This window comes from Macaca thibetana, chromosome 1, assembly GCF_024542745.1.
Source record: "Macaca thibetana thibetana isolate TM-01 chromosome 1, ASM2454274v1, whole genome shotgun sequence".
NCBI classification, from domain to species: domain Eukaryota; kingdom Metazoa; phylum Chordata; class Mammalia; order Primates; family Cercopithecidae; genus Macaca; species Macaca thibetana.
The window spans coordinates 110,421,916-110,959,669 of NC_065578.1; the positions used below are offsets into that span (position 1 = coordinate 110,421,916).

Here is a 537,754-nt window from a genome sequence, read left to right on the forward strand (position 1 = left end):
GAAAACTTCAGGCCAATATCCCTGATGAACATTTATGCAAAAATCCTTAGTAAAATACTGGCAAACTTAATCCAGCAGTACATCAAAAGGGTTATCCACCATGATCAAATTGGCTTCATCCCTGGGAGGTAAGGTTGGTTCAGTATATGCAAATTAATAAATGTGATTCATCACATTAACAGAGCTAAAGAAAAAAAAACACATGACTGTTTCAACAGATGCAGAAAAGGCCTTCGGTAACATTCAACATCCCTTCATGTTAAAACTCTCAATAAACTAGGTATTGAAGAAACATACCCCAAAATGATAAAAGTCATATATGCCAAACCCACAGCCAATATCATACTGAATGGGCAAAAGCTGGAAGCATTCCCCTTGAAACCTGGCACAAGATAAGGATGCCCTTTCTTACCACTGCTATTCAACATAGTATTGGAAGTTCTGCCCAGGACAATCAGGCAAGAGGAATAAATAAAAGTGTTCAAATAGAAAGAGAAGAAGTCAAATTATCTTTTCCCAAGCTTTTCACTTGGGAAAGAACAAAACTTATCAATGTGTTCAAAGGTTGTTTTCAGGCAGGAAATCTCCAAATTGGTTAAGCATGTAACCTCTCTACCTCACTTCCAACAGGAATTAGCACAACTGGCAGAAGTCCAACCCCAGGAAATAGAACAATCTTTATTTAACCCAGGAAATGTGGTATTAAGAAAAATTCTCATCTCCATCTCCTTCCCTAAGCTAAGCTGGGAAGGGCCCTACACTGTTCTTCTTTCAACTCCCTAGGCAGTAAAAGTTACAGGAATCAACTCCTGTATACATCACACTCAAGTCAAAGCCCGGAGAGCTAAGGCAACAACCCCTGACGGCCCAGAGGAATGTTCTGAATATCAATGTTAAGAAATAGAAGATCTTAAGTTGAAAATTATAAAAGGTAAGTAACTGAGTGAGGTCTACTCATCTTATTCAGTTCCACTCCTACCTCACCAGATACCTTTTATTATTTCTACCCTTTCCTCTCAAAATTTGTCACTAAATAGTAAGACTTCTTTTTAATTCATATTTGCAGGGAGATTTAATTATACATGGAATTGCATTTGTAACTTTGTAGATCCCCAAAGGGAAATGTTATATCTTGGCAAGTAAAGTTTTCAACAGAAATTATTTACTATGCCACTTTTGTGGTATAGTAGGATTAATAATTGCAAGAAAAATTTAGTAAAGATTGTTTTGCTTATAGCAGGAGTAATCGTTATGGATAATAAGCAAGCATAAAAGTTTTACTATCATTAAGTTTAATAAGACTTTTTATTGAAAATTAATAATAAACGTGCTCTAAATTATGGAAAGAAGGTTATAAAGAAAAAGATTTTATATAGGAAATGATTTTGTATGGTAAACACTTGTCCTAAAAGTAAATAACTGGTAGTTTAAAGGATGGATGTTTAGGACAAATCAAAAAGTTTAAGTGCGTTGTTAGAGGGTCTGTGAAAGTCATAAAAGATTTTAATAATTAAAGGAAAGGAATTGTCAAGATTAACGCTAAAGGTATTTTAGCGACCCAATAATGTATCTCTCCCAAGCATATTGCAAGTTATAAAAATGGCTAAGACTAAAGTTATTCTCTAATGGTAAGCCAAGGAGAAATGTATGCTTTTCTCAAGGAAAATGTTACTTTTATGTTAACGTTTCTGGTAATGTACAGGGACATCTAGTGGAGGCAAACCGGTATTGCAATTCATTGGTGCAACCATACAGGTGTCAAACTCTACTGTCAGTTATGGCCTATGGGACACCCACTAGCAGTGGTCATCTTAATGCTCATATTCTAACCCTATATTTTAAACCTTCTTGTAAAATTTATCTCTTTTTGCCTAGAAGCAATAAAAGTTCAAACAGTGCTGCAAGCAGAGCCATACGTGGACATGCCATTCTTCCAAAAACTCTTAAATCAACCTAGGAGAAGGCCCGACTGCTGTTCCCCTACATGACACCCCTTTTCAGCAGGACGTAGCCAGAAAGAATCATCACCCAACACCCCCTAAAAGCAGTTAGGTTTGCTTCTCTTGAGGGAGGGAATAAGACAGGAGTAATTAAGAAATAATTTTTAGGCAGGTAGAAAAGGCAAAGATTCTGGGTGGAAATTTTCCTGTAATAAGAAGCGACCTCCGAACGATTTCTTTTCTAACAGAAAGGTGGCTTAAACAGCTAGGCTGGCAAGCTTTGATATGCAAATGCTAACCATTAAAAACTCACCCAATATGGCCATTCCTGCCTTCTTCTTCTTGTCACCAGGTGTACCAAGTGTCATGGCCACCTCCAGATAACACTATGTGTTCAAAACATCTTGGCCCCCTGCATTTGCATATTAAAAGGCTGAGGTGGGAGGGCCGGGTTTTTCACAGGCTATGTAAATGACACACCTAGTCAAACCAATCCCCTGGGCCCTATGCAAATCAGGCACTGCCTCCTCACGCCTCCAATAGAACCGACAATTTTCCAACACACACAGGGTTCCCTCTCTTAGCTTGGAGCTCCCCTCCTTCTGTCTCTGTACAGGGGAGCTGCTTTATTCTATCTTGCCTATTAAACACTCTCCACTGCTTAAAACCACTCCACGTGTGTCTGTGTCATTTTATCTAAATCAGCGCAAGACCAAGAACCTGGGTGTTCCTCCAGTCATCAGAGCCATATCACAATTGCACAGCTTTCTTTTGTAAATGGCCCGGTCTGAGGTATGTCTTTATCAGCAGTGTGAAAATGGACTAGTAAGCAAACCAGCACCAGTAGAGTGGGGTGTTGCTGAAAAGATACCCGAAAATGTGGAAGTGACTTTGGAACTGGGTAACAGGCAGAGGTTGGAACAGTTTGGAGGGCTCAGAAGAAGATAGAAAAATATGGGAAAGTTTGGAACTTTCTAGAGACTTGTTGAATGGCTTTGACAAAAATCCTGACAGTGATATGAACAATAAGGTCCAGACTGAGGTGGTCTCAGGTGGAGATGAGAAACTTGTTGGAAACTGGAGCAAAGGTGACTCTTGTTATATTTTAGCAAAGAGATTGACAGAATTTTGCCCCTCCCCTAGAGATCTGTAGAACTTTGAATTTGAGAGAGATGATTTAGGTTATCTGGCAGAAGAAATTTCTAAGCAGCAAAGCATTTCAGAGATGACTTGGGTGCTGTTAAAGCCGTTCAGATTTAAAAGGGAAACAGAGCATTAAAGTTTGAAAAATTAGCAGCCTGACAATGCAATAGAAAAGAAAATCCCATTTTCTGAGGAGAAATTCAAGTCTGCTGCAAAAATTTGCATAAGTAACAAGGAGCCAAATGTTAATCACTAAGACAATGGGAAAAATGTCTCCAGGCCAGGTCAGAGACCTTTGCGGCAGACTCCTCCATCACAGGTCCATTGGTTTAACAGGAAAAAAGTGGTTTCATAGACTGAGCCCAAGGTCCCTGTGCTGTGTGCAGCCTGGGGATTTGGTGCCCTGTATCACAACCACTCCAGCTATGGCTGAATAAGGCTGATGCAGAGCTTGGGCCATGGCTTCACAGGGTGCAAGTCTCAAGCCTTGGCACCTTCCATGTGGTGTTGAGCCTGTGAGTGCACAGAAGTCAAAACTTGAGGTTTGGGAACCTCTGCCTAGGTTTCAGAAGATGTATGGGAATGCCTGGATGGCCAGGCAGAAGTTTGCTCTAGCGGTGGGGTCCTCATGGAGAACCTCTGCTAGGGCAGTGCAGAAGGGAAATGTGGGGGTGGGAAATCCCACACAGAGTCCCTACTGGGGGACCACCTAGTGGAGCTGTGAGAAGAGGGCTACCATCCTCCAGACCCCAGAATGTTAGATCCACTGACAGCTTGCACTGTGTGCCTGGAAAAGACACAGACACTCAACACCAGCCCATAAAGGCAGCAGGGAGTGAGGCTGTACCCTGCAAAACCAGGGCTGGAGCTGCCCAAGACTATGGGAGCCTACTTCTTGCATCAGCGTGACCTGGATGTGAGACATGGAGTCAAAGGAGATCATTTTGGAGCTTTAAGATTTGACTGCCCTGCTGGATTTCAAACTTGCATGGGGCCTGCAGTCCCTTTGTTTTGACCAGTTTCTCCCATTTGGAATGCCTGTATGTACCCAATACCTGCACCCCCACTGTAACTAAAAAGCAAGTAACTTGCTTTTGATTTTACAGACTTATAGGTGGAAGGGACTTGCCTTGTCTTGGATGATACTTTGGACTGTGGGCTTTTGAGTTAATGACTCAAAAGTCATTTGAGTTAGGGGACTATTGAGAAGGCATGATTGGTTTTGGAATGTGAAGATATGAGATTTGGGAGGGGCCGGGTGGAATGATATGGTTTGGCTCTGTGCTCCCACCCAAATCTCATCTTGTAGCTCCCATAATTCCCACATGTTGTGGGAGGGACCTAGTGGGAGATGATTGAATTATGGGGGCAGGTCTTTCCCGTGTTGTTCTCATGATAGTAAGTGGGTCTCATGAGGTCTGGTGGTTTTAAAAAAATGAGAGTTGCCCTGCACAAGCTTTCTCTTTGCCTGCTGCCATCCATGTAAGATTTGACTCACTTCTCCTTGCCTTCTGCCATGATTGTGAGGCCTCCCCAGCCGTGTGGAATTGCAAGTCCAATTAAACCTCTTTCTTTTGTAAATTGCCCAGTCTTGGGTATGTCTTTATCAGCAGCATGAAAACAGACTAATACACTATATCTAGAAAAACTTATAGTCTCAGCCCAAAAGCTTCTTAAGCTGATAAGCAACTTCAGCAATCTCAGGATACAAAGTCAATGTACAAAAATTGCCAGCATTCCTATATACCAACAACAGGCAAGCAGGGAACAAAATCATGAATGAACTTCCATTCACAATTGCTACAAAAAGAATAAAATACCTAGGAATACAGTTAACAAGGGAAGTGAAGGACCTCTTCAAGGAGAACTACAAATCATTGCTCAAAGAAATCAGAGAGGACATGAACAAATGGAAAAACATTCCAGGCTCATGGATAGGAAGAATTAATATTGTGAAAATGGCCATAATGCTTAAAGTAATTTATAGATTCAATGCTATTCCTATCAAATTACCAATTGCATTCTTCACAGAATTAGAGAAAAAGTATTTTAAAAAGTATTTGCGCGTGGAACAAAAAAATAGCCCAAATAGCCAAAACAATCTTAAGCCAAAAAGAACAAAGCTGGAGGCATCATGCTATTCAACTTCAAACTATACTACAAGGCTACAGTAGCCAGAACAGCATGGGACTGGTACAAGAACAGACACACTGACCAATGGAACAAAAGAGAGAATTCAGAAATAAGACCAAACACTTACAGCCATCTGATCTTGGACAAACCTGACAAAAATAAGCAATGGGGAAAGGGTGCTGTATTTAATAAATGGTGCTGGGAGAACTGGCTAGCCATATGCAGAAAATTGAAACTGGATCCCCTTCTTACACCATATACAAAAATTAACACAAGATGGATTAAAGACTTAAATGTAAAACCCAAAATTATAAAAGCCCTAGGAGAAAATGTGGGCAATACAATTCAGGACATAGGCATGGGCAAAGATTTCATGACAAAAAATGCCAAAAGCAATTGTAACACAAGTAAAAACGGACAAATGGGATCTAATTAAATTTAAAAGCTCCTGCACAGCAAAAGAAACTATCACAGTGAACAGACAACCTACAGCATGGGAGAAAATTTTTGCAATCTGTTCATCTGTCCAAGGTCTAATATCCAGAGCCTAAAAGGAAATTAAACAAATATACAAGGAAAAAAAAAAAACCATTAAGAAGTGGGCAAATGACTAGAACAGACATTTCTCAAAAGAAGATATACATGCAGCCAACAATCATATGAAAAAAAAGTCCAACATCATTGATCATATTTGCAAACCAAAATCACAATGAGATACCATCTCATGCCAGTCAGAATGGTGATTATTGAAAAGTCAAAAGCAACAGATGCTGGTGAGGTTATGCAGAAAAAGGAAGCTTTAATGCTGTTGGTGGGAGTGTACATTAGTTTAACCATTGTGAAAGACAGTGTGGTGATTCCTCAGAGAAATAGAGGCAGAAATTCCATATGACCGAGCAATCCCATTACTGGGCATATACCCAAAGGAATATAAATCATTTGATTATAAAAATACATGCACTTGTATGTTCATTGCGGCACTATTTGCAATAGCAAAGACATGGTATCTACCCAAATGTCCATTAATAATAGACTGAATAAAGAAAATGTGGTACATATATACCATGAAATACTATGCAGTCATAAAAACGAATGAGTTTATGTCCTTTGCAGGAACATGGATGGAGTTGAAAACCATTATCCTCAGCAAACTAATGCAGGAATAGAAAACCAAACACTGCATGTTCTCACCTATAAGGGGGAACTGAATGATGAGAACACATGGACACATAGAGGGGAACAACTCACACTGGGGTCTGTCTGGGTGGGGAGGGTTGGGGAAGGAAGAACATCAGGAAGAATAGCTAATGGATGCTCGACTTAATACCTAGGTGATGGGATGATCTGTGCAGCAAACCACCATGGCACACATTTACCTGTGTAACAAACCTTCACATCCTGCACCTATACCGCTGAACTTAAAATAAAAGTTGAAGAAAAAAAAAAAAAAGAAAGAAAGTGTACATATGCACAATGGAGTGCTATTCAGCCATAAAAAATAATGAGATCTGTCATTTATCACAAAAGAATGAAACTGAAGGTCATTTTGTTAGGTGAAATAAGCTACGCACAGAAAGACAAACTTCATGTTCTCACTTAAGTGTGGAAGCTAAAAATTAAAGCAATTGAGCTCACGGAGGTAGAGAGTAGAAGAATAGTTACCAGAGGCTGGGAAGAGTAGGGGAGGTAAGGGTGGAGGTGTAATGACTAATGAACACAAAATTAGTTAGAAAGAATAAATAATACCTAGTATTTGCTAGCACAACAGTGTGATTATTGTCAAAAATAATTTAGGTTGGGCACGGTGGCTCATGCCTGTAATCCCAGCACTTTGGGAGGCCGAGGCGGGCAGATCACAAGGTCAGGAGTTCGAGACCAGCCTGGCCAACATGGTGAAATCCTGTCTCTACTAAAAATACAAAAATGAGCCAGGCATGGTGGCAGGCACCTGTAATCCCAGCTACTCGGGAAGCTGAGGCAGGAGAATCACTTGAAATGGGGAGACGGAGATTGCAGTGAGCTAAGATCATGCCACTGCACTCCAGCCTGGGCAACAAGAGTGAGACTCCATCTCAAAAAAGTAATAAATAATAATAATAATTTAATTCTACATTTAAAAATAATGCAGAGTATATAGAATTGGATTATTTGTAACACAAAGGTACTGCATTTACCCTGATGTGATTAGTATGCATTTCATGCCTATATAAAAATATTTCAAGTAACATACAAATGTCTACACCTACTATGTACCCACAAAAATTATAAATAAAAATAAACCTAAAAAGTTAAGCACACATACAAAGAAAATGTGGTACATATACACCATGGAATACTATGCAGACATAAATAGTATGAAATCGTGTCTTTTGCAACAACATGGATGCAGCTGGAGGCCATTACCCTAAGCAAAGTAATGCAGAACGAGAAAACCAAATACCACATCCTCTCACTTATAAGTGGGAACTAAGCATTGTGCACACATGGACATAAATATAGGAGCACTGTGGACTACCAAAGGGTGAAGGGTGGGAGGTGGGTTAAAAAACTATGTATCAAGTACTATGTTCATTGCCAGAATGTCAAGATCAATATCCACACTCCGAACCTCATTATCACACAATATTTTTATGTAACAAATCTGCACACGTATCTCCTATATCTAAAATAAAAGTTGAAAAATTTTAAGAACTACTAGGAAACCTATTTCAACATTATACTAAAAGGATCATTCACCTTAATCAAATGGGATTCATCCCAGACATGTAAGAATGGCTCAACATACACAAATCAATAAACTTGATGCATCTCATAAATGAAATCAAGGGCAAAAACTATATCATTATTTCAAAAGACTCAGAAAAAGCACTTGATGAAATTCAACATCTTTCATGATAAAAACTCTGAACGCATTAAGTTAAAGATTCCACGGGGTGGGGTGGGGGAAATCTATTAGGGCTAACAAACAAATTTGGTAAAGTCGAAGGGCACACAATCAACATACAAAAATTAGTAGTATTTCTATATGCTAATAGTGCACTATCTGAAAAGGAAATTATGAAAACAATCCCACTTTTAATAGTTACCCCCAAATACCTAGTAATAAATTTAACTAAGGAGATTAAGATATCTACAATGAAAAAGATAAAACATTGATGAAAGGCATTGAGAAGGATACAAATAAATGGAAAGATATACCATGTTCATGGTTGGAAAAATATTTTTAAAATATCCATACTATCCAAAGTGATCTACAGATTTAATGCAATGTGTATAAAAATACCAATTACATTCTTCACAGAAATTTTAAACATGTAAAATGTATATGGAACTATAAAAGACCACAAATTGTCAAAATGATCTGAAACAAAAAATACAAAGTAGGGGGCAAAATCTCAAAATATTCTACAAAACTATAGTAATTAAAACAGCATGATACCAGCATATAAACAGACACATGACCACTGGGACAGAATAGAGAACCCAGAAATAAATCCATGCATTCACAGTCAAATAATTTTTGACAAAGGCACCAATAACCCACATTGGGGAGAGGGACAGCCTCTTTAATAAATGGTGCTAAGAAAACTGAAGATCTACCTGCAGAAAAATGAAACTAGATGTCTATCTCTAATCACATATGAAAAAAGAACTCAAATGTAAAACCAAAAACTATGAAAATACTAGAAGAAAACATAAGGGAATTGCTTCATGACATTGGTCTGGGCAATAATTTTTTTTGGATAAGAACTCAAAATCACTGGCAAAAGCAAAAATAGACAAATGGGATCATATACTAAAAAGCTTCTTGGGAGGCCGAGACGGGCGGATCACAAGGTCAGGAGATCGAGACCATCCTGGCTAACACGGTGAAACCCCATGTCTACTAAAAAATACAAAAAATTAGCCGGGCGAGGTGTTGGGCGCCTGTAGTCCCAGCTACTCGGGAGGCTGAGGCAGGAGAATGGCGTAAAACCGGGAGGCGGAGCTTGCAGTGAGCTGAGATCTGGCCACTGTACTCCAGCCTGGGCCGCAGTGAAGAGACAACCTATAGAATGAGAGAAAATATTTGCAAAGCAAGTTAGTAACTAAAAAACAAAAAATCTTGTTACATATGGGCAAAAGATATGAACAAATATTTCTCAAAAGAAGCACACAAATTGCTAATAGGTTTATTCTTTATGTGTTCAACATCACTATCATCAGAGAAATGCAAAACAAAATCAAAAATCACAGTGTCACCTCACCCCACTAAAATGGCTAACCAAAAAAACCCACCAAATGCTGGTAAGGATGTGGAGAAAGGACGCACCGTTGGTGGAAACATAAATTAGTACAGCCATTATGAACCACAGTATGGAAGTTCCTAAAAACCACAAATCAAACTACCATATGATCCAGTAATCCCCCTTCTGCATCACATCCAGAGGAAATGAAATCAGTATGTCAAAAAAAAAACAAAAACAAAAAAACAAAACTGTAATCCCTTGTTTACTGTAGCATTATTCTCAATAGCCAAGGATATGTAATAAACCTAAGTGTCCATCAGTGAATAAATGGGTACAAAAAATGTGGTAGTTATACACAGATAAATACTATTTGGCCATAAAAAAAATAAAATGTTATTTGCAACAACATGGATGAACCTGAAGCCATTATATTAAATGAAATAAGCCAAGCATAGAAGGACAAATACCACATGTTCTCACTCATATGTGGAATTGAAAAAAGTTGATATTGTACGAGTAGAGAGTAGAATAGTAGTTACTCCGGTCTTGGGAGTGTGAGAGAGGAGGATAAGAAGGGGTTGGTAAATGCGTAGAAAGTTGCAGTTAGGCGGAATAAGTTCTAGAGTCCCATTGAACGGTAGGGTGAATATAGTTAACAACAACATACTGTATATTAAAAATTGCTAGAAGAGTTTTTTGTTGTTGTTGTTGTTGTTGTTGTTGTTGTTTTGAGACGGAGTCTCCCTCTTGTTGCCCAGGCTGGAGTGCAGTGGCGCGCTTGGCTCACCGCAACCTTTGCCTCCCGGAAATAAGGGATTTTCCTACTGAGCCTCCAGAGTAGCTGGGATTACAGGCATGCACAACCATACCTGGCTAATTTTGGGTTTTTGGTAGAGATGGGATTTCTCCATGTTGATTAGGCTGATCTCAAACTCCTGACCTCAGGTGATCCGCCCGCCTCGGCCTCCCGAAGTGCTGGGAATACAGGTGTGAGCCACTGCGACTGGCCGATGATTTTTAAATATTTCACCACAAAGAAATGGCAAATGTTTCAGGTGAGGAAATATGCAATTAATCTGATTTTATCGTTACACAATGTATGCATGTATCAAAACATCACACTTTATTCCATAAATATGTACAATTATTATCAATTAAAAATAAAATAAAACTTTAAAAAGATGTGGCTAGAATAGAAGCTCCTTGGTACTCTTTCCCTAGTGTAGCGGTTAGAGGAAAAACTTCGCACAAATTGAATCATACAACTATATTATCTCTTGCTTGTTTAACTCAAAATTACTTTGTTAGGTTCACCCTTGTGGTTCCATGTAGCTGTAATTTGTTTTCATTTCTATATAAAATATTCCATTGTGCAAATTATTGGTAGTATTGGATGGTTTTAAATTTTTTGTTGTTTTACTGTGAGCATTCCTACACACATATATCCTGCTGCACATGTACATGAGTTTCTCTACGTATACAGCTAGGAATAAAATTGCTCAGGTTTAAAATATACATATGTTCAGCTTTACTAAATAATGTCAAACAATTTTTCAAAGTTATTATACCAATTTCTACTGTGCCAGCAGTGAAAGAGTTCCTGTTATTCCACATTACCAACTCTGATATTGTCAGACGTATAATTTTTTAATCCATTGATGTGTAATAATATCTCATTATGGTTTTAACTTTCAAATCTCTGATTACTAATGAGGATGAGCGCTTTTAATGCATTTTTGGCCATTGAAATTCCTATTGTATAAAATGTTTATTTTTTCTGTTTCTTCCTATTGAGTAGTCTGTATGTTTAAAATTGATTAGTAGAAATTCTATGTCAGTGTCATTTGTCAGATATGTGTTGCAGTTTACATTTATACCACCCTGAACACACCTGACCTTGTCTGACCTAGGAAGCTAAGCAGGGTTGGGCCTTGTTAATCCTTGAACAAGAGATATGTGTTACAAATATATTTTATCATTTCACAACTTACCTTTTTCTTAAATATGTCTTTTAATGAAGTATGTACTTAAAATTAATGTAGTTGAATATGTCAGTCTTTTCCTTTATAGTTAATGCTTTTTGTGTGTTATGCAGTAAATTCTTTCCTATCCCGAGGTCTTGAGGATAGTCTTCTATGTTTTCTTCTAAAATATTTGTAGTTATTTTTTCACAGGACTTGGTGAAACCCAAAATTTTATTTTTGTGTATAGTGCGAAGGAAATGTAAATTTCCAAATTATCTATATGAATACTCATCTGCTGTAAAATAATTTATTGAATAAAGAATATTTTTACAGTATTCTACAATGCCTCCTCCAGCATACAGCACTAATCTGTGTGTTCACATGTCAAATTATAGATCTCTATTTTTTCTTTCAGTCTGTTTTGTTTATTCCTATTTTAATAACACTGCCTTAAATACATAGCTTCATTTAAAATTTTGATATCTGAAATAGCAGATACTAATACATCTTGTTTTTCTTTTGCAAAACATCTTAGTTATTCCTAACTCTTTGTACTTTTACATATTTTTGGCAAGTTCACAACATACTCTTGACATTTTTATTTGGATAATATTAGCTCTACAAATCAATTGGAAGAGAGTCATTGTTTTTACAACATTGTGTCTTCCAATTCATCAACATTCTGTTTCTTTTCATTTATTTAGGCATCTAGTCAGGTTTTACAATTTTTTCCATGAAGATATTTGTATTAGTTCATTCTTGCAGTGTTATAAAGAAATACCTTCTTGAGACTGAGTAATTTATAAAGAAATTTATTTGGCTCATGGTTCTATAGGCCATACAGAAAGCATAGTGGCTTCTCCTTCAGAGAGGCCTCAGGAAGCTTCCAATCATGGTAGAAAGGGGGAGCAGGCATGTTACATGGCCAGAGCAGGAACAAGAGAGAGTAAGAGGGGAGGTGCTACACACTTTTTTTTGAGACGGAGTTGCACTCTGTCACTCAGGCTGGAGTGCGGTGGCGCTATCTCGGCTCACTGCAACTTCTGCCTCCCGGGTTCAAGTGATTCTCCTGCCTCAGGCACCTGGGTAGCTGGGATTACAAGCGTGCACCGCCACACCTGGCTAATTTTTGTATTTTTAGAAGAGACAGTGTTTCACCATGTTGGCCAGGCTGGTCTCGAACTCCTGGCCTCAAGCGATACACCTGCCTCGGCCTCCCAAAGTGCTGGGATTACAGGCGTGAACCACCATGCCCGGTCGGTGCTACACACTTCTAAACAACCAGATCTCGTGAGAACACCACTACATGTTCATGAATGGTGCTAAACTATTCATGAAGAATCCACCCCCATGTTCGAATCCCTGCCCCTCCTGCCCCACCTCCAACACTGGCAATTACAATTCGGTGTGATGTTTAGGTGGGGACACAAATCCAAACCATACCAATATTGAATATTTTGTTTCATTTATTCCTGAGTATTTTTAATTTGCTACTATTAAACAAAAGTGAAATAATTTTTGAATTTGGAAAACTTCCTAAGTTTTTTTTAGTTCTAATGATTTGGCTATAAAGACATTTCGATTTTCTATTATGATGACATAATTTGTGGATAATGACAGTTTTGAGTCTTTCTAATCCTTAGACCCAACATTCTACTTGTACCAATATGAAGCAGACATTATTGTTCTCTTGTTCTTGATTTTAAAAGCTTAATGTTTCACCATTAAATATGTTACAGTTATAGTTCTACTTTTGTTTTTAATACATATCTTGCAATTTTCCACCTGTGGGTTATCCAGGTTCAACTACTCCGTCTTAAAAACTGTGCCACTGTGCTTTGATGAAGACCCATGTGGCTGGCAACAGCTCTTGCCTTTTGTCTCTGGGGTCCTGGTCTGGGTAGGACTCCTGGGTGTTCTGTTGGTTCATTTGGGGCCATCAAGCCACTTTGGACCACTCACTGTCTGCTCTGCCTCCACCAATGAGAAACCCTTCCCAGGAAGAGTGAAAGCCAAAGCCAAGAGAAGCCTTGTTCCATATTTGGTGATTGAGTGACAGTGGGTGAAATCCTCTCTCAAACAGAACTAGAAAGAATTCAGTGCTTGTACTCTACAGTGAGTAATGTCAGGGTTGACCCATCCTAAAGCCTATCTTGCCATGCTCTTACAGTGTTGGAGGCTTCTACATTTGGTACTGGCAGTCAGTAAGTTTTAATGATGACTGTATATGGGATGTCAGTTTACAAAGCGATGGAACATAAGAAAAGCAATTGCACTTAACTATGTCATATGTATGTATCCACTGACCAAAAATAAAACAAACCAACCAAAAAACAAAACAAAACAAAAAACTATCACAGTTAATCCTTAGATTTACTCAAAAGGATATGGACAAGCATCACAGCTTGCCTGATGTTTATCTTCTATGAAAGTAGACCCTAAAGCAGTCCCTGCAGTAGTCCCACAGCCACATAGGAGTCATTTTTTTCTGACTCTCCAAGTAACAGATCAAAGTAATAAGATTCACATTGAACAAAATGTGAAAGCTGCCATGGCTTAAAGGCCTTGTGCTCCTTAGAAGCTTAATATAACTCCATAGGCATACCTTCCAGGGTTCCCACAAGGGACTTGCTGAGTTACAAGAATTCCATACAAAGGATATCTGAAAAATATGACTTCTTGTGAGGTATTTCTAGCTCTCCAAGTCCAGATGGAACTTACCAATCAGAGTTCATTTTAACCATAGTAAATATTGCTTAATTACATAATTGACACATGTAAGCTTTATTTCCAGAGCTGGTAAGCTAACCGAAGGTAAAAGTCTCATTCAGAAAATAATTTATCCCCAGTCTACCTTCCCATGACCTTTCATTAACATCTTTAATATAATAAAACCAAATTAATACATTTTATAATCACCAGAATTTTAATCATTTTATAAGACTTCTTATTTGATATCCCTTCTTGTCCGTTAGCCAATTGGACTTTTCTTTGGCCAGTTAGTTTTCAGAGTGATCAGGGATCTTTGTATCCTCAAGATCAAATGTAAGTTTACTTCAAAAAATACAACAGAACATTTAGTAGAGCAAACATAGTACAGTGCCATTTAAGTGCTCCTTTTATATACCATTAGTAAATTAGGAATTCTATTCATTTTGAAAGTACCTTCTTAGTCACTCAAAAATAAAGGTTTGTACATATCCCTTGGCTTATATTTAAAAATTAAAAAAACTTAGTCAATTGAAGTCTAAGATATGTTTGCATTCCTCTCAGACCAATGATAGCAGGGCACTTTGGTCAGACCCCAGTAAAGGGTCATGCTATACAAACATGCACAGGCTGACTTTATTGGAATGTTGTTCTCAGCCTGGCTATGGTTACCCACTCCCACATATACTGGACATTTTGTAAAGCTTTTTCCTTGTGACTGTGTCGTTAAGGGGCTATCAGTATGTCTTGCCAACACACAGCAAAGGCTACCCTTGCCAGGGGTTTACTCAGAAAGATAAGTAACAGAAGACACAGCTGCCAGTGAGACAACCAAATGTATACCTCTTCTGTGTGAGTAGAGCTTGCAGTAGTCCTTGTAGTAGCTCACATTGCCAGATAGGAGCTAGTTTCTCTGGTTCCCCTGGTGTTTGCGCAGGTGTGAAACAAAAGAAAACCAGTCTCATACCAGGTGTATCTAGGAACCATCCTAGTTTAAAAACTTCATGCCCTTCAGAGCAAATATCACTTTAGGGATGTCATTTTTTTATTGCAGATATTAAAAATTTATGTTTTCTCTCTCCTTGTTTCCTAAATAAGGCTTCCTAGGTGATTAAACTTTTCAAAGAACAAGCTTTTATTTTTTTCACTGTTTCTTTTTTCTGTTCACTAATTTCTGCTCTTGTCTTTATTACCTCCTTTAGTCTATTTTTCTTGGGGTTTAATTGACTTTCTCTCTAGTTTTCTTAAGGTTTAATTCACTTTCCTACTTTTCTTATCTTATTACATATGTACTTAAAGTTTTACATTTCCCTCTTTAGATATGTTTCAGAAATTTAAAAAAAAATTGTTATATTAAATTTAAAATATTTTCTATTTTCTACTGTGAGGTCTTCTTAGACTCATGGTCATTAGAGCATGTTGTTTAATTTCCAAATGTTTAAGTATTTTTAGGAGCTTTATTGGGGGTGGCGAAAGGACAAAGACCAAATGCATTTTTTATTGTACCACAAATTGCTATGGTATTGTAGTGAACGTATTCATTTATTTGCTTCCCCTTCTGGACTATGAACTTCTTGAGGGCAGTTTCTGATATGTTTTTCTCTTTTCCTCCTGATTCACAAAATAGATACTCAAAATTTTTAAATAAATGAGTTACTGCCTGAATGAAGCAAGCAAGTTGCATTTTATTAGCCTATAACATTGCTCAGTAACAAATATTTGATAGAACTAGACATTTCAGTAAAAAGAAAACTATCATAAATTTGGGGGTACAGATGCACATTTGCTACACAGGTAAATTGTGTGTCACAAGAGTTTGGTATACAAATTATTTTGTCACCTAGATGATAAACACGGTACCTGATAGGTAGTTTTTAGAACCACATCCCCCTTCCACCCTCCACCCTCAGGTAGGCCACAGTGTCTGTTGCTCCCATTTTTGTGCCCACATATACTCAATATTAAGTTCCTACTTATAAGTGACAACATGCAATATTTGGTTTTCTGTTTCTGTGATAGTTCACTTAGGATAATGACCTCCAGTACCATTTATGTTGCTACAAAGGATATAATGTTGTTTTTTACGGCTGTATAGTATTCCATGGTGTATATATTTTATGGCTGTATAGTATTCCATGGTGTATTATGGTTGTCTAGTATTCCACAATGTATATATTCCATGGTGTACATTCCACGCTATATAATATTCCATAGTGTATATAGTATTCCATGTAGGTCTATCCAGTCTACTTTTGATGAGCATTTTGGTTGATTCCATGTCTTTTCTAGTGTAAATAGTACCACAATAAACACACATGTGCATTTGTCTTCATGGTAAAACAATTTATATTCCTTTGGTTATATACCCAATAATGGGGCTGCAGGGTTGAAAGGTAACTCTGTTTTAAGTTTCTTGAGAAATTGCCAAACTGCTTTCCAAACTGAATTAACTAATTTACATTGCCACTAGCATTGATTAAGTGTTCTTTTTTCTCTGCAACCTCACAAGCATCTGTTATGTCTTGACTGTTCATTTCAATTTCTCTAATGATTAATGATGTTGAGGATTTTTTTTATTATTATTATACTTTAAGTTCTGGGGTCCATGTACAGAGTGTGCAGGTTCGTTACATAGGTACATATGTGCCATGGTGTTTTGATGCACCCATCAACCCGTCATTTACATTAGGTATTTCTCTTAATGCTATCCCTCCCCTAGCCCCTCACCCCCTGACAGGCCCCAGTGTGTGATGTTCACCTCCTTGTGTCCCTGTATTCTCATTGTTCAACACCTACTTATGAGTGAGAACATGCAGTGTTTGGTTTTCTGTTCTTGTGTTAGTTTGCTGAGAATGATGGTTTCCAACTTCATCTGTGTCCCTGCAAAGGACATGAATTTATCCTTTTTTTATGGCTGCATATATTTCATGGTGTATATGTGAGACATTTTCTTTATCCAGTCTATCATTGATGGGCATTTGGCTTGGTTCCAAGTATTTGCTATTGTGAACAGTGCCTCAGTAAACATACGTGTGCATGTGTTTTTATAGTAGAATGATTTATAATCCTTTGGGGATATACCCCATAATAAGATTGCTGGGTCAAATGATATTTCTGGTTCTAGATCCTTAAGGAGTTGCCACACTGTCTTCCACAATGGTTGAACTAATTTACACTCCCACCAACAGTGTAAAAGGATTCCTATTTATCCACATCCTCTCCAGCATCTGTTGTTTCCTGACTTTTTAATGATCGCCATTCTAACTGGCGTGAGATGGTATCTCATTGTGGTTTTGATTTGCATTTCTCTAATGACTAGTAATGATGAGCTTTTTTCATATGTTTGTTGGCTGCTTAAATGTCTTCTTTTGAGAAGTATCTGCTCGTATCCTTCAGCCACTTTTTGATGGGGTTGTTTTTTTTCTTGTAAATTTGTTTAAGTTCTTTGTAGATTCTGGATATTAGTCAGATGGATAGTTTGCAACAATTTTCTCCTGTTCTGTAGGTTGCCTATTCACACTGATGATATTTTCATTTGCTGTGCAGAAGCTCTTTACTTTAATCAGATCCCATTTGTCAATTTTCGCTTTTGTTGCCATTGCTTTCGGTGTTTTAGTCATGAAGTCTTTGCCCATGCTTATGTCCTAAATAGTATTGCCAATGTTGAGGATTTTTATGTGCTTTTTGACCACATGTATGTCTTCTTTTGAGAAGTGTCTGTTCATACTATTTGCCCACTTTTTATGGGGTTGTTTGCTTTCCAGTTATTAAATTGTTTAAGTTCCTTATACATTCTGGATATCACACCTTTGTCAGATGCATAGTTTGCAAATATTTTCTCCCATTCTGTGAATTGTCTGTTTACTCTGTTGGCACTTTATTTTGCTATGCAAAAGCTCTTTAGTTTAATAAGGTCCCATTAACTAATTTTTGTTTTCATTGCATTTGCTTTTGGTATCTTCATCATGAAATATTTGCTAGGACCTATATCCAGAATGGCATTTCTTAGCTTTTCTTCTAGAGTTTTTATATTTTTAGGTTTTACATTTAGGTATTTAATCCACCTTTAAGTTGATTTTTGTATATGGTGTAAGGAAGGGGTCCAGTTTCAGTCTTCTACATATGGCTAGCCAGTTAACTCAGCACTAGTTATTGAATAGGGAGGACCTTTCCTCATTGTTTGTTTTTGTTGATTTTGTTGAAGATCAGATGGTTGTAGGTGTGTAGCATGATTTCTGGGCTCTCTATTCTGTTGCATTGATCTATGTGTCTGTTTTTGTACCAGTACCATGCTATATTCATTACTGTAGCCTTGTAATATAGTTTAAAGTTGAGTAATGTGATTCCACCAGTTTTTTTTCCTTTTGCTTAGGATTGCTTTGGCTGTTAGGGCTTTTGTTGTTGTTCCAAATGAATTTTAGAATAGTTAATTCTAATTCTGTGAAAAATGTTGGTAGTTTGATAGGAATAGCATGTAACCTATAAATTGCTTTGGACAGTATTGCCATTTTAACAAAATGTATTCTTTTCATTCATGAGCATGGAATATTTCTCCATGTGTGTGTGTCATCTCTAATTTCTTCCAGCAGTGTTTTGTAATTCTCATTAGAGCGATCTTTTGCTTCCTTGGTTAGCCATATTTCTAGGTATTTTATTCATTTTGGGGCTATTGTGGATGGGATTGCATTCTTGATTTGGCTCTCAGCTTGGATGTTATTGGTGTATGGGAATGCTACGGATTTTTGGCACATTGACTTTGTATCCTGAGATTTTGCTGAAGTTGTTTTTATCAGATCTAGGAGCTTTGGGGCAGAGACCATGGGGTTTCCTAAGTATAAAATTATATTGTCTGCTAACAGAGATAGTTTTGCTTCTTCTCTGCTTGTTTGGGTGCCTTTTATTTCTTTCCCTTGCCTCATTACTCTAGATAGGACTTCCAGTACTATGTTGACTGGGAGTGGTGAGGGTAAGTATCATTTTCTAATTCCAGTTTTTGAGGGGAATGTTTCTAGCTTTTTCCCATTCAGTATGATATTGGCTGTGAGACTGCCATAGACGGCCCTTATTATTTTGAGGTAAGTTTCTTCAATGCCTAATTTGTTGAGTGTTTTTATCACGATAGGTAGTTGAAATTTATCAAAAGCATTTCTGCATCTATGGAGTTGATTGTGTGGTTTTTTAGTTTAGTTCTGTTTATGTGATGAATTCACATTTATGGATTTGCATATGTTGAACCAAACTTGCATCCCAGGGATAAAGCTCACTTGATCTTGGTGGGTTAGCTTTATGATGTGCTGCTGGATTTGGTTTGTTAGCATTTTGCTAAGAATTTTTGCATTTATATTCATTAAGAGTATTTGTCTGAAGTTTTCTCCTTTAGTTGTGTCTCTGCCAGATTTTGGTATTGGGCCGACACTGGCCTCATAAAATGAGTTAAGGAGAAGTCCCTTTTTCTCAATGTTTTGAAATATTTTCAGTAGGATTAGTACCAGCTCTTCTTCATACATTTAGTAGAATTTGGCTGTTAATCTCTCTAGTACAGGGCTTTTCCTGGTTGTTAGAATTTTATTACTGATTCAATTTTGGAACTCATTCATCTGTTCAGGGTTTCACTTTTTTGCCTGGTTCAATGTTGGGAAGTTGTATGTTTCCATAATTTATGAATTTCCTGTAGGTTTTCTATTTTGTGTGCACAGAGGTGTTTGTAATCATCTCTGAGGGTTTTATTTTTTTTTCCTCCTGTGGGGTGAGTGGTAATGTTACCTTTCTTATTTCTGATTGTGTCTATGTGGATCTTCTCTCCTTTTCTCTTCATTAGTCTAGCTAAAGGTCTACCAATCTTATTTTACAGAACAAATTTCTGGTTTCATTTATCTTTTGTATGATGATAGGATCAAATCTACACATATTAATATTAACCTTGAACATAAGTGGGCTAAATACCCCACTTAAAAAACACATAGTGGCAAGTTGGATAAAGAAGTAAGACCCAACTCTATGTTGTCTTCAAGAGATCCATCTTACATTCAAGGACACACATAGCCTCAAAGTAAAGGTAAGGTGAAAAAAATCTGTTTCAATACTCAGTTCCTGTCAGTTCAGCTCTGATATGGTTATCTCTTGTCTTCTGCTGGCTTCAGGCTGGTTTGCTCTTGCTTTTCTAGTTCTTGTAGGTGTGATGGTCAGTTATTAATTTGAGATCTTTCTATTTTTTTCATGTGGGCATTTAATGCTATAAACTTCTCTCTTAACACAGCTTTATCTATTTTCCAGGGATTCTGGTACATTGTGTCTTTGCTTTTATTAATTCCAAAGAATGTCTTGATTTTTGTCCTAATTTCATTATTTACCCAAAAGTCATTCTGGAGCAAGGTTTTAAATTTCTATGTAATTGTATGGTTTTGAGCAAACTTTTCAGCCTTGGTGTTCATTTTTATTGCACTGTGGCCTGTGAGTGTGGTTGGTATGATTTTGGTTTTTCTGAATTTGCTAAGAATTATTATATGGCCAATTGTGTAGTCAATTTTAGAGTATGTGCCATGCACAGATGAGAAGAATGTATATTCTGTTGCTTTTGGATGGAGAGTTCTGTAGATGTCTGTTAGATCCATTTAGTCAAGTGTCAAATTCGGGGACTGAATATCTGTCTCAGTTTTCTGCCTTGATGATTTGTCCAATACTGTCAGTGGGGTGTTGAAATCTCCCACTATTATTTTGTGGTTATCTAGTCTCATTGAAGGTCTCTAAGAACTTTCTTTATGAATCTGGGTGATCCTGTGTCAGGTGCATATATATTTAGGATAGCTAAGTCTGAACCCTTTACCATCATATAATACCTTCTTTATCTTTTTTGATTATTGTTTTGATTAAGTCTGTTTTGACTGAAATTGGAATAGCAACCTGTACTTTCTTTTTTATTTTTCATTTGCTTGGTAGATTTTTCTCCATACCTGTACTTTGAGGCTATGTGTGTCCTTGCAGGTGAGATTGGTCTCTTGAAGACAACATATAGCTGGGTCTTGCTTCTTTATCCAATTGCCATTATATCGCTTTTAAGTGGGGTATTTAGTCCATTTATGTTCAAGGGTAATAATGACACATGTGGATTCGATCCTGTCATCATGGTGGTATTCAGACTTGTTTGTGTAGTTGCTTTTTACTGTCAGTGGTCTATGTACTTAAGTGTGTTTTTGTGGTGGTCAGTAATGGTCTTTTGTTTTCACATTGAGCACTCTCTTAAGAACCTCTTGCAAGCAGGTCTGGTGTTAATGAATTTCCTTAGCATTTGCTTGTCTGAAAAGGATCTTATTTCTCCTTTGCTTATAAAGTTTTGTTTGACTGCATATTAAATTCTTTGTTGGAATTTTTTAAAAAGTACTGAATATAGGCCTCCAGTCTCATCTGGCTTGAAGGGTTTCTGCTGAAAGTTTCACTGTTAGCCTAATATGGGTCCCTTTGTAGGTGATCTGCTCCTTCTCTCTAGCTGCCTTTAACATTTTTTCTTTCATTTTGACCTTGGTGAATCTGATGAGTATGTGTCTTGAGGTAGTCTTCCTGTGTAGTATTTCAGAAAAGTTCTCTGCATTCCTGAATTTAAATGTTGGCCTTCTTAATGAGGTTGGGAAAACCTCATGAAGTATATATCCTCATGAACTATATATCCTCAAATTTCATGAACTATATATCCTCAAATACATTTTCCAAGTTGCTTCCTTTCTCTCACTGTCTTGCAAAAATGCCAATGAGTCATAGATTTGGTCTCCTTACATAATCTCATATTTCTCAGAGGTTTTGTTCATTCTCTTTTTCTTTATTTTTGTCTGACTAAAATGATTCAAAGAATCAGTTTTCAGTCTCTTAGATTATTTTCTCAGTTTGTTTTATTCTGTTATTAATACTTGTGATTGTATTATGAAATTCTTGTAGTGAGTGTTTCAGCTCTATAGCCCAGCTTGGTTCTTTCTTAAAATATCAGGACTTTAAGCAAGTCTGAATACATTCAAAGGGCCAAAAATTTGAAAGATATTCACTTTGACAACAGTAAAATTAAGCTATTTGCCATTACTTTCAATGCCAAAAACAGCAATTTATTTTGCACCAGTCTAATAGAAATCAGTGACAAAAAAAAAACTTTAAAAATACTCTAGGTGCACACACCCTTTCACACTGCTGCTGCTGCTGCTGCTAATGTTCCATCTTTCCATCTTTCACATTTCACCTCTTGTATCACTTTATTGAATTCTTAGATTGGGTTTTAACTTTCTTCTGAATCTTGATGATATTTGTTTTTATCCAGATTCTGAATTCTATGTTTGTCATTTCATAACATAATTCTATGTTTGTCATTCTTAACCAGCCTGGTTAAGAATCATTGCTGGGGAACTATTCTGATCATTTGTAGGTAAGAAGACATCTGACTTGTTTTTATTATTATTTTATCTTATTTTAAGTTTGGGGATACATGTGCAGGATGTGCACGTTTACATAGGTAAACATGTGCCATGGTGGTTTGCGGCACCTATCAACTCATCACCTAGGTATTAAGCCCCACATGTATTAGCTATTTATCCTGATGCTTTTCCTCCCACTACAACCCCAACAGGCCTTGGTGTGTGTTGTTCTCCTCCCTGTGTCCATGTGTTCTCATCATTCATCTCCCACTTATGAGTAGAACATTTGGTGTTTGGTTTTCTGTTCCTGTGTTAGTTTGCTGAGGATAATGGCTTTCAGCTACATCCATGTCCCTGCAAAGGTTGCACTGAGCTGAGATCACACCAATGCACTCCAGCTTGGGCAACAGAGTGAGACTCCGTCTCAAAAAACCAAAAAACAAACAAACAAACAAAACTGTAGTTTTTATCTCTGATAATACTCCATATCTTAAAATCTATTTTCCCTCAAAATAATATTGGCCCACTGGCTTTTCTAAAATTAACATTTTTATCAGCATCAGTGTATCCTTTTTTGAAACTCTACGTCCTTATGTTTAAAGTGCATTTTTTAAAAACACAATATAATTGTCTTATATTTTTGATACAAGAAAAAAGTCACAAATTTTTAATAGGTACTCCTATCAATAAATTATGTATATTTCCCCACTTTTTTCTACTAGGATAAATTTTATTAAACATTACAAGAAAAAAGTTTCAAATATGCACATCTCTCTTCACACAATAAAGTACTTTTGCTTTGATGCACAATTTTATATGTAATTTTAAATCCTCCCAAAGTTAACATACTTACCAGTATTAAAAATAATTACCTCATGTCCTACAATCTCTTTTGAGCTATAAGTGTGTGGCTGTGTGTGTGTAATTTAGGCTAAATTCTAAGAGCAGTCAGTAACCCTGATCAGAAATTCACGTTCCCATTGTTGTCAATTCACATTTGATCAGAAAGGTTGCATTCCACAGGCAGCTTCTGCAAGGCTTTAACTATCTTTATCTTAGATAAACACAAAACATTTGTCTAATTAGCATAATGAATAATAGAAGTATTTTTCAAATAATGACTGATTAGCATAATAGATGACAGAAGTATGGATCAAATGGTAGATCTACTTTTACTTTTTTAAGGAATAGACATACTGTTTTCCATAGTGACTGTAATAGTTTATATTCCCACCAGCAGTGTAAAAGTGTTCCCTTTTCACCACTTCCATGCCAAAATCTATTATTTTTTGAGTTTTTAATTATGGCTATTCTTGCAGGAGTAAGGCAGCATTGCATTGTGGTTTTGATTTGCATTTCCCTGATAATTAGTGATGTCGAGCATTTTTTTCATGTTTGTTGGCCATGTGTATATCTTCTTTTGAGTATTGTCTATTCATGTTCTTAGCCCACTTTTTGATGGGATTGTTTTTTTCTTGTTGATTTATTTGAGTTACTTGTAGATTCTGAATATTAGTTCTCTGTAGAATGCATAGTTTATGTAAATTTTCTCCCAGTTTATGGGTTGTCTGTTTGCTCTGCTCATATTTACTTTGCTGTGCAGAAATTTTTTAGCTTAATTAAGTCCCATCTATTCATCTTTGTTTTTGTTGCATTTGCTTTTGGGTTCTTGATCATGAAATCTTTGCCTAAGCCAATGTCTACAAGGTTTTTTCTGATGTTAACTTCCAGGATTTTAATGGTTTCAGATGTTAGATTTAAGCCTTTCGTTCATCTTGAGTTGGTTTTTGAGTTGATTTTGCTGAGAGATTAGGATCCAGTTTCATTCTTTTACATGTGCTTTGCCAACTATCCCAGCACCATCTGTTGAATAGGGTGTCCTTTCCCTACTTTATGCTTTTGTTTGCTTTGTAGAAGATCAGTTGACTGTAAGTATTTGGGTTTATTTCTGCATTCTATATTCTGTTTCATTGGTCTATGTGCCTATTTTTATACCAATACCATGCTGTTTTAGTGACTACAGCCTTATAGTATAGTTTGAGTTCGGGTAATGTGATTCATCCAGATTTACTCTTTTTGCTTAGTCTTGCTTTGGCTATGCAGGCTCTTTTGTGGTTCCATATAAATTTTAGGATTTTTTTTTCAGTTCCGTGAAGAATGATGATGATATTTTGATGAGAACTGCATTGAATTTGTAGATTGCTTTTGGCAGTATGGTCATTTTCACAATATTGATTCTACCCATCCATGAGGATGGGATGTATTTCCCTTTGTTTGTGTCATCTATGATTTCTTCAGGCAGCGTTTTGTAGTCTTCCTTGTAGAGGTCTTTCACCTCCTTGGTTAGGTGTATTCCTAAGTATTTTAATTTTTTGGCAGCTATTGTAAAAGAGATTGAGTTCTTGATTTCATTCTGAGGTTGGTCACTGCTGTCATATAGCAGTGCTACTTGTATACATTTATTTCCTATCCGGAAACTTTACTGAATTCATTTATTAGATCTAGGAGCTTTTGGGATGAGTCTTTAGGGTTTTCTAGATATACAATTTTATCATCAGCAAACAGTGACAACTTGACTTCCTCTTTACTGGTTTGAATGCCTTTTATTTCTTTCTCTTGTCTGATTGCTCTGGCTAGAACTTTTAGTACTATGTTGAATAGAAGTGGCAAAAGTCGGCGTCCTTGTTTTGTGCCAGTTATCAGAGGGAATGCTTTCAACATTTTCCCATTCAGTATAATGTTGGCTGTGGGCTTGTCATAGATGGCTTTTTTTTTTTTTTTTTTAACCTTAAGTTATGTCCGCTTTATGCTGATTTTGCTGAGGGTGTTAATTATAAAGTGATACTGGATTTTGTCAAATGCTTTTTCTGTGTCTATTGAGATGATCATGTGATTTTTGTTTTTAATTCTGTTTATGTGGTATATCACATTTATTTACTTGCGTATGTTAAATCATCCTTGTCTCCCTAATATGAAACCCACTTAATCATGGTGTATTACTTTTTTCAATATACTGTTGGATTCAGTTAGCTAGTATTTTGTTGAGGATTTTTACATTTATGTTCATCAAGGATATTGGTCTCTAATTTCTTTTTTTATTATGTCCTTTCTTGGTTTTGGTATTAGGGTGACACTGGCTTCACAGAATGATTTAGGGAGGATTCTGTCTTTCTCTATCTTTTGGAATAGTTTCAGTAGGATTAGTACCAATTCTTTGAATGTCTTAATAGAATTCAGCTGTAAATCCATATGGTCCTGGACTTTTCTTTTGTTGGCAATTTTTATATTACCATTCCAACCTTGCCGCTTGTTATTGGTCTGTTCAGTTTCTATTTCTATTTCTTACTGATCTAGGAGGGTTTTATATTTCCAGGAATTTATCCATCTCCTCTAGGTTTTCTAGTTTGTGTACATAAAGTTGTTCATAGTAGCCTTGAATAGTCTTCTGTGTTTCTGTGGTATCAATTGTAATATCTCCCATTTTTTTCTAATTGAGTTTATTTGGAATTTCTCTCTTTTTTCTTGGTTAATCTCACTAATCGTCTATCAATTTTTTTTTATCTTTCAAAGAACCAGCTTTTTGTTTCATTTATCTTTTGTAACGTTTTTGTTTTAATTTCATTTAGTTCTTCTCCAATCTTTGTTATTTCTTTTCTTCTACTGGGTTTGGGTTTGGTTTGTTTTGTTTCCCTAGTTACTTGAAGTGTGACCTTAGATTGTCTATCTGTGCCCTTTCAGACTTTTTGATGTAGGCATTTAATGCTGTAAACTTTCCTCTTAGCACCACTTTTGCTATATCCCAGAGGTTTTGATAGGTTGTGTCACTATTATCGTTCAGTTCAAATAATTCTTTAATTTTCATATTGATTTTATTATTAACCCAATAATCATTCAGGAGCAGATTATTTAAGTTCCATGTATTTGCATGGTTTTGAAGATCCTCTTTGGAGTTGATTTTTAATTTTATTCCACTATGGTCTGAAAGAGTACTTGATATATTTTGATTTCCTTAAATGTATTGAGACTTGTTTTGTGACATGATATGGTCTATCATGAAGAATGTCCCATGTGCTGATAAATAGAATGTATATTCTGAAGTTGTTGGGTAGAATGTTTTGTAAATATCTGTTAAGTCCATTTGTTCTAGGGTATAGTTTAAGTCTGTTGTTTCTTTGTTGACGTTCTGTCTTGATGACCTGTCTAGTGGTATCAGTGGAGTATCGAAGTCCCCCACTATTATTGTGTTGCCATGTATCTCATTTCTTAGGCTTAGTAGTAATTGTTTTATAAGTTTGGGAGCTCTAATGTTAGGTGTATATATACTTAAGACTGTGATGTTTTCCCGTTGGACTATTCTTTTATCATTATATGATGTCCCTCTTTGTCGTTTTTTATTAACTGCTTTTGCTTGAAAATCTGTCTTGTCTGACAGGAGAATAGCTACTCCTGCTTGCTTTTGGTGTCCATTTCCATGGAATATATTTCCCACTCCTTTTCCTTAAATTTATGTGAGTTCTCATGTGTTAGATGACTCTCTTGAAGACAGCAGATACTTACTTGGTTGATGATTTCTTATTCATTCTGCCATTCCATATCTTTTAAGTGGAGCAATTAGGGCATTTATATTCAATGTTAGTATAGAGATGCAATGTACTATTCTATTCATGGTGCTAGCTGTTGCCTTAATACTTTGGTTTTCTCTCTCTCTCTTCCTGTGTGTGTGTGTGTTATTGTTTTATAGGCCCTATGAGATGTATGCTGTAATGACGTTGTATTTTGTTGTATTTTGAGGTTTATTTCAAGATTTAGAACTCCTTTTAGAAGTTCTTATAGTGCTGGCTTGGTAGTGGCGAACTCTCAGCATTTACTTTTCTGAAAAATACTTTACCTTTCCTTCATTTACAAGGCTTATTTTCACTGGATACAAAATTCTTGGCTGATAGTTGTTTTGCTTAAGGAAGTTAAAGATAGGACCCCAAATCCCTTCTAGTTTGTAGGGTTTCTGCTGAGAAATCTGTTAATTTGATAAGTTTTCCTTTATAGGCTACCTCATGCTTTTGCCTCACAGCTCTTAAGATTCTTTCCTTTGTCTTGACTTTAGATAACCTGATGATTATGTGCCTAGGTGATGATCTTTTTGTGATGAATTTCCTGGGTGTTCTTTGAGCTTCTTTTACTTTGATATCTTGATCTCTAGCAAGGCCAGGGAAGTTTTCCTCAATTATTCCCTCAAATAAGTTTCTAAACTTTTAGATTTGTCTTCTTCCATGGGAATGCCAATTATTCTTAGGTTTGGTCATTTAACATAATCCCAAACTTCTTGGAGGCATTTTTCATTTATTTTATTCTTTTTTCTTTGTCTTTGTTGGATTGGATTAATTAAAAAGCCTTATCTTCAAGCTCCGAAATTCTTCCTTCTACTTGTTCAATTCTATTGTTGAAACTTTCCAGCGTATTTTGCATTTCTCTAAGTGTGTCTTTCATTTCCAGAAGTTGTGACTGTTTTTTATTTATGCTATTTATTTCTCTGGATAATTTTTCATCCATAGTCTGTATTATTTAAAAAATGTTTTAAAGTTGAATTTCATGTCTTTCTGGTGCCTCCTTCAGTAGCTTAATAATCAATCTTCTGAATTTCTGGCAATTAAGAGATTCCTTCTTGGTTTGGATCCATTGTTGGTGAGCTAGTGTGATCTTTTCAGGATGTTAAAGAACCTTGTTTCATCATATTACCAGAATTTACTTTCTGGTTTCTTCTCATTTGGTTAGACTATATCAGAGGAAAGATCTGGGGTTCAAGGGCTGCTGTTCAGATCCTTTTGTCCCATAGGATGATCCCTTGATGTGGTGCTCTCTTTCTTCTCTCTAGGGATGGGGCTTCCTGAGAGCAAGACTGCAGTGATTGTTATTGCTTTTCTGGGTCAAGCCACCCAGCAGAGCTACCAGGCTCTGGGCTGGTATGGGGGAGTGTCTGCAAAGAGTCCTGTGATGTGATCCATCTTCAGGTCTCAGTCATGGATACTGGCACCTGCTTCAGTGGAGGAAGCTGGGGAGTGAAGTGGGCTCTGTGAGGGTCCTTGGTTGTAGTTTTGTTTAGTGTGCTCATTTCCTCGAATGCTGGTTGTGCTAGCAGTGAAGTGGTCTTGTAGACAGACTAAGGACCTCTGGTTAGCCAGGATGTTACAGACAGTGAAATTAGCTATTGTTTTCTCTTTTCTTGGAGCTGGGTTTTTTTTATAAGTTGCTGTAATGGCTTGAGTACATTGGCCTCCAGCCAGGAGGATGCACTTTCAAGAGAACATCAGCTGCCATAGTATGGTGGCATACAGGTTTGCCCTAAGGTCACCAAGATAAGTATTCAGGTTTCCCAGATGATGGGCAGGGTCATAGAACTCCCAAGAAATTATGTCTTTTGTCTTCAGCTACCAGGGTAGGTAGAGAAAGACCATCAGGTGGGGGCAGGGTTACGCATGTCTGAACTCAGACTCTCCTTGGGCAGGGCTTGCTGCAGCAGGTGTGGGGAATGGGGGTGTGGGCCTCAGGCCAACAGAGTTATGTTTCCAGGGAGATTATGGCTGCCTCTGTTACATCATACAGTCACCAGGAAAGTGGCAAAAAGTTGGCAGTGACAGGCCTCACTCTGCTCCCACTCAGCCAGCAAGGCCAGTCTCACTCCCACCATGCCTCACCAGCAGCACCAACCCTATATCCAGGAAGCTGGTGAGCAGGGCTGAGATCTTGTTCCAGGCTATAAGCCTCCCTACCAAGAATGCAAGCAGGGCTTTCAGGTCCCACCTGTCCCCACCTGCCATGGCTTCTGTGCTCACATCTGCACTTCCTCTTCATCCCCCCAGCACCCCCCCCCCCTCCCAGATTCAGCCCAGAAAAATTCATGCTCAATCAAAATTATTACAAAGTTCAGTTGGGAGTTTTCTTTTTTCTGTGGTCCTTCCCCAGTTCCACTGGCAGCCCTCCCCAAAAACTCAGGTGAGATAAAGTCAGAAATGTCTTCCTTGGACTTCCCTGGGGACTAGGAGTTCTCACAGGGCTCTTCCCACTGCTTCTTTTACTTTTATATTTCACTCGGGTTTCTAAGTTTATTTCCGCTCTAGGTAAGGTTAAATCCTTTTCCCATGATCTGGATTTTCAGGTTCCCCAGGGAGGATGTGTGTTCAGAGGTGAAATTTCCCCCTCTCACACTTTGGGCACTCACAGTTTTTTGGCTGTCTCATGGAGTTTGTAGTGGCAAGCCACTTATTTCAAAGGGTCCATGAATTCTTTTGTTTTGCTGGTATGTTCCTGCAGTAGTTCTTTGAGCAAAACTTCACAATGTGAGTCTCCGCATGCTGTTCTGTCCATCTGAGTGGGAGCTGCAAGTTAGTCCTGCCTCCTGTCTGCCATTTTTTTCTCCCCTTAACAGCACTTTTTGAATCTGGGCCACTATCCTTTGTTCAATATAATGTGTCAAAAGTGAAATACTGAATTTTCAAGCCTTGGCTTCAAGATGCCTTGCAGGTTATGCTCTTGCATTTGGAATACACAGAGCCATAAAAAGAAGCTAGGTAACTTCAGCTGCATGAAAGAACCCATTGAGATCAGTGCAAGAACATTCCAATTAATCTTCATACAAACTAATGGCCCATAGAACTTTTGAGGATATAAAATTTTTGTTGTTTCAAGCTAAATTTGGGAGTCATTTGCTATGCAGCCAAAGATAACTGAATCAGAAAATGATACCTGGAAACTGGGTGCTGCACAACAAAAAATAAAATGTTTCACTGGCTTTGGGACTGGGCAATAGGTAGAGGCCAAAATGTAGTGAGGAAAATGCTATTGGGACTGGGAAAATAGTGACTCATATATGTAATATGAAACAATTAGCAAAACTGGGCATCTGAATCCAGCGCAAATTGTTACATCACAAAATGGTAAGCATATAAAATAACTGCTTTTTGAAGCCATTAAGTTTGGGATGGTTTGTTATATAGCAATAAATGACTAAGACTAATTTTGACAATATCTTTTAATTGGCATATTTAGTCCATTTACATTTAATGTGTAATTACTAATTTGGCTGGGTTTGTATCATCTTGTAATTTTTTAATTTATGCAATCTATACTTTGCTACTTTTGTTCTGCCTTTCTTGTTTTCTTTTGGATTAATGAACTTTGTTTAGCATTTCATTTTATTCCCTCCATTGGACTTTTTAGTTCTACTTCTTTGTGTGAGTGGGGAGAGAAATGAAGAGAGGTTTTTTTTTCTGTTGCCTACAGAATCTTGGAAAATAGAAAATACACTTAATAATTTGTGAATCTAGGAAGATTTATAGAAAGACTGTTGCAAGAATCAACTAGCTTCTTACATCTTCATAAAAGGTACAGAAACAGAGAGATGAACTAACAAAAGAACCATTTTGTTTTCAAACAGAAATCAGAGAAAATAAAAAGTTCCAAGGACTTACTGTGCTGGAAAATAAAGTAATTTCTTATCTTTTATCTATTCAGCTGGTAAACTATTCTCAAAGTGAGAAATAGGCTCAGGATACATATTCTCGGCCGGACGCGGTGGCTCAAGCCTGTAATCGCAGCACTTTGGGAGGCCGAGATGGGTGGATCACGAGGTCAGGAAATCGAGACCATCCTGGCTAACACGGTGAAACTCCGTCTCTACTAAAAAATACAAAAAACTAGCTGGGCGAGGTGGCGGGCGCCTGTAGTCCCAGCTACTCGGGAGGCTGAGGCAGGACAATGGCGTGAACCCGGGAGGCAGAGCTTGCAGTGAGCTGAGATCCCCCCGCTGCACTCCAGCCTGGGCAACAGAGCCAGACTCCGTCTCAAAAAAAGAAAAAAAAAAAGAGTGTGATCCTTTGCTAGAACCTCTGAGAGATTAAGCCAGTTCTTAGTAGATGTTGTTGGTCACTCAAAGTGTTCCTAAGAATATTAAGGTCATGTTTCAACAGCAACCTGATATACCTACGCTAAACAGTAGTCTGTCTCAGAAAAAAAGTATGGTTATTGCTATTGGGGTATGGAATAGACCCTAGTAGGACTCATTGCAATCTACTAATTTTTTTTAGACACACTACTAGAAAAGACATTATCAGTTTAGATTAAAAGGGACTAAGATGGTTCAAAATGAAAAAGGAATCTCAGACCCCCACATTTGTATGAACAGAAAGCATACTAAGAAAACTATTTAGCTGCAAATATAGTCAATTTCTTCTAGAAAAGAAAAAATGTCTCAGTTGACAGAGCCCAGAACCCAGATAACAGAACCAAGTTCCACAGAGAGCTATGGAATAGGGAACTACTCCAGAAGCAGAACCAGACCCCAGTGACAGAACATCTCTGGCTCAGTGTAGGGAAACCTAACATTTGCCTAGTGGAATTTCAGAATAGCTGTGGGACAGCAACTGCTATAGTTTTCTCATTTTATTGGCAAGTGCCTATTGCAGTTATCATCTCCCTGTCTCACTATTGTAAATTGGTAGTGTGTATGGCACATAAGTTGTCTTTTTAGTTCAAAATTCCTGTAATTGAGAAGAGCCACACTTAAGGAGTTATGCCCAAAAAGGCTCAATGATATCTACACTCAGTGCAAATCACTAGATTATGGATTTTGAGCCTGATGCCATAATTAGATGACACCTTGTGTTTACTTGGACCAAATATGCACATTTTGCATGTGGTAAACAGAAATTATTTGTAGCCATAGTGCAGACTGTTACAGATTGCACATGGCTACAAATTCTTTGTAGCATCCCCTATCAATAGATGGAACATATTTCTCTACTTTTTAAAGCTGAGATTTTTTTCTTTAAGATGCAGTCTTGCTCTGTCACTCAGGGTGGAGTGCAGTGGCACAAACACAACTCACTGCAGCTTTGACCTCCAGGGCTTAACCAATCCTTCTGTCTCAGCTTCCCAAGTAGCTGGAATTACAAATGAACACCATCATGTTGCTCAGGCTAGTCTTGAACTCCTGGGCTCAGTAATTCTCCTGCCTCATCCTCTCAAAGTGCTGAGATTACAGACATGAACCACTGCACTCTGGCAAAAGCTGAAATAATCTTATGATTTGCTTTGACCAAGAGAAAGTGATACAAGTGACACAGTTAGACTCCTAAGCCTACTTCTCAAGAGGCCTTGTGGCTCTCGTCTATTTTGAATAATTCTGCTGCATTTCAAAGCAGCCTGAAAGAGTCTCAGAAAGATATAGCCCAATTGACAGCACCAACTGTCAGATATGTAAGTCAGTCCACATTAGCTCATATAGCCCTAGCTCAGGTGTGAAATGTCTGCAGCTATATGAATGTCCACAAGTGAAACCAATGTAAGAACCAACCATCTGAACCCAGTACAAATTGTTAAATCACAGAATTGTAAGCATATAAAATAAGTGCTTTTGAAGCCACTAAGTTTGGTGTGGTTTGCTATATACAGCCATAGACACCTAAGACTCATTCTGACAATATCTGTCCTGTAATTGGCACACTCAGGGTATTTATATTGAATGTAGTTATTAATTTGGCTGGATTTGTGTCTATTGGCTGTCTGTTTTTTTAAAAAAAAATTGTCCCATCTCTATTACTTTATTCTATCTTTCCTGTTTTCTTTTGAATTAATGAAGATTTTAAAAATTATTTTATTTTATCACCCTCTATTGGATGTTTTTAGTTCTAGTTCATTGTGATATGGACAGAAGGCAAGAAAATACTGGGTAGAAGAGGGTGGTTCCCTGGCAAAGGCCCTACCCTCAAGCCTAAAAACCCATGGCCTTAAATGGGAACAGGCATTCCTGTTTTCATGCCCAAAAGTTGCCTTTTGGCCTACCTATCCTGTACACAGATAAGTCCCAAACCCTTTTGTGTTCATCTCCATGAGATATGAACAGAAGAGCAGAAGAGCAGAGGAGCAGAAGAACAACACGGTAGAGAAGAGAAGAGAAGGAGCATCTGAACGTTGAGAGGAGTTCAGCTGGGGACAATCAGAGAGGAGATTGGCCTCAGGATGGCCAAACTCCAGGGGAAGATCAACTTTCCATTCCATCCCCTTTAAAGCTTCCCATCCATCCCACTGAAAGCCACCTCCACCACTCAATAAAGCCCCCACATTCGTCATCCTTCAAGTCCATGTGTGACCTGATTCCTCCTGGATGTCAGACAAGAGCCCAGGTGTCAAGAGGGCACTGAGCTGGTTAACACCTAAGCCATCGGCAGGTGGCAAAGCTAAAAGAGCTCACTGCAACACATGCCTACTTAGGCTTTGGGAGTTGCAGGTACCCACCCCTAGATGCTGCCATGGGGCCAGAGCCCCAAAGTGCTCGCCCTGGCTCCTGCACCTGCCAACTGCATGCTCCCCTACTCATAAAGGGTTTTGAGTGCAAGGCAGCTGAACAGACAAGCCACACCCCTGTCACAGGGATCAGGGAACTTTCCTGTTTCAGCTATATTTTTTTAAAAAAATTATTGATACATTATATTGGTACATATCTATAGGGTACATGTGAAATTTTGTTACATACATGAAATGTGCAATGATCAAGTTAAGGTATTTAGGGTATCCATACATCAAGTATTTATCATTTATATTTGCTGGAAAGACCAAGTTATCTCTTTTAGCTATTTTGAAATATATAATACATTGTTGTTAACTATAGTCACCCTTCTCTGCTATCAAACATTAGGACTTATTCCTTCTATTTTATTGTATATTTGTATTCATTAATCAATCAATCTTCATTTCCTTACCCATGCATCCTTTCCAGTCCCTGCTATCAATTGTTCCATTCTCTATATCCATATGATTAACTTTTTTATCTCCCATATATGAGTGCAAAAATGTATTTGTCTTTCTGCACCTGAGTTATTTTACTCAACATGGTAACTTCCAGTTCCATCTATGTTGCTGCAAATGACAAGATTTCCTTCCTTTTTATGGATGAATAGTAATCCACTGTGTATATACATGACATTTTCTTTATCCATTTGTCCATTGGTGGGCACTTAGTTTGATTCCATATCTTGGCTATTGTGAATGGTGTTGCAACAAACATGGGGATGCTGGTATGCCTTTGATATGCTGATTCCTTTTTTTCGATAAACACCCAGTAGTGGAGTTGTTGGATCACATGGTAATTCTAGTTTTTTGAGAAATCTCCATACTGCTTTCTTTTCTTTTCTTTTCTTTTCTTTTTTTTTTTTTTTTGAGACAGTCTTGCTCTTGTCACCCAGGCTGGAGTGCAATGGTGCAATCTCGGCTCACTGCAACCTCCATCTCCCTGGTTCAAGCAATTCTCCTTCCCCAGACTACCAAGTAGCTGGGATTACAGGTGCCTGCCACCATGCTAGCTAATTTTTTGTATTTTTAAAAGAGATGGGGTTTCACCATGTTGGTCAGGCTGGTCTCAAACTCCTGACCTCAGGTGATCCACTTGCCTCGGCCTCCCAAAGTGCTGGGATTACAGGTGTGAGCCACCACACCTGGCCCTCCATACTGTTTTCTATAGTGGTTGTACTAATTTACTAATTTATATTCCAAACAATAGTGTATAAGAAAGAGTTCTCTTTTGTCTGTATCTTCACCACAATCTGTTAATTTTGTCTTTTTAATAATAGCCATTCTAACTGGGGTAGGATAATATTTCATCATGGTTTTTATTTGCAGTTTTGATTATTAATGATGCCAAGCATATTTTCATATATCTGTTAGCCATTTGTGTGTCTTCTTTTAAGAAATGTCCATTTATGCCCTTTGATTATTTGTTTTTTTATTTGTATAAATTGATGGCAGTACAGGTGTTGCTTTGTTACATGCATAAATTGCATGGTGGTGAAGTCAGGGCTTTTAGGGTGTCCATAACTCAATGTACATTGTACCCATTAAGTAATCTCTCAATCATACCCCATTCATCCACTCACCACTCCAATTCTCTTGCTATCATTGCACATTCTACGTGCATGTGTGCACATTATTTAGCTCCCAGTCATAAGTGAGAATATGTGATATTTATTTTTATGCATGTGAATCTTTCACTTAAGATAATGGCCTCGAGTTCCATCCATATTGCTGCAAAAAGCAAGATTTCATTCCTTTTTATGGCTGAATAGTATTTCATTGTCGGTATCATATTTTTTAATCCAATCATCTTTCAAAAAACTTTTATTTTAGGTTCGGGGGTACATGTGCAGATTTGCTATATAGGTAAATTGCATGTCATATGAATTTAGTGTACAAATTATTTCATCACTCAGGTAAATAAGCATAGTATCTGATAGGTAGTTTTTCGATCTTCACCCTTCTCCCACTGTCAACGATATCTAGACTTGCTGCAAAGGCATGATCTCATTCTTCTTTATGGCTGCACAGTATTCCATGGTGTATAGTTACCAAATTTTCTTTATCCATAGTAACATTGGTGAGCATTTAGGTTGAATCCATGTCTTCGTTATTGCAAATAGTGCCATGATGAACATACACATGCATGTGTCTTTAAGGTAGAATGATTTAGATTCCTTTGGGTACATATCCAATGGGATTGCTGAGTCAAAGAATTATGTTGTAAATTTTTTGAGGAATCACAAAATTGCTTTCCACAATGGCTGAACTAGTTTACATTTCCACCAGCAGTGCAAAAGCATTCCCTTTTCTCCATAAGCTCACTAGCATCTGTTATTTTTTGACTTTTTAAACAGTAGCCATTCTGACTGGTGTGAGATGATATCTCACTGTAGTTTTTATTTGCATTTCTCTCATAATTAATGACATTGAGCATTTTGTCATGTACTTGTTGGTTGTATGAATGTCTTCCTTGGAAAAGTGTCTGCTCATGTCCTTTGCCCACTTTCTAATGGGGTTGTTTTCTGCTTGTAAATTTAAGTTTCTTATAGTCTGGATTTTACACCTCTGTTGAATGCATACTTTCCAAATATTTTCTCCCATAATGTAGGTTGTTTACTCTATTGATAGTTTCTTTTGCTGTGCACAAACACTTTAGTTTAATTAGGTCCCATTTGTTAATTGTTGTTCTTGCTGCAATTGCTTTTGGCATCTTCATCATAAAGTCTTTACTAGGTCCTACAGCCAGAATGATATTTCCTAGGTTACCTCCAGCATTTTTATAGATTTTGATTTTAGATGTAAGCCTTTACTCCATCATGAGTTATTTTTTATATATGATGTAAGGAAGGGGTCTGGTTTCAATCTACTGCCTATGGCTAGCCAGTTATCACAGCACCATTTATGGAATAGGGAGTCTTTTCCACATTGCTTGTTTTTCACAAATTTTGTGAAATATCAGACGGTTGTACGTGTGTGGCATTATTTCTGGGCTCTTTATTCTGTTCCTTTAATCTATGTGTCTGTTTTGGTACCAGTATTGTACTGTTTTGTTTACTGTAGCTTTGTAGTATAGTTTGAAGACTGATAATGTGATGCCTCCAGCTTTGTTCTTTTTGGTTAGGATTCTCTTGGCTATTCAGGCTCTTTTTTGGTTTCATATGAATTTTAAAATAGTTTTTCTGTCCTTCTGTGGAAAATGTTGGTACTTTGATACAAATAGCATTGAACCTACGAATTGCTCTGGGCCATATGGCCATTTAAACAATATTGATTTTTCCTATCCATGAGCATGGAATACTTTTCCATTTGTTTGTGTTGTCTCTAATTTCTTTCATCAGTGTTTTGTAATTCTGGTTATAGAGGTCTTTCACTTATTTGATTAGCTATATTCCTAAGTATTTTATTCATTTTGAGGCTATTGTGAATGGGACTGCATTTTTGATTTGGCTCTTAGCTTGGATCTTGTTGGTGTATTAAAATGCTACTAATTTTTTTTTTTTTTTTTTTTTTTTTTTTTCTAAACGAAGTCTCGATTTTCTGCTCAGGCTGGTGTGCAGTGGCATGATCTTGGCTCATCACAACCTCCACCTCCTGGGTTCAAATGATTCTCCTGCTTCAGCCTCCTGAGTAGCTGGGATTACAAGTGTGTGCCACCACACCCGGCTCTTTTTTGAATTTTTAGTAGAGACAGGGTTTCACCATATTGGCCAGGCTGGTCTTGAACTCCTGACATCAAATGATCCGCCCACCTCAGTCTCCCAAAGTGCTGGGATTATAGGTGTGAGCCACTGTGCCTGGCGTATGCTACTGATTTTTGTACACTGATTTTGTACCCCAAAACTTTGTGGAACTTGTTTATCAGATCAAGTAGCTTTAGGGCATAAACAATGGAATTTTCTAGGTATTTAATTATATCATCTTCAAACAGAAATTTTGTTCTCCTGGCTTCCTATGTGGATGCCTTTTATTTCTTTCTCTTGCTCGACTGTTCTAGCTAAGACTTTCAGTACTGTGTTGAATAGGAGTGGTGAGAGAGGGTATCCTTGTCTTGTTTCAGTTTTCAAGGAGAATGCTTCCAGCTTTTCTCCATTCAGTATGATGTTTGCTGTTGGACAGTCATAAATGACTCTTACTATTTTGAGGTATGTTCCTTCAATGTCTAGTTTGTTGAGGGCATTTAATATAAAGAGATACTGAATTTTATAGAAAGTCCCTTCTGCATCTGTTGAGATTATTGTGTTTTTTGTTCTGTTTATGTGGTTAATAACATTTACTGATTAACGTATGTTGAACCAACCTTACACCCATGGGTAAAGCCTACTTGATCATGGTGGGTTAGCTTTTTGATGTGCTGCTGGATTCGGTTTGTTAGTAGTTAAAGATTTTTTGCATTTGTGTTCATTAAGGAGCTTGGCCTAAAGTTAGTTTTGGAGCTATTGTGTCTCTGCCAGGTTTTAGTATCAGGATGAGTACTCATAGAATGGGTTAGGAAGGATTTCCTCCTCCTCATTTTTTTTTTAATAGTTTCAGCAGAAATGTTACCAGCTCTTCCTTATGTATCTAGTAGAATTTGGCTGTGAATCTGTCACTTCCTGGGCTTCCTCTGATTGGCAGAACTTTAATTACTGATTCAATTTTAAAACTCACTATTGGTCTGTTCAGGGATTCAATCTCTTTCTCGTTCAAGCTTGGGAGGTTGTATGCATCCAGGAATTTATCCATTTCTTTTGGGTTTTCTAGCTCGTGTGCATAGACAAAACCTTATTTTCATTATAGCCTTTCTAAGCCTTTCATGGTAGTTTTTTCTAGTCACTCAAGCGGAATTTTAATACCAGAAATATACTGTACTTTTATGTAGTGTATGTATATTTTTGACCCCTAAGAACCAATTTTTCCTGATTGGTGGCAATACCATTTCCATTGATAATGCATATAAGTATGTGTTTTTTATATTAATGACATTGGAGCTGATGGAATCTTTGATACTTTCACTATTTTAGGACACTTGGTAATCTCTTAATGATAACATTTAATTTTGTATATTTTTTACAATTTGGTGTGACTTAGGGTCACAGCTTATAACATTGTTCATTCTACTCATTACATCTTGAGGTATGAAGTGCCTTCTGATTGATGTATTTATGTATCCCATTTATGTATTCTTTTAAAATAAAATAATTGAATTCACAGTCATAGCATGACTAACAAAATTGAACTATAACAAAAAAATTCTAGTTAACTTTATTAAAGTTATGCAATTATGTTTGCAGAAGGGCAAGTATCTGTGTAACCTTGGCCAATCCTACACTTTCCACTCTTGCTTGCAGTTCTTGGGTAGGATGTACCAAGAATGCAACATCCAGAGATAAGGAGGAACTGTACAGAACAGCTCAGTCATTGTCCTCATCTCTCCTAGAATAGGATGTCCACAAATCTGTAGCACAGAAATCCCAGTTACACCCAGAATATAAAACCCAGAGCAAAATGTTTTTGGGGTCTCTCACCTGTGGTACAATGTGGCACACAAAGACAAGACCCTATCCATCCTGGGAAGCTTCCTTGATCCACTGGGGCACTGGCTCAACTTATTTTCATTCTTACTACCTACCAGGGAGTAATGCCTGCCTGACTTATAAGAGTATTCTGTTTTAAAAGACTAAGTTTAAGAAGGAAAGTGGTAGCAGTGTGACTGCTATGCATCTGGGTCTTCTATGAACCCCTGCCAGAGTCAAGAACACTTGCAGATCTCTGGCAGATTGTTCTGTGCAAAATATTCTGCCAAACATAGGAATCTTAGAATAAATTAGTGAAGTATTTAGAGTCCTTTTCTCAGATTAGTGACTAGTACATGGTGCCCCTATCCCAGGGGTGGATACCAGTGCACGGTATTCTGTTTAACAATGTTTAGTGCTTCTCTCTTTTTTTGTACATTTCAGTAGAAAAGCCTCATGTATTTTCACAAAATCAATATATTTTAATCAACCGCAATCAAGTTTTCTTCTTTTGATGCCCAAATGGTAATCCCTGGCCACTTAGAATTTCCTTTATGTTAGGTCTCATTTTCTTTTGACATCACTTAAGTTATTGTTTTTCTTTCCGTCACAAAAATTATTTAAGGGTCTTCTTGTTCCTTCCTGGTCCAAACATAAAATCAGAAATTTCTTAAGGTAGCCATCCTTTCAATAGAAAAAAAGTATTAGAAATAATGATTTGAGCATCTTTAATGTTTATTAAAGATGACAATTTGCTTTACAACAGCTCGAAATAAAGAGCTATAAAATAAACATTGTGAAATTTATATTTTGTCATAAATTTATATTGACATTTCCTATTTACTTTTAACATTGTAATGCTACTAAATTTTTTGATCCAATATTATTCCTTTTTAAAAATAAAAGCGTTTATTCTTAACTATTTGATAAATGTTTCAAAAACATGATGTTTTTTTAATTTATGTCTTATTTTTAACAAAAAATAATAGTATATATTTATGGGGTACAATGTAATATTTTGAAATATGTACAATACATTGTGGAAAAATTAAATCAAGCTAACATTGCATCTCATGGGGGTTTGGTGTACAGATAATTTTGTCACCCAGGTAACTGACATAATACCCAATAGGTAGTTCTTCAGTCCTCACTCTCCTCCCAGCCTCCATACTCAAGTAGAAAACAGTGTCCATTGTTCTCTTCTTTTTGCCCATGTGTGCTCAATGTTTAGCTCCAACTTATGAGTGAGAACATGTGGTATTCGGTTTTCTGTTCCTGTGTTAACGTGCTTAGGATAATGGCCTCCCACTCCATCCATGTTGCTACAAAGTATAAGATCTCATTATTTTTTATGACTGTGTAGTATTCCATAGTGTATATGTACCACATTTTCTTTATCCAATCTACAATTCATGTGCATCTGGGTTGATTCTACATCTTTGCTGCTGTGAATAGTGCTATTTAGTAAAGACGCCATGTGTTTATGGTAGAATAATTTATATAATAATTTATATTCCTTTGGATATATTCCCAGTAATGGGATTGTTGGGTCAAATGGAGTGAGTTCTCATGAGCTCTGATTGTCTTAAAAGGAGCTCTTCCCGCTCCAGGCTTCTCTCTCTCCTGTTATCTTGTGAAGAAGATGCTGGCTTCCCCTTCTGCCATAATTGTAAGTTTCCTGAGGCCTCCCCAGCCATGTAGAACTGAGTCAACTAACTATCTTTCCTTTATAAATTACCCAGTCTTGGGTATGTCTTTATAGCAGTGCAAGAACAAACTATACATATGACTTTACTCATCTTAGAGATGAGTAAAATTTCATTACATTCAGCTCTGATTTCAGTTATTTCTTTTCTTTTGCTAGCTTTAAGGTTGGTTTGTCCTTGTTTATCTAGTTCCTCTAAGTGTGATGTTGTTAATTTGAGATTTTTCTAACTTTTTGATGTGGATGTTTAGTGCTATAATCTTTTCTCCTAACACTGCCTTAGCTATGTCCTAGAGATTCTGGAATGTTGTCTTTTTGTTTTCATTAGTTTAAAAGAATTTATTGATTTCTGCTGTAATTTTGTTGTTTACCTAAAAGTCATTCAGAAGCAGATGGCTTAATTTTCATTTATGGTTTTGAGGGATCTTCTTGGTAAAGATTTCTATTTCTATGGCACTGTGGTCTGAGAATGTGGTTGGCATGATTTTGGTTTTTTAAAATTTGTTGAGAATTGCTTTACCACATGGCTGAGCATGTGGTCAACTTTAGTGTATGCACCATATACATATGAAAAAATGTATATTCTGGTGATGCTAGGTGGAGTGTTCTGTAGGTGTTTGTTAGATCCATTTGGTCAAGGGTCAAATTTAGACCCTGAATGTCTTTGTTAGTATTATGCCTCAATGATCTGTCCAATATTGTCAGTGGGGTGATGAAGCCACCCACTATCATTGTGTGGGTATTTAAGTCTCTTCGTAAGTCTGTAAGAACTCTTTTTGTGAAGCTGGGTGCTTCAGTGTTGAGTGCAGATGCATTTAGGATAGATAAGTCTTCTTGTTGAATTAAACCTTTTATCATTTTGTAATGCCATTCCTTGTCCTTTTGATCATTGCTGGTTTAAAGTCTGTTTTGTCTGAAAAAGGAGTTACTACTTCTACTGTTTTTTGTTTTCTGTATGATTGATAAATCTTTCTCCATCTCTTTACTTTGAGCTTATGGATGTCAATGCATCTGAGACAGGTCTCTTGAAGGTAGTATACAGTTGGGTCTTGCTTCTTTATCTAACTTTGTCACCCTGTGTCTATTAAGTGGGGGCATTTATCCCATTTATGTTCAAGGTTAATAATGATATGTACAGTCATCCCATCATCATGTTAGTAGCTGGTTTTTATAGACTTGATTGTGTAGTTACTTTATAGTGTCAATGGTGTATGTACTTAAGAGTGTTTTTGTGGTGGCCAGTAATGGTCTTTCATTTCCATCTTTAGCACTCCTTTAAGGACTTCTTCTAAGGCAGATCTGGTGGTAATAAATTCTTTTAGCATTAGCTTGTCTCAAAAAAGAAAAATCTTATTTCTTCTTCACTTATGAAGCTTAGTTTGCCTGGATATGAAATTCTTGGTTTGAATTCCTTTTATTTATGGATGCTGAATATAGGCCCCCAATCTCATCTGGCTTGTAGAGTTTCTGTTGAAAGTTCCACTGTTAGCCTATTGTGATTCCTTTGTAGGTGACCTGCCCCTTGTCTCTAACTGCTTTTAATATTTTTTCTTTCACATTGACTTTGGAGAATCAGATGACTATGTGCCTAGTGGTCACCATGCATGGTATCTCACAGAGGTTCTTTGAATTTCCTGAATTTGAGTGCCAACTTCTCTAGTGAGGTGGGAAAAAATTTTGTAGGCAACATCCTCAAATATGTTTTCCAAGTTGCTTACTCTCTCTCCCTTTTCATTATGCCAATGAGTCATAAATTTAGTGTCCTTACATAATCCCATATTTCTCAGAGGTTTTGTTCATTTAAAAATTATTTTCTCTTTATTTTTGTCTCACTCAGTTAATTCAATGAATCAGGCTTTGAGCTCTGAGATTCCTTTCTCAGCTTGGTCTATTCTGCTCTTAATACTTCTGATTGTTTTATGAAATCCTTGTAGTGAGTTTTTCAGCTCTATCAGTTCAGTTTGGTTCCTTCTAAAAATGGTTATTTTGTCTTTAATCTATTAAATCACTTTTGTTGCGTTCTTTAGATGCTTTAGATTCAGTTTCAACTTTTCCTGAATCTTGATTATCTTAATTGTGAGGCAGATTTGAATTCTATACTATTTCAGCCATTCCATTCTGGTTGAACATCATTATTGAGGATCCACTATGATCATTTGGAAGTAAGAATATATTCTGTCTTTTAGAGTTGTCAGACTACTTGTGCTCATTTTTTCTCATCTGTGTGCAATGATGTTCCCTTAACAGTGGTATAATTTGAGTACAGACAGTTGGCTTCATTTTTGCAGGTTTTAAGAGGCCTGGGGCTTTTTCTTGTGGCTAAAATCATGTCCTTGGTTTCACAGGGGAGTATATTCGTAAAGTATTTTTGGTGTTGAAGTTTGGGCTGTGATCCTGTAGATGGTGCTTAGTGTAATGGCCAGTGATAGGCTGTTATTCAGCCATATGAATCCTCTATATTTCCTCACACTTGCAGCTGTGCTCCCTCTCAGTGCTTTAAGAGTTTGAGCTCCTTTCCCACTTAAGTGCTGTTTACAGATCTTCAGTTGGCACTCCCAGGGTGCAGACCACAGCCCTGGAGAGTTCAGTCTTTTTATTCTGAACTCAGCTTGGAGGCAGCAGGCTCACAGACCTTGGTAGTGGCAATGGCAGAAGGCCTTTCACTTTTTTTGGGCTCCCCCCCAGAGAAAAGGAGAGCCATTGCCAATCAAAATAATCAGCCCACGGTGGGGTTTCTGCATATCAGGCCCAAACTGGGAGGCCCCGCCTGGTGAAGGGGAAGGGGGAAGGGGGAACATGGGGAAGATAGTATGTCCTCTTCTCCATAGGGCAGCAGTGGCATGCGGGAGGTGTGAATAACGCACTCAGGCTCTTTGTTTCTTCCCCAGCCTGATGGCGGCAAGGGCATATACTGCAGCAGCAGCTGCGACATAGGGGATGTCAGTTGCCTATGTGAACTCCATCCCAAAGAGACACAAAGCCACTGCCAACAGGAATGTTCAGTCAGGGATAAAATGGCTGTGCTGTGGGCCCAAGGCAGAGGCCCTACCTGGTAAAGAGTAGGAACTGGGGGCTTACAGGGTAGACAGATTGGGTTCCTCTCTGTATGGCAGCTGTGGAGTGCTAGGGGTGCAAGCAAACATCAGAGGCTTTACTCTTTCCCCAGCCTGAGGACAAAAGGGGAACTACTGCTGCAGCAGCAATGACAGAGATCCTGTGGGTTGTCTCTGGGATTTCTTACACAGAGGAACAAACAGCCCGTATTGACTGAAGTGATCAGGATGGGGCAGGGTGATTGTCCTGTCTGGGGTCCCAGATCAGGAGGTTCTACCCAGTGAGAAGTAGCATGGTCAGAGAACCACATGGAAAACATTCTGACAGCTTTTCCTTAAGGCAGCTGCAGTGTGATATAGGCTGGTGAGAGTTCTTTAAAAATCTTCTGGCTGGGTGCGGTGGCTCACACCTGTAATCCCAGTACTTTGGGAGGCCGAGGTGGGTGGGTCACCTGAGGTCGGGAGTTTAAAACCAGCCTGATCAACATGGTGAAACCCCATCTCTACTAAAAAAGATATAAAATTAGCCAGGCATGGTGGCGCATATCTGTAATGCCCGTTACTCGGGAGGCTGAGGCAGGAGAATCACTTGAACCCGGGAGGCAGAGGTGGTGGTGAGCCGAGATCATGCCACTGCACTCCAGCCTGGGCCACAAGAGCAAAACTCCATCTCAAAAAAAAAATTTTATATTTAATTTTTGTGGCTATGTATATACATTATACACACACATTATATATAATGTATATATTATGTATATATACATATATGCATATACATATATTATGTATATATACATATATGTGTGTACATATATAACGTATATATTATGTGTATATATAATGTGTGTATATATACACACACACACATATATGGATTACATGAGCTATTTTGATACAGGCATGCAATATATAATAATCACGTCACTCACATTCTGTGTTGGCTTTTCAACTTGCTGATCGTTTCCTTTGCTTTACAGAAGCTTTTTAACTTGATGTGATCTCATTTGTTCATTCTTGCTTTCGTTTTCTGTGCTTATGGGGTATTACTCAAAAAATCTTTGCTCAATCCAATGTCCTGGGGAGTTTTTCCAATAATTTCTTTTAGTGGTTTCATAGTTTGAAGTCTTAGATTTAAGGCGTCCATCAATTTTGATCTTTTATTCAAACTTTTATTTTTGGTCTTTTTTCGTTTGGTGGGTATCAGGGTATTCCTATGTTACCCAAGTAGGTCTTGAACTCCTGGGCTCAAGCTATCCTCCCACCTCTGACTACCTAAGTAGTGAAATTACAGGCATGAGAAACCACATTCAGCTGATTGTTTTATATGGCAAAAAATAAGTGTCCAGTTTCCTTCTTCTACATAAAGATATCCAGTTTTCCAAGCACCATTTATTGAAGAGACTGTCCTTCCACTAACACATGTGGCATCATTGTCAACAAATAAAAGTTCACCATAGATTTATTTCTGGGTTCTCTAGTCTGCTCCACAGTTCTATGTGACTGTTTTTATGCTATTAGTATGATGTTTTGGTTACTATAACTCTGTAGTATAATTTGAAGTCAGGTAAAGTGATTCCTCAACTTCTGGGGTTTTTTGCTTAGTCTAGCTTTAGCTATTGGAGTTTTCTGAGGTCCCATACACATTTTAAAACTTTTTTTCTATTTTTATGAAGAATGTCATTGATATTTTTGATAGAAATGGCATTGAATATGTAGATTGCTTTGGGTAGTATGAATATTTTAACAATATTGATTTTTTTAATTCATGAAAATGGAACATCTTTCCATTTTATTGTGTCCTCTTCAATATCTTTCATCGATGTTTTATACTTTTTATTGTAGAAATCCTTTATTTCTTTGGCTAATCCCTAGGTATTTAATTTTATGTACAGCTATTGTAAATCAGGTTACTTACTTGATTTTTCAGATTACTCACTACTGGCATATAGAAATGTTACTAATTTTTGTATGTTGATTTTGTAACCTGCAACTAAACTGAATTTAGTTTATCAGTTCTAATAGTTTTTTTGGTGGAGTCTTCAGGTTTTTCCACCTGTAAGATCATATCATCTGAAAACAAGGATAATTTGACTTCTTCTTTTCCATTTTGGATGCCCTTTCTTTCTTGCTCTTGTCTGATTGCTCTAGTGAAGACTTCCAGTAATACGTTGAATAACAATGGGGAAAGTGGGCATTCTTGTTGTGTTCCAGATCTTAGGGAAAAGACTTTCAGTTTCTCCATTCAGCATGATAGCAGCTGTGGGTCTGTTGTATATGGTCTTTCTGTTCTCCAGGAATATTGGCCTGTAGTTTTCTACTTTTTTTTTTTTTAATGTGTCTTTAGTTTTGGAAACAGAGTAACAGTGGCATCATAGAATTAGTTTGGAAGTATTCCCTCCTCCTCTATTTTTCAGAATTGTTTGAGTAGGATTGGTATTAGTTCTTTTTCAAATATATGGAAGAATCCAGCCATAAAGTCATTGGGTCCTGAGGTTTTCTTTGCTGGAAAACGTTTTATTATAGCCTCAATCTCATTACTTGTTAATTATCTGTTCAGGTTTTGAATTTCTTCATGGTTCAACCCTGGTGCATTGCATGTGTGTAGAAATTTATCCCTTTCTTCTAGATTTTCCAATTTATTGCCACATAGCTGCTCATAGTAGCCACTAATGATCTTTTAAGAAAGTTTTCAATGTTCTTCTTAATTTCATTGACCCAGGAGTACATTGTTTAATTTCCATGTGTTTGTATATTTTCTGAAATGCCTTTTGTTATTTTTAGATTTATTCCACTACTGTGAGAGAAGATGCTTGATATTACTTCAATTTTTTGAATGTTTTAAGACTTGATTTGTGACCTAACATATGTTCAATCCTTGAAAATGACCCCTGTGCTGAGAAAAAAATTCTTTTGCAGCTGTTGAAAAAAATGTTCTGTACATATATATCATGTCCATTTATTCTATATTGTGGATTAATTCAGATATTTCTTTATTTTCTGTCTGGTTGCTCTGTCTAATGTTGAAAGTTGGGTGCTGAAGTCTTCAGCTACTATTGTATTTGGATCTCTCTCTCTCATCATCTCTAATGTTTGCTTTATATATCTGGGTGCTACAGTGTTGAGTGCATATATATTTACAACTGTTATATTCTCTTGCTGAATTGATCCCTTTATCATTACAAAATAACCTTCTTTGTCTCTTTTTGTAGTTTTTGTCTTGAAATATATTATTTCTACAAATACACAAAGAACTCTAATAACACAATTTAAAAAAACAACCTGTTTTAAAAATGGACAAAAGACCTAAAGCAGCAGCACATCAGAGAAAATACACATAGTAGAAAAACCATCTGAAAAAATGCTTGACATCATGTGTCTTTAGGAAATGACAAACTAAAATGATGAGATTCCACTACTACCACACAACTATTAGAATAAGCAAATCCAAAAATACTGACAACATCAAATACTGTGAGAATGTGGACCAAAAATAACTCCCATTCACTGCTTGTGGAAATGGAAAATGGTACAGTCAATTTGGAAGACTGTTTAGCAATTTCTTATAAAACTGAACACACTTTGACCATAAAATTCAGCAATTGTACTCCTTGGTTTTTACCTAAAGGAGCTGAAAAACATGTGCACATAAAAACATCCACATGTATGTTTACAGCCGTTTTATTTATAATTGACAAATGTTGAAGGGTAACATGATGTCCTTCAGTAGATAAAAGGGTAAACTCTAGTACATCCACACAATGAAATATTATTCATTTCCAAAGAGAAACGAGGAATCAACTCATGACATGATTAACCTTAAAAGCATATTACTAAGTGAGAGAACCTGATCTGAAAAGGCTACATACTGTATGTTTCCAAATATAGGACATTCTGGAAAAGGCAAAATTATGGAGACAGTAAAAAGTTGAGTGGTCGCCATGATTTAGAGAGAGGAAGAAATGAACAGTATGCTCTATGGCAAGGGTCCCCAACCCACAGGCCACAAACTGGTACTGGTCCATTGCCTGTTAGGAACCAGGCCACAGGGCAAGAGGTGAGCTGCTGGGGAGTAAGCATTACTGTCTGAGCTCCACCTCCTGTCAGATCAGTGGTGGCGTTAGATTCTCATAGGAGTGTGAATCCTATTGTGAACTGTGCATGTGAAGGATCTACGTTGCGTGCTCCTTATGAAAATCTAACTAATGCTTGATGATCAGAGATGGAACAGTTTCATCCTGAAACCATCCCCCACCCTAGTCCATGGAAAAATTTTCTTCTACAAAACCAGTCCCTGGTGCCAAAATGGTTGAAAACCGCTGCTTTATGGTACTATAATGATAGATACATGTCATGCATTTGTCAAAACCCACCAAATAAATACCAAGAGTGAAACCTAATGTAAAATATTGACTTTGGGTAATAACGATGTGTCAATGTAGGTTCGTCGATTTTAATATAGGTACCATTCTGGTTAGAGGTGTTGATAAATAGCAGGGCAAGCCCTACAGGTGTGAGGACAGGGAATATATGGGAAATATCCGCACTTACCACTTAATTTTGTTGTGAACCTATAACCACTCTAAAACATAAAGTCTATTATTTTTTAAAAGCCAGTTAACAAGTGTTGGTGGGCACATGCAGATAACAGAATATTCACACACTACAGAATGTAAAATGGCCTAGCTGCCTTAGAGAACAGTCTCACATTTCATCAAATAATTAATATAAATTTACCATATGATCTAGTGGTCCCTGTCTTAGGTAAATATTTCAGAAAAATGAAAATGTATAGACACATAGAAACTTACACACAAATGTTTATAGTACTATTATTCATTATATCTAAAAAGTAAAAATAACCCACATGTCCCTGAAGTGATGGATAAAGTTAAAAAGAAGTGGTATAACTTAAAACCATGGAATTAATTATTCAGCCATAAAAAGGAAAGAAGTACTGATGCATGCTAGAGCATGGATAAACTTTGAAATATTATGCTAACGAAAAGAAGCCATTCAGAAAACACCACACACTGTATGATTAAACTCATATAACAGTCCAGAATAAATAAATCTAAAGAGACAGAAAGTAAATTAATGGCTACATAAGGCTGAAGTAGGGGTTAAGGAAATGAGAGGTAATTGTTAAAAGATACAGAGTTACTTCCTCAGGTAATAAAGTGTTCTAAAATGGTAATTCCTTACATACTATCTCCAATATACATTTAAAAGTTACAAGATGGCCGGGTGCAGTGTCACATCTGTAATTGCAGCACTTTGGGAGGCCTAGGCAGGTGGATCACGAGGTCAGGAGTTTGAGGCCAGCCTGGCCAACATAATGAAACCCCGTCTCTATTAAAAATACAAAAAATTAGCCAGGCATGGTGGCAGGTGCCTGTAATCCTAGTTAATCGGGAGGCTGAGGCAGGAGAATAGCTTGAACCCAGGAAGCAGAGGTTGCAGTGAGCCAAGATCACACCATTGCACTCTAGCCTGGGCAACAGTGTGAGACTCCTTCTCAAAAAAAAAAAGAAAGAAACTACAAGACATTCTAAGAAAAAAGACAATGTTACTAATAGTTCAGAAAAAAAAAATAGACAATATAAACAGATACACTGTTGATAAAGATGTTGAAAACAGGAACTATACAATAAGTATTATAGTAAAGAGAATAAGAGGTGGATAACATGGATGAAATATGTAAAGACTGAACCAAGGTAAATCTTACACATATTAATTAATGTATTATGTCTACCTAAAATATTTAAAAGCAAGCTGTATCCTGAACATTTGGGCACACGTTGTCAGGACCTCCTAAGGTTGCGTTACAGGCGAGTCCTTAACCTTGGCAAAATAAACTTTCTAAATTGAATGAGATCTGTGTCAGATATTTTGGGCTCACATTATTATAAAGGTACACTTGAGACTAGGTAATTTATAAAGAAAATAGGTTTATTTGGCTCATGGTTCTGCAGGCTGTACAAGCCCATCTCACGTGCAAAGACGTATATAGGTTCAAAATAAAGGGATGGAGGAAGATCTACCAAGCAAAGGGAAAGCAAAAACAAAAGCAGGGATTGCAATCCTAGTCTCTGATAAAACAGACTTTAAACCAACAAAGATCAAAAGAGACAAAGAAGTTCATTACATAATGATAAAGGGATCAATTCAACAAGAAGAGCTAACTATTCTAAATATATATGTACCCAATACAGGAGCATCCAGATTCATAAAGCAAGTCCTTAGAGACCTACAAAGAGACTTAGACTCCCACACAATAATAATGGGAGACTTTAACACCCCACTGTCAATACTAGACAGATCAACAAGACAGAAGGTTTACAAGGGTATCCAGGACCTGAATGCAGCTGTGCAACAAGCTAACCTAACAGACATCTAACAGAACTCTCCACCCCAAATCAACAGAATGCACATTCTTCTCAGCACCACATCGCACTTATTCTAAAATTGACCACGTAATTGGAAGCAATCCTCAGCAAATGTAACAGAGCAGAAATCACAACAAACTGTCTCTCAGACCACAGTGCAATCAAATCAGAACTCAGGATTAAGAAACACTTAAAACGGCAAAACTACGTGGACACTGAACAACTTGCTCCTGAATGACTACTGGGTAAATAACGAGATGAAGGCAGAAATAAAGATGTTCTTTGAAACCAGTAAGAACAAAGACACAATGTACCAGAATCTCTGGGACACATTTAAAGCAGTGTGTAGAGGGAAATTTATAGCACTAAATACCCACGAGAGAGCAGGAAAGATCTAAAATGGACACTCTAACATCACAATTAAAAGAACTAGAGATGCAAGAGCAAACAAATTCAAAAGCTAGCAGAAGGCAAGAAGTAACTAAGATCAAAGCAGAACTAAAAGAGATAGAGACACAGAAAACCCTTCAAAAACATCAATGAACCCAGGAGCTGGGTTTTTTGAAATGATCAACAAAATTGATAGACCACTAGCAAGACTAATAAAGAAGAAAAGAGAGAAGAATCAAATAGATGCAATAAAAAATGATAAGGGGGATATCACCACTGATCCCACAGAAATACCAACTACCATCAAGAATACTATAAACACCTCTATGCAAATAAGCTAGAAAATCTAGAAGAAATGGATAAATTCCTGGACACATACGCCCTCTCAAGACTAAACCACGAAGTTGAATCTTTGAATATACCCATAACAGGCTCTGAAATTGAGGCAAAAATTAATAGTCTAACAACCAAAAAAACATCCAGGACGAGACGAATTCACAGCCGAATTCTATGAGAGGTACAAAGAGAAGCTGGTGCCATTCCTTCTGGAACGATTCCAATCAATTCAAAAAGAAGGATTCCTCCCTAACTCATTTTATGAAGCCAACATCATCCTGATACCACAGCCTGGCAGAGACACAGCAAAAAAAGAGAATTTTACACCAATAACCCTGATGAACATTGATGTGAAAATCCTCAATGAAATACGGGCAAACCAAAGCCAGCAGCACATCAAAAAGCTTATCCACCACGATCAAGTCAGCCTCATCCCTGGGATGCAAGACTGGTTCAACATATGCAAATCAATAAATGTAATCCATCACATAAACAAAACCAATGACAAAAACCACAGGATTATCTCAATAGATGCACAAAAGGCCTTCGACAAAATTCAACAGCCCTTCTTACTAAAAACTCTCAATAAACTAGGTATTGATAGAATGTATCTCAAAATAATAGCTATTTATGACAAACCCACAGCCAATATCATAATGAATGGGCAAAAACTGGAAGCATTCTCTTTGAAAACCGGCACAAGACAGGGATGCTTTCTCTCACCACTCCTATTCAACATAGTGCTGGAAGTTCTGGCCAGGGCAATCAGGCAAAACAAAGAAATAAACGGTATTCAATTAGGAAATGAGGAAGCCAAATTTTCCCTGTTTGCAGATGACTTGATTGTATATTTAGTAAACCCCATCATCTCAGCCCAAAATCTCCTTAAGCTGATAAGCAAATTCAGTGAAGTCTCAGGATACAAAATCAATGTGCAAAAATCACAAGCATTCCTATACACCATTAACAGACAAACAGATAGCCAAATCATGAATGAACTCCCATTCACAATTGCTACAAAGAGAATAAAATGCCTAGGAATCCAACTTACAAGGGATGTAAAGGACCTCTTCAAGGAGAACTACAAACCACTGCTCAATGAAATGAAAGAGGACACAAACAAATGGACGAATATTCCATGCTCATGGATAGGAAGAATCAATATCGTGAAAATGGCCATACTGCCCAAGGTAATTTATAGATTCAATGCCATCGCCACCAAGCTACCAATGACTTTCTTCACAGAATTGGAAAAAACTACTTTAAACTTCATATGGATCCAAAAAAGAGCCCGCATTGCCAAAACAATCCTAAGCCAAAAGAACAAAGCTGGAGGCATCACACTACCTGACTTCAAACTATACTACAAGGCTACAGCAAACAAAACAGCATGGTACTGGTACAAAACAGGGAGATAGACCAATGGAACAGAACAGAGGCCTCAAAATAACACTACATGTCTACAGCCATCTGAACTTTGACAAAATTGACAAAAACAAGAAATGGGGAAAGGATTCCCTATTTAATAAATGGTGCTGGGAAAACTGGCTAGCCATATGTAGAAAGCTGAAACTGGATCCCTTCCTTACACTTTATACAAAAATTAATTCAAGATGGATTAAAAACTTAAATGTTAGACCTAAAGCCATGAAAACTCTAGAAGAAAACCTAGGCAATACCATTCAGGACATAGGCATGGGCAAGGACTTCATGACTAAAATACCAAAAGCAATGGCAACAAAAGCCAAAATTGACAAATGGGATATAATTAAACTAAAGAGCTTCTGCACGGCAAAAGAAACTAACATCAGAGTGAACAGGAAACCTACAGAATACGAGAAAATTTTTGCAATCTACCCATCTGACAAAGGGCTAATATCCAGAATCTACAAAGAACTCAAACAAATTTACAAGAAAAAAACAACCCCATTAAAAAGTGGGTGAAGGATATGAACAGACACTTCTCAAAATAAGACATCTATGCAGCAGACACATAAAAAAATGCTAATCATTACTGGTCATCAGAGAAATGCAAATCAAAATCATAATGAGATACCATCTCATACCAGTTAGAATGGCAATCATTAAAAAGTCAGGAAACAACACATGCTGGAGAAGATGTGGAGACATAGGAATGTTTTACACTGTTGGTGGGAGTGTAAATTGGTTTGACCACTGTGGAAGACAGTGTGGCAATTCCTCAAGGATCTAGAACTAGAATCACCATTTGACCCAGCAATCTCACTACTGGGTATATACCCAAAGGAGTATAAATCATGCTACTATAAAGACACATGCATGTGTATGTTTACTGCAGTGCTACTCAAAATAGCAAAGACTTTGAACCAACCCAAATGTCCATGAATGATAGGCTGGATTAAGAAAATGTGGCACATATACACCATGGAATACTATGCAGCCATAAAAAAGGATGAGTTCATGTCCTTTGCAGGGACATGGATGAAGCTGGAAACCATCCTTCTCAGCAAACTATCAACAAGGACAGAAAACCAAACACCGCGTGTTCTCACTCATAGGTGGGAATTGAAAGAAGAGATCACTTGGACACAGAGCGAGGAACATCACACACTGGGGCCTGTCTGGGGGTGGGGGGCTAGGGGAGGGATAGCATTAGGAGAAATACCTAAATGATGAGTTGATGGATGCAGCAAACCAACATGGCACATGTATACCGATGTATCAAAACTGCACTTTGTGCACATGTACACTAGGACTTAAAGCATAATTTAAAAAAAAAAAAGAAAGGTGAAGGGGTAAAAGGCATGTCACATGTCAAGTGAGGGAGTAAGAGAGTTGAGAGGAGGGGCAAGGCTGCTTTTTATTTTTATTTATTTTTTGAGATGGAGTCTCACTCTGTCGCCCAGGCTGGAGTGCAGTGGTGCAATCTCGGCTCACTGCAACCTCTGCCTCCTGGGTTCAAGCAATTCTCCTGCCTCAGCCTCCTGAGTAGCTGGGACTACAAGCATGTGCCACCAAGCCCGGCTAATTTTTTGTATTTTTTTAGTAGAGATGGGGTTTCACCGTGTTAGCCAGGATGGTCTGGATCTCCTGACCTCGTGATCTACCTGCCTTGGCCTCCCAAAGTGCTGGGAATGCAGGCGTGAGCAACCATACCCGGCCGGGCAACACTCTTTTTAACAATCAGATCTTGTGATAACTAATAGAGTGAGAACTCACAGATTACCACAAGGATGGAACCAAGGCATTCATGAGGGATCCACTCCCATGACCAAAACATCTCCCACTAGGTCCCACCTCCAACAATGGTGATTAAATTTCAACATGAGATTTAGAGGGGACAAACATCCAAACTATATCATTTCACCCCTGACCTCCCCACATCTCGTGCCCTTTTCACACTGCAAATTCACATTGGGGGACTATTCTCAATAGTTCCCTAGTTTTAACTCATTCCAGCATCAACTCAAAAGTCCAAAGTCCAGTGTTATCTGAGACTCAAGGCAAGTTACTTCCACCTATGAGTCTGTAAAGTCAAAAACCAGTTATTTCAGTTATTTACTTCCAAGATACAATGGTGGTACAGGCATTGGGTAAACATTCCCGTTCCAAAAGGGAGAAATTGGCCAAATAAAATGGGCAATAGGCCCTTACAGATATCCCAAACCCAGCAGGGCAGACACTAAACCTTAAAGCTCTAATATAATCCTTGACTCTATGTCCCATATCCAGAGCACTCTGGTGCAAGGAGTGAGTTCCCAAAGCCTTGGGCAGCTCTGCCCCTGTGGCTTTACAGGGTGCAGCCCATGTGGCTGCTGTCACCACAGGGTTGGAGTGCGTTTAGCTTTTCCAGGCTCAGGATGCAAGCTGCCAGTGCTGGATTATTCTCAGGTCTAAAGGGCAGTGATCCTCTTCCCACAGCTTTACTAGGCAGTGCCCTGGTGGGTACTCTGTGTGCTGACTCCTTGGGGAAATGGAAATATGCAATTGGAGCCCCCACACAGAGAAGCTGTGTAGAGACACAGTAGAGGCTTCCTTGCAGCAGGCTTCTGCCTGGGCATCCAGACTTTCCAATACATCCTCTGAAATCTAGGTGGAAGCTGCCAAGTCTCCACCATTCTTGCATATGCTTGCATTCTGCACCCCTGCAGACACCGCCACATGCAAGCTGCCAAAGCATAAAATGTGTGCCCTCTGATGCAGTAGCCCAGGCTGTATCTGGGGATGTATAGCTATCGCTGGAGCTGGAGTGGCCTGGATTCAAGGAGCAGTGCTGAGGCTGTGCAGGGCAGCAGGGTGCTAGGCCTGCTCCCTGAAACCATTCTTTCTTCATAGGCCTCTGGGCCTATGATGGGAGGAGCTGCCTGAAAGACTTCTGAAATGCCTTCAAGGCCTTTTTCCCACTGTCTTGAATGTTAGAATGTGGGTCCCTTTTAGTCATGCAAATCTTTCTAGCCAGTTCTTGCTCTGCAGCCACTTAGATTCTGAAAATACTCTTTCCTTCTCTAGCACACAGCCAGACCGCAAACTTTCCGAACTTTTATGCTCTGCTTCCCTTTCAATTGTAAGTTCCAACTTTAAGTCATTCCTTCACTCCCAGATCTGATCATAGGCTGTTAGAAGCAGGCCACATTACTTCTTGAATGCTTCACTGCTTAGAAATTTTTTCTGCCACATACCCTTGGTCATCACTCTTAAGTTCAACCTTCCACAAATTACTAGAGGATGGACATAATGCAGCCAAGTACTGTACTTGGCGAATGGGTAACAAGGATGACCTTCATTTCAGTTCCAAGTTCTTAATTTCCATCTGAGACCTCATCAGCATGGCCTTCACTTTCCATATTTCTATGAGCATTGTAGTTACATTTAACCAGTTTCTAAGAAGTTCTAGACTTTCCCTCATTTTCCTGTCTTCTTTTGAGCCCTAGAAACTCTTCCAACCTCTCTCCATTACCTAGATCCAAAGCAGTTTCCACATTTTCATCTGTCTTTATAATAATGTCCCACGGTTTGGGACCAATTTTCCACCTAAGTCCATTTTGGATTGCTAGGAAGAAACACCTGAGACTGGGTAATTTATAAAGAGGTATATTTGGCTCACAGTTCAGAAGGCTATACAAGCACAGCACCAGCAACTGCTTTCTGTCAGGACCTCAAAAAGCTTCCACTAACGGTAGATGGTGATGGAAAAACACACATTTTACAGGGCAAGAGAGGGAGTGAGAGGGTGAAGAAGTGGTGCCAGGCTCTTTTTAACAATCAGATCCTCCACTACCACAACAATGGCACAAATCCATGCACAAGGGATCTTCCCCCATGGCCCAACACTTCCCGCAAGGCCCCACCTCCACCACTATGGAAGGTTATGATTCTACTTATATTACATTCTTGAAATGACAAACGACATGGAGGAAAAAAATTGTGTTTTCAAGTATGAATTTTATTGCATTTATGAAACATGCTGTTCAACTATTCTATACTTTTTTTCCCACTTGACATACCATTAACTAATACTGAATCTATGTAAAGCAGTTCACTTTTCCAATCTGTTGTTCCATCTCAGGCAAGAGATGTTAAAAGTTTTGCTTCTGTCCCATCTACTCAATAGAGTTCCTTTGTGTAAGACAAACCTCATGATCAGTTCCTGACCAGAATCAGTGAATAACCCCCAGGGTACAAAATGGCAATTACAAGGTCACCCTCTTTCTGGAATTCCAATTGTTTCAAAATCCATTGTCTTGACAACTTTCCAATTTATTTAAAAACATATTTTTTGAAATTTTTATTTTTTAAGTTGTTGATGTGGGAGCATTGGGCTCCCATGGTCTAAAAGATTATACTCAGAAATGTAAGTTTGTGATCTATGACACTGACATTTTTAAGAAATGGTGCCAGTTGTTTTGCTTAATATACCAAATTAAGAATTTTTCTGTTATCTCATTGTCATTTAACTTTTTTCTCTAACTTCAATATTTTTGGTAAAGTGAAATTTGGTATAAAGACTTGTAGGAGATTGGTCAGGGTGGTGGGAGAAACTATAGAAAAAGGAGCAGGTCTTCTGAAAGGTCAGAAGGCTCTACATAGCTTTGGGGGAGAATAGCTGGAGGCAGCTGTTCTCTGACCCTGAGGCAGAGGGCAAAAAGTAGGTACAACGGAGCGTAGGGGAATTTATCCTGATCAAGCTCGTTTACTTATGTTGACCAGGAACTGACCTGTGTGTGACATTTCCTGAAAGGGGAACGATAAATGTTAATTACCTGCAGGCTGTGTTGGCTTCAGCTTTTTGGCATTGTGTCTACACTGAATAAAAGCAAGCAGCACCAGCTTCCTGGGGCTGCATTTTGACCACTTGAGTCAGGCAATCCCCTAGCTGCTCTTACACTGCATACTTGTGTCTGAGTACTCCTTTCAGTCTTTTTGATGTCACTGTTTAGGGCTATCAACTTTCCTCTTAGCAACACCTTTGCTGTATCCCAGAGGTTTTGATAGATTGTGTCACTAGTGCTGTTCAGTTTGAGGAATTTTTAAATTTCCATCTTGATTTTGTTTTTCACCCAATGCTCATTCAGGAGCAGGTTATTTAATTTCCATGTATTTGCATGGTTTTGAAGAGTCCTTTTGGAGTTGATTTCCAGTTTTATTCCAATGTGGTCTGAGAGAGTGCTCAATATAATTTAAATTGCCTTAAATTTATTAAGGCTTGTTTTATGATCCAACATATGGTCTATCTTGGAGAAAGTCCCATGTGCTGTTGAATAGAATGTGTACTCTGTGGTTGTTGGATGAAATGTTCTGTATATATTTGTTAAGTCCATTTGCTCCAAAGTATAAATCCATTGTTTCTTTATTGACTTTCTGTCTTGATGACCTGTCTAGTGCTGTCAGCATTCCTATTATTGTTTTATAAATTTGGGAGTTCCACTTTTAGGTGCATGTATGTTTAGGATTATGATATTTTCCTGTTGGACAAGGTCTTTTACCATTATATAATGTCTCTCTTTGTCTCTTTTAATTGCTGTTACTTTAAAGTTTGTTTTGTCTAATAGAAGAATAGCTACTCCTGCTCACTTCTGGTGTCCTTTTGCATGAAATGCTTTTTTCCATCCCTTTACTTTATGAGTCCTATGTGTTAGGTGAGTCTCCTCAAGGCAGCAGATAGTTGGTTGGTGAGTTCTTATCCATTCTGCAGTTCTGTATCTTTTAAGTGAAGCATTTAGGCCATTTACATTCAATGTTAGTATTGAGATGTGAGGTACCATTGCATTCATTGTGCTATTTGTTGCCTGTGTACTTTGGTTTTTTTGTTTCTTGTTTTTGCTTTTTAACTTGTATTTTTGTTTTATAGGTCCCATGTGATTTATGCTTTAAAGAGGTTCTGCTTTGATGAGTTTCCAGGATTTGTTTCAAGATTTAGAGCTCCTTTTAGCAGTTCTTGTAGTGGTGGCTTTGTAGTGGTGAATTCTCTCCTCATTTGATAGTATGAAAAAGACTGTATCTTTCCTTCACATATGATGCTTAGTTTCACTGGATACAAAATTCTTGGCTGATAATTGTTTTGTCTGAAGAAGCTGAAGGTAGGGCTCCAATCCCTTCTTGCTTGTAGGACTTCTGCTTAGAAAACTGCTGTTAATCTGACAGGTTTTCCTTTATAAGTTACCTGGTGCGTCTGTGTCACAGCTCTTAAGATTCTTTCCTTCATCTTAACTTTGGATAACCTGATGACAATGTGTCTAGGTGGTGATTTTCCCAGGTGTTCTTTGTGCTTCTTATATTTAAATGTCTAGGTCTCTAGCAAGGCCAAGGAAGGTTTCCTCGATTATTCCCCCAAATATGTTTTCCAAGCTTTTAGAATTCTCTTCTTCCTAAAGAACACTGATTATTCTTAGGTTTGCTTATTTAACATAATCCCAGATTTTTTAGAGGCTTTGTTCATATTTTCTTTTCCTTCTTTCTTTGTCTTTGTTGAAGTGGATTAATTCAAAGACCTTGTCTTTGACTCTGAATTTATTTCTCTACTTGTTCAATTCTATTGCTGAGACTTTCTAGATCATTTTGCATTGCTATAAGTGTGTCCAATGTTTCCTGAATTGTTGATTATTCTTTAAGCTATTTCCTTGAATATTTCTCCATTCATTTCTTGTATCGTTTCTTTAGACTTCCTTGCATTGGGCTTGACCTTTCTCTGGTGCCTGATAAGCTTAATAACCTACTGAATTCTTTTTCAGGTAAACCATGGATTTCTTCTTGGTTTGGATCAATTGCTGATGAATTAGTGTGATTCTGGGGGGGTGCTAAAGGGTTTTGTTTTGTCATATTATCTGAGTTGGTTTTCTGGTTCCTTCTCATTTGGGTAGGCTGTCAGAGAGAAGGCCTAGGACTGAAGGCTGTTGTTCAGATTCTTTTGTCCCACAGGATGTTCCCTTGATGTAGCACTCTTCCCCTTTCCTATGGATGTGGCTTCCTGTGAGCAGTACAGTGATTGTTGTCTCTTTTCTGCGTCTAGCCAACCAACAAGTCTACCCAACTCTGGGCTGGTACTGGGGGTTGTCCACACAGAGTCCTGTGATATGAACCATCTATGGGTCTCTCAGCCATGGATACCAGTGCCTGTTCTGGTGGAGGTGGCAGGGAGAGCAACGGACTCCATGAAGGTTCTTAGCTTGGTGGTTTAATGCTCTATTTTTGTGCTGGTTGGCCTCCTGCTGGGAGGTGGTGCTTTCCAGAGAGCATCAGCTGTGATAGTATGGAGAGGAACCCATGGTGGGTGGGGCCCTAGAACTCCCAAGGTTATATGATCTTTGTCTCCAGCTACCAGAGTAAGGAGGGAAGGACCATCAAGTGGGGGCAGGGCTAGGCATGTCTAAGCCCAGACTCCCCTTGGGTGGATCTTGTTGCAGCTGCTGTGGGGGATGGGAGTGAGGTTCCCAGGTCAATGGAGTTGTTTCCTAGGAGGATTATGGCTGCCTGTGCTGAGTCATCCAGGTTGTCAAGGAAGTGGGGGAAGGCCAGCAGTCACAGGCTTCACCCAGCTTCCATGCAAACCAAAGGGCCGATCTCACTCCCACCACGCACCCCTTAACAGCCTCGAGTCTGTTTCCAGGTGGTAGGCAAGCCAGGCTTGAGAATTTGCTCCAGGCTACCTGCCTCCCAGTTGAGAAAGGGCTTGGTTCTTCCCCTGCCTGTGGAGTCTGCACATTGGATTCACACTCTCCCCCAAGTTCTGGCCAGACTTCTCAACCCATTCAAATTATTACAAAGTTCAGCTGGAAATGGCCTTCTCCCTATGGTGCTTATCTCCCCACCTTGCCCTGCTCCTCTGGCCACCCTCCTGATGGATTCCTGTGGTGCCAGGTAGGAGTGGCCTGCTTGGGAAACTGGCAAGCTCTCAGGGCCTTTCTGCTGTTTCCTCTACCCCTGTATTTTGCTCAGCTCTCTAAGTTGACTCACCTCCAGGTTAAGGTTGGAAATTTCTGCAAACAGACCTTCAGTTTCTCCAGTGGGGGTGTGTGTTCAGAAGAGGAGCCTCTCCCACTTCCACAGCTGGGGCATTCACAAGATCTGGAGTGTCTTGTGGGTCTTGCAGGAGCAGTCTGCTTCCTTCAGAGGGTCTGTGGGTCCTCTCGGGATTGCTGGTTCATTCTTGCAGTCGATCTGGTGCTAAAATTCACAATGTGGGCCTCCACACACTGTTCTGTCCATCCAGTCAGAGCTGCAATCTAGTCCTGCCTCCTGTCCACCATGATGACCTGCCTCTCCCTTGGGATTTTTATATCCAAAAATGTCTTCCTATATATTTGACATATAGATTTAAGTTGGCAATATCTTTTTAGGTCTCTGACTGAATCACTACCTTCACTACCTTCTACTTTCTACTATTTCTGTTAGGAAATCACTTTTGAGTCTTATTTTCCTCTCTTAATGATAATGTATCTCTTCTTCCATTATTTAAAACAATTTCTCATTGACATTGATTTTTAGTAATTTTAGTATGATGTAACTCAGTATGGTTGATTTTCATTGACATTACTTTATAACATTTTTTTGAATTTTCGGATTTCTTTATTTGGTCTTGTATCATTCTTTAGCCAGTATTTCTTTAAGTATTGTTTTACCCTATTCTGTCTCCACCATCCTTCTTCACTCCACTGACGATAGTATTTCTCATTATATCAATGCATCTCTTATAATGCTTCATCTAAAACCATTTTTTGTCTCTCTGCAACTCCACCTAAATATTTTCCCTGACAAATCTTTCAGTTTACTATTACTTTTTCCTCTATGTCTACTGTGTTTTCAAATGAATACACTAGTTTCTTAATTTTATTTGTCAAATTTTACTTCTAGAATATCCATTTGGTCCTTCGTATGACTTCCAGTTCTCTGCAAAATGTATTTGTCAATCTTGTTATTTCATTTTAACATCCATGTTTATTAATTCCATTATTTGGGTTTCCTTGTGGTATAAAATGGTTTCTTGGGTAAGTCTTGTTTTCCCATATACTCAAGTGGTTGCCAGATATTTTAATGTCAGATGTAAAGCAAAAACTTATAGATGAACTCTAGATGACTTTATCTTCCACCAGAGATATTTTACTCATGCTTTTGTTAGGCAGATGGGCTACAGAAACTAGAAATCCAGGAGTACATTGATTTATTCAAGAAATAATATCTGAAGTTGGAATTCATACTCTACGAAGAAATCATATACATCCACTTCAGCCTTATGCTTGTTTAGAGTCTCAACTGAAAGTTGGGCTTGTTTGCCAAAGTCTCATCTCCTTCCCAATTATTTCAACAATTGTAATTGTACCATGAGTCTTCTTAGCATCTGCTGTCAAAACTGGCATTGCCACAAGTTGAGAAAAAAGCTGCATCAATGATAGGCTTACTTCTTTGGGCTTCCTTTATTTGTAAAGGTTGGCTTCACGATTTACCAGTACCTGTGTACCTCTTTGATGCCTTCTAAAAGACTTCTATATTTCAACACAAAGCTAATTAAAATAAAATTCACAAAAAAATGCATCTATCATAAGTAATTTTTTTTTTACAATACAAAAATGTAAGCACTATCACAATCAAGAAGTAAAAGCAAGCCATAACTCCAAAAATTTCCTTTGCAGTCACTTCCCCCACTCCCATGCACAAACACTGTTTTACCTTGTATAATTACAGGTATTTTTGTCTTTTCTAAAGTATCATAGGAATGAAATTATACATCATTTCTAGCTACATTAAGTATGTTTTAAAATTTCATCCACGTTTTTAAAATTTCATTTTACTTTTTAATGTTTAATTCTTATGAATACTCTTGATATAAGCATACAATATGTTATAATCAAATTTGGGTGATTAGGATATCCACCACCCAAAACATTTATCATCTCTTCGTGCTGGGAATATTCCAAATCTTCTTTTATCGTTATTTAAAAACATACAACAAATTATTGTTAACTATTTCACCTTGTGCTATCAAACACTAGAAATTATTCCTTTTAATTGTTCTTTTGTACCCATTAACTGACCTTTCTTCATTCAATCCTCCCCACTACTACTCCTAGCCTCTGGCAACCACCATTCTATTCACTGCCTCCATGAAATCAGTTGTTTTAGCACTCACATGAGTGAGAACATGGAATATTTGTCTTTCTGTGCCTGGTTTATTCCACTTAGCGTCATCGAGGCTCATCCCTGTTGCTGCAAACAACAAGACTAGATCTCACTCTTGGCACACAGGCTGGGGTGAAGTGAGGTAATCATGGCTCACTGCAGCTTCGACCTCCTAGGCTCAAACAATTCTCCCACTTAAGCCTCCCAAATAGCTAGGACTACAGGTACATGCTACCATGCCCAACTAATAATTGTTAACTTTTTGTAGACACAGGATCTCACTGTGTTGCCCAAGTTGGTCCTGAGCTCCTGGGGTCAAGTGATCCTCCCACCTCAGCCTCCCAAAATATTGAGATTACAGGAAAGAGCCACCAAGTCAGACCAATTTCATTCTTTTTAAGGCTAAATAATATCCCATTGTGTATATATACTGCCTTTTCTTTCTTCATTCATCCATTGATGAAACACACAGGTTGATTCTATATCTTGGCTATTATGAATAGTGCTACAATTAACATAGTGGTGCAGATATCTCTTCGGTATGCTGATTTCCTTTCTTTTGAATATACACCCACCAGTAATACTGTTGGATAGTATAGTAGTTCCATTTTCAGTATTTTCAGGAACCTTTAGAGTATTTTCCATAGTGACTGTACTAATTTACATTCTCAGCAGTGTATAAGCATTCCCCTTTCTCCATGTTTTTGGCAGCATTTATTTTCTTTTTGATAAAAGCCATTTAACTAGGGTGAGGTGATATCCTATGGTGGTTTTGATTTGCATGTCCCTGATTATAAGTGATGTTGAGCAGTTCTTCATATATCTGTTGACAATTTGTGTCTTTTTACAAATGTCTATTGAAATCTTTTGCCCCTTTTATATAGAAATATTTTTATTGCTATTGAGTTGTTTAAAATCCTTATACATTCTGGTTATTAATCCCTTCTTGGATGACTAGTTTTCAAATATTTCCTTCCATTCTGTAGGTTGTCTATTCACATTGTTGTTTCTTTCTGTGCAGTTTTTTAGCTTGATGTTATCCCATTTTAAAATTTTGGCTTTGGTTGCCTGTCAGGTCTTACTCAAGAAATCTGCCCAGACAAATGTTCTGAAACATTTGCCCAGTTTTCTTCTAGTAGTTTCATATCTTATATTTAAGTGCCATCTTTTCCCTAATGTATGGTCTTGGCTTGTCGAAAGAGTTGACTGTAAATGTATGAATTTATTTCTGGACCCTTTATTCTATTCTACTGGTTTATGTGTCTGTTTTTTGTTCCAGTACTATGCTATTTTGTTTACTATAGCCTTGTAGTATATTTTGAGGTAACATAATGTGATACACTTGACTTTGTTACTTTGTTACATCTGACTTTTGTTCAGAATTGCTTTGGCTATTCAGGTCTTCTGTGTGTCCATACAAATGTAAGGATTGTTTTCCCACTATCTATGAAGAATGACATTGGTTTCATTAAATCTGTTGATCACTTTGGTTAGTATAAACATTTTAACAATATTAATTCTTCCAATGCATGAACATGGGATATCATTCAATATTTTTGGTATCTGCTTCAATCTCTTTCATCAGCATATTATAGTTTTCATTGTAAATACTGTTAACCTCCTTGGTTAAATTTATTCCTAAGTATTTAATTTTTTGTAGCTATTATAAATGGGACTGCTTCCTTAGTTTTTCAGATAGTTCTTTATTGAAATATACAAATATCATCACATTATTCACTGACATGCATGTTGATTTTGTATCCTGCAACTCTATTGAATTTATCAGTTCTAACAGATTTTTGTCAGAATCTTTGTTTTTCTGAAAATATCATCTCTGAATAATGACAATTTAAGTCCTTCCTTTTGAATTCTGAAGCCCTTTCTTCTTCCTCAGTAATTACCCTGGCTAGAATTTCTGGTGTGAAATTGAATACAATTGTTAAAACTGGGTATCTTGTCTTGTTTCAGATCTTGGAACAAAAGGCTTCCAATTTTTCCGTTTGTCAATATCATGCTATGAGTTTCTCATACATGGCCTTTACTGTGTTTCAGTATGTTCCTTCTATACCCAGTTTGCTGTTTTTATCATAAAGGAATGCAGAATTGCATTAAATGCTTTTTTTTTTTTTTTTTTTTTTTGGCATCTATTGACATGATCTATGGTTTTTGTCCTTGATAACGTTAATGTGATATTCAATTTTATTGACTGGGCCAGGCATGGTGGCTCACACCTGTAATCCCAGCACTTTGGGAGGCCAAGGTGGGTGGATCACTTGGGGTCAGGAGTTTGAGACCAGCCTGGCCAACACGGTGAAACCCTGTCTCCACTAAAAATACAAAAATTAGCCAGGTGCAGTGGTGGGTGCCTGTAATCCCAGCTACTCAGGAGGCTGAGGCAGAATTGCTTGAACCTGGTGGAGGTTGCAGTGAGCCGAGATCACGCCACTCCACTCCAGCCTGTTCTTGCTTGTCTAGTTCTTTAAGGTATACCATTAGGTTATTTATTTGGAGTCTTTATTGATTTGGCATTTATTATTATAAATTTCCTTCTTAGCACTGTTCTGCTGTATTCTTATAGTTTTGGTATGTTATGTTTCCATTATCATTGGTTTCAATAGATTTTTAAAGTGCATTTAAAATTTTTTCACTGACCTATTGGTTGTTAGGAACATGTTTACTTTTGATGTATCTGTATAGTTTCCAACGTTTCTCTTGTTATTGGTTTCTAGTTTTATTCCAGTGTGGTCAGATACTTGACATTATTTTGATTTTTTAAAAATTTGTTTTGTGTCATAACATATAGTTCATTCTGCAGAATTCTCCTTGTGCTGATGAGAATGTGTATTCTGCAGCTATTAGAAAAAATGTTCTGTAAGTGTCTGCTAGTTCCATTAGGTCTAGAGTGTAGTTTAATTTTACTGTTTCTTTTTGTCCTAATGGCAAGTCCATTGCTGAAAATGGGACACTGCAGTTCCCTTTTATTATATTGCAGTCTACCTCTCCCTTTAAAGCAATTAATATGTTTCATATGTTTAATTACTCCAATAATGGTTGCATATATATTTAGTTGCTCATTCCTCTTGGTAAATTGGCTACTTTATCATTACATTGTGATGTTGTCTCTAATTTAGTTTTTGACTTGAAGTCTATTTTATCTAAGTATAGTAGCTACTTCTGAGATTTTTGATTTTCTATTGCATGAAATGTCTTTTTTCATCCATTCGCTTTCAGTCTACGTGTGTCCTTATAGATGGAGTGAGTTTCTAGCAGGCAGCATATACTTGGGTCTTAAAAAAAAAAAAATTCAGCCATTCCATTTCTTGCAAATGGAGAATTTAGTCCCTTTACATTCAATTCTAATATTATTAGGAAAAATTTATACCTGCCATTCTGTTGCTTTCTGGTTGTTTTGTAAATAATTTATTCCTTTCTTACTATCTTTTGTGTAAAAGTGATTTTGTCAAGTAGTATATTTTAATTCTTTGGCTTTGATATTAATGTATTGCGAGTTTTTGCTTTGTAGTTACAAGGCTTACAAAAAATATTTTAAAACAAGTTACTTTAAACTGATTACACCTTAACTTTGGTCAGTGTGAGAAAATACTAAAAAAACCCTCTAAGCTCTAAGTTTATTACTCCTACTTTTAGACTTTTCATTGTCTCTGTATCTTTTTACACTATTTCTTAAGCAATATAATTTTTGGTAGGTTTATGTTTTAGTTTTCATTCTAAACTTTCTAGCATCTTACACACAATTATAGCATTAGAGTGCTCTCAATATTGTGTTCTTAGATTTACCAGTGAGTTTTCTATCTTCAGATGATTTCTTGAAGCACGTTACAGCCCTTTTCTTTCAGAGTAAAAAAATCTTTAGGTTGTCTTGTAAGACAAGTCTAGCGGTGACAAATTTCTTTCAGCTTTTGTTTGTCTGGGAAAGTCTAGTTCTTTATGTTTGAAGGATAGCTTTGCTGGATACAGTATTCTCAGTGCAAGTTTTTTTGTTGTCCTTCAGCACTTCAAATACGTCTTCCCACATCCTCCTGATTGATAAAGTTTCTGCTGATAAGTCTGCTTCCAGATGTATAGCAGCTCCCTTATACATATTTACTTCTTTTCTCTTCCTGGTTTTAGGATCCATTTTTTTTTTTACCTGAAAAGAGTTTAACTATATGCCCTGTGGTATTCTTGTTCAGGTTTAATTATCTTTGTGTTCTCTGATCTTCTTGTATCTGGAGATTCATATCTTTTTCTAGGTTTGGAAAGTTCTCTATTATGTATGAATAAACTTTCTACCCCAAATGCTTTCTCTACATCCCCTTTAAGACCAATAACTTGTATTTGCTTTTTGATGCTCTTTTCTACATCATATAAACATGCTTCTTTCTTTTCCATTTTTCTCTCCTCTGTGTATTTTTAAATAGCCTGTTGAGCTCATTAACTTTCCCTTCTGTTTGATCAATTCTGCTGTTGAGACATGGAGGCATCTTTCTGATGGTCAATTGAATTTTTAGCTCCAAGATTTGTTTAGTTTTTGATAATCACTTCAAACTTTCTTACAGTTCTCGGAAAGAATCCTTATTTCCTTCTGTTTTATTGTAGTTTGCTGAGTTTCAAAAAAAAATACACATACTGAATTATCAGTCTGGAAGGTCACATATCTCTGTCACTCTAGGATTGATCACTGATATCTCATTTAGTACATTTGGTGAGGCCAAATTTTCCTGGATGTCTGTGATGCTTTTGGACATTCCTAAATGTCTGGGCATGCATTGCAGATTTATGTATTTATTCCAGTCTTCACACTCTGATCTTGGTTATAATTCCTTTTTCAGAGGGCTCTCCGAGTTCAAAGTGGCTGTTAACTGCAGCCACTTCAGCAGTAGAGGGTACCCTAAACTTAAGTGTGTTGTGACACTTGCAGACTCCTAGCCCTAATGAATTTAGAAATGAGGGAGAATTCCTTGGGTTCCCAGAGAATTACTTACTCTCTTCCATCTTTCCTCCAAGCCAAATGAGTCCCTCTCTAAGCCTGGCTTCTTGGTGGTGGGGAAGGGTTAATGCAAGCACTGTCAGGGCCACCACAGCTGATACTGCATAACAACCAAGGTCTAGTCTGCCAGACCAGTACAGTACCTGGGTTTGTGCAAGGCCAACAGCTGCTACTGTCTGATTGCCACTGAATTTTATTCAAAACCCAAGGATAATTTAGTCAAAGGAAGGTGAAGCATGGAGGGACTTGGGTCCCATCAGGGCAGTAGATTCTCTTCTGGCCTCAGAAGAGTATAGAAGCACCATCCAGCAGTAATGATCTGGAATCAGAAGCTTCAGGATTTCTGCCATTGCTTTATTTTACTGAGGCTGGACTGTCACTCTCCTTCCCCAAAGCAGGAGTCTCTCTCCTATGCTGTGTTTCCTGGAGTTGGAGGATGGGTGATCCATATGCTCCCATGGTCACTGCAGCTGGTCCCTTGCTGAACCAAGTGAAGAGCCTCTGAAACCAGTGCAGCACCAGGGCTTGCTCAAGAACTGCAGTTGACATGGCCTAGCTGTCAGAGAAATTGATTCAGGGCCTCAGGGAACTTTAGTCAGTTGGTGGCAAAGCAGACCAAGTCTTGGGTTCCTGCTAGTGGGGCAGTGAATTCTCCTCTAGCCCAGGGCTATTTTAAAGGCTCCCTCCATGGGCATTGGTAGAATTTTGCCTGGTGCCGTTTCATTATTACATGGCAGCACTGAGTTATTACGCAAAGTTCCATTCACGTCACTCTCCCCCAAGCAGAGATTCTCTCTTCCTGCTACGCTGCCTGAGTCTGGGGAAGCAGTGTTACGGGCAATGTGAGACCATCCTTCCTACCTTCTTCAATGCATTTTTCCTCGTTATTATGCTAAAACTGTGATCCATCACAATTATTGCTGGTGAGGTACTGGTGACCACTCACTTTAATTTCTCGATCTTATGAAGGTGCTTTCTTGCTCGGATAGTTGTTCAGTTTGACATTCCTGCAGGGTGACCAATTGCTAGAGGGTTCTATTCGGCCATCTTTCTCCACCTCACATTCATGTTTTTGCAGGTTATTTCTTTCCTTGTATTGATTAGCATTTGATTCCATGAATACAGCACAATGTATACATCCATTACTCTTTTCTGGAACACTTATGTCCAGGTTGGGGTTAATATGAATAAGGCTATGAAATTTCAGGTACATGTCTTTGTGTGAATTTCTGTTTTCATTTCTCTTAGGTAAAAACGTATCCTATGGAATTGCAGTTAATTTGGTAATTCTAGATTTATAGTTTTGTTTAAAAAAAAAAAAAAAACCCTGTCAAACAATTTTTTCAGAGTGACTCTATGACTTTACTAACCAGAAATGTATGCAAATTCCAATTTCAAGTCATGATTTTTTAAAAAGATGATCAGTTGACTATGTGCATTTGTCTATTTCAGGACTCTACTGTGCTATTGGTCTATTTGTCTATGTTAATACTATATTATCTCTTTTGCTGCAACATTATAATACATCTTGAAACCAGGTACAGTAAGTCCTCTACCTGTTTGAAGATTCCTTTGGCTATTCTAAATGCTCTGAATTTCCAGATTTTAGAAACAACTTGTCAATTTATTTAAAACATACTGTTGGAATTTTGCTTGGGGTTAACACTGAATTCATAAACCACCAAGCAGAAATTGAAAATCCTAACAACATTTAGTCCTCCAACATATTTAGTGACATATCGTTCCATTTACTTAGGTATTTTAAGTTTCTTCTCATCAATGTTTTGTAACTTGCAGTGTCATGGTCTTACAGGTCTTACATATGTGTCTCTGAATTGTTCCTAAGTATATGGCTGTCTTATGCTGTTGTAAATGTTTCATTTTCCAATTATTCGTCAATATAGAAATGCATATTATCAATTGTCAAATTACTTTTTTATATCTGTTGATAATAATCACATGGTCTTTCTCATTTTACTATGTGGTGAATTATATTGCTGGGTTAAGCCTCACATATATACAACCTTTTACATTGTTAAATTCTATTTCTTTTTATCTTATTTTTTGCATTCATATTCACATAAAATACTGATTTTTAATTTTCTTTTATTGTACTATTTTGTCAAGTTTTGTAATGGGATTGATATGGTTTGGATTTGTGTCCCCATCCAAATCTCATGTTCAATTGTAATTCCCAGTGTTGGAGGCTGTGTCCTGGTGGGAGGTGACTGGTTCACGGAGGTGGATCCTTCATGAATGGTTTAGCACCATTCCTTTGGTGCTGTTCTTGCGACAGAGTTCTCATGAGATCTGGTTGTTTAAAAGTGTGCAGCAAATCCCCTCTCTCTTCCTCCTGCTCCAGCCATGTAACATGTACCTGTTTCCCCTCCGCCTTCCACCAGGATTGCAAGTTTCCTGAAGTGTCCCCAGAAGCAGAAGCCACTAAGCTTCCTGTACAGCTTGCAGCATCAGAAGCCAATTAAACCTCTTTTCTTTATAAATTACCCAGTCTCAGTTATTTCTTTATAGCAATGTGAGAATGGATTAATACAGGGGTTATACAGGCCTCATAAAACAAATTCAAAATTGTTTTGTTTTCTAATTTTTGAAAGAAGCTCTGTAGAGTTTAATATTATCTCTAACTTACACATTTGATGTAATTTTCCATTGGAGCAACCAGGAGTTAGTGTTTTCTTTTTGGTAACATTTATGATTACCAATTCACTTTAATAAATATGGAGCTTTTTTCATGTACTGTATTCTGCATCATTTTTGACAAGTTGTGTTTCAAAAGGCATTTGTCCATCTAAGTTATTCGATTATTGGCATAAAGTTGTTCATAACATGCACTTATTATCTTTAATGTTAACAGGCTATAACGTCTTTTCTATTCTCAACATTAGTAATTTGTGCTTCCTCTTTTTAACTTGATCAGTTTGTTTCCTAGGCTGCTATAACATCAACTAGATAGCTTGAAACGAGAGAAATTTATTCTCTCACAGTTGTGTAGACTAGAAGTCTGAAATCAAGGCTTCCTCTCAACACTCTAGAGAAGGGATCTTCTTTGTCTCTTCCTTACTTTTGGTTGCAGGCAATCTTTGGCTTAAAGTTGGCATCACTCCAATGTCTGCCTTTATTTTCACATGGACTTTGTATCTCTGCCAATGCCTTCTTATAAGGAAACTAGTCATTGAATTTCGGGATACCCTAACCTAGTACGATTTTATCATAACTAATTACATCTGCAAAGACCCTATTTTGAAATAAGGTCACATCTGAAATTTCAAGTGAACATGAATTTTGGAGGGATATTATTCACCCCAGTATATATGTCTTACCAGGTGTTTATCAATCTTATTTCAAAAAAACTCCCTTTCGACTTGATTTTGTGTGTTAATTTCCATCAACTTTGAAAAAGTTCTTAGTAAATATCTCTTCAAATATTTGTTCTGTATCATTCTTTCAATCTTCCCCTTCTGAGACTCAATTACAAGGATGGTAGGCCATTTCACTTTCCTTCAAATTACACACATTCTATAATTTTACTCATTCTATAATTACAATTACTAAAATTATACTCATTCTATAATTTTTTCTTTGCTTTTCCATTTGTATACTCTCAATTGCTTTGTCTTTATTGATCTTTTCCTCTGTGTACTCTTAGATCATATTCATTTCTAGATTTCTGTGTTTTGTTGTTGTTTCCATATTTCTGCTGAAATTCTGTACCTCTTCATGTATGTTTTCCACTTTGTTTTACTAGATCTTTAGGCACTTTTATCGTCATGACCACCCTCTGATAATGCAAACATATGACAATTTCAATTTGCTTCTATTGACTGATTCCTCTCTGGATAAAACTTTTTTCCTCCTATGCGTGTCTCATATATATATATATGATATATATATGATATAATATATATTTTTTACTGTGTGCTGTGTATTTTTTATAAAAGGTAAGTATGAACAGAAGTAATAGTTAACACCAGAAAACAGCATGCTCCTATTGTTAGGTTCAGAGTTTGACAATGAATCAATCTGATGTACAGTTAAGAGCAGTTGGGCTTTGTTGCAGCTGTAGTTTGATTAACTTCCTCCCTCCTTTCAATTATATATACAAAATTGTATTATATATGTGTATTACACACACACACACACACACATATATGAGACAAGGTCTCACTCTGTTGTCCAGATTGGAGTGCAGTGGTGTGATCATAGCCCTGGGTGAAGTGATCCTCCTGCCTCAGCCTCCCAGGTAGGTAGGACAGCATGCATACACCACCATGTCATGCTAATTTTTAGTATTTTTTTGTAGAGATGCGGGTCTTGCTATGTTGCCCAGGCTGGTCTCTAACTCCTGGCCTCAAGCAATCCTCCTGCCTTGGCTTCCCAAAGCACTGGAATTACAGGTATGAGCCACTGTGATTGGCCATTTCAGATATTTTGAGTGGACAAAGTTTTAACAGAAAATTTGGATATGAGCACTGGCGAGATTCTAGTGTTTTTTTGGTTTTTGTTTTGTTTTGTTTTGCTTTTCAGCTGAGCTGCCAGTTTTTGAAAGAACAGATTTTTCTTTGCACTAATCACAATAGTGTATTTTTGAATTTCTGGGGCATTTTACTTGTAATCTATTGATGTACTTGGCTTTCTGTGCCTCAGATGAACTCTCAGTCATATTATCATTTCCTTTGGAGGACACAGTTCTTAGACCATAATGCCTCAGAATGACTTCCTTTGTTCCAGGTCTGTTATTTTTCTTAGTTTCCTAATAAATGAGCACTCCCTTTCTAAAATCAGCACAGTGGTTGTTTAAAACCAAGAAATATTTCCAACACTAGACTTACAAGGGTACTAAAACAAGTCACTATTTGCTGAACTTTCATTTTGCAGCAAGTCTCTACTGGACAATGAAAGATAAAAGTTACCTTCCTTTTTCACAAATTCATTGAGCACTTAAAATATATGACATCTTACTACAAAATACAGTATAATCTTAGTCCTTCTACCTTGTGATTCCCCATCTTTTTTTTTTTTTGATGGTTTTTTTTTTTTTTTTTTTTTTTTTTTTTTTTTTTTTTTTTTGAGACAAAGTCTTGCTCTGTGGCCCAGGCTGGAATGCAATGGCATGATCTCAGTTCACTGCAACCTCCACCTCCCAGGTTCAAGTGATTCTTCCACCTCAGCCTCCCGAGTAGCTGGGATTACAGGCACACACCACCAGACCTGGCTAATTTTTGTATCTGTAGTAGAGACAGGGTTTCACCATGTTGGCCAGACTGGTCTTGAATTCCAGACCTCAGGCGATCTGCCCACCTTGGCCTACCAAAGTGCTGGGACTACAGGTGTGAGTCACCGTGCCCAGCCGATTCCACTATCTCTTACAAGCTTGTAATCAGTATCCAATTGGTACAAAGAGAAAAAACTGGGAGAAAGCATTATGAATCTCAAAACCTTAAAAATAGAAATACATCCATTCCACTTTCTAAAATTCAGTTTTGCACCTACATCTAACTGCACGTGAGGCTAGGAAGTATAGTCTTGCTGTATACCCAGGACAAAAAGGAAACAGATTTTTCACTATCAGTTCACAGTATCTGCCAATTTTGTTAGCTTAAGACCTCTTACTTTAAAAGTTAAATATTCAACTCAAAAATGTTGATGGAATTGAAGAGAAATGCCTTATCTGTTCAATCAAGCTACTGTATCTGACAATGGAGGCAAGGTATATTTTGATGGTCAGTATGACTGTCTTCTGTCACTTCAGCATTACAGTTAGGGATAAACACACATTCCAAATTCTCTTATAATCCCTCCACAAAGCTACAGCAGTGTCCCCTTATCAGTAGGGATATATTCCAAGATCTCCCGTGGATTATCTGAAACTATAGATAGTACTAAACCCTCTATATACTGTTTTTCCCTACATATATATATATATATACACCTATGATAAAGTTTAATATATATGAGATAAAGTTTAACATATATATTAGGCATAGTAAGACATGAACAACAATAATAAAATAGAACAATTATAATAATATGCCAGCTTACTACTCTTGTGCTTTGGGGCATTAAATAAAATATGGGCTACTTGAACACAAGCACCGAGATACTGCAACAGTCCATCTGATAACTGATGGCTACAAAGTGACTAATGAATGGGTAGTGTCTACAGCATAGATATGCAGAAAAAAGAGATGATTTACATCCTGGGCAGCAGGGAAATAAGATTTCATCACACTACTCTGAAGAGCCTATAATTTGAATTTATGAATTATTTCTGAAATTATCTTATTTTCAAACCATGATTGACTGCAAATAACTCAAAATGCAAAAAGCTAAGCCATGAATAATGCAAGCCAACTGTATTAACATTTTTAGCCTATGTTATTTCTAAGGGTAAAAGTTAACTAATGGGATTCAAATATTATCAAAGTATTTTTTTTTGTCTTAAAACAATTTATTTAATATGTTGGTATGTATCGCTAAGCCTCATGTTCTAGGAATGGACAAAGTCCATGTTTTTCCCTGAGCCACCTTCCCCATACAAATTTTATAATTTTATAAACATTGACTCTGTCAATTTCCTTCTCCCCATACTATGATGCTTCATAACTTAAATAATAGCTTCCCTGATACAGGAATCAGGACTAAATAACATTTTGCAGGTGTGTTACACTGTGCTTTTCAAAGGCATGATACTTTTTCATGGTTTGTATCCAAATTATTTCTAGCAATGTCAGCATTTAGTCAATCAATACTTATGGAAATGTCTCCCAGGTTTACTGCTGTTTAATATAGGTATAGTATTTTATTCTCTTTCTGTCTTATCAGTCCAGAAGACTTCAGAAATATTATTTACTGATTCTTGTATCTAACAACTAATTTATAATTGAGGTCTCCATCACATAAGCATTATTCCTTGACTTGCTCCACCTGACAGTTTAAATGTTTTCTCACCATCTTTTCCTCTGGCCAGGGAACCATCTCTTCTAAAAAGATAAAAACCTGGTTAATCGTCTTCAAAGATTATTTTGCAAACCAGTTCATCACTGGGCACTTTCCAAATGAGCATTTTTTTCTTTTTCATTTCATCAGGGATCTGTAAACTATTCTTTACCTGTACATACAGAGATCCAAGGAGAAACAATCCAATCATCTGCATAACCAGAAAAAATGAAAACATTGTTTTTGTAGATGCATGTATCACAATTATTTTGCATGTAGTTTAATTGGATTGCCAATTTTGTTCTTTAGAATTTGGGCTCTACAAAAGTTACATCCCATTAAAAAGGCTCAATATTTACCTGTTCAAGACTACTTTTACATGTAATTATAACTTGCTATAAACAAAAATCTAAGAAGCTCTTGACTACGGTTATGACTTTTGTTTGATATTAATCATATCTGCTGTTATTCCCAAACTTTTCAATGTTATATGAATACTAACCCTTGTTTTATATAAAATATGACTAAATTTACCTATAGGTACCTCTCTCCTTCATTGGTGATTACAGTCTCACACCAGAGACTAAACTTCATGAAACTACTGCAAGCATGTGTATGACAGACCAATCAGCTTAGTATCTGGCATTGTGACCAGAAAAAAAAAAAGAAAAAAAAATCATCACCTACAAAATCTCTTGGGCAAAACTTAAGCCATGAAAGAGCTCACACGAATCCAGGTCTACTTTCCAAGTAGATTCCAGAACAACAACAAAAAATTAAGACTATAAGAAATGATTTAATATGATAAAACTCCCATTTCAAAACCCAGTTCTAAAGGATTTACTGACCAATGCTGATTATTTAGTCACGGAAAATGTCTCTCATAAAAGTGCTCCTAACAAAATATGATCTACAATAATTTATAAAATGTGAAGGGCTGGATGTGCAGACTGATTGGTGCACGTCAGGTTGTTTCTCTTAAATAAGGTATAAAAAACTATGATATCATAGTCTTTCGACTTTATTTTCTAGGATAGAAAAGTATAGGCATAGGTGTTTTTAATAGTCTTCTTGATGATATCCTTTAAAATAATCTATCAAATGGCTTCTTTCATGTTTCCTGATTATCAGTATTCATCAATGTTACTGTCAGCCTTGATTAACTGGTTGAAAATTTCAGAGCAGAATAAGCAACTTCTGTGAACCTTTCCCCAATCCCTGAGAATCATAATCATTACAGAAATATTTTATCCTTTCATCAAATATCTCTGGAAAGTAGCCGTGTTCGTTCACTGTTAATAGGGCAAGGTGCAGTGTCATAGAGGGTTAATCCATGTAAATTGGCTTCCACCCGTAAAGAAATTTTCTGGAACAGAAAAGAAAATTATATATAGAAGTTTCCTCCTTAAAGAGAGATCACTCCTTCAATATGTTCTATAGGCTACCTTGTGATTACGAATGTAAATCAATTCTAATGGTAATAAGAGTGAGACAACTGTTTTACTGTCAATGGTATCTTCTTTGTACCAATTAAAATCTGGAAAAACCAAGCTTCTGTATTCATAAAGTTCCTTGTTTTTCTTTGGTTTCTACTAAGAATCAGTATAATGTTGAGAATGACCTATGTAAAAGTACACAGAATCAATAAAAATTTCTATGTAAGAATTTCTGAAATTTATTTTATAGCCCAATTTTCAAGGCTAAATCTTGCTAGCAATACACTACTTCTTTAAACACAGAAACAATTTACCTGAAAAGTTGTTTATGATACCAAATCATAAACAGTTAATTTTCAAAAAGGCTGAGAGTTGCCTATGGAAAGTTCTCTTAGTCCACCTTCCTGGACTAAGAGAAGGAAGTCTCACTGAATGAAGCTAATACTGTTTTCTTACCTGAAAATCACGAATGTAAGTCAGGAAAAAACCAAAGAAGGAAAATGACATAGACCATTCTGCTGCGGTAGTGATCATGTGAAGCACATAACCCTGAGTCAGAGGAAAAAAACAACAGTTTTGTGAAATTTCATTTAAATGATCTGTATACTATGTTTCAAATAAAAAACACACAATTCTTACAAAACAATGGAGCTTCTGAAAATCAACCCTTGACTTACCAGGCATATATCTCTAGAATTAAAGAGCCAGCATTAGGAAGTCCTCCTAAATGACACTCTATTTATTTCACTGGGAGCGAATAAAATTTCCACTTAAATAGCTAAGACAGAACAGGATCATTTTTACTCTACAAACGAGAAATTACTACTGCCTTACCCAAAGCCATAAGATTCATAATATGTGACTAAGAAAAGTTTAACAATGCTCAGAATAAACTTAGTAAGTGGTGTGTTTATGATATTAAATAATATATGGGTTACAATTGGGAAAATCTAGTAAATTATTTCATTCATTACCACAAACATGTCCAATTTGGGGTTAATTCTTAAATAAACCACCACTAAGTGGTTTGTGAAAACAGAGGAATTCAATTTATTCTTTAGTATATGTTCCCCTTCCTTTATTCTCAGGGTCCAAGATGCTATCTACATTCAGATATTGACAATACTGAAACCTAAATGCAGAGTCTATAATCAATTTCCAGATAACAAAAAGTGGGAGATGTCTTTTCAATTCAGAAAACAAGTATTGAAAACATAAATGATCGTGGTTGGCTATATTATATACTATACCCACATTTAGGGGAGTCAATTTCTCAGAAAACTCTTTTGCCATCACAGTGCTCTTCATATTTTGACAATATCTACAGATCACAGGTAACAGGAGAATATAGAAGGTTCTACATAAACCCTACCATATCCAGAAAATAATTTTAATACAGAACTGATTATTCCACCAGAAGACTTTCATTGTTACTGATGAAATGAAAAACACATCAAGATCAACCAAAATAACCATCTTTAATATAAAACGAAGTTTTATAGACTATAAGTTCTTACTTTGTCCTCGGGGTTCCAATGGAGTTTCTGCTCTAAATCAGTCCCAAAATTGCCACTGTGCAAAATTGATGAGCAAGTCAGCACTATAAAAACATAAGTCAAGGAAGAATCTCAGAGAAGACCTCAGAGAACAAAGATAACTTTACAGTCTAAAAGGATTACTCACACATTTATTGCTAAGGTCTGAACCCATTTTCTTAAAGACTTAATGTTACACAGCAGTGGTACTGTAAAACAAAATGTGCTGCTCAGAGGGTTACAACAAAATGGTTCTCACAGTCAAATCCCACCTCTTTGTTCAGAAAATTAGCAGTTCTATCACAATCTTTAACTAAATAATGGTTCTCAGAGATGGCATTTACTCATCCCTCATTTCTTTAAAGTGAGTATGATCAGGCTCAACATTTTTGTTCCTAGCTCAATTACTGAAGTGCTATGTACAATCTGAATTTTATATTTCAAATTCTTTAGTTTAGGGTTCTGAACCTAAGAATCTCTCCTACAAAAAAAAAAAAAAAAAAGAAAGAAAGAAAGAACAAAAGGCTTCTTACACTGCACCAATAGTGTTCACTTAAATTTTGTCATTCAATTCCTTTCCAAGTGTAGTCACATTGTACAGTGAAGGATACTGCTAAATGCACTTACTCCACACCAGATAACCAACAATAGTCTGATCCAGAAGACTTGTTTGCCATGGATTTTGGGCTGCATTTGGTAGGAAAGGATGGTCTGAACAAACATATATAATGAGCCCATACCAAAGGTAAGCACAGCTCCACTTACATGTGCAGCAAAAAGGGCTGTTTTCTGAGAGATAGAGAGAAGAAATACGTCAATAAAAGAAAATCAGAACACATTGGCAACACAACATTTAAAAGCACAAGTCAGAGATTTCAATAGGACATTCACTGAGTAGAGAAGCTCAGCCAACTCTACAAACAAATTACTTTCTGAGGTAATTTTCTCTCATAATACTCAGCATAAACCTGAGGATTATAGTAATACCAAACTATTTCATACATCTCCACTGGAAATATAATAGGAACTATTCAATTATTATTTTCTTCATTTAATAATATATTTACTTGGTGCCTATTAGGTGCTAGGCACTATTCTAAATCTTCAGATCCATTAGAGAACAAAACAGCAAAAATCCAGCTCTGAGTTTAGTAAAGATACACAAACAATAAATATAAACTTCAGAAATAAGGAAATTCCAGTGTGCCTCATGGTGATAAGTGTCATAGGAAAAGCACAGTGCAGTAAGAAAAGATTAGGATGGACTGCAGTGCTGGGAACTGGGAGTTTCCATTTAAATTCAATTTAACTGTAAATAAAATTTAAAGACTCAAGAAATTGAAACATTTTCCCTTGGCTCTAGCTTGATTGGTTTTATATAGTTACGCTGCCATAAGCCAAGGAACACCAAGGACTACTGGTAATCACCAGAAGCCAGGAACAGATTCTCCCTCTGAGCCTCCAATAGAGAATCAACCCTACCAACACCCTGATTTTAGACTTCTGGCCTCCCAAACTTTGACAGAATAAATTTCTATTCAGTCACCCAGTTTGATATTTTATTATGGCAGCCATAGAAAATTAATATAGATTTCTGCTTACTAAACTTTTACTACTCTCCTTTGATAGATTTTGTATGAAGAAAAAAATTCCTCTAAGTAGGCAGTGAAGACACTTGCCATGTAGTTATTTTACTGAACATATACAAATTTGTTTTAAAAGAAATTCAATTTTTATTTTTTAAGTTAGATTTTTCAAATACCATTTTATAGCAATTATTAGGCATCTCTTTAAATGCAGGCAACCATAGCAATAACAGAATTTTTTATAATCCTGCATAGTCCCTTTAACCTCTCTCAATAAGTTACTAATAATTAATGAAAGCATGTTTGTCCTAAGTACTACGCTAGGTGCTGGAAATACAACGGTGAACGTTTCAAAACCATTGTGCTTGTAATTAATAAAGAAATACATCAACTAAAAAATAAAAACAATAAATTTACAACCATGGATATAAAGGGCGTTATGGCATACCAAACAGAGGAAACAGTATGTGAAAGAGAATTAAATAAGCTTGTCCTATTTAAGGAGCACAAAAAGTGATATATACAATGGAGACATTAAGAAGGGGAATAATGCAAAATTAGGCTTGAAAGGTAGACATCAGCCAGATCATACAAGATCTTTGAGTTAGGCAGTTTGGTGGTTTAGCAAATTATTTCTTTCTCTCTTGATTGTATCTCTTTCTACATAATTTTTAAACCTGTAGAACTTTAAGCAAGGACACAGGGAAGCAAAGTGAGATATATATACATTTCCAAAAGATCACTTTTACTGCAATATGAAGAAATGACTCAAGGAATGTAAGAGTGAATGCACAGGAACCATTGAGGAGGCTATGGCAGTAGCTCAGATGAGAGATGATTAAATCTAAACTAGCTGAGAATAAGACAGTAAGGAGGGAAGTAAAGACAGAAATGGAAAGAAGTGAATGTCTTCAAAAAATATTCAAGAAGTAAAACCAGTAAGTCCCGACTCCATTTAAAACACAGTGCTAGCCTCTCTTCCAAGCCAATATCTGCAAGGGTAAACCATTTATAGACCTGGTTTTGTAAAATTTTTCCTGTATAAATTACCTAGAATTTGTCTCCACAAAAGAAAAGGGGGAAGTGGAGGAGGAAGCAGCGCACTCGCCATTTTAAGTAGTAAACGTTTACTCTGGAAAGGAAGGAGATCCTCATTAGGATAGCGGTGAGTAAAAAAGAAAAAAAGAAAGAAAGAGAGTCGTTTGATACCTGCGTAATGCTACAGGATCTGCTTATAAACAGGGCCCAGCAATAAAGCCATCAGTGAAAGATGAAGAGGGCAACTAAAGTTGCATGAAGAGATGTTAACAAAAGAGAAAAAGTAATTTAATTCAAAATTACACGGCCATAGGTACTCTTGGGGTGAAGGTAAATTAGAATAAAAGCTAAAAGCAAAATAATAAAGAAAGTATATAGGCTACCTTAAGTAAATGAGATAAAGGTGGAAAGGCAGCTTGTGTGGGTGCTATCAAGAACTGCTATTAGCATTTGCTGGGCTGTGTAAACAAATATTGGAGATCCATTTTTACCATAAAAGTGATGAGAAACATTGTTAAATTGACCAAGAGACAGAGAATCACCATCCTCACACTGAAATTCCCCAAAACATTTTTTAACAATGAGCTACAGAAACTGATTAGGGAAGGCAGAACTCTATTTGTGGCACAGACAGCTAGCTAGTAGTACACCCAAATTGTTGGTATCCTTTCATAGTATAAAGTGGCTGCTGGGAAATAATGTCTAGCAAAACTACATTTTCTCCAGGGTCCATTTTTTCTGACCTGTGCACACCTGCTGCACCCCTATATCTAGCAAACATGAATGTCAATGGAATTACATGAGTTACTGTCAGGTGACAAAAATTCTCTCCTTCACCAAACCCAGCTCAGCTTACTCTGAACTCTCTTGTCAACTAGGTCCTGACTTCTGGGTTGCCATGTTCATCTCATCTCTGCATTGTCCAATTTTAGCAAGAATCTTGTTCAATTTAGCCATAATCCTCCATTCTCAATATCTGATCACCATAAATATAATTATCACCTCTACCATGCCTCAAGTGATGTCTAATCACCCTGGTCTGCCTTCACCAAGAATCCTGTTAGGTCAGCGCTATGGTTTTGACATTTGACCCCTCCAAATCTCAAGTTGCAATTTGATCCTCAATGTTGGAAATGGGGCCTAATGGCAGGTGTCTGGGTCACAGGGATGGATCCCTCATGAATAGACTGATGCGGGGGGTTGCGGGTGGTGAATGAGTTCTCGCTCTATTCATTCCTGTGAGAGCTGGTTGTTAAAAAGAGACTGGCACCACCACCCCCTTGTTTCCTCCCTTGCCACGTAAAGCTCTGCACACACCAGCTCCCGCTTTGCTTTCCATCATGTGTAAGCTTCCTGAAGTCCTCATCATAACCAGATGCTGGCATCATGCTTCTTGTACAACCTGCAGAATCATGGGCCAAATAAAGCCCTTTTCTTATAAATTACCCAGCCTGAAGTATTCTTTTATAGCAACACAAAACAAACCAAGGCAGTTTAACCAGAATTCCTTCTTAACCTTTACGTTTCCAGCTTAGTAATTTTCCATCCACTAACCACTGCACCCTGCTCCACAGCTATAAATTCCCACTTTTACTTGTATTCAGAGTTGAGCCCAGTGTTTCTTTCCTACTGCTCTCTGTGGAGAACTGAAAAATATTTGATGAAGGTTGACCACTACTTTCACATTAAGTATTTGACATTATTTTTTCCTGAGAAAAAGCTAGAAGACCTACAGCTCTTCCTTTCATTTCCTCATATATAAGGCAGGACACCTAGGAATGCAGGCAATCAATGAAAACATCCAAACAAGTAGATAAAATAGGTAAATGATTATAAATTGTTAGGCATGCTAAAAACAAAACTTTTAAAATCTGTAATTGTGTCACTTATAATTTGTATCAATTTTGTTTCAGTAGTGAGTTGAAGTAATCTCCAACTAAATAGTAATGAAGATTCTATAGTCCTGTGGATCCTTAAAAAAAGTTAAAATAATTTGTATTTGTTCAGACTTTTAAATATGAATTTTTCTAGTTGTGCAAGTAGCTATTTCTCATAGGGTCAAATAATTTAAAGGAAGTGATTTCTATTTTGTTAAGGTAAAGAAATATCAGCATGTAACTGAATGCTTCAGGTTTCCCTTTTAATATATAGTATATTTATGTACTTAAGGAAAATACCTATGCTGGGCTAGAACACAAACCTGGAAGTTTGCCACAACAGAAAGTCCTAAACAACTCAGTATTCCAAGTACAAGGCCAGCCTTGTTTAATTTGATGATAACGTTCTCTTCAGGACTCAGAGCATGAACTTGCTTATAACGAACATAAATGGTAGCAATGCCTGGGAAAAGATAATCCAAAAAACAACAAAGTAATAAATAACCAAGAAATAAAGTTGCCAATGAAGAGTTCACAAATGTCACTGCTATCCAGAATCACAGATTTTCCTTTTAAAATTAACCAGAGAGAATAAAAAGAAAAAAACAAAAAACAAAATAGCTGTAGTTTTGTTTTTGCTTTTAAGAGATGGGGGTCTCTCTATGTTGCAGAGGCTGGACTCCAACTCCTGACCTCAAGTGATCCATTGGACTCAGCCTCCCAGATAGTTGGGACTGTAGGCACATACCTGTGTGCCTGGCTCACGCTGTGGATGTTGGAGAGCCTTAAGGTTGTATTACAGAACTACTGATGTCTCCAGTGACTAAGCAAATCATTTGCCTTCCATGGGTCTCATATTTACAAATAGTTATATAAAACACAACATATTTTTATGATTAACATCAGAATCAGAAGTAACTAGTTCTAGAATATAGATAAAATGGGCATAGGCAAAAAACCCAAAAGCTTATTTGTGTCACTCTCATATCATTTTATTTCAAATTACAACTTGGCTCAATAAGATATAGCAGCCAATTACACAGGGGGAAAAGCCCACCTTACCATATTTATCAGTCAAGGACTAGCTAAATCAAATTTTCCACTGCAGAAATATTGCCAGAGAATTCAACAGTGTAGAAAGCATTACAGAGATATGCTGGTAAAGACGTGTTTCTAAAGAGTTTGGTCATGAGACGAACTTCTTTAAGTTGAATTATCTTCCTGATTTCCATTTTTGACCCAAGCAAATAATAAACATCATACAGAAGAATGCAAATATTTAAAACAATCACACTTGATGGAAAAATATGTGCGTAAACCATTAATAAAAATTTGGTTCAAAATAAACAGGGCCATGAAATACTTCAGTAGCAACTCTATCCCTTTAGCATTAGAATGTTGCTCAAAAATCAAAACATGGTTCCATCTTTATTCTCAAACACCTAAACTGCTTATCCCAAAGGAATTTAGTTAGGATTAGTTGTGGTCAGCTGCATCCACAACTCTTTGTTCCTTACTGGTTGCTTAAGAAGTCCACTACAGTCCTCAAGGAATATATGGTTATACTTAACAACTTCCATTTGAATGAATAGTAGAATAATCCTATACATATTTTTTAAAGGTTTATTCCCATAAGTCAACATTTCTAGAAAAGTGTTTATCTTTTAAAAGGAGCATAATTATGATCAATTATTTAGTGATAACATACTCTCAAATATAACTAGAAAGTAAAACAAGTAACACTCCGGTGTTGAAAGAAGAAAATACAGTAGCAATTTGGCTATTAAGTATTATTGTTAAAATCACTTTCAATACTTACATAAAACTGCCGCAATATTTAGCATTGCCCCAAATAAGCATTTTTCTGGAGCCAGTGTACCAGTGTCACTGAAAGAAAAAAAGGAAGATATGTGCATTTCTCACACTACATAGACACATATATTTCTTCTAAGGGAAAAGAATACCAGGAGTTACTTCAAACCTCTTATCTTTTATAAGTCCATGAGTTCAACTCATATCATTTTACACAGAGAACATGACAATTTGAGTTCACAAATATCTGCCTACTTCACTTTCTACTCACATCATTTTTAAGATTATTTCTCTTCCACATAGTAGAAATCAATATATACTGATTTTTAAAAAGCTATCCTTGATATGTTAAGACTATGTTATTGACCGACCATCATTCAGGCAGATGAATTTATCTGTCCCACCAGAATACTCCTTAAACACCACAGGCTTTTCACAACTCTACCTTTTTGCACCTTTTGTTGACTATGCCTGTATTCAATTAACACCTATTAACCTACTGATCAATTTTTAAAAGTATTATCAAGTACTTACCATGTGCCAGACACCATTTCAGAAACGGGAACACAGTGATAAGTAAAATAGACAAAGCCCCTGCCCTCGCAGAGCTTACATTCAAGACCAGTTTTGAGTCTCTTCCCCTCTATAACCTTGGATGACTCCTCTAGCAGATAGTGACTCACACAGCATGCTTTCTGAACTTCCATAAACTCACTTACCACACAGCATTGCAATGTATCCACTTACATGCCTGTCTTTCAGGGCAGTATGCAACACACCCAGGCAGATTAAAACCCCACCACTTACTTACTGCAGGACCCTAGGTTCATCCTTTTATCTCCCTATAACTGTTCCCTTCATTTGCAAAATGGGGCTATTCATTCCCTCCCAGCTTCATCATATCACTATAAGGATGAAATGTAACGGTAATGCATGTTAAGTATCTAGCACAGTAGCAGGCTCATGGGAGATACCCATTAAATATTAGTTCTTTTCCCCTTCTTAAAACTACTACAAAGATTAAAAAGACAATGTCTTTGGCCTTGAATTGACATACTACAGGAAAGAGATAATCAGGGTTTCAACTAAGACAATGCAATGGGGATAAAAAAGAAATAGAAAGTTATAGCTGGTAAGAAGCCATAACATTTAGTAAACATTTAGATTAGGGGTGTTAGGAAATGGAAAATATTAAACATGAATTGTAAGGATTGCTGCTTCTAACTTTACAATTCCGTGAGTCATTCTCTTAAAAATTAAAAATAAAAATCTGCAGTGAAAATAGAGAAACAAAAAATAATGTATTTGTAAAGAAACAATTATAAAATAACAAAACAGATCTTTTACATACAAAAGATTTTGGTACTTTGACCATCTTCAGGAGGAGGGAATAAAAAAGTAGATGTTCCTTCTACTTTTCAAATTTTCCACAATATATATGTATTATTCTTAGAAAAAAGAAATCCATAATTTTCATAGATATACTTCAAATGGTACATGTAAGTTAACAAAGGCATGCATTTCCAGGATGGTTGGCTAAGAGTGTTTCTTCCTTTGGCTCAGGACAGAATGACAAACACTGGCCTACAAATGAAAACAGCCATGCCCATCACCTCATTATCACAGCACTTCATCTCAGTGGTCACAGCATCACCAAAAAATGTCTGACCTTCTAACATCAAAATATATGTTATCATTATTGTATATGTTAAATGTTGGCAAAGTTTAAATGTTTTTAGATTAAAAATATACATAGATGTTGTAATATTTCTTCTCTTACCCCAGTGGCTAGTCACTCCCTTGGGCATCCACTACTTGAACCAACTAAGAGAACACCTGAAGCACACTTATAGCAAAATTGCCTTTGAAGTGAAATTTACATTTGGTTATGTCCACTGGGGCTGTTAACAGCTAAACTTTTTTTTTTTTTTTTTTTTTTTTTTTTTTGAGACAGAGTCTCGCTCTGTTGCCCAGGCTAACAGCTAAACCTTTTGGATAGGATCTATGAACTGAAAAGAATTTTGCAGACTAGCTAGTTTAATCATTTTGCAGATGAAGGAAATGAGCCTACAAGAAATAAAAATAAGTACTAGAGTTTAAATATGTATGTCAGAATGTTGGAGAAAGACCTCAGGGTAATACTAAGTTCAACAGCAGAAAAATTAAAAAGCAGAAGGGGCAGAACAGAAAAAGATGTGCCTAGGGTGCTTTTTAAAGAAAATCACATGCAGTACCATCAAGGAAGTGAAACTCTGAAAAAGAACTAAGTGGCATTTTATATTACAGTAGTCCCTTGGTATCTGTGGGGGACTGGTTCCAGGACCCCCATCAGATAACAAAACCTGGGGATGCTCAAGTCTCTTACATAAAATGGTGTAGTATTTGCATATAACCTATGCACATCTTCCCATATGCTTTAAATTATCTCTAGATTACTTATAACATCTAATACACAGCACTTCATTCCTGTGGATTCAACAAAGTACTTGGCACTTGGCAAACTCAAGTTTTGGAACCCGATGGAATTTCTGCAGAATATTTTCAATCTGTGGTTGACTGGATGTATAGAAGTGGAACTATGGATACGGAGGGCTGGCTGTACTAAAAGTTCTTCAAAATGAAAGCAGACAAGTTCTCAGATGGAGAAAAAAAATACTGTGAAAGACCCTCACAAATGTTAAATATGTACCTTCTGGAGTTACTAAAGAATGGTGTGGCTCCTTAGGCTACATATTCCACTAGCAGAGTGGTAATTATTTATCAAATTATTCCGCGAAATGGAAGCTTAAATTCTAAAACATTTTTGGGTTTTGTAAATCTTCCCAAACTGCATCCAATTTGTTTATATCTTTTGTGCCAAGCCATACCACTGCAGAAACAACATGTAAATAGTAATGTCCAGATCTTTTCTTGACATTTTTAAAAGATAAATTTAACCTTCCAATTTATCATTCTTTAAAAGATTACTATTTTCTGTGTTGGAAAGGTTATTTTTCTGAAGGTAAACAAATAAATGAAACAACCACAACAACAACAAAACAAAAAATATTACTTAACAATAGCAACAAAATCTGGCATCTCTATGAAGAGACCGATGTTTCAAAAGCATCATATAGAGGTTGAATACTTTCAGGGGTGGACCTAACTATATTCCATGTGAAATCATCTAGATTAAAACCCATTAGTAGTTGCTTAATCATATTTAATAACAATGTTTTAATAATTATGCTTTCTTCATCTCTCTGCCCTATGTAATTTATTTACCTTTTATAGAGAAATTTAAGCCTCAATAGCTCAGAAACCATGTATATGATTATGATTTCCTCATATCCTTTTTGTGAATGTATAAATAGATGCAATACTTTTAAAAGCATGTCTAGAAATGTCAAATGAAAAATGTAGATGCCCTATTACCTATCTAGCAATCTCACTTCTAGAAATCTACCTCACATCAATATCACTATGTAAAGTTATATGTAATAAAACCTTCATTATAGCACTGTTTGTAACAGCCAAAAAAATGGAAGAAAGAATAAGTAAGCAATTTCTGTCAACATCCTATCACTTTTTACACACGAAACAAAATTAAAAACCCAAAAAAGTGAGAAAGGAGGAGAAAAAAAAGAGAGAGTTTTGTACATACAGGATAATAAGATAAAACAAACCAAACTCTGGAAGGAAATCTACCAAACTATGAATTGTCTCTAGGGTATAGAAATTGGAGGGTGTCAGGAAGGGATTTTTGCTTTTCATTTTTATAATCACTCTGGTATTATTTAAAATTTGTTGTAATAATTACTGCCATTGCAATTTTAAAAAAAGAGGGTTATTATAGCTTCTTGGCCTTTTGGCTAAGATCAAGTGTAAAAAAAGAGCATATGCAACTGACTATCCCTTCTTCATTCATTGTGAGATTTCAAAAATGTTATCGATCAATTTTGATACTTAATACGTCAAAAATATCTAGGCAGCATAAAGAGTAAGAGCCTAGCTTCTAGAGTCAAACTGTCCAGGTTTAATTCTTGGTTCCAACACTAACTGAGTTGTATGTTCATGAGCAAATAACTTCACCTCTCTGGACCTCATTTCCTTCTCTCTCAAATGAGGATCATAGTTCCTATCTTATCCAGTTGTTGTAAGGATTCAACTATTTAGGACATGAAGAATGCTTAGAAAATTACTTTCTACGAGGCTGGGCGCAGTGGCTCATGCCTGCAATCCCAGCACTTTGGGAGGCCAAGGTGGGCGGATCACGAGGTCAGAAGTTCAAGACTAGCCTGACCAACATTGTGAAACCCCGACTCCACTAAAAATACAAAAGTTAGTCGGGCGTGGTGGCGTATGCCTGTAATCCCAGTGACTCAAGAGGCTGAGGCAGGGGAATCACTTGAACCTGGGAGGCGGAGGTTGCAGTGAACCGAGACTATGCCACTGTACTCCAACCTGGGCAACAGTGTGAGACTCCATGTCAAAAAAAGAGAAAAAAAGAAAAAAAAAAAAAACACAAAGTTTTGGGCATGGTGGCTCACACCTGTTAATCCCAGCACCTTGGGAGGCTGAGGCGGGTGGATCATGAAGTCAGGAGTTCAAGACCAGCCTGACCAACATCGTGAAACCCCATCTCTACTAAAAATACAAAAAATAAAAAAATTAGCTGGGCGTAATGGTACACGCCTGTAATTCCAGCTACTCAGGAGTCTGAGGCAGAAGAATCGCTTGAACCCAGGAGGTGGAGGTTGCAGTGAGCTGAGATTGCACCACTGCACTCCAGCCTGGGCAACAGAGCAAGACTCCATCTCCAAAAAAAAAAAAAAAAAAAAGAAAATTACTTCATATGTAGTAAGTATATCAAGAAATGCTTGTTGTTTCCATTATCTTTTCATATTATTATTATTATTGTTTGTAGCTTTTTTTTTTTTTTTACTTTAAGGGGAGAATAATTCCAATTCTATATTCTGAAATAACTTCAAATACTTACTTAGAAAACAAGGCACTAAGGAGTCACAGTTCAATAACCAGTTCACAAACTGAATCTTACTGAGCCGTCTCTACATTTATCACAAAGGAAAAGCCAAATTTAAGTTCCTTTATATATTTTCTTTATTGTTGCAATGCCAGTGTAAAATCTGATTTTTAAAAGGTTGACATTAAATGTCGGCTTCAATGTTAAAATAAGAATGAGACATAAAGAGTCTCCTATCTAAAGAATACATTTCACTTACCTGATATAAGGTAAAGCTGGGTCTATATGGTGGAGTGTTACTGCAGTAATGTATGAAAATATGAAAGCAGCAGATGTCCAAATTACAAGAGCTGAAGGAAGGAAACTTAGGCCTTGCTGAAACCACCACATTTCAAACAGGTTTTCTGAAATAGAAAAAACATATTAGAAAATTCACAAGGGTTTCCTCATCCTACTTTAGCCATCCACACCCCACAGCCTTGTATTTACCACCCCAAGCTGTTTCACCTCTGAAATCATCCCTCATGCCATACCCTAACACTCGCTCTCCTTCCCTTTCTTAGTGAGTGGAACCAAGATTCACCCACTTGACATAGCTAGACACCTGCTTTCTTGTCCCATCTTCCCATGGAAAGTACCAAGGACTGTTTATACTTCCTCCTAAATTTATTTCAAATCTACCCTTTTTCTCCATCTTCACTGTCATTACTTTACCCAAACCACCATCATCTCTTGGTCGATTATAACTTCCTAAGGGGTACCTGTGATATTGTGAAATATATATGTATTTGGTCTTCATCCCATTTCCTGGCAAAAAGCTCTTAAAAACGCTTGGAATGTCCAGGGTAATAGGAGTGTCTTCTATATACTAATAAGGCTTGCAGTTCATAGATAGTTTTAGGATGGGAGCTGGTCAAAGGAAAGACCAAGGCATAATTACAGGGTTGGATATTTAGTCCTCCATCCCCAATTCCAGGAAGGCAGAGAGAGAGGATGACAGTTAAGTTGATCGTGCCTGTGTAACCCATAAAAACCCAAAAGCACTGGGTTGAGAGAACTTCTAGATAGCCAAGTATGCGGAGATTCCTGAAGGATGGCATACCCAGAGAGGGTGCAGAAACTCCGTACCCCTTTCCGTATCCCTTGCCTTGTGCGTCTGGTAAATATAAGCGTTTCTCTGAGTTCTGTGAACCACTCTAGCAAATTAATCAAACACAAGGAGTGGGTAGTGGGAACCTTGGTTTACAGCCAGTCAGTTAGAAACATGGGTAAGACAACCCAGGCTTGTGATTGGTGTCAGAAGTTGGGAGGTAGTCTAGTGGGACTGGGCCCTCAACCCGTGCAATCTGATGCTATCTCTAGGTAGATACAATCAGATTTGAATTAGGGGACATCCAATTGGTGTCGGCTGGTGGAGAGAAATCTCCATACTTCTTGATGATCACAGAAGTATTGTGTTGATTATTGAGTGAGAGAACAGGAAAAACACTTTGGTTGGTTTTTCTTCCTCTTTTTTTTTTTTGAGACAAGGCCTCACTCTGTTGCCCAGGCTGGAGTGCAGTGGTGCAATCACAGCTAACAGCAGCCTTGACCTCCCTGGCTCAAGTGATCCTCCCACCTCAGCCTCCCAAGTAGCTGAGACCACAAGTATGCACCACCATGCCCAGCTAACTTTGTTATTTGTAGAGATGAGGTCTCATTATGCTGCCCAGGCTGGTATCAAACTCCTGGGCTCAAGAAATCCTCCCACTTCAGCCTCCCAAACTGCTGGAATTATAGGTATGAGCCACCCAGTCCAGCCTAGTTTTTCTATTATTACTCAGTCCTCCTCCAGTCTTGACCAAACCAATCTAGACTCCATTCTAAAACCAAAATAATCCTTCTAATTTCAAAATACCAATCTGATCACCTTATTCTCCTACAATGGTTTCCCCTACACCCTTAGTCTTTCCTCCTTAACATGGTCCATAAGGTCCTTGCATCGTCTGTCTTTATCTTTTTTTTTTTTTTTTTTTTGAGCCAGAGTGTCACCGTGACACCCAGGCTAAAGTGCAACGGCGCAATCTCGGCTCACTGCAACCTCAGCCTCCTAGGTTCAAGATTCTCCTGCCTCAGCCTCCTGTGTAGCTGGGATTACAGGCGTCTGCCACTATGTCCAGCTAATTTTTGTATTTTTAGTAGAGATGGGGTTTCACCACATTGGCCAGGCTGGTCTCGAATTCCTGACCTCAAGTGATCCACCTGCCTTGGTCTCCCAAAGTGCTGGGATTATAGGTATGAGCCACCGTGCATGGCCTGTCTTTACTTATCTTTCTATATTCACCTCTGGCCATGCTTGGTTCTCAATTCTTTGCTCTAGCTATCATTATCTCATCATTATTATAAAAGCAAACACCTAGCATTTACTATGCCTTACCAGTGTTTACTAAACACCTTAAATACATGAAATAACGTACTTTCCTCAACAGAATTACAGTGGTTAAGACAACTGCCCAAAGTCATAGAGCTGGATGTGGTGGAGACAGGATTCGAACTCAAGCAATTTGATTCTAATGCCCAATCAACTATGCCACACTGCCATAGCATATTTCTTGCAGATCTTCAAATGTGTCATGCTCTCTAGCACACCTTCAGAACTTCATGGTGACTACAACACTACCTACCCAGTTAACTTTTATGTGTTTTTCAAGGCTCAATCTTTCCAGCTTCAGTTGAGTGTCCCTGCTTTGCTTTTAACAGCACCCTTTACTTCCCCAACCAGAGCACTCATTACATTTAACTTGCTTGTTTGGTTTTCGCTTCCTCACTAAACTTTAAGTTCTGTGAGAGCAGGAAACAACTGTTGTGTTCACTATTATATTTCCAGCTCTTACATGGGGGCGGCGGGAGTGGGGGCAGAGACAGAGGGCCTAAATACCCCCATACCACACATCACCACTTTCTTGCTTGAATTCCAGACTAAGGATGTTATTAAGTAATAATGAGTCAACGATGTGAATTAAGAAACATTGGAACAACTTCATGCTTTTAATTTTTTTAATTTAATTTTTTAAAATATAGGAATACTTTTAAATTAGAATACTCCTATGTATGTGAGAAAAATTTCATGTTTGAAGGTGCATCTTCTCATATTTTTTGATGACCTAAAGAAATTTAGTGTTTCCCATGAACTTTGTGAATACTTACAGCTTCCTCATCTGAGACTGACTTTCCAAAGAATGAAATCTCAGCCATTTTTGATTCGTATTTGTCATTTACTCTGGCCATCTGATTTGTTGCTAAATATATACACTTGCATTTCATAATCTTCTCTTTTCTCTTCCTTTTTCCTTGTCAGTCCTTAACATCCCATCAATATCTTTTTTCTTCATCTATTCAGTTAATCATGACAAGTCCTTGCCAAAATCCTATTGGTGCTTTTGCCTGTATAGGTTTCCAGGACAAGAGTTCTTAATTTACATAATTTTGAGTCATTTCTAAGATCTTTAAATTTTTCATTTTTCATCTCTTTAAATGTTAATTTCTGTTTCTGATCATTCCCATAAATCCTTAGGGGTCTATGTCAGTTTAGCTGTCCCTTGTACATGTTTTACAGTTTTTGACTCTGAGCCTACATTGGACAATCTTAAAATCTGGAAGTATCCTAAAAGGCTTAACTAAGGGTGAGTCATTACAGAGAGGATCCGTATTTGTTTTTTCCAGAGAGTATGGCACATCAGCAACCCGGGCCAACTTTATGTTAATTTCTTGGCTTCTGGTTTTTCAGACCGTGTAGGTATGTGAATTTGAACTTTTTGACTATGAGTGATGGCAGACCCTCCAGTTTCAAGTTTTCAGGTGGTATCTTTATTCCCCCACCTGGAGCTGTGATGAAAATGAACAAATTTCTTTGTGACCTCCCTTTGCCAGGAGGGAGAGATTTTTCTGGCCCACCTATGACTGAGTGTGTAGACTTTTGTGGGTCCTGGCTGAAGTTGGGGGAAGGTGCTTCTCCAATACCATGAGTTGTACAATTTCAAGAGGAAATACTTAAACTTTATTCTATGAAAACATCACCCACTGAAACACAGGTACCATTTACACCAACTACCATGGAATGGCACCCATTGGAGCTATGTGCCTGGGAGGTTACAGGGGTATGAATTCTATCTCTCTGCTTTGGGTAGAGAGCAGCCTGTCACCTGTCCCTGATTGTGCTTTACTTCTGCCATCAGCCAAATGCCCACAAAGGAAATATACTGCTAGTATACTACTCTAGTTTCGGCTTTTTTTTTTTTTTTTTAACTTTTTAGCCCTGGAGATTTCCCTGTCTTTCGTAGAAGACCTGTCATGAATTTAATGAGCTAATTTATTCAGCATTTTGGTGTACTGGTAAAAGGGATTTTCAAATATTTTGTCCACCTCATTGCTAGTAGCAAAATCTCCTGCCCCTTTGTTGTTTTACATGTCTAAATCCTTCCTTTTCTTCAAAAGTTCAAATGTTATCTTCCACAGACAACTTTACCTAAGCCCTTTGTAGACAGAAATAAGCACCCCTTTCTCCGAGAACATTTGATTTTCACATCTTTCAGAGCTCATTATCTTCTATAGTATGAAAATTGAGGATGGTGTCTTAAGGAAATAAAATCTTTCCACTTCTCTACCTAAGCAGAGCAGAGGACCTTACCCATAGTAATCATTCAATTATGTGTTGAATGAACAGCCAAAGCAAAATCCTTTTAATTCCCAAAACTGTTTATGATTTTTCTATTTCAGTAAACAACATTACCATTTTTTTCAGGTTATGACGATTCTAAGACTTCAGAGGAATCTTAAGGTCTCTCTTATAAAGTCCTCACATGCTGTCACCAAGTGAGGGCAATTGTATTTCTACAAGTCATTTAAACCATTCTTCTTCTCAGTTCACACTGTACCTATGTGATTCTGACTTTCAATTCTCTTGCCCTATGTGCTTTTTCCTTCCCCTTCACCCATTCCACTTGCATTACCAAATTAACATTCCTAAAGTATTCCTCTCCTCAAAACTGTTTTTTTAAATAAAATTGTGTGAACTTAAGCAGGTTTCATAACTTGTCTGAACCAGTTTCTCCTTTGAAAAATGGAATAATGTGAGGCAGGGTGCGGTGGCTCACACCTGTAATCCCGCACTTTAGGAGGCTGAGGTGGGCAGATCATGAGGTCAGGAGTTCGAGACCAGCCTGGCCAGCATGGTGAAACCCCGTCTCTACTAAAAATACAAAAATTACCCAGGCATGGTGGCATACACCTGTAATTCCAGCTATGCGGGAGGCTGAAGTAGGAGAATGGAGGCTGAGGTAGGAGAATCACTTGACCCTGGGAAGCAGAGGTTGCAGTGAGCCGAGATTGCACCACTGCACTCCAGCCTGGGCGAAAGACTGAGACTCCATCTCGAAAAAAGAAAAATGGAATAACGTTAAGTTTATCGGCACAGATTGTACCAGCTGATATAGCAACCACTGCTACATATAACTATTGAAATTAACATCTCAATAGATTAAAATTAAATAAAAGTTTTAATTCCTTAGTCACACTAGCCACATTTCATATGCTCAAAAGCCACATGTCATCATCCTGGCCAACATGGTGAAACCCCATTTCTACTAAAAATACAAAAAATTAGCCAGGTGTGGTGGCAGGCACCTGTAGTCCCAGCTACTTGGGAGGCTGAGGCAGGAGAATCACTTGAACCTGGGAGACAGAGGTTGCAGTGAGCCGAGATCATGCCACTGCACTCCAGCCTGGCGACAGAGCCAGACTCCGCCTCAAAAAAAAAAAAAAAAAAGAAAAGAAAAAAAGCCACACGTCTAGTGGCTACCATTCAAGACAGTAAAAATTTAGAACATTTCCAAGATTGTGGAAAAGTTCTACTGGACTGTGCTGAGTAGTTTTCGTACAGCTTATACTGATAGCACAAGCAAAGAACCTAACACATTGCTGGTGCATAATAAATGGTAACTTTCAATATTATCTGTTAAATAGTATAAAATAATACCCAGTCCATAGAGGTTTATTCAACGATTAAATAAGATATGTATTTTCAGAGATGATCAGTATATACTTGTTCCTCTTATAATGTGAAAAATGAATTACCTGTTTTACAAGTTCACAAAATGTTAGTCTTCAGATCTGCTCATACCTGCACCTTTTGTAAGTCCTAAAATCCACAAAGAAAATAGGAAGTTTTTCTCTCAATCCAAATAATTTTAAACACGTACAGTTTTAAGTTAACACACCATATTGTTCACGGGCAGAATACTAGGCTATAGCATTGTTAACAGGTTCTTTTTCTTTAAAGAGTTGACACTTGAGTTTTTTACAATGATGTTGTACCATCTGGAATTAAATAACGTTTTAATTCTAGGATATCAATTTTCATATGCATTCTCACATCCAACACCTTCACTATCTTAAAGAGGATAAAAGAAAAATCATTGACTCCTCCTATAGAGAGACAACATGAGGAAAAAAATGATAGATTAAACAAAATAAAGCAATTGCAAATCCATGTGATATAAAGAACACAGCTGTGAGACAAGATTCCTCCAACTGCAAGTCCTGCCTTTACTACTGCCCAACTCTGTGATTTCAGGCAATTTACTTAGCTTCTGAGTTACAGTACTCAAAGAGCTGTTCCTTGGAGTGGAGTAGAATAAGCACACAATATAATAATGAGAGCTGATTTATTAATTATGTAGTTATAAGGCCACAGGTATGGAGTACAACTTCTCTGTATGATTTTTTTCTATGTATGAATTATCTTGGATTCGTATCTCCTTAGGCTTTGAGAGTCCTAGTTGTTTAAACTGACAATTTATAGAGAAGCAGGGCTTGAAATAAATGGTTTACCAGTTTGCGAATGACAACTGAGGAATTTAAATGCATGGACTAGTTGAGGAAGACTAATTGTCAATGTGTTTTTGCCTTTGAAACCCGAAAGCATTGCTGAGTAACTGTCAACCAAACAAAATTAGAATTTTAATGATTCATAATTTAAAAAACCTTTCAAAATAATTGAGAGTATGCAGGAATAAATTTCACAGGGCAGTAAGAATGTTTATAAAAATGTTCTTGTAGGCTGGGCGCGATGGCTCATGCCTGTAATCCCAGCACTTTGGGAGGCTGAGGCGGGCGAATCACGAGGTCAGGAGACTGAGACCATCCTGGCCAACATGGTGACACCCCGTCTCTACTGAGGCTGGAGAATCGCTTGAACCCGGGAGGCGGAGGTTGCAGTGAGCCAAGGTCCCGCCACTGCACTCCAGCCTGCCAACAGAGCGAGACTCCATCAAAAAAAAAAAGGTATTGCATCTCTAGCCTATCTTCTCTGCTTTCTTTGAAGTTCCATGAATCAAAACTGTGATTACAATTTTTTTAATAAATATTTAAATACCCGTGGTAATAAAACGAATTCCTCATGCTGTCTCTGCCAAGTGGTGAATGCTAGGAACTAAGTAAATTCTCGAAGTTCCAAGTGAACGGTCAGAAAGCCTTAAGCTGCTTTTAGAGATGCACAGAATCATCAGGCTCAAAGCAAAATACAATTTAAAAATACTTACTTTTCTAAACTCTAACTTGGCCTCCTGACAAACGTAATATTCTCCTAATGGTTAAATCCTAAAGAGTATAGAAAATTAAGTTTTTTAAAAAGCTGCATCAAATGTTACATTAAGAGAAATGAGGACAATCCGATAATGCAATGCAAAATACAGAGTTGCATTTGGTTACTGATTTATAAATTAAAATTTGGGAGAACTGGAAAGATTATTTCTACAGTGTTTCTGTGTTTTTCAGATGTATCCTACTATAAAACACGGTTGTGAAGATACCCAGGACAGGCAATTTCCTTTCTGTGTAGGACCCACCCGCTGCGATAGAATTGAGTGTAAAAGGCTGAGCTTCGTGTAAACACAAGGTCACCAGGGATCATAATTTCAAACTCTCCCCTCCCCCTCACTCCCTCCAGCCACCAAGGTATCTGAACCCAGAACTCACAACAGGAACGTGGACTCAACTGCAGCTTTTGTGGGAAGGGGATGAAGATTCTTGGTAACTGCTTCAACAAACCAGAGGAATTAAATAGACCTTTGATTTTTCTCCGGAGGCGCGAAGCACTAGGCCGTTTGAGGATCTCCGCTCCGTTTTGCCTGGGACCAGGAAAAGACGCGAGAGACGGAACTCGCCACCAGGCACTGCTTGGGGAAGGAGGAGAGTAGGGGAGACCAAGAAAGAGGACAGAAAGGTAGGGCACGGAGAGCTGAGCCCAGCTGCACTCATCCCCGCCCCCGGAAACCCCCGCAGCTCCCGCCCCAACCAGCCCCTCTCTGGCGCCTGGCACAAGGTAGCCCCCGGAGGCAATGAGAGCCAGCACGAGTCTCGCGCGCCCGCGACGCGGGTAAGGGGGCTCCAGGCGGCGCTCACTTCCCCAGGCTGCCAGATCCCAACCTCTGACGCACCCTTCTAAAGGGAGCGGGCTCCAAGCGCTGGGGCCTGTCGTTTCTCCCCTACTTCGGCTTACCTTACCAGACGGACCAGCGCCGACCGATAGCGCCTAAGCCCGCCCGCTAGAAGGAGACAGGGCTGGGCCTTAGGGCGCGCTCCCGATCTGACCGGCCGGCCCCCGGGGCGCGCTCACGGCCCCGAGGAGCGCGCTTACGGCGCTGCTCTTTCAAACCTTGTTTCCCTTTACGGCAATCGCGAAAGTGTCGTGAACGTGCTGCCGCCGATCAGTCATCCAGTCGGCTGGAATCGGAGGTGGTATCTGTAGGGGTGTGCTTGTTGGGGTCAGGGTAAGGCTGCGGGACGCGGTCACTGGGCGTGAAGGATTTGAAGGGCGTTGTAGGGGCCGGTGGAGAAAGGACTGGATGCTCTGGGGCGGGTCATTAGGATATAGCTGTGTATGGACTCGCGCGAGGCGAACGCCGTCCTTCCTGGCGCAGGGTGGCCTCGCGCGCGGGGTTGTGGGGAGGCGAGGGGCGACTGCCCCCTTGCTCCTCTGTGGAGACATTGGGGTGGCGGAGCGCCGGCGCGGGAGCCGGGGGACTGTTGTGTGAGAGCCAAAGGTAGGGGTGGGAAGAACCATGGAGGGCCAGCGCTGAGCGGGCCGAGGGCTGGGAGCGCTACCCGTGCGGAACGGACCTTGCCTGTCAGGTCCACACCCTCCTGCCCGAATGCTGGCAAGTCCACACACCGTGTGGCATCCTCTGCCGGGTTTGCCTCTCCTTAGGAATGCGGTGCTGATGTTTGTGGCTGGGACTCGATTCTGGTTAGCAACTTTTCTAGAAATTTCAGCCTATATTGATAAGCTGTGAGACTGCTAGCCGGCGCTTATTTCAGCAGTAGTCTTGCAAGGAGAAATAACCAGAAGAGTTGCTGGTGTTTGCCAGTATTCCCAGAAACACTGCATGAATGGGATCTTTACGTTTAGTCGTGTTTAACTTGTTTTCTCCAATTCAGTGCTTGGCATTTTGGTGTCATTTTTGCCATTTTGCATCATTAGTATTAAATATATAATTTTGCTTGAAGTATTTTAGTTCATCAGTAAATCCGTAGTATAATAGTAGGCAAATTCATAGTTGTCTTTCAGCAAATGTTAGTGTCTTGTATATGGACAAAGAATAAAGATGTATTGCCTCCTCGAACTATTAGGAATATGTCCAGTCCGTAGATGTTGAGTTGAACGACTTATAACACAAGTTAGACTTTGGTAAGGGCATTTAGAGCATTACTAAATTAGAGCCATTGCCATTCACATAAAATTCGAGATTGAGGTTCTAAAAGTATTTATTTGCCTATTCGTTTTATGCTGAGAAAAACTAGTTAAAGCCCCCTGCACAACTTGTCTTTCTAACACTTCTAAGAAATAAATTAGGTAAATCTACCTTGTGTTAATACCAATTACATTTTATTGCACGATTTCTTTGTTTTCTAGGCTGCAGATTTGTTTTTTAAGCTGGCTGAAGGTGCTGATGTCCTTTTTGAGGGTCATGTTGTGCTATTTTTTTAAGAGACTAGAAAAATAATCTATAAAATGCCAAGCTTTGCTGATGTTTGTGTTGTGTGTGTGTGTTTTTTAAGGGGGAAGAAAGCTATTTCCTCTTTTAAGGAGTGCAAGATTTCACTTCAGCAAGACGCTAGATCTAAATTGTGTTACACAGCCCTGTTTTTGCTTCCGAGTCTGCTGAAAAGGCTTTTGTTTTTGTAAACTTGCTCTATGTATCACTTGTTAAATAATGCTGAACTTAATCCTGTGATCCTATTAGTTTTCTTTTCCTTTTTTTCCCTCCTTTCTTTCCTTGTTCTTTATAATTTGCCCTTCCTTTCTGCTAGTGTTGCCATGAATATTTTTCTTTAGCCAATTACCTGTGAAAAGACTGTAAACATACTGCTGAATCAGTGCAGATCAAAACTTGGCACCCTTAGACATGGCAGGGATGGACATTCTGGAATTTCACACAACAGGTTGTATATTGTGTAAGCTTACCTTATGCACTGCTCAGGAGTTAAGAGTTTTGTTTTTTGTTTTTTTTTTTTTCAATGTGATACTTGTCAGCGGTTCCCCATGCTAAAGTCCACACAGGAATAATGTAGCCAGTATGCCATTATCCTCAGCGGATATAAATGCAACCGTTGTGCATGATAGACTTTTTTAGTAAAGGTATTGATTAAATATCTCTGATTATACTTTTCTACCTTTTTTGGATTTTCCACATAAATATTTATGCTTGCACAAAGAAAATTCTTTGTCAGACCGTATGTGTTTTCCTAGTTCTCCTCTGGACTTAAAACAGTTTGTTGATAGCATTCATAACTTAGCTGTTTATGAAACCCCACCCTCCCCCTTTTGAGCTTCTTAAATGTATGGAATGGTATATTTCAGTCTTTTTGTTTCCTCAGAGTCTGGAACAACTAAGTGTTTATTAAATACTAGATGAGTAATATTTGTTAATTGTTCAGTAAGTACTGGTTACCTACTAGTAGGGTGTGGTGGCACATGCCCGTAATCCTAGCTACTCTGTGGCTGAGACACAAGAATTGCTTGAACCCAGGAAGAGGAGGTTGCAGTAAGCCAAGATCACGGTACTGCTTCCAGCCTGTGCTACAGAGCGAGATCCTGTCTCAAAAAAATTAAATTAAATTAGATTAAAATAAGTATTGATTATCTACATAGTGCTAAGTATGGTATGAGCTTGTGGGAAAGAATGTTAACAAGACAGGCTTGGCCCATGCACTTGTGGAGTACACAGAAGTGTGGGAGAAAGACCAAAAAAAAAAAAATCAAACAAAAATAGTTCAAAGTGTGATGAGTGCTTTAAAGGGAGCAGAGCACTGGAGCCAGATTTTAACAGAGGAGGGGAGTTACTGATTACAAGTGAAAAGGCTACAATAGCTATAGGACTGTGACAGTATTATTATGAACTGACTTACAGCGTTACAGCTGATGGGAATTTTATACAGTTTAAGATATTCACTTGTGCTATTATGATATATGAAAACATATCCTCAGTGAACAAATAATTTTGGCTGTGTTCTAAAGTTACAGATTTCTTTATAAGCACATTGGTTGCTTTCCATTACATCCAAGTAAAATCACAACTCTGCATTAATTCTCCAAACTTCATTTTATCTCGTTCTTCCATCTGGTTTACTCCTGTCCATCTGTGGTGATCTCTCTTGTACCTGAGCAAGACAAACTCTTTACTGTAATCTCAGGGTGTGTTCCATTTTCTTGGATTATTCTTCCTCCTGCTCTCCTAAAATGTCTGGCTCCTTCTTTTCCTCTGAGCTTGGTATAAAAGCTACTTGAAGACTTCACCCTATTTAAAATGTGTACCCCCAGCTATTTTCTATCTTGGCACTTGTTTTCCTCATTGTGCCTATCACAGTGTGTAATTTTTTTATTTGCTTGTTTACTAGTTTTTATTTATTTTCCCGCTGGACATAGGAGATGGGATCATGTCAGCCTAATTCACTGCATTTATATGTTGGTTGAGTGCATTGGAAACTTGTAATCTATTTTCTTATAAAAACTATTAAGACTGGTGGCTAGGTTTCTGAGCTAGCCAGCAATAATTTTAATTTCTTACTTTTTTTTTCTTTTTGTTACTTATACTGTGGTAAGAAAAGGACATTTTTTGCTCATCCTTTTGGTCATAGGCCTGACTCCATATAAAAATTACAGCTGGCTAGAAAAACTTTTGGGTTTTTTTGTTTGTTTTTGAGACATGATTTTGCTGTTGCCCAGGCTGCAGTACAGTGGCATGATCATGGCTCACTGCAGCCTCAACCCCCAGGGGTCAAGCAGTCCTCCCAACTCAGCCTCCCAAGTAGCTGGGACTGCAGGCACAGGCCAGCATGCCAAGCTAATTTTTTTGTATAGAAGTGGTTTTGCCATGTTTCCCAGGCAGGTCTTAAACTCCTGAGCTCAGGTGATCCACCTGCCTCAACCTTCCGGAGTGCTGGGATTACAGGCAATAAACCACCGTTCCCAACATAGAATAATTTTTTAATATTCTCCTTCCTTCGTGTATTCCCATCCCACATCCGTTTTTCCTTTCTCGCCACATTGTCCTGATCTTCCTATTGTAGCCACCTACCTACCCTATGCAGCTCCATTGAGATATGCTTGCTTTTAATTTGCTAAAATTCAGAAGTTCCTGTTTTTTTCTGTAATGGTTTTCATGGTCAAAGACCCTGGATCTCAGATATGACAGAAGGAAGAGTGGAGATGAACCTGTGGTAGTGACTGCAAACTCTGTATCTGTATGTATGTGTTGAAAGTAAAGTAGCCACCTGTAGGTCAGAGACTACATGTATCTGAATTTATATTTGCAGTGTTGTTGTTAATAGCTTCACAGAGACATTGTTGCTGCAATGTTGGCAAAGAAAACCTTCAAAAACTCATTGCCTCTTTTCATGTATAAATTTATACAGTGGCTAGATCTGGAAAGGTTTGTCAAAATGTAGATTTTTATAAAAGAGAAATAGAAGGTTAAAAAACCATCTAGGTCGCAGAAGGGAAAAACTGAGAGGGAAAGTATCCGTTTATCAACTAGTCCTGCCAAATGTTCAAACTTAAAACCATTAGGATCAGTTGCTTATAGCTATTCAGTGCCAAAAGCAGGCTAGCACTCATCTTTTTTTTTCTTTTTTTTTTTTTTTTTACAGTAAGAGAATAGAATACTGCAACAGTAAAATACAAATGGAATTGACTAAATTTTTAATTCCCATTTCAAGTGGAATTCCATAAGAGCTATTATTTACCAAATACGAAAATTTATCATTGCTTGACTATAGAAAATTTGGCTACTATGAAGCTAAGTGTATTGGTGGTTATTGATCTTCCAGTTGATCTAAAGTGATCTTATCACCAGTTATTTAATATTATATAAACATTACTTTAAAACAGTTTTAATCAGTAACTTTGTGATACAGTTGTGTGAAAGAATTCCTCAAAATGTAAGGAATTAGCTTTGATTTTTCTCCTTGATTTGAAATATTAAGTTTTTGGGTTTTTTTGTTTGTTTGTTTGTTTGTTTTAAGACAAGTCTCACTTTGTCACTCAGGCTGGAATGCAGTGGTGCGATCTCCACTCACTGCAACCTCCACCTCCCGGGGTCAAGCAATTCTCCTGCCTCAGCCTCCTGAGTAGCTGGGATTACAGGTGCCTGCCACCACACCCGGCTAATTTTTGTATTTTTAGTAGAGACGGGATTTCACCATGTTGGCCAGGCTGGTCTTGAACTCCTAACCTCAGGTGATCCGCCTTCCTCAGCCTCCCAAAGTGCTGGGATTACAGGCATGAGCCACCCTGCCCAGCGAAATATTAAATATTTTTATTTCAGGGCACCTCAGTTGGTTAAATTGTGACACTGATGAGTCTCTTGAGATTTTTGAAAATTTATTTAAGGGCATTAACTTGACTATAGCGACTATTTTCTAAACGAAATATTGAGATACGTGATTGACAGAGGTCATTCACCTTAGGTCATTAGTAACATTGAAATTTTGGAATTTGATATTTATGGGGATATAGGAAAAAAGTTCTGGTCTGTATGTGACACCAACATTGTGTTCACATGTCCATACTAGGCTGTGGGGTGAGTGTCCCCCTGGCAAGTACCTACTTGTCCATGTGGTTACTCATGAGCTGAGTGCCTACATTACATGTTTTGTGGCATGTGACCCTGTGGCCCACTTCCCAGAATGCACATGTGGCCTGGGTTCATAGTCCTCTAGCCATGGCCCAGTCTCAGTTCAGTGCCTTCCATCCTGGGCAGCAGGAGCACCATGCTCCAGTCTACCACAGCTGCCTCTGGGCCTTGGCCTGGCTTCACTGCATTCCAGGGACTATGTGCTGCCTCCCCTCCACCCCAGACAGGGGGGAACCTGCCGCTCTCAGGACCACCCTGCAAAGGCAGAATAAACCAGATCCTCTCACAGCAAAAATAGTTAAAAGGGACAACTGAGCATGTTTTGATAGTAGATCCATTGTTGAGATGTCCTAAACCCATACCATTTCTGGCACTTTGATCTTGCTTTATGGATAGTTTCCAACCAGAAGATCAAAGTATACCTATGCCACTAATCTTTTTGTTCTATTAAGATTCTTTCTCTCTTTCTTTCTTTTTAAAATAATCTTATGGTCTCTGTTCCTCCTTCTCCTAACTATGGTAAGTTTCTCACAAGGTTCTTTATTCATTTTTTTCTTTCCATGCTTAATCCCTTTGAGAACTTTTCTACTTCCTAGTTTTTAACCAGAGTAGCTTTTAAGTTGATGACCTGAACTTTTCACTCTTACCGAAACTCCAGTTTTTCGATTTTGTCTAAAACATCTCTACTTAAAAGTCACGTGTGTGTGTGTGTGTATATATATATATATATGTATATATATATTCCCTTCCTACCCTCGTCCCTAGTTCCCTTTCACCCCCTGCACCCTAAAAGTCAAAAAATAACAAACTGATTTTTCTTTTCCAGCTTGCCCTTTTGACAACAGTACCAGTAATCTCTAGCAGTTGACTCTTTTTTTCTTGTTTCCTCACCTCTCATATCTAATTCTTAAGTACTTTCTGCTGAATCTTCCATTTAAATAGAAATTACTTACAGATTTGACTGTCTTTCATATTTTCATTTTTACCATCCTACTATAGGCCCTCACCACTTCAAACCATTGAGATCACTGTAGTTACTAATTTTTAATTGTTCTCACTATTTTCTCCATTCTGATTCATCTTGAAAATACTCCTGTATTTCCTTATGCTACTTGATTACTTATAATTGTTATCTCTAATCTTTACTAAATGAAATACAAATACTTCAGGAATTAAACTCAAGGTCCTTTATCAGCAGTCATCACTTGACCCACTTTTACTTTTTTTCCTTCTACTTCCTCAGTTCATCAGGACACTCTGCTAATACATATATACTGTCTTAAAGTTAATTTTTTTCATTGTTGTTTATCTCCACCGAGAATACCATCTATATTCGTTTTTACCAATAAGAAGTTTTATGTTTTGGTTTAGTTTAAACAGAAACCCTGTGTTTGTTTGAATACTATTTGGTTTAGTTTAAACAGAAACCCTGTGTTTCTGTTTGACTGCTACTTACCAGCTGTGTGATTTGGACAAGTTAATTAGCCTCACTGAGCCTTAGTTTATTTTTCTGTAAAAATGGGGATAATTAATAGTCCTTGCCTTCTAGGGTGGTTATGAGTATTAAAGGAGTTAGTATATAAAAAGTGCTTAAGTTTTGTAATATGAAGGGCATGCCCGGCAAATGTTAGATATTACTATTAAATAAAAATCTAGTTTAACACTCATTCAAGTCATTCCTCTGATACTAATACTGATTTGCTAGCCTTGAGACCTCAGTTTCCGTATATGTGTAATGATGAGATCATTTCTAACATTTGTTGCATTATACAACTGAAAACTGTGTGAGATCGAAAAAGAATATGAGCCTCAAAGTCAGGCAAACTATTGGATAATAGGAAGTGTACTACTATTAAAGTCTCTTACTGTTTTTTGTCTAAAGGTGAGGTTGTACACTTTCAATAAGAACTAGAACCAAAATCAGGTCCCTACTTTTCTGGTCCTGTTTGATACTTACTACTTTACTGACAATTTGATTTTTTTGTTTCCTTATTAATATTGGCATAAGATGTAAATAGTGGCTGACAAGTGTATTTTTTGTTTTTATTTTTATTTTTATTTTTTTTAGGTAAGCACCAGCCACAAAATCCTACAAAAGAAGGTAAATTACTGTCTTTAAATATTAAAAAGAAAACAAGATCCATGAGTGGGCATCGATCAACAAGGAAAAGATGTGGAGATTCTCACCCGGAGTCCCCAGTGGGCTTCGGGCATATGAGTACTACAGGATGTGTATTAAATAAATTGTTTCAGTTACCAACACCACCATTGTCAAGGCACCAACTAAAGCGGCTAGAAGAACACAGATATCAAAGTGCTGGACGGTCCCTGCTTGAGCCCTTAATGCAAGGGTATTGGGAATGGCTCGTTAGAAGAGTTCCCTCCTGGATTGCCCCAAATCTCATCACCATCATTGGACTGTCAATAAACATCTGTACAACTATTTTATTAGTCTTCTACTGCCCTACAGCTACAGAGCAGGTAAGAGTTTCTTAACAGATCTCAATATTTGCTGTATACCAAAAACGTTATAATTGGGATCTTGGGGTCATTTTAACCAAAGATAAAGTAATCTGACAGCTATCTGTCGACTATTTTAAAATATCACACACACTGTGATAAAGCTTATAAGTACAACCTACACACTTGCTTATTAGAAACCAGAAGCAAAGGGTAGACTGTGATCCTAGTAGTTAAATTAATGTTAGCAGGGATTAACATGTAAATTGTTCCTTTTAAAGTCACTAAATCTCAATTTTTTACAAAAAAGTTTTTCATTCTTTTAAATGGTAGAATAAAGCCTTAGCAAAAAAAAAAAAAAAAAAAAAAAAAAAAAAAAAAACTGAGGAAAGTCTCTGGTATTTAATATGGCATGACTGTAAACTAGCCTTATCAAAAGGTTTTTTTTCCATTCTAGTGAGAAGTTTTAAATTACCTTTCTCTCTTCCTTTAAACATGTATGCCTGATGGACTTCAGGTATATGGCTTATTACTCTAACAATTGTGACAAAGGAAGTGTAAGAAAAAGTCAATATAATGTATTTCCTATTCCATATCTTGCTCTGGCTACCATTAAGAAATGATGCATGCTATTGCTTACAAAGACTCACACAGGCCTTCTCAGATCCAAGCCTCTCTTCTACTGTTACCCTCTATTACCCTCTGTACTCATTACTTGAAACCAAAACTAGAACTCTTTCTCAGAATAGATAATTGATATTTATTTCTTTGGTTTTAAAATGTCCTTACCAAAACATGAACTAAGCTAGTTAGGTAGATGAGAGAATTATAAGCATTTGTTCTGCCTGTATTAGTTAGACTGATCAGTTTCTGGTAATTCAAGACAATAGAAGGTAATTCTAACTAAACATGTCAGAGTGACTGAGCTAAATGAGACGGTAATGGCCACAACGTTCCTTAGCTTGTTTTAAGCTTGAAGTAATTTTTTTAAGTAATCTTCTAGATTATTTGTCCTTTGAGGTAAAATTACCACCATTCAACCCTCTATTGTTTTCTGTTTTCATCAATTTGTCTGTTGCCATAGGTTAAATTAAAAGTCATTAAAGTGAATGGCTATTGAGGGTCACAGTTACCCACAGAACATGTGATTTCTGTCATTTGCCAGGTTTTCATTTCCCATTATCCTTAATTCCTCTTTTACAAATACAGTCCATACAGATTTTATAGATGTAAAATCTGGTTTCTCCTCATCTTTCTCATCTTTTTTTTTTTTTTGAGACAGGGTCTCCGTCTGTCACCCAGGCTGGAGTGCAGTGGCACTGTGTTGGCTCACTGCAATTTCCTCCTCGGGGGTTTAAACAATTCTCCCACCTCAGCCTCCCAAGTAACTGGTATCACAGGCCCACACCACCACGCCTAGCTAATTTTTTTATTTGTAGTAGAGACAGGGTTTCACCTTGCTAGTCAGGCTGGTCTGGAACTCCTGACCTCAGGTGATCCGCCAACCTTGGCCTCCCAAAGTGCTGGGATTACACTGAGCAACCAATACAAAACCAGTGCATTATTTAAATGTGTCCTTGGATTCTTTATCACATATCCTTTAAATTGTTTCACTTGAGGCTTATCTGAGAATTTGACTGCCACTGCCGGAAGGGTTTGGTCCAAATCACACAAATCATTAGAGATATAGTAGAACAGCAGGGAGGTGGGTTGATTCCAATGGAAGACCTCCAGTACTAAACTAGTTCTAGGATGGGGATCAAGGAGTGAGAGCAGGTTCAAGGATAGTTCAGCCACTGATAGTCATTTATGGAACACCCCAGAGTATATCAGGTAATGTGTTCCCCTATAATACTTTTTCTTGGCCTCTGTTCTTAAGTGATTTGGAATATATGACTAACCCAGAAATTAGTTAAATCTTTAGGGAGACTTCCAGAATGGAAGCTATTCTTTTCACTAGTTGTAATGGTTCAGAATTGCTGCTAGGAATGATCAAGGCAGGGTATAACTGAGCTGCTGTTTGTTTCTCTGCAAAGGAAGGTAATGTCCTACAGTGGAGATGCCTGGATGCATCTTCAGCTACGAGGTAGCTATCCTTATTAGGCTCAAAGCAGAATGCATTGAAATAGGTCTTGGTTGTTTTCTATGACAAGTTGTTATTATCTCTGTGATCTTCAGTAAGATATGTAAATTCTCTAAGTCACCTTCTTTAAATCTTATTTTGTGGTGTGATGATCATACATTCAGGGTACCTAGCATATAATGTTCGAAATAGTAGATGGTTATTGTTTCATTGATCAGAAAGATTAGGTATATAATCTATTCTTCCACAGTCACCTTCCCATTCGTGATTTCCTCTAATAATACATAATATGTCCAGTCACAAATTCATCTAAGTCCTTATTTCTTTTATATTTTTCTTTATCATCGTGTTGGAGTCAGAGAATTTCATAAATTTTATCACCCAGGGAAGTTCTCTTTTGTTATATCTCTGATTCTTTTGGGCCTTGTGCCAGTGGATGATCATTAAGTTTCATGTCTACTTGTATAGTATTACAAACTTCCATTTATTTTTTATGTTACTAATTTTTTTAATGTATTAGAGTTTCAGACACCAATCTTTCTGGTAGAAAGGAAGGTCATTATTATAATAGTTTAAGCTCAGTTTGTTTCTTTTCTTAGAAAAAGCAATCTTCCTAGTAGATAAGAAAATAAGTTACTCTTTATTTTTCACATTTTAAAGGTAGAAATACAGACTTCTCTCTTTTTATATGGAGAGCCAAAATTTCTCCTTGATCTGTTCATTACTCAGTATTTAAACTTCATTAGCTAGTAGCTTTAGTTTTAGTGTCATAAGTTAATTTGGAATGTCTCTTGTAACTTGGTACATATATACTTGTGTTCATCTTGCCACCATCCACAAAAAGAGTCGGACTCTGTAAAATATTTGAAGAGATTTATTCTGAGCCAAATATGAGTGACCATGGCCTGTGACACAGCCCTCAGGAGGTCCTGAGAACGTGCCCAAGGTAGTTGGAGCACAGCTTGGTGTTTTTTTTGTTTGTTTGTTTGTTTGTTTGTTTGTTTTTTGAGACGGAGTCTCGCTCTGTCGCCAGGCTGGAGTGCAGTGGCTCAATCTCAGTTCGCTGCAACCTCCACCTCCCTGGTTAAAGTGATTCTCCTGCCTCAGCCTCCCAAATACAGGACTACAGGCGCATGCTGCCATACCCAGCTAATTTTTGTATTTTTAGCAGAGGCAGGTTTTCACCATGTTGGCCAGAATGATCTCAATCTTTTATTCTTGTAATCCACCCGCCTTGGCCTCCCCGAATGCTGGGATTACAGGCGTGTGCCACCACACCCGGCCAGGTTGGTATTATACATTTTAGAGAGGCGTGAGACATCAATCAAATACATTTAAGAAATACATTGGTTTGGTCCAGAAAGGCGGGACAACTCAGAGTGGAAGGGCTTTCAGGCTATAGTTGAATTTAAACATTTTCTGGCTGAGTTTGTCTAAAGATCTGGGATTGATAGAAAGGGAATATTCAGGTTAAGATAAAGATTGTGGAGACCAAAGTTCTTTTGAAGTCTTATAGTGACTGTCCTTAGAGACAATAGATGACAAACGTTTCCCTTTCAGATCTTAGTTACTATCTCTTCAGGATTGGGACGGTCTGGAAGAAAAAGATCTAGTTATTTTAATAGAGGTTCTTTACAGATGCAGATTTCCCCCTATAAAGAACAGCTTTGCAGAGCCGTATCAAAATATGACCAAGAAACATGTTTTGGGGTAAAATATTTTGATTTTCTTCCTTGTCTTGTAATGTTATGCCAGAGTCAGGTTGGAAAGTAAGTCAAGATATATAGGGTTAAATAAAACCCATCTGATGAGAATTTATGATTTGTAGGGCATGACTCCCCAGACTCCTTAGATACAAATTTGGGCAAGGTAAAAATCAATGGTTTAGTCCTCATCACAATAGATAGATAAAGGAAGTTGGTGTTAACCTGTATTTTACCCTTAAAAACCAGAAATGCCATTACCAAAAAGAGTTCTGTCAAGTTTCAATATAACTTTTTGAAATATTGTGAGTTGTTTAAATGCTCATTTGTTTTTGTTTTTATATTGCTAGTTTTAATGCTTTTGATTCACCTCACTAAAAAATAACTTGTTAGATTTTTTTTTTTTTGGCATAGAAAAGTGAAAAGAAAATGAAAATGGCACATTTTCTGTAATTTCACTGTCCAGTTAACTTATGTTGACATTGAAAAGTGAAGGGGAAAATAATTACATAGTTAGAAAAATTCAAAGAGTGGCATAAAACAGAAAGTAAAATCTTCCCTATCTGCCTTTCCTTCCTATGCCTCACCCTAAGCCCTCTCCTCAAATGTAATAAAGTTTAACAGTGTTTTTGTGTGACAAATCACACCCTAAATTTTATTGAATAGAAAAAGCAACATGCGGAACACACAGTACACCATTTAGAAATTGTTTAAAATATGCAAAATAAGCCTTTATTGTTTAGGATTACATATATATATAATCAAGTCTAAAAGCAAACATTGGAATAATAAAGACTAAATTCAGGTTAGTGGGTACTTTTAGGGGAAGATTGCATGATGGATTGGAGAGAGCTGTTCATGGTGCTTCAATTATGCTTTTTAAGCTGAGAGGGTTGTCAAGGGTGTTCATCATATTTTTAAAACTTTTTGTATGTTTGAAATAGTAATAAAACTCATATTGTACCTGCCCATATATATGCCCACCAAAATCTTAGGAGTATTTTTTTCCTTTTAGTTGACACATAATAATTATATATGAGATATTGTGTTACATTTTAAAACACATATACAGTGTATAATGATCAAATCAGGGTAATTATATCTATCTCCTCAAACATTTATTTCTTTGTGTTCATATTCCAGATCCTCTCTTCTCGCTTTTTGAAAATATGCAGTACATTATTGTTAGCTGTATTCAGCCTACATTACTGTAGAGCACTAGAACTTATTCCTCCTACATAGCTGTAACTTTGCATCTGTTAAACTATCTGTCCCTATCCTCTTCTCCCCTCCTCCTTACCCGTCCCAGCCTCTTGTAACCACAATTCTTCCCTTTACTTCTGTGAGCCTTTTTTTTCTCCCGCTCCTGCGTGTAAGAACTTGCGGTATTTATCTTTCTGTGCTTGATTTATTTCACTTAATATGATGTCTTCCAGGCTCATCTGTGTTGCTGGGAATAACAGGATTTCATTTTTCTTTATGGCTGAATAGTATTCCATTATGTATATTTACCACATTCTTTATTCATTCCTTTGTTAATAGATGTTTAAGTTGATTCTATATCTTGGTTATTGTAAATAGTGCTGTAATAAACATGGGGGTGCAGATATCTCTTTGATATCCTGATTACCCTTCCTTTGGATCAATACCCAGTAGTAGGATTGCTGGATCATATGGTAAATCTTAGTTTCTTGAGAAATCTCCATACTATTTTCCATAGTGGCTATATTAATTTACATTCTTGCCATCGGTGTATAAGAAAGAGCTCCCTTTTCTCTGCATCCTCACCAGCATCTGTTAACTTTATCTTTTTATAATATAACCTTTGTAACTAAGGTAAGATAATACCTCATCGAAGATTTGATTTGGATTTCCCTGATTATTAATGATGTTGAGCATTTTTTCATATATTTGTTGGCATTTATATGTCTTTTTTGAGAAATAGTTGTTCAGATCATTTGCTCATTTTTTGATTGGATGATTAGCTTTTTTGCTGTTGAGTTCTTTGTATATTCAAGGTAATATCCCTTGCCAGATGTATAATTTACACATACTTACTCCCATTCCACAGGTTCACTCTTCACTCTATTGATTGATATGGAGAAGCTTTTTAGTTTGTTATAGTCTCATTTGTCTACTTTAGGTTCTGGTTTTGTTTTTGTTTTTGAGACAGAGTTTCACACTTGTTGCCCAGGCTGGAGTGCAATGATCTCAGCTCACTGCAACCTCCGCCTGCCAGGTTCAAGTGGTTCTCCTGCCTCAACCTCCCAAGTAGCTGGAATTATAGGCATACACCGCCACACCTGGATAATTTTGTGTTTTTAATAGAGATGGGGTTGGTCAGGCTAGTCTTGAATGCCTGACCTCAGATGATCCACCTGCCTCCGCTTCCCAGAGTGCTAGAATTACAGGTGTGAGCCACTGCGCCCTGCTGTGTCTGCTTTAATTTTTCTTGCCTGTGCCTTTGAGACCTTAGCCATAAAATCTTTGCCTAGACCAATGTAATGAAGCATTTCCCGTGTTTTTTCTAGTAGTTTTATACTACTAGGTCTTACATTTATGTCTTTAATCCATTTGAGTTGATTTTTGAATATAGTGAGAGATAGGAGTCTAGTTTCATTTTTCTGCATGTGGATATTCAATTTTCCCAGCACCATTTATTTATCCTTTCCCCACTATATGTTCCTGGCATCTTTGTCAAAAATCAGTTGGCTGTAAATACGTAGATTTATTTCTGGGTTCTCATTTCTCTGGGTCTGTATGTCTTTTTATACCAATACCATGCTGTTGTGATTACTATAGCTTTTTATTATATTTTGAAGTCAAGTAGTGTGATGCCTCCAGCTTTGTTCTTTTTGCTCTAGATTGTTTTGGTTATTCTGGGGTTTTTGTGATTCCATACACATTTTAGAATTTTTTTTCTGTTTCTGTGAAGAATGTCATTGGTATTTTGATAGAGATTAGCGTTGAGTCTATAGATTGCTTTGGGTAGTATGGCCATTTTGACAATATTAATTCATGGACATGGGATGTCTTTCCATTTTGTGTGTGTCCTCTTCAGTTTCTTTCATTAGTGCTTAGTAGTTTTCATTGTAGATATCTTTCAACTCCTTGGTTAAATTTATTCCCAAGTATTGTATTGTATTGTATTGTATTGTATTGTATTGTATTGTATTGTATTGTATTGTATTGTATTGTATTGTATTGTATTTTGTTTTATTTAGCTGTTGTTAATGGGGTTGCCTTCTTGATGTTTTTCCAGCTAGTTTGTTATTGGTGTATGGAAATGCTACTGCTTTTGTATGTTGATGTTGTATCTTGCATATTTACTGAATTTAACAGTTCTATGCGTTTTTTGATGCAGTCTTTAAATTTTCTCATATGTAAGGTCATGTCATCTGCAAAGAGGGACAGTTTTGACTTCTTCTTTTCTAATGTGAATGCCCTTTGTTTCTTTCTCTTGTTTAATTACTCTGGCTGGGACTTCCAGTACTATGTTGAGTGTGGAAAGTGGGCATCCTTGTCTGGTTCTAGTTCTTAGAGGAAAAGCTTTGACCATTTCCCCATTCAGTATGATGTTAGCTGTTGGTATGTCATATATGGTCCTTGTTGTGTTGGGGTATGTTTCTTGTATGCATAATTTGTGGTGATGTTTTATCTTGAAGAGACGTTGAGTTTTATCAAATGCTTTTTCTGAGCCTATTGAGATGATCATAGGACTTTAGTTCTTCATTCTGTTGATGTGATATGTCACATTTATTGATTTGCATATGTTGTACCATCCTTACATCCCTGAGTTAAATCCCACTTCATCATGGTGAATAATCTTTTTAATGTGCTGTTGGATTTGGTTTGCTAGTAGTTTCTTGAGGATTTTTGTATCTGTTTATCAGTAATACTGGCTTGTAGTTTTTTTCTTTTATTGCATCCTTGTCTACTTTTGATATCAGGGTAATGCTGGTTTCATAGAATAAATTAGGAAGAATTTTCTCTCCAATATTTTGGAATAGTTTCAGAAGAATTGGTGTAGTTCTTTAAAAGTTTGGTAGAATTCAGCAGTAAAGGCATTTGGTCCTGAGTTTTTCTTTGTTGGAAAACATTTTAATATTTATTCAATCTTGTTATTTGTTATTAGTCTGTTAAGGTTTTCTATTTCTTTTAGTTCAATCTTTATAGGTTATACATGTCTAAAAGTGTATGTCTTTCCTCTAGGTTTTCCAGTTTCTTGGCATATAGTTGTTCATGACAACCTCTAATGATGTTTTATATTTCTGTGGTATCAGTTGTAAAGCCTCTTTTTTTGTCTCTAATTTTATTTATTTGGGTCTTTGCTCTCTTTTTCTTGGTTAATCGTAGCTAATAGTTGGTCAATTTTATTTCTTTTCGAAAAACCAACTTTTCATTTTATCATTTGTGTGTATATATATACACGCAATATATATGACACATGTCATGTGTGTCATATATGTATATATACATATATATGACATATATATTCACCTTTTTGGGGTTTTTTTTTTTTTGAGACGGAGTTTTGCTCTTGTTGCCCAGACTGGAGTGCAATGACACTGCAGCCTCCTCCTCACCTGGGAGGCAATTCTCCTGCCTCAGCCTCCCCAGTAGCTGGAATTACAGGCATGCGCTACCACACCCGGCTAATTTTGTATTTTTAGTAGAGACGGGGTTTCATCATGTTGGTCATGCTGGTCTCGAACTCCCGACCTCAGGTGATCCACCCGCCTTTGCCTCCCAAAGTGCTGGGATTACAGGCGTGAGCCACCACACCTGACCAGATATTCGTGTACATATATACACATACACACATATACACATATGTGTGTATGTATATATATTCTATTTCATTTCGGTCTGATCTTCTAATTTTGGATTTGATTTGTTCTTGCTTTTCTGGTTCTTTGAGGTGCATTATTATGTTGTTTAATTGAAATCTTTCTACGTTTTTGATGTGGGCATTTATTTTGCTTTATCCTTTCCTCTTAGTACTTCTTTTGCTGTGTCTCTTAGGTTTTGGTATTTTGTGCTTCGGTTTTTATTTTTTTCGAAAAATTTTTTACTTCTTAATTTCTTCATAGAGTCATTGGTCATTCAGGAGCATGTTGGTTAATTTTCATGTATTTCTACAGTTTGCAAAGTTCCTCTTGTTTTTGATTTCTAGTTTTATTCCATTGTAGTCTCAAAAGACACTTGAAATGACCCCAACACAAAGATTTAAAAATTTGTTGAGACTTATTTTGTGGCCTCACACATGGTTTGTCCTGGAGAATATTTCATGTACTGATGAGAAGAATGTGTATTCTGCAGCTGTGGAATGAAATGTTCTGTAAATGTCTGTTAGGTTCATTTGGTCTATAGTGCAGTGTAAGTTCAATGTTACTTTGTTGGTCTTCTGTTTAAATCAGGGGTGTCTAATCCTTTGGCTTCCCTGAACCACACTGGAGGAAGAATTATCTTGGGCCACACATAAAACACTGACAATAGCTGATGAGTGGGGAAAAAAAAAAATCTTACAGTGTTTTAAGAAACTTTACAGATTTATGTTGGGCTGCATTCAAAGCTCTCCTTGGCTGCGTGCAGCCCACATGCCACAACTTGGACAAACTTAGTTTAGATGATCTGTCCAGTGCTGAAAGTGGGGTAACATTTAATGGTTTTTATGATGCATCCTCGCAGAACAAGAAAAAAATTACTCTTGTACTAGCATGTGGATATATTTGTGTGTATGTAAAATCTTCATTTCTGTTTCAAAAGTTTAGTAAAACCGTATGTTTCTTGGAATTTTTTACCTGAGTTGACTCACATAACATCTCTGCAAGATTTTATAAGTTGGTTAATTGCTACATTATGATAAGATTATTTGTTTATGTCAGTTCTTTCCCATACACTTATCAGGGCATAATGAGTTCTGACTGATGCGTGAGTTCCTTCATTCATTCAGTATCTCCCCCAGGGTCTTACGGCAACTGGGATCATATTTATTCCTGAATTAGAAGGCTTGCTTCTTAAAATACCTCTGAGAAGTATAAAATAATGTGAACAAGGAAGAAGTATATAAATATTAGTGTATCATTGTGCAGATTCACAGGAAGAAAGGAAAATCCAAAGTCAAGAAAACTTTTTATGTCTGTGATTGTTATTTTACTATTTCCTAGGATTGTGTATATACTAGTTATCTTTGTTCCTGAGCAACACTTTGCCCCATTAAAATCTTAAGCTTGGACCCCAACAAGCCCCTAGATTTCTTGTCCCCTAAAGCAGAGGTATTCAGCAGAATTTTCTGATGATGGACATGTTCTATGTCTGAGGTCCAGTATAGTAGCCATAGCCACGTATGGCTATTGAGCATTCAGAATGTACCTTGTGTAACTGAGGAACTGAATTTTTAATTTTCTTTAATATTAATTAATTTCAAATAGTCACAGATGACTGATGGTTGCTGTACAAGGTAGTGCAGCTCTAGAGAGTTACTGGATTCCTTTAGGAGCAAGAAACAGTAGATCCAAAGTCCGGAAGACAGAGTTCTTAGTCATAAAGGATTAATTACTTAGTTCAATGTGCTTGCATGTAAAGTATGGTTCCATAACCACATTTATTGCTTTCGGGGTTTATAACGCTGGCTTAGTGGAGGTATGTACTAGGTCCTTTGGATAATCTCAGTGTCTTAACAGAACTCAAAAAAGGTTTGTGAAAAGATTCTTACATTTTAAAAACTGATCTCTGTCAGAGAGATCTAAATAGATCGCTATCAGAAACTCCTTTGCAGTACAGAATATACTGAATGTTATTTGCATCTCTGAGTGTTTAATATTCATAGTGTAACTTGATAACAAATATACAGTAAAATACCTTGTGATTATAAAAAATATTTTATAGCCTGGGAAGGGGAAAGTAATGAAAAGTGATACCGTATACTCTTCTATATTCTTAAGGATAAAACAAATAGGACCTCTTCTTTTTGAATATACAACATTTAAATTCAATACCAAGCCAGGTGCAGTGGCTCACAGCCTGTAATCCCAAAACTTTGGGAGGCTGAGGCAGGTGGATCACTTGAGGTCAGGAGTTCGAGATCAGCCTGGCCAACGTGGCAAAACCCCGTCTCTACTAAAAAAAATAATGAAATAAAAAATTAGCTGGGCCTCGTGGCACATGCCTATAATCCAGCTACTAGGGAGGGTGAGGCAGGAGAATCTCTTGAACCCAGGTGGCGGAGGTTGTAATAAGCCAAGACTGCACCGCTACACTCCAGCCTGGGTGACAGAGCAAGACTCCATCTCTAATTAATTAATTAATTAATTCAATACCAGCAGTTCAATTTCTGTTTGGGAAAAAAGAAGCTATTCCTTGAAAATGTGACTGTGGATTTGAAAAATAGTATTCTGAGCACTCTATGCACTGGATATCATGCACTAGTGTTATTTTATGGCCCATTGAAGAGAGATGTTTAAAAATGTTACAAACTCAAATTTGGAAAATGGCAGCACATTATGTCCCCCTCTTGAATATTCACAGGATGTATTAGCAATATTAAAGACTGGAGGAAGTCCTGTAGTAAAGAAATCTGTTGAACATTGTTTAGTGTTTAACCCAGTGTGTTTCCCATATGAGCTTAGCATGGCATTTTTCATGTAATACCTGCAAACATTTTGAAGAGTACAGTTTTGGAAAAAATTCAGTAATTGACCCTTCTAATCTAAACATTGAGAAGAATCTTATGGAAGACACCTAGTCCAATCTCTTATGGGATTTCTGTAATCTTCCTGGTAAGTTGTTATCTAGCATCTGCTTGAACACCTCTAAATGCAGGAAATTTAATTCTTTTACAATTCTGATTGTTTCAGTGAGTTCTTCATTATGTAGCACTTGGATCTTCTCTCCCATAGCTTCCAACTAGCTTTCCAATCTGCAGGTAAAAATATTATTAGTCAAACATGGTAACTGTGTGTCTGAATATTCTTGCCTTTCTTATTTCACAGGCACCTCTGTGGGCATATATTGCTTGTGCCTGTGGCCTTTTCATTTACCAGTCTTTGGATGCTATTGATGGGAAACAGGCAAGAAGAACCAATAGTAGTTCTCCTCTGGGAGAACTTTTTGATCATGGTTGTGATTCACTATCAACAGGTATTGTTGATTTTTTTCATGTTGTTGATTATTAACAATGATTAAACCAATGCGATAAGCAGTGTTAGAATATATGTTTAGTCATGAAAATAAGTAATTTTGTATTAAATTTTAGTATTTCTCAAAAGACTATGAACCTAGTTAATATTTTATCATTATTGGTAGTGTTAGGAAATTTAGAAATTAAGTTAATTTCTGTGTGTTATTTTTAGCCCCAAATATTGTTTTGGCATCCTTTGTTTTTAAAAGCTTGGGGCATAATTGTCATCATCAAAACTATTATGAACTAAATGAGAGTACGGTGCTGGGAGACTAGTTAGGTAATTTGTGGTCTTCGTGTATTTAAGTGAATGTTATATATACATTCAGAATTATGTTAATAGACTTGGATTGTAACTATGTCATGAGAAGCTTAAAGACTATGACAAATTAGGAGTATCGTTAATATTTCATTGTGTACTGGAAATTTGCTAAGAGAGTACATTTTAGGTGCTTTTACCACAGGAGAAAAAAGATAACTATGGGACATGATGGATAAGTTAATTTGCTTAACTATAGTAATTATTTGTATATATGGCATGTTTTACACCTCATATACAATTTTTAAAAGAAATACTAAAGTGCTAGCAATAACTGAGTTACTCTATTTGGATTATAAGTGATATCTCTTTATTTGCACTGTTTTGCAAGTTTTTAAAATAATAGTTATTATGTTTTTAGAGGGGAAAAAGATACTTAGAAACTAAATGACAGTTTTTCAACTAGTCTTTCTGACAGGAACTCATCCCTCCCCTCTTTTATTTTTATTTTATTTAGTTCCTCAATTATTTTCTTGTTTGGCATGGCACTTAAAATATTTAAAAAGAAACAAACAAAAACCCCCTATAGTTTTAACTCCTGAATCCAGATTTGCAGGTATAGGTGCATGTCAAAATCATTGCTTCATTGTATCCCAACAGCAGCTTATTTAGTAGAAGAGGAGAAGCAACTAAGCTCATATAATTTTTTAAGAATCAAATCAAGAAATACTCAAAACTTCTGTTGAATAAATGGTAGTTGGCTGTCTTGAAAGGTAACAACTAGCTGACTGCAGGATGGCAGGCTTCCTATTATTTATTTTAAATTGCAGTCATTTTTGCGTTGTAGTTTGAGTTCTAGAGTTTTATAGGAAGTCTTTTTCTATGTATGTCACCCATAACAATATCTGTTTTAAAAAAAAAGACAGTTATCAATCTGAAGCAAGTAAGTAGGTCCATCTGGGGATTATATAGCCCCTTTGTTTTTCTTTCTTTTTGACTGTCTACGTTGTAATGTTTTGCTGATCGTTAGTACTGGTGTCTCTCAGTCAGGAAAGTGCCCGAAGAAATGCTGAAGTATTTTAGTTGCCTTCAAGAACTTTGCCTCCACTAAGTGATTTGGTTTAAAAAAAAAAAAAAGAAAGATTGAAATTATGGGGTAGAGATTATGTAACAGATTATAGCCTACTTTTCTGTTACAATAGATTACTGAGAGAAGATAGTGCGTTTACAACATATGTTTTTGTCTCATCTAAAATCATTTCCAGCTCAGTTGTTTGCTATTCATATTATTTGGTTTTCATTGTGATCTTTCTTCTGCAGTTTTTGTGGTTCTTGGAACTTGTATTGCAGTGCAGCTGGGGACAAACCCTGATTGGATGTTTTTTTGTTGTTTTGCTGGGACATTTATGTTCTATTGTGCGCACTGGCAAACATATGTTTCTGGAACATTGCGATTTGGAATGTAAGTAATATTTAATGGTAATTTTTGTTTTCTCTTTCACGTATGGAGAATGTTGCCTTATAAGTATTTGAGTATTAGAAATTGATCAAATCACTAAGTTAGTTTAATAAATTTAAAAAATTTTTAAGCTTCATTATTATAGCTATTTCCTAATAGTCTCTGCATATGCCCCTCTTTTATACTTTTTTAAAAGGAGATATCAGAACCTCCCAGCCAGTATTTTAAAAGCAATACAAAAAGCAGTAGCCCCTCATCGTTGTCTTTCCCACAGAAAAATTCACTTTTTTCCCCACCATTATTTACCTTAATTCCATTTTTATTTTGACATATAAAAATGCATTTCCAGGAGAAAGAAGATGGTTTCTGAGAGCAGTGCCCTAATCCAATCTTAATTTTTAGTGTTTCTGCTATTTTCAAAAATGGCAGAATTTATAATATCTGGATTTCACATAGTTTGTGTTTCGTTGGTTATTATGTCACAGTTCACTTTCAATACCTATTTTGAAAGCTTATTTATCAGTCAACCCTAATGTATTCTCTTTCCCTTTCGAATAATACAGCATCAACCATATGGTGTGGGAACTGAAGGAAGGAAAGAAAATTAACCACGGAAGTAGGAGAAGAGTAAATAGTGTTTTTAGTAGTGATTTGATATCACAGCTTTCTGTCTTCCAGTCTTTGAATTTCCCTCATGATGTTATCCTGTGATGAAGTGTGTATTTAGAGAACTGTAAACAGCTCCATATGGTTGGATGATAAGATGCCTGCCTGTAGGGGAGTGGCAGGAGATAAGGCTGGAGAAGATCCAGAAAATCAAGGTCCTTCTGTGCTCTGCCGAGAAATATGAGCTTTTATCCTGAATCTGCAGGGAACTTTTGCAGGACCTAAAGCAGGGAAATGACAAAAGTGCCTTTTAGAAAGATCAGTCTGGCAGTAAGGCAGAGGGTAAATTGTAGTAGGCTGTGACAGAAGCAAGGAGACCCGTTAAGAGGAAGCATCAGCGCATAATTAATGAGAATGATGAAGCATGCACGAACACAATGGCAGTGCTATTGCAGAGCAAGGAATAAATTGGAGAGAGACTTAAGAGGTAGAAACTATAGGACACAATATATATTTGGATGCAGGGAATGAATGAGAGGGCAGAGACTGAAATGACTCCTAGTTCCCTTCCTTGGGTGGCTGGATGAAAGTAGAGAAAGGCACTATAGGAAGAGGAACCTATTTAAAGAGAACAGTCTACCCAGAAACATATGTGAGGGATTTTAGACATCCAAATAAAATGAGAACAGGAGAAAACTTAGAGAGCAAGCTTAGAAAGAAGCCCATGAAATTTATTGAACAGCCAGAGTAGTAGGAGGCGTACTGGAATGTAAAGCCAGAAGGATGCATTTCACAAAAGAACATTGCTAAATGCTGCCAAGACTCAAAATGAGGACAGAAAAGTGTACATTGAATTTGGCAGTGTGAGCTATTCATAGTAATTTCTGTGTAATGTTGGAGTAGAAGCCAGACCGTAGGGGATAAGAAGTGAATGGAACAAATAAGTAGACTACTATTTATTACACATTATATAAGGTTACTTATAAAATGTGTGACTGTGATGTGAAGGAGAGAAGCATTGGTTAGAGCAGAGGATATGGGCTCAAAGGAAGGAGGGTCTTGTATTTTTATGAGAAAATTTTGAGCATTCAGAAGAAATCTGCTAGAGAAGAGATTGAAGATAATGAATAAAAAGAGAGGGAATGATTTATAGAACAGTAGCCAAAGATTTAGGACCAAAGGAATTCTAGGGTAAAAGGCAGAGGCATTAAATAGGAGGAAACTCTGCCACTGACACTAGAATGCTTGCAAGGCTGGGGTGGGGGTGTGGGGGCAGGGAAACACTAGATAGTTTGAATTTAATATATGAGCTTAAATATTAGTATTACAAGTGATTAGGTTTAATTTGGGAAATTGTATCCAATTTTCAGAAATTCTACATTGGCATTAAAGCAGCACCAAATTTGTTTTTTAAGTTAAAAGCAGGCTATAACATTCATAGAAATGTGCTATGGCCAGGCACAGTGGCTCATGCCTTTAATTCCAGCATTCTGGGAGCCCGAGGAAAGAGGATCACTTGAGCCCAGGATTTCAAGACCAGCCTGAGCAGTATAGACCTGGTCTCTACAAAAAATTTTTTTAAAAATCAGCCAAGCATGGTGGCGCTTGCCTGTGGGAGGATCACTTGTGCCCTGGAAGCAGAGGTTGCAGTGAGCTGAGATTACACCACTGCACTCTATCCAGCCTGGGCAACAGAGCAAGAGGCAACAGAGCAAGAACCTGTCTCAAAAAAAAAAAAAAAAAAAAAAAAAAAAATATAGGCTAAGTGCTCTACATTAGGGAGCCATTTATCAAAATAACAATGTAATGGAGGCATATAGAATAGAGATGTACATATAGATACATAGAATCTATAGAATACATGTAGATATCCCTAAAGACTTATCAAAGTTTGTATGCATGGAGGAGAAAGTCAAAATGTATTTTGCTTAATAAGGAGGGAACAAGGTCAGCTCTGGAATGTAGTTTGAGTAAAGAAATTTTTTAAAATCCCTTGCATGTTCTTACTCTTTTCTAGAGAAAAGTAAAAGCAACTTTAAGTACCTTAGGAATCTTATTTTTAAACGTGTTTATTTATTTGAATTGTTTTATTTTGATGTTTACATAAGTGAAAGGAATAATGAGAATTTCTTTTTTATTTATAATTTTGGTTGTTATACTTTTAATAACTTCATAAAATAGAATGTTTACCAGATAAGAATTTTTTGTTCCTTAGCCTCTTTAATATTACTGTTTTTAATTGTTATTAAGTTTGCTTATAGTATCTTGAACAAAAATAGTCACGGGATTGTAATTCATCTGTGACTAAATAATTCTCATTAAAGTCTAGCATTTTGAGAAAGCAAATGTGCTTTGGATACATCTTCCCTGAAATTATGAGCTATGTCTTCCAACAGTTTGCTCTGATCACAGCTAAAAGCTGCCTTGCACAGAGAATATTAGTGCCTATCATGTCTATTCAGACTCCTGTTCTCACAGTGCCCTTGGATTGAACAAGTAGAGATCTTACAGAGATGACTAGCCTGGATATGAAAGACTGGGGAGGAAAATGGGGTTAGAGGCTAGAATTTCATGGGAGGATTGGGTTGTAGAAGATAAATATGAATTGAAGCTCATTTATCAACATTTGCAAAATACTCTTTAAGTTATTTATGGATTATACTGAGTGAGAGAGTTCACATTTTCTCCCTTAAGGCCTAAACTATCTATATTAGGATTTTGGGGGTTTTTTTTGTTTTGCTTTGTTTTGTTTTTGAGATGGAGTCTTACTGTGTTGCCCAGGCTGGAGTGTAGTGGCACAACCTCAGCTCACTGCAACCTCCGCCTCCGGGTTCAAGCAATTCTCCTGCCTCAGCCTCCTGAGTAGCTGACTACAGGTGCGTGCCATCACCACACCCAGCTAATTTTTTGTATTTTTAGTGGAGACGGGGTTTCACCGTGTTAGCCAGGACGGTCTCGATCTCCTGACCTCGTGATTCGCCCACCTCGGCCTCCCAAAGTGCTGGGATTAGGTGTGAGCCACGTGCCTGGCCTATATTAGGTATCTTTAAGTATATAACTTGTAGACATATATAGAGAATCATTTCTATAAATTAAATGCTTAGAAATCCTAATCAATCTTTAATAAAACTATACTTACATAAAACATCGGTCTTAAAAAAAAATCTGTGCTGTAAAGGCAGAACTCATTTAAATTATTTCAGGAGCAAAATACTCTTCAATTATTTTTTCCAAGACAAAAAAATAATAATTTGAACTTGGGCCAATATATGTTGGCTCAAATGTTAATCTCTGTTATCTTTATGTATCAGCTTGGGCAAGGCTCGTAACTTTCATGGGCCTCATTTCCTAATTTGTAAAATAAGCTTTAGATTAGATGATCTATAAGGTTCTTTCTGTTTATAAAGTCTGTGAGGCTACTAATTCTACACAGATATTATTACAAGTGTACTTATTTATAATTACAGTAGGCAGAGTATTGATTTTTGCTTTTATTACATTTTTCAGCTCATGCTTCTAAAGTTTCACATTTACATTAGCTAAAAACCCTGTCACCAAATGTTTATTTCTATGTAAGTAAGTAGCTTCCCATTCTTTCTTTTCTATAGTTAAATGAAAAAAAGTTAATAGGCTATGTATTCCACTGGGTTGTCTGACAAATTGAGTTCATCTTTTTGTCCAGGTAATTTTTAAAGAATAATTATTTGAAGACCTCTTGATAATAAAGAACTGTTATTTGTTAATGTATAATCCACTTTGTATGGATTCAGAATTGGGAAACTTTCTAATCCCTGCATAGAATCTATTTATCTTTAAATGTCTAATACTTAACATATGAATTATTAAATACCAGAGATTTTCCTTCCAGTTTCCAATTTCCCTGTGTAGCTTTTTTCCAGCAATGATTTGTTCATTTGGGCCTCAGCTCTGTTCATTTAATTTTATCAGTTGCCGTAGATGATGTCCTAAAACAACCATTTGTATTAATGTAAAACCTAGATTGCAGTCTGGCCTCTCAGATCACCAGGTAAAATCATGGACATCTATCTATCTCACTAGCATTCCTCGGTTCTTAATTTTTATTTAAGTAGTTTTTATTTGAAGCTTAGTCTATACTGCTTTTTTGTGTGTTATTATCTGTGTTTCCAAACTTTTTAAGTGATTGAACTGGATGTTTTACCTATTTTTATCACTAGTAAACTAATCCAATGTAGTAGAGTATTATAATGCTGGTATGGAATTAGGGAAGAAAAAGAGGAAAAAGGAAAACTTCTGGACTAGAGATTATCAGGAAGTAGGATAAGGAGATGGCCAATTTGATTTTTGCTCTAACCATGTCCATATAGAAGTTACTCTTGATGAGATTCTTTCCCACTTACTCTTTCCACATATATGCTAGTTTTTTTTTGAGATGGCAGAGGTAGGAGTGTGGTGAGGCTTGGGACAAGGAAGGAACATAAGACGGATTAGTGGTTTTTCAAAATGTACATTGGGACTTCTAAGAAGAATTCCTATCTACAGGGAAGTCTTGATCAGTTCTGGTGCTAAAAGGATTTATGTCGTAGTGTAATTATTTGGCAAGTAATTCACCACTCCTAGGTAATTAGAGTTGATACGTGTTTTTAGTATTAGTGTTTCCAGCTGCCTACTTAAAAGTCAATTTTTCAGTATATTACAGTTTTAATTTTTTTAACTTTTCTTCTATCTTGATTTGGATAAGAACTATGTATGTTTGTATAAGGATAGTATAGTACTGTATAAATTGTATCATTCCATCTTTAGGTGTCTTTGTAAGAAGAATGCTACTTTTTAAATCTGTTTTTGTTACCTGTGTTAGTAGGGCTCTTTAGCAAAAGTTCCGAGTAAAGTTATTTTGAAATGTTTGTTTCCTTATGTATAGATTCGATGTTACAGAGTCCCAGATCATAATTATAATATGCCAGCTTCTCACAGGAACCCTGGGGCCTTGGTTCTGGAACTTCACGGTAACTGCTAGAATATTCATGCTATCTGATGTACAATGGTGTGAACTCAATAAAGACAGCACCTTTGTCATGCACAGAATAATTAAAACATGAAAAATCAAAAGTCTTCCTGTTGGTATGTCACAAACAGGTTGTTAGAAAACATAATTTTAATATATAATATTAGGGCAATAAAAATCCACCCTATTAAATAAAATTTTTTAAAAGTAGTATTTCTGGTGATTTGATGCTAAAGCCAATTCTCCCATTTGCCTATTGTGCCTAAAATTTTTATTCTATGTACTGTTTTTTAAAACAAATACCTTTCCACCAGTAAATAGAATTTTTTTTATATTTCTATTTTGAAAACAGAATAAAGCAAGCAGAGTTTTTCTTAGGTAAGGAAGTTGAGATGATCTTATATTAATGTAGGAAAGATTCTGCTTGTTCTGTTAACTTCTTTAGCATATACTTTAAGCAGTCTAATACTAGTTCTTCTGCTTGTGTTTGCAGCAGTCTTGGTGTTGTATGATATTTATGCTGGAAGCTATTCTGATTTCTGTTTGTTTTGCTTAATGTTTTTCACTCTTAGTTGTGCTTTTGAAACTAAATATCCTTAGCTTTTCATGTTACTATAGTCATTCTTTGAATACTTTCCTTTTTTGTTTTTTTTTTCTTTTCAGTAAATACATATGTCTCTAGTGTACTGCTAAAAGTAATATATCTTTTTCCTCTTTTTTTTTTTTTTAATCGAGATAGAGTCTCATTCTGTCACCCAGGCAGGAGTGCAGTGGCACAGTCATAGCTCACTGCAGCCTTGAAACTCCTGGACTGAAGTGCTCCTCCCACCTCACCTTTCTGCACCATCACACCTGGCTAATTTTTAAATTTTTTTTTGTAGAGACAGGTCTTGCTGTGTTACTAGGATGGTCTTGAACTTCTGGCCTCAAGCATTCCTCCCACCTCAGCCTTCCAAAGCACTGGAACTATAGTCATGAGCTACAGCATTCACCCTTCTTTCTCTTCTTATAACTGCAATTTTGACCTTATGACTTTTAAAAACATTGTTAGGAAATGTATTCCTAGTGAGATAGTCCAGAATCATTCACACTTTAGCATAAGAAAAAATAGGGCTTAGATTCAATTTATTTGGCAGTTCAGAGAATGTCAGAGAACTGTTCATATGAAAACCTGACAGATAATTATATCAATGCAAGGGTTCATTAGGTTTCCTACATTAGGTCTCCTGCCCTGAAAAAAAAAGAATTGTAAAAATTTTAATATTGCTTCAGTAATACAGAAATAGTGAATTCCTTGTTGGCCGAGTTCTTTCTTTCTTACTTTCTTTCTTTTTTTTTGAGGGGGGCGGATTTCTCACTCTGTCGCCCAGGCTGGAGTGCAGTGGCGCTCTCTCAGCTCACTGCAAGCTCCACCTCCCGGGTTCACGCCATTCTCCTGCGTCAGCCTCCTGAGTAGCTGGGACTACAGGTGCCTGCCACCACGTCTGGCCAATTTTTTGTATTTTTAGTAAAGACGGAGTTTCACTGTGTTACCCAGGATGGTCTCAATCTAACCTCATGATCCGCCTGCCTGGCTGAGTTCTTTCTGAAAAGTGTATTTCAGTGTTGTAAATCCAGTTATTCAGTGGCAGTAATGATGGCTTTGAGGACAAATTCATGGTGAGGGATATTCTGCATCTTTTTTCAAAATAACCTTGGAATGTGGAGAATACAGTTGTGCCTCCGTATCTGTGGGAAATTGGTTCTAAGATCTCCTGCAAATACCAGAATCCAGGGATGCCCAAGTTCCTGATATAAGATGATGTAGTATTTGCATAGAACCTATACACATCCTCCTGTATACTTTAAGTCATTCTACGTTACTTATACCTCACACAATGTAAATGCCAAGTAAATAGTTGTTATACTGTAAAGTTTAGGGAATAATGACAAGGAAAAAAGTCTGCACGTGTTCAGTACAGATACAGCTTTTAATATTTTTGATCTGTGGTTGGTGTAATTCATTGATGCAGAACCCACAGATAGAGAGGGCCGACTGTACTAAGAAGTATATCATTAGTCTCCCTTTACCCTTACACTGTCTTCTGGTACTTTCTCCAAAGACCTGTAGCTTTATGCTCATTGCAGTTGTCTAGATTTATAGGTTTATAATTTTTGATAGCCCTTTTTTTATTATTGTTGATTATACTTAGCAAAGGTCTTTTCCACCAATGTTCTTAATGAAATTAACAGTCAAAATATTGACTGTATCTACTTTCACCTTGTCTCTGATAACAAAGTACCCTATATTTATAGAGCCCTTTCTGCTAAAATGTTTCTAGAAACTAATGCATTTTAACATCATAAAAAAAGTTTTCAAAATATTTTGTTTTCTCCGTATATACTGTTTTTTACCAGTTGCTAACTTGCAGAGATTTTCTTTTGCTTTTAATACTTACTGCTTAAACTGATTTGATAATTAAAATGAGATTGTCAAATATACTCTCTTTTTTTATGAAGTTTGGAAAAAACCTTCAGAAAGAATTGTCCTTAATAATTTGTTTCTAAATGAATTTGATTTATTAGCATGTAAACTATATATAAGCTATTTCCTGTTGTATTCTAGCATTTTTGGTAAAATTGTATTAGAATACGAAGAGTTTTAGCACTGCATGGGAACAACGTTCCGGTTTCTCTTCAAGGTTATTTTCACTGTAACCTTGGAAAAGTCACTTGACCTTTCTAAATTTTCTCATCTACAAAATGGTGATATTTCCTACCTCCTAGGGTGGTTGTCAAGATTAAAAGGGTTAAGAATGTAATGTGCTTACTGTAGTGCTAAGCATATAATAAGTCTTCATTATTGTTACATTAGGACCTTTAGCTGACTCCTAATGGTTGGCAAATTTTTTATTGTGCCAGTTAGAGAGGAAGAATAAGCTCATGATCCCTTTATTTAACTCAGAGATTGTGAGAGGATTCTCCTTTCGGGTCTTATTGTTTTCAAAGGCGATAAAGATAGGCTGCCCCTTAAATTTGAGACCTATACTCTATTTCTTTTTATGTTAGAGGACTTGTTCTATTCTAGCCTTTGGCTATATTTTTCTCTTCTTACTCAGAGTTATTCAATGGGCTTTTTCTTTTTAGTCTTCTCAGAAAGTCTGAAGATCCATGTAGTCATTCATGTGGTAGGTAATGTGTTTTTAATAATTAAGCTTATTTCAAAAATAGACTTGTCTTGCTGTCTGTTTTCCAAATTTATAACACTTGAATTAAAAATACTCCAAGTTACCACTCAGCTGTATGGTTAATATTATTTAACATTAAGATTACCATGTCCAGTTTGTCCCTTATCAAGGATAGAAAGTAAAATATTCAAAATCAGTATATTTAATTTCTAGGTAATCTTTATTTCAGTCCACCAACAGTTCACCCCACCCGTGGTATTTCTGGTAGAATCTATAATGAATGTTATGCTCTGGTTATCCATAAGTTACCTAGAGCTTCAGATCCATTTACAGATAATTATAAATCTGGAGTTAATAGCTATCTAATCCTTGAGTAAGAATCTAGACTTCTTCAAATAGATGATTTTTTTAAACAAAATGCTTCTCTTTAACAATAGCTCACAGGTCAAATTGTACAAATTGGGGATTCTTTGACATTGTGAATTTATCCCTAATGCATATTCTATGTTAACCAAACTAATACAAACAATTGTGTTGCCAAACTACAACACAATTATATTTACTATGTATAGTTTAACAAAAATACTTATGTTTACAAAATAACTGCAAGTGTATCTTTGAAATGCATATGTCACATGTAGAAGAACAATGGATTGTCTGTTTCTGATTTTAGAGGGGAAAGACATTAAAAATTTGTGGGAAAGATGATTAATGTGCTTAGCTTTCATAGAATGCCATTTAAATCCCTTCACATCCCTCAATTAAAACTGAATTCTGGAATTCAAACCAGATGCATTTGTCAGGTAACACTGATAAACAAATGGAAACTTTCAAAATAGAAATTTTTCTCATAGTTAGCTTACTTACTTTGGAGTTGTTCTACCCCCCTTTTAAAAGCTATTTTGCACTTCTGATGTAGTAACTACCTTGATCAGAGAGTTTTCTAAGCTTTTTGTAGTGATGAAGACCTCCTGAGATCATCACTCCAACTAAAGAGATGCTCTGTTCCCTTGTTGAGAAGTTTATTCATATTCATTTAGTACACTTTATTCTCTGTTAATCAGTAGACCATTAGAGTGTTGTAAGGAATGATTGGCCTAAAGTTTATTATGGGCGTTGAAGGTTATTTTGACCTCAGACTGTCACATTTATAGCTTCCCCATCAGATGAATGGTTTGCTTCTTTTTATTTATTTTTGTGACAGCCATCAAAACAGTGTTTGTTTCTGGCTTGTCATAGTAATTTAAGTGTGTCCTGATGAGAATATTCATTATGGGTTATCCCCAGTAATTGGGAGAATTCTTTGTTGTCTTTTGACAACCTATATTAAAATAAAGTAGAAATAGGAAATTATTATTTATTTATTTATTTTTAAGACAGAGTTTTGCTCTTGTTGCCCAGGCTGGAGTGCAATGGCACAATCTCAGCTCACCACAACATCCGCCTGCCTGGTTTAAGCAATTCTTCCGCCTTAGCCTCCTGAGTAGTTAGAATTACAGGCATGTGCCACCACACCTGGCTAATTTTGTATTTTTAGTAGAGACAGGGTTTCTTCATGTTAGTCAGGCTGATTTCAAACTCCCTACCTCAGGTGATCTGCCTGCCTTGGCCTCCCAAAGTGCTGAGATTACAGGTGTGAGCCACCACACGAAGCCAGGAAATTATTTTAAAGCAGCACTAGTCAAGATGTTCATGTACCTTCATAGATATAGAAAATTGTGGTTAGTATCATTTAATTTTCTCCCTCTACAACTTTAGGCTGTAGAAATCTAATGCGACACATAAGTAATTTGTTTTCCCATATAAAACGTTTTGTTAAAAAAATCACTGGTGTTTGGATGCTCTTCGACCACATATCCCATGTGTCTTGAAGGGTTTTTTGGTTTTGTTTTTCATTGTTTTTTTCTTGGTGTGGTACTAGTGGTCAGTTTCTTTGTTTTGGTTTTGAGGAACAGTCCCAACACTTGAGAATATTACCACTGATGATTCTCCACTGATGATAGGCAGTTCTCATGATTCAGAGAATAATAATAATAATAATAATAATAATAATAAGGAAGTGATTACAGACATGCCAAATTCCTGCCCTTATATAATATTCTGTCCTCTAAATAACTGTGTATTTCCTGTATGGCCAAAAAGATTAAAATGAGCCTCTTTCTAGTATGTGTTACAGTAAATTGAGCCCATACTGAGACTTCTTAGCAGAAAGGTGGAAAAATGAATTGTCATATAACTAGCTGTCTTCTAAACAGAATCATAAACTCTTGTTTATCATTTCTACCACCTGTCCCTCTTAGCTTGCTTTAGTTCCCATCCCTGGGAATGACTTTGCACTGCATGCACCCTTTTTCATTGACAGTCAAGATTAGAACCACACTTCCAGGAGTTATGATAGGCAGTTCTCATGATTCAGAGCAGAAGATTCTCATCCTGGAGTTCAGAATAGTCTTCTAAATCAGATAAACAAATAAGAAAAAATATTCTTAACTAACTACCAACTGGTAAGTAAGTTTTCCTGGCCCTCTCTCCATAATAGTAAGACATTATTCATCTAAATAAAATGTTAGTATTAGAATGGTTAAGAAAATTCTGTCTTTGAAAGTTTCAAATGACTATTCTATAAAACTTGCCCTGAGAATCCCAATTTGAGACTTTGTAAAGATCTTTTATGTTTCCTATTCTCTTTTATATTAATCCATGGTACAAAGATTAATTGCATGAGGTTCCCTCCATTTTTATTTTGTAATTCTATACTTCTGGCCCTTCCCCTTCCAAAAGGCTACTTCATATATCCAGCAAAATGTTCTAAGATGTCTACCCTCCTCCACCCAAGACAGAATCGATCATCTTTGACACCTACCTGCTTAGTCTCCTGAATCTGCTACTGAGTGTAATTCCCCTTATTGGCAACACCAGTCACCAGGTCAGCTCTACAGATTCTTTTTAGCCTAATTCAGTCCATTTTTTTTTCAATGTGTATATCAAGATAACTACATCACTGTATGTTTGCAGCTAAATAAGCTTCTGTTTAAAAAACATTCCTGGGCAAACAAAGACCCATTTTTTTTAGTTGCAAGACGTTAGTTTCAACCCAGTTATGTATCACAGCATGACAGCTTATGTATCTTAAACTCACATTACAGATTACCTGCTTTATATATTTTTAGAAATGGAGGCTCTGTTCTGTTCTGGGAATTGAATCCCTTTGCTGTTGTTATCTACTTTCAGACTAATTACTTATAATAGATAAATTATTCACTTTGTTGAAAAACTAGCATTATAAGAAGGTATACAGTGAAAAGTCTCCTCATTCTTATCTCCCAGCTCCCCAGTTTCTATACCGTACTCCCCAACAGGTAGCCACTATTCTTAGTTTGTAATGTATCTTTCAAGAAATTTGTTATGCAATTACTGGCAAAGATAAAAGTAGAATACTATCTCTTTTTTACACAAAAAATAGCCTATACACATTCTGCAACTTATTTTCACTTACTATATCTTTGCTACTTTTTATATCAGTATATAGAGAGCTGCCCTACTCCTTAAAAGCTGCAAAATATTCTGTGTTATGGAAGTACCATAATTTTTATAACTATTCCCTTTGAGGGAATTTTTTTAAATTATGCTATTGTAAATTTATAATTCCATAGTGAATAACCTTGTATAAACATCATTTTGTGCAAGCATATCTGTAGGGTAAGTTCTCAAAATTAGAAGGCATTTGAATCCAGTAATCTAAGAATGATAATCTCAAAATTGTAGAAAGTGCTAGTTTACAGGAGGAAAGGAAAAACAGCGTATGTTTTGCTTCTCAGTCTTTTTGCCCATATTCTTTTTTTCACACTTTCAGGCTTCTAATTTCTGCTGCCCTGTTGTGCATGAGGTTTGTCTCTTCTTGACTGTAAAATTATTTTCAGCAACCCCAAAGCTAATTCTTGGCTGCTTTCAGTATCTTCTTTGCAGAAGTCTTAGAGTAGTTAACCTAGTAAGAATAAGAATTTGAGAACTGGAGGAGATTTTTGTTTTCACACCTATACAATGGCAGACATTAAATGAATATATCTAAAGAACAGTAAGTGTTACAAAGTCTCAGTGAGTTAAAGCGCACCATTTATTTCATCTGATACTACAAAGCACTTATTTCAAGATTTCATATTTTATAGCAGTGCAATGTAATCCTCTGCTTGATACTCAAAATTTAATACCTCCTCAATTTTTTTTTGTTTTTTTTTGTTTTGGTGGGAAAGGTTAACCTATGGTTTCAGCCCAACTTCAATGAGTCAGAAATTTCCTTTGCAAAGGAGGGGTTTTTATTGCTCTTTGAAATTCATCAAATTAAATTAAAAGGCTTCGGATTTTATATGATTTTTGCTCATAACAAATTTTTGATGCCTCCTTTTCCCCTTTCCTCAATATTTGAGATTTTTTTTTCTATTGTGCATGATAGAGGAATGCTGCTAAGCTTGCACGTAATTAACTTGAAATTGTTGTGAGTAATTCTGCTCTTTTGGCTTTTTGTACCTAATCAGAATTGATGTGACTGAAGTGCAAATCTTCATAATAATCATGCATTTGCTGGCAGTGATTGGAGGACCACCTTTTTGGCAGTCTATGGTAACTTTTTTCACATTGTGTGTCCCATTTAATGCATGTTGTCTTTTGCTTGTGTTTTGTAATATGGGATAATCCAGTTAAAGGGTAATGTGTGAAATTCTTTTATTTTTTCTGAAAATGAAAAGTCATAGCGAACAGTAGAACACAACTTCCTCTATAGAGGATGGTGAATTTTACTACTTGGAGTTATGTGGAATGTTAGGACTATTCCAGGGCTGTTATTTTTGAAGGCCATTGAGAATCTGAATTAGTATTGTCATCCCATTTTACAGATGAGGAAACAGCAGACACTATTAACAAGTTAACCAGTGACAAGATTAAATTAGACCTTTTATTCTCTTTCTTAACTACATGAGTCTACCAGTTTCTCTGTCATATACTTAAAGCTGAATAACAAATTTGAGATTGTAAGTTAACTCTAGCTCCAAAACAGGATAAATGCCTGTTGAATGAAATCAGTGTCATGGGATTGTTTGAATGAGCTTGGACCTTGATTTCCAGGTCTACCTGAAATATAGTCACTCCTACAAACAGATTCTGTTCCACAAACCTCTGAGGTAGGGAGTAAAATATGGGGGCCAAGAACACAAGCTCTGGAACCAGACTCTGTGCATTTGACCCAGGCTGCACGGCCTACTGTGTGAACTTAACCTGTTGTGTAACTGTCTCTGGCCTAGTTTCCTCTGTAAAATAAGGTCAGTAGTACCTATCTCATAAAGTTATTTTATGCATTAAAAGAGTTAATATATTGTTTAAAGCACTTAGAATAGTGCCTATCAAATTAATAAGCACTCAATAAAAGTTGTTGCTGCTCTTACAGTTTTAATGTATTCTTTCAGATTTGGTTTGTCATAGTTGGTACTCCCCTGGTCATCAGTTAACTGCCGATTTCTACCATCACCCCTTCAGAATACAGTATTTATCATTCATTTGGTGAAAGCTTAACAAAGAAAAGATTTACTAGACCTAAATTAATGTAATTCTTAAAAATCAGATTAATTTTAAAGTATAAGGGAAATTTACTGAGCAGCATTTTTCCCTTACCTAACTCACTTTATGATGGAAAATGAGGTACTTGAGGAAGTGTAATTGATACACTACCCGAAGTATTTATTGCCAGAACTGAATTGTTAAGTGTCTTTTGTTGGGAAGATGAGTCTGTGAAGGGGTAGGAGATGAAGGAATAAAAATAATCCACAGTCAACTGGAAAAATTGTGAAACTATTCAGTTATGTACATAATATCATTCATTTATATATCTTAGATTTCACTATAGAGACCCTATTGGCTTTTGAGACTAATGCATAGGAAATACGAATTTTATTACTTTTGCTCTTCAGTAGACTAGTTCTTTTTTTTTTTAATAACAATTTTGCCTTATAGGAAGGAAATAATAGTTTTTGTTTTCCTGAAACCAGATCATAAAGCCGAAAGCTTACCCCCACTCCTAAAGTTTTGACTATGTTATTATTTTTATAAGCCTTGTGTACCAAAATTTTCCCCACAAAATTATTTGTAACATCTTGTACATAAAGTTTCAGCGTACCAATATCCAAAAAGTGGGATTTCTGGCTTGATTATTGGAAAACAAATCAGTGTTTGGTTTATACAGGTTAAGTATCCCTTGTCTATAATTCTTGGGACCAGCATTTCAGATTTCAGATGTTTTCAAATTTTACAGTCTTTGCACATACATAATGAGATATCTTGGTATCTTGAGATACCAAGTCCAAACATGAAATTTATTTTCATATACATCTTATACACATTGCCCGAAAGTAATTTTATACAATATTTTTAATAATTTTGTGGATAAAACGAAGTGTGTGTACCGAACCATCAGAAAGCAAAAGTGTTACTATCTTAGCCACCCATGTGGATAATCTGTGGTTTGGCATCAGTGTTACTCCTGACTCTGAATTTACATACTACTGTTAAGCAATCATTTTCTAACACTTATTTACACATAGATATATTTAGCAAAACATAAGATGTATAAGTGAAAAGATAATGTGTTCAGGGTAGTGAAGCAGCACACTAGCATCACTAGAATACCTGTATGTTATCACTATTAACCAAAAATTATCTGCAGGCCTTTTTGACATTTTCAACAATATCTTTATACCACACAGCAGATAATAAGCAAAAAACAAAAACAAAATTAAAAAACAGTAATGCACTTAGTTCTTGGCCCCATGTCGGGCACTGGGGAGAGCCTGCTGTTGGAATGTCCAGCCTGCACAATGTCATTTTATTACCCTTTGTGGAGGTACTTATGTGACAGGATATGGGCCTTTACACAAAGATATATTGCAGCTATGAAGGGGACTGGGAGGGTCGTTTTTCCCTTGGAGATGCTGAATAAACTTTAGTGCACCTACATTTTGACCTCAACCTGTCACATAAGGTCAAGTGTGGAATTTTCCATTTGTGGCATCATGTTGGCACTCAAGGAGTTTTGGGATTTGTAGCATTTTAGATTTTGGATTTTCAGATTAGGGATGTTCAACCTGTGTGCCTAATCATTTTTTGTAAATATGGAAATGCATAAAACATTGTAAATGAAGTTGTCTGTGCACGTTATATACATATCCTTATTTCTTAGGTGATGCCTGGTAGTAAATTGCTTCAGTATACTTTTTACCTTTTTCCATTAGGAAAAATCTACACATGTACATAGTAGATATAATTTTTTCTTTTATAAAGATCAAATATTTTGTCGTCTTGTAATTAATATAACTATCCTTTTTAAATTACATATTTTATCTGAGGAACTCTCAGATTCACATCTGAAATGGAGTTCCCAGACCCAGTAAACTAGCAGTCTAACTAGCAGGATTCGTGAGATGAGGTTAGATTCGTTCGTGAGGTTAGACTAGCAGTCTAACTAGCAGGATTCGTGAGGTGAGGTTGCAACAGGAAAACAGATTCTCCCCATGCCCCTTCATCCTATTGTTAGCACTTTGGTCCTACTGTTAGCATCATTAAACTAAAAGGGTACAACCTGACTTCTCTGGTGATATATTTGGAGACTTAGTGAAATATTCTGTTTTTTCTTTTCTTTTTTTTTTTTTGAGATGGAGTCTCGCTCTGTCGCCCAGGCTGGAGTGCAGTGGCCGGATCTCAGCTCACTGCAAGCTCCGCCTCCCGGGTTTATGCCATTCTCCTGCCTCAGCCTCCCGAGTAGCTGGGACTACAGGCGCCCGCCATCTCGCCAGGCTAGCTTTTGTATTTTTTTAGTAGAGACGGGGTTTCACCGGGTTAGCCAGGATGGTCTCGATCTCCTGACCTCGTGATCCACCCATCTCGGCCTCCCAAAGTGCTGGGATTACAGGTTCTTTTTTTAAACAACTCCCAATATAGATTCCCATAATTGACCTCAGATCACTATATTATTTTTTTCTTTTTACTTAGCATTATGGGTTTGTTACTGAATATGCTGTTTTGAATTGCATTATGCTAATACAGAAACAATTACTACATATTCAGCTCTCACTTATTTGCGTGCCAAATGGAGAAGAGATACTCACTTAGGGTTCAGGTGTGAAATTTACATCTCTTGTGAGATTGAGGCCATAAAATGGAAATTGCCTTCCAAATCCTCATTAAATTAGAAGGCTTTTACTGACACTTAGAAAGCAAGTTTATGGTCAGAACAAATAAAAACAGTGCAGATGTCTTCATAAGGCTGATTCCAGAAGATCAGCTGTTTTGTAAAGGTAAGTGATTTGCATCTATTACATATGGATTACCCATTCTTTGCCAATTTTTTCCCCCAAAGAGATGAGTTTTTACCATAGGTTATAGTTATTGTTGTTATTGTTGTTGTTTTCCCTTTTTTTTTCCCCAAAGGAAATTGTCTTCATCCATAAAAGTCAGTGCTTGTTTTATACATTGCAAGAAACAAAAAGCATATTTTTTTGTTTTTTGCTTCCCCAAAAGACATTCCTTTTAGAATGCCTTGGAACTATCTTCTATCCTATCACTCTTTAAAAAAACAGAAAAGAATATATTCTTACTTTGGAAAAGACTTACATATAATCAACTCATGGTTACTTTTACTGATGCTTGAGTCTTGTAAATGTAGTAATTGATCAAATTGTATTAAGCCACAAGGGACTTTCTGGCATTCAGTTAAGGCAACTAGGTGAGTGTTACTATTGCAGGTGAAGTTTCAGGATTCATTTGGTCAGACTGAAGACTTTCTATGTAGTATAAATTGATATCTCATTCTTGAACTACAAGACGTTAAAATGCCTTTACACTTAAATAATTCTGATAGGGTGATTTTCCTTTGTGGACACTGTAATTATGTTAACATTTGCTGTATTTTGATGGAATTCATTTACATTAAAATGATTTACAAACAGGCATTCCCACATTCTTTGAGGAAGGTGTCTAATCTCAAAATGATACTTTTTACTTCTGCTCTGGTGTACAAAGCCTATAAGGACATTTTATCATGCTTATAAGAAAACTAGTCAAAGTTTACTAACTGATAGTAGTCTGCATTAATACAAACTATTGAACCAGAAAACATGACCTTTGTAATCTGGTAAAGATACTGATAATTTAAGATTTTCTTTTTCTATTTGTAACCTTTTTAAAAGTGAATTACATTACATTGTTATTATTTGGATGCATACCTTCATGGTATGAGTCTGAAGAGTTTTCACCTGGCTATAGGACAGACACCATGACCCAAAGGAATTCTTACTCTTCCCGACTCCTAAAGACTTGAAACTGCAAGCAGTCCTGACATAAAGATGTCTTTGGTATCGCTCTTTGGCTATTTCTAAAGAGTGGATGCACTTCGGCCACCTTTGATGAGTTCCAAGATGATGACAGAAAGAAAAAGATTGGGAAATACAGAATGTGCCTGTCCTTTTTGACCTGAGGGAAAGACAGAATGTGCCACCCTCCTTGATCTTAAGTGTGGGGTGAGAATGGCAACACTTTGTGTTTTTTATAAGTAGTGCCAGTTTTTAAAGGATCACCTGCTGAGACTTGGGATTCCTTTGACTCACTTTTTCTTTACTTTGCCTCATATTTTCTTGGTAGCTCATTTCATCGCTAATGTAGGGGCTAGATGTTTCTTCATACTCTCCCAAAACAGGACTTCTACATAGAAAGTAAGAGAAAGGGAGATTTTAGTCTTCATTTAACAAATATGTATTGAGCCACCTACAATAACCAGGGCTTTAGAGAGTGTACAAAATCAATTCAAACAAAATGCATCACTCAGGAGCTTATGTTTTGGTGTATATAGCTAACATATATGACAAAAGTGATGAGAACCTTAAGAATCTATGATGCTTTGCTCCTAGTTTGCTTCCTTTGTAATCCAAGCCATGTACTAATTTTCCTGGCTTTTCTAATGTTTGTGTTTATTCTTTCAAAAGGCAACGATTTTTACGATCCCAGGGCAATTTCACCAAATTATAAATACAGTTATGACTCTCATTCAGTTCATTTATGACACAGACGACTATTATACAGAGATGGTACTCATTTAGTACCCTGCCCCTAATACAGGGCTGCCCCTGTGATAGAATAATGCTTTGCTTCTTTTGGAATCTGAGAGAAGTATAGTATTTTCCCCTTTGCCAGAGAGATCCTTTGTCTCTGTGGAGTCAAAAGTGGGAGGGGTGGGAAGAGAGTCTGGGAACCAGGAAACTAGCCACAGTATTGAGTTTCAGCCAGGTGCATCAGATTGAGAACGCAATGTCCCTAGTTTATTGAACAAGAGCAGAAAAATCTCTTGGAGTTCAAAGCAACCATGGTGTTGATTTTCTCCTTTATTGAAAACAAGTTTTGAACTTAGACTGCAGAGATTGGAGATTTAGGGGGAGAAGATAACCATTTAGGATAGTTTAGGACTTGACTTTTAGATTGACCTAGTTAATTTCAGAAAATTTAACACTGCTTCAGTACAACTTAAACTTGAACATTTGATTTCAGTTTTTTTTCAGAGCTGCATTTTTGCAAGAGGTAACGGAGTTATCTAAACAAAGTGAGTTCTTGAGAGTTTTGAAGAAATGAAGTATCCAAACATTAAGATTTATGTCTTCCAGTCTTAACTGAGGTTTCCCATATAGTAGGAAGTGCCACATTTGCTATTTGATTTTAAAAGTGTAGATAGATGACAGCCGTACAAAGTGTAAACAGCCCTAATTAAAATGCTTTCATTGTGACCAGGCATGGTGGCTCACACCTGTAATCCCAGCACTTTGGGAGGCTGAGGCTGGGAGATCACTTGAGTTCAAGAGTTCGAGACCAGCCCAGCCAACATGGTGAAACCCCGTCTCTACTAAAAATACAAAAATCAGCCAGGCCTGGTTGTGGCCACCTGTAATCCCAGCTACTCGGGAGGCTGAGGCAAGAGAATCACTTGAACCCAGGAAGCCGAGGTTGCAGTAAACCAAGATCACACCACTGCACTCCAGCCTGGGTGACAGAGCAAGACTCTGTCTCAATTTTTTATAAAAAATTTTTTTCATTGTAAGAACTCATGGCTTATTAAACCATTGGGGGCTTTTGGAATCTCGTTTCTATAATCATTTGTTTCTATTACTAGACTACATCATTTATTTTATTGTTACTTTCTTTTCAATCCATACTGGACAAAATTTGAGACCAAAAAAGCTAAAGGGAGGGGTGCAAAAAAGAAGAGACTCTTAAATGATTTTTAAAATTCAGTACAAGTGTATTTCATTTTAAATGATGGATATTGTGTTTTCAAGATTAAATGCATGATATCAATCCACTCTGTCCCCCATACTTCAGGTAAATACATTTTCAGTATATTTTATGAATATATTATTCACTTTTCTGAAAAGTACATTTAAACTTTAAAATTTTGGATGCATAGTAGTAGAATCTGTTTGAATGTACTTGACCTGTTTTTTCTCCTGCATGTGAATGCCTTCTTAGTTGCCTTCTGCTTTTACTGCCTGTATCCTAACAATTTGGAGTTGGGAACTCTTCTGAATAGAAATTTTGTCTTCCATTCTCTGTACTCTGCAGATTTTTATATCTAGTTGCAACATTTCTGTTATGCTTCATACTTCCTCACAACAATTATGAATGTTCTACAGATTTAGAGGTAGAATTCAAAAACATATACAAAGAAAAAGGCGAGGTGCACTCCTTTTATTAAAAGGCCAGAACACATCCTGGTTCACTGTTGCAAGATCTCTGGGATGCATTAGGTGAATCTATCTTAACTTGTGACACAAGTTAATAAAGTTGAATGTGTGTTTTTTTTTTTAAGGTTGATATCAGAAGTGAAACTAATTTCTAAATAGTCTCAACTCTTGAGACTTGCTATATTGCTTATAACGAAGAGGAAAAGGAAACTTTCATTACTTTACATATTTATGTAATTGGAGGGAATGGAAAGTTTTTGGGAATATGAATCAAATATTAGACTGTTTTCTTATTTTAGTTTGTATATGTTTTAATTGTTTTCTCTCTCTACCCATTAAAGATTCCAGTGCTGAATATTCAAATGAAAATTTTTCCTGCACTTTGTACTGTAGCAGGGACCATATTTTCCTGTACAAATTACTTCCGTGTAATCTTCACAGGTGGTGTTGGCAAAAATGGATCAACAATAGCAGTAAGTATGCCTTAAGATTTTCAACACTTGTTTACACTAGGACTTGGTTTTGTCGTCATTTTGTTTTTTATTTCAAATGTATAAAATCATTTGTTAATTTATAATTTATACATAGCCTTTAAAGAAACTAATGTTCAAAACTTCAATTTTATATATACTTACCCACATTTATATGCTTTATATAGTCATAGTTTTATGCATACACACACACACACACTTATTCACATGTTTTTTAAAGTATGAGCTGCTTTATAAAAATAAGCCTGGTCTCTCAAGTGAAATCTTCAGTTTGTACCTAATCAATTTATGCTGCTACTTTTCATTAGCTCTTCTAGTTTGTGATTTATAGAAATTGCTGCCTATCAGGTACCATGAGGTTCCTGAAAGTTTGAGTTGAACTGTTCTGGAGCAGATCCATGCAGTATCTGATGAGTACTGAATACTATTAACTCTTCTCTTCACTCTGTACAGGGAACAAGTGTCCTTTCTCCTTTTCTCCATATTGGATCAGTGATTACATTAGCTGCAATGATCTACAAGAAATCCGCAGTTCAGCTTTTTGAAAAGCATCCCTGTCTTTATATACTGACATTTGGTTTTGTGTCTGCTAAAATCACTAATAAGCTTGTGGTAAGCACCTGAGTTTTTATTTGTTTTGTTTTTCACTTTTATCTTATTTTGGTTTTATGGCCATAGTTTTCATTCTGTGCTTCCTAAATGGTCCTAGAGTTTGCCCTCCTCTAATCAGAATCTCTTGATATCAACATGTGAACTATTTTTACCCTTTGTGAAGCTACAGTTTGAAGTTACTGGAAGTTCTTGGAAAACATACAACTTTTCACCCTTTTATCCACTGTTTAATTTGGTTGTTCAGTTTATCTACATTTTTCAGTCTCAATCTGGACACTCAAATTAAGGCTCCTTGTGAAAAGCATCTTTTGGCGGGTTTCTCAGACACATTTCTTATTGTTGGGTTTTTAGTTTTGGGAATTCAACAGCTATTCCTAAATAATTACTGGAAGTTGATATCTGAGCACAATATGATTTACTCTGTAGTCCACAATTGTCCTCCTATGAAAATGCCTACGTTATTCTGTTTTATTCATAGGTTGCACACATGACGAAAAGTGAAATGCATTTGCATGACACAGCATTCATAGGTCCAGCACTTTTGTTTCTGGACCAGTATTTTAACAGCTTTATTGATGAATATATTGTACTTTGGATTGCCCTGGTAGGTATTGTACTAAGTCTTATTTCATGGTTTGAGGATTTGAAGGTTGCTTGTTGTCTTATTTTGATGAGCCAGTCATGAGAGATAGTTCATATAATTGTAATGATTTGGAATGTCAGAAATCCACATAAATGGGGCTGTGTGAGAGTTCTGTGACTTTATATTTGAGCCTTTTAGTTTTTGCATTAATCTTACTAGTCCTGCCTACATCAGGCAGGGCTCATAAATTGCAAATTGCTGACTGAGTAAAAAAGCATGAATCGGCATACTACACCCTGTGGGCCCATAACCTGTTTTGGTAAATACAGTTTTATTGGAACACAGCTATGGCCATTCATTTATATATTGTCTTTGGCTGGTTTCATGCTACAATGGCAGAGTTAAGCAACTGTTTCAAAGACAATAAGGCCCATAAAGCTTAAAATATTTGCCATCTGTCTCTCTAACAAAGAGTTTGTATGTGAAGGAAAGATTGCGAGGAAACTGAATTATTGTTTAGAATAGAAGGTCAATCTGTAGAGAAAACAGAGTCCACTCCTCTTTACTTTCAGGAAGCTTAGGGAGAGCCTAAACGGGTGCTGAGAATGTCTCTTTTCTTTCCAGGTTTTCTCTTTCTTTGATTTGATCCGCTACTGTGTCAGTGTTTGCAATCAGATTGCGTCTCACCTGCACATACATGTCTTCAGAATCAAGGTTTCTACAGCTCATTCTAATCATCATTAATGATGTAATTGGTATTATATAGGAACACCATGTTTTCTGCAGGAAGGAATCTGAACATATTAAGGAGAATGGGGGTGGATAAGAACAAATATAATTTATAATAATCAATGTTGTATAACTTTTATTCTTTATTATTGGTAACACTCCCTAACTATCCTGTGTGAGAATGGGAATTTCAAGTCCCATCTTGTAAATTGTATATGTTATCATGCAGGGTTTGGGCCAAGAAAGCATGCAGAAAAAAAATGCCATGTGATTGTAATTATCCTGGATTCAGAATAACATTGTGATGGGGAGCCAGATCCACAGTGGTGGGGAGTTCTAATGTTGACTATTTGCAGGCCAAAAGATGATTGCTTTATAATTTTAACAAATCATCGTCTTTTAGTAACATCCTTGTTTAGTGTCTTCTCAAGCTTTCTTTACTAAGGAGTTCAGCTTGTGACACAGATACATCCCACTAGCTTGTGAGGTGGAACTAGTAATAAAGACCTTGAATTTGGATTGAAAGGTTTCCTATTTTTACATTGTTGAGGAAGTTCTTTTTTTTTTTTTTTTAAATTGCTCAAGAAATGGTTCTCTCACAGGCTTGGGAAATCCTGTTAGCATGCAGAATAATGTGGTAACTTTGTCAATTTCCCATTTTATTTTTTTAAATAAATATATGATCTGAAAGCCAACTTTTTCTCAGTTTTATTCAGTGAAAAGATAGACTAAGTTTTAATATTATTTTTTTAAATTTAAGCAAAATTTATTTCTGTTCTTTAATAAATAAGAAAATTTGGTCCACTGCATTGTTCTAATGTGTCTTGTGACATTTCTATTTTGTAGAAACTTTAAAAAGGAGAACTATGTTCATCTTTCCTGTCAATGGTTTTTTTGTGTTGTAGTCATCACCTATGTAATTATCAGTCACTTAGAAATCTCAGACCCTTCCTCTAAATTTTCAGCAAGTGCCTGGGCCTCTCTAAGGGGTTACTTTGTACTCTCCTTTTCTGGCACTCTCCTCTTTGGTATCTGTACTATAGTTTGAAATGGGAACCAGATATGTTTCCATTTTATACAGATAATTCAGTTGCTTGAAGAAGAGGAACACAGGAGAAAAGATTTAAACTATTGGCTAAAATGAATGTCTTATTATTGATTTTCATCTATATCCTGTCCCATAATCAGGAATAAACAGTAGCTACACTGTCTTGTATGGCAGCCAGAGCGCTCCTTGCTTGCACTTTTAATGATTCCATCCATCCCGTGTAGATTGGATTAGCAAGGAGAAGTAAACCTTTAATTTCTTTGCCAGACTATATTGGGAAATGAAAATCCATCATTACCTTTCCTTGCTAGCAATTGTTCCAATATCTGGGATAAAGAAGTACATACAGGAAAATGTTAGGGCAGATCAAGTATTGAAAGCTAGGACAGAGCAGGACAAAGGAAGAAGGATAATTCTACTTGTTTGGCAAAGTTACATCAGTTGTCTTACTGACACATCGGGTATTATCTATAGTGGAAATTGAGGCCTGGAGAGGTTAAATGGCATGCCAGTGTCAGTTGCTATTTTTCAGAACAAAAATTAGAATCCAGATTTGAAACCTGGTGCAGTGTTCTCTCCTATACTATACTGGGCTTTAGTAGGCCAAAGCTCTAAAGCAAGATATTGAGGGCTAATTGAAATATGTCTATTCTCTTACATTCTTTTTCAGCATAGATGGAATCTGAAAAGCATTCAGATATTTAGTGTGTGCATCCTTCAGCCCTAAATACAGCATTAGCATCAAATCAAGGGTACATTTGTAATAAGCCTCAGCAAACCTTACCTGAAGAACCTTTTAAGAAAGTGCAGATTTCCAGGTCCTATCACTGGAGATAATTTGGTATATTTGTGATGAGGCATTAGAGGATGTTTTCACAAGATTCTCAGGATTCCAGTTCCTTTTCTGAAGCCTTTGAAGGTACAACCATATTTAGGCACCACTACCATAAACTACCAAAAAAAAAAAAAAAATGTAATTCCTAGAAGCTGTGAAGAATAGTAGTGTAGCTAAGCATGGTGTGTGGACAGTGGGACATCTGCCACCTTCATTAGGTCTCTGCACTCCCAAAAGCAAATTACATTGGCTTTAACTTCAATATGCCCTGTTCCACCCTCCAGAAACTTTTGTGTTCTTTGTACAGAATTTAGGAACTTCTGAGGGCCACAAATACACGCATTAAAAAGATAGAATTTTTGAAGATAAGATTCTTCTAAAAAAAGCTTCCCAATGCTTGAGTAGAAACTATTGGTAGAGGTATCAAGGGAGGGGAGACTAGGTGACCACTAAACTCCTTCAGACTCTTAAAATTAGGATTCTTTTCTCAAAGGGGAAGAATGTCAGTGCAGAGATCCCTTCATCTTTAGCTAAAGAATTGAACTGTGCTGCTCAAAATAAAGATCAGTTGGAGGTAGGATGTCCAAGACTGAAGGTAAAGGACTAGTGCAAACTGAAAGTGATGGGGAAACCGACCTACTTATGGAAGCTATGTAGTGTTCTTCACAGGCTGCTGTTGGCTGAAATTCCTATCCTCAAATTACTCTAGACTGAAGCTGCTTCCTTTCAGTGAAGAGCCTCTCCTCCCAGGATTCTGGAAAGCACACCTGACTCCAAACCAAGGACTTGGATGCCCTGTGTCGAGTGCTGCTGCTGCTTTTACCAGTATCTCTTACCCTTCCTCTTAGAAGAAGTAGAGCTGCTGCCCCCCATGATTCTATCACTCCAAACATATCCCCAGGTTCAGGACCACCATGGCCAGGTCCTCCACTTGTAGTCCACTTGATTCTCATATTCATTGCCTTATTTTCCTCATTCTCCACCCGTAGTAAAAGCCAAAGACACACATAAAAATAAGATTTTCCTCTTTACTCTCATCCTTACACGTCCATAGACTTCTTCATGTGGAGAGGCTGAGCCTTTCAAATACAAAGTGTGTTCTCTGTTGAAGATGTTATAATGATGGGAGAGGGCAGTTGCAGCAGCTTCTAACCAAGTGTCTACAACACATGTACTACTGTTTCCTACCTGTCACCTCTGCAAAAAATGCAGCTCTGAGCCCAGTTCTGTGAGCATGGTGTCAGAGCCCTCCAAAGTCCTGAGAAATCGATACCAGGGATCCAAATGTCAGACACCAATTTGAAGCAATACCTGGATACCAAGACTCAGAGTGAGGTTATGGATTTGGGGGGCTGATAGCTTTGCTGATCCTGCCACACTGGCAGGGGCTGAAGTCCAGAAATGGTGTGTAGCTGTAGTCATTCTTGTTCACCACAGCTCTTATTTCACAGTTTTTTCCCTTGGCTTCTTCTGTTTCTTCTGTTCCTCATATTCAAGTATTTTCTGTTGGAAATAGCCTGTGGGTTCAGATACAGGTGTTAGAGGCATCTGATCTGATCAGGCAGACTATAATGAGCTCAGGAATAAGGATCAGAAATATCCTGTCTGCTCCCCATACTCCCATCTCTGCTGGGATGTCTCTGGCCTCACAGGCTTCTGGAGATCCAAACATTCCGTTCTGTCCAAAAAGGAGCCCATAAACAGAGGATAGATACTTAGCAGGAATTAGCTCTAGACTGAAACAAAGGAAAGGGCTCAGTCCTGTTGGCTAATGAGTAAACCAGCTTCCACAAAATGGCAGCCCATTAGACATTTTCGTAGGTTTCGGGTTATGTCATTTCAACTCCACTAATAAAAGTCTGCCTACACCTATTTTGTGGGTTTCTAAAGAGAAGTATTCTTTCTTTCCCCTCCTTTTTATTCTAGAGGTAACCTTCTATGGGCTTAGACTGATGGGGACTGTCACTACCTGCAGGAGGATTCTTGCTTTTCTCAGCTTCCTGGATGAAAAGTGAGAAGAGCTGTGTCTTCACAAACTTCTTCACAAATCGGCGGTTGGTCTTGGAGGTCAGAGCCTTACAGAAGGATCGTTCTTGGAAGTGGCCTTGCCCATTTGCCTCCCGCTTGATATAGGAAGCATAATGACCCACAGTCTTGACAAAGAACTGTACAAAAGGGCCTGAAACATGCTCGTTGATTTGTTCTGCAGCTGCAGGAGATATAAAGGCCATCTCAGAGGGTAGCAGAAGGATGAAATTACCCAAACTCACCTCCAAGAATGGCTTTCATGCAGGCTGAAAGTTCCTGTGGAAAGCCATGGGGTAGGGTTCATAATAACTGAAATGGCGATCTGGGTATGGGTTCTCTGCCATTACTTAGGAAGAATGCAATCCCAAATTCAGACTTGCCCTAGGTTCTAGGCCTCTAGGGCTGGTTCTAGGACTTCTGAGTGAGTTCATTTTAGTTCTGGAAGGGAATGATTGAGAATCACGCCCTTGCACTCCCTGGAGAGACCCAAAATAAGAGTAAGGACTTACTCTTTAACTCATTGATCCCCTGACCGAGAGAGTCTAAGATGCCATCCTGAAGCTTCGGTGGCAGGATGTCTTTTTCATCACCAACCTAGAAGAGGACGGAGCTCCAAGGTCAAGCAGGAAGGAAGTGTGGAGTGAAGCGGGTTGGCAGAAAAGCATAAGGAGGGCATGAATTCTACACCCCTACTCCACCCACAAATAATCAGCCACATGGGACAGAAACAACACAAGCTGTTTCTTGGCCTTTAGTTTGACTCTAGACATTAGCAAGGAATCCTCTCCACCCCGGTGGTACTTGGTTTTTATCCCTTGCTTAAAAGGCACTATCACTGATTGTCTTATAGTGAAGTCATCTGTGTTTATATGTCCATGGGCTCCTTGAGAGAGATGTGGTCTTTTTAGCACAGATTCTCGCTCAACAAAGAACTTAATGTTTGTTTAAATAAGTGGAAACTAGAGTGGTAGACCTGCAGGGGATCTGAACCCAGACACTTACCGACATTAAGAAGGTTCCTTCACAAAGATTGACCAGCAGGACCTGAAATAAACATAGACTCTGGTCCCCTTTCTTCATAGACCTCTAGAGGATTTACCGTCTTGATTTCTGCCTGTGGCTGTATCTTTCAGCCCAGGTAGCAACAAAATCAATATCTTCAGTTCTCATTTCCTGTCTAGCATTCTCCTTTCTCACCATTCCCCTCTGGAAATCTCAGTGGGTGTTTGTAGGAAGGGAGTAGGAGAAAGAGCTAAGGTAGAAGGGAAATACAAGATGGAGAAATCACAGCCAGTCACTCCCTTAATAAAACATTGCAGAAATTGCTTCTACCTGGAGCATTTAGTAGATTGCTCACATAAGTGCTTTACACATTTGATCTCAAGCAACAGTCTTGTGAGGCAGATACCATCTCCATTTTGAAGATGAGGAAACAGACCCAAAGAAGCTGCCCGAGGTCATACTATACTGCTAATAAGAGAACCAATTTTTTTCCAAGCCTAGACTGATATTCTTGAGATGACATTCCTCTCTCTATGATTCCCCTTCAACTCCCTGCTCTCTAGAACAGAGACCAACATCTTTTTATTTTTTTTCATGCTTGCAACAACTTATGTACAATTTTCTATTAGAAAAACTCCCACCAGGCATAGTGGCTCACTCCTGTAATCCCAGCACTTTGGGAGGCCGAGGCGGGTGGATCACGAGGTCAGGAGATCAAGACCATCCTGGCTAACACGGTGAAACCCCATCTCTACTAAAAATACAAAAAATTAGCCGGGCGTAATGGCGGGCGCCTGTAGTCCCAGCTACTCTGGCGGCTGAGGCAGGAGAATGGCATGAACCCGGGAGGCAGAACTTGCAGTGAGCAGAGATTGCACCACTGCACTCCAGCCTAGGTGACAGAGCGAGACTCCATCTCAAAATAAAAAGAAAAAGAAAAACTCCCTCACAGCTTTGGGCCTTCCAGCAGGAAACAGCAAAGGAAAGAAATGAGCCCAGGGTCAACAGGAAGAGGAAAGGAAAGGAAGTGAAGAGACCATGTGTCTACAGTCCTCAGGTAAGATAAGCACAGGGCTGGAACTGCCCAGGGAGCCTTCAGTCTAGACCAGAGATTACAAATAGGCACCCTGCTGGCTGATTCCAACCAGCAGATCTGTTTCTTTGATCCTTACAGTATTTTTAAATAATTGATTTGGTTTCCAATATTTAAACTGGACTATCTCACATAAAATTTGGATTTGGGGCTTTTCCTGAAAGGAGATCTAACACTGGGTCCACATTTCTAAAGGACAACACTCAGATGGAACTGAGCAGCAGTTGCCTGCTTTAGGCAGGGAATGTTCCCACCAGTTTACTGTAATTTCCCAAATCATGTGTTGGTCATTTAAATGCCTGCTAGGCCTCTCTTCCATTTGTGACCCTTGGTCTTGACAATAGAATGATCCCTCCATTGTCCCTTCTTCCAAATACAAGGAAAGAGAGTGGAAAGTATGCCAAAAAATAGAGCATGCACTGTAATTATCTGTCATCAGGGGAGAAAAGTTGAACTAGTCCAGGCCTGAAACCACTTGTATACATAGGCTCAGATACCTTCATGGAGGGAAGACGGTTCCTTTGAGGGATTGGGAGGAAAGTGTGTGTATAAATAATTTGTTTTTCAGGATTGTTCCCAGAACTCTTTCCAGTATTTGGGCATATTATTGTCTGTGGAGTAATCCCTTACCAAAAGCCACAGTCTGACTGGCCATCAGGAAAGGAGCCACGGCTTCCAGGGAGCTGGAGCTGCAGAGTCAGGAAGTTTCATAACTTCTGGGGTTGGGACATTTAAATGTTTATTGCTAAACATGGGGCTAATACTCTGTCCCAGTTAGTCACAAAGCTAAGGCTGGTTCAAAGGGCATGTGTACTCAGCAGTCCTAAGGAAGGATGAGGGGCCAGTGGAGCAAAGAAAGGAAACACAGCCTTCTTCTTTACTTCCCAGCAATAGTTTCTATAGGAGGGGATTTGGTTTTGTCTGTGCTAGGTTCCACTGTTGTCTGTGTGGCCTTGGATAAGTCTCTGGAGCTCAGTAATCTCTTGGAATGAGTCAATGGTTATGGCCAGGGCAGATATTCCCAAGTCCCTCTTCTGGCTTAAGATATAACAACATGCTATCTTTTGAAAGTCCCTACTGACCACTCTAAAGCACATGCTTTGAGTTATTTTTCCAACAGTGGGGATAGATTTATGCTTTTAATGCCCATTTTCACAACTGAGTCCTCTGGTTTGTCTGGGGCACTGCCAAGATGTAAGAAGCTAACAAAATGAAAAAGGATTCAGACCTGTATCCTCATTAACCCATTTAGCTCTGAGCTACTCAGAAAGATGACTTGCTGCATTCTTAAGACTCACAGTTTGCCAGAGGGCCACATCAGCTCACTTCCAAGGAATTCAAATACATTCCAATGGGGTGTGTGTTGTATAGACCAGCTGTGTCATCCATTTGGATGAGATGGGACACCCCGAAGACTGTTCATCAGGGTCAGCTGGCATGGAACAGTCTGATCACCCTTGAATAAGCTATCCGCTGCGCCTTATGCCTAAAGGGAAATCCTTCAGAAGGGAGCCTGCGTTTATTGAGCATCAACTGTGTGTTGGGTGCCAGGTTAGGAGCTCTATGCAGGTGGTTTCCCCCAGAATCCTTAGGAAGTGACCACTGTTATCCCCATTTTAGAGATGAGAAAGCTCAGGCTTAAAGAGGTAAGGTAACTTGCCCCTAATCACACAGCTGTAAGCAGCAGAGCTGGGATCTGAATCCCAGTCTACCTGGCTCCAAATCATGCACTCTTCTTGCCACATCATACCTCTTCCATAGGGCTGTCCATGACCTCCTGCTGGAAGCGCATTTGTACTCCAACCATGAAGGGGGTGGGGCAGCAGACGGTGGCCAGAAGGCTCTCAGGGACAACAGGGATGTAGGTGTGCGCCCAGCTGAAGGGGTAGAGCAGCGCGGCAGCAGCATGGATGCACTGAGATAGGGTGCTGGGACAGAGCACAGAGGATGAGAGTCAGGAGGCCCCTGCACCTCCATGCTACACACCTTCATCGCCCACCACCAACAGCAGCTACAGCAGTGCTGCCCGTGCCCATGGCAGAAAGGCAAGTCTGGGGGCCATGCTGGTCACAGAGCTTGAATGTACATTGCTGGGAGGGAGGGACAGAAACTAGAGAGGCCGAGGCTTCACTATCAAGAGGGGGACCTCGATTTGACCCTTCTTTTGCCAGTTAGTCTTCTCAACTTACTACTGGCCAAAAATAAAAGTGACTCCGAAGAGAAGAGAGAAGAAGAGTTGCTTTCATTCAAGGAGATAATTGATGGAGCCCCTATCCTGTGCTCACAGCTGTGAGCCTCCCTCACAGATGTGGATACCAGGAAGAGCAAGACACTGACCCTGCTTTTAAGGAATTCGCAGTGTAGTTAAGAAACAAACAACTAAGTAAGCACTGGAGGCTCAGCCGAGAGGCAAAGCCTTTTTACCTTCCTATGTCTATCCAACCTCACCCCCAGCCTTTGCCCCCACACAGCCCCCTCTGGGCACTCAAGGGTGTTAAAGATTACCAGGTTGCTGCTTGAGTAGCTTGGGAAATTCCCAGGTTCTAAGAACCTCTGCCCAGCAATTCCTACACGGAAAGTCCCACAAAGGTGGCTCCTCAAGACTTTCCAGTGAAGCATTTCTCGTCACTCCTGCCCAAGTCACAACTTGGACCCTACTCCTCTCGCCACCACACACACAAAGTCCCACTCTCTGTCTTCTCATTTCTCCCCTGGCTTTCATGGCTCTTTCCTCCAGCCAAATTGCCTCAAAGTCAAGGCCAATAAAAGCACAGATGCGGGAATCCTTGTTTCAATTCTAGGTTTCAAGCTAGCACTTCCTGAATTAGCAAAATTGCGTCTCTGAGAGGCTAGCTGACTGGAAGTCCCCTCCCTGGATAAGCTTCAGGGAGCTGAAAAACTCAGTGTGGGAAGGAAGTGGGGAGTGGTAGGATTTCCCTGAAGAAAGTAAATGTCTGAGAGGTAAATCCTGCCAACCTCCACTTTCCAAACACTGATCTGAGGAGGAAAGGCAGAATCCCAGCTCTAGCCACACAGGAACTTCTGGTTTCCATTCAGGGCTGGGAGTGAAAGAGCTGTTTCCAAAGCAAAATATGATGTCACTCCCTTCAAGGATTACCTACAACTAGTTCCTTTTTGGTTATCACCCATTTTTACAGAATCTTCAACACAGAGACCCCACTGGTTGCCCAAGTTTCCTTTCCTCTGAAACCCATGACATTCACCTGACCCTTTGACTTCTATTGAGTCCTCAACATCCTTTTCTTCCCTAAAAGATAAAAGCAGGGTTGTCAACCTAAAATCATTGGTTCTCTGCCTCCCCAGATATGAATAGAAGGTCCACCCCACCCCTACTGTTTTATGACTTTTTTCATTCTCCATTCTATTATGTCTCCCCATGTCCTTCTCAGATCTGAAGCCCCTAAGAGGTAGAGACTATGGCACAATAGTACCCTGCTTCCACTACACACAGGGATATACTCAACTGTGAGCTTAAGAATAACAGCTAGCATTCAGCAATATGTGCTTGGCAGGGTGTTAGGTACCTAATGTGCATTATTTCATTTAATCCTCACCACAACCTTATGAGGTAATCACAATCATTATTTCCATTTTCAAGAAGTTAACAAACTAACTTAAGGGGAACCTCATAGCTAAAAGTAGAAGAACTGGATTTGGACCTCCTAAGTCTGCTGAATCCCTGTGCTTTCAACCACTATATAATTCTGCATCCCCTTCAGGTGAAGGGAAGTTTGTATTTCCCAATGCTTGGCATCTGGCAAACAGTTGACACAGAATAAATGTTTGTTGAATGAGTATCTACCTCCTGCCCTGTTCTCCACCCTCCCTCAGCCTTGCAAGGGCAGAATCATGTCTACATCCACCCTAACTGGTCCCACCTGAGCTGTCCCAGGAATACTTCCTGTCCTTCCCTTAGCTAAGTCAGGAGCATTCCTCAGGCCCAGGCAGCAGTCCTGTGTGGAGGAAGAGGCAGTTTGGGTGGTTCAAAACAGCTGTTTCTCTTGGTTTAAAGAACAAGGAGCTAGAAACAGGAGGGTGGGCACATGGGCCCTACAGCCCATTTTCCTTGGATAACCTCCAGTCTGTTCCCTTGAACTCAGGGATGCTGGGCAGTTCAGGTGAGCAGTTCAGGGGCTGGGCCCACCTGAGACCTTCCGCCAGGAAGATGATTTTTCTCTCCAGCACAGCAGAGGCAAAGATCTGAAGTATCTGTTCAAAACTGAGACAGTGCAATAGAGAACTAAAATCCACATGTTCTAGGTGGGAGTCCAGGGGCCGTGTCAGTGAAATGAACTGTGGGGAAACCAGAGAGAGAGAAGGTGTCACTACACTGCAAGATCGTGCAGACCCCAGAGTGCTGGGCCTCTACCAGCCTCTATTCCTTCCCCAAGGAGTGAATTTGACCCTGTCTCTCTTTCCCCTGCTAATTGGCTGGAGGACAGCAGTGATGTGATCTCGAGTATGGCCCATAACGTCCCGCACCCTCCCTCACTCGCCTCCCTGAGCACACACCCCTCTCTCACTGCGCTTCAGCACATGGGCTTCTGTTCCTTGAGCAATTCTATCTTTTCTGCCTGCAGCCTTCACTGTGGGGGCCCTCCTCCTGCACTGCTCTGCTCCCTTCATTCTTACCTTCTTTCAGGTTACAGAGGCCCCCCCCTTGGTCGTGTGATACTTTCCCATCTTCTTCTTATGTAGCACCATGTGTTTTTTTTTTCCTTTCATCCCAGTTACATAATTTCTAATTCAACATGCACTGGTGTGTTTATTTAACATCTGTCTTTCCCAGTGGACTTATAGCTCCAAAAGGTCAGGGACCACATTCATTTTGGTCACTACTGTATTCCCAGAAAATGGTATAGTTTGGCACACAGCAAGCATTCAGTACTAATTTTTCTAGAAAGTGAAAGTTTCTAGCCTCTCCCCTTATTTTCCTGTGGGGAAGCCAAGTTTAAACGGGCACAGAGACTATTCAGAGTTCCAGGGGTCAGGACTGGAATTCTTAGAACAGTGTTCTACCTGCTGCCTCAGTGTGCTTGGTGCCTTAAAACAACAGCATTCCCCCATGCATGGGTGGAGACTCGGGGGTGGGGATGGATGATAAGAAATGGACAGATGGAGGCTGTAAGGTAGAGACAGGACAAACAAAGGAGAGTGGAGTGGGGGTGGGGGCAACTGGCAGTCTGGGGGCTGAGGGAAAAGCCCTTTATAGCACCAGAAGCCTCAACTTACATGGTTTGTTTATTATAAATAAAAGTCTTGGTGGCTTGAGCAGTAACTAGGTGCTTGTGGGTATCAAGTTAGAAGGATCAGAAAATTTGGGCTTGATTTCAACTTTGTTCATTCTAACCAAGTCCTAGTCCCCATCTGGCTCAGTTTCTCTGTACTTTAACCTGGTTAATGGAAGAACAGTGGTAAGAGGTGCCACAGATGCCTACCCTCTCCAGCTAGGGACGGTCTCACCCATTTTGCTAACCCACCTCAGTGCCTGAGTCGGGGATGAAGCTCTTGAGAGTGACAGTCTTCCCAGGAGCAGGGAAGGCTGCCTCTCGGAGGCCCTGCATGAACGGGTAGATGACAGCCATGGAGATCTGATGTCTCTTCTCCACTTCATCCAGGATCTGCAGAGAAAAGAACCACGGGAGGCACAGCTCAAAGGGACACTATCGGGCAGGTGGCAGAGACTCTACATGCCCCTGAGCAGCATAATGTTCCCATACTGGTTCAGCTGGTCCTCATGTATCTTCTAGGGCCCTCCACGAACTGGTCTCTCCCTCCCTGGCAGAGGCTGGGCTCATGCTAAATAATCTGCAGTTTATTTCCCATGTAAGACCTGCTTTTTTCCAGCTTCCTTTTTATTATCTCTCTACCAGTCCACATTCTTCCCCTCTCCTAACACCAACATAAAAGCACCTCCCTGGGAAGTCATCCCGGAGTAAACTCACCACCCATGATGGTACCATGTCCACTCATGCTGGTTGCAGCAGGAGGCTAGAAGCCTAAGCCTCTTGGTACCACTCTGTGTCCTCCAACTCCCACTATAGATTCCCGGGGTCAGAGACTGCCTCCATCCCTAGGAACACTGCACAAAGGAATTCTTTTTTTTTTTTTTTTTTTTTGAGACGGAGTCTCGCTCTGTAGCCCAGGCTGGAGTGCAGTGGCCGGATCTCAGCTCACTGCAAGCTCCGCCTCCCGGGTTCACGCCATTCTCCGGCCTCAGCCTCCCGAGTAGCTGGGACTACAGGCGCTGCCACCTCGCCCGGCTATTTTTTGTATTTCTTAGTAGAGACAGGGTTTCACCGTGTTAGCCAGGATGGTCTTGATCTCCTGACCTCGTGATCCGCCCATCTCGGCCTCCCAAAGTGCTGGGATTACAGGCTTGAGCCACCGCGCCCGGCCAGGAATTCTTTACCCAAGCAAAGACTGACAGAGTTTCCTCCCTTCCTCCTCCAAAGGTCCTGCTGGGGTCAGAGCATAATGAAGTCCTTTCTGGTCACCAATGGATGGCATGGCCCCCATGGATTCTGCTCAAATCCTGACTCAGATGCACTGGCACTCAAATTAGCTCCAGCAGAAGTCCTGGGGACCTCAACTGTTCTTCTACCCTTGAAGGAGTCAGAATGGGTCTTATAACTCCTTCATATTTGTTTAGTGCTCTGCCTTTTATAACGAGTCTTCCCATATATCACCTCATTTATACCTCACACCACCCAGTGAGATAGGAAGGTGAGATTATTATATCCATTTGACAGATGAGGAAATTGAAACTCGGGGCAGAAGTTTCTTCCCCTTGTCCTACTTCAACTACTTTCTTACCTGGCTAGAGCGGGAACAGTAGCTGTCTCTGCAAGGAGTCCAGTCCCCTAGATTCAATTTCCACTTTTCCCTTAAGTCAAGTGCATGCCCCTTTGCCTCAGTTTTCCCAAGTGTACTTTAAAGCTGATTCTGGCTATGGGAGAAGAGCTCCACTAAGGACTTAGGTTGCACAGGCAGGGTTGGCAGCCAGAGAGAGCCTGGAAGATGGGCAGGACAAACAGGCCCTGAGGAATCCTGTTCCATCCCTACCTTGGAGAACAAGCCGAAGCAGCCGATGCAGCTGATGATGCAGTACACTTTGGGAAGGCGAGGGCCAGGGCCGGCAGGCTGGGGAGGGACAGAGAGGCTTCTTCAGTGCTGCAGCCTCCCCAAGGGTTTCTCCCAACTGGTATGAAGGAGCACAAGGCTGAGGGCTGAGGAGGGGGAATTTATGGGGAATGGTGGGTGCAGCAGGGAGGTCAGAGTGGCCACCCCCTGGTGAGAAATCCCAAAAGAAGAAATCCTTGAGGGTACTGAGTGAGTTGGTGGGCAAGTGCTGCCGCCTTCAGTGCCAACACAATCTGGGGTCAGCAAAGAGGGGAAGCAAGTGTGCCTTAGAGATGAAGAAATGGCTAAGGAGGAAAGCACTGTGAAGGTGACTTGGGGAATCCTCCTGAGACTTGAGATTTGAAACTAATTGTCCAAATCCCAGCCTCTGCTCTGGGAGGCTCCAGGGTCCAAGGTAAGCAGGCCTGGGTAGAGCAGCAGGGAGAGGAGTCAGTTGGAGCCTCTCACAAAGAGGAAAGTTATCAAAAGCCGGGGAGAGCACAGACCAGAGCCTGACCAGCAGGGGGAGAAGGGGCATCAGGTCCTCGTGCTTGTGGGGCTGCAGAGGGAGCACTAGCATGGCAGAAGGTCCTGGGCTGTGCTTTCTCTACAACTGGTGCTGCCAACAAGCCTGGACTTTTACAGCTAAGGCTTGAGCAAGCCCAGCCATGGAGCTGAGCAGACTGCAGAAAGGAAGGGGCAGTTCTGAGCTGCACAGACCAAGAGGCGCCTGCAGTATCCAATCTTTCTGCTCCCATCCACATTGGTCAGAACGAAGGAGAAGGTCTCCCTAAGAAAGAGCAGACAAGGCTTGATTTGCATTGCTCACTGGATTCTAAAACAGAAAAGTGGTCAGGATTAGAGGGTGGAGAGGAGGGCAAAGCGGAATTGCTGATTAATCATAGGAGTAAGGGCTCACTGGTTTCGAGCCCTAAACACATCATCTCATCTAATTGTCAAAACAACTCTTTGAGGCAGGTTCAGTTATTATCCCCACTTTAAAGATGAAGGAACTAAGGCCAGAGGGTGCTTCTTCTTCAAGGTCACTCAACTCATAAATAGTGAAGTCAAAGCTCAAGCAGTCGAATTCCAGGGCTCGTGCTAGAAGGGTCTTTGCTACATCGCCTTCTTAGAGGCTAACTGCTTTCTGCTAAGTCCAGCTTGGGCCAGTAGCAGAATTAAAAACTATTGCTTCTAAGACAGGTGGGAGAATCTGGCTCTTTGGACAGAAGTGACTGATCAAATTGATAGCTAATATCCTTGGCCTTGAGGGACCCCAGGCCGGATGTTTTCAAATGAATCGATTACACTCCTGGGCTGAAAATCAACAAATGACAACAGTGAGGGAGGCTACAGGAGCCACAGAACTCACACATGTTCCTTCTCTCCAAATCCAATACCCTTGCTCAAGGCTGAGCAATTACCTGGGATACTCGGTGAGTGATGCCCACTCATTCCCGTCTGGGAAGCAGAACAAGGGGATAGCTTTGAGTAGCCGCTCCTCCTCCTCCTGCTGACCCCGAAGCAGGTTCTCCCGCTACAAGGAAAAGGAAAAGACAAGTGGATGTGAAGCTGGGGGCAGAGGTAGGAGGAGAGGGCTTCAGAGCTGGTGGGTTTCCTTTGAGGCTCTAAAGCAGTCTAGGGATAAGCTTCTCCACTAGCATAGGGGTGAAGGGTGCCTTTGCCCATCACTCTGCACAGTTTGCATTCTGGATCTGGTTGGAACAACTCCAAAGCTGAAACAGCCCCTCCTCAGTCAACTCGACATAAGCTTGACTTCGACCTCAGTATTGAGGATCTACATAGAAAGGGGACAGGGCCATGTTGAATATAGAAAGGCCCTGAAATGACCCAGGCCTCTGAGAAGACAACATCAGAGAGGCACCACATCAGAGAAGAGAAGCGGCCAGCTCAGTTGGCACACCTCCTAATGAGAAGGGTTAATGAGGATTCCCACCCCTCTACCTGGTGCAGGATCAGACAAGAAAGAGTCTGATGCTTGGGCTCGGGCAGAGGGCTGTGCCTGCCTACCAGTTACATGACTGCCCCACTCTTTCCTTCCCACACATCCCAGAGAGGGGATTTATTCTAGGAGGTCTGGCAGAAGGTAAGCTTCTCTACAGAGAAGGGTGACTGAAAATGGGATTTGGAAGACCTGTGAGGTCCCCTAAAAGGCAAAATATCTAGCCTAGTTTCCCTGCTAGGAAGCCTAGGTCAGTCCCTCACAAAGAAGTTAGACCTAGATCCTGTGGGTGATAACAGAGGACTGGGGCTGTGCTAAGAAGGAAATGGAGAGCAGCGAGCTCAGAGCTCAGGGCAGCTCCAGGCTTAAGCCCTGGTAGGGTGGGGAGAAGGAGGTAGAACCCCCACCCCTACCACCTTCCAAACACCCTAGTCCTCTGACTGGCCCTGCCCCTCCTTCAGTCCTTACCTTGGGAAATTGGTAGGTGATTATAGGCTCGTAATCATCCTGTGAACGCTTTTTTTTGAGAGAAACCACAAGAAGGTATTCAAAGAAGTGCTGCCCCCCAGCAAAGTTGGGCAAAGAGTGCTCCTGGGCCCTTTCTGGTTCCTTTAAAGCTTCCCCCGAATTGTCCTGGGGCGGTCCTGAAACCAAGACACCGGAGCCCATTTAGTATAATCTCATTGATCCATTCCTGGAGTGGAGTCTGTGAGAATCTGGGTGACCTCCACACCTCAAGGCCACCTTGCCAATGCTGAGATACCTGGATACTGGCCAGCACCACCAGTCACTCAGGATCAGGGCCAAATGGGCAGTTTCCACACCTGCCCTGGTAGACTTGAAACCATGGGGAACCAAGCAGAGGAAAGAAAACACTGACACAGAAGCCACGGAAATGTGCTGGAGAGGCTGCATGGAGGCCAAGGCCCCAGGGTGCCACAGACACTGCCTAACCTGTAGGGTGCTTCTGGCAATCCTGGAACAATATGGCCTGAGAGTTTAGGTCATACTAAGTGAATAAGAACAGGCACAAAGGGCATGTGACTGTGACCACACTAGCCCCACAGAGGGCATGACCAGTTCTTAAAAACCAGCAGAGGAAGCCTCCTGGCCCAGTCACATGGGGAACCATGTGGAGGCCGAGATATAAAAGTAAGAGGAGGAAGGAGTATTTCAAAGAAGAAACAGTCCCGCCTAAGAGGGTCACCCTAAAAACAAGGAAGTGGGCAGTCCAGTCCTGACCTGCTCGACGTCGGAAGAGCCTGAACACCCGGCCTACCACTTGTCCTTCCATCTCTGGGCCTTCAGGACAGAGCACACTCCCCTCTCCCCTAACACAGACAGACTGGTGACAGAAAGCCTGAGAAAGGGGCTGCTTCAGCCTCCAGCCACAACTCCGTGAAGCCAGGCCACGCGCTGTCTTCCAGAGAGGGGAGAGAAGTTTCCATCCTGTGCACCCAGTAGTTGAGCAAGAAGGATGTGACGGGACCCAGGAAGGCAGCAGCAGCCAGCACCAACAGAGTCAGCATCCTGGCACTGCAGTGCAGATCTCAGCTCCTCCCAAAGGCCTCAGGGTGTGGCGAGAGAAAAGGTCAAGAGCAAACACCTCTGGCTGAAAGAAGCCAGAATGGTCTGGCTACTTCTGGGCTAAGGATTTTGAATCTGGGCTGCAGATTGTGCAGAGAGTTTATTTACAATCTTAGAACAGTGGACAACAGTGGATAGTGTCAGACTGTGGGCAGTGGAAACTGGCTGGTCTCAGGATAGGGATCCTATATCTCCATCACTTAGATTGCTGACCTTTCCCTTCTCAACTTGGTCAATGGAAGTCAAAAACCCCAGCAGGGCCACCTGCTGAATTCTAGAACTTCCAGGACTTCCCAACCTAGAGCACATGCCCAAACACTCTCTGCAGCCGGGATGCCACTGTCCTCTCCTGATTGAGATAAATAGACTTGGCCTAATAATTATCCAAATAGATGAATTCTTACAACAAAAGAAAGAGTTCTGGAAGTCAATATCCGATAGCCTCCTTTCCTGATGGTGCAGTGAAGAGCAAAACCCATCTCTAAGCCCAGAGTTCGTGATATTTGGGAAATAGCGACAACGGTGAATTTCACCCGATGCGGAGTTCTGTCACTGGCACTTGTTCCAGGGTTCCAGCAGAGTCCCTCTTCTCAAATAGGAAGCACTAGCTCAGGAGACTGTCCCCAGCTCAAGATAGGGGACTGACTGCACCAGCAGCCTGAGGGTGATTGTGTGGCAGTGGAAAGCATCCGGGTGATCTCCACCCAACCCCCACGCCTGCTCAGCCTTCCTCTGGATCAGGCCAGGTCAGCCGTACTGCCCAAGCTACAGGCAGAGCTGCTAGCCCACTGCTGTGTCTGGAGACTAGGTAAGAGAGAAGGAATAGCAAAAAATCACCTTGGATTCTCACAGAAACCCCTGAATGAGTAAATGCAGAGAAAGCTTTTGCCAGGAAGCTGCCTCAAAGGGAAAGCAGGGGGCAAAAGGGGTTGGCGCCAGTGTTTGCCACTCCTACTAAGAATAAGCAGCCTTCTGGAAGAGAGTGGGGTGCTAGGATAGGGAAAACAGCTGCTTTGCCTCTAAGAGCTCTAGACCTGGCTTCTGTGGGACTAGTAAAAGCCAGGACTCATGGATGGCCAAACTCATTTACAGTAAAGAAAGGTGTTCAAATGCTGTAATGGGTGAGAAGAGCAAACCAGAACACTTGGAGCTGGCACCACACCTTACTTGCAAGCTACACAGACTTGTTGCACAAGCCTTACCACCTGTCTAAGGAACAAGCATCTTCCTGATACAGATGGGGACACTGAGGCATAAAGTAATTCAAAGGCTATTAAAATTGGCAGGATTTGTTGGGAATGGGGATTAGGAAAGCTCCACATCCATGCTCCTGCCTTCTGGATGCATTTGACATCAAATATCCCACAGAGGTTTTCAAAGGACATTGAGAAACAGAATCTTGTCACTGACATTTTCAGATTCTAACGAAATTATGCCTTTCCCCAAATCCTTTGGGCTGCATTTTCAGATCATTTTCTTCTGCTTTATCAGGAAAGCCAAGAGAATAGCAAAATTAAGAAATCATTGACAAAAGAAAGTAATTAGACTTTTGGGATGAGGCCCAAGAAATGCAGCAAAAGACTGTTTTCTCCCCTCTTTCAAAAGGGGTTATCCACAGGAGAGAAAAGCATAAGAGAAAACTAACCTCCATCAAACTCATGTTTCATATAAGGTATCTCATTTAACCTCCAGTGCCCTAGAAAGGAATTATTTTCCTGAGTTTTAGTTGAGGAGGGAGTCACCTTTTCTAGGGAAGTCAGGAATCTGGTTACACTTGTTCCTCCACCAGAAAGCCTCTCCCACAGACACCTGACTGAAGTCCCAGATCTGTCCAGAATATAGGTGAGGGGACCTTCTGGAACCTTAATCTGGGAAGCTGGCCCATCCCTTCCAGCTCAGGTGCTCTCAAGCCAGGACCACCACCACATCACTCCTTGTCACCAGGATACACACACACACACACACACACACACACACACACACACACCCTCCCTCCTAATACGCAACTGTCCTGGGGCCAAAAAGGCAAAGAGGAAGGGGGAGAATCCCCAGGCAGGTGGAGGATGGTATGGAAGATGAACAGGACACACGCTCCTGGCCAGAAAAGTATTAGGCCTCAGTTCTTACAGTTCCTCAGTATCAGGAAGCTCCTTCAGGCACAATCAGGAAGTGCCTGGTGTTGGGGCAGGGGTGGGTGGGAACAACTGGAATGTCTCCTCTGGGCTGCAGGGGGCAGACCCCTTCCATTCACACAGATGTCCCAGGGTCTGGGAAGACCAGGACAGACCAGGCCAGTGCTCTCCAGAGAAGACAGAATGTTAGCCTCATCCTGCCTTCTGCTCCCACCACTGCATGGTCCCAGGCCTCTGCCCCAAACTGTGGTTTCTGACCTCTCCCCGATGGTGCAGCTGGAATGGCCAGATATTGGAGATCTGTGTCTAGAGAGGACACTGCAAAAGGAGAAGGGGCAGGGTGTGGCAGGAGGAATGGCAACAGGATGAAGAACAGAACACTCGTAGAGGTCACTGCAGTTCAAAGAAGGGCGCACTGACCTCACTCCCTAAGGTCTTCCCAACTCTGGGGCTTGGGCTAAGAGAGGGGCTCACTTGGCCTCTTTGGTGTGCCAATGTTGGAAAGGGCAGGCTGTCTGGGAATGGCCCCTGCTCACTTTCTAATCCACTCTTTGCTCCTCAGACGGTAGGACCTCTAGGCAAAGTATCTAAGGGTCATGGCTGCTCAGCCATAGGACTGGCTAGTGGTAAGCCACACAAATATTTGCCGAAGGAATGAATAAATGAATGAATTTCTAACTGCTCTCCTTCCAACCCCAGGGCTCTGCTAAGAAAGAAAAGAAGCTGCTGCTTTAAATTAGCAGTTGACTTCTAATTTAATCCCCATAATCCTGGACGGGGGAATTATGTCCATTTCACTGTTGCGGGGCTGAGGGAAAGGGCGACACGCTGGAAAGCAGCAGCTGTGCAGGTTCTACTGCCGCTCCGCTGGAGGCCACACTCTGAAGGGCACCTGGCCGCAGGTGGGTTGGGGTGGTAACGTCATCGAGGAGACCTGTGTTTGTGGCCGGTGGCTATCTGCGGGGCAGGGGCAGGGGCAGGGGCGCTGGCTCCGAGGAACTGGGCAAAGGCCACGGAGGAGTCCCAGGGCGGCGAGATGGGGTGGGGCGGCGGGCACGCCGGGAGCTGAGGCAGTGCCTCTGGGAGGGCACCACAACCGGGCGCTTTCAGGCACACTGCGGTTGCACCACAAGCTTCCTGGATGGAAGGACACGTGGCCCCGGGGCCCCACAACGGTTTCCTGTGTCCCGCCGCCTCCCCCTCGCCCCCGCAGGCCTGGCCTCGCCGTCGTGTCCCGCCCCCACCCCCACCTGACCCTCTTCCCCTCTCCCCGCGCTCCCTCCCGCTCACCTGCCCCCGCGCAGCCTCCTGAGTCCCCCTCCAACTGCTCCCGGATCTCGACGCCCCGTGCCGCCCTCCCCCGGGCCCCAGCCGCCGGCTCCCCGGTGCCCACGCCGTCCCCGCGCGCTCTCCCCGGCCGGCACTAACCCCCATGGCCGCGCTTCAGTCTCAGGCTGGCTCGAAGGCGGCGGCCGAGCCCATCCATGGCCCCTCGAGTGCCCGGCGCCCGCTCCCAACTCCGCGCTGGCCCCGCCCCCCTATCCTTGACCTCCTCGGGTCCGACACTTTCACTTTCACGCGGGGGGAGGCCTAGGGGACAGGTTCGGGGCGGCGCGGCGCACCTTCCGGGCTCCGGCCCAACCCCCGGCCTCACCTGGGCGGGCCCGCTCTGCCCTCGCCCTGGGCAGGGCGGCGTGGGGTGGCAGAGGGCGCTCGACGCGCGTCCGGGACTGGGCGGCGCCACCTCGTTCCCACCCTCCGTGGGGCTCCCAGGGAGGCTTGACTTAGCGAACCCCCTACAGTCCGCAAAAGCGCGTGTCCTGGCTGAAATCACCGCCTTCCAGGTGGCTCCAAACGAATCCCAAAAGAGACAGTTTTCAGTCCTCACACCTCTCAATCCCTCCACCTCTCCCTTTGCCACTGCTTTAGCCCCTCGACCATCTCCAGGTCTCTTGCCCTACTTGTCCTCTCACTCTTGCGGTTCCTCAGGAGGAACTGGAGATGCGGATTAGGGAGCTGACCCTGCCTTCCATTCAAACTTGGCCCTGAACAGACCAGCAAAATGGGGGTAACCCCTCCCCTTACACGGAAATGTGAAAGTTCAGGAATATAGAAAACTTTTTGTAGGTTGTTACATAATACAAATTCAAGGAACGATTATTGTCATAATTGTTGCAGCAGTCCCCTCTCCCCTTCTAATCCTGAGTTTCAATGCAGCCTTTCCGCTCCTCCCTTTTCACATCTTCATTAACTTGCAAATATGTCCATGCTTTAAACTTCAGGTATCAACCATGACATTGTGGGTCTGCTAAGCCCACTTCCTGCTGGAAGATTTGCCCTAGTTCCCCGCTTCCTCTCAGAACATTTTCTGTAGGGCTGGGAAGTGCAGAGTCCATCTGGGGTTGCCTTGTTTACAAGGTTTTAGGGTCCGTTTCAGGAGGGGTAGGCAGAGGGAAGAAGGTACTCTGGCAGAAATACATCTGGGATCTGTGGGCCTGACTCCCAGACCTGCAGCCCTCTTTCCTCTCCTCAGGCATGGCCTCCAGGTGACTCTCCAGTCACCACGGGTGAGCCAGAATTGGTTATCCAGCCCTAGTATTAACTGTCTAGTCTTAGCCCAGAGGTTCTAAAAGTTGACTTTACTCTGGCCGTATGCAATTTTGCACTTAATTACAGTCTGTTGCTGTTCCCTATTCTTTGTGTATTCCCTTCCCTTCCTCAAGTACCTTTTGTGGCCTGAATCCATGTCTTACGCATCTCTGTGTAAGAACAGTCGTTGCTCATGATAAACTTGTCCAATTGATTGAATATTATTGTGCCTTAACTTCCCCCAGTCTATTTTGTGGTGTTCCCAACCAAACTAACTCCCTTTCTTTAAAAACAGATGAAGAAAACTGTGTACATGTGCACCAAAAAGATAAGTACAAGAATGTTCAAGGGGGTCTTATTGAAACAGGCTCACACTGGAAATAACCTCAAATGTCTATTCATAGTAAAGTGAGTGAATCACAGTATATTCACGTAATGAGGTACTACATAGCAGTAAAAATAAACAACAGCTGCATGCAATAACATGGCTACATTGCACAAACATCATGTTGAGAAAAGGAAGCCAGACACAGAAGAGTACATTATGTAAGGGTCCATTTATATAAAGTTTAAAACAGGTGAAATTAATCTACGGTATGAGAGGTCAGGATGGTGTTACCTTTAGGGAGGAAGGAGGAAATAATGACTGGGAGAATACCATAGCGTTTCTGTCTAGAATGCTGGTCATGTCCTATTTCTTAACCAGGTGGTAGATACCTAGATGTATTCGCGATGTGATCGTTCTTTGCAGTGAACACTTGAGCACTTCTCTGTATGTATATGATACTTTAAAAAGATTTTTAAAGTGTTCGTTAAGATGTTAGGGTGACATTAATGAAGGTAATGAAACAGGAAGAAGCTAGTTCAGAATAAAATTAGAAATTATTGGGATAGGAGGAAGTGGAGCTAACTAAGTATAATCTGCATTTTTGAGAAGTGTGGATAATAATAGGAACAAGTTAATTGATCCATAGAGGAAAATTGGGGTTTAAAGTGATGGGTTAAGATGGGAAAGATGAGAGCATATTATGGGTATAGCAATGAGAACTAGCAAGGGTAGACATTTAAAGTATAAGAAAGAGGGTGTGCAGATGGAACAGAGTCTGAGAGAAGAGGGAGGAGGGGGCAATTAGAAGCTTAGGTAGAAGTTTGGCTTTAAACGGGAAAAGGAAACTTTTTTTTTTTTTTTTTGAGACAGAGTTTCACTCTTTTTGCCCAGGCTGGAGTGCAATGGCGCGATCTCGGCTCACTGCAACCTCCACCTCCTGGGTTCAAGCGATTCTCCTGCCTCAGCCTCCTGAGTAGCTGGGCTTACAGGCAAGCGCCACCACACCCGGATACTTTTGTATTTTTAGTAGAGACAGGGTGCCACCATGTTAGTCAGACTTGTCTCAAACTCCTGACCTCAGGTGATCCGCCCGCCGCAGCCTCCCAAAGTGCTGAGATTACAGGCGTGAGCCACCGCGCCTGGTTGGGAAAATGAAACTTTATCTGAGGGAAAAAATGAAAATGGCTATAGATGTTGATAAATGTATAGATAAGGTAGCAAGAAGTTAAAGGATACCACAGGAGGCCTCAGTTTCTGTTAAGACAAAAGGTTATTTTTCTTCTTGTAGCTGCCATCTTCCACTGTCCCCTAGGTCATTCTCCTAGTCTGGCTGTAGAGTGGAAGTGAATGACCCTAGCCTCCCTTTTTTGAAGGTCTTGAAAGGAAGCACACTAATATTCAAGGAGGCAGTCAGTATGACATAACAGAATGAGCCTGGGCGTCCAACACAGACGAACTTGGACCTGAGCCCACTCTTCTTCTTGCTTGCCCTGTAGCCTTGGGTTACGCATTGCACTGAGCCTCACTTTTCTGACATAATAAAATCACCTTGCAGGGCAGTTGTGAGGATTAGAAAGAATATATTTGTAATACAAATTCCAAACTTCATACATACCTTTAAGGCTTAAATCACTGTAGTCTCAGCTCCATTTCTTTTAATTGCAGAAAGTGCTGTCTATTACCAGGCTTGTATCTCCAGGAATTTCTGAGAAGCCTCAAGAAACACACACTCCAAAGACCAATTCTGATATTCACTGGTCGTTAGAGTCCATCATGGGAATTCAAACTACTACTTTCCCTTCCACAATTATACCCATTTATCTGAAGACATACTGCTATTGTTCTCCCCTGTGCCATTTTGTCCAACTTGGACAATGATTCTATCTTCAATTCCGTATAGAGATACCTGAGGTCAGAGGAGGTTTTGTTAAGACTTAGTCGAAGGTTTGTTAAGACTTTGTTTTATAAGAGAAGCACGTTATAAAAGGAAAACTTAAACATAAAATATCACCGCTTTTGGGATCTGCATGAGGGTCCTCTTTGGAGTACTTCTCTGCCTAACTCTAGAGCTGCCCCCATCTTGCAGGGATTAGCTAACCTGACTCCAGTGGGAATGCCCTTGAACCCAGCCCGTCTTAGTATTTGCATATTCCAGAATGATTGACAAGAGCAATGTTTATTACATTCACGGGGAAACCCTGTCTCATACTTAGAATCTAATCTCTTCTTTTGGCATAGAGACACCAGAACAACAACAAAAACAAAAGCAACCCATATTTCCCCAAGAATAGGCCCATCAATACAGAATGCCACCATCAATTGACCTGCACAATTCCTCTTCCTTTGAGATGAACAAAAGCTCAAGCTGTCTCAAACTATGTATACTGCAAGTCATCTGAAGTCTTGCCTTCTCATCTCCTATGAGAAATGAGTTGAATAACCTATATGTCTTCCAGAAACAAGCAATGATATCCAGGATTAGGAAAGAACATCTGAATATTAGAAACAAAGATAGCCTTTTCTGTTACCACAAAGAGTTCCTGGAGTTAAAAAGTTCTCAAATCTCTCTCTCTCCTAGAAAGGGTCTCTACTCTATGTTTGAGAGCCAAAAATCTCCTTGTATTCTCTTTCTTCCCGTTCTTCTAAAGTGCTAAGATTTCAATCCCAACATTTTGTGTGTGTTGATCCCTCTACTTGGAAAGTTCTTCCTCCCACTCCCCACTCTACTAACTTCTACTCATTCTTTATATCTTGCTTAAACGACCTTTTCTGAAAAGACTTCTTTGACCACCTCCCCTTTCCATCTAAATCAGATCCTCCTGTTACAACCTCAATCACACCATTTCCTTAGGAGCATTTATAGCCATTTGTAGTTACATATATGTATTTCTGAGATTATTTGTTCAGCTACTCTCTCCCTTTCTAGAGTCGTCCCCAGAAGGCATGGGTCTTATCTCTTTCTCTTACTTCTGTGTCCCCATTGCCTAGCACAGTGCCAGGCATACATTATATAAACAGTAAACATTTGTTGAGTGAATAAATTTATGAATTAATAGATGGGTAGTATGCAGAAAGCTTCTATCTCTAAGGAGACAGAAAATTAATTTAAACATTTTTTATTTTCTGGGTTCTACTCAGGACAAACACTTTGGGTGCCTAAGACTCATTTCCCCCTTTACCCTTGCTGGATGTGTGCATATATTTGCTCAGAGGTGTATCAGATGGTGGAATCTGATCGTGGTAGTCCTGGTCTCCTTCCCCCAGGTTGATTCATGGTGGCCATGTGATCCAGGTGCGGCCAGTGGGAGGTAAGGAGGTGTCTAATCTAGTAAGGGAGGCAAGATGCAATCTCCTAGGGACTTTTGGATAGGATTCTCCAGAAGTGATACTGTTTCCTTGCCTCTGGGCATCACTGGGTTTGGATATGATGACAGGAACTGGTGAGATGAAGCCAGCTGGTGTAGCAGAACAGGGACAACAGGCTCTCAGGATAATGGGGCAGGAGTCAGGGATGGCGTGTCAGGCCTGAAGCTGCCTTCACTCTGTACTGCTTGTTACCTGAGGTAATAACTCTCCTTATGTTTTAACGCAGTGAGACTTCTAAATACATTTTACATGGCATCTCAGCGCCATGTAATATATACACATGTAATACAGAAATAAAAGTTTCACAAAACAATACCACTCCTACTATGTGCAAGGTACGCTCATATTTCTCCTTTTTCTTCCATTCTATTATTGTGCTTTTTAAAAAAATCCTTGTTTGAGGCACCTTTAAATTATTTCGCCCCCAAACTGTGCTGTGACCCACAGTTTAAAACATCTTTGGGTTTTCTGGTACTTTTTCTGCAGACTCTGGAGCCAGACTATCTGAGTTACATATCTCAGCTCTGCCAGTTACATCAGGCAAGTTTCTTAACCTCTTTGTGATTCAGTTTTTTCATATTTGATAGAATAATGATGGCATCTACCTTACAGGGTTGTTTTAAGGAATAAATGAGCTAATACACCTAAAGCACTTGGAATGGGAAGCCATTGGCAGGTCTGAACACGAGACTTACATGATCCTACAAAGATGAGTAAGGCGTGGTCCTTGTTCTCACACAGTTTGCATTCTTGCAGGAATAATATAATGCAGAGATACTGGGATTAAGATAAGCACAGGGTAGTTCAAGATCATGAAGGAGAAACACGCATTTTAGCCTAACAAATCAAGTCTGATCTCCAGTACGTAAGCCTGGGAGATAAAATCTCACTTCTTTTTTTGTTAACTAATAGACTAGTTTTAGGTTTACAGAAAAATTGAGCAGAAGGCACAGAGAGTTTGCACATATCCCCTCACCCCACCCCCATATATAGTTTTCCCTATTATTAACATCTTGCATTAGTGTGGGACATTTGTTACAGCTGATAGACCAACACTGATCTGCTATTAACTGAAGTCCATCATTTACATTAGGGTTCACTCTTTGCTTGTATATTCTATGGGTTTTGACAAGTGTACAATGACATGTATTCACCATTACAGTATTATATGGAATAGTTTCATTGCCCTAAACATACTCTGTGCTCTTCCTATTCGCCCCTCCCTCCCCCTGTCCAACTCCCCAATACTGATCTTTCTACTGTCTCCATAGTTTTGCCTTTTCCAGAATGTCAGATAGTTGGAATAATACAGCATGTAGCCTTTTCATCATATAATATGAAGCCTTGCTTCTTTTAATTAGAAATATGTATTTACCTTTCAAAACCCTCTCTGAATGCAGAATACATTCATAAGCAAAAGAACAAAGAGTAATAATTTTTAAGTGTATTTTCAGCACTGTTCAGGGGATTGAGCAGCCAATAGGTGTAACCGATTTCCTTAACAAGCATCTGCTTAATAAATATTTGTCAAACAAATGAATGAATGAATTCCCAGCTTGATGACTACATTAGCAGATGGTCAATGCGTGCTTGTTAAATTGAACTCTAGACCTAACATTTTGATTGCATTTAGGGGATTCCCAGTTCTCCTTGACCATAAACTTAAGAGGAACACATAGTTTTCATGGCTTGGTCACTTTATATGTTTCAGACACTATGCTAAGCATTTTACAAACACTATTTCAAATCAGCATTATCAATAATCTTCTGAACTAACAATTACTATTTCCACTTTACAGATGAAGAAGCAGGCTCAGAGATGTTAAGGAACTTGCCCAAAATCACACAGCAGGTAAAGTGAACTTTTAATTCACACTCAGATGGAAACTTTATCCCCAGGAACATCCTGATGAGCCCACCAGGACATGCTGTGGAGTCTTCCATGGAGCTGACAAGTGGCCCAGCACTCCAGACTTTCCATGATGGTCTCAAATAGATATCCTATGAGACGACACTCAGGTCAGTCTGTGTACTGCTCCCAAAATGCCCTACCTTGCTTTCTACACTGAACAATGCCCCAAAGTAGTGGAATTTTTTTTTCTTTTTTAATGGAAGCCAGAGGTTCATCATAACAGGTGTCACGGAAGTCCTCAGAGATGTAAATAAACTCCTGGAGATAAGGCTGACGTATAAAAGTCTACCTCAGTGCTGGGGAAACGAGCACACTGTTCACCACTGTAGGAGAAAAGAAGGGGACAGAAGATCACGTAGGGCTTTGTAATTCATCAAAGATTCTTAGATATTTCTACCTACAATTAGAAATGAAATTATCTCCAACACTTCAAACTTCTGACAGAGAAGATTTATAAATCTGATAAGCAGAATCTTTGTAAGCATATAAATAAGTTCTGTAAATCGAACATACCCACCTGCTAAATGTGCTAAGCAGAGACAGCATCATCAAAGCAGCACCATGAGGACAGATCGGTTTCCTTGAATGAACACAATTTACCAAAAGTATTGATCCCATTTTTATCTCTTTATTGTCTCTCTGCTTGCTTGTACAATTTCCCAGAACTACACATTTTTCTCATCCAGATAAGGGAGACTTAAAAACTAGGTCAGTCACATGAGTACAGTAACTGACATTTCAGAATCAGGGTTTGGTCTGAGACTCTGGATGGGAAAGCAAGGCCTGAGCATCAGTTCCAAGTTCATTCTAGATGAGCCATAAGTTAATACACTGAATGCTTCTTGTAGGAATACAACTTCCTAATCATATACTTTTTCTTGCAATATAGTGCATCCTTTATCACCTTTTTGGCTTTTTTGAACAATAGCCTTTGATAACACTTTTACCAAGATGTCTTTTATATAAATTTTTATTGAATAATTTGAGTTAAAATTCTCTTCTTCTTACCTGAATTGCAATGAAATCTTTCTATTGCCCACCTGGGTCCAACACCCTATTTGTTCCTCTGAACTTTTTGTGTTTATTAACCACCATGTTCTGGCCATTTATTGACAGAAAGAATCTGGAATTCTAGAGTGTCGAGTTAGAAGGGACAGTATCAGAAGCATTCTTGTGCCCACCCCTCCATCCCCGCCCCCGCCCCACCCCGCCGTTCCTGCTAAGTGCTGGGAACTCTGCCTAGCAGTTTCAACAATGGGAAAATCCTGCCTCGAGAAAATATAAAGCCTGCCATTCCCTGGCCTCCCTGGCTGGGGTGTGAAGCCTTGGGATTATACAGCCAGTTAGGGGCTGTCAGGACCGGAATCCAGGAAATGTCTCTCCAAGCCCCTATCTTCAGCCCAAGAAAGAGATCTGATGGATAACTGTTTTCTATTTTCTCCCCCCTACTTTTTTTTTTGTTTGATAAGCAGAGATAGACAACAGAGAACAGTGAGCCCTTAGCTCAGTCCTGGAACTCAGAAATCAGAACATACTTGTTAATGGACTGATTAACACCACCAGCCCCCACCTGTCCTGGTTGCCCTAATCACGAACCCCAAGAAGGAATGATGATCACACCCCCACAGTGCTTCTCCTCTTCCCTCACCCCTGCACAACCCAGGAAGGTGCTGTGCTGAGCAACCGCATCAGGCAGAAGGGTTGCCTGCTAAGTGACCACGGCATTTAAGGGAAGCCAAGAAAGTGATGAAAGGCTTCGAAAGACAACTGCAGGAAGAAAGAAGGAAGGTCATGGTGGACAGGATCCTGGAGGGAAGAGAGACACGGTCAGGTGGAGAGGCTGGGGGCAGATTGCCATCACCCTCACCATGTTGCCTACTTGAGTCTCAGAAACAACTCTCTTTTCCTTCCCTTTGTGCTCCTGCAGAGAATATCATTCCATCTTACATCTTATCAGTAGCAGTGGCAAATCTGTACAGGTCTGCAGCAAACTCAATTCTTGGCTTCTCAGAAGAAAGATTTTGACTGAGGGGAATAAGGCAGAGGAAGAGACTGAATCTAGTTTTAGAGCAGGAGTGAAAGTTTATTAAAATGTATTAGAGCAGAAATGAAAGGAAGTAAAGTACACTTGGAAGAGGGCCAGGCAGATGACTTGAGAGATTCAAGTGAATGGTCTGACTCTTGACTTGGAGTTTTATATGTTGGTATGCTTCCGAGGTCTTGCATTACCTCTCCGCTGATTCTTCCTTCAGGGTGGGCTATCCGCATGTGCAGTGGCCTGCCAGTACTTGGAAGGGGCCACATGCACAGTGTGTTTACTGGAGTTGTGCACATGCTCATTCGAGGCTTTCTTCCCTTACCAGTTGAGTATTCCTAGAGGAAGGTCATATACCAGTTAAACTCTGCCATTTTGCCTTTTAGTGTGCATGCTTGGGCCCACTCGCCCGACTCCTGAGATCTTCTTATTGGAAGCTGCCGATCATCAAATTTTGTTGTTTTCTATCTACTGGGAGATGATTGCCTTTCCCTGGTGCCAGCTGCGACCACTTATTATTTTAGAGAGATCGTTAACAACCGCCTGACCATCACCTGAGGGTCACCTGGCATTCCTTGTTGGGGAACCCACTCCTGCCCTGTTCATGTCTGCATGACTACCTACTGAAACATCATGTTTTGTTTAAAGAGATGGATGCACAAAGTGTGTATATGTATAGGTGCCCACATGTCTATTTAACTGTATGTACTAAATTAACACCTGTCCCCAAACTGATCTCTGCTGAATAGAGCCCATCAAACTTGGTTCCCTTGGTGTGCTTGCACTCTTGGAAGTATATACCGACTAGGGCACAGGTCCAGCCTCAGCCCTGGTGTTACAGTCTCACCAATGCACCTCAAAGTAGCAGTCTCTCATTGTGAGTTATCACCTGGAGTTCTTTGTCTCACAACTAAGAGAATTAGGGGGAGTGGGCACAAAGGGTGAAGTTAGAGCGAAAGTTTAATAAGTGAAAGAAGAAAGCTCTTGGCTGTGGAGAGGGGACCCAGAAAAGGGTTACCATTTTTATAGTTGAATGCAAAGGCTTTTATAGGAAGCCAATAAGGACTGGGGATCTCATTTGCATAGGTACGAATTTCTGGTAGCTCTACCTTGTTCCTAATGCGCATGTGGGCCCTTAGCTTGAGTTACTCCGTATTGCTTTGTTCCGCTTACTGTGCATGTGTCAGGGGATGGAATTGTCCATTGTGGGCATGTCTGGGCAAGTCACCTGTATAGCCTTTCTTATCTGTTTGGCCGTGGGCATGTCTTAGGCAAGGCCCCCTGTGCAAGTTCCTTTACCTGAGCCTGCAGCTTTGATTTTTCAGACTGTTCCTTTGTTTGAAAGAGGACCCACCCTAACTATCTGCCTGACCAGTTTCTTCCTTTCTCCTCCCTCACTAGGAGATGCTCTTATCAGACCTTCCTAAGTGAAAAAAAAAAAAAAAAAAAAGCCACAGCCTACTCCATCTTTTCTCCACTTCCTTGTTCACTTTTCATCTTACTCTAAGAAGTCTTTATGTAGCTATCATTTCCTGAGCGTCACACTGCTTGGTGCTGGGAGTCAAACCACCCAAACCTGAACTCAGCTCATAGGACATACCATCTGTAAACCAAAAATAAAATTCTAACCCCCCCGACCATCTGAATGAACCCTTTCTCTCAGCAAGGGCGTTCTAAGACTTACCTGAGGGACTGGTTCAGGACATGATGTGGGGTGGAGTGTGGACGTGCCTCATCGTACACGCCTCCCTCTCAGAACAGACTCTGAAAGTTGGATGAAAAACAGTTACAATCAAGTCTTTCTGAAGCCTGCTGCCTGAAGGCTTCATCTGAATGATAAAACTTTGGTCTCCACAACCTCTTATTGTAACCCAGACGTTCGTTTTTATTAACTCCACGTCTTCAGACAATAACTCTTTCAACCAATTTCCAATCAGAAAAATTTTAAACCTGCCTATAACCTGGAAGCCCCCATTGCAATCCCCCCACTTCAAGTTGTTCCCCCTTTTCCGACCAAACCAAGTACATCTTGCATGTATTTGACTGATGTCCCATGTCTCCCTAAAATGTGTAAAACTGGGCTTTGCCCTGATCACCTTGGGCACGTGTTCTCAGGATCTCCTGAGGGTTGTGTCACAGGCCATTGGTCACTCATATTTGGCTCAGAATAAATCTCTTCAAATATTTTACAGAGTTTGTCTCTTTTCCATCGACACATTTCAGCCTTTCGAGGAGTTTTCACAACCAACATAATTTGCACAGTACTTGCAAAGACTGACAGTGATTTGAGATATAAAAATGCTTTAAATAATTGAATTATATGAGCTAATATTATTGCCATATATTCCAATGGTAAAACAGAGCTCACTAGTATCCTTGCAACTGAGAGGAAGCAGAATATAGTGGTAATCAGCACCCGATGGGCTGTCTGAGAGATGTGAGGTCTGAGCAGCCATCACGTTGTAGAGTTGTAGAGAAAAGAACGTGAGAAACCACCAGCATCAAGTTCCCAGGTGAATGGGGCTGGGCAATTACTGCTTCATTTTGCTTTTGTTTTCTCCCCCAGCTCTTCTCTCTCTGTCTCTCTCTCTCCCTCTCTCCCAAGACACAAAGGAAACCAAATGCAAATTGATACTTATTCTATAGGGTCCAGATACCAGTCTCCTTCTTAACAGGAAATTGAAAGTCTCAGTAAGTCTCTCCACAGAGGCCTGTTTGCAGGAGGCCAGGGCAGGAGGTAGAGCTAAGTTTGTTTATCAGCTTATTCTGGGGACGGAGGTAGAACCGTCACCCACAACCAGAGGAAACTGTCTGGTTCCCCAAGGTCGTTATGGGACTTCCTGCCAGAGCACCTGATGGAACAGTTCACGACTGAGGTGGGCCCTCACCTTAAAATCTTTCTGTAGACAGATGTGGGGGGTGGGAGAATTTGTAAATGACCAACCAACCACCTGTCAGGTCAAATCTGAACTCCCTGGTGACTCGAGGGAGGTTTTGTGCAGGAAAAGCACCAGGCCTACCAGGCCTGCAATGCAGTCAGAAATTGCTGCATGTAAATCCTGGCCCTGCCATTTGAAAGTTGCTCAACTTGTTCCCTGTAAGATGGGAAGAGGCTATAAGGTACACTGTACCCCGGTGATGAGGGTTATGTAACTTCCTCTCCCATGCATTTTCATTTCCCCACTTTCCTTCCCAGTTCCCAAGATCCTGTTATCCTTCCTCTTACACTGACAGCCAAAACTTAAAATTCTACTTGTTTTATTTTGCTGAGCGATTTAGTTCTGTTTCATTTTTTCCTTTCAAGACAAGATTCTGGGACCTAATTTTTCAGCATTAAACAACCAAACAAATGTTTTACTAACACACACACATGTGCACACGCACGCACACACACATACATGAGTCCTCCAAGAGGAATTCTGCCTCCAGCTTTAAAACACATGCATTTTTCTTTTCTCACTATATTAGTTTTTCAGTCTATACTTCCCTTGTTTCTCCAGAGAACCTAAAACGAGCAAGACCACCAAGCCAGTCCACCATCCTCTACATGGGTTTCAAGGGTCCCCAGAACACTATGCTTTTTATGGCCATTTTATAATCTGAAATGGTGCCCCTCCATGCCCCTCCCATGTCTTTCAATCAGCTTATTTATAAAGTCTTCCATAATCATAGTGCCATTGTGCCAATATCTTATAAAAACATGTTTATTATATACACCTGCCAAACATAGGCACCAGGTATTTTGCAATAAAAGTGAAAAAAGCAATCAACAGTCAAAATTGTTCATCACTAGCCCAACATCCCTCCTACCACATGCCCCTTCTTCTCTGCTAATAGAACCCCTATTTGCTAGGTAATGGTAGAAATTCTTTGACTTTAAAGAGAGGAGGCCTCCTGCCCTGGCCATAATGTATGAATTGTAATTCACCTAAACCACGCATAGTAATTTCATTCTCCTATAACTGGTCATGTGACTCAATGAGATATGAGGGTAAGTTTGCTGAAGGTAGCACCCAGGAAAGCTTTTGCTTTCTGGGCGAAAAAGGACAAACTCAACTGGTAGGGTCCCTTTTGCCCGTCTGCCATTTTTTCTTTCCTGTAATATTGACATTATGCATGGAAGTACTGCAGCAATCTTGGAACCATGAGGCACAAGGAAAAGAACAAAGAAGCGATCTATTAAACTATGGCTTAGCAGAAAGATAGCAAGAGCCTGGGACAGATGACAACTTTGAGTAGCAGACCAGCCTTGGTCTGACTGGTTATGTGAAACAGCTAAGCCCTCATTTGTTTATGTCACTGTAGCTGGGTTTCCTGTTATATATACTTAAATGCAGTCCTAATAGGTACATAGTGCATGCTCTCAAAAACGGTTAAAGGCTCGTTATATACACCTTTGCATCAGTCTTGATTCCAAATCTAGCACATGAGCAAATCCTGTCTGCTGTACCATCAAAAGTGTATCCCAGATTTCAACCATTTAGTACTTCCCACCACTCCCACTGCCATTAACCTGGCTGAAGCCACCGTCATCTCTCACTCATAATGCAGCGTTCTCTTAATGGGCCACCTGTGTCTACTCTTTTCTTCCTTCAGTCTTTTCTCAACATGGCAGCCAGAATGATTCCATTAAAATGTAAATCAGATGGTATCATTTCTCTCAAAAAGCTCTCCAATGGTGCCCCGTTACTCAGATTAGAAGCCAAGGTCCTTAAAATGGACTATGGGGCACCTACCTGATTGGGCTCCTCTCTGTTTTCTTCATTTGTTTTGTTTTTTGTGTGTGTGTGTTTGTTTTGGTTAGATACTTTCTATTACTGTCTTCGAGTTTGCTTGTTCTTTTGCAGGATCTAATCTATTGAGCTCACTCAGTGAATTTTTAAATTTTGAATCTCATATTTTTTAGCTTTTCTTCACTTTTTGTTTAATTTTTCATAATTTCTACTTCTCTCTTCATTATACTCATGTTTTCCTTTAAATCCTCAAACATACTTTTTTTTTTGAGATGAAGTCTCACTCTGTCGCCCATGCTGGAGTGCAGTGGCGCGATCCTAACTTACTGCAACCTCCGCCTCCCAAGTTCAGGCAATTCTGCCTCAGCCTCCTGATTAGCTGGGACTACAGGCACCTGCCATCATGCCCAGCTAATTTTTGTATTTTTAGTATAGACAGGGTTTTACCATGTTGGCCAGGATGGTCTTGAACTCCTGACCTCAAATGATTCACCTGCCTCGACCTCCCAAACTGCTGAGATTACAGGTGTGAGCCACCCTGCCTGGTTTTGAACATACTTATAATAGCTGCTTTAAAGCTCTTGTATATTAATATCTGTCATTTCTAGGTCTGTTTCTATTGATACATTTTTCTCCTAGTTATAAGTCACATTTTCTGTTTTTTGGTATATCTGGTGATTTTTTAATTGGATGCTTGACATTGTAAATGTTATGTTGTTGCTGAATGTTTAGTTTTTGTGGCCAGGCAGTTAATTTATTTGGAGATTGACATGAGCTTTTTATTTATTTATTATTATTATTATTATTATTATTATTATTATTTTGGCAAGGTCTTATTCTTGGCCGGGCATGGTGGCTCACGCCTATAATACTATCACTTTGAGAGACTGAGGTGGGTGGATCACTTGAGGTCTGGAGTTCAAGACCAGCCTGACCAATATGGTGAAACTCTGTCTCTACTAAAAATACAAAACTTAGCCAGGCGTGGTGGTGCATGCCTGTAATCCCAGCTACTTGGGAGGCTGAGGCAGGAGAACTGCACGAACCCAGGAGATGGAGGTTGCAGTGAGCCAAGATTGCGCCACTGCATCCAGCCTGAGTGACAAAGCAAGACTCCATCTCAAAAAAAAAAAAAAAAAAAAAAATTGAATTCAAGGTCTTATTCTGTTGCCCAGGCTGGAGTGCAGTGGTGTGTTCATAGCTCACAGTAGCCTCGACCTCTTGGGCACAAACAGTCCGCCTGCCTTACCTCTCAAGTATCTGGGACTACAGGTGTATGCCACTATGCCCAGATGATTATTTAAAATTATTTTTTGTAACGACAGAGTCTCTATGTTGCTGAGGCTGGTCACAGACTCCTGGCCTCAAGCAGTCCTCCCACCTTGGCCTCCCAAGGTGCTGAGATTATAAGCATGAGCCACTGTGCCCTGCTCAACTTGAACATTTTGAAGCTTATGTTTAAACTTTGTTAGAACAGGTCTAGAATCACCCTTACCATGGGGCTAGTGTAGCCCTTAACTAAAGTTTGACACTTCTGAGGTTTCTATTAAATTCCCAGCTGCTCAAGAAGGACTTTCCACTCTAGCCGGTCTTATCAAATGTCTGCCAGCCCACTGTAAGCTCTAGTGGTTGTTCAGCTTCCAGATCTCTGGTGGTGCTTATTTCCTTGGTAATTTTTATTGTTGTTGTTATTGTGGCCCATTCTCCTGCAATCTCACCCCTGTATGGGAGCTTTGTATTCAGCCATGGATCCGAGGGAACCCTGTGAGATTTCTGAAGCTCTTTTTCTGTACCGCTTCCTTATCTCCGGCATTCTATTGTGAAGTTACCAAGCCTCTCAGCCTCTTCAAACTCTGTTCTTTGTCTCAGTGGGACTTGCATGCTCTCCGTAGGGCCCCCTCCTTGTGTTGCAGTCTACAGAAGGCACAAAGCTGGAGTTGCGGGAGGGCTCACCTCATTTGTTTTCACAGCCCTGCATTGCATGTTGCTCAATGTCTGAAAACAATCATTTTGTATATTTTATATCGTATTCTAGTTTATTGTGTGAGTTACTCAGTCGTGACTGGAGGAGGCCACAAATACTTATTAAATGTGTGAAGCATTTAACTTCCATGCTGGTTAGTAGGCTGTGAAGATGAGTTAGCGTGCATAGAGGAAGTAGAGGGACTGAAACTCAGGGTGGGTGGGTGGGGAGGAATTTACCCAAGACAAAGCTATTGTTAGACCTAGGAGGAGAAGGCTGGTGTTTTGCATCCTCGGGCTGTGCTTTCACACTCAAGCTACATCATCTATTCCCCGGCTTAGCTGCTCTGAGCACTGCCTCCTCCTCAGTTGTCTCCTCAGTTATGTCTTCCAGCACTTGGGATGCTGACTTCTTCAGCCAAGCCCCCTCGAAGCCCTCCCCATACCCACATTCAGATAAAGTGGAAAGAGGTTTTCCATCCCAAGTGTATCAGATCATTTGGAAAAACCAAGACCCACTAGCTCCATCGTGAGCCAGTGGATGAGCTTTCTGATTGTCCCTACTTTGACTCCTGCTTCTGATTTGCCCAAAGGCCCCCTCACCATATGCAGCCTACAATATGAGACCGTGTCTGTGAAACCGTGCCATGAGCAGCAACACGTAAGCAAACTGGATTCTTTAAACAATAATTGGAGCAATAAGCGTCTGCCTCGGTGTGCCAGGCCACAGAGGGCACAGGCAAAAGGCCTGTCTTCTCAAGAAGCACTGATTCTAGAGACTGGCTGCCCACCGTGGGGTTCAGTTCACAGAAAACACCCTGCTGCCAGTGGCTTCAGAGTCTGCCTCAGACGCAGATAAGGCAAAGGATCCCTTTGCCCAAGGTCATGACTTACCAGGGGAGCCCATAACTTGTGGCTGAATGAGGAGGGCGTATAAAGACCCAGGCATTTTAGTCTGAAGTGAGACAACTCTGATGGACGTCACTTGCTCTGGATCTCCCAGCTAGATGGGCTGAAGCTTTGTCGGAGCTGCGTCCAAACTCAGCCTCTTCCTCTGCCCAATCTTGCTCCTTCTTTCCTTTCACAACTGATAATTCCTAATTAACAACTTGTGCCCACACTTCACACGTGCTTCCAGGGGGCCCAACCCGTGACACAGGGAATGACCATGGCCATGGGCTTTGGCATGTACTGTCCAGTCCAGTTTCCCTGCAGACAGGGAAAGGTCAGGTCAGGCAGGGGATGATGACTCCACAGAACAGTCACCCTGACACCACAGGCTTCAGCTTCTCAACACTTTTTATCTCCCTTCTTTATTTTTATTTTTATTTTTTATTTTTATTTTTTTTTAGATGGAGTCTTGCTCTGTTGTCCAGGCTGGAGTGCAATGGCACAGTTTCGGCTCACTGCAATCTCTGCCTCCTGAGTTCAAGCGATTTTCTTGCCTCAGCCTCCTGAGTAGCTGAGATTACAGGCGCCCTCTATGCCCAGTTAGTTTTTGTATTTTTAGTAGAGATGGGGTTTCACCATGTTGGCTAGGCTGGTCTTGAACTCCTGACCTCAAGTGATCCACCCACCTCAGCCTCCCAAAGTGCTAGGATTACAGGCATGAGCCACTGCATGTGGCCAACCTCCCTTCTTTATCAATGTGACAGAAAGTTGAAATGAAGATGAATTACTGGGACATGAGATCAGATCATGTTTATTGAGTGTACACTCTGAGTCTGGTACTATGCTAAGTGCTTCACTTGCATTATCACATTTCATTCCCTCAAACAACCTCCCAGGGAGGTAATCTCATTATCCCCATTTTATAAAGCCCCTTGCCTCTGTCTTATGAGAGTTGGGGCAGGCCTGAGGGCAATGAGTGATGATCTCAGATGCCCTCCAGGCTCCTGGCCTGTCTTCTACAGCAGGAATCCCTGTGAGCAGCTTCATTCTCATTGCTGGCTCCTGCTTATCTCCTCTTTTTCCTCCTTCCTCCTCCAGTCCTCAGTTCTGCAGATCTGGCAGCACCTGCTCAGACCCCACCAGTACATCAGAGGCACTTTCAATGCCCATCCCCCACCCTCAAAAATAGGAAGAGGAGAAACTCTCAGACCACATCCTGCATTCTAGCAAAGTTCCCACCAGTGGTTCAATTCAGGCAAACATTTATGCGACATCTTCCAGCTCATAGCTAACCTAGCAACCACCAAAGCTGGGCTCCCAAGAGGTCATTCATTCACTCATCAGCAATGGACTACCAGTGATGGACCTGCTATGTGGAGGGGTGGAAACTGGAAGTGTACAGATGAGTGATTCATTCATTTATTCTTACACTTTTTCACCTAACAGTGACTTACTGAGGTCTTATTTTGTTTGAAGCACAGGTCCTAAAGATGTGGTGGGTAGTGAGAAAGAGTCTTGATCTCATGTTCCACTTGGTAGAAGAAATAGGATTTACAGTCCATTATCAAACAACTTTGTAACAGTCCAGTCATACGCACACAAAGTCCAGAAGAATGTGCAAGAGATCTGTAGTTTGGGATGATGGATCATAACATCTCACACATAATGGGTCTCAGACAAGGTGAGTATTGAGGTGGCTGCTGCAGTTTGTTTTCTTCCTCCCTGGTTCTGCACTGGGCCCAGGTCTTTCTATTTAGACTCTCTGGGTGCCTCACAGACCCACTGCTCTCCCCAGGGAGCACGTGCCTCTCTCTGAACCTGCTACCTCTTCTCCCCCACGCCCCATCCCAGCGGGCACTTGGCCTCTTTAAACCTCCCTCCAGCGTCCTCCCTTATTGATGGCCACACTGAGCAAGTATCCCAAGTGTCCCATGCTGAGATATGTTAAAAGAGCCAGCTTTTCCTCAGCCTTGAAGCACATTAACAGACGTCCCTTTCTGTTACACCAGTCTTAGGCCTGAATCCGGCCCCAGAAAGCAAGATGGGACAGCGCCAAGCCTCAGGAATGCAAATGTGTTAGAGCAAACAAGAAAAAGCCACTTTGCTATATTTAGAACAGAGCATTTCTTCTTCCTTCATTTTTATTTTCGTTTTTCCCTTTGATCTTCCCTGGTGTTCTCCCTCTGCATTCTCTGTTTTGGGTCATACTTATTTCTGCAGTGAACAAGATTATGACATCATCCCTCTCTTCTCACTCGTCCTTCCAACATTTCTGAGACAACTCCGGGGCCAAGAAGAGACTGAGAAGCTGGGGGAGGTAGGACCTTCCCAGGACACCAGCCTAGCGCCAACTAGGTGTTGAGCTGCCTACCAACAACCACCAGAGGGCACCCCTTCCCCATGCCTCTGCTGCGGAGGCTCCCTCGGGAGTCCAGGCTTGGGGTGGGTCAGAAGTGCTGCAGGCCGTGGACACAGGCTTGTATCTGGACAGTGACAGTGCCTCTGCCTCATCACTGACTAATAGAAGGCCACGTTTCATTGTTATTTCCTCCCTGTGGCAGAACTGGGTTCTGAATTTCTCCTCCAGCAAATCCCCAAAGCATACTTGTAACCTAACCTTGGGTTAATAAGTATAGTTTTTCCCGCCTTTAGGGATTCAAGTTCCCCCTGGGGTTTGGAATGGAGGTAGATCCTGCCTTCGCAGACCCCTGTAAATCAAGGGGAATCGAAAGTGGCATTTAAATCTGGCCTTACATGCCAAGAAATGGACATCTTCATGCTTCCACCCCGCTGGTGATCTCAGTTCCCATCATACCCCTACACTGTCATTAAGTCACACTTGTTCCCACATCTGCCACAGAGTTACAGAGTCCAACTCTGAGACTTCACTAAAACTGGTCTCCTTGTGTGTTTCCTATTCTCCTCCTGGCAATGCCCAGATCCTCCTTCTAATCCCTTCTCGAAGCTTGCTTTCAGGACGAAGCCAGCCGGGTCCCTACCAGGGCAGTGTGGCCTTTCTATTCTCTGCAGTCCTCCATTCTTTCTGTCCCACTGTGGGGTTTGTGTTTAATTCTCTGCTCCTTTATCCTGCCTCTTACATATCTCTCTCCTAAGCTAGATGCAAAAACTGAAAATCAGATTGGCAGACATAAAAATATTTTTTAAATTATATAATGAAAACAATATAAACACAATAGGAAGTAAAAACTGAAAAAAAATACAATAATATGATAATGGATTAATTTATATAATATAAATTATATAATGGCTAAAAAGCCATACCAAAGAGATGGAGAATCCAATAGAAATGGCCAGGCAACTCAGAGAAGGAGAAAAAGTATTGGCCAATAAATGTATACATTAAAATGTTGTCCCACCTTTAGTTTTAACATAAATTAAAATAAGAAGGCATAATTTTAATATAAAAGATAGACTGATAATACCCATTATTTATTGTTTACTAGAATGGGGGTAATAAGCATGCCCCATATGTATTTGGAAGGAGTACATGCTGAAGCACAGTTTGAAATGTAGTATAAAAATAGTAAAAGGATGTCTTTTATACAAAATCATCTCATTGCAGAATTATCTGTGACTGTGAAATTTGGAAACAACTGAAATATTCATCAATGGGAGATATAGTCATTGAAAATCACATATAAATTGATATTCTCTATTTTGATGATGTGAAAGGATGCTTTGCCATAAATTGTTGAGGGTGGGAGAGAAAGAGAGAGAGTGTGTGTGTGTGTGTATGTGTGTGTCAAGAAGGAGGAGAGAGAGAGAGAAAAAGAGAGAGAGAGAAGGGAGTTAGGGAAGATACATACCAAAATTGTTAACAGTAGTTTCTTTAGAGAATGAATAGGTACTTTCATTTTCTGCTTTATATATTTTAATATCCTTAGGGTTTTGCTGCAATGTAAATTTGCTACAATTAAATTTTTCAAATTTCTTTTTGAGACAGAGTTTCGCTCTTGTTGCCTAGTCTGGAGTGCAATGACGCAATCTCGGCTCACTACAACCTCCGCCTCTTAGGTTCAAGCGATTCTCCTGCCTCAGCCTCCCGAGTAGCTGGGATTACAGGCATGTGCCACCATGCCTAGCTAATTTTTTGTATTTTTGGTAGATACAGGGTTTCTCCATGTTGGTCAGGCTGGTCTCGAGCTACCGACCTTAGGTGATCTGCCCACCTCGGCCTCCCAAAGTGCTGGGATTACAGGCGTGAGCCCCCGTGGCCGGCCTAATTTTTTAAATTTCAAGTTTGAGGAAAAAAGGAATAATTTGTTTATACGTTTGTCTCCCCTACTAAACACATAAGTCATTAGAAAGCTGGAATCAAATTATATTTGGTTCATATTTGGTTTACTGTATAAATTGTATTTATACAGTGACTGACAAAGAGTAAACACTCCATTAATTCTTTAAATTAATTTTCTTTTATACATTTTTTTTTTTTTTTTTTGAGACAGAGTCTCGCTTAGTCGCCCAGGCTGGAGTGCAATGGTGCGATCTCTGCTCACTGCAAGCTCCGCCTCCCGGGTTCACGCCATTCTCCTGCCTCAGCCTCCCAAGTAGCTGGGACTACAGGCGCCCGGCGCTTCGCCCGGCTAATTTTTTGCATTTTTAGTAGAAGCGGGGTTTCACCGTGTTAGCCAGGATGGTCTCGATCTCCTGACCTCGTGATCCACCCGCCTCGGCCTCCCAAAGTGCTGGGATTACAGGCATGAGCCACCGCGCCCGGCCTTCTTTTATACATTTTAAGGGTGGATGCTTTATTTAGCACATACTTCATTCCCCATAATGTTATATTTTCCTGTATTTATACATTTGCCTCCCCAAGTAGAGTACAAGTTTCTTGAGGCAGATCAAATAGGGACTCTACAAGCTCTTACCAGTTCTTTACAAGGTATAGATTTTTCCGTAAGTGTTTGCTGTACTTGTTGGATGCTGAAGGACTGAAAGCCATTTTTCCTCCTTGGGCTCCAACTCCCCCACCCACATTATCTTCCTCTTCCACGGTGGGGTTTGAGTTTAGAACATACTAATGTCTCTTGTGACTGAAAGATTAGGAGTCTAGTAAGGAATGTCTCCAAGTTAGGTTTTCAGTTGGAATGGGCACTGGAGCAGATGAAGACCTTGCTTAGGAGAGAATCCACGGCTTAAGCCTGGAAGGAAACTTGTTTAAGAAAAAAATCTGCAAATAATTGCCATGACCTTGACCATGAAAGTCAAAATCTGATTGACTAAGTTTTCTCTTTTAGTCCTGGGTTCATCATTTTCTAGAATTAAAATGTCAGGATAAAAAAGATACATCTCTCCATTCACCAACATAATAAGGCATAATGTCAGGAAAGCAGAGATAAAACGTTAATGCCTTTCTTTACTGTACTCTGAGTGCCAATCTGATCATCTGATTGAAGTACAGAGATAGACGCCTGCAAAGCAATGCCAGCGAGAGTGAATGCACAGGCACACTTGTAAAATGCTACATTACCTCCTTCAGCAGGGCAGGAAATACCTACCATAAGATGAAAAGGTCACAGTTCAAACTAACAAAGAATGCCATGAGTGCTTTCTTTTTTTTTAGATGGAGTCTTGCTCTGTCACCCAGGCTGGACCATGAGTGCTTTCTTAAACCTCATTTTAAATTTGGAAGAAGAATGGATACACTGGTATGCATAAGAAGTTTAGTATGAACCCATACTATATTTTGTTATCAACAAAGAAACAAGAACAAAATTGGCACCCTCTCAGTAAGCTGAGCTGAGGTATTTTCACACTGAAGGTTCTGCAGGCTTCTGGAGCCCTTGAGAACTGAGTAGGTAGGTTCAGGCAGCTATAACAAAATACCACAGACTGGGTGGCTTAAACAACAAACGTCTATTTCTCACAGTGTGAAGGTGGGGAAGTTTAAAACCAAGCTGCACACAGATGAGGTGTCTGGCGATGGTCCTCTTCCTGACCTGCTGAGAGCCGCCTACTCGCTGCATACTCACATGGAAAACAGAGATAATCTCTTTTGTGTCTAGTTTTGTAAGAGTAAGAATCCCATTCATGAGGACTCTACCCTCACGATCTGATTACCCCAATGCCCTTTCTCCATAGACCATCACACTGGGACTTAGGGCTTCAACATGTACATTTTGGGTTGCACCGAGGAGCCAGTTATGAAAAAGGCCCTGGGAGATAGGCAGGGAGAAGATGTGCAAGGCCCTGAGGATCTGAGCCTTTGAATCTGGAGTGCAAGTCCATTCTCACAGGTTAAGGCAGGATCCTGAACAAACATTTGTTGAGGTTTTTCTTTTTGAGTTTCACATAATTCTTTCTTTTTTTTTTTTTTTTTTTTTTTTTTTTTTGAGATAGAGTCTTGCTCTGTTGCCCAGGATGCACTGTGGTGGTGTGATCGCAGCTCACCATAACCCCAACCTCTGGGGCTCACTCAGGTGATCCTCCCACCTCAGCCTCCCAAGCAGCTGGGATTATCAACATGTGCCACTACGCCTGGCTAATTTTTCCTTCGCATACTTCTTGTACTTGCACAGTGGAGACAGACATAGACACCAATACATCATGATACAGTGTGAAGGAATGAAAGGAAATAGAATGCACTGTAGGCAGAGGTGCCAGCTAGTCTCGGCTCAGGGGGAAGTTGGAAGAGCTACAGAGAAGGTGTCATTGGAGGTGCCTGGTAAACAATAGCTGTTGTTGGGTGCGGTGGCTCACGCCTGTAATCTCAGCACTTTAGGAGGCCAAGGCAGGAGGGTCACTTGAGCCCAGGAATTCAAGACCAGCCTGGGTAATGTAGTGAGACCCTATCTCCACAAATTTTTTTTTTTTTTTAAATTAGCAAGGTGTAGTGGTGCATGCCTGTGGTTCCAGCTACTCTGGAGGCTAAGCTGGGAAGATCCTTTGAGGCTGGGAGGTTGAGGCTGCAGTGAGCTATGATTGTGCCACTGCATTCCAGCTGGGGTGATAGAGCAAGAGCAAGACCCTGTTCCTAAAAAAAAATAAGCAGGCCAGAGGTGGTGTGAGCACAGAGAGAGGTGGTGGCAAGAAGAAGGAGACAGACTGGGATGATGAGGAAGGAGATTCACGGCTGAGGGTGATACCAGGAGGCAGAGCCTGAATATCACCTCCTTCCCTTCTCCAGGACCGGGTCCCTTTTAGGTGAGACTAGATGAAAAGGACTCTTCAGCAGCTGTCTTCACAGCAACTAATTTCTGGCAGGTCAGAGTTGGCATTGCTCAAATCTGGGCTTCGTTTCCGAGAAGTTTCACAAGTCTGCCAGGGGAAGTCCCTGGACTTCTTGCTGCTTTCGTGTAGGGCAGGCTGTCGAAACCTCAGTGGATAAAAGACCTAGAGAATGTGCATCCCAGAAGAAGCTGGTCGAGGATATGGGAGCAATCACCATGGAACAGAAGTCTCTCTGGGCAGGTGAGCATGGGGTTGATAATTCAGCAGGAAAGTTGGTGAGGAAGAAAGAGGTAACAGGTCTGTAGAAGAAGTGATCTTCCTCCTTTCATGGGATTTCAGTCTTTCTGTTGACCTTAGTGTCAAAAAATTTCAGGCCAATGCAACTGTCGTAGGGGAACAACCTGATCTTTCCTGAATGGGCAAGAAGGCAGCAGTAGCTGGAGCCCTTTGCACTGGCAGGATGTTCTCAGTTTGCACAGAGGTGCTTCTTGTCCACATTAGAACTGGAGCTAAGACAGGAGAGAGGCCAAGCTTTCTTAGTCTCTTGGTGTATGAGCGTTGTATTGGGAGTCACATCTTTCATGGGCTCTGCTGTGGTTATATTTCACAACTTTTGAAGAGCTTCACATTTCTCATCTGCAGAATGATTTATTGAATTAAATGTTTTCTGAACTCTCCCTTTCAACTCTAAAGTTCTGATCCAAAACTCTAGCATTTGTGATGGCCGGAAATTGGGGATGAGAGTGGGGATGAGGCTAAACAGGGTTATGAGTGAACGAGGGACGTTTACCAGGAGGCGAAGGGAGGGTAGGGAATATGTCTGCTGGAGGAAATAAATCATTTCTTTGTGTCCATACCTCTTTCACCTTGTCTTACCCTCTCAAGCCATGAAGCACCCACTTGGCAAGAGCCTTTTGGGTTCCCTGTTGAACTCAGCTTAGCCCTGGACCCACCCTTGACAGAGTAGACAGTAGGGAGGCCACGCTTTGGAGAAGGGCCTGGAGGCTGACCTGAGAGTGGATGTGCCAAACAGAATTTCTCTGACCATTTACACAGTGAGTGTGTGGAGAGCCAGGGCCTAACTTCCCTGCCTAAAAAAACATGTGAATCATCAGGAGAGAACAGTAGAGCCCTGTTTTCCAGCCCTAAGCTCTGCAGGGGAGGAATCAGCTCCAGCAGCTGTGTCATTGAAAGTTTTCTCTCCTTTTTGGCTGCCCCTTTCCTTCACTTTCGGATCTCTAGGGGTTTCGGAGTGGACAATATCCCCAGGCTGGGGGAATTGCAGTTCCAGGAGTCTTGTCCATGGGGCAAAGTTTCTAGGATCCAGGGGTCTGCTCTTTCTTTCCTTTAGGAGGATGTGTTAAGTATAGAATAATCTCACCAGTCTTCCAAGGGTAGATGTCCTATGGAGAAGAGACTGGGTGTAATCTCAAACGTAAGTTTAAAGCACCACCAGGACCAGCTCACACTGCTTACCTTGTTGTAAGAATTGTTTTTACATAGGGTGACCATCTCATTTTGCCTGAGATAGTTCTGGTTAAGCTATCGTCCCAGGGAAATTATTAATAATGCTCCTTTTCACTCTTTGAAGGGTCTCATTGGGCAATAAACTATATGGTTACCCTACCTATATTCAGCTCCAGACTAGGCTGTGAGCTCCTTGAGTGCAGGGAAGGCGTTAACTGCATTGTAATTTCCCCAGCGCAATGCTTAGCACAGAGCATAAAATTCAATAGAACTTTGTTGGATAAATGAATGAAAAAATAAATTCCCAGCTTGGAAAATGTTTCTGCCTAGGAATGTAGAGACACAAGGCACCCCAGGGCCGGGGAACCTCAAGGTCCTGTAAAGAAACCACAACAGCTGTGGCTGGGGAGCCCAGATGAAGTGTGGCTCTATCTTGTATGTGAGCACACCCACATTTTCACGGCCATTATCCAGTACAGCAGAACCAGGTTTGGCTCAACAGATTTCTCTTTCCACCCATCTATTGCAGGTGTAGTGGTCTTGCTGCTTCTCCAGGGAGGTAAGTAGTCAGTCACTACCGCCTGGATCTCCTGGCTTGGTTGGGTGCTTTCATTTTTGATGTCCAGTTTCTTTTTCTGCTACATGCTTTTTCTCTTGGTTATGCTCTCTGGTTCTGCCACTGACATATTTATGACAGAGTTTTTTTTCTCTGTATCATTTTGTGTATCCCTTCTTCTAGTTCTTTTTGAGCCACTCTCTCTCTCACCCCTCCCCCATACCTGGCCTCAATATGTGTGTGTGTGTGTGTGAATACAAACATACACAATGTTTGTATTATCTGTTTCTCTACTGATCTGTGTCATCCATCCATCCATACACACTGAACCTTAGTGCTCCATGGGTGTTTCATATGTTGATGGTATTTCTGTCTTTCAATGTATTTTAGTTTTTTTAATTTTTTTGAGACAGGGTCTTACTGTGTGGTCCAGGCTGGAGTGCAGTGGTGTGACCATGGCTCACTGCAGCCTGGACCTCCTAGACTCAAGCAATCCTCCAACCTCAGCCTCCTGAGTAACTGAGACTACAGGCATGAACCACTACACCCGGCTAATTTTTAAATTTTTTGTAGAGATGGGGTTTCTCTATGCTGCCAGGGCTGGTCTTAAACTCCTGGGCTCAAGCAATCCTCCTGCCTCAGCCTCCCAAAATACTGGGATAAGAGGTGTGAGCCACTGTGCCCAGCCTCAGTGTATTTCTTAACTGGGGTCTGGGTACTCAAGAGCCAGCACTAAAGGCCCAGGCTGAATGGCCCTCAGAGGCTCTGGCAGAATGAGCAAATGATACAATGGCTGTCTTGGGGAGAAAGTTGTGGCTTTCTGGGCTCTAAGGCAATAGCACTAGAGTCTCATTGGCTCTCTTCACTCCACTCCAGGATCTGCCTACAAACTGGTTTGCTACTTTACCAACTGGTCCCAGGACCGGCAGGAACCAGGAAAATTCACCCCTGAGAATGTTGACCCCTTCCTATGCTCTCACCTCATCTACTCATTCGCCAGCATCGAGAACAACAAGGTTATCATCAAGGACAAGAATGAAGTGATGCTCTACCAGACCATCAACAGTCTCAAAACCAAGTCAGTAAGATGAGGGTAGAAGCATCCGGCATGGATTTTAGAGGAGGGAAGCTGGTTTTAAGCTGGGCCTAAGACCTACTGTCTCATTCATTCATTCATTCATTCATTCATTCATTCCTGTGTATTTCTCTGGGTGTATTTCTGATCCTAACTGTTCTCACCACTGCTTCATCCCTTCACTGAACTTCACTTTGGTTTAAACAGCCAGGCCCTAATTGTCCATATTCTCTACACTTAAGTACTCTGTTCTTTAGACAAAGGCTTCCCTGGCAGCCAGAAAATAAATAATCATCTTATTCTTCTGCTTCAGGAATCCCAAACTGAAAATTCTCTTGTCCATTGGAGGGTACCTGTTTGGTTCCAAAGGGTAAGACTACATCTTTATTTTTTGTTCATTTCCCGATGTAATTTTTGATCATCACCACTTTTCTTCCTCCTGAGAAGAGATATTAAACTAGGCTTTAAGAGGTCTTCCCTTGGCCAGCTGCAAAACTGATCTGAGTTTTGTCACAAGAAGAGGTGCAGCACTAGGTTTCCTGGGGTGTTTGAAGGAATTCTTCTGGAGCTTAATACAAGCCCAGACACTCAAGGCTTGAAAGTGGGCCATGAACAATACTCAGAAAATTCTTAATTATTTGCATGAATGTTTTTCCCTTTATGGATTATAGAGATAGTTTTAATTGGAAAGTGCAAATTATTTTAAATTACTTGAGAGTTTGACTTTGCACCCTGGGATGGTTTGGATGGGCTGCTTCTGCTTAGAAGCCCCGCCTTGGACCATGGCAGTCAGTGGACTACAATGTCTGGGATCATGGCTCCGCAGCCAAATGGCCTGAGCACCATCAGAGCAGCAGAGGAGAAAATCGGTTCTGCTTTGCTTAAAACCAAAATAACCATTGATACAAAGCAGACATTCGAAGTAATATTTTCTACTCACATGAAAATGATATCCCACTCACATCACGAGCTAAATGAAAATACGTAAGGATAAATATCACATTTTTTCAATCTTCAACTACAGTTTATATAATTTTGAATTTCTTCGGCTTTATTATTTAAAGTGTTAACATCTTAAAAAGTCCAGAGATCTTAAACTCGGCTAGGAGAGTCTTGGAGTTTTTACAGAAGTCTGATAGTACAACTTGTGAAACCTGTCAGTACTGTTACAGCCAGAGTAGGCAGAGAGAAGAAGTAGTGTTAGAAGACCTATGGAGATTTCTGCACACGGAAAGAAGGAAGAAAGATCAGGCTACCTAACTTTTTTGGTTCTGTGTTAACCCCTCCATGAACACCCTTCAATATGAATGGGCTTCCATGGCACCCATCCTTCTAATTCTCAAATTCTCTTCCTTTCCTAATACTTGCTTAGGTGTTGATGCAAATAAAAATGTCTTCATTTATTCATTCATTCTTGCATTCATTCATTCATTCAGTAAATAATTGCTTACCAGTTTAGTGGTTAAAAGTAGAACTTTGGAGATAGATATATTTGGTTTGGATTTCCCTTTAGACGCATGCAAGCTGTGTGACTTCTGTCAAGTTCTTTAATGTCTGCATGCCGCAGTTTTCTTTAACTATACAATAAGAATAATAACAGAATTTACCTCAGGGTGATGTAGAGGCAGGCAATGCAAGCTGTCTAGCATAGTGCCCATGTGCAATAAGGGCTCAATGGTTGCGGTAATCATTATTATATGATTATTGTTGTTATTATTAGGTAAATGCCAGACTTTGTGCCAGGTGCTGTGCAGAATAATTACATATGTGTAACACACAAACTTGCTTCTAAGGGACAAATTAGTAAATTTCTATTGAATGGGCATGTCTCCTAAAATTGCAGGCATCTGCCCAGAGGCTCAGGTGCAATGGCTTTCTAATTATTGTAAGCACTTTCAAATGCAAGAGAAAAGCTAGAAACCTTTTCCCACCACTGTTTCCTGATACCAGGCCAGTTTCTTGCTATCTCTTCCACTTCGAAGATGAGATACATGCAGGAATCAAAATCTCAATTTAATATTGAATAAAACAAAATTAATTCAAGGCTCTAAGAAAGCCTGGGGGTGGGAAGTATTGTAAGAGGTGAAAAGTGACACAACTTAAAGGTTATGTCCCCAGGAAAATACCAGTATCTCATCTACAGCCTTGGGTTTTAAATGCTCTTGGTGCCCTTGGTGTGGGCATCTGAGAATCAATTTCATGGCTTCAGAATTCTAGTTCAGATGAAGCCCTTGAGGAGCTGCTGATTTCAAGTCCTGTTTTCATCAGAAATCCTGGGGGTGGGGAGATCTGCATTGCCTATTTGTGGCTGGGATGCTTGTTTGGGGACCACGAATTCACTGGAGTCCAGTCCTTTTTCTTGGAACTTCCCTAAATGTTACCCCCTTGAGGCACATGAAGCAGGATTAATACCCTCAGTCTCAATTTAGAGGTGGCCAGACTGGAATCCTGAGAGCGGGTTAATGACAAAGTGGCCATCAGAAAGGACTCTGACCTGGGACTTCAATCTAGCTCTCCTGATCCTAAGCCCACCACATTGCAAACTGCTTTTCCAAGGGTGTAAAGTGTTGAAGAAAACCAAAGCTGGACAGCATTTAAGCAGTAAAACAGATTTTATTCAGGAAATATTTCAATGGGGGAAAAAGACCTCAGTATGGTACTGGGTTCTATTCCAAAGGCAGCAAAGGCAAGTGAGGAAATACAGCCAAAGAACACACTGGGGGAAATCAGTGGATGGAAAATCATAAAGAGGAAACATCAGGGCTAGGGGGATTCTTGCTAAATTGATTCAACAGGATTCCTGTCCTACCAAAGGATGCCAGAGTGATGAGATATCACCTGGGGGATGGCATGGGGTGAGTGATCAGGTACCAGGGGCGGGGGTTTCTCACTAAACTGACCTAGCAGGACTTTTGCTAGAATCAGACACGGCAAAGACAGACACAGAAGCCCAAGGTTGGGGTCCAGTTGAGAAGAGGGCTCAGAGAAGCCTACCTAAAGTTTGGTCAAGGCAAGAGTCTTTGTCAAAGGCAGCTCCGTTACCCTCAGGAAGATCTGCAGAGAACCCAGTCTTCCTTTACCTGGCCGGATCAACATTCTGGCCCAACAATCCTTCTTCTCTCATCTGTTCCAAAAAGCAAAAGCATTAGAATAGACAAATTGCAAGTGAATATTGGGGAAGAGAAGACTGCTCAGGATTTCTGTGAAAAATGTGTTACACTACAGATGTTACTTGTTCTTTCCAAAAAGACACTTGTATTGCTTCTTTCCAGGTTCCACCCCATGGTGGATTCTTCTACATCACGCTTGGAATTCGTTAACTCTGTAATCCTGTTTCTGAGGAACCATAACTTTGATGGACTGGATGTAAGCTGGATCTACCCAGATCAGAAAGAAAACACTCATTTCACTCTGCTGATTCATGTAAGTCAGATGCCATGGTGTACTCAGTACTCTGACCTCCAGAATCCACAGCCACATTGGGAGACATAAGGAAGAGATTGAGTGTGGTGGGAAGACACAACCCCAGGCTTTCTGAAGCCCCCACTGACGACAGAAAAGCCCCTGTTCCTATTTTAAGGCAGGAACAATATGAAACAATGGAGCCCCCTTGTATATTTATTTTGATGTTCTTCTTTTTGATGAAGAACATCAAAATAGAGCAACATCCATATAAAAGAGTGTGTAGCCATAGGATTTCCTGGGTACTGAGGTAGCCTCATAGAAGATCTATCAGATAGATGCGAAAATCTGTCAGGTAGAAACCAAGATGATTATTTCCTGGGTACAGTGAGGTTGGGGTCCTCCTGCCTAATGTGGAAACTTCCTGAGCCGATACAGGCACAAGGCATCCCCATATGGGATGGAGAGGAAATGGCTGATCTTTTCCATCTAATGTGGTTCTAAACCTCATAGATCCCAGGCAAGAAGCTTAGCGCTGTACTCGGGGAAGGGGAATCTAACACTTTGTTTCCTTATTTTTCCTAGGAGTTAGCAGAAGCCTTTCAGAAGGACTTCACAAAATCCACCAAGGAAAGGCTTCTCTTGACTGCAGGTGTATCTGCTGGGAGGCAAATGATTGATAACAGCTATCAAGTTGAGAAACTGGCAAAGTGAGTACATCAGAGCAACTTTCCATCCCTCTGCTTCCAATTTGGTCCATGCAAATGATGCATCGCATGTTTGAGGGATGAGGGGAGAAGGAGGAGAGGGAAGGTCACTGTCCTAACCCTGCGTCATGCAGCCAGGAACAACTTTACAGAGACTTTCAGTCCTTCTAGCAGCATCATTCAAAGCTAAAACAATCACTTAACAATTGTTTCTACCACTGCTCTTCACAAAATTTCTCCCTTTGCTTTTGGCACTTTAGAGATCTGGATTTCATCAACCTCCTATCATTTGACTTCCATGGGTCTTGGGAAAAGCCCCTTATCACTGGCCACAACAGCCCTCTGAGCAAGGGGTGGCAGGACAGAGGGCCAAGCTCCTACTACAATGTGGTGAGTAGGCCAGTGGAACTGCAGGGGTACTGGCTGTGGGAGTGGGGCTGGGGAGAGTCCAGCATGTCTAGAGTTACTTCTGTCTTGAACTGAGGAAGAGCTATGAGCCCAAGAGGGAACTTGGTAGCCCCAAGAGCAAGTGAGTGCAGGAGAAGTGCTTTGACCAGGCACCAAAAAAATGTCATCTGGAAAATGTCAGAAGTGCTGATAGCTGAAGTGCCCTAAGCTCTGTCTCTGGCTCAGAGTGTCCCCCATCCCAGTCTTCTCTGGATTCTCCATCTTTGATACATTTCTTGGCATCTACACAGGTGAACAGAGCTTGTACCTTCCTGTGTCCGTCTACATTCCCTATTTAATTCTGTTTTTAAAACAACCCCATGAGGTCAGCTGGGTAGGAAGTGTTACTCCCACTTCACAGATGATGAAACAGAAATTCGTCAGATTCCATTGACTCTTCAAGGTCGTGTGATGTGAAGGTCCTGGTGGTGGGAAATGAAAAGTAAAAAAAAAAGATAGTAATGTAATAATGTTGTTGATGCTGTTCTGGAACATAACGTATCCAGCCAATGAGTTTTCCTTGCCCACTGATTTATCAAGATAGGGGAATTGCAATAGAGAAAGAGTTTAAGTCATGCAGAATCGGCTGTATGGGAGACTGGAATTTTATTATTACTCAAATCAGTCTCCCTGGAAATTCAGGGATCAGGGTTTTTAAGGATAATTTTGTGGATGGGGGGTCAGAAAGTGGGGAGTGCTGATTGGTCAGGTTGAAGATGAAATCATAAGGGTTCAAAGTGGGTTTTTCTTGCTGTCTTTTGTTGTTGGTTGGGATCACAGAACTGGTTGAGCCAGATTCCTGGGTCTGGGTGGTGTCAGCTGGTGCATCAGAATGCAAGATCTGCAAAATATCTCAAGCACTGATCTGAGGTTTTGCAACAGTGATGCTATTCCCAGCTGCAATTTGGTGAGGCTTGGAATCTTGCAGCCTTTGGCCGCATGACTCCTAAACCATAACTTCTAATCTCATGGCTAATTTGTTAGTTCTACAAAAGCAGACTGGTGTCTAGGCAAGAAGAGAGTTTGCTTCCAAAAAGGGCTGTTAATCATCTTTGTTTGAAAGCTAAACTATAGACTAAATTCCTCTCAAATTGAGTTGGCTTACACCCAGGAATGAACAAGGACAGCTTGGAGGTTAGAAGCTCTTGGAACCGAACTGTCGATTCCCTCCTGGGCAGGGGTCGCCGCGAAGGATCACCGACACGAGATTCACAGCAGAGAGTTATTTATTACTAGCGCGCTAGGGTCCCAAGCTCTAAGTTGGCCCTGGGACCCCGAGTGCTTGTTACAGGTTGTTTATATAGGCAAACACAAGTTCAAACACAGCTTAGGGCGCGAAATTCAAACAAAGCTTTAGGCGCTTGATTGGGTAATTGGGTCTGTCTATGGCCTGAGCAAGGTATCTTGTTCTGATTGGTTGGGGCGGGACCTTAGGAGGTTCTTTCCTGGAATTGCTGATTCCAGGAACATCGGGGACATTGAGTCAGGGTGGGACCCCATGAGGTTATCAGGGTGGGACCTCATGAGGCTATCAGGGTGGGACCTCATGAGGTTATCAGGGTGGGACCCCATGAGGCTATTTCCCGGAATTGTCTTTCTGTCTGGGTTCTGGGAACATCGGGGGGCTATCCGTGGCCATCTGGGGTTTAAGTTTCATGATGGCCAAGCTTTCTAAATTTTATGAGGCTTAGGAATTATGAGGCCTAGTTTCAAAGCAACATGGAGTCAGTTAGCTCAGATCTCTTTCACTGTCACAGTTTTCTCAGTTACAATTTTTGCAAAGGCTGTTTCATATATATGGATGTATATTCCTAAAATTCTGGGAGAAAAAAATATCTGTGTTGCGTGTTTCCAGGCCTTCATATTCAAAGTTACAAAATGGATCAGTCCAGAGCTAGATATGATTTCTGGTTGGGGTTTTCTAGGCCTTCACGTGGCTAAGTCACATCAGCCTCCTTCACTCCTTCCTCTCTGTCAGTTATCTTTAAGGATGAGGAGACTATCTTTGTCTTCTCTAACCCTTTATTTTGTTCTGAGAGCAGGAAAGCCAAAATTAACCTCTTACCTCCCAATCTATCTGTAAACCAAAATTAAATTCTAAGCCCCCCAAACATCTGAACAAATCCCTCCTCTTGGCCAAGGGCATTCAAAGTTAATCTGAAAAATTAATTCAGGTCATGATGGGAAGTTGGGTGTCAGACATGCTTTGCAGCTGACCAGCACTAACATCAACACAGAGACCTTAAGACTGATAAAGCAGACTTTCTAAGTCTGATGAGAAACATTTACAATCTAATCTTTCGGAAGCCTGCTACCTGGAGGCTTTATCTGCATGATAAAACCTTGGTCTCTACACAACTTATCATAACCCAGACATTCCTTTCTATTGACTGCAGGCCTTTAGATAATAACTCTTTCAACCAATTGCTAATCAAAAGATCTTTGAATTCACCTATGACCTGGAAGCTGCAGCTTCTAGTTGTCCTGCATTTCTGGAGTGAACCAATGTACATCTTACATATATTTATTGATGTCTTATGCTTCCCTGAAATGTATGAAATCAAGCTGTAACCTGACCACTGTGGGCACATATCCTCGGGATCTCCTGAGAGCTGTGTCATGGGCCATTCGTCACTCATATTTGGCTTGGAATAAATCTCTTCCAATATTTTACAGAGTTTGACTCTTTACATTGACATATCCCACTGGGTTCAAGGTCATTGTGAGGCCTCATGGACCAGGAATCTGACAGCCACCTTTGTCAGTATTCACAATGAGCCGTTGTGTAGACAAATCCCACAGGGATTTTGTGTTGACTCAAAAGGGAAAGGAAGATGGTGACAACCTTGATTTCATGTTTTCTAGGTTTCTTAACTGATTTCTTTTGTGATCCACCGTCTAATTCCTTTCAGAAATTAGAAAAAGCTGTATAAGCCTCTTGCTGCTGAAGAGCATATGTGCGTTAGAACAAGCACTCTTGTCCTGGGGAGGTCTGGTCTGTTCACACTCAGATGTAGAAAAGAAACCAAGCAGTCACCTCTGTGAAGTTTGGAATAGAGGCTAAAAAAGGCCTGACACCTTTCTTTCCCCACTCTGAGCCTCCATCTCTCTTCCCATTCTAGGAATATGCTGTGGGGTACTGGATACACAAGGGAATGCCCTCAGAGAAGGTGGTCATGGGCATCCCCACATATGGGCACTCCTTCACACTGGCCTCTGCAGAAACCACCGTGGGGGCCCCTGCCTCTGGCCCTGGAGCTGCTGGACCCATCACAGAGTCTTCAGGCTTCCTGGCCTATTATGAGGTACCTGGAAACTACCTGTACCCTCAGCTCCCTGCCGTGTCTGGGTAGATATTCCAGCTTCAATCTGACAGCACAGTAAAGCATTCTGAGTGTTGTGAAGGGGAAAGTTCACAGAACTACTGAACATGTGAAGGGAGCTCCCAACTCTGGTTTGGGAGAGGGTCAGGGAATGCTTTGTGGAGGAAGTGAAATAAGCTGAACTCTGAAGATGAGAAGGAGCTAGCCAGGAATGGGGATAGGTAGAGGAGGATGTGAGAAACTAAAAAAGGAAGACTACCTCAAGTTCTTGATTTGAGCAGCTAAGTGAATGGCAATGCCATTTACAGGAGATAGGGAAGACTGGAGGGAGAACAGAGTGGACATTGGTCCTGCTCATGAGATCAGTTTTGGACATTCTGAGTGTGAAGAGCCTGTGGGACATATAGATAACAAGTGAGTCATTGAATATATGGGTTTGGATCACAGCAGACCAGTCTGCACTAAAGAGGTAGATTCAAAAATATCAGCATAAAGGTGGTACCTGAAGCCAAACCATACAATGAGAAGTGCATGAGGCCCAAGACAAACCCAAGAACCTCCTACACCTGAGGGATGTGCAGAGGAAGGGGAACATATTAAGGTAACTGACAAGGAACTACAAGAGGGTTAGGAGGAACCCACACAGATCTGTGCCAAAGACCTTAGAGAAGTGGGTGTTTCAAAAAGGAGGGAGTGGTCAAATGTGTCCAATTCTGTGCGGAAGTCAGATAGATCATAGGGATAACAAAATTGTTCAGTTAATTATACCATCATTTCTCTCTGCCCTCCAACCTGGGAAAATTTATTTAAAAAGCACAGGGGAAGATATAAATCTAACATTAGGTCAACCAACAGAAACTCTTTGGACGCTCTCATATCCCAAACACTGGGTACTGTGAAAGCTAGAAATAAGTAATTATCCATCCTTGTCTCTAAAGGGGTTATTGTCAAGGTGAAAAGAATGTAGAATACAGACGTAACTAGTTAAACAAGAGTTCAAAAGCAAGGTAACTATAATATTTAATAAAATCAGAGAGGTATTATAAAACAATATGGGATTCAATGACCAATGAATGGTGCAGAGTGACATGAGATCAGAGATGTGTGACTGGGGAAGGCTCCACGGAAGAGGAGAAGTTTATGCTGGGCCTTGAAGGATGAGTAGAAATTTGATCAGGTAGAGAAAAAATATATCATTCTATATCCTGGTCTGTCTTTGGAGTCCCAGCCTGACCTCTCATTGTGAGTGTGGACATGCCATGGGCCCATGCTGAATGACTTGGCACCCACCAAGGTACCCATTCAGTGTAATGCTCAATTTTTCCTTTCACCTTACACATAGGAATGATTGACATATCATCAATTCAACAGGCAACAGGAATGGGACATGGGTCATCGTGAGAGTCCTCAATGAATCTCAGGGTGCCTGATAGATAGGAGGTGGGAGAGAGGCTGACCCATCCTTGGGTAGTTCTAGGTTGATAGCAATAACACTCTTAATTTAAGGGAGAAGAGAGGTCATTGCTCAGAATCTACTGGTAGGGTTATAATATCAACCACTAGATATGCACTTCCCATCTCATGGAAAGTTTGATTTGATTGTTCAGTTCATAATGACTCTAGGCCACTATAACTTTGACAGGTTGATATTTGCTTAAATATTCAACTTTAATTTTCTGCCCTCATTGTAGTAAGCGTGAATGTAGTTCATCCAAAAAGAGTAATCCAAAAGGGATTTTCTATGTGATGTTGAAATGCATTTTTTAATTGAAGATTTATCTTTTTTAGAGCTCTTCCTTATGCTAACAGAAAGAATGTAGCTAATAACAGAATGGGAGCCCCAGGACAGGGCATATTGGGAATGGGAGGGGACAGAGGGGGAGTAATGAGATTTAAGTGGAGATGCTACAAGATGAGGAATAGTGGTGATGGTCAGGATAATACTTCACATTTGTAAAGCACTTTACTGTTTTCAAAAAAATTTTTTAATGTGTATTAGGTCATTTGATCCTAACAACAACACTGGAAGGTAGATATGTTGAAAGCATTATTATAATTATTTCCATTTTGCAAATGAAGAAATTGGGAGATTTATTGGTCGGTGCTGGGATCTGATCTGGAACTCAAGTATTTTCTGATTTCTAGCTGCTGTGTCTCCTCCTCATGAGACTTTAGCACAGACACTTCCCAGTGGTTCACCTTGGACCACTCACTTCGTATGATATATGTGGTCATTTCTTTCATTGTCTGATCCTTGGGATAAAGGTTCTGATATTTTCCCCAAGTCCCTAGTGGCTCACTGTCCTGTCTACCCCCACCAAGTTTCAAGAATAACCCATTACTAACCCTCTCGTTTCCCTTTCCCCTGCCAGATCTGCCAGTTTCTGAAAGGAGCCAAGATCACGAGGCTCCAGGATCAGCAGGTTCCCTATGCAGTCAAGGGGAACCAGTGGGTGGGCTATGACGATGTGGAGAGTATGGAGACCAAGGTAGGTGGGCAACAGGATCTGGAACAGGCAGATGCTCCTTTAGGTGGGGAATGGGGATATGTAGTAAAATGCCTGAATACTCTATGCTGAAAGAGAGAAGCTTCTGAGGCCCCAGACTCTAGGATGGGATCCAGCAGTCTCTATAGCTCAAGTCTAGTAGTGACTCTACGTCATACCTGTGAGCAGCTGTGGTACAGGTAGACGAGTTGGAAAGGACACAAAAAAGAGTTGAGAACAAGTAAGTTTATTCTGATAAGTGAGGAGTGGAGAGAAGAGAAAGGCAAGGAGAAGGGAGAGGGAATAAAGGAGACATTGGTGCCTGTATAGGTAATCTACTTTGTTAATTCTCTCAGGACAAACTGTTTAGTCCTTCTCATGGATTACCTAACTAGGAGGCTCCAGATTCCTGAGCCTACCAGTTCTTAGACCTTGGTAAGACATTTGCGTTCCTTTCAGGGTTAGGGCAAAAAAGAGGCTTGAGTGTAATTGACAATCCTGGCCACTTGTCTTGTTAAGGGCTTCCTAGTTTCTTCCCTTATTATGGAGAGTTTTCTCAGCCTCCAAAAATGCCAGACTTTGAGTGTGGTGACTCAAGTCAGAATGAGAGGTGGCTAATGCTGACTTGGTGGCTCTCTCTCCCTCAGCAATCTTACCCCTCAGGGAGTCTCTAACTCCAGAAAACCAGTTAGTCTACCACTGTATTCTAAGCTGAGACCCTCATCTGAACCTGATATGGTCCTGGGCATTTAGGGGTCACTTCTAATCTCTATGTGTCCTGTGCCTCCCATAGGTTCGGTTCTTAAAGAATTTAAACCTGGGAGGAGCCATGATCTGGTCTATTGACATGGATGACTTTACTGGCAAATCCTGCAACCAGGGCCCTTACCCTCTTGTCCAAGCAGTCAAGAGAAGCCTTGGCTCCCTGTGAAGGTAACAGTCCAGGCTGGAGCTGGGAGTGGGCAGAGAGATGGGCAGAACAGGGCACAGGAGACTGGGGGAGATCATCTTCACCTATTTGGGCTAATCCTTTCTCATGCTCCTTTGGCTCTTCTGCCATGTTTTCTTAGTGATTAGGCTGGTTCTGCCCTTTTCATAGGTTTCTCATAGACTTTTAAAGTGATAATAATAATATTGATAAATTTTGGCTACCATTTATTGAGCATAGTATGAGCTAAGGACATATATATTAGGGATAAATATTGACTCCACCACAATTCTTGGTTACAAAATCATCAGCCTGTCTTAATTTTCTGAATCACAATAAATCTTACTCTGTGCCCTCAATTCACTTGACTGATGACAATTTCCATCTTAGTCACTACCTGATGCTCTTTTTCCCCACCCTCAGTTGATCTTACTTAATCTGGACATTTGTGAGTTCCCATGGTCATTAGTGATACGCCTTTACCCAAGTCTCCCTATTACCTTGAAGGTCGGTGGCTTTGCTGCTGCTCCACCCCTGGGCCCCCAGTTCCCTAGGTGCGTTGTATATCCTCCTGTGCAGATGAAGGCTGTTGCTGACCAACCAGTTATGCTGTGATACATTGGTTCTAGGGCAGAGGGTGGAGTAGCAGGGCGCTGGGGCTCACTGCACACAGACAACTAAAAAGGACTGGCTCTGCTATCCTGGCAAAGGGCCTAGAACCATTTGAACACTCCTGACTAGATAATTGGGTAGCAGCCTTCCAATTCTGAGCATCCATTGTTTAGTAACTTGACTTAGGCCTCAGTTTACTGAGTTGGGCTTTGAAATATTTTTCCTTTTGTTTCCAGGATTAACTTACAGAGAAGCAGGCAAGGTGACCTTGCTGCCTGGGGCCTGCTCTCTCCCAGGAATTCTAATGTGGGATTCCCCTTGCCAGGCTGGCCTTTGGATCTCTCTTCCAAGCCTTTCCTGACTTCCTCTTAAATCATGGATTGGACCTGGTTTTGTTTTCCTGCAGCTGTTGACTTGTTGCCCTGAAGTACAATTAAAAAAAAATTCATTTTGCTCCAGTAAGTATGGCCTCATTTGTTCAGTCCTTGACCCTGTGATATCAGGTTGTTCTGTCCCTACTATTTGTGGGGTCCAGAGCTAGGGTGAAAATGAAAGTTTGCATATCATGTTTAAATATTAAAAACAGCTAACGTGCTGTTACAATATGACTTATGCTCCAACATTAACACATACACTTTGCAACCACCTAGAAGATCAGAACTTGAACATTTAAAATTCTGAGATTCCTTGGAATTCCACACAGGAATTCCCATCTTTACCTCTGTCTCTCACAGCAGAAGCCTCATGGGCATACTTGTGGACACTGTAGGCTTTGCATCCAAGCTTCATCTGCGCTCTACCCTCTACCCTCAACCTCCAGCACACACACACACACACACACACACACACAGAGCCACACACACACCTCTGGGCTATGCATGTGCACACAAGCATTGTAGTCCACTCTCAGTGAAGATGGGCCCAGGGAAAAGTCATGTGCAGTCCCTGAGAGAGCGCATAGGCTCTTCTGGCTGTTTGGGTAGAAATGCTGGATATCGGGATCATGATTTACAAGAGGAGGTATGCGAGCTGTAGGTGAATGTGCTCCTAGCCTGGCAGTCTCCTTACCTTGTGGGGAGGGGGGTGCAACTGGAAGAGGGCCCAAGTGGGACCCTCCAAAGGAGGGTCAGAAAACTATGGCCCATGGATCAAACCTAGCCCACTGCCTGTTTTTGAAAGTAGAATGTTATTGGAAGACAGCCACACCCAGTTTGTTTACATATTGTCTGTGGCTACCTTCTCCCAACAATGGCAGAGTTGAGAAGCATGACAGAGATGGTATGGCCTGCAAAGCCTGAACTATTTACTCTCTGGCCCTTTACAGAAAAGTTTGCCAACTCCTTTTCTAAAGCATGGTGCCCACAGCACCAGGTCTAAGGCTGATTCTGGTGTCAGACTCCTTAATTTTAGGATGAACTGTTTTCCCCCATTTTCCCAATTTCTTCCAATCTTTTCCTTCCAGAAAAGCCACTTTTATCTTGACCTTTGAACAACAGTTTCATACATATGTTTAATCCTCATGGCTTGTGAAGTGACAATAAGCCCAATTTTCAGATGAGCTAACTGGGGCATCAGTGTAAGGGTACATGTCTGATAAGTGGTGGCAACTAGACTGAATCCAAGAAGGCAGCAGCACCAGAATGTCTGTGGAGGAGGGGATTAGAGGTGGCTCCATGATCGAAGCGGCATAGGGTGGGAATACTAGGAGACTTTTTCAAAACGACTTTGAATATCCTATTATGATGGAAAACCCCAGACGTACATACCAAAGAACGGCAGTGGCAAGCACTGACGGATACTAGGGGAAGTTAGTCCCCAAGGTCCCCTTGAATGCTGCTCCAGTGCTCAGATCTTCTTACTACAAGGTAGAAATTGCTTGGGCACCTCTCTGGCTTTCTAACTCTGGCTTTCTAACTTTGCTTCCTGTGGTAATTGAATTCTCAAGAAGCAGAAGAGCAGAGTAATTAAGAACATAGTCCGGAGCCAGATCTCCTGGGTTCACACACACTGGCTTTGTCACCAGCCTAGTGGCTATGTGACCTTGGGCATGTTATTTACCTTTTATGTGCCGCCAGCTTTCTCATTTTTAAGGTGGGGATAATAAGAGTACCTACCTCTCAGGGATGTGATGATGGTTTGGTAAATTAATATTTGTAAGGCATTTGGGCAAATGCCTGACACATCACAAATACTATTTGTGTTTGTTATTATTTCCATTAAAAGGAAAACATTAGATAAAACAAATCTAACAGAGTTTATTTGAGCAAAGAATGATTCAGTGAATTGGGCAACACTGAGAACCAGAAGAGGTTCAGAGAGCTCTCCTCTGCAATATGGAGAATGAGTATTTACAGACAGAACAGAAAGTAGAGAAATAATCTAATTGGTCACAGCCAGGAGTCTGCCTTATTTAAACATGGTCTAATCAGTTGGCTGCCTGTGATTGGCCGAGATCTAGTTACTGTTACAAAAAAAAATACTTCTAAGTTAGGTTTCAGTTTATTTATATACTACATTAGGTTCCAGTTCATTAGTAGGGACTCAAACTACAGAGATAACCTCAGGCCAAAGTTAATTTAACACTTCCATTATCCAGCTGCTATAACAGGCACGAGAGAGTATGGGCAGCTGCCCAACACATTAACCTTGGCCTTGCATGGAGCCTGAGAGCGCATTAAAGGTCTGTGTCTTGGGCTCTAAGCTTTGAACTCTATGGAGCTTGCTGTGACGATAGAACCATTTGTTTTGCAAACATCCAGGAGAAGATTAAGGAAATCAAGGCCCCTTGTTTGGTTGGGGTTGGGGATGGATCCTGATCCCCTCCCCTCCCTTCCCCTCCCCTCCCTTCCCCCTCCCCTCCCCTCCCTCCCCTCCCCTCCCCTCCCCTCCCCCCTCCCTTCCCTTCCCCTCCCCTCCCCTCCTTTCCTTTCCCCTCCCCTCCCATCCCTTCCCCTCTTATCCCCTCCCTTCCCCTCCCTTCCCCTCCCTTCCCCTCCCCTCCCTTCCCCACCTTTCCCTTCCCCTCCTTTCCCCTTCCCTCCCTTCCCCTCCCCTCCCTTCCCTTCCCCTCCCCTTCCCTCCCCTCCTCTCCTTTCCTTTCCCCTCCCCTCCCTTCCCCTCCCCCCTCTCCTCTCCTCTCCCTTCCTTTCCTTTCCTTTTATTCTCTCCCCTATACCCCCACCCACTACAACCCCTTTGAGGAGATCTTTGTAGGCTAAGAGTCTTATGCCAAGGAGGAACCATATCTTAGACTTGCTCAGGGGCAGTATAGGTGAGAGTCAGGAGGTCATAAGAACTCAGGCCCCAGAGTCCATTTGTCTCTGCTTGCATTACAACTCTGCTACTTCTCAGTGTGATCTTTGGCAGTTTGCTTAGTCTCCTGTCCCTCAGTTTTCCTAATACATAAATATATGATAGTAATAGCATCTTCCTGAAGGGATAGTTTTGAATAAACGAATTCATACATGTGAAGCATTTAGCACATTGTAAGTGCTGAATGAATGTTAGCTGTTGTTGTGTTCAATACTGGTCCAGTTCTAGTCAGTCAGTGCATCCAGTTTTTGACATTCTTCTAGGGTTCACACAGAGGCCAAACAGTCAAAAGCCTGGGAAGGATGGGGACAGATTGTAGGTAATAAATAGCTTTGGAAATGTCATCAGCTTCACACAACCACACACATGTACTGAAGTTTCTAGGACCCATTTCTATTTTCTTTGTGAATCTAAATTGCCTTTAAATGTATCCAAACTCAAAGCTCCCAAAGGTCTGAGTAGCATCTCCCAGAAAAATCTTGAAAATGTACCTGGCAGATCTCTTAAAAAGGAGGTATCTTGGCATATACTGGGAGTGGAGCCAGCAACAAGACTCTCTCCTAGACGGGATTTCAGTTAGGTTATGTAGACGCCTCAGGGCTAATGTCAATACCAAAGGTTTTTTAAAAAAGGCCTGCCTTGGAGGAGAGCAGACCACCATATTTGGTACTTTCATTGTCTTCTGGGGTGGAGGGACCCTCAGAAATGGTCTAGAAACCTATGATGTGGCATCATGGTGGGCTTCCTGTAGGTGGCATCCCTTTATGTATGGGTAGTAAGACTGGGGATGGAGTGGAAGGAGGTGGGTAGTAAAATATTGTGATTTTCAAAGCCCGGGACCTGTCCCAGGTCTTGCTGCCTCTCCTTTCTGAGTGAAAGCATAATTAGAAATGTCTGCCCAGGTGAATTTTCTCTAACCTCTGTAAACCAGACAACCTTCGAATAAACAGAAACAACCTTGGAAAATGATGCTTTCTCATGGCAAACTTGATAGAACTCACAAACTTCTTGTAGCCACTACCCAAATCTATTGCTATAATAGAATCAAGGTGTTAGGGCCTGGGCAGGGTCCACCTGCCCAGGATGGTTCAAGAATATGGTCAAATGGCTGCTTGATGTCCTTTGTCCATATCCCTCTGCTAGCATCCAGCTGGTCTCTTTGGACACATGGGGCCTACTCTGACCCCAAATGACTTTAGACTCTAGGTCAGCCTCATACGTATGTCAAGTATGCAATTTTCCTCAAAGAACTTTCAGTCAACAGCCTTTTAAAGCTGCCCTCTCATGTGTCCCTGGGTTGATTACCCAAGATGGAAGACACAGATAAGATTCAGAGAGGTAAGGGGAGCCATATGCAACCTGTACTCCTTTATTACTGATCTCCCATCATGTCTGCTGCAGGGGGCCGGGTGCAGGATGAGAGGGCATGCGTGCTCCCTATAAAAAGCTGTTGAGTACCCTACTCAGAACTGGAACTTGCATTTAGGACTTCCCAGCAAAATGGGCAAGCTGCTGATTCTTGCTGTTGAGTCTTTCCCAGGCAAGCTGAGTTTAGCTTTCAGAGCAGCTGCCTTTTCTCCTCGGTTCACTTGCTCTCTCCTCCCCTATCCTATGCTCCAAAGGCCTGCACTGTCTCCTTCCTCCCTCTCTTGCAGACTTCTTGAGTTCATAACATGGTGGGGAAGTAAGGAAGGGCTCACTGAGCACCTTAGGGCTTCATATGGGAGGGAAAGTGGATAACTCTGGCAGACCAGGACAAGGCCATTTCCCCCACGTGAAATAATAGAAGACTTAGGCCAGCCCCCACCCCAACGCCTTTCCAGTGTTCCGTGACTCCTGCTCAGTGCCAGCCACAGAGCAGGAGCTCAAGACACTCACTTAATCAAAGATTAACCAACTACCAGGAGCAATTAGTAGAAAAATGAATGAGGCAGATGTTTCTCTGAATGTAGAACTCTGGGAGCAGGTGTGTAGGAGGGGGTTTGGGAGAGAGGAAGACAAGGCCTTAAAGAGTTAATGCAGCTCCCCCAGGGCTAACTTGTTTCCCAGAGAGAGTGACCAAACTGTAGAAAGGAGCCCAATAAGGACGATCACTGGGCTGGCGCAACAGCACATCCAGAGTGTGGTTAGGTGGCTTGGAAAAGGATACAGTTTAAAAGCTTCATCTGAGTTGAAAAGTAGAGTGTAGTTGTTCCTGGAAAAGGTGAGTTGCAGCTTTAGGGTGAAGAGACTGCTATGGGAAGGGGCCCTCTGCCTGAAATCTCCCCTTCTTCACCTTCAATGCCTCCTGTGCCCCTCCCCACAAATCTGGTTTATTTTTAGGGTCTATTCATTCAACACTTATTGATAGAGGGCTGACTGTGTGCTGGGTAGTGGGGACTCAGCAGTGTCAGCACAGCCCTTGCCCTCACAGAGCTCGCAGTCTGATGGGCAGGCCAATAAACAATCATCTTTCAGTGTGGTAAGGGCTGTGATGGGGATAAGCACAAATGTCAAAGGGGCCTAGAGGGAGAGCAGGGAGTTCCAGTCCCAAGGTCAACTCTCTTGGGAAGTCTTCCCTGACCTCTGTATCTCAATTTTATCACTTGTCATATGGCATTGCACCTGTGTGCTTACAGGTGTGACTTTCCGCCAGACTGTGAGCTCCTTAAAGGCAGGGACCCTGCCTATGTAGTCTTTTGATCTCTGGCACTCAGTAATTAATATAGATTTATTGAAAGAATAACAACACGTCCTCCTGGCTCCTGAGTCACACACCATCATCTGAGCTTCCGAGTAGCCAAGTGAATGCCTACATTAGCCTCCTGCTCCAAACACGTCATACAGTAGCCTATGTTGGGAAAGGGTTTATAGAGCAGAGGGGGCACCAACCCCATCTCCCTTTCCCCATTTACTGGCCAGGGCTGCCGTCGCCTTGCCCCTACCCAGCCAGAGAAAAGGTGACCCAGGCACCCTCTGACCAAGGTCCTTTGTCTTTAGGTCTGGTCCTCTTGCTGCAGCTGGGTAAGTATTCCATGAGAGGGTAGGGAGTGCCTGCGTATGAGGAGAACATTAGGGCGGGACACATATCTTACTTCCCTCCCATTCTGGGCACAGAAACCAAAATCATCTGTTACTTCACCAGCTGGAGCCAGTACTGCCCTGGGATTGTCCGCTACATGCCCCAGAATGTGGACCCTTGCCTGTGCATACACATCTTCTATGCTTTCGCTGGCATGGCCAACAACCAGATCAAAACCATCGAGTGGGATGATGAGGCCCTCTATGCCGGCATCAATGGCCTTAAGAACTAGTGAGCTCTGAACTTGGGCTTTGTGCTGGGTTGAAGGCTTCTACATGAGGCTTTCACGAGTTCCCCAAGAGATACCGACACCAGAATGTTTAGCCTTTGAGTGCTGTCCGCAGTCACTCTCATGCCATGCCTCATTAGTAGAGCTTTCAGCATCCTTCTCCCCAGGAGAGGCAGGTTGCTGTCATTTTTCTGGATTATTTTCTCCAGGAAATTCAGATAGCCAGCATTCTATTCTGTGTGTCACAGGAGGCGCCATTCACAAAGGATTCTTTGTGAATAATGTCCCCTGAAGTTTGCCATGTTGCTGTACAGCCCCACAACAACCTATCAACTAGCTACCAATTTAACCCAAAATTTAACCTAAAATTGCACCAGCTAAATGCTTAGCGTATTTATTGGGTAACTACTGTGTGCGAGGTGCTTTTCATTTATTATTTTATATACCCGCACAATAAACATGATGAAGTGGGCATATTAAAACCATGTTAAGGTTGAGGAAACTGAGTCATAGGGAGATTAAAAGCTTTCCCTAGCCTACAGAACCCAGGAAGGCCAGATCGCCTTATCAGCTAGGTTGATGCTTTTGTCTCATCAGGAATCCAATGGGTAGGTTTTATGGTCAAGCTCACAGGACCATGGTACAAAGGACTTAGGTGTGAATCCTGGCTCTGCCACCTTATGCATTGGATGATCTTGGTCAAGTTGCTTAATCTCTCTGAATGCCACTTAAAGGTCAAATGATATTAACAGTTTCTGCTTTGTGGGATTATAAGGGTTAAAAAAGCAATGCATGAAAAGTGCCTGGCATTTAGCAGGCACTCAGTAACTGGTAGACACTTCCACTGCCTGTGTTCCTCGCTCTCTCCTAGAATCAGACTTCCAGCTTTCTGGCCTTGTGTATCCCAGAAGCTCCAACCAGTCTACTTTCTGTGCTAAGGGGTTGATTTCTGGCTCCCTCATCCTGCCCAGGATGCCCTGTCTTTTCTTCCCAGAAGCTCCCTTCTGCACCAGGGTCCATCAGCCCGTTGGCAGAGATGGGAGCAAGAACCTACTCAATGAGTTATTTATAGCGTGCCCTGGAGGACTCATGGCACAAGGGCCCCTTGATCCTACAGAGAGCTCTGCTCCCAACACAAGGCCTTGTGTGGGATGTGAGGGTAGAGGGACCGACTGGCAAATGACAGCTCCTTGCAAGTGCAACTTCTTTACACTAGTATCTTTTTATCTCCAGCAACACAGAACTGAACACCTTGCTCTCTGTTGGTGGCTAGAACTTTGGATCCCAGGGGTAAGACCTTATATTCAGGACTGAATCATTTCCAGATTAATCAGTCTCTTCCAAACTCCAAGGACTGTAAGTTTCTGTAATGTGAGTGTACTCTGGGCCTCAGACCCCAGTGTAGACCTCTCAGAACTCCTCTCTGACCAGGTCTCCCTGAAGTCTGCTCTTCCTTCATCATAGCTCTTACCATACTATTTTTTTAATTGGACATTTCATGAATTTTTGTTATATTATTTTTAACTTTGTTTTTTAATTGACATATAATAACTGTACCTATTTATGGGACACATAGTGATATTTCAACACATATAATGTAGAGTGATCAGATAAGGGTAATTAGCCTATCTATCATCTCAAACATCTGCCATTTTTTGTGTTGACAACATTTAATATCCTCTTTTTAGCCATTTGAAACTATACATTATTGTTAACTATAGTCATCCTATACTACACTGTATTTTAAGTTCCATTTACTTATCTATACCTTCCTCTATATGAGCTCCTCCAGGGCAGAAACTATTTTATTCACTACTCTATCCCAGCAATGTTAATAAATGACAGAATAACTGAATGATAGTAAATGACAATGAATGACAGAATAACTGAATGACAGTAAATGACAATAGATGACAGAATAACTGAATGTATGTCCAGGCAGATAGTAAAGAGGATAGGTGGCAAGACGGAGTATCCAGGGGCTTAGGCTACTGTGATTTATGCTGCAATGACTTACTGACTCCAGATTCTCTGACGTGGTGGCCACTGCTGAGAACCGCCAGACCTTCATCCAGTCAGCCATACAGTTTCTGAGGAAGTACAACTTCAATGGGCTGGACATTCATGGGAATATCCAGGCTATCGTGGCAGCCCAGCTGACACCCAGCAGCTCTTCACCATCCTGTTGAAGGTGTCTCACCCTCACTGTGTCCGAAGAACACACAATCTGGCCCACAGCAGGCTGTGACAAGGCCTCTCTCTGGAGAGGGGTTCTGAGAGAGGCTGAATATATCCTGGCCAGGGGTGTAGATCTCACCCTTTCTGGCTCACAGCCTCATCTCTTTAGTGTAAGAGCAGATCTCTCTTTTGGGGAAAACTGCCACTGGCAGTGAGAAGTATATCTTTGAGCACCAGTGTTGGCTTTAATGCTCTTATTTCCCCTTCCTCCGTTTTTCTGATAATTAGATGCAATCACATACAGCTTGCAGGGCTGGAGGCCATTTTTGTCTCTTTAATACAATCTCCCTCCTTTTTTTTTTTTAAATTGTACTCTGGACATTATTTGTTTATTTTAAAATTTAATTGTCAGAGGATGACCGAATTTCCCTCATTTCCAAGTTTTCGGAAGACAGTTTACTGTTGTCCCCAGAGACCAACGACAGCTTTTGGATCAAAGGACTCTAAATCAAGCACTTTGTAGCTTTCTTCATAAGAGCTGTGATCTCGTCACATGCCCACTGGTCCCTCTAGCCTGTGTTCGGTGTCTTCTGTTTCACAGGAAATGCATGAGGCTTTTGAGCAAGAGTCCACCCGCAGCAAAAAGCCCAGACTGCTGATTTCTGCTGCTGTGTCAGCTGGCAAAGGCACCATTGGGACTGCCTATCAGATCCCCAAGATGTCAAGGTAAGCAAACCCAGGAGCCCATACTCAGAGCTAAGTGACCCTTAGACCTTCCCCAGGCATTGCCAAATGCCCAGATACCAGTGACCAATGCTCAGGTACCCAGGATAGAGAGGACTCTATCTCAGAGGAATGAAATGACCCCAATTCCTGAGGAAGAGGCAGAGGGAGCCAGTATGAATGCTGGCCTTGTTTCTAAGTCTATTTCCAAGGTTCTCGAGGGTAAATGGCCATTTGGAGAAGGTTAATTGAGTCTCAAGCTTTTACAAGTCCTGAAGGTCTGAGTGTAGCCAGATAGTGATCATGGTGTGGGTGCCTAGTATATTCCAGGTGCTCTTGAGATGAAGGTAAGGGAGAATGGAATAAAGAATAATAATGCATAAGGGAATCCTTATTGCATAGGAGCAAACAGCAGATTTGGCTGTTTGGCAAATCTGCAATCAGCCGATTTGGGACTAGGAGCATTAGGGGTAGTGGGTTAGAAAGAGTGATTTCCCTTGGGTCATTTATTTCCTCCTGTTCCCTCTCCCTACTACCTAAGGTACGTGGACCTCATCAGTATGATGACCTGTGACCTAAGGGGCTCCTGGGAGGGCTTCATAGGAGAGGACACTCCCGTTTGCAGGATCTAATGACTAGGGAGACTACAAATACTTTAATATGGTGAGTGAGGAAGCCAGCCCTAACGGACATCTTCAAAGCCTGTCACTGGATCCCCGGCCCCAGACTGCAAAGGAGGCCAAGAAACTTGATGGACAGCTCATGTTCTCTACCTCCCTGTCCCTATGACTGATTGTATCCATTCATCTTTCACAAAAAAAGGAAGCAGAATAGTGGCTTGGGATAATCCCAAACATTGGGGAATTTAAAAAAATATATTTTCCATTTATGCTAGGAGCACATTTCATGATCCATCTTCTTCCCACTCTTCCTTGACTCCCTTCCAGCCTCTTTCTTCCTAATTTGTGTGGTTTAGGCAGCTGTAATAATTAGTCTGCTTAATGATAAGTAGGTGACTAAATGGGCTAGATGTCATTTCAGTGGAGATTTCAACCAAGGATTTAAAAATTGACATGGGAAAATCTCCCAGTTGATGCTCCATGCACAAATAACTCTCAGCATTGTAGTAAGCCCGTTGGGAAGACAAGTGGATGCACAGCTGAACACTTGTCATGCCCCAAATGAACTCCAGTATAAAGAAAAAGAGGATCTCTGGCTAACACTGGGCCCTGCTACTAAAGCAATGGACCTCTTGACCCTTTGGTCAATCCATTCTTGAAGGGGCAGCATTCCTTTCCTTTCTACAAGGTTGAACTGTGGAAGGGGTTTGGCTGGATGCTGTACCCGGAGACACTAGGGAATTAGGCAGAAAACCTAGACTATTCTAAGGCCTCTGGGTACATGCTCAGCTGCTTTCTAATGATACCTGCCTCATCTTGCCTCCAGGATTATGCAGTGAACTCCTGGAAGAGCCCAGGTGCCCCTGCTGAGAAGCTGATAGTGGTCTTTGGGGCTTATGCTCACACCTTCACTCTCACTAATCCTGCAAATCATGGCCTGGATGCTCCCACTTCTGGCCCTGGGACTGCTGGGCCCCATACACAGGAGGCTGGGACCCTTGCCTACTTGGAGGTAATGTCCTCAGAGGGCCTAGAGGACCCACTCTCTCTGTTCTCAAGGTTGAAGATATGTCAATGGAGAGAGAGTCTATACTCTGATTTCCAGTAGAGGGTACTCTGTTGCTGACTGCTCTGAATATATGTGGCAATGAGAGAAGGGAAGAGTGAAAAGATGATAAAACATCTTAAATGTTAACCTTTTAAAGTAAATATGCATCTTTAACACTAGAACTAGCTAATGCTTACTGAGTGCAAATAGAGAGCCAGGTTGTGCTCCAAGTGATTTTTATATATAATCTCATTTAACAAACAATAAGGTACTGCCTTCTCCCCATCTTATTCAAGAGGTCACCGAGGCACAGAGAGGTTAAGCAATTTGCTCAAGGTCACAGAATCAGTAAGTGGCAGAGCTGGGATTCAAACTTAAGTTGTGCAGCTCCAGAATCTCAGACCTTACCCATTATGCTACACTGTCCTCTTATTAGCTCTTTTGAGACACCACTCTTTCAAACAAAAGGACCAGTCAAATTCATTTCGAAAAGAAACCAGGACACGAGGCACAAAGAAGCTGCTTGTCCATTGTTACACATGAGGTTATTGGCAGACAAATAACTGAATTCATGTGTCATCTCTCTAGCTAGTGCAGTCCACTGTCCCACGAGACAAAAGCAGGGCGGGGACCTGGGTGACACTGGAACCAGGTTCTGTTATTTCCAGCAAAGGGGAATGGACTGGGATGTGGATCTTAGAAAAGAAATGGAGGGAGGACATAGAAGTGGCCTGAGAATAGCAGGGCCCATCTGAGTTATGACTGCTCCTTCTGTACCTGCCCCAGTTCTGCTGCTTCCTGAAAGGAGCCACTGACGTGTGGAATGACCCCCAGGAGGTACCTTATACCTACATGGGGAATCAGTGGATGGGGTATGACAACTCCAAGAGCTTCACCCTCAAGGTAGGACCCTCCACACTCTTCCTAATGCATGGTTGGGGAGAGGTGGGGGACCTGCCCTCCAGCTGCCCTTGAATTGCAATCCCAGGAGACCTGAGGGAGGTGAGGAGAGACACAAGGAGGTTGTGAAGTTTCAGGGTGAGCCAGTGACCCAGCCACAGAGCCTGGCAGTTGGAGCAACCCCTTCAGCTCCTTTTCCTTCCTTTCCTTGGCTCCTGCAGTTTCTCCTTCCCCCCACCCCTGGAAACTCTCCTTTGGCCCCTCCCCTGCTCTTCTCTGGTCCTCATGCAGCTCTTTGATTTGTGCTTCCTGACACAGGTGTTCTTCCCCACTCCAAAGATAAAGTGTAGACCACAGAGTTTTTTCCTCTCCTTTGCCTCTCTCCTGCTCATGGCAAATTCACACAGGCTGAGCCCAAATCAGGAGGTGATAGAGGCTCTGGTCTGTGAGGTTATGCTCAGGTCTAGGGAGGACGTGACTGCTGTTTATCAATCCCAGGGCCCTTCACCCTACACCTTCCATCTAGAGCCCTCTCGCTTTGCCCAGGCACTTTGCTGTGTGAAGGGCCTATATCTCTATAGCACTCAACCCACCCAAACTCCAGCTGTGAGATGCCTTCTCAGAAGGTGGTTGGTGATAACAAAGGGCAGGGGGAAAGAGCTGCTTGGGGCCAAGACTTATCCTCCATGACTTAGTCCTACAGTCCTTCTGTACATACAAATATGTTAATGAATTCCTCAAAGTTGCCTCCTCAAAACCCACCCCCAGTCTCTCCTCTCCATGACTAGATCATGGTCCTCCTGCCATCCTGCTAGAGTTGCTCCCTGCATTTGTGCAAAGACACCCCAGAGTCCCCCTGGTTCTCTCCCACTGGCTTAGTGGCTGCTAAAGAACAGATTTGGAGGGGCCATGGTCTGGGCCATTGACCTGGATGATTTCACGGGCACTTTCTGTGGACCGGGGAAATACCCTCTCATGAAGGCACTCGAATCTGCGCTTGGTGTCTCCGCACCCCGTAAGCAGTGATGACCTACCAGCCAGGAGATAACAAACTAGACATGGTTAAGAAGAAGAGAAGACCAGAGCTCCTCCCAGCCTCACCTCAAACAAGGCCTCCTCCAGATCTTCCAGCTGTCCTAGTGTGTCCTGTTGGAACTGGCATTTAGAACCCAGAAAGCAAGACCCAGCAGACTTACTAGCACGCAGGCCATGAGTGACAAGCCTGGCAAGTAAAAGGGGACCTATCAATATTCTGGAGGATTCTCCTCTGTAGGGCTACTCAGGCAAGCTTCTATAAAGTGAACTGAACACGCTGGTGCCTGGGTAGGGAAGGGAACACAAACACTGTATTCCCTGTCACTGCTGCTCAGCTCCAGCTTTTATGAACTTTGTGGGTCAGAGTTAAAATAAAAAAAAAAAAAAAAAAAAAGCAAGGGATTAAAAACTTACAAGATGAGAAAAGAAATGAAAGAAGGAGGACTCTAAAGGGGCTCAGCTAGCATCTTTCCTGAAGTGGGAAGCAGAGCTACAGATGGTCTCAACACGATTCTATCCCAGCCCCGAGAACAGGGCAAGTCCAGGAAGCAAGAGGGGCTGGGAAGCTGCGGAGAAAGCTACTGCTGATCATTGGATCTTTACTCCGTGTCAAGCCTGCTGGTTCTTTAGATTTCGTGTAATTCTCATAGGCACTCTTGGTGCCAGGTGTATTAGTTTACTCACAAATAAAAGCTAATAATTATATAATATAATAATAATATATATTTATATACTATATGTATGCCTTATATATAATAGCATAATATATTATATATAATAATAAAAGCTAATAATTACAAATAAAAGCAATGTGCATGCTATATGACTCACTATGTTATATGGCATGCACATTGGAAAATGCTTTATCTAATAATTCTAAGAGATAATACAATTATGCCATCATTTCAGAGAGAAAATTGAGGCTCAGAGAAGTGTTAATGAATTTCTCATGGTCACATAGCTCATGGCAGAGCTGGGCTATGAACTTGGGTATCCTCGACTGAGGCTCAGAGCATTAAACCACTGGTTTAGGTAGGATGTGCACTGAGAGAAACCCACAGTGACCTTACAGACATGACACTCATCCTGGGAAAGGAGTCCTCTCCTGAGTTTATGGGGTCCATTTTCCTTCTCTCTTCAGGTTGCAGAGTACCCACCTCTACCCTGGGAACCAGCTTGACTCCCATCGTCACTGTAGCACCTGGAGGTGGCAGTGGATTCTGTACTGGGAAGTCCAATGGTCTGTATCCTAGCCCCACCAGCAAGCGTGCCTTCTACAACGTGTGGATGAGCACACCTATGAGGAAGCTTGTCAGGAAGGCCTGGTCTTTGATACCAGCTGCTCTTGCTGTAACTGGGCATAAGCTATTCACCTGTTGCGTCCCTTGGAGATTGTAAGACAAAAGGATGATTAAAGGGAAGTTTTGCATGTGAATGTCAAGTTGTCTGTTTTGATTTGTAAATCTGTGTGATACTATCCTGCAAGTAAAAGATAGCCTACTGCCACCCCCTAATCCCCATTGTCCACCAGCTCCCAGGAGATGCCCAAACATTGAGGATGAGAGAGAAGGAGGAACAGGTACCTGGGACCTCTCTGAGCATCTCTATGGGAAGTTCTGGTACTCTGGGCCCCTCCTGAAGGAGGATGAGAGAGGAAATAGGCTCTAAGGAACAAGAGAAAATAAAGCCTCATTCTTTCTCACAAATTCGCCTCCAAAGGGTCTTGCAGAAGGACCCAGAAGAGTGGCTGGACTTGGAACATTTAATTTACGGGATCCATCCTCTTCAGGAGCTCTACCTTCACGAAGTTTACTCATTTCCCACCTCCATGGCAAACAACCCTAAGAAAGCCTGTGTTTTAAGGACACAGCATGATGGGCCAACCACAGGCTAGTTTACACACACCACTTCCACACCTATGAGGTTAGGAAAAAAGACCATTGCTGACGATTTCAAGATTAACTCATTTTCAAAACAAATTCATTTATTATCATTTTATTGCCACACTATGCTCCAGCGTACCCTTCGATACCCTTAGGGAAGGCAACAAGAAAGCTAGAAGGAAAACCACACTAGAGCAGGAGTCAGAGGTCCTCTTTCTCCTACCACCTCCAGAGCCTGGCCTTGGCTTTTTCCCCAGTTGCCATGCTGCAGAAGGCAGGAAGAATGCAGCTCACCAAGCAAGGGAGACACCTCTTTGTCCAGCCACCTTAACTGGTTTACTGGTGAATAGGAAGGGAGTCTGTGGATTATACCATTTTGACAAAACTATCATAATCAGTAAGCAGAATCCCCAGAAGTTTATTTTGTGCCTCCTGAGCAGGAGGTCTATACAACTCCGTTTTCTCAGGAAAGTCACGGTTAACTATAGTTCCAGTGTCCAATTCATTTAGCAATTGTGTGGGTTTAAAACTTTTATTATAAAGTATTTTTATTACTATTGTATTGATGTTATAGGACATGAATTTATACCCCTCCACTTTATACTACTTTTTGCTGTATTTCATAAACAAAATTCTTTAATATGTGGTTAAATCTGAACACTTACCAGAGATAACCGCTCTCCTTTCCTGGCCCTTTTCTGACAAACAAACACAGCCCCTTTTCAATGACTACTTGCTGGGTGCTTGCTAATCAACTGATGTGTGCTAGGACGGAAGTAGCCAGAGATAGCTATCGCCTCTGGTCTCCAGGACTGGTGAAGGACTGCTGCTCCTGCTAGCCCCTTAGTGGACCAGGCAGTTGTGCCATGGCCTGTGAGATGCATAAAGCCATCAGGCCACCTGTCGGTAGGATCAGTGGGTAATCATAGGTTAAGGGTATGCAGAATATAAACAGGGAAATATTAATAGAAACCAAGAAGACATTCCACTGAGTTTGTAGAGAGTAGTCTGAATGCTCTTCTTACAAAGGCTTTATCATCTATTGTGTAGTATAAATCTACAATCACTTATTTATTTTGTTGTTTGGTAACACTTTTTATTTTGCAAATAAATGCTTTTGTCAGCAATGAGTTTTAAAGTTCAAATGTCTACATAATAAAAAATTAAGTAATGAATTTCCATTTTCCAAGAAAGTTGATGGTGATTGTATAACTTATGTATAACTTCGCAAGATGTTAGTTGACATTTACCAACCACCATGGGGTTGTTTGATGTAGCATGAAAACCAAAACACATAAATCTGCTGAACAAGCATCAGCATCTACTTCAAAAGAAATCATTATTTTAAGAGAATTTTGCCTAAAGATGATGATTTCACAAAAGTAGTTGCCAAAGGTATTATTTATATCACTAGGTGCCATGGTCTGAATGTTTGTGTCCTCACCCAAATTCGTTGAAATCCTAACCCCCGGGTGATAGGATTGGGAAATGAGGCCTATGGGAGGTGCTTAGAATTGGGGGCCTTATAAAGAGAACCCAGGGAGCTAGCAAACCTCTTCCACCATGGAAGGACACAGCTAGAAGTTTTCATCTATAAACCAGAAAGTGTGCCCTCACCAGACACCAAATCTGCTCACTCCCTCATCTTGGATTCCTAATCTCCAGAACTGGGGAAAATAAACATCTGTTATTTCTAAGCTACCCAGTTTATTGCATGTTGTTACAGCAGCCTGTGTGGACTAAGACACTAAGTGAAACAAAAATTTTCATTTAGGTAGATCAAATGACTGATGCTTCAAATTAACCTTTCTCTTTTTCTATTCCAAGTTTTGTATGTGTGTGTGCACATATATAAAAGTGAAGTTCTATTTGCAGAACAACTTTCCAAGGTTTTAAATAATACCAAGTTAATATCAATGTCATCAGTTATTCCAAATAGAAAATCAGATAAGATAGCTTTTCAAATAATGATGGGATGGTTGCATTTTCTTCACATAGCTTATGAAATAAAAGTAAAGCTTTTTTGGTGGTTCATTTCGTTAAAGGAGAGACATCTGATATTATCATAAAAGCTATTTTTAATTCAGTTAAATAGCTCAACACCAAAATTAATTATTTTGTGGTGATATGAATTCAAATATTGATGGAACATAACATTATGTGAAAACAATATTCCTTCTAAATGTCTTAGTACTTTTATGCTGCTATAGCAGAATATTACAAATTGGGTAATTTATAGAAAACAAATATTTATTTCTCACATTTCTGGAGGCTGGAAAGTCTAAGATCAAGGTGACTAATGACAAAAAGAGAATGGGAATTTAATTTATTGCAAATCTGACATAATTTGCATATATTTCATGGCCATTCGAGTGGACCTGGACAAGAGTTTCTTGATTCCCCTGTGATCCTTGAGGGTTGCACTTCAGCTCTTTGTGTGTCTGGATTATCTTCATCTTGAGAATCCCCACACCCTGATGGCTCCTTATCTTATTGCCCTGGCTAGTCCGGGGACGAAGATCAGCTGGAGTCACCCTGGGTATTCCCCCAGTCCTCTCTCCAACCTCCTTCCTGCCGCTTTACTTATTTAACAAGAGTACTCTGAGCAAGCCCTGTCCAGAGCAGTCTGTGAACATGGGAATCTTCATAATGACCCTATGCGGTAGTCATGGTTCTTACACGACCACTTTACAGGTAAGGAAACTGACAGAGACACTAAGAGATTTGACCAAGGTCAAACAGCTCGAAAATGCATTTCGAAGCTGGCTGTCTGGCTTCGGTGTCCAGGACCTTAGCGCACATTCTGCTGTTCTTTGGCCCTACTGCAACTGGAGGCCACCTCTCATTCCTGCCCAGGCTCCAGCGTTTGTGGACCTTAGGACCGAGGGAAAGCTGGGTGGAGCAGGTCAGATGGCACCACCTCAAGTTTCAGGATTCCCTCTCTTCAAAGCACCCCATCCGTGACGCCGCCCCTAGCTGCCTGGCCGCCCTCGCTGCGCCCCCGGCCCTCTCTACTGATGGATGGAGCATCGCCGCCAAGTGGTGACCCAGCGGTGAGTGCCGGGTGGCCCAGGGCAAGGCGGACCGGGAGCCACCTCACACCCACACAGCCTGCCTGAAGGATTCGACAAGGTGAGGGTCGCCCCGCGCGGGGCCGCAACAGCCACCGTGGCTCCCTTCCTCCCGTGTATGACTGGACCCCAGCCAGAAAGAACCCAACCTGAGTGCCCAGCGAGCGCCTGTGCTTAGCCGCTCCGACCCCTCGCCAGGGGATGTCCGGTTGGAGTAGCGCTGAGCTGAGGTGACCGCGCGGGGGCGCCAAAATCTCCACTTAGGGCGATAAAGGGAAGTCGGCCTCCCTCTTGCTGGCACTGAAGGAACCGGCAGGGTGCGACAAGGTGGGGCGGGCCCTCATCCATGTCCCTAGGAGTAAGGCACAGTCTGGAAGTAGCAGCGAGTCTGAAGTGTCCAAAATCAAGTCCTCCTGCAATTCACAATTCGTATGGCTATCTGCACCTTTCATTTACCCACTGGCCGGGTGACTCAAAGCTAAAGGTTGCCGACGTTTTTCAAAATCTCTGGAGGGGGATTCAACACTTTTTAGGTGGCCCGAACTACCGAGGAACACAAAGGCTGGCCAGAATTCAAGTGAAATACTACACAGGATCCCCCAAGGCACGAAGCTGGCTGGAGAGAGCTGGAGGGAGCGCTCCACCTGCCCTGGGAAACTCACCAGGGAAGTGCAGACCTTCGGTGGCGCTGGCAACCGCGTGGCCCTGAGTCCTAAGACCACTTGGCACTGGCCGCTAGGGTTCCCTTCCCTCCACTGCCTGGTCAGCGGCAGAAGCGGGGCGGTCACCACCGTCTCCAGCAAAAAGGGGCAGATGAGCGACACCTGGAATCTTTAAATCTCCTGACTGAGAAGCCCTATTTGTCCAGATCAGAGGTGGGCAAGTCTGTGGGACCAGGTGCCCAGACTTGCCCACTGTCCCCCACCCCCACCCCGATGACGCTTGCTTCACTCTTGTTCTATCTTTAGTTCCTCACTCCATCACTCCGTTTTTGTTTTTTGTTGTTGTTTTTTGTTTTGTTTTGTTTTGTTTTTTTGATCGCTATCAGAGTAATCCTTTGGGTGTGACAAGTTCCATCAGCTGCAGCAGCCTTTCACAAAATGTTTCAAGTAACACTAGTTTTTTGCAAGCTAATAACAAACTCAACCTGTTTTTTGGGAAATGCTCTCCTATACTCATGCTATGTGTGGGCCACAAATTTGGTTTTATATTTCTGGTAGTCCATGAAAAATTAGAAATAAAATTAATTACACAATTTATAATGTGCAGAAAATCAGAGCAAACAAACAAGGCAACTATTTTAGATTGAAAGACCAGAAATATACTTCCCTCCAGGATTCTTATTGCCAAAACACTGCATAATCCAAGGATCAACATCCTCACAGTAAACACAAAGGTCTATTTTTACATATGAATACTCCCTATAGCATCCCTTAAAAGAAAGGGAGGGTGTAAGTCCAAAACACCATCAATCTTTCACAATGAAGATGCCAAAGCAATTGCAGCAAAAGCAAAAATTGACAAATGGAATCTAAGTAAACTAAAGAACTTCTGCACAGCAAAATAAACTGTCAACAGAGTAAACAGACAACCTACAGAATGGGAGAAAAGTTTTGTAAACTATACATCTGACAAAGGTCTAATGTCCAGCATCTATAAGGAACTTAAACTAATTTACAAGAAAGAAACACACAACCCTATTAAAAACCCATTAAAAAGTGGGTAATGGACATGAATAGAAACTTCCCAAAAGAAGACATAACATGCAGCCAACAATCATGACAAAAGTTTAGCATCACTGATCATTAGAAATGCGAATCAAAATCACAATGAGTGTTTATTATTAGTCAAATGTCAGAATGTCTATTATTAGTCAAAAAATAACAGATGCTAGTGAAGTTGTGGAGAAAAACGAACACTTATACACTGTTGGTGGGAGTGTAAATTAGTTTAATTATTGTGGAAGACAGCATGGTGATTCCTAAGACCTAAAGACAGAAACACCATTTGACCCAGCAATCCCATTACTGGGTATTTTACCCAAAGGAACATAAATCATTCTCTTATAAAGACACATGCATGCCTATGTTCATTGCAGCACTATTCACACTGCAAAGACATGGAATCAGCCTAAATGCCCACCAATGGTAGGCTGGATAAAGAAAATGTGGTACATATACACCATGGAATACTATGCAGCCATAAAAAAGAATGAGCTTGGCCAGGTGTGGTGTCTCACGCCTGTAATCCCAGCACTTTGGGAGGTGGGTGGATCACGAGGTCAGGAGATCGAGACCATCCTGGCTAACGCGGTGAAATCTGTCTCTACTAAAAATACAAAAAATTAGCCGGGCATGGTGGCGGGCGCCTGTAGTCCCAGCTACTCGAGAGGCTGAGGCAGGAGAATGGCATGAACCCAGGAGGCAGAGCTTTCAGTGAGCCAAGATCGTACTACTGCACTCCAGCCTGGGCAACAGAGCGAGATTCCATCTCAAAAAAAAAAAAAAATGAGATCACGTCCTTTGTAGGGACATGGATGGAGTGGGAGGCCATTATCCTTAGCAAACTAACACAGGAACAGAAAACCAAATACCTATTATATGTTCTCACTTACAAATAGGAGCTAAATGATGAGAACACATGGACACATAGAGGGAAACAACATACACTGGGACCTATCAGAACCTGGAGAGTAGGAGGAGGGAGAGTATCGGAAAAATAATTAATGGATACTAGGTTTAATAGCTGAGTGATGAAATAATCTGTATAACAAACCCCTATGACACATGTTTGTCTATGTAACAAAACCGCACATCTTGCACACGTACCCCTGAACTTACAAGTTAACAAAAATGCGATCAATCAAAGCAAACCTACAGGACACTTATATAAAAGGCAAGTTTCAGCTTTCTACTGATCTGTCTAGAACTATGTTGTCCAATATTGTAGTCACCAGTCGCAGGTGGCTACTAAGCACTTGAAATGTGAATAGTCCAAACTAAAATGTATTATAAGTGCGAAATGCACACCGGATTTTGAATATTTACTAGAGAGAAAAAAAGTAAACTATCTCAGTAATTTTTATATTGATCACATGTTGAAATGATATATGTTAGATATACTAGATTAAATAAAATATATTATTACATTAATTTCATTTGTTTCTTTTTACTTTTCTAGATGTGGCTATTTAAAAAATTTAGAGTTCCATACATGGCACCCATTATTTTTCTATTGGACAGAGCTGCAATGTTTCTTGAACTATATACTCTAAGATATCTATATATATACTATATATGACAAAAGGGTTTCATAGGTTAATAATTTGGAAAGCACTGCCTACTATATCCCCTCTTCTTGTGTTCTGCAGGGTAACCTGAGATTTAGGGGAAAAATTTATGGATTAAACATATTTGGGATATGTCAGTTAAGCATGGAGGACTTTGAACTCTCAATATAATGTGAATTATGATTTTCTAAGAGAGGCATCTTATATGCAGCGTTTCTCCAACACACTCAAAGAACACTTTTCATCATAAACACAACACCCATTAATAAAATTCTGAAGAACAGTTTAGGAAACTGGAGTAGAAGATAAAGCTCATAGGCCTTACTTTGCCTCATATATCTGTCATGTGGCTCAAGGCTTGGATTGTAAGTCTTCTCTAGCTTTTCACTCAACTAATAGTTAGACTAGTATTTTCACCAGATACTGGTGAAGTCCTCACCCCAGACATAATCAATCGGACCCTTGGAGATCACCCTTTTTGTGTTAGTTAAGCCTTGTTGTGTAACAAACTACCCCAAAATATAATGGTTTAAAGCGGCAACAATGTAACATGCTACTATATGGATAAACCTTGAGGACAGCATCCTGAATGAAATAAGCCAGTCACAAAAAGACAACAGTGTATGATTCCACTTTTATGAGCGGTCTGGACTAGTCAATATCACGGAAACAGAAAGTAAAATTGTGGTTGCCAGGAGTTGGGGAGTGGAGGAAAATTGGGAGTCGTTTGATGGGTATGCAGTTTCCATTTTGCAAAATGAAAACTCAAAATTTAGTTGTTAGAAAAAGTCCTTGAGATCTGTCACACAACAATATGATTATAGCTAACACTACTGTACACTTAAATATGGTTAAGAGTGAACATTTTTATTGTGTTTTTTAACCATAATTTCAGAAAATTAAAAGTTAAGGTAAAATCAAAACAGCAACAATTTGTTTAGCTCACAGTTCTGTGGGCTGGCAGTTTGGGCTGGGATGAGCCAGGCGCTTCTGGTCTCGGCTGGGCTTACTCATGCGTTTGTGGTTGGCTGGCAGTCAGTAGTGGGTTCTGCTTCTGGGGGTTGCGTGGCTGTCAACTGAGGCCATTGGGAGTGACTGGCCACATGTTTCTCATTGTCCCTCAGGCTAACTCTGGTCACATGACAGTATAAGCTTTCCAAGAGCCTGAGCAAAAGCCTCATGGCCTCTTCAGATTTAGGTCTAGAACTTACACAATGTTACTCTAGCTGTGTCCTATTAGTCAAAGCAAATAACAAGGCTAGCCCAGATTCAAGGGGCGAGCGAAGCAACTCCTGATACCAGGTGCTAAAAAACACTGTGACTGTTTTTACAATTATCCACACTTGTTCTGCATCCCATTTTCTAGAATAATCCATTATTACCTGTTTCTTATATTTTATATATTCAGAAACATACTACTCTTTTGTGCATCACTTTCTTTTACTTTCAGACACTCTTTCATCTCATCAGCATGTCAGAAGTATTTTATTCTTTTTAGTGGTGAATTTTTGCATTATCATTTTGCTGGGCTTGCCTCCCTCCCCTGTCTCTCCATTATCTTTACTGTACCTCAATGCTAAATGCTAAATATTATAAAAACAATCTTCTCTAAAAGTGTTTCCTTGACTCTCTCCCTCTGCCTCTAACAATTTCCTTGGAAATCCTAAAATCCAGATGCCTGACTGTCCACTCCTTAGGCTGGTTCCTTTTCACTTGCTGTAATAGTTATTCCGGGCTAACTTGCCCTGCAGTGTTTGACTCACTAGGTCATAAGTTTTTACTTACTTATCTATCTGCACCAGTGATGGTAAGCCCTGTGTCTTGTTTACTAGTATAGCCAAGTACTCACAAGGTACCTGACACAATGTAGGCATTCAGTAGGTAATTATTAAATAAATGAATAAACGTTAATCAATGAATAGGTTGATGTAGGTGCATTCCCAAGGTGTTTACTGCAAACTGCACCATCTAACTATAAGATCTGCACCTCTTCTCCTTCTTCCTTCTAACTTGTGACTCATCTTTTACTGGAAGGATACCTTCTTTTAATATCTCCTACCTGATTTCCCATATGCAAATCGACACTCTCAGCTTTCATGTGTTCACGCCGTAAGTACCATCTGCTAGACCCTTTATCTTTATTAGAGTATTTCTCCTCTATATGTGCTTTAACTGATGAGAGTGCTCTAGAAACAAGAGCCCCTTTCCCCATCACTCCTTCATATGCACTTGAAAAGAATATGATTGCGTAAAAATGCATATTGTGTAAATTTTTATGTAATGTTTGTGTATGTCAATTAGGCCAAATATTAATAACATGCTCAGGTCCAGACACTTACTGACTTTTTTCTTTGTTCTGTTACTATGAGAGGTATTAGAAATCTCCTACTATGATTGTAGACTTGTCTTTTCTCCTTTTAGTTCTGGCAATTTTTGCTTTCCATATTTGGTAGCTATGTTCATGAGTACATAGAGATTAAGAGTTTTTATATCTCCCTATTAGATTGACACTTACTATTATAAAATGTTTTTATCTCTAGGAATGCTTCTTGTTTTAAAGTTTACTTTGTCTGATATCAATATAGCTATACCTACTTTCTTTTGGTTAGTGTTTGCATAGCATACTTTTTCCATCCTTTTATTTTAACCTTGCTGTGTCACTGTGGTATTTTTCTTAAAAGCAGCATTTGCTTGAACATTTTTAAAAAAGAAAACACATTGGTAATCTTTGGCTAATAAATGGAGTATTTATCCCATTTATATTTAATGTAACTACTGGTATATTTCTGGTATATTTAATTAACTTTCCCAAAGCCACAGCGTGTTAGTGGGAGAGTGCACACTAGACATTTCCTGACTTTCAAGTCTGGGATGCTTTCTCATTCATTACCCCAAACTTGGGGTAAAGGCTGTATTTCCCACCCTCACATCTACTCCTGCCACTGCTGTAATATTTATTCCTTCAAGTTCCTTGAGAGATACGGGCAGCACTGCTCTGGAATCTTAGCCTGGAGTTCTGCTCTTAACATTAAAAGAGAGGCCAGAACAAAGGAATATTAATAGCCCTCTGTGAGCTTTCCATGAGCCCACACAATAGGATTGGTAGGCTTTCAAGGAAATCAGATCCATTCCTGAACTAGCACAAACAATTGTGAATTTCCTTGAACTCACCTGAAAGCCTTAAGATCCGGGAGTAAATTTAGGGTCAGGACCTCAATGCCATACTACAGGTTGAGAACCCAAAACATATCCAAGGTAGGACTGAATCTAGGACCTACAACCACCAGCAAAGAACCACATATGCTATATTGCTAGCACTCCCTAGCTCACCTATTTCACTTTTTTTTTTCGAGACCCAGTCTCACTCTGTCACCCAGGCTGCAGTGCAGTGGTGTTATCTCAGCTCGCTGCAACCTCTGCCTCCAGAGTTCAAGTGATTCTCATGCCTCAGCCGTCCGAGTAGCTGGGACTACAGGCATGAACCATCACACTCGGCTAATTTTTGTATTTTCAGTAGAGACGGGATTTCACCATGTTGGCCAGGCTGGTCTTGAACTCCCCACCTCAGGTGATCCACCCGCCTCGGCCTCCCAAAGTGCTGGGATTATAGGCATGAGCCACTGCGCCCAGCCTATTTTACTTTTAAGAACAAGGAAGGCTTTAAGCATTCTAAAACACAACTAGGGAGGCACAGGAGAAAACAGTGGTGATCTGGGAAAGCTGGAATACAAGATGAGTGAAACTACTCACCTTCCTGCAGCTGCTCCTAACGTACACAGTGCCTCAGTGCCTCTGTCTTATGGCTATGAGCTTTACAGCAATCTTTCTCAAACTGCAAAAAGGCCTAATTAAAATCCATCTTGCAATTCCTAGCATTTGTGTTAAGGTAGGCAGCATATCTACACATCCTTCTATAGGGTGTGACTTTAAAGATATCAGAAGATTTTTTACCCAAAAGATGCCCTTGTGCCAGCTTGCTTTTTCATGTGTAAAATTCAACAGTTACTCCTACTAAAATTAATTTATTTGGTGCTCAATGAATGTTTATTTAGAAGTCCTATCTTGCATAGGAAACAGACTTTAGGTACAACATGGGAATTAACATGGGTTTGACTATTATTGGGTGTTTTTGGAGGACTGGTATTCTTAAGGAGTTTCTAAACAGAAGACAAAGTACATGTGCAGATAGTCTATAATGATTATTATTTGTGGATTGTTTAATATGCACCTGATTCTTTACAAATATTTCATTTAATGCTTACAACTGCCGTACAAAGTAGGCATTTGTGTCCCAATTTTACAAATTAGGAAACTGAGATTAAGGAACTGTTCCAATTTCTCAAACCAAATGAACAATGGAAAGAGTTTGAACCTCAATGGTAGAAAGGATTTGAACTCCAATATGTGTGGCTTTTTCCACTGGTTTCACATTTCTTCCCTACCGATGGTTCCTAAAAAGAAGCAGTGAGTTTTCCGAATGGTACAAACAAAATACCAGAGAAGTAGAGGTGAGGAAGGTGGTCACTTCCAGGTGTGATGATTGGGGAAGATGTCATGGGAGAAAGCAGTTGAAGTGGGCCTTTAATGGAGTGGGAGGTGGGTACAGGAGGACAATATTCTGTATTCTAGACAGAGGGAATGGCCTCAGCAGGAGGGTGAAGATGAGACCATTTTTGAGTATGGAGAATAGTATAATTTAATATGCAAGATTTAAATAGGGAGGCCAGCAGACGGCAAGGCGGAAAGTTAAATTGAGGCAAGACTGTGGAGTCTTGACGACAGGCGAAGGAGAAAGAACTCTATGAGGCAATAAGGAGCTGTTAAACTCTGCCCCCAACTCCAGGGACTTGGAGCCATATACAGAAAAGATCTAGAAGAAAAAGAATGGAACTACAGTGCACTGTCACAGTGCTAAGCTCTGAGAGAAGTAGTGGTGGGGAAAGCAATAGAAGATTCCAAGGACAAGGGGAAGTCTAAGACCAAATAGAAGAGGACTATAGATTTCAGTGACCAATGGACTTTGGAGAGTAGAAGTGTATGAATCACAAAAACTAGAGTGGTGAGAGCCTCGGTGATCAACAGAAATTTGGAACCACACACAGAAATGTGGGCAACAGGAAGAGGTGCTGGCTTAGGGGAAAGAACCACCAGGAAAGTGTCAGCCATCAGGCTCAGGGTCTGGTGGTCAGGTATGTTACCCTGCCTCAGGCTGAGGCAGGCTGAATCCAAGGAAGTATCACAAAGGAAAGGAGCCTCCTGAGAAGAGAAGAACCAAGTGAAGGCCACTTCAGGGGTAGAGGGCTGGGAAAGGGTAGGAGAAATAGAAGTAGAAAAATCCACAGAAGGAGAAGAGGTAATGATTTGGGGTCAAAAAGACAGTAGGTAATGACCCTCCATAGCCTTTGCTTAAGGAGGAAACTTTGTTCTTAAAATGAGTGAAAGAATGACTGTAAAGAATAAATGAATGTAAAGTCACTCAATGCTTCTGCCTGACAAAGAGTGCGTGAAATAGCCAATTAGTTGCTTCACTATCCAAATGGAGAATATAGTCCACTGTACATAAGCCATTTGATTTACATAAGCTACTCCATAATGGAGCTTATTAGTGTGGCTCCTGGGCTTGAGCCCAATCTTTTCTTCTTGTTAAACGAAATCAAGATAGTATTGTTTCCCTGTCAATAATGGGTTCTTAAATGGGTTTGAGCTTTGTGAGCACTGCCAATATCAACACTTACTTTAGAGGCAATCTCCATAAAGGAGAATCTGATAAGGCACAAGAGAGGGCAAAGAGGGTATAAATGGCAGGTTGGGTGAGGGAAATACTACCACTGAGGCAACATGGCCAAGCTTACCCTCCTCACTGGTAAGAGATCGTCTCATCTCTGTACCTCTGAATGACTCTCTCCCTCTTGTTTTTCTGCCCCTTTAAAACCCTTTTACCTTCAAATTTAAACCAGATCATCTGAGATTTTTGCTTTTGGCAAAAGTATGGGGATGTACTGAAAGGGGGAAAGTCCCAAATTGCCTGGTGGTAGGTTTCTCATTGCCCTGCCATCCTCCTCCCTTCACCAAGCCCCAAAGGCTCATGGCACTTTAACCCTTTAATGGTCTTTTGAATGGAAATAGAGGGGAGTGGATTTCCAGGGCAAATCCAAGGCTTTGCCAGCCTCAGTAGGTTGGACTTCTACAGAGGATCTTAAAAGAATGAAAAATAGAAAAAGTTTCCTACTGCTAAAGTGAGGTTACTAATGTATAAAGGCTGCTCTACTCACATTCCTCCAGTTCATTCTTCTCTCTGTTGCTTTAAGGTCTGCTCCTTGTGCTGACAGCTGAGATAGGTATGTATATTTTTTGGGATGAACCACTATATTGTTCCTCTTTTTCTTCTTCATAATTTGGAAACTCAGTATGGCCCTGTGTCCTTCCACATCAGACAGAGAATATTAACTACTCTCTAGAGAATTCGAGATTCCCTAACCAAGTTTAAAGGATTAATACCATTGGCCAAAAAAATCCCAAAGCAGAAACCAACTAGATGGCCGTCTGAAAGAACACGTGTTAACAATAAAAACTAATATGGTGAGGCAGCTACATGGTGTCTTCTGCTCTTAAAACGTTTTAAGATCTGTCATCTCACTGAGTTTTAAAACAACTCTTCTTTGAGAGGTGTACAGGAAAGGCATTACCGCCCCATCTCACAGACTAGTTAACCGGGACAGAGATAAGACATATGACCTGACCCAGGTAATATAGAGAGTTCACGGCAGAATCTGAACTAGTAGCCAGGGCCCTTGGCTCCTGGTGGATGACTCACTACCCCCCGGGTGGAATTACTCAGGGAGACATCTAAAAGGGCTAAAGAGACTTATACTATCACCCTTTCTGTGTCTCAGTTTCCAAATGGGTAAAATGGGAAAAATAATAGTACCTCTTTCACAGGGTTTTGATGAGGATTCATGAGTAAATATAAGTAAATTTCTCAGAGTAATGTTTGGTACGTAAGTGCTAATTCCCACATAAGGGAGCCCGAATACATCTAAATCATAGTTTGCTAGCTTTAAAGTTCTATTTCAGCTAAAGGCACTGGTTTCTAAGGTTATTCAATTCTCTCTTGGAGGAACAGAGCTATCTCTAAGAGATGTCTTCAGCCCTGAATTGCCTGCTCCTTATTGCCTGCAAATTATATAATTATAGGTTTGCTGCAACATGAAGTTCTTACATCGACTTTTCCCCTTTCCTTTGAGACTTCAGATAGGGAAATCATTTGGAAATCTGTGGTTTGCAAAGAAATCTGTGACCACTAGGGAGCTTGTCTCTCACCTTCTTCCTCTGGGTAACAGGCTCTGCTTACCAGCTGACATGCTACTTCTCCAACTGGGCCCAGTACCGGCCAGGCCTGGGGCGCTTCATGCCTGACGACATCGACCCCTGCCTCTGTACCCACCTGATCTACGCCTTTGCTGGGATGCAGAACAACAAGATCACCACCATCGAATGGAATGACGTGACTCTCTACCAAGCTTTCAATGGCCTGAAAAACAAGTAAGTGACGGAAAACCTGAGTTTCAAGTCTTTTAACCTTCAAGGACAGTTTAAACAAGATCTTCCACAGCTGACTTCAGGCTGAAATTCCAAACAGGCCAACAAGCAGGTAAATTCAGCTTTCTTATTACTTCAAGTGCAAGAATGACTCTAATATTAAGGGGAATGGCTGGCTCACAGAAGCTAGTTGCCAACTAAATCCTACCTCAGCTGCCAAGGGAAGCTTACAAGTCCAACTACTGGTGGACTCAGATGAGAACAATCTTCTACTTAGAATCAATCCAAAGCTGTCACTGATAAAGCATTCAGTCTCCTTGGTCAGGAGATTCACTCCTAGGGAAATAATTAGAACTGTGCAGACATTGGGGTGCAGCAAACCAACATGGCACATGTATACCTACGTAACAAACCGGCACGTTGTGCACATGTACCCTAGAACTTAAAGTATATTAAAAAAAAAAGAAAGAAAGAAAGAAAAGAAAGAACTGTGGAGACATTGAAACTTACCAATCATAGTCACCTATTCCAACATTCAAAAAGTAGGAAATAGGGATGAGAACAAAGATAAACCAGGATGAGAGGCTGCATGACACTTTCCTGGCTTCCTCCTCACTATTGCAGCTAAATGTTGAAATGCCTTCCCTTTCTTTTCATTTGTTCTGATAAAACACTTTGTTTCTTTTCCCTCAGAAATAGTCAACTGAAAACTCTCTTGGCTATTGGTGGCTGGAACTTTGGCACTGCTCCGTAAGTTCTTTTTGGAGATGACTTCCTAGGTTGATTTTACTCCAAGGTGTTGGGACAACCAAGGTCTTACCCTGCCTTTTTTGGGTCTCCCTCAGTTTCACTGCCATGGTTTCCACTCCTGCGAACCGCCAGACTTTCATCAACTCAGTCATCGAATTCCTGCGCCAGTATGAGTTTGATGGGCTGGACTTCGACTGGGAGTACCCCGGCTCTCGTGGGAGCCCTTCTCAGGACAAGCATCTCTTCACTGTCCTGGTGCAGGTGAGCTGAGTTCCCGATCATTTTGACTGGAAAGCATACACCCATCTCACATGAAAGATCACTGGGACCTTAAACTTAGTTTCCTACAATTTTAGTTGGGGTGAAGGACCTGAAAATCCTATTCCAGTAAGGATGTTGAGGAACGAATGGAAGGATGGAAGAGGTTAATTTAATTCAGAGTCATGAACCTCATGAAAGTCAACTTAAAGTTACTATTCACAGACTTTCTCCTGCTCCTGTACAGGAAACGCGTGAAGCTTTTGAGCAGGAGGCCAAGCAGAGCAACAAGCCCAGGCTGCTGGTCACTGCTGCAGTAGCTGCTGGCATCTCCACCATCCAATCTGGCTACGAGATCCCCCAACTGTCGCAGTGAGTGATGTGCCTTATCTTCAAACCCCTGGAGGTATCACTCAGGCAGACCAGACTTGTCTTTTGTCTGTCTTGCTATTCAGGGACCTTGTTTAGGAGGTTTTGGAAGTGGTGCCTTATGACTGCACAGGTATGGGAAATGACCATCAGAAATGATTTTAAATCCTCTACCCCACCTCAGGTACCTGGACTACATCCATGTCATGACCTACGACCTCCATGGCCCCTGGGAGGGCTACACAGGAGAGAACAGCCCCCTGTACAAATACCCGACTGACACTGGCAGCAACGCCTACCTCAATGTGGTGAGTCCCTGTACAGATGCAAGTACAGACCAGAGATGGTGATGAAAATCACACAGAGATTCAGGCACAAAAGGCATCATAAGTTTAGTGGTTTTCTCAAATGGGGAATTAGGCTGCCATAATTAATCAACTGTTCTCATTTACTAAAAAACTTCCCTGTTTACTAACACCATACTGATAATTCTACCTAATATGAAAGAAGATTAATAACAAGTGCACTGCTTTTTAATAAAAGAACATGATATGCCACTGCTCCTATTTCAATAAATTATAAAAGGCTTTTTCCACCTTTCCCCTTTTGCTGTTTCCCTTTTGCCTTACCCATTTTCTACTGTTCTAATCCCTTGCCCATGTATATCATATAGAATTTCAGCCATTAACTAATGAATCATACCAGGAATATCATTTTAAAAGCTCTACTCTTCCATCATATATATTTTTATATGAAGGGTATATGTAAAGTGCACGTTATTAAAAGAATTTAGTTGAGAATGAGACCTACCACTTTAATAGATATATGTCAGTGATGCTCTAAAATATGTTGCAAGTACTTTGTAGAGTGGGCACAACCAAACCGAAAAAAAGTTTAGCTAATAATTAATCACTAGGCCATCAGCTGTGGGTGAGAACTCGAGCTAACCCACTACCATTGCAGGATTATGCCATCAACTACTGGAAGAACAACGGGGCCCCAGCTGAGAAGCTCATCGTTGGATTCCCAGCCTATGGACGTACCTTCCTTCTGAGCAATCCCTCCGATCATGGAATTGGTGCCCCTACCACTGGTCCTGGCCCTGCTGGGCCCTATACCAGGGAGTCTGGGTTCTGGGCCTACTATGAGGTATACACGCAGAAATTTTAGAGGAAAGGTGGCTTCCTCTTGGTACATGTAGCTAATAATATGAGCAATATTCAACAGTATTTGAATCATTCTTGGATTGGAGCTGAAAGTGGATGTTTGTGACTCTCTACAAGGGAGGCAAGATAAGCCCCCCTGTTGCACCACTTTAATTGGCCCTTCACTAGGGTCCTTTCAGGCTACATTCCAAACACAGAGAGTGTAGGAAAGCAGGCTCTCATTGGTGAGGGTATATCAATCTGTAGACACTTCTGACTGCCAGGGCATTCCTTGATTTAAGAGTTTCTCCCCACATTGAAAATAAATTACTCAAAAGGGGTAAAGAAACAGAATCCCAAATGAACTAAGAAATTTGCTGATAGAGTCATAGACCTTTGTTTTCAAGTAGTTTTTATGCAACCCTCCTCTACTTCCCCTTCCCCATGTCCTTTTACCTCTGCCACCACAAGGACACTGCCTACCTCTTGACCGGTTCCTTATATTCTGTTAGATCTGTACCTTCCTGAAGAATGGAGCTACTGAAGTATGGGAGGCTAATGAGGATGTTCCCTATGCCTACAAAGGAAATGAGTGGCTTGGATATGATAACACCAAGAGTTTCCAAATCAAGGTAGACTGTATTTTATGGACTGTTGTTGCCTGTGAGCATGTTCCCATTATAGCCCTGGAGCCGCAGCTCAGCCTTGGTGTCTGTACATAACTGACTTCCTTTCTAATTACCACAGGCTGACTGGCTAAAGAAGAACAACTTCGGAGGCGCCATGGTCTGGGCCATTGACTTGGATGATTTCACAGGCACTTTCTGCAATGAAGGAAAATTCCCTCTGATCACCACCCTAAAGGATGCTCTGGGCCTGCAGAGTACAAGTGAGTTAGGGAGTGAGAAGGGACACTAAGCCTCAGACTTGAGAGAAATTCCAAAGGTTCCTTGCAAGTCAGGGAGCCATTGTGCAAGTAATTGACTATTGCTCCATTCCTATCTGGTAACAACTGATTAATGGTGTGAAGATCAAACAGGGCTCTTCACCATTTCTTCCTTCCTTCATTCATTTTACAAGCAATTTGTTGAACATCTATTACATATACAGTGCTCTGTAGGTACCACAGGCAATCCAAATGCATAAATATCCATATCTACTCTATGGAATTTACAATCTAGTGAGAGAAATTGGATTTACAAAAATTGCCAAGCTAGACAACAATACAGAAGATATTATGTGATAATGTGCCCCTCAAAAGAATAAGTAACCTTCTCGTGAGTTCATGATAATGAAAAATTTCATTCAGTAAGCTGTAAGGAGGAAAAAATGCACTGTGCCTTGAAGGATGAGGAAGGAGTTGGTAAGCAAAGGGGTGAGTGGAGTAGGAAGGACATATCACATCAGAAGACTGAAATATGCAGAGACATAGAAGGAGGAGCCAAGAACAAAATCCAGGGTATTTGCTCTCACACATCAGGTATCACTGGCTAAAAGCAAGGAGGTTCAGGATTTGTTTTTTTTTTTTTTTTTTTCCTTCTCAGGTTGCAAAGCTCCAGCCCAACCCATTACTCCCATTACTGAGGCACCCGTCACAGGCAGCGTCAGCCACAGTGGTAGCTCTGGGGGCAGCCCCAGTGATAGTGAATTCTGTGCCAACAAGGCCAATGGCCTGTACCCTGACCCCACTGACAAGAATGCCTTCTACAATTGTGCAAATGGAAAGACTTTCATTCAGCACTGCCAGGCTGGCCTTGTCTTCGAAGCCTCCTGCTCCTGCTGCAGCTGGTGATAGCATGTGTCAGATACCACCTCACCCAGCCGCAGAAGTTGTTGTGCAATAAAAGGTTGAGCATTACTGTACAATGGCTTCTGCTTCTTTACTGTAGGATCTTAGATGTAATTAATCCCTATTTCCCAATGATACACAGTTGCTCCACCAGCCCCCAAGCCTGCAGCATGCACTGCTCTTCCTGGGTGTTGGGTAGCAGAAGCAAGCGGATTAAAGGAAAATACATCATCCCTTCATTCTCAAAATGTACTCAGATGAAAGTGGGGAGCCCAAGAATGTAAGACTCAGATAACAATGACCCGTAAACAAATGTCATTTTAAAATGATTGATTTGCCCTTTTTGCTGAGAATGCACAATTACGAGGCTATTGCAGTGATTCACGGGAGAGGTGCAGATTTAGAACAAAGTAGCAGCAGTAGAAGTGGTCAGAGGTGATTGCATTTCAGCTGTATTCTTAAGATTTGTTAAGCCAGCAGTTTTCTTTATGGGTTGTATGTAGAGAGTGGGAGACAAAAAGAGGAGCCAAGGATAATTTCAACATTTTGGATTAAGAAATTACAAATATGAAATTACCATCAACTGAAATGGAGAAAGCTAAAAGTAAACTAGATTATAAAAGAAGAGCAGGAGTTCAACTTTGGACATGTTGAATTTAAGATTGTTATTGGGTTTCTAAGTGGAGATGTGGAGTAGATAGTTGGACATAACATTTTTAGAGGTAGTTTGTATTTAAAGTAAATAGATTAGATGAGATCATTAAGGGAGACAGAGAAAGGAAAGCATTCAAGGACTAAGCCCTGAGCATTTCAGCATTCAGAGGGAGGCTGGAGAGAAGAGTAGGAACAAGTAATGAAGACCAAAAAAGGAGGGCTAAATGAGGTAGAAGGAAAACCAAGGGAAAAAACATATCTAGGAGGAGAAAGTGATCAAGTTTGTCATATACTACTTAGGTCAGGTCAGATGAAGTCTGAGAATTGACCATTATGCTTAACAATCTGTAGATCATTGATAAACTTGACAGAAGTGGGGTTGGTAAACAATTTAGTGGCAAAAGCCTGAGTGAAGTAGGTTTAAGACAGAATGGAAAGGTAAGAATTGAAGACAGTAAGAATACAAAAACCTGTCTTATATGTGTTAGAGGGAAGCAAAAAAATGGATTAAGAATAAAAGATTATGGAAAACAGAAGCTGAATTTATGTTTTCAAACCCACATATACTTATTCAGAGGTATGGGAGATAAAAATCTAACATTCTTTCCATACCTCTCATTTTCTTATTTTTATTATTATTTTCACAGAGTCAAAAAAGTTTTTTAACTTAAGAAAAATTGTTTTTTGAGACAAGGTCTCATTCTGTTCCCCATGCTGGAGTACAAAAGGCACGAACATGGCTCACTGCACCCTTGACCTCCTGGACTCCAGTCTCAGCCTCCTAAAGTGCTGGGATTACAGGCGTGAGCCATCACATCCAGCCCCAAATTTTTAATATCACTTTGTTTTATAACAGAACTAAAGTCCTATATTTAAATCAATGCAATATTCACCCCCTATACTTACACTACAGCTTCTCCAATATTCATTTCTTTATCTTATTTGTTTTGCTTTTGTTTACCAAGAAGGACTTGCAGTATCTTCCATTTTCTTGCATGTATGAAAATGCCTGACTGTTGCCTTTATATTTGATTGGTAACTTTTGGACACAAAGTTATTGGCTCACTCTTTTACTCAAAATTTTATAAATACTACTACTTTTTTATTCTGACATTGAATATTGAGCTAGTTCTTTTCCTATGGCTCTTTCATTTACTTTTTCAGGGTTGGCTGTTTTGTAGTTGAATAGTTTTCCAAGTAGTTCTGTGACTGCCACAGGCCTTAAGTTCTTTTATATGTGAGAATGTCTTCCGGTCTCCTCTGTTCTTGAAAAGTATTCTTCAAGGATATTATACTTGGTAGAGTATAATACGTTGGGCTTGTACTTTCTTTTCCTCAGAACTCTTCAGGTATAGACAAAACTTCTTAACATTATTTCAAATGGTGTCTGCCTTACCTTTTAATTCCAGTTGAAGCTACAGCCACCAATTCTGCATAAGCCTTCATGGTCTTCGTGGCGTTGTGGAATCTTACCTCAGATCTGTGTTGTGCACTTCTTGCTACCCTTCCTAGGGCTTCTGAGACACAGGTTTCCACTCAAACAGGTACAATCTAGACATTAGAAGGGTTACTGTCACTTACGAAGATCAGGGGAACATAACGTTTCCACCCTTCCTCCCCTGATGTTCTAGAAGCACATTTTGTAAGACTTCTAACACCATTCCAAAGGGATGGAGCACTTAGTTGTTTCTACCAGTGGCTAATTTGATAAAAGCATGTTTTTATTGGCCCTCCCTTCTTCCCTGTTTCACTTCCCTGTCTCTTACTCTTATTCTTCGCATTCCACTCCCAAATTATTCTCACATGAGCTACTTCCAGGTGAACTTAGCTTTAGATAGTAGGCATTGCTCCATTGTGTCCTGGCACTGAATGTTGTTGTGGGGATGTTTGAAGCCAGTGGATGATCACTACCCTTTCTTTAATCCACGCTTATAAAGTTATTTGACTTTTTTCCTGTGAGTGCCTGAAGAATTCATGATTTATTCTTGAAGTTCAATAACTTAACCAGGTTATGCCTTGTTTATGATGGTTTTTGTCAATTTCTCCTATAAGACAGTTGAGAGGTAAGAATTAACTTGCCTGAGTTAACAGACCTGCAAGCGGCCTCCTGGAAAAGAAAGTTGGCCTGTTGCCTCTGGAAACAAGCTATAATCTATAGCCTAGGTCCTAATGCAATCCATCCTGACAGAGAGCTGACCATGGTGAATGAGAACTTCAGCCAAGTTTACACCAAGCAGTTGTGTATAATCATGGGGATGGATTACACCAGAAGAAAGCCAAGTGTTCTTCCAATAGATGAATGCTAAGGTAGTAGATAAGACTGAAAGCCAAGATTCTGCTATATCATACTGCTATTAGACCCCATATCCCAATCTCACTAAAGAGTTTTGTTAAGAAGCTTAAAAGTCCCAACATCCAAGGCCCAGAGCCTCTTTCTCAGAGCTAGATATGTGCTATGTTAGATTGTTGTGTGCTGCCTGAGAATAAAATAAACACCAGAGGATCACTCTGCCATTGCTTCTGTCTCTGATTTTTTACCCAGAAAGTACTATTCCAGGAAGCTCAGTGTGCATGCTGCTTGGCTACTCACCCTGAATCACTTGACAACTGATGTAGAGAGCTGGATGTCAGACTAGGGGCATGCACCATGGCCTTCTAGAAGTGAACCAAGGGACTTGGGATTTAAAAAGTGTTTCTCAGATGATCCCATCGCTTTCAAAGATTGGTATGGTAGTCATGGGGACTAGTCCACTAAATTCCTGAAGATACAGAGTGATAAAAGTACACTGGGTAGTTAAGATCATCGAGGCTAGCATTCCATGATTGTTATTATTGGCCTTGGAAGAATTAGCTCTAAGGAGGCAGACTGAGGGGAGCTTGACTCAGCATCTCGAATGAAATTACAATTTGAAAACTTTGGTGAATGTGAAATGATTTGTATATTGTCTTATCCAAGCAGAAGCAAACAAATTCTGTCCTCTGACTCTCTTCCTATAACTGGTAGGATCAGTTCAAGATGGCACAGGTTGTCATGTTGTTAGGGTGTTATGAGCTCCAGTTAAATGGGTGCAAAGGGGAGGAAAGACAAAGTATGTGACTTATGAGGTTAGTTCCCTCATAACAAGTGAACACCATAATCTGAAATAGGTTGATTGAACCAACAGAACTTCTGGGTAGATTCCCACTATAGCTCCACCTTAGAAAGTCTATGTGATTATGGCTTCTATATAGAGGATTAAACATGATAAAATTGATGATGATCCCTATCTTTGTCTATGGAAAAAAATATCCAGTGAGTTTTGGGGGAACTCATGACCCAAGTCATAATAGGAATTTCAGGCCTCATAAAGACATCATGGTTGAAGTAGATGTGCTGTGTTTCCAGCAAAGCCCAATAAGTAACTAACTTTTGCTCTTTGAAAGGAGGATTCCCCACCAGACTGGGAAGCAACAGCCTGGGCTCCAGAGTCGGACACTGGACTTAAATGTTGTGATCAGATGAATTTGCTCAGTTGCGTACTGTTGTGTTGCAAAATCAAATGGCATTAGACATGCTTATCGCAGTCCAAAGAGGAGTTTGCATCTTACTGCATACTGAATGTTGTGTGTATAGCCCTGACAATTCTCACAGTATTACTCACAAAGCCATGTTGAATGTGATTTTTATTAATTGTGCTTTTAATTCTCCTGTACTTACCCTGTATCTGTAAACTATATCAAATATTCCCTTCCCCATGTATCTGTAAGGGTATTTTCATACAATTGAGTATTAAACTGAGGCCGAATGTGGAGGAAAAGTTAAATATTAAATTTGAACTCAACCGAACATGGACACAAACAGTGGTCGCCAAGTCCCAGAACAGGTTGTATGAGCCCCTTGAGGCGTTCATCCAGCACTGTCTTGGAAAAATCTCTATTTCAATCTCTTCCTATATGTTAGTTATTGAAAAACAATAGACAATCGCAAAAAACAAGTTGGTCTTTTTGTGTTCCTTGAGTCCAGTCGTGAATGGCCCTTGTAACTGGGCCTCATGCCAAACAACTCTTTACAAAAACAGCTAGAGGCCCAGACTGTGCCAAAGCTTCATGAAACCTCTCCTCGTCTATGCACGAATAGGTGGCTGACTCTGGAGTCCAGGCTGTTGCTTTCCATGAAGAAAAAAAAGATATAGATATACATATATTAAAAAAAGATATACACATATATATATATATCTTTTCCCTTCTCCCCTTCCCATTGCGATTTGCTTGTTATGTCAATTTGCTTATTATATCAAGTTGCTTTTTGTATCATTTGCTTATTATATCTGCATTGCCATTCATGTGGGATAAAGGTTGTTTACCCTTAAAGGTATTGTGTGTGTGTGTTTTCTTCTCCCTTCACATGTCTCTCACACAGAACATTTTATACCCAAAGGAATATAAATCATTCTACTATAAAGACACATGCACGCATATGGTTATTGCAGCACTATTTACAATAGCAAAGATGTGGAACCAGCCCAAATGCCCATCAATGATAGACTGGATAAAGAAAATGTGGTACATATACATCACGGAATACTATGCAGCCATAAGAAGGAATGAGATCATGTCCTTTGCAGGGACATGGATGAAGCTGGAAGCTATCACCCTCAGCAAACTAACACAGAAACAGAAAATTAAACACCGCATGTGTTTAGTTGGACACACTCATAAGCAGGAGTTGGAACAATGAGAACACATGTACACAAGGAGGGGAACAAGAAACACTGGGGCCAGCTGGGGAGTTGGGGGCAAGGGGAGGGAGAGCATTAGGACAAATGCCTAATGCATGTGGGGCTTAAAACTTAGACGATGGGTTGATAGGTGCAGCAAGCCATGATGGCACACGTATACCTATGTAACGAACCTACACATTCTTTACTTGTATCCTGGAACTTAAAGTAATTTAAAAAAAAAAAAGAAAGTAAAAAAAAGAAAATATATAGCAAAATGCAACTGGAATTTCCAAATGAATTGGTATTTTATTTAAACATCTATATTTTAAAAATTATTGTAATAAAGAGAATACATAGACACAGGGATGGGAGCAACACACACTGGGGCCTGTCAGGGGGGTGGGGGAAGGGAAAGCATCAGGATAAACAGCTAAAGCATGTGGGGCTTCATACCTAGGTGAGGGGTTGATAGGTGTGGCAAGCCACCATGGCACACGTTTACCTATGTAACAAACTTGCACGTCCTGCACATGTATCATGGAACTTAAAATAAAATAGAATTAAATTAAATCTTAAAAATAACAATAATTGTAATAAATTTATATTTGAAACATGTAAGGTATTTAATTCACACACAATGTTTTGTGTGCAAACTCCCCTTTCCCCTACAATTACTCCTCAGCTGTCCAAGGACTTGAGATCCTCAGATTGGGAAAAATTTATTAAATAACTAATATGTGCTAGGCCCAGTGCTAGGTGTTTTACATAGGTTATCTCATGTAATTCTCACAACAACCCTATAAGACAATAGCTATTATTATCTACATGTAATAAATGAGGTAATTGAGGTTCACAGGTGAAATAACTTGTCCAATGCCATATATCTAGAAAGGAGGAGAACCATGATTAGAATATAAGTCAGTTATTCTAGAGACCATGCTGATACTCTGTTCTGTCCTATGGCAACCTTTGTGCTGGACAGGTGTGGGAGAATGCTCTCTGCAATTGACCGGCATTGGTTATTCTAACAGTCTTGCCCTCTTCGTATGTGAACAAACCTGCATTCTCACTTATATTGACTGCATGGGTCAGTCTCCATTGTCTTTTTTTCAATGTTTTAAAAATGTTTTTCCTGTGGTAAAATCGGCCAAAACTAGTTACCAACTTAATTATTTTAAGTGTACAGTTCGTTGGTACTAAATACATTCATAATGTTCTTCCGCCATCACCCCTTTCCATTTCCATAATTCTTTCCATCATGTAAAACTCCAACTCTATACTTATTAACCAGTAAGTCCCCATTTCCCCCTCCCCCAGCTCCAGGAAACCACTATTCTACTTTCTGTCTCCATGATTTTGACTATTCTAAGTATCTCACATAAACAGAAAAATCATATAGTACCTGTCTTTTCAGACTGGCTTTTTTCATTTGGCAAAATGTCTCAGGGTTCATCCATGCTGTAGCAAGTCAGAATTTCCTTTTAAAGGCCAAATAATACTTTATTGTATGTATAAATAACAGTTTTGTTATCCACTCATTCATTGATGGACACTTGAGTTGTTTGCATGCTTTAGCTATGGTGAGTAATGTTACTGTGAACATGGGTGTACAAATATTTCTTTGACACCAAGCTTTCAATTCTTTTGGGTATATGTAGAAGTGGAATTGCTGAATCATGTGGTAATTCCATGTATGATTTTTTAGGAAGTTCCATACTGTTTTCCATAGCAGATGTACCATTTTACATTCCCACCAACAGGGCACAACTGCTCCAATTTTTCCACATCCTTGTTAAAACTTATTATTTTCTAGTAGCCATCCTAGTGGATATGAGGAGATGTCTCATTGTAGATTTGATAGGCATTTCCTTAATGACTAATGACATTAAGCATCTTTGTATGCGTTTATTGGCCATTTCAATATCTTCTTTGAGGAAATATATATTCAAGTTCTTTGTCCATTTTTGAATCAAGTTGTTTGGTTGTGTGTGTGTGTGTCATTGAGTTTTAGAAGTCCTCTCTATATTCTGAATATCTCTTATCAAATATACTCTTTGCAAATATTCTCTAGCATTCTGTGAGCTGCAGTTTTACTCTGTTTGTATTGTCTTTTGATATACAAACTTTTAAAATACTCATGAAGTCCAATTTGTGCATTTTATTCTTTTGTTGTCTGAGATTTAGCTGTCATATCCAACAAATCATTGCAAAGTCCAATATCATGAAATTTTTGCCCTATGTTTTCTTCTAAGAGTTTTATACTTTTACGTCTTACATTTAGACCTTTGATCTATTTTGAGTTAATTTTGCCTGTGATGTTAGATAATGGCCCAAAAAACATCAATGGGGCCAGATGTGGTGGCTCATGCTTGTAATTCCAGTACTTTGGGAGGCCAAGGTGGGCAGATTGCTTGAGCTCAGGAGTTCAAGACCAGCTTCAGCAACATGGCTGTCCCTATAAAAAATACAAAAAAATTAGCCAGGCATGGTGGCACATGACTGTGGTCCCAGCTAATCAGGAGGCTGAGGTGGGAGGATTGCTTGAGCCCAGGAAGTCAGGGCTGCAGTGAGCTATGATCACGCCACTGCACTCTATCCTGGGTGACACAGTGAGACCCTGTCTCAAAAAACAACAATGACAACAAAGAAAACAACATTAGGATTTCGATAGGGATTGCATTGAATCTGTACATCACTTTGGTAGTATAGACATTTTAACAACATTGAGTCTTCCAATTCATGAACATGGGGCAAGTTTCCATTTATTCATATCTTCTTTAATTAGTTTGCACAATGTTCTATAGTTTTCATAGTGCCAGTCTTTCACTTTATCAAGTTAATTTCTAAGTATTTTATTCTCTTTGATGCTATTGTAAATGAAATTATTTTTATAATTTTTCTTTTTCGATTTTCATTGTGAGTTTATAAAAATGCAATTGATTTTTGTGTTGACTTTGTAACCTGTTATTTTACTGAATTCATTCATTAGCTCTGACAAAATTTTTTATGTGAAAAATTTAGGGTTTTTCATATATATTATCACATCTGCAGGGACAATTTTGCTACTTCCTTCCCAAATTGGATGCCTTTTATGTCTTATTTTTACCCAAATGTTCTGGTTAAGACTATGTTGAATAGCAGTGGCAAAAGCAGCATTGTTATCTTGTTGCTGATCTTAGAAAAGCTTTCAGTCTTTCACCATTGAGTGTGATATTTGCTATGCGTTTTTCAAACATAGCTTTTATTATGTTGAAGTAGTTTCTATTCCTAGTATGTTTTTATTATGAGAGGGTGTTAACTTGTGGCAAATACTTTTTCTGCATCAGTTGAGACGATTACGCCATTTTTTTCTTCATTCTTTTAATGTGTATATTACATTCATTGATTTTCATATGTTGAACCATTCTTGCATTCTATGAATAAATCCCTCTTGAACACGGTATATAATCCCTTAACATCCTGTTAAATTCAGTTTAATAGTATTTTGTTGAGGATTTTTTCATCAATGTTTATAAGAGATTTTGGTCTGTAGTTTTCCTGTATATTTATCTGGCTTTGATATTACAGTAATTCTGGACAGATACGATGAGTTAGAAAGTGTTTTCTCCTCTTCATTTTTCAGGAAAAGTTTGAAAAGAATTGGTGTTAGCTTGTTGCTAATGTTTGGTAGATTCACCTCTCAAGTATCAGGTCTACAGCTTTTCTTTGTTGGAAGTTTATTGCATTTTATTATTTTTCTGAGACAGGATCTCACTCTGTCACCCAGGCTGAAATGCAGTGATACAATCACAGCTCACTGCAGCCTCAACTTCCCAGGCTCAAGTGATTCTCCTACCTGAGCCTCCCAAAGTGTTGGGATTACAGGCATGAGCCATCATGCCCAATGTAAGATTTTTGGTTACTAATTAAATCTCCTTAGTAGTTATAGGTCTATTCCAATTTTCTATCTTTTCATGATTTAGCTTTGGTAGGTTTCGTGTTTCTAGAAATTTGCTCATTTCATTTGAATTATCAAATTTATTGGCATACGATTGCTCTTAAAAGCCTCATAATCCAACCACTGAGAATTAGGCAAGATAGCAGAAGAGGAACAGCTCCAGTCTGCAGCTCCCAGCGTGATGGACACAGAAGACAGGTGATTTCTGCATTTCCAACTGAGGTACCTGGTTCATCTCTTGGGACTGGTTGGACAGTGAGTGCAGCCCATGGAGGGCAAGCCAAAGCAGGGTGGGGCATCACCTCACCCAGGAAGCACAAGGGGTTGGGGGATTTCCCTTTCCTAGCCAAGGGAAGCCGTGACAGATTGTACCTGGAAAAACAGGACACTTCTGCCCTAATACTGAGCTTTGTCAACGGTATTAGCAAAAGGCAGACCAGCAGATCATATTCCGCTCCTGGCTCCATGGGTCCCATGCCCACGGAGCTTTGCTCACTGCTAGCACGGCAGTCCGAGAGGCTGGAGAGGACGTGGAGAAATAGGAACACTTTTACACCGCTGGTGGAAGTGTAAATTAGTTCAACCGCTGTGGAAGACAGTGTGGCGATTCCTCAAGGATCTAGAACTAGAAATACCATTTGACCCAGCGATCGCATTACTGGGTATACACCCAAAGGATTATAAATCATGCTACTATAAAGATACATGCACACGTATGTTTATTGTGGCACTATTCACAATAGCAAAGACTTGGAACCAACCCAAATGTCCAGCAATCATAGACTGAACAAAGAAAATGTGGCCGCTCGGTGCGGTGGCTCACACCTGTAATCCCAGGATTTTGGGAAGCCGAGGCGGGCAGATCACGAGGTCAGGAGATCGAGACCATCCTGGTTAACACGGTGAAACCCCATCTCTACTAAAAATACGAAAAAAAAAATTAGCTGGGTGTGGTGGCAGGCGCCTGTAGTCCCAGCTACTTGGGAGGCTGAGGCAGGAGAATGGCATGAACCCAGGAGGTGGAGCTAGCAGTGAGCCAAGATTGTGCCACTGCACTCTAGATTGGGTGACAGAGCAAGACTCCGTCTCAAAAAAAAAAAAAAAAAAAAAAAAAAAGAACATGTGGCACATATATACCATGGAATACTATGCAGCCATAAAAAAGGGCGAGTTCATATCCTTTGCAGGGACATGGATACAGCTGGAAACCATCATTCTCAGCAAACTCTCACAAGGACAGAAAACCAAATACCACATGTTCTCACTCATAGATGGGAATTGAACAATGAGATACAGGGTGGGGAACATCACACACCGGACCTGTCCCGGGGTGGAGGGCTGGGGGAGGGATAGCATTAGGGGAAGTACCTAATGTAAATGACGAGTTATTGGGTGCAGTAAACCAATATGGCATATGTATACCTATGTAACAAACCTGCACATTGTGCACATGTACCCTAGAACTTAAATTTTTTTAAAAAACCTCATAATCCTTTTTATTTTTTATAGTCAGTAGTAATGTCCCCATTTTTATTTCTGATTTTAGTAATTTGAGTCTTCTCTCTTTTTTCTTAGTTTGTCTAGCTAAAAGTTTGTTGAAGTGTTTTATCTTCTCAAATAACTAACTTTTTATTTTATTGATTTTCTCTATTGTTTTACTATTCTCTCTTTCATTTATTGGAGCGCCAGTCTTTATTATTTCCTTCTTTCTGCTACCTTTGGGTTTAATTTGTGTTTCTTTTTGTAGTTCCTTAAGCATAATTAGACTGTCAGTTTGAGATTGTTCTTGTTTTTTCAATGTAAATATTTAGAGTTATAAAGTTCTCACTTAGTAGTGCCTTCACAGTTTCCCATAAGTTTTGCTATGTTATGTTTTATTTTCATTCATTTCTAAGTATTTTTAAATTTCCCTTGTGACTGCTTCTTTAATCTATTATTGTTTAACAGTGTGTTGTTTAGCTTCCACAGACTGGTGGCTTCTACAGTTTCACTTCTATTATCGATTTCTAACTTCACCCCCTTTGTGGTTGGAGAAGATACTTTGTATGATCTCTATATTTTTAAATCTGTTGAGACTTAATTTGTAACCTAATATATAGTCTATACTGAAAAATGTCCCATGTGCGCTTGGGAAGAATGTAAATGCTGTTTTTGTTAGGTAGAGTATTCTGTGTATAACTCTTACATCTAGTTGGTTTATTATATTGTTTAGGTCCTCTATTTCCTCAATTATCTTCCATGTGATTGTTGTATTCATTACTGAGAATGGGGTATTGAAGTCTCCAAGTAGCATTTATTGTAGAACTGTCTATTTCTTCCTTTAATTCTGTCGGTTTTTGCTTCATATATTTTTATAGTGTGTCATTAGGTACAGAAATGTTTGAAATTGTTAGATTCTTGCTCTATTAAACCTTGTATTAATATGTAATGTCCTGTTTTGTCTCTTGTACATTTTTAAATTTATAATCTATTTTGTCTGTTATTAATATAGCCATTCCTGCCCTCTTTTGGTTACTATTTGCATGGAATACTTCTCTCCATCCTTTCTCTTTTAAATTATTTATGTCTTTAAATCTAAAATGAGTCTCTTGTAGACAGCGTATGTTTGGATTATGTGTTTTAATTGATTCTGCCAATCTCAGTATTTTGATTGAAGCATTAATATATTTACATTTAGAGAAATTACTGATAAAGAGGGAATTATTTCAGTCATTTTAGTTATTTCTTTCCTATATGCCTTTTAGCTTTTTTGTCCCGCATTTCTGGCATTACTGTCTTTCTTTGTGGTTAGTTGATTGTTTGTAGTGAAATGTTTACATTTCTTTATATACACACACATACATCTATACACATATACACACACATACACATATATACATGCACACATATATATACACACACATATGAATACACACATATACATAGCTATTTTCTTCCCCATTAGTTACAATGGGGATTACATGTAATATCCTAAGGTTATAACCTTCTAATTTGAATTTACACAGGTTTAACTGCAATAACTTACAAAACTCTGCTCTTTTACAGCCCCATTCCCTACCCCTTTCAGTTGTTGATGTGATAAAATACCATCTTCATATATTATGTGTTCAAAAATGTAAACTAATGATTCTTTGAAATGCATTTGTCTCTTAAATTACATGGAGAACAAAAAGTGGAGTTACAAGTCATTATTACAATAATACTAGCTTTTATGATTGTCTGTGTGTTAACTTTTACTGAGAACTTTATTTATTCATATGGCAGCAAGTTTCTGTCTAGTGTCTGTTTATTTCATCCTATAGGACTCCCTTGAGTATTTCTCCCAGGACAGGTCTATTGGTAACAAACTACATCAGCTTTTGCTTATCTAGAAATATCTCATGTTATCCCTGGCTTTTGAAGGATAGTTTTGCCAGATAAAAGATTTTTGGTTGACACTTTTTTTCTTTTAGAACTTTGAATATATCTGCCAACTGCCTTCTGGCCTCTAAAGTTTCTAATGAGAGATTTGCTGATAATTTTATTGAGGATCCCTTGTATGTGGCCCGTTGCTCCTCTTTTGATGCTTTCAAGACTCTCTTTGTCTTTGTCTTTTAAAATTTGATTATAATGTGTCTTGTGTGAATTTCTTTAAGTTCATCTTACTTGGAGTTTGCTGAGTTTTTGGATGTCTATATACATGTCTTTCATCAAATTTGGGAAGTGTTAGGCCATTATCTTTCAAAATAATGTCTCTGCTCCTTCCTTTCTCTTTTATTTTTCTTGAATTCCCACAATGTGTATGTTGGTTCACTTGATGGCTTTTCACATGTCCTTTAGGCTCTCTTCAGTATTCTTCAATTTGTTTTCTTCCTGTTCCTCCAACTTAATAATTTTCACTCTCCTATCTTTATGTTTCCCAATTCTTTCTCCTGTCAGTGCAAATCTGCCCTTGAACCTTTCTACTAAGTTTTCCATTTCAGTTATATTAATTTTTAGCTCTACAATTTATTGTCCTTTCTTATCCAAATTTTAAAAAATCTTATTATTGATATTTACATTTTGTTCGTATATCATTTCCTTCATTCTCTACGTCTTTTTTTTAGTTCTTTGAACATATTCAAGACAGTTGTTCTAAAGTCTTTGCCTAGTATATTTGCCATCAGGTCTTTTTTGGAGACATTTATATTGATTTATTTTTTTTGTTTGTTTGAATGAGCTATACTTTCTTCTTCCTTTGTACGCCTTATGATTTTTGGTTAAAAACTGGACATTTGAATCTAATAATATTGTATCTCTGAAAAGCAGATTCTCCCCATTCCCCAGGATTTGCTGGGGGTTTTTGTTATTGCTTTGGTTTTTTGTCTTTTTTTTTTTTTCTTTATTTCTTAGAGATGTGATCTTGCTGTGCTGCTCAGGCTGGTCTCAAACTACTGGGCTCAAATGCTCCTCCCAGCTCAGCCTCCAGAGTAGCTGGGATTACAGGTCACTGCACTTGGCTTTGATTTGGGGTTTTGTTGTTGTTGTTGTTGTTGTAAGCTGTCTCTGTGCTGAGAATAAGCCTGAAGTATAAACTTCAGATCTTCACAGGTCTTTTCTGAGCCTTTCCTTGGGCATATGCAGTCACTTTCTAATTCTCCCAATATATACAATTATTTTTTAATGTTCTAGTGTTTGATGTTTGGCTTCCAAATGTTGGAAAGAGAAAAATAAAGGGAAGATAAGAATGGTGCCAACCCTTTACTTGAGCCAGATGGGGAGTAGCTTGCAACAATGGGGGGAAGTGCAACAACAATGACTGCCTACCTCTTTGTCTGCACCTTTGTAATCAGAAGCAGCAATCAGTGACAAGAGCACAGATCTCTGATATTTGAAGGACATAGTCCTTTTTTGCCCACCCTGGTTCCCACAAGCTCTGTATAAGCTGCTCCTGGAACATATGCACAGCTGCCTGCCTTGGGGCTTAGTGGTGGGGGAAGAATAGCTGCTACTGTGCTAAGAACTGAAATCGACTAAAATTACTTCAATTTACCTACCAAGCTTTCTTCTGAAGTTGCAAGGCTTCAATAGACTCTAGAGATCCAAAGTAGTTGCATCAGACAAATTCTGCCAGTAAACTTTTTGTCTAGGAAGGGAGACAGATTCCTGGGGCTTTCTACTCTGCCATCTTCTCAGAAATCGTTCCTCATTCTCCTTTTATATGATGCTCCTTTAAGCTAAGCATATTGCAAAAGAAGAAAGAAAACTGCCATTATTCTCAGATGACATAGAAACCAAAAAATGCATAGAAAATTATTCAAGCTAATAATCATATTTTGTGGTATTGCTGGAATTAAAGTTTTTATATAAAGATTAATTGCATTTATAGAAACAAGTGATAAATAGAAAATGCACTTTAAAATGCTACCATCTACAGTAAAGACAATATATATAAGAGATCTGTAATTTCTTTTTATTTTATTTTATTTTTTTATTATTATTATTATACTTTAAGTTCTAGGGTACATGTGCATAACGTGCAGGTTTGTTACATATGTATACTTGTGCCATGTTGCTGTGCTGCACCCATCAACTCGTCAGCACCCAACAACTCGTCATTTACATCAGGTATAACTCCCAATGCAATCCCTCCCCCCTCCCCCCTCCCCATGATAGGCCCTGGTGTGTGATGTCCCCCTTCCCGAGTCCAAGTGATCTCATTGTTCAGTTCCCACCTATGAGTGAGAATATGCGGTGTTTGGTTTTCTGTTCTTGTGATAGTTTGCTAAGAATGATGGTTTCCAGCTGCATCCATGTCCCTACAAAGGACACAAACTCATCCTTTTTTATGGCTGCATAGTATTCCATGGTGTATATGTGCCACATTTTCTTAATCCAGTCTGTCACTGATGGACATTTGGGTTGATTCCAAGTCTTTGCTATTGTGAATAGTGCCGCAATGAACATACGTGTGCATGTGTCTTTATAGCAGCATGATTTATAATCCTTTGGGTATATCCCCAGTAATGGGATGGCTGGGTCATATGGAGATCTGTAATTTCTTAAGATGTGAAAGACTACTATGGAGAAAGTTATAATAACTTTATTAACAGACACTTTCAAAGATGTAAATAACTTGAGAGGCAACCCATTTTCATGAAAAAACTTAAAATCATAAAGATTTTCATTTTTTCCAATGTTATTCCAGGTACATCCAATCAAAATTCCAGTGGGGTTTCTTATGGGACTTTTATGATAAAACTAAAATGAAAGCATAAAAGGCCAAGAAAACTAAGGCATTCCTGAGGATGAAAAACTGTGTGTGTCTGTCGGAGGATGGGATACCATTACCTATGACAGGTCTGAGGAGTGGCAGAAATGGCATTTCAAATTAGTGTGGAAAAGATGGGTTATTAAAGTTATGTTGGGGCAAGCAGTTACCCACATGGAAAAAATGAAATTGGATCAAGTCTGTGCACTACACACAAAAGATAAATTTAATAAATTAATAGCTCAAATTTAAAGACAATATTTAAAATTTTAGAAGAAAATATAAAGTATATTTACATCCTCAGAGTAGGGAGAAATTTTTCAAATCAGATTCCAAAAAATCAAACTATAAAATACAAGTGGTATGCATTTGGCTATATTAAAATTAAGAATGTATTTTCATTATAAGGCACCATAAAGAGAGTGAAAAAATAACCCATAAAGTTGGAAAAGATATGTTCAATGGGCATAACTGAAAAATAATTACAATCAAGAATATATAAAGCATGGTGATAAAAATTAATAAACGTGTGGGCAGCACAATAGAAAAATGGGCAAAAGATACAAGCAGGCATTTCACAGAAAAGGAAACGAAAGCAGCCAATAAATGTCAAGAAATGCTCAACCACATTAGTAATGTGATAGATATAAACTGAAACTACTCACCTTAATGACACAAATTTAGTCTGATGATTAAGTTTTGGCAAAGAGGTGGAGTAGGAATTCTCAATCATTGCTGTTGATAGTGTAAATTGATATAACTACGTTGGAAGAAACTTTCTAGGTAAATAGTAAATTTTAATATGCATGTGCTATCTCACTGGGCAATTCCATTCCTAGGTGTAAACACTGGAAAAATTATTGCAGAAGAGCACCAAGAGACATGTGTGCAGGAACGCTGACAGCAGCATGTAGAAGAAAATACTGAAAATAAACCTTATGTTGTTATACAGAGAAAGGATCAGTAAATCAAAGCGTATTTGTCTAATGGAATACCATAGAGCTATGAAAATAAGTGAACAGCTGCTACTTGTACCAATTGGATAAATCTCAAAAACAATGCTGAGCTAAAAATGCAAGAAATAGAAGAATGCATATGGTATTATTTCATTTCTATAAAGTCAAGACTAATGAATATGTTGAAACTAATATAATAAAGTGATTATAATAAGTGAATATAAAACTAAAGAATGTATTATTTAGGGAAACAGACATATGTGATAATACTATAAATGAAGTAAGAAAATAGTTCCAAACTCAGAATAGTGGTTTCTCCAGGGGAATGATGAGCTTTTAACTCATCATTAAAGAAGTATATAGGATATATATAGGATAGTATATAGGATAACAGTCAAAGATAATGTTATATTTTAAGTTACGTGATGGAGAAAGGGTTTTCATTTTGACTTTTTTTTTTTTTTTGAGAGGGAATCTCACTGTTGTCACCCGAGCTGGAGCACGATGGCACTATCTTAGCTCGCTGCAACCTCTGCTTCCTGGGTTCCAGCAGTTCTCCTGCTTCAGCCTCCCATTTAGCTGAGATTACAGGCACCCGCCACCACATCCAGCTAATTTTTGTATTTTTAGTAGAGATGGGGTTTCACCATGTTGACCAGGCTGGTCTCGAACTCCTGATCTCCGGTGATCCACCCACCTTGGCCTCCCAAAGTGCTGGGATTACAGGTGTTGAACCACCACACCTATCCACATTTTTCTTAAAATGTATACCTAAACTCATGTGCAGAGTAGAATTTACAATTAAAGAGACTAAAAATAATACAAGATTGTTGAAAAAAATTAACAACGTAAAAGGATACACATGGTCACAATTTAAAACTATTCATTCTATGACTCATAATGGCAGTGATTCTTTCCAATACCCAAGTGCTCAGATGGGATGCAAGTTTGATGCGGACTCACCTGGAGCTCTTAAGGAGCTATTGAAAATAAATGTTTAACCTGCAGGTCATATCATTTATTTAGAATCGGGGATGCCAAATTCAATAGAATATACCTCACTAGATATAAATGGTAGCTCCACCTGATAGTCCTGAATACGGTAAACCTGGAGCTACTGGCCTTGCTGTTTGCTTTTGCAAATCCTTGACTTTGATTTGACATTCTGACTCTTTGGCTCAACTGTATTCTCTTGACTACCTTGGGAAAATGCCTCACTCAGTTTAACTTGGATCAAAGCTTGCTTACTTAACACAGGGAAGCAATGCAGTATAAATTAGGAAATCCCCATGTTGGAGACAGATGGTCTTGTCACTGAATCCTGGATCTGGTGTTTAATAGCTGATTGATTTTCTCATCTGCAAAATTGGTGCAATAGTAATAATCCTCTTTAGGGTAAAAGAAATAATAAAATCAAGCCCTCTGATGATAGTCTTTTTTTTAATTCACTCTGTTTTAACTTTTTATTCTTTTAGAATTTCATTTTGTGACCAGTCCTCCAGAAAATGTAAATCCAAGTGCCCTGCCCTTTCCCTAATCGAGGGTCTGGTGTAATACAACAATATGTTTTCCCCCAGGATTTAACTGTTGTCATTCATGAATGGAAAATAAAATTGGAGTTTATTTATCCTAAGCCTTCCTCCCACACCCCTCCCCATAGGAAGACTTGGTTTCTATTATATTAGAGGCAGGTTCTGTATTCTTTTTGATTCCGTGAGTTTCTACATATCTTTCAAATATATTGATTTGTACTTATTAGCGTTGGTTTCGATTGCTTACAAAATTAAAGCTTAAGTGATATAAGCACCAAATACAGTCTCGGGCACATTGTAGGTACTTGTAGTGTTTGTTGATATGATTATTTTCACAATTGAAACTTTCCCTGAACAACACACACTAGGGCCTGTTGGTGGGGGTGGCAGGAGGGAGAGCATCAGGAAAAATAGCTAATGCGTGCTGGGCTTAATACTTAAGTGATGGGTTAATAGTGCCAGCAAACCACCATGGCACATGTTTACCTATGTAATGAAACTGCACACCCTGCACATGTACCCTGGAACTAAGATAAAATAAAATAAAATATTTTTCTGGCAGCACTTCTATTAGACTTTTTCTGGTTCTGAGAGTAGAACCAAACACTTAACCTACCGATCATAGGAAAAATGGATACAATTTAGTTTCCAAATGTGGTAAATGGAGAAACCTGTCTGGACTCACAAGAACTCTGCTAAAGTGCTGAAATCCCATAATGAGCACTCATATTGCCGCCAACTGCATTCCTGGTATTGTCACAAGACAGTATCATATAAGCAATACAGAAAATATGTGCGAGAGCACATAAAGTACATCAGAAGGAGAGATCATTAAGATACAAAGAAAAGATCTGAGTTGGACTTTGAAGAACTGCTAAGATTGGGATGGACGGTGAGGATAAGGAGACACTGCAGGCAAGACACTACAGTCAAGGAGTGGAGAAACAACTTGAGCAAAGACATGCAAGGCATGTTTGAGGACAAAGAATAGACCTTTGGCCAAAGCAGAAATGTATTATAGAATAATAGTAGTGAATTATGTTTGGAGGGCTAGATTGGAGTTAATTTAAATAGAAAATTCTAGAAATGGTCAAGCTGAAATTCAATGAAGTGACTCATTTCAATATCATCAACATTATTTATATCCATTAGCAACATAAAATAGTTTTTAGGGGATGTAATTTGAAACTATGGAACACCAGAGACTTATTGATGACTTTCAGGGGGGACATTTTGAGATCCAAACATTCTTAAATAAAATTATCACATAGTAATGACTTGAAGCCATTCCAAAAAACAAGTGTGAATAGAATATTCAGAAAATAGCACCTAAAGAGGGAAGATTTCTTAGGCACTGATTGTACAAATTACATATGAATAATTCCACGAGGAAAAAAGGTTTAAGAACAGCTAATAACTTCCAAAGGTTTTTTTTATTTATTTTTCCATAAAGACTTGCTTTGATGCCAGACACAAAATGTCCACAACAGAAAATTTAATCACAGTATCTAAACAGATGCTTATCAGCCCTTGGAACTGCCAAAAAAGCTATTAAACTGGTGGTTTCCATGGTGATGGTCTCCACCACCCTGTTAGGAACCATGACATTGTTCTGTCCTTTTTGGGCAGAGAAGGTGGTGATGCTGGTGGTGGGAGGGTGTAGGTTGAAGGTCTTGGGAGGGTGTTTGTAGAAGAGAAGGTCTGTTGATTTAATGATCAGCTACTTACACATCTGGGTCAAATTGTTTCTCCATTTGGAAGCCTTTGTGATAACCATGGAATCAGAACGTATAAAAATCCAACCTAGCAGGAGTGGTACTGACTGCAACCATGGCAAAGCTTATTCTCCTCACAGGTGGGTTTGTAATCAAAGATTGACCCTTCGTCTTATCTGGTTTCTTTTTCTCTCACAGGCTCTGACAATCATGAAGTGGTCTTCATATTACATCTCTATACTTTTCCATTCTTCTTTCATTATTTCAAATTTCAAGTAAATCTTGTTATATACAAATCAGTCTGCCTCTCGTTCTCTTAACCTCAACTGACTCTGGTAACATTTCTGCTTTTGTTAATCCCACAGACCTAGTCCTAAAGGAAAGGCTTACTTTCTCCCACTGTTAGTCTTACTTTTTCGTCTTTTGTTCGGCCATTCCTTTTTCTTTACTCTTCTTCCTACACCGTCTCACTTTAATTGGAATAATGCTTATTGATGTGCTTGTGTCCTTGGACTAGCTTTTTCGGGGAAGAAAATCAGTAGGAACTGAGACAGAGTTATGCAAGTTGTCTTTGTTCTGCTGTTTCCAGAATTATTTCTCCATTTATTCCTCTATTATCCTACTGAGTTGATGACGTACCATAAACATGTTAGAAATTAAATTATTCAAAGAAATTGATTCAGTAAGTTGTTTAGAGCCAAGTCATACCAAGAATTTATTGGTTGCTCTAGAGCTGGGATTTTCAAACTGTTTAAGCTTCAGAACCTTTTCCGAATGAAACCTCAAGCTCAATTTATAAAACAATCAGAGTAGAAGAATTGCTTTGTAGAAGTCGGGGAAAGTCATCTGGAGTCTCAACCCCATAGTTCCTAGTTCTTCTCTCCTCATATAAGAGCTCCTGAAAGTCATTCCAAAAAACTCCTAATGCCCAGAAGATACTGAATTCTCTGCTTTAGCAGGTGCCTTGTCTGTTGGAAGGCTGTGTTCCATCACTCAGGTAGGGGAAGAAAGAATGGATGTGTCATCACTGAGTACAGTGACCAGTTGGTGATTTCAGGAAGTACGTCTTCCATAGATAGTAGACTTCGGACTCAGCATTCAGTAACATTTATTTGTGACATGGAAGGAGTAAGAAGAAGGCATCATGGTCATTTTTGATAAAGGTAGGGAAAGGTAGATCTACTGTTGTGTTCACGGAAAAGCCTTTGGAATCACCACTAAATTTCACTGAGGCTGTAACAATTTATGGCAAATTGGAAGGCAATCAATCCTTCAGAATTAGATTCTATGGGGTACAGACAACTGGTTCAAAGTACATGCTTTTTCTTTCTATCTAGGTCTTGTTCTTGTACTGAATGTGCAGCTGGGTAAGTCATGAACTCCATGTTTTATCATTGAATATATACATATATATATGAGATAAACCATATGAGGGAAAGAGAGCTGCTGTTTGCTTCACAGACAGATGGGTTTGATTTGGGTGTAATCTAGTGTTTTGGATTGGCTGTCACTGCTGTCCTCTTCAGCATGACCATCTGAATTATAAACTGGTACTCACTGGGCTTCATAGGACTATGGGCATCTTTTCTTAGAAGGCTGCCACCTAGGCTTATCCAAAATCCCAAAATGAGTCTGTCAAAGTTAAAAATCAACAACTCCCAAGTTACTGACTAGTTCTGAGTTAGAATCGTAGGATGCATCTGCAAGAGTGTTCATACTACCTCCCTCCACACAGAGGTCAGGCATCTGAGGCACAGGGAGGGAAACAGAGGCAGGGCCAAAACTCACAGCGCAATTCAGTGGCTCCTAAACCAGGCCATTGTCCCTCCTGCTGACTACACACAGGCTCTGCCTACCAGCTGACATGCTACTTCTCCAACTGGGCCCAGTACCGGTCAGGTCTGGGGCGCTTCACGCCTGACGACATCAGCCCCTGCCTCTGTACCCACCTGATCTACGCCTTTGCTGGGATGCAGAACAACAAGATCACCACCATCGAATGGAATGATGTGACTCTCTACCAAGCTTTCAATGGCCTGAAAAATAAGTAAGAGGAGGGAGATATTTAATTTGATATCCCCTTTTTCAGCACTTCCCAAACATTAATGCTTCTTAAAATGTAGTCCAGATCCATGGATCTGAGATGGGGACCAAGACTCTGCATTTCATTTTTATTTTATAATTGACAAAAATTGTATGTGTTTATCATGGACAATGTAATGTTTTGAAATATGAATATGGTGTGGAATGGCTCAATCAAACTATCAACATATGCATTTCCACAAATACTTGATATTTTTGTGGTGAGAACACTTAAAATGTACTCTTAGCAATTTTCAAAATACAATATATTGCTATTAACAATAGTTACCATGCTGTACAATATACCTCTGCAACTTATTCCTCATTTGTAACTGAGATTTTGTATCCTTTCACCAACATCCCCCCCAACCCCCACAGCACCCCAGCCTCTGCTAACCACCATTCTACTATATACTTCTATGAGTTCAACTTCTTTTAGATTCCACTTTTAAGTGAGATCATGTGGTATTTTTCTTTCTGTGCCTGGTTTATGTCACTTAACATAAGTTCCTCCAGGTTTATCCACATTGCTGCAAATGGCAGGATTTCCGCCTCTTTTTAAAGACTTAACAGTATTCATTGTCTATAAATACCACATTTTCTTTATCCATTCATTCATCGATGGGCACTTAGGTTGACTCCACATCTTAGCTATTGTAAACAGTGCTGCAATGAACATGGAAATTCAGATATGTCTTCAACACGCTGATTTCATTTCCTTTGGATATAAACCCAGTAGTATAACTGCTGGATCATATGGTAGTTATTCTTTCAATTTTTTGAGGAACATCCATACTGTTTCCATAATGGGTACACTAATGTTCATTCCCACCAACAGTGTGCAAGAGTTCCTTTTTGTCCACATCCTCTCCAACACTTGTCTTTCATCTTTTTGATAACAGCCATTCTAACTGGATTGAGTGGTGTCTTATTTGATTTTGATATATATTTCTCTGATGATTAGTGATGTTGAGCATTTTTCATACACTAGTTGACCATTGGTATGTCTTCTTTTGAGAAATGTCTATTCAAGTCCTTGGCCCATTTTTTAATCAGGTTATTTGCTTTCTCACTACTGAGTTATAAACATTTCCTATATATTTTTGATACTAACCCCTTACTTGACATATTGTTCCCAACTATTTCCTCCCATTCCATAGGTAGTCCCTTCACTCTGTTTCCTTTGTCATGCAAAAGCTTTTTAGCTTGATGTAATCCCATTTGTCTATTTGTGCTTTTGTTGCTGCACTTTCGAGGTCGTATCAAAAAAATTCTTGTTGTAGCTCTTGGAGTTTTACAATTTGTAAAACCTCCAGTAGTTTTACAATTTGAGGTCATAAATTGAGGTCTTTCATTCATTCTGAGTTGATTTTGTTCAGTTTAGTCATATTTAACGGAAGGAAAGTACAGGTGATTGCCACTATCAGTAATGGTATTATTGTGAATGCAGCCACTAGAATTTAAGTCACAATGACTCAGAGAAAATAAACTCCTTTACAGCAGTGTTTCTGAAAGTGTGGTCCATTGACTCCTTGCCTCAAAATCATGTGCGGTACTTGATTAAAGTGTTAGTCCCTACTGCAATCCAACCTAATTGGAATCTCAGGGGAAGAGGTGATAAACCCAGATTTTTAATCTTGTCCTCCCACAACCCTTGCACTTAATTATTACATACTTTTATGTTTGGGAATGTCTATTCCAGAGTATGTGTATAATTTCAAGCCAATTAATTTATGTTAATGTTACAGAGGCTACGAATGTAATTAAGCTCAAGCAACATTTACTATTTTATCTGATGGGACAGAATATTATATTAGCTATTGATGCTTTTTAAAGTTACGCGTATCAAAGTTACTGCCAATACACAATATTTTTTAAAGCCCAGTTTCAAAATTTAGATTTCCCTAGGGAACCCTGAGTGCATTCATGACAAGAACAACACAAAGAATTTTTATAAAGGAAGTTTTCAGTAGCGGAGGAAAATTGTTCTACAAAAGGCAAAACAAAAATATCTGACCAGATCCAATACTAAGGCAATGCATTTTAAATGGAGGGAGTCATAAATTTTGAAATTTATCTGTTTCTATCCTTGCTCTACAGGAACAGGCAGCTGAAAACTCTCCTGGCCATTGGAGGCTGGAACTCCGGGACTGCCCCGTAAGTCTTCTTGGAGAGCATGTTGTTTGTTTGCTATTGAGAATAAGTTAGCCCCATGTGATCACTGTCCCTTTAGACTTCACAGTCTAAGACAGGGTATTGAGGATGTACATAAACAAATATATGAATTAAATAAGTCGCTACACCAGAACCACAATATTAAGTGGAACACATTTTATTTCATACATTTAATTTTTGGTGGACATTTTGGGGCCTTATCCACAGAGGTTTACTTACTGAGGTTCCCAAACAACCTCTTCATAAAGTATTTCAAGAGTACAAACCCCGATTAGAGTGTTACAGTGCTTCCCTCTATTTATCTTTTGGTGTGGAGAGGAATGAGAAAATCACGCAAATAAACAAGAGGACTTCTTGGAGGGTACGTGAACTTGGTGGACTGTTTGGGGAAGGGACCCAGTGTGCTGGGTTTGCCAGGTATTCAAAGAAACAAGGACAACTTGGGAGAAAGAGCAGAGTTTGGGGGGGATAACAAAATAAAGGGAATGTAAAGATACCATGGCTGGGAAGAGTAGTGATTACAAAGGAAGGAGAGGAGAAAACCAAGAACATGCTTTACTCTGGGCTATGGGTCCTGATGAAGGGCTCTGAGGCAGAAATTGAGAGCTTAATTTTACTCCAAGGTGTTGGGACCACCAAGGCCTCACCCTGCCTTCTTTGGTTCAGTCAGACTGAACCCTCAGTTTCACTGCCATGGTTTCTACTTCTGAAAACCGCCAGACTTTCATCACCTCAGTTGTCAAATTCCTGCGCCAGTATGAGTTTGATGGGCTGGACTTGGACTGGGAGTACCCTGGCTCTCGTGGGAGCCCTCCTCAGGACAAGCATCTCTTCACTGTCCTGGTGCAGGTGGGGAAGGAAGTCACAGCCTTTAACCCAAAAAGATTCAAAGTCTTTCTTTCCAAGGAGAATTGGGTGGCTCTAGGGGAAAACTAAACTTGAATTTAAACTGATAGGATATAAGCATTGCAAAGATTCTTATGTATCATGCATTTATTAAACAAACATTTAATAGCAACAACAAAACAATATGTGAGCTGTGTGCCAGGTGCTGCTTGACATGTTGCTTTAAGAACCATAACTCACATCATCTTCATATTTACTCTACGGCACACATACTATAAGTATTATAATCTTTATTTTACAGATGAGGAAACTGAAGTACAGAGAGGGTTTAAGTAACTTGCCCAAGATCATACAACTAGTAGGCATCGTAACTGCCTCTGCAGTTTGGCTACAGAGTCCATTGTTTCTAAGTATTACAGTAGGCTGCCCATTATTACTGAGCACATATTCTGTGGCAGACATTGTCAGGCTAAAGATAAGAATAAGATACTATCCTTGGCTTTGAAGAACTTCTTCTGAAATGGAAGACTGAAAAAAATGAACAATGACAGTGCATTGTGATAAATGCCATGCTAGAGGTCTGCAGAGTACAAAAGTAACAAGGAAAGAGAGTACCTAAATCTGCTCTGGGGCAGCATCAGAAAGTGTTTCCTAGAGAAAGTGATGCCTGGGCTCAGTCTTGAAAGAAACTGGTGTTAACCAATTAAGTGAAGATGGGAATGGCACAAATGATATACAGATAAGTGTGAGCAAGTGGGTGAGTAATGGCTGTGAAGTTGCATGAAGAACCAGACAATGTGAGAACTTTCATATTATGTTCAGCAATTTGCACTTTACCTTTGACACAATGGGACTGTTTTGAAGAATTTTAAATAGTAGAGAGCTGGCTTTAACCATAGAGGACAAATTAGAAGGAGATGAGAAGGCATGGATAGAATTAGGAGGTTTTTGCAGTAAATCAAGGAAGAAATGATCAGGGCCCCAACAAAGGCTCTAACACTGAGGGAAGAAGAGGATGTATATACGAGATATCAAGAGGATAGAATCAATAGGATTTGGAGATCAACCGGAAATGGGAAACGGAGAGGACCCCCAGTTTTCTGACATTGACGATGGGTTTGATTTTAATGCTATTAAGTAAGATGGTAAATACAGGAAGAAGTGTAGATCTGAAAGAAGAAGAACTGACCTTGAACTTGATGAGTGTGAGGTATCTGTAGGGCATCCTAATGGAATGCCCAGTAGACATCAGATAAATATCAATCTGGAGTCTAGGACAAAAAAGCTTGACTTGATATACTTGGTTTTTAGACTTACTGTCTCCCAAGACAGATTGTTTGCTATACCATGCTATGTAACAGATCATCACCCAGCCTCTGAATAGTTTCAGTGTTAAGTAATAGGTGAAAAGTCAATTTCCTTACTTGTTGAATTGCTCTAATGATCAGAAAGGAATATCTCTTTTCTTGGCTGGAACATGCCTCCAGTCATAACTTATAACTTCTGGTCATTGTTTCTAGTTCTGCCTGCAGAAGCAACAGAAAATAAGGCTACACCTTTTGCAATATATGGGCTTAATGTCTTAAGACAGCTGTAACGCCTTGCCTATAATTTCTCTTATTCCAGTTAAATATCTTAGTTCCTTCTACCAATAACAACAAGACAATTTTCAGGCCCAGCCTTCACTGGAACATACTCTGGCATGCCCTAATAGTGCAATTATAAGAACTAAACCCAGTACTCCAAATGAGGTTATAGTCACACAGATACAGGTGGATTAATCTCTAGCATTGAATGGGAACCTATCATCTAGCTGTTACCACCTTCCTCATTGGCCAATTCACCATTTTATTTGTTGGGAAGTCAGTCCTATAAAGTAGTTCATCTACTTTATGAAACAAATTTCTATACTGCTGGATGTAGGGTATCACTGCAACTATAGCTTCAAAGTATAGAGATACAATGGAGCTCTGGTGGTGGTCTGAGACCTGGGTTTTGGTCATTACCTACCTACTAACTCACTGTGGGACTTTGGTGAAAGTCTCCTAACTCTTATGCATATTAGATAGCCATAAAATTCAATAATAGTATCTATCCTATCTACTTTATTAGGTTGTTGAAAGACTAAAGTAAAATAAAATATGTGAAAGCAATTTAAGAAAGAGGAGCATTATACAAACATATGTTTATTATTATTATTTAAGGAGCTAAAATCAGCATCATAGATGTCCTATTACGCCTTATTATTCTGTAGGAAATGCATCAAGCTTTTGAGCAGGAGGCCAAGCAGAGCAACAAGCCCAGGCTATTGGTCACTGCTGCAGTAGCTGCTGGTATCTCCACCATCCAGTCTGGCTATGAGATCCCCCAGCTGTCACAGTGAGTTATGTGCCTTATCTTCAAACTCCTGGAGGTGTCACTCGGGCACACTAGGCTTGTCCTTGGTCTGGCTTGCTATTCAGGGACCTTGTTTAGGAGGCTTTAGAAGTGGTGTCCTGTGCCTGCGTGGGTGTGGGAAATGACCATCAGAAATGATTTTAAATCCTCTACCCCACCTCAGGTACCTGGACTACATCCATGTCATGACCTATGACTTCCATAGCACCTGGGAGGGCTACACAGGAGAGAACAGCCCCCTGTACAAATACCCGACTGACACTGGCAGCAACGCCTACCTCAATGTGGTGAGTCCCTGTACAGATGCAAGTGCAGACCAGAGATGATGATGTTAATCACACAGAGACTCTGACGCATAGTAAACACAAATTCTGCAAGTGTCTCACTTAAACAACTATCCTCACGTTGATCATATTTCATTAATTACAACTTCACCAAAATGTTTTGGGGAAAAAAAAAAAAAAAACTACTCAATCTGCAATTAACAGCATACAGTTTCACCTGTTGGAATAGGGGACTAATAAAACTAAGCACTGGGTCCTCATCTGGTTGCGCCCTGTAACTAACCCACTGCCATTGCAGGATTATGTCATGAACTACTGGAAGGACAACGGAGCCCCAGCTGAGAAGCTCCTAGTTGGATTCCCTACCTATGGACACGTCTCATCCTGAGCAACCCCTCCAATGATGGAATTGGTGCCCCCACCTCTGGTGCTGGTCCTGCTGGGCCCTATACCAGGGAGTCTGGGACATGGGCTTACTATGAGGTACATAGATTGGACTGAAAAGTGCTCTGTGAATTCCATACACTGTGCCTTAGGGTAGCTAGAATCTGCTGAAATCTTGAATGTTCATTCTGTCTCTGACCTAAATACTTTAAACACAGCTGCTTAAAGTGCTTAAATAACATTCATTTACATAATCCAAATGAAGAGCATTTAATAATGCATAATATCCCTTCACATGACAGACTACCTTTTTCATGTAATTTATATTAGCACACAGGTAATAAAATAAATATACCTCTCATCTTACTGTGGGTTCCCAAAATCATTTCACGAGCAACTTGATCCTCTTTACTACATATAAAAACCTGTAATTAGAAATTGAGCAAAACCCCAACTGGAAACATGAAAGAAGAAAAATTAGAAACATGTTTTTCTTTAATGGGAGTAACATTTAAAAGATTTGAATCTCTTGACTTTTGAAAGATCCTGAAAAATGGAGCCACTCAGGAATGGGATGACCCTAAGAAAGCGCCTTATGCCTATCAGGGCAATGTGTGGGTTGGCTATGACAACGTCAACAGCTTCAATATTAAGGTAAGATCAGTCCCTTGAATATGTTGAGGTCCCAGCCCTGAGTCCCAGAAAAGCAAGTGATTCCTGTTATCCTCTTTCTTTAAACAGCCTCAATGGCTTAAGAGCAACCAATTTGGAGGCGCCATGGTCTGGGCCATTGATCTGGATGACTTTACTGGCACTTTCTGCAACCAGGGCAAGTTTCCCCTAATCTCCACCCTGAAGAAGGTCCTCGGCCTGCAGAGTGCAAGTAAGGGACTAGGCGGGAATGCCCAGGTATGTAAATGCCCCTTCTCCAACTCAAAAAGCAACCCTGATGTCTTCCCACCTACCCTCTGCCCAGGGATCCTCTTTCCACTTCACCTCACTGCTCCTGCCCAGGTGAGAGACAGGTTCCACCCTTGAACTGCCATGTCAGGAACATTATGCACTTATGGGAAGCCAGGCCTAACTGGGTGGGTGTTCTAAGTCTGCTAAGTCTTAAGGGTGTGGAAGAGCCTCAAGAAATTATACTAACATCAGTATAAGTATCTACTTCTCTATGAACCGCTTATTCAAAGTCTTTCTCAGCCCACCTGGGGAGATTTAAGAAACCCCCACCAATGCTCACATATCTCCAGTCTGTGATTCAGGGGACGTATCAATTCTCTAAATTTTTTCCAGATTTTTCCTAGAATTTATTGGTTCACCATGTATGCCCAGATTCTAAAAAAGTGTTTTGCATACATTTGGTGGTTAGTAAATATTTTTTGAGTGATTTGGATGTTATAAGGAAAGAGCAACCTTTTTTTTACAATTGAAGGCAGGCTGGCTTGACACAATAGCTTTACTTAACTCCTGACCATGGAGCTACTTTCTCTTCTGAGTTACAGAGATCCAGAGCCAGCTGCATCCCACCTCCACACTTCCACTCCCACAGTTCTCTTCACCTCTAGGTGAAGCTTAGAGCCTCTCCCAAGCCCACTAGTCTGCTCTTACTGCTCTGTGTTTCAGGCTGCACGGCTCCAGCTCAGCCAACCGAGCCAACAACTACTGCTCCCAGTGGGAACAGGAGTGGGAGCAGCGGCTCTGGAGGCAGCTCCGGAGGCAGTGGATTCTGTGCTGGCAAAGCCAATGGCCTCTACCCAGTGGCAAATAACAGAAACGCCTTCTGGCACTGCGTGAATGGAGTCATGTACCAGCAGAACTGCCCGGCCGGACTTGTCTTCGACACCAGCTGTGATGGCTGCAACTGGACATAAACCTGACCTAGTCTATATTCCCTAGAGTTCCAGTCCCTTTTGCTTAGGACGCATTGCTCCTACCTAAAGTCCTGCAATACAATCAGCAGTCAAAACCTGAGTGTCCTTGGTGTTAAGTGATGTAGGTGGAAACCTTTTCTAGATATGAAAGCAGGGGCTATGCATGGGGGTGGAGTGGTGGAGTAGAGTGTGGGAGGAAGTGGTGGAGCTAAAGCACCACAGTCTTCTATCTGCCTGTGTTCATCTGCATGAAGGTTGGAAGCCATAAGGAGGAAATGTCTGAATGTTTGGTGCATGGGTGAGATGAGGACATGAAAAGGATAGGTCTGTCACCGGGCAGTTTTCCTCAGGAAGGAGCTGAGGTGCTTCCATGAGACTGGGGGACATAGGCAGTGCTGCCTGGCTTGCTCAAGGAGTGGAAGACCGGGACATTCTCTCCACTTCTACTGAAGACCTAGAGCTGTTCCAGCACCTCCTGGACTGACAGGTTTGGGAAGATTTGTGCAGTACACTCCATGTAGGGTGTCTCCCTAGCCCATGGGCCAGGCAGGCTCCTTTTCTCAGGAGACGACATATACCATTGGAATCGCAGTGGTGGCCCCCAGCTGCTGTGCTTGTATGCATACCCACTCCGATGGCTTGGCTGATTGACTGGGATAGGCATCAGGCTCAAGAGGGCCAATAAGATCATCACACCTCAGCATTTGCAGCTGGGAACAAGGAATTGCCTGTCATCCCTCACGTGGGTGGGTCTGTAATATGTAAGCTCAGGGGCTGTAGCAAGGGACTAGGGAAGGAAAGTCGTCCTAGATGTAGAGCTGAGCTACAGAGAAAAGCCAGGATGTGAGATGAGAGAGAACATGTACCGATAGATGGCCTTCTTCTTCTTCTTCTTCTTCTTCTTCTTCTTCTTCTTCTTCTTCTCCTTCTCCTTCTCCTTCTCCTTCTCCTTCTCCTTCTCCTTCTCCTTCTTCTTCTCCTCCTTCTCCTTCTTCTTCTTTTTCTTGAGATGAAGTCTCACTCTGTCGGCAGGCTGCAGTGTTGTGGCATGATCTCGGCTCACTACAACCTCTGCCTCCCAGGTTCAAGTGATTCTCTTGCCTCAGCCTTCCAAGTATCTGGGATTACAGGCACGTGCCACCATGCCCAGCTAATTTTTGTATACTAACTGTATACAAAAATACTAATTGTATTTTTAGTAGAGATGGGGTCTCACTGTGTTGGTCAGGCTGGTCTCAAACTCCTGACCTCAAGTGATCCACCCACCTCGGCTTCCCAAAGTGCTGGGATTACAGGGGTGAGACAGCTTGCCTGGCCAGATAGATGGCTTTCTAGCTCTTGATTATGGTTCCTTCCTGAGGCCCAGATGCACTTTTGCCTATGGATTTTGTGAAATATCCCTATAACTACATAATAAATTCCTCTTTGTTGCTTAAACTGACTAAAGTTTGTTTCTTTTACATGCAAATGAAAGAAACCTCAATAATGTAATGAGAATATAAAGGCTCATTTCTTTTTTCTGGCATTCTTACTATGTGTCAAACTGTTCTAAGTGTTTTACATGTATTTTCTTCTTTAGTTTTCCTAGCAACTTTATGAGGTGGATAACGTTAACTCCAGGAAACTGAAGTAGAGACGAATTCTTTAACCTGCCCCAAATCACACAGCTAGTTATTCGCAGAGCCAGACACATAGCCAGGTGGGCTGGCCCCAGAGCTCACAGTCTTATCTACTATGTTTTACCTGCCTCCCTTGACACACACCACATTGTTCTCATGGGAGATGACAGCACTGGTGGCAGTGATGAGGCACACACCACTCTCTGGGCAACATCATTCATTCATAAACTCACACCATTTATTGATTATTATGTGTCAAGTGATATTCTAGGTACTGAAGACATAGTGGTAAAGAAGACGTACTCTGCTCTCATGGGGATTATATTTTGCTGGCGGAAGTGTTAGATGATAAATAAGCAAATGAACAAATGAGAAAAGTAAAACAGTGATAGAAAGTGACCAAAAGAGGAGACTACTTTATTTTGAGCAATCCCAGAAGGCTTCTCTGAGGAGGTCCTATACAAGATGGCCTTGACAGTCAAAAAGAGTTGTCTGTTTTGGGATCTGGAAAAAGTGTGTTTTGCGCAGAGGGACTAAGTACAAAGTCCTTGAGGTAGAAATGAACATGGAGTGTTAGATACAAGAAGCCCAGTATGGCCATGAGGTGGTGGGTACAGGGAAGAAATAGGCAAGGGTCAGATCATGCAAGGGCTTGAAACATGGTTAGAAGTTTGTGTTTTATTGTAAGTGGGCTGCAAAGCCATTGGAAAGTGATAGCAGGGATGAGGGGTGGTGACAGGATCTAAATTCAACATTGATGAGATGAAGTTGGAATAGGATTAAAGAATGTCGGAAAATGGCACTCTTGGTGATGGTAGCCAATGGATTGACCGAGCACTTGTTTGACATGCCTTGAAGATTGAAGACATAGAAGTGGGGGACTTGTGTCTTCAATGAGCAGAGGAAGGCAAGAGACAGTAAAAGTGGGTATCACTAGTAATGTCATTATATTTCTAGTCAAAGAATGATGACAACTGGAGTAAAATAGAGCATAGAAATTTTGGGGATGGCTTTTGAAAGGAGTTGCCTATTTAGGTCACTACTAAGGTAAATAGCACCAAGGGGGGAACATGGGGATGTGGGGCTCTGGAGTTAATGAAAAAATGACACAATATCAGCTGTTGGCTTTGAGGAAGAGCGTCTTTGAACAACATGGTGTCCAGTGGCTAAATCAAAGTGTTTTTCAAAACTAGCACCTTTTTCAATGCCACTATTTTCCCACAAAGATTAATTCTGCCACCATTTCTAGAACATGGAAATTACTGCAGCCAAAAAAGGTAGCATCTCCTCCATTTTTCTTCCCATTTTTACATATTAATTGATCATTCAAATGCATGTTTACTGTGCACCTACTGTGTGCAAAAAGAGGGTGAGCATGAACTAGCTCCCCTGACCACTCTGACCTCACCTCCAACAACTCTCACTCACTCCATTCCAACTACGTCATCTTCTTGCTGTTTCTCAAGTATTCCAGGCATGTCTTGCCTCAGGGCCTTCATACAAGCTAGAACACACTTTCCATAGATTTCCATTTGACTCTTTCCCTCACTTTCTTCAGGCTTTTCCTGGAAGTCACCTTCTCAGTGAGGTCTTTCCTAGTCACTCAACCTAATTTTGAAACCTCTTTCTCCACCTCTCCCTGCTGCGCTTCTTTTGCCCTTTCTTGACACTCATCACTACCTGACCTACCATTCATTTAGTGTATTTATCTTTTTTATTGTCTACCTCCCTCACTAGAATTAACCCCCATGAGGAAAGGTATTTCTGTTCACTGCAACATTCTCACTGCCTAGAACAAGGCCTGGCATATTATAAGAGAATAAATACTTGGTGAATTAATAAATGAATTAGGTAAAGGAAGTGAGATAGGAATTAACAAGCTGACCCCTCATGTCAGGTGGTGTGTGGTCTATGGCACACTTCTCTCAGCAGACACAAAGGATTGGGTACGCCTGCAGTTTCATGCAGGTCAGTCCTGGGTGCCTACCACTTACAGGAGGATGAATGCTCTCTTCTGGTTACCTGCCTGCATTTTCCCATCCCCAGGCATAGAAGATAACATCTTATGCCCTGACTGTGCTAAGAGGAATAAAAAGATGATGAAAAGATTAATGACAATAAAGAAGTAGCAGCAACCTGTTTGAATACAATGTAAGAGACCAGAATATGCCACCTCAAAATAAGTATTATTTTGATTTGAAGGCAACCGAAAAGAGTCACATACAAGAGAAACTCTCTGCCTTCCCACTATATGCTAAAAAAACAGGACATACATTTTTAAAAGTCTCTTCTCCATTCTCTACCAGGAAGGACCAATGGTGGTGAGCCTGTAGATGACTTGCATCCCAATCATTTCTGTGTGGTGTCCTGACCATATTTGGTGTCTCCTGATGCCTTGAGTACTGACTTATTAAACATTTAGCTGTACAGAAAAAAAAAAAAAAAAAACAAGCTGAATATTTCAAACATCGGGCAATGTACTTTATATAGGTTATGTCCTATTTAGTGAGTATTGTCCCCAGGTTTCAGAGTGAGGAAATCGAGACCTTGTGAGGATAAGCAACTTGCCGAGGATCACAGAGCTGGTAATTAATGGACCTCATTCTCAAAAATTAGGTCTTTCTGGCTCTCTTTAAACCACAATGCTGCCTTGCACAAATCAATGTCACAATGACTTGAAGAGGGACTTCCAGGGTGGAGCTGTTGCTTAGCAGCCAGTCTTAGTCACACTCTTCATTTTCTTGGCTTAAGTCCCCACGTGAGAGTGGCAGCTCATGGAAATAATACATGAGAGGGCCAGGATTACTGGAAGTTCCTCTGAGGACCTGTTCTTGCCCAGAACTACTGAGAAATCCGGAAGGTCCATGCTATCTTCTCTACCTGGGAACTTGAGAAGAACCAAAACCATATCATGGATCAGACAGCCATACATCTGGAACTTTGGTAAGGGTAATCATGTTCTTGGACTCTAGTAGATGTATGAAAACTCATCTTTTCAGCATTGGAGCCTAACTGGAAAGAAATAGAAAAATAGAATATTCACAAGGTCTCTGATTACACAAGGTCTCTGATTCTGGATGGAGGCAGAAAGAGCGTTCCACTCACCAAATCATGTGCTTCAGCAAGGGCCAGCTTCCATCTTAATAAACCTGCACTGGTTTTTTCATTTGCACAAAGATACCCTTGGAGCTAGGGGCAGCCCTCGGTATGGAGGTGGTAAAGAGGAAATGCCTTAATATTTGCTAAATACCAAATATAGGTTAGTCCCTCACCATATAAGATTTGTCCTTGTGTTAGCTCTGAAATTCTTATGGCATCCTTAGGAGGACAGAAATGATTCATGCCATTTTAGAGATAAACCAAGGCTTAGGAAGTTTAAGTACCTTCCACAAGGTCACATAGCGAGTCAATGACAGACTAATACTTACTGAAAGCCAGTGCTGAGAAATTTCAAAGCCTTTGTTCATTCCTCCTACCACCAGATGGTAGATGGAGGTTTTAAGAAAGTTTGGAAGATAGTATATAGAAAGCATATTTTCCTCCTCTCTTTCTCTCTTCTCCAGAATAGAGATCTCTATTCTCTTGGACAGGGATTCTCAATCCTGCTTTGAGTGGTACATTATTTTATATCACTCTATTTATTATCCTATAATTAGCATTAATTCATGGATAACATAACCTACTACATATAATTTCACAAACAACTCGGTATAATGCCCTAACTATAAAGTAAAGGAGAAAAAATAATTTCTAACAAAATAATATGGATTTCAGTATATAAATGTTTAGGTGTAACTACTTTAGAGACAATGAAGTAGTCAGATTCTTACACCATAGGTTGTATAATGAATTAGTCTAGAATTAAGAGAAGATCAAAAGTCCTTTCATACAAGCAGTTTAGGAAAATAAAAGAATAGAGTTATAAGTGGACACCAGAACAAAAACCAGTATTAGGAGAATTAATAACACTCCAGATTTACCAATTTCTCATAGCAGACAAAGGTAAATAGCTTTGGTAGAAATAGGAATAATATCTAGACAAATTACAAGCCATTGAAATGAAAAAAAGAAGAGAGTATAAATATGCTATTTTTTTTACTGATGCATTATATTTTACCTATTTATGGGGTACATGTGATATTGTTACATGTGTAGAATGTGTAATGACCAAGTCAGGGTATTTGAGGTGCCCAACACTTTGAGTATTTATCACTTCTATGTATTAGGAACAATTCAAGTCCTGTCTTCCAGTTACTTTGAAATACACAATTTGCTATCAATAAGCATAGTCACTCTGCTGTTGAATGACAGAACTTATACCTTTTATCTAAGTGTATGTTTGTACCTGTTAACTTATCTCTCTTCATCCCCCACCACCCACTCACCCTTTCCAGCCTCTAGCATCTATCATTCTATTCTCTATTCTCTACCTTTATGAGATCAACTTTTTTAGCTCCTACATGTAAGTGACATTGTCTTTCTGTGTCTGGGTTATTTCACTTATGGGTTATTTCATTTTTACATAATGACCTTGGGTTCCATCCATGTTGCTACAAGTGACATGATTTCACTATTTTTTATAACCAAATAATATTTCATTGGGTATATATACTACATTTTCGCTATCCATTCATCTGTTTATTTAATATCTTTGTGAATACTGCTGCAATAAACACACAAATGCAGGTATCCCCCTGATATACTGCTAGATCATATGGTAGCTAGCAGTATTCATTGTCTTGAATTCTATTTTTATTGTGCTGTGGTTTAAGAGTGTGTTTGGTATGATTTTGGTTCTTTTACATTTGTTGAGGATTGTTTTATGTCCATTATGTAGTCGATTTTAGAGTATGTGCCAGGTGGCAATGAAAAGCATGTATATTCTGTTGTTTTTAGATAGAGAGTTCTGTAAAGGACTATCGGATCCATTAGGTCCAATGTTGAGTTTAGGTCCTGAATATCTTTGTTAATTTTCTGCCTCAGTGATCTGTCTAATACTGTCAGGGGAGTGTTGAAATCTGTCAATATTATTGTGTGGGAGTCTATGTCTTTTTGCAGGTCGCTAAGAATTTACTTTGTGAATCTACGTGCTTCTGTGTTGGGTGCATATATATCTAGGAAAGTTAGGCCTTCTTGTTGAATTGAACCCTTTACCATTATGTAATGCCCTTCTTTGTCTTTTTTTTAATCTTTGTTTGTTTGAAATCTGTTTTGTTGGAAATTAGGAGGCAACTCCTCCTTTTTTCTGTTTTCCATTTGCTTGATGGATCTTCCTACATCCCTTTATTTTCAGCCTATGAGTGTCATTACTTATAAGATAGGTCTCTTGAAGAAAGCACACCATTAGGCTTTGCTTTTTTATCCAGCTTGCCACTCTGTGCCTTTTAAGTGGGGCATTAAGCCCATTTACATTCAAGGTCAGTATTAATATGTGTGGATTTGATCCTATCATTGTGCTGTTAGCTGGTTATTAGGTTGGCTTGTTTGTTTAGTTGCTTTACAATTACACTGGTCTGTGTGCTTAAGTGTGTTTTTGTGTTAACTAGTAGTGGTCTTTCTTTTCTATATTTAGTGCTCCTCTCAGGATCTCTTGTAAGGCAGGCCTGGTAATGAATTCCTTCAACATTTACTTATCTAAAAAGGATCTTATTTCTCCTTCACTTAGGAAGCTTAGGTTGGCTGGATATGAAATTCTGGGTTAAAGATTATTTTTCTTTGAAAGTGTTGAATATGGGCCTCCAATCTCTTCTGGCTTGCAGGGTTTCAGTGGAGAGGTCCTCTGTTAACCTCACGGGGTTCCCTTTGTAGGTGACCATGCCTTTCTCTCTAGCTGCTTTCAACATTCTTTCTTTCATTTGGACCTTGGAAAAGCTGATGATTGCGTGTCTTGGGGATGATTTTCTTTTGTAGAATCTTGCAGGAGTTCTCTGTATTTCCTGAATTTGACTGTTGGCCTCTCTAGCAAGGTTGGGGAACTTTTCATGGATGATATCTTGAAATATGTTTTCCAAGTTGTTTACTTTCTTCCCCTCCCTTTCTGGGATGCCAATGATTCATAAATTTGGCCTCTTTACATAATCCCATATATATATATATATATGTAACTGTACATATAACTGTAGTGTAGATTGAGTACAATCACTAGACTTCTTTCCTGGATGTTTTCACCAGGCTGAGGCTTTGTGCAGGGCCTTTATTTGAAGCTGACTTCTTGTTTCTGGTTTCAGAGGGAGGTTTGTTAGTGAGGTATTTTTGGTGTTGAAGCTTTGGGGTGTGATCCAGCAGGTGGCACTTAGGCTTCTTGGTCAGTCGGTAGACTCTGCTCAGTTGTACGGCTCCCTATGTTTCCGCACAGTTACAGCATTTTCTTTCTCAATGCTCTGAAATTGCAGAGTTCCTCTCCCACTTCAGTGCTGGCTGTAGACTGTGACTTGGCACGCCTGAGTGGCCCACTGCAGCTCTGGGGTGATCTCAGTGCTTGTTTCTTCCTCACCATGGAGGCAGCAGAGGAAGAGATCTTAGTAGTGGTTGTGGCCAAGGGTTACTTGCTTGTCTCCTGGGGGCTCCACCCCAAAGAGATGTAGGTCGGCAATCACTCAGTGCAATCAGCCCAGGATGGAGGGTCTGTGCTGTGGGCCCAAGCCAGGGGTTCCTTGCCTGGTGATGAGCAGTGGTGGGGACCCGTGGGAGATGAACTGGCCTGTTCCCCTCTCCGTCATTTCTGAAAAATATCTTTACTGGGAATAATATTCTTGACTGGCAGTTTTTTCTATTCAGTTTGAAAACTCAAAGCACTTTGAAAATATCAACCCATTCTCTCTGCCCTTTAAGGTTTCTGCTGAGAAATCTGCTAGTAATCTAATAGTTGAATAGACATTCCTTTGTATGTGACTTGATACTTTTCTCTTGCTGCTTTCAAAATTCTTTCTTTGTCTTTTACTTTTGACAATTTGAATATAATGTGCCTCAGGACCTGTTTGGGTGGAATCAATTTAGCATTCTTTGAGCCTCCTGAACCTGGATGTCTGTATTTCTCCCAAGACTCGGGAAATTTTTTGATATTATTTCATTTAAATATGTTTCCCTCATATTTTCTCCTCACTTCTTCTGCAATGCCCATAGTATGGACTTAATGATGTATGTAAATCCTGTAATCTTTCTTCATTTTTTCTAATTCTTTTTCTTCTTTTTTTAATCTGCCTGTGTTATTTCAAAGGACATGTCTTTAAAGTTCAGAAATTGTTTCTTCTGCTTAGTCTAGTCGGTTGTTGAATCTCTCAATTGTATATTTATTTCATTCATTGAATTATTCAGCTCTAGGATTTGTTTTGTATTTTTTTATGATATCTATCTCTTTGTTAAATTTCTTATTCAAATCATGAACTGTTTTCCTTATTTCATTGAATTGTCCATCTGCATTCTTTGTATCTCACTAGGATTCCTTAATATTATTATTTTAAATTCTTTTTTTGGGAGGCCATTCCATATATTTCCTTGTGATTGGGGTCTGTTACTAGAGAATTTCTCTTTGGTGTTGGAGATGACAAGTTTCCTTGCTTTGTCATGTTGATGTGTCCCTACATTGATTTCTACACATGTGATAGGAAAGTCTTCTCTTCAAACGTTATGCAGTAGGTTTCACAGAGATAGACTTATTTATATGAACGGGTCTTGGGATGTCAATTCAGGGAGGGTGCATTGGCCTTGTTCTAGGTGGAGTAGTAGTATATTCTCCACATAGTGACCAGCTATAAACCACAATGGTGGCATTTGAGAGCTTCTCAGTGGCTTAGGCAAAGTGAATTGGTGGCAATGATGATTTGGTTTTGTCAGAGTGGGCTCACTGAGCTGTTTTTCAGGTCATGGCCATGTGTGTGCATAGGGTGGGTTGGCCAACTTGGAATCTGGCTCACCAGCATTGGAGCCACATGGCTGTTATTCTGACTAGTAGAATGGGCATGTGATTACTTGGAGGTGTGCCTGCCGCGGCAGTCTGTGGGGCTGTTGTGCAGTTGTTTGGCTGCTTGGTTGGACTGAGGATGTGTCTTCTGGGGACAACCTACAGCAGTTTCTCAGGTCTGGGAACCAGCTATATAACTGCTTAGTTGCCCAAAGGTCATGTTTGTCATAGGTAGCCCATCAGGCTGTTTCTCAGGCCTGGATTGTGGTCATATGGCTTCTTGGCTGGCCTAGTTATGAGTCTACAGTGGGTGACCTATAAAGCTATTTCTCTGGCGCGGGACACAGACCCACAGCTGCTTGGCTGAACTGGCGGCATTTCTGCAGACAGTAGATCACAGGGACATTTCAGAGGCCCGAGACACAGGCACAGGACTGCTCAACTGGCCTAGGAGTGTCTTTGCTTGAGGTGATCTGTGGGGTTGCTTCTCAGGTCTGGCATATAGGTTCAGGGTTTGCTTGGCTGGTCTGGAGGTATGCACAGGGCTTTTCTGAGACACAGACACAAGGCTGCTCAGCTGGTCTGGAGGGGTGGCCTGTGGGACTGCTTCTCAGGCTTGAAACAATGGTGCACAGCTGCTCGGCTGATCTAGGGATGTTTCTGCAGGAGGTGACCCACAGGACAGTTTCGAGGCCCAGAACATGAGTAAACAGCTGCTCAGCTGGCCTGGGGGCTTGCCCTCCAGGGGCAGCATGTGAATTTGTTTCTCAGTCCTGGGACATAGATACATGTTTGCTCCACCAGCCCAGAGGCATTTCTACCAGGTGTCACCTTTGGAGCTGTTTCTCAGGCTCTAACTGTGGGCACAGGGGCACTGAACAAGTCAAGGGCTTGTCTGCAGTGCGTAGGCCATCTCAGGACTATGTTTCAGGCCCTGGATGCAGGCCCATAGCCACTCCACTGGCCTGGGAGCATGTCAGCTACTCAGAGGCTTGAGAGTCTCTCCTGTTTGGGGACGGGTGCCCAGCAGTTTGGCTTGCCTGAAGGCAGATTCACCCTAGATGGAACTTTCAGGCTATTCCCCTGGCTGGAGGTGAAAGCAGTGGGAATTGGTTTCCCTGCTGCGCAGGACCAGCATCACAGCCTATCCTAGCTCAGGCTCCACACTGCTGGGCTTGCAACATTCAACCACCAGTGGAGGCTTGTGGAATAAAGACGGAGCTGCAGTGCTGAAGAGGTGCAGTGGCTATTGGCCCCCAGAGGAGGAAGCACTCCAGAAGTAACTCTGGTCTCAAGATGGTTCCATGCTGCAGCAGCTTGGCCCATAGAAGGTTGAGGTGTATACCCTTGTGCTCCTAATCTGGGGCAAATCAGCTGTGTGATTTCCCAGCACATCTCCAAACTGGGCTCAGGGCTCATGAGGACTGTGGTATTCTCCTGTTGTAAGGACTGTAGATGTTTGTGGTGACTGGTGGGAATCTACTTACCTTTTCCCCACAATGGGAAGTCCCTCCTGACTCCCAGCAGATTTGATTCAGGTGGGGAAGGAGAGGTTGCAGAGGCAGGGTGCCTGGACATCCGATGACCACAGATGCATGTTTACTCCCCCACTGTACTATAGCACTCTCTGTCTGATACTCTGGTCAAATCTTAGCTGTTTATTCAATGCCTCGGTACCTTCTTCTTTTGGGGAGTGTGAGAAATAAATGTCAGGCATCTGCAATCAGCCCTCTTGCTGATGTTCAGAACCTCACAACCAGAAGTAGGCAATTCTGAGCTGGAAGGCCTGGTCTGTCATTCTCATTGTATATACAGTCCATCATTGACCAAAATGTCTTTATGTGGTGCATGACCGTATTGGTATAGATTTCATGACTTTTACTTTCATTAATAGTTTAGGTAATATTAATATTTATAAGTGATTACAGTGTTTTTGAAAACAATGTTTACATTATTAGTGACATAAAGCATATTTCACAAAGTGCCTTGAAAATACGATAATCCATTCTTGCATCGGTAAACTGGTTTGCTTCAGACTAATTCTCCAACTAAGAACAGGTAGAAAAGGCTGGACTAAATAACTAAAATATATATGTTTGACTATATCAAAGATATACCAAGAAAGAAAGAACATGTAAAATCAAAATCTCAGAGAGAAGAGAAGCCCAAAGCGGCGACAGTTTAGGAAGCGCAGGACTCCAATCATTTACTAGAGCTGAGGCAAATCTGGGCTTAGGACACCACCTAGAGCTCAAAAGGAGGCAGTGACCTCCAGTAAAGAATAAGTAAATATCTCCAATAAAAACCAAAACAAGCAAGCCAGAGAAGGCTGGAATAAATAATACTTCAATGCCAAGACACGGATGTACATTCGCCAGAAACAGAAGCAGACAGGGAACCATCACCTCCCCAAATGGACAAGGCAAGGAAACAGTAACTGACCCTAGTGAGACAGGATATGTGAGTTCTCTGACCAGAAATTCAAAATAGCAATTTTAAGGGAACTCAGTGATCTCTAAGATAACACAGAAAAGCAACTCAGAAACTTATCAGAGAAATTTTAAAAAGAGATTTAAATAATAATTTTTTTAAAATTTTAAAAATGGAACTGAGAAAAACATTTTCTGAACTGAAAGATTCATTAGAGGTTCTCAACAGCAGAATGGATCAATCAAAGGAAAGATTCAGTGAGCTCAAAGATGGACTATTTGAAAACAAACAGGCGCCACGCAAGGTGGCTCATGCCTGTAATCCCAGCACTTTGGAAAGCTGAGGTTGGAAGATCACTTGAGCTCAGGAGTTTGAGACCAGCCTAGCCAACATGGCAAAACCCTGTCTTTACTAAAAATACAAAAATTAGCTGGGCATGGTGGTGCGCACGTGTAATCCCAAATACTTGGGAGGCTGAGGCAGGAGAATCACTTGAACCTGGGAGGAGGAGGTTGCAGTGAGCTGAAATTGGGTCATTGCACTCCAGCCTGGGTGACAGAGTGAGTCTCTGTTTAGAAAAAAAAAAAAAAAAAAAAAGAAGAAGAAGAAGAAACAGAGAAGAAAAAGAAAAAAGAATACAAAACACAGAAAATTTCCTACAAGATATACAAAATTACCTCAAAAGACCCAATCTAAGAATTATTGGTGTTCAAGAGGGAGTTGAGCAGGAGCAAGAGGTAGAATCTCATTCAAAGAAATAATAACAGAAAATTTTCCAAAACTTGAGAACGATATAAACATCTATGTACAGAAAGGTCTGAGAACATTAAACAGATAAGACTCAAATAACACTACCTCAAGGAATAAACTCTCAAAGGTCAAGAAGAAAGAGAAGAACCTAAAAACAGCAAGAGAAAAGAAGCAAATAACATATAGGGATCCCCAATTCATCCAGCAGCAGATTCCTCAATGGAAACTATAGGAGTTTCCATCCTCAGTGGAAACTAGGAGTAAGTGTAATGACATTTTCAAAGTGCTGAAAGAAAAAAACTGCCATTTAAGAATACCGTATCCAGGTGGCCATGTCTAAGTTCTGTACATGAGTGGAAATGATGTGTCCAACTTTCAGGCCTTGTCTCCTTGGTCCCTTTCTCTTTCCACAAACTGAGACCTAGCAACAGCATCAGCTTTGGAGCCCATTTGTTGAGATACCCCTTGTTGAGATAAATTCTTTGTGTGAGAAGACCAGCTAGGGGTTTGTGCCCAGGAGACCTGTGGGATGAACTTCCTACAGCTTTGCGCTGCTAAACAATCACTCTGATTTGGCATCTCCTTTAGCTAAGTTACAGAGCAGAGTTTTCAGGGCTGGTTAAGTAATCCTGCCTCCTCCCTTTGCCTCTGCCTGTTTTCAGGTATATTTCTCCCCTCAGGCACTGTGATGCTTCCTGCGGGTTAAGGCAGGGGCAGATCTTCTGCAAGGAAACACAAGATAGTGGGAAAACTGGTTGTCCATCTCAATATCACTTTTTCCAATGTAGAAACTGAGCTGGAGGAAAATTTTTCACATGCTTGTTCTGGGCAGAATGGCAGGAGGGGTGCCACAGATGTGGAAGTCCAATTCTCTTACCATCTGCTTGGAATTTTTTCACTTCTCATGGCCCCAGCAACTGTTTTCATATTTGAATTCTGGGATATTGTTGGTGATAATACCAGTTCTGTATATTCGGTTTTAGTTTTCTAGGGAAGGCAAAGAGTGAAGCCAGTTTGCTTCTATGCTGCTATTTTGGAACTGGAAGTCCATTCATTCTTTTTTTTTTTCAGCTTTTCTAATCTGCTGTTAAACCCATACATTGAATTCTTATTTTCAGTGATAATACTTTTTCTTTCTACAATTTTATTTGATTCTTGTTTATTGTTTCTAAATTCTTCGTCTTGTCATTTAATTTCTTAAATATGGTAATCAACTTTATCCTCTTTGTTGAAGTGATTATTATTTAATTTAATAATTTTAAAACGAGACAAATCTGTTTAAAACATTATACCAAAAATTGAATCTACTTAGACCACTGCAACAGAGCAAGTAATTCCCTGGAATAATAATAATTCTTATATGTCTTCAGAGACAGTCAAATGAGAAAAGTCATTAACAGTTTCATAAAGTTATAACAGTCTCCATAAACATCTGGCATCCTTTTGATACTATAAAATGTGCATGATGGAAACTACTGAATTATCTACTTAAGGTCTTCATCAAAACTGGCCACACTATAAAACTTGGTCTAAGTATTCCTTGGTACTAGCAGATACCTGCATGAGTTCCTTTGTGCATGGTCATCATTCAAAACTTCGATCCTTGGCATTTCTTAGAGCTACCTGAAATTCTGCATTAGCCTCTTATCATTACAGAGATGGTTATACAGGAGATACACATAACGTATAGACAGTCTGTCTTTGACTATACAATGTTGGGTCTGGCTTTAACGAAAAATTGATAAATTTTGCATCAGTCAGGATGTAGATGGGCCCAGTTATGTTATGTTGGTCACATTGGTAATATGAATAGAGATTGATGGGAAATTTCTCTTTCCTTGTGTATACTGGGATCTTTATTGACTTTGTTTTTAGAGCCTGATCTTTTTATTTTAGCCTGTTTCCTAAGAAGTCAAGCATTTGCTTTGTGTTATTTCCTTGCTTTCTCTGGCTTCCCTGTGTTCACCTTGCAGTCCTGTTGCTTTCTCCAAAATCTCAAACCAAGTATGGTTATTTTAAAGTCCATGTTTGATGACTCTGATATCTGGATTTTTCTGTGGGTCTGTTTCTACTCTCTTTTATTATAAGCTCTTGTTTTTATCAAATGCCAAACATTTTGTATGAAAAAAATTGTAAAAATTAGTTGAGTCTCTGGATGATACCTTCAGAAAATATTTACTTTTGTTTATGACATGCAATAAGGATAGAAGTGGATCACTTTAATGCAACTGGGAACTGAATTGATGCAAAGCTGAACTTCAGGGTTTTTTGACATCTGGTCTGTTTCTTATTTACCCCTATTCCTAGGGTTTATCTCTTTGAAGTTCTGACTAAAATTTCAAACTGTGTTTTACAGTCTCCCCTTCTCCATGGCCAACCTAAATCTTGTTTCCGAGTTCTCAGAGACTGTCTAACCAAAGTTCTGCTCAAATCCTCTGCTTCTCAGTCAGCTTTTTATTTAGCAAGCGTTCCAATGGAACAGCAGCACCAAAGTTGAACTCACCACTTTGGGCTTCTCTTTTCTCTGAGATTTTGGCTCTGAATGTTCTTTCTTTCTTTATATATCTTTGATGTCTTCAAACACATATATTTTACTTATCCAGTTCACCTGTTCTCAGCTAGAGAATTAGTCTGAAGCAAACCAGTCTACCAAAGTAAGAATGGTTTACCACATTTTCAAGGTACTTTGCGAAATGTTACATGTCACAAATAATGTAAACATTATTTTCAAAAAGCACATTAATACCTACAAATGTTAATATTACCTAATTAATGAAAGTAAAAGTCATCAAATCCATACCAATATAGTCATACACCGCATGAAGACATTTTGATCAATGATGAACTGTATATACAATGGTGCTCCCTAAAATTACAATGGAGCAGCCCTATTCAGGTGTACCATTTTTAATTTTAAACCATAGTTTTACTGTTCCTTTTCTGTGTTTAGATAAGTTTAGATACACAAATACGTAACATCATGTTACAATTGCCTACAGTATTCAATACTGTAATGTGCCGTACACGTTTGTAGCCTAGGAGTAACAGGCCATAGTATAAGCCTAGGTGTGTAGTAGGCTATACCACTTAGGTTTGTGTTAAGTATAGTCTATGATATTCGCACAACAAAGTCACCTAATGACACATTTCTCAGAAAACATCCTCATCACTATGTGTGATTGCATTTCTTTACATTTTATTTACCCTCAGTATTATTGCAATTGTATTTTAAGTAGACAAAATGCTTGGAGTAAATTATACAATAATTTTCGGACCCTATCTTTATTCCATTTAAGCTTGGCTCCTCATAACAACCTTCTATATTACTAGGCTTCCTGCGTTATTTCCTGTAAATTTCACTGTGTTCACATATATAACTACTACTAGTTATTTTTGTAGAGTCCAACAGGACATATCTGAATGTGATGCGGGACATTCACTGTATGCCTGGGCAATGCAGTGTAGGATGTCTAGCCTCCCTAGCCTGTTGACCAGGAACAATTTTTGACCCCAACAATTTTTAACAAGCAAAAATTATTGCACAAATTTCCAAAACACCCTCTGGGAATCAGTGTCACCTTTTTTGGAAACTCTACCTTAGATCTATAAAAATCATCCTTGAAGGCCGTGCTAACGCGGAGTATATGTAGATTCCAGGGTCATCACCTGTAAAGGGTCAAAGTATGGACCAGTCACACTGGGCGTTCTGTTACCTCTAACACCTGGACAACTCCTAAAGACATCCTAAAAAGCTAGTGAACACAAGCTAGTGTTAATATCCATGACAAAGGCAAAAAAGACAAAACACACTCTGATCTTTTTTTCTTGGGTTATTATCTTCAGTGACAATAACCTGTTGTATGTCACCCACCAAGTACCACGTTTTGAACTGTTTTAATCCTGTCATCTTGATCCTCTCAATAATCCTATATAGAGGAATTTTTTTCCTAATTTAGCGATGAGAAAACTGGGGCTTAGAAATCGGACTGCCCCACCTTCTAAAAAAAACTATTAGTCTTCTCTGATTCCGTGGCATTCTATCTGGTCCACGCAAGGCCTCCAGTTCTTTCAAAACCTCGCGCCCCCTCCCCTCGACCCCCGGCCCCCAGTCCCCCCGGGATAGAATGGGCAACCTGATTGGAGGGGCTTGAGGAAAAGGAAAAATGGTCTAAACGCCTAACGTGGAACTAGCTGTCAGCACAACTCCGCCCCCTACTCTTCTGCTGCGGCGTTGCCCAGGGAGTCCACCCCCGTACGCAGCAGCGGCTGCGTCTTTTTACTTTCACTTTACTTGCTGCTGGCCCGGACTTTGGGATGTTCTGAACCCAACTGTCCTTCCCTCTACAACAGCGCATTCCTCTTGACTCAGCTTCCAAAGCTATTTGCCACCCCGTCAACCCTGCAGCCCCTACAGCCGCGAATCCAGGAAACCCTCTACCCGCAGCCCAGCTACTGAGTTTACAATCCCCTGGGCTTTGGGCTCCAAGGTGCGGGTTCCTGCCCCGGTAGCTGCTCAGTGGACGCCGCAGCTTGCCGCGCAGACGCGCTCGGCCCCTCTCCCCCTCCCGGCGCTCCGCAACTGGGAATCACGGGACTAGCCTCCGTTTCCTTGGCAACGCACTACACAAGTGCTAGCCCTAGCAGCTCGCGATGTGCTTCAGCAAAGCAGGTTAGGTGGTAGAGGTTAGGTGGGGGGTAGAGGTTAGGTGGGGGCAAGGGTGGGGAAGCTGGGAAAGACTAAGTGGGAGGAAGTGCAGTTCGCCCCGCTCCGTGGAGTTTGGCGTGGTTTTGTAAGTGCACGGTTGGGCCCTACCCTCTGCTCTGTCTCCCCGACCTTCTCCCCGAACGTGCTCACTAGACCCAGGTGCCGTCCCTCACGTGGAGCCTCTCCTCTTTCTTTCTTTTAGACGCCGAGGATAACTACCCTTTTGGAACATGTCAACAGAGGAAACTTTTTCCTCACTTCCATCCCCCAAATTTGATTGGGAACAAGTTTGTCCCTCTTAGGGGATCACCCCACAGAGGGCCTGGGTGTTACTTATCAGATGTGAGTATTCACCTCCCGTTAGATGGGCCTCAGTTCCCTGGCTATTGACAGATAACCAAGTTTCCAAGTTTCGTAAAAGAAAAAATTCTATGGGACTTGAGATCTTCAGAGTCCCAGCATAAGAAAGCGCTCTGTTCTTCTGCAAGCAGCTGTTTAAGGCAATGCCAGAGATTAAAGGATTATTGCTTCCCGCCTTGCACCTCCATTAAACGCAAGCCCTAGCTTCATATAATCCCTACTCCGTCCTCACTTCCAAAGGCCTGTGAGCCAATGCCAGTTACCCTCCCATTCCTCCAAACCTCAGGCTGACAGTTGCATTAGAGTAAGTTCAGCTCTGTGGGGCTCTGAAGATGATTGCTTCGAATATATGGCAATGTCTTATAGTCTACGTATCCAGCCACACCCCTCTACAAAGTTACCTGTATTACTTGTGGAATTCTATGGTCTTGACCTCAAAGGAGTTAAGACAAGAAAGATCCCTTTGCAGAGAAGGTTCAGATGGGAACATGCTAAGTTCACTCCATTTCGATGGCCCTGATGTTCTCTGACTATGCATTGTTTTTTCTTTCTTTCTTTCTTTTTTGTTGTTTGTTTGTTTGTTTGTTTTAATATACCACCCAAAGGGATACGGCTTGGCATACGACTTATCTAAGATCCCAACCAGTATAAAAGGATATACTTTGGGAGCCAGAACAGCTGTGAGATTTAAGCCAATACAGAAGGTAATGTGCTGGGATTTTAGTGTTATCCACATTGTTGCATGCATTTGCACAGGAGTGCAAAGGGCAGAGAGCAAGAGGGGAGTGATCTGAAAGAATATGCCCTGAAATTAAAGAAAAGTAGGCATTTAAGCAAAAGCTATTAAGAAGCCTGTCTGAAAAGCTTGGGCATTAACATTGTAAATATGCGTGTGAGTGCACTGGGGAGAGTGGAAAACAATTTACTGAAGAAATGGTCCCAACACAGGGCTTTGGTGCTGAGATGCCTGAGGTTAAACATTCGAAGCTTGTGTTTATATACATTATATTATCTTGTCAGTTAAAAAACAAATTCCAACTTTTCCACCCTTTTGTGTGACTGGGTTTCAAGTCTAAAGTTCAGTATAGGATCCTAATCTCTTATTGGACATTTTCCTGACACTTGACCTTGAGGAGCAGAGATACTAGCTCTAAAAATATCTGAGTGAGGCCGGGCGCGGTGGCTCAAGCCTGTAATCCCAGCACTTTGGGAGGCCGAGACGGGTGGATCACAAGGTCAGGAGATTGAGACCATCCTGGCTAACCCGGTGAAACCCCGTCTCTACTAAAAAATACAAAAAACTAGCCGGGCGAGGTGGCGGGCGCCTGTAGTCCCAGCTACTCCGGAGGCTGAGGCAGGAGAATGGCATGAACCCGGGAGGCGGAGCTTGCAGTGAGCTGAGATCCGGCCACTGCACTCCAGCCTGGGTGACAGAGCGAGACCCCGTCTCAAAAAAAAAAAAAAAAAAAAAAAAATACCTGAGTGAGATGTTAAGGGTACTGGCTGTGATAAGTTGCCTTGGTTCTCTACCCATCCTAGATTTATTTCTACAACCTGTACATTATGTATCGCTAGGTAGCTGAACCACACCCATATCTCAGTTTTCTACCTACCAAAGACTTATTTCTGTAGCTTGAGGTGGCTGAACCATAGCTGATTTATGAACAGAAAGAGGATGATTCTGTTTTTTCCAGCTGGAAGGCTTTTTGTGTATATGTACATATCACTCTCTAACATAATGATCTTTCTCTTGGAAACAGGAAGTGACACCTGCTGCAGGCATGTACCAGAAAGTAAGTCCTCAGCAGGAGAAACACAAACAAAATTTTGCTCCATTTAATGTCTTGGTGCCTCGATTTAAGAGCTACCCAAAGGACACTTACTATCCCAGGTATGTCTCCTGTCTTTTGGTGCACTTCAACAAAAAAAGCAATAGGAGGAAAAGAAGTACGTAATAAGAAAAGAAGCACATAAAGAAGGGATGACATCCAAACCATCCCAGTTAAATAAGCAACCATTCAGAGATTTAATCAATTGTCTCATAGATTTCTGGCATTGTAGAATGTAGAATCATAGTTACTCATTCAATGAATTTTTGCTAATATGCCAGGCAGTTCTGTAGATTCGACAGATTTTGCAGTAAATTCATCACACAAGTCTCCTGATTTCTTAGGGCTTACATTCTAGAGTCCAGACAGAGCACAAGCAAATACACAAAAAAATATCAATAGTAATACAGTGACCGTATAATTTGTTAGTCAAACCGTGACACTTCTGAGAGTACAAGGGGACCTATTAATCATTCTACCAAGACAGTAGCCATAAGGTAGGGACTGTCATGGACAAACCAAGAAGTAGGTTGTCCAGGCTACAAAGAAGGTAAAACAGGATGACAATATGATAGGGAGTGATGTGATGGCCTGAAGTCTACTTTAGAAAGGTTGAAGAAATGACACTTAACCTGAGATCTCAATGACAATCCTAAGCCAGGCCTGTGAAGATCTGGGGACAGAGCATTCCCAGCAGAAGGAACAGCAAGTGCAAAGGCTATAAATTGGGAAGGAATTTGACGTGAACAAAAAGAAATGCTAGCATGGCTAGAGTGTAGTGAGCGAGTAGGAAATGAGACAGAAATGGAAGGCATACTGGAGCACATAGGCCTTGCAGGCCAACAGGCTTACTCTCAATGCTTTAGGAAGCTATTCAGACTGTATAGACTTGTAGGGCAAAAGGTCAAGGTCTTTCTTTTGTTGATGAGAAATCCAAGGATCACAGATGAATGTAACTTTCTCAAGTTGCATTAAGGAAGTAGAAGCATTGAGTCTTGACCCCCATGTCCAGTCCGTTATTTCCTGACAGTAAAGAGTCTACATCAAAAGACAAAGTGTGATGAACATAGTCAATTTTTAAATGATCCCATTGTCAAGAAAATTTAACTGGCTCTGCTTTGCTTTGCCTACATTGCAGACAGATTATCACTGCACTTTTATCACCAACTTTAAATGCTGGGCAGTACTAATTCATCACTGCTTTAGATCTCTTTCATCACCCACCACTTCTAGGACCTTCTCATCTCTCAACTATAGAGACTGAGGTACAGAACTATCTTTTAATCTGGAGTCAATCTGTGCTCTAACTGGATGTCAAGATTGTCAAGTTAGATGTTTAACACTAACATTTAACTTGAAATACATTAACAGGTAAAGGAATCCCATGCTTAATTAAAAAGCTAATCAATCTGTTGCCTTTTTCCAAGAGGTTAGGCCTAGTTCAGGGATGGCTCTGGTACTGATGGAGTTTGTGTATGGTCACTAACTCATTAGACATGATGCTTGTATTTTTATTTCTAGCCCTGGCGCATACAACCCAGAGAAGAAGCCACCTCCAAAAATTGCCTGGCCAATGAAATTTGGATCTCCAGACTGGGCTCAGGTTCCATGTCTACAGAAAAGGACCCTAAAAGCTGAGGTAATAAGACTGGACTTCTGTAGAGGACTGTTATTCAATCTAGTACTTTCATATGTATCAGGGACTCTTAATTAGGGGTCTGTGAATGAACTTCAGGAAGTCCTTAGTCCCAAAAAATTATATGCACAATTTTGTGAGCATATGAATGTGAGGAACTTTTTGGAGAATTACACTATTTCATTAGATGCTTAAAGGTATATATATGACTAAACAAAACGACATTTTCTTATTTGATCCTTAAATAACTTTTGTGGTGGATACAGAGGAAATATCCCTACACAATAGAGGCCCAGATGGATTAAGTGATTTGTGCAGGTTTCACAACTGGAATCCAGACCTTGTGACTCCGAATTCATTGCTCTTTCCAACATACCCCTTGAGTACTACTAGATCACTGAGGAGCCATAGAGCATTCAGCTAACGGCATGGATTCTGGGGACAAAACTGCCTGAATTCAAATACTAGCTGTGGTATTTACTTGGTGTATAATCTTGAGCAAATCTTTTGACTTTTCTAAGCCTCAGTTTTTTAATCTGTAAAATGGGTATTATAATAGAATCAATCCGACAAGGTTATAAAGAAAATGTGGAAAATCATTTAACACAGTACCTGATAACATAGTAATTGTCCAATCTGTTAGCTATCATAATTCCAGAGGTGCTTTTTTTCTTTCCTAGTGGAACTTTTCATCAATTCCACAATTATTTATGAAATGCCGAATGTATTAACATTATTTCGTTAGGGCCTATGGGTAACATTCAAGAATTAAACATATAATCCTTGACTTCAAGAAGCCCACCAACTACTTGGGGATTTACTAAGTAGTAAATAATTCCTAGCATGGTATACACTGTAGTAAGATGATAAAGGGTAGATGTACATACAAATTTTGGGAGAATCACTAAGGCTAGATTACTATGGGGTTGGGATTCACCTCTATAATGTACAGTTCTTTTTTGCATAACTGGGAAGACCAGAGGCAGAGGGTTCTCGTTAGAATATTGATCTAGACAATGTTCTTTCATTGCAGCTGTCCACGGACAAAGACTTTAGAAAGCATCGGAACCGTGTGGCCTACCTAAGCCTGTATTATAATTGAGCAGCTGTGACTACCTTCACATGCTCCTATTATACACAGACTCTCCAGGACTGAGGACAGAGCTGCTCTTCTTCTTCTGCATTACTGTGCCCCCTTGTCTGGCAGCCTGGAGCCCAGGGAGGGACAAGGGGCTTATAGCTGCTGTATGAGAACATAAAGACTAGTGCACAGTGCTATCTCCATCTACTGGCTTGTGGCATACACATGCGCGTCTGGGTCTGTGGGTTCCTGTTGGGTGCTGAGTTGGGTGATTTCATTTTAGTGACATATTTGTGGGCCCCTGCTCTCTAGTTCTAATTGCTAGGTGCCAATTTTATATATTCTACCGCTAGCCCTGGTCATAGGAGACTGTTAGCCTGTACATATCAAGGGTTTGGATGGGATTTGGGCTTACGAGATACAGAAAACACTTAAGGCAGATTAAAACATGTCTTGGAGCTCTTCTAATTCTGTTCCTCAGTATGGAGTGGGAAGGTCTTGATTTGATTGGCTTTCCCAGATTGACATAAAACTCAAAAACTAAAAAATTGCCCCTTTCCTATGACATCATCCATTTAGTCTGTGAGTCAACATATATACTGAGGTCCTACTATGTGTTGAGCAGAGCAGTAAGCACTGGGGATATGGCAGGAATCAAAATAAACTTATCTACTAAGTCCTTGGGCCTGGCCTGAAGTCAGAGGAGGACTCCCCAGAGCAGCTAGTGGATTGGGTCTGCCCTCCAATCCAAATGACCCCCTAGAACCTTACAAGTCATTCTGGGGTTACAAAGGTCATAACTTTATAGCCCCAGACTGACTTGTAAGCAGCTACGTTTAAAGTACTTTCCCAGACTCTCGGGCCTGAGAGGTAGACCCCTTTCCTTCCAGCACTAGCTGAAATCATCAAGTATAGGTTTGTCCAGGATTGGCGCTAAATATGATCTAATCTTTTAAGAAGAGGGTCCTTTAGTACCCACTTAGGCTTCTTCGTAATTACCAGAAAGGTGGTAAGCCTGCATGTGTCTGGACACCAAAAATCGAGAAGCTGCCAGTGGCTGCAGGACAGCCTACTGTAACCCTCATGGCCACCCCCTGATGAGCATTAGCTGGGGAAAGGGCTAGCAAGAGGTGAAGCCTCCTGGCCATATGATGCCGTGGGGGGCCTAATTCCTTAAAGGCCAAGGTCTTCTGAAACAATAATGGTGAAGGACAGAAAAGTCTTTATGAGAAATCACATAGGACATATTAAGATAACGATAAAGATAACCTCAGCAAAAACATACCTAATATATACACTTCTTTTAATCTGATGATTTAATGATTTCTGTTATCTTGTCAAGAAGTATTCATGACTTGAGATAAGTCAGGATTAACTCTCACCTCTCCTGCACACCTCCCTCCTTTTTCTCCTTTGTACCCACATGTGCAGATTTTTTCAGAGGTGATAATTTAGCATTCAATGTTTTCTCTTTTTCTGCTTCAGTGTCTTAGGTCCCTTTGGAGGATATTGATGAGGGTGGGGGTGGGGACAGAACATCTTTCACACTGTTTAGTATATACGCTCAAAGCTTTTCCCAGGGAAGGGAACTCTCTGACATAGTAATCTGATTTGATGAAAGATAAAATTTTAATATAGCTTCAGTTAACCTTCAGGGTCCTTGAAAGCACTACATTGTATATAAAAGTAATAAAGTACAAATGAACCCAAGGACGAAAACATATTGTACCATATTTATTTTACATCTAGACTTGGTTCGAGGAGTTTATAGTATTTTTAGGTCTTAATAGAATTAAGTTTTATTATAATGCTGTTTTAGTGGGGTAAAGCTTCCAATGTGACAGATTTATATAATATGTAGACTACCTGACATATTGGAGGATGTAGTTTGACATGCAGACAACAGAATTTGTGACACTAGGATTTTACGAGTATGTATAAGGCCAGTTGCAACATTTACAGTTCTGCTCCAACCTTGGGCATACTTGAGGTGAAAGGTATTGCCTTCCACACACCAGAAGAGCTTGTTATTGTCCTCAGGATTACTATAAATGCCATCTGCTTTGCCACTACAGAAAACTTCATCTCCTCTACTGCCCCCATCACTGCCGCCTTCTCCATCACTTCCCCCGTCACTGCCACCTTCTCCACCACTGCCACTGCCACTGCCTCTGCCAATATTAGCACAGAAGCCTTTACTTCTGGGTGTCACAGGTCGATTATAACCAGCTGTTGACAGCTGGTGGAATATATTCTAAAAGAATAAAGACATTTCAAAGCATCATCATAACCTGTTTTAAACATAGAAACAAGCAGCTCTGGACATTCCCCTATATCAGTTCTGTTCTCAGAGAACTGGAGGGAAGCTGCAGCTGGGAAGAATGCTGCAGGGGGACACATGTCCAAAGCAGGGAGGCGGGAAACAAAGGCCCCTGTGGTCCTAGCAGGATGTCAAACCTGGGCTTCCATTCTAGTTCCACTAGAGCGGAAATAAACCCAACCCTACAGTGATAGGAAAGGACTTTTTTTGAGACTCATTAATATTTGGGTTTTGATATGGGAGGCTTATCTGTCAGTATTTCTGTCATATGTAATATATTTGGATTTTTGTTACCTTGCTATGCTTTGTCTTTTGTGCTCTATGTTTGCTTGCTTCGTTTCAGCACTGTTTTTCCCTTCTTTCCTCTCCCACGGTGATTCAGAAGTTTTATATTTCATTTTCCTCTACCAGTAGAATGCTCTCAACCACTAAAATTTTCTGGCTCACTGTTGAATTCGAGCAAATTTTTTTTTTTTTTTTTTTTTTTTTTTTGCTTTTCTGAGACAGAGTCTCACCCTGTCACCCAGGCTGGAGTGCAGTGGCATGACCTTGGCTCACTGCAACCTCCGCCTCCTGAGTTCAAGCGAATCTCTTGCCTCAGTCTCCTGAGTAGCTAGGACTACAGACGCATGCCACCATGCCCGGCTAATTTTTTGTGTTCTCTAGTAGAGGTGGGGTTTCACCATATTGGCCAGGCTGGTCTCAAACTCCTGACCTCATGATCCACCTGCCTTGGCCTCCCAAAGTGCTGGGATTACAGGCATTAGCCACCATGCCCAGCCAAGCAAATCATTTTATAATCTCTCATAGGTTATTACAGTTCTAAAAATCAATAATTATATTAATTTCCTTAGAGACCTAAGGAAATTATATAGCATCTTCCACTGCTCTACCTCCACTTTTAGACCTGCCCCAAGGGATGCTTAATGCAAGGAACATACAAAGCCCATGAAGGGCAGGAGTTTCTTGCTTCATACGTTGAGACCCATCAGCCACCTGAGTGTTTGTCCCTGATCCTTTTTATGATGTCCCTCTAGCCATCCTTACCAAGACCCAGACAACAAAATTTATGCATCTAAATTAGGAAATGGTGCACTGCCACGAGTGAGAGAATTGATCTAGCTCAGAGACAAATGCCGGTATATACAGGCATACCTCAAAGATGTTGCAGGCTCGGTTCCAGGCCACCACAATAAAGCAAATGTTGCAATAAAATGAGTCACACAAGTTTTTTGGTTTCCCAGTACATATAAAAGTTATGTTTACACTCTACTGTAGTCTATTAAGTGTGAAATAGCATTATGTCTAAAACAGTGTACATACCTTAATTTTAAAATATTTTATTGCTAAAAAATGTTAACAACTATCTACACCTTCAGTGAGCCATAATCTTTTTGCTGGTGGAGCATCTTGCCTCAGTGTTAATGGTTGCTGACTGAGGGTGGTTGCTAAAGGTTGGGGTGGCTGTAGCAATTTCTTAAGATAACAATAAAGTCTGCTACGTCAAATTGAAATTGACTTCCTTTCTTGAAAGATTTCTCTGTAGTATGCAATGCTACTTGAAAACATTTCACGCACAGTAGAACTTCTCTCAAAATTGGAGTCAATTCTCTCAAACTCTGCTGCTACTTTATCAACTAAGTTTATGTAATATTCTAAATCTTTTGTGGTCATTTCAACAATGCTCACAGCATCTTCACTAAGAGTAGGTTTTATCTTAAGAGACTACTTTCTTTGCTCATCCATAAGAAGCAGCTCATCATTTGTTCACGTTTTTTCATGAGATTGCAGCAATTCAGTCCCATCTTCGGTCTTCACTTCTAAATTCTAGTTCTCTTGCTGTTTCCACCATATCTGCAGTGACTTCCTCCACTAAAGTCTTGAACACATCAAAGTCATCCATGAGGGTTGGAATCAACTTCTTCCAAACTTCTGTTAATGTTGATCTTTTGACATCTTCCGTTGAATCACACAGGTTGTTGATAGTATCTTAGAATGGTGAATCCTCTCCAGAAAGTTTTCCTTTTACTTTTCCTAGATTAATCAGAGGAATCACTCTGTACAGCAGCTATAGCCTTACAAAATGTATTTCCTAAATGATAAGACTTGGAAGTCAAAATTACTCTTGATTCATTTGCTGCAGAATGGATGTTGTGTTAGCAGGCATGAAAACAACAATAATCTCTTCGTACATCTCTATCCAGGCCGTTTGGTAACTAGATGCATTGTCAATGGCCAGTAATATTTTAAAAGAATTTTTTTCTGAGCAGTAGGTCTCAACGGTGGTCTAAAAGTATTCAGGAAGCCATACTGTAAACAGATGTGCTGTCATTCAGGCCTTGTTGTTCCATTTATACACCAGAGGCAGAGTAGTTTGAACATAATTATTAAGGGACCTAGGATTTTCAGAATGGTTAATGAGCATTGGCTTCAACTTAAAGTCACCAGCTGTATTAGCCCCTAACAGGAGGATCAACCTGTCCTTTGAGGCTTTGAAGTCAGGCATTGACTTCTCCTCTCTAGTTACAAAAGTCCTAGATGAGCATCTTCTTCCAACAGAAGGACGTCTTGTCTACCTTAGCTACCTAAATAACGAAATCTGTTATTTAGTGTAGCCACCTTTACCAATGATCTTAACTACATCACCTGGATAACTTGTTGCAGCTTCTATGTCAACACTTGCCGCTTCACCTTACTCTTTCATGTTGTAGAGGTGGTTTCTTTCTTTAAACCTCATGAACCAACCTCTGCTAGCTTCACACTTTTTTTCTTTAGCTTCATCACTCCTCTCAGTCTTCATAGAATTGAAGAGAGTTAGGGCCTGGCTCTGGATTAGGCTTTGGCTTAAGGGAAAGTTATGGCTGGTTTGATCTTCTGTCTAGACCACTAAAACTTTCTTCATATGGCAATAAGACTGTTTTACCTTCTTATCAATCATGTGTTCACTAAAGTAGCACTTTTAATTTCTTTCAAGAACTTTTTCCTCTGCATTCACAACACAGCTAACTGTTTGGCACAGAAGGCCTAGCTTTTGGCCTATCTTGGCTTTCAACATGCCTTCCTCACTAAGCTTAGCTTTTGATTTAAAGTGAGAGATATGCAACTTTTCCTTTTACTTGAACACTTAGGATATTGTAGGGTTATTAATTGGCCTAATTTCAATTTTTTTTCTGTCTTAGGGAATAGGGAGGCTCCAGGAGAGGAACAGAGATAGGGAAACAGCCAGTCATTGAAGCAGTCAGAACACATACATTTATTGATTAAGTTCATTGTCTTACATGAGTGCTATTACTGGTGCCCCAAAACAATTAGAATGACAACATTCAAGATCACTAATCATAGATCACCATAATAGAAATAATAGTAATGAAAACATTTGAAATACTGTGAGAATTACCAAAATGTGACATAGAGACACAAAACGAGCACATGCTGTTGGGAAAACAGCACTAATAGACTTTCTTATCACAGGGTTGCTGCAAACCTTCAATTTGTGAAAAGCACAGTATCTGCAAAGCACAATAAAGTGAAGTGCAATAAAACAAGACATGTCTATATCAAGCTGGTTTTCAGGATATCCAGTTCCTGGCCTAAATTTTCCTGAGCAACAAGGCCTAGGTCTAGGGTGTCTAGTGTATTCATATTCTAGCTATCAAACTTAGCACTGGTCCCTCAGCTAAAAACCAGATTTCTAAAAGGGCACTTTCTGTAAGTGTGTCCCTTTTCTCAGATGTGAGGGCCTAGAAGTTCCATGGCTGTCTCCATGCACCCTGGTCTCTCTGTCTTTGCTGTTCCTTGTAGCCTAACCTGCATCTTCTTCAGAAAAGCATGTTGGACTTAGTCATGATGCACCTGAGGACAGGCTCAGGTGTCACTTCAGCTTGCTTATGAGCAGGTATTTCCTTTCATTGCAGAAGGACCTTGAGAAGTCATCCAAATCAATGGTCCAAACCACAGACCCAGCAAAACACTTTTCCTTGAGAAAGTCCACCTGTGGACAAAAAGTGTACTTGGCAACCTGAATCAGATGACATCTATGCAAGAAGCAGACAACTGAGTGTGGGCTGACAGGTGACCCTAGGGAGATAAATGCTTTTCTTCTATAAAAGTATATGTGCTTTGTGGATTTAAGACATAATTGACTGACTCAGCTCTATTCTTGTTTTCTTGTCCTATTCAATAAACTCTTGAGTTGTAAATATAAATAAAGCTATTATTTATTTAATTCTAGTATTAAATAGCATTAGGCTAAGCTTTATTTTTTACATTATTTGCTCAATCTTCACAATACTTCAAAACTACTATATAGATTCTATTACTATTCTTTCACAGATTTGTTGGAACTCAGCCAGTCTCATACTGAAGATTTAGAACAAGGTATAACTGATTCCAAAGCCTAAACTCTTAACCACTGCACTGTAAGGCCCCTTCCTTCCTCCTTGTCAACCACCTTTCTCCTGACCCAGATTCTGTAATGAACAAACAGAGTGGTATAGTGGAAAGAACCTCTAGACTCTGAGCCAGACCACACAGTCAATTACGGCCTTTCTTTTCCAGCTATGTGACCTTGGACTAATCATAGCATCTCTGATCCTCAGCTTATATATCTGTAAAATGGAGAGGCTGTTTTTTACTACACTGGATTGTGTATAATCAAGTAAGATAATGGTTGTAAATTCTTGTTTGTAAGAGTAAAGCATTTAGGTAAAAATATAAAGGGTTATTTTTGTTATTGTCATTGAAGGTGATGGTCTTAGAGCAATCTTATAACGATATAATCTTAAAATCATCACATATACTAGTAGAGATTCACAGTGGACAAACATTGGGAAACTTTAATCATATTAGAAAATTCTAGTATATTTTGGCATATTGTGCTATAGGTTATACATTGTGTTATTGAATATTACATTTAATTATATAATTTTCTCTGTCTTGGAGAAAAAGCAAGTAATAATAAGGTTAGTCTACCCTTTCTCTAGTCATATTTAAAATCTTGAAATCACATGTCTTAGGAACGTAGTCTCCTGATGAATGTAGGATTTGAAGCCAGTATTGTTTTTTTTTAGTGATGCTCATACTTTGTATCCATTGCTTTCAGTGGTATCATAACCAATCCACTCAGTGTTTTCGTAAGCATATGGGACTTTTTTGTCTTCACTCCATGTACTGTGGCTCCACTTAAGAATGTGCAGATCTATGGGGGAATGGAGAAGGCAATGTTGAGCACTTTACAGATCTATACCATGTATTGCAGGAGAAAGGACTTAAACAGGAGAAAAAGCTAGGAAGAAATGGGAGGGTGTGGAAAAGAGGACATGATGAAATCTACATTAATCTCACATATTTTTCTAGAAAGTGATTTTGTCTCATAAAATGAAGACATACATTTCCATGAAACCAGGCTATAAACAAGTATAATTCTAATTCTATTCCAGTTTATTTGGGAAATGGTAAGCATGGCTATGTGTGCTGTGGTCATGTTTGTTCTTGAGTTTTTAGCAAACACTGCTTATCATTCATCCATCGGTCTCAGAATTTTCAGCACAGAATTCAAGTAAACACAATTAATTCAACTTGTAAGTAAGATTGAATTATTTATTATACCTGGGCTAGCCTATTAAAATCCTTCTGTGGTTGTTTACATGGGTATAGTAGAATCTGGTATTTCTTCGAGGCTGTGAGAAGAATGATGGTATGCTTCAAAGCCCAAAAAGGAAATTCACATTTTTTTTTCCCAAGTGAAACTGTTCCATAGCCATCAAGCTGCTTATACTCAGAACAATGAGAAGCCGGGGTATAGGAACTCAAGAGAAGAGTGACAGGGTGAATTGGAGAGTGAAGGGATTTTCCCCAGCGCATCTGAAGTCTGAATTAGCCATGTCAGTTATCTCACAGTAAGTCCCGAATCCAGCCTCGCATGCAGAAGGACCAGATGACCCTGCTCTACCTGAGGTGTCGGAACTTCTGAGCCAGAAGGTCCTCCCATAGGTGGGGAGCCCTGTGATGAGCTTCTCTGCTAGGACCCCATTGTCCCTCCAGTACATCATGGCATATTCCTGAAGAAGGCAACATTATTTCATCACCAGTGTTTGTTGAATTTGATGAACAAAGTCTAGCAATTGTTCCCCAAACAGAAAGCCTTAATATATAACCAAGATTCTCCCCAATCCCTTCCCCATCTCCCCTCTGCATATGATTTGAGGTTTTTCTTTCTTACACAGTTGAAATAATGCATTTCACCCTGATCCTTGGATTCTATGTGCAGGGGACTGTTGTGTACTGTAGATGTGTCCCAGCCACCTTGGAGGTCATAAGTCATCAAATTGATGAAATCAAGGAGCCTGGAACAAAGGATTTTAAGCCAACAGGATCCCAGGAGCATTTTTTTTTTCTGAGATGGAGTTTCACTCTTATTGTCCAGGCTAGAGTGCAATGGCACGATCTCAGCTCACTGCAACCTCCACCCTCCTAGGTTCAAGTGAATCTCCTGCCTCAGCCTCCTGAGTAGCTAGGATTACAGGCACCCATCACCATGCCCAGCTAGTTTTTGTATTTTTAGTAGAGACAGGGTTTCACTGTGTTGGTCAGACTGGTCTGGAACTCCTGACCTTAAGCAATCCACCCACTTCGGACTCCCAAAGTGCTGGGATTACAGGTGTGAGCCACCGCACCTGGCCTGGGGGCATTTTCTTTTCCTTTTTTTTTTTTTTTAGTATATCTTTTAAAAATTATTATTATATTTTAAGTTCTAGGATACTTGTGCACAATGTGCAGGTTTGTTACATAGGTATACATGTTGGTATATGAAGGGGTGGCCTGCCCCTCCACACCTGTGGGTATTTCTCATCAGGTGGGACAAGAGACTGAGTAAAGAAATAAGACACAGAGACAAAATATAGAGAAAGAACAGTGGGCCCAGGAGACCAGCGCTCAGCATACAGAGGACCTGCACCAGCACCGGTCTCTGAGTTCCCTCAGTATTTATTAATTACTATTTCACTATCTTGGCAAGGGGAGTGTGGCAGGAGAACAGGGTGATAGTGGGGAGAAGGTCAGCAAGAAAACATGTGAGCAAAGGAATCTGTGTCACAAATAAGTTCAAGGGAAGGTACTGTGCCTGGATGTGCATGTAGGCCAGATTTATGCTTCTCTCTACCCAAACATCTCAGTGTAGCAAAGAGTAACAGAGCAGCATTGCCACCAGCATATCTCGCCTCTAGCCACAGGGCAGTTTTCTCCTGTATTAGAATAGAACGAATGTACGATAGAGTTTTACACCGAGACATTCCGTTCCCAGGGGCATGCAGGAGATGGAGGCCTTCCTCTTCTCTCAACCGCAAGAGGCCTTCCTCTTTTACTAATCTGCCTCAGCACAGACCCTTGATGGGTGTCGGGCTGGGGGCCGGTCAGGTCTTTCCTTTCCCATGAGGCCATATCTCAGGCTGTCTCAGTGCGGGAAAACCTTGGACAATACCCAGGCTTTCTTGGGCAAAGGTCCCTGCGGCTTTCCGCAGTGCATTGTGCCCCTGGTTAAATGAGAATGGAGAATGGCGATGACTTTTACCAAGCATACTGCCTGTAAACGTATTAACAAGGCACATCCTGCACAGCCCTAGATCCCTTAAAGCTTGATTCCATACAGCACATGTTTCTGTGAGCACAGGGTTGGGGCTAAAGTTACAGATTAACAGCATTTCAGGGCAAAACAATTGTTCAAAATACAGATCAAAATGGAGTTCCTTGTGTCTTCCTTTTCTACATAGAGTAACAATCTGATCTCTCTTTTTTTTCCCTGCAGGTATACATAGGTATACCATGTTGGTTTGCTGCCCCCATCAACGCGTCATTTACCTTAGGTATTTCTCCTAATGCTATCCCTCCCCTAGTCTCCCACCCCCAACAGGTCCCGGTGTGTTCCCTGTCCCAGTGTTCCCCTCCCTGTGTACATGTGTTCTCATTGTTCAGCTCCCACTTATGAGTGAGAATATGCAGTGTTTGGTTTTCAGTTCCTGTGTTTACTGAGAATGATGGTTTCCAGCTTCATCCATGTCCCTGCAAAGGACACGAACTCATCCTTTTTCATGGCTGCATAGTATTACATGGTGTATATGTGCCACATTTTCTTAATCCAATCTGTCACTGATGGACATCTGGATTGGTTCCAAGTCTTTGCTATTGTGAATAGTGCCACAATAAACATACATGTGCATGTGTCTTTATAGCAGCATGACTTATAATCCTTTGGGTGTATACCCAGTAATGGGATGGCTGGGTCAAATGGCATTTCTAGTTCTAGATGCTTAAGGAATCGCCACACTATCTTCCACAATGGTTGAACTAATTTACACTCCCTGGGAGCATTTTCTTATAGAAAATTTAAGAGCAAAAAATGATAGCCATGGGAAACATTATGTCAAGTAGATATCCATATGACCCCACCAATGTGGCTTCCTATGGTGCTCCAGGGAACCATGTTATTTTCTGTGACCCCCATAGGGCTGGAGAGGAAGCCTTTTTTTACTTCCTTGACAAAAATAGGAAAAACCCAATGCAGAAGACTAGGAAATGTGGTTGTTAGAGCTTGTAACTGAGAAACGCATGTCTCTAGGAGCATGGGAATCATAGTAACTCTCCTATTGCTTTGTCAATAATAGCTTTGGTGACTTTATATCCTTTTTCAGGAGAAATTGATACTGAGGATTGCTATTATAAAGATTCTGCATGGCCTTAAATCTTAGTCTTCTTCTCCCCAAAGCCTACCACAATGACGATTTAAAGGGGCCACCATCTTATCCCAAAGCTACCAAGTCTTCAAGTCTCTTTGGCATTGGACACTAGTTTTTCCAATATTACATTTACAGAACTGCTTGGGATGCTGTCCACCAAAAGTTTAGAAATCTCTACTCTGGGATCTGGGGACCCTGAGAGACACACTGCACTCACTTTTTGATCTCTGCAATTTCATATCCTGCATCAGTGGTCTCCTTGCCAGCAGATACAGCTGCTGTGATACGCAGCCTGGGATGTCCTGTTCCTTTAGCCTCTTCTTCAAAAGCCTCATTTCCTAGCGAGAGAGTGAAGGTGGATTTGAGTGGCTGTCTTTATTTTATTTTATTTTCTATAATGAGCACCTCTTGGGCTTCTTTCCAGCTCCTAGCAATTCCCCTTTTCTAGAAATAGTCCCCAATATACAGGTATGGGTCTTGATAAAGTATAACTTGGAACAAAGAGATAGTACACATACTAGTTGTCCTTGGGTTCACGTTACAGTTAATGAAAATTCCAAAGAAAAAACCTAGGAGCTCCTGGCAGAGTTCACCCTTCCTTCTAAAGTGCTAACCTTTGGATTTGTCTCTTTCTGCCTCTAAGCTTTTGCTAATCAGCCATGCTAAGGTTTTTCTTGCCTCCAGGCTTTTGCTAATACTGTTCCAACTTCCTTAGAACAATTTTCTCTCTATTCTTTTTGTGGCTTGTTATTGTTAATTATTCATATAACAGCTTAAATGTCACTTCCTCAGAGAAGACTTCCCTGACCACCCTATTTGCTTCCATCATAGCTCTCATCACAACTTATGATTATTTGATAGTTTTTTTTGGAGTCTGTTTCCTCTTTGCAAGCCCCACAAGAGCAAGGGTCATGTTTGTGTTGTTAACTGCCCTAGCTACAGTGTGAAGCACATTGCCTAGATGACAGTAGATGCTCAATAAACATCTACTGAATGAATGACTGAGATAATGAATGGTTCCTCCTTCTCAGTCCAAGGACTTCTCCCTTGTGTTTCTTCTGATACCTATATCCTTCCAATAATTCCCTTTGGGCTTACACTAGCCCCAGAGTCTGTTTCTATTGCTAACAACTCCCAAACACCTTAACCAGTGTACTGCCTGTGGGCAACACCCTTTACTATCCCCAGGAAATTCAGCCCTTACAGAAAATCCATTAAGGCACAAGCTTCCCTACAAGATGACACAAAGCTGGTGATCCATTCTGTTGGAGATAATGCCCAAAATCCTAAGGAAATTGAACACTCAAACAAAGGATTTTCAGCAAAGCAATTTTACTTCTGCGCAGAGGGGGTGCTTCTGCTTGGCCAGTCGCCATGAGAGCACACCTGAACAAAGGGGCATGAGAGCCTTTATTCCTGATGCAAGTACTGCCCCTGTGCCCTTTTCCCATTGGCCAGAGTCGAGCCGCACAATCTAAACTAGTCCTGGTTGGCTAAACATTTGAACTTTCTTTAGATAAGTTGGGGAGAGAGGGGAAAGGGAAAGGGTGTCTGCAATGAGCTAGAGAGCTAGTCTTCTTTCCAAATAAGGAAAGGAATGTGAGCTGGTACTGATGACACCTGGTACTGTGGCGTGTCTGGGCATGTAACAAAGGCAGAAAGGAAGAAAGAGGAGAAAAGGGAAAGGGGGAGCACTATGAATTAAAGAATAAAGGATTGATCAGGCTATTTGAAGAGAAACCTCATCATATCCCACAGCTTTCCCCTTCTTCTTTTTTTATAACTCTTTCTCTTCAAACCTTGTTAGCATAATTTGGCTCTGTTGTTTTACTTGGCTTTCTAGAAGGAAAAGCACATTTGAATAAGGGGGAGGAGGATCATCAGAGGTTTTAGTGAGAGCTGTTTCAATAAGCCTTCGTATTAGTCCTCAGGCACAGGGTATAATACAACACCCTACAAGAATAAGCAACCCTATTCCGAATGGCAAGATAAATGATGATTGAAGGCATAAGTCCCTTCCATCTACCGAGCTAATTTCCCGTTACATTTGTGAAGGGATAGTTTAGTCCAGAATTTTTGGCTAGCTCATTTGATAAGGCAGTAAGACCTTGTAATGCTTTAGTTATGGTCCAGCCGGGAGCAGTATTGTTAGAGATATAAGTACAGCATTGGCTCCTGATCATGACACAAATTCCACCCTCCTTTGCTAGTATCATGTCTAATGCTATCCTATTTTCCCAGGCCATTTGACTGGTGGGTCCTAATTGTTCAGCTATCCTTTTAATAGCATCTCTAGTATAATTAATAAATCGTTGTTGATTGTAATAAATGTAATTTATCCAATTCACATTTTTATTCATTGTTAGCCACCAGAAGAACGTAGATTCAAATCTGGCAGTTATTTGATTTTGGGCCTTAAATTCATTTGGCACTCCTTGTGGGGCCTAAATGGCATCTACATAAACATGAGAATCAAAGGACCCATGGGGGCCTCTCTTGTTTGATGATGTTTGGTTCCTATCCTTTCCGGTTGATGAAATGCCAGGGTGAAAGGGATGGCCAATTGAATTAGTGCACAAATTCTGCTCCAGTTAATTGGCAGAGTGTCCAGTATTAGTCCACCACAATACCACCACACATCTGCTCGAGGATGGCTAAGGGCGGACTGATGGGTAAGCTCTTGGAAGAGTTTAAGCTCACTGCATCCCATTAAGGCTCCCAGGAAAGTCAAGTTTTCTCCCTGTCGTGAGATACACAAAGTAAAATTGGCATTGGGAGATGGATGCTGGATGACCCTCGGGGCTGGTCCGCAGGGTGTGGAATTTCAGGGAAGAGCAGAGAAAGAGCTTGGCATGATTTGTTGCCCCAGGCTGAGGAGTTTTGGAAGAAAGCTACCATACAGCTCATGCCTGGCTGGCTGGAAGACCATCCAAGTGGAAAGGGAACAATCTGGGCCTCTGGTCTACCATGTGCACAAGCATAACATTCGCTTTTGTTTACAGTGAGGACGGAATATTTAATCCATTTCCAGCCAAGCATTTGCATCTTGATATCCTGTCTCTAGAGCTATAGTTTGCCTTAAGTTTTCTACCTCCACAACTGTTACCTTGTTTGGGTCATTTTGGAGATGGGAGGAGGACGTTGGACTCACTATACTTGGGTAGAGTGTTGGGTTCCACGTGTCTCCCGGACTCTGGGTCCGAATTTCTTTATTATTGTTAACCAGTGGTTTAACTAACCTTAGAGAGAAGATACCAATAGGGTCTCGTCCTGCAACGTCTGCTCCTAACCCATACCGTTCGAATATAGAGGGTTCTTGCGCCATTGTCCGGGGATTATTTATAATCAGCAATAAAGGGTTACAGTGCAATGGTTTGCAATTTGGTGGGGTGGGACCACGGACTAGTTGGAGTTTTTGTTTTAGCCCCCTTAACCTATTTGAAACCGGGGGCCTAGCTGTCCACCCTTTGTACTTCGTGGTCCACCAAACATCTGCCCAGTCACTACAGGGACTTTTTAAAGATCCATACTTATACTTGGTTGACACTTTGCGGTATGGACATAGGTACTTATCAACATGGGATAGCTTCCTTTGAGCTTGCTCGTCTCCACACAGGATGACTGAACAGGCGTCAAACTGAAGGGTTAAAGGATGGCTAGCCTGAGTTACATTGATGACAAGATGACCTTCTGTTGAAAAGAAAAAAGAAAATAAACAAGTGATTATTAGCCTCTTTTTAGAGTTAGTTTGGTGGGGGTGAGCTCCGGAGTGACAGTCCATGATTCTGGGGGTGGCGGCACCTTTTTGACTCCGGTGTGATGAGTTCATCCTCTTTCTGCTGTCCGGACTGCAGTCTCAGTAGTTAGGAGAACTAGGTAGCATCCTTCCCGGGCTGGTTTGAGCTTCCTTTCCTTCCACCCTTCGATGAGGATGTGGTCTCCAGGCTGATGCTGATGTGCTGGAAACTCCAGGGACAGCGCCTGTGCTAGGAAACCTTTAGTCTTAAGGAAAGAGAAGGTAGAGGATAGACCAAGTATATAATTTTTGAGGAACTGATCTTTTGTCTCAAATGTAGGGATGTCAGCAGTGGAGTCTAAGTAGGGCAATCCATAGAGCATTTCATAAGGGGAAAGGTCAATATCTCTCCAAGGGGCAGTCTGGATTCTTAACAAAGCAATAGGAGGACCTTTAGTCCATGGCATTCGAGTTTCTAAAACTAACTTAGTTAAGTGTTTTTTTTAGAGTCTGATTCATCCTCGCTACTCTTCCTGAGGAGGATGGATGCCAAGGGTTATGGTATTCCTAATTTATATCTAGTACCTGGGCTAACTTCTTAATGACATGTGCAGTGAAATGAGTTCCATTATCTGAATCAATATTTTCTATTAGTCCAAATCTGGGTATGATGTTTTCAATTAATGCCTTAGCTACATTATTGGTGGTTGCACTTCAGAATGGGATAGCCTCTACCCAGTGGGTAAAGTGGTCTATTATTACTAATAAGTATTTTAAATGACCAATCGGGGGCATTTCAGTATAATCAATCTGAACACTTTGAAATGGTCTCAGCCCTGGATTCCTTCCTCCAAGGGACAATTTCCTTAGAATCTGCTTACTAGTCTTTTTACATATTAAGCAACTATCTGTAATTTGTTTGGCCAGGATGTAAATTTTTATACACCCATAAACCTGGAGAACTACATCGCACATTGCTTGGGGTCCCCAGTGGGTCCCTGATGTAATTGAGACAAGACCTCCCTCATGAGAGATTTTGACATCTCTCTTTGATCTGGTAATATCCATTTCCCTTCTGTGTTCTCTTTAGCTCCTATTCTTATTAACTTCTCTTTTTCAATGGAAGAGAAAATGGGAGTTGCAGTAGGAGAAGGAAGGCATTGAGTTAAATGAAAAACAGGTGTTTCAGAAGAAACTGCAACTAGCTTTGCTATCTGATCTGTGAGATTATTTCCCTGATTTGTGAAAGACAAGTCTTTTTGATGCCCTGGGACATGTACAATAGCTATCTCTTCTGGCAATTGGAGATTGCTGAGGACATGAATAATTAGTTCTCTATGAACTAAATCTTGGCCTCTACTATTGATAAGACCCCTCTCCATCTAAATTTTTCCAAATGTGTGTGCCACCCTAAAGGCATACTTCGAGTCGGTATAGATAGTTCCTTCTTGGTTTTGTAAACGTTCTAAAGCTTGGCTGAGTGCAAACAGTTCACACATCTAGGCAGACCAATTATTAGGCAGTCTTCCTGATTCTACTTCTTCAAGCATTTCTCCATCAATTACTGAATACCTGTTATGTCTTTTCCCTTCAATTTTCCAGGAGGACCTATCTATGTATAAGTGCCACCCTGTCTTGAAGGGAGTTTCTCCTAAGTCTGGTCGAACTTTTGTATGGCAATCGATCAAATCTAAACATGTATGCTCTCTTTTTAAGTTTGGATCCCCTGTTAAAAAGCCTACTGGATTAAGTGAATTATCAGTGGTTAATATTAAGTCATCTTTTTCTAGTAGGATAGCCTCATATTTTAAAATCCTTGAGTCAGTGATCCACCTTCCTGCTTTCTGATTTAAAATAGTTATAACTTGGTGGGGTGTGCTTACTGTTAATTTTCCTCCAAAGGTTAACTTCCTACTTTCTTCAACTCATGCTGCTGTAGCCATGATGGATTGGATACCTAGGGGCCACCTACGAGTCACTGGGTCTAAGACTTTTGACTGGAAGGCCACAGGCTGTCAGTGGCCTCAGTACTCTTGGGTAAGCATTCCTAGAGCTACCCCATTATTCACGTTAACAAGAAGGTGAAATGGCTTTTCTAGGGAGGGTAGAGCTAGAACAGGGTGGTTATGAGCATCTCTTTTAATTCTTCAACTTGCTGGATTTCCTCAGAAGTCCACAATACGATCAGGCTTCCACTGGGTAAGTTTCTTATATAGAAGTTTACTTTTTAATGCATATGAGTCAATCCATAAATGGCAATGTCCAGTTAGTCCTAAAAATTTCCTGAGTTCTTGTTTAGTTTGATGCAGGGGTACGGAAAGAATTCCCTCACTCTTTCAGGCCATATTCTTCATTTACCTGCACTGATTAGGTGACCTAAGTATTTAACTTCAGGTTCTACATTCTGAAGTTTCCCTTTTGAGACCTGCAACCCCTCACATTGCAAGTGATTGAGAATGTGTGTAGAGAAGTCACCTACTTCCTTTATATCTTTACTAGATATAAGGAGATCATCCACATACTGAAGCAGACATATTTGCTTAGGGACTATGACTTTCTCTAGTACTTACTCTAGAATCTGATCAAAAAGGTTGGGGGAATCTGTGAACCTTTGGGGCAAGACTGTCCATCCATATTTTTGTCTCTGCCCCAAATGGGGATCTTCCTACTCAAAAGCAAATATATCTTGACTATCCTCAGCTGAGGGGAATGCCCAGAAGGCATCCTTTAAATCTGTCACTGTAAACCACTGATGAATTTTACGGAATTTTGCTAAGAATGGTGTAAGGGTTAGGAACAATGGGGTGAGTAGTCTGGACTATTTGATTTATAGCTCTAAGGTCTTGCACTAATCAATATGACCTATCTGATTTCTTGACAGGCAGGATTGGGGTATTGTAAGGAGACATACAGGGTTCAAGAAACCCATCTTTAATTAGACTTTCAATTACAGGCTTTAGCCCTACCCTGCCCTCTAAAGGAATGGGGCATTGCTTTCTCCTTACCATTTCCCCAGGAGTTTTTAGTTTGATATATATTGGAGGGATTAGGAATTTTCCTCTATTTCCTTCCTTTGACCAGATATCAGGATTAATATATTTCTCATCCACAGCAGTAAGTGTAGTGAAATGAGGAATCCCTTAGGGCTCACCTGAACGCCTATATTTAGCCTTAGCATTAAGTCTGTTCCTAATAGATTAGTTCCTGCTTCAGGAATTAATAAAAATTGAATATGAGTAAATCAATCTTGATATCTGACTTCCATGCTTTCTAAAATTTTTGCCTTAAATCCTTCTCCTTTTACTCCAGAGACTAAAAGTTCTTCTGAAGAGCAGGTAAGACCAGGTGGAGGGACACAAACAGGAGCGTGAAGCCCCTGAATCGACTAAAAAGGTGACAAATTCACGTTTAGGTCCCACTTCCAAATTTCAAGGGCTCCTGGTGGGACTCAAAATAAAAGTGGCAGAGCCCTTAACTCCCCTATTGTTCTTCAAAAGTCATGAGTGTGAAAGTTGCTCTCTCTTTAGTTCAGGACATTTTCTCTTGAAGTGTCCTGTTCTTCTACATTTGTAGCATCTATCTTGTCTTTCCTTCTCAGTTTTAGTGTTCTCTGCCTTTCCTCCCCTATACCCCTTAGAGGGCTTGTTAAACGAGGGCCTCAACCTTCCAGATGGGGGCTTGGGTCCTCTAAAGGAGGCTTTAGGTCCCTTATAATCTCTGGTCCCTTGAAAGCCCTGCTTAGAGATAAATGGGTTTGGAGTTATCTGTTGGAAGGTGGATAATATGTTTTGTCTTTTGTTTTTGTTTTTCCTCATCTCTTCTCACACATATTTTTTAAGCCTCCCTGAGAAGTTCACTCAGGGGACGGTCCTCCTAATTTTCTGTCTTTTGTAGTTTTTTGGAAATGTCTGGCCAACTTTTAGTAATGAAGTGAAGTTTTAACATTCCTTGTCCAAGGGGGTTTTCTAAATCGAGGCCTGCATATTGTCTAATTTGCTCCCTCAATCTATTTAATAATCTAGTGGGTCCTTCATCTTTTTCTTGTTGAATAGCAAATGCTTTAGAAAGATTTTGAGTTCAGGGTACTGATTCCTGAATTTCTTTTATTATCCTCTCCCTTAGGTCCTGCATGTTTTCCTAGTGATTTGCATTGTTATTTTCCCACTGGGGGTCTCAGGTGGGAAATTTATAGTCCACATGTGGAGGATTTTGACCGGGAGGGTGCTCACATTCCTAAACCGCCATAGCAGCCCTACAAATCATACTTTGTTCTTACTCTGAGAAGAGGATGTCCCAGATGGACATCAGCTCGGCCCAAGTGTATATCTGAGGCTCTAGAAATTGATCAATTTGATCTGCTGCTCTATAAGAGTCATCCAGTAATGGCTTAAGCTCCTTTTTAAAATTCCGGACTTCTGAACTAGTCAAGGGAGCATTTACAAAGCCAGTGCCCCCCCGCCCCACCCGCTACCCCCCTTGTGGTACCTCTCTTAGAGAAAAGAAAGTTGGATCTGGCTCTTTAGGTGTGGAGGGAAATGGAAAGTTTTGAATATCCTTTTTACAATGCTGTGTCTCACATTGAAGCCTCTTTAAGGAGGGATACTTAATACATTGAGGGAGCAGGCTCACAAGACAGTAATTCTGCAAAGTCCAGATTATAAGGAGGAGGAGCAATATAAGTAAGGGAAGAATGTGGGGCAATAGTCAGAGAGGTACCACAAGCAGGAGAGAGATCCACAACAGCAGCTGGAGGAATGGAACACAGGCAAGTGACACAGGTGAGGGAGTGGCCTGAAATGGCTGGGGAGTAACCTGAAACCACAGCCGGAGGGATGGCACAGGATAGGGAGTGGTCTGAAATGGCTGGGGAGTAACCTGAAACCACAGCCTGAGGGATGGCACAGGATAGGGAGTGGCCTGAAATGGCTGGGGAGTAACCTGAAACCACAGCCGGAGGGATGGCACAGGATAGGGAGTGGTCTGAAATGGGGACCAGAGGAGGGGGATGGGGGCCACTGGAAGAGTGACACAAGGAGAGGAGGGGCCTGAAATGGAAATGAGAACCGGAGGGACGGGATCGGGAACAGCCAGAATAGTGACACAAGTAGAGGAGGGTCCTGAAATGGAAACAGGAACCAGAGGGGCAGGATTGGTGATGCAAGCAGGGGAAGGACCTGAAATGGAAACCGGAGGAGCAGGATGGGGGCACCGAATGGAAGAAGATGATGCAGAGTGTCCCACATGTTAGTGGGTGTGGATTGTCTAGACATGGGGACTCTTTCCCTTCCAGAGGGGTTGGTTTCTGGCTTTCTCACTCCGGATTCTTTTTTTTTTTTTGAGATGGAGTCTTGCTCTGTTGCCCGAGCTGGAGTGCAATGGTGCAATCCTGGCTCACTGCAAGCTCCACCTCCTGGGTTCATGCCATTCTCCTGCCTCAGCCTCCTGAGTAGCTGGGACTACAGGGGCCCGCCACCACACCTGGCTAATTTTTTGTATTTTTAACAGAGACGGGGTTTCACCGTTTTAGCCAGGATAGTCTTGATCTCCTGACCTCGTGATCCACCCACCTCAGCCTCCCAAAGTGCTGGGATTACAGGCATGAGCCACTACGCCCAACCTCTCCCTCCAGATTCTAAAGGGTAAAGGAGGGCAGGTTCCTGCCTCCAACAAAGTGTGTAATCAATTTCTTCCTGGGAGACAGGGCTTTTATCATTAACATGCTTGACTAAGAGCTGACAAATTCACTCCTCATTAGACTTAAGTTTTGGCCAGAAAAGTGAGGGTTTAAGGATGAGTTCTCAAACTTAAATAAAACAACAATATTTTAGCATCTGCTGCTTTTGTTTATACTTGGTTCTCTCATTATCTTTCCAGTACTTTAGCATAAGCCCCAAGGGACTATCAGAAGGCATTTCATCACTCTCTTGACTCTTTATTTTTCTTGTCTTACTGGAAATGTTCCTTATCTTAGGGGTTATTGAGGGGGCCTCCAACCTCTCCAGTTAGAGGTGTCTACCCACCTCTTTCTAGAGGCTCACTGAGGCTTTAAGAGGGGGTTCGACCTCTCCTGTTAGAGGTGTCTTACCCCTCCTCTTTCTAGAGGCTCAGCCCCTCCCGTTAGGGGTTTCCTGCCTATCCTATAGCTCACCTGCTGGAGGTTCCTTACACCCTTCTTTCTCTTTGTTTACTCTGACTGTTCCTGCCCCTAGCAGATAGATGGCAGCACGAGACCACAGAGATGACTCACTTACTCCACACAAAATAATGCTTAGCACCATTCACACACTCTCAACCTCCAAATTATCCTGACCACCAAGGAAATATTTTGTCACTTTTGCAAGGTATCCTACCTTGGTCCATGCAGAAGAGTTATGTGGTCCTCATATTGCCACAGTCTTGCAAGCCTCTCCTCCCCACTTTGCTGAGAACCCAGATTTATTCATCACAGTGGGAGGACCCTGATCCCCCAACCGTTGGGCCACTGTAACTAGACAGTGGGACGCATCCCCACTGGGTGGGGTGACCGAAGACCCCCTCCCGATGGAGAATATTTGCCCCACGTTGGGCGCCAGAATTGTTAGAAATAATGCTCAAAATCCTAAGGAAATTGAACACTCAAACAAGATTTTCAGCAAAGCAGTTTTACTTCTCTGCAGAGGGGTGCTCCTCCCTGGCCAGTCGCCATGAGAGCACACCTGAACAAAGGGGCATGAGAGCCTTTATTCCTGAAGCAAGTACTGCCCCTGTGCCCTTTCCCCATTGGCTGGAGTCGAGCCGCTCAATCTAAACTAGTCCTGGTTGGCTAAACATTTGAACTTTCTTTAGAAAATGTGGGCACGTAAGGGAGAGAGGGGAAACAGGAAAGGGTGTCTGCAGTGAGCTAGAGAGCTAGTCTTCCTTCCAAATAAGGAAAGGAATGTGATCTGGTGCTGATAACACCTGGTACTGTGGCGTGTCTGGGCAAGTAACAAAGGCAGAAAGGAAGAAAGAGGAGAAAAGGGAAAGGGGGAGGGGTACTATGAATTAAAGAATAAAGGATTGATCAGGCTATTTGAAGAAAAACCTCATCATATCCCACAATTCCCAGCTTAACCAGGAAGGTAAATTACTGTTTGTCCTCAGGTGGGATTCCCTGAGACCCTGGATATTTGATATTCAGGTCAATGCCATCAAATCCATGTTGGCGAAGGAAGTCAATGACAGAACAGATGAAAATCTTGCGGTTGGCATCTGTGGCACCAATGGTGATGAATGTAGGCAGAGAGCTTGTCTGTATTAACATAAGCAGACCCCAGGAATTCTCCCCACAAGATCTCTGAAAGCAATTCTTATTCTGTATTTTATAATAACCCCTTCTGGATTTTTAGAGTTAAGCTAAAGAAACCCAAAAATGTAAATGTTAATCACCAAATGAGTGTTTTTAATTTAAATTTTTTCTTCAGTGTACTTATTGAATAGTATGTTTCCATTTATTTATAACATCAAAGGTACATATACATTTTCTTTACTAGTGAGATCTTTCACAGGGCAATGGTTCAAATATTTTATTTCTTTAAATCTTAGATGTTTATTTCTTAATATTTACTATTTCCAAAATTAAGATGTGACTTATAATCTGTATATATATTTAATACAACATTTCTGCCCCCAAAGATGTACTATTAAATTTAAGCTGAATCCAACATTTTAAAGTGTCTTAATATCTAGAACTCACAGGAATTAAAATTCTGTCATATCCTCTGCTATAGTCAACAATTGTATAGCCTATAAACACTATTTAAACACTCTAGGTTTGTTCCTGATTATGATACGCCTGTAATTAATGTTTTGTAAACCATATCACAACTTCTCTAATTTATCTGCTTTGTTTTTTAAATTCAGGTATTTAATAGCTAGAAAGGTTTGTTTGTTTGTTTGTTTGGTGGAAGTAAATTGACTAGCATCCATCTGGATAACTTAAAATGGGGAAGAAAAGATGCGGTTTCAAGTTTTGGGTGCAAAGACTCTTATTTATTTGAGTTGTGGAGGTGGAAAAAGCCATGTTGGTGGAAAGGACATCTCAGGAAGAAGAAATATTGGTCAAATACCACAGGTAAGAATTAGCTTGTTAACTTATAGATAACCGTCAGAAAGTCTACTGACTATTACAGTGAGAATTTAAAAACTTAACTGCAACTTGTTCTAACCATCACACTGCTACCTCTTGATAATTGAGGAGGGGAAGAAGGAAGAGGAGCAAGTTACTTTTTATGTCAAACAATCTTGTGTTATCTGATTTTTAAAATAATTATGGGAATGCATTACTTTCATAATCTAAAAAGCAGCTTAAATGGCTTTTTTGTATACAAGTCAAATCTATTTCACCATCTCCTTTTCCAACCCAGAGTCCACATGCCTGTGATGCTAATTATCTTTTCTTACCACTTTCCAGTAGCAAACCCTATGACTCAGCCCAGGGCTCTTCCATTCGTATCAGCAGACAATAGCTCTTCTTTACCACCAACCTTCCTCCCTACCATGCATCATTCTCTATATTCTTTTAAGTACTTGATTCTCACTGCAACATTGCTCTCTCCATAGCTGCTGTAGCCAGCCCTTCCCACTCAGGTATCATCTTTGCAGGTGCCAACCATTTTCTCCTCTGGAATAACCATCTTCACCTCCTTCTCTGGCATTATCGTTTCCCACCTCAGCCTTGGGGACTCTCTTGCCTCCACCCTCATCCCCTGGCCATGAGAAGGCTCTACTTCTGAGTACCGAAGTTCCATATACCAGTGGCCAGCAAGTTGACCAGGTCACCATTGCTGCAGAAAGAAACAAAATGTGCTTCTGTGAGATCTCCGTGAGAACTCTGTGAGCCTGCAGGATGCAGATATCACAGAAAGCAACTTTTCTTGCCCTCATTCGTGACTCTCTGGGGAACGGGCAGCTGCCAAGCACAACTTCTCAAGCCCCCATGGCAAGCATTCTTCCCCAACTGCCCAGGTAGTGTTTAATTTATATTTTTACCATAACAGTCAAAAATATGCATATTCTTTTCAGGAACAAACTGTCTGCAAAGGACTTTGCCTCTCAGAAACTTATGCTGGTAAGAATGAACTGGAGCTGAGCTTGAGCTTTCCATTATCCCTCCCTGTCTCCCACTCACTGTAGACTCAATTCCTACAGATCATTCTTTCAGGGCTTGGGACTGAGAATATAGGACATCACTATCATTTCATTCATAAGAAGCAATTTTGTCATTCACAGTGGCGAAAGCATACATCAATTGTGTATACAGATATGGGTTCACATTCTTAGGAAATAACTTGGCTGGTCCTGGTCAATACAGCAACCAGTTGGTAAAGTAATATACTAGCTTATAGGCTGAGCCTAAGAGGAGAAAGCAGCAGTTATTGTGGTTTGAGTCCCCAGTGCCTCTCTCACTCGCTGATAAACTCTTCAAGGGAAGAGTAAGTAACCTAAGAATTAGCATGGCATCTACCTGGTAGATACTGCTACACAGATTTCCTATGTCCATGTAAGACCTTGCTAAATAGTCATGACATTTTTTTTTTTCCATAGAGTCTCAGCAAGACCTAAACGTCTTTAATAGCCAGAAAGCTTTAAAAATCAGTAAGAGTCAAGATATAAAGTAAAATGAATTTGCCATCACAGAAGTAAGTGGTCGGGGTAATTATGTTCCTCAGATATTATGCATCAATTTATCACAAGAATAGACTGTTCAACGTTATTATCAATAAAATAGTAACCTTTTGTAGATGGTATATGAGGTGACTGATGCTTTATTTAAAGGTTTTACATGCATCATTTTACTTATATTTTTAATTCTCATAACAATCCTACGAGGGAAACATTATTCTTTTCTTTTCAGATGAGATTCAGAAAACTGACTTGCTCAAGACTGCAAGGTTAAGATTAATACCAAATCATTTATCCATCTATTCCCCAGGTATTTATTGTGCATCTACTATTTCCAGCCAGTCTTACTCCAAAGCTCATGCCCTTCCCACTGTACTCTCCTGACTCCGCTATCTGGGTCTTAGCTATGTCTCATATATATAGCCCAATGCCCAGGAATTAGAAAAAAAAAATGTTAGGACATTTGAGGGGAAAAAAGACAAAATAAAGAGGAGTGGAGAGTAATAGATAATACAGACTACACCAGGCTTAGCATCAAGACATATGTTTAAATCCTGATGCGAGTGGTGTGGAACAGGTCACTTCCCCTCTCTGCCCTTTAGTTTTCTCACCTACAGAGTGAAGAGTTTGAAATTAATGATTTGTATGTTCCCTCCCAGTTCTAACAAACGGATCCAGCAAGCAGGCTGGGGACTTGGGGCTCTAGTCCTGACTTCATGATGGAAGGAGAAGGAAACGAAGAAAAAGAAATGTAGAGCTGGAAGAAAACAGAGAAAGAGGAGTTAACTATTCAGAAAAGTGGAGTGTAGGTAGGAGGCTATGTTATTCCTTACCTAGTTGCACCTGCAGTAGAACAGCTGCGGTGAAACAAACAAACAAAAATACAAAAACAAGAAATCCTCATATGGGCTTCCCAGTTAGGATCTAGTGCTAGCGAGGAGACTCACAGGGTTTCAAGGACCCAAGGGCCGTTGGACCTATCAGTGGCCATTCCCAGGGCCCCATTTTACTATTCCCAGGCTTGGAGCTCAAGTCCCACTGTTCAGAGGGACTCCGTATAGAAACCTCCAGGTTTATGTCAGGGCTCCATACAGAAATCTCACTGGAACAGATGCTGACCTTCACACCCCATTCTCAGGACACCCCCATGATCTGTGGGATAAAGGGCAAAAAGGATGGGAGACTCACAGGCCCAGGGCACCACCCCTTCTATCATGCTTCCACACCAGCTGCCTTGCTCAGCCTCTTGGTTCAGCCTTATTTAAGGAAGAGGTCCCTTTTATCATTGTGGGAGCAGCACAGCTGCCACCTCATGACCCCAGGTCCTGAGACCATCATGTTCCTATCTCCTATCATTCATGAAAGCAAGCACCCCGACCCCACCCAGAAGGAGAGAAACCTAGCAAAGCCAGCAAAGACCCCTCACCAGCCCAGACCCAGCTACTCTGACAGAACTGCTTGCTGTTGGAAGCCTTAGCTGGAAACTGAGGCTGAGTTCTTCCCTCAGATGATGCGGAAGCCCCGGGAGAGAATGAAGGGTGCTATGTTGGGAATGAGGGTCCCCAGGTCCAGGGCTCAGGGCTAGAAAAGCACATGGGGGATAGAGCCAATATATTGGAATGCTCATTTAAAGCATGTAATTTTCCTCCTGATGGACCAAGCCCAGTGCCTAAAGTTAGCGCCAGGGTCTTGGAAGGGAGCCAGTTCAGGGAAGTGGCATGATTATCCCCGTGCATCATCTCCTCAGTTCCTTGTGCTCTGCTGCACAGCTGTAGAGGAAGGACAGAACAACTATAAGATGTTGCAGCTGCCAGCTCTTCAGCTTTTTCTTCCCTTATTGCAGCCAAGGGCAAGAATGGGGAGAGGGCAGCTGCTCCCAGAGAAACATTATCTTTGTACCCCTGCCCCCTTCTCATCCTAGGAGGAGTGCTGGAAGTATGGTGCAAATAACATTGTAACCTACTTTGCTAGAGTCTGACTCTCTAGGGAAAAAACAAAAACAAAAACAAAACAAAAAACAGACTAGATTTGTGAGTAAGAGAGATATGTGGCTGAAGTGGGTTCAGACACACTTGGGAAGCTAGGGTTGCAGGTGCCAGGCTGTTTATCTCACTTTGATAATCCCAAGGCCATATATACCCCTCAGTACTGGGGCTAAGCCAGGCAGATAAGAGAGGGCACAGGTGCAGGGGCAGCTGCCAGCTTTGGCTTGAAAGCAGATCCTCAGGCAGAGCCAAGAATTTCCTCAAGGATTCTAGCCTCCTTTTAGCCGCTTAAGAAGGAGGTGGTTCATGGCCGTGTTCATAGATGTGGTTTGGCTCTGTGTTCCCACCCAAATCTCATGTTGAATTGTAATCTTCAATGTTGTGGGAGGGATCTGGTGGGAGGTGATTGGATCATGAGGGCGGTTTGGTTTTCCCCTTGCTGTTCGCCTGATAGTGAGTTCTCACGACATCTGCTTGCTTGAAAGTATGTAGCATAGCACTTCCCCCTTCTCTCTCTCTCTCCCGCTCCACGATGTGAAGAAGGTACTTGCTTTCCCTTTACCCTTCCACCATGAATGTAAGTTTCCTGAGGCCTCCTCAATCATAATTGACTCACGGTTCCTCACAGCCTGCAGAACTGTGAGTCAATTAAACCTCTTTCTTCATAAATTACCCAGTCTCAGGTAATTTATGAGAATGGACTAATACATTCATCTTTAGATATGTGGCACCTGGCACAGACTAGGCACTTGATAAAAATTGGTTTAATTAATAAATGTCTTGTCTTCAACTGTTCTGGTGTTGGCAGTATTCAACCAACAAGCTACTCCTGACCCTGTTCATTGTCTCTTGCTGTATGGCAAATTACTCCAAAGCTTAACCATTTAAAACAATAAGGCAACATTTATTATTTCATATAGTTTCTATAATTCAGGAAAAGGTTAGCTGAGTGGTTCTGGCTTGGGTTTTCTCATGAAGTTACAGTCAAGATGTTGACTGGGGCATCTTTGAAGGTTTAATGAGGGCTGGAGGATCCACTCATAAGATATGTCACTCACATGGCTAGCAAGCTGGTGCTGGCTGTTGGCAGGAAGCCTCAGTATTTCCTTGATGTACTTCTCCATAGGGCTTCTAGAGTGGCAGACAGCTTCTCCCAGAGTAAGTAAATCAAGAAAGAGCATAGTAGAAGTCACATTCCATCATATCCCCAATATCCCATTGGTCACATCAGCCAAAAATTGATGACACCATCCCTGCCCTCCAGGAATTCAGAGACTAGTTGGGGAGATAGGGCTATTGTGGGGTGCCATGGGAGCACAGGGAAGGATTACTGAGTTGCTTACCCATAACCTCCCAAGTCTCTGACTCATCCAACTGGAGTTTTTAGTAGAGTTCTCAGATTTTTATACACTTACCCACTGTCCTCCAGGGACATGTGCCTGGCCCACAGAGAGTGCTCAATAAATCTTGAGTTTTCTTCTTCTTTCTCCAGACCTGATTCCTGTCTGAGGCCCACTTTATTGGTAGAGATGCTGATGGGTGTTACTCTCCCAGTTTGCTGACTGGGTCTGCCCAGCTGCTTTGCTATCCACTGTGCACATATCTACAACTCAGGATAGGACTTGCCAGACTACAGCCTATGTCTTGGCTTCCATCAGCCAAGTTACTCTCCAAGCAATGGAACAGTCTGCATCTTTTAGGTTAAATGATTTCCACTCCATTCTTCCTTTCTTCTTTGAATGGTAAAAATATACATTGGCATACAGAAGGGCAGATAACCCAGCCCAAGATCTTTCTGGAAAATTAGTAAAATCTTACCAGGTATATAAAAATTATTCCTCAAGATTCCCAATATTCTCATGTCTTATTATTTGTCTAACACCTAAGATATGTTTTTCTATTACCTTGACCCAAAACACTTTTTTCCATTTCACAGTAACTTGAAAATTGGCCTAGAAATATTTCTGATCCCTTGGAAAAGAAACACTGAAATTATCATTCACCTCCTACTTCTATCACTACCTGAGAGCCCCCAACCCCCGCCCAATAGGCTGACCTGCATGAGGACTGAACCACGCACATGGAAAAAGGAAAATTGCACATCATTTAAGGGAAAAAAAATAGCCTGAAGAGGGAAAACCAAATACATTTCAATAAACACAAAAGTAATTGTGAACTTTGTGTGATTTTCCATTAATCAATAAATGTTTTATGTAATATTTTTGACATCTTATAAGACAAGTCTTTATTACTTTTATTTTTAAAAATATATATATTTTCAGTTCATAGGGAGAGGAAGCAGAGCAAGATGGCCGAACAGAAGCCTCCAATGATCATCCTCCCAACAAGAACACCAAATTAAATAACTATTCACACAAGAAAGGACCTTCATAAGAACCAAAAATCAGGTGAGCAATTACATTACCTGATTTTAACATCATAGCAAGGGAAGAGGCCTGAAGAGGATAGGAAAGACAGTCTTGAATTGCTGACACACCCTTCTCTCATCTCCTGGCAGCAGCAGCAACTGCATGGTGCAGAGAGGGAATCTATGTTCTTGGGGGAAGGGAGAGCACAGTGATTGTGGGACTTTGCATTGGAACTTAGTGCTGCAAAAACCAACACAGGATAGAATTCAGTGGACACCAGGCCTAGCCAGAGAGAAATTGCCCATCCCAGTGGTCAGAAACTGAGTTCCAGCTAGCCTTGGCACCACAGGCTGAAGTGCTCTGGGGTCCTAAATAAACTTGAAAGGCAGTCTAGGTTACAAGGACTGCAATTCCTGGGCAAGTTCTCATGCTGTGCTGGGCTTGGAGTCAGCAGACTTGGGGTGCACACAACCCAGGAAGACATCAGCTGGGGCAGCCAAGGAAGTGCTTGCACCACCCCTCCCTCAACCTGAGGCAGCACAGCTTGCACCTCTGAAAGAGACGTCTTCCTTTTGCTTGAGGAAAGAAGAAAAAAGAGCAAAGAGGACGTTGGCTTGCAACTTGGATACCAGCTCAGCCCCAATAGGATAAGGCATCAGGCAAAGTCCTGAGGCCTCCATTCCAGGCTTCAGTTCCTGAATGACACTTCTAGACACACCCTGGGTCAGAAGGCAACGCTCTACCTTGAAAGAAAGAACCCAGCTATGGCAGGATTCATCACCTTCATTCAAGGGCCCAAGGGCCTTGAATAAACATCAGCAGTAGTCAGGCAGTACTCGCCACAGGCCTAGGGTGAGACCCAGTAACATGCTGGCCTCAGATGTAACCCAGCACATTCCCCGCGATGGTGGCCATAGAGAGAGACTCCTTCTGCTTGAGAAGAGGAGAGGGATGAATAAAGGGGACTTTTTCTTGCAGCTTGGTTGCCAGCTTGGCCACAGTTAGATGGACCACCAAGTGGGCTCCTGGGGTCCCCAATTCTAGGCCTTGGCTTCTAGGTGGCATTTCCAGACCCACCCTAGGCTGTGAGGGGGCTCAGTACCTTGAAGGGAAGGACACAAGCCTGCCTGGATTCACATCTATTGACTGAAGAGCCCTTGGGCCTTGAGTGAAAATCAGTGGTGGCGAGGCAGTGGTCAGTCACCCTGGGCCTTAGGCAAGACCCAGTGGTGTACTGGCTTCAGGTCTGACCCAGGATAGTCCCAGTGGTGGTGGCCACAGAGATGCTTGTGTCACCCTTCCCTCAGCTCCAGGGAGCTTAGAACAGAGGGAAAGAGACTTTGTTTGTTTGGGGGAAAGTAAGGGAAGAGAGGAGAATAGGAGTCTCTACCTGGTAATTCAGATAATTCTCTTGGATCATACCAAGACCACCAAAGTGGTAGCTCTACAAGTCTGTAAGAGTCACATTGTTTACTGGGCTGGGGTTGCCCCCTAATGCAGACACAGTTGCAGTAACTAAAGACTTAGACAACAATACCCAAGTCCTTTCATTTTTTTTGTTTGTTTGTTTTTGTTTGTTTGGGTTTTTTTGTTTCCTTTTTGTTGTTGTTGTTTGTGTTTTTGACATGGAGTCTTGCTCTGTCACCCAGGCTGGAGTGTAATGGCAAAATCTCGGCTCACTGCAACCTCCGCCTCCTGGGTTCAAGCGATTCTCCTGCATCAGCCTCCAAAGTAGCTGGGATTACAGGCATATGCCACCACGCCCAGCTAATTTTGTTTTTTTGTTTTTTGTTTTTTGTTTTTCAGTAGAGACAGGGTTTCATCGTGTTGGTCAGGCTGTTTTCGAACTCCTGACCTCTGGTGATACTACTGCCTTGGCCTCCCAAAATGCTGGGATTATAGACATGAGCCACCACGCCCAGACCAAGTCCCTTCAAGTACCAGGAAAGTCTTCTCAAGAAGGATGTACAAACAAGTTCAGACTGCAAAGGCTACAATAAATACCTAACTCTTTAATACCCAGACATCAACCAACATTCACAAGTGTCAAGACCATTCAGGAAAACATGACCTCACCAAGCAAACTAAATAAGGCACCAATGATGAATCCCAGAGTAACAGAGATATGTGACCTTTCAAACAGAATTTGAACTAGCTATTTTGAGACAACAACAACAAAAAAAATCAAGACAACACAGAGAATGAACTCAGAATCCTGTCAGTTAAACTCAACAAAGAGATTGAAATCATGTTTAAAAATCAAGCAGAAATTTTAGAGCTAAAGAAATCAATTGACATACTGGAGAAAGCATAAGATTATCTCAACAGAAGAATTGATCAAGATGAAGAAAGAATTAGTGATCTTGAAGACAGGCTATTTGAAAATACACAGCCAGAGAAGACAAAAGAAAAAAGAATGAAGTTAGCCTTAAAAAGGAGGTAGAGAGAAATAGGGGCAGAAGGTTTATTCAAAGGGATAATAACAGAAAATATCTCAAACCTAGAGAAAGATATCAATATCCAAGTACAAGAAGGTTATAGAACACAAGCAGATTTAACTCAAGGAAGACTGTCTCAAGGCATTGAATAAGCAAACTCCCAGAGGTCAAAGGTAAGAAAAGATTCCAAAAGCAGCAAGAGAAGAGAAACAAATAATATTCAAAGGTGCTCCAGTACATCTGGCAGCAGACTTCTGAGTGGAAATCTTACAAGCCAGCATTGGACAGATTATCTAGACAGAAAATCAACAAACACTGGACTTAATCTGTGCTATAGACCAAATAGACCTAATAGATATGTACAGAACATTTTATCCAATGGCGGCAGAATACACATTCCTCTCAGCACACGGATCATTCTCAAGGATAGACCATATATTAAGTGCTGAAGGAAAAACTTTTATACTAGAATAGTATACCCCGGCCAGGTGCTCACGCCTGTAATCCCAGCACTTTGGGAGGCTAAGGCGGGCGGATCACAAGGTCAGGAGATCGAGACCATTCTGGCTAACACGGTGAAACCCCGTCTCTACTAAAAATACAAAAAGAAAAATTAGTTGGGCGAGGTGGCGGGTGCCTGTAGTCCCAGCTACTCGGGAGGCTGAGGCAGGAGAATGGCGTGAATCTGGGAGGCGGAGCTTGCAGTGAGCTGAGATCCGGCCACTGCGCTCCAGCCCCGGCGACAGAGCGAGACTCCGTCTCAAAAAAAAAAAAAAAAAAGTTTTCTGATTATGTTTGGCTTGCAAAACACGTGTTTGAAATGCTTTATAAAGTTGTTGCTTCCCCCAACCCTTACATTGTTCTTGAGTCAGCCATTGCTCTGGTACACGTTCTTTCTAAGGACAGTCAAAAACAATATCGGGGGAGAGAGAGCTAGGTGGGTGATAACCTCCAACCAGAGCTTCCCAAGGAAATATCACTGTGTCCTTAATGCCTATGCTGCAGTTCTATACTCAGGCAGAGATTGCCTCCTTGTATCGCTCTCCCATTGATTAACTAACTGATCCCCTGTAGTAACTGTTGCTAAGTTTCAACTTAGAATAAGCCACAAAAAGCAGAACACACCAAAACAGACATCTGGGAATGAACATTAAAGGTGTTTGGAGTTTTCCAATTTATTAGTTCCAGAAAGTAAGACTCTAGTGAGCAGAGGGAGTCAGGATCATTAAAAATGCTGCCATGGACCGACAGAAACACCAGGACGATCCCAGAGTCCTGCAGAGAGGGTGGAGACAGCAGTTGCTGGCTAGTCTAGGCAGAGAAGGCAAAGCCCACCCTATTGTTGGCCATGTCATAGACAGAGTAATATTCCTTGAGGAAGACATCCCCCAGAATCCAGAGGGGCTGCCCACTGCGGGAGGGGCAGTTAGGTGGCCTCAATTCCGAGCCTGCAGTAGCCATTGTTCTGAAGAGACAAAGGACATGAAGATACAACCAGCTGTACTGTAGAGCCCTTTCCCCACAGGGACTCCCCACCTTATATTACATAACACCTGTAAGGGGCCCTGAATTCCTGTTCAGCCTCAGCCTGATCCCTGGTGCCCCACTCACATCATAGGTGCCCAGATGTGAGCTGAGACATGGAACACCTGTTTGGGCCACCGAATCCCAGTACCCAGGAAGCCAGGAGTGAATACATACATTGAAGACATAGGCAGAGGGAGGCAGAGGAAACTGGGCCCCGCCGATGATGAAGGTGATGGTGGGCATGCTCTGTATGTAGCTGCAGTGGACCACAAACTGAGAGGGGGAAGAGGCAAAGCTGAGGCGCTCCAGGGGACTAGGAGCCCAGGTAAAAGGCCCAAGGCCCACTTTGTTCCCGTGACTTCCCTGTAAGACTTTCCCCTCGACCTTCCAGTAAAGGCTGTTTCAGAGCATGGAAGGCCTGGCCTTCCCAGGAATAACTCTGACCAGGCCCGCTTGCTGTCTTCGGTCCTCTCCTTAAATACATCTCAGCTTTTGGATTTTGGTTGTATTGATATGGTCATAAAGAATGAGGCTTATTCTAGAACAGAGTCTCTAGCCTCAGAAAGTGAAAATTACAGAGAAAAGGCATGGGCACACACTTGTGGAAGCCTACTCTCCCACACACTCATATCCACATTTGTGTGCACACGTCTGTGTACTCACCATAGCATATGCACACATGTATGCATGCACGTGCACAGATGTGCACACACACACACAACTTGAGAAACCAAGGTTTAGTCTGGGAATAGATTCTTGCATGTGGGGAGAAGCAAACAACAGATATGAGTACAAAGCGGGCAGGTGTGGAGAGAGAAGGCTACTCAGAGTGAAATCCAAAGATGTATTCCTATGGGAGAAAGAAACCAAAAGGAATGGAGAAATGTGTTGACTCTAATATTTCAGAGCAGTCAAATGATAGTGGCCAGAAAGCTGAAATTTGCCCCCAGGACCTACAGTGAATTCATAGCCCCTCCTGACAACCATTCACCCCATACTCAATCAGTCTGAGGAGAGATGGTGTTACTCCCTCCCCTTCCCCTTCCTTGCATTGAAGATTCATGACAGAAATGTCATGCTGTGTCCCCACCCATCTCTCCTACCAAAGCCTCAGGTCCCATTCTACCCTTCCTCCTCTCTGTTGTGAACTCCTTGCACTCAGGTGCCTGTGTTGAGTCTGTCTGGGTGTGCAGAAAAGCCCTTGGCTTCTGATTACTCACATCACCATTCTGAGCCTGCTGGGCTCCTGTTGCCTGCAGGAAGGAGCCCATGTACTGCTGGGGAACTGCCAGCAGGAAGGTCCCGGTAACCACAATGGCCTGGCAACCCTCAGAGCACAAGCCAGTGGCCTGGTTACCGACGGCAAATCTGAGGGGGACACCAGGACAAAGAGAATCAAGTGCCTCTACTGAAAACATGAGCCATGTCATCCCTTGTCCCCCAACCCAGCAGCTCTGATGTTCTTCCTCTTCCAGGCAGCCAAGCCACTCCTATTACACATCTGCCCATGAAATGCTTCAGCGCATTTGTGATTATTGGAGTCGCATCCTCAGTCTTGATCTGATGCCCACTCCAGCTCTGACTGAAAGCTCTAGGAAGACAGAGCCTGTGTCTTATCTTCTTTCATCTACCTATTTGGGGTCCAGCACATAGTGCCAAACACAGTCAGGGCTTGTAATCAATAAATAGCTGCATTTTGAGCACCTACTATGTGTAAGACACTCTTTCAGGGTTTATGGTGATACAAGGAGTGGGTAATTTGTGCTTACTGTTTTAAGGAGCTTATTCTAATAGAGATGAAACAACACAATTAATCAAGCCATGACTAACACTGTAAGGCAGTAGCTGATAAACCCTGTAATGTGGTACATAGCATCTTACATGATTCAGTCTCTGATTCCTTGTCTTGCTTTTTTCTACTGCTCTACCCTTCCTCTTCATCCCACATAGATGTGTTGAGATCTGTCTATGAGCCAGGTGTCATGCAAGGCACTTGGAGATACAATGGTAAACAAGACATACACCACAGTCTAGTGGAGAGCCCAGACACTTAACAAAAACACACAAATGATGTCTAATTGCAGCCCTGATAGGTGCACGTTGCAATGTGCCTGAGAAAAGAGGACTTGATCTAGTTTGGAAAGCCAGAACAAGGATTTTTCTGAGGAAGTGATAAAGGATGAGTAGAATTGGGCTATATGAAAAGACACCTCTATTCCATGTACAGATAATCTGCCAAGCTCTTACCTCTTTCTACTCTTGTAGGTTGGGCTGTTTCCCCACTGCCTTGCCCAATGACTAGGACATGTTAATTGTGACAGCAGCACAGGTAAGCATTATAGGATCAAAAGAGAGAGAAATCACTGTGCTCTGGGCCCCTGGAAGGATTTTTAGGAGAAGATACAAATTAATCTGGGCTTTGAGGAATGCCTACAATTCAAGTAAGCACTCCAGGTGGCATGATTAAAAGAACAAAAGCAAGAAAATCATGGCCAGCTGCAAGGACTTGTTGAAGTCTGTGCTAAATATCATGAAGCACTGAGAGGCTGTATTGATAGGTGGAGCCGAGACTTTGTATGGTCTTAAATACAGATCAAAGGAGTTTTGTCTTCAATTGGCATGTGATAGAGAATTCTTGGCTGTAGAAATAACTGATTTGAGCACAAGCTTATCTGATCCCAATGCAGATCAGATAAGCTTGTGCTCAAATTTTGGCCTTATATAATGCGTGACTTTGGACAAGTTACTTAGCCCTCTGAGCCTTGATTTCTTTATAGAATGAAACATATTGCTGACCTCCTTATAGTGCTCTTGTGGAAATTATATGCAATAATGTATTCAAAGTACTTAGGCTGGGCACGGTGGCTCACACCTATAATCCCAGTACTTTGGGAGGCCAAGATGGATGGATCACTTGAGGTCAGGAGTCTGAGACCAGCCTGACCAACATGGTGAAAGCCCATCTCTACTAAAATTACAAAAAATTAGCTGGGCATGGTGGTGGGCACCTGTAATCCCAGCTACTCAGGAGGCTGAGGCAAGGGAATCGTTTGGACCCCAGAGACAGAGGTTGCAGTGAGCCGAGATCATGCCACTGCCTTCCAGCCTGGGCGACAGAGTGACACTCTGTCTCAAATAAATAAATAAAAAATATACTTAGCATAGTACCTGGCATATATAAAAACATCAATGACAGCTATTACTTTCACTAATGATAGAAGTGGTAAAGATTATGCTGATGGAAATCATCAAGCTTCCAAGATAGAAACATAGATTCACAGTGCCTAGGAATGACCAACCTGCCAGCATGCTGAGGCTCAGTACCCAGTTCAAAAAGTCTAGCGCCAGACACCAGTGTCTTCTGAGCTCCAGGACCACCTCAGCCCAGGGCTGGTGATTCTATTTAAGAAACCTGTGTGATGTGGAGGAACAGGAAATGTTGTTAAGCTGGGGGAACACCCTGCGAGTGTCCACAATCTACAGGAGGTGCCCTCTCTACTAACTCCTCGATGGCAATCTGCCAGTACAGTTCCCGGGTGACAGGGGTTCAGATGATCTGACCAGAATAAAGTTGGGGGTCCACACCTCCAAGGATGAGCTCTCCACCATACTGGCGGGTTGGTTGGCTAGGGAGAGATGTAGAAGAACGTGAGTGTCCACACACAGTCAGTGAGGCCGTTCTCTCGTCTCTCTCCTTCCCGCACTCCCTCAGACACAGGGGTGCCGCAGATGAGGGGACGCTGTCCTCTGAGCTGCTCTCAGACTTGGCCTGCTGAGGCACAGGAGGAGACTTCTCAGAGTAACACCAAACTACTAGACACGATGCCCATAAAGAAGATGGGAATAGAAACCAGGCACCCAAAAATGAACCAGAAAAGGATCGCAGAGAAACCCTCCCTGGGAAGAAGTGAGAACAACAGGAAACGGTTTTGGGGACAACTAGAACGGAGCCTAAGAGAGCCCGCGAGTGCACTCTGAGAGGCATGCTCCCATCATGGTCAGGTCATTAACTAGACAATACTGAAAGGACTTTGGCCTTTTGTGCTCCTTATGCTGGCCAGTCGTAGAAGAAAGACAGGTGAACTTCAGGTACTTTGAGGATCATGTGTTTGGGAAAGAAGGAATAAGGGATAAAGTTTGGCACAAAAGTTCAGTGCCAAGTGGAGCAAGAAAAGTACTGGATTTGTGATCAAGATATTTGAGTTTGAGTCTTGGCTTCACACCTACCATGAGTGACCTTGATCAATTCTAACAATCTGTTTGAGCCTCCATTTGCTCCCTGGCAAGATGGGGCTAATATGAGGATTTTTGAGATGGCATTTGAAGTAACTGCTAGGAGAACACTTTATAAAGCCAGACGTAGTATTATGATTATTCCTCCATTATAGTTCTCTTTACTAGTAATGCTCATGTGGCTTGTTCTTTAGTGCTATCACAGCAGTCTCCAGATTTCCTAAATAAACCCTGAGGGACAGTTACTCCATTTTATGAAAAGTCATCATGTAGCTTATAGCTAATATAATTTAAAATTCTTTTTTTTTTTTTTCCCGAGACGGAGTCTCACTCTGTCACCCAGGCTGGAGTACAGTGGTGCGATCTCGGCTCACTGCAAGCTCCACCTCCCAGGTTCACGCCATTCTTCTGCCTCACCCTCCTGAGTAGCAGGGACTATGGGTGCCTGCCACCAAGACCGGCTAATTTTTTTGTATTTTTAGTATAGACGGAGTTTCACCATGTTAGCCAGGATGGTCTCAATCTCCTGACCTCGTGATTTGCCCGCCTTGGCCTCCCAAAGTGCTGGAATTACAGGCATGAGACACCTCACCTGGCCTAATTGAAAGTTCTTAAAGTGTATTTAAAATAAGATTTTTCCCAAATTTTCTGAAATACGGGAATTTTATATAGCAAGTTATACTCATTGTGTCAGAACACCTTATAACCTGGACCCCATCTGATCTTGGGTTGCCTAGAATCCCCATGGACCCTCAATTTCTAAGCCCTTCACAGGACGAAGGTTCTCACTGGGTGAAGTAGAAGCTGAAGTCAGGCTGAGTGATCTGGCCCTGCTGCAGCATCCCCTGCATCACTGTCGGGGAATTCCCCACTGCCATGCTTGGGTAGGCCATTCTCAGGATCCCGTCAAAATCTGAATAGTAGAACGGGTCACTGAGCTCATTCTCACTCAGGCCAAACTCCTGGTTATTGACGATGATGTTCTGAACCTATGGCAAGCCGACAGTATAGCTTGACAATTCAGGTGCACAAATCGTACGGCTTCCCAGACTTATGTGCACAGGGTATGGAATCCAGAAACCCTCCTAGAGAGGGAATATCAGCTTCTTTTATGCAGAACCCAACCACAAGGGTGGGAGTGGAGGGTGAAAGAGCAACCTTTCCAATCATGTGTGTCTTGGAAAAAAGAGTGTGGATGTTGGAGAAGTGGAAGAAGTTTTTTCTGGAGTTATAGTTTCTACTTCCATAGACAGTGAAAGAATTGAATGGTTTCATACTGAACAATCTATGTGCAAGAATGACTAGAGGAATTGTAGGTGTTTGAACTAAAGAAATAAGAAAATAGTAAAAAGGCTTGTCTTCAAATATGCAAAATGCAACTGGGTGGAAGAGGGAGTAGACCTATCTGTGTGTTTCCAGGGGGCAGAGTTAGGACCACACAGCAAAGTTGCAAGAAGACACAACAACTTTAGCACAACATAAAGGCTTCCTGCAGTCAGGACTGCTATGGAAGCAATTTACATCTTGGGACGAAGGCTGAATTAGATAGGCTTTGTGTTCCTTCCAACACTCAGCTTCTGGGAAGCTTGGACCTAATTAGTAAGCATGGATTTCTCTAATAAGGTGTAAGACTCTCGAAAATGGGAGCCAAACCACAGACCCTCAGAGGCTATGAAAACACTCCTTACAGTCATAGTGTCATAGCCCAGGAACACACTCAGGTTGCCACTCCCATAGGACAGTGTATAGGTTTGTCCATTGTTTCTGAAGGTGGAGGACAGGCTGGGGTTGAACCTGTTGTGATTGGCTGTAGAAAGACAGAATGGAATATTAATTTCATTTGCAGTTTTCTAAAACACATGAAGGCTACTTATCCTTGATGGATTGGGCTCATCAGACCAAGGCTGGGATAGGGCATCACCCTAGATCTTTTCTTGTAGACAAACTGTGCTAGTCCTAGAAAAGTCTATGACACACATTGCCCAAATTCCTTCCAGCTGACCATTCTCTGAGGGAAAGATTGCCTCAGACTTGCCAGGAATACTCGGCCACAAGAGGGAGCTGGGAGGAAGGAAAGGAAGCCTTAGTCGGTTTCTGCTCTCTGTCTCCAAAAAAGTCAGCACTTCTGGAAAGTGGTGCTGAAGTGATAGACTGAGAGCAATTTCTAGATGTTCCAAACAGAAGGAGGATACGTGATGGATATGCACAAAGAACTCTGGACTTAGAATGATACGCCTGTACTCAAATCCCAGCTCTGCCCCTCTATCTGCTCCCCTCATGGTGTGGAGGGTGATGGTGGCATACTCACAGCAGGCTTGGCTCTGGCAGTAGATGGAGGGCACCCAGAGATTGGAGGAGCCCGTGTCAAAGAGGACTAGGAAATTTTGGGGTGGGGTCCCAATGCTGATCTCCCCAAAGTAGAAAGACTGCAAAAGAAAGGTTTATCACCTTCATTAAGCAACCAAGCCTTGTCTTAAGAATGGACAAGCAGTTAACCCACAGGAAGCCACACTCTGCCCAAATCATTTTCTTGGGGGAATGAGAGGCTTATCCCACAAGTTCTCCTTCCCATCTGGAGTTAGTTCCTTTCAAGATTCTACTTTTTGTCCCTAATTGGAAGCCTTTGGCTAGCCAAGACTTAATATGGCAAGACAATATCCTCTTCCAAAAGTGTTTTCTACTTTTACAATAAGCTGGTATCTTCACTACACTGGAGTGCCCAGAATTGAGGAAACAATCACTTTTTCTCTTTTTCCAGTGTCCAGACACACACACAAACACACACACACACACACACACACACACACACACCACTCCTCTCCCCTTCCCTTTCAATGTTAGATACTTCTACCACCATTTTCCTCCCTCCCGGTCACACACTGGCAGAGGGTGCTAGGCAGCTGGAGAAGAGACAGCATGAAGAGAAAGAAGAGCTTTTCACTGGAAGGTAGTTTAAGCTCTAAGTTAACTTGGGCCAGTCATGTCACTTACCTGCCTCTAGTTTCTTCATCTATAAAATGTGGGAGTTGAAATAGAAGATCCCTAATGTGGCTTCCAGCTCAGACATGTAACATAACATCTCACTAATGACAGTCCACAGGACAAGAGAATGTCAAGATGCCCTGATGAGAGACATTCAGACATTTGCTTGAGAACATTCAGACATTTGCTCTGGGGACTATGCGTCTTTCCAAAGAGAGAGAGATGCAGTATCTGAGCCACTGGAGCTTTTGTCTGACAGTCTCACATGTATTTTCCTTCTTTCCCCTGCAGCTCATTGCCAGGACTTCCTTTGGATCTCTCAGTTGACTTGAACATTTCTACCATGAATCTCTTAACCTTATAAATGAGGCTTTAGCAGGATGGGCCAGCAATGAGAAGAAAGGAGGAAAGAAAAGGAATTACTATACTGTTAGATGGTACCAACTCATAGCTTGTTCTGATTCTTTCCATAGAAAGGTGAGGCTTTGGTTTAGTAACTAGTCAAAAATTACAGCTAATGAGCAGTATAAGTGAATGTCTAAGAATGGTGGTTATGCAAGGATTATGGACACTCCCTGCCCCATCACTCACATGTAGTTGGTGATGGGCTCATAAGCAACAGCACCATTATTGAAACGATACTTGGCAATTGGATCAGCCTTTGGGTGGTCCCTCAGAAACGTTTCCAGTATACCCTGCTCCTCCATTGTCTGTTGGATAGACTTGCCTGATTATAAATCATGCTACTATAAAGACACATGCACACGTATGTTTATTGCAGCACTACTCACAATAGCAAAGACTTGAAATCAGCGCAAATGTCCATCAGTGATAGACTGGATTAAGAAAATGTGGCACGTATACACCATGGAATACTATGCAGCCATAAAAAAGGATGAGTTCATGTCCTTTGCAGGGACATGGATGAAGCTGGAAACCATCATTCTCAGCAAACTATCACAAGGACAGAAAATCAAACATCGCATGTTCTTACTCATAGGTTGGAATTGAACAATTAGATCACTTGGACACAGGGTGGGGAACATCACACACTGGGGCCTACTAGGGGGTAGGAGGCTGGGGAAGGGATAGAATTAGGAGAAATACCTAACATAAATGACGAGTTGATGGGTGCAGCAAACCAACATGGCACATGTATACCTATGTATCAAACCTGCACGTTGTGCACATGTACCCTAGAACTTAAAGTATAATGAAAATAATTTCTATGGAAAAGTATGTTAATTGCTTTTCTCATCTTTCCTAGATTTTTCCTGCCTGCATATAAAAACTTAACCCTGAAAACTGCTGCCACCTGGTGGCAATATTCCTAACTTACAAAAACAGAGTTTTGAAAGGTTGAAAAGCGTCACAATCCAAGTCAGATGTGAAAATAGCTCCTAACATCTTCTCCACAGCTCTTTCCTAGGTGAAGACAACATGTACCTGTTCATTTGTCTTGTCTGAGACTGCTCTTTCCCCACCCATGTCAAAGCAGCCTAAACATCACCTTTCCAGCTGTTCTTAAGATTTCCCCCATCTCACATCCATGCCTCTGACCTCTCAATCCTTTAACACGACAGTGTTCGTCCCTTTAACACTCCAGAAAACTTTCTAAGTGCTCTCTTCCTACATTTGGACAGTCTTCTTTGCAGCATGATGTTACTAGATAAGCTCTCTGAGTGTTTCCTCAGCCTAAGATGAAAGAATGTATGTAAAGTGCAGAGCAGCCTCTGAGTTCTCCGGGATACGTCATTCCTCTCATCATTTTTAAAGACTTGTGGGAGCCTGGTTCTGGAAATATCACGCACTGTACTCAGCACAGTGGCTTCTATGTAATAGGTACCCAAGAAATAAGTATGGAATGAGCCAACTCTATAGATGGGGCTTCAAACTGTCCTGTTAAAATACACATATTTTGCCAGTTCAGGTTCATTACAGAGCTCCTAGTAGGTTGGTGCAAAAGTCATTGTGTTTTCTGCCATTACTTTTAATATTATCATGCCTGTAGTTTAGCTTTTCCTGTTAGCTAGGAATGGAATGATGAGACCAGACACATTTTAAATGAGAATGGAAAGAGGTAGGCACAATGTCCTAGGCAACTGATGATACTAGGAAGAGCAACATGAAGCTTCACACAGGGTCCTGGGGAAAACAGGCACAGAACATAGATGTTTTCTTTCTCAAAATTAGTAGAAGTCTAATGAGAAAGACTCATTTGCTATGTGTTCAATATTAGACTACTGATGATGTAACCTTACCAAAACCTTCTAAATGTAGAGCGAATTCTCTCATAGTGAATTCTCTTACAGTGTTTTCTTGGTGCTTAGAAAACAAAGACTTATCACGGGAAAGTGTCCGCCTCAAACGTGTGTCTTCCCTTCAAGATTCGAAGCTACACAGGGCAGGAGGCCATAGAGTTGAGCTGGAAACTTATGATGAAAGATGAACCCCCTTAAGTCTTTCAAAACTTAAGAAGAGATAGATATCCACCAACTGTCCAACAAAATCCCAGAGAAGTCATTCCAGAGCAACAGGGACAAATCAAAAGTAGATGAATATTTCAAAAGCTGCAACTCAACCCTGACCCGGCTCAATCCTTAAATAGATTGGAATTAGCTGGCTTTCACTCTGTCTGCATAACAGAAGAAAAAGACCTTTTTAATGAGAGAAAAAAATAAAAGGTAGATGATGATATTGGGAAGATCAACATGGAGCTTCACATGGGGTCCTAGGGAAAATGGGTGCAGAATGTAGACATTGTCTTTCTCAAAATGAGGAGAAGCCTAATGAAGCCCTTGCTATGTTTTCAGTATTAGACTACATTAATTCCAGGGTGTTCACAACTCAACTGACATATTCTCTTCACTTCTTTCCTGAATTATTTAGTTTCTCCTGCTCTGCCCTGCCCTTGGCTCTTCCACAGGACCTGACTGTAACCAGTGTTCCTGGAAGTCTGTGTTTGAACTGCAGAAACTAATTACACCAGAGTGTTCCCACTCCAGCTGCAGGTTGTTGGGAGGCTGAGAAAATGTGAAATTCTACACCAAGGACTATGTTTCCATGGGCTCTGCCAGCCTCTCATCAAACCTTTTTTTTTTTGAGATGTAGTTTCACTCTTGTTGCCCAGGCTGGAGTGCATGTAACCAAAACAGCATTGCACTGGTACAGAAACAGGCACACAGACCAATGGAACAGAGCAGAGAGCCCAGAAATAAGAATGCACACCTATGCCCTTTAACAAAGCTGACAAAACAAAGGAGAAATGACTCCCTATTCAATAAAAGGTAATAGAAGAACTGGCTAGCCATATGCAGAAGATTGAAACTGGACCCCTTCCTTACACCATATACAAAAATCAACTGAAAATGGATTAAAGACTTAAACATAAAACCAAAAACTAAAAAACTCTGGAAGACCTAGGCAATACTATCCTGGACAGAGGAATGGGCAAAGATTTCATGACAAAGATGCCAAAAACAATCACAACAAAAGGAAAAGTTGACAAATGGGATCTAATTAAACTTAGGAGCTTCTGCACAGCAAAGGAAACTATCAACAGAGTAAACAGACAACTTAGAGAATGGGAGAAAATATTTACAAACGAGGCATCTCACAAAGGTCTAATACCCAGCATCTATAAGGAACTTAAACAAATCTACAAGAGAAAAACAACCCCATCAAAAAGTGGGCAAAGGACATGAACAGACACTTTTCAAAAGAACACATACATGTGGCCAGTAAGCATATGAAAAAAAACTTCAACATCACTGGTCATCAGAGAAATGCAAATCAAAACCAGAATGAGATACCATCTCACACCAGTCAGAATGACTATTATTGAAAAGTCAAAAAATAACAGATGCTGGCAAGGTTGCAAAGAAAAGGGAACACTTAGACACTGTTAATGGGAGTGTACATTAGTTCAACCAATGTGGAAAACAGTGTGGCTATTCCTCAAAGAGCTAAAAGCAGAACCACCATTCAACCCAGCAATCCCATTACTGGGTATATACCCAGAGGAATAGAAATCACTCTACCATAAAGACACATGTGGCCAGGTGCGGCGGCTCTCAGCTGTAATCCCAGCACTTTGAGACCAGCCTGGGCAACATGGTCAATACCCGTCTCTACAAAAAATACAAAAATTAGGCAGATGTGGTGGTGCATGCCTATGGTCCCAGTTACCAGCAAAGCTGAGATGGGAGGATCACCTGAGCCTGGGGAGGTTGAGGCTGCAGTGAGCCATGATTGTGCCACTGCACTCCAGCCTGGGCAACAGAGTGACACCCTGTCTCCAAAAAAAAAAAAAAAAAAAAAAAAAAAAGGATACAGCACATGTGCAGATGAATATTCAGTGCAGCACTATTCACAATAGCAAAGACATGGAATCAACCTAAATGCCCATCAATGACAAATTGGATAAAGAAAATGTGGTATATACACACCATGGAATATTATGCAGCCATAAAAAAAACAACAAGATCATGTATTTTGTGGGAGCATGGATGGAGCTGGAGGCTATTATCCTTAGCTAACTAATGCAGGAACAGATAAAGAAATACCACATGTTCTCACTTATAAGTGGGAGCTAAGTGATGAGAACTCATAAACACAAAGAAGGAAAAAACAGAAACTGAGGTTTTCTTGAGGGTGGAGGGTGGGAGAAGTGGGAGGAGGGGAAATGATAACTATTGGGTATTGGGCTTAATACCTGGGTGATGAAATAATCTGTACAACAAACCCTTGTGACACAAGTTTACCTTTTTTAACCTTTTTTAAAGGTTAAAAAAAAAAGAATTGCTAATGTATACACCAGTAAGAAATAAATTCACTAACTAGAGTACAGCATTTATATATAGTTCCTTTTGTCTCTACCCTTTTCATATAAATTCAAAATCCTATTTTCCAAAGTTAAAATTACCAAGGTTAGTACTTTTCTTTCCTGACCTCTTCATTGCAGTTATATTGTTGTTAAGTAGAGTTCATTTGTTACTGCTCGTATTCCATTTTCAGTTGCCCCCACCACCACATTTTCATTGAGAGGATGAATTTTTGCATTGTATTAGATAAGAGCACTGTTTGCAATTGTTGTTAGGATACTCAAGTATGAGAAGAATAATTAATATGTATGTGTGTACGTTGCATACCCCCAGAGTGATCCTTACAGCTGTAAACATTGCCCAACTCGGTACTCATTCTAACCCCCTCCAGTATGCTTTCCTGTGATATAGGCTAGCAAGCTAAACCTAGAATTCCCAGATTCCCTGAAGTAAAGGTTTCATCTGTGACTTAGGTTCTGCTAAGCAAATGTGCCTATAGGAAACTTAGGTGAATTATAGAATAAAGGTAATGAATGTATAGGGGATACCAGGTCTTCTGGGAAAGCAGAGGTAGAGATTCTAGTATCTAGTCTCCAACATCACGGATGCTGAGCTGCAGGCAGTGATAGCAGTGGGATTACTGCTAGAATAGTTCCAAGGTATTCTCCATGGATCTGACATTTCTGCACATCTTGGACTATCTTTTCAAGGATATTCGAATAGCAAATAGCCTGGAGAACTGCAGATAAATCTCTATCTCTGGGCAAGGAAGAAGAGGGGAAAAATGGGCTGGTCATCAGCAGCCTTATATATAATATCATAGTTTCCTAATCTTGGGGTTTCTCTCTTGAAATGCACCCACTGAATGTGCAGGCACAGCTTGGTCCTCATTGCATCTCTCTTGTAGCTTGTGGAACTGGGAAAAAAATTTGATCTGGTTTTTGCTATTAATAATAAATTCCCTTGTCTCTGACCCACAGGTCTTGTTTTTTATAGTGTGCATACACACACGGCAAAAGGCTAGGTTGTTAGGTTGCAAGTAGGGTAAAATCTGAGACCTCTAACAGTATGTCTTAAAAAGTGAGTCATCCATATCTCCTGGACATGTTATTTCCAGATGTATAGTATCCCATCCTGGTTTCCTGATCCTCCCAGAAACTCTAATAGCATCTAATGTCTTTTTTCTTAAATTAACTTTAGTGGATTCCATTATCTGCAACTAACAGCTATCATAAATAGAGGCAAGAATCTTGACCACCCATTGATCTATGCTTTGGATTAGAGGATAAAGACAGAAGACTCAATCAATGTATAGCTAAGAGAGAAGTTCAAGGAAGCTTATAAATAAGAAAAAAAACACAGATAAATTAGGAACTGGAAGGAAAGTTGCCCTTGAATAAAGTGCATGCAGAAGATGGGGCAGAAAAACAACTCACAGATTCATCAGAAATATTTATTTATTTATTTATTTATTTTGAGACAGGGTCTTGCTTTGTCACCCAGGCTGGAGTGCAGTGACACCATCGTGGCTCAATGCAGCTTCAATCTCCAGGGCTCAGGTGATCCTCCCACCTCAGCCTCCCAAGTAGCTGAGACTACAGACATGAGCCATCATGCCCAGCTAATTTTTTTGTAGAGGCAAAAGGGTTTCATATATGACCTAGGTTCTGTTAAGCAAATGGCCATGTGCTTTCACATGCTTTAATGGCAGGTGCCTGATCCTATGGACATGTTAATTTCAGACTCCAGATTAAAGACTTGGAGGCTACACTTCCAAAAGAAAAAGTAACATAATGATAGGTACGACACCCACTCTGTGTAGCACTAGCTCATAGAATTGGAGGGCTAGAAATTGATCCAGTGGCTATAGCAACTTATGAGGGACAGTCATGCCTAGGAAAATGTTCCCTGGGTGGATTAAAGGTTTAATGTGTGAGAACTGGTGTTTCTAGAGGAGACCAAGCAGAAGTGTGAAGGTAATACTATAAGAAAATAATTTTTAAAGTACCTTTTTTATACGTTTTCCTCAAACACTTCTTGAGGAAAGAATAGATGGGGTTGTTTTTTCAGGGAAAACAAGGATTTTACCAAGGAAAGAATATAATTGGAAGACTCAACTTCCCCCTCCCCATCTCAGCTCCCCTTGAGGGTGGCGGAAACTGTTCTAGAAGAGGCTCTGCCTCCAACCAATAGTGAAGGGAGCAGTTGTTCATAACAAAGAAGGAAGCACATAATCCACACAGGATAGCATCATTGTAGACTAGACACAAACTCTGTCTTTCCAAAAATAGCAGTGGAGAAAATGACCTTGAAAGGGAGAAGCCAACAACTGAGTTGCAGAGTTCAATTCAAGAAAAGAATCTCAGAGAACTCGGTGGGTTCTTGTGTTTACAGTTTATTTAATGGAGAAGAGATTGGCCTATTGTGGTTTTGATGCCTGTTTTGCTCCGGAATGAGGAAGCATGTCACTTAGAAGAAAAGACAAGGGTTTTCCCTGGTTTCTGACACCAGCAGGGCTTAGGCTCCTTGATCCACAGCAGAGTTTTCTGGGATTTCTTTTTTTAGAGAAAGAGGACTTGTTTGAGGGGTTACTGAGTTGACAGAGGAATGGTTTCCATAGACAGGAACAAAGTGGTTGTCAAAAGCTTGAGGAGTATGTTCTGGGAGCTGGATGACAGGGCTGGAGGAGAGCATCATCCTGTTTTCAGCTTCCCTCTAAAGACCCAAGTTACCCATCCTGGGGGTGAGTACCTGTCTCAGAAGTCAAATACTCCCCTCTTAAAGGCACAGTCTGCCCTTCAGGGGTGACTGATATCTTTCTGGAGGGGACAGTCACCTTTTCACGGGCTACAGCCTTCCTTCTAGGGGCCATTGTATTCTGTCTAAGGGTCTCGGTCTGAAAATGGACAGGGGTCATAGTCATTCCTCCAGGGCTCACAGACTGATGACTCACAGGGGTCACAGATGGATGATCCACAGGGGTCAGGGTCTTTTCCCCAGGGGGGGTCACAGAGTGATAACCCACAGAGATCAGGGTCTTCTGTCCAGTGGTCACAGATTGATGACCCACAGGGGTCAGGGTCTTCTTCCCAGGGAGCTCAGACTGGTGACCCACAGGGGTCAGGGCCTTCTCTCCAGGGGTCATGGACTGATGACCCACAGAAGTCATGGTCGTTGCCCCAGTGATCTCAGTCTTCTCTCCTAGAGCTACAGTGTGCTTTCCAAGGGATACAGTTTCCTTTGTAGGGGTCACAATTGTAACTCTAGGGGTTATAGTCATATTTTCACATTTTCCATTGATCTCAGTGACCCCAGCCTCTCCTCCTGGGGGCAAAATCTTAATATCAGTGGTCCATGCCTTGGTCACAGCCAGCCTTTCAGGGTCAGTGCTTGAAGAATTCACAGCAGATGACAGCCAAAACTGTGGTAAAGAAGTTGAACTGAACTCTAAAGAAAATCAACAGAAAAGAATGAGATTCCTACCACTTTATTCTCATCCTATTAATTACTGGCAGAACTAGAACCACTCCACCGCTGAAGTACCTGCTCCAAAAATTCAGAAGTGGAAGATTTAATACTATACCTACTTGAGGACATAGATGAAATCCCACCACATAGAAGCCTTGCTCCAGACTCCATCATGTTCACAGGTCCCAGACACCCACAGGCACTCAGTGGATTTGCTACATTTTCCATGCCACATTCCCCAGAAAGGAACCCACCCATTCCTTGTGCTCAAGTCCTCACTTTGACATCTCTGACTGCACCATCAGCAAAACCTTGCCCTCGAGGCCTAATGCTAAAGAATTACTGGATGAATCCTCAAGGAGAAGCTTCTTATGTCTCTATGTTGTAGGAGGCACCAGGAACAAAGCCAGGGGCAAGGAGGCTGGAGACAGCATGCTGTGAACAATGGGACTGGGGCCCACCTAAAGACTTGACCTGACTGAGCTCCAGTCGCATTCCCGTAAAATGAGGATTATAAACCATCTGTAAGGATGCTTCACCCCTTGCATGCTAGTTTCCATTTCCTAATTGCCAGGGTAGCCTCTACTATCAAAAAGAGGTATCAAAAGAAACCTAATTCCCTCAGCCCTTGCCCATGAGAGTAAGAGAAAGAAAGAAAGAAATAACATATATTGAGTGCTAACTATGAGAATTTTCATTCCATAGCTCACTTAGTTCTTATAATAACGTCATGAGTATACAGATTATTCCCATTTTAGATAGAACAAAGGAAGCTCAAAGAGGTCAAATAAGGGCCAAATATCCTAGCAAAGACTGGAAAACATATTGGCCTGGCAAAGCTTTTTCTCTCCCCTCGATGTCATGTTGCCTCACCAAGGCATTTAGATCTAGCAAAGGGACTCACCCAGTGCCTGGTGATGCAACTTCCAACCCCAGCTTCTAGGTCACAGCTACTTACCAGCCCGCACCAGGATATCATTCAATACGTAGACAAGGGGGAAAGGGCCAGTGCCACAGAACGTGCCCCTGACGTCATCCATGTCCAATGTCCACACCATGGCCCCCCCAAAATGCTCTCGCCTTATAAACCACGCCTGTAAAAGTAACAGTCAGTCAACTCACTGTACTTGGCACTCTCCAGACTGGGTACAATGGCAAAAAACTGAAGATAGTCCCTCAGGAAGCAACGTAGCAGGGTGGTTAGGAGTGTAGCCTGCATTTGAATCTAGCTTTGCTGCTTATTAGCTATGGGATCTTGAAAAAGTTATGCAACCCTTATGTGTCTTAACTGCCTCATTTGTTTAAAAAAAAAAAAAAAGAAGATAATAACATGGTCAACATTTTTAGACCCAAAAGATTCTTACATGCACATACTACATACAATATGGATGAAGCGTGAAGACACTATGCTAAGGGAAATAAGCCAGACACAAAATAAGAAACAGTGTATGACTCCACTTATGTGTGGCACGTAGAGTAGTCAAATTCACAGAAACAGAAAATAGAATGGTGGCTGCCAGGCGATGGGGGAAGGAGGAAGGGGAAGTTACTGTTTAATGGGCACAGGGTTTCCATTCGAGAAGATGAAAAAGTTCTGGAGATGGATGGTGGTGATAATTATACAACAACATGAATGTATTTAATGCCACTGAATTTCAGACTTTAAAGTGGTTAAAATGGTGAATCTTGGCTGGGCGCGGTGGCTCAAGCCTGTAATCCCAGCACTTTGGGAGGCCGAGACGGGGGGATCACGAGGTCAGCAGATCGAGACCATCCTGGCTAACACGGTGAAACCCCGTCTCTACTGAAAATATATTTTAAAAAACTAGCCGGGCGAGACGGCGGGCGCCTGTAGTCCCAGCTACTCAGGAGACTGAGGCAGGAGAATGGCGTAAACCCGGGAGGCGGAGCTTGCAGTGAGCTGAGATCCGGCCACTGCACTGCAGCCTGGGCGACAGAGCGACACTCCGTCTCAAAAAAAAAAAAAAAAAAAAAAGGTGAATCTTATGTTTTTATGTTACATAGGAATGCTACATAAGCCTTCCTAAAGAGTTCCTATGCATAAGATATTTGGATCAATACCTGGCACACAGTGAATCTTCAATAAAACTTAGCTACTAACCCTCTGGGTTCCCCACCTCACTAATCACTATTATTATCATATTAAACTGTAGATATTGCTCTACTGTTTAAAATTCATTTCCTTATCTCACAGTGATGCTATAAAATGCAGTAGAGCAAAATATTATATTCTTCTCACAGATGAGAAAATAAAGGCTTTCATCCACACTTTTTAAAACCTCCACTACAACTAAATGGCAGAGCTTACATTCAAGTCCAGGTTTTATTATTACTTTGCCAGCGCTCTGTCAAGTCTGATGGAAAAGACAGACTCCATCAGGTCCAAAGAGCTGTGTGCCTTAGCCAAGTCAATTGGCTGCTTTCAGGGGTTGACTTTCCCCAAATGTAAAATAAGAGGAAGGAGGAACCCAATCATTAAGTCTGATACTGTGAAGTTTCTGAGACTTTTATCCTACTTACAAGCTAACAAATTAGCCTGTCAGTTTTGTGTGTACACACACACACACGCACACACACACATATACTCACAAACCCCAACGCCCCAGACCTCTGGATCAGAGGACAGAACATTCATTATTCACAGAAAATAAAATAAAATAAAATAAAATAAAAAATAGCCAGAATAGCACCTTGAGTCAGTTTCCATGTCCCAATTACCCAAAGGACAATGTGATGAAGGTCAGATGTTCAATTCACCTGCATGTACAGTGGGGTCTGCGCTACAGAAAAGAACCCTGAAATTATGAGACTCAGAGCTTATATAGAATGGTTGACCTACGTGGCCCTCCTCCCTCCAGAGAGAGGAGAGAACTTGGAACATAAACAAGTCCTCCCTGCGAAGGGGACTTTTGCAATCATTGAAGGTAAGCAAATGGCTCTGGGGGAAAGAGGAAAGCAGCTCTCTATTTTTAGTATAGCTTGTCTGCTTCCTTTGCCCAAAATCCTCAAACTGTGCAGGAACTCTGAGAAATCCAGGGTATAATTATCTCCCAACAATAATCCCCAAAGTCTCTTTTAGCTCTGATATTCTGTGTCAAAATCCCTTAACCATCCCCACCCTGGCTTCATGTCCCCTCACCTAGTTCTGCAAGTTACAGTAACTGCACCTCAAAGCAAGACCACCCTCTGCTGCTCATCCCAGGGCCTCCCCCAACACACGGGTCAGTCCCCTTTCTGACGTCCTACGGGTCTTAGACTTAATTCCATCCAATTGGGTAAATGCGTTGAGTCATTAATCTTTCCTATTTGTGTCTTCCCATTCCCAAACCACAGAGCAAGATCCCACATGGGAGCATGGGAGAAGCCACGCTCTTTTATCTGTCTCCTCCCCAGCAGGCCTCACCCAGTGTTAATGCACAGAAGAGCTACACAGTGAATCTTCATGAGTGCCTTCCTCTCTGGTGCTTCCCACACAAACGTGCCCCCCAAAACAGCCGACACCTGGCATTTCTGCATCACTGGTAACAGGAGAACTGTGAATTCTCTCTATTTAAGTCTCAATACCAAGCAGTTGCCACATTATGACAATTTCTCACCTTTCAACTGCTGTTCCTTCCAACTACCCTAGTCCAGACCCTCATTATCTCATGCTTGGACACCTCTGTGTCCCCGCCAAGAGCTCCCAAAATGTCAACTTAGCATTTGGAAGGATCACATGTGGAGGCATTCTAAAATAGTTTCCAAAGTTTTTCTAAGACCTACTGAATATTCAGGAGTGGAACCATGATTTATACATGTATCCAGTCTCTCAGGTGATTCCAAAACAGAGGCAGGTTTAGGAACTGCTGGAGCATGTCAGTTCTCTTTTAGTTCACTATAAAAACCTGCCAGATTCAACTTCATAAAATACCACCTACATGAAGGGAGAGTGGTGGTCACAGTTTGGTTCTAAAAGTTTGAAAATTAAAGGTCATCCACCTGTAGAAACCTGATTTTGCCTTAAAATGTCCACAGGATGAAGACCGAACACCTTTACCAGCATTCAAGTCCCTTTATAAAAAGCCTCTGCTTCACTCAAATTCTTCTTTGAATCTGCTATAAGCTTTCTACATCACTGAGACTTTCCCCCATGTCATCATCTTCTCCTACTCCTGCTCACCTCCCTCAGGAAGCCCTCCCAGACTTCCTCATTTCTGCTACGTGTCAGTAATATTTACAGAGCACTTACCATGATCTACTTTGTGTTGGTTATTATTTATCTGCTATGAAATTAGTTGGTCCAAATGGAAAGGAAGAGACCAAAAAGATCATCAAAAAGCTGTAAGAACTGAGAGAACTATTTATTCCCTCAGAACCTAGATTCCTTCTCTTCAGAATAGAGAATTGGAACAGATGGGATTATGAAACCCCAGTTAGAACTAAAATGTAGGCATGCCTGAAACTCCCCTGGTCTAATCATCCTCACCTTTCACCCTCCACCCGATACACATGCATGCATTGCACAGAAAAGGGCCCCATGGAAGCCAGTAAGAAACCATGTGCTGGAGCATGAAAGAACCAGGCTCTCACCTTGTAACTGAAGCTGATGGCATCGTCATAGCCAACCCACTCTTTCCCCTTGTTGGCATATGGGACATACTGATAATCAATCCAGTGCTTCTTCGCTCCCCAGACAAAGGAACAAATCTGCCAAGAGGACCACCAGGTTAGTTCTGGAAAGTGCCACGGAGACAAGCACCAGGAGACAGTTGTTCCTTGCTCAAGGTTAAAGAACGCAAGAATCCCTCACCAGCGAATGAGAAGAAGGTAAACCAAAGAGAGAATGGAGAGGCCACTCAGAAATGAGTTCCTCTCTATTTTGAATAAATTCCTACTGTTACCTGTTCCTTCCTCTACTGTCCATGATGGGAAACAGGGAGCCAAAGAGTGGATTACATCCTTAAGAAACCAAGCCAGGGATATAATGCCAGTACCAAAATCGTAAGAGTAACATACCTGATCCTTGACCAAATCTGTATCTCATTCAAAGTGTTTTCACAAACAAGTCTCTCCTGTTCATTAGATCCCAGCACAAACTGCCCCATAGGCGTAGTTCTCAAACTAGCACCTGAACTTCTAGTAGATTTGAAGTTCTTGAAGGCACGGAGAGCTAGGTTGCTACAATCAATTAAGCATTTGAGTGTCTACTGGATGCCCAGCATTGTGCTAGAAACTATATGCTGCAAACAAGTAGAGGTATGCAAGTTGTGCTGCAGAAGTTAATGTCTAAGTCATTCCTTTGTGCTTTTGGTGCTTTAAAGTGTCTATCAAAGCTTCTTTGCCCTTCAAGAACATTGTTTCAACTCTGCCAACACTCCTAAAAACGCTTCATTGGATTAGCAGGAAAACACCCTCATCCATCCAGCACAGAGCAGAGATTGCAGAGACTTGCAGCACCTCCGCTACTGCCTAAAGTACTCAACCTGTCCCTCTGCACCTGCTGTCCTCTACCTGGGAAGTCCCTCCCATCTAGTCATTCCTGTCCCTCAGGATTTTCCCGTGTTTCAAACTCCGCTCAAACTCTACCTGCTCCATAAGACCTTTCCAGGTCACTACAGCCACACACTTACTTGTGTGGCTAGTATTGTCACCTCTGCTAGTTACATTCCCTTGGAAACATGTCTCTTTCCACCACTCAATAGCAAGCTTGGTTGAGATGAAGATGAAGAGGGTAGAGCTGGAGTGGAGAGAAAGAACCTGTAGTAGAGAATGCCTTGGAATTGCTTCAAAATAATCTAGTAGTAGGGAGGGAGGGAGTCAGCAGAGATGTGACAAAATTGGCCATGAATTATTAATGATCGAAGCTGAGTGAGTAGTATGTGGAGGAGGTACAGAGGCTATACTATTCTTTTAATTCTGCATATGTTTGAAACTATATATATGGCAAATATTAATGATTTTTATTTAGGCCATACAGAAAGTCAGGGTTTACCTGTATAGCATTTAAGATCCTTTTTTGGGGTACAATGAAACCCTTCCATCCAGATTCCACCAAGTCCTTCATCCCTTACAAAGGGCTCAAATAATTTACCCCAAAGAAAAAGAAAATACCCCAGAGAGTGATTTCCCTTGTCCTAATAGCCCCCCTCTTTGCCCTGTCCACAGCTCTCACCCTTGCCATTGCCCCTTGTCCTGGCCTTTGCTCCAGCTGGGGTGGGAGAGTCCTAACTGCTAGAGAGAGACTGCTATTCTATTCCCATCACCTCAAAATAAGCCAAGAAGCCTGCTTGCTTGGTGTACTTCCCTGGAGATGCTGGTCCGATCGCTGTGGCCTGCAACCCATTGTTAGAGGCTTTGAGGAGGCGAAAGGTGCGTCCATAGGTGGGGATCCCCATGATGAGCTTCTCTGAGGGTGCCCCAAGCTTTCTCCAATAATTCATAGCATATGCCTGCAGGTAAGAAGAATCCACACTCCTCCTTGTTACTAAGAGCCAATGGCCTGAGCTCAGGGGGACAGATGTCTGGGCCACCTGAGATCTTTCCTTTCCTTACCGAAGATTTGGGGTCTTCAGGCAGAGAGAACAGGGGGCTATTATGTCCTGTGAACTTTTCCCAACTTCCATGTAAGTCATAAGACAAGACATTGATGAAATCCAGGAGTCTGTAAGGGGCAGGAGGAAGAGATATAAAGACTGGGCTAGCCAGATTTTCTTTTTTTTTTTTTTTTTTTTTTTGAGACGGAGTCTTGCTCTGTAGCCCGGGCTGGAGTGCAGTGGCCGGATCTCAGCTCACTGCAAGCTCCGCCTCCCGGGTTTACGCCATTCTCCTGCCTCAGCCTCCGGAGTAGCTGGGACTACAGGCGCCCGCCACCTCGCCCGGCTAGTTTTTTTTGTATTTTTAGTAGAGACGGGGTTTCACGGTGTTAGCCAGGATGGTCTCGATCTCCTGACCTCATGATCCGCCCGTCTCGGCCTCCCAAAGTGCTGGGATTACAGGCTTGAGCCACCGCGCCCGGCCGCCAGATTTTCAAGTCAGATCATCACAGCACTATATAGCTAGTTAGCTAGACATTGGTCACCAGAGCTTCCCTGCTCCTTCTGCCTGTGGGGCCTGCCCATGCTGTGCTATCCACCTGCCACTGGAACAAACAGCTGGTTAGGAACAGCTGTGTGTGAGGATCTATGCATCCTGAGAGTATCTGTGGAGGTAGGCAGGAGTTAGATGAGAGAAAATACACTCAGGCCTGATACAAATGCTAACAGGCATCTGCACAAATGGTCATGAGTAAAAGCAGTCTGTTCTTGTCTTTCCATAATTCCAGGAGCCATTGAAACCTACCTCCTTTATAAAGCTTTCATCATTACCAGGTTACAGGGATAAGGGTTTACACTGATTATCTAATTTAATTTTAATCTGGCTAATTCCCTAAGTACTGTAAGCATCTCCATTTTAAAGGTGAAGAAACTGAAACTCAGATGGGTTAACTAGTTTGCCTGAAGTTGCCCAGCTGGGTGAGGGCAGGACTCTCTCAATCCTGTCTGGCTAAAAGATCAACACTAACACACTCCATGTCCCCTGCGTCTCTCACTCTCCTCCCACGTTGAAACCACTCTCTAGTGCACTCACGCACAGGAACATCCCATTTCTCTTTTGGTCTGCATCTGCCTCAGTTTCCTCTTCTGTAAATACTTGATTCTCAAAGTTCTAGAAAATATACCTAGAGCTGACATGTCCAAAAAGATTTATGTGCTGCTCTTTGACTAGCTTTTTAACTTTTGCATGAAGAACTGCTCTGAATTATGGGTGTGACTGGGCATTCCTACTTTTGTTTGTGTGACAGTGATTATTAATTCACCCATCTCTGATGCTAGCATCTGCTGCACAGTGTATGTCTACAGACATACTCTAGGTAGAAAGAGGCCAGGTCCCTGGGATTCTCTCCTAAGCTGTGCAGAAGACTCTACCTGTGCTAACATTGTTGTGGGCAGATATTACATCACCTCCCTCTCAGGTCTAAAGAAACCCTCAGGGTATAATGGAGCTAGCCCTTGTCCCCACCCATGCCCCTCAGCCCAGCCCCAAACTTGCACTGACGTCAGGGCAGGCACATGGTGAGCTCAAAAACAGTGCTTGGGAAGCTCTGGTGTTCTGAGCTCAAGACACCTGCTTCCCTCCAATGTCCTGCCCCACCAAGGCAATATACACTCACCTTCCTAGAAAGCGCACATCATAGGATGTTTGGACGATGTGTGGGACCCCAGAAACAGCAGCAGACAGCAGCAGCCTTGGGCGCATGGTGAGCAGTGCCTCCTTCCGGAAGGCAAACAGGAGCTCCTAGGAGGAAAGACAGAAAGACACAGAGAACTGGACAAACAAGAGGTGGGGCCTGGGGACAATGTCATCTAAGAAGCATTTACTGAGCTCCTGAGCCAGGCTCTGGGATACGAAGGTGAGTTGGACATGGGCCATGCCACAGGCTCATGAGACAGGCAGATGAGGGCTGATGTGGTGAATGATTTAATCGTGCAGTGGCGAGCAGGCTCAGGAGCATGGAACTCAGAAAGACACTGGCTGAGGGAGTGCAGGAAGCTGCACACAGAAGGCATCCCTTAGGCTGGAGGACTGGAGCAAGCCCCAGGTGCAGAGAAAGGAGCAACCTTGGGGAGTTACAGGTATTACCCTCCAGGGGTTCACAATAAAAGAACATTCTGTCACCCTCTTCTGCCCCTGGCCCTGGACTTATGCTCCTCTCCTGCCATAAGCCCAGATATATAAAAGTAGAATCATTTCTGGATTCTGGCGCTTCCAGACCAGACTTACTTCAATTAAGAAGAGAAAAGTCCACCGGTCATGCATGGGGCTGCCTCTTAGTCCAGGATATAAGAAAAAAAGATCAAGACCATCAAAGTCATGTGTCCTCAGAAGGGATATAACTGAAGCAATAAACTTTTCACGGTTGGCAAATGTGGACAACATAGTGGTGAACCTGCAGGGAGACCAGGGGTAAGACAACACTATCCACAGAATGACAACCTCCTACAAGGCCCCTTGCAAGCTTGGTGCCCTGTGGTGGGCCTGACAGATGTGGCTGGAGGAAAGGAAGGCAGATCTCCAAAACTCTTCCACCTTCTTCCATGCCTCTCCCAGCACCAGGAGCTCAATACCCAAGAGTAGGGAATTCAGGCAGCTAAAAGAAGTTGAAAACCACGTACTGCCCCGAGGGCAGATGGCACAGGGAACAGCAGGCACAGAACCAAGCAGGTAGCCTGGGGTGCAGAGAAACGGCTCAGTCCAGCTCTGCCCCCCAAAACATGGTATGCCTACTGGCAAGGCACCGCCCCTCTCTGTGCTGTCTCCTCATAGGTAACCACTCAATTCCCACAGCCTGTCCTAGCACTGACATTTTCTACCTGACTGGATTAGGGGAGAGAACATGAGTCTAGGGCCAGCATGTCCAGAAACATCTATGAGTTAATGTGGGCCTGAGCTGTATAACTTGGCACAAGAGGCCTGTGCTCTGATAAGGGGCTCCTGATCGTGTGTTCTTTTGTTCATGGCTTGTTTGATATTTTTTTCTATTTTACGTTGTTTTCTCTTCCATAGTGATGACACTTTGGAAAAATTCTAACTTATTGGAGCTGAACTTTAAGCAACTCTGGGTTAGTCCTGAGCTGAGCCATGATTACAAGATTAACCAGACTCATAAATAGACCTGGGTTCCATGGTGAGTTTGCCACCTCCTTGCTGGGCAATCTCTGAGGAATACCTGGGACAAATCTGGCAAGTTCCTTAATACTCGTGACTTGTGCTTTCTGCTCTACCAGTTTGGAATACAACCACTTTGTAAGCTTCCTCCAAGTGTTCACGGGTTAATGCATGTACAGCCCTAGCCCAGTATCTGGAGCACTGGGAGTGTTCAGAGAGGGGAAGAGGTAAAGCCCAGGCTGGGCAGAGCTAGTTCTCACCCCTCTGCCCCAAATCTTTCCTCCATCTTGCAAAGTGCATCCTCACACACTCTCGGTCCACCAGGCCTCCCTCTTGTGCATCTCATGCCTCTAAGGCAACAAGGCAAGCACGGCCTCTACTCCAAGCCTCAGCCATGAAATAGGGGAAATGTTTCTTCAGAAAATATGAAGGCAATTTGTCATCTCAACGTTGCCTCATGGAGATTGAAGTGCTAACAAGAGCAGCTGCTACATACTGAATATGTACTATGTGCCTGCACTAAGCTTAGCATTTTTTTTTTTTTTTTTTTTGAGACGGAGTCTCGCTCTGTCGCCCAGGCTGGAGTGCAGTGGCCGGATCTCAGCTCACTGCAAGCTCCGCCTCCCGGGTTCACGCCATTCTCCTGCCTCAGCCTCCCGAGTAGCTGGGACTGCAGGCGCCCGCCACCTCGCCCGGCTAGTTTTTTGTATGTTTTAGTAGAGACGGGGTTTCACCGTGTTAGCCAGGATGGTCTCGATTTCCTGACCTCGTGATCCGCCCGTCTCGCTGGCTTCCCCCTCTGTCTTCACATCTAGCCAACCTGCTCCACCCTCCCAGGGAGAAGACAATAACAGCAAAGTCTCACCTTGAGGTGCCAAAGTTCCACCCGCCGATGGACAGCAGTGTTTTCAGCTCTCTGTTCCTATGATGTGGGAGAGAGGGTTGATGAGCTGGGTCCTCCACTCCAGTGGGCAGCTGCTGCCACATTCTTTTGTTTTGCTCCGTGGAAGAAAAACAGGAAACAGGAGACATGGGTGGTAAGGGAAGGAAAAGGAGGAAGGTGATATTAGGAGAGAAATGAGCACAGGACAGAGAAAGAAAGACAGACAGAACAATCAACCCAAGGGCCATCACAGCCCAACAACTCCAAGGTTGCACAAAGTCTGCCAGACTCACACATGTCCCCATGATGTTTCCAAAAAAAGAGTAGTCTAAAATGTTTCTCTTTTTCCTATTCAACAAATATTTATTGAGCAATGTCTATGTGCCATTTACTGCTTTAGGCACTTTAGAACAGAGAACAACACAGATAAGCTCCCCACTTTCAGGGAGCTTATAATCTAGTGGCATAGAACTTGTTCCCTGCCCATCTGTAACCATTAATGCAGTAACAAGCCTTCCCTTGGGCACGGAGAGATCCCAGGAGTTCTGGAGAGAGGAAAATGTAAGCAAACACTTACCGAGCACCAACCCTGTGTGAGACACTGACCTAGCCACTGGGGATACAACGACACAGCAGACACTGCCCCTTCCCTGGAGTAGCTCATAGCTAATAAACGGTAATAAAAACTTGAGCATTTGTTGAGCATTAGGGATGTGTAGGCCCACTTTAACCGCAATTATAACTAAAATCCTCACAACTAGGTTCAAAAGTTGAGTTGGGTTTTGCCAGGCAGAGAAGAGAGAGAAGCACATTCCAGGCAGAGGCAACAGCAACTACAAAAGTAAGGAGGCAGGAAAGAGCTCAAGGTGTCTGTGACAAGGAGTTCTCAAGTTGGGGGTGCTCTGGACCCCTATTTGAGAGGAAGCTAGGAATGGAAGAAATAGAGGAAAGTTGAAGAGTAACAAGAGAAATAGACTGTTATCTTATACCTGTGAAATCTGAAAATACCACCCCCACATCCAATATGAACACACCTCTCCTTTAGTTTGTTGAACTCTGGGTAGAGAATTTTCTCATCCTGGAGATCCTTAGCAACAATCTGATTGTTGTTCATTGAGGCAAAGGCAAATATCAGGTGGGTGCAGAGAAAGGGGTCCAGGTCATGGGGCAAGATCGAGGCGGGGCCTGGCCGACTGTGTGCCCAGTTGGTGAAATAACACACCAGTTTATGGGCAGCACCTGGTAAGGGAGAGCACACATTAGTTGACAGAAACCAAGGGAGTGGATGGAGCTCAGCTTCCAGAAAGCAATGTGAACGCAGCAGCCCAAGAGACCGGGCCACATTTTCACATCCTCTCTCCCTGGCCCTGAAGTACACCTCAAAACTACACTGTGGTTCTATTCCTCCCCCACTGCTGAGGTCTCGGGAAGAAGAGAATGCCTCGTGAAATCCTGGTCAGAATGGATTCTCAAGTCTGGACCAAGGCACACAGTCAGAGACACAAACAGCAGGTGACCAAAAACCCTCTGAGAAACTGTGTTGGATCCCTAATCCCTGTCAGAGGAGCCAGGGAAAGGTGGCTGCAGGGGACACTCAGTGTGGAGGACTTCTCAGCCAGAGACTCTCCCTGGCTCTGGAAGGGAAAACACAGTTTCCTTACCATCGTGGTGTTTCAGCACAAGAACCAGCCCTGCGGGAAGCAAAGGGAGGAGTCACACAGAGATTCACACCCTCCCCAGAGTGGCATACCACAGCACACCCTCTGGTTAGCAAGGGCGCCCACCAACACAGCACCTTACGCAGATGCAGACGTACAAATGGGGACACACACACCATTCACTCATTTCCTAGTCTCTAAAGTTGGACCAGTGGAGCTAGATAGAAGTTCCTTTTCTTCTGATAAACACATGTATATGCTCATGCTTTGCTCAGGGACAACGATGAGTCTTAGAAGTCCCAGAAAAAGCTTGAGGCTAGTGGTTCTCAACCCTGGCTGCAAATTAAGAAGCACTGATATCCTGGCTGGTCATGCAGAGATTCTGATGGAACTGGTCCAAGGTGGAACTCGAGCATTTAAAATTTCTAATGTGCCACCAGATTGCAGAACCACTGCTCTGACCATTTCTCCCTGGGGCCCTCTGACCTCTGACCGTTCACTATAGCCCATCCCATCTCTATCTAATCCAGGCCCCCTGAGTCTCAGGCTGCTCTCTCAGGAACCAAAGAGATGACAAACTCATAAAGCCTGGCACCTCCTGGACTGAGTGACACTGCTGGGACCTGCCACACTCACCAACCCACAGCAACAGCTTCCACATCTCAATGATCTGATAGCTGTGAGGCCAGAGATGGAGCCCTTTATAGGAGCTCCCCTGTGGATAGCACTGAGACAGCCCAGCTACACACACACACACACACACACACACACACCAGTGCCAGGATCAGTAATTTATGAGAGTCATAGTGACCCCAGAACCACCTGTCCTCCCTCTCCAACAAAGCAACAGCTCCGGGTTGGCACTGAATACCAGGAAGAGGGTCTTCCTGATATTCAGTACCACATGGACCAGATATGGGGGAGAAACCCCATATGGTAGCAGCAGTTCTATTATTAAAAGATGATTGGCTGGGAAGCAGCGTAATTTAAAAAAAAAAAGTTTAAACCCTAGCTTTGGATTTAGGCTTTGAATCCAAGGTTTGAATTCAAAGTTTGAGTCTCAGTATCACCACTTAGAAGTTTTGTAATCTTGCACAAATTACCTGCCTCTGCGAGCTTCAGTTTCCATGCTTGTCAAATGGAGATGACAGCTCAGACTTACCTCATAGAGCTTTATAGAGATCAAAGAGATAATGGGTCAAAAAGTGTTAGTTTTGTGCTTGCATATAATAAGGGCTCAGTGAATGGTAGCTATTATTAGGGATGTCAAAAGGGTTGCCCAGGAGAGCAGAGTTCTCAAACTCAAATGACACTTGCCAGGCAGCTAATGTAAATGGATGGCATAGATGCAATAAAACAGCTCTCTCCATTTTATTAGAAAAGTAACAGTTCATGCCCAATGATGTACATCAACTGACATGAAGCCTCTTGGTCAGGAGACAACAGAGATCAGTATAAAGAGGGACAGCACTCTGAGCAGCTGCTAATGGTTGCCCTGCAGGGAAATAGAACCAGTGTTGCTGGATCCTTCAGTTTCTCAGGAGAAGACAAAACCTGAATTTTTATGAGTCAACAATATTTGAGTCAGTATATGAGCCAATTGTGAGGATGTGTCATGAACCTCAAGAATATGATGGATACAATTCTGGACATCTAAGAGCCAGTTTTTAAAAAATGCAACAACAGGAGTATGAAAGATAAAAAAAAAAATTTATTACCAGACTGCAAACCAATGATTCATCCATTTTCTTTCTCTGCTACAGAGGGTCTCAGACCCTCTGCCCATCGTCACAGAGACTGATGCCACTCATCTCATCCACATGAACTACCACAAGGTTTTAACCAGATGTCAACATAATCCACAACACAGGGAAACAATGACTAGTGATCAAATTCATATAACATCTATCCTTCATTTCCAGTATGAAGAAACCAGGAAAGTCATTGTTTTAAATCAGCAGTTTGCTTGAATATGATGGAATAAAAGCAACAAATTGTATAGAATTTTTGGAGTATTTCACTGAAACTCTGGGAAAGCCTGATAGAATACCCCACCCAACCAAGACTATGTCTCCTTTTCTTCATCCATCTTTGCCTTTCTTTACGTATTCAACAAATATTCACTGAGCATGTGCCACACCCTGCTCGGCACTTGAAACAGTTTCTGCTTTCAAGGAGCTTACAATTTAGTGAACAGATTGATCCTATCCCTAGGGCTAGTGTATGTCTCTCTTTCTTGGAGAAGTAGCATGATGAGTGCAGTGAGGAAAACATGAGTTTTGTTGCCATAATGATTTGAGATACAATTCCCACTCTGTACCATCACTGAGGCAACCTGGGTCCCACTTGCATGCTCAATGCCACCCTCCATTCCTTGGACTAATATTAACCTGAATCAGCAGATAATTATGCCTCCTGAGACCAACACTGGATCATGCTTGGCAACAACTTGTACCATTGGTTAGACTACCCCTGGTACGTTTTCTGATTACAATGACCATGCTGTTGTTCCCCCATTCCTAGACCTTGTGCCCTCATTCTTGTAACTGGGTCTGGTCCCTGCTTTGACTTCTCTTCCTGTTCTACAAACTGCTGGCACCACAGTTGGTTCCTAGGGCCTAGGTGTGCTGACTCTGTCTTGCTAGGTTTCTCATACCCCATAGCCTCAGGGCCTCCTGTCTTTGAAGACCTTTTTGATGTGGAATGCCTACCTTTCTCTACTTCTGAGCCTCCTCCCACAGCATCCCCTGCCCCTCAAGATTTCACATCACTGAGATTTCCCACTGGGCTGTGGCCTTCCACTGAAACTCCTAATAGGGGCACTAGCTGCTAATGCTGTACCTAACACAGAAGCCAAATTTGCCTGCCAATTTGAACTTCACTCATCTGCACCTGAGTCATCCTCTGGATTCCTATTCTGCTGCATTAAGCATGGCTAGATCTCAGACCTGACTCCTCTGTACCTTGCAAAAATGACTAATGATGCTGAGAATGCCAAGATACAACAATGGATGCCCAGGAATGACCTCTGCATAATGCAGGGATGACCGTGCCAAAGAGCTGGCAACTATGCCTCTATATGTTCAGCAGATGATGAATAGTAAAATGCTGAATGGGGGTTATGTTGAAAATCAGTGTGCCGTGTCGCTCTGTGTGTTCTCAATCCTTTTCCTTCAGTTCTTGCTGTCAAAAAAAAATACAACCATTTCTTTTTATTTTTACACACCCACCCGGATACTTAGAAAATATCCCTCCCTAGTGCTTAGCCTGTTCTCATGAAGTTAGAAAAGACATTTGCAAATGTCTTTTTTACTGAATAAATCCCTGCAGCAGTGTGACACCTCTCACATTTTACAACAATTATCAAGATGAAGGCAAGATCAAAGACGTGAAGTGCTTTGGTTTGAACAGAGCATTTGGCCAAATATTTCATGATACCCATGTGAATGAATTAGAGAAGTATGACTTAAACAAAATCAGTTGGCTGAATAACAAAAAGAAATCCAAAGAGTATTGACTACAGATCACTGTAAACTTGAAGGGAAGACTCTTCTCTAGTCAGTTACCACATCTTTAAAGTGAAGGGAGTGTTCCAATATTTGGTGTAAAAGATTATTTTTGGTTGTGCATGAGGGATTTTTAAAAAATATTTAATGTGTTTATTTTAATGTATAGTGGGAAAATGAATATTATCGTATAAACCCATACTTTCATGGATCTTATTAAAGTTTAAAAATTGAGGAAATTCAAAAAAGAATATTTGTAATAAAATAGTAAAGGTAGTGCTATTTGTTTAATGTCTTTACAGGTCACATAGGCAATATCGCAATCCTAAACATAAAATCTTATAACCTAGCAATTTCACTTTTAGAAATGTATCATGCCCAAGTACACAAAGAAACAATGTTCATTGCAGCTTTATTTGTAACAGCACAATACTAAAAACAAAACAAAAATCCTAACTGATTAAATGACGTCATTAGGAAATGGCTAAAGGTGTTATTGCACATCCATGCAATGGCCGTTTTCCTTTTAAGCCAGTGATTCTCAACTGCGCGCAATTTTGCCCAATCTAGCAATGTCTGGAGATACTTTGGTTGTCACAACGGTGGAAGAAGGAAGGTATGCCACAGTACCTAAGGGGTAGAAGCCAGGGATGCTGCTAACCCTCCTTTGATGCATAAGACAGCCCTCCACAATGAAGAATATTCAGTTCAGAGGCTCCATGACTTATAATGGGATTCCATCTCGATAAACCCATTGAAGTGGAAAATATTAATGTTTATGAGAACACATGGACACAGGGAGGGGAACATCACAAACCGGGGCTGTCAGCAAGTCAGGGGCAAGGGAAGGGAGAGCATTAGGACAAATACCTAATGCATGCGGGGCTTAAAACCTAGATGACAGGTTGAAAGGTGCAGCAAACCACCATGGCACATGTATATCTATGCACCATACCTGCAGGTTCTGTACATGTATCCCAGAACTTAAAGTAAAATAAAAAATATTAATGTTTTCAACTAACCACTATTTTATCAGGATGTAACTCCATCATAAGTCGATGAACAAACTGACAACACATTTTGTTTGTTTGTTTGTTTTTTGCACCGTTGTAGAGCCGAAAAATCATAGGTTGAACCATCAGAAGTCAGGGACCACCTGTACTGATAATTTAATTGTGCCAAAGGTGAGAGACCCTGGTTTAAGCAGAACTGCTTTTTTGTGGTCATCAGTTCTTACTCTTTTCATTCCAAAAGAAGTTTGACCGTGTGCTACTAGTTAAACCCTTATTACACTAGATTTAAAAAGTAAACTGTTTCATCTATTACAAAGCAAGCTCTTTTGGTGAAGGATTCATGACTGATTCACCTTTGTTACCCCAGATCCAATGGTTAAATGGTCTGTCTTTGGAATGAATGAGCTGAGAAAAAGCATAGCCAAAGAAGTGGGCACACCCTGGCTTAGAAACAGGCAGATTTGGGTCACTAATAGAGAAACTCTGGACAATATATTTGAAAAGTAGCAATAATGACACTTTTCTTGAAAGGTTTAAAAAAACAGAGATTATAAATGTAAACTGTCTGACTCATGGTAGGCACTCATAGAGGCAACGGTTGTTATTGCTGCTAATGGTTATTATTATTGGCAGTGAGATCAGCACCTAACAACATTGAACTAACTGCTCAACAGGTTTAACTAATAGATCCTTAAAGTCCTTTCCTACTCATTCTGTGGCATAGTCCTGAAAGCAATTCATTCATTCATTCATTTTTCTAACTTATTCAACAAATACTTATTTTCTACTCTAATGGAGTAAGCAAAAACTAAAATCACAAAAATTTAAAATACAAGCATGCAACTTAGATGTTAGAGACTCCCTGCCCCTCAGTGGTCTGATTACACTCTGCCTAAATCCCAGCCCCACAACCTGTGTCAGCCCAGTGTCCCCGATAATCCAGCAAAGTCTCAAGAATTCCTCCTTATGTTTTTCTCTACTCCTGTGCTCCTTCATCCTTGGGTGTAGACTGTTTTTCTGCATAGCTGCCTGGTGCATGACTTAACCCTTTTACTGGCCTCCATAAGAAATCCTTACACATCTAGTTCTTGGTAGTTTTTACTAAAAACAGGGGTGAGGGGTGCCTGTGAAGGGTCACATCCCCTAATGCAAAGACTTCACCAACTCCTGGCTCCTCTCAGCTATCCCGGTGTTCTCTCTCTCCCATTCCAGAGTCCCTGAAAAACTCCTCCCTTGCTTGCTACAGTTTAGTTCTAACCAGATCCATAATGCTTGGGCTTTCACTGTCTATATCCAAGGCAGATATTAGGGTACTTTCTCAGATAAATCCAAAGAGGAATTCCAATAGCAACTGTTACTATAGTCACCTTTCCCTATTTACTTATATTTTGTATAAGTATGATTAAGAAAACATGCAGGATGTACTGTTTGGGAAGAAGATGGTTTAGAAACTTCTTTACCATGGAAGGTATCTGAGCAGGAAAGGGAAACAATCAAAAGGATATTCTAGGAAGACGCTTAGAGACAAGTAAAAGAAGGAATGGGGCAGAGACCCACTGGATGGCAGGAAAGGGGCAGGGTGCTAAACCATCTTGAGTTGATCTTTTCCCACCTTCCCAGTGCTGTGCCTTTGCTCATGGTGACTGATTCCCAATTCAGAAAGGTGCAGCTCTATGGTGGCTGTCCTCTGTATGCTGGAGATAACGGTGAGAATAGATACAAGGGAATCAGTTCCCTGATCAATCAGATACAAGCTAGGCAGTGACCACAATAAACCATAAGAAAGAAATGATAGTCATGGGCCAGACACAGGGCTCACACCTGTAATTCCAGCAATTTGGGAGGACGAGGTGGAAGGACCACTTGAGTCCAGGAGTTTAAGACCAGCCTGAACAACATAGAGAGACCCCCGTCTCTACAAAGAGTTTTTAAAAAAATTAGCTGGGCATGTTGGCACATGTCTGTGGTCCCAACTACTTGGGAGGCTGAGGTGGGAGGATCGCTTGAGCCCAGGAGTTCAAGGCTGCAGTGAGCTGTGACCGTGCCACTGCATTCCAGCCTGGGTGACAGAGCAAGATTCTGTCTCAAATAAATAAATTAAACTAAAGATATGATAATCATGGTGTTTTGACCTATAAGAATTTGTAGTGATGACTAATTGATGGTGAGGTCCCAAGAAATGAAATAAATGAGCAGCCTACTAAGGTGCAGCTAGATATACATAGATGAAAAATTTCTAGGTCTACAAGACAGAAACCTAACCCAGATTCACAGCTTTTTACCCAGTTCCCAGGTCTAAGCTAGTTCACAGTCCTGGAGCCACTTAACTATGAGGAAGCTGGGTCCTTCTGAGAAAGGATCCTGCAATGTAGCCACACGTATGCGTTCTGAATTTTCACCCAAGCTTTCCCCAGAGATAGTGTGGGCTGCATGACTTCACATTGGGGAAAAGAAATGCCTAGACTATGCAGAGACATTAGATACTGTCTCTAAATTTACACTGATTCTCAGAGACTGGAAACACCAATGCACCTAACGTGTCACTGGGGGCTTATAAAGTTCAAAGGGTAAATGAAGTCTTGGCCTGAGTCCATCTAAGCAGCGTAACCATGGACTTATTATGTGATTCTTCCCAAGTCCCAGAATGTATACTGAGAATAGATATCAGAAACAAGCAGAGTCCTTACATTATTTCCCTGGCCTCTGGTAGGAGGACTGTTATGGTAGGATCAGGCAGAAACCTCTGGAGTTGCATATATGTATGCGTGGTGTGTGTGTGTGTGTGTGTGTGTGTGTGTGTGTGTGTAAAACTTTATAGTTTAAAAAAATAGTAAAACCAAACCAAACAAAACAAAAAACCACTACGACGTCCCTAGAGAAATGGCAGAAATAATGCTACCATCAAAAACTTGAGAAATGCAGAGTGATAATTCTTACAATATCATCCCTTTATTCACCTAATTGGAAACCAGACAAATTCTGAAGAATGACAGTTGATAATCAGGTTGTGCTGCCAATCACAACTGCAATTCCAGATGTGCTGTTCTTTAATGGAGCAAAACGACATAGCCCCTTGCACTTGACGTACAGCTACTGACCTGCTTTATTTTCCATTCCAATCATTATGGAATTTGGGGAAACTGCACTTGTACGGTAGGGACAAGAGTATACTTTTATTAATACCATCTTGCCCCAGGACTGTCAACTCTTCCACTTTTTGTTACAATGTAGTCCAAAGTGAACTTAATTTTCTTAGTAGCCCACAAAACATTATATTGGTCCACTGTATTAATGCCATTATGCCTTGAATCAGGGAGAATATAGTGTCCTCTCTCCCAAGGCCAAAATGCATAGCTGCAATTAAGAACCAAGGGGTAGAAATAGGAGTTGCCTTTTTTACTATTGCATCCAATAATTCACTTGAAGAGTTTCTGCTTCTTATTCAGTAGTCCCGGCTAAGCAGGCTTGAAGATTCTAGCATTAAATGAGCAATTTTCACCCAGTAGTTATGGTCTCAATGAATTAGAAGCTAAGGCTACCTCTTGGCCATCTGGGGCTCCTTAGGCCACTGGAAAAAAAAAATGTGAAGAAAGAAGCCATTGTACCGGTTGGGGTAACTGATCCCAGTTGCCAGGGGGGAATTGAGTTGCTGCTGCACAACTAGAGAAAGGACTGTGTTTACAACTCTGGGGACTCAGGGACATCTTCAGTACTCCCTTGCCCAGTAATTCCCACGACAGAAAGCAGCAGAAACCCAATAAAGAGCAAATCACTAAGAACTCAGACCCCGCACACAGGTTCGGTCATCTCACCAAGGTTCTCAGAGGGTGAGGGGAACCTCAACGAGGAGTTCTCAGAGGGTGAGGGGAACCCAACGTGGAATGGATGGTGGGAAAAGATGGCCATGATACTTAGGCTGTATGACCATTTATGAGTAGGAACTCTAACAGCTATATTTCGTTACTTGTTTTTCTCTTTTCACTTTTCTACTGCTGCTTTATATAAGGATACTAATGATACCTAATCCTTTAGGTTTAAGACGGAAGTATGAACAAATGGTTATCACCCCATAATGATAAAATAGTTGTTGGGACTCTGGGCATCTCTTGTGTTGAGGACATGAAATTTCACCTATATTAAGGACAAGAGAGGATAAGGGGCAAAAAAGTAGACTAAACATATTTTCCAACTGCCCTTCTATTAATATTTCCCATCTTTCTCCACCTTGCTTGCTGCCCCTGAAAGTCTGTCTGTTTGGACTACATCAAATGGGCTTTGTCAGGTTCAGCCTGACAGAAGAGTAGAGGAAGGGAGAGAAATTGGGGTATTCACCCCATGACATGGCATCAAGGGAACTCTTATCTCTTGATAAAGGTCACCGCTGCTCTCAAAGCAGATGCTCTCCAAAACTATCTTTTCTTCCAGTTTCAGGTAACTTCTCCCTTCCCTTGCCCTTGGGCACTAGCTCTTTGGTTCTCCTACACCATTTCCAAACCTTTGTAATTAGTCCCCTTATAAATAAACCTTCCAAAACCATCTTGAGTGTACCATTTGCTTGTTGTGATAATTCATTGCACGTCTATCAAATCATCACATTGTATACCTTGAATATACACAATATTTGTCAATTAACTTTTTCTTTTCAGACTATGCTTCACTCCCATCGCCCAGGCTGGAGTGCAGTGACCCAATCTCGGCTCACTGCAACCTGCGCCTCCCAGGCTCAAGTGATTTTCCTGCCTCAGCCTCCCGAGTAGCTGGAACTACAGGCGCACACCACCGTGCCCGGCTTTTGTATTTTTTATAGAGACAGGGTTTCACCATATTGCCCAGGGTGGTCATGAATTCCTGAGCTTAAGTGATCTGCCCACCTCGGCCTCCAAAAGTGCTGGGATTACAGGCATCAGCCGCCACACCTGGCCTAATTATTTTAATTTAAATGTTAAGCAGGGAAAATGTATCACTTTGATGACTGGGATATGAACCCTTGTTTTCCAGTAATCTTTACTTTTGGCTAGCACCTAAACACTTAATTCCATCCTGTCTCTCTCTAGACTAAGTTGCTGAATGCAGGACAACCATGTCTGCCTTGCTCACTATCAAACCACAAAATGCCCAACAACTTCTGATACACCATAGCTGCTCACTGCCGAGTATTTCTGCCTGGTTTCTGACCCATTTGGAATTCTCAAAAGGCAATCTAAGGCAGTGCTTCCCAAACTTTAATACGCATGAGTCACATAGGAAGCTTTTGAAAATGTCAATTCTGACTCAGTAGATCTGGACATTCTGTATTTCTAGCAAGTTCCAGGTTATACAGATGCTCCCAGTTTATGGAACACATTTTGAGGAACAAGTTAATGTCTTATAAAATTAAGCCAGAACCCCCGTCCAAAGAAAAAACCAATATTGTATGCTCCCACTTACACAAATGTCTAGAATAGTCAAATTTGTAGAAACGAAGACGGTGATTGCCAGGGTCTTGAGGAAGGGGAGTTACTGTTTAATGAGTACAGTTTCAGTTTGGGGTGATGAAAAAGTTTTGGAGATGGAAGTGGTGAAAGCTGCACAAAAATGCAAATGAACTTAATGCCACTGGACTGTACACTTACAAAGTTAAAATGACAAATTTTACATTAAAAAAAAAAAAACTTTAAAAACTCAAACAAGGCCCAAGTTGATCTTGCTTCAAGGAGTCTGCCACAACAGGTCCAGGGCCGGTGGTGCACGCAGAGCCTGTCTTACCTGCCTCCAGATGCCTAGATCAAAGGTTGCATTAATGCTAACTCTGCCAAGCAAACTGCAGTTGGATAATGGTCTTAAAGGGTCTCATACATCAATTCTACTCAGAGGATTTCTGAGACAAGTTGCAGAAACTGCAGAACATGAAGCTAATTTAGGCTGTACATAAAAAGTGCATTTTCTAATCTAAACAATTTTCATGACTTAGAGCTCAGACTCCAGATAAAAGTTACTGCCAGAACGGAAAATTAGTTTGCAACTGAAATTCCTAATGCTTACAACATGGTCCCTCTCAAAGTGAAACGCTTGACTGGAATCTGGTATCTCATGATCACAGGGACATGTGAAATATAGCTATATCCACTGAAGGCACTTTGAACCAGTGACACTGGTTGGGCTTTCACCAGAATGTTAAAGGTGAAATTGTTGTTTGGGAATCAAATTCTTTATTATATTTTGAACTTTGATGGCCTATCCATTACATATTGAAGCTGCAGAACATCATTTATGAGACAAGGAGTTTCCACAGTAAGTAGAATGCTACTGTATTAAATGTTGTACCAGATGATAAAAGATTATGGGATCACTAATTGTGTCACAACTTAAAACGAGAGTTAACCTTTCTCTCAGATGCTCACAGCTCCCTCAGTTCCCTGGATTGCAGTAGTCCTGTGATCACTCAGTGAGACCAAAACTCCAGAAATGCCTATTTTTGATGGAGAACTAAAAAAGAAAATGTGTCTGGGGTCCAAGAGTTGTCTGCTTACCTTGTTTACTCTTCCAAAACTGTATCCTGTGAGCTGTTGATGAAGTTCTTGAGAAACTTTAACTCAAAATTGAGACTACAGCTTGCCTATCCTTTTTTGAAACAAAATCAATTACACAACTGATTCTAATGTGTTCAGTGTGACCATTACTCGCGCTGTCCAAATGCAACAAGAATCTGCCTCTTAATAATCAGAGCCCTTTACTTTCAGGTCTAGATGTGGCAAGAAGTTTTGGAGCCCTCTGAAGTCCAGTCTGATTTTAAAAATCTCCTAACATGCTATCTGGAGGAAACATGGCTGGAGGCCCAGAGCAGTTATCGAGCTTGGGTGTTTTTGCTGCTGTAATGTGATTGTGAACCAGTAAGTAATGTCCATATAGCTATTTATTAAAGAAACAGACTCCAACTGTCCTGTTGGGCAGGAGAGATACCCTGGAAATTAGCCCAATGTCTGATGCCACCTGAAATCGTAGGCAAGCCTTCTTCAGTATTCCTTGTGGTTCTGAGCACCATGCAAGGGGTGAGTCTCACAGCCCTTGGTGGACCAGAGAACAGCCGTGGAAGAGTAGGTTTGATTAGTGGACTTCAGAGTAAGGATGTAGATAGAGAAATGGGTTTACTCTAGTGTTTAGACATTTTAACCAATGAAATTAAATGCAAAATATTTGTATATTTTTAAACAATAGATTGATCTCATTTCTACCTGTCATCAGCTCTGTACTCATTCTACTAGAACTATTCTCAAGTGAAGGACCTAGCAAATCACCCCACATGTGATAGCACCATTTCTAATTATTCTGTGGTCATCTTTTATTTTAAACTATCTTCTTTGCTCACTGCAACATATACATTCACCCAAAATTGTGCTAGTTGTTCTTCCTACTGTATTTGATAAGGTTTATAAATATCTTGGTGGTGGTCACTGATAGATGTGAATTACTCTCATCAGTACAGATCTATCTGAACTAAAACATTTTTTTACAATAAAACATGGTCCTTCAAAAACCATGCTTTCTGGTCAGGCACGGTGGCTCATGCCTGTAATCTCAGCACTTTGGAGGCAAAGGCAGGCAGATCACCTGAGGTCAGGAGTTTGAGACCAGCCTGGCTAACATGGTGAAACCCGTCTCTACTAAAAATACAAAAGTTAGCTGGGCATGGTGGTGGGCGTCTGTAATCCCAGCTACTCATGAGGCTGAGACAGGAGAATCGCTTGAACCCAGAAAGTGAAGGTTGCAGTGAGCCAAGATCATGCCACTGCACTCTAGCCTGGGCAGCAAGAGTGAAACTCCATCTCAAAAAAAGAAAAAAAAAAAAAAACCTATGTTTTCCTTCCTTATTGTAACCACCTTAACACATACACACATTTCCTTTCTTATCTCTCTCACTGAGTTTTTTCTCCATCATTCTTAAGTCCATGAAGAAAAGGGCTATGCAAATTCCTACTCACCTCAAGCTCCCCCACCCCTTACTTTCTCTAAGTGTCCACAAAATTAAAGTTTTCTCTTTGAGAGGCAGAACTTAAATGATTGTACCTACCCATTCTATTTCCTCCCACATTATAAAAACGATGGAAGACTTTATTCCTACTCCTCATCAACCCCAGATCATCACATGACTATAAATTCCCATGTTTTACTCAAGGGTAATCAGTCATGTCAAGGGTGAAGCAAGGAAGCTTTACTGAGAAGTATTTGCCCATATTCCTTCAGACTTCCCCAGTTTCATAATGTGATTTTTACCTAAATTGAACCTGCAAAGCTCAAAAGCACATAATTGATTATATTTAGTTTCAATATAATCAGTAACTGATCCATGACTTCTAACTGGCAATACCCACTCCACCAACCCAAGAATTAATGTTTACCTGAAGTTCTAACTAGCTTCTTTGGGAAGCTGCGGAAGCACAGGAAAAATAATGGGCTACAAGACTGACACCATGATGACTCACATAAGTGAAATATATCTAACTACACATGACACACACGCTTCAAAAAAGACAGGCCAACAATGCCTAAACTCTTTATTTCACCAACCAGTATTTCTGATATTCCTCCTCATACTGGATGTTAAAACCTTAGAAATCTATAAATACTGCATTCAGACTTTCCACATCAAGAGAAGGGGGCCCAGGGCAGAAGATGTCAGGACCCAGGCTGTTTGGGGTGGGAAAAGTAGCAAAGATTTCTCAACAGTCTGTGTCAGTTTTCTAACTTAACTGAAATGCCTTTAAGCTCTCCTTCATCCCCAAACTTTCCCCTATGGCATCTATGATAGAAAAACACTCCTCTCTCATATATGCCCCATCACTGGGGAGCCGGGGAGAAGGGAGTGGGCATTATAAAGGCAAGCCAAACTTTTTATTCAGCCAGAAAATGGATTTCTGATTCAGTTTAAAGGCAAAGAGTTATGTAAATCCGTACCAAGTCCTGCTTCTTCCTCAAAGTGAGCTGGGCTGCATTTTTGTGACTGGAAGCATTTCTCGTAATGGTGAATTAAGCACTTTAAAAAAATAAAATCAATCCCATCTCTATAAGTAGCATAAGAGCTGCTTCCAAGAACCCAGGGATGCCCACATCCCATAACCCACCCAGACACAGCCAATTCCTCATAGACAGCTACATGGGAAGAATAAAACCCTCTCATCAACTTGTTTTGGGGGGTGAGGGAGAGGCAGTGCTTAGGGAATATGTAGGATGGATTGTTTTATTCCTGCCACTACCAAAAACTATAAATCTACACACACAGTCACACGCACATACATGTCCATTTTTAAGAAAGCTTTTCCTCCCTGTGACTACAGGAACCCAGAATTCAGCCTCCCTCAGGCTGAGGGACGATGCCTTTTAATGGCACAGATCTAGCATATCAACGTACTACAGAAGGCTCCTGTGTTGTCTCACAAGCTGAGAGGGTAGGGCAAAGAAGTGGACGCTCATGGGGGACTTGCTTTGTGTCTTAAATCCAATCTACTCAGTAACACTCGCAGGTCCAGGGGCTGGGAGAGGTTCTGTGGGCACGATGTGGTGGACGACCTGATGGTCCCAGCCCACTGTGGTAAGCAGGGAGTGATTGAGCGGGGACCAAGTCGCATCTCTCACAAAGTCTCTGTGGGCTCGGCTTCTAAACCTAGAAGAAAAAAAGTCAGGGCATAGTAGAGACAAGAAAAGCAGACCTGGAGAAAAAAGAGAACCCAACACATCTGGGGCATATTTTTTGGGTGTGTTACACACATTTCACCAACTGTATGGCTTCGTCGCCAGGATAGCAGTGTAGCTATCCACAGTGGATGTCATCAATCATCCAATCCAGTCCTCTATTTTCATAGATGAAGAAATGCTGGATAGAACAAGACAGTGATGTGGGGCAGTAACAGGCAGCAAATCATGGCAAGGAGGGAAGTACAATTCAGGTCTTCCAAGTGCTGCCTTTTACCCTGTAGCAGACTGCATTTCATATGCAGTTCTCTATGTGAAAGGATATACTGCCGCCCCCTTGTGGGAGAGGGCTGGAGTGCTAGACTTAAAAATTCCACCTACCACCCCGCTCTACCAAGGACACAGCTTTGTCCTTGGGGTTGTGAATGTGCCCCATGAACGGAGAGGGTCAACAGCCAGCCTGCTTCCATTACCAAGTCCCTTCAGATACAGACGGAGAATCTGTTCTCCAAAAGCACAATATACTTTTCTGAAGAGGAAAATGACTCACCCACCCACTGCTCCCCTTCCCTGATTCCCAAAGGATTCCACTTCACACTTACACCTCAGAAAGGCTTGAGTCCAGCACAGCAAGTGAGCAGTCTTCACTGAGAGAGGCCAGGAAGGGAACACTATCAGAGGGAGGAGAGGGTTGTGAAAGGCAAAGCCTGGATCCCAAGACAAAACCTTTTTTTTTTTTTTTTGAGACGGAGTCTCGCTCTGTCGCCCAGGCTGGAGTGCAGTGGCGCGATCTCGGCTCACTGCAAGCTCCGCCTCCCGGGTTCACGCCATTCTCCTGCCTCAGCCTCCTGAGTAGCTGGGACTACAGGCGCCCACAACCGCGCCCGGCTAATTTTTTGTATTTTTAGTAGAGACGGGGTTTCACCGTGGTCTCGATCTCCTGACCTTGTGATCCGCCCGCCTCGGCCTCCCAAAGTGCTGGGATTACAGGCGTGAGCCACCGCGCCCGGCCCCAAGACAAAACCTTAACTGCGCTGGCGCCACCGCTACTGTAAAGTGACCCAGAAAAGGCAGCCTGATTCCCACTTTTGGCTAAGGTCTGGCTACTCTAAGTTGACACTAAAAGTTTCAAGTAAAGATGAAGGAAATGAAGCAAAGTTAGGGTTGACAACCATCCTGGTAACTAACCGCCCCATCTGGTCCCTCTCTATAGCTTCAGCAATAACCCAGAAACACAGGCTTTTCCAACCTCACAGTCCCAGAAACCCACAATATGAACCATGTTGGGTGTTGAGCAGGAATGAGACCACATTTTAGCCATTTCAGACAGAAACCGTATAATCTGAAAAATCCTTTGATTCCCAAAGGATTCCACTTCCCACTTAAGAGATCTTTGATGTTCCAAAACCTCAGTTAGAACACTGTCTGCTTTAAGGAACTACTTAATGAGCTAATGCTTTGAAAACATACACACACACCCTCACTGTTCCCATTTATACCCATCAGGCCCCTGATGACAAAGAACAGTACCTGTGTGGGGAGAACACCAGCCCAGTGACACACTGGGAATGTACAGCTGAGCTCAGGACACAGCTTGTACTCTTGGTATCCACAAGGGAGACTGTCCCATTCTCATCACCTGTAGAAGAGAAGGGACATGTCATGGTAATTAAGAGCATGGACTTTGGTGCCAAAGATTTGAATCCTAGTTCCTTAAGCTTGGAAAAGTTAACCATTCTGAGCATCAGTTATCTCTTTTGCAAAGCAGGGATAAGTCGTCACTGGATGATTGTGAAAATTAAGTTAATGAATGAAGCAGTTATTATTTTAACCACAAACTACGTCACCATACACACAGCCTCATGACCACGATAGCTCTACACCTACCCACAGTAGAAAAGAATTCGCTGTATAGCAATCCACTTGCTTTGTGGCTCACTGACTTATAGCCATGCCCAGAATATAGGAGCTAGATCCATCAATCAAAAATCAAATCCACTGGGAAAATAATCATGTTCTCCAAAGCTACACTAAAACTACCTTGGCATCACCCCACCTCCCCACCCTCAATTCATAATTCATCTAGTGTCCATGAGGGCTAAGACTGAGCAGCAAGGGCCTTGTGCATTGTGGAGTCAGCTCTTTCTCTTTCCTCCTCCCCTTTCCCAGAGTCAATATGAAGTCTGACATGCTGCCTTACCAAAGACAAAGACTTCACTTTGCTGAGGATGCCAAGCCAGTGAGGTAGGAAGGTAGCCAGGCGCACTGCAGCCTGCAAAGGAGAGAAGAGGGTCTGGACAAAAACTCAAAAGAGTCCAGAAGAAGCAGTTTCTCAAATGACATCACTCTAAATCCTGAGAGCACCTTTATTTGATTTCCCAAACCCTGCTAAGGCAGCAGTGTCCTCATCCTTGAGCCTCATAACCATTTATCCACCAGCTTCCTGCCCTTTCTGGACATGAGTCACAGGCAAGTTTCAGGCACAAATCATGAAGATAACAATTCTGGCCCCTTTGTCCTCCCGTCTAATAAAGTAAATCAGCCACCCAGGAACTGGCCCTTCCTCTTGGTATGCATTGCAAGAATGGGGTTAGCAGAGTCTCAGTGGAAAAGAAGGAGATTATGTCACTCATGTCACAGTAACTACACTGGGCATCTGGCAACTATGCTTTGACACTGGCCAAAGAAATTCTCTTCTATCAGGGTTCCAAGTACTACTCTCCCACCAATGAATCTCAGACTCACCAATCTGTGATGCTGGCTTGGGACAGCGGGTATCCCAGAGTAAAATTCTGTTGTCCTAGAGGAAGGCGGAACAGAAAAAGGATCTCACAGTCCAAAGCGCTGCAGGCCAGAAAGTCTCCACACTAGAGACTTTGGCCTATGGAGGGCTGGAGTGTGTTTAGGGAAGAAGGAGCTATCTCTTACCTCGCTGCATGAAAGAAACACAGAGTCCTTGTGAGGAGAGGCAGCAACACAAGTGACCTGTGCAGCATGAGCTATAAAGGAGAGAGAAAGAGAAACATGATAGAAAACAAGCTGAAGCGGCCGGCGCGGTGGCTCAAGCCTGTAATCCCAGCACTTTGGGAGGCCGAGACGGGCGGATCACGAGGTCAGGAGATCGAGACCATCCTGGCTAACACAATGAAACCCCGTCTCTACTAAAAATACAAAAAAATTAGCCGGGCGAGGTGGCGGGCGCCTGTAGTCCCAGCTACTCGGGAGGCTGAGGCAGGAGAATGGCGTAAACCCGGGAGGCGGAGCTTGCAGTGAGCAGAGATAGCGCCACTGCACTCCAGCCTGGGCGACAGAGCGAGACTTTGTCTCAAAAAAAAAAAAAAAAAAAAAAAAGAAAACAAGCTGAAGCATTACAAGAGGGCCAGCCCAGGAGTAATCAAGGTGCAGGAGGGAGGGAGGGCTGGTCTCATGATGCAATTTAACAAATTTTGTGGGAGATTATGGATCAGACAAAAGCTAAGAGGAGAAGTTTATACACTTATAAAACCTAAAAAGCCTTGTAAAAAAAAATGTATTAGTGAAAACAATGAATGAGAAATTAGGAGCTTACTAAGAATAACAAAGGAATTTCCAGTTAAGGCATCTTAGACGTGAGATCTAAATAATTCTAGAATAGCAGTCTTCATACTGGAGCACACATACCTCCAAGTAGTATACAAAAACTTTCGAGGGAGTTCTGGGCGCTAATAGTATTAAGAGAGCCAATTTCTCTAATGTTCTCTTTCTTAAAATTGAACTGCCTCTATTTTCACAATCACCCTTCTTCCACTTTAAAGAAAGAACACATACCTGTCATTCATCCCAGATCTTTCCATGGTACAATGCTCAGGGGTATAAAAACATAAGGGTTCTAAACTAAGGCACAAAAGCGGCTTTTCCCTAAGAACCGAAGAGCAAAAAGAAAGAGCATCTAGGTAAAATTCAATGAAGGGGGCGCTGATCTTGTTTCAGTCACACCACAAACACAAGTATGGTTCTGTAACTTCACTCTGTTTCTGTCTAATAACGAGAACTAAAACATATGACAGATCGTTGTGATACGGACATATTCAACAACTTTATCTGAATTTAAAAACAAAGTCAGACTTTTTCTGACAGAAAATTTAGTCTAACTTGGTCCACTGGCTTTACAATGCAGATTGGCTTTTGCCAGTTAGGCTATTTGGTAGACATTTGTACAAACTAAATAGGATTAACCTGCAAACCTAAAATTTGGACAAATATACGCTTGAAATAAGTATATAATAAATTATATGCCAGAAATTACCTTCTCTGCAACTACTTAAAAAATTTCTTTAGGTATCAATTTTAAAATGTATGAGGGGGCACAGATTTTCAAAATTGTTTTAGGAGGTCTACATGTAAAAAACTTTAAAGTCACTGCTACATGTTAATTGGAAACTGTGGAAGCCTTTTCTACAGTCATTTTACCAGACTTTCCCAGGTAGTCTGAATGTGGCCCTTCCCTGAGGCAGAAGGATGGAACTAAACCAGCTTCCATAGTTCTTTCCTAGCCCTAGAATTCATAGAAAGTCAACAGAATAAGAAGTAAGAAAAGGAATTTATTGCTCACTTGAAAAAAGCAAAGCTCTGGGACAAGCATCATGGTGGTAAAGAAAAGATGAAGAATACATGGTTCCTCTACCCTCAAAGGTTTTGGGGCAGGATGCAGTGGCTCATGCCTGTAATCTCTCAGCACTTTGGGAGGCCAAAGCGGGAGATCCCTTGAGCCCAGGAATTTGAGACCAGCCTGGGCAACATAGCAAGACTCTGTCTCTACAAAAAATTAAAAAATAATAAAGGATTTGGAATTCAGCAGGGGGAATAAGACACAAACACAAAGAATAACAGAAAGGCTGCATGGCAGAAATGCTGAAAAAGAGTTAGCATTAACCAGGAAAGCACATATGTCTACGCAATAAAAGGCAAATATAATAGACATAGGGCATTGACTTTTTTTTTCTCTCCTGAAACAGCTTCACTCTGTTGCCCAGGCTGGAGTGCAGTGACGTGTTCTCGATTCACTGCAACCTCCGCCTCCTGGGTTCAAGCGATTCTCGGGCTTCAGCCTCCCAAGTAGTTGGGATTACAGATGTGCACCACTATGCCTGGCTAATTTTTGTACTTTTTAGTAAAGACGGGGTTTCGGCATGTTGGCCAGACTAGTCTCTAACTCCTAGGCTTCATATGATCTGCCTACCTCAGCCTCCCAAAGTGCTGGGATTTCAGGCGTGAGCTACTGCGCACAGCTGGGCATTCAACATTATTGTAAAACTATTTGCAAGTGACCCTGAAGGTCCAGGATACTGGACCTTGGATATGAGTCTGTGATTTCTCTGGTCTATAACTTAATCATGTACTTTGAAGTTAGAAATGGCAGGGAAAGGCACTTAGCCATTGAGAGAACCACAGTGATCAATCACCCAGCATCTAAATCTTGGAACATGCACACATTAAGGCTCTAGACATTATCTTCACAAAGAATGGCTCCCAAGATAAAGTCAACCACTAGTGCTGTTAATGAAAGTGAGCAGAAAGAGGGGCATTAAAAAAGCAATGGTTCTCAAAAGAAAACAGACATTTTATGAAGGTAAATACTCAAAAGTTCAAGATTTGAAAGTCTCAAGATTTATCCCTTGAGAATGTCAAGGATCTAATAAGCTTGAAGAGAGGAAATGCAGTAAAAGGGTTTCAATGCCATTACAAGAAAATGGGATTTTAATCCACTGGCCACAAGAAACTAATAAAAGACCAAAAGAGCTAGATTGCTAGTGGAGACATGAGTGCTACTACCTGTGTAAGGTAAAGCCTGAAAGCGAATAGGGGCATAGAAATGGATAGGAAGGTGACTGACCAGTGGAAAAGACTAAAAAGAACTTGGTGGCCAACTGATGGTGGGGAAACAGAAGGGGTGGAAAAGGACCGAGAGTTTGAGCCCTGTGTTGCCAAGGTGGTGAGGCCATCAATAGAAACAGGGAAACTGGCTGGTCTGAAGGTAGCGAGTTATCTCAATTGATTGTTCACAGTCAGTTACAGACAAAACTCCTTGTCATATTCTTCCCCTCTTTTCACTACTGTACTTGACTAGTCGAATTAAAAAAAAATAAAAAAGAAAGAAAAAAGAAACAAGGAAATTGAGAAAAGGACAAGGGGTAGATACTGGAGCCTGACTACTGTTTTATAAGAAAACTATCAGAACATGGAATTGCTGTTCCTAACATCAAAGCAAACTTCAGAAAGTCCAAAAACACAATAGCTAAGACCAGGGCTAAAAATGAAAGAATACTCACCTCGGTATGAATTCAGTACCACCTGCTGAGCAAGGTCCCAAACCTTGATGCTAAGAGGCAAAAGAAAACAGACATTTAATCTTGACCTACACTAGCAACATAAAAACGTGTTCAAACATGAACTTCCTGTAATCAGCATTCCCCAAGTCTTTGCCTCCTGGACTGCTGCTATGGTCTACTTACAATGGACTGCAAAATCCCTAAGGAAACCTTATAGACATGCTAAAATTAGTCACTGAATTCTTAGAATAAGCCCAAAATGTTACCTAATGAGGTTAACAGGATAGGAAAGGCGCCCAAAGGAGGCTCAGAGACAGAAGCAATGAGAACAGGGACCCACCAGAAGTCTTTGCTACCACTGACAGCTTGTGTGCCAGAGCTCAGGACACAGACTGTAGACACAATGTCATCATGCTCATACTTGCAGAACTTGCTGACAATAAGTGTTTCATTCTCATCTAGTTCCCACAATTCAACAGCACCTGTTGGGGGTAGGGTAAGGAAAACATGAGCTTGAATTATACCAAGGTAGTAATTCACTTCTAGGATTCAAAGAGCCACTGTCACTAAATTAACAAAGTAAGTTAGTTATTCCTATAAAAGCAAAGTCCACATCACTGAAGAGTTTAGCTAATTTCTGAGCCTTTGACTTTATTCTGTGTTACTGTTTTCCTAATGACAGCCCAGACAAGGAGGTGGAGAAAGCCAGTGATGTTAACACTTCCCAATTATTTGGACACTAATAAGTATTTGCTGAACTAGTTGAATAAATGTCTTGCAGAGTCTTTAAAAATATGTTGAATAATTGAACGTTTTGCACAGTGACTGGCTCAGTATAGAGAATCCGCCAAAAGTTTTCTTGATTATGTACTGTTCAAGCTCAATTGTCAGAGAGGTTAAATCTATAAGTGGGTCTTTTAAACTTCCATGCAATGCCAGCCAACTTCCAAATTCTGATTTAAAAAAAAAAAAAATCCAAAGCCTGCATCGCTGAGCCTACAGTGAACACAAAGAAAGCAGAATGAAGACAAGAAAGCAGTAAGAAATGGAAAGAGACATGTAGCATAGATTGGCTTCAGTGTCATCTTAAAATCAAGATTATGCTTGGTCTGGGCTGCGGGGGTTAAGCAGCAGGTTACACAGAAGAAAAATGGTTCCAATCCGTTGCTTAATTTTGTTACGGATTTTTCTAGGAAATCTCAACAGACAATTTAGAATTTTAGAAAATATATTTCCCACCTACACAAGAGTTTGCATTCAGGGCCAACACTCTCAGGCTCCTCCAAGCACTGAACATAGGACATTAGATATTGAGCTCAGCCCTACCCGTACCCCAAGCCTCCATTCTACCACTCCACCCGGGGCTGGGGGTGGGGGTGAGGGGTGGATGAGGGGAAAGTGACTCACCTGAATCAGAGGCCACCAGAATACCTCTCTCTCCAACCCAAGTGAGGTCAGCCACTCCAGCCTCCGTTTGGACTCCAGCGGAGCAGAAGCCTTCGTTGGGGGCGGCACAAGGGTCCTTAAAAAGCCAGAGGGAGCCGGCCCAGCAGCGGCCACTCAGGCTGGAGGCCCCGAGGAGAAGCGCCCCATCTACGGGGGGTACAAGCTGTCAGCGCGTGAAGGGTGGAAGGGCTCGCCTCCATGAAGACCGCACAGAACAGCTTTCGGGCTGGGTCTGGATCTGAGCTCAGGAACGCGGGGCAGGGCTGGGGACAGCTCGGCGGCGCGACCCACGGGTCAGGATAACATGCAGGGCGGGGATGGGCTGGGAGGGTCAGTCTCTGGGGAGGGGCGCCCTGGGCCGGGGTAAGGGAGCTCCCAGGCCCGGGATCTCGGCTCACCGGACCGGTACCGCGCAGCCTCCAACTGTCGTTCCATGCAGGCGGGCGCATTAGGGGGAAGATTCCACTCCCGGGCCGCCGGGGGCACTAGGGGGGGCGGGGTTTCCTTCCGCATCTCCACGGTTCCAACTCCAACCTAGACTCAAATTGGACGCCTGCCGGAGACTCAGCTCCGATAGCAAACCCCACGTGGTGTGCCTCTGAGCCTCCGCCCCTCTCCCGAGGCTACGGCAAGTCTACTTCTCGCGAGAATTGCTTCTGTGGCTCCATCCTGCTTTCCGGCTGTCGCCCTCCTGCGATAGGTTCTCAGCATTACTTGCCTCGTCTCGCGATAATTTAAAAAAAAAAAATCTCCCGAGGAAAGTTGAAGGAAGACTACAAAATTTTCATCTCGCGAGACTTGTGAGCGGCCATCTTGCTCCTGCCCTGACAGATTCTCCTGTCGGGGTCACAGGGACTCTAAGATTGCTACCTGCACCTTCGCTGACCATGCTGTCCCGGGTGGTACTTTCCGCCGCCGCCACAGCGGGTGAGGGGTGTAGACGCTGCTCTGGGCTATCAGAGTGGTTGGAAAGAAGCGAATCTAGGGGTCACAAGGAGGGGAGAAGGGCGCAGCGACACGGGCCTGAGCGGCGAGTGATCAGCGCCGCTCGGAGAGGAGCGTGGGGACTTAAGGGACAGGAAAGAGGGGTACATAGCCTTAGTGATCTAGCCTGGCAGGGATGAGGAAGGGACAAACTAGAGTTCATTTGACTTTGCTGACCTTCGTCTTGTCTGTCCGCAGCCCCGTCTCTGAAGAATGCAGCCTTCCTAGGTCCAGGGTAAGTGTGAGGATAATGGTCCCTTTCGTCTTTGTTTTTACTATCTTTTATTTCTCGATTCCTGCCCCCACCCCCTTAGCTTTAGGCCAGAAATCTCTTTCCGATAATTTTGGGACACTTAAACCCTCTTTCAAACACTTGTTCCTGTAACTGCCAGGAACGCTGTCATATGAACTGATGACCAAGACTTTAACAGGATATGTAACGTATTCTAACTAAACTAGAAATTGGTTTTGCTGTCTTCTATGCCCGCCCCTCTCCTTTGTGACCTTCCCTTGGGACCTTATGACATGTAGCCTCCACAGCCTGAATCAGAGTAGATTACATACCCAAGAACAAATTTTGTTCAATAAAACAGTGAAGCATGTTGTTTATAGTCTGTTTCCCAGATACCTAGTTTTTGCTGCCATATAATAACAATCAGAGAAATCATTCATTGATTCAGTAAATATTTATGTTGCCTAAACACATAACCAAGGATACAAGAATGAGTATGGCAAATTACCTGCCCTCATGGAGCTCACAGTCTAGGAATGGGAGGCACCTTTAGAGTATTGGTTTAGAGTGAGGGCTCCAAAGCCAGTACAGGGTCCCTGGCCCCTCCACTTACTAGCTGTGTGACCTCAATTTCCTCATCTACAAAATGGCGCATGATAGTGCATTGTGGCTTTTGAGAATTAAGAGGCAATTTCTGTGAAATTCAAAAACAGTTCTTGGTACATGGTGTGTGTTTAGTAAATTTAGCAGCTGTTTGCGTTAAAATTGTTTCATAAGACATGTTCATTTTCCTAGAGATTTCTTTTTACTTCCAAATTTAGTTCTAAAGCTTGCAAATTATGTTAACTATCAAATTGAAAAAACTGGACTTGAAAAAGTGGTCTTGTCTGTAATTGAGTCTCATGTGTGCAATGAAGTGAGGCTATAATTGACTGCTTCCAACTTAGAAGAAAAAGGACCCCATACAGACTTGTAAACAAATAATTGTAATACCAGGTAATAAATAACTTATATTTACAAGATACAAGGAATATCCTTGGTTTTTTTTCACACTTCATGTCCAGTACCTCAGCAAGGCTCTTCCTCTAGAAATTTGGACTCTGACTGCTGCTTCCACTACCACTAAAGTATGAACCACCGCAAACTTTCACCTAGGTATTTTAGTAGTCTCTTCATTAGTCTTGCATCTCTATTCTTGTGCTATTACAGCCCATTCTCATAATAGCCAGGAGGATTATGTCAATCTCCCACCAAAGCCTTCCAGAGCTCCCCATCCCACTTGAATAAAATCCAAACTTAGCATAACCCAGAAGGTCCAACATGAATTGATCCCATCCTATCTCTTGACACCATCCCCTTCTGTTCTTTTTTTAGCTCATTCTTCAACCATACTGCCCTTGGTGTTCCTCTGAAAACTACCAAGCGCATTCGTGCCTCAATATCTTTCTACTTGCTCTTCTCTCTTTTCCTCAGATCATTGGGTCAAATGTCATCTGGCTCCCTACCAAAAAAACTTCCCCATTCTGTTGCTCCCTATCCCCTTACCTTGCTCAGTTTTTCTTCACAGCACTTAGAGCTGCCTGAAATTTTGTATGGAGATACACACTCACCCTTCCCATACCCCCACTAGAATGTTGAAGGCTGGAGCTTTGTTCATTGCCATGTTACTGGTACCTAGCATTAGTAGAAAGTCAGTAAATGTTTTATTGATTAAAAGAATGAATGTTAGCCCAAAATGGGGGAGGGCTTTACACATCTGGAGGCTGATTGGTCTTGGTAGTCATTGCTATGAAGTCATGGTATGAAGGGCATACAAGACAGAAGGAGCAGCATTGGGCAATTTTTTTGTGGTGGTTCTTCGTTTGTTTTTGAGAGCTGTTAAGTAATTCCAGGAGAGTAAGAGAATGAAGGAAGATGAGGTTATAAAATTTGACAGGACCAGGCACAGTGGTGGCTCATGCCTATAATCCTGAGGCCAAGGCAGGAGGATCACTGGAGCCCAGGAGTTCGAGACTAGCCTGGGCAACATAGACAAAAACAAAACAACAAAATTTTTTTAAAATTCTAAAAATTAGCTGGGCATTGTGGTGTACACCTGTACTCCCAGCTATTGGGAAGGTTGAGGTGGGAGGATGGCTTCAGCCCAGGAGATGGAGGCTGCGAGTGAGCAGTGATGGCACCACTGCACTCCAGCCTGGGTGACAGAGTGAGACCTTGTCTCAAAAAAAAAAAAAAAAATGACAGGTACTAGATTATATATGTTATATTAAGTAGTTTTCAGTAGGCAGGAGAGAGCCTGTTGAGTTTTCAAGTCAAATTTTCATTTTAGAAACATTGGCAGTAATGTGAGAGGGCTAGGTTTAAGTTGGGGTATTTAATAAGAAGCAGAGGCCAGGTATAGTGTCTCACACCTGTAATTTCAGCACTTTGGGAGGCCGAGACGGCAGATCACTTGAGGCCAGTAGTTTGAGACCAGCTTAGCCAACATGGCAAAACCCCATCTGTCCCAAAAATAAAAAAATTAGCTGGGCGTGGTGGCACACGCCTGTAATCTCAGCTACTCGGAAGACTGAGGCACAAGAATCGCTTGAGCCTGGGAGGTGGAGGTTGCAGTGAGCAGAGATCACGCCACTGTGCTCCAGCCTGGGTGATAGAGCGAGATTCTGTCTCAAAAAAAAAATAAAATAAGCAGAGAGATCAGGTTTTGGATTGTTAAACTAAGCAAGAGGTGATAAGGGCTTGAACTAAGATAGCTAGTTAGGGAGACTTATCAGCTTAAGCATACCCTTTAGTACTATGATTTAAATCAGGGGTTCTTAGCCTGGGGTGCTTTGCCTGCAGGTGACATTTAGCAATGTCTGGAGATATTTTTCAGTGTTACCATTGGGTGGGTCGGGGAGGAAGGAGGCTACTGGTATCTGTTGTGTAAAGGCCACAAAGATACTGCCAGACGTTCTACAATGCACAGAACAACCTCTTACAACAAAGAAGTATCCAGTCCAAACATCAGTAGTTTAGTTGAGAAACCTTGATGTAAATGAAGGAATCTCGAGCGTGATTCTCAGATTTCAAAACCTGGTGGGGTAGCTAATATATTTGGAGGCAGAAATAATATTCAAAAGATAAGCATTGTACCAAAATAAATGAAATAATGTAAATTCTTACATTACAAGGAGATAGAGGTTGACAGAGTAGAGGAATGGGAGGTGGGAAGTGGGACAAAAATATACTGAAAACTTGAAGGAGACTAAACTTGACAGCAGACATAAAGGGACTAAATTTTATTTCATCAGAAGCCTAAGGAGACATCAGTATGCTGTAACTGTTAAACGTGTAGTCTTAAGCTGCTTTAATACAAGAATAGTTTCCAAACTGGCAATAGCAAGTTCTCAATAAGTATTTGTAGAATGAATGAATTGGCCAGACTATAGAGTATTGTATACAGTTCTGTTATACCTCATTAAAAAAAAAGACAAAACCAGAGAAGTCTTTATGGGCAATCAGGATTGTGAGGGAACAGATGTTTCACCCAGGTACATGTGTGTTATCTTACATAGCAAAATTAGAACTAAGAATGGATTGAGGTTCCAAGAATGTATGCAGCATCTCAATTCAAAGATGAATATAATTAGAGCTGCCCAGTACTGAAAAAGTCTGTTACATGTAGTGATTAGCACTCCCATCAAAGAGAGTATTCAGAAAGGTTGAGGAGCCAACATACCAGGCATATAATAGCTAACCACTTACATAGCACTTTTCCATGTGCCAGGCATCATTCTATGCACTTTACACATATTAACTCAGTTAATCCTGTCAACAACCATAGAAGGTATTATCTTTTATTTCCATTTTACTGAGAGAAATCTGAGATTACAAAAGCTTTAAATTCTTTACTCAAAGTCAAGGGGCAGGTCTAGGATTTGAACTCAAGGAGTCTATCTGGCTGCCACATCCACATTCTTACATATTTCAGTGCTAATAATAGATATACACAGTGCTAGACAGATGATCTGCAAGGCTTATAGAAAGGATTCCAGTATTGGGTAGAAGGTTAAGTGTCTGTAATTAATTCTTTGCTCTTGTCACAGCTGATTACTGGACCCTAACCTTCCTATTCCCAGTCCATTCTCTTTCCATTATGAGAGTTAGAAAACTGCCTCAATCCTCAACCCCATTTATTGTTTCTGCTAATTATTCATACATTGTATTCTCCTTAAAGAAATAGGCTTTACATTTGTACAATAATTACCTGTAGAGTATTGCAGGCAACAAGGACCTTCCATACAGGGCAGCCACACCTTGCCCCTATACCGCCTCTTCCTGAATATGGAGGAAAAGTTCGTTATGGACTGATCCCTGAGGAATTCTTCCAGTTTCTTTATCCTAAAACTGGTGTAACAGGTGAGCATTTTTGCCTGGTCTTTGATAATATGGTTTGATGGCATCACTAAAATCAAATTAGGTGGGTTTTCTTGTTTGGTTGTTTTTTTGTTTGTTTGTTTGTTTTTTTGAGACAAGGTATTACTCTATCATCCAGGATGGAGTGCAGTGGCACAATCACAGCTCACTGCAGCCTCTACCTCCCCAGGCTCAGGTCATCCTCCCACCTCAGCCTCCCGAGTAGGTGGGACTATAGGCATACATCCGGCTCATTTTTAATTTTTTTGTAGAGATAGGGTTTCACCATGTAGCCCAAGCTGGTCTCCAACTCCTGGGCTCGTGGGATCAACCCACCTTGGCCTCCCAAAGTGCTGGGATTACAGGCTTGAGCCACCCGCCTGCAGCCGCAAGTCAGCTGTTTTCAAAAGGAAATTGTAACAGTTGATTTGATTGCTCCAACTTGTTTTTGGTATAAATGTATTTGGGATTTTAAACTTAATTTTACAGAATTATCTCTGTTAGTAGATCAAATTTTTTGATGCCTGCTCTATGCCAGGCACTGTTGAAGGCATATGGTGTTAAACAGTGTTAAGTGCCTGCTGTCATGGAACATACATTCTGTTGTAGGATGACAATAAAGAAATGAGTAACTGTGTAATATACTGTTAGATAATGAAAAGGGTATGAATAAAAATGAAGCCAGGTAAAGCAGGAGTCCCCTGATTAAGTTTATGATTCTCTCTACTACATGTACTGCCTTTCTTGGCCCATACCCAAGTATTGCTATGACTGTGGAATATTGGAAGCCAAAGACTCTTTTTTTAGCCCTAGAGTCACCTAAAGTAGCATTTTCCTAACTGAAATTGCTAGAAACATTAGTCTCCTCAGACTTCAATGGGTGATAAAAATGTTACATATGATAGATGTTTCTTGCAAATTCATATTTAAAATTTGTATATTAAAGACAATTAAAAAAAAATGTTGGAACTTTGTATGGGAAACCGGGTAAAATGTATTTGAGTTTGTAACCCTGTTATTGTCATGATACATCCTGCCATCCTATGATTCTCAGAAATACTGTAAAATGCTTTCCTAAAAGCCTGCTGTGGGCCTCTCTTACATCCTGCGAAGCATGGGGGAAAGACTAAAGAAATGTAAATCATGGTTTGCATCCTTTCAGAATACATGGCCTGGTTAAAGAAAAAACCATATTTGAAGCATTGTAATTAGGTGCTACAGGAGTTGGGAATCCTAATATTTATTCATTATTTTATATACATACCACTTTGTAGTTGTTTTTGCTTGTTTCGTGTGTAAATTTTAACCTGTCTAGTGTTCCCATTCAATAAATAGTATATTTTGCTGGACAAGTTACTTCAGAAAGTTATCTGGTATCTTTGTAGAATAGTATAATTTACTGTGCTGTGTATTGTGCTTAACATTATTTCTCAAATTTATCAGACTGAAGAAGGTATTGTCCCCATTTTACAAATAAGGAACTAAATTCAGAGATTATTTAGATTGCTCAGTTTCTTTAAAATTGCAGAGTCAGTATACAGATTTCCCTGAGTCCATATCTTTGTTCTTTCAGCTCTACCATACTGCTTCCCAATCCAGTGTTTTGTCTTTGAATCTAATTAAGTCATTACTTTGCTTTCTGCTAATCAAATATAGAAGTGCCTTTCTATCTTCCCTCTTTTAGGCATAGCATATCCATTCATAAAATAACTCTTCTTCTTGTAGGACCCTATGTGCTCGGAACTGGGCTTATCTTGTATGCTTTATCCAAAGAAATATATGTGATTACCGCAGAGACCTTCACTGCCATGTCATTAATAGGGATAATGGTCTATGGAATTAAAAAATATGGTCCGTCTGTTGCAGCATATGCTGATAAAATCAATGAGGTAAGAACCATAAACCTTATTTCCTATTTTAGACTAGCAGAAACATGAAGGTCATTTAGTGATATTTTTGATATGATTGTTAGGGGAGCAACACATAGAAATGAATCTAATGCTTCAAATAAGTGTTAATGTTAGTTACTAATTTGAGATAATTTTTTTATATCTACTAAACCCTTCAGCTTTTCTACAATCATTCAAAAGGTATTGTATAGTTATTATGGGAAATTATTTTTAAGGATTTGTGCATTTCTTTCTATTTTCTTTGTGGGTGTTTTTACAAATGAGAGATGCAACTTTGAAGAAGCATGAAATGAATCTCCTTTTTTTACCCTTTGTGCTTTCACTGATCTTTGTTGTTGCTATCGCAATTGTAGCAAAAACTTGCCCAACTAGAAGAGGCGAAGCAGTCTTCCATCCAGCAAATGCAGAATGCAATTGATACGGAGAAGTCACAGCAGGCACTGACTCAGAAGCGCCATTACCTTTTTGATGTGCAAAGGGTAGGTTTCAGAAGTTTCTAGAAAGAATGAAGTTACTTGTGTGCATTTTTTTAAATTCAGAATTTTTTATGAAGAATGATTAAATAGATTGAACATATTTTATTTAGAAAAGAGAACATTTATGTAGCAGTTGGCATTCACAGCTATTCAAACATTTAAGAACTGTCGGCCGGGCGCGGTGGCTCAAGCCTGTAATCCCAGCACTTTGGGAGGCCGAGACGGGTGGATCACGAGGTCAGGAGATCGAGACCAACCTGGTGAACATGGTGAAACCCCGTCTCTACTAAAAAATACAAAAAACTAGCCGGGCGAGGTGGCGGCGCCTGTAGTCCCAGCTACTCGGGAGGCTGAGGCAGGAGAATGGCGTGAACCCGGGAGGCGGAGCTTGCAGTGAGCTGAGATCCGGCCACTGCACTCCAGCCTGGGCGACAGAGCGAGACTCCGTCTCAAAAAAAAAAAAAAGAACTGTCAAGTGGAAAAATAGTTCAAATTATTATAAAATTAGAAACCGTAGAAGCTATTAAAAAAACATTTCGGATCCACACAAAAAGAAATAGTCATTAAGTTAAAGCTGATTTAAAAATGACATGCACTGTATAAGGAAGACTATAGGTAAAATACATCCTGTGTATTTCATACACACTTGCTACAAGAACATCTTAACATCTTTGCTGTAAGGAAATCTGATATTCTAAATCCACAAAGCAGGCTGGGCACAGTGGCTCACATCTGTAATCCTAGGACTTGAGGAGGGTGAGGCAGGAGGACTGCTTGCACCCAGGAAGTCAAGACTGGAGTTAGAGTAAGCATCTGAAATAGTTAGGATCTTGGCCAATATTTCTCAATACTGGCTAAGATAGTAAGCATCTGAAATGTTTAGGATCTTGGCCAATGTGGTCTTGGTACCACATGCATTAGAGTTATCTTTGGTGTTAATTTTTTTTGCCTCTTTCCAAGACTTGTGGAATCAGAACCTTTCTTAAGGGCTACCCAAGAATCTGTATTCTTTTAAACAAGATCCCTAAGGACTCGTAAGCACATGGATATTTGAAAAATCCCAGAAAAATGTTAATTCCGTGTATATTTAGGTTACAAAGGGAGAATGCTTCCTGCTTCTTGCGTAGTATATACACATATGTGAATGCATGCATACATATATTTTGGCTTTTTTAAAAAACCATACTGGAAAATGTAGCTTTTTCCTAAGAGTGAAATGATAGTAATTTAGGTTTTTATTTATTTATATTTACTTGATGGCTATTTATTGAGTTCTTCCTATGTAGATATTCTGACCAAGGCAGAGTGCTGAAAATATAGTGGAGAACAAACAGCTTCTGCCTTCATGGAGTCTTATTTTCTAGCCAGTCTTTGGGAGAAGCACAGAAAATAAATAATTGAACAGATGCAAATGTCAACAGGTAGTAAATGCTAGATAGAAAAATAAACTAGTATTAAAAAGATTGCAGGCCAGGTGCATTGGCTCATGCCTATAATCCCCGCACTTTGGGAGGTCAAGGCGGGAGGATCACTTGAGCCCAGGAGTTTGAGACCAGCCTGGGCATAGACCCTTTCTACAAAATTGCAGGAAGAAGGAGTTACTGTTTTCATAAGGGCATTCAGGAAATGTCTCTAATATGATATTTGAGCAGAGACGTGAAAGAACTAATAGTGCAAAGTATGTGGGTTTTTGGGGAAATAAGTGCCAGGCTGAGGGAAGAACAGTTGCAAATGCCCTAAACCTGGAAGTTTGCTTGATATAGTCAAGGAAAAGTAAGAAGGTTCATACAGCTGAAGTAGAATTGGTGGGGGGAGAATAAAAGGAGATAGAGGGTGGCCTGGGACTATGATACATAAAGACCTTAGGCTCCTATACGAACTTTGACTTGGACTCTGAATGAGAGAAAGTCATTGAAGGATCACTCTGATTGCCTTGTTGCCAATAACCTTCAGTTTGGTGTGCATTGGTTTGTGATGCCTATGGGTTAGCTAAGTAGAAATATATAAGAGCTTGACCTTGTAGCCTTATTGCCTGTATGCTGATCTTGGCTTCATAGTTTATTAGCTCTGTAACCTTGGTCAAGTTTCCTAACTTCTGCCTCAGTTTCCTCACTGCAAAATGGATATAATTATAATAACTATGCCATGGTTTCATTATAAGGTTTAATTGAATCCAAACACAAAAGTGTTTAGAGTGTAGTCAGTACTCTACAAATGTTAACTATTATTTGATCCAGCAAGTTTATGACATAAACACAAAGACAAATATACAATGTATGCACCATTATTTGTAGAACCAAAAAATTAATTATGGAGTACCAGTATAGTGGAATCCAATGTAGCTTAAAATTGAGGTAGGTTTTTCTGTCATAATTAATAAACGTGATGTGTATATGCCTATATTTTGATGTGTATACCTATATTTTTATTAAATATTTCTGAGAGGGAATACAAGAAATACAGGAAGTTAGTGGCCATGGGGGGACTGAAGGAGACTTATTTCTTACAGCATACACTTTTAAGTATGTTTTTGCCATATGCTGTTATAATTTCTAGGTATATATTTATTAAATAAAAGAATTCCACATAAAATACAAAAGAAGTGGGGCATTCTCACTGGCAGAATCTTCAGAGTAGAAGTATTCCTTCAAGTATACAATGTTTATCATTTCTTCATTTTGCCCCAGAATAACATTGCTATGGCTTTGGAGGTTACTTACCGGGAACGACTATATAGAGTATATAAGGAAGTAAAGAGTCGCCTGGACTATCATATAGCTGTGCAGAACATGACGCGTCGAAAGGAACAAGAGCACATGATAAATTGGGTGGAAAAGCACGTGGTGCAAAGCATCTCCGCAGAGCAGGTACACAACATTTTTACAGGTTCTGACATTGTACTGGTATCTCTTAACAAGTATCTGCTGATGTTTCATTAAGGTAGGAATAGCTGGCAAGGAGTCTTTAGCCTAGAAGTAGCAGTGTAACCCCGGTTTGTTTTTCTGGATAGTGATAAGCAGGAAGATGCTGCCTATCTGTCAGGCTGGCTTTTCTCTTTCCTCAAATTTGGGTAGCATTAACTGATATATTTAATTTCTCTATAAAACAGACTGGGCTGGGCATGGTGGCTCATGCCTGTAATCCCAACATTTTGGAAGGGCGAGGCAGGAAGATCACTTGAGACCAGGAGTTCGAGACCAACCTGGGCAACATAGCGAGATCCTGTCTCTGCAAAATATTTAAAAAGTAGCTTGGGTGCGATGACAAACTCCTGTACTTAGGGCTACTGAGGAGGCTGAGGTGAGAGGATCTCTTGAGCCCAGGAAGCATAGGCTGTAGTGAGCTCTGATCGCACTATTGCACTCCAGCCTGGGTGACAGAGCAAGACCTTGCCTCAAAAAATAAAATAAATAAAAGACTGAACAAGGCTATTTCTAAGCCCCTTCCATTTTCTAATTCCATGACATTCCATTTCTTCTTTTCACCTGCATAATTTGTCTGTTTTGAACGGAAATGTTTTCTGTTTGCTTAAACTGAATCGATTTTTTTTTCATTTATATTTTTGCTTTAATATGACTTGATTTTTTTTCTTTCTCGGGTTTATAACATTTAAGTATTTCTGGTCATTTTCAGCATAATGTATGTAGGATTAGAAAAACAGGGTCTAGGCTGGGCACGGTGGCTCAAGCCTGTAATCCCAGCACTTTGGGAGGCCGAGACGGGCGGATCACAAGGTCAGGAGATTGAGACCATCCTGGTTAACACGGTGAAACCCTGTCTCTACTAAAAAATACAAAAAAAAAAAAAAAAAAACTAGCCGGGGAGATGGTGGGTCCCTGTAGTCCCAGCTACTTGGGAGGCTGAGGCAGGAGAATGGCGTAAACCCGGGAGGCGGAGCTTGCAGTGAGCTGAGATCCGGCCACTGCACTCCAGCCTGGGCGACAGAGTGAGACTCCGTTTCAGAAAAAAAAAGAAAAACAGGGTCCTATCAAAAGTTTTTTTGTTTTTCTAGTAAACTGTCTTTTACATAAATGTAATATACATGCTTAAGAAACTTAGAAAATACAAAAGAAGTCTAGAAAAGAGACTAAAAATTATTTTCATTCTTAACATTTGTATATTACTAATATTTGTTGAGTTGGTCTTTTTCAAGCAGCTGTTAGTTGTACAAGCCAACATCAGTGGCAGATGGTTACAGGAATATCTGGTCTCAGATTCTATACAGGTTTCACTCATAAAAGCTGTGAGCCAGGGATTTTTAACTAACCCCCTGGATTTGCTTAAAATAAATTGTATCTCCTCTGTGTTAATTAGTTTTACTTCTAAACCTGTCTAGTAGCTGTATAATGTTAAGCCAGTAATCTTGAGGTTCTGGTCTGGTAGGAGGTGTCTTTTAGAATAATGGTGTTTATACTCTATACTTTTCTATGTTTTGGAAAGGTCTAACCAGATTTCTCTTTCCTTATCACAGGAAAAGGAGACAGTTGCCAAGTGCATTGCGGACCTAAAGCTGCTGGCAAAGAAGGCTCAAGCACCCCTGGTTATGTAAATGAATCTATCCCAATTGAGACAGCTAGAAACAGTTGACAGACTAAATGGAAACTAGTCTATTTGACGAAATCTTTCTGTATTGATGTCTACTGAAGTTATAATTTACCCTTCCTAAAAATGAAAAGTTTGTTTCATATAGTAAGAGAACAAAATCTCTATCGGCCAGTCAAATGTTTCTCATCCTTCTTACTCTGCCTTTGAGTTGTTCCATGATCACTTCTGAATAAGCAGTTTGTCTTTATAAAAACTTGCAGCCTGACTAAAGATTACCAGATTATAGTTTAAATTTGCAATTAATTCTACCATCTTGCAATAAAGTGACAATTGAATGAAACAAGGTTTTTCAAGTTGTATAATTCTCTGAAATACTCAGCTTTTGTCATCGGGTAAAAATTAAAGATATTGTTGAACTACTGTCTTGTTTATGAGACCATTCAGTGATGAACTATTTCTGACTGATAGGTTATGAGATGTGTAAAGCTATTCTAGTACTCTTAAAATAACTAAATGGAATATTATATATATTAATTCATATAGTTGACATTACTATTTTAGTAGTATGCCTGTAGAAAATATTATGGACTCAGTGTGTCATAAAGTCACTCTTCAGAACCCAGTAGGCCAGGTGCAGTGGCTCACACCTGTAATCCCTGCACTTTGGGAGGTCGAGACAGGTGGATCACTTGAGGTCAGGAGTTTGAAACCAGCCTGGCCAACACAGTGAAACCCTATCTCTACTAAAAATACAAAAGATTAGCCAGGCATGGTGGCAGGCGCCTGTAATCCCAGCTACTCAGGAGGCTGAGGCAGAAGAATTGTTTGAACCCAGGAGGCAAAGGTTGTAGTCAGCCGAGATCACACCACTGCACTCCAGCCTGGACAACAGAGCGAGACTCCATCTAGAAAAAAAAAAAAAAAAATCCAGCAGACACCTAACAGGAACATAGAAAATAACAAGTGTTGGCAAGGATATGGAGAAGTTGGAACGCTTGTGCACTGTTTGTAGAAATATGAAATGGTACGTGTAGCCACTATGGAAAAGTGTGGTGATTCCTCATAAAATTAAAATGGAAATACCATGACCCAGCAATCCCACATCTACATATATACTCAAAAAAATTAAAAGCAGGGTCTTGAAGAGATACTTGTACACCATGGTGATAGCAGCGTTATTCACAATAGCTAAAACATGGAAGCCGCCCAAGTGTCCATCAGTAGATGAATGGATAAGCAAGATGTGGTATATCCATGCAATGGAGTATTACTCCACTTCAAGGAAGAAAATTCTGACACTGGCTGCAGCATGAATGAACCTTGAGGACATCACGCAGTTTTACAAGATGAGTTATGGTGCTGGATAGTGGTGATGGTGGCACATTAAGGATGTATTTAGCCGGGCGCGGTGGCTCAAGCCTGTAATCCCAGCACTTTGGGAGGCCGAGGCGGGTGGATCACGAGGTCAGGAGATCGAGACTATCCTGGCTAACATGGTGAAACCCCGTCTCTACTAAAAATACAAAAAACTATCCGGGCGTGGTGGCGGGCGCCTGTAGTCCCAGCTACTTGGGAGGCTGAGGCGGGAGAATGGCGTGAACCCGGGAGGCGGAGCTTGCAGTGAGCCGAGATCACGCCACTGCACTCCAGCCTGGGAGACACAGCGAGACTCCGTCTCAAAAAAAAAAAAAAAAAAGGATGTATTTAATACTGTTCTTAAACGGTACACTTAAAAATGATTAAGATGGTAAATTTTAAGTGTATTTTACAATTTCTTTTTTAATTGAAGAAAAATCCAGTAGATAAATTAGAAAATTCTTCCCTTCATAGGTTTATCTGCATTCGATTCTCCCATACTTGTACAAGGATTTATTTGTATTCAAATGGACAAATTACATAATAGGAAATATTTGAAAATATTTATCACGGGTAATTGGTATTTTCATTGACTTCCTAAGATTTTATGTAATAATCATTTGAGCCAATATTGATAGCTAATGTACTAATCTAATATTGAAATCAGATTGATATCTTTGTTACTTAAAGATAATTTGATTGGATCAACAGGTATTTCAAACTGATTAAACAAAAAATTATAAAACACCTAGTTTGTGCTAAGCAACATAATGCAGTGATCATACAGAGATAAAAGTCCTCACCTCGGAGTTAAATATCTACTAGGAAGATAGTAAGAATATGTGATGATACAAACTTGAGCACAGAGCGCTCTGAGAGTGTGGCAAGCATCATTTTAGGTAGTCTCACCAGCCTCATGTTTCCCTCATATACATCATCCAGGTCAAGGTTCAGTCAGAGAAGCAGAATATATATTTATATATAAGGAATTTGACTACCCTGTTGTGGGAGCTAAACAATCTGTAAAGCTGTTAGTGTTCTTTCTGATGCTGGAGCTTGAAGTCCACACGACAGTCGGTTAAGGGAAGATGGATGTAAAATGGGAGGCAGTGAGAACAAGTGGAAATAACAAGCACAGACAAACCCACGTCAGTTTGTATCATCTCTGGCCTTGATAATGTGGTTGTTCTGTGTAACCCCATATCCAACACAAACACGTGGTGTAGAGAAACCTGGTTAGAGAAACGAGTGATCCAGGGAAAGGATGGGAAGTTGTTCAGCTAGCTATAAAACAGCTGCTGCTTCACATTTCACCCTCCAAATTTTGCTCAAGACTTGTGGCTTACAGAACATTGAAGGAAGATAATTCTGGAAAATGTAGTTCTGCCTGACCAAGCTGACATTACAAACCACCACACTAACTATCCTATCAATAATTGTTAACCTGAATGAATAATGCTTAAAAATTTCAGCCTCAGGAGATCAAGTAAAACATGGAGAGAGAGGAAAGGTGACAGGTCGGAAAACAAATGGTGTCTGAGCTGCCATTTGGAAGTTAGCCGAGAGGGTGTCTCAAGGATTAGATAGAGTCCAGGAAGATGGAACAGCATTTGTGATTGTAAAGATGTAGCAGAGTGTGACATTTTAAAAACTCTCAAGTTTGAGTGAAATACAAATATTTAATTTATATTAATGGGTTTTGGGGGTTTTTATGTTTTCATTTTTGTTTTTGTTTTGAGACAGTCTGGCCCTGTCACCCAGGCCAGAGTGTGCAGTGGTGCAATCTCAGCTCACTGCAGTCTCCGCCTCCTGGGCTCAAGTGATCCTCCCACCTTAGCCTCCTGAGTAGCTGGGACTACAGGCATGCACTACCACGCCCATCTAATTTTTGTCGCATTTTTGGTAGAGACAGGGTCTCACCATGTTGCGCAGGCTTGTCTCAAACTCCTAGGCCCAAGCAGTCTGCCGGCTTCGGCCTCCCAAAGTGCGGGAATTACAGGCATGAGCCACAGCACCTGACCTATATTAGTGTTCTTAAATGCTGTGCTTAGAAGTTGGATTTTATTATGACAGAGGGCAGCCCCCCAAAAGTTTCAGGCAATAGGAATGATGACTAGATTTTTGTTTCAGAAAAATCACTAGCAACAGAGGATGGTTTGGAGAGGCAAGACTAGTTAGGCTGTTGAATCATTCTGGCTAACCGACATTGAAGGCCTTAACCAAAGGCCTTGGCAGTACAGATGGAAAGAATTGATGAGAAATATTAAAGGTAACATTTGTAGGACCTGACTGTAGAGACTACGGAAGAAAGAAAGAATCAGGTTGACTCAGGATTCTTGCTTGAGAGAGTAGAAAAGGGAGGCACTATTCACTGATTTGTAATACAGGGGAAACTGTGCTTCAGGAAAGGAAAGAATAGGGCTAAGTATACAGCCATGAAAGCACATCAATGTTTGAGGCATGGCAGATAAAAAAGAATTCTGCAAAAGTGGAAATGGCAGTCATTGGACGAAAACCAGGGGGGAGTAATGTCATAAAATTGAGAGAGTGGAAGTTTTCATCTATAGAAGAGTCAATAGTAACCAACTTTTTAGGGAGAAAGATTAAGAGAAGGACTGAAAGTGCCAATTAGAGCTAAGAGCTTAGAGGTCTTTGATGCCCTTACAGTAGTTTGGCTGAATGGTAGGGACAGAAAAAGATTACATGGGGTTAAAAGGATTGAATGGCAATGAAGAAATTGACGTAAATGGAATAATTTCCAGAACATGTCTCACCCCAGTAACTAGAGGGAACCAAAGATTGGCTCAGGGGAATGTTGTTTTAAGACAAGAGGCTTGAATGAAGAAAAAGTCAATGGAAGAAGAGGATGAAAAGAAAATGGTGAAGGAAGATAAACATAGTAAAATCCCTAAGTGGAAGAATAATATTCAGATGACAGGAATTAACAGAAGGTAAACATCTTCCATTGAAACTAGAAAGGTAAAGATGGGCCTTGAAAGAATGACGTTTTTCAGTGGAGGAACAGGAAGCTCATTCAACAACCATTTATTTAAAAAAATACCATGTATCATGCTTACTGCTAGAAATCAAGGTAAGACAATATGTCATCTCCACAGACCTTACAGTCTAGCAATCTAGACATTGAATAGTATAAGGGTTACAATTGTTAAAACTGTAGGGTGATGGGGCATATGTGAGTAAACTTAATCTAGCGTAGGAGATTATGAAAGGCCTTCTGGAGCAAGTAATATTTAAATTGGCATCTGTAGAAAAGAGAGATCATCAAACAGAGGGAATATTAATACCTTGTGCAAAGCCCCTGAAATAGAAAAGAACATGGCACCTTGAAAAACAACCCTAGAAATGAATGACTGGAGCACAGAGAGGGAAAGGGAGGGTGCAGGAGATAATGCTGGAGAAGTAGATCATCCAGATTACGCACGTTTATGGCCTTTTTGACCATATTAGAGAATTCTATGTTTTTTTAAAAGAATGGAAAGGCAGTTCTTTTTTTAAGAGACTTTATGCAAGGTCAGTATAGATAATGTATTAAAAGAGTTACCAGCAAACTTTTCTTCTTTAGGGCCAGATTGTAATAGTTCAGACTCTGAGGGCCACATACAGTCTGTGCTACATAATCATCTTTATGTTTTGTTGTGTTTTCTTTTTACAACGGTTTGACCCCTGTAAGACTGTAGAAAACAGTAAGAGTAGGTGGTGGGAGCATCTAGGAAGCTATCAAAGTAGTCTAAGGAGTCTAGAACATAGCTACACTCATTCATTTACATATTGTCTGTGGCTTCTTCGCTACCATGTTGGCAGAGCTGAGTACTAGCAACAGAGACCACATGCTCCACAAAGCCCAAAATATTTACTATCTGCCCTTCACAGAGAAAGTTTACCTACCCCTGGCTTCCAATGTGTTCAATTTTTAATGTGTAGGTGTTCTTGAAAAAAGTCTGTACTCTCCAGATAACATATGCAGGGTTTTATATATGTTTATTAGATTAATCTTACTGACTGTATTACACAAATTTATATACTTACAACATTTTGTCTGCTTAATCTACCAAATACCGAGAAATGTAAACTAAATTTTCTAATTTGGCAGTGGATCTGTTAAGTTCGTTTTTTTTGTTTGTTTTGGGGCTTTTTTAATAGTTCTGTCGATTTTACTTTATAAATTTGTAGTTTAGGTAACTAGATGCAAATAAGCTTAGAATTGTTATTTCTTCTCACTGAGTTAAGCTTTTATCAGTATGTAATGATGATCTCTTTTTTTAACTAATAGTGTCTACATTAAGCCATATTTTGCCTGATATGAATATACCAGCTATCTTGTTAACATTTTTCCTGGTGTAACTTTTCATCCTTCTTCTTTCAACTTTTATGGCTCTTTAAGTCCTAGATACATCTTTTCAAATAGCATATAGCAGATTTTTTATTCAATCTGGTAGTCTTTGACTTTTAACTAAAAAGTATAGTCCATTTTCATTTATTGTAATTAGCAATTACTGTTCTATTCTGATTCATTCCCACTAATATATTTTATATTTTCTGTTTTGTGGCCTATTCTGGTTTTTGCTATTCATTGTTTTGGATTGACTAATTCCAATTGTTTTTTCTCTAACAGTTTGAGTTACTCTATTTCTATTATAATGATCACTCTAGAAATTTTAATATTTTAATCTCTCTTTTATGTTTTATCTTGTTGTCTCTCTGTGTTATATTTCTAGTCCACTATTTTTTTCTTCAAATGTTTTAAACTTGTTATTTGTCCCCAGTATTGAATTTCTGTCTTAGTCCATTTGTGCTTCTATGACAGAATACCTGAGACTGGATAATTTATAAAGAAAATACAATTAATTTTTCACAATTCTGGGGGCTGGAAAGTCCAAGATCAAGGTGGCAGCCAGATTGGTGTCTGGTGAGGACTGCTCTCTGCTTCTGAGATGCTACCTTGCTTCTATACCTTCTGGTGGGAAGGCATACTGTGTCCTCACATTGCAGTAGGGACAGAAGGGCAAGAGAGGGCTCTTTTCAACCTTGAGCCCTTTTGTAAGGATGCTAAATCCATTCAGAGGGCATGGTCCTCATGACTTAATCATCTACCAAAAGGCTTCCCCTCTCAATACCATCATAATGCTGATTAAGTTTCAACATGAATTTTGAAGGGGACACATCCAAACACAGCAATTTCTAATTTCAATGATAGGTTTAACATCTTTACATTCTACTTATTTGTTTTCAAATTTGCCTGATTATTTTAGTACTTTTTTGTTCCTTCATTACACTTTCAATATCCACTTTATTTACTTAAAAATATTGAGCATACTTGTATTTTAGATCTGATCATTCTTATACCTACAGCCTTTGCAGGTCTCTGTCTCTAACCTTTGTGGTTTGTTATTTCTGCTGTCTCTTTCATGATGGCTTGATTACTTTTCGTGTTTTTGTGATTTGTCTTGTTGTTAGCTCATATTTATTGGAAATGTGTCTGTGGAAGTCTTTGACACCTGGTCGAAGAGGCATTCTTCTACAGATAACTTGCATTTTCTTCTCCCAGGGTCCAACTTAAACAACCAATTTAAACTTGGAATTTTGAGGTCCACAGAGAGTACAAAGTCTGGCCTAAAACCTCCTAAAGTTAGGTTTGTGGTTAGGAATGTCCAAGAAAAAGGTATTTTGTTTTGTTTTTCTTTTTGTCCCCTTCTATCCAGAGCGAAGCTTGTGATAAACATGTGTGACAGGCAGAATTCTACAATGCCCCATGATCTCTGCTCCCTTGTGTTACCCCAAGTATAATCCTCCCTCCCCTGAATGTGGGTTGAATCTGTGACTTGCATCCAATCAATAGAACATGGCGAAGGTGACAGGCTGTCACTCCCATTATGACATTATGTTATATACAACTTTGTCTTAACAGGCTGGAGAGACTCTTCCGTGGCATTCAAACTGCCATCTTGTGAACTGCCTGTGGAGAGAACCACAAAGCAGGGAACTGTAAACAGCCTCTAGGACCTGCAAACAGACTCCAGCTGACAACCAGTAAGAAGCCAGGGCCCTCCGTCATATAAGTCACAAGGAAATGAGTTCAACCAACAACCAGACGGAATTTGGAAGTATATCTTCTCCTAGTGAAGCCTCTGATAAGAACACAACCCCAGCCAATACCTGGATTACAGCCTGGTGAGACCCTGAAGCAGAGAACCTTGATAAAACATGTCCAGGCTTTTAACCCATAGAAACTATAAGATAGCTGGGCGCGGTGGCTCACGCCTGTAATCCTAGCACTTTGGGAGGCTGAGGCGGATGGATCACGAGGTCAGGAGATTGAGACCATCCTGGCTAACATGGTGAAACCCCGTCTGTACTCAAACTACAAAAAATTAGCCGGGCGTGGTGGCAGGCGCCTGTAGTCCCAGCTACTTGGGAGGCTGAGGCAGGAGAATGGCGTGAACCCGGGAGGCGGGGTTGCAGTGAGCCGAGATCGCGCCGCTGCACTCCAGCCTGGGCGACAGAGCAAGACTCCGTCTCAAAAAAAAAAAAAAAAAGATAAAGATAAAGAAAGAAACTAAAAGATAAATGTGTATTGTTTTAAGCCTCTAAATGTGTGATAATATGTTAGGCAGCAATAGAAAACTAATGCAGCAAAGAGCTCTACCATCTCCATCTGTGGCGTGGATTTTTTTTTTTCCTGGTCACCCACCAGGGGTCCCTTTTCAGAGAGTATAATCCAAATCGCCACCTTTGTGCAGGTTCTAGACTTGGTTTCCTAACCTTGCATAGATGGCCTTTAAACCCAACCTTCAGATCACCAAAAACTGGTAGCCAAACCCAGAGCAAACACCCATTTCAGGTCTCAATCAACTTTCTTATTTCTTTGAGGATTTCCCACATCTACTTTAGCCATGCGCTTTTAAATTATGGTGTTTAAAATATTTTATCCAACAAGTGTTATGTTTTTTAACAAGAGGATTTCTTTACATACCTAATCTGCTATATGCCTGGGAATTTCCATTCCTGATCAGCCCCATTGAAGGTAAATTTCCTACTACTACCACACCCCAAGCTACTTAAGCAAAAGAGATTATGATCTCTTAATTGCCAAATCCAGTCAACTCTTTCCAGTCCTCATGTTACTTGGCCTCTCTTTCAGCTGCATTTGGCACAGTTGGCCACAGCTTTTCCTTCCTTTCTTTCCTCCTCTGGCTCCTAATCACATACGTTTATGCCATTTCTGCTGTCACTGTTTCTTCTCAATTTCCTTAACTGACTCTACTTTTTCTGCCTCCCTTTTAAATCTTGGTGCTCCTCAGAGTTCTATCCTAGGAATTTTATTCTCATTCTATAATACATATTGTATGTGGATTACCTTATCCATTCCCATGGCTTCTACTATCATATACATGCTGGTGACTTCCTAGTCTATATCTCAAATTATATTTGGAAAAATAGATTAGGTTAAGTGAGATGAGATAATAGCTGGGATCATAGGTGTGTGACATTGCACGTGTCAGATGCAATGATCCCAGCTATTAGGGAGGCTGAAGTGAGAGGATAGCTTGAGCTTGGGAGTTCAAGACCAGCTTGGGCAACATAGTAAGACCTGCCTTAAAAAAAAAAAAAGAAAGAAAGAAAGAAAGAAAAGGTCGACCCAAAATCTCAGTAGATTAATATGGAAAAGTTTACTTTTTGCTCATATAGAATCTATTGAAGGTCCAAGTGACTCCCCAAAGAAACTGTCCTCCATATGCTGACTCAAGGATCCAGGGTTAGAACTCTCACCTTCACCTTCCCATCATAAAATCTCCATTGTTGTGGGAGAGGGTCAGAGGAGGTCTTGCATCAGCAATTAAATGTTTTGACTAAATGGGACGTGCATCACTTCATTCACTGCCCATTGGCCAGAACTTGTCGCATGACAAGGGAGGTTCCACACAAGAAAGAGAGGAGAACTGGTTGTTGGTGAGAACTAGTACTGTCTACCACACAATTCTAGATCTCTTTTGTGAGCCCCAGATCTGTGCATCCAACTGCTCTCTCAACATCTTTACCTGAAGGTTCCACTGGCACCCCAAATCCAATGTGTCCAAAATTAAACTCATTATTTTTTCTCAATCCTATAACCCCTTCTTTTATATTCTCAAAGTTAGTTGATGGATACAACGCAGGAAACGTAGTTATTACCACCTCCCCTCTCTCTCTTACTTTCCTCTCACACCTAATAAATGACTAGACTCATCACCTATCTACTCTACCTCTTCCCCATGGCCATTGCCTCTATTCAGATCATCCTAATTTCTCACTTGGAACTCTACAACACCAAAGGATTCTTCACCCACTGTTTGGCACCTCACTGGTCCCCTCTACACTCTGTTGCCTTAACCCAAATGTGCTTGTGTTACTCCTCTTCAGCAGTCGTTCCATTGCCTATAAGGGTAAAGTATGTTTAGGGCCTGCCATTACCTGGTTTTATCTATCCTCTCCAGCCTTTCCCCTTCCATCCCCCACCCTTATCCTATCCTCATTCCCCATAGCACCACCTATGCTGAGATACTTGCATTTCCCCAAACTCAAGCATTGTGCCAAAGCATGCTCTTGTTTACCCTGTCCCTCTACCTGGAATACACTTCCTTCCTCAGTCTGCCTAGAAAATTATTCATCTTTCAAGGTGCAACTCAAACATTATCTCCTCTATGAGGCTTTTCTTGACACCTATCCTCCCTCCTTATCGTGTAGCCCGACCCCTTTGTTCATTGCATCTCACTCTATCCTGTACAGATGTCTCACATCTACAATATTTCATTATGCTTATTTTTGTGACTGGCCAGTCTGGAGCATGCTTTTGTAGATGAATGAACATATCTCTCTCTCTACAAGAGACAGATCCCGCAAGTCAAGAACTATGTCTTACTCATTATTGAACCTCCAGAGCTCGGCAGGGTGTTTGGGTAGGTGCTAAGTAAATGTCTGATTAATTAGTTAATCCTCCCTCTAAGTCTTGAACTACAGCTGTTTCCTTCTCTGGCTCCTCTTCCTCCTTCTTGCCCTTTGGTGGTATCTTTGATCATTATCTGATCTTTTATCCCCCATTGTTTTTGCTGCCACTTTCCTAAATATCTCTCAAATCCATATATATCTCTTCATCTCTCTACTGCTACCATCCTAGTCCACGTTACTATTACCCTCCTCAACTGGATCACTGCAGTAATCTCTCAACCGGTCTATTTGTATCTATTCTGGCTAACTTCCAATCTGTTTGCTCCAGTTTTAGTGATTGTTCCATAATGCAGGCCTGATCGTGTCACCCTTGTTTAAATATGTTTAGTACAGATAAACCCACTTCTCTTAAAGACAAAAGTTGTGAGGGACTGGCCCCTTCCTGCCTATTTAACCTCATCCTCATCATGCTCCACCCCCTGCTCACACCCCAGTGCCACTTCACATACTTCCTCTTTCAGTTTTTGTCAAACTAGTCTTTTTTTTTTTTTTTTTCCCCTTCAACTTCCTACCCTCCTTCTGGCACAGGGTTTTTAAATGTTCTATTCCCTCCAAACTTTCCCTTCCTCTTGGTCTAGTGGAACTCCAACTCACATTTCTGATCTCAGTTTAAATGTTGGGTCGTTTTATTTTTTGGCTCTAGGAAGGCTTCCCTGGTCCTCTTCCCCTCTGTTGTAGGCATCCATGGCACAGGGTCCTGATCCTTCACAGCACACTTAACAATCACAATTTGCCATTTCTTTGTGTGGTAAGGGCCTCCTTTACTAGCGTGAAAGTTCCATGAAGGCAGGCCCTCATGCTCGTCATAATATCCTCAAAGCTTAGAATGGGACATAGCACATAGTAAATGTTCAATAAATGTTTTGGAGTAAGTGAATGAAGAAATGAATTATCTCAGCAACTGGGATTCGAAAACTTGAAGTAATCATTGACTCATCCTACTGTTTTATTCCCCATATCCAGGTCCCAAGTTATATGTCCTCCAATTTTATGATCCCTGTGGTTCAGCCCACACCCTCACTACACAATACCCAGAATATCCCCATACCCTCTAGTTTCTTTGTCTCTACCCAAAATTTATCTTATATGATATGGTACAATCTGTCATAAAGGTTATGTTTACCATGTTATATCTCAATCAAAAAGATTTAGTGTTTATTTTAAAAATATTTTAAATATATCTTGCTTGGATTTAAAGCTCCCCACCATCTGGCTAAAATCCATCTATGTCAACTATTTTTCATCTCCCACCCTCTCCAAATGCCCCTCCCTATTTATTTATTTATTTATTTAAGCACCCTGTCACCCAGGCTGAAGTGCAACGGCATGATCGTGACTCACTGCAGCCTCAAACTCCTGGGCTCAAAGGATCCCCCTGCCTCAGCCTCCCAAAGTGCTGGATTACAGGCGTCAACCACCACACCCAGTCAAAATGTTCCACTCTTGAACTGTGCTAATATCCTAGAAATACATCACTTGAATTTCAGCAACCAACCCTGGGCCTAGGACACCTCTCCCACAGCCCTTTCTTCCTCCATCCATCCAAAGCCTATCTGTGCTCCAGGTTTACCTGCACACATCCTTGCCTGATTTTTCCAGCTCTGCCAGCTGTGAGTTACTCTTCTCTCCACCTGAAAACCTCTTCCTCAGACTCTGTGCCTGGCTAGCTCCTGCTCATCCTCAAGTTCTCTAAGTGGAAATGTCCACTCCTTAGAGAAGCCTTCCCCAGTCCTCCATCTTCTCTAAAGATGTTCTCCCAGTGTATTCTCTCTAGCTAGCACTCTGTTTCTTTCCCTCATGGCCCTAATACAATGTGTCATTGACTTATCATTTCCTTGTTTTTCATTTCTCTTCTCAATTAGGTGGTAGAGTCCATGAGGCAAGGAACTTTTCTGCCTTGCTCTCCAAAAAACCTATAATAACCTGGTCAGTTATTAAACCCATATAACCTGGTCAGGCACGGTGGCTCACATCTGTTATCCCAGCACTTTGGGAGACTGAGGCAGGCAGATCACCTGAGGTCAGGAGTTCAAGACCAGCCTGACCAACATGGTGAAACCCATCTCTACTAAAAATGCAAAATTAGCCGGGCATGGTGGCACATGCCTGTAATCTTGGGAGGCTGAGGCAGGAGAATTGCTTGAGCCCAGGAGGTGGAGGTTGCAGTGAGCTGAGGTTGCACCACTGCACTCCAGCCTGGGCAACACGCATGAAATTCCATCTCAAAAAGAAAAAAAGAAAAAAAAAACCTATAACACCAGCTCACTGTATAGCCTACAGCATTTACTTAATTAGTATATTTATTAATATTATTTTACAGAAAAATTTATAAAGAAATGATTCGCCTTCCCTTTGAAGGGATCTCATACTCTTAACACATTTGAAGTCTGCACAGCTAGTACTTAACTCTTAACACTGTTTGCTCTTCGTTTTTCGTTATCAGCCTCATCTCCCTGGTTAGAATAGATGAGATTATAAGGTTTTTGATGGCAATAATAATGTCATAGTGATGCGATCTCCACAGTAAATCTGACACAGTGGTTAAAGTAAATACTTAGTAAATATTTAATTAGCAAGAAACCTGTCTTACCTCCTTACATTCTGGCATTCATGTGTCAGACACAAAGTTACAAAAGAAAGATGAAAAAATCATAATGTTGACCTCAAAGAGGAAGCCTACCCTTGAGTTTAGACAGGATCTTTGCGACATACAATGTGATGCTGGAAGTGGCAGGGGCAGTAATCTTTATTTCGTCATTTCTGAAACATAGGAGAGGTAACGGAAGCAAGTGAAATGCTCAATCTTAGACGATTGCGTCGTATGACCGGACTTTTTCTTGAAAGGTAAATGCATTTACCACATGCTCTTAATCTAGATTAAATAATCACTTACCAAAAGAAAGTGTCGTCTAATTGTTAGTGGCTTCTGTCACTTGTTTTATTTGGTGCGGGAAGGGTTGTATTTGAATGGTTCTATTTAGTTGATGGATTTTACAGCAGTCAGTAAGATTCTCCAATGCTGGATGAAACGTGAAAAAGTATATATAGCACCGCTTCTCTTTTAATTTATGCTTCTGCCAAATGTTTAGGTTGTGCTTAAAGGGAAATGTATTTCCTGCTTTTCTTGGCCTGGATTTGTGAGTAACTATTTCCCTGTGTGTGATGATTTTGTCCATTTATGTGAAAGTTCGGGTGAAGTGGCCTAACGTTTTCACAATGGCTATGGTGACATTTTTGTAAATTCAGAACTGCTGCAGTGAATTTCAGGATTTTACAGAAACCTATGATCCTATCTTCTTCCACCTCTCCAGTGGCGAAGCCTAGTGTAAGCTCATATTCTGTTTAGCACCAACGTATATTTCAATATTTTAAAAATATTATGTCAATATTTAAAGAATATTATGTCAATATATTATGATGGTCTGCAAAGAGCACCATTGATGTACAAGTTAGAAAAGGAGCAAAATGTGTCAGAATAATTACCACTGCCGATTCTGCTGAAGACTGTGAGCTTCCTATTCTCATGGCTCAGACTCCTCACCATATTTTCCCGTTGGCCCCTTTCTTATCTGACATTGCATGATCTAAAAATGTTTGGTGAATTGTAAGGTACTTGGTAATGTTGCTGTTGCTGCTATTGTAACAGGTACAGGGAGATGAGGTGTCCTCCCAACCCTCCCACAGGTCCAAGGACTTGGAAGTTAACTTATGAGAACTGAACAATACAACAATAAATAATTGATGACATTTGTTTAAAGAAATGACCTTAAATATAGAAGAAATAACAAAGCCAAAACATTTTCCCATGAGTTTGCCTAAATATGAAGTAACATTTTGGCCCCCTAAAAAAAAAAAATCAGGGAGGCATACAATGTTTTATGCATAAAAATATCTGTTTCATTGTAATTGATTCAAATAAAAATGGAAACAATTCTATCAAGTGGAGAATTCGTTAAGCAAGTTATAGTACATAGCTAGAGCAGAAAGACCCATCACCACTAAAAATGTTATAAAAAGTTTTTAGTAACATAGAAGAATGTGTATGGCAAAATGCTAAATATAAAAGGAAGATATAACCTCTTATAAAAAGAAATATCTCAACTAGCTTTTTAAAAAATGCATGGAAGTCTGACTAAAAGGAAAGACACTAAAAATATTAATGAGTAGTAGGAGTTTGGGTGATTTCACTTTTCTGCCTTTAGATGCTTTATACATTTTGATATAAAGCCTAAACAAGACTATTGGCAGACTTGAGAAGATAATATGTGAGCAGATTAGAAGTGTCTAATGAGGTCTAGAGTAAGGGTCTCCAAGAGCAAGTTTGTCAAAGTTTATGTAGCAATGCCAGGGAGGAGTAAGACTGATACATCAGACCCAGTTGGCAGTCAGTATAAAAATCATCCATTCATCTTCTCTCATACTTACTTCAGTTCAGTGCTTATCAAGCGAAATTATGATTTTCGTTGGCATTCTTATATATTCCCCTGATAGGCAAAATTCGCTGATTGCACCAACATGTACCTTATGTTATTTCAGTTTATACATCAGTCTCCTGTGAGTTGGTTGGTGGGAATCAGTTCTGGAGAAATCAGTCAATTCTTGGTGCCCTGATAAGATCAAATTTCTGAACCTGCAAACCTGAAGGCTGGCTGCTGAGCTGCAGAAACAACACCAGAGTTGTTGACCTCTGATGAGTGGTCTGTGACCACTGATGGCAGTAGAACACCCACAGATTGCCTCTCATTGTTACTACTCTTATATGACAATCACAGTCTCAGAGCTGGCCCTTCAGCTGGCTCTCCTCTCCAAGCTTTCTAAGAGATACCTTGTTTTATTTTCAGGGGATGACAGCATGGGAGGAATTAGCTCCACATCTAAACCCTACACTGGTGAGTTTATGACAGGAATAATTACCTGCCTCACTTCTGAGTTAAAATAACTAGAAATTGTGCTGAAGGGCTGTAATGGAAAGGCACTAGCTAGTGCATTTCTGAAGTTAGAAGAATCCAATTTTACCAGGATACAGAATCTAATGCCAGGAGGGGTAAAAGGGGAAATCACAGAGACCTACCTGGCCCTTCAAATCTGAGTAGAGTGTCTCTGCTTAATATCAAACTAGGTGGGTCATTCTCCCCTATTTGTGGTGTAGGCATTGAGAAAACCACTGTGGCTGTTTTTGGCTATGCACTGTTAATAGCTGCTCTGCAAAAAGAGCAAACAAAAAAGGGCAACGGTTTCAAGGTCAAATTCCCCAAGGACTTTGGCAAGCATTTGTTGTTTCTCCCTAGCTGGGAGATGCTTTCCTTAGGTCAGAAGGAGCACATCTCTTCAGGGGTTCCTATTAAACTCTTTGAGGAGGGCAACACATGAGATTTTTTTTTTTTTTAATCAAAGGGACACTAGGCTTGTATTTCATTTATGTAGCTGATTTTTAAGTTCCAGTTCTAATTTTCATTTAAAAGTACTTGGAATCTAAAAAACAACATTCTCACATTTTTGCAAGAGTTGCAGGCCCATCCTTAATTTCCACTGGCTGATTGGGTAGAATGGGGCACGTGGGGACATTTAAGCTGGAAGAATATCATGAAAAGTGACAGATACACTAATACACTAATTCCTTTTATGTTTTCTTGTAGAAAAACACGGCCCTTTCTCCACAGCAGCCCCAACAACTAGCCCTGCACCGTGTCTCTCTAACCACCACAAGTAAATGAGCATTCTCCCATCTGTTTCATCTTGTACCACATAGGATTTGATGTTATGTTGACATCCTTGGCTTAGGGACTTGGGCAGGGAGACTGGGGAGAAAGGACTAGAAACAGTAAAAGAAAAAATCAGTTTGTGATCTCAGGAGTATGGCTCTTAATTTGGCATCCCCTAAGCTTCAAGAGATCGATGGATCCCCTAAGCTTATAGGTAAAATTTGCTGGGTGGGGAATTATGAACATTGTGTGGGTTGAGGGAGGGGGAGAAGAAGAGGCCTCAGCTTTCTCTGAGGCCTCAAATGGATGTGAAACTCAAAAGCAAAAGCTGAAAACCACTGGGTGAAAATTCATTAGTCAGTGTGAAAACAATTTCAGGAGTCCATCCATAGGCAGGAAAGGTTTCACTCTTTAGGAAAGACCTTCAAAATCCCAACAGTTCATCCTCTGCCTTTCTCTGCCAAAACAGCAAAAACTATTTAATCCTTGCCTTTTTTGCTGGGGTTCTACTGACACTGCTGCTGATAGCCTTTATCTTCCTCATCATAAAGAGCTGCAGAAAATGTAAGTGGTCTCCAAGTGATAGGACAGCCCTTCTCTGTCTGCCATTGATACTAGAATTAGCTATGAGTGAGTAACGGGAGGAGGTAGGGGAGGGTGCAGTGTGATAAAACCTGCTTAGCCCACCCTGTCTGCAGACTGAAGACTCAAATCCCTTCATTTTTCTTCTGCCCTGCCCCCACCCACCTGCCAACACCCCCTCCCCACCCCACCCTTCACCCAAGATCGGAGGGAGAGGTTTCCCATTTCCCCAGGCCCATTGCTGAGATGGGTCCCTCTTCTTTCTGGCACCATGGCAGGTCACTCCAAGCCCCGGGTCCCGGATCCTCACTCAGATCCTCCGGCCAAGGTAAGATGACCACACTGTTTTGGCGACACTGAAGGGCTACCATCATTGGAATTCCCCTCTATACTCTGAATTATCTACTAGAATGGTGAGATTGATTTCCAGACACTGGGCAAGTGATTCTTTGACCAAAGTGCTCAGGTTGCTTCTAAAGAGCAACCTTTTTGCTCTAAACTGAACTCACTCCTTCCTCCTTTTTCTCCCTCTGCAGCTTTCATCCATCCCAGGAGAATCACTTACCCATGCCAGCATGACTTTCAAACTCTCAGAAGATAAGAGCAATCACTTGGCTGAGAACCGTTCTGCAGACTTTGACCCCATTGTCTATGCTCAAATTAAAGTGACAAACTAACCTGGCTTTTCCAACGAGGCTTGAATCCATTTCCTCTCATCTCGGCCCCATCTTCACACATCACTTTCCCTTTTTTACAAATTTTGGATCACCACCTGTGTGAAACTGCAGTCAGAGTTGTTTAGGTGTGATCTGGCAATGCTATCCAGCAGCTTTGGAGACCAATGGTCAGTCTTTTCCTGGCCAGAGCAAAGATTGAAGGCCCTCCCACTTGAACTGACAGCCTGTGAGCCCCTTGGGGGCATAGACTGCCTTCCTTGGACCCTTCCAAAGTGTGTGGTACGGAGGTCAGTGCACAGAATATTCACCCAGCATCATGAATCAACTTGGGAGGAGTCAACCAAATGAACAGTCTACCAAGAATTTCAAATAAAGTCAAACCCCCCACAGTGCTGCCTCTGTCTTTATTATTTATTTGTCTGTTCCTGCCACCTTCTCCAGAGGTCAAGACTAAAAGTGCAGAGCTCATTCACAGTCAAAAACACCACCAAAAGTGATGGCACTTGGAAACAAGCTCAGATTTGACTGGGGTGCAGGTACCAAACTATGCCACCAACTAGTGGCATTCATTTAGGCAAACTTGTTAAACTTTTCAAGGCTCAAGTCTTTCATCTTGAAAACAGAGATAACACTTACCACTAATGTTTAGTATGAGGATTAAATGAAATATCTTATACATAAGCATTCTACACATGCCAGAGCTCTACACAAACACAAGGTCCCTAGTGTATAAAGCACTATGCAAATGGAGATTTCTACCTCCATCCTATAGCATAAGAGATATGCATAACAATATTATATGAGAACCAAAGATAAAGATTAATCTGAACATTAATTCCCCCAAAAACCCAATGAATAATCACATATAAAAATCCCATTAAAAATATCATCAGGTGAATCCCAAAGGTGAACAACAACAAAACATCAATAAGATTATTTTTCAATGGGCAGGCTTACTCTGAATTTCCTACATAAACCATAAACAAGACAGCAAATCCAGAAAAATGTATAAAAATAAATAATAAAAGTTATATGGGAAGGCTAGCCCTTGCAGCTAACTAAAAGTACCTGTTTTATTAAGCATCACTAATTAAAGCAATATGTTAATGGTACATGAATAAATAAATCAATTGAATAGAATTTAAAGACCAGAAATACATCAAAATACATAAGGAAATTTAGAGTATGATGAAGATGGCATATGAAATCATTTGGGAGAAATTGGTTTATTCTATAAGTGGTATTAAGATAACTAGACAACCAAGTAAATGAAAATAAAGTAGGATCCATAGTTCACTTCTCATATGAAAATAAATCCCAGACATGTCAAAAAATTTAACTGTAAAAAAATCATAAAAGCACTAGAAGAAAATATGGGAGAATTTTTAAAAATATTTTTGTAGAGCATGCCCTTTGAATGTATGTCACAAAGCTCAGAAACCAGAAAAGATTAACTTGACTTCTAAAGTACAATTAAAAAGTCCAAAGTACCATTAAAATGTGAAAAGGCAAATGACAAGCTTAGAAAACACTTTCAAAGCATCTTATAGACATAGAAAGATCATTTGTAAATCAACAGGGGAAAAAAATGAACAACTCAATAGAAAGGACAAGGGATAGGGGTGGGCAATTTGTAGGAGAGAATATATAAATGGCTCAAATATATGAAAAGATACTTGACTTCCCTCATAATAGGGTAAATAATGATTACAACTACAATTAGATAATTTTTTTTCCATCAGTAAGACTGGCAAAATTCAAAAAGTTTGCTAATAGACTGGGCAAGACTAGGGGGAACCAAGACACACATACACTACTGGTGGGAGAGCACATTGGTACAGCTACCACAGAAGATCATTTGGCAAAAGCCAACAACATTCTAAATTATTTTCTAAGAATTTATAAATAATCCTATTTCTAAGGATTTATCCTACTCAAATACATGGAAAATTGCCTACATAACTTGAATTGCAACAGTAATCAAATTGGCTAGAACTCACTGAGGCTTATTACACTTTTAGTACAAATCTAAGTGAGTGGCATGTATTCATGGAATCCTCACAGAACACTGTGAGGTTACAATTATTACAAATTGTAGATAAAGAAATGGAGGCACAGAGAGGTTAAGTAACTTGCCCAAGTTCACATTGCTGCTAAGTAGTGGCTCTGGAACTCAACCCTGGGTAGGCTGGCTCCAGAGTTTGCACATTTATCCATCATGCTCGATTCTCTGAAACAGCAAAAGATTGAGAAAATCTTCACTGTACACGGAGAGGGGACTGGTTCATTCAGTGCAATGTAGCCATTAAAAAGAATGAGGCAGCTCTGTATGTTCTAATAAAAACAGATACCTACAGTATACTGCAAACTGTTGAACAGAATTATGAATATGCTCTACTCACGTGTAGTACAGTATATGTGTATCTATATATTTAGTATATCTCTGGAAGAAAACACAATGGACCGTCTTGGTGATGGCCTCTGGGGAGAGGAAATTGCTACCTGTGGGACTGAGGATCTCTAAATATATAGATATAAATAAGAGGACTCAGCAGACAGAAACCAAAGTATCGTCTTTATTATGAACATGGTCAACATTGGAGAATAGAGCTTATACTACAGCTGCAAAGGAGTTCAGAACACTGAACCCCACAACTGAGTTATAAGCTGCACCAGAGCAAGCCCACCCCTCCCAACAAGCAATGCAGTTGTTCAGCCTGCCCCTAAGGAGCTGCAGAAGAGATCACATGCTCTTTCAAAGCTGTACCCAAAAGAGTAAAAGAGGAAGAGGAAGAGAGAAAGTATGTATGCCCAGTTCCTATTCCCAGTCTCCCATGTCAGACAGCCCCCTCTACCTCCCATAGGTGGTCACCGAGGAGTGTTTCCTTAATGGAACTCAGTCTACACCAAAGGAAGCAGGAGTGGGAGAGAAGCACCCACCACAGAACTTTCAAAAATACATTAAATAATATTTTGTGGTCCGGGTGTGGTAGCTCTTGCCTGTAATTCTAGCCCTTTGGGAGGCCAAGGCAGAAAGATTGCTTGAGCCCCAAAATTTGAGACTAGTCTGGGCAATATAGGGAGACCCCATCTTTACAAAAAATAAAATAATCAGCCAGGCATGGTGGTGCACGCCTGTGGGCCCAGCTGCTTGGGGTGGTGAGGTGGGAGGATTACTTGAGCCCAGGAGGTTGAGGCTACAGTGAGCCAAGATTACACCACTGTACTCCAGCCTGGGTGGCAGAATGAGACTCTGTCTTAATAATAATAATAATAATAATAATAATAATAATAACTTGCAAAATCAAGTTAAGAAAATTGAAGTCCAAGGAGATGAAATAATTTATTCAATGACACCTGGCTAAAAATAAATGGCAGGACAAAAATTTAAATCAAGTCCTCTGGCTTCAAATTCTTTGCATCTGGCCTCCACACCAAGCTGCCCCACAGCACTTGCGGTGGCAAGGAGACGAGAAAGGCAAAGAGTCAAGTGATGTGATCCAGAGAGCATGTTCTTTCTGAGAGAGAGCAGCTGCTGCTGGAAGCTGGATTTTGAGGGAGAAGCCAGTGGAAGAGAGTTTAATTTAAAAAAGAAGTAGTCTGTCTGTGGGAATGAACAGGTCTAGAAGAAAGACGGGTTTAAGGGCGATAGTTCAGTGAGGCGGCCACAGCACCACTAGGGCAGCCAGCCCCACGAGGGCAGCAGAGACCCAGGAACGGTCTTCTCCCGTTCGCTGATCTTAGGAAGTGCACACAGGGAGGCCTCTTGAGCTTTCAACTGTTTCCAAACTCGGGGCTGACATGAAACAATCCTGCCATCCCTGAAGCTAGAGGCCATATCAGCTTTCCAGTTCAGGGCCAGCACCTTTTAAACATAACGGCAAGAGTAGAGTAAGCACTATCACATGGCATCTACTTGTATAAGAAATATCAAATTAATTGCCCTTTCCTGTTTTCTTGAAGCTGCCCATTTTTTTTTAAACGGTATAGCCCTAAACAGAGTCTTGTTTTTTTGTCTTCACACTATGCAGCCAGCCTTGATGGAGGATAAAATGAGTAATTAAATGATTGACCCCAGATTCAAAGATCTTTGCTAGGTAAGAGCAGGCTCTTGAATCCTGGATCATGGAATCAGAACAAATCTATAGGAAAATAGTTTTCCAGACATCGTGAGTGTAAATCTTCCAAGACATCTATAGATGTCTTCATCTGCTGTGGAAGATCTATGTCTGCTATCTTGCCTTGTAGAATGGAATGTCCTAACCAAACCCAAACTGGATTGCTATTTGCAGAACTGATGGGTTAATGACCCCGTTTGTTTAAAATCAATACAGGGCCATAGGGGAAGAATTGGGGCTGTTTTGTGGCTAAGGGAAAAGAGAGCACTCTTTTTTGTTGTTGTTGTTGAGACAGAGTCTTGCTTTGTCGCCCAGACTGGAGTGCAGTGGCCGGATCTCAGCTCACTGCAAGCTCCGCCTCCCGGGTTCACGCCATTCTCCTGCCTCAGCCTCCCGAGTAGCTGGCACTACAGACGCCCGCCACCTCGCCCGGCTAGGTTTTTGTATTTTTTAGTAGAGACAGGGTTTCACCGTGTTAGCCAGGATGGTCTCGATCTCCTGACCTTGTGATCCGCCCGTCTCGGCCTCCCAAAGTGCTGGGATTACAGGCTTGAGCCACCGCGCCCGGCCAAGAGAGCACTTTTGATGTTGTTTGATCTGAGCCTCTGGCAGGAACGTGGGTTGTTCAGAAACACAGAGGTGGGGTATCCACACCCTCATCTCTTCCCATCAGGATGTTGAGTAGCTGTGAATTCCCTACCTTTGGGGAGAGGAGTTAGGGTGGAAGCTGATGGAAGTGTGTTCATGAAAGATTTTGTGGGAGTCTGGATCTAAACACGCAGGGCATGTGCAGAATCATATCAACAAACAACCTCTCTGTTCCAACTCTGCTCAGACCAGAAGGCCACTTGAGTACCCTGAGGACTGAGGCTGGCCAGCATGCCCATTAGAAGAGATCACGGCACGGTGAAAAGCAGGCTTGTGATGATGGCAGCACAGACAGTGATGGGGAGGCCCTGGAAACTCCCAGAAATAGCAGGAGAGGCCCTATATGGGGAGAGAGGTTATGGATATGCGGGTGGGAGCTAAGAGTGTTGGTGATTCTGGCATGAATGGCAATATAACCTCATTTGCACCCATGGCTGCTGATGTCTCGTTCTTGATTTGTTTTTCCCGATTTGAATGACTATTTCACTTAAGCTATCACACCTTGGTTTCTCATTGATCAAAAGCAGCATCCCTTTAGTCAGGTGGCAGTTTCCCATAAAGGATGAGAAGAATGGCCTTTTCACCAAGAGAAGCTGAGAACCACTGATTTAGTCTATCTCCCTTTCTTTGGGTTGGGCAGCATTTGATACCAATTCAGAAATGAGTTAGAATATTATTCTTTGAAAGAAACGTTTCCAGAAATACTTTTACAGTGATACCCTAGAAGAAGTAACTCATACCTTGCAGTTCATTCAACACTGGCTAGGAATTTATTGGCTAAAAAAATACAAGTGATTTCCTGGCCCCCGATCCAGATTCTCCACCTCTTCTTCACCTCTGACTGATGGAATGCATGAGAACTAAGATCTTGAGATGTTATTTGAGTGCAGCCTTGCTCGGGTTTGGTCCATCATAGCTCCTCTGACTACCGCCGTTGTTACCTGGCTGCAAATGATTGTTGGCAAGGATAGAGGGTCCTTCAGAATTCCTGGGAGATCGGAATCAGTCTCTGAGGTGTGGGCCATTTGTCATGGTGATTATTCTGTTGTAGCATCACTTTATTTATGAACTAAATAAAAGAAATCTTCAGTCACATCTGTTCAGTAGGAGCCATTTCCTTTGGAGTCAGGACACGTGAGAAGGGCTTCAAAGAGTTGCCTACTTTGTTGGGGAATAGAAAGGGAAAATGGAGTTGAGATCTATTGCCTACCCCTGAAGAGTGTTTCTGCAGCAAAAGTTCCAGACTCTATCATGGGGCTTTTATGGGGACTAGACACAAGTTTATTTTCAGGGCCGAGATCAGATATCATTACTGCAAAGCTCATCACTAGGAAAGTCAATAGGAAGGCTTGGTACACAGAGATTGCAATCACCTCTCACCAAGTTTTGGTGATGTGAACACAACTGAACTTCTTCAGAACCCAAGAATGTCAAAGCTAGGAGCCTTGGTTCAGGCTGCCACATTTCAACTGCCTGAGTTTGAGGAAGCAGGCCATGGCTACAACAGGCTGTACAACTTCTTGCTAAAAAGGAATAGCGTTGAGTTCTACGGCCTCATCTTTCATAGTATCATGTGCCTTTCCTTTAGAGCACTGACTCCAGGTGGCAATGTTACATTTGGGTGTTGATGTGTGATAGTTTGTCTTCCTCCCCCTCTACAAGTTCCATGGACACAAATAGTATTTGTTCTGCCCATCTTTGTATCCCCAGCATCTAGCTAGCATGGTCATTTTTTGTTGAACTAATAAATAAAAATATTGGGGGGTATGAGAATGAGACCCTCAATTTCTAGAAAAGAAAACAGACCCAGAAAAGTATAAAGTTGCCCAAGGTCACACCTTAAAAAAGTGATAATGGTTTTAGCAAAAACCTAGACTACAACTGTGTCCCAAAGGGAATGGTCTTGGGCAGACCTGAGAAAGGCATTGTCTTGTCCACATGCCCCACCTTCGCAGTTCCCAAGGCTGCTAGAGGACAAAAGGTCAAGAATGCTATGGGAGCCGCTACTTTCCTTTCTTTAGGGCTCCTATTCTGACCACAGGAACAAAATATCACAGGGGAAGTATGAGGCCTTGCAGCATTTGCTTTGCATTTCAGATTCTTCCGGCTATGGATCCTGGTGTGTCACTAGCAAGGGTTACTAGGAGTGTTTTTCTCTTTTTTTCTGAAATGTTTTTCTTCTACATTTCCATACCCACGGGTGGTTGCAGTCTGTTTTATAATTATGCCTACAGACTCTTCATTGCCTAAGGTGTTCCTGTGGTTTCTGAGAATAAAAAGAAAAATGTAAAACTACTATTAGCCAAACAGTGGCAACTGTGCAATGTTCTTTCTGCTCTGTGTACACTTCAGAGGTTGGCATATTTGCCACATGTTGGTCTGGAGGATTCTCTAAACGGTAAGACCAGCCTTGTCTTACTGACCAGTCATGTCTCTGGTGCTGCCCCACAGGGAAAGGTGGGCACACAGTCCCTTCTCTATTTAGGAATGGGGCAAGCTAAAGATCAGGCTTGAGGCAGGAGAATCACTTGAACCTGGGAGGTGAAGGTCGTAGTGAGCTGAGATCAAGCTGAGATCAGGCTGTACTCCAGCCTGGGCAACAGAGCTTGACAATGTCTCAAAAAAAAAAAAAAAAAAAGTTAAAATTGGCCAGACATGGTGGCAGGCACCTGTGGGCCCAGCTATTTGAGAGGCTGAGGTGAAAGGATGACTTGAGGCCAGGAGCATGAGGCTGCAGTGAGCTATGATCACACTTCTGCACTCCAGCCTGGGCAACAGGGCAACACCCTGTGTATATGAAAAAGGAAACTCTTCTATACCTGCTTACCCATGGGTCCCAGAAGCTCATTCCTGTGCCAGGAGCCCAAAGTGTGTGTGCTGGGGAGGTAGGTGGCTCTGCAGATGGGAACCTGTGAGGTAGTTGTCTCAGGATCTCCTTCCTTCCTGATCTACACGTGTATCCACTTAAGAAAGCTGCAATGCTCCCTCTGTCACTTCTCATGATGCCTCGTCACCATCCAGCAGATATCTACCCCAGCCCATGGCTGGCTACATTGGTCTCTAGGTGACCAGACAATATGAAGAGCTCTCATTCACTCATTTGAAAGCTGCTCCTTGACCTCTTTCATTTTCTCTAATTCTTGCACACCCCCTCCCCCAACAACTACTTACCCCTTCTATTCCTTTGACTTCTCCTCCTTTTGGTCAAATGACTGATTATAGAGATGATTCCCAAACCCGTGATCAGTATGCAAATGATGAGAATGGACGTCCTAGAAGGAACCACAGCAGATTTCATGTTCCCTGGAAGAAACTGCCTATTGGTTCTTAGCTCTAGATCCCTTTTTCTGGGATTTGCACCCCTGCCCCCACCCAACCCAGTTACAGTAGCTTCTGGCAACTGTATTCCTTTAGAGTGACCCTGTCCTTTGGACCACACTCAATGGGACCTGCTGAGCATCTGACTAAGCTGGGCCAATGAACCCCTTCCTCAGAAATTAACTGTGGATTGGGAATAGGAGAATCCAGTCTCAGACTTGCCAGTTTCTTGAATGGGGGAGAAATAAACTCAGGAACCACAAATGGATGACTGTTAGGGGAAAAAAGAGAAATATACAAGGGCAATACAGAGACAGAAGGAAGGAAACACACAGATTCGAGGCAGATTAGAGACTGAGGTAAATTCGTGATGATGCATCTGACAATTTCCAAGCGTGACCACAACCCTGCTCCTGCACCTCTCTCTCCTTATGATAAATGTCCCCTTTTAATTAAACCAGCTAGAGGACATTTTTGCTGCTTGCAACCAAGAGTCCTAAACTATATTTTTTTTGGAAAGAAACCAAATACTCACATTAAGGATACACAGTTAAGGTGGAGAAATAACGTGCAGCAGAAAAGTTACTGGTACAAATCAACTGTCATATCATACTGTTGTCACGCCAGCCCCTACCTCCACCCCACCGCCCCAAGCCCATTCATCTGCCAAGACTATGACTCACCTGGAGTGGTCAGTCTCACCAACAACTTTGGGAGCCTTGCAGCTTCTGGTTTTGTTGCCTGATAGGTCTAAATCAGAAAGGATTTGCTAAGTCAGGTGAGGCCCATAGCCAGGTCCTGCCTCTGCCTCCCAGCTGTAGCTCTGCCTGTCATTCTCTCAGTCTCCAAAGAGTGAGTTCCCTGGTTGACTTCAGAGTAAAGCAGAGGCACCAAGTACAGTTGTATAAATGTGCCCGGCACAGGGAACAAAGCTGAGGGGACAATCAGGGACCAACATTTAGCCCACACTCTGCTTGCTAGGCCATGCACCCTGCCACTGGGCTCCATGCACCTGAAGGAAGGGGCCCCTTTTCCAGATTTGAACAAAGGCCCCAAATGGACTAGAAGTGGCCCATGGTTAGAGTCCCACAGAGGTCTCTTCCCCATAGAAGGGGATGCCAGAGGCACCAGAGGGCCAATCCTATCCTTAAAGAATTGCTCATTTGGTGATGTAATTGCCATGTTTTTCTTATGACAGCCACCAAAACCCAATGGGAGCAGTGGCACCACGACCACCTATGATGCCCCCTCTGATAAGATGTGGGAGAAGTCTGTGTTTCATTTAAACTAAGGAGTACGTTCAGGTGGGAACATTCTCTTGTCTGAGCCTAAGATTCAGGTCAAGATGCACAGTTAAGTAAAAGGAGAACCACACAAAGTAGAAACACTGTGGGTGTGAATGATATTACATTCCATAAGATGCTTGCTGAATCAATCACTAGTTGGTCAAGTGTTAGCAAAACTCTCTTTCTAGCATGGGGCTAGGTTTCCCAGGGTACCCCTTAAGCCCTTCTGGTTTGTTTTCCTACCAGCATCGTGCTCTGGACTGTAATAGAAAAGGACATACTTTCTAGAAATGGAAACAAGGAGAAGGCACAGGGGAAAGGAAAAAAAAAAAAAAGAAGAAGAAGAAAGAAAGGCTAGTGCCTTCCGTAAGTCCTCTGTCTGGGAGACAGAGGTTTTCTAGTGCAAAAGGAGGTTTTCATCATTCAACAGAAGGAACCTGAGTGAATGTCTGGAAATCCTAAGTCTTAGCTCCAGCCAAGAGTCACAGTTGGTTAACTCAGACTTTTCTGCTGTGGGTTCCAGTTCCACCCATACCTTCTCAGCGGTCTCCAAATATAAACTGCACATTCCTTAAAAGCAAAAGAGGGTGCTTACTAGCTGGACCACTAGTTGGATATTTATATCTGTAAATTATTATTATTTTTTGAGACAGGGTCTCATTCTGTCGTCCTGGCTGAAGTGCAGTGGTGCAATCATGGCTCACTGCAGCCTCAACCTCCCTGGACTCAGATGACCCTCCCATCTCAGCCTCCCGAGTAGCTGGGACTACAGGCAGGCACCACCACATCCAGCTAATTTTTGTATTTTTTGTAGAGACCGGCTTTCTCCATGTTGCCCAGGGTGGTCTTAAACTCCTGGGCTCTAGCAATCCACCAGCCTCAGCCTCCCAAAGCGCTGGGATTACAGGAGTGAGCCATGGCACCTGGCTACCTCCATATATTATTAAATTATTTAAGCTGACAGTTAGCAGGCATCTGGGTCATTTTTTGCAGCCTCAGACACCTCTCAAGAAACTAATCTTCAAGATTCTAGACCCACAAGGCACACAGACATCTTCTTTTTTTTTTTTTTTTTTTTTTTTGGAGACTGACTCTCACTCTATCGCCCAGGCTGGAGTGCAGTGGCACAATCTCGTCTCACTGCAACCTCTGCCACCTGGTTCAAGCGATTCTCACACAGACATTTAATAACAACTTCAAAGCCTTTCAACACAAAGATCTCACATCTATTAGACCCTGTCAGCCCTCTTCTAAGGTCCTTAAACCAGATTGCTGCAAGGGAAGAGAAGTTCTAAAAGTGCCCCAGGGCACAGACACCCTCCTCGTCCCCAACTTCCACTATTCCCCAGCACTGTTAATGACCACCCTATGTTTGCTGGTGGAAGAGAGAGGCCAGGCAGGCCCAAAGTACCCAGTGGGAGTCTGAGTTGGGGCTCACTGGCTTCAGAGGGTGCTCTCTTAGCAGCAAACACCCATGGCCGTGGGTCACATCCAGCCAGACCCCAGGCAGGCTCCTTACCTTTTCCAGACCAAAAGTCATTGGCCAGGGTTCCTTTGTTGTCAGTTACAATCAGCTCTGTAAAATCCATGTCATCCCTGGCAAAGTCCCGCTGGATGCCACACCAGTACCAGCCCGTGTCCTCTTTGGTCAGGCAGGACATAGTAACAATGAGCTGGTTCCCTGTGTCCCTCAGGGCCACATGATTGGTGCTGTTGGGGGAGAAGGCGATGATGTTGCAGTAGTCACGGAAATAGCCTCGGCACCAGTATTTGGGGTGATCCTTGTAGCGAGCATTGTAGTTGCAGATGGCAGAAGCCGTGTCCAGCACAAAGCTTTCCTTGACCTTTTCATCCATGACCATGGCATCTGTGAAAACACACACACACGCACACTTGCACACACACAAGCACCACTGTTCTCTCAAAACATTGCAGCTCCTGCCCTCCTGAAGGATAATTAATTAAAGAATTGGAGGCTAATTTTTTGCCTCTTTTTGATTGGCAACTGTTATGGGCTGAACTATGTCCCCTTCAAAACTCATATGTTTCCATCCTAACTTCCAGTGACTCCAGAATGTGACTGTATTTGGATATAAGGCCTTCAAAGAGATAATTAAGTGAACATAGGGTCATTGGGGTAGTCCTTAATTCAATTCAGCTGATGTCCTTATAAAAAGGAGAGATGAAGACACTGACAATACAAACAGAGGAATGGCCCATGAGGACACAGCCAGAAGGCAGTCATCTGCAAACCCAGAGATGGCCTCAGAATGAAACCAAACTTGCCAGACGCCTTGATCTTGAACTTACCACCTTCATAACAGAAGGAAATAAATGTCCATTGTTTCAGCCGCCCAGGCTGTGGTTTTGTTGCTGTTGTTGTTATCACAGCCCTAGTAAACTGATAAAGCAACCTTGGAGAAGTCTTTTTCCCTGGCTTCAGAGTGGGTAAAATATGGAGGCCTCCTACCACTGCGTGACAGAGGTCCTTGAAGAGCCTGAGGCTTACCGTTAGAAGGCCCTCTGTCCCTAGATCCCAACCCACCTTAGCACCCTCAGAAAGAAAGTGAGGTTTGGAGGCTTCTGCTGGCTGCACAGGGCTAAAAACAGAGGAAGTCATGTTCTGTCTTTAGGGGATAAGAACTTCATGTTCCCTCCATACAAGACCAACATAGGCACCCCTATCATCTCAGGATATTGCACAATGAGGAAGTCGTGCACACCATGTCCAGCTTGACCATGGGAGGGAAAGTGTCTGACCAAGAAGAGAAGATGGGACAGCAGAGCCCATCCTTCTCTCAGCCTTCCAGATGTATAGCAAAGACTATTAAAATGCAGGCTCAGCTTCTTTATAACATTTTGTTTTCATAACAACCCCACAAGGAAGATAGCATGATCTTCAGTTTATAAGTATGAATGCTGACCCAGAGACAGGTTCAGCAACTCTAAATGCCACGCAACTGAAGGTCAGACAGAGCTAGGAAAAGGCCAGTGTTCCACGTCTCATCTTTGGGAACAAGCACGAGTGGAAAGGGGAAAGTCATGTCCTCATATATGTGCACATATATTTTTGAGGGGACAAGGGGGAAGGGGAACCTGGGTGAACTAAAAGAGAAAATGCAGAGCTCTTTATTTTATTTTATTTTATTTTAGTGGAGATGTTGGGGAAAAATATGGAATGCATAATGAATTTGCATGTCAGCCTTGCACAAGGGCCATGCTAATCTACTCTACTCTATCATTCTAATTTGAGTATATGTGCTGCCAAAGTGAGTGCAGAGTCATCATTTTAGTCAAGCTTTTCAATTTCCTCACAAACTCTCTTATCTGAGCTAAGAACAAGAACTAATATGGACAAGACCTATTTTCATCGCCTTTTATTTTCCCATCCCACTCCTTAGACGGTTCGAGTTAATAAGCAGGGACTCCAAGTAGGAGAGGACTTCAGTGCAAAGTCTCTGGAAAGGGCACAGCTTAAAGGGCTGGAGCTGTTCCTTCCCCCATCCTACCTGAAAAGAGAGCCAAGGAGAGTAGAATGAAGAGCCACATGACTGGAAGGAAGCAAACTTTCAACTGGAATGACAGAATGCACCCAGGGAGCCCAGGAATTCTGAATCTGTTTAAGGGAAACACATATGCTTGAGTTTAATATGGCTTTATCCTGGTTTGAAGAGACCAATGAAAAAGGAAAACAACCAGTTAGTCCAAGCAGTGCTGCCATGTATAAATATACTGCACAATGCACCACACCCCATGCTCTTCATAGACATAAACTTACTGACGGGGCAACCAAGAAAATTCTGGGCAATAGAGATCTCCCTCCTGCATAAATAGGCTCTGGCCCACACTCAGAAGAGCACACACAGACAACCATCACTGGTACCCATTTGTATGTGCTCTACTGTGCCCTGTCCTGCTGCCGATGGTCCTGGCATCATCAGAGGCCACTTTTGTCTGTCTACCACTCTTGGAAGCCCAATTTCTTACATAGCTGAAAGAAATCCTAGTAATCAGATTCCTAACTAACCCAGCTCCCAAGTGGACACTGCAGGCTCATCTGGGGAGTACAGCCAGAGGTGGAGCATGCCAGCTGTCAGTAGCCTGCATGCCTGGGACGGGGAACATGTGAGCAGGTGGAAGTGTGGGTGTTTGGATGGCCGCAGTTTGGGCTGCCGTCTTCAGACTTCCTGAAAGCTTTCCTGAGAAGAGCTGGGACAAAGCAAGAAGATTCGTATTTGCAGCAGCAGCAGCTTCTCCTGATTCTAATGGGACTCTTGTGCTCTGACCACTGGCTTTAAAAGTTTGAATTATTGAACCACCTCTCCGGTGAAGTTAAGCTGGGTGCTACTTATCACATCCCAGAGCCAGCACGTCCCATCAAGGGTCATATATAGATTGTTCAGGTTATGCAATAATGTCCTCTCTGAAGGAAGGGGAGCCTGTCTCTAATTAATGTGAAGTCAGCATGTGGGGCAGCAGCAAGCCTGCATCATGGTAGGTTTTTATCTACATCACCTCAGTTGCTCCTCATCAAAAACCTCCATGAGTTTCACAAATAAATTACATAAATATAAAAGGAAGGAAGGAAAGGAGAATCTATGGATCAAAAGGGACTTAAGAGACATATTGACAAATTATAATATGTGGAACTTAACTTGGATCCTGATTGAAGCAAACAATTTAGAATATATGGACATCGATACTATTAGGATATAATTCTTCAATTTATTTTTTGAGATGTGATAATGGCATTGCCATAGCCAACCTTCAGGATGGCTCCTGGAATTCATGCCCTTATGTAGTCCCTTCCCACACTGAATCAGGACTGGCCTGTGTGATCAATAAAATATAGCAGAAGTGATGGCACGTGATTTCAGAGGCTAGGTCATAAAAGGCATGCAACTTCCACCCTAGTCTCTCATGCTGCTCCCTCTTGGGAAAGTCAGTCACCATGCTGTGAGAACTCTTAAGCAGGCCATAGAGGGGCCCGTATGGAAAAACCAATTCACCAGACATGTGAGGGTTATCTCAGAAGTGGATCCTCCAGCCACTGTCAAACCTTCAGATAACTGCAGACCTAGCACACTCATGAGACACCATGCATTAACCACCCAATCATGCCCCCTGAATTCCTGACCCATAGAAACCATAAGAGATGATAAAGGATTGCTGTTTGAAGCCTCTAAGTTTTGGGTATAATTTGTTGCACAGCAATGAATAATTAATACAAATATTGTGGTTATATTTTTAAGAGGCAGTCCTTATCTCTGACAATACTTCATGCAAAACAAACACACTCAGCATTGCTCAGAGATGGCAACATGAAACCAAAGAAAGCAGCAAAAAGAGAAATGGATTGTGCACAGATATCGGCAAAATACCCAAGACATGAAAAAGTATCTTTAAAGGAGAAATCGAAACTACTAGGGAAAGGGAGGGCTCACTGAGAACCATCCCACTAACCTGACCACTGCTGGCCTTCGCAGGACACCATGAACCGCACGGTCCAAACCGTCTTCTCTCCTGTCAACAGCGGCCAGCCCCCCAGCTATGAGATGCTCAAGGAAGAGCACAAGGTGGCTGTGCTGGGGGCGCCCCACAACCCTGCTCCCCCGACGTCCACCGTGATCCACATCCGCAGCGAGACCTCCGTGCCCGACCATGTTGTCTGGTCCCTGTTCAACACCCTCTTCATGAACCCCTGCTGCCTGGGCTTCATAGCATTCACCTACTCCGTGAAGTCTAGGGACAGGAAGATGGTTGGCGACCTGACTGGGGCCCAGGCCTATGCCTCCACCGCTAAGTGCCTGAACATCTGGGCCCTGATTTTGGGCATCCTCATGACCATTCTGCTCACTGTCATCCCAGTATTGATCTACCAAGCCCATCGATAGATCAGGGGACATCATTCAGGCCAGGAGCTCTGCCTATAACCTGTATCCCACGTGCTCCACCTTCCATTCCTGGTCCTGCCCCGGGAGCCAAGTCCTGTATCAGCCCTTTATCCTCACACACTTTTCTACAATGGCATTCAATAAAGTATACATGTTTCTGGTTACAAAAAAAAAAAAAAAAAAGTATCTTTAAAGTAAATGAAAGTGCTAGAGTTACAGAGAATGAATGATGTATCTACTAGTATTCTGAATATTACTTGGTGCATTAATTCCATAGAATTAACTTTCATTCTATTTAGATGCGTAAATAGGAAGGTAAATAGGCAATAAGAATAAACCAAATACTTTTTAAGACATCTTTTAGAAATCCAAACTGAAAAGTTTATAGATGAAATAACTTAATATCTAAAATTTCAAGATAGTCAGGCAGGGTAAGCGGATACAGGCACAAATGAAACAAGATTGGCCATAATTTGATAATTACTAAACAGAATAATAGATAAATAAGGGGTCCTTCTTCTAGTCTGCTATAGTTTGTATATTTGACCCTCCAAACCTCACACTGAAATTTGATCCCCTATGTTGGAGGTGGGGTCTAGTGGGAAGTATTTAGGTCATGGGGGCGGATCCCTCATGAATGTCTTGGTGCTGTCATTGTCATCATGGTAATGAGTGAATTCTCAATTAGTTCCCATGAGAGCTGATTGTTTCAAAGTGTCTGGCACCTCCCCACACCCTGCTTCCCTTGCTTTCACCATGTGATCTCTGCATGCTGGCTCCTCTTTGCCTTCCACCATGGGTGGAAGCAGCATGAGGCCCACACCAGAAGCCAAACAGGTCCCAGCACCATGCTTCTTATACAGCCTGTAGAACTGTGAGCCAAATAAACCTCTTTCCTTCATAAATAACCTGCCCTCAGGTGTTCTCTTATAGCAACACAAACAGACTAAGACATAGTCACTCCACTTTTGTATGTTTGAAGTTTTCCATAAGAAAAAGTAAAAATCAAAAAACAAAAACAACTTCAACACAGGTATTATTAATCTGATCTTACGAATGAAGAAAATTGAGGCTCAGAAGTTTAAGTAGCTTGCCCCCATGCACACAGCTAGTAGAGCCACTGTGATTTGGTGGTAAATCTGGGAGGAAAACAAACATTGTGCTGCTTTCCCAATAGTGATAATACTGTAAAATTGTAGATCATATTAGAATTTACAAAGGATCTTTACAGACATCTGTCATCTGAGTAGCTGGAGCAAGATGCAGCCCAAGTTTTCTTATGCCCATCATACTCGGCTATAGTAGCTAAGAGCAGTTTCTCTAGAAAATGTGCATTTTGTTAAAAGAAACTGAATATACAAGTGGACTATGGCCAGAGCATATATGAAAATAGAATCCTGACCTGCAACCTGCAGCAACCTGCTCAGGAAACCAACTGGTAATCAATAAATAGTAAGCCAGCCTGCTGTAAGTCAGACTAACAGGAAGTCAGATTGCTATCTTAAGCCAGAAAGCCAAACAATAGCCCCTTTAACAATCAACCCAAAATGGCCAGGACTCAAAGCAGTCAGGCAAGAGACATAAATAAAGGGCATCTAAATAGGAAGAGAAGTCAAACTACCCATGTTTGTGGATGACATGATTCTATATCAAGAAAATCCCACAGTCTCAGCCCAAAAGCTCCTTCAGCTGATAAACAACTTCAGCAAAGTTTCAGAATACAAAATCAGTGTATACAAATCACTAGCATTCCTATAAACCAAGAACAGCCAGGCCGAGAGCCAAATCAAGAATGCAATCCCATTCACAATTGCCACAAAAGGATAAAATACCTAGGAATACAGCTTACCAGGGAGGTGAAAGATCTCTACAATGAAAATTACAAGACACAGAAAAACATACCATGCTCATAGATAGGAAGATATTGTCCAAAGCAATTTACAGATTCAATGTGATTCCTATCAAACTACAAATGACGTTCTTCACAGAACTAGAAAAGATTACTTAAAAATTGATATGGAATCAAAAAAGAGCCCAAATAGCTAAGGCAATCCTAAGCAAAAAGAACCAAGCTGGAGGATATGACATTACTCAACTTCAAACTATACTACAGGACTACAGTAACCAAAACAGCATGGTACTGGTACAAAAACAGACACATAGATGAATGGAATAGAACAGAGAACCCAGAAATAAAGCTACACATCTACAACCATCCAATCCCTGACAAAACTGACAAAACAAGCAGTGGGGAAAAGACTTCCTATTCAATAAATGGTGCTGGGATAACTGGCTAGCCATATGCAGAAGATTGAAACTGGATCCCTTCCTTACACCATATTCAAAAATCAACTCAGGCGGATTAAAGATTTCAATGTAAAACCCAAAACTATAAAAACCCTGGAAGGCAAACTAGCCAATACCATTCTGGACATAGGAATGGGCAAAGATTCCATGACAAAATGGCCAAAAGCAACCACAACAAAAGCAAAAATTGACAAATGGGATCCAATTAAACTGAAGAGCTTCTCTGCACAGCAAAATAAATTATGGGAAAAGTATTTACAAACTATTCATCTGACAAAGGTCTAATATCCAGCATCTATAAGGAACTTAAACAAATTTACAAGAAAAAAACAGCCCATTAAAAAGTAGACAAAGGACATGAACACTTTTCAAAAGAAGACATACATGTGGCCAAGAAGCATGTGAAAAAAAGTTCAATATCACTGATCATTAGAGAAATGCAAATCAAAACCAAAATGAGATACCATCTCACACCAGTCAGAATGGCTATTATGAAAACGTCAAAAAATAACAGATGCTGGTGAGGTTGCAGAGAAAAGAGAACACTTAGATATGCTGTTGGTGGGAGGGTAAATTAGTTCAACTAGTATACTAATTGAACCAATTACTAAATAAAATTAGTTCAATTCATGTATAACTAATTTGTGAAAAGCTGTATGGCAATTCCGCAAAGAGCTAAAAACAGAACTATCATTCAACCCAACAATCCCAATACTGGGTATATACCCAAAGAAATATAAATTGTTCTATCATAATGACACATACATGTGTATGTTCACAATAGCAAAGACATGGAATCAACATAAGTACCCATCAATGGCAGACCGGATTTTTTAAAAAGTGGTACATATACACCATGGACTACTATGCGACCATGAAAAAGAACAAGATCATGTCCTTTGCAGGAACATAGATGGAGCTGGAGGCCATTATCCTTAGTAAACTAATGCAGTAACAAAAAAACAAATATTGCATGTCATCCCTTATAAGTGGGAGCTAGATAATGATAAAACATGGAGACAAAGAGGGAAACAATAGACACAGGGGCTTACTTGAGGGTGGAGGGTGGGAGAAGGTAGAAGAGCAGAAAAAATAATTGTTGGGTACTAGGCTTAGAACCAGGGTGATGAAATAATCTATACAACAAACCTATGAAGTTACCTATATAACAAACCTGCACAGGTATCCCTGAACCTAAAATAAAAGTTTAAAACATAAAAAAAATTAAAAATTTTTAAAAAGAGATATTAAAAAATACCCAGGACTTGATTAGTAACTGAAAAACTCCCCTAATTTTTGTCCCCAGTTTCAATGTAGGATCAACCAAGAAAGCCAAATATGTGCCCCCAGTTAATCAAATAGGCTGCCCCATTTCTAGTTACCCTGCGTACAGCTTCCCCATGCCAACAGCCTCCAATCAAGGTACACCTAAAGCCTTTCCCTTTTTTCACTGATGAAAAAAATTAATTGAACAGCCATTAGTCGAAGATGGCTCTGGCGCCTTGGATTCCTACATAACAAACTGAAACCCAACTCAGTGCAAACAGTAAAACAAAACTTAAGCTTAACGAATCAGAAAACACCAACCTAACCTTGAACTAGGGACTTTCCACTTTAACCAATAAAATATATTTTCTTTGTCTTACTTTCACAAATATCTCATAAAAGTTTCCTCTCTTGTCCCCTTTGGTGGAGCACTGAACCACTTGCAGTCTGGTGCTGCCCAATTCATGAATCATTGAATGCTCAAATAAACTCATTAAAATTTGAATGTGCCTAAGTTTGTGTTTTTATGCTACTATAAATGTTTCCCACTCTTCTGCCTACCTTTGAGTCTCTGCCAAAATGCAGGTGACTACAGCTGACCCCCTTGCTATAGCAAGCTCAGAATAAATAGCCTTTGCTTCTTCTCATTAGGTGGGTCTCTACTTTTTTCCCCAGTTGACTTGATTTTAAAAATAAGGCAAATAAACCCACTTACTCAACATCCACCCTAGTTCCAGCTTATTCATATGGAGGAAAGGGAGGAAGCAAACCTCAGTCTTGTCTGGGTGGCCTTTTTAATCTTATTCCTTTAGAATAAAAGTCTGCAGTTATCCTTTACCATTTAGCTGAAAGAGAGCAAGCCAGAAGAGGGGCTCCTGGGAGAGTCCTGTGACACTAATCTCTAAACCTGAAACCAGAGTGGATCTTGTCACTTCTAACCAAGCTCCTCACCGTGATTCTTCATTCATCTTTTTTGAGTTTACTTTGAAATACATTTATTTTCACTGTAAGGACTCCTGGGCTTACGGAACACCTTAAGTCAGAAGATTCCCTTTAGACAAAAATAAAAAAACAACTCCCAGCAAGCTATCAGTGGACTTGCTAAGCAGCGGCAATCAGAAAAAGAAAAAAAGAGAGAGAGAGAGCGACAGAGAGGAGGAAGAGGAAGAGGGAAGAAAAGAAAAAAGTAAAAGCAGTTCTGAAACTCAGGAGCTAAGGATACCAAATGACTCAGGACAGAATGCTGTTTTGTCTTGAGGGAAGTGGTCCATTTAAATCAAGTTTTAAAAAACAGGGCAGTGTTAAGTGTTTCTATGGCAACGTAGTATACAACGTAGTGTATCTACATTAGAAGCTGTTTGTAAATTAAGAAGCATGGTGTGGGGATTACCAGGAGACTGAGGGCTGCAGGACCCTTCCTCTCATTTCTCCAATGGGGCAAAAGTTGTTCCAAGGTGAACAGTGTGCCTGAGACTCCTGAAGCCCTAGAATAAACCTAGGGCCTCATCCTGGAAGTGCCTTTTAAATACTACAAATTAGAAGAGAAACACCTAGAATTATTGATTCCTGGGCTGGCAGGAGGAGAAGCAAGGCTCCTTTGCTGAAATGAAACGTTAAGATAAATTTGGTTATCAGGTTCTGGCCTAAAATTAGGTTCAGGACAAAACTTCAGGACTGGCTAAGAATTAATTTCATTTTCAGATACGCTTACCCACTTTGATGCTGTTTAATTGAAATCTCCATCTTATTGCTCTTGTCTAGCTAAAATGTTGTCTTGAAAGTGAGAGTTCACAGCAGCAAATTTGGATAGATCAAATCAGAGATGACACCTTGAATCTCTAGAGCCACATTCAATGCTCAGAAGATGTGACTGGCACTCTATCCTGTCTCGTATCCTGATTAATTAGAGATCAGCAATAGTAGCTAAGGCAAAACTCTGGAAGTCCTCAAGTGTACAAAGCTGTAGTCTGTACCTATCTGTTAATCGTACGTAAGATGAGCTTGAAAGTTTGGGTTTTAATGTTACAAGTTCCTCTTTATGTCTGAGAATGGGTGGCAAGAAGCTTGGGTTCTGCAAGGCAAGGTTAAGCTTAAATCCTGGCTCTATTATTTGTTAATCATGAAACTATGGACAAGTTACTTAACTTCTCTGTGCCTCAGTTTTTTCTTCTGCAAAATGGAGATGATCACTATAGTGGTACCTACCTCACAGATTGTCAGGATCAAAGGAGGTAATGCATGCAAAGTACTTACTGCATAGAGAGTGCTCAACAGGCCAGGTGCAGTGGTTCACACCTGTAATCCCAACACTTTGGGAGGCCAAGGCAGGAGGATCACTTAAGGCCAGGAGTTCAAGACCAGCCTGAGCAACATAAAGAGACCCTGTCTTTACAAAAAAAAAATAATAATTAAAAAATTAGCTGGGCTTGATGGTATGCACCTGGTCCCAGACACTTGGGAGGCTAAGGTGGGAGGATCCCTTGAGCCAGAGATGTTGAGGCTGCAATGATCTGTAATCGAGTCACTACGCTCCAGCCTGGGTCACAGAGCAAGACCTTGTCTCAATAAAAGAAAGAAAGAAAGAAAGAAAGAAAAAGAAAGAAAGAAAGAAAGAAAGAAAGAAAGAAAGAAAGAAAGAAAGAAAGAAAGAAAGAAAGAAAGAAAGAAAGGAAGGAAGGAAGGAAGGAAGGAAGGAAGGAAGGAAGGAAGGAAGGAAGGAAGGAAGGAAGGAAGGAAGGAAGGAAGGAAGGAAAGAAAGAGAAAGAAAGAAAGAAAGAAAGAAAGAAAGAAAAAGAAAGAAAGAAAGAAAGAAAGAAAGAAAGAAAGAAAGAAAAGGGCTCAACAAATCATGGCTATCCATTGTCTCTTTTTGCCCTACCCCCACTACTCCTATGAGAATGAAACACCAGGAAAAATGAATAGGATTCTTTCTCTCACAATAGAGGAATGGTTCATAAATTTGACAAATGCTCTGATGAACCCAGGAATAAGGATCAGGGTGTTCTGGGGCTAAGAGTAACAAGGTGTGTATGCCACCACATGGCTCCAGGTAGCAAGCAGGTTGAGTGCCAAAGACAGCCAGCTGGGTATTTAAGCTCCAAGTTACCCCAGCAAAGAGCTACATGACAGTTAGCTATTATCTTTTATTTACTCAAAAACATCCACAGGTGAATTCAGCAGTTTAAGTCCCCCTTAAACTCAGTTCATTCCTTCTGTTCCCAACATCTCCTAGGCATCCTCCGAGAGCAGGTTCTCTGCTCAATTCCACAATGACATGGAACTGAGTCACCACCACACACATGTTCAGCCCAACTAGAGCCTTTGGTCAGTAAATCAACTAGGCACCCTTCAGGCTCCATGACTTATTCTTCTATTTGGGAAGGAGGAAAACAGACAATAGTATCAATAATATGTTGTCCTCAAGTCAGGCCTCCAAAACATTGAATACAGAAGAAGGCCAAGAGAAAAATGAAGTGGAGGAAGAGAGTAGTGGAGTGGGGGAGATAAAATTGGGGAACACGAGCGATGCTCCCACCTTGGTGGAAGTAATCAAGGATGTAAAAATCCCTTAGCCCAGGTATACAGGCCCTCAAGTGTTTGTTGATGGTGAATCTGAAGGTCAGTGAGACAGAGAGTCATCTCTGATGGATAACTACTCAGAATTCTTCTCAATGCTTGTGTCCAAAGAATCAGAGGGATGGCAGACCACACAGGCTTTGAGGATCAAAAGGTAGGTTTCCTTGAACTTCTTTATTTTATAGGCGTAGACGATAGGGTTCATCATGGAATTGGCATGGGACAGCAGGATGCCCATGTACAGCACAAGCTGTGGTACCTCACCATTAAAGTGGATGATGCAGTTGATGATGGATAAAGGCAGCCATGACAGAGCAAACAAGAAAAGAACCAGAAACAAGGACTTAGCTGTCTTGAACTCCCGTCCATAAAATGCACCTGTCTCTTTGGAGTTAGAGAAGTTCTGACTGAGTTTGTTCCGGATGATGTAAAAGATGTCAAGATAGATGGCACACATGACTACCAGGGGGATGAAAATCCAGGTGAAGAAGCTGAAGTATACCATGTAGTCCATTCTCATGACAGAAAGGAATTGGCATGAAAGGAAGGTGACATTTCTGTGGTACTCTGAGGTCAGTTTCATGTTCCAGCCAAACATGGGGGTCAGTCCCACCAGGAATGACACCAGCCAGCAAAGGCCCAGGGCCAGCCATATTCTTCTGTGAGTTGTGACCCTCTTGTATCTGTGTGAATGAAGAGAGCCAGTGAGTTCATAGCAGGAATTGCTAAAGGGTAAGGGAGATGGAGCTGGTAAAGGAGAGAGAGAGAGGTGAGATAAGGCATATAATCTCTTAATTCTCCAATCTTCTGCTAAGGGAGGGTGGCATTGGTATTCTATGGTGATTTCAGCTAAACTCCACTGGATATGAAGACAAGATGAGCAGACAACGATTGGAGAAAAATCCAGGAAACATCTATGGGGACTTTTCTAAAGAAGAACACTCTTGAATGGATAAGGAAGATGTTGCCTAGAGTCAAGTGCTTACGTGCCCCACTCAGGGCTCCACTTCCTGAGAGCTATACAACAGTTATCTATCTTTTTCTTTCTTTTTTTTCTTTTTTTTTAACTCAAAAACATCCACAGGTGAATTCAGCAGTTTAAGTCCCCCTTAAACTCAGTTTACTCCTTCTGTTCCCAATAAGGCGTAAGCCCAAGAATTATTCGATTCCTGGGAGCTAAGATTCATCTAAGTCTCCGAGGATTGTCTGCCTGGTGAGAAATGATATTCTCAAAGCAAGCTTGCCTGCTGCTCTTGGCACTATTCTGTTTTGGCTGTTGTGCAGATTCTCATAAATTATACTATGCCTCCCCAACACTTCCCCTCTACCTGTGCCTGCTCCTGCTTCTCTATCTGCATGGGCATCCATACTTGGTATTTGAGTTAAATGAATCAATGAAGTTACAAAATTGTGTTGAAGTGTTTCAGAGACCTGAAAAGACTCATCCAGTAAGAGTCTTCATTTCTCCTTAAACTGTCCTTCCGGACAACAGCCTGTACAGACCACAAAAAGGAAACAAATACAGTTAAGTATCAGTAGATTTTTATCTCAATTACATCTCACAACAAACAGGAGATATTTTATTATAACCTCCATTTTATTGATGGCAATTGTGGAAATAATAGTAATGACAGCCACTATTTATTGAGCACAGACTGTGTGACTGGTATGTTTCTAAGAGCTTTACATATGTTAACGCATTCCATCTTATGAGGATACTGCAATTATCCCCATGTTATAGATTAAAAGTGAAACACAAACAAGTAACTTTTATAAGTTGGAAGTGGTGGGGCTAAAACTAAAAAAAGGTAAGTCTGAGTTCCGAGCATCGTCACCACCGTGATACAGAGTGGAAACCAAAGGAGACAAAGTTAAACAACTTGTTCAAGATCAGATCTCACATCTGGGATTTGAACCCAGACTGTCTACATCTAAAGCTTGTTTGTAGCTCCCTCACTCTGCTCTTTCCTCCAGAGAAGTGAAGAGAAACATGAGACCAATGCAATTTAGGTCGCCCGGGGAAATAGATTTCTCCATTTGGCAGTCCGTTCTCTTCATATAGTCACATGTAATGAAAAATATTTTTAGGAAAAAAGCTCTCACATCTCAGGAGGAGAAGGAGGAAAAAATATATATATATACACACACACACAGGATACATATATTTAATATAATAAATATATATAGGAATATATATATATATATATATATATATATATATTCCAAGAATCCCTTTCTCAACATTGAAGTGGGCACAGAATAGGAAGCAAAGATAAAATAATAACCTACATTTGCAAAACAATAGAGCCATCGGTTTATCTCCTCTTATTCTTATCTGCCTGCTTCTCCTAAAATAATACGTCTTATCTTAGTAGGCTTTTATCATTTCTAAAACTGAAGAGAATTTTTTACTAATTAAAGATGCATCAAGATTTCATCATTTCTAGCCAAGGATTAGTAATTATAGCTGGAGGGATTGAGCACCCACCCCTATCAGTGGGGAGAGGACTGGAGCATTCCTCTGATTCTAGCTCCTGAATCCCAGCTCATTGTTGCTAACCCCCTCACAGACCATATCACAAAAAGACACTTACTGCCCTCTTTCAACATCAAGGGCCAATTTGGATTCATTTTTTACTCAAAAAGTCTGGGCTCTGGGCTTTGTAGTCTCATTTCCCAGGTGTCTCAATTGCTGCCCACCCCACCCTGCAGGCTACCTGACGGTAAGCTTGACCCGCAAGTATCGGTCCACAGCGATGGCCAGCAAGGACATGATGGAGGCGTGGGTAAAGATCAGCAGTAGGCAGGCCATAAAAAGGCAGCTGTAGAAGTGGATTGTGATGCCCAGACTGACGACAACGGCCAAAGGCATGACCAGCACCCCAACAGCAATGTCAGCCAGGGCTAGAGAGACAATGAAATAGAAGGTGGTGGTCTGCAGGCTGGGGTTCAGCTTGACCACCCAGATGACCAGCACGTTGCCCACTATGGCGCAGAGTCCAATGAAAATCTCCATGGTGATGTAGGTAACATCGGTCAATGACGGAGCAGTGCTGTTGTTGGGCATCTTGCCTTCCCAGGGGAACCTCCACAGGGACAGGTGAGCCAGCAAGATCCGTCTGTAGGGCCAGTGGGCCTAGCTCTTGCCAGACGTCTTCCCAGAGGTCCATGTGCAGTGACAGTCTAAAATTCCCAACTCGCTCATTCCTACTCTTTTCTGGTGGGGTGATCTCTTAGAAAGGGCTCATCACAGGTGGATCACTTCCAGCCCCTTTAGGCGCCGCACATCCTCAGGTTCCCAGAACCCTGGAGGACAGTTCTATATGGACTGAATCTGAAAGTGCTGCTGCTCTTAGTTCCCCAAACCGATGCCCTCAAGGCCTCTGCCTGCAGCTTTTTGGCTTTCTGAGTTCCATCGAGATAAGCAACCCTCTTCAGGCTTGTTTCAGGAAGTGAGATGGGCCAAGAGGAAGTACAGAGCCAGGAACTCTCAGCAGAAAGATGGAAAGAGCAGAGGAGGAGTCACGAGTGGCACAGAGAAGGCTCAAAGCAAGATTGGGTGTCAGAATTCATTCATCCAGGGACCAGATGACAGTGCAGAATCAGGTGGGAGAGGAGCTGGAAGCACTGACTATGCAATCTTTCTGCCAGCTTAGCAAAAAGATCTCATGACAAGCAGGCAAAGGGGAGAAGAGGAACAAAAGAGACTTTGGTGGCAGCCTCCTAACCTTAGCCAGAACTATTCCTGCTAAGTTCTTGCTTCACTGAGCACAGCCGATACCCAGCCTTTGCAGCAAGGATCCTTGATCAAAGGGATAAGCAAAGATTCCCTGGTCAGAAGGGCAAAATCTCAGCACCTCTGCAAAGCATCACACCTGCTTAGCCTCCACCTCTGTTTCTCAGCTCACACCGCAGCAAAATCACACTGGCCCTGACACTGGCAGCCGGCCAATGTCCAACCTATGTGAGGAACGACAGAAGAGCAGAATGACCAGACATACAGAAGGAAGGGAAAAGAACGTATGCAACAGAATCAAATGGCATGTGCTCCTGCCCACACTCCCCACGCCTCAGCCCCATCCCCGCAGAAACAGGCAACTGCCTGGGAATCAGCCCCCTCTCCCTGAAGCTGCTTACCTAGTCACCAACTTCTGGGAACGAGACACTTGCACACCATTGTTATTTGGGGAGTCCATCTGGTTCAGGTGCTTCTCAGCACCACCCAAAAGGATTATTTTAACCAGGCATGTTAGAGAGGCAACAAGAAGGAACACTTGGACCGAAGCCCACACAGTAGCTTGAGAGCTTTATTATTTTTACCTTAAGCATCTAAATATGTACAGCCCAAAACAAAATTCAGCAGTAACAACAATAGTGTTCTGGTGTTTACTAACAAACACTTCGGAGTGGGGCATAAGGGAGAGGCCTCTGCCTGGGGCCCATCAGGGTCCTCTTGTTAGTTCCTCTGCTTTGGCATCATTCATTGATTCCAATCCCTACCACCACCGCTGTATCCCAGTTTGATCCAAGTCTTACCAAATCCCATATTCGTCCCTGCCAGACTTGTCATTTCTCCCGGAGCAAACTCCCCAGACATTAAAAAGGGGCAGTCCTCTCCAACTGAATTTCCATCATTCTAGTATATTCCAACATCAGTTCTGCCCACATCCCTGCACTGCTGGAACTTGAAAAGCTTCATCAGCCTCCAATGCGTCCTCTCACAAATGCTTCTACTGTAATTGCTTTCTTTATCTGTGCTTCAGAGAAGGAAGTTACTGAGAGAAATTTCTAAGAGGCTGCATGCTACCAAAAAAAAAAAAAAAAAAAAAAAAAAAAAAACCCAAAAACCTTTCTCACTATATAGCACTCTTTGAACCTTGGTTAAACACTGCAAAAACCCTCCCTCCCCTACTCCAGTATATAGGTGAGTTCTTTTGTAATCAGTCCATCTCAGCTGGGTCAGAGAAACCAAGGAAAGGGGTCTGTGTCCAAACCCAGCATGCTGTACGCAAGATAACACATGAAAGAATAACCCACTAGAGAGAAGAAAGGCAGGAGACACACTTAGGGTCACCAACCTAGCCACCTCTGCCCACCTGGGAATTCTATCCTCAGGATTCTCTGCACATACCATGGGGGGTTTCTTTTCTGTGAACAAGGGAAGCCCTTCCTTCATGTTCTCTGAATAGACAAGGTCCATCACTGCTGGGGTTGGGGTTGCAGGTGATTTGAGAACAGAGAGGAAGGACTTTCACAGTCACTTAACATTTTGACCTGGAACCCGGCCCTAGATTGAAAACCAAAAGGCAATCTGGGAAAGGGGACAGAGAGGCTGGGGCAGAAGACCACCTCATTTGCCCATTCCTACCGCTGCACCCACAGCCCATGGCGCACAGCCACTCTTGGTCATGCACCTCATCACATCTCAAGTAGGTGATGCTGCAGCCTCCTACTCCGCGCCTCAGGCAACCAGAGGAACCATGCCAGAGCTCAACACCCAGGATGACCCCTGCCGCTTCCAAACCATTTAGTCTGTGCATTGCCTCAGGATCAAGTCCAGACTCTTTAGAGTGGCTTACACCCTTCTGATGGGTCTCCCGGTCTCTGCAGTCTCCTGACACCTGGGTCCGCTTTGCTGAGCAATTCGTGGCTCAGAGTCATTCTCTTTCACTTCCTCTCCGCTGTGCACACACTCTTTGCCCGGTTTGCAGGGCCCTTCTGCCCCAAGTCCGCCTAGAAAACAAATACTTTTCCTCCAAGACTGTTCCCCAACAGGACCTTGAAGAAAACTTCCCAGTCTTCACTTCTCCTCCGGGACGGCATTGTGCTGGGTGTATATGACTTCCCCACTTAGCCTGTGAGTTCCTGGAGGGCAGGGACCACCACTTTCCATTGCTGCATTTCTCGCCCCTACTATGATGCCTGGCAGATCATAGGTGCTCAGTACATTTTTCATGAATGAATAGGAAAGCACTTCAGTGAATCAGGTGGCATAAACTAGGCATTGGGTATATAAGGAAACAATAAATCAGCGAGGACTCTTAAGTGCTCTCCATCATACCAACTACTCAGTGTTAAGCAGCTTACATTCACAGACTCATTCAATGCTCTCGAATGAAATAGATACTACCATTATGCTGAGCAACTTGAGGCTCAGCGGGGTTAAATAACTTGCCCAAAGTTGTAAGCTAGGCAGTGGCAAAGCCAGCATTCAGACCTAGGCTTCTGCTTCGGAGCCCAGGTTCTGAATGGCAGCCCTCAGTAAGTAAATGAGCAAATAAACTACACAAACCTTTCAAAAGTACAAGGAGTCCCTGGGTTTGATGTTGCCATGCTATCAAAATTAGTAGAGATCAGTATTCTCAGATCTAAAAAAGAAAGCAGCCACCAAGACTATGGGCACAAAGCTCAAGTATCACGTAGATCTGGCAACTGCTCTGAGCTAGGAAGAGATGGCAGGACCAGATGACTGCATGAGCAGACCGCTGGTAAGGCTGGGGCCCCAAGGTGAGCTCTGGGCCAGAAAGGAAAACATTTTTATTGGCTCAAGGTGCAATTTTTTCTAAAAAAAAAAAAAAAAATATATATATATATATATATGTTAACTGTGGTTAACTGTGGTTCAGGAGAATTTCCCACCTAAAAGAAAGGCCATGGCTGTTTTCAATTCTGCTAGAAGAGGCTGGGTGTGGTGGCTCAGCCTGTAACCTTAGCACTGTGGGAGGCTGAGATGAGAGGATTGCTTGAGGCCAGGAGTTCAAGACCAACCTGGCCAACATAGTGAGACCCCCATCTCTATTTTTTTTAATTAAAAATAAATTTTAAAATTCTACTAAAAGAACCTGAACTCCATCAGGGAAGCAAAGATCTAGGAGAAACCATTGGCTTAAATCACAGGAAGAGTGACTGGAGGGGAAAGGCCTCACCTGTCCCAAGCCCTGGCCTGGGGCCCACTTGGGTCTGATGCAACTGGGCACAGCTCAACCACAAGACTGCAACCTTGCCCTTGGGGTTCCGCGTAACAATCTGAGAGGCTGGCAGGAGAGACGATTCATCTGATCCTTTGCAGCTTCTCAGAAAAGCCTAGAAAACCCCAGCTGCCAGCCTACGAAAACAGCAAGATGCAGTGCTAGCAGGAGCCCAGGGAAAAGGCCTCTGGAGCCCTAGAGCTGGTCCCCGGGCAGCTGAGACCGGATGTCAGGCAGGCGAAAGGTGGGGCTTCTGCCCAAGGCTCTCTCCCACCCCACGGCGGCCTGCAGAGTTGCGCAAAATTAGGTTGCTCACTTCCTCTTGGCCCCATCACCACTTCCCCAAAGCCTTGTATTTTTATAGAGCTTCATGTTTGCTAGCCGACAGCAGAGGCTTAGAAAAGACAAGTGTTCAGGGTCAGCCCTGAAGGTGCGGCTCCCTAGGCCCCTCCCCCACCACTCTTCCGGGTCTGCCACTCCATCAAGCCCCAGGGGTCTGGCCGGGCTTTCCCGCGCCCAGGGGCTGGTCTGGAGCCGCTCTCCACAGGGGCCTTCTAACCAGGGCCCAGCCACTGAGGCCAATCCAAGCAGCCCAAGACTCACAGGCTGTAGTCTGAGTACCTGGAATTTCACTCCGTGCCAGTGTTGGTGGGAGGGAGGGTGAGGCCTGGAAAGGGAGGTCAAGGTTCCTTCACTCTGAGCAACAGGAAATCCTGCCCAACGACGGGGAAATGCTCTGGGCGCTCAGCCTCACCCACCAGACCCCCCACCCACACCGAGTGTGTCAGGAGGTCTCCAGGCCCTGGGGGAAAGATAAGGATTCAGCTAACTGAATTCAAGGCACTCAGAAAGTGAGGAAGCGTTTCAACTGCCGGAGTCTTAGCACGGTAGCATCAGCTTCAAGCGTCTGAAAGAATGACTCCTGCGTCCCAGCTGAGGCGCTATGCTCAACGGTGGCCACCAGAGGGCAGCACGTTCCTGCTGTCATTCGGGACCCAGGCTGCTGCTGAGAAAGAGAACGGGAAGAACTTGAAATGTTCCTTTGAAACTGCTTAACCAGCAACCTCAGATGGTGCAGAAAATGAAAGAAGTGAGAATTAAGGGAAGGCAAAGGGGACAACAATAGGTAGCCAACTGCCTAAAGTCAATCCAATCCCACAGAATATTCCTGGGCAGTACCAAATTCAGTCCTGCTGACTCCAGAAGGTTGAGAAGCAACTTTGCCTTTCAAACCTGTGACTGTTCCAATAAACACAGTATTTGTGTTTTGCTTTGTCATGTGCAAAGCTCCTCACGCAGTAAAACTTTACTGAATTAACTCAACAACCCCACAAGACAGGTATCGCCAATCTCATCTCACAGAGGAGGAAACTGAGGCGGGGGAATGAGTGATCTGCTCAGGATCATACACCGCCGGGCATGGTGGCTCATGCCTGTAATCTCAGCACTTTGGGAGGTCAAGACGGGCGGATCACGAGGTCAGGCATTCTAGACCAGCGTGGCCAACATGGTGAAACCCCGTCTCTATTAAAAATACAAAAATTAGGTGGTGTGCGCCTGTAATCCCAGCTACTCAGGAGGCTGAGGCAGGAGAATCGCTTGAACCCGGGAGGCAGAGGTTGCAGTGAGCTGAGATCACACCACTGCGCTTCAGCCTGGGCAAGAGAGCAAGGCTCCCTCTCAAACAAACAAACAAGAAAACAAAAGCAGCACCAGGATGGGAGCCCAGCTCCTGGTCTCCTTGCTTAAGATGAGAATGGAGAAGACCAGGAGGGATTTGCCAGTAAGGGGTTGCAGTGGGATTTTTAGCCACATACGTCATTGATCCTTCCCTTGGCACCTGTCAACCTCTGACCTATCCTTCCCCTCCTGTGAGTGCAGGTCGCACTGGTCAATTTTCCCAGCTTTTGCTGGAAAGCGTCCAAGAATTTTACAAATGTCCTCATGTCTCTTGGCCACCCAACCTCCTCTTTGTCACAGCCCTCGGCTTCTGGGTGCTCAGGCCCGGTGTCCCCACCCCTGTCAGGGGTTATTCACCGTGGTAGGGCCTCATCCCTTGATTTCACCCAGGAAGACTTTGGATCCTGATGTTGATTCTCATGCCCTTTATCTAAACACCGGGAGGTGTAGCAATGAGTTCTGGATATATCAACTACTGATCCCGAATGTTTACAGCAGGGCAATGTCCTGGTCTCCTTCTTTTAACATGCTACCTATCAAATGGGACAAAACTTCTCAGAGAATTGCATGTAAACCCTACCGCCACAGTGGGAGATAAGCAACCTCCTGATTTTGATGGCATGTGTCTTCCCCTCCTACTGCACAAGGTCCTTTCATAATTATTACTGTAAGAGCTGCCATTGATAAAATGCCAATTCACATGTGCCAGGCACTTCACCAGGTGTTTTGCACACATCACTCACAATTCTATATCAATCCTGCCGGCAAGTATTATTAGATCCGTTTCACAGATAGAAAACTAAGGATAGGAGACAATTGACTCACTCTGGGCAGCACAGCAGCAAATGGCAGAGCTAGGGCCTGAACCCAAGTCTATCTTGGCTGCAAAGCTCTGGCTCTTTCAATGAGCCACACAAAAACAGTCCAATATCAATTATGCCAAAATCCAAATTGCCATTTTGGGCAGACATTCTTCAGTATCCTAATGGGTAAGACTTGCTTCCTAGGCTGGGCCAGCTATTGAAGGCTGTGCATTCTATGTCAATTGTCTACTCTCCAACTCTTGTCAAAGCTCAGCCAAGAGTTTTATTCCAGGCCCATGGAGAGCAGCCAGCAGGCCCTTCCTCTACACTCCCTACCCGCAACTCCTGCGTCTACTCCCTGATCAGACAACAACATTGCAAAACCGTTTTACTTTAGTTCCCTGCTGAAATGCCTTCCCAGATGACCTTAGTTCCTCTGCTTTTTATGAAAGGTTAATATAAAAAAACTGTCCTATGAAGTAAGTCTCGGCATTTCATCATGATTGAAGATACTATCTGTTGCTATGTCTCTTACATAAAGTTTCATAGGATAAATTTCTCTGAGGAGTTTTAGTCCTAGAAAAGAGGTCGTTTTTCTTAATAAATTAGACTGCCTTGTTCATCTGGTTAGTGGCAAAGCTTTGTCTCATTCATTTGTGTGTGAGCAGCCGGGAGTGTCAGAGCCGATGTTCAGTCTCAGTAATCACACTTGGCTTAGGTTTTCTAGGATGTCTGCGTGCCCCAAATCATTCCTCGGCTACCGGTGTTTTAGTAATTCTGTCAGGCCCTGTTTTCATGAGGAGCTGCACGTCGTTTCTGGCAGTATGCAAGGTATAAGAAATAACTCCATAGATCTCACGTTAGAAGGAGTACGCATTTGTTTCCAGGCATATTGCAGGTTGTTCGGTCCAGTCTGTCATGCAGGGATAATTGTCAGTACCCCCATGATTTGGGGGTGAGGATTTTTTTCTCCCACAGGTGGCCCAAATAACATTTTACATTATCAATTTTGGCAAAAGAGAAAAAAACTGATGAGACTAAAAATGTCCCCTCATTTGAAGTGAGTCTTTTAATACAGCACTCATAGGCACCCACATCCGGCAATATTTAGGAAATGCTTCCTTAGGAATGGCGCTGGGTAAAACATAATGCTATGATTCCCCCAGGAAGAATGTATTTTTATTGATGTGAGCCCCACCTATTTCCACAAAGGACTAAAGTTACTGTCAAGCTGAGTCGATGGCTTCTTCCTCTGCACTCCCACATCAGCTTACACATTCCTCTCTTGGAGCACTTACTACACAATTCTGTAGTTATTTATTTACATGACTGCTTCTCCCACTAGCTGGCAAACTCCTTAAATGAAGAAATGATGCCTTATTCATTTTCGTATCTTCCTCCCACTCCCCTTCTCCCCAAAGCATGAAGATCCTAAAATACACCTGACACATAAGAAACCTGCAATAAATTCCAGTTGAATGTATTATGTATTATTCTCAGGTCTGTCTTCTCCTTACCTGTAAGAATGCTGGCTATACCTCTCTATGTCCAATGAGGAATCAGAAGGGATATTTAGAAGACCTCTCCCTAAACAAAAAGTAGATTTTTGCATCTTCTAACTTCAATCACAAATCAGTACAGATAGAAAACACCACATGACCTATTTGGGTCTAGTTAAAGGAACCCTCAGAGAGAATGTCTAACATTTACATTAGTTGCTATTTCAGCATATTTACCTATAACAGTCCATTTCATTCCTTCATCTCTGTGATCTATCTCAAATGGTGCCCTTTACACACACACACACACACACACACACACACACCCCACATGCTCTCTCCATCCTCTCTGTGTATTTCCTATGCCGCACCTTCCACAGTCAGAGCTCGTTTGTTCATTTACTTGTCTTTGGTTTGTCCCCTTGCTTGTCTTGTTCACACTTCTATCTGCCAGACCTGGAACCACCTCTGGCCCTAGTTATCAGCTTAGTCTGACACATTACTCCTGATCACTGACCACTGATTTTGCCCCAAATCACTGTGTTCATGATGGTGTTTTTAGGGCGCAACACATTTGGAGTGAGATGGAACACCAGAGGGGATGGAGGCCCAGAGTGGCCAGTTCAAGGTCAAAACTGGAGAAGCAGCCCGCTTTCTTTGCTAGCAAGCCCCCTTCACTGGCTCCTTTGTCACTCATGTCCCCATTTTCTGAAACCTGGGCCAAAGAGCTTAGGGACCTCCAATCAAGCACACAGCTGACCCTTCCTTCTTCATCACTGCATTTGCCTTTTGCCAGTTGGCCTGTCAACCCATGCTAATGGGTAGAACAGTGGGTGCTAATCAGTTACATTACCCACGTCAGCAGTGCCGTTCAGGCCCTCTCAAGCTGTGCCTAATAGATGTTCAGCTGCAGTGAGACACAGCCACCTGTGTGCCCAGCATAGCACGTACTCTAGTGCCTCCTCACTGGGCATCAGGCCCGCCCCACTCCACTCAACCCAACGTGCTCCAGAGGAGAAATCACTGTCAGGCTCCAGCCATGTGTTTCTGAATATGTTGCGTCTCTCTTATTTTGAACTCTGTTTCTAAATGGATGACCTTGGCCAAACTGCTGAATCTCTGTGTCTTCATTTCCCCCTTTGATAAATAAGATACTTCTCTGTGGACTGGATGAAGTAACTCAGGCACGGCAGTTGGCACAGCACTCGGTCCCCGGCACCACCATCTCGGGCAGCTACCAGAAATGTGAGTACTACAGCTGGGTAGGGTCGGGGGCTGATGTTTCACTATCAGAGCCACTCCAGTGCCCAACCCGTGCTCTACTTCCACTTACAAGGTGCTTGGTGGAGGTTGAATTAAAGGAAAGTCATTCCACATCCACCACCCTGTGGGCTACTGAACTGTGAGATACAGACTTGTTGGGAAGCTACAAGGATGTGTTCCATAGACCCTGTCTTTCTGCAGGGCTGATTGTCTCAGTCTTTCTCTGGAGGTGCTCTATCCCTGTCCCAACTGCCCCAGTGCTACCTCCAGCTTTAGAAATAGGAAGTATCCAAAAGAGATTGTGGGAGGCGGTACCATTTTCCTCTCCTTTCTCCATCCTTGCCAGGAAGCAGTGATTTGTCAGCATAAGCAGGCCTGCTGGGTGGACTTTGTGAACCCCGGGGAAAGGCTGCCCCAGGTCTGACAGTTCACAGCTTCCAGACACATAGTTTTCCAGGTCACCAGTCCCCAAGAGCCACCCAGGCCCCCTCAGTTGCTGCAGGTGAAGCCCTCTAAGGGCCAGATATCAAGAACTAGAGTATTCAGAGCAATAGTCACAGTTTCTGTTTCTTGAGTGTCACTCATTTTAGAAGGCCTGGCGGATCACTCAGCACTACTCACTACAATAAAGGGGCCACCTCCTGCGCAGGGTGTGAGGGTTGCTGAATAACAGCAACAAGGGGGGATATTACAGCCAACTCCAGCCACAACAACTGTACATGGGCAAACACAGAGGCACAAGAGGCCAGTAATTTAATTTGCATTACATTTATTTGTATTTTCTCTTGACCTGAAATACAAAACATCCTCTAATCTTTCATTAACCCTGGAATCATTTCTGCTTTCAAAGAAGTAAAGAAATAGAATTTATTCTAGTTGAGAGCTTAGCCTCAGGGCTGGGCAGGGGAGCCAGGCTCTCCAGTCTCTCCTAGGCCTCCAAGATAAAATCTCATTCTGTTCTTGTCCCTCTAAGATAAGTCAACAGGCCTGCTCATTCCCAGAGGAAAGTTCGACACTGCTTCAGTGACCATGACTTCAGCAGGGCCAACAGAACTCTAGGTCACTGCAGATGGTCCAGCCTATGCCCCCTCCCTCCCTCTACTCCACCCACGCCTAGTGCCCATGACTAGGGCTTTTTGTGTTATCTCGGAGTTGGCACCCTCTCCATTTCCTCCCAATAATGCTAGCTGTTGTTTCTGAGCAAATGGAACAAATGACCAACATGAACTCCATGCTGTCTGCAAACTGGAAACATCTGCAGGGAGGCAGGGCAGCCCCTAGTTGGGGTGGGGTTGCACGGGAGCTGGTGGGAGGGGCTGTGGCAAGAAGGTCCAAGAATCTCAGGGAGGAGGGCAAAGGGTGAAGCCTCAACAGAAAACCACACATAGGCCGGGCACGGCAGCTCACGCCTGTAATCCCAGCACTTTGGGAGGCCGAGGCGGGTGGATCACAGGAGATCTAGACCATCCTGGCTAACATGGTGAAACCCCTCTCTACTAAAAATACAAAAAATTAGCCAAGCGTGGTGGTGGGCACCTGTAGTCCCAGCTACTCGGGAGGCTAAGGCAGGAGAATGGCGTGAACCTGGGGGACAGAGGTTGCAGTGAGCCAAGATCGTGTCACTGCAGTCCAGACTGGGCGACAGAGCAAGACTCCGTCTCAAAAAAAAAAAAAAAAAAAAAAAAAAAGAAAAGAAAACCGCACATAGGCACACAGGTCTCACAACCCCGTCCCTTCTTCTTTTACTCTCCAAACATTCACTCTTTGCAGTGTCTTGACCAAGTGAAGGGAGGATGCACATATCCTTTTATAAGTATCATTTAAAATGTTAAACTCTTGTGTGGTAAAGCCAAAATGGCTCTTAGAAAACAATAGGTACAACTCGCCATTTCAGAGATGACGACAAAGGCCCAAAAAGGGAGTAGATGTAGTAGCTACAAGTAAAGTCCGGGATGTGTGGCAGCTCACACCTGTGATCCCAGTGGTCTGGAAGGCCGAGACAGGTGGATTGCTTGAGCCCAGGAGTTCAAGACCAGCATGAGCAACGTAGCAAGGTCCCGTCTCTACAAAAAAATTCAGAAAAAAATTAGTTCGGCATAGTGTAAAAAAATTATAGACCTGCACCTCTAGTCCCAGCTACTTGAGACTTGGGAGGTCAGGGAGGTCAAGCCTGGGAGGTTGAGGCTGCAGTGAGCCAGGATCACACCATCACTGCGCTCCAGCCTGGGTGACAGGGTGAGACTTTGTCTTTAAAAAAAAAAGCAGCAGCAAAATCTGAACCATACTGAGAGCCACCATCACCCCACTGCTAGTATATCAGTGTGCATGCAGTGTGGGAACACACACACACACGCACAGACACATATACCATGCTGCCTCCCTTAAAGTCATAGTGAAGAGTCATGCCTCCCTTAAAGCCAAGAGCCATGCTCAGACTTCCCCATGCAGTAACACAATAATGGTAACACTCCAGGGCTGTCTCTGGGCCTGGACCACACTAGCACATCCTCTAATCTTTCATTAACCTTGGAATACTCTGTCAGAGGCTCTCCCTTGATCCTTGGCATAGCCCTGTAATAGAGCCTGTCATTTTCATCACCTTTTCTTTTCACAGGTAAAGATATTGACATTGAGCAAGGTCAAGCAACTTGCCCAAGTTTCCACTGCTAGCAAAGGGCAGAGCCCACCTTGACCTCAGGCAGTCCCATGCCCAGTCACCTGTGTTACACTGCCTGGAGCCCCTCATTGAATCCAATTGCAACCTTGAGAAGTGGGATTGGCTCATTTCTGCAGATAGAAAACAGAGGCTGAGAGTTCAGAATCCTGAATTCAACAGAAGGACAGTCCTTGGTCAGCTCTTCCAATGCGGAGGGAATCTCTAGAGTGAGACCTAGTTCTTGACCCAGACTAACCTGGAAGTGATTTTCTGAGCATCACAGTGGCCGGCAGAGTAGGGAGGATCGACTGGCTCTTCCTGCCTGATTTCACTGGGGTCGCTGAACCAGAACTCCCACCTACTAAAAACTGAGCCTGGCTTCTCCTGTGCCTTGGGGAAATGCCAGTTCTCTACCCTGTGGCCTGCGGTCCTTAGCCCTGTTTGTGCGAGGAGGGAGTCGCCGCTGAGAGGCTGTTCATGCCCTGGTTGTAGAGATAGGTAGAGGACAGGGGCGTCGTGTTCCCCAATGGGAGCTAGGGACGCTGCCAGTCCCCTTTCAGCAGATGACAAGGAAGAAGGTTCCTGCATCAGCCAGCTGCGCCAGAGGCGATGCGCGCCGAGCCTCCTGGCAGCGTCTGGGTTCCGCGGCTGCACGGCCGCTCCCCTGAGCCTGGGAAGGAGGACACAGAGGCAGCCCAGGAGCAGCGCTGAGGGGGCCCTGGCGCCAGGGACTGTGGCCCCGACAACCCCCTAGAAGTCGCAGTGGCGTGGGCTCTTCTACGTTGCTCTACTGCTGCTGGCAGAGGGGGCGGGACTCTCGACCTGATTCATCCGAGACACAATTTGAGGATGCTGGTGCTGCGCGGGCCGGACGCACTCCTCCGGAACTCCGGGAGCCGGGGAGGCCGGAGGGAGGGGTGTTCCCCCGCAGCTCTCAGAGGTCAGCACAGCCCCGGCCCAGCCTGGAGGAACTAACCGCGGCGTTCCTACCATTTATGTCAGGGAGCGGCCGGGACCTGCAGGTGGGACTGCATGACTCCTGCTGGAGGACTGATCGGAGGCCAGTCCCTGGGAGGCTGGGAGTCCTCTGCACAGCCCTATCATGAGAGCAATTGGATTTGCCCCCTGCCTGCCAGGACAGCGCCCTCAGCACCCCTGTCTGCAAGGCCGCTGTCCAGGGCCGACAGCCCTCACCTCCCAGGGCCTTGCAGGCAGCACCTTGTGCTAAAGTTGGCCTAAGCAGGAAACTGCTCTCAGGGCATTTGAGAGAGGGGAGTGGAAATGTGAGCCAAAAGGAAGTCACAAAGATCAACTTAAAAATAACCCCCTCCAGGTCAGTCAGGAGGAGGAACTTGCAGAAAAGCCAAGTTCTGATGGTGATGGCTCAGGGCGACGTCAGGAAGGCCCAAAAGCAAATCAGCAGAGGCCGGGCTTGGAGCACATCTCATGCTCTTATCAGCCTCAGCAAACCACTGCCAAGACCTCTTCTTCTCCTTAGACTTCCGCCCCAGCCAGCATCTGTTTCCTCGCCTAAATTTAAACAACCAGGTTAGTGAACTCGAGAGAGCATTTCTGCCCAGGGAAGAACAGACCCTCCTACGCCCTCAACAGAACACACAGGACACACAATGACACCAACCGAGGCCTGTGGCCTGTTCTTGGCTCCTCCTCAGCTTCTGCTGGGTGAGTGGGGCCCAGGGTTTCTGAGAAGGCCTCAGCTCCCATTATTCCAGGCAGAAAGCCGCAAAGCTGAAGTCTGAAGAAGACCTCAGCTTGGAAGAGAGTGGGCAAGCCAGATGGCTAGGTTGTGCCAGTATGAGCAGTGTGCGATGCCTTTCAACACAGGATAAGGTGAAGGGGACCCTGGGGAAAGCCAGAAATCCACAAAACAACACTTGTTCCACAGCCCCAGCCCTGAGTGTTGACGTATAAACCTCTTAACACAGCTAGTCTTGGGATAAATCAGACCTTTCGGCTTTTTCCAAGCACCATTCTCACTCTTATCTAAATAAAGCTGTTTGCTTAGGGGAAGGTGACAGCAACTACCTAGAACCTTTCCCTGGTTCTGCTGGCTTCTCAGTCCCAGGCTATTATGGCCCCATCCCACACTCTCTCACTCCTCTCCCTTCCTCCCTCCCTCCCAAGTGCAGAAGTGCAAGCTCATGCTTGCGCATGTGTACAAACACACACACACGCAGGCACACACTAGCCTCATGAAAACATTTAGTGCAATGAGGGATGTCTGAGGAACCCTCAATCTCTCCTGGAGAGACTGAGTCCATAGCCTTTCTCTTAGGCTATCACACCTCAGACATTTCCAAGAAATGTTCTTTCTAAGTAGCTTTATGCTGCTATAGCAGTACAGGATGACTTCCTTGGATTTACCAGTTGTCAATAGAAAAAAAAAAAAAGCAAGCAAGGACTGCTCCTGTTAATTGCATCCTGCCGTCCAGATTGCCTGTCACTCTCTTCTCTACATACCCCAGGCCATTTGTTGCAGCCAGGCTACTAGGGCCAGAGGCTTGGTTTTAAATTTCTCTTCCTTTCCTTACATATAGAAACCTGGTTAAATGTTTCATATTCTGAGAATTTGCTGTGAGTAGAGCATTTCTGAATTTCAGCCCACAACAAACACACACCAGAATCACATTAGGATTCAAAACCCCAGCCCTGCCACTTAGTGGCTGTGTGAGTTTTGGCAAATTACTTTAATTGTTCTGAGCTTATTTTCACATCTGTGAAGTGAGACTGAAATAGGTTAATAAAAGCCACTTCAAAGAGCTGTGAAGGGGATTCAATGAGATGTTAGTTATAGATACCTGGCCCCTTGCCCAACAACTAACAGTGGGTCCTCAGTGGGTTGATGCACTTTCCTACTGCTGCATGGATGATTTATTTCTGTTTGGTGCGTTCCCCTTCACACTCCACATCAAAAACTTCAGAGCTTCTTATTCAAACCAGTGCCCCTCTCAGCATTAACCTCATAACAACTCCCCCAGTAATAACAGCAAATACTAGTTGAGTACTTTCTATGCAGACTAGGTTCTTTTGTATGTTAACACATCCCTGTGAGGTGGATATCATGGTGTACCCATTTTATAGATAAGCAGGCTGAGGTTCAGTGACTTACTCAAGAACACATATGTAGTTCATGGTAGAGCCAGGATCTGGACCCAAGCAGGCTGGCTCCAGAGGAACCACTTTTAACCTTTTTGCTATACCTGTGCTGTTTGACAGATTGCGGCTACCACTGTTAGGGAGTTTTTCTGAATATAAGACAGACGTGGATGGTCTTCACTTCCCCAGAATCTGGGTTTTAATCAGCCACACTGAATTGATCATTTGACAATGGTAGCTACCATTCATTCAGCATCTACCTATTTTAAGCCAGACACTTTGCATACATTATCTCTAAACCAGGATTTCTCAACCTCAGTCCTATTGACATTTTGGACTGGATAATTCTTTGTTGTGAGGAGCTGAATGTGCACTATAGGATGTTTAGCAGTAACCATGGCTTCTGCCCACTAAATGCCAGTAACATCCCCCACATCCAAGTCATGACAATCGAAAGTGTCTCCAGACATTACCAAACATTCCCTGGGAGAATTTGGAGGATGAGAATCACTCCCAGTTGAGAAACAGTGACCTAAATGAGAAGCCTAAAGTTCAGAGAGGCGAAGCAATTTTCCCAAGTTCATAAGGCTGGCAGGCAGCTGAGATAGAATCTGAAACAAGCTTTGCCTAACACCAAGGTCCAAGTATGATCATTACATCATGCTCTCTCCTAGTTCCTAAATAAGGAAGGTGTGAACTAGCTACTGAAATCTATTTGCCCAGAAGCAATAACATTAATGCATTCTGATTCTCCTCTCCTAAAATGGTTCAAATTCTGAACTTACAATCTCTGGCTACTTATCAGAGAATAATCTAGATGTAAGATTTTTTGAGTTAAATCAACTGACCTAGGCCATCCTTCCCCAACTGGAATATTTTTGTCTTTTGTTTGTTTGTTTGTTTGTTTTTTGTTTTGTGAGATGGAGTCTCACTCTGTCGCCCAGGCTGGAGTGCAGTGTCACGATCTCGACTCACCGCAACCTCTGTCTCCCAAGTTCAAGCGATTCTCCTGCCTCAGGCTCCCAAGTAGCTGGGATTACAGGTGCCTGTCACCACGCCCAGCTAATTTTTGTATTTTTAGTAGAGACGAGGTTTCACCATGTTGGCCAGGATGGTCTCGAACTCACGACCTCAGGTGATCCTCAGCCTCCCAGAGCGGTGAGATTACAGGTGTGAGCCACCGTCCCCAGCCTCAACTAGGAATTTAAGCTCTTGTTTACAGTCCTGTGTCCCCTGCGTGTGCTACGAGGCTTGGTTTGAGCATCTAGTCCACTAGTTCTACTGGAACCACTGAGAAGATCATGGTCTTGGGAAATAATGGCAGCACTTTGTGTTTCTTATCTTCAGTCATTGTTTAAAAAGAGCTGAGGGCAGAATCACAACTCAAATTTCTGCCTGAGTTTCATTTCCTTTTGGTTCCAGATTAATTTATTAAAATCTTTATGAACACAAAATGGACTGAATTTGCAAATGACCCCACAGCCCGTGACATGGAGAGATGTGTAATTAAAGAGAGACCACCAGGCACATAATTATTAAGTTGCATACAGGAAGACTCATTCATAGCAGAGTTGAAACTAACCCAAGCCCAGGTTTCATTTTTTTTGTTCTCTCTTTCCCTCTTCTAGCTTAATGTCTTTCTCTCTCTCTCTCTCTCTCTTTTTTTTTTTTTTTTTGAGATGGAGTCTTGCTCTGTCACCCAGGCTGGAATGCAGTGGCACGATCTCAGCTCACTGCAAGCTCCGCCTCCCAGGTTGGAGTGATTGTCCTCCCTCAGCTTCCTGAGTAGCTGGGATTATAGGCACCTGCCTCCACACCCAGCTAACTTTTGTATTTTTAATAGAGTTTGGGTTTCACCATATCGTCCAGGCTGGTCTCGAACTCCTGACCTCAGGTGACCCACCCGCCTCGCCCTTGCAAAGTGCTGGGATTACAGGCATGAGCCACCACACCTGGCCGCCTTTTTCTCTTCTTTGCTGAGCCATGTTGTACACAGACCCAGTTAACCACTGTTAAGGTACTGTACGTTAGCAAACAGGACAAACAGGAACCTCTTTCCATATCGTCTTCAATGCACAGGCAAAAACAACAACTAATGGTAAATTCTTCGGGAAACTAAATAGGTTGTCATAAAGAGTGGGTTCACTGCCAGAGCCAGCTTGCTTTATTTTATGGAGGAAACGATAGTTAATAGCAGCTGCTACCCATGTTAGTGAAGTCCAAAGGCCTTGGCAACCTTAGTACATGTGCAGTCAGGTAGCTGCCATCTCAGTGTTCCCCAAAAGCTCCACATGTGTTCCTCTTGACTACAGTCATCACAGAAAAGTTTTTATTACAAGATCACAGAATCAACAATCTCCCCAACAAGATAATAAGATGATGATGGCAAAAGGGTGAGAGTAAATCTCAGTCTCCGATGCAGGAAACTGGAAGATTAGTACTTTTACTTTAAGGCTGTATAATTTCTTAACCAGGTGAATAGAAGGGGAGATGAAATTTAGTAGTAAAGACAGAAACTGTCTCAGAGGGGTTTGTCAATGTAACTAAGAGACTGTTTTGGGTGGAAGCCATTCATTTTTCAAATATATCTGAAAACAGTGTTTTTCAAACTACAGGTATCACCTCATTCAGGAATCCTGAAATCAACTTAATGGATCATGACCACGTTGAATTTTCAGTTAAATGGAGTGGAATGGATATGTCAGATTACACTGTACATAGTAATGGTATTTTTATTTCAGTTATATGTTTGTGTGCTGGTAGGTAGTAATCTGAAATGAATTCTTTTTGTTTTATACCTTTATTGAAGTCTAATTAGCATGCAATAAATTGCATATATTTAAAGTGCACACTTTGACTTATACAAGTTTTGGCACATGTATACACCTGTGAAACCATCACCACAGTCAAGATAATAAGCATGGCCATCGCTCCCAAGCCTCCTCATGCCTCTTTGTAATTCCTCCCTCCCACCCCTCCCCACCCTGTCCCCTAACTATTGATCTGCTCTCTGTTATTACAGATTAGTTTGCATTTTCTGTATAATTTTGGCATTCATCCATTTGTTGTGTGCATCAATGGTTCATTCATTGTTAATGTTGAGTAGGATTCCATTGTGTGGATCTATCATAATGTGCTTGTGCATTCACCTGTTGATGGACATCTGGATTGTTTCCAGTTTGGGACTATTACAAATAAAGTTGTAATAAATATTTGTGAAGAAGTCTTGTAAGGACACGTTTTTTGGGTAAATACCTCGTTGTGGGATGACTGGATCATACAGTGGATGTATTTCACTAAAGAAATTGCCAAAGTGTCTTGTAAAATGATTATTTCATTTTACATTCCCACCAGTAATGAATGAGAGTTCCAGTATCTCCACATAAATCCTCACCAGTGCTTGGAATGGTCAGTTGCTTTCGTTTTAGGCATTCTAGTGGTTACATAATGGTATCTCATTTTAATTTGCATATGCCTACTAACCATTGAGACTGGGCATCTTCTTATGTGCTTTTTTGACATTTGCATATCATCCTTGGTGAAGTAACTATTAAATTTTGTGCCCATTTTTCTAGTGGGTTATTCATATTCTTAATGAAGTTGTCAGAATTCTTTGCATATTTTAGTTATAAGTCTTTTGTCAGATATAAGATTTGCAAATCTTTTCTCCTGGTTTGTGGCCAACCTTTTTATATTCTTAAGAGTGCCTTATGAAGGACAAAAGAATTCATCTTTATTATTTGTTTTCACTTGTATATTTTGTGCTTTTGTGTTATATTTAAGAAATCTTTGCCAAACCCAAGGCCACTTGGACCTTCTCCTGTGTTTTGTCCTAGAAATTTTATAGTTTTAGTCTTATATTCAAGTCAATGTTACATTTCAAGTTAATTTTTGTATATGGTATGAGGTAAGGGTTGAGGTTCATTTGATTGCCTATTGCTATTTAATTGCTTCAGCACCATTTGTTGAAAAGATTGTCCTTTACCCATTCAGTTGTTTTGGCACCTTTCTTGAAGATCAATTGACCATATAGGTATGGATTTATTTCCATTTTTGCTCTGCATTGTGTTACGTCAATCTATTTGTCTATCTTTATACCAATACCACATCATCTTGATGGTTGTCGTTTTACGGAAAGTCTTGAAATCAGGTATTATTGGTACTCCAGCTCGGTTCTTTTCCAGAGTTGTTTTGGATATTCTAGGTCTTCTGAATGTTCACATAGATTTTGAAGTCAGCTTTTCAATTTCTTCAAAAATGTCTTCCAGGAATTTGATTGGATTGTGTTAAATTGACAAATCAGTTTAGGACAGAATTGCCCACTCAATCTATGAACACACACATCATATCTCTCCACTTTATTTGTCCTTCTTTAATTTCTCTCAGCAATGCTTTGTAGTTTTCAGTGTTCAGATTTTACAAACCTTTTATTAAATGTATTATTAAGTGTTGTTTGTTGCTATTATTTGTCTATTTTTGTTGCTATTGCAAATGATATTGTTCCTTTTTTTTTTTTTTTTTGAGACAGAGTCTCACTCTGTCACCCAGGCTGGAGTGCAGTGGCATGATCTCAGCTCACTGCAACCTCTGCCTCCAGGGTTCAAGCAATTCTCCTGCCTCAGCCTCCTGAGAGTTGCTGGGATTACAGGTGCGTGCCACCACGCCCAGCTAATTTTTGTATTTTTAGTAGAGATGGAGTTTCACTATGTTGGTCAGGCTGATCTCGAACTCCTGACCTCATGATCTGCCCGCCTTGGCCTCCCGAAGTGCTGGGATTACAGGCATGAGCCACCATGCCTGGCCGGTATTGTTCTTAAATTTCAATTCCTCATGTTCACTACTAGAATTGAACTTATGTAGGATTTTCTACATAGGCAATCATTTCATCTGCAAAAAAAGAAGTTTTACTCATCCCTTTCCAATCAGAATGTCTATTACTTCTTTTTCTTGCCTTATTCCACTGGCTAACTTTAGTACAATGTTAAATAGAAACAGTGAGAGTTGCCATGCTTACTTGTTCCTGATCTTACGGGGAAAGCATTCAGTCTTTTATCATTAACTATGATGTTTGTTGTAGGTTTTTCACAGATGCCTTATATCCCATTGAGAATGTTTTTTCTATCTCTACTTTACTAAGACTTTTATCAGTGATACTGGATTTTGTCAAAATTTTTTTCCTGCATCTATTGACATAATGATACGGTTTTTATTATTTTAGATGTTAATATATGGATTTTAAATTGGATTTTGCAAAGTGAATCCACCTCTCATTTCTGGGGTAAACCCCACTTGGACCCTATATACTGTATTATCCTTTTTATATATTGTTAGACTCAACTTCGCTAAAGATTTTATGGGATTTTTTTCCCCATTTATCTGATGCAGGCTATTGGTCTATGATTTTTTTTTTTTCTTGTGATGTCTGTCTGATTTCAGTAACAAAGCAATGTTGGAAACTAAATAGGTTGTCACAAAGAGTGGATTTCATTGAATGAGCTGGGAGGTATTTTCTTTAATTTCTGAAAGAGTTTATGTGGAAATGATAATCTTTCATCCTTAAATGTTTGATGAAATTTACCAGTAAAACTATCTGGGCTTGGAGTTTTCTTTATGTGAAAACTTATAATTATAAATTTATTTAGCTTTGACAGTTTGTCTTTACAATTTTTTTTTCCATTTTATCTAAATTGTTGAATTTCTTGGCATAAAATTGTAAATAACATTTACTCATTATCCTTTCAGTGTGGGTGGGAGCTGTAGTGATGTGCCCTTTTTAATTCTTGATATTATTAATTTAGTCTTTTTTCTTGATCAATCAGACTAAAGTTTATCAATTTTATTAATATTTTCAAAGAACCTGCTTTTGTTTCAACTATTTTCTCTACTTTTCTCTGCCATAATTGTAAGTTTCCTGAGGCCTCCCCAGCCCTGCAGAACTGTGAGTCAATTAAACCTCTTTCCCTTATAAATTACTCAGTCTCGGGTACGTCTTTATTAGCAGCATGAAAACAGACTAATACACTCTCCCATGAGAGTGGCACATTTATTACAATGAAAGAACATCCCCCACCAGAGTGGTACATGTATTATAATGAAAGAACCTGCATTGACATATCATTATCACCCAAAGTTCATACTTTATATTAGGGTTCACTGTTGATGTTGCTCATTCACTGGGTTTTGACAAATGCACTATACATGTATCTACCATTATAGAATCATACTGAATAGTTTCACTGCCCTAAAAGTCATCTGTGTTCCATCTTTTCATCCCTCCCCACCCACCAACCCCTGGAAGCCACTGATGTTTTTATTTAGTTTTACTGCTGTTTGCCCATAGCTTTGCCTTTTTCAGAATGTCATACATTTGGAATCATATAGTATGTAACTTTTTTAGATAGGCTTTTTTCAGTTTGTAATATACATTTAAGTTTCCTCAATGTTTTTTTTTTTTTTTGTCTTTTTTTTTTTTTTTTTTTTTTTTTTGAGACCGAGTCTTGCTCTGTCACCCAGGCTGGAGTGCAGTGGTGTGATCTCGGCCATTGCAACCTCTGCCTCCCAGGTTCAAGTGATTCTCCTGCCTCAGTCTTCCGAGTAGCTGGGACTACAGGTGCACGCTGCCACACCCAGCTAATATTTTGTATTGTTAGTGGAGACAGGGTTTCATCATGTTGGGCAGGCTGGTCTCAAACTCCTGACCTCAAGTGATCTGCCTGCTTTGGCCTCCCAAAGTGCTGGAGTAACAGGCGTGAGCCACCGTGCCCGGCCCTCCATGTCTTTTCATAGCTTGATAGCTCATTTCTTTTTAGCACTGAATAAAATTCTACTGTCTGCATGTATCACAGTTTATTTATCTATTCACCTACTGTAAAATATCTTGTTTACTTCCAAGTTTTGGCAATTATAAATAAATCTGTTACAAACACTCATGTGTAGGTGTGTCTGTGGATATAAGTTTTCATCTCATTTAGGTAAATACCCCAAGGGACATGATTGCTTGATAGTATGATAAGAATATACTTAGTTTTGTCAGAAACTGACAAACTGTCTTCCAAAGTGGCTTCACCATTTTGCATTTCCCCCAGCAATGAATGCATCCTGTTGTTCTATATCCTTACCAGCAGTTAGTGCTATATTAATATTTTGAATTTTGACCATTCTAATAGTTGTGTAGTGTTATCTTATTGTTGTTTTAATTTGCAATTCCTAGTGACATATGAGATGGATCATCTTTTCATATGCTTATTTGCCATCCTTATTATCATCTTTGGTGAGCTGTCTGTTCAGGTCTTTTGCCCATCTTTGAATTGGGTTGTTCATTTTTTTATTGTTGAGGTTTAAGAGTTCTTTGTATATTTTGTATAATAGTCCTTTATCAAGTATGTCTTTTGCAAAAATTATCTTTCAGTCTGTGGCTTATCGTCTCACTCTCTCTTAACATTGTTTTTTTGAAAAGTAGATTTTTTTGTAATGAAGTCTAGCTTGTCAATTTTTTTTTCATGGATCATGCTTTTGGAGTTGTATATGAAAAGGCATCATCATATCCAAAAGTCATCTAGATCTTCTCCTATGTTATCTTCTAGGAGTCTTACAGTTTTGCATTTTACATTTAATTTTATAATCCATTTCGAGTTAATTTTTGTGAGAGATGTAAGGTCTGTGTCCAGATTTTATTTTATTGCATGTGGATGTCTTTTGCTCATCACCATTGGTTGAAAAGACTATCTTTCTTACAATGGAGACATTGTATTGTCTTTGCTCCTTTGTCAAAAATCAATTGACTATATTTATATATGTCTATTTCTGGCCTTTCTATTCTGTTCCACTGATCTACTTGTCTGTTCATTTGCCAGTACCACACCGTCTTGATTATTACAGCTTTATAGTGAGTCTTGAAGTCAGGTAGTGTCAGTCCTTTGACTTTGTTCTCCTTTAATATCATGTTGACTATTCTGAGTTTTTTGTCTCTCCATATACATTTTGGAATTAGTATGTTAATATCCACAAAATAACTTGGGGGAATTTTCAGAACTATAGATATAGTTGGGAAGAACTGACATCTTGATAATATTGAGTCTTACTATCCTTGATAATGGAATATCTCTTTATTTGATTTTTTTATTTTTTGATCTGAGTTTTATAGTTTTTCTCATATAGATGTTGTACTTATATTATTAGATTTATACCTAAGTATTTTATTTTGGGGATGATAATGTAAATAGTATTGTGTTTTTAATTTCAAAATTCAATTGTTTATTCCTTGTATAGAGAAGCAATTGACTTTTGTAATATTCACCTTGCATCCTGAAACTTCTTCATAATTGGTTATTAATTCTAGGAGGTTTTTTTGTTGTTTGTTCTTTGGAATTTTCTATAATCGTGTCATTTGCAAAAACAGGCAGTTTTGTTTCTTTCTTCCCATCTGTATACCTTTTTTTTTCTTTTTTCTTGTCTTATTGCATTAGCTAGGACTTCCAGTACAATAATGGAAAACAGTGGTGATAGGAGACATTCTTGCCTTGTCTTTATAATTGAGTATTTTAAATGATTCTGTTTTATCTTTTGTGTTGGCTCATTGGCTATAACTCTTTTTTATTATTTTTGTAACAAAAGATTTATAGTATACAGGTTACCCTCAAATAATATTACACCATTTCATACAAAGTATGTTAAAACAATATATATCAATTTTCCCCTTCCTGGTGTTAATGTTATACATTTTACTTCTTTATGTTATAAATCTTTCAATATAATGTTATTGTTTCCATTTTACACAATTATTTTTAAAGAGATTTTTTAAATAATAAAAGATCTTTTATATTCACCTATATATTTACCATTTCCATTGCTCTTTATTCCTTTCTATAGATTCAGATTTCCTTCTGATATTGTTTTCCTTCTGCCAATAGAACTTCCTTTAACATGTATTGTTGTGCAGCTCTGATGGTTATGAATTCCCTTACTTTTTATATATCTGGAAAAGCCATTTGAAATGCCTGAAATTGTCATTGTTGATAGATATTTTTGCCAGGTTTTAACAAATTTTTTTCTTTCAGTACCTTGAAGATGTTGTTCCATAGTCTTCTGGTTTACATTATTTCTGACATGACATCTTCTGCCATTTTTCTCTTTGTTCCTCTGTATGTAATGTAGGGGGTTTTTTTCTGAATGTTTTTAAGATTTTATCTTTATCTCTGCTTTTGAGCAATTTGATAATGATGTTTCTTGATGTAATTATTCATGACACTTTTTGTTTATTTTGCCTGGTGTTCATTAAGTTTCTTGGATATTTGACTTTACAGTAATAATCAAATTTGGAAATTCCTCAACCATTACTTCTTCAAACATTTTTGCTGTTCATCCCTATTTCTCCTCTCCTTTAGGGAACTCTATTTACAAATATGTTTGACTGTATGAAGTTTTGCCATAGCTTACTCATGCTTTTTCACTTTTATACATTCTTTTAGCCAGGCACAGTGAAGGCAGATAGGTTGCTTGAGCTCAGGAGCTCGAGACCAGCCTAGGCAACATGGCAAAACCTTGTCTCTACAAAAAATTCAAATATTAGCTAGGTGTGGTGGCCTGCACCTGTAGTCCCAGCTACTCTGGAGGCTGAGGTGGGAGGATCGCTTAAGCCTGGGAAGCAGAGGTTGCAGTGAGCCAAGATCATGCCACTGCATTCCAGCCTGGGTGATAGAGCAACACCTGTCTCCAAAAAAATAAAAAATAAATAAAATAAATAAAATTAAAATAAAAATTAGAAAAACCCAAAACATTATTTTTCCTCTTTATGTTTCATTTGGTGTCATTTGTATTGCTATGTCTTCACATTTACTGATCTTTTATTCACACTATTTAATCTGCGGGATGTTAAATCTCAGATATCATCATTTTCATCTCCAGAAATTCATTCAGGTCTTTTTTTATGTCTTCCATGTCTCTATCTAACATACTCTTATCTTTGCCTTCTTGAACACATAAAATACATAACTACTACTAAACATTGTCTACTAATTCTATCGAGTGCGTCATTTCTGGGTCTGCTTCTTTCTATTTTGCTCCTCACTGTGAATCACATTTCTGTTCCTTTACATACCAGATGATTTTTTGATTGGATGGCAGGCCTTGTGAATTTTACCTTGTTAGTACTAGAGATTTTTGTATCCTGGAAATATTCTTTTTTAAATTATTTATTTATTTATTTTTTAAGAGACAGATTCTATGTTGTTCAGGCTGGACTCAAACTCCTGAACTTAACTGATCCTCCTGCCTCTGCCTCCCATGTAGCTGGGACTACAGGAATGTGCCATCATGCCTGGCTTCCTATAAATATTTATAAGCTTTGTTTTGGAATATAATTATGTTACTTTTAAACTTCATTAGGTGGAAAAAAAAGTTTTAACAAAAAATAAAGAAAAACGAAGGAAAAAACTTTGTTAGATGCGACCAGAGTTGCCATTGGTCTAGGGCTCATTTGTCCTACCACTGAGACAGTATCTAAGTATTCTACCCCAAACTATTAATTATGAAGTTTTCACTCTGGCTGAGGGGAAAGATTTTAGCCCTGTACTCTGCTTCTTTGGCATGGTTCCTTTCCTAGCTTAAGGTAGTTTTCTCACGTGCATGTACTGACCAGCACTCCCTCAGCTGAAGGCTTCAGGGAGCCCCTCTTCAAATCTCCAAAGCTTTCTCTCTCTGGGTACAACTCTCTCCTGACCAGTACTCTGTTCTGCAAACTAGCCACCTTGGTTTCTCTGGACTCCCATGTCCATCTCCTCAACCACAGGAAGGAGATATGAAGATGGCACCTCTTTATATTTATCACAATGAAAACATGCCATGCCCTAAAATGAAGTCCATCCAGGCCAAGGAAAAACTAAGAAAATCTCACTTGTACTTGCCAGAAGTATTCCAAGTGAATGGCTGTTCTTGGACTTGGCTGATAGTCCTTTAGAGGCTGCCTTTTCCAGAGACTCAGTCCCCGGGCTGGGTGCAGTGGCTCACACCTGTAATCCAAGCACTGTGGGAGGCTGAGACAGGAGAATCTCTTGAGGCCAGGAGTTCAAGACCAGCCTGGGCAACACAGCGAGATCCTGTCTCTACTTTTAAGATTTTTAAAAAGAAAGAACAAAAGGAAAAAAGAAACTCAGTCCCTCTTATAAAAGTGCCCCCATGAGCCCCTGAAAGGGGTGATGGTCTCTGTGGCACACCACTCAGGGCTGAGTGCTACCTAACCATGGCTTGTACCAGGAAGGCCCCAGCATGAAAGGCAATGGCACACTCCTTCTTCCAGAAACCTCAGCTCTAGTCCAACGGTGAAGGTGGATGAGCTGATAGTGGACCGGCTAAAAGAGCTTCTGCAATCTATTGGAGTGAGACTACCTCACAAAAGCCTGAGGTGTCCCGCTAGTGTGGTTGTGGGTGGCCCTGTTTATCCACACTGCTCTGTAGAGGGGAAGAACAACCTGTCTCTGTCATTTTCGAAGACAAGGAGACCACTCTTGCTTTAAAACAGTAACTACCCCTCCTAACCAGAATATTTGGTCTCAGGATGGAGCCAAGCATGTTACGATCGGATCCCCAGGGCCCTCTGACTATCCCCCAAAAGGATAATTATTGGTTAACTTTTTAAATATGCAAAATACTTCATTTCTGTACACGGAGGACACAAGTTTTTTCCCCTCCACCAAGACTTCATATTTAAGTGTGGGTTTTAAAGCTGACAGTGTTAAATATCCAAATTCCTCACCATACATTGATTCCTGGAAATAATCTGTTCAATCTTTTTAACTAGTTACCACAGATTCAATGATTACCTGCATTCCTTAATGGAATTTAAAAATTGTAAACAAGTAATAAAATAGTTTAGGAATGATACCAAAAAGTATAAAAGTATATAAAATTAAAATATCCCTTCCCGTCTTTCATCCCACCTGTCATTTCCACATCTCTTAGCTAACCATTATTAGCAGTTTCTTGTGTATTTGTCTAGAATATTTCCGTACTTACACATTACTTATGGTACAGCTTTATTTCTCTATTTATTTTTGAGACATGGTCTCACTTTGTCACCCAAGCTGGAGTGCAATGGCGTGATCTAGGCTCACTGTAGCCTCCCCTCCCTAGGCTCAAGTGATACTCTTGCCTCAGCCCCCTGAGTAGCTGGGATTACAGGCGTGTGCCACCACGCTTGCCTAATTTTTTGTGTTTGTCATAGAGGTGGAGTTTCTCCATGTTGCCCAGGCTGGTCTCGAACTCCTGAGCTCAAGTGATCCACCCACCTCAGTCCCCAAAGTGCTGGGATTATAAGCATAAGCTACCACGCCCGGCCAGTACAGCATATTGGTTAATAATAAATACTTTGGAGCCAGTATGCTTGAGTTTGAACTCTAAGTTGCCCATTTACTAGTTGGGTCACTTTGGGCCAGTTACTTAACCTCTGTATACTTTGGTTTCTTCATATAAAATTGAGATAATATTAGTATCCACTTCATAGATTTGTTCTGAGGATAAGTTAATAAATGTAAAACATTTACAATAATGCCTCTATATAAGGACGATATAGATATTATTATGTATTTTTATTATTGCTATTATGCTTGCATTTTTATCTTCACTATACAAATGGAATTGTGCCATGCATGTTGTTCTACAAACTTATATCACCTAATGAACATATCATGGGTATCTTTCAATATTAATACAACCTCATTCATTGTAATGACAACACAGCATTCAATTGTATGATTGCAGGAGTTGGAGTTGTTTTTCAATCCAGGGTATAAGAAACTGTAGTGTACTGGCCGGGCGCGGTGGCTCAAGCCTGTAATCCCAGCACTTTGGGAGGCCGAGACGGGTGGATCACGAGGTCAGGAGATCGAGACCATCCTGGCTAACACGGTGAAACCCCGTCTCTACTAAGAAATACAAAAAACTAGCCGGGGAGGTGGCGGGCGCCTGTAGTCCCAGTTACTCGGGAGGCTGAGGCCGGAGAATGGCGTGAACTGGGGAGGCGGAGCTTGCAGTGAGCTGAGATCCGGCCATTGCACTCCAGCCTGGGCTACAGAGCGAGACTCCGTCTCAAAAAAAAAAAAAAAAAAAAAAAAAGAAACTGTAGTGTACTTGACATCATATCACAAAACATGTCCCAAAATGACAGTCTTGGCATTCTGGATTGTAGGAATGTCAGGGAGAGGAGAGGTCAGAACTGGTGTTTGCTTTTGCCTGTGCTGAGCTCCTAAAGGACAGGACTGGTTTGCTGCCATGATCTGAGAGTTGACGATTGCATTGTCTCACTCTTAGATGTTAGGCGTTTACAGTTGCTGTTTAATTGATCCATGTTTTTAAGTGTTCTCTCCAAACATTGTTTTCTAGCAGGCCCTTTGAAAGGAAGTCATCTTTTTCCTGCCCCTTCTCATGACCTGAAGTGGGAAGAACTGATCCCTCAGGGAAGGTCTATGTATAACCTGGCAGGAAAGGAGCCTCTGGGAGCACATGAATGATGTAAATGTAAAATCAAGGGGCCAGATTTGTGCGTGAGTGTATGTGTGTGTGTGTGCGTGCCAGCGCATGTGTTTTGTGTGCATGCATGTATGAGAATGTGCATGTGCGTATGTGTGAGTGTGGGCTCAATGCTGACTTCCTCTCTTACTCTCCACCCCCTATTTACACTCCCATCACTTTCTATTCATCTTATTTATAGGAATCAGCGCATAAAGTCAATGAACAGTTAAGAGGTGTATTCCGAAGTAAAACACAACATTGATGTCAGGAAACCAAGAGACACAAAAGTTAGGGGAACACCCAGTTCACAGGAAATTAGTATAGTATCTACCTATAAGTACCAGATTTAGAAACCTGGCTCAACTGCCTATCAGCTTCATGACAACCTATTTGTGCCTCAGTTTTCCCATTTTTAAGGTGATCAAGAGAATAACACCTACCTTATAGAGTAATATTGAGGATTCAATGAATTAAATTCATAAAGTACCTCAACAGTGGCTGACACTGAGTAAGCACTGAATAAATGTCAACTATTGTATTGAAATGTATCAACCCACCCCACTTCTAAACCCTAGCTTCCTTTTGTGCCAACTTCCTTACACTTCATTCTGTTGAAAGAGAAATCACAGAAAAAATATCACACAGAAGCTTAGTGCAATATACAAATACGTATCACTCTAGAAATTGTTCCAAGGAGAGGGTCAGAGCCATTTCAGGCACCATCTGATTAGATGCTGTAAGCAGTGGGCATGGAATCCCTCTGGACTTTTGAAATCAGATGGGCATTTGTTCAATACATTCCTGTAGGGGTAGTTTACAAAATTAAACTAACACGGCAAAAGGACCCAGCAATCCAAGAACTTGCCCACCTAAAATGGTCATCGTAGGCAGAGCAAATGTTTAAAGTGAGGATGCAGCGTTCAATTGCCCCTTGTCTTACTGAAAGGCATTATTCACATATTGCTCAACAATCACTGAGAACATGTGCCGAGGAGGGCTGATAACTTCTGTTCGGGATGTGCTACTTGTTTGTGAGACTTTACAACAATGACTGGCTAGAATTTTACTCTCCAGACTCACGTAGAAATGAGTGTGTCCTGTGGGATGTCTCCAACAGAAAAGAATCAAAAGGAATCAAAAAGATTCTAGCCATTGAGCTCTAGAAGTCCAGCTGCCTTCTCCCGGCCTCTGGACACACAACAGCTTCATTGTATGAGGAGACAGCGTTGAACTGAAGCTTTCCTGCAAGCATATTTGAACTTGGACCGTCAGTGCACAGACCAGCAGCCAGCTTCCAGCCCAGGCACCCCCTCCTCTCCTCCTTTCTCTTCTCCATCTCTGCAAGAGAATTTAGCTCCATTTAAGTCCAGGAGATACGGCAAAAACAACACTCCAGATGCCACTTCCATTTATGGCAACGGGATCCTCTAAACCAGTGAGAAAGAGCCCTTCAGCTCATAAGTCCTTTAACTTCTCCTGTGCCTCATACATTTCGTTTGCTCTGCTCACATCGGAGGGAAGAAACAGGCCTAAAGAGTTGGGGTTTATTTTTTAAGCTGTTTTTTTTTAAGGAGAAAAAAACACTGATATCAACAAAAAGAAGGATCACTCATTATTAATATTAGAAGTACATCAGCTAGCCACAGATCAACTTCCACATTTTTCAGATGAGGAAACTGAGGCCAAAAAAACTAAAAGCCCAAGCAGCACTTTGGGAAAATTCCTAGGATGAGCCATCTTAAGGCACAAGATTGAAAGCCATGCCCTCATTTCCCTTACTTACTTGCACTATTAACTTCTTATTAATGATTATAATGAATTGCTGTATACTAAGTCCTATACTCAAGAGAAGGAAGCAAAACTGTACCCAGCAGGAGTTTACTGGGACTGAGTTAATTTCTTTTTCTTTGAATCCAGTTCATTGCTCATACCCCCAATCCCTGTCAATGCAATGATAAACCATTTTTTTTGTCACTTAGATTCAAATCCCTAGAGTCACAGTCATGCTTCATGTTCACTCCTTTTTTTGATACTGCAAGTCCTGTTAATTATCCACTTAAATATTCATTCTCTCAACAGGCATTTATTCCTCTCCTTCCCTGTGCCAAGCCCTGTTCCTCCTTGTGGTTGTCCCTTCCTTTCCTCTCCAATCCTTCACTCATCCCCCAGGCCCAAGCTTTTTCACCTTCCAGTGACTGGTACTGCAAGAACTACATGGTTGCCTCCAGGCCACCTGTCTCCAATACGTTATATCTGGCCAATTTTCCTTCAACATTGCACCAGTCATGCCATCAGGAAGTCTGCAGTTGACTGCTTCCTAGTACTTAGCAATTCAGGTCCAAATTCTTCCTCCTGGTTTTCAAGTTTTCCTGCAACCACTTTAGCTACCCAAACTTAAGCTCCCACTATTTTCACCTAACTCTTTAACTGGTGAAATTGCACTCATCCTTCAAGGCCTGGAGTCATGTATCAGCTGCTCTCTGAAAAGTCCCTCTTCCTCACCATTAAAGCAATAGCTTCCTCTTACTCCTCCCAGGGCACTCATTTCTAGCACAAGGCTGTCCAGATTGCTGTATGCCTGTTTGTTCACCTGGATTCTGACCTTTTTGAACATAGGGACTATCCTTTTAAATGTTGTATTCCAATGTCCAACAGAGTGGAGGAGTTCAATAAATGTCCTGTGTTAGATTCATTTATAGCTCCTAGCACGTCACAGAGCCTTCCATGGTGCTCAGTGAAGACTTGGTGAGCATCTGACATCAGGGCATCATTCAGTGATGCTGGCAGGTATATAAACAGCAATTATGACACAAAAGATATGTTCATAAAGCACTGTTTTTTAAAGAAGAAATTTCCCTTTTTGAGAAAATGAGACCAAAGAGATCAAAAGTCCAAGCAGTACTTTAAAATTTATCTTAGAACATCAGAAAGGACACCAGAGATTTCGTCTCTAAAGGGGAGCTTTCCCTTTTATTATGTTAAAGGAGTGCCCCCATTATTTCAAAGAATTAGAAAGAAAGTAGTCTGAACTCACTCCATAATTGCTAAGGACTAAAAATATTACATCTCTGAAAGAGTAGTCTTATTTTACCAAGCCTAAAGACATAGCTAATCTAGAATAATACATGTTAAGTAAAATTAAAACAATCTAACTAGCAATATGAAACATATGGGGCTATGATGACTGGGATGAAAACAGATGTGATCTTTTTTGTTGGACCACTTTACTATTCATTTATTTAAGGGCATTTTCCTCCCTGTACCCTCACTACTAAAATGGCCCTCTTACTATTTTTTAAAATGCTTTCCTTAAATACCTAAGCATTTAGGATATCAAGCCACTTATTTGCTATTTGTTAGCTCATATGGCATTTTCACAGTTTTTAAAAAGAGTTGGCTCAGAAAACTGAGCATATCAGGATGATGTTATGGATGATACCAACCATGAAAAATACGCTTCCTATGATGTGCAGAAAACCACATCAATTTCACCAAAAAACACAATTTGTGCCTCTGGAATTGGATCTCATACCAAACATTTATCAAGTACATATGATGAACAAGATCCTGCGCAGAAAACCAGGTTGTACCTGGGTGACTCCTTGCTCTCAAGTTGACCATACAGGGAAGCGGGATTTGAGCTGGGAAGTTTCTCACTCGCTCCCCTCCATGTGTCTACAGAAATGGCAAGGTCTGTCTAGTACCAGGCTCACCGTTTAGAAACACTACACATCTGTGTGTGACTAAAGGCTCTGAAAGCGCATGAGGAGGAGGTTCTGGTGAGGATGTCTCTCTTTTGTTGTGGCTGCTGAGTCAGCCTACTCCCCACATCTGGCCCTTCATTGGGGGCATTTACCACTATTCATTTTGTCCTAAATGCATTTGTTTACCTTTGATGTGCCAGGAACCAAGCCCACTGAGTCTCCTTTGGGTTTAGAATTATATTGTCTACAAAACAATCGCAATATCTATAGTCATTGAAAGGCATCTGGAGAAACATTCTCAAGAATTTGAGAATTGAAGTTACACAAAGCATGTTTCCATCTAAATGCACTGGGGAATAAAAAAGGGTTCACAGGGCCTCTGGCATTGCTCCAGGAAAGGACTATTACACCACAGAGGAATTGGGTTTTTGCCCAGTGGCCTTTGGAATGACCTGAACTTTATATACTTTTTAAAATAGATGCCCTGTGTAGTCATCACCTGGCAGAAGGGAAATTTCCCAAGTCTACTCTATGGAGTACATGTGATACATACATTCTTCTGCAAGCGTTCATATATTCTACACCCCCAATGAGCCTAATCCCCAGGAGCTACACTAAAGGATCTCTCCCACTTGCCAATGGTAGTGATATCCTACCCTTAGCAATAGGTCCTTGGCTTGGAGACACTGAATTCCTATTAGTTGTGTTAGGTTTATTTTTTAAATGTTTTAAAAAATAATTTCAACTTTTATTTTAGATTCATGGAGTACAAATGCAGGTTTGTTACTTGGATATGTTGTGTGATGCTGAGGTTTGGGATACAGAGGATCCCATCACCCAGGTAGTGAGCATAGTACTTGACACTATGTTCTTCAGCCCATGCCTGCCTCCTTCTCTCCCCGTCTAGTAGTCCCAGTGTCTATTGTTCCCATCTCTTTTTTGTTTCTATTTTTCTTTCTTTTGAGACCGAGTCTTGCTCTGTTGCCAGGTTGGAGTGCAGTGGTGCAATCATGGCTTACTGCAACCTCCATCTCCCGAGTTCTAGCAATTCTCTTGCCTCCGCCTCCTGAATAGCTGGGACTACAGGCATGCACCACCACGTCCAGCTAATTTTTGTATTTTTAGTAGAGACAGGGTTTCACCATGTTGGCCAGGATGGTCTCCAATTCTTGACCTCATAATCCGCCCACCTCGGCCTCCCAAAGTGCTGGGATTACAGGCATGAACCACTGTGCCTGGCCTATGCTATTATATTTTACCACAATAAAAAAACACAAGGAGCTACTGAAAAAGCAAGGAAGCTACTCATAAGTTTGCACAATATCCCCCTACTCCCAGTCTCCACCGTCAATCATAACTTTCTGGAGAAGTAAATGGAGAAAGCATATTGCAGGTCAATTTGTGCTTGAAGCAGCTTATACCAGCCATAGCAAGGGGATGGATTTAAGTAGGACAAAAGGAGAGGCAGGGAGGCCGGTGATGTAGCGACAGCAATAAGGCAAAAGATAATGAAAGCCTTAACTAGCTCACTCCCTGCTAAAAGACAGACATTAGAAACACATTGAGAACCTAAATGTGTTTGGTGAGTGACTAATGATAAAGATGAAGAGGAAGAAATCCAGGTACCTAGCTTTAGAAACTTAGCGATGCACCATTACTTGAGACCAGATACACAGGGAAACTGAAATTTAACAATTAAATAAGAAATTTTAAATATTTTCATTAAAATTTTAAATAATTTGATTACAATTGATAATTGGGAATGTGATTATGGTGGTTTGTAATTTGTTAACTTGGTTAAAATGGCTATTTCCCAGACTGCTCTTTCTTATATGTTTCTGGTTGGGGTAAACCGTAAGAGACATTTTGCGTGAGTTCTGCGAGGTGGAAGTGAAGCAGCACCCAGAATGTTTTGACATGCAAAGGGTTGGTGCAGGAGTACTAGGCACTGATGCAGCTCACATGTACGTGATATCATTTATGTGCTGCTCCATCTCCTTGGCATGGGGCAGCAGCCAGTCCTAAGTTAGCTTCTCCACCTCCTCCTGGATCTTCCTTCCCTTTTGCTGACTCTTGAGCCAGGGGAGTATTTAGCTCCAAGACAAAGGGTGCCAGCTTCTGCTGTAGACAGCCACATCATCAAAGTTAGAGGTGGGAGAGACTGACACAGGATCCATCCATCCTTCTGGGTTCCAATTGGTGGTTCTAGGATTCAGCTTGTTCCTCCTCCTTTTCCCCATCTACATGCATCTTTCCACTTCCTGACTGCCAGTCATGCAAACTTCATGCTCCAGCATGAGACACAAAGACAACAGCCTCACAGAGACTGGCTAATCACATCTCACAATTGTGTAAGGTTCAACTTCTGGTGGTTTTGCTTCCCTGACAAACCCTGATAGAGAATTTGGTAGCAGACAAGATTCCAGGGGTATAGAACCTTAAGAATGAGTTGTCTAGACAGGTTTTGGGTTACTTGGAATTCATCCTCTGATTTTCCTAATGCCCTGTTTCCAGTGGTAAAGAGGACACTAGTATTATGCAATGGCAAACAGTTACACAAATTATCACATTGACACCTTTAATCAAATGCCTACAGAGCGAGGGTTGGCAAGCTTTTTCTGAAAAGGGACAGATGATAAATATTTTAAGCATTGGAAGCCACATAGTCTGTGCTGCGTACACTCTACCTAGATTCTGCATGGTCTCTGTCTCTACTCAACTCTGTGGTTGTAGCACAAAAACAGCCACAGACATATGTATATGAATGAATGTGGCTGTGTTCCAATAAAACTTTATTTACAAAAATAGGGGCAAGCCAGATTTGGCCCAGGAGGCATAGCTTGCTGACTTCTGCCATAGAAGGAAAGCTTTGGATGAACAAGTATTTGCTGCCATAGAATATTTCAGTGAAAATACAAACCATAATGGGATTGATTAATTGCTTCTAAGTGTGCTGGAGAACTTCAGAAAAGAAAATGATGAGCTCCGGGCTTTACATTCTTAGCTCAAGGTCTATATAAGGAAGCTAAACTCTTCCATTATTACCCTAAAAGAATTCTGACTGATACAGTGATGACTGAACTAAAATCAGTAGATGATTTGCAGGCTAACTTTAAAAAGAAGCAATAAATTTGTAGGAGAGGTAATTTGGGACATGCCAAGTTGGAGATGTCAATGAAGTGTCCAAGTGGTGATGCTTGGCAGACGGTAGGATGCGTAGTCTGAAACTCTGGGAGAAACGTCCATTTGGAAATCACTCACACATACTCAATTGTTATAATCACAAGAATGAAAGAGATAACCCGGAAAAGGAGAGAGAGAGAGAGAGAGAGAGAGAGAGAGAGAGAGAGAGAGAGAGAGTGGTGCAGGAAGCTAAAGCAGACCCTAAGAAATCCAACATTCAGTGGAGGGACAGGGGACGAGGGGCCTATAAAAGAGCCTGAGAAGTTGAAGACCCCAGAAGAGAGTAGCATCACCAAGACCAAGGAACTGGAGAGTATCAAGAAACTGTCAGTGACTGCAATAAAACTGCACATGGCAGAAGCTGAGAAAGTCCTAAGTCAAAATTGAAACAAAAGATCCACTGCCTTCGAAAGAAACAACTGGAGAGGAGAGGCAAGGCGATGAATTTTTATGAGGTATGTCACCAGGAGCATCATTCATTCCATAAGCATTCCCTTCTTTAAAGAGGAATACCTCTCTTAACAGCTTAACTTGGGGTGATGCAAAGAAGTTAAAAGAGAGTGTCTGTGGCTCCTTCCATGTAGGTGAAGGACTGTGCCAGCTGAGAGGTGGTAGAACAAGAAGCTGCCTGACGACCTCCATTTATTTGATAAAAGACTGGGCTCCATCCTTGAGAGAGCAAGTTGAGGGCTGTGTAGGAGTTGGAGGAGAGAAGTGAAATTTTGGAAGAGTCAACGGAAGGTGGGAAATTTTTATTTCATTTACAGCAGTACAGACTTCGTGCAGCAGAAAGTATGAATGCCCTTTCTTCTGTGACTTACACTGTAAAGGGAGCATTTCTCTTATGTGCAAACTAACCATAGTGGACATGTTTGTCTACGTCCAGACCAGTTCCTAGATTCAAAACTTGTCTCTTTTTTTCTTTTTTTGAGATGGAGTCTCACCCTGTCACCCAGGCTGGAGTGCAGTGATGCTGTCTTGGCTCACTGCAACCTCCTTCTCCAGGGTTCAAGTGATTCTCCTGCTTCAACCTCCGGAGTAGCTGGGACTGCAGGCGCGAACCACCATGGCTGGCTAGTTTTTGCATGTTTAATAGAGATGGGGTTTCACCATGTTGGCCGGGCTGGTCTCAAACTCCTGAACTCAGGTGATCCTCCCACCTTGGCCTCCCAAAGTGATGGGATTACAGGCGTGAGTGAGCCATGGTGCCCTGCCATATATTTGTTTTATAACCATGAGAAACTGAAATCAAAAGTCTATTTGTAGATTCTCCCAGTGGTTTATAAAATCTGGAATATTTCTGAAGAAATTATTTCTGCCACACACACACACACACAGACACATACACAGAGAGACAGAGACACACACACACAGCGCAGGTGGCAGCTCTTTGGTAACTCAGCTGTGAAGTATAGTTTTTAGAGTATTTTCACTGATGAAAGATCAAACTACAGTGATTCTATGTGAACTCTGGTGTGCGTGCGTGTGTGTGTTGTATAAATATCTATATATTTAACCTTAAAAGCAGAGAAGAACCTGATTTTGAAAGACCAACTGACAAATTTGATTTCCAAGGAGATTCACTGCCAGAAGGGAAAAACCATACTGTGTGGTCTCACCAAATACCATCTCCCTTCTAGTGTATTCGCCACTCAGCAACCAGAGTGATTCTTAGATTCAAAGTGATTTCTTAGTCATATCACTCTTCTGCTTAAAACTCCCAATGGAGAGTGTTCACCAAAATGTTAACACAATCCTTTCTAGGGGCCTTAATGCTTTGGGAAAATAAAAAGTCGATTTTCCTCATTAAAATATTAGGCTCTCTGTCTTAAGGAGGGGGAGGAAGAGGAGGAGGAGGAAGAGGAGGAAAAAGGAGAGGGAGAGGAGGAGGGGGAGGGGAGGGAGAGGGAGGAGAAAAAGAAGGAGGAAGAGGAGGGAAGAAGCCCTACTGCAGGTTGGACAGCTTCAAACAAAAATAGTATTCCCCTCCTCCCACATTTCATTCATTTTGTCATCCCAGGGTGGGCCATTCTTGAAGCTGGTAAAAGTTTATTTTAAAGCATTGGGACTTCTCAGAGAGAGAGAGTAGATGGTGATGGGCAAAGATGAGGCTCTCTTCTTAGGAGGCATTTCATACTCCCAGTCCCTACTAGAGTCTATGTTGAAGGTTTCTAAATTTTATTTCTAACCCTGAAGTCTCACTAGGCATCTATGGGAAGTCATAGTTTCCAATCAAATGTAGAGCCTTCAGAATGAAGCATTTGAACAGGTTTAAAGTCAAATTTGCCATTTGTCCTAACATAGCAGGCTCCCTTTTCAAACTAACTCATCTCTGTCCGTGCGATATTATTCTCTAAATTTACGCAGGCATAAAATCTAAAGTGGAGTCATTCATCTTTGATTTATCCCTTTTTTAAAAAGTTGAGATCAAATCCACGTAACATAAAATTCAGCATTTTACCAATTTTAAGGTGTACAACTCAGTAATTTTTAGTATGTTCACAATGTTGTACAACCATCACCACTATCCAGTTCCAGAGTATTTCCCATACTTCCCAATTTCCTCCTCCCCTCATCCTGGCACTACCAGTTTATAATCTGTCTCTATGGATTTGAACTATTTTGGACATTTCTATAGATGAAATAATAGAATATGTAGTCTTTCGTGTCTAACTCATTTCTTTCAGCATAATGTTTTGAAGGTTCATCCATGTTGTAATGTGCATTGTATCAGTATATCAGTCATTTTTGTAGTTGAATAACATTCCATTTTATACCACATTTTGTTTATCCCCTCATCAGCTGATGAACATTTGATTTGTTCCATTTTCAGGCTATTATGAATAACACTGCTATGAACATTGGTGTACAAGTTTTTGTGTGAACATATGCTTTTGAATTACACATTCAAAAGGTACATGAACATCCATTTTTGAAATTACCCAATTTCCTGGGTATATACCAAGAAGCAGAATTGCTGGATCATACAGTAACTTTATGTTCAACTTTTTGAGGAGCTACCAAATTGTTTTCCATAGCAGCTGCAGCATTTCATTCCCACTAGCAATATATGGGGATTCCCATTTCTCCCTATCCTTGCCAACACTTACTTTTCCTTTTTTTTTTTTTTATAGCCATCCTGGTGGATATGAAGTGGTATCTCATTGTAGTCTTAATTTACATTTGTGTAATGACTAATGATGTTAAGCATCTTTTCACATGCTTATTGGTCATTTGTATATTTTCTTTGCAGAAATATGTGTTTAAGTCCTTTGCTCATTTTTAAATTGGATTATTTGTCTTTTTATTATTGAATTTTAAGGGTTCTTTATGTATTCTGGCTACTAGACTATTATCATATATATGATTTACAAATATTTTTCCCCATTCTATGGTTTGTACTTTTACTTTCTTGGTAGTGCCCTTTGGTGCACTAAAGTTTTCAATTTTGATGAAGTCCAACTTCTCTATTTTTCTTTTGTTGCTTGTGCTTTTTGTGTCATATTTAAGAAACCATTACCTAATCTAAGGTCACAGTGATGTACACCTATGTTTCCTTTGAAAAGTTTTATTATTTTAGCTCTTACATTTAGTTATTTGATCCACTTTGACTTAATTTTTGTATGCAGTATAAGCTAGGAGTCCACCTACATTCTTTGATATGTGGATATTCAGTTGTCCCAGCACCAATTGTTGAAAAGACTGTCCTTTCTCCCCTGAAACAGTCTTGGAAACCTTGTTGAAAATCAATTGTCCACAGGTGGATGGATTTATTTCTGAACTTTCAGTTTAGTTCAACTAGCCTATATGTCTAGCCTTATGCGAGTACCCTGCCCTCTAGAATACTGTAGCTTTGCAGTTAAGTTTTAAAATCCAGAATTGTGAGTCCTTCTATTTTTTCTTTTTCAATACTATTTTGGTTATTCAAGGTCTCTTGCATTTCTATACGGATTTTAGGATCAGCTTGTCCATTTCTGCAACAACAACAACAAAAAAGAGGCAGTTTGCATTTTTGTAGGTTTTACATTAAAACTGCAGAGCAATTTGGAAAGTACTGCCATCATTTTTTTCTCTCTTCTTGTTTCAATTTGTGTTTGGTGTTTCAATTTGTTTGGTGTTTTGTTTTACCATTTTAAGTATTTTAAGTATTTTAACTCAGTGGCATTAAGTACATTTACATTGTTGTGCAACCATTACCACCATCCATCTCTAAAACTGTTTTCCTCTTCCCAAACTGAAACTCTGTATCCATTAAACAGTAACTCCCCATTCCTTCCTCTTCCAGCCTTTGGGAAGCACCATTCTTCTACTTTCTGTCTCTATGAATTGGACTACTCCAAGTACTTCATATAAGTGAAATCACATAATACTTGTCCTTTTGTGACTGGCTTATTTCACTTAGCATAATGTCCTTAAGGTTCATTCATACTGTAGCATGTGTCAGAATTTTCATCCTTTTCAAGGCTAAATATTATTCCATTGCATGTATATACCACATTTTGTTTATCAATTCATCCATTGATAGACATTTGGTTGCTTCCACCTTTGGGCTACTGTGAATAAGGCTGGTATGAACATGGGTGCACAAATATCTGTTTAAGTGCCTACTTTTAATGATCTTAGATATAAACCCAGAAATAGAATTGCCAGATCATGTGGTAATTCTATTTGTATTTTTTTTTGAGGAATTGTCATATTGGTTTTCACAGCGGCTGCACCATTTTACATTCCTACTAGCAGTTCCCAAGGAATTTAATTTCTGCATATCGTCACCAACATTGTTGTTTTCTGTTGTGTTTTGTTTTTAGTAATAGCCATCCTAAAGAGTGTAAAGTAGAATAATGCCCAAGTATTGTGTTCTTTTTGATGCTATTGTACATAAAGTTATTTTCTTTCATTGTTGGATTGTTCATTGCTAATATATAGAAATACAACTAATTTTTGTATATTGGTCTTGTATCCTTCAACTTTGAATAGAAGTAGTGAGAATAGTCATTTCCTTTCTTTTTTTTTTTTTCTTCATTATATTAGGGGGAAATTTCCAACCTTTTACCATTAAGTATAATGTTAGCAGTGAGTTTTTCAAAGATGACCTTTATGAGATTGAAGAATTTCCTTTCTTTTTCTGGTCTGGTGTGTTTTTAAATCATGAAAGGGTACTGGATTTTGTCAAATGCTTTTTCTGTGTCTATTGAGATGATGGCTTTTTTCCCTTTATCCTATTAATATTATATTGATTAATTTTTATGTATCAAATCAATCTTTCATTTCTGGAATAAACTCCACTTGGTAGTGATGTACAAGGAGAATTCAAATGTTCGTGAAAAATGGAATTAAAAATATAAAATATAAACTAGTTTCTCAACATTAAGCTCCACCAATTCAAGACACTTTTGTAACTGATGATACTAGCCACTTAGTTCATCCCTAGAGAACTGAGGGTCCTGGAAATCTGATGTCAATACCATTTTTTTTTACATTATTAACTGAAGAAAAATTGGTGCCTTTAATAGATGTTTTTAAAGATTAAGATATAGAAAGAAGTCAGAAGGAGCCAAATCAGGACTGTAAGATGGATGCCTAATGATTTCCCATCAAAACTTTCACAAAATTGCCCTTATTTGATGAGAGGAATGAGCAGGAGCATTGTCATGGTGGAGAAAGACTCTCTGGTGAAGTTTTCCTGGGTGTTCTTCCGCTAAAGCTTTGGTTAACTCTCTTAAAACACTCTCATAATAAGCAGATGTTGTCATTCTTTGGCCCTCCAGAAAGTAAACAAGTAAATGCTTTGAGCATCCCAAAAAGCTGTTGCTGTGACCTTTGCTCTTGACCAGTTCACTTTTGCTTTGACTGGACCACTTTTTTGTTTGTTAGTTTGTTTGTCTTTTGAGACAGAGCCTCACTCTGTTGCCCAGGCTGGAGTGCAATGGTGCAATTTCGGCTCACTGCAACCTCTGCCTCCTGGGTTCAAGAGATTCTCCTGCCTCAGCCTCCTGAGCAGTTGGGACTACAGGCATGTGCCACCACACCTGGCTAATTTTTGTGTTTTTAGTAGAGATGGGATTTCACCATGTTGCCCAGACTGGTCTTGAACTCCTGGCCTCAAGTGATCCACCCACCTTGGCCTCCCAAAGTGCTGGGATTACAGGGGTGAGCCACTGCACCTGGCATGGACCACTTTTTACCTCTTGGTAGCCATTGCTTTGATTGTGCCTTGTCTTTAGGATCATACTGGTAAAACTAGATGTCATCTCCTGTTATAATCCTTTGAAGAAATGCTTCAGGATCTTGATTCTGCTTGTTTAAAATTTCCTTTGAAAGCTCTGCTCTTTTGTGCAGCTTATCTGGGCACAATGGCTTTGGCACCCATCAAGTGGAAAGTTTGCACAACTTTAATTTTTCAGTCAGAACTGGGTAAGCTGAACCGATTGAGATGTCTACAGTATTGACTATTGTTTCTGCTGCTAATCATTGATCCTCTTCAATTAGGGCACAAACAAGATTAATTTTTTCCTCATAAATGGATGTGGATGATCTGCCACTGTAGGCTTCATATTCAATATCATCTCATCCTTTCTTAAAACGAGTTATCCATTGCTGATTTCTTTGGGGAGTTTTCCCCATAAACTTTTTGTAAAGCACCAATGATTTCACCATTCTCCAACTCAAGCTGCACTACAAATGTGATGTTTGTTCTTGCTTTAATTTTAACAAAATTCATGTTGCTCTGATAGGGGCTGTTTTCAAACTGATGCCTTATCCTTCTTAGTGCTTCAATCTAGATCCTGTTCAGACATAAGCTAGTACAAGTTTATTTCAGTGCAAAACATTGAAATCATGCATTCTTTTCTCATATATGTTTTCCACGAACTTTTGAAGACCCCTCAAATAATCATTTGTATATGCTACTGAAGTCAATTTGTTTGTATTTTATTGAAGATTTCTACATCCATATTTATAATGGATATTAGTCTGTCATTTTCTTTTCCCTGTTGTCTTTGTCTGGTTTTAGTATTAGGGTAATATTTGTCTCATAGAAGGTGTTAGGAAGTATCCCCTGCCCTTTATTTAAAAAAAAAAAAAGTTTGTGAAAGCTTAAGGATAATTATTTGAAAATTTGGCAGAATTTATAAGTGAAGTCATCTAGTCATGGGTTTTTTTTGTTTTGTTTTGTTTTGTTTTCTTGTCTTTTTCCTTTTTTTCCCCCTTTTAAGACACAGTTGGGCTGGGCACAGTGGCTCATGCCTGTAATCTCAGCACTTTGGGAGGCTGAGGCGGGTGGATCACCTGAGGTCAGGGGTTCAAGACCAGCCTGACCAATATGGTGAAACCCCGTCTCTACTAAAAAATACAAAAATTAACGTGGTGTGGTGGCATGCACCTGTAGTCCCAGCTACTAGGGAGGCTGAGACAGGAGAATCGCTTGAACCCGGGAGGCAGAGGTTGCAGTGACCTGATATCATGCCACTGCACTCCAGCCTGGGCAACAGAGTAAGACTCTGTTTCAAAAAAAAAAAAAAAAAAAAAAAAGAGAGAGAGAGAGACAGGGTGTCTCTCTCTCTGTCACCCAGGCTGGAATGCGTTGGTCAAATCATAGCTCACTGAAGTCTCAAACTCCTGGACTCAGGAGATCCTTCCACCGCAGCCCCCCATGTATCTAGAGCTACAGGTGCACACCACCATGCTTAGCTAATTTTTTTTATTTTTATTTATTTATTTTTTTGTAGAGACAGGGTCTTGCTATGTTGCACACACTGGTCTTAAACTCCTAGCCTCAAGTAATCCTCCTGTCCCAGCCTACCAAAGTGCTGGAATTACAGGCATGAGCCACCACAGCCAGCCTTGTTTTGGGTTTTTCTTTGTTGGAAGTTTTTTGATTTCTGATTCAATTTGTTTACTTTTTATACATCTATCCAGATTTTCTACTCTTTCTTGAGTGAGTTTTAGTAGTTTGTGTGTTTTTAGAAACTTGTCCATTTTCTCTAGATTATAACATTTGTTGTTATGCAATCGCTCATAGTGTTGTCTTATAATTCTTTTTATTTCTTTAAGGTTGGTAGTAAGGTGCCTTCTCTCATTCCTGATTTTTGTAATTTCAGTTTTCTCCCTAATTTTCTGGTCAGCATAGATAAAGGATTGCCTACTTTGTTGACCTTTTAAAAGAACCAACTTCTGGTTTCATTGATTTTCTCTAATATTTTTCTAATCTCTTTTTCATTTATGTTCACTGTAATCTTTATTATTTTCTTCCCTTTTCTTGTTTTGGGTTCAGTTTGTCCTTCTTTTTCTAGTTTCTAAAAATGGAAGATTATGCTGTTAATCTGAGATCGTTCTTCTTTTTTAATGAAAGTGTTTACAACTAACTGTAAATTTCCCTCTAAGCATTCTTCCAACATTCCCTGTATACCATACATTTTTCTATGTTATGTTTTCATTTGTATTCACTCAAGTATTTTCTAATGTCTCTTGTAATTTTCTTCTTTGACCCATTGGTTGTTTAAGAGTGTATTGTTTAATTTCCATATATTTAGGAACTTTCCTGATTTACATCTGTTATTGACTTCCAACATTTTAAAAGATGGGGGTCCCATTATGTTGCCCAGCAGGCCTTGAACTCCTAGGCTCAAGCAATCTTCACACCTCAGCTTCCTGAGTAGCTGGGATTACAGGCACGTGCCACTGCACCCAGCCAAATTTCATCTTAATGTGGTCAGAGAACATATTTTATATAATTTCAACATTTTAAAATTTGTTCAGACTTGCTTTGTGGCCTATCTTACAGTTTAACCTGGAGAATGTCCCATGTGCATTTGAGGAGAATGCTATTTTGGTCTTGTTATGTGGATTGCTTTTTAGATGTCTGTTAGGTCTAGTGGGTTTATAGTGTTGTCAATAGGCCACTGTGCCTGGCCTATTCTTTATTTCTACTTGTGGATTTGAGTTACTCTAGTTACTCTTACTTTAGCATAAAGAACTCTCTTTAGCATTTCTTGTATAGCAAGTTTGCTAGCAATAAACCCAGTTTTTATTTATCTGAGAAGACTTCCTTGATGATCTTCCATTTGTTCTATACATTATTGAAAGTGTAGTACTTAAGTCTTCAAATATTATTGTAGAATGTCTATTTCTCCCTTCAATTCTGCCAGTTTTTTGTTTCATGTATTTGGGTATCTATTGTTAGATGTATACATGTGTATCATTATTGTATCTTCATAGTGGATTGACTCTTTCATCATTATAAAATGTCTTTCTTTGTCTCTCATGACAATTTTTGTCTTAAAGTTGATACATTTGTCTGGTTTTAGGATAGCCACTTCAACTCTCTTTTTGCTACTGTTTGCAGGAAATACTTATCTTTTCTCATTCTTTTACTTTCAACCTGTTTGTACCTTTAAATCTAAAGGGAGACTTTTACAAACAGCGTATAGTTGGATCATGTTTTTTTAAAATTCATTCTTCTAACCTGTGCCTTTGAGAGTTAATTCATTAACATTTAATGTAATTACTGAAAAGAAAGGGCTTACTTGTGGCATTTTGCTACGTATTACGTATATGTCTTACATCTTTTTTGCACCTCAGTTCCTCCATTACTCCTTTCTTCTGTGTTGAATAGACACTTTTCTAGGGTGCCACTTTAATTCCTTTATCATTTCTTTTACTACACACTTTTGAGTTATTTTCTTGGCGATTTCCCTGGGAATTATAATTAACATCTTAATTTATAACAATGTAATTCGGATTAATACCAACTTACTTTTAATATTATACACAATTTTGCTCCTATATAGTTCAGTTTCTTGCTTTATGCTATTACTGTCACAAATTCTTTTTTTTTTTTTTTTTTTTTTTTGAGACGGAGTCTGGCTCAGTCTCCCAGACTGGAGTGCAGTGGCGTGATCTCGGCTCACTGCAAGCTCCGCCTCCTGGGTTCACGCCATTCTCTTGCCTCAGCCTCCCAAATAGCTGGGACTACAGACGCCCACCGCCACGCCCGGATAATATTTTGCATTTTTAGTAGAGACGGGGTTTCACCGTGTTAGCCACGATAGTCTCGATCTCCTGACCTCGTGATCCACCCGCCCTCCCAAAGTGCTGGGATTACAGGCGTGACAAATTACTTCTTAATACATTGTTTTTCCATCAACATAAATTTATAATTATTTCTTTATGTAGCTGTCTTTTAAATCAGATTTTAAAAAAGGGAGTTACAAACAAAAATACGTTAATAACATCTTTTATATTTATCTATGTAGTCATCATTACCAGTGGCAGTGGTTTTTCGGTTTTGTTCTGTTTTGTGGTTTTTGTTTTGTTTTTGTTTTGTTTTGTTGAGATGGAGTCTTACTCTGTTGCCCAGGCTGAAGTGCAGTCATGCGATCTCGGCTCACTGCCGTCTCCACCTCCTGGGTTCAAGTGATTCTCCTGCCTCAGCCTACCAAGTAGCTTGGATTACAGGTGCATGCCACCACGCCTGGTTAAGTTTTGTATTTTTAGTAGAGACAGCATTTCACCATGTTGGCCAGGCTAGTCTTGAACTCCTGACCTCAAGTGATCCACCCACCTCGGCCTCCCAAAGTACTGGGATTACAAGTGTGAGCCGCTGTGCCCAGCCTATTCTTTATTTCAACTTGTGGATTTGAGTTACTCTAGTTACTCTTACTTTAGCATAAAGAACTGTCTTTAGCATTTCTTGTAGAGCAAGTTTGCTAGCAATAAACTCAGTTTTTATTTATCTGAGAATGTCTCAATTTCTGGATATTTTTGCGAAATATAGAATTTTAGTATGTTTTGCCACTGCCTTCTGGCCTCTATGGTTTCTGATGAGAAGTCAGCTGTTAATTTTATTAAAAATCCCTGTACATGATGTATTGTTCCTTGTTGCTTTCCATGTTGAGCTTTTGAGAGTTTGATTATGATGTGCCTGGTTGTGGATCTGCTTGAATTTGTCCTACTTGGAGTTTGTTGTGCTCCTCGGAGTGGTAGACTAATATTTTTTATCAAATTTGGGGAATTTTTGGACATTATTTTTTTAAATATTCTTTCTGCCCCTTTCTCTCTGTCTCCTTTCTTCTGGAACTCTCATTATGCATATCTCACTTTGCTTAATGATGTCCCATGGATTTCTTAGGCCTTGTTCATTTTCCTCTTTTCTTTCCGTTCCTCAAATAGGATAATCTCAATGATTTATCTTCAAGTAGCTGATTCTTTCTTCTGCAACCTCAGTTCTGTTATTGAGCCCTCTCTAGTGAATTTTTAATTTAAATATTATACTTTTCAACTCTAGAATTTTTATGTGACTTCTTTTCTTAATTTCTACCTCATTATTGATATTCTCTATTTGGTGAGGCAAATAGAGGCATCATTTATAATAAAACTATTATAAGTTTCCTGAGGCCTCCCCAGCCATGTGGAACTGTGGGTCAATTAAACCTCTTTCCTTTATAAATTACCCATTCTTGGGTAGTGTATTTATAGCACTGCGAAAATGGACTAATACACCGTGCATGTTTCCTAATTTTTAATGGACAACTGGACATTTTGAATAATTTGGCAAGTCTAGAAATTGAGGTCTAATCCATCCATAGGGTTTGTTGTTGCTGCTTACTGTAGCAAGTTTGTTTAGTGACTTTTCCAAACTAATTATATAAAGTCTGTATTCTTCGTCATGTGCAGCCACTGAAGTCTCTGTTCTGTTAATTTAGTGGTCAGTTAATGATTGGACAAAGATTTCCTCAAACACCTGGAGCAAAAAAAATCTCCCAGTCTTTACAGAGGGATTCTGCATCTTTATTGTGGCATGCCGTCAGCACTCAGCCGAGCAGTTTACAACTTGGCCTTGGCCTTCACTTACTGTTTGCTCAGGTAAACCAGAGGGGAGAAATTGGGACTTTCTCTGGTCTTTCTTGAGCATGTGAACAGTTCTCAGCATGCACATGGCCTTCTAAATTCCCAGAAATGTAAGAGCTTTTCAAAGTCCTTATTTGCCAAAGCATCTCATTTAGGATTTTCTCCCAAGATATTTGGTTAATCTATTGTTTGCCCCAACTATTATCCATTGTCTCAGTAGCAAAGGCTAAAACATTTACCTGTGTTTTCAACAAATGACTCCAGATAGTGACTTAGGGCTGGGCAAGCTCTGAAACAAGATAAAACGTGACTTTTGAGCCCATCTCTTAGGGAGTCACCAGACAATCAACCAAGGACAAATATTTCCAAATGACGACATTCATTCTCCTTCTTCTGGTACTGGTGCTAAAATGCAAGCTGTTATCTTCAAGTGGCTATCTGCCACTGAGCTGGGGAGCTAGAGATAGAACGAGGGCAAGTTATAATGTCACAAATCTGTCTCTCCTATGAAGGACTCAGCTATTTTTCCTGAATACATGTTCCCTGAGTTGCCACAGTATTTGGTTAATTTCCAGGGTTCTGAAAAAGTATATTCTGATCATTTTGGGGAAATTTTTAGTTGCTTTTATGGTGGAGTTCATTTTTGGAGTACCTTACTCTACCATCTTCATAGAGACCACAACTCACCATTTTTTTATCCACTCTATCCAGAAAATCACCAAAGCCAGCCAGTTATTCCTTTAAAAGTCACCTTTATCTGTTTTTCTTAATCACTACCACCACCAGGCAGGCCTTGAGAGGCAATTTATTATACTATTTAAAACCACCAGTTCTGCAATCATACGTTGGAGTTTGAATACCACCTCTACCATTTCCTATATGTATGACCTGAAGCAAGTCAATTAAAACTTTTTATGCCTCAGTTTTACCATCTGTAAAATGAGATAATAAAAGTATTGCTACGACGATTAAATGAATTAACACTTGTCAAGTGATTAGTACTAGGCCTGCATATAGTGATCACTCAAAAATTGTTAGGCACTAAATGCATCCAGCAAACATTTATTAAAGCTAAATTTATTTAGATTATACACTCATCTCTAGGACTATTACAATGAGCGAGACTAACAACAGGTAAGATCTCTACTTTTGTGGAGCTTACATGAAATATCCCGAACACTTCATGTTCAGATTGCTATTTCTCAGGTGACTTCTGTTGGGAAACAATTTCTCATGAATTTCTCATGTTTCTTCCCATCTTGTAAGCAGAGACACAGAGGGCCTTATTTTTGGACTGTCTTCCTCTAGAGCAGTGAACAGGTTTGTTTATTGTGTAGTATAATAAAAAAGTCTTTCTCCAAGGTAAAGGCCAGGCAGGTATGCATACATTCCATTATAGAAGATTTGCGTTTCCAGGCTTAGGATCCCTCAGCTCTGGCAAAAACTCATGACATATACAGCATTCATTCTGCATCACCTCTGTGGAATTCGAGGAGCACAGGGAATGGGTATGAAACTGGCATTCATGCTGCCACTATGCTATGAGTAATAGAGCCCTTTGTCTCTGACTCAGGAGTCTCAGGTCTTCCACCATCATCCATGCAACAGGATAACTTTTTAGCTTACATGCAGAGTAAAATCTCAGGTGTTTCAGTTTTTGACAACTTCTATCCAGTATGCTGTTACAAAGGCATCTTCCTTAAACCTAAATTCTACTGAATACATCTAAATTTCTTTATCTGGCTTTCAGGCTCCTTCCTACCTACTCAGCTGAATATCTATTTCTTCTTGAAGAAGACTTTCTGCTTCATAGACCAGTATTTTCACACATATACTGTGATATTCCTTTCTACCTCTGACATTAGGCTCAAATTCCACTCCACCCCCTTTTGTTGCAATTCCTTTCCTTTCCTCTTTTTTCCTATTTAGTCAACTCAAATCCATCTCTTAACACTTATATCAAGTCCAAAACTGTCAAGAAACTTCCTCATTGATCACTCTTTCTGCAAACATCTGTAGAACTTAAGAACCTATACAAAGAGTTTCAATATATATTGTGTTATTTTCTAGTGGTTCCATATGGGTATGCATTGCTTCCCCATTCTGATTGTAAGCAAGAAGGAGTGCAGGCACAAAGCAGAAATGGAATGTGACTGATTGGAATGGTTACGTGCATATGCACTAAAGCCAGAATTCCCAGATTTAGATCCCCACCACTTAATAGCTATGTGGCCTTGGGCTTATTATTTAACTTCCCTATGCCTCAGTTTCTCCATCTTTAAAATGGAAATAATTATAATGATAATACCTATCTCATAGACTTCTTGTGAAAATTGAATTAACACACATAAGAACATAGATCAAGTTAGAAACATCCCAGAGTTTAGAACTGTAAGAACCTGTGGAGGTATATAGTATTACAGAGGAATCTGAAAAACCTTTCTTAAAAACCTCTCAAAACTACCAGATAAAGAAATTAAAAACATCTTTTTTTTGACAAGAAAATATAGGAAATATTCAAAGGTCAAAGGTGGCATGGCACAAATCTAAAGAGGAGGGTGAATGCTAAAGCTGGTAGCTGTTCTAGAACTTTTGCTGGTCCACAGTAATCCAGAGCATTTGTTTCGGTGGCCACTTGGCTACAGAACAATAAGTCTCAGGTCTACACAAATTCAAAAGTAAGATTAGAAACCCAAACATGTATCCAGGATTGCAAAGGATCACATGCTCAGTGAATAATTTAAAAAGACACACATATACCCCTCAAAGGAATATGGTGAAAAAATAATGGCACGTGGTACAAGGTCGAAAAGTCTTCTCTTGAGAATTTTTAACCACATGTGAGACTTCAAATAAGATTACAGCCTGAATTCACATTTCTTTCATGTTTCTTCAAAGTGATCCGGGTTAGTAGACCCCAAGCCTCTGGCAAAAGCAAATACAAATTCTCTCCACTCAGGAATCTAAGAATCTAAAAAAGTTGCAAAGAATGTTAGCTCACAATTTACAAAAATCACAAAATACACAAGGAAACAAAATTCCCTGAGTAAGAAACAGCAGAAACACCATGTAAGGAAAAAATGAACTACTGAGACTTTTTTTTTTTTTTTTTTTTTTTTTTGAGACGGAGTCTCCCTCTGTCACCCACCCTGGAGTGCAGTGGCGCGATCTCCACTCACTGCAAGCTCCACCTCCCGGGTTCATGCCATTTTCCTGCCTCGGCCTGCTGAGTCGCTGGGACTACAGGCGCCCGCCACCACGCCCGCCTAATTTTTTGTGTATTTTTTAGTAGAGACGGCGTTTCACTGTGTTAGTCAGGATGGTCTCAATCTCTTGACCTCGTGATCCGCCCGCCTCAGCTTCCCAAAGTGCTGGGATTACCGGCGTGAGCCACCGCACCCGGCCCCGAGAATTTAAATGTAGTTATTAATGCTACAGAATACTTTTTAAGTATGTATAACACATTTAAAAGTAAGATAATTAATTGGAAATAGGAGAAAAGAAAAAGAGGCTATCAAAAATGATCAGACAGGCAGGGCACAGTGACTCACACCTGTAATTCTAACACTTTGGGAGGCCGAGGCAGGAGGATCAGTTGAGGCCAGGAGTTTGAGACCAGCCTGGCCAACATGACCAGACCCTGTCTATACTAAAAATACAAAAACTAGCTGAGCAGGGTGGTGCATTCCTGTAGTCTCAGCTATTCAGGAGACAGAGGCACAAGAATTGCTTGAACCCAGGAGGCTGAGGTTGCAGTGAGCCAAGATTGTGCCACTGCACTCCAGCCTGGGTGACAGCATGAGACTTTGTTAAAAAAAAAAAAAAAATTACCAGACATATTTGAAAAATAACTAAACAGATCCAGAATAAAAATTAATGTAATAATTAAATTAAAAACTCTGTAGATGGGCTAAATAGTAGACTCACCCAGAAGAATTAGTAAATTGAAGAATAGCTGAAGAAATTTTACAGAATTCAGCTTAGAGAAATAATGAAATGGAAACTACAAAAGATTAAGAAACACGGAGAATGAAGTGAGAGTTATGTATGTATCTATTCAGCTTCCCAAAAGAGTGATTAAAAAGGTAATATTCAAAGAGATTATTATCTTTTCAACAAATGGTGTTGGGAAAACTGGATAATAACAAAAAAATAAAGTCGGATGCTTACCTTATACCATATACAAAAAATAACTCAAAATGGGTCAAAGACCTAAACATAAGAATTAAAACTATAAACCTCTTCGAAGAAAACATAAGAGGAAAAGCTTCATGGCATTGGATTTGGCAAGGATTTCTTGGATATGACATCAGAAGCAAAGGCAACAAAAGAAAAAATTCAATAAATTGAACTACATCAAAATTTAAAACATTTGTGCATCAAAGGACACTATTGATGGATTGAAAAGGAAACCCACAGAATGGGAGAAAATATTTGTAAATCATGTATGTGATAAGGAATTAATACATAAAATGCACAAGAAACTCCTGCAACTCAACAATGACAACAACAAAATACCCTTGATTTTTAAAAGGGGCAAATTACTTCAGTAAACATTTCTCCAAAGAGATATACGAATGGTCAATAAGTACGTGAAAAGATCGTCAACATCAGTAATTATTAGGGAAATGCAAATAAAACCCACAATGAGATACCACTTTACACTCATAAGTATGGCTATTACCAAAAAAACACACACACAGATAAAAAGTATTGGTGAGGATATAGAGAAATTGAAATTATTGTGCACTGCTGATGTCAATGTAAAATGGTACAAGTGCTCTGTAAAATAGTATGGCAGTTTCTCAAAAAATTAAAAATAAAATTATGATATGACTCCCCAGAAGAACTGAAAGTGGGGACTTGAGCAGATAATTGTACACCCATGTTTATAGCAGCATTACTCACAGTTGCCATAGGGTGGAGGCAACCCAAGTGTGTATAGATGGATGAATGGATACACAAAATGTAGCGTTTACATACAATAAAATATCATCCAGCCTTAAAAAGAAAGGAAATTCCAACACAAGCTGCAACATGGATGAAACTTGAGGACATTATGCTAAGTGAAATAAGTCAGTCACAACAAGATGAATATTGTATGATTCCATTTATATGAGGTACCAGTTGAATTGGGACCTAAAGTATAATGAGTTGCCATGGGCTTGAGGGAGGGAGCTAGTGTTTAATAGGTATAAAGCTTCAGTTTGGGAAGCTTTTTGAAAAGTTCTGAGGATGAATGGTAGTAATGATTGCACAACAATGTGAATGTGCTTAATGTCACTGAACTGTACACTTAGAAATAGTTAAAATTATACATTTTACATTGTATGTACATTGTGTGTGTGTGTATATATATAAAACCACAGTTTTTTCAAAACTTGGGGAAAAATAATAGTTGAGAATTTTCCAGAACTGATAAAAGATGCAAATATTCAACTTAAGGAATCACAATGAATCCCTCATAAAAGAAATACGTATCTAGACACTTTGTAAAATGTCTTTGTAAAACCACAGATCTATAAAGAGAAATGTTAAGACTAGTTAGAAAGGTACTACCTGCAGAGGGATGATATTTATACTGACAACTGATTTTTCAACACTGCAGTGGAAGGCAGATGGAAAAACATCATTTCTTCAAAAGACTGAAATTAAAAATAAGTTTACCTAAAAATGTATATATTTTAAAAATCTTACAGAAGGCCAGGGGCAGTGGCTCACGCCTGTAATCCCAGAACTTTGGGAGGCCAAGACGGGCGGATCACAAGGTCAGGAGATCAAGACCATCCTGGCTGACATGGTGAAACCCCGTCTCTACCAAAAATACAAAAACAATTAGCCGGGCATAGTGGCACGTGCCTGTAGTCCCAGTTACTCGGGAGGCTGAAGCAGAAGGATCGCTGGAACCCGGGAAGAGGAGGTTGTGGTGAGCCGAGATCGCACCACCGCACTCCAGCCTGGGCGACAGAGTGAGACTTCGTCTTAAAAAAAAAAAAAAAAAAAAAAAAAAAAAACTTACAAAAATAAGGAGGAAAATAAAGAAAATTTTGGATAATTACAAATTGGAACTTTACTAATAGACCCAAATGAACTTCTAATGAATACATTCTGAGAAGTAGAATGATGTCAGAAAAAAGGTTTGAGATGCTAGAAAGGATACTAAGCAAATACCCTGACAAATATATAGGCATAGACAGAAATCTAAAAACAATTGATTATATAAAACAAAAAGTAAAATAGCTAATTTATGGGATAAGAAGTAAAACAAAAAGAAATGTGAACAGTGACAGCATAAAAATTGGGGGAGATTAATCTGAGTAACAGCACTCTAAGCTTCCTTGAATTGTTAGAAGACGGGAGAAATGTATCAAATAGCTTTAGCCTGTATTAAGAAAATTATGCATGTTAAGATTTCTAGGGTAACTATTATAAGAATAGAACATCTATTACAGGGGGAAAGTTGAATAAAGGCATAAAATCTGAATGCAAAAGAAAGAGAGAAAGGAGTGGGAATAAACAAACAGCAAAAGCAGAAGAAATAGAAAGTGCACATTTAGATAATAGAAGTTAATCTAAATATAACAGCAATTACAATAAACAGACCAAACTCTTTGGGTTAAAAAAGTCAATATGGAATTTTTTTTTCTTTTTATTTTGAGACAGGGTCTCACTCCGTTGCCCAGGCTGGAGTGCAGTGGCACAATCTTGGCTCACAGCAGCCTCCACGTCCCAGGCTCAAGTGATCCTCTCACCTCAGTTCCCTGAGTAGCTAGGACTACAGGCACATGCCACCACTCCCAGCTAATTTTTCTTTTCTCTTTTTTTTTTTTTTTTTAAGACAGGGTTTGGCCGCATTGCCCAGGCTGATCTTGAACTCCTGGGCTCAAGCAATCCGCCTGCCTCAGCCTCCCAAAGTGCTGGGACTACAGGCATGAGCCAAAGCACCTGGTGGGAAATAATTTTTAAAAAGGACTTTTTAAAATCCACATTTGCTATTTACAAGGCAAACACTCAGAACAAAGAGACAAAGAAACGTTGAAACTTAAAGAATGGCAATGTAGTAACTGAAAGAAAGCTTTATAGTTATATTACATGACTATCAGACAGAAATATTGCTAAAATAAATAGGTTACTACATAACCATCAATGTTTTTATTTCTCAAGAAGATATAAACTTCTAAACTTTTATGTACCTAATGAAATTTAAACTATATAAAGTAAAAAATGACAGAATTATTAAAAAATTGACACATATACCACCATTGTGACAGATTCTAGTATACCTCTTTCAGTAACTGATATAATCGCTGCTTAAAACATCTACAGGGGATTATTTAAAGAACACCATAAGTTTGATGCAACTGATTATATATAAAACATAGTAACAAGTGAAAAGTATACTTTTACAAAAATCAAGCATATATGAGGTCATAAATTATATTCTAGCATATTAAAAATAATCAGTTTCACAGAGACCAAGTTCTCTGAACATAATGCAATTAAATTACAATATACATCCAGTTTTAAAAGATAATTTTTAAAAAACATATATTTAAACTTTAGAATTTGAAAATATTTAGAACTAAGTGATAAATAATAATAACGAAAATACATATCAAAACTCGTGGGATACAACTAAACTAGTATTTAGAAGGAAATGCACAGTCTTAATTGCCTATATTAGCAAGAAAAAAACGCAAAAATTAATGAGATAATCAACTAACATAAGAAATTAGGAATAAAGCAATTAAAACAGACTCAAAGAATTAGAAGGAAGGAAGCAATTTATTCACACATTAAACTAATGTTTACTGAACACCTACTATTAGGCATTTACGATTCAGCAGTGACTTAAACAAAATCATTTTCCTTATGAAACTTAGTGCCTCCAAAACCAAATATGGAAGTCCTGGTCATCAAGAGATTGGAGTTGCAGTCCAATTTTTCCAGTACCCAGCTGTGTGTCTTTTGGTAAATCATTTTTTCTCACTTTGCCTCCTTTTTCTTATCTGGAAAGGAGACCATAATTTCTATCCTATCTATCATGATATAATCAAATGGTATCCAGTGACACAAACTATATTTTGGAAAAGTATAAGCATTATACAAATATAAAATTATTATTACTAATATTTAAAACATCCACGTTCCTTTTGCTATTACTGCCTTCCTAGTCTTGGGGAAATAAAATGACAGCTTAATTTAAAACTTTCCTTCCTTTAATTGGCTAAAAGCCATAACATGAGTCTAGCTATGAGGTGGCTTCAAATCTTAATGCTGGGAGAGACTGAGTGTTGGGTCACCTGTTACTGTGAAATCAACGATGTAGCATGAATTACTAAGTCTACTCTCATGTATGCCTTGTATTTCTGCAACTCTGAACAGTGGAATTTTCACAGTAGAATTTAGCACTTATCAGTTTTCCTGTCCCACACTTCAAGATCAAAGGTTCTTTTTTTTTTTTCTTTTTTTTTTTTTTTTCTTTTTTTTTTTTTTTTGAGACGGAGTCTTGCTCTGTAGCCCGGGCTGGAGTGCAGTGGCCAGATCTCAGCTCACTGCAAGCTCCGCCTCCCGGGTTTGCGCCATTCTCCTGCCTCAGCCTCCTGAGTAGCTGGGAGGCGCCCGCCACCTCGCCCAGCTAGTTTTTTGTATTTTTAGTAGAGACGGGGTTTCACCGTGTTAGCCAGGATGGTCTCGATCTCCTGACCTCGTGATCCGCCCGTCTCGGCCTCCCAAAGTGCTGGGATTACAGGCTTGAGCCACCGCGCCCGGCTAAGATCAAAGGTTCTTGACACATCAAACACTGAGTTAAAAATTGCTGCTCAGAGTAGGCAATTTTTTTCATTCAACATTCTTTTACAGAGCATTGCTTATGTGTTAGTTAATAGATTGAGCATTGGAAACTCAGAGATTACAATTCAGTTGGCGACGCTGACAAAATTGTCTAGCATTCTCTTAGCATACTTATCCAAACACATGAGATCACAAGGGAAGACTCCCCCACCCACACACAAGCCCAACCTCGTCTTACCATCTTCAGAGCTGAACTAACAGAGTGAGGTCAATTGTTCTCAGCCTTTTGACTAAAATCAAGAACGGAGAGTGAGGGCAGAGGTAGATGGTCCTGGTCTCATTTCTTGTTTCTGTATTCCTAAGGCCTAAGGCAGGGGCTGATGTTCACTAAGTTCTTAATAAATATTTGTTGGGTAAATGAAGAGACTGTGTGGAACAGATTGAAAGAAGACCTTGGTAGCAGGCACACAATATCCAATAAATACTTTTTAAATATTTTATTTATTAATTAGAGACAGGGTCTTCTGTCACCAAGGCTGGAGTGCCATGGCACGATCATAACTCACTGCAGCTTCAAACTCCTGAGCTCAAGCACTCTTCCCGCCTCAGCCTCCCGTGTAACTGGGACTAGAAGCATGCCTCACCACTTCCGGCTAATTTCTTTTCTATATTTTGGAGAGACAGGGACCCACTTTGTTGCCAGAGCTGGTTTTGAACGCCTGGTTTCACGTAATACTCCAGCGGCAGCCTCCAAAAGTGCTGAGATTACAGGCACGCACCACAGCACCTGGCTGGGTAAATACTTCTTTTTTTTTTTTTTTAGACGGAGTCTCGCCCTGTCACCTAGGCTGGAGTGCAGTGGCGCGATCTCGGCTCACTGTAAGCTCCGCCTTCGGGGTTCACGCCATTCTCCTGCCTGGTAAATGCCTCTTGATTGTCTTAGAGACCAAGAAAAATGTATTCCATCAACTTCCCTCCGTCCTCCCAAGCCCTTGCCAGGACTTTCCCTCCTGCCTCAGGACCTGTAGCCCAATTAGCTCTTCCTCCTGTAACAACCGCACCAGATCTCTGGCTGGTCCAGAAGTCAGGTGAAAGAGTGCTGTCATCCTCTGAAAGCCCATTCTGTACTAGGCTGAATTTTGCCTGGTGTCCAGTGAACAAGGCTGACTTGAAAGAGGACTATACCCTGAGGAAGAAAATAATAGGACTTTCCATCTTCAAAGCTCCTACCTACACAATTTTGTTTGTTTGTTTGTTTGTTTGTTTGTTTTTGAGACAGGGTCTCCCTCTGTCACCCAGGCTGGAGTGCAGTGGCATGATCATGGCTTACTGCTTCCTCAACCTCCCAGGCTTAAGTGATCCTCCCACCTCAGCCTTCCAAGTGGCTGGGAGTACAAGTACACACCACCACGCCTGGCTAATTTTTGTATTTTTTGTAGAGACGGGGTTTTGCCATGTTTCCCAGGCTGGTCTCAAACTCCTGGGCTCAATTGATCCGCTCGCCTCAGCCTCTCAGTGCTGGGATTACAGGCGTAAGCCACCTTGCCCAGCACCAATTGTTAATTTTAGATGGAGGATCTGGTGACCAGCTGGCAGCTATTATTAATATGTGACAGAGAAGCAGATTGTGTGTGTGCTGGGGGAAGGAGGGAGGAAGGGAGGAGGAAATACAAACTGAGATACAGAGGTCATAGACTCCACATCAAGGCCACATGGTCAGGTCAAACACAGAGCAGAAGGTCACAGAGTTTTATTCAATCATAGGCCATTACTCTTCTCTCCTACTGCTCACTACTATAGAATTTTTTGTAATTTTTCCTTCTCATTTGTGGAAGTGTCTCTTAATGGAGTCTTTCTCTCATATGTGTGTGTATTTGCGTGTATGTGTGTATACGTATAATTCAAAGAGGGTCCTGCGTTGGGTCCATTCTGTCAGAAGTCTGTCTGAATTTAATCCCCTTCCTCCATTCCCATGGCTATAGTCCTAATTCAGGGCCAATCATTTTTGGCCTGGACTTTTTCAACACTCCTCCCGTCCCCTTCTTGCCCCTGGCCTCTCCCTACTGCATTTACCCTCCCTACTGACACCACATCATCCCTAGTTTAAATTTCTGCTTAGGATAGAATTCAAACCCTCCACACTCTGAACCCAAATTAACTTTTCAATCTTTTTTCTCAACTGCCACAGTCACCCCACCCTGTGATTCAATAACATCATATGTGTCTCCAGGTCTTCGCTTGTGCCATATCTTTTCTATGAGATGGTCTTTTCTTGTGGGCAACATGGACAAATCTTAGCTATTCTTCAGATCTGCCATTTCCTCTGTGAAATTTGTTCTGACCCCACCACATCTTCCCCTATCTTCCGTATCCATATCATTTTGTACATAACCCTTAAAACAGCACTTCAGCATTTCAATACAGTTATGTGTCTGTTTCCTCAACTATAATAGGAGGTCAAGAATTATACCTTGTCTTTGACTCCTAGAACCTGTTGGTAGAGTTCAGTAAGAGTTTTTAAACTGTTGTCTGTGTGGTTAAATTAAACAAATAGCCATAGAAATAAAATGTTAATCATTATTGGTCATGTACACCTGCATTTGTGTCCATCAAATTTTCTGAACAAAAATCAAAATGTGTGGTCTGAAAATGTGACAGATGATTTGAAAGTGGAAAATGTCCTAGAAAATTTGTGTCATGCTGCCCCATACTTGTGTCCCATAAACATCCCATCAACATTTCAGGACTAAAATTGCCAATATTCCCTCCCTCTACCTAAACCCACTGCCATGCTTCAAATGAAATTTATCCATTGTCAATCCAAGAAAATAAATTGCCTCTATATTGCTGTTTACTTCTCTGCCTGGATCAGGAGGCCATACACCTTTCAGTTCCTCTTGATAGGCTGGAAGACTAAAACCAAGATTAGCTTTTAATTGCTCTGCTTTCTTTGGTTTACTTTTAGTTCTCAGTCAATCAAGTATTTTAGAAAAGCCCAATACTAGTAGATGCTTAGCCTTGTGCTGGTAGCTATTGCCAAGAAGACAGATTGATTAGTCTTTTACTATGTACCAGGTACTGGATTAAGAACTTTAGATAGATTATCTTTTGTAATTTTCACAACAGCCCCTTATAAATTATTATAATGTCAATATTGTGGATGAGAAAACTAAGGCTTAAAGAGAGTAAGCAACGTACTCAAAGTCCTACACGGCTAGTAAGCAAGCAAAGTTAAACCTTAAACCCAATACTGAGGCTGGGCGCAGTGGCATGTGCCTCTAGTGCCAGGTGGCTGAGGCAGGAGGATTGACTTAGCGCAGGAGGGAGGCCACAGTGAGCCGTGATTAGCACCACTGTACTATAACCAGGGCAAAAGAGTGAGATCCTGTCTCAAAAATAAATAAATAATAAATAAACAAACAAAGCAGGTACTGAAGTCTGTGCTTTAACAACAGGCAGCTTACTGTCTGTCTGGGGAGACAACACATTCGCATATGAAATCATTGGAAAACAGTATTCCTTGAAATGTCAGGATGTGGCTCCTTAAGTTCTCCAAGGCCAGACTGAGATTTGTTTTTCTGAACCTTGAGGGACATTCAGGAGAAACGAGCCTGAGTTTTATAACAAAATAAAAGTTTACAAGAGCCCTGAGTTATATACAATAAATTCAATGATCGAAGATGTAGGGTGGGTAGACAAGAGAATTCATGGGAAAATGCCTCCAGACCTAATAACTTGTATTTGTCAAACACTTTCCAGTTCACAGAGCATTTTCACATATACTACGTCACATCATCTTCACAACCCTGTGAAATACAAATCATCTTTATTTTACAAGCTAGGACAATGTATTGATGAAGTAGCTTGCCCCATATCATGAATATATGTTCCAAAGTGGTCAGCATGCAGACTCAGGCCCCAATCTCTGCCTCCCAGCAACTCTATTTTCTGCCATGACTCACTGTGACTCAGGAGTCGAGCAGCCCAGTGTCCAGTCCGGCTGCTCTTCCCAGGAGCTTTCCCACCTGGCCTCCTTCTGCTCAGTGGGTGCTACTAGAGTCCCTTCCATTGGTCCAACTGGTGGTCTCTACCAACTGCCACAGAAGCTTCCAACAGCCACATGCCACCCATCCAACCCTTCTGCCATTAGAGAACCAGGAATTCCCTGGTTTTGGGGGCAAAGAATGGGACATACTCATAAAGCCTCAAGCTCCTAAAACTCATGACTATCCTTTTACTCCTGCCTCAAGTTTTACACATAAATCAATGAAAAGCTGGTCATTGTGTGGCTTTCCAAGCCATTTGGATGCTGTGAAACTTGAAATGGGAGAAACATTGAAATTCCTGGAACTCTACTTCTGAGTATCTCATTGCCTTTTCCCATTCCCTAACCTTCCCTGTGATAGTCTTAACATTCCTGCAGTCAATAAATATTTATCAAGCACCTGTTAGGTGCCAGAACTATTCTAAGTTGGGATTGTAGGCCTAGCGTGGTGGCTCATGCCTATATACCTAACTACTTGGGAGGCTGAGGTAGGAGGATCACCTAAGCCCCAGAGATTGAAGATGCAGTCAGCCATGATCGCACCACCACTGCACTCCAGCCTGGGCAACAGAGTGAGACCCCAACTCTTTTTTTTTTTTTTTTTTTGAGATGGAGTCTCACTTGGTCGCCCAGGCTAGAGTGCAGTGGCGTGATCTCAGCTCACTGCAACTTCCACCTCCCAGGTTCATGCCATTCTCCTGCCTCAGCCTCCTGAGTAGCTGGGACCACAGGCGCCCGCCACCACGCCTGGCTAATTTTTTGTATTTTTAGTAGAGACGGGGTTTCACCATGTCAGCCAGGATAGTCTCAGTCTCCTGACCTTGTGATCCACCCGCCTCGGCCTCCCAAAGTGCTGGGATTATAGGCATGAGCCACCGCGCTCAGCCTGCGAGACCCCAACTGTTTAAAAAAAAAAAATTTACTTGGGTGAATGCATCACTGATCACCCCAGAAAAAGCACCCCATGCTTGGTATCATGAAACTTGCATTACAGTTGGGACAGACTAACTAAATAAATAGCATGCCAAATGGTGATGGACATTATAATAAAAAATAAACTTAGGAAATTAACTGGTGGAATGGGGTCTATGTTAGAAAGAAGTTGTTCAGGGAAGGCAGGTTTAATACGACACCTAAATGCAATACAGGAAGAAGCAAAGCCAATTGGCCCTCAAGGGAAGGGTTTTCCAGGCACAAAGAACATAGTGCAAAGGCCCTAAGCTTCCCTCATACTTAGGTTATTCACAGAATGGGAAGGAGGCCAGTGCGGCTGGAGCAGAATGAACAAAGGGGAGTGTGGTAGAAGATGAGGTCAGAGTGAGCAAGTGAGGGACCTGATTTTGTAATGCCTCATGGGCCCATAGAAGATTGTTGTTTTTCAGGCATTCAACCTCATTCAAACAAACCAAGCAATTATTTTAGGCCAGAATTGTTGGGTGCTGACGATACAGAGATGAATAAGACAAAGGCATTACTGTCAAGAAGCTGAGTCTGATGAAGAACAGAGACAAGTAAGCAGACAGCTATATCACAGTGTAACTGGTACTGCGAGAGGGTTAAGCCCTGATTACTGTAGTAACATATGGAAGGCACCTACTGCCGATGGGAGGTCAGAGAAACTGAAGTCTAAACCTGTGCCATTCGGAAGGAGACCACTGGCCCAATGGGGTTATTAAAGATGTTAAATGTGACTAGTATGACTGGGGAACCAAATGTTTAATATTAATTAATTTAAATATAAAACTGAAACAGTGTGAAATATTTTTCCCTTAAATTCAACCTTACAGTTTTGGTAGGACTACTTCTACTTTTGTCATTGAGTCCCATAAGATTTCATGATTGTTTTGTAGTGCTCATGTACTTTTTACTTTTACTTTTAAAAAATGTTGCTACTACAAAATCTACAATTAAATAAATATGTGGCTCACATAATATTTCTACTGGACAGCACTAACCTAAACTCAAAGTGGGAGAGACAAGCCAGGGATGTAGAAGAAACCTCAAGGCAGAGGGGCTATATGTGCCAATGTCCAGATCGCAGACAGAGCATGGCACCTTCGAGGAGGCACAAATAACTCAGAATGATGAGTCCTGAAGTGTCAGCAAGCAGGTAGGTGGAGATGAGGCAGAAAAAGTAAACAGAAGCTGGGTCTGAAGGTCTCGTGTGTAATTCAAGGGAATTTGAGCTTTATCGTGAGTATAACAGGGAGCTACCGAGGGAAGACACCCGGCCAGCTGGGATTGTTGCAAAGGTCATTCTGGCTATCATGTGGAGCATACAATGAAGTGGGGCAAGCATGGAAGGAGGAAGACCAGTTAGTGCTGCTTGCAAAAATGAGGCAAGAGTCGAGGGCAGTGACAGTGGAGGAGAAGAGAGAAGTGGGCTAATGTGAGACATTATGAGAGGTCAGGTTGGCTAGACTTGTCATTGGATAGGTATGAAGAATGAGGGTAACAGGATGGCTTAGAGATCAGTCCCTAACACTGTAGGCTCTGAAAAGCAAATGACTACTGCCCTCCAAAGCCAGGTGTCCAAGCAAATGACTGAGCTCCTAAAGGGATGCAGGGTGTGAGGGCTGACTCCAGTGACCATACTTCCCTCCGACCGTAAACAATATGAATCAAGAAACATCTCCTGGAATTCCACCTGGGCATCTTGTTTGTCTTTGATTAGTATAATTTTTGGAAGTCAATGTAGTCCATGCTGCCAGGTACACTGCTCCAGCATTTGCATTTCCTTTGATCAGAGGATGGTTAAGTGGCAAGATTATATCTCTCAAAAATAATCTCAGGAAAGGAGAAATGTATTTCAGGTGCTTCCTTCTCCTCAAATGGCAAACAGGGAACATATATTCAATAGAGTCACACCCATCTCAGCAACCCAGGTGCATGCCCAGGTTTTGTGGAGCCTAAAATTTATATAGCTGTTGGTTGAGTTTTTTTTTTTTTTTATGGACCGGGGAGGAGGAAGAGTCTCTTTAAGGAAAATAATACACAATTATGAATTTAAAATCACTAGGTAGGTTCTCATGCAAATGAGGGGCCCTGACCCTTAAGCTTCACTAGCATATCGATAGTTTTAGAAGGCCATTTTTAAAAATCCATTAAATACGTATCAGCTGATGGGTTATGGGCACTGAGCAGTACATAGAGACATAAACGTGAATGAGAACAGACATAGGCCCTGCCCTCAAGAAATCTACCATTTAAAGAAGGAGATACATAAATAGGTCATTGTAGAACTACATTATAAATGCAGGTATAAGAGCTCTATCCACAGAGTGTAGTGGGTGCAGAGAGGAGGGGCACTCAACTCACCTGAGGTGAAAGGTGCTTGGGTATCTTCCTGAGGGATGTGCCACCAGCGGGATGTGTAAGATACGTGAATTACTTAAACACTAGGTAGAAAACAGGTTTTGGATAATATTTTGTGCCCTATGAAGCTGGAAACTTTGTCAGCTAAAAGTAGAAAGGCCTTAAATGGCAAACCCAGTTCTTGCTAAAAGTCTCATCACTGCCAAGATTAACTCCGTACTACTAGCTGGAGATTCTCCCCAGGATAAAATGACAATCCTATTGTGGACTGAATTATGTCCCCCCAAAATTCATCTATTGAAGCCCTAGCCCCAAATGTAACTGTATTTGGAGCTAAGGTCTTTCAGCAGGTAACTGAGGTTAAATGAAGTCATCAAGGTAGGACCTTGAGCTGATAGGATAGGTGTCCTTATAAGAAGAGGAAGAGACACCAGAGACATATATGTGTCTCTCTGTCACTCTTACTCTTTCTCTATCTTCCCCACAACCACCCCCCAACCCTCTGCAGGGCACAGAGGAAAGGCCTTGCCAGAAGATACTGAGAAAGTGACTCTCTGTAAGCCAGGAAGAGAGTCCTCACCAGAAACCAAATTTTCTGTCACCTCGATCTTGGACATCTAGCCTCCAGAACTATGAAACAATTAATTTCTGTTGTTTAAGCCACCCTGTCTGTGGTACCTTGTTATGGTAGCCTGAGCAGACTAATAGAGATCTTTAGACAAATATGGTCCATTTAACCCTATGCCTGGCCCCTGAGCAGAATATCCAGGAACAGCGGGCTATTACTGTGCTTCCTTGTCCACATTTCCAGGGGAAATGCAAGAATGATGTTCAGTGTCCTCTTACCACCTTGGGCTTTATTCCTCCCTTCTCACACCTTAGTACCTGTAGGCCACTCTTACAGTCATGCCCCAAGGGTCATAGTCACTGTGTTAGTCTGTTCTTGCATTGCTAGAAAGGAATACCTGAGGCTGGGTAATTTATAAAGAAAAGAGGCTTAATTGGCTCATGGTTCTGCAGGCTGTACGGGAAGCATGACTCTGGCATCTACTCAGCTTCTAGTGAGGCCTCGGGGAGCTTTTGTTCATGGCGCAAGGCAAAGCAGGAGCAGTCACATGGCCAGTGAGGAACCCCAAGTAGTGGGGAGGAGGGCAGGCTCTTTTAAACACCCAGATCTCAAGTGAACTAACTGAGCAAGAATTCACTCATCACCAAGGGGGATGGTGCTAAACCATTCATGAGGGAATCCACCCCCATGACTCAATCACTTCCCACCAGGCCCCACCTCCAACACTGGGATTCACATTTTTCAACATAAGATTTGGAGGAAATGAACATCCAAACCATATCAGTCACAGCTAGCTAATGATTCTTTGCTCATTCATTAGGGAGGTAGCCTAATAACGCTGAAAGTGTTCTGGTAATACATTTGACCTCTAAAAAACACAGGTTCAAACTTTACAGGTCCACTCACATATGGATTTTTTAAATAAAAGTTACACTGAGTATGCCTGCCTCTCCTGCCTCCCTTCCACTTCCTCCATCTCTTCCGCTCCTGCCACTCCTCAGACAGTAGGACCAACCTCTCCTCTTCCACCTTCTTCTCCTCAGCCTACTCAACATGAAGATGATGAGGATAAAGATCTTTGTGATGATTCACTTCCACTTAATTAATAGTAAATACAATTTCTCTTCCTTATGATTTTTAATAACTTTTCTTTTCTCTAGCTTACTGTATTATAAAAATACAATATATAATACATATAATATACAAAATTTTATTGTGCATATTATCGACTGTTTATGTTGACTGTGTTATCAGTAAGGCTTCTTAACTGTAGGCTGTTAGTAGTTAAGTTTTGGGAAAGTCAAAAGTTACACTCAGAGGCCGGGCACGGTGGCTCACGCCTGTAATCCCAGCACTTTGGGAGGCCGAGGTAGGCGGATCACGAGGTCAAGAGTTTGAGACCAGCCTGAGCAACATAGTGAAACCCTGTCTCTACTAAAAATACAAAAATTAGCCAGGAATGGTGGCACGCACCTGTAGTCCCAGCTACTCAGAAGGCTGAGGCAGGGGAATTTTGAGCCCAGGAGGTGGAGGTTGCAGTGAGCCGAGATCGCATCATTGCACTGCAGAGTGAGACTCCATCTCCAAAAAAAAAAAAGTTACCCTTGGATTTCCGACTTTGCCAGGGGTCAGCACCTCTAACCTAACCCCTTCATTATTCAGGGGTCAACTGTACTTGGAAATAGCCCAGCTCAGCTGCTGTACTGGGTGCAAGGTCCCAGGCAAGTCAAGTTCTGTCTCTGTACTGGAAAATTAAGGAATGAGCTAGATTATTCCTAGGCCGTCTTCTACCTGAATGAGTCCAGGGTTCTAAACTGTTATCTTTCTGGGGTTCACTTTTAAGAGCCTCCAAATACTTCATGAATGTCTCCAAGGCCCACATCAAGGAATCATTATCTAAGATGGGGAGGTACCTTTGGCCAGGAGTTCTTCCCAGAAGTCTTCAAATCGTGTTTGGTGTACAGGTAGCTGCACTACCTGCTCAGAAGTATTAGAATCTCCCACTTTTGGCCGGGCGCGGTGGCTCAAGCCTGTAATCCCAGCACTTTGGGAGGCCGAGACGGGTGGATCACGAGGTCAGGAGATCGAGACCATCCTGGCTAACACGGTGAAACCCCGTCTCTACTAAAAAATACAAAAAACTAGCCGGGCGCGGTGGCGGGCGCCTGTAGTCCCAGCTACTCGGGAGGCTGAGGCAGGAGAATGGCGTGAACCCGGGAGGCGGAGCTTGCAGTGAGCTGAGATCCGGCCACTGCACTCCAGCCTGGGCGGCAGAGCGAGACTCCGTCTCAAAAAAAAAAAAAAAAAAAAAAGAATCTCCCACTTTTTAGCACTTTGGGATTCACAAAATGTTTGGGGTCTCAAAGGTCTCACTGGAAGGTTCTGATTAACAAGAAATATTACAAAGTCTTTTCCCATTGAGAAGAGGAGTCTCTGTAGTATTCCTTCCATGTGGACAGGGAAAAACTAAAAGCAAAGTGTAAAATGTCAGGGAGGAAACTGCTTGAGTGCTATCTCCTGACTGTGTAGAGAGGGGAACCTTCTTAATGTCCCAGGGGACAGGCAAAGTTGTGCCAACCTAACTTGCATTTTGGCATGGGATCTCAAATGCCCCGTGAGCAAACAGCCAGCATCCTGCTCTCACTGCCACACCAGTGTCGTGATTGGTGAGTGTGGCAGATCCTCCTGGAAACAGGCTTCAAAACCAAGCCTCAGAGGCCACGTAAGAGGCAAGGAGCCATTTCACAGTCCTATTGTCTGTGTGCCTGAGAATCACAGAGTGAAAATACGCTAAAGTTGAAAGGGACTTCAAGGTCAAACCAAGGTTGAAGGTTGGGCACCTATCAAAATGGCTTTGAATTGTACATTTTTTCATGTGCATTGGAACCCGCAGCTGATTGTAAACTCTGCAAGTAACCATCTATTATTTTCGTGTCTCCTCCTTTGTACTTAGTATGTTCATTGTATTTTCTGATGCCAAATGTGGGGGAGCATGCGGTGGGGAGATTCCACACTGATTCTTCAATTCTCCAACACCAACTTGGCGTCCGTCTTAGTCCATTTTGTGCTGCTATAAAAGAATACCTGAGACTGGGTAATTTACAAAGAGGTTTATTTAGCTCATGGTTCTGCAGGCTAAGAATTCAAGGATGTGGTCCTGGCTTCTGGTGAGGGTTTTTGCGCTGTGTCATAACATGACAGAGAAGGTCAAAGGTGAAGCAAACGTGTATGAAGAGAGAAAAGCCTGAGGGGCATCTGACTTTATAACAAATCACTCCCGCAGGAACTAACCCAGTCTGGCCAGAGCAAGAAGTCACTCACTACCACAAGAGCAGCACTAAACCATTCATGAGGGACCCACCTCCATGACTCAAACAACTCCCACCAAGCCCCACTTCCCAATTCAGCCACATGGGGACCAAATTTCAACATGAGTTTTGGTGAAGACAAACAAACCATAGCAATGTCCAGCAATTCAATTCAATTCTGACACTAACTACTGGAGCCAGCACAGACCTCACAGGGTAAGGGCTCAGTCTCACAAGACTACCCCCACTTCAGGTGCCCAGGCTACCTGCACTTCTGCCTGACTACAAATTCAAGGGTTGCCATGACTCCCCCTCAGGTTTAATCATTGGCTAGAATGACTCACAGAATTCAGGGAAGAACTTTGCTTACATTTACTGGCTTATTTTAAAAGATACAACTTAGGAATAGCCAAATGGAAGAGATGTCTGGGGCACGGTATGGGGCAGGGCACGCAGAGTTTCCACGCTCTGTCCAGGTGCACCCTGTCCCAGCCCATCCCTGTGTTCACCAACCCAGAAGCTTCCTGGGTCCCATTGTTCAAGACTTTTTACAATCAATTTCAAGAGCCCTGCTTCCCACCCTTTCTGGAGTTCAGGGGATGGGACTGAAAGTTCAGTCTTTCTGGTGACCAGCCTCCATCCTGGAGATACCTAGGCACTCCAACCTGAGTCACCTCATTAGCATAAATCCAGATGTGGTTAAAGGGGTTCCTTATGAATGACAAAAGGCACTCCTGTCAGTCGGGAAGTTCCAAGGGTTTTAGGAACTTCTTGACTTGAACAAGGGACTAAAACCAAATGTATTTTTTATTGCACCACAATTGCACACAGGTTCTTAATTAAACACGTATCAGTTAATTCACTGACTAGCTTGGAACACAGGAAGCATGATGAGGGGCTAAAAATGGCTAAGAAATCCCTTATCTCTGAAATCAGAAAGATTATGGGAAACCCTTTATTTTGGGACAGGTCATTCTGCTAGAAGAACATATAGCCCCAACTCCATACATAACCTTGAATTTGGTGAGAGGATAGATAAAATGGCATAGATTTTTGGCTATTTTTGTAATTTAAAAAGGCTAAATTTCTTATTTGGGAGTTTTCCCAGATTTAGTTAATTATGAGGCTCTCTGATTACTCCTTATTCTCTGACCCTCTTTATTGAATCCTGTGAGCTAACAGAATGACAGAAAGCAGGGGCTGCAGCACAGTGCCCTTGGCACCTCTGCAGCTGAGAAACCTGCTATTTCCATATGCACAAGCTTGCCAGAGCTGCCTCTGAGCAAGTTGCGAAGAGATAACTGGCAGCAGAAAGATGCACCAGCACCAGGGAGGTATCAGAGCCGGTCAGCCGGGGTACGCCGTGGCAATCAATTATGTAGTAGGATTTGGCTGCCTTTCAGAAGCTCCTTTCACCACATTCCAAAGGCTCTTGCATTAAAAAGCATGCAGCGCTCTGTTCTCCTCAAGATGGCAAACTCAGAGAGGATTGCCTGGGCCATCCCACAGCTTCCTGCCATTAGAGTTTCTTACATGTTGTGAATTGAAGCTGAGATTAAAGAAAGATGCTTGGAGATTTGCAACTCAGGAATCCTCAGCCCTGAAATACCTCAAGAGATCATCTTGTTCATTTACAGTGTTCATGCCTACATTGAGAATGGACAATGCTTGAGATGTTCCATTTATCCCCTGATTCACTTCCCATCTTTGGAGGCAGTAGACTGGACTAGATTATTTCTACTTCAGCAGTAGAGACAGGCCTGGGTGAAGCTGAAGTTTCACCACCCCATCAATCTGCTCTGATTCTGAAGTTAGACCTATTTATGTGATGCTTGATCTTTCCTCATCCTCTATGTTTTCAAGGACCAGACTGGGAAATAGGAGGGTGACCAACTGTCATGGTTTTCTCAGGACTATAGAGGTTACTGGGAAATATAACTTTCTCTTTTTTCAACTTTTATTTTAGGTTCGGGGTACATGTGCAGGTTTGCTATATAGGTAAACTCGTGTCACAGAGGTTTGTTGTATAAATTATTTTATCACCCTGGTACTAAGCCTAGTACCCAACAATTATTTTTTTCTGCTCCTCTCCCTCCTCCCACCCTCCACTATTAGGGAGGACCCAGTGTCTATTTGTGTCCATGTGTTCTCATCATTTAGTTCCCACTTATAAGAAAAAATGTGCAGCATTTGGTTTTCTGTTCCTGTGTTAGTTTGCTAAGGATAATGACCTCCAGTTCCATCCACGTTCCTGCAAAGGACATGATCTCATTCTTTTTTATGGCTGCATAGTATTCCATGGTGAATATGTACCACATTTTCTTTATCCAGTCTATCATTGATGGGCATTTAGTTGATTCCAAGTGTTTGCTATTGTGAATAGTACTCCAATGAACGTATGTATGCATGTGTTCTTATGGTGGAACAATTCATATTCCTTTGGGTATATACTGAGTAATGGGACAAATAGTAGTTCTGTTTTTAGCTCTTTGAGGAACTACCACACTGCTTTCCAAATGGTTAAACTAATTTGCACTCCCACCAACAGTGTGTAAGGATTCCCTTTTCTGTGTAACCTCACCAGCATCTGTTATTTTTTGACTTTTTTTTTTTTTTGCCTCCTGGGTTGAAGCAATTCTCCTGCCTCAGCCTCCAGAGTAGCTGGGACTACAGGCATGAGCCACAATGCCCGGCTAATTTTTGTATTTTTAGTAGAGACAGAGTTTCACCATGTTAGCCAGGCTGGTCTTGAACTCCTGACCTCAGGCAATCTGCCCACGTTGGCCTCCCAAAATGCTGGGATTACAGGCATGAGCCACTGCACCCAGCCTTGACTTTTTAGTAATAACCACTCTGACTGATGTGAAATGGTATCTCATGTGGTTTTGATTTGCATTTCTCTAATGCTCAGTGATATTAAGCTTGTTTTCATATGCTTGTTGGCCACATGTATGTCTTTTTTTGAAAAGTGTCTTTTCATGTCCTTTGCCCATTTTTTAATGGGGTTGTTTTTTTCTTGTAAATTTGTTTAAGTCCCTTATAGATGCTGGAAATTAGACCTTTGCCAGATGCATAGATTGCAAATATTTTCTCCCATTCTATACTTTGTCTGTTTACTCTGTTGATAGTATCTTTTGCTGTGCAGAAGCTCTTTAGTTTAATTAAACACCATTTGTCAATTTTTGCTTTTGTTGCAATTGCTTTCAGCATCTTCGTCATGAAATATGTGACTGTTCCTATGTCCAAAATGGTATTGCCTAGGTCGTCTTCCAGGGTTTTTATAGTTTTGAGTTTTACATTTAAGTCTTTAATCTATCTTCAGTTGATTTTTGTATATAGTGTAAAGAAGGGGTCCAGTTTCAATCTTCTGCATATGGCTAGCCAGTTCTCCTAGCACCATGAATTGAATAAGGAGTCCTTTTCTCATTGCTTGTTTTTGTCAGCTTTGTCGAAGATCAGACAGCTGTATGTGTGCAGCCTTTTTTCTGGTTTCTCTATTCTGTTCCATTGGTCTATGTGTCTGTTTTTGTACCAGTGCTGTGCTGTTTTGGTTACTCTAGCCCTGCAGTATAGCTTGAAGTTGGGAAGCATGATTTCTCCAGCTTTGTCCTTTTTGCTTAGGATTGCCTTGGCTATTCAGGCTCTGTTTTAGTTCTATATGAATTTTAAAATAGTTTTCTCTAGTTCTGTGAAGAATGTCATTGGTAGTTTGATACAAAGAGCATTGAATCTGTAAATTGCTTTGAGCAGTATGGCCATTTTAATGATATTGATTCTTCTGATCCATGAACATGGAATGTTTTTCCATTTGTTTGTATTATCTCTAATTTCTTTGAGCAGTGTTTTGTAATTCTCACTATAGAGATCTTTCACTTCTCCTGAGACACAGAAATTTCATGCTAAAACTAGTAAAGTCCCAGACAAACTAAGATGAGTCAGTAACTGTAGGAAATAGTTGGAACTGACCTGAAACAAGTATAGTCCCAGACAGGTTTTTGGGAAGCCAAATTCAGAGCCTGGTTTTGTTTGGAAGGTAGTGGTTCTGCTATACCATTCTTTTGAATTTGGCAAGAAATAATTATGTGATCTGTGGCTGCACAAAAAATGAATCGCGCATATAGACTCCAAAATAAAAATCCACAAAAATATATGTTTTATGAGAGAAGGAATAATTATTTCTATATTTCTATCACTTACTATAATGCAAGCCACATAGTAAATATTCTAATAAATATTTGTGAAGTAAATGAATACATGAATTCCAGCTCTGTCTGGCTCTATCATTACTACCTGTATGACATTACCTAAGTTACCGAATGTCTTTCTTTTTTTTTTTTTGAGATAGAGTCTCAGTCTGTTGCCCAAGCTAGAGTGCAGTGGCACGATCATGGCTTACTGCAACTTCTGCCTCCAGAGTGCAAGGGTTCAAGTTATTCTTGTGTCTAAAACTGAGTAGCTGGGATTACAGGCATGCATCACCACACTCAGCTAATTTTTGTATGTTTAGTAGAGACAGGTTTCGCCATGTTGGCCAGGCTGGTCTCAAACTCCTGGCCTCAAGTGATATGCCTGCCTCAGCCTCCCAAATTGCTGAGATTACAGGCATGAGCCACCACACCCAGCCTGAAGGTACTAAACGTCTTTAAGCTTTTGTTTCTTCATCTGTAAAGTGAGGATGATAATAATTAGCCGCTTCATAGTTGTTATAGGCTAAATGAATTGTGTCCCCCTGCTCAAGTTTATATGTTGAAGTCAACCCCCAATACCTCCAAGTGTCCTTATAGGAATTGGAAATATTGACACAGAGACACCAGGCACAAGTACACACAGAGAAAAGACCATGTGAGGACACAGTGAGAAAGTGGCCACCTGCAAGCCACAGAGAGAGGCCTTAGGAGACACCAAACCTGCTGACACCTTCATCTTGGACCTCTAGCCTCCAGAACTGTGGGAAAATAAATTGCTGTTGTTTAAGCCATTCAGCCTAGAGTATTTTGTTATAGCAGCCTTATCGAACTCATACAATAGAAGAAATAATGCCCGTAAATCACCTAGCACATGAATGCTCAGTAAATGTTTCTAATAATAAAAATATCTGAGCAGGGCATTAAAAATATGTAATATACATAAAAACATACAAAAGGGAATCAGTAGAATTATTTGTCTACACCTGAGGACCTTGGGGGACAGAGAAAACTGAACCTGCCCTGCATACTATTCTCTGCACTGGGATCATGAAAGAGTGTATCCACACACGACATTCTAGTCCAGGACATCTCAAACCTTAAAGTGCATGCGGATCACCTGGGGAACTTGTTAAAATGCAAATTCTGATTCAGTGGGTCTAGGGTCTGCATTTCAAACAAGCTCCCAGGTGATTCTGATGCTGCTGGTTACAGGACCACACCAGGCAACACTGAAGAAATAGGTTTCTGAGTCCTAAGGAGAGTTATAAACCACTGGATACACAAGACACAAAACCAAATGCATCAAGTGGCTAGAAAATACTCAGTAAATTGAATACTGTATTTGTATATATCATGACTAGAGATGGCAGTGCCACTTAAGTATATATATAATTCAGGACCATGGAGTTAAAGTGCTCAGGCAGGTAAAGTCATCTGGAGAATTCCTGAAGGAGGAAAGGAAGACACTTCATTCAGCAGGGGAAAATAAAGAAAACATTCTCTGCAGGAGAACCCCTGTGGGTTACAGCGACCTTAAATAGTTCAAGTCGAGTTGTATTTAGTTCCTTACTTCCCTACCCTAATAAGTACAGGGGCGGCATTTTGCTGCTCCTCTGGAAGGGTGAGGGGAGGGAGGAACGTGTGGGTGTGCTTATGGCACTGTTTGCTCCAGCTAGCTAATGTTTGGCTTCCTTATCTTTGGAGAGTGTAATGGGTGTTGGTGCCAGCTTGGAGGCCACCTGATCTCAATCAGACTCTAAAGTCATTAACGAAGCTACTAGGAGGTAAGCCTCCATGTGGCCTGCAGCCAGAGCTTTAGGAAGAGGGAACATGGAGAGGGAAAACAAACTCAACCTTGGGTTACCTAAGATGAACATCTTTACTAGAGCTCCAGAGTCTGCATCACCAAGGCTCTTACTATGCTCCAAGATGTGGTCCCTTCCAGGTACCTGGCCACACACAGATCAGACTTCCCTTGTCCCCTGAGACCCAGGAAGTTCCATGGGGCCATCAGATGTGGATCCAAGCACTTGGGGATGTTTATGTTTTTAGTGGTTTTTCTAGAGTTGGAGGCTGAATCATGAAAGAATAGCAGAAATTCGGCAGGGTGCGGTGGCTCACACCTGTAATCCCAGGACTTTGGGAGGTTGAGGCAGGCGGATCACCAGAGGTTAAGAGTTTGAGACCAGCCTGGTCAACATGGCGAAACCCTGTCTCTACTAAAAATACAAAATTAGCCAGGTGTGGTGGCATGCGCCTGTAATCCCAGCTACTCAGGAGGCTGAGGCAGGAGAATCCCTTGAACCCAGGAGGCAGAGTTTGCAGTGAGCTGAGAGTGTGCCACTGCACTCCAGCCTGGGCAACAGAGCAAGACTCTGTCTCAAAAAAAAAAAGAAAGAAAAAAAGTAGCAGAAATTCCAGACCCTGAAAACTTGGATTAATCAGCTGACATATGGGTATTCTTTTGTAGAAAAGTGAGTTTCTTCTATGTTAAGTGGTCAAGATGATCCCTGATGGTAATATCTCCATAAACAGATTTTTTAGGGCTTCATTCAAACTGTAGGATCATATATTATTGGGTTTAGATTAGGAGCTTGGATTTTGGAGGTTTGCCAGCTGTTTCATCTGGGCAAGATCCTTAACCTCTCTGAAGTCTCAATTTCCCAAATTTAAAAAATAATATTTATATCATGGATTAAATGAGACTTAAAGCATACAAAGTGATTGGCTTTTATTACAATTTTTTCTCTTCTTATCCCACTTAATTATGTTCTTCCCATGAAGTAATGTCAGGCTCTATAAAGGCAGTTGGGGCTGTGGGCCTATTTCCCTCTTCTCCACTCATCCTGAAGTTTGCTACATTGCTTCTCTATTAGAGAATATTTAATTGAGCATCTCCTGTATGCCAACTAAAAGACACAGTCTTTGCACTTAAAGGAGTCCACAGTCACTTAGAAGGAGACAAGATGAGTCAGCAAATAAATATAATCAAGTATCTTAGGTGCTCTGGCAAATGTCTAAATGGACAAGGAGTGATGAAGCAGAGCATGTTTACTTCTAGTTTGGAGACTTAAATAAGAAAAGAATTAAAAGTGGATGTGTTTGAACTGAGTTTTGAGAAATGAGAATTGGCCAGATATTCCAGAGTGTGTGTTTTGTGTGTGGGCACTTAGTGGAAGGGGAGGATTGGTGGGCATGGGTCACCAAGAAACAAGCAACAGCCTGACTTATCAGGGATCTGGAAGAGGTTTGAAGTTGTCAGAGTGTGGGATGTGTGGGGAAGGTGGTAGAGCAAGAGATAAGGTTACACAGCTAGATCAAGGTCAACTCACAGAGGATCTCCTAAGCCATACTTAGGAGTTTGGGCTTGACCATGAGGGTAATGAAAGCCAATAAGAGGGGAGTGGTTTGGTCAGACATATAGGTAAGTGTTATAAGGAAAAATTTTTCTCTAGTTGCAAAAATAGTTTATTTTCAATGGGGGGGGGGAACACAAGAAAAAAACTACATATGAACTGACTACCAATACCCAACTCGTAATGTACTGGAGCGAGTTTTCCAGAGAGAATAACAGAGTGTAAAAGGAAAAAAACTTTTTTTCCTACTCTCCCTGCTCCCTATTTACTCAATACAGATCACTTCTTAGACCAGATGTGTGTTTTTCCCCACACATCAAGCAATTCTCCAGCAGACCCTCACTGGGTATCCTAAAATCCAATTCTGATTCTATCTACCTGGATATAGCATCAGATCCCAGTGGTTGTGGGCTCAGTCCCACAAAACTGCTCTCACTTCAGAGGCCAGTTGCAAGTCTGGGCCACCTTTATTTTTCACCAACTGGCTATAAACTGGGAGTCCCTCAACTTTCTGCTTGGGTTTGATTAATTTGCTGGGATGGCTCACGGAATTCAGGGAAACATTAACCAGCTTATTAACTGTTTTACCAGTTTATTACAAATGATATTACAAAGGATACAGATAAACTGCCAGATGAAGAGACACATGGGCAAGGTATGGCAGAGCGGTTGCAGAGCTTCCATGCTGTGTCTAGGTGAGCCACCCTCCTGGTGTCTCCTAGCGTTTAGCAGTCCCGAAGCCCATCAACTCTTATTTGAGTGTTTGTAGAGCTTGATGTTCAGCAACACCCTCCCTCCCCTTCTTGGAGGTTGGAGGGTAGGGTTGAAAGTTCCAATTCTCTAATCACTTGGTCTTTCTGGTGACTGGTCCTATCCTGAGACTAATGCCCCTACACTAAGTCACCTTATTGGCATAAATGCTGGAGTTATTAAAGGAGCTCATTATGAATAACAAAGATGTTCCCATCACCAAGGAAATTCTAGGGGTTTTAGAAGCTATGACAGGAACCAGGAAAAAAAAAAAACAAAACACCAAAGATATTTTATATTATATCACAAGGGGAAGGGGAGCCAACATGTACTGCACACCTATTATGTGGCAGGTATTTTATGAAGTTTATCTCATTTAACATAACTCTAAGGTTTGCTGCTCCATGTGGGTCCACAGCCAGAGGGTTTTGAAGAGGGTCTACAGAAGGGGAAGAATAAACTCAGTCTTGCATTACAGAGGCTCCTCAACTTATGATGGGGTCACATTGTTGTAAGATGAAAATATCATCGAAGTCAAAAATGTATTTAATACACCTAACCTACCGAACATCATAGCTTAGCCTACCCTACCTTAGACATACTCATAACATGTATGTTAGTTTACCATTGAGTAAAATCATCTAACACAAAGCCTATTTTATAATAAAGTGTTGACTATCTCCATTTATTTATTTCTTTATTTATTAAGACAGAGTCCTGCTCTGTCGCCCATGCTGGAGTGCAATGGTGTGATCTCGGCTCACTGCAAGAGATTCTCTTGCCTCAGCCTCCCGAGTTACTGGGATTACAGGTGCACACCACCATGCCCAGCTAATATTTTTGTATTTTTACTAGAGTCGGGATTTCGCCACGTTGACCAGGCTGGTCTCAAACTCCTGACCTCAGGTGATCCACCCGCCTCGGCCTCCCAAACTGCTGGGATTGCAGGTGTGAGGCACTGCACCCGGCTGCCTGTAATTTATTGAATACTGAACTAAAAGTGAAAAACAGAATAGTTGTATGGGTACTCAAAGTATGGTTTCTACTGAATGTGTATTGCTTTTACACCATTCACAAAGTCAAAAAATGGTAAGTTAGGGACTGTTTGTATTAGCTAAACTAAGGAGAACATCTTTACAAAAGTGCCAAATATTTGTATCGCCAGGGCCTAACGCTCTCACTGTGCTCCACGGGTAGACAAGAGGAGGAAGGGAAGGTGGGAGGAGAAGCAACTTTGGGAAGATGAGATGAGGATAATAAGTTCTCTTTGAGATGGTTGTAAGGCACACAGGTGGATGTATAGGTTTAATACTTAAAAGAGAAATAGGGGCTGGAAGTAAAACCTTTGGAATTGGCATTTACATTAGATTTAAAGCCATGAGAATAAGTGAATGTGCCCTAGAAAGACAGAAGAGAGAAGATCAAGACTAGAGCCCTAGTTGCCAGGCACGGTGGCTCATGCCTGTAATCCCAGCACTTTGGGAGGCCAAGGCGGGTGGATCACGAGGTCAAGAGTTCAAGACCAGCCTGGCCAAGAAGGTGAAACCCTGTCTCTACCAAAAATACAAAAATTAGCCAGGTGCAGCAGCAGGTGCCTGTAATCTCAGCTACTCGGGAGGCTGAGGCAGGAGAAACACTTGAACCCGGGAGGCAGAGGTTGCAGTGAGCAGAGATCACGCCATTGCACTCTAGCCTGGGCGACAGAGCAAGACTCCATCTCAAAGAAAACAAAACAAAAAAAACAAATAAACAAACAAAAAAACAACAGAATAGACCTCTAGGAAATGCCAGAACTTAAGAGGCAGAGCAAAGGAGATACCACTAGGGCCTGTGAAGGAGGGTCAAAGAAGAACCATGAAAGAAAGATCCTGGAATTCACCAACTTTCAAATGTCACACAGGACAATCAAAGTGAACAGTACAAAGAGGACACAGGGCTTTGCCATTTCTCAGTAGGAGCTTTGCCAGGGCCCTTTATGAAGTGGGATGCAGGGAGCCTCACTGCAGCAGGTGGAAGAATGGATGGAAAGTGACAGTAAATGCAGTCTGTACTTTTAGAGAGCTTGACTATGATGGGAGAAGGTTTTGTGGTTGATTGATTTGCTTCTAAAGACTGGAGAAAACAGCATATTTTTATGATGGAAAGGAGCCAATAGTGGCTGAGCATGAAGACTAGAGAGAGGGAATAACCAAGGGTGCAAAATTCTACATCAGTTTTTCTCAACCAGGGACATTCAATATTTGGAAACATTTTTGGTTGTCACAACTGAGGTAGAGGAGCTGTTACCAGCATCTACTAGATAGAGTCCAGAGATGTTGCTAAATATCCTTTAATGTGCAGCACAGCTCCTCATGACAAAGAATTATCTGGCCAATGCCAACAAGCTAGAGGTCAAGAAACCCTAATCTAAAGGAAGAAAAAACAGACCAAGAATGCAAGTGATAGGATTAGCTTCCACCCGATATAACTCAATACATATTTGTTAAATAAATTAATGAATTTAAAATTCCATAAATAGATTCCATCCTATTTCCTTTCATCTTTGGAAGCCCTACAACTTAAGCATGGCATGAAAAATTTGAATACTATGGTACTACAGACTCAAAGATAAGATACAAGCTCATACTCTAAGTTTTGAATAAAATGATGCTGCCTAGAGAATTCAGGGAAGCCTTGCAAGATGGGAATAGGGAAATAAAATTGACTTTCATTGAGTGTCTACTTTATATAAGCACTTTAAATACGCTTTTATACAAGCACTTTATTTAGTTGTGTGACTTCATATGCACCACACTCCGGTGAGTGAGATATTAGCTCCATTAACTAGGGAGGAAACAGAGTCACAGAGGTCAAGTTAACTTGTCCAAGGTCACTCATCTAGTGAGAAATGGAACCAAGAGTTGAACCCAGTTAAATCTCACCCTAAAGTCTAAGTTGTTTCCACTGTACTATGCTGTCTTCATGCAATAACCAAGTCAAGTGACATCTCAGCCTTGAACGATGAGCAGGAATTTGTAAAACAAAGAGAGGCAAAGAGAGGACTGGGCATTCCAGATATTATGGAGCACATGCAAAGGCCCTGAGGTATGAAACAGCCGTTTGGTGAGGCTGTGTGACTGAAATAAATGGCACAGGGCAGGGCAGGGGCAGAGGTGGGCCACAAGGGGTGGAGAAGTACCATGGCAGCCATGCAGCTAAGTCTTTTCTAGAAGTCAGCAGCTCTTAATTTTAGCCTTTCCTAATGCTATTCAAATAACTGAGCCTCCCTATCCTCTGTTTTACATGGTTTTTCTTTTGCCCAGTGTTAAATGTTTCATATTCCGAGTACAGAGGTGTCTAAATATTGGTTTAGGGTTTAGTAAATCTTTTTCTTTCCTATGACAGCAAAAACGAGCTATGTAACTTGCAACTCCCTTGAGTGAGACATTCATTTTACAAGCAAAATGAGTTATAGATTAATTCGGGAATGTTTAAGCTCCGGTTAAGCAGCAGTGGGCACGCAATTGCCTAGAACATAAAATCAGGACAGTCAGGGAGCATCTCTAGCTTGTTAACTGTAATGCCAGATAAATGTCACCCTCTGCTCAGGCTTTTTAATCATTTCTTAAAAAAATAAAAAGTATTCAGTTGTACTTCCTAAGGCATTTCCTGTTTAGAGGGTGTGTATTCTAACAGCTGTGTTAGAAAGTGTGACCTAAGAGCTTTCAGACTGCTTGTCCTTTGAAGCTCCTGAGTGCCAAGCTAGGGGATTACTCCCACCTAGGCCAGAGCCTGGCCTCCTGGCCTGAACCTGGCTATCCTGGGTTCCCAGCTCCTACAACCATATAGTCCTGTGATAACTGCAGAGGATGTAGGGTGCATGGAGGTCTAGAAGCCAATCCACCTTCATGGAAAGTATCATTTATTTGGAAAGTGGGAAAAATAATGTTTACAAAGTATCTTGCAGAGAGTTCTATATTTCCGGGTGGCAGAGCAGAGGCTGACAGGCACAGATCGCCACTGAACTTCTAAACATTCCTATTCTCCTCCACCCCCAATGTCTTTCCCTGTCCTGGAAAAGTGCAAAAAAGGAGTATACATCCCAGGCTGCTGGACATATGCCCCATTATTCTCTGGGGCAAGAAGTCTACCCCGATAGTGATATATATAAATGCTCATGCTTAAAAAAAAAATACAGTCAGTTTAACCAGGCGCAATAGTTCACACCTGTAATCCCAGTGGCTGGGAAAGCTGAGGTAGGAGGATCACTTTTAGCCCAGGAGTTCAAGGCTGCAGTGAGCTATGATTGTGCCATTCCACTCCAGCCTAGGCGACAGAGCAAGACCCCATTCAAAAAAAAAAAAACAAAAAAAACAAAAAAAACAAAAAAAAATTACAGTCAGTTTGAGCAGGATGTATCACTTTCAGGTCACGAGTTCACTAATTTCTACTCCAGTATATTTTTAAAATCCCAGTCATAGTTTTGCAACTTCTATGTGAGTCTCATTTCACACAAAAGATTAACGCATAAAATTGTTTAAAATAGCATTGCTTACAGTGAAAACCTGAATTGAAAAAAAAAAACAAAAAAACCTGAACTAAAAAATAGCCAAAAAATCAAATGCAATTTACAATCACAAGAGAATGGGTAAAGAAAGTTATGGTACATTAACAGTAGATATTTTGCAGCTATTAATAGTTATACTTAACAAGAGTAATAGTAACACAAAGAACAATTATATAATAATGTTGAATAAGCAAAACAAGATACACAACTGTCTGTACAATTGTTATTTCTTTCTTTTTTTTTTTTTGGAGACAGAGTCTCACTCTTTTGGCCAGGCTGGAGTGCAGTGGCACAATCTCAGCTCACTGCAACCTCCACCTCCTGGGTTCAAGTGATTCTCCTACCTCAGCCTCCCTAGCAAGCTGGGATTACAGGCACCCACCACCATGCCCAGCTAGTTTTTGTATTTTTAGTAGAGATGGAGTTTTACCATGTTGGCCAGGCTGGTCTCGAACTCCTGACCTCAGGTGATCCACCCGCCTCGGCCTCTCAAAGTGCTGGGATTACAGGTGTGACCCACTGCACCTGGACACAATTGATATTTCAACTGTGAATATCATGCATAGAGAAATGATTGGAGATGTACGACAAGATGTACCACAGATTAATTTTACCGCTAGAAAAGGCAAAATCTCCCTATCTGTTTGCTTGGGCTGCTATAACAAAATACCTTACACTGGGTAATTCATAAACAACAGAAACTTACTGCTAATAGTTCTGGAGACTGGGTAGTCCAAGATCAAGGCGCCAGCAGACTCAGCATCTAGTGAGAGCCGGTTCTTCATAAATGGTGGCTTCTGTGTGTCCTTATGAGACAGAAGGAGCAAGAAAGCACCCTCAAGCCTGTTGTATAAGGGCACTAATCCCATTCATTCAGGTGGAGCCCTCATGACTTAATCACTTCCCAAAGGTACCGCCTCTTAATACTATTACCCTGAGTATTAGGCTCTAACATATGCATGTGGGGGGACACTGCATTCACACTGTAGATAGAAGGAGCCAAAGAAACAAACAGACTCTCGTATAGTGCTGTTTACATCCTTCTAATGTCTCTAGAGCAATTCATACATAAATAGGGAATACTTTATATGCCTGATGTGGCTGGTGACCACAATGCTGTTATTTAGGAAGAGTAGAAAAAGTAACAGCTCTGATAACTAAGGAAAACAATAAACCCACAAATATAAGGCTTATTCAGTCAAAATACCAAACCTAGGAGGATGAGCTTCAACTGCTGGCCATAAAAATCTCACTACAAGAGTCTACAACTTTCCACTGCAAAACTAGAAAATTAAGTATCTTTCATCTTTATTTTCACACCCTTTACTATATATTCTTATAATATTAGGAGCCGTGGATGGTAAATCAATAGATTGTTTCTATGACAGCATGGACCAAACAGAATGGGGTAGAAAGAGATAAGTCTATCTCTAGCTATTCCATTGTGGCTTTATCAATTGGACAGAATGAATGTCACCTCTGTTCCCAATTTAATCCTCCTCTTTCAAGTCTGGACACCTGCATTCCTCAACTATCTTAGCTCCAGGGGAGGACTAACAGGGAGGGAATTTGGTTTTTTTTAGGTACTGAAAGATAATCACATCAAATAATAAATTATTCTCTATATCTATTTAAAACTGTCTCATGTGTCTTCAAAATGTCATGGGAAAAATAAAAAGGTACACTGAGAGAGTGTGCTCAATGAAATATTTAAACCATAAAGCCAGCAAGGCCAGTGATTAAGGAGATTAAGTATATCTGGATGATGGATATAAATCAGAAGCATGTTGTCAAAGATTAGTAGTTATTAAAGCTGTTTATTGTCCTTCCAATAGAAAAAAAAAAGCAATCATATGGTTTTTAGTGTCAGTCTGAGCCATCAAGTCATTATGTAATTTTTATCTTTTCTTACTCATTTTGCCATGAGGCAAGACAATTTATTTCCCCTGTAGCAAATAAATTTCCTCTGCTCAAACATGCTCTGAGTGTAATCCTGGGCTAGCCACCCACCTCTCAGGATTCACTTTCCTCATTTGCTAAAGGAGGGAATTGGTTCTAATAGTTCTGACATTCTGTGTTTCTCCGAAAGATGTTTAGAGAGTTCCAGGACGTGAGAGTTCCATGTCTCTAGAGCAATTCATACATAAATAGGGAATACTTTATATGCCTGATGTGGCTGGTGACCACAATGCTGTTACTCTAAGACACATTTGATTATAAGATATGCCATTATTTTATGTACTACTAACAAAAAAAAGATCCTGCCAACTAAACTGTGACACAATACCCTAACTATAGCCCTGTGACCCCGGGATTAATCACACCAGCCTCTCATGCTTTGAAATAAAGGACAATTCCTACCACCCTCCATTGCATGGCTTGGTTGATTTTAGACAGTTCTTTTGTATGTATCTCACTAATAAAACAACACAATTTTGCTTGTAGGTATCTTTCTTTCTCAGGTCCCATAGAACTCTTGATTCTTGTTTTTTTCAGAATAATATATGGAACTGCAATCATTTCTCTGATGATGAATATTTGCTTCACTAGTATCAAATTCATGCCCCACTATGTTCATGCCTTCTGCAAATACAGGAATCATAGTATAGTTTTTTTTATAATTTAAACAACAAGTAAGCTCAACATATTATTACCAACAGTGTCCTTAACTAAATGGAAGTCGTGACAATATGAACAGTGATGACTAATTTTGAACCTGGGCAGACCAGGACAGCTCCATCATGACTACAGTCTAACTGACATCCCAAATGACTTCAGAAACATTAAAAAACAACTGTGAACCTGGGCAACAGGGTGAAGCCCCATCTCCACAAAAAACACAAAAACTGGCCACGCATGGTGGCAGGCACCTATAATCCCAGCTACTCAGGAGGCTGAGGTGGGAGGATTGCTTGAGCCCAGGAGGTCAAGGCTGCAGTGAGCTGAGATTATGCCACTGCACTCCACCCTGGGCAACAGAGTGAGAACATGTCTCAACAACAACAAAAAAGTGGGGGGTGGTGGGGAGGAGAAAAATATGTGATTTAGAACTGATGAGTTGAGTGAGATGTCTTCTTCACCTCCAATGAGAGAGGAGTGGCATACAGTAAGTGTTCCCTAAATATTTGCAGGTTGTTGAAGGATTGAATGAACGAATGGATGAGAGGATGAACAAACAAACAAGTAGTTAATTGGGAATGTTGAGAAGGAGCCTTACTGCCTTCCTTGAGATTGCTTCTTATGGCAAACTGTACTGCAGTCTTGAGTCATCATGGCTGGGTAAATCATGGTGCCCCAGCCTTCACCTAAGACTTTGGAATCTGATTCACATTCCCATCCCAACCCCTGCTAAGCTCTTATGCCTCTATCAGACTGTGAAACTAAATGCCAAGGTCCACATAGAAGGCTCAATGTAACACAAGATCTTATATTTCCTTGACTCCTCAATACCAGTGGCCTTGCCTTCTTATCCTCCCCTGCAGCTGCTCTCAACCCTCCTCCTCCTTGTCCTTGTTTTTCCACTATTCTATGACATCCCATCCCTGCATATCGACTTCCTGCTTTCTGCACCCAAGTGGTTACAAGCAATTATATAGATTCATTTGCTTCAACTTTAGGTGACTCTCAAGCTGCTGCTAACCTGTTCCTTCTGACATTCTTCTCAACAGCTCTCTCATGCATTCTCTTTTTTCCTTAAACCCTCAACACCTTTCTCACCTGCAACTTCAGTAAATCATCTTTCTACTTTATGAGAAAATTAAAGCTACCAAGTTGGAACTCCCTGAGCTCCATCAACAACACCTAAAAACTCTTAGTCTAATTCTATCCCTTCTTCTTTCTCTCCTCTCAGGACATTTTCTCTAGTTCAAAACTAATCCCTCCATCTGGCCTCTGCCTACGCCTCAGGAAACTCTTACTCTGTTAGTTATCCTCTCTATCTCCTTTACTCCAAGCTTCCCCTCTACTTGATCTTTCCTGGCAAAATATAAATATTATCATCTCTACTCTAAAAACAACTTCCGCTCGCCCACTCTTCTCTTCTAGCTCTTAGCCATTTCTCTCTTTTTCAAAGCCAAGTTTTTTAAGTCTACCTATTATTGTTGCCTCCATTTTCACCTCCCATTCACTTACAAGTCTAGTGCAATCTGGCAAACATGTTCACCATGCCAACAAAATTGTTCCCCAAAATCACTAATTACCTGCACAGGCCTATCCTTAGCTCACTTGACCTCTATACAGTATTTAATGCTGTGAAATATTCCCTCCTCGACATCTCTTCCTTTTGGTTATTGTGATACTGCTCTCTTTTCCTTTTTCATGTCCTTCTGTGTTTAATTCTTTGGTCAGACAGAAAAAACGGTTTTTGCTTTCCCCAGTCTACTTATGAGCTCTCTTTGGTGATCACAAATACACTATGTTAGCTTCTGCAAATAACCACAGCCTCAAGTCTCTATGCCCAACTGAAACTTCTCTCTGCATTGATGATAACAGGTCTCAAACTCATCATCTTCCCCCATAAGCCTGCTTCTCTTCCTGCCTCAGGTGTCAAGCCATGTACACAGGTGTCAAGCTGGAAATCCGTCCTTCTCTTTGGACGTGCCCCTCCTCACTCACACAACTGATTGGCTACTTAGGCTTCTAGAGCCTGTAAGCTGCCATCTCTGTAATCCACTTCCACTGCTTCTACTTTAGCTGAGGCCCTTGACATATGTCACGTGGATCATCATAGTGGGCTTCTGGGTGTTTCTTCTCTAATCTGTCTGCCACACTGCTGCCACATATCACATTACTACCAGAATAATCTAAGATGAAAACCAAACAGATCATGTTTTTTTCCTGTTTAAAAAGACTTTGTTCTCCCAGTAGATTTCAGGATGGAATTAAAACACCTAACAAACAAGGTCCTCCATGAAATGCCCCTGCCCACATCTTTAGCCCCTTATTCCACCAAGTACTTCTAATGGTTTCCTGTTTTCTGATCACACTTGACTATATACACATGATGTTTCATGCCCCTGAGCTTTCTCTGGGGATACTCTCTACCCTCTTATCTCTGGCTCAGCTTACTAACTGCTGAACATCCCTCTCAAGCATCTCTTCCCTAGGAAGCCTTAACTACTTCAACACAATTGGGAGCCTCTCTTCCATTCTAGAAGAACAACTGTTGCATACCTCTATCACCTCTATTATCATTAATGATTTGTTTATACATCTGCCCTAGAATTTACCCTCCATGAAAGCAAAGACTGTATGATTTTGGCTGAAGACGTTATAAATATTAGCATAAAATAAATGACTAAATGAGCAAACCACTGAGCTTTTGGGTCTAAAAACAAGGTCAAGTGAATAAGGTGTTTTTTATAATCAAGACAGAGTAAAACTTGTAGAAAAATTAAGTAGTGATAACAGTGAAAGAACTGCAAAAAAAAGTGCCTTATTATAATTAGATATCTATATTTATATCTTTCTCTAAATTGTATCATCCCCTTAAATGTGTTAACACAGCTATTATTGTTTTGGTGTCTTAATGATATTTTAATTTTCAGTGAAGAAACTAATTTATTAGTTTTAACATCTGGATTCAAACTCCTAACAAAATAATTCAAGTAGAGCCAACGTACTTGAAACACAATCTAGACACCATAGTACACCTTAGGCAATTCAGGTTTTCTTACCAAATACCTTAACTGGGTATTTCAATTTCTCCAAAACCAGGCATAGTGGCACATGCTTGTAGTCCCAGCTACTCAGGATGCTGAGGCAGGAGGATTATTTGAGCTCAGGAATTCAAGTCAAGCCTAGGCAACAGAGCAAGATTCTGACTCTATAAGACAATAAAATAAAATGTTTCCAAGATTTTATCCCAATATACCTTTCACCATTATTCAGCACTAAATCTACATTCAGGTTAAATTAAACTTCTAAACACTCCCTGAAAATGCTCCACATTTTCCTGGTATGTTATTTCCTCTACATGGGCCTTAATTCCTTCCACTGAGAATCTCTTTGCTCTATTTCTACCTGTTTAAATACTAAGTCCAACTCCATGCAGATACAGTTTTCTGATTCCTTTCAGAGAGATTTTGTGCCTTTTATTGCATCCAGTTTTATTTATTTATTTATTTTTATTAATTTATTTTTGAAACAGGGTCTCGCTTTGTCACTCAGGCTGGAGTACAGTGGTGCTGTCATGGCTCACTGCAGCCTTGAACTTCTGGGCTCAAGTGATTCTTCCACCTCAGCCTCCTGAGTAGCTGGGACTACAGGCACATGTCACCAAGCCCAGTTAATTTTTGCTTTTGTTTTTGTTTTTTTGTAGAGATGAGGTTTTGCCATATTGCGCAGGCTGGTCATGAACTCTTGGGCTCAAGGGATCCTTCTACCTCAGCCTCCCAAAGATTTGGTATTACAGGCATGAGTCACTGTACCTGGCCTACTATAGTTTCTAATTATTTGTTTTTTCTTAATTTGGGACACAGTTGATTTTTGCATTTTAATCTTGTTTCTATGGATTTTGCTGAACTCTCTTAACAGTTTGTAGATTGTGTTGAATTTTGTGTAGATAATCACATTGATTGTGAATACAGTAGTTTGTTTCTTCCTTTCAAATCCTTATACATTTAATTTTTTTATCTTATTACTGCTTGCTAGGACCCCCAGTACTAAATTTAATAGAGGTAGTGATGGTAGACATTCTTGTCTTATTCTTGACTTGAAGGGAATGCTTCTAACAAACATTTAACCATTAAGCATGCATACTAAGCATATTATTTGCTGTAAATTTTGGATGAAGATCCTTTATCAAGTTAGGGAAGTTCCCTCTGTAATGATTAGCTAAGAATGTTTACTGTGAATTAAATTTTATAAAATGTTTTCTCTGCACCCATTAAAATAATTTGAATTTTTCTCCTTTAATGTATAAATGTAGCAAATTATAATAATACATTTTCTAATTTTTTTTTTTAAAGATATGGGGTCTCATTATATTGCCCAGGCTGGTCTTGAACTCCTGAAAGTGATCCACCTGCCTTGGCCTCCCAAAGTGCTGGGATTACAGGTATGAGCCACTGTGCTCAGCCTCTCCAATGTTCTAATATTATATTCTGGGATAAGCCCAAAGGGATCACAAATATTAACTTTAATGCATTACTAGATTTAATTTTCTATTATTTTGTTTAGAATTTTTACTTCTGCATTTATGAGAGATTGGTCTATAGTTTTCTTGGTCTGGTTTGGCATCAAAATTCTGCCAGCACCATAAAATAAGTTGTAGTCATTTCCTCCTTTTCTGTTATCTGGTATAGATCGTACAAGATTATGATTATCTTGTTCTTAGGTGTTTGGCAGAATTGCTTATAAACCCCCTTAGCCCTGGTATGTTTTGTTTTGTTTTTGTAGGTAGATTTTAAGCTACCAATTCAACTTTTTAAAAATAGCTATAGTTTTCTAATTAGATTTTCTATTTCTTCTTGAGTCAGTTTTGTAAGTTTTATTTTTCTAGGGAACTGGCCATTTCACTCAAGTTTTCAAATGTGGTTGCATGAAGTTTATAATCATCTCCTATTGTTTAAAAAATGTTACATATGTAGCGATTTTCTTTTTTTATTCCTGTCAGTTTTATTAGTCTTTTCAAAGAACCAGCTTTTTGTTTTCCTGATCCTTTCTATCATAACTTTGTTTTAATTTTATTAATTTCTGCTCTGTTAATACTTCCTTCCATTTACTTCCTTGTGTGTGTGCTATTGTTCCATTATCCAATGTCTTGAGATGGACATGTGGTTCCTTAATTTCCAGCGTTTCTTCTTTACTAAACAAACATTTTAAAGCTTTTGTAAATTTCTCTGCATAAGTTTTGGAATATATTTCATTATTTAGCTCTCTATATTATCTAACTTTTGTTATAATTTGTTCTTTTATTTAGGACTTAATCACAATTGATTTATTCCTAAAGTTATTTAGAAGTGTTTTAAAATGTCTGAGCACATGGTGTTATTAAAGTTTTTTTAAAAAACTGATCAGATAACATGATCTATATGATACTGACTTGTCTGGGCTGAGACGGTGGCATGATGTCATCAGATACCTGGATCCTTCTATCTTTCTGTTCTGTCATCCTAATTCATGGCTTCCATCACAGATCTTTTTTGTATTTCCCACTGTTTTCGGTAAAATGGTTTGCACATAGCAGCTGTAGGGGGCTGGGAGCTGGGTTGCGTTGGCTTGCAAAGGTGCGATCAGTGCTGTGGCTTGTCACACACATCCTACATCATGCTACATAAGAAGGATTTAACAGCCCAAGCTCAATAATCACGAGATTTATCATGAATCAGTCTCATCAGCTTTTCTCTTTCAGAATTCAGAATCTGAAGTTCAGAGTCCCATTTTGGATTTGCTCATCAGAGGTCTGCACTCTATCCCACACCCCAGCTCTGGACCTGGAGGGCTGGCTCCAACATTAGGCATTTGGAGAATATTTGTTAGATTAAATAATACATAAGTAGAAAAGAATGAATACTCCCTGCATGCTAATCCTGCTAGCCCCAAACTAGAAACGGATGGCAAATGTCACAAATAGTAATTCAATACTCTTTCTAAAGAGATTGGAACACAGTCTACAACAAGGCAGACTTATAATGCAAGCAGAAGCATCATGTACTGCACAATCTTGGGGAGAACAATTTAAGGAAAATTAATGTCTAAACAATAACATTCTGAAAGCCTCTCAAACATATATATTCACAAATCTCCTGGCTGACCTGTCACAAAGGGTCACTGTTGTTCACAGCACAAGCAGCGTCTGTCTACTCAGGACAGCAGCCATTCAATCCTAGATATTGTGCACAGAGCAAATCTAGGTATATGAGCCAAAGGCATGTGTATATTGGGAAGCAGGAAACCCGAAGTTTAGGGTAAATGATTTCTATCATGTTCTGTAGGCCATGCTTGACCGTCCTGTAACTGCACCCTTCCACCTTGCTTTGGCCAAGTCAACATAGCTTGGGTGTGGTTGCTCATAAATATTCCCAAAGAGCAATGACGATTCTTTTGGATTCCTGAACACACCATCTCTGTTGTGGGAGAACTCTGGGGTGTGTTTCCAGCTCTCTCAATGAAGTTTTAATCAAAGCACTGTTTCCTTCCTGTTGTTGCTTTTGGAATGGCCTTATTCTCTGAGTCCTAGCTTTGACAACAGCAACTGCGCTGAACTTTTCCACAGCAGCTCTTGGATTTCTGCCCCACCCCCTCCCATCTGCACGCCCCCATTTCCTCTCTTCTCTGTTTTGGCTCTGCGTCGCTCTTCTGAGTAAAGTGGCTGAAGAGTAATGAACCCAAAATACCTAAGTAACAAATGAGTCACCACACTTCCACAGCAGAGCTCTGAGGATCAGCGGGTGTGTTGGGGGGTAAATAGCAGAGGAGGTGGCTGCCCAGAGAGAGGGAGAGAGAGAAAAAATAGAAACAAAACGAGCAAGTTGGCAGAGGTGGCTGAGAGCAGCTGAGTGGGCGGAGGGGGCGGGGAGCTGGGTTGTGTTGGCTTGCAAAGGTGAGATCAGTGCTGTGGCTTGTCACACCCTGGCTGACTCAAGTTAAACCCAGGCCCCTCGGGAACTGCTAACACTGGGCTGTCTAGTAAAAATCAGCTAGACAAGTCGCCTAACTGCTGTACTCTTGTGTTTACAAGTTCTGAGTTGTAGGGCTTGGAATTCTTTGTTCAAGTTGCTGCAAAGCTGCTAATCAGGAACCTGCAATGATACTGCTCTAAGGCCATTCCCTTTCTGGTTATATGGTATCTGGGTGACAAGAGTCAGGGCAGATTTTAAATTTCTTCTTTGTACTTTTTTGTTTGTTGGGAATGTTTAGAATGCATCCTTTTTTCAAAATCTGATCTTGAAATGTAGTGGTGGAGCTGGATCGCCACCTCAAAGCTAAGGCTCCAGGCAGCATTGATCCTGACCATGCCGAGCACCCTAAGAGGATGAGGCTCTGCTGAGAGATCCTGGGATGCTGCCCCATAAGGCCAGCTTTGCTTAGAAGCCACTGGGAATTTGTCCTGGTAGCTTAAGATATGACTCCTACTTTTTTTTTTTTTAACCTTTCTAAGTAAAAAAGGAGTGGAATAGGCTGAGCCCTTGGAACAAGACAAATGGTCTGATTTCATGAGGCTCTGCCTGGCCAGCCCACAGTGGACTTTTAATCTGTCACGAAAAGACCAGAAGGAAAATCCATGTGTGCAAAGAACAAGGCCTAAGATGCGTTCAGGACTGTTTATGTGAAATGACCTCCAGGAGAATCTTTTGAAAAAAGAATTGTAAAATGTCTCCTGAGGCAGGTGGTCTCAGATCACGAGGGTGACAGGATTTGATCATAAGATGTCTGGTTTTCTCTTAGGTCAAAACCAGGAAGTTCAGGGACTAGCTTACAAACAGAGGAAAACAAAATAAGAAGATTTTGATTTTTAAGCCTCCAGCAACGTTTCGCTTCACTTGACCCTGCAGTGGGGGCTGGTGTCAGCCTTTGGTTTTTATCTTCTGCAGTTCTCCCACCCCTATCCCGCATAAGTATAAAAACAGATGCCACGACTTGGAAAGAGCAAAAATTTGATCTTGAGAAGAAGTGGGAAAATGTAAAACTAACACAGCTTTGGCAGCTAGAAACAACTATAGCCCCTGCAAAGAAAGATTCACACCCTAGGCAACACAGTGAGACCCCATCTCTACAAAAAATAAAAAATAAAAGAATTAGCCGGGTGTGATGGTGTGAGCCTGTAGTCCCAACTACTTGGGAGGCTGAGGCAGGAGAATCGCTTGAGCTCAGGAGGCCAAAGCTGCAGTGAGCCGTGGTCATGCCACTGTGCTCCAGCCTGGGCAAGAGAGATAGACGAAAAACAGAAGGAAGGACTGAAGAAAGAAAGGAAGGGAGGGAGGGAGGGAGGGAGGTGGGAAGGAAGGAAGGAAGGAAGGAAGGAAGGAAGGAAGGAAGGAAGGAAGGAAGGAAGGAAGGAGAGAGAAAAGAAAAAGAAAAAAAAAAAGACCGAGACCCAAGACTTGATAAACATGAACTTTCTGAACCCATGAACTTTCTTAAGTGCTGCCTCTGCTCATTTTGACTTCTGCTCAACTGAGCCCACTGGTGAATAAATGAAACTCTTCTTTGGAAATGATTCATGAAAATCATCACAGGGAAGCATATTCTTGGCCTCTGAAGTCTTCATTTCAAAATGAAGTTTATAGTTTAAGACTATAAACAATACATGGTTGTCATAAAAATAAAAGTAGAAACAAAAAATATTAGCCATAGTTCCAACCCTCAAATGTTAACACTTCAGTGTGTTTCCTTCAAGTTCTCTTATAGGCATATAGACTTATTCTTGTAACACAGTTGCACTCATTCTGTATATAAGGAATTGTGTATGCTGCTTTTTGCTAAATATATATTACTATTATCATATAGACAATTATGCCACCATCATTATTAATAGTTGCCTAATAACCAATACAGTTAATCAGCCCATCTTCCCCCACTATGTTTTGAACATTAAATTTGTATTCAGCTTTTTAAACTATAAGTCTTGATTTAATTAATGTACAAAATTTAGAGCTTTTTGAATCAGCCCCACTACTTAGCCATGTGTCAAATCTTACCAATATCTGGACCAGCAACCTGAAGGCTGCAGGAGGAACCTGTAGGACAGTCAGAGGCAGGAAATAGTACAGATTCCTTGGGCTATAGGAGTTTCTGGTACAGGGGTCTTGAAGGACAAAGAAATTGCCTGAGGTAAGGTCACCAGCCCTCTAGTTGTGTATTCCCTGTCTAATGTCACCCACAAGCTTCATCTCCAGCTCAACATCTTCAAGTATCCTAGAGAAAAGAGAGCACATTTTCAATGAGTGAAAAAAACAATAAAACAAAGGACAGGGATAACACATGGCAAAGCTGAGGATCTTTTTTGTTTTAACATAAAGTGACATATTGTCTCTTATTCTCATTTCTTGTTGGAGCATTCTGACATCTTTATTTTGGGCTTCCCTAGTTAGGTTACCTGCTGGAGAGGTGTGTTTAGAGCTGCAGTTAGGGCAGCAAAAGCAGAGAGAGTTGGCACCTGTCAGGATGGGCAGAGTTGGCTATGGATATAGTCTATCATTTGCCAAATAGCCCAAAGTTGTATGAATATCATTAAGTATTTCATGTAAATGCTGTTTTTTTTTTTTCCAAGGGCAAGTCCTGTTTCATAGAAAATAAGTTCCTGAGCATAGTAAAGGAGCATGTGCTCCATACTAAGCACTTCTAAGTGATTATTTCATTTAAGAATCTCAACAATTCAGAGTTAAGTGCTCTCTTCTCCAGTTTGCACATAGGACAATTAAACAGCAGAAAAGTAAAATAACTTGCCAAGGGGACTTGCTAATAAATGTTTGAGCCAACATTAGAACATAGGGCTGACTTCAAAGTTTGTGATCTTTGCCCTACATTATGCTGCCTCCCTTGTTAAACCTAATAGATAAACATACTTGCAATTTAAAAAAAGAGTTAACGTTTATTGATTAAAGGCAGGGCTTTCTCTGAGATCCAGGAGTCACCATTATGGGTAGGCAGGATCATTTACATGTTACAAAACATTATTTTGAGGCGCCCTTTAGAAAAAAAGGAAAAATGACTGCCAGGTCAACTATGGATGAGGAACCCTTCCCTGGAGTTCTGAAAGGCCATACAGAGGCTCTGACAACAAGGAGGCCACAGGACAGCTTCAACCTCCTAGTTTGTCCTAGGCCAATCCTTGGGACATGGTGTGGTTGATGGAAATGGAAACAATTGCTTCTTGGTGCATTTTTTAAAGGAATGGTTAAATTATAACATAAGAGTCTGTTTTCCCACTAGACTTGAGTTTTATAATATCAGGGACCACGTCTGTCTTCTTCATCGCCATAGTCCCATTCCTTGTACGGTGTTTGGTCCATAGCAGATGATCTTAGTCCATTTGAGTTGCTATAACAGAATGCCATAGAGTGAGTAGCTTATGAACATCAGAAATTTATTACTCACAGTTCTGCAGACTGGGAAGTCCCAAATCTGCAGTGCTGAGAGAGGTGGTGGCTGGTAAGGGCCCGCTTCCTGGTTCATAGATGGCAGTCTTCTCACTGTGTACTCACATGGTAGAAGGGGTGAGGAAGCTCACTGGAGTCCTTTTTAAAATAGCACTAATTCTGCTCCTCTACCCTTATAACCTAATCACCTTCCAAAGGCCTCACCTTTAAATATCATCACATTCAGGATTAGCTTTCAACGTATTCATTTGGGGTTAGGAGGTCATAAACATTCAGTCTATAGCATAGATGCTTAACAAAGTTTGTTGAATGAATAAATAAATGAAAATATTATCTGGGCCAAAGGTGTAGGCTGGAGTTATGGACGGCTCACGGTCAATGCCCTGCATATAAATGTATTCTTCAAGATGTGTAGTCTGAATTGAGGTGGCCTAAATCAAGATATGTCAGGAGTATGTGTTGTCAGTTTCCATTTTTTAATATCCATAATAAACCCTTGTTCATAAGCATGAAGCTATCTGAAATGAGGAGTGAAGAGTTTCCTTGTTTCCCCTGTCATTACAGCATGGAGAGAAGAAAAACTTTATTTTTCTTACTTCTCCTTGATTCCTCAATCAAACTGGATTTATGATAGGCTTAGGAAGACAATCCCTACTATACAGAGTGTTTATAGGATCCTGCTTTTTTCCCAATGGGAGAATTGGGGCTGAAAGTGTGCATTAAGCCCAGTCTTTAAGCAATTAATATTGTGCCCAAGAAATAAAAAGCATGAACATTACAAGTGGATTTTGTCATAATCCTACATATCCCAAATGTGTATACTCCAGGAAAGTCCAGATCCCCAGCAGAAGCCCATCTGCTATATTTCTAGTGTGATACTCCTCTGTTTATATTTGCTCATTTCTCTTACAGAGTGCCAGGAAAGAAAAAGCGATATTTAAAAAAATCATCTGCTAGTATTTATGCAAACACATTTCTCTCCAAGTGTGGGTTGAGCAATATGAGTAAAGCAGACATAAATGCCTCCGACAGACCACAGAGCAATTTTCATAAAGAAAGGGGGGAAATATACACCTAGAACAGTTGAAGTTGGTGGTGGAGGGGTGGGAACTGTGCTCTGACCAGCAACACTCAACAGGGGAGACATTCTAGGTCTCATGCCTCAGACTTGGAGGCTCGTTTGAACCGTGAATGATGCTATTGAGTTTCTACTATGTGCTAGCCGGTTTGGAGATTATAAAAGCTTAAGACTCCTGGTTGAGAACACAATAGTAAATAATCATAAGACAGCATATTACCGACACAGGAAAAAGGGGAAGAAACACTGTGAACCTCAGTTAGGTGCCACTTTTTGCTAAGTGTTTCACATATATTATTTCATTTAATTCTCACAACTATCCTATGATGTAATTATCCTCCTTTTTCAGACAAGGCTCACAGTGGCCATAGAACTTGCTCAAGATTATGTAACTTAGGCTATTTTGAAAATCCCTGTTCTTTCTGCTATACCATACATAAGATGTTTCCCAGCTTTGTAATCGAATGCTATATATGTTTGGAATCTAAATAGCTAACATTTGTTGAGTGCTTACTATGAGACAGGCAAAAGTCTTTTTTATATATGTTAACAGATTTAAACTTTGTAAAAACCCTAGGAGGTAGATACTGTTATTATGCCATTTTAGGATGAAGAAACTGAGTTTACAAATAAGTAAAGTTGTCCACATCACAAGGAAATACCAGAGTCCAGTCTGGATCCAGATTCCGTATATTTAAGCATTACACTACCCTGCCTCCCCTTTGAGGAGCACTTTTTTTTTGTCCCACAGACTTCAAAACTGTTGAGGAGCACTTTTAAGCACCTTCTATTACATACCCCAGATCAACCATCCCAAGCCTACATTGAGCAATGTTCAGCAAACCACAGTATGAAAGTGGAAAAATTCAAACTGTGTTTCTCCTCTGCTTTCACACCACAACAATCATCACAGAAGACTTCTGTGACGAACAGAAGTCTGTGTGACCACAGAAGTCGTCTGTGACCAAATGCGTGGGGTTTTCTCCTCACACATCAAGCAAGCTAGCAGTTCTGCAGTGGATACCAGCTGGGCTCCCTCTAATTCTGTTCCAACACTATCTACCTGGCGATAGCAGCAGAAACCACAGGTTGAGGGAGGGCTCAGTCTCACAAAGCTGCCCCTACTTCCTACCAGTCGCAAGTCTGGGCCTCAGAACTTCCGACCAACTGACTGCAAGTTGGGATTCCTACGATCCTGTCTTTGGGGTCCATTGATTTGCTAGAGTGGCTCAAGGAACTCAGAGAAACGCTTACATTTAACTGGTATATCATAAAGGATATTACCAAGCATACAGATGATGAGATGCATAGGGCAAAAAAGGGGCACAGAGCTTTCATGCCCTCTGGACATGCCACTGTCTAGGAGCCTCCAGATGTTCAGCTATCCAGAGGCTCTCTGAACCCTATTCTTTTGTGTTTTTATGGAGGCTTAATTACATAGGCATGATTCATTCTTTTTTACTTATTTTATTATTTTTACTTTTTTTGAGACGGAGTATCGTTCTGTTGCCCAGGTTGGAGTGCAGTGGTGCGATCTCCGCTCACTGTAACCTCTGCCTCCCAGGTTCAAGTGATTCTCCTGCCTCAGCCTCCTGAGTAGCTGGGACTACAGGCGTGTGCCACCACACCCGGCTAATTTTTTGTATTTTTAGTAGAGACAGGGTTTCACCGTTTTAGCCATGATGGTCTTCATCTCCTGACCTCGTGATCCGCCTGCCTTGGCCTCCCAAAGTGCTGGAATTACAGGCGTGAGCCACCGTACCCGGCCACATGATTAATTAAAACACTGGCCACTGGTGATCAACTTGAGCTTTGGCCCCTCTCTCCTCCCCAGAGGTTGGGGGTGGGCTGAAAGTCCCAACCCTCTAATAATGACTTGGTCTTTCCAGTGACCAGCCCCCATCCTGAAGCTTCCTAGGGGCTGTGAGCCACTAGCCACTTCATTAACACATAAAAAGATAGCACTCTGGAAATTCTAAGAGTTTTAGGAGTTGTATGTCAGGAAGAGGGGTTGAAGACTGATATGGTTTGGATGTTTGTGCCCTCCAAGTCTCATGCTGAAATATAATCCCCAGTGTTGGAGGTGGGGTCTGGTGGGAGGTGACTGGATCATGGGGGCGGATCCCTCATGAATGACTTAGCATCATTCCCTTGGTGATTAGTGAACTCTCACTCAGTTAGTTCTGTCTCGTGAGATAAGGCTTATTTTTTTTAAGTGTGTTGCACTGTCCCCTTCTCTCTTGCTCCCTTTCTTGCTATGTGATGCACTGGCTTCCTCTTCTCCTTCCATCACGATTGTAAGTTTCCTGAGGCCCTCATCAGAAGTAGATGCTGACACCACGCTTTGTGTGTAGCCTGCAGAACCATGAGCCAAAATAAAACATCTTTTTAAAATAAGTTACTCAGCCTCAGGTGTTTACAGCAACACAAGAACAAACTAAAACAAAGACCAAATATGTATTTCACAGTGTCACACACAGTATTGCCATTCCTCTCTAAACCCCGCTTTTTGCAGCTCACATTGCAGAGGCCCTGCCTGGCCTAATGCCTTGGCAGGTCAGGACTGTTAATCACAACAGCTTGAAAAACAAACTAGATATTCTACAGTCTCTAGAAGTTCACGAACCAAGTCTCTGATTTTAGAGTTTCCCTTAAGCGTAAATGGATATTCCTCTGCCTGTGATAGAGGCTAGCAAGCCTCCTCTTGCAGCCAGTGCTATGAGAGGTAGGGAGTGGCCACATGCCAGGCAGCAAGCTGTCTTCTCCTAGCCTCCTCTCCAGTATTCTGCCTGAAGAATGAAATCGATTAAAGAACATCAAGAACAAGAGAGCTCTTTCCCCATTCCCTTTGAAATTCCTTGTTAGGACACTGCTTTGTAGATGGCCCTGCACCACCATGTTTAAGAGGGCAGAGCAGTACGGGGAGGGCACCAGGGGACCTGGTCTGAGAACCACTGGTGCCATTTACAGAAAAGAAACCAGAAGAAGCAAGGAATCTGAAACACTCTTTTATCCCAAAGTCAAAAAGTTAAGCCTAAAGAAACTGCTTACATAATTGCATCAGACTAGTTTTAAAATCTATTGAGCTAAAACTATGTTTTTCTCTCTTGCTACCCAGCAGGTGAGGACTCATAAGGGAGATGAGGGTGATTAAGAGAAAAAAGAAACTCTACGTTCTTTACGCATGTGAGTGGAGTGAGTAATTTTGCAACCCTGTTTACACATGAAGCGTAGGCAGATGTGAGTTTCAGCAGTCAAAATCAGAAGCTGAGGTTGCTGCATCTGGCTTACTCCCCTCTCCACAACAGCAGAGGGTGGGATTTCCAAGACCTTTCTTGAGGGCCTGGTCTCTCCTCAGTGAGGTCCACATACTTATATTTAGACTACGTAAGAACGCGTTCATTAACCTCGATGACAATGTTCAGTGTGGGTAAACCACCTGCTTCTCTTTGTGAGGCCTGTGATCACAGTGGGATCTTTTGTATCTAAGAAGTTGAATTTCAACCACTCTCTGATTTCAATCACACCTGTTGTCCTGGGTGTCCAGGACAATGGCCATATCAGAGAGAGGTAACCCACTGCTGAGAAAGGAGATCCTTGTCTATGATCACCCCTCACTCCTAACACAAAAGGAAGATGCCGAAGACCAGCTGAGGAGAAGGAAAGGGAGGAATAAAGCTATGTAATGACTAAGGAGGACTAAGAGATTGTACTGAATAGACTTATCTAGCAGGTTAACATGAATGTGGGTAAAGGGATTTGGTGCTTTCTGTGACAGAAGATTGCTATTATTCTAGAAATGGAAAATGAGAAAAATATCTCCTTCTCCAAGTAAAGAAACAAACACCCAGGAAAAAACTCACCCTTCCTATCTATGTACAATCTTCCCTGATGACAGGTAGCAGAAAGTATAGTTGAGAGGTGCCCAGGTTTGAAAGTTCAAATCCCAGTTCTGCCATTTCTCTCCTGTGTAACCTTGGACAAGTTTCTTAACCTTTTTGTGCCTTTCATTTGTAAAAAAGAGAAAATAATAATACCTTCCTCATAGGATTGTTGGAGGGTTAAATGACACATATAAAGCCTAAAGAACAGCTCCTGGCACATAATAAGCCCTCAATAAATGTGGCTATTATTATTTTTGTTACAAGGGTAAGAGTAACATGATTTCAAAGGTCCATCTAGTTTAAGGCATGTGTAAATTTATTGAGAAGTGATTCAGGGTAAACTTTAACCGAATTTTCAACAAACAAGCCATAGGGTTTCTTCCTCCACAGTCCATGACCTGCATCCCCAACCATGGAAAGAAATGTGTTCATTCAGTGAATGAGATCCTTTGGCCAAACAGCGTTTGTAAACAACCACTTGGCATCCTGACCCTTTCTGTCACTGAGGGTGTTCTAACAACTATGTTGGGTAATGAGACAGTACCCACCTGCGGTCCTTTTCTTCTTGTAGGTTATGTTCAGGATCAAGTCGGGCTTCATTTGAAATGGGCACTTCAGCAGGATAACAGGAAAGAGAGGATTTTGGAGTCAGGAAGCTCTGGCTCTTAAATTTTGGTCTCATGTTTTCCTAATTGCAAGAGCTGAATAGAGTTATCTTTAAAAATGGGGATAATAATATCTACATAGTAGGGGTTTTTAATGGAGGATTAAATTCAACTATTTATGTATAGTGCCCAATATAGAGTTGGCACTCATTAAATGTCAGTTTCTCTTCCTCTTTCCCCTTTTCCTGCTGAGACACAGAGTTAGACTACTCTGTGGGGTGGGACATTCATCAGGTGGTGTGTTGGTTTATTTTTCTCCCACTTTTCTGAGGCAAGAGATCATGCAGAATATAGGAGGAAGCAAACATCTACTGCTCTAACCTTTTCTACTTAGTGAACATTGTTCATCCTTCTCTTCTGCCACTTAAAAAAACAATAAGTCCAGCTGACACAGAATTATTTAGATACTCTAAGGCCATTTTTATCAACCTAGAAATAAGTGTCCTGTTTATTTTCATTAAAGGTGGATACAAATAAAACCTCAGGAAAATCTACCCCAGTATCTACATGTTATGCCCCTTTCCAAAGTTGAAGGGATATACCTAACACCCAAGGGGGCAGGGCAAGTGAAGTGTGTAGTCAGGTGTGGCCATGGCACTGTGATGCATCATTATCAAGGGAGGACATAGTATACGTCCTGCTAGCTCTTTCCAATCCAATCGGCTCTCCTTACAGTAATCACAATCACAGAGCCTTTCTTCCCCTCTTAGATTTCCATTCAAGCACCCAACCATCAAACTCACTGAGGCCTCACCCTACTTCCCCACCCATCCCATTTTCTTCAACTGCCAGAGGGCTTTCCTGAGATGAAGCAGAGGCTGAAGACCTGGGGCCCTTGGACGAGAGACTTAGCTACTGACACATACAAGTGCTGACACTGGAAAGTACCAGTGCTGAATCAAAAAGCCACTTCCCAGAGATGACATGAATGTTCAAGGTTTGGTTCCTGGAACACCACCGATTTGGTCCTGAACCTTGAAGCCAACATCTTACCTCTGTTCTTCCATGCCTCAGTTGCCCAGTATGTGGGAAGGGTAATGACAACAAAGGAAAATTGCCACCTATCGCCCAACCCATCATCACTATAATTTGAATGACTTGGCCAACTTTAGAATGTTGTGGAAATTAGTGTTTACTGGGGACTCTCAGATGAAAGGTACCAAGTTTGGCAGAGCTGAGGCCACTGGTAGGATGTTCTGGGATGCACTGAAGATTCAGCAGAATGTTCTTTAGCTTGTAAATTGAACTTTCATTTTTGTCAAAGTAGAAAATTTTAGGTAACAAATATTTCATTTTTTCCTTTGTAAAATGTTTTCTTCTCTCCCTTCCCAAGTTTGGGGCATGAACAGTTGTGTTGGAATACAAAACCCACTCCTCCCAGTAAAATGTTCACAACGGCAGTTTAAAAAATGATGAACGTCTTTTAGATTATTTTTCATACCATGCCAACTAAGGGGGTACTATCTAGCTTTTTAAAAAACTTCCTTCTCTTTTTAACAAAACAAATAAAATTTGCAAGATTGCAACTCTATGAGATCCTGCCCAACTTTGACCCTGAAAGCTGTCTTTGGCTCCAGCTACATTTTCAGATGAGCTTCATTTCAGACTCATTTTAGAAATGTAGACATTTTGCTCCTGGGCCACTTTTTCTTTGCCTCTCTGCTTAGACTTCAAGAGTACAGATGGAAGAGTTTGCAAAGATCATTTGCAATGTGCCATCCCAAACCTCTGATGTAAGAGATGCAAAGCAGGCTCCAGTGGGCCTTAGTGTCTCTGATGAGAGGAGCAACGTGAATGGGGAGGAAGTGGGTAAGTGAGAAGAGGCCCTGTGGCTGCGGTGGTGACTCTACCAGCAAAGTCAGCACCTACAGACTGATGAAGGCAGCAAATGAGCTTGTGTAGTGCTCCACAGTGAAGCTGCCCTATCTGTCAGCATCAGGAGGGCTGACGAGCCAAGTTTCTGCACACTGTGCACTGCTAAATGCTGTCAGTGACACAGGCATGCTTTAAAGTCAGGCGACTGTTTCTTGCAGGACTAAAGCCTCTGCTTCACTTTCACCTGCTTAATGCCTCCCCTCACTGCCACGCTTTGATCCAAATTCTTCTTGTGAGTGGAGTCCCCATTACATTCTGTGTTTTTTTCTACTTTAACTTAATTCCCAGTGGCAGGATGTCCACAGTTCAGCTTATGCCCTTAAACTATAAAAACAAAACAAAAAAGTCATCATCATCCTCAAAATAATTTTTAAAAACAGTTCCCCACCTCTGACAATTTTGGCTTGGATTTGTTTACAATGCTACAGCTTCTACCCCCTTCTTACTTTGTATTTTCATTTATCTTCTTTGGTGCCCTTTTCTTTGTTCTTCCTTTTAGACCAATCTATTGATAGCCACCCTGCAAAATGGCTGGGAGGTGAATCTCCTTTCTCATAAATTCATCCTCAAAATAATTGCATGATTAAAACAGTTGTGGGCCCTCCATCAAGAGTAATCAGCAATGTGCTTTGAAGCCTGGGGTCTGTTGACTCTCTGATGGCACCTGGGACCAAGTTTATCTCCATTTATACATTTCAGCCACCACTCTGCCTCACTGGGTTCCCTGCTGTTAGATTGTTTTGAGGTCATTTGGGAGAGGAAGATCTACTGCCAGAGCTTCTAGTTAGTAGTGATAACTCCCCATTGGACTCAGACGGGACACCGACATGGTTTCTTGCCAGGCAGCAGTTAGTGACTACAGGACTGAAGCGGTTTCCAAGATTCAGAATTTGCCTAGTAGTTGTAAGAGGCAACAGCCAATAGAGGAAGAGGAGACCCAAACCCAGCCTATCCTGTGGAGTGTAGGGCGTGACTGGTATTCTAAGGATGGTAGTTGTCACATTTTTGTGGCTTGTGAATCACTTTGGCAGGATAAAATTTTCCAAGAGCCAATTTACCTGACCGATTGCCACTTGCCAATGCAAAACCAAATAAACGTACATGTGTTTATTGGGAAGAAAACTAAAGCTTTTGGAGAGTACAGGGACAATGTCTTTGGATCCCCAGGGCCTAATGGTCTCAAAAAATATTTACTGAGGTCATCTGATTCTTCTGAGAGGTAAAGCATACATAATTTTCCAATCATTTTGGTCTTTGTACTATATTCAGAGAGTCGATCTCTGTGTTAAGTACAACCAGGTGATGGACTATGGGCGGATTGAATTTTTCATTTTTATCAAGCATGGTATGGAAGAAGCAGCAGTAGCCTGAGCTTCTCAACTGCTTGGAATTCATGGATTAATTTACTGATGATTTGTTAAAGATGTTTCTCTCTTGGTAGGTGAAGAAAGGAGGAACTAAAGTGGTCACCCAAAAGGCCAGAAATCCAAATACTGTTACAGGCCAAAGTCTTGGCCTCGGAACAAAGAAAATTAGGCAATAGGATTGGGCTGTGCCTTTCTGAAGTCATGTCAGCAGTCTCCTGGGCCGCAGCTTTGGCTTGCTCAGATGCAATTTGTTCAGGCAGTGCAGCTGGGGGCAGCAGGCTTCAGCTACAAAAGTGTTGGCTGGTAAGAGGAAATCAAAATAATCCCCATTTAGTTCCCATTATCTTAAAAATTAGAAACTCTAATGAGAGGCTTCCAGAGCAAGCTGAGCAGCAGGAGGGCACCTCTGATGGATGCTGTCTTCTGTGAGGATGTCACTGTCGTCACCAGGGGCAAGCTGAGGGCCCAAGTGCCTCTGCACAGTTTCCCTGGAAGCAACCAAGATTGATCAGGCACCCCAGGACACAGGAGCCATAAGAATAGACAGAGAAGCAGCCCAGAAGCGAGGCTGTCATGGAAGGAGACACTTGACCTGAAAGGTGATCATTTTTAACCCTGAATTTTGTTAACTGTTTCTCAGAAAGTCTCTCTGAATCGATTTAACTTTTATAGTCCTGAATTCTTCTAGGTGTGGTGTTGCCTAAAGACAGGTAAAATGCCCCCTAAGGGAATTCCTTACCTCTATGGTTCTAAAACTGGGTTCTCCTCATATTTCAGGATGAGGAACCTTTTTAAAAAAAAAAAATGCCTTCATTCTCAGAGCACGAAGAACCTTTTATGATAAGAAGGTAGCTGGAGAATGCTTGTTCTCCTGGCAAATAGCAACTGTGGAAACACTATTTTCATATAGACCTGGCAAATGGCTTCCAGTATTTTCTGTCCAAATATTACATCTCCTCACCAGCTTTGCATATATCTTGGCACTGCACGGCCCAGTAGTACCACATCATTTCATGGCACTGAGCCAAGAGTGTGCCCAGCAGTGCTTAGCACCATACAGCGAGTCTACAGGGCCCTCCAAGCTCCCACCACCACACTCCTACCGGAGCAAAAGGGGAGACTATCAGGCAGCAAAGTCACGGTGTTGTTATTATTACCCTGATGTGTAATAAATCTGTGTAGTGCAATAAATTAAGGCAAGGCTCTGTTCTCACTTTACAGGCTGCCAATAGTTTTATTGTAACAGCTTAAAGATGTGAGTTTTCCTTTTTAGGCAGAGTAGAGGAAGCTGTGAAATTCGAAGAGAGAACAAAAGGATACTCGAGTGTAGTTTGTAAGACAGGTATTGTACAAGAACTGGTTCATCAGGACATCCAGCACCTAATGTTTTTCTGTTTAATGATATTAGAGAACAGCGAGGCCTTACAATGGCCACAAGAATTCATTTGAATCCATTTTCATATCCATATCTCACTGCTGAGTTCTGCTGAGCTGACCTCTTGCACTAGACTTACAGTGCTTTCTTTTGGTGATAAACCTGAGCGATTGTAAGATCACAAATTGGTTCTAGAACTCATTAAAGTCAGCAAATGAGCATTAAAAGATACTTGCATAGGCTGAGTTTGTGATAATCTGTCTATTTTGGCAATTACAGCTCAGAGGATGAACAGAAGGGCGGTGAGAAAAAACCCTCCAACTCCCAGCAAGATGATAATCTATTTCAGATGTCTGTCAAGGATGCACATGCCCTGGCTTTTCTTCCTTCACACCTTGAACCCTGGGTGCAGGAGGCAAGGGAAGGATTTGAGAATGCTTCACCTCTACCCTTTGCCAAGTTCAAAGCCCAAGTGAGCCCTTCAATCAGGTCCCTGGCACACCTGACACTTCGTTATTATTATTACTTTTTTAGCAAGAGCCCCCTTCTTTGGTAGCAAATTCTATTTCTATTCTCTATTTTAGAACTCGACCCTTACTTTTTTTTTTTACTCAAATGTTAGTCATTCAAGATTTCTTAACCCTTTGGTTACTGAGTCTTCCATCTTTTTCTTCTGTCTTCGTCTAGGCTCACAGGTTATTTCTCCCTAAACTAGACACACTAGGTGCTGCTGCTCTACTCTGTGTCATTGTATCCCCTGAACACTGGGAGGCTACTGAGTACAGAGTTGATATTCAATATATAAATATTGATTGGCTTTTTTTTTTTTTTTTTTTTGAGACGGAGTCTCGCCTGTTGCCCAGGCTGGAGTGTGGTGGCCGGATCTCAGCTCACTGCAAGCTCCGCCTCCCGGGTTTACGCCATTCTCCTGCCTCAGCCTCCCGAGTAGCTGGGACTACAGGCACCAGCCACCTCGCCCAGCTAGCTTTTTGTATTTTTTAGTAGAGACGGGGTTTCACCGTGTTAGCCAGGATGGTCTCGAACTCCTGACCTCGTGATCCGCCCGTCTTGGCCTCCCACAGTGCTGGGATTACAGGCTTGAGCCACCGTGCCCGGCCCTTTTTTTTGAGATGGATTCTTGCTCTGTCACCCAGGCTGGAGTGCAGTGGTGTGCTCTCGGCTCACTGCAACCTCTGCCTCCTGAGTTCAAGTGATTCTCCTGCCTCAGCCTCCCAAGTAGCTGGGATTACAGGCACGCACCACCACACCCAGCTAATTTTTGTATTTTCAGTAGAGATGGGTTTCACCATATTGGCCAGGCTGGTCTCAAAATCCTGACCTCAGGTGATCTGCCTGCCTTGGCCTCCCAAAGTGCTGGGATCACAGGCATGAGCCACCACACCTGGCCTGACTGACTTTCAAAATCGCCTTCTAGTTTATTCTGTAAACAACAGCTCTACTACTTTAGTTTAACATCATTCATGTAATGCCCTGAAAAACTATACGCCCCTTATGACCTTACAGCCAAAAATGATTGACTCCCTTGGTAATCCTCCTTGCAAAACCCTAAGACTCACCCCCTCACTCTTCCTTAGCAAAACACTATACTTTTTGCTTGAGTCTCATTTATTAGCAGCAAATGCTACCACAAGAAACTTCATTCACTGAGTTTACGTATTCTTGTGAATTCTATTTTTCTCTCTTATTTTTCCCCTAATACAGTTTACCCCTGGCCAATCTATAACAATCCGAATCAGTAGAAACTCTGGAAAAACTGAGGTCATAATTTCTGAATCTGGTTTGAATTTGGAATTTACTCCCTCAGCTCAAAATTAATATTGTAAATTTACTGGAAATGTGTTTTCTACTTTTCGGACTCAAGCTAGTAGTTTTATACACAAAGTTGGGTATCTGACTTAACTAGTTACTGAAAGAAAAAGGACATCTCCAGCTCCTTTTCTGGCCTTTCTCCTATCCCACTACTTCCCTCCACCCAACACACACACACACACACACACACACACACACAGCCAACACCACTCACTGAAGATGGGGGAAGATGGAGTTCTTCCTTGAATTCCCCTTAGGTTGTATCATTGTTTGGAAGTTACTGGTTCTTATCCAAAAGCAGACGTGGACAGAGTAAGGAGTTTTAGCTCAGCCATATAAAGTAGCATAAGCCTCAGGCTTTAATCTTTCCATAAGGCTGCACTGGTATATAGTTTTTCTTCTGTTGAATATAACAGATCCATATTAACAAGCATTTATTGAATGCTTACTTTGAAAACCAGTACTGTATTGTCCCTTATATTATCTCATTTAACTTAATTATTGCTCTTTAAGGTAGTATTCTCACTTTATAAATGAGAAAACAAATATTCAGAAAGTGACTTGCACTGAACGGGAGAAACATATTTTTTTTTTTATTCCAAGCCCATTGCCCTTTCTTCTTGTTTGATTTTTAACTTCATGATAATAGAGCTCAATTACAAGAACTGGAACTCCCTGTATAAGTTGGTTATTCTTAAATGATCTACGCAGAGTACAGAAGTCCTATCACAAAAAATCCATTGTAACAAAACCTCTCTCTAAGAAAACCCCATTCTAGAGCTGTCATTGGCTCCTAACTTTTATCTAGTACACATTCAGGGAATATTTTGTAAATGTTTATCCAAATTTCTCACTGGAAATTTTGTGCTTAGAATGTCTTCAAAATTGGGTTCAAGTATCAGGTACTAAGGGAAGGAATAGGAAACCTGATGATATTGTACAATGTTTGGTGTGTATTCCTTTATACCATAAATAGTGAGTCTAAAAGTTGTGTTAGCTCAGTTTGTTGTAAAATAAAGAGACAGTACCATGGAAATAGAAGAGAATAAAAAGCTCCACTTAGATTTTTTTAAAGGTACTTGAATCACATTGTCAATTAAAGAAAATTATTTGGTTAATGAATAACAGTTTGTCTTTCCTATAAAAATAGCTAATAGTTTTTGAGCACCTATGATATATCAGTTAACACTGTAAATTTTTAAATGTATTATTTAATCTTCACAATAACCCTATGAAGTAAATATTATCCTAATTTTACACACAAAGGAACTGAAGCTCAGAATGGTTAAATAATTTGCCCAAGGTCACACAGCTGGTAAGAAGCAAGATCAGAATTTGAACTCATGCCGTATGACTCCAGAGCCTACATGTTTAACCACACTTAGGGATGCCAGATAAAATATAGTTACACTTGATTGTTGGATAAACAGATCCTAAATATTGCATGGAACATATTTTTACTAAAAGCATATTTTTTGTTTATCTGAAATTCAAATTCAACTGGGGATCCTCTATTTTTATTTGCTAAATCTAGCAACCCTAACCACACTATTCTGCCTTCTGTAAATTCAGATATCCATATATTTGGGTTGTTTAATTTGCAGCTTACACATGCTTGAGTTTTTTGTTTTGTTTTGTTTTTTACAGAATAAACGATGTTAATTCACATCTACGAAGCTAGGCTCCTGGATTTCTCTTCCCTCCATTTATTGAAGGCTGGGTTGGTCTGAGGCCAGTCTTCTCCCTGATAGTGCAGCTAAGTGCAAGCTTTTCTCTTCTGATAAGAAAAGACTTCACTTACTGTTGGCACATTCTGGCCTTCTGCCTACACTGGGCTCTCTCTCCAGTGGCCAGCTGTGTCTTGCCTGGTGCTCATCATTATCCAACTTTCTTGCCTCAGGAATCCTTGACTGTTTCCAAGATTTGCAGAGGTGCATGACTGAGTAGCAGCTTACTTCCAGACGACAGTGTTCACAGAAAGAAACAGAAAAGAATCAGTGGGCTGGAACTTAGAAGAACTTTATATATAAAGTTCATTGAAAAAAACATATAAATAGGCAATATATACACCACCAAATGAACAACTCTTACTTCTCCATGGGTATCTTCCACTCTGATTGAGCTCTCTTACAATGCACAATATGCACCCGCCTTTCACCACTTGGATCACCTAAGCTGAAAATATAGACACTATTTTCAGTGGCCATGTAGAAACCAACTGTATTGCCCCTCAAATCACACAATGCATTAAAAAACAAATATAAAAGCCTTTGGAATTGGCTGATCTTTATCATCTTTTAACAATGTGAATAACCGAAAAGTAACTGTCTATTTACAAGCCTGGATATTTATAGAGTTACCTCTATAGTCAAGATCTTTTAAATATTTCAAACAGCCTGAATTTCTATAACCCAAGAATAGAATAATAGTAATAGGTATACTTATTATAACATAAAAATAACATTTTGTCATTATGTGCCAGTCTCTATGAGGAGTACTGTCCATGCATTCTCTCTCTTAGTTTTTACCAAAGCACTATGAAATTTTGTACTCTTTTTAGTATCAGATAACAGACAAGAACACTGAGGCTACAAGAGTTTAAGTAACTTGTCCAAGGCTGCACAGCTAGTGGCAAAAGCTGCATTTAAAGCTACGTAGCCTCACTCCAGGGATCACATACTTAATTACTGCATAACGATACCTTTACACCGTAAGATCAGTGGTAGATAGCGCTTTTTTTGGTGAAAATGTAGGGTTTTTTTTTTGTTTTGTTTTTGTTTTTTTTTTGAGACGGAGTCTCCTCTGTCGCCCAGGCTGGAGTGCAGTGGCCGGATCTCAGCTCACTGCAAGCTCCGCCTCCCGGGTTCCGGCCATTCTCCTGCCTCAGCCTCCCGAGTAGCTGGGACTACAGGCGCCCGCCACCTCGCCCGGCTAGTTTTTTGTATTTTTTTGGTAGAGACGGGGTTTCACCGTATTAGCCAGGATGGTCTCGATCTCCTGATCTCGTGATCCGCCCGTCTCGGCCTCCCAAAGTGCTGGGATTACAGGCTTGAGCCACCGCGCCCGGCCTTTTTTTTAAGTTTTAAATCTGTTGCCAGCTCTTTCATTTCAAAGGCATGAAGTGTTCTCTTTGTTAAATAGTAAAGAACATCTAGGAAGAGGAGAAGTTGGGCAGTAAGTGGCCAACATGATAGGATTAAATGAAATGCTATGTGGCTAGTACATAGGTTATATATGCCTCATGTAACCAACCATAAGACTTAGACAACACCTGAACTGGTCCATGCCCTGGTTCACCTAGACAAGTCCACTAATCACTTGCTTGGATATCATAGCAATGGCAAGTTGCTAGAAAGGATTCTAAATGCTTACTCTCATTTTCTGTATTTATCTCAAGGTCAACTGGTCATTTTGTGGACCAGCACCAACAATCTATGGACCACATTTTGAGTGGCACTAATACAGATAACATCAGTTTAGTTAATTCAAGTATACAAATAACCAGTAAAGTATATGGTTCGCTTATATTCTCTCTCTCTCTCTCTCTCTACACACCCACAGACACATGCTCCTGAATACTTATTCCTGAAACATTTACTGAGAACCTACTATATTCTTGTTACTTTTCTAGGCTCTGAGAATACAGTAATGAATAAAGAAAATCAAGTACCTGCTTTCAGGGAACTTAAAATTCTAATTCAATCAATGTCTTGATACCCAAACATCTGGGTATCAGTTTGAGGCTTTGCCAATTAATAGCTCTCTGCTTTTGTGTAAATTCATTTAATCTTTCTAAGCAAGTCTTTCCCTTTACAATATGAGACTAATAATACGTAGTTTAATGGCATCATTGGTAGGATTAGATATTGTGAAAACTGTAAAATCACATACCAATGCCAGGTCACATTTTTATCATGTGCCCTTCTTGAGTGAAGGGATGGTATTTTTCCTGTCTTTGTATCCTCAGCGGCAAGCATAAGGGCTTGCTAAGTAGCAAGCTTCAGTTAAGGCTCATTGAATAAATGTGCCTAATGTCCCGTATGTGTGAAATACATTTTTTGTTTAAAATATTATACCTGCTCTTCAAATCCTTAAAAGCTACTGCACCAATAAGAAAAGTACATAAGGCATTGTAGGGCATAACATAAGTAATTCTACTCTTGCATTATAGATTCCTAAGAGTTCAAGCTCTAAAAATATATTTTCTAAACATTTATTAGATGGAAGCCTCTTTTTATCGATATGTATCACAATCTTCTTAAAGGCTTCAATTGGTCCCAGAAGTGTCTATGCTGGTCCTGTCAGTTCTAAGAATAACTGTGCTCTTTAGAATTACAAACTAGAACTGAATTGTAAAAGTGCTCTAAGTTTGGGGAGCCTTTGGAAGAAATTCTCAGCCAATAATAACATGAAAAGAAATGTACCTAGTCTGTTTCTCTTCAAACGTCTGAACTTCATGTTAGAAAAGTTGCTTCCAGGGTATAAAGACTTTCTTTTTGAGGGCTAGTGATGTTGCTGTTAGAGTTAAACAGGGGTATGGATGCTCTACAGATTTCATGAAAGTGCATAACTACTTTCAGGGGCTATTTGAAGAGTACCTTATTTTATAAGGCGCCCCTTATATTGCAAGGGACATTAACATAATTAAAACACAGTGATTTGCAAGGAATAATATTTAGTAATCAGAATAAAATGAATACATAAAATGCACTATAAGGCAGCCTATAAGTGCCATAGGTAAGGAATGAATAGGAACTACTTCAGAGGAGTGTTCCACTTAGAAGCTGCAATATGAGACAGGCCTTCAAGGATTTCAACAGATTTTAGGTTTGATAGAGGGAATGGAAGGCATTTGTTGCAGGCAGAGAGGCAACTTAATAAGTTGACTCCTTTGTAAAAAGCTAGTAGGAGTTACAACAAGTAGTTTGGTATACGTGTAAGGGTATAGTGAAAGGTAAGGCTAGAAAAGTGGGATGGAGATACATAATTGGGCAAGTGCCAGATTGAGCAGTTTGTACTAAATTTGATGGGGAACTATTGATAGTTTTAAAAATAGGGTGGAGTCATGATCTGGCCAATGCTTTAGGAAGATGGTTTTGGCAAGAACACAAGACGGACTGAAGGGAAGGCAACTAAGCAGGAGACCAGACAGGAGAGCACAGCAAAAGTCTCAACCTAGGTTAACCAATACCTGACCTAGGGTCGTGGCAATAGAGCTAGAGAGGTGGGGGCAGATGGAAGGGTCACTGTGTAGAAAGTACAGTATTTGTACCTGTGCAGTCCAATATAGTATCTCATAGTCAAGGCTCTTTAAATGTAACTTTAATTAAAATCAAATAGGATTTAAAATTTAGGCCGGGCATGTGGCTCACGCCTGTAATCCCAACACTTTGGGAGGTCGAGGCGGGCAGATCACGAGGTCAGGAGATTGAGACCATCCTGGCCAACACAGTGAAACCCTGCCTCTACTAAAAATACAAAAATTAGCTGGCCTTGGTGGCCTTTGCTTGAAGTTCCAGCTACTCGGGAGGCTGAGACAGGAGAATCGCTTGAACCTGGGAGGTGGAGGTTGTAGTGCGCCAAGACTGTGCCACTGCCCTCCAGCCTGGTGACAGAGCGAGACTCTGTCACAAAAAAAAAAAAAAAAAATTAGTTCCTCTGTTGCATTGGCTGCATTTAAAATGCTCAATAGCCATATGTGACTCCTGTATTGGACTATGCAGATAAAGAACATTTCCATCACAGTGCGATGTTTATTGAACAGTGCAGCTCACTATGCTTTAGGGACTAATTGGGCGTAGAATGAGGAAGATGGATTAAAGGAGGCTTCGGTTTGGCAGCTGAGCGACTGAGAAAGGTAGTGCCATGAACAGAAAAGAGGAAGTCAGGAAGAGGAAGAGCTGGATTTACGAAGAAAGGTGTCGTTTAGCTTCTGTCAAATACCAGGTCAGATAAAGTGTCTACCAAATGGTCAGATATCCCTGGTGAAAGGAAAGGGCAGGGAAAGCAAAGTGCCCGTTGTGTTCTCCCAAAGCTTGTAAAGGAGCCCTGGGAGGATTTAATTGGTTTATCCCCTGCTGCACTCAGTTTCTCCCGTTTGTGAAGCTCCCTGAAGATCATGAGTGGGCAATCCAGTTCCTCAACCTCTCCAAACCAATGGTTCATATATACTGTGATGAGGACAGAAGCCCAAGGGCTTTGCTGTTTTCTTAACTCCTTGGAGCCAGCCTGAACCTTTTTCTCACAGATACTTTGTGCTTCCTCTCCCCTAACCGCCTTACTCACCCTTCCCCATGCTCAACCTTTGGAAAGTCCCCTTGCCCTCACTTGTTTGATTACTTCCTCTCAAACTACTTCTCACAGGGACCACACCAAACCAGTGACTCCACCACTTGCCCTCTCTTCCCTCCCAGCTTAAATTCCAAGGTCTATCACCATAATGACTCCCTTACATAATACTCCTACCCTCTCATCGGCTTTCCCCAGCAAAACTCAGACCTGGTCAAATACAATTCTCCTCCAACCCCCAAGCAATGGAATGTGGCTGGAGGAGAATCACACGGCCTTGCTGAGTGGTCTCACTTTAATGTATGACCATCGACTCAAGAGGGCACTCAGCATTGTCCATACTACGCTTCTCTAGTTACTTTTCCACCCTTCAAGGCGATTATTTTTCACTTTCTTCTATCTCCTTTAATAGCAAACAGCTTTTCATTGTTTAAAGAACAGATCTTACCTCATCAATCCCAGTGAGGCAGCCAGTACACATGGCACTCAGTGGAAACTGGGAAAAGGTGCATACGTGTGTGTGTGTGGGTATGCATGTGTGTGTATGCACATGTGTGTGTGTTATATGCAGGACTGCTAAAATGCACCACCTCTCCTGGTGGAGCAATCAGAAAGGTACCCTTTCCTCAAGGCTGATGTGACCCCACCAGGGCACATGGCTTTGCCGGCAAAGCAAGGGCTACATTTCAGCTCCTACTTGCCGCCTCTGCTCTGCAGGGGCCTGAGTGTGCCACCACCAAATGTACTGCCTAATCTATCTGTATCTGCACCCAGACACTCTACCTTCTCTCCAGAAATAGCGTGTGAATGCATTCCCTTACTCCTATCCTAGGCCAACCCTTTCACTTGTGTGCTAGATCCAATTGCTTCTCACCTACTTGAAGACACTCTCCAGTTGTCTCCTCTTGCCTTCTGTGTCATCAATTTTACCTCTCTAAAGAATCATTCCAGCTGGGCGCGGTGACTCACGCTTGTAATCCCAGCACTTTGGGAGGCCAAGGCGGGTGGATAACCTGAAGTCGGGAGTTCTAGACCAGCCTGGCCAACATGGAGAAACCCTGTCTCTACTAAAAATATAAAATTAGCCGGGTGTGGTGGCGCATGACTATAATCCCAGCTGCTTGGGAGGCTGAGACAGGAGAATCGCTTGAACCAGGGAGTTGGAGGTTGCAGTGAGCTGAGATTGCACCACTGCACTCCAGCCTGGCAACAGAGCAAGACTCTGTCTCAAAAAAAAAAAAAATCATTCCAGCACACCAAAATGAGAAAAAGCATTTATCATCTTAAAATACCCTCCCTTGATCTCAAGTACCTCGCTGGCTACTGCCCTTTTCACCTTCACAGCAAAGTCTCTCAAGAGCTGTTTAGAACACTTTCTCTTCCTCACCTCCTATCCTATTAACATACCCTAATCAGACTTTCTCCCCTATGACTCCACTGAAACTGTTTTCATCAAGGTCATCAGCAACTTCATCAGGCCACATCCAGTGTTCAAATTCTCTTTCCTTATCTTACTAATTTCAGCAGTATCTGATAAGACTCTTCACTCCCTCCTTCCTGAAACAATTCTCTTGTTTTCCAACGCTTCACCTTCTCCTGGTGCTCCTGCCCTGACTGGTAGCTCCTCCTTTTCTACTTACCTTTCTAGTGTTGGAGTGCCTTTTCGTCCTTTCCTTCAGCTATCTCCTCTCCCTATGTGATCCTAACTAGACTTAAGACTTAAAAAGTATCTATGTGCTAATGAATCCCAAATGTGTCTCTCTAGACTCATATATCAATTGCTTATTCAACATCTCCATTTGGATGTATAATAGGCACCTTAAACGTAACGTGTAAGAAAAGACTCTTAAGTTCCTCATCCCCAAATCTGCTCCTCCATTTCATTAAGTGGCACCGCCATTAACTCAGTCATCAGGCCCGAACCTAAGAATCAACTCTGATTTCTTTTTGTCCTTTCACACGCTATGTCCCAAATCCAAATCCATTCCAATCAAAATGTATCTAAATAAAATAAAATAGCCTTCTTCTCATCCTGTCCGTGGCTGCCAGGCTAGTTAGTCCAAGCTACTTTACTGGTATCCCAAGGACATCCGTGCTTCCCCATTGTGTATTTTACACACATCAGCAAGACTAACTTTTAACAATGTGAATCAGATGCCGTCATTCCTCGGCTCACCCTTC

General features: G+C 41.0%; 13 protein-coding genes, 2 long non-coding RNA genes, 1 other non-coding gene and 1 pseudogene across 37 annotated transcripts; 8 read left to right on the forward strand and 9 right to left on the reverse strand.

The window, feature by feature from the left end:
- Positions 1 to 74,612: 74,612 nt before the first annotated feature.
- DRAM2 (DNA damage regulated autophagy modulator 2) lies at positions 74,613 to 97,649 on the reverse strand. Of its 5 annotated transcripts, XM_050746621.1 has the most exons (11): positions 97,004 to 97,139; positions 96,568 to 96,625; positions 95,102 to 95,165; positions 89,250 to 89,394; positions 84,035 to 84,102; positions 82,539 to 82,678; positions 78,326 to 78,503; positions 77,697 to 77,779; positions 76,636 to 76,728; positions 74,916 to 74,954; positions 74,613 to 74,787 (listed from the first exon to the last, which is right to left on the reverse strand). In XM_050746621.1, the coding sequence occupies exons 4-11, from the start codon at positions 89,378 to 89,380 to the stop codon at positions 74,752 to 74,754; spliced, it is 768 nt and encodes a 255-aa protein (XP_050602578.1). In that variant the 5' UTR covers positions 89,381 to 89,394; positions 95,102 to 95,165; positions 96,568 to 96,625; positions 97,004 to 97,139; the 3' UTR covers positions 74,613 to 74,751. The 5 variants fall into 5 exon arrangements, with proteins under 5 accessions (XP_050602578.1, XP_050602554.1, XP_050602552.1 ...); XM_050746597.1 differs by lacking the exon at positions 96,568 to 96,625 and adding an exon at positions 97,527 to 97,649 and having other exon boundaries at positions 74,613 to 74,954; positions 97,004 to 97,155; XM_050746595.1 differs by having other exon boundaries at positions 74,613 to 74,954.
- Positions 97,162 to 143,053, forward strand: CEPT1 (choline/ethanolamine phosphotransferase 1). Of its 5 annotated transcripts, none has more exons than XM_050746359.1 (9): positions 97,162 to 97,250; positions 105,230 to 105,642; positions 117,402 to 117,549; positions 119,169 to 119,310; positions 132,597 to 132,681; positions 140,171 to 140,302; positions 140,774 to 140,932; positions 141,411 to 141,536; positions 142,140 to 143,053. In XM_050746359.1, exons 2-9 carry the CDS (start codon positions 105,304 to 105,306, stop codon positions 142,257 to 142,259), a joined length of 1,251 nt encoding a protein of 416 aa, XP_050602316.1. In that variant the 5' UTR covers positions 97,162 to 97,250; positions 105,230 to 105,303; the 3' UTR covers positions 142,260 to 143,053. The 5 variants fall into 5 exon arrangements, with proteins under 5 accessions (XP_050602316.1, XP_050602302.1, XP_050602305.1 ...); XM_050746345.1 differs by lacking the exon at positions 97,162 to 97,250 and adding an exon at positions 97,698 to 97,797; XM_050746348.1 differs by lacking the exon at positions 97,162 to 97,250 and adding an exon at positions 97,709 to 97,762.
- C1H1orf162 (chromosome 1 C1orf162 homolog) lies at positions 142,325 to 399,053 on the forward strand. 2 transcript variants are annotated; one of them, XM_050747064.1, is made up of 7 exons: positions 142,325 to 142,334; positions 394,500 to 394,547; positions 396,545 to 396,592; positions 397,340 to 397,409; positions 397,875 to 397,969; positions 398,266 to 398,315; positions 398,524 to 399,053. In XM_050747064.1, exons 3-7 carry the CDS (start codon positions 396,556 to 396,558, stop codon positions 398,662 to 398,664), a joined length of 393 nt encoding a protein of 130 aa, XP_050603021.1. In that variant the 5' UTR covers positions 142,325 to 142,334; positions 394,500 to 394,547; positions 396,545 to 396,555; the 3' UTR covers positions 398,665 to 399,053. The 2 variants fall into 2 exon arrangements, with proteins under 2 accessions (XP_050603021.1, XP_050603031.1); XM_050747074.1 differs by lacking the exons at positions 142,325 to 142,334; positions 394,500 to 394,547; positions 397,875 to 397,969 and having other exon boundaries at positions 396,548 to 396,592; positions 398,191 to 398,315.
- DENND2D (DENN domain containing 2D) lies at positions 145,142 to 162,786 on the reverse strand. 3 transcript variants are annotated; one of them, XM_050746432.1, is made up of 13 exons: positions 162,504 to 162,539; positions 158,599 to 162,032; positions 157,825 to 158,000; positions 156,818 to 156,930; positions 156,114 to 156,183; positions 155,337 to 155,414; positions 153,752 to 153,892; positions 152,416 to 152,564; positions 150,001 to 150,178; positions 147,158 to 147,199; positions 146,665 to 146,749; positions 146,097 to 146,336; positions 145,142 to 145,644 (listed from the first exon to the last, which is right to left on the reverse strand). In XM_050746432.1, the coding sequence occupies exons 2-13, from the start codon at positions 158,648 to 158,650 to the stop codon at positions 145,568 to 145,570; spliced, it is 1,401 nt and encodes a 466-aa protein (XP_050602389.1). In that variant the 5' UTR covers positions 158,651 to 162,032; positions 162,504 to 162,539; the 3' UTR covers positions 145,142 to 145,567. The 3 variants fall into 3 exon arrangements, with proteins under 3 accessions (XP_050602389.1, XP_050602384.1, XP_050602393.1); XM_050746427.1 differs by lacking the exon at positions 158,599 to 162,032 and having other exon boundaries at positions 162,504 to 162,786; XM_050746436.1 differs by lacking the exon at positions 162,504 to 162,539 and having other exon boundaries at positions 158,599 to 162,353.
- Positions 171,306 to 174,084, reverse strand: LOC126930301 (uncharacterized). The gene is made up of 3 exons (XR_007717559.1): positions 173,402 to 174,084; positions 172,990 to 173,069; positions 171,306 to 171,643 (listed from the first exon to the last, which is right to left on the reverse strand). It is a non-coding gene; the product is annotated as an uncharacterized LOC126930301 (long non-coding RNA).
- Positions 180,166 to 201,550, forward strand: CHI3L2 (chitinase 3 like 2). The gene is made up of 13 exons (XM_050746507.1): positions 180,166 to 180,572; positions 184,479 to 184,563; positions 186,042 to 186,325; positions 188,082 to 188,111; positions 188,985 to 189,186; positions 189,497 to 189,553; positions 192,456 to 192,606; positions 193,171 to 193,295; positions 193,553 to 193,682; positions 196,862 to 197,044; positions 199,435 to 199,551; positions 200,342 to 200,481; positions 201,325 to 201,550. The coding sequence occupies exons 3-12, from the start codon at positions 186,286 to 186,288 to the stop codon at positions 200,477 to 200,479; spliced, it is 1,173 nt and encodes a 390-aa protein (XP_050602464.1). The 5' UTR covers positions 180,166 to 180,572; positions 184,479 to 184,563; positions 186,042 to 186,285; the 3' UTR covers positions 200,480 to 200,481; positions 201,325 to 201,550.
- LOC126929805 (acidic mammalian chitinase-like) lies at positions 229,783 to 234,361 on the forward strand. Its single transcript, XM_050746451.1, has 9 exons — positions 229,783 to 229,979; positions 230,670 to 230,726; positions 230,822 to 230,987; positions 231,232 to 231,356; positions 231,538 to 231,661; positions 232,317 to 232,502; positions 233,011 to 233,130; positions 233,246 to 233,387; positions 234,043 to 234,361. The coding sequence occupies exons 1-9, from the start codon at positions 229,846 to 229,848 to the stop codon at positions 234,288 to 234,290; spliced, it is 1,302 nt and encodes a 433-aa protein (XP_050602408.1). The 5' UTR covers positions 229,783 to 229,845; the 3' UTR covers positions 234,291 to 234,361.
- On the forward strand, positions 253,983 to 264,052 carry LOC126950786 (acidic mammalian chitinase-like). Its single transcript, XM_050784810.1, is given in 12 exon segments — positions 253,983 to 254,150; positions 255,348 to 255,377; positions 255,856 to 256,057; positions 258,193 to 258,249; positions 258,951 to 259,116; positions 261,368 to 261,492; positions 261,674 to 261,797; positions 262,093 to 262,171; positions 262,174 to 262,277; positions 262,722 to 262,832; positions 262,920 to 263,061; positions 263,805 to 264,052. Coding segments are annotated over 12 exon segments (1,413 nt in total). The 5' UTR covers positions 253,983 to 254,125.
- Positions 268,394 to 288,068, forward strand: PIFO (primary cilia formation). Of its 2 annotated transcripts, none has more exons than XM_050746818.1 (6): positions 268,394 to 268,614; positions 281,659 to 281,798; positions 282,422 to 282,520; positions 283,577 to 283,707; positions 285,167 to 285,284; positions 286,315 to 288,068. In XM_050746818.1, exons 1-6 carry the CDS (start codon positions 268,446 to 268,448, stop codon positions 286,381 to 286,383), a joined length of 726 nt encoding a protein of 241 aa, XP_050602775.1. In that variant the 5' UTR covers positions 268,394 to 268,445; the 3' UTR covers positions 286,384 to 288,068. The 2 variants fall into 2 exon arrangements, with proteins under 2 accessions (XP_050602775.1, XP_050602781.1); XM_050746824.1 differs by lacking the exon at positions 268,394 to 268,614 and adding an exon at positions 281,044 to 281,420.
- On the reverse strand, positions 318,893 to 331,522 carry LOC126950889 (pepsin B-like; annotated as a pseudogene).
- On the reverse strand, positions 333,522 to 346,909 carry OVGP1 (oviductal glycoprotein 1). 2 transcript variants are annotated; one of them, XM_050745980.1, is made up of 10 exons: positions 346,864 to 346,909; positions 346,237 to 346,441; positions 345,185 to 345,241; positions 343,435 to 343,600; positions 342,824 to 342,948; positions 341,167 to 341,275; positions 340,878 to 341,063; positions 339,205 to 339,321; positions 335,573 to 335,708; positions 333,522 to 334,593 (listed from the first exon to the last, which is right to left on the reverse strand). In XM_050745980.1, the coding sequence occupies exons 2-10, from the start codon at positions 346,314 to 346,316 to the stop codon at positions 333,875 to 333,877; spliced, it is 1,695 nt and encodes a 564-aa protein (XP_050601937.1). In that variant the 5' UTR covers positions 346,317 to 346,441; positions 346,864 to 346,909; the 3' UTR covers positions 333,522 to 333,874. The 2 variants fall into 2 exon arrangements, with proteins under 2 accessions (XP_050601937.1, XP_050601928.1); XM_050745971.1 differs by lacking the exon at positions 346,864 to 346,909 and having other exon boundaries at positions 345,185 to 346,324.
- ATP5PB (ATP synthase peripheral stalk-membrane subunit b) lies at positions 355,015 to 381,684 on the forward strand. 2 transcript variants are annotated; one of them, XM_050746711.1, is made up of 8 exons: positions 355,015 to 355,018; positions 369,621 to 369,726; positions 369,982 to 370,018; positions 374,271 to 374,416; positions 376,139 to 376,302; positions 376,677 to 376,802; positions 379,487 to 379,666; positions 381,271 to 381,684. In XM_050746711.1, exons 2-8 carry the CDS (start codon positions 369,687 to 369,689, stop codon positions 381,346 to 381,348), a joined length of 771 nt encoding a protein of 256 aa, XP_050602668.1. In that variant the 5' UTR covers positions 355,015 to 355,018; positions 369,621 to 369,686; the 3' UTR covers positions 381,349 to 381,684. The 2 variants fall into 2 exon arrangements, with proteins under 2 accessions (XP_050602668.1, XP_050602658.1); XM_050746701.1 differs by lacking the exon at positions 355,015 to 355,018 and having other exon boundaries at positions 369,578 to 369,726.
- WDR77 (WD repeat domain 77) lies at positions 359,894 to 369,399 on the reverse strand. 2 transcript variants are annotated; one of them, XM_050746564.1, is made up of 11 exons: positions 369,198 to 369,399; positions 368,761 to 368,946; positions 367,694 to 367,835; positions 367,354 to 367,403; positions 363,974 to 364,044; positions 363,791 to 363,845; positions 363,246 to 363,317; positions 362,576 to 362,684; positions 361,648 to 361,716; positions 360,941 to 361,016; positions 360,823 to 360,885 (listed from the first exon to the last, which is right to left on the reverse strand). In XM_050746564.1, exons 1-11 carry the CDS (start codon positions 369,310 to 369,312, stop codon positions 360,823 to 360,825), a joined length of 1,008 nt encoding a protein of 335 aa, XP_050602521.1. In that variant the 5' UTR covers positions 369,313 to 369,399. The 2 variants fall into 2 exon arrangements, with proteins under 2 accessions (XP_050602520.1, XP_050602521.1); XM_050746563.1 differs by having other exon boundaries at positions 359,894 to 361,016.
- Positions 399,054 to 404,177: 5,124 nt separating the features above from the next.
- Positions 404,178 to 484,213, reverse strand: LOC126929886 (adenosine receptor A3). Of its 7 annotated transcripts, none has more exons than XM_050746558.1 (6): positions 484,056 to 484,213; positions 411,544 to 411,650; positions 409,554 to 409,901; positions 407,432 to 407,498; positions 406,602 to 406,702; positions 404,178 to 404,591 (listed from the first exon to the last, which is right to left on the reverse strand). In XM_050746558.1, the coding sequence occupies exons 1-6, from the start codon at positions 484,160 to 484,162 to the stop codon at positions 404,521 to 404,523; spliced, it is 801 nt and encodes a 266-aa protein (XP_050602515.1). In that variant the 5' UTR covers positions 484,163 to 484,213; the 3' UTR covers positions 404,178 to 404,520. The 7 variants fall into 7 exon arrangements, with proteins under 7 accessions (XP_050602515.1, XP_050602513.1, XP_050602512.1 ...); XM_050746556.1 differs by lacking the exon at positions 484,056 to 484,213 and adding an exon at positions 423,795 to 424,626 and having other exon boundaries at positions 404,178 to 404,588; XM_050746555.1 differs by lacking the exon at positions 484,056 to 484,213 and adding an exon at positions 423,795 to 424,624.
- Positions 411,202 to 411,311, reverse strand: LOC126944761 (U6 spliceosomal RNA). The gene has a single exon (XR_007722169.1). It is a non-coding gene; the product is annotated as a U6 spliceosomal RNA (small nuclear RNA).
- Positions 413,363 to 414,089, forward strand: LOC126930230 (interferon-induced transmembrane protein 3-like). Its single transcript, XM_050747049.1, has one exon. The coding sequence runs from the start codon at positions 413,527 to 413,529 to the stop codon at positions 413,926 to 413,928; it is 402 nt and encodes a 133-aa protein (XP_050603006.1). The 5' UTR covers positions 413,363 to 413,526; the 3' UTR covers positions 413,929 to 414,089.
- A 35,355-nt stretch (positions 484,214 to 519,568) lies between the features above and the next one.
- LOC126930308 (uncharacterized) lies at positions 519,569 to 525,235 on the reverse strand. Its single transcript, XR_007717563.1, has 4 exons — positions 525,160 to 525,235; positions 524,898 to 525,031; positions 522,722 to 522,785; positions 519,569 to 520,644 (listed from the first exon to the last, which is right to left on the reverse strand). It is a non-coding gene; the product is annotated as an uncharacterized LOC126930308 (long non-coding RNA).
- Positions 525,236 to 537,754: the final 12,519 nt, after the last annotated feature.

Coding starts and splice junctions, on each gene's coding strand:
- DRAM2 (XM_050746597.1), bottom strand. CDS start 89,380: ATGTGGTGGTTTCAGCAAGGCCTAAGTTTCCTTCCTTCAGCTCTTGTA. Junction 84,103..89,249: donor CCAGCTTTACCTTATATCAG/GTAAGTGAAATG, acceptor TTTTTCTTTCAG/TGACACTGGTACACTGGCTC. Junction 82,679..84,034: donor AAATATTGCGGCAGTTTTAT/GTAAGTATTGAA, acceptor ATCTTTTCCCAG/GCATTGCTACCATTTATGTT.
- CEPT1 (XM_050746336.1), top strand. CDS start 97,908: ATGGACTCGCGCGAGGCGAACGCCGTCCTTCCTGGCGCAGGGTGGCCT. Junction 124,899..140,170: donor CTTGGTTCTGGAACTTCACG/GTAACTGCTAGA, acceptor TACCCATTAAAG/ATTCCAGTGCTGAATATTCA. Junction 140,933..141,410: donor AAATCACTAATAAGCTTGTG/GTAAGCACCTGA, acceptor TTTTATTCATAG/GTTGCACACATGACGAAAAG.
- DENND2D (XM_050746427.1), bottom strand. CDS start 162,561: ATGGATGGGCTCGGCCGCCGCCTTCGAGCCAGCCTGAGACTGAAGCGC. Junction 158,001..162,503: donor ACTGAAGCGCGGCCATGGGG/GTTAGTGCCGGC, acceptor TCTTGGTTTCAG/GACCGCCCCAGGACAATTCG. Junction 147,200..150,000: donor TGGACAGCCCTATGGAAGAG/GTATGATGTGGC, acceptor TGTTTATTTCAG/GTCCTGCTGGTCAATCTTTG.
- CHI3L2 (XM_050746507.1), top strand. CDS start 186,286: ATGGGAGCAATCACCATGGAACAGAAGTCTCTCTGGGCAG. Junction 192,607..193,170: donor ATTTCACTCTGCTGATTCAT/GTAAGTCAGATG, acceptor TATTTTTCCTAG/GAGTTAGCAGAAGCCTTTCA. Junction 193,683..196,861: donor CAAGCTCCTACTACAATGTG/GTGAGTAGGCCA, acceptor TTCCCATTCTAG/GAATATGCTGTGGGGTACTG.
- LOC126929805 (XM_050746451.1), top strand. CDS start 229,846: ATGCCTGACGACATCGACCCCTGCCTCTGTACCCACCTGATCTACGCC. Junction 229,980..230,669: donor TTCAATGGCCTGAAAAACAA/GTAAGTGACGGA, acceptor CTTTTCCCTCAG/AAATAGTCAACTGAAAACTC. Junction 230,727..230,821: donor TGGAACTTTGGCACTGCTCC/GTAAGTTCTTTT, acceptor GGTCTCCCTCAG/TTTCACTGCCATGGTTTCCA.
- PIFO (XM_050746818.1), top strand. CDS start 268,446: ATGGAAATAATACATGAGAGGGCCAGGATTACTGGAAGTTCCTCTGAG. Junction 281,799..282,421: donor CTGGGTGTTACTTATCAGAT/GTGAGTATTCAC, acceptor TACCACCCAAAG/GGATACGGCTTGGCATACGA. Junction 285,285..286,314: donor AAAGGACCCTAAAAGCTGAG/GTAATAAGACTG, acceptor CTTTCATTGCAG/CTGTCCACGGACAAAGACTT.
- OVGP1 (XM_050745971.1), bottom strand. CDS start 345,507: ATGGGGACATGTGTGAGTCTGGCAGACTTTGTGCAACCTTGGAGTTGT. Junction 335,709..339,204: donor CCATCAGCTTCAGTTACAAG/GTGAGAGCCTGG, acceptor TTACTTTTACAG/GCGTGGTTTATAAGGCGAGA. Junction 334,594..335,572: donor TGATATCCTGGTGCGGGCTG/GTAAGTAGCTGT, acceptor GATTTTCTTTAG/AGTTCAGTTCAACTTCTTTA.
- WDR77 (XM_050746563.1), bottom strand. CDS start 369,312: ATGCGGAAGGAAACCCCGCCCCCCCTAGTGCCCCCGGCGGCCCGGGAG. Junction 368,947..369,197: donor GGCTGCGCGGTACCGGTCCG/GTGAGCCGAGAT, acceptor TACCCCCCGTAG/ATGGGGCGCTTCTCCTCGGG. Junction 363,846..363,973: donor TGTTTCTTTCATGCAGCGAG/GTAAGAGATAGC, acceptor GCCTTCCTCTAG/GACAACAGAATTTTACTCTG.
- ATP5PB (XM_050746711.1), top strand. CDS start 369,687: ATGCTGTCCCGGGTGGTACTTTCCGCCGCCGCCACAGCGG. Junction 369,727..369,981: donor TTCCGCCGCCGCCACAGCGG/GTGAGGGGTGTA, acceptor GTCTGTCCGCAG/CCCCGTCTCTGAAGAATGCA. Junction 370,019..374,270: donor GCAGCCTTCCTAGGTCCAGG/GTAAGTGTGAGG, acceptor AATTACCTGTAG/AGTATTGCAGGCAACAAGGA.
- C1H1orf162 (XM_050747064.1), top strand. CDS start 396,556: ATGGGAGGAATTAGCTCCACATCTAAACCCTACACTG. Junction 397,970..398,265: donor CATAAAGAGCTGCAGAAAAT/GTAAGTGGTCTC, acceptor GCACCATGGCAG/GTCACTCCAAGCCCCGGGTC. Junction 398,316..398,523: donor ACTCAGATCCTCCGGCCAAG/GTAAGATGACCA, acceptor CTCCCTCTGCAG/CTTTCATCCATCCCAGGAGA.
- LOC126930230 (XM_050747049.1), top strand. CDS start 413,527: ATGAACCGCACGGTCCAAACCGTCTTCTCTCCTGTCAACAGCGGCCAG.
- LOC126929886 (XM_050746555.1), bottom strand. CDS start 424,144: ATGCCCAACAACAGCACTGCTCCGTCATTGACCGATGTTACCTACATC. Junction 406,703..407,431: donor GGTGAGACTGACCACTCCAG/GTGAGTCATAGT, acceptor GGTTCCTTCTAG/GACGTCCATTCTCATCATTT. Junction 404,592..406,601: donor AAGTCAAAGGAATAGAAGGG/GTAAGTAGTTGT, acceptor TCCCCAACAAAG/TAGGCAACTCTTTGAAGCCC.